Below are 487,587 nucleotides of genomic sequence, written 5' to 3' on the forward strand. Positions count from 1 at the left end.
TTTGGGAGAGGTAGGCCTGAGGTTTTGAACTCCCCATTGCTCATGGGAGGTACCTTGACTTCATCCTCGCCCCAGTGGGTAAAAACTTTGGGACTTGAGCTACCTTATTATAGGAACCAGATCAGATGCAGGAACTGGGAGGGGCTCCATGCAAGATGGGGATGGCCAACTGTTATAAAGGAAAGCAGGATTTCAGGGCTGGGGGCACCTCAAAGGTGAGTGACTCCAAGGTTCTAAAGAGCCAGGGAATTGCTGGCAGAAAGATTATGAAATTGTTCAACAACACTAAATTGCAGGTCCAGAAGAAGCATTTCTACCTAGATTTGGATGGTTGGATAAAAAGGTGCAGGAAGTCCAAATCCAAGAGTTAAAGGAGAAACTCCTGGGCACTCCTGAAGGGGCTGACTGAACAGCACCAACAAACAAAGCAGATAGAAGCAGATTCGGAAAGGGCAAGACAGACATGAGAGAACAACTATTCTATGCTGGTCAATTAAGTGAAGATGATTCTACATGGCAAAGGAAACATTTTTCATATATGGGGACAAGTAACAGAATTGCTACTCAGTTTGAAAAGGAGCTCAGGAAGGCCAAACCAGGAGAAGAGCAAAACTTTCACCCACAGACATTGTGGGGACTCAGCTACAGAGAGTTCATGAATTGTTACAAGAAAAGATGCACCAGAAACTAACTCTCAGGACCCAGATGGAGTGGGTAGTGGCTAAGAAGAACCACTTCAAAGAGAAGCTATGTGAAGGGGCTGAACTGAAAAGAGACTGTGAGAAGATCATCCATCAACAGACAGGAGATGGATTATCTGTTAGTTTTGGAGAGGAGCTGCTCTTCTCACCACACAAAGAAGTGGGAACACGCTGTAGCTGAAGTTTAGGAACTAGAGATGCTCATTCTGATCCTGGAGTAGCAGGTCACCAAACTGGAGACTAAGACCGGTGAGCTTTGGGGGTTGTCCAACAAAGCAGTACTACTGCACCCCTTGGCAGAAGAAACTGGGTTCAGGGGAAAGTGAGTCTGGAACCTTATAAGAATGCGGGTACCAGGGCACTAGAACATTTGTGAAGACATGTGATAAGGTGCTGGGCACAAAGGTGACGTTCTGAGAGGTTGGTGTTAATTCAGAAGAGCTGATTAACATTTCATATCTTGAGGAAGACTATTCTGATGGGAGAGGTGATGGTTCAGCAAAAGACTGCATATTCCCAAGGTTCAAACACCAATATGGTATTCAAGTTAGAAGCTGCAGTATTGGCAGTAGCTTCTACAACTACACAGCAGACCTGTACAATAATGGACTGGGGTGAATTAGAAGAGAAGGCAACTTCTGTAGATAGTCTCCAGGCTGAAACCTTATGCTACAATCCCAGATCCGGGAGTTCCAGTGGTAGCTACAGAAGACCTGTTTGTCTCTTGGAAAGATCCTAGCACAAGCTGTCCAGATACGTCAACAATGATTCTTTCTAAGAATTTTACAGCATGGGAAGTTAAGTTCTCCTATGACACTTCCAGCTAAGGAATCCTGTCAATGCTGAGTCGCTTGTTTCCCTTTTTTTTAAAACCCTCTTCTCTGTGTTAATTGCACTGGCAAGGTTTTAGCAGTTCTTAAGCGCTCTCTAGAAACAAGTAATATTTGTGACTATATTCTTTCCTCTCCTTGCTCTACAGAGCTGTATCCTAGAAGCAAGATACTTCATGCTCCTATCAGAAGCTAATGACTCTCAATCCAGGTTCTCTCATTCTGGGTGGGAGTGGAGTAGTGGTTGTAAGGAGCTAAGACACCTTTCTACATGTGTGGGGTGGGAAAGGAAAGGAAAGGGGGACAGACTGAGACCCTTTTCTCAGTTCATGTTGGGGATGGAGGGGTTGTAAGTGTAAGGGAGCTGAGGTTACTCTCCCAGTTCATCTGCGGGCAGGGGCTGTAAATAAATGCATAATGGGTTCTGTTCAGTTTCTAAATCTGTGACACATCAAATAGTAAGTTCAACTTGGTTTATTCAGTCAGATTCTTCTTACTACAGTAGAACCTCAGAGTTACAAACACCTTGGGAATGGAGCTTATTTGTAACTCTGAAATGTTCGTAACTCTGAACAAAATGTTGCGGTGGTTCTTTCAAAAGTTTACAACTGAACATTGACTTAATACAGCTTTGAAACTTTACTATACAGAAGAAAATGCTGCTTTTGACTTTCTTAATTTAAACGAAACAAGCACAGAAACACTTTCCTTATCTTGTCAAATCTTTTTTTTAAACTTTGCCTTTTTTTTTTTTAGTAGTTTACATTTAACGTAATACTGTAAAATATTTGCCTTTTTTGGTCTCTGCTGCTGTCTGATTATGTAGTTCTGATTCCAAATGAGGTTTGTGGTTGACCAGTCAGTTCATAATTCTGGTGTTCGTAACTCTGAGGTTCTACTGTACACCAAGTACAGCATGTACAGACAGGTGGTGCTGACCACACAATCTGGAGGCCAGTCTGCAGCTCACCCTTACCCACATGGGTTACAAAGCTTTTATAAAAAGAAAAGGAGTACTTGTGGCACCTTAGAGACTAACCAATTTATTTTATTGTAGCTCACAAAAGCTCATGCTCAAATAAATTGGTTAGTCTCTAAGGTGCCACAAGTACTCCTTTTCTTTTTGCGAATACAGACTAACACGGCTGTTACTCTGAAAGCTTTTATAGACCACTTTTTAAAATCTCATTTTATACTTTGTGGTTAGTTACACACCTAACAGCATTGAATCACCATCAAATGCCACCCTTGCAGTCCAGATAGCATTGGTTCCAAGTTTCCACCTTTATATGCAAAAGGTAGGTATATATGTATGCTTTGGCCTGATTAACAAGACAGTACTAGGTTATGTAATTAGCTGTGTAACACTTTTTAACCTATCGTTTCATTTTGTCCTTTACTGCTGGAACATCTTATTCATCATCCATTCTGTAATACAAAGTTCATCTGTTGACAATGTTCTGTTTCTCTTTGTTAGGGCTTCCATTACCACTTCATAATTTGTTATTCAAGGAGAACCAATCAGATTTTAACAAGCACATAGGCTTAAAAATACTGTTTGCAATTATGAAAATAGGTTATGAAAATAGATCACACGTTTCCATTCTATAAGCAGTATAAGCTTAATATACCCAAAGTCATATTTGCTTTTAGTTTCTTGCAATAACTGTGTACGATTCTGGGAAATGGAGGCTTATATGACAATAGTCCCTTAGAACAACTTCATAACTTTTTATGGACCTTTGGCCTAACATGGCTGAACCATCTTTCCTGGTTCAGAGGGTAGGGTGTGTGTGTGTTGTAGGTGTAAAGGGCTGAGGACCCTTTCCTAATTCATGGAGAGGGGAGAGGAGAGAGGAGGGAGGTCTAAAGGGCGTAGCCCTCTTTCCCATTTGTGTACCTTGTACTACTATCAAAGACATGGCTCCTTGTGCTAGGTTTTATAACTGAAAAAAGTCTCAACTTTGGTTTATGGAATTCTCAGAGCTCCCTCATTCCCATCTCTAGTATTTGCAATATCAAGGAGCAGTTGTCTTAGACCACACTCACCCAAACACACCTTCATTAGACACCATAGGTACATATATAACCATCTGTGGACTTTGTACTTGGAGAGGGGCTTCTGTGTAAGCTTCTGGCATGTAAATCATCATGAGCCTGTACCAGAAACCTTTTAGTGACCCTTCTGCGAGTACTGCTCTGGGGGAGTTCCCAGTGTCCAGAAGAATGCAGAAGAAATAGGAAACTTTATATGCCACTCCTTTCATTTCATCTGTTCCCCTATTAGTTCAGTTTTGTCACTCATTCTGTGTGTAAATGCTGAGAGGGCACAGTATTGCTTTTACATGAGGTTTGTTTAAAACAAGCCAACAATTCTTGCATTGTATGATCTGTTTTATCCATGATCTCTGAGTGCAATAAAAAATGAACCTATAATTTCACCACTTCACCTCCCTGAAGTGCTTAAGGCAAAATAGATCATAAACACAATTCAGAATACACTTCCGATAATTAAATTACAAGACTACCGTATAAGCCTCACCAGTAGTTAGCCTCTTTTTAAAGCTTCCATAAGTACCATTTACCATAAATTGTTTTGGTTTTAAGAATAGCTGAGTCTCACCTTTTATATAAAGGAGGAGAGAAACAGGCAGTCACATTGTAACTGCACTGGTTATGCTTTTTGATAACTAAATCATACTCAACTTGATAAATTCACTTCATGACTGAGAATTGGTTTAAATACTGTTTTGTTAATACACCTGGATCCTAACAGAATATGCATGAAGAACACCAACTATGTAACAAGTAAATCAGACATGTTTTTAACTGTTGCTTATGAATTAGTAGTAATTACATACTGAAAAGCAGAACCAGGGTGCTAACACTCACTTCAATGTAATTTCACTGATTACAGTATGCTTATAAGGTGTGGTGCATTTTAAAACATTCTTTTTGGCTAATCTTTAAAATGGCTTTCAGTTCAATTAATTGAAACATTAGGAATATATTACTGAATCACTCTAAAATTCCTATTAAGATACTTATACAAAGCATTTTTCATGGGTAATAGATGGATCACAGTGTTTCAGACTACTGAGGGCCAGATCCTGCTCCCTTCAAAATACAGGGGAAATTTGCCACTGACTTAACCCAGGGGAAAAAAATGAATTTTGAGCTGGTGGTTCCAGGCTTAAATTCATGGTGCTCTATATGCAGAGCAAGACAATGTGCTGTCTTTTCTGACATGTCTAGCGCAATAATTACACTGTTTTATAATGCAATTTCACAATATCTCAGGTCTGATTCTTATCTTGATGCCTGTAAAAGACACACTTTTCAAACAAAAAGAAAAGGAGTACTTGTGGCACCTTAGAGACTAACAAATGTATTTGAGCATAAGCTTTTGTGAGCTACAGCTCACTTCATCAGATGCATTCAGTGGAAAATACAATGGGAGATTTATATACATAGAGAACAGGAAACAATCGGTGTTACCATACACACTGAAACGAGAGCGATCACTTAAGATGAGCTATTACCAGCGGGGAAAGGGAGAAACCTTTTGTAGTGATAATCAAGGTGGGCCAGTTCCAGCAGTTGACAAGAACGTCTGAGGAACAGGGGAGGGGGAGCGGGAATAAACATGGCGAAATAGTTTTACTTTGTGTAATGATCCACCCACTCCCAGTCTCTATTCAAGCCTAAGTTAATTGTATCCAATTTGAAAATTAATTCCAATTCAGCAGTCTCTCGTTGGAGTCTGTTTTTGAAGGTTTTTTTTTTTTTGAAGAATTGCAACTTGCAAAGGCTTTCCTGCTGGTAATAGCTCATCTTAAGTGATCACTCTCATTACAGTGTGTATGGTAACACCGATTGTTTCCTGTTCTCTAGGTGCCACAAGTACTCCTTTTCTTTTTGCAAATACAGACTAACACGGCTGCTACTCTGAAACTTTTCAAACACTTACTGGATTTTTTGCTACAGGGTGTTTTAATTAGCTTGTAAGGTGGGGTGTGAAATTCTTACTGCTTAGGAAGTTTGTTGTAAGGGCTTCCTTATTTGGAAGCTGGATACTACTACGTAACAGCCTACCTAGTTGGTCATACAGGTGTCACACTTTGTGTTTTGTGTTTTTCTTAAAGCCCCTGTACCTGGACTCCTGTGACTGAGAGTCTGTTTTCATTTTTTTAAAATAGTAAATCTCTAACCCCCAGGGTTGCAGAGAAAACCTTAACAAGGTGACCTAGACATACCCTGAAATCTCAAAACACAAAAGGCAAATAAAATGTTCACAAAACATTTAGTGTTTAAACTCTCATTATTTTTAAGTCAGTGGCATGATTCTTAACACTTTAGTCAAGATTTTTGAACATGAGGTGATAATAATATTACAGATCGCTCAGAGAACAGTAGCTTGATATCCCCTTTGCTTATTTGGGCCCCAGTGAACAGGGAGCCATGGTGGAGAATGGGACCCTACTCTGGACCGGTGTCACCAGAAAGTCCCCTAAAAAGAGCCAGGTGTAATACAGCTATGTAGACTCCTGTGCTGCTGGGAAAGGCCATTTCCCCAGCTTAGGCACTAGACAGCACAGTGCATGTGAAGGGCTGTGGCCCCTTTCCTGGTTCATGATAGGGTGGGGGTGAGGCACAGAGGGTTCAAGCCCCTTTCCCAGTTCATGGAGGGGAGCAATGAGTATAAGGGGGCAGAGGCCCTTTCCCAGTTCATGGGAGAGGCAGAGGTCAGGGGGTTCCCTGGGGCTCCGGCCTCTTTCTCGGTTCATGCTGTGGGGAGGGCTCTGAGACCCCTGTCCGGTTCATGGGGGGAGGGGCGGGGGGAAGCTCTTGCTCGCTCCCAAGGCCTAGGAGGGCAGGGCCCGCGGTAGGGCGGACTCCCGCTTGTGCCTCTGGGCGATTTTCACAAGCTCCCGAAACTGGCACCAGCCCTTCTGCCGGGTGCCGCCCCGCGCCCTGCTAACCCTGGCCGGGACCCAGCGGCGCTGGAGACAAAGCGGAGCGCGGAGCTCAGAGCCGGAGCCAGGTGAGCTGCAGGAGTCCTTGAGCGCGGGGGACTCTCGGTCCCGGGGGACACGTGTGGGGACGGGCGGGCTCCGCGCGGCGGCTGCTCCCCTGAGGCGAGCGCGCCCAACGCAGCGTGACAGCGGCCCGCGCAGCAGCCGCGGGCTTCCCGTTCCCCGGGCTGCGGCGCAGCCTCTGCCCTGCGCGGCCGCCTCCCTCCGCCTTGTGCCCTGCGCCGTGGTGCGGCTCGCGCGGCTACAGCAGTTCCTTTAGTTTAGTTTGTGCATTTGACAGAGGGGGGCTGAGCCAGGGGCAACAAACAAAACTGACGCTGAGAAGCAGGGGAAGCTTGTGTAGGAAGAGAGGTTGGGAAGATTGGGACTGTTAGAGATGGAGGAAAAATAGGCGTTAGTTTGCTTCTCTCAACCCTATCCTCTCTCATAAGGCAACAGTGGGATTTTTCAAGGAAATTAAAAGGCTCACGTTTGAAACGAACAAAAGGATCTTTTACCTAATGCATAATTAGCACGTGCAAACTCTTTGCCACAATATATCATTTAGGGCAAGAGTTTAGCAGGATAAAAAATAGTTTGACATTCATGTGGATTCAGAGAACATCTGCAGTAAATGTAGGTAATACTTAAGAAAAATGGAAGTGATCAACTCTTAGTCTTCAGGGATTAACTAATTTCTAATTGATGGGTTTTAGATTACCGGAATGATGGGTTTTCTGTGTAGAGTATAAAGAGAACAGAATAGGAGCAGGAATTTCATAAATGCCCACTTCAGCGTTTCTTGCATCTTCCTTGAAGCATCTTGTAGTTGGCTAGTGTTGGAGACAAACCACAGGACTAGATGCAACACGGGTCAATCTGGTAGTTCCTGTGATTGCACTCTGTGTATAGACAGTGTCATCAGCTCCCTTACACAGCTAGTCAGGTTTCCTTGTTTTGTTTTTTTACGGAGCAAGATGGGAGAGAGAAAACTATAATAGTAAACTGTGATTGTAAACGCACAAAAACTGGTATGGGGCACATCTGAGAGCAGAAACTATTTCAAACTCTTAAAATTGATTTAATGTTGACAGTGTCCATTTAAGGATATTTGTCAGATATAATGGCAGGTTCTCAATTTAGAGTTGTGGGAGTTGCAGTTTCATATCAGTTGGTTGTGGTTTATTTGGCTTATTTATCTTTCATTCATCAGCCTCAGCATTTGTAGAAGCTTCTGAGCATTGAATCTTAGCTTTCCTGTAGTCTTAATTTTGGTAATATTTCCTCTGATGAGATTATTAAAGATAACTGACCCAAAATACCAAATGGCTTAATAATTGTGTATTTACTTTATTATTTTACTGGTTTTAATAATATAGCACACAGAGGCTGAAGTCAATGGAACCACTCAGTACAAAAAAATAAAAACATTCTTAAGACTTGATCTTGAAAAGACTTGTATAACACAATCCTTTCAATTCTGGAATCTCTTCTTTCCCCCTCTTCTCCCCTCTCAAAATATCTGAGGTTTTGCACTGCATTAGATTGTAAACATTTTTTTAAAAAAGAGCGAGAAATGTTTAATATCATGTTAAAAGAACATTATTAAAGATGATAAATCAAGCATTCAAAAGTTAGGAAATGCTAGAATTAAGGTTTCGTATGCAAACTTAGTTTGGCCTCCTTGTGTGTATGCATTATGATAAAGTCTTTAATTACATGATCACATACTTTTTTTCTTCAGGACCCCTACCTCATTCAGTGCAGAGGATGGGTGATTCTCACTTAATGGGCAGCTGTTGAATATTTTATTTTATCCTTATTGTTCAGTGTGTGCCCCATGCCTTATTTACTGCACACTATTCAAACACTACTCAGAAGACAGAATGATTAATTTCCTCATGGGTTTATCTGTGGTGTTCAACACTATAGTATATGAGTGCTTCACAAATGTTAATTTTCACAACATCCCTGTGAGATGAGGGCATAGTATTATCCCCATTCTAAAGATGGAGAACTGAGGCCCAGAGAGATTAAGGTAAAAAATTCCATTAATTTTGGGTTGTCAATTTGAGACACCCTGATTCATCCTCAGAACAGGTCTATCCTATTCACTGAATGAGGCAGGTGACTTATGGAAAAAAATTGCATATGGTCATGTAACTAAAAACTGCACCATAATGCATATACACAAAGGGGCTGAATTAAGGTGACACAGGCACCTTAATTCTGGCATTTCCTTACTTTTGAGTGGTTCAATTTGTAACCTTAATATTGTTCTTTTAATAGTTCGTGCATGTGGCATCGTACTGATGCCCACATGAGTCATCAGCAGGGTTGCAACCTACAGGTTACATCTACTCTTGGAGCTAGAAAAGGAATACTTGTGGCACCTTAGAGACTAACAAATTTATTAAAGCATAAGCTTTCATGAGCTACAGCTTACTTCATCGGATGCATACAGTGGAAAATATAGTGGAGAGATTTTATATACACAGAGAACATGAAACAATGGGTGTTACCATACAGACTGTAACAAGAGTGATCAGGAAAGGTGAGCTATTACCAGCAGGAGAGCGGGGGGTCATGGGGGGGGGGAACCTTTTGTAGTGATAATCAAAGTGGGCCATTTCCAGCACTTTACAAGAACAGTAGGAGGGGAAATAAACAAGGGGAAATAGTTTTACTTTGTGTAATGATCCATCCACTCCCAGTCTTTATTCAAGCCTAAGTTAATTGTATCCAGTCTGCAAATTAATTCCAATTCAGCAGTCTCTCGTTGGAGTCTGTTTTTGAAGTTTTTTTGTTGAAGAATTGCCACTTTTAGGTCTGTAATCGAGTGATCAAAGAGATTGAAGTGTTCTCTGTCTGGTTTTTGAATGTTATAATTCTTGACGTCTGATTTGTGTCCATTTATTCTTTTACGTAGAGACTGTCCAGTTTGACCCATGTACATGGCAGAGGGGCATTGCTGGCACATGATGGCATATATCACATTGGTAGATGTGCAGGTGAACGAGCCTCTGATAGTGTGGCTGATGTGGTTAGGCCCTTTGATGGTGTCCCCTGAATAGATATGTGGACACAGTTGGCAACCGTCTTTGTTGCAAGGATAGGTTCCTGGGTTAGCGTTTTTGTTGTGTGGTGTGTGGTTGCTGGTGAGTATTTGCTTCAGGTTGGGGGGCTGTCTGTAAGCAAGGACTGGCCTGTCTCCCAAGATCTGTGAGAGTGATGGGTCGTCCTTCAGGATAGATTGTAGATCCTTGATGATGCGATGGAGAGGTTTTAGTTGGGGGCTGAAGGTGACAGCTCGTGGCGTTCTGTTATTTTCTTTGTTGGGCCTGTCCTGTAGTAGGTAACTTCTGGGTACTCTTCTGGCTCCGTCAATCAGTTTCTTCACTTCAGCAGGTGGGTATAGTAGTTGTAAGAACAGGATCTAATTCCCAGCTTGTGCAGATATACTACCACTAGTTTTCTTTGAGCTAGTGCACTAAAGATAGTAGTATAGTCATTAGGGTTGCCAGGTGTCCAGTTTTTGACCAGCAAGTCTGTTGAAAAGGGGACCCAACAGTGTCCAGTGAGTACTACTCACTGGACACTAAAAGTCTGGTCACTTGAGTAACTGTCCACAATTGGCTTCCATTCTGCCACCAGGAGGGTGGGAAGAGCAGCTGCTGCTGGAGCTGGAAGAGCATTCAGGAACTGCCGGCTCTGGCGCAGAGAGGTATGGCGGCCAGTGCTCTCGGGGAGGTATCCTGAAGCATGCGGCATTTGAGGAGTGGGCCAGTGACTGGGTTTACTACCCAGACCTCCTTCTCAGCCTCATTTGTGCTGGTCCCTGTCCTGACCCAGTCACCCCTCCACCCCCGGAGCGTGGCTCTCACTCCTCCATCCTGCCCCAGTCATCCCCCACCACCTCTGGCGCGTAGCTCTCCCTCCCCCGTCTTGCCCCAGTCATTCCCCACCTCCAGAGTGCGGCTCTCCCTCCCCAGTCCTGCCCCAGTCACCCCCCACCCCTGGAGCTAGGCTCTTCCTCCCCCGTCCTGCCCCAGTCACCCCCCACCCCTGGAGCGTGGCTCTCCCTCCCCAGTCCTGCCCCAGTCACCCCTCACCCCTGGAGCGTGGCTCTCCCTTCCCAATCCTGCCCCAGTCACCCCTCATCCCTGGAGCGTGGCTCTCCCTCCCCAGTCCTGCCCCAGTTATCCCCCAGAGCATGGCTCTCCCTTCCGCATCCTGCCCCAGTCACCCCCCAGAGCACGGCTCTCCCTGCCCCAGTCACCCCGATCCCTGGAGCGCACCCCCATCCCTGGAGCATCCCTCCCCCATCCTACCCCAGTCACCCCCCAGAGCACGGCTCTCCCTTCCCCATCCTGCCCCAGTCACCCTCACTCCCACCCCCAGAGTGTGGCTCTTCCTCCCCTGTCCTGCCCCAGTTACCCCTCCACCCCCAAGTGTGGCTCTCCATCCCCTGTGCTGCCCCAATCACTTACCCCAGAGCAAGGCTCTCCCTTGAACGTCCTGCCCCAGTCACCCCTCCACCCCTAAATCCCTGCTCAGCTGGTAGGGGGAGGGAGGTGGAGAGACCAGCAAGCGATGGGGGTGAAGAGGTGGAGCAGGGGGAGGGCTTTAGGGGGAAGAAACAGAGTGGGCAGGGCCTTAGGAGGGAAGAGTCAGAGCACGGGTGGGGCTTCGGGGGGGAAGAGGCGGAGTAGGGGGCGGGAGAGGTTCCGGCACTCAGTGTCCATTTTTCACAAATTAGAAAGTTGGCCACCCTAGTAGTCCTGATAGCATGGGCAGAGGCTATTGGTGGCATGAGTTAGCCATCCTGAGCACATACCCACAGGGTCCAGGAGGGTTTGTACTCTGGGCAGCTAGCTGTTTGCTGCTGCCTGCGCGACAGTGGCTATACTACTATTTTTAGCATGCTAGCTTGACGAGAGCTAGTGTGAGTATGTCTACGTGAGTTGGAAATCGCACCCCTAGCTACAAGTATAGACGTACCCTTAGATCCACCACGCAGACCTCTGCCATTTTGAGCTAATGGACTAACTGATAGAGGATGATAACCAGTGTCTGCTATGTGGACCAGCACCAGAGCAGAATGGGACACTTGCTAATGGGTTTCACAGACATTTGCTGACAGCAGAGGAATGGTGGGACTCAGAAATCTTGGATTTCACTCTAGTGGGCACAGATTCTTCTGCCCATTCCCCAAGGTGTGACCCTTTCTGCACTGTCCTCTCCAACCTATCTCTTCCCCAGTTCCATATTTTCTGGCGTGGAAAATTTCAGCCCACAAAGTTAAAGTCTGGCAAAATTATAAATAGCTGAAACAGACTCTTACAAGGGTGAGTGTCAGGCAACCTGGGTGCTACCAGTCCCACCTTTAATGAACCATAAACCTCTGGGGTTCTAATCTGTCTCCACAATTGTAGGCGTATTCTCGCAATGCAACTGCAAGCCACCTTGTTATTTGTTCTATTCTTGTTTGTTACAAGTGTATTGAATTTTGCTGACACAGGAGAAGGCGGGCAAAGTACCTGGCAAATTAGCCTCCTTTTAGTTTTATAATTACTATTATACAGATAGATATTACTATTATACAGAGCATAGTTCTTAATGTCATTTTTTTTGAAGTAGAACTTCATATCAAAGTCCGTCACAAAAATTTGCTAATCAGTCCTCGCAATACTGGTGAGGTTAAGAAATATTATATAAAACAAAAAGAAAAGGAGTACTTGTGGCACCTTAGAGACTAACCAATTTATTTGAGCATGAGCTTTCTTGAGCCACAGCTCACGAAAGCTCATGCTCAAATAAATTGGTTAGTCTCTAAGGTGCCACAAGTACTCCTTTTCTTTTTGCGAATACAGACTAACACAGCTGTTACTCTGAAACCTTATATAAAACAATTATAGAACAAAGGCATACCACTAAGCATTGGTATGTTAAGCAAGACTCAAAGATGGCTGTACTGACCATTATTTATTTCATTTCATTATAGCAAGACCAAGCACTATAATTAAGGTTTCATAATGGCTTCTGGTGGAAGGGAGAGAAGCAAGTGGGGAGAAAATCATCTAGGAAGGAGCAAGTTCCTTTCTTATTTTGTTACCTTGACCATTCCATGTTCCTCTATGATTCTTAGTTTTCCTTCTGCCTCTACTCACAGTCCTCCTCTTTCACACTCTTTGATTTAATCTTCCACATTGATGTCTCTTCTGACCCATTAGTTGCTGCCTCCTCAGCTTCATTTCCTCATCCTCCCCTCTGCAGTTGATCTTCAGCCCTAGAAAGCTCCTTCACTCACCACGATGGCCACTCATTAAATCTTGTTCTGGATAAAAACTCTTTCTTCTCTGATCTATCAATTTCAGTTCTCCCTCTCTGATCAACACCGAATCTCCATCAGTGTTGCCCCTAGCCCCATTGCACAGGTATTTCACGACACTTCAGTCCATCACTGGTCAGGGATTCCTCTGCTGCTGTCCGTCCCCTCTTCTGCTGATGCTCTTCTGGCACTACTGCAATGTGTTTAAAAATAGTTGTGTGTGTATCCATAACCATATGTCAAAGTCCTACTTCACATGAGAAAAACAGGATACAGTAGATGCTTGTTTGCAGCAACACCTTGTAAGCGCAACATTTCCCCAGGAAACACGTTTCCTACTATAAATTGTCAACACTCCCCATAACAGCAACAGCTGCTTAGAAGCAACATAGCAAAAGGGCACCGATACAATGAAATTAATTACATACAATGAAAGCATGTGTGTAACTTCTCTGGTGGTAGTAGTAGGAATAAATGACAAAGTGTGTTCTCTCTTTCTAGGGGCAAAGTTAAGAAGCTGCTTTGACTATGAAGAGAGCTTGACTCAGTTTGTCTAATTCTTTTTTAAACAGAAGATGATAAGTAAAAGTGAATCCTATACTTCAGGGCAGGAATCTGTGATCAACTCAACCTGGCTGATTTACATATTAAAAGAATGGATTGGTCTGGACTACCACTATCCAAACTATATGGGCTCCTTCTTGTGTGTGTCACTCACAATACTCTTTTTTCCTTATTTACTCTGGTTTATCGTTTGCATCTTTTGTAATATTTGCCTTCACATTTACAAGAGAAAGAACGGCCTAGATGATGATTTTTCCAATAAACTATGGGACAATGGAAGGCTAATGGTGTCACGCATAATTAGTATGTATGGAAAGCTATGGCACGGTAAGAGATTTTTTTCCCTTTAAACACTAAATATGTATTACTGCAACAGGTGACTACATGGCAGGGGTTCCTAAACATCGTTCATGGCTTGTTCAGGGTAAGCCCCTGGCAGACCGCGAGACGCTTTGTTTACCTGAGCGTCTGCAGGTACGGCCGCTCACAGCTCCCAGTGGCCACAGTTTGCCATTCCCAGTCGATGGGAGCTGCGGGAAGTGGTGCGTTGGCCCGCGCCGCTTCCCGCAGCTCCCATTGGCTGGGAATGGCGAATTGCGGCCACTGGGAGCTGCGAGCAGCCATATCTGCAGATGCTCAGGTAAACAAAGCATCTTGTGACCTGCCAGGGGCTTACCCTGAACAAGCCATGAACCAAGTTTGGGAACCCCTGCTATATGAACATTTTGAAGACTGATAGGACCAAAGTTTGACCTACCTTTTCTTTTATCTGTTTAAAAATTCCATTCCATGTACTTTTTTTGTGCATTCCTTTTTCAAAGCAAATTTTATAGGGGAGTAAAAAAAATATTCCAATAGCTCAGCAATGAAAGGAGGAGGAAAATTCAGTTAGGAAACAAATTTCAGTTTTCAGGCTGAAGCAAAAGATAGTTTATGAATATTTTTGAAAGGGGTCTTTAAAATGCTGTTAGCACCTCACAATACACAATAAAAATGATTGTTATCATTTTATTATTAAAAATTGGTATTCTGAACATTTTGGGGCTGAACTATAGTTACACTCAAATGGGGTTCACTGATAGCTATGAGAATTGGTTGATATTTCCGAGGCATTTTGAGCCATCAAAGATAATACGAATGATGTAGGTTTTCAGCTCTAGCCCAGTGGTTCCCAACCTTTTCTCTTCTGCAACATACCTTGAATTATTTTGAGGAACACCATCATATAGTCTCCAAATGAGCTTCCCTTCTTACCGCCTCGGTTTAAGCTGTTTACCACCCTTGTCACAGTCTGTAGTTTCCAAATCAGTTCTGCGCCCAGCCCCCATCAGTTCTGTCTTCACCATCCACCAGTTCAGCCCCCACCTCACCCCAATTCTGCCACACCCCACCCAGCCCCCACCGTTCTGCCTCTCCAGCTCCCCTCAGCCCCCACTAATTCCATCCCCCCACCATGGGCGGCAGTTGAAGCTTCCCCTTGGGGAGGCTAGCCCCTTCCCCGCCTCTTTCAGCCGAGGCCCCACTCCTTCCACATGTGGCCCCCCCCATGGCCCCTCCGCACCTTCCCTCATGACCCTACCCCCATTCTGCCACCACTCGGCTTCTTTCCCCTGAGGCCCCACCCCCAACTTGTTCCTTTCTACCTCTGCCCCCCATACCCCAGCTACAGCCCTAAGACTGGAAAAGCTCTGTGCCCCCACTGCGGCCCTGGGCTGCAGTAGGGAGCAAGAGCTCCTCCAGCCCAGGGGCTGTGGTGTGGGGAGATTTTTCCAGGGGCTCCAAACTGGCCAGGGTCCCTGGGCATGGGCCCCGGGGCCCATGGGTAATCTGCTTCTGCCCTCCCTCCCCCCACCCAGTGGTGTGAGGTTTGGGGAGGCTTAGCTTCCCTCAGCCTCTGTTACGCACTACCCATACCCCTTGCCTCACCTCTGCTTCTCCTAGGGTTCTTCCCCACCTCCCAATGGTGGGGGGTTGCACTAGGGTCCCGCTCCACTTCCCGGCTGCAGCGGGGAGGAGCAGAGGACCCAACCCATTGCTCACACAGGATATGGGGGTGGGGAGAGGGAGATTGAGTTCTGATTGGTTGCTCTGCCCATGGAGGCGGTGAAGCAATGAGGAAGATAGCCAGGCAGAAGGTGGCTTTCCCCCCATTCCTTCCCTCTCTCCTTCCCCCACTCCACAGGACTCAAATTTGCTATCTTAACCTTGGTTTGGGGAATGGAATGTGACGCATGCATAATATTTAAAAGGGGCCTTGCCCTGGAAAGCAAAAGTACAGAATGCGATCTGGCTCTGACACTAAAATACAAGGGAAGATATTTTTGTTCTCATGTGTAGTTTTTCAAAAAATTCCACAGCACACCTGTTGGGAAACACTGCTCTGAGCTATTGGTTCTTATGCAGCCCAAGTTGGTAGTAATGAGCTCTTGACAGCTGATGCTGTTTTACTCCTGGGCTGTCTACACTTGCTTTTATGTAAAAATGTCTCACTGTTCTTATCTCTGATGTGGCTTCACCTATAGTACCAATGGTGGGAAATTTTCAAAGAAAAAGTGTACTGTAGAGAAGGAACATAAGTACTGGTGTGGTCTTATAAATTTTAGAATTGCCAGACACGTGATGGATTGTGAGTTTTTTGTTTAAATTGGAATTACAAGCATAGTAGATGAAGTTAATGTAGTAGACATAGGCGCTGACTCCGTGGGTGCTCAGGTAAACATTTTGAAATTCTACAGTATGTGCAATGGAACTAAATTCTGAAGGGAACAACCCCTAAATTCTGTTCCAATGTTAACGTATTATTGCTAGGAAATACTCTTCATTTTCCATGTCTCCTGTCCGTTCCCCCTGTACGTACACACACACACACACACACACATATTTTGGCTCCTATGATGTTGTCAAGGTGGCCTGAGTCAGAACGTCCACCCTCATGAAAGTGGAGCATGAAGCTGGCTTCACTGGATCTTGGCTGCAGTGCCTTGGCAGCCCAGCTCACACTTCTGGCTCCTTTCACTCAGAATCCTAGAATCATACAGATGTAGAGCTGGAAGGGACCTCAAGAAGTCATCTAGTCCAGTCCCTGGCACTGAGGCAGCAGTCCTTGGCTCTCATGGGGAGGGAAGGAGGCAGAGTTCATGGGGTCCTGATTGAGATGAGCAGAGCAGTTTACACCTCTTACAGGTATTGTTTCAGACTCTCTGTAGACTCTTGAAGACATTACTGCATTGATTTACTCACTTCAATTTTCAAGGTTTTCTCTGCAACCATATAGGCTAGAAACAATTTAAAAAAAGAGAGTGCTGGGATTCTGGAGCAGAATTGTGTGCAGAGGAGTAAATTCTGCATCAGATTCTCCAGGCGTGAAATACACTTGACCCTGCTTGGGAGTGTGTCAAGGTTCCTCCCCCACTCTGAACTCTAGGGTACAGATGTGGGGACCTGCATGAAAAACCTCCTAAGCTTATCTTTACCAGCTTAGGTCAAAACTTCCCCAAGGTACAAAATATTCCACCCTTTGTCCTTGGATTGGCCGCTACCACCACCAAACTAATACTGGTTACTGGGGAAGAGCTGTTTGGACGCGTCTTTCCCCCTAAAATACTTCCCAGAACCTTGCACCCCACTTCCTGGACAAGGTTTGGTAAAAAGCCTCACCAATTTGCCTAGGTGACTACAGACCCAGACCCTTGGATCTTAAGAACAATGAACAATCCTCCCAACACTTGCATCCCCCCTTTCCTGGGAAATGTTGGATAAAATGCCTCACCAATTTGCATAGGTGACCACAGACCCAAACCCTTGGATCTGAGAACAATGAAAAAGCATTCAGTTTTCTTACAAGAAGACTTTTAATAAAAATAGAAGTAAATAGAAATAAAGAAATCCCCCCTGTAAAATCAGGATGGTAGATATCTTACAGGGTAATTAGATTAAAAAACATAGAGAACCCCTCTAGGCAAAACCTTAAGTTACAAAAAAGATACACAGACAGAAATAGTTATTCTATTCAGCACAGTTCTTTTCTCAGCCATTTAAAGAAATCATAATCTAACATGTACCTAGCTAGATTACTTACTAAAAGTTCTAAGACTCCATTCCTGGTCTATCCCCGGCCAAGACAGAATATAGACAGACACACAGACCCTTTGTTTCTCTCCCTCCTCCCAGCTTTTGAAAGTATCTTGTCTCCTCATTGGTCATTTTGGTCAGGTGCCAGCGAGGTTACCTTTAGCTTCTTAACCCTTTACAGGTGAGAGGAGCTTACCCCTGGCCAGGAGGGATTTCAAAGGGGTTTACCCTTCCCTTTATATTTATGACAGAGTGAAAGTAGGCAACGTATTTTGGATGTAAGTTTGCGATACAATGTGGCAGCACAAAAGGCCAGTGCATCACATCTGAAATGGAATTGTTAATAATACATCTCCTGTATAGTTTGGTGAGACTATTTATCCTACTTGTTGCCAAAGTGCACAAAATTTGGAGTGGATAAGAGGGGAGAGCTGAAGCGTCCCAGAATTTCCAGACATACATTAGTTATGAAGGGTAAAACTCAGACACACAGAAGTGAGAGGCATAATTAAATAAAGTGTTTCATTCCTTTGGCCTTGAATGTCACCCCACCCAGACTGTCTAAGACCTTTGTCGCGGAATGTACTTCAGCTTCTCAATGGTGGGGTAGGTTTGGGGAACCTATGTAGTGGATAAGAAGTGGAACTGCCATATCTAATTACTTATCTAATCCAGTAGCCCATCTCTGATAGGGGCAACTACCAATTGTTTCAGAGGAAGGTGCTATAATGGATAATTATGAAATAACCTGCCCAGAGGGAAAACTTCTTCCTAAGATCATCAGTTAATGGTTGCCTTATTCCCTTAAGTATATATCGGTCTATATCCCTTACTGGGGAATAATAAACTATCTCGTATAATAATACTGTAAGCTGTTCTCTTTATGCAGATGCATGTTGTCATAAATATAAAGGGAAGGGTAAACACCTTTAAATCTCTCCTGGCCAGAGGCAAAACCCTTTCACCTGTAAAGGGTTAAGAAGCTAAGATAACCTCACTAGCACCTGACCAAAATGACCAATGAGGAGACAAGATACTTTCAAAGCTGGATGGAGGGGAAACAAAGGCTCTGTCTGTGTGATGTTTTTTAGCTGGAACCAGAGCAGGAATGCAGGTCAGAACTCCTGTAAAAAGTCAGTAAGCAATCTAGTTAGAGATGCGTTCGATTCTGTTTTGTTTAAATGGCTGATAAAATAAGTTGTGCTGAATGGAATGTATATTCCTGTTTTTGTATCTTTTTGTAACTTAAGGTTTTGCCTAGAGGGAGTCTCTATGTTTTGAAACTGATTACCGTGTAAGGTATTTACCATCCTGATTTTACAGAGGTGATTCTTTTACTTTTTCTTTAATAAAAATTCTTCTTTTAAGAACCTGATTGTTTTTTTCATTGTTCTTAAGATCCAAGGGTTTGGGTGTGTGTTCACCTATGCAAATTAGTGAGGATTTTTATCAAGCCTTCCCCAGGAAAGGGGGTGTAGGGCTTGGGGGGGATATTGTGGGGGGAGACGTTTCCAAGTGGGCACTTCCCCTGTTCTTTATGTAACACTTTGGTGGTGGCAGCTTTTCACTTAAGCTGGTAAGAATAAGCTTAGGGGGGTCTTTCATGCAGGTCCTCACATCTGTACCCTAGAGTTCAGAGTGGGGAAAGAACCGTGACACATGTCCAATATTTTTTATTCCTATTAAGCTCTTGATCAAAATTCTCTTCCAGTGAATTCCATAGGCTAATTATGCACAGTCTTTAAAAAATGTCTATTTTCAGTTTCACTGTCTGTCTCTTTGAAAAGGTAAATAGAAGATTTACCTTCCCTATACAATTAATTATTTTGTATATCTTTGTTGTGTACCCTATTATACAATTCAGTCTCTTCTTCATGGAGGAGGGGTTAAGAAGTAGGTTTTTTTTAGGTCTTCAGATACTTTTGCCATCTATTTCTGGATCTTTTCTCTTTCTGGTATATCCTCTTTTGTTAGGACGACCAAATTTGAACATAGTATTTTAGGTGAATGTACCATTGATCTACAGTGGAATTATAATATTCTCAGTATAATTTTCTATTTATTCTTTATGCAGCCCAATGTTTTCTTTTTTCACTATTGAGCTTTGAACGGAGGTTTTCATTGAGCTGTCCATATGATACTCAGGTCTCTTATCTGAGTGGTCACAGTTTACTTAGAACCTGGCAATATGTATGAGTAGTTGAAATAACATGCAACATTTGCAAGGCATGGGGGCCAATTAGGGACTTGCTTCTACACAGCAGTAACTGGGGAAGTAGGGCTGAATATCAGCTATGATGAAGATCTACAGATCATTCCACCCCACACAGAGTAGGCATAGTTGGAGAAATATAACTCCAACCTTGAGGCTTCAGCAACAGCTAAAGAGAAGCTTTGCTGCCTCAGGAAGATCTGATGGAGGTGAAAGGATGATTTCTTCCCCTCACTTCTCAATCTATGAGGACCTTCCTTGTAAATTTACCATGTTATTTATATATAGTTGTGGCTAGGGCCAGGATTTGGACTTTTGACAGTTAATGCCTATTACTTCACGTTGTTTGTCTACAGATTTGGGAATATAACACTTGTCATGTTTGCAACAATAAGTGCCAGAATAATTTCTTTTGTAAATGAAAATGTAGGGCTGGTTTACACACAAAGTTGCACTAAAATATCAAACTTGGCTTTTATTATTTTTGTTGCAAATCTGTGTGTGGATGATCTTATTCTGGAATAAGGGTATCCACATAGGAACTTGCACGAAAACAACAAAAGGTGTGAAATGAAGCAGATTTAATTATTTTGATTTAACTTTGTGTATAGACCAGCACTTAGATTATTAATAAACAGACTGGAAAGCCCCTGAGTCACTTATTCCTTATTTCTACTTTGAATTTACGAGTTAGAAGCTGCCATTTTTATATAGGTTTTTTTGGGCTAGAATGGCACTTTAGGATGAACGGAGATGCTTTTTTTTATTTATCAAATCCAAGGGAATAGTTGAGATTCTAAACCAATAACTAAATATATGCAAATACAATGTAAATTAACATAGCTGAAAAATCACTTCTTATTCCATATACCCATCTGGAACTCAGCTCAATGTTGTGTATTTCTTCTGCAGTGTTTGTAACATTGCAAACACCTACAGCAGAAAAGGGAACTGAAATATTTAAAGAACTCTTGAGGTGCTGTCTGCTTTTGCAGGAGAAATGCAGGACTTTGAACCTACTCTTGGTATGTTAAAAGAAGCAAAACTTCCAGCGTAGAGTGTGTTCCTTTATTAGGCAACCTCCTGTCTCAAGAAAACAGCCCTAAAATATCCCCACCCTTCGAGTATTTCTTTTATTAAAAGGCCATCTTTTGTTAAACCAACCAGCTTTTGGCAGATACTTGACTGATCACTATATTTTAGGGCTGTCAATTAATTGCAGTTAATTAATCAAGCGATTAGCTCAGAACAAATTAACTTGATTAAAAAAAAGTAATCGCAATTAATCACAGTTTTAATTGCACTGTTTTACAATAGAATACCAATTTAAATTTATTATAAATATTTTTGGATGTTTTCTACATTTTCATATATATTGATTACAATTACAACACAGAAGACAAAGTGTACAGTGCTCACTTTATATTATTATTTTTATTATCTTTTTAATGTAAATATGTGCCAAAAATATTATTTTTCAATTCACCTTATACAAGTCCTGTAGTGCAATCTCTTGATTGTGAAAGTGCAACTTTCACATGTAGATTTTTTTTGTTACATAACTGCACTCAAAAACAAACAATGTAAAACTTTAGCGCCTACAAGTCCACCCAGTCTTACGTCTTGTTCAGCCAATCGCTAAGACAAAAATGTTTGTTTACATTTATGGGAGATAATGCTGCCTGCTTCTTATTTACAATGTCACCTGATGGCGTTCACATGGCACTGTTGTAGCTGTTGATGGGTTCTGCTCAATAACGATCCAAAGCAGTGTGGACTGAGACACGTTCATTTTCATCATTTGAGTCAGATGCCAGCAACAGAAAGTTGATTTTCTTTTTTGTGATTCAGGTTCTGTAGTTTCCGACGTGGAGTGTTGGTCTTTTAAGACTTCTGACACCATGGTCCACAAGAAGGACTTGTTGGCTCTAAAGTTTTATACTATTTTATTTTTTAGTGCAGTTATGTTAAAAAAAATCTATATTTGTAAGTTTTATTTTCACAATAAAGAGATTGCACTACAGAACTTGTATTAGGTGAATTGAAAAATACTATTTCTTTTGTTTTTTATGGTGCAAATATTTGTCAAAAAATAAATAGAAAGTGAGCACTGTACACTTTGTATTCTGTGTTGTAACTGAAATCAATATATTTTAAAATGTAGAAAACATTCAAAAATATATAAATAAATGGTATTCTGTTATTGTTTAATTGTGTGATTAAAACTGTGATTCATCATGATTTTTTAAATCTTGAGATTAATCACGATTGATTTTTTAATTGTTTGACAGCCCTACTATATTTTAAAACATGTACTTTTTGTAAATTTAAAGTGGTATGTCTATTCTGTTAGTAATTTAAATCCTTAAATATTATTTTGTATTAATAAAATCATAGAGTCACAGAAGATTAGGATTGGAAGAGACCTCACGAGGTCATCTAGTCCAACCCCCTGCTCAAAGCAGGACCAACACCAACTAAATCATCCCAGCCAGGGCTTTGTCAAGCCAGGCCTTAAAAACCTCTAAGGATGGAGATTCCACCACCTCCCTAGGTAACGCATTCCAGTGCTTCACCACCCTTCTAGTGAAATAGTGTTTCCTAATATCCAACCTAGACCTCCCGCACTGCAATTTGAGACCATTGTTCCTTGTTCTGTCATCTGCCACCACTGAAAATAGCTGAGTTCCATCCTCTTTGGAACCCCCCTTCAGGTAGTTGAAGGCTGCTATCAAATCCCCCCTCACTCTTCTCTTCTGCAGACTAAACAAGCCCAGTTCCCTCAGCCTCTCCTCATAAGTCATGTGCCCCAGCCCCCTGATCATTTTTGCTGTCCTCTGCTGGACTCTCTCCAATTTGTCCACAGTTTATCTGTAGTGGGGGGCCCAAAACTGGATGCCATACTCCAGATGTGGCCTCACCAGTGCCGAATAGAGGGAAATAATCACATCCCTCGATCTGCTGGCAATACTCCGACTAATGCAGCCCAATATGCCTTTGGCCTTCTTGGCAACAAGGGCACACTGCTGACTCATATCCAGCTTCTCATCCACTGTAATCTCAGGTTCTTTTCTGCAGAACTGCTGCATAGCCAGTTGGTCCCCAGCCTGTAGTGGTGCATGGGATTCTTCCGTCCTAAGAGCAGGACTCTACACTTGTCCTTGTTGAACCTCATCAGATTTCTTTTGGCCCAGTCCTCCAATTTGTGTAGGTCACTTTGGATCCTATCCTCTCCCCTCAGCTTAGTGTCATCTGCAAACTTGCTGAGGGTGCAATCCATCCCATCATCCAGATCATTAATAAAGATGTTGAACAAAACTGGCCCCAGGACTGACCCCTGGGGCACTCTGCTTGATACCGGCTGCCAACTAGACATCAAGCCATTGATCACTACCCGTTGAGCCCGACAATCTAGCCAGCTTTCTATCCACCTTATAGTCCATTCATCCAATCCATGCTTTTTTAACTTGCTGGCAAGAATACTGTGGGAGACAGTATCAAAAACTTTGCTAAAGTCAAGATATATCACGTCCACTGCTTTCCCCATATCCACAGAGCCAGTTATCTCATCATAGAAGGCAATCAGGTTGGTCAGGCATGACTTGCCCTTGATGAATCCATGTTTACTGTTCCTGATCACCTTCCTCTCCTCCAAGTGCTTCAAAATGGTTTCCTGGAGGACCTGCTCCATGATTTTCCAGGGACTTAGGTGAGGCTGATCGGTCTGTAGTTCCCCGGGTTCTTCTTCTTCCCTTTTTTAAAGATGGACACTATATTTGCCTTTTTCCAATCGTCCGGGACCGCCCCCGATCGCCACGAGTTTTCAAAGATAGTGGCCAATGGCTCTGCAATCACATCAGCCAATTCCCTCAGCACCCTCAGTGCATTAGATCTGGACCCATGGATTTCTGCATGTCCAGTTTTTCTAAATAGTCCTTAACCTGTTCTTTCACCACTGAGGGCTGCTTACCTCCTCCACATGCTGTGTTGCCCAGGACAGCAGTGTGGGAGCTGCCCTTCTCTGTGAAGGCCGAGGTGAAAAAAGCATTGAGCATTCAATATTTTTTTTAAAAAAAACCTTGGTTAATCCTTTTTTAAAGTAAAAATCACTAATGAAAGGAGGTATCCCTGGTCTCTTTGTTTGGAATAAAATAGGAAGAGATGCTCCTTGAAAAACAGCATTTCTCATACACAAAGATCTACTACTCTGGCCATTATAGCTGGGTTATCCTGCCTGCTCCCCACTGTTGGGAGGCTGCTACCAAATGTTCCTCTAGCATATTTATTTTTGTGAATTGGCTATACCTTCTGCTGGCACTTGGAGTGAATTGACTACACGATGTGGTGTTGGAACTGTCTTTCCAAACAGAGTCTGGGTAGGACACTGTGAAACTCATCTGCAGCCAGTTGGAATAGGACACAGAACAGACCAGATCTTTTATAAGCTACTGCGTAAAGGATTCAAGACAGGGGAAGTCAAAACAAATTAATAAAACACATATGTCTTCTTCAAGAAGATCAGGGAAGTAACAGTCTTTTTAACAAAGTTCATAATGGGGGACCTCAGGGCCCTACCTCAGAGCTCCCCAAATTAGAGTCAGCAAACAAAGTCCCTGGGCCCAGTCAGGCCAGTCCCCTGGAGCCTGAGGGAAACCAAAAGCTTTCTTTTCCTGTCTAAATAACCCAGAAGACTTGGGTTAACTAAATCAAAGGTCCATCAACTGAACTTTACTAAAGTGATACCAAGTGCAATAGTACTTGATGCTTATGCATTTTCTGCAGTTTCAAAGACCAACTTTTCCTTCCTACACCTCAGCTGATGCAGCAGGAAGTCTACTGGAGTTCATGAGTCAATGGCTGAAAATTTGAAAGTGTGTTCTCAGATGACATTTTTGGATCCTCCTTTCTTGTTCTGAGAGCTGCCTTTGTACGCATAGCCATAGTCTGCACTGCCCTCTATCTCATTCCTCATCCAACCCCAGAAGAAGTAATCAGCTAGGAACCTCCACCCCAGAAAAATGACAGAAGGCAATCAAAGAGAACTCCCAGCGTTGTTATACAGCTTGGCCTGTGCTGTTTCCAGATTCGTGGCTGATTGTCTCCAAAGTAAAATTCTGGAATCTAAAAGCACATGGTGGGCAGTACCGGATAAAGATCCTACAATGAGGAGCATCCTCATCCAAGCACACTTTGATGATACCTTATTGTTTGGAGCATCTCTAGACAGAGCTTTAAATGACTTCTTGGATCTCAGCAAAATATTCTCTCCACATCCGTCATCCAGAAAGTCAAGAAGGATGTACAGACCCTTACCAAAACAATGAAAATTAGTGTGTATAACTAAAGGTTTTTTCTTTGCAGATTTTTAAATTTTGAGATATGAGGGCTTTTAGTTAGGATTGTTTTTGTGTGCAGACCTCTTTTTTCCTCCTTTCTCTGAATTTACAGTTGATTTATTATTTGATATCTTCCTTCTGTGCAATTCTTGTTACTGATCCCTGTATATGCTAAACAAACAATTTAATTTGAATATATTTGTATTATTTAATATAATATATATGTGATCCAACCCTTCCTGCTGCTCCTTTATGCCAATTCTATAAGGTATTGAGTCCACCAACACCATTTCTTGTCCCCCTGCCTGAGCCATTACCACAGTCACTTAAGCACTAGCCCATGTAAGACCAGAATGGAGAGTTCTGCATAAACAAATGCAGAAGTTGAACTACATGAAAGATTTCTAAATAAACTGTAACTAGTGAAGAAAAAGGTGTCACTCTGGACATCTGGACAGAAATAGATGTGCAATGTTCCCACACTGGATGGCATACTCTCATTTTGAATATGAAGTTCAATTCCATCCACTGCTTCTTCTGAAAAATAATAAAGCAGAAACAGAATAGGCCCAAAGAAGGACACCGCAGATGACAAAAGCCATGGAAAAGCTTCCATATGATGAAATATTAAAATTATTAAGACTCCTCCACACTGAGGGAGGTTTCATGAGCTTAAGCTGTACAGTTTCCTGTGCAGCACAAGATGGTATAATTTTGGGTTTACCCTCCAAAGGGAGGTGCCTGCCTTAGGAACTGGGATGTGCGCTAGCTGTTTAGCCTTTCTATGCAGGAGCTGGTCAGAGAGCCTGTTTGCATGTTACTACAGTTGGGTGTGTCCCTCCCTACCTGTGTGTATGCTGATTGAAAGAGCAAGCTTGGAAAGCTTAGCAACTTGTCACAGCAGCACAGCGTGAGAGGGAGCCCAGGCTGGTGGATCAGGGGGGCTCAGTGGTACCCCAATTCCAGATGGCTCCCCAAGGGAGCGGGAACCCATCACAGAAAACAACACTGTAGATTCTTTCTGATGGGGTAGATTTGATAAACAGTTTTCAAATCAGCTCACTTTTATTGTGCTGATCAGGATTTGCATCTGAGCTATTATTGACTGTGTTTCACTCAGTCACTGAAATTTATCATTTTAAAATCTGATTTACCAAGAATATTCTTCCCTATAGCCTCGCTGTCTCTGAGTGAACAAGGGCAGTCTCTAACTCGATGGGTTTTGTGTTAGGTCATACTGGACATGACCAATGAGATTACTGAATTTTTGAAAGCCAGTTGAGTCTAGATGATCTCAAGCCCCTTCTTAGCTCTGCATTCTCACTCTGCCTTCCAGTGAGTAGACTACAAAAATACTGAGCTCCTCCACACTGTACCAGACCTCCTCTAATGTAGCTCCCTACACTAGGCCTGTCTGGACTCACAAAAATGGCTGAGAAACAACTGAGAAGGTTTAGAGGAAAACCATGGCCCTTCACATATCTCTGATTGTCACACTGACCTCTCAGCTATCAGACTGAGGCAGGAGGAAATAACCCAGCATCTCCAAAGTCAATATTTGAGATAGTACATTGTTAAGTCAAGTTAAACTGTTTAAAGTTAGTTCACAAAAAATTGTATTTTTCAATTAACTAGGCCTTTCTTTGCATTTCTGACCCTACAGATCATTCTAATTATTTGGTGATTTTTCTATTGTTTTATCACTGTTTCAGTCCTTAACATACTCTTCAATGAGCAGTGGCTTCATGGTTTTATACTGGGTTTTGAGGTTCCTTTCACTCATGGATTTCACCTCCAAATTCTAGATAATTTCCCCCCTCCCCACTTCAGATTTTTTGAATCCCATCTATGGGCTTGTCTACGCTACACATCTTTTAGAGACAAGGCTGTGAATGCTCTTTTGTGGTATTTTGTCGGCACTTTTGCTGACAAAATACTTCCAGCCCTGCGAGCGGCATAAGCTTTGTCAGCAGAAGCCATGTTCACACTGCCGCTTGCGTCAGCAAAACGTTTGTCTTTTGTGGGGGAGCTTTTTTAAGTACCCACGAAAGACAAAAGTTTTGGTGACAACTGTGCAGTGTAGACATACCATATATATGTGTCTTTCCCTAACTATTCCCTTGTTTGAAAGTATTTTTAGTTTTTAGTTTTTAGGACTTTTAACATATAAAAGCCTGGAAAATTAACAGACGGTCATTCCGCTGACCTGGTGCTCAAACTTCTGTAGATTGATTGGTTGTTAACTACCCAACTGTGACAAACAAAAAACCCATCAAGCTAGACAAACCCTCCCCCCTCGCAATTCCTGACTTCTTTTAAATCATGGCCACAATTACAAAAATAATAAATAATAACACTGACTCAAAACTGCACCAGTACTTTAGGCCTCTGTGAGCTGACGTATGATGCAGTGATGCATGAGATCAAAAATAAGGCTGCCGTTTTCTCACTGCATTTTTAACTGTGAAGTGAAATGTTTGACTGTCAGAGCCAAGAGTTAATTGTTATGCTAATCACTTCTTGACTAACATTGGATGTCCTAAAATTGACTCCTAGAACATCTTCCCCATATACAGGAAGGAGTTTCCTGTAGTGAGTAGCTTTATGTTAAATCACAGCATGACTTATAAAAAGCTAATATTGAAACTATTTTACTTTGTATTCTTGACAGGTTATGAAGTTCATGGCATAGAAAAAATACCAGAAGGACCAGGGCTTATTGTTTATTACCATGGAGCCACTTCTGTAGACTACCACTTCTTTGTCTGTAATCTCTATATACAGAAGGGCAGAGTCTCCTATTCAGTAGTTGAACGTCTCTTGTATATGATACCAGGTAAAGTACTTTTATTGTAAATGAGAGGGTTAGAAATACCTTAAATTCAGAGACACAAGTCTATACCACAATACTAGACATAAGAGGCTTATTACAAATATTAAGACTCAAACAAAATGCTTTCCAAGTATGCACTACAGAAAATAGTATAATTTCAAGCATTTGAGAAACTCTAAGGCAGGGGTGGGCAAACTTTTTGGCCCGAGAGCCACATCGGGGTGCGAAACTCTATGGAGGGCTGGGTAAAGAAGGCTGTGCTTCCCCAAACAGCCTAGTCCCCGCCCCCTATCCGACCCCCCCCACTTCCTGCCCCTTGACTGCCCCCCTGAGAACCTCTAACCCATCCAACCCCCCCCCCCCTTGTCCCCTGACCGCCTCTTCCCGGGACCCCCGCCCCTAACCGCCCTCTGGGACCCCATCCCCTGCCCCACCCCAAACCTCCGCCCCATCCAACTGCCCCCTGCTCCCTGTCTCCTGAAACCCCTGCCCCTTATCCAACCCCCTGGCCCCAGCCCCCTTACCATGCTGCTCAGAGCAGCATGTCTGGCAGCTGTGCCGCCCGGTCAGAGCTAGACACGATGCCGCTCTGCCCTGCAGGAGCGCACAACCCCGCCGCCCAGAGCACTGCCTGCACGGCGGCATAGCTGTGTGGGAGGGGTGACAGCAGGGGAGGGGCTGGGGACTAGCTTCCCCGCCTAGGAGCTCAGGGGCTGGGCAGGATGGTCCTCCCGCAGACCGTAGTTTGCCCACTTCTGCTCTAAGGCCTTCTGAAGTTCATTATATCTAAAAGTTCTTTGAGCTCCTGGCCATGTGGATCCCACATATGGTGCACTTGCGCCCTCTGCATAGGAGTTTGGAAAGCTTTTCTCTAGCAATGTCCAGCAATGGGTTGCAGAGACACCCTGTATGCTCTCATGGTCCCTCATAAATCCCTTTTTAGCCACCTATGAAGAAAACCTTTTTCAATTTAACAGATAGTATTAGAAGTCTGCTTGGGCCTAATTTTAAAGCCAAACCCAGACCTGAACCTGACCCCGGCACAGCTGACCTGAATGCAACCTGAGAGCATCAACTTGTTTTCAGACCCAACCTGGACACAACACTCACCCCCGAACCTGTGTCAATGCCACCGCCGCTGCCTCATCCTTGGGTCTCAGTCTCATGGTGCTCCCTGCATCCTGTGCCCATGATCAATCTCCAGCCTCCTCCTGCTTGTGGGGTTGGGGAGCAGAGGTGGCGTGCCTCACTCCTACTGGTCACTGCAGCCTCACTGTGCTGTGTGTGCAGCGATTTGTCATCATACTCACTCCACTGCACACTGAGACAGGGGGGTGATGGCGGCTGGCAGAAGTGGGGCATGCAGCCGCCACTGTGCTGACATCACAGGCAGGCGGAGGTGATAAGAGCTTACCTGACCTGAGTCCTAGAGGACTGGGTTGTTTTCTGACCTGACCTAAACTCAACCACTGTAGTTGGGTCCTGTTGGGTTGCAAGCCTATGGACAGCATTTACTAGTTGTCTTCTTTTCTAGAGTTCATTAAAACAAGGTGCACATTCGTCGAGAGAGACAATTCCAAGTCACTTAAATCATAGAATCATAGAATATCAGGGTTGGAAGGGACCCCAGAAGGTCATCTAGTCCAACCCCCTGCTCGAAGCAGGACCAATTCCCAGTTAAATCATCCCAGCCAGGGCTTTGTCAAGCCTGACCTTAAAAACCTCTAAGGAAGGAGATTCTACCACCTCCCTAGGTAACGCATTCCAGTGTTTCACCACCCTCTTAGTGAAAAAGTTTTTCCTAATATCCAATCTAAACCTCCCCCACTGCAACTTGAGACCATTACTCCTCGTTCTGTCATCTGCTACCATTGAGAACAGTCTAGAGCCATCCTCTTTGGAACCCCCTTTCAGGTAGTTGAAAGCAGCTATCAAATCCCCCCTCATTCTTCTCTTCTGCAGGCTAAACAATCCCAGCTCCCTCAGCCTCTCCTCATAAGTCATGTGTTCTAGACCCCGAATCATTTTTGTTGCCCTTCGCTGGACTCTCTCCAATTTATCCACATCCTTCTTGTAGTGTGGGGCCCAAAACTGGACACAGTACTCCAGATGAGGCCTCACCAATGTCGAATAGAGGGGAACGATCACGTCCCTCGATCTGCTCGCTATGCCCCTACTTATACATCCCAAAATGCCATTGGCCTTCTTGGCAACAAGGGCACACTGCTGACTCATATCCAGCTTCTCGTCCACTGTCACCCCTAGGTCCTTTTTCGCAGAACTGCTGCCTAGCCATTTGGTCCCTAGTCTGTAGTGGTGCATTGGATTCTTCCATCCTAAGTGCAGGACCCTACACTTATCCTTATTGAACCTCATCAGATTTCTTTTGGCCCAATCCTCCAATTTGTCTAGGTCCTTCTGTATCCTATCCCTCCCCTCCGGCGTATCTACCACTCCTCCCAGTTTAGTATCATCCGCAAATTTGCTGAGAGTGCAATCCACACCATCCTCCAGATCATTTATGAAGATATTGAACAAAACCAGCCCCGGGACCGACCCTTGGGGCACTCCACTTGATACCGGCTGCCAACTAGACATGGAGCCATTGATCACTACCCGTTGAGCCCGACAATCTAGCCAGCTTTCTACCCACCTTATAGTGCATTCATCCAGCCCATACTTCCTTAACTTGCTGACAAGAATACTGTGGGAGACCGTGTCAAAAGCTTTGCTAAAGTCAAGAAACAATACATCCACTGCTTTCCCTTCATCCACAGAACCAGTAATCTCATCATAAAAGGCGATTAGATTAGTCAGGCATGACCTTCCCTTGGTGAATCCATGCTGGCTGTTCCTGATCACTTTCCTCTCATGCAAGTGCTTCAGGATGGATTCTTTGAGGACCTGCTCCATGATTTTTCCAGGGACTGAGGTGAGGCTGACTGGCCTGTAGTTCCCAGGATCCTCCTTCTTCCCTTTTTTAAAGATTGGCACTACATTAGCCTTTTTCCAGTCATCCGGGACTTCCCCGGTTCGCCACGAGTTTTCAAAGATAATGGCCAATGGCTCTGCAATCACAGCCGCCAATTCCTTCAGCACTCTCGGATGCAACTCGTCCGGCCCCATGGACTTGTGCACGTCCAGCTTTTCTAAATAATCCCTAACCACCTCTATCTCCACAGAGGGCTGGCCATCTCTTCCCCATTTTGTGATGCCCAGTGCAGCAGTCTGGGAGCTGACCTTGTTAGTGAAAACAGAGGCAAAAAAAGCATTGAGTACATTAGCTTTTTCCACATTCTCTGTCACTAGGTTGCCTCCCTCATTCAGTAAGGGGCCCACACTTTCCTTGGCTTTCTTTTTGTTGCCAACATACCTGAAGAAACCCTTCTTGTTACTCTTGACATCTCTTGCTAGCTGCAGCTCCAGGTGCGATTTGGCCCTCCTGATATGATTCCTACATGCCCGAGCAATATTTTTATACTCTTCCCTGGTCATATGTCCAACCTTCCACTTCTTGTAAGCTTCTTTTTTATGTTTAAGATCCGCTAGGATTTCACCATTAAGCCAAGCTGGTCGCCTGCCATATTTACTATTCTTTCGACTCATTGGGATGGTTTGTCCCTGTAACCTCAACAGTGATTCCTTGAAATACAGCCAGCTCTCCTGGACTCCTTTCCCCTTCAAGTTAGTCCCCCAGGGGATCCTGGCCATCCGTTCCCTGAGGGAGTCGAAGTCTGCTTTCCTGAAGTCCAGGGTCCGTATCCTGCTGCTTACCTTTCTTTCCTGCGTCAGGATCCTGAACTCAACCAACTCATGGTCACTGCCTCCCAGATTCCCATCCACTTTTGCTTCCCCCACTAATTCTACCCGGTTTGTGAGCAGCAGGTCAAGAAAAGCGCCCCCCCTAGTTGGCTCCTCTAGCACTTGCACCAGGAAATTGTCCCCTACGCTTTAAAAATCTATTGTCCATGCTGTTAGGTGAAGGAAGCTTGGGTCTGGGTGGTAAATCCAGCCATTCTGCTGGGTTAATGAATCTAGAGAGACAGGAAGGGTCTTGAAATTTCTTGCTGAGAAGCGGAGCATAATTGGGAACCACTGTTGCTGGAGCCATGCCAGGGTGAGCAGAATAATCCTTGCCTTTTCCTGCTTTATCTGGATACCATTTTCTACACAAGTGGAAAAGAAGGAAATTTTTACAGTAGCCCTTGAGTCCACAGTATCAAGAATGCATCTGAAATTAAGAAACAATCCTTTCCTGCTCTTAACCATTACCTTTGGCATTTTGTGTTTTTCCTGGTGGCAAATAAATATACGTGCAGGTGACCCCATTGAAGAAAAATTTCTCACGCCACTGACATTTTTGGGACCATTCATGTGAGTCTATATTAATCCTGCTTAGATGATCCACTAAGAGTTTGTCCTTTCCTGCTAAATGAATTGCAATTGGGGTTTTGTTGTGTGTTATACACCATTCCTGTAACATAGTTGCTTCCTTGCGCAGCTGGTAAGAATGAGCTCCTCCCTGCTTCTTTATAAAATAATCTGCTGTGGTATTGCCTAATACTATTTCAGCTTTTCAGGCCCATTTCGGCTTCTCAGGCCCATTGAATTGCCCTGAGCTCTAGAAGATTTATATGAAATTTTGTCTTTTTCTGTGACCAGAGACCCTGTGCTGTGAGTGCAAGACAGAGAGCTCCCTATCCAGTATTGCATGTATCTGTTGTGAACACCACTGGTGGAACTGGATATCTGAATGATACTCTCATCAGAATATTCTGTGGCTGAGTTCAGAAGAGTAAATCTGACAGAACCTTCACAGATTTCGATACATGGAGTGTTTTCCCTGTTTGTAGTTTGTTGACAACAGTGCTGGAAGAGGGTTCTCATTTTTAGACAGGTGTGCACAGTTACATAGGCCATAGACACTAGGAGACTCATCAACCTGAGGCAGAATAAATTTTTTTTATGAGACTGATGACTTTTTAGTCTCTGTGGTCTTCTTGATATTCAGGAACCTATCTCACGGAAGCATAGCTTGTCCCAGACTGGAGTCCAATCGAGCTCCTATGAAGAATATGGTGTTGGTGGGTTCCAAATGGGACTTTTGATTTATGAGGAATCCCAAACTCCTGAAAAGAGTACATGTGTAGATAACAGCTTCACAAAGAAGATCTTGCAACTGTGCCTTAGTAACCAATAGTCTAAATATGGATACACACTTATCCCTTTCTTTCTCAAGAGAGCTGCCACCACTGATAGGTACTTTGTGCAAACTTTGGGAGTGGTAACTAGGGGTCAAAATGAAGGACCATTACCATTTCTTATTACAAATCTGAGGTTTTTGCGAAAGTATCTATGTGGAAGTAAGCGTCTTTTAGATCAAGAACTGAAAACCAATCAGTCAACTAAATGGAAGGTAGATTGGAGGCCAAGATTAACGTGAAACCAGAACTTCCTGATGACGGTATTTAGAATCCTCAGATCTGATATGGGACATAAACCACCATCTTTTTTGACAATCATGAAATATTGTGAGTAAAACCCTTTCTCCCTGAATATTTTTGGGACTTCATCTACTGGTCTCATCTCTGAAAGTTTGAACTTCTGATCTTAGAAGACTTGCATGGGAGAGGTCCCTGACTGGGCGTGAGTGGAGTAAAGTAGAGTCTCAAACTATATGGCATACCTGCTGTGAAACATTTCCAATATCCACTTGTCCATAGTTATCAAACCCCAATGGCAGGAAAAACTGCACAGCTGGTTTTCAAACAGTTGATTTCACTTTTGTTGAACAGTCAGACTGCAGCTGCCTAGCAAATTGTCAAATTTTACATTTAGAACTAGTCTTGAAAAGAAGGTGGTTTCTCTCTTGATTTAGGCTTAAAATTTCCTCTACAATGTTGAGACAAATGTTGGGATGGGTATTGAGGATAATATTGTCTCCTCTCTGAAGAGTGTGACAAAAAAGAAGAAAAGGGATACTGCTGTCTTTGATATCTGAGAAAAGACATTCCAGTTCTCTTCCTCTGCTGTTGCTGGTAAAATCCCAGAGACCTTGCAGTACATCTTGTCTCCTTCATTCTTTTTAAAACCTCATCAGGCTTAATACTAAAAAAGACCTCACCCCTCCAAAGAGAGATCTTCAGCCCTTTCTTTAGTCTCTGGTTGGAGACAAGAAGATTTCAACTAAGCAAAGCATTTTAAGAAAATTACAAATGAAACTGCTGTTATTGGAAAATCTGAAGAGTCATAGCATGCCCTCAAAACATATTTAACAATCTGTTGGCCATGTGAAGCAATAATATTTGCTAACTTTCTCTCATCTTCTGATAAAAATTTGATGAACAGCTCTAATTTTTCCCATGAATGATATTGTTAGCGGCAATGACTGATAATTTGGGGCCCAAAGTAGATGACCAAAATAGTTTTCTCGCTAATATATCAATTTTCTTATGCTCTTTATGAGAAGGAATAGAATGAGTGGTGTTGCAATCCCTCTCAAGACCTTAACCTCTCAGTTCCCAGAAACTCAGCTCTATTCTGGACTCATCACTCAGGTTTTTACTGTATGCCAATAAAGAACTGTAATGAGTAGATCAGGCTCAAGCTTAGAGGGTGGGTACAGGGTATATCACTGTCATCACAACCACAAATCCCCAGAGAATACAGTCACTGATTACTTTATATACAATTTTAACCATACACTGACACATATCTTCCAGCTGCAGCGGCACAGGAGCCAGCAAACAGAGCTGTAAACAGGGGAGTCTGAGTGGGAGTTCTGCTGGAGGAGAAGGTAGTTACGAACAGGACTTAGGTGAGAAGGCGATGACAGACACAGAGGCAGCAGTGGTAGTGACCCAAGCAGTGGAAGACACAATGAAGGTGACTGGATGTGGAAACTGTGGCATGTACGTGATCCTGGAGGGGGTACCTGAAAAGAGTCTCATCTGCATGAAGTGCCGCCTGATAGAGCTGATGGAAGAAAAGATCCAAGGATTGGAGATGCTGGTGGAAACTTTGCTTGAGTTTAGAAGGGGGTTCGAGCGGATCATGGAGCAAAGACATGAGGAGGCTGAAGGGAAAAGCTCAGACTTGCAGATGGAAGCAGGGTCAAAGAACTCTGAGAGGAGACTGCTGGGTGAGGAAAGTGGACAGTGAAAGCATATGACTAAGAGAACCAGGCAGAGGAAAAGACGGGCAAGTGAAGGAGAAATAGAGCTCAGGAACAAGTCTGCAGAGTTTGAAAATGAAGAAGGGGCACAGCAGGTGGTCACTGAAGGTGAAAGGGAAAGGAAGAAGAGAAGAGCAGCTAATCCTATAGAAAGAGGGGAAGAGTCAATGGAGATAACAACACCAAATATGAGCCCCAGGTGGATACAGAATGGGTTGCAGAGGATTGGAAGGGACAATAGGAATTGAGAGGACCTGCAGCCAGAGGGAACAGGGGATAGACAGGAGAATTGCACGATCACCAGGAAAAGGCAGGTCTACATGACTGGGGACTCCTTACTGAGAAGAATAGACAGGCCTGTAACCAGAGCTGATCCAGAGAACAGAAGGGTGTGCTCTCTGTCAGATGCTAAGATACGGGATGTGGACCTGAGGCTGAAGAGGATCCTAATGGGAGTGGGAAAGAATCCACTGATTGTCCTTCATGTGGGAACAAATCATATGGCTAGATTCTCGCTGGAATGTATCAAGGGAGACTATGCCAGGCTGGGGAAGATGCTTAAGGAAATCGAGGCTCAGGTGATCTTCAGTGGGATTCTGCCTGTTCCTAGAGAAGGCAAACAAAGGCATGACAAGATTATGATGATCAACAGATGGTTCAGGCAGTGGTGCTATAAGGAGGGCTTTGGGATGTATGACCACTGGGAAGCCTTCATGGACAGAGGACTGTTCTCTTGGGATGGACTTCACCTGAATAGGGAGGGAAATAGACTTCTAGGATGGAGGCTAGCACAATGGATTAAGAGAGCTTTAAACTAGGAATTTGGGGGAGATGGTTGGGAGATGTCCAGGTAATCTCCATGCCGGATTTTAACATTGAGAGGGAAGAAAACGAAGTAAGAAAGGATACAGCCGTGGGTAGGAGAATGGACAAAAGGAGGAAGGGTAGTGTAGATACCAGTCTAATAGGTGATACTGGCAGTAGAATGTCTGTGCCTAATCGGGTAAAGAATGTGAGTTAGGCCAAACAGCAAAAATTAAGATGTTTGCACACTAATGCGAGGAGCCTAGGTAACAAAATGGAGGAACTAGAGCTATTGGTGCAGGAAGTGAAACCAGATATTATAGGGATAACAGAAACATGGTGGAATAGTAGTCATGACTGGAGTACAGGTATTGAAGGGTATGTGCTGTTTAGGAAAGACAGAAATAAAGGCAAAGGTGGTGGAGCAGCATTATATATCAGGTAGACTGTAAAGAAATAAGAAGCGATGGAATGGATAAAACAGTCTGTCTGGGCAAAAATCACATTGGGGAAAAAAGCTACTAGAGCCTCGCCTGGGACAGTGCTTGGGGTGTGGTATAGACCGCCGGGATCCGATATGGATAGTGACCTCTTTAATGTTTTTAATGAAGTAAATACTAATGGGAATTGTGTGATCATGGGTGACTTTAACTTCCCAGATATAGACTGGAGAACAAGTGCTAGTAATAATAATAGGGTTCAGATTTTCCTGGATGCGATAGCTGACGGATTCCTTCACCAAGTAGTTGCTGAACCGACAAGAGGGGATGCCATTTTAGATTTGGTTTTGGTGAGTAGTGAGGACCTCATAGAAGAAATGGGTTGTAGGGGACAACCTTGGTTTGAGCAATCATGAGCTAATTCAGTTCAAACTAAATGGAAGGATAAACAAAAATAGATCTGTGACTAGGGTTTTTGATTTCAAAAGGGCTGACTTTAAAAAATTAAGGAAATTAGTTAGGGAAGTGGATTGGACTGAAGAACTTGTGGATCTAAAGGTGGAAGAGGCCTGGAATTACTTCAAGTCAAGGTTGCAGAAACTATCAGAAGCCTGCATCCCAAGAAAGGGGAAAAAATTCATAGGCAGGAGTTGTAGACCAAGCTGGATCAGCAAGCATCTCAGAGAGGTGATTAAGAAAAAGCAGAAAGCCTACAAGGAGTGGAAGATGGGAGGAATCAGCAAGGAAAGCTACCTTATTGAGGTCAGAACATGTAGGGATAAAGTGAGAAAGGCCAAAAGCCATGTAGAGTTGGACCTTGCAAAGGGAACTGAAACCAACAGTAAAAGGTTCTATAGCCATATAAATAAGAAGAAAATAAACAAATAAGAAGTGGGACCGCTAAACACTGAGGATGGAGTGGAGGTTAAGGATAATCTAGGCATGGCCCAATATCTAAACAAATACTTTCCCTCAGTCTTTAATGAGGCTAATCAGGAGCTTAGGGATAATGGTAGGATGACAAATGGGAATGAGGATATGGAGGTAGATATTACCACATCGGAGGTAGAAACCAAACTCGAACAGCTTAATGGGACTAAATTGGGAGGCCCAGATAATCGTCATCCAAGAATATTAAAGGAACTGGCACATGAAATTGCAAGCCCATTAGCAAGAATTTTTAATGAATCTGTAAACTCAGGGGTTGTACCGTATGACTAGAGAATTGCTAACATAGTTCCTATTTTTAAGAAAGGGAAAAAAGTGATCTGGGTGACTACAGGCCTGTTAGTTTGACATCTGTAGTATGCAAGGACTTGGAAAAAAATTTTGAAGGAGAAAGTAGTTAAGGACATTGAGGTCAGTGGTAACTGGGACAAAATATAACATGGTTTTACAAAAGGTAGATCGTGCCAAACCAACCTGATCTCCTTCTTTGAGAAGGTAACAAATTTTTTGGACAAAGGAAACACAATGGATCTAATTTACCTCCATTTCAGTAAGGCATTGGATACAGTTCCACATGGGGAATTATTAGCTAAATTGGAAAAGATGGGGATCAATATGAAAATTGAAAGGTGGATAAGGAATTGGTTAAAGGGGAAACTACAATGGGTCATACTGAAAGGTGAACTGTCAGGCTGGAGGGAGGTTACTAGTGGAGTTCCTCAGGGATCGGTGTTGGGACCAATCTTATTTAATCTTTTTATTACTGACCTTGGCACAAAAAGTACTAAACCTGATTGATTTTTCATTGTTCTTAAGATCCAAGGGTTTGGGTCTATGTTCACCTGTACCAATTGGTGAGGATTATTATCAAGCCTTCCCCAGGAAAGGGGGTGTAGGGCTTGGGGGGATATTTTGGGGAAAGACATCTCCAAGTGGTCTCTTTCCCTGTTCTTTGTTTAAAACGCTTGGTGGTGGCAGCATACTGTTCAAGGACAAGGCAAAGTTTCTACCTTGGGGAAGTTTTTAACCTAAGCTGGTAAGAATAAGCTCAGGGGGTCTTTCATGCAGGTCCCCACATCTGTACCCTAGAGTTCAGAGTGGGGAAGGAACCTTAACATGGTGGCAGAGTAGGTGGGATCATTTTGAACCAGAAGCACAGCAGGATTTTAAAAGGTTTTGTAAAAGGTGATTGCAGCTGTTGATTCTGTCTCTCTGCCTGGGGGACAGAGCATCAGGCATAACAAAAAGATTTTTCTGTAGGCTGAGAACAGCTATCAGAGACAAAAGGTATCAGGTCACAGGACAGCAAAATTTTACAAGCCAGGATTTTTTTTGTTTTCTTTCTAACTCTCGGGTGTAAAGTTAGTTAAAAACAGAGAGGTTAGGATGATAGAATGCAATGTTCAACAAAAGCTGGAATTAGCCAGATTTGAGGCTGACGAAAGACAAAAGGAACATGAAAGACGGGTAGAACTCAAACAGATGAAAATGGAGGCAAAAGAAATGGAGGCTGCCCACAGGAGAGAAATGGAGGCAAAGGAAAAAGAAATGGAGGAGAAGGAAAAAGAGAGGAAGCATGCACTGGAGATGGAGAAGGCAAAGGCTCAGCAGAATATACCTAATAACCCTAACAATTCTTCCCCAACAATCCACAAATGGGAGCGACTATGTCCACAGTATGATGAATCCAGTGATATTGCTGAATATTTTCTCACCTTTGAGAGACTGTGCACACTCCATCAAATTCCTGAAGCTCACAAGATGACCACATTGGTTGCAAAATTGACTGGAAGAGCTCTGGACATATTCAATAAGATGCCTATTGGGGAGGCTTCTGACTATAATACACTCAAGGATATGGTTTTAAAAAAATTTCAAGTTATACCTGAAACTTACAGAGTAAAATTTAGAGCCCTTAAGAGAGGACATGGATGAAGTAATGTGGCTTATGTAAACCAGATGACAGATCTGTTTGATAAATGGCTCAACGGACGGGATGTAACTAGCTTTGGAGGAATACGGAATTTGATGATACAGGAGCAATTCCTGAATATGTCCAAGGATGATATAAAACAGTGTTTATGGGATAAGAAAATGGACTCAGCAGGAAGTCTTGCTTCTTATGCTGATAAATACGAGCAGTCCCAGACCACCAGAGAGACAGGGCAAGCCAGAACAAAATGGGTGGAGGGAGGAGAGAGGAACAACCCTGGTCACAGTTGGAGTGGATACCAGAAGGGACAACCTCAGACTACACCCTACTACGGGGGGGCAGCCCAAGGCCCAAACTACACCCCAAGAAACACTCCAGACACTTTATTGTCCCCCCACACCATTCTCCAGCAACCCACCTCACCCCAGTGACCAGTCAGCTGGGTGATGTTTTAAATGTAACAAGCCGGGGCATGTAAAGGCCAACTGCCCCAAGAACCCCAACAGACTACAGATCATTGCACCAGAATCACACCAGAGACCCTCAGGCCCAGATGCCTCCCAGATACCCTCAGAGCGGAGGGAAACTGTGAGTGTGTGCGGGAAGAAAGGTCACAGCATGGAGGGACAGCGGAGCACAAGTGTCTGCTATCCATGCTTCCTTAGTGGACCCCAATTTAATCGACCCAGAGGTACAAGTGACGATTCAACCCTTCAAGTCAAAGTCTTTTGACTTGCCTAGCCAAGTTGCCGGTCCAGTACAAGGGCTGGTCAGGAACGTGGACTTTTGCAGTCTATGATGATTATCCCATCCCCATGCTGTTGGGGGAAGACTTGGCCAATCATGTAAACCTAGCCAAGAGAATGGAAATGGTCACCCACAGCCAGGCTAAGCAAGCTGTCACAACTAGCTCTGTTCCGGAAACTTCTACCAGGACCTGGTCAGAGGTGATGGAACCGGACCCCATGTCAACGTCTGCAACAGCAGTAGCGGATCCAGTCCCAGAGACCCAGATAGAGCCAGTCCCAGAACCAGAACCGGTGGAACAATGAGCACCAGAACCATTGCCAGCACTGAATCCAGTACTTGCAACCCCAACACCAGAGGACCCCACCGAACCTGCACTGGCAGCAGCAGATAACCCTACACAAGAGTCTCAGCCGGAGCCTGAAACCCAACATAGTGCACCAGCGGAGAGCGGTTCAACGGAAACAGTCAACGGAAACAGCCCCATCACCTGCATCGCTTCCAGAAGGACCAAGCCCACGTCCACAATTCAGTGAGGAACTGATGTCTCCAACATCAAGGGAACAGTTCCAGACTGAACAGGAAGCAGATGAAAGCCTCCAGAGAGCTTGGACGGCGGCACAGAGCAACCCACCACCTCTCAGCTTTTCTAACTGATCCAGGTTTGTTGTAGAAAGAGGACTTTTATACCAGGAAACTCTTTCTGGTGGACACCAGGAAGACTGGCATCCTCAGAGACAGTTGGTAGTTCCAACTAAGTACCAGGTAAAGCTATTAAGCTTAGCCCATGATCATCCTAGTGGCCATGCTGGGGTGAACAGAACCAAAGACCATTTGGGAAAGTCGTTCCACTGGGAGGGAATGGGCAAGGATGTTTCTACCTATGTCCAGTCTTGTGAGGTGTGCCAAAGGGTGGGAAAACCCCAAGACCAGGTCAAAGCCCCTCTCCAGCCACTCCCCATCATTGAGGTTCCATTTCAGCGAGTAGCTGTGGATATTCTGGGTCCTTTTCTGAAAAAGACACCCAGAGGAAAGCAGTACATACTGACTTTCATGGATTTTGCCACCCGATGGCCGGAAGCAGTAGCTCTAAGCAACAGCAGGCTAAAAGTGTGTGCCAGGCACTAAAAGATATTTTTGCCAGGGTAGTTTGGCCCTCTGACATCCTCACAGATGCAGGGACTAATTTCCTGGCAGGAACTATGGAAAGCCTTTGGGAAGCTCATGGGGTGAATCACTTGGTTGCCATCCCTTACCACCATCAAACAAATGGCCTGGTGGAGAAGTTTAATGGAACTTTGGGGGCCATGATATGTAAATTCATAAATGAGCACTCCAATGATAGGGACCTAGTGTTGCAGCAGTTGCTCTTTGCCTACAGAGCTGTACCACATCCCAGTTTAGGATTTTCACCATTTGAACTTGTATGTGCCTGCGAGGTTAAGGGGCCATTACAGTTGGTGAAGTAGCAATGGGAGGGGTTTACACCTTCTCCAGGAACTAACATTCTGGACTTTGTAACCAACCTATAAAACACCCTCTGAACCTCTTTAGCCCTTGCTAAAAAAAACCTACAGGATGCTGAAAAAGAGCAAAAAGCCTGGTATGATAAACATGCCAGAGAGCGTTCCTTCAAAGTAGGGGACCAGGTCATGGTCTTAAAGGCACTCCAGGCCCATAAAATGGAAGTGTCGTGGGAAGGGCCATTCATGGTCCAAGAGCACCTGGGAGCTGTTAATTATCTCATAGTATTCCCCACCCAACCGAAAGCCTAAGGTGTACCATATTAATTCTCTAAAGCCCTTTTATTCCAGAGAATTAAAGGTTTGTCAGTTTACAGCCCAGGGAGGAGATGACGCTGAGTGGCCTGAAGGTGTCTACTACGAAGGGAAAAGGGATGGTAGCGTGGAAGAGGTGAACCTCTCCATGACCCTTGGGCGTATGCGGCAACAGCAGATCAAGGAGCTGTGCACTAACTATGCACCGACGTTCTCAGACTCCCCAGGACTGACTGAACGGGTATACCACTCCATTGACACAGGTAATGCTTGCCCAATTAGAGCCCAACCTTAACGGGTGTCTCCTCAAGCTAAAACTGCTATAGAACGGGAGATATACTACAGATGGGTGTAATCTGCCCCTCTGGCAGTGCATGGGCATCTCCAGTGGTTCTAGTTCCCAAACCAGATGGGGAGATACCGTGGACTTAATGCAAGAAGGACCGAATCAAGAGTTCCATCCTGTCGTGTTTCTCAGACAGAAGCTGTCTGAGAGGGAAAGCCACTGCTCAATCACTGAAAAGGAATGTTACGCCATTGTCTACGCTCTGGAAAAGCTACGCCCATATGTTTGAGGACGGCGTTTCCACCTGCAAACTGACCATGCTGTGGTACAGTGGCTTCATACCACCAAGGGAAATAACAAAAAACTTATCGGTGGAGTTTAGCTCTCCAAGATTTTGATTTTGACATACAACACATTTCAGGAGCTTCTAATAAAGTGGCTGATGCACTCTCCCTTGAAAGTTTCCCAGAATCTACTGGTTAAAATCGTCCTTAAGATGTGGAAAATATTGTTAGTCTTTATACAGTTAGTAGTATATTTTAGAGGTGCATGTGTCTTATTAACTCTGTTTTCTCCTAGAGCTCCAGGAAGAAATCACAACCAGTGTTTCACCCTATCTGTGATTTGGGGGGCATGTCATAAATATAAAGGAAAGGGTAACTACCTTTCTGTATACAGTGCTATAAAATCCCTCCTGGCCAAAGGCAAAACCCTTTCACCTGTAAAGGGTTAAGAAGCTAAGGTAACCTCGCCGGCACCTGACCCAAAATGACCAATGAGGGGACAAGATACTTTCAAATCTAGAGGGGGGCGGGGAACAAAGGGTTCTATCTGTCTCTGTAATGCTTTTGCTGGGAACAGATCAGAAATGCAAGCCTTCCAACTCCTGTTAAGTTAGTAAGTAATCTAGCTAGAAAATGCGTTAGATTTTCTTTTGTTCAATGGCTGGTAAAATAAGCTGTGCTGGAGGGATTGTATATTCCTGTTTTTGTGTCTTTTTGTAACTTAAGGTTTTGCCTAGAGGGATTGTCTATGTTTTGAATCTGATTACCCTGTAAGGTATTTACCATTCTGATTTTACAGAGGTGATTCTTTTACCTTTTCTTTAATTAAAATTCTTCTTTTAAGAACCTGATTGATTTTTCATTGTTCTTAAGATCCAAGGGTTTGGGTCTATGTTCACCTGTACCAATTGGTGAGGATTATTATCAAGCCTTCCCCAGGAAAGGGGGTGTAGGGCTTGGGGGAATATTTTGGGGGAAGACATCTCCAAGTGGTCTCTTTCCCTGTTCTTCGTTTAAAACACTTGGTGGTGGCAGCATACTGTTCAAGAACAAGGCAAAGTTTCTACCTTGGGGAAGTTTTTAACCTAAGCTGGTAAGAATAAGCTCAGGGAGTCTTTCATGCAGGTCCCCACATCTGTATCCTAGAGTTCAGAGTGGGGAAAGAACCTTGACATGCCCAATGGCCTGTGATGGGATGCTAGATAGGGTGGGATCTGAGTTACTACAGAGAATTCTTTCCTGGGTGTCTAGCTGGTGAGTCTTGCCCACATGCTCAGCGTTTAGCTGATGGCCATATTTGGGGTCGGGAAGGAATTTCCTCCAGGGCAGATTGGCAGAGGCCCTGGGGGTGTTTTGCCTTCCTCTGCAGCGTGGGGCACGGGTCACTTCCTGGAGGATTCTCTGCTCCTTGAAGTCTTTAAGCCACAGTTTGAGGTCTTCAATAGCTCAGACATAGGTCAGGGTTTGTTACAGGAGTGGGTGGGTGAGATTCTGTGGCCTGCGTTGTGCAGGAGGTCAAACTAGATGATCATAATGGTCCCTTCTGACCTTAAAGTCTATGATTCTATATCAAGTGTGTGACTGATTTATTAATTTATAGGAACCAATCTCCATACAGATCATGTGCTATCCATGTGCCACACATCTGTCATCCATTACATATCATTCACTTCCCTTCTATTCCCTTATCTACTAGCTACATATTTACAAGGCTACTGTGACTATTGCTGTGAATTCATGTCTTGTTCAGTGTTTCATTTCCTTGTTTGGAATAGGCTGACACATGGTGCCTAGTGTTGTTCTTTGAATGGCTGCCCCGACCAGCAAGCAATTAGCGATAGGATGGGTGAAAGTAGGAGAAACCTTCCTGAGGAAGAGGATACAGTTTGCCTATGTTTTTAGATATTGACTGAACTGATGTTGGGTTGGACCAAATAAGTTTTGCAGGTTGTGGTAAACCAATCAACAAAGGTAGAGGAACTCTGGAGGACAAGTGGGAACCAAGAATATTCAATAGAGAAGGAGAAATTTTGAAGTCAAGGTTTGTAACTTTAAAATAGCCGCCATCCTTTCAATCAATTCTTGGAAGCTACTGCTTCCACAGATGGAGAGTAAGTAGTAGTTTTTTAAGTCCTTTACTTGGTCTCATGTGTTCTCAGTAAGATGCATAATACAGATCCAGTCAATAAAGCCAATGTGACCAAGGCCATTCTGGCCAGGATTCAGTCATCAGATCCGATTCATACTCTTGACAGGATCTTGAGTCCCAATATCTCTTGTTATGATCAGGCAGATGAGAAGGAGCCAATGGTACCAGCTGATCTGAACTGGATATTACTCAGATAATGGTTCTGATCCTGGATCTGATAGTGAGAGTAGAGGTGACAGCAGTGGATCTTATAGAACGGATCATAGAGATAATATATGTGGAGATCCCAAATGTGTCTTGGGAAGTGGAACTGGAGGTGAAATCACCATTCCTCTCTTCTCTTATTCTCTGGAGGTAAGGAAAGGCATGCTGAAGAAGAGCTCCTCTTATTTGTTCTTGATCTTTTTTGTGCATCTGAGATTGCTAAGGACTCAAGAGGGCTGGATCTGAGCCATTTCTGTGAGAGAATAAATAGGAGGATTGGAACCAGAATGTTGCACAAGAGTGGTTCTCACTGGCTATGGTTGCACTCTGTAAGCCGCAGGCTTAAGGGTAGCTTCCCAAGTACTTGAAACTGGCAAAGTACCTTGATTACACACTGATTCCAAAGACTTTGATGCCTGTATCTTAGCTCTGCTCACAGAATTTTTATGTGCCATAATCTTATTCAGATTCATAGACTCTGGATCTGATGAATTTTCCATTCTTGGAATAGTTCTACTAACAGAGGTGGTTTCCATAGGTAGATTTCTCTCATCTTGTCTCAGATCTGCAGACCTGGAGACCTTCTTAGCCTCATTCTTCCCTTTCTCTGAAGGTGGCACAGCCGATGCTGCTGGAGTTGAAGGTGCCCTCAGAATGGACAGAGGTCATTATGTTTCTGTTTATCTTTCTGATCTGAAGGACCTAGAGCTAAAGATGGTCTGGACTTATCCCCTGGATCTGATGTCTTCTCAGATCCCTCTGAGCTGACAAATGCCTCCTGAAGGAGTACATGCAATCTATTCTGTCTCCCCTTCTTAGCTCTCAGAGTAAACATGATGCAGATTGAGCACCTTGATGGAGATTGTCTCTCTCTGAAGTAAGCACGGCATCAGGAATGTGCATCTGAGGCCAGAAACATCTTGGGTAGGAGACACAATGTTTGAATCCAGGGTTCTTCTTCAGCTCCACTGTTTGAATTTTTCCATTAAAATGTGTACTGTAAAACTAAACTACCCTACCTATGTAAACTAGAAACTAACTACAATCCTTAACTCTAACTTCATAACTACTAGAGGGCTTTTAAAGGATCAGAGCAAAAGTCCAGAAAGGTTCAGAGTCCATCATTGCAGGCCGCAGGAAGGAATTGGAGTGGCTATGGATCGCTGTGGCCCTTTGTATAGCCTGGCCCCTAGAATTTTCAGGACAACTGAAGCGGGCTCTGAGCACTGCTAGCTAGGTTTCATTGTCAGAGTGGCTTGGCTGATACATTTCACAAGTGGTAATATGCAGAGGCCACTGGGAGGAGAACTGTTCTTTCTTTCTTTCTTTCTTTCTTTCTTTCTGAGATTGGCTTCTTACTTCACTGTACTACTTTGGTGTATAAGGAATTATTTTATGTAGTATATTTCTTTATTACTGTAAATTTATGGGTGAATGACCATACCTTTTAAAGTTTAATGCTTCAAAAAAATTTCTGGTCATTTTCCACCGTAATTAGGCTACCATTATTCCACTGGTAGCTGGAGGTTTGTTAATGCAATTCAAATTTACCTAGGAGCTAGTGGTTTGTTTGTCTATGCTATTCTCCTTAGAGGCTGTTTCAAAGTATAATCCCCACTTCCCATACTGCTCAGCATAATGTGGATGATTCAGTTTTTGTATTCATTTAAAGTTAAACATCTTTGTAAGGAGTTTCTTTAAACCAACTGAAAATAGTTTGAGGAACTGAACTTTAGTAATCTTTATTTCATTTGCAACCCAAAATCTCAGAGCTACATTTGTGAACTCAGAAAGAAAAAAGGTAATAAAATTTCCTAATATACATCTGTAGTGTCAAAAATTCTTACTATCCTTAACATAATTTTGTTATTGGAGCAATTTGGATCATTTTTAATCTTGGTATTGGTCTCTTGGTATTCTGATATATACCATGTTTCCCTGTGTTGTGACTTTTTGCCCCTGTCTTCAGACTACAAGAAGTTATAGTTTATAACCCACTCAAAAGTTCTTAGCTTCTCAATAGGGTAATGGTAAGTTAGGCTTATTTTCAGGTGTTGTGTATATATTCTGGGTAAGCAACTGTGACTTTTTTTAACTCATTCAAATTAAGTGAGGGTGTTACCCAGGATTCTCTCAAACCAAAGCTCGGAGTAACTGTACTCTTTCGAGATAGTGTCAAGAACAAATCAGTGGGTGACACACTGCATCCGTCTGATTAAAGTTTGGCACAAACCCAAAGTGCTTTCATCCAAAATTACTATTTTATTAGATCTCAAGCACAAAGATATGCAAAATGTTAAAGCGCCCCCAAATAATAGTTACCCACGGTCTGAAGGGGTCTCGAGTGGTCAGATGACAAAGTTCAAGTGGCCAGTTGAATGCCTGTCACTTTGGATTCCAAGAGATGTCCAGAAGGTCAAATCCAAATTCCTCAGACCTGTCTACCCCTTTTAGATTAGTAACTACTACAATTATATCAACAACATGTCAATCAAAGAAAAACCATTAAGCAAGCACTTTTTAAGCTGTTAGTCCTGCAGCTGTCTTTCACACAACAACAGTCCAAAGATATCTCTAGACTTCCTGTTTTTTTAAAAGATACAATTTCAGCACTTTCAAAGAAAGCTTAAACAGGAAGGCAAGCAGGGTCATGCCCAACTCCCATGGTCACTCAGCTCCCACCTTCCAGCTCATTTAGTTATGCTAAGGCTGCTACAAAGGCCTACTGGCTAGCTTAGCTACTTTTAGCAATGAGCACATTAATTGATATTCCAGTTACTGGCAATTGCCTAAAAACATTAGGCATTCTGCTGGTTGTCAAAATGTCTTCTAACAAAAGGAGCACACAAGAAAGGGCTGTTTAGTTTCAAGCTGTAAATTTATAAAACAATTCTGATTTCCAAGTGAGCCTCAGGCAAAGTCTCCAAAGTTTTTAATGTAAAAGTGAGAAAAACTATGGACCAAATTCTGCAACCACTAAAGTCAGAATTTGGCCTTAAATTTGTATCCATCAACAGATGCGGTAGTAGTGACTGAAAAATACAAAGACCGTTCAGCACAGTCATGTCACCCTGCAGTAACTTCCCTGGTTTTATTCTATCTACTTTGTCTGTTCTATGTCTGGATAACTCCATTTATTGTGAGGCTGTTGAAGTAGGGTGACGTTGAGCCTGGGATGGTTTGGGGGGTGGGGGGGGAGAAATAGAAAGGAAAAGAAAAAACAAGAGGGGAAGAGCAGGTGGCAGTTTCCTTCCTGGAGTGCTGCTGCAAGCAGGCTAAACAGACAGTGGTAGAAACAGCTGGTGAAGTCTGGAGGGAGGTTGGCCAGCACTGGGAGAGAGGCAAGTAGTGAGCAAGGCAGCAACCAGGACAGGAAAGAAGGGATGCAGTAAGTGGAGAGCCAGGGTGTACTGGGAGACTTTGGCAAAGCAGTAAAGTGCCTGAAACCACTATGGCTTATTGCTAAAAGCAGCCAAGTCAGCAGGCTGTAAATTGGCCATTCAGCAGTCTCAGTTTAACCCAGGCAGGAGGGGAGGGTTTTTTTTGGGTGCCACAGAGAGGGCAGCTTGACCCCGTGTCCTTCCTGATAAGAATTGTGTTGAAGTTGCTGATACATGCATTTTAGAAGAGCAGGATGTGCCCCAGGAATGTCTATTGGGGCCTCAAGGCCGCAAACGCTGGGAAAACCCACACCTGGTTAATGGATAATCAGAAGGAGCCTCTTGCTTGCTCATTGGAACTGCTTGCTTAACAAGTTTTCTTTAAGGGACACGTCATTCTATTATTAATGTATAAATAAGTAGGAAAAGTTTGAGGTAGTAGGACTCTTCAGGACTGGACTCTCCCTCTGGATGCATCTTGTGTTCCCCACTGGCAGACTGGCTGCTGCTGTGCCACTCGAGAGCCACACTCAGCTTTGGTAATTATCAAGGGTTAGGGGTGTTTTACTAACCTGTTGCATATGTGTGTATAAGTGCTTGAGACTAAGTAAAGTTAAGCTTTAAGTGAAAGCAGTCTTGTGTTGTCCTGTTTGTGCCAGCCATCTATCGGTCGGACGGCTGTGTCTCCCCTGATTTATTTCCTGACACCACCTCGCACAGAGTAAAAGTTACCAAGAGCTTTGGGTTGAAAGAACCCTGGGTAACAAGTGTATGGGACTCCAGTGGCTCAGGTGTGTCATTGAAGCGGTCCTAGGAACAGAGCTGAAATGGAATATGGCCCGTTCAGGAGGGACAGGAAAGACAGAGATACTAGGAAAGTAGGGATAATCACAAAAGGGACAGGACCTGGGAAAAGGAAAGACAGTGGTATAAGGGGAAAAGAGGAAATGTTAAAAGAAGAACAGTATAGCTAAACGCGGAAAAATAGCTAAAGAGTCTCTAAGTAATCTAAGAAATTATTAGAAAAACATTGTTAGAAAACTCTGAGAAAAGTAAAGAAAGAATAAAATGTGAACGAAATAAGATGTAATAAAAGAGAAACTGTAATTAAAGAGAAACAGACTTAAGAAATATGGAAAAAGTGAGCTGTAGCAAAAGTAAGAAAGTAGTAAGGACTTTAAAACAAAACATCCAGACAGAATCTTAAGGTGATGTGACAGGAATAGAGAAATTGCCAGAGAGGAAAGGAACTATAAGCCAGAAAGTAACAGAGGAATAATCAATCTTCTTCAATCAAGAAGCCAACACATCACATCAAGGAACAGAACCCTTTATTTAAGCTGGAACTCAAAACAGTAAACAAAGATTGCACAAGAGGATTGCTAAGGATATAACTAAACATCCTAAGAACTCTTCCTTCATATGTTGGGCTTCCAGAGGCTGAAAACTGAGAAACTGAAAAGTGAACTTATAACAGTGGGGTTTATGTTCTAGAGCATTGTATTCTCTAATTCAAAATTCCGCTATTTCATAAATGTAAATTATTACCTATACATTTAATTATGTTTAATTAAGATAATAGTAGTTACTATACAGGTAGATAACAGTAATAGTTTATGGTGTAATCCCAAGTAGTTCCTGCGAAAACAACTAACTCTGATTTACTAGTGATTATTTCCCACTTAACTGATTTCTCCTTTATCCCAGCTGATTGAGATAAAACATAATTTGGCCTCTGCCTCTCTTTATTGCTCTGTTTCAGAACTCTACTCCATTGAACTCATTATACTGATTATGACATCTCCAGTTTTTTCAGATATGTAATATGTAGCCACAATTAAAAAATGCTGAAGATATGTGTGTGTGTTTGATTGGGTTTAATTTTCAAAATATGAATTATGTAATGAGTTTAATGTACCATAATGATCTGTACTGGTTATGTTTATTGCAGGCCTACAACTATATCTTAAACTGCTTACTGCAGTGAATGGGGGGAGAGAACAATGTGTTGAAATTCTGAAGAAAGGCAACTTACTGGGTGTTGCACCAGGTGGAGCTCGAGAATCATTCTTTAGTGATGAAAACTACGGTGTCTTGTGGGGTAATCGTAAAGGTTTTGCTCAAGTGGCCATAGATGCAAAAGTGGTGAGTGGTCTCCTGTGTGTGTGATGTAAATGTGTAACCCATTGATTGTTTTGTGTTATATGACCCTCTCTGTGCCTGAGTCATAAAGGATGCAAGACTAGCTACAGGACCTGGTCTGACACTTTCTCAGGATGCCTAGGAATATGAGTCACTTTGTTACCTCCCTGTCTCCAGCTAGAGAAAGAATTGCTTGTGCTTAACTGGGTTTCAGATCCCTGACACCACCAGTCTGTCAGTCACCCAAACAGTCTTCTTGAGGCAATGGGAGCCCTCACTATGGTTTGCAGGCTAATAGTAGGTGCATGCCAGTTCCCGAGCTGTTTTGAAGCATTCCCGTGTGATATCCAGCCCCTGTAACTAACCATTAACAGCAATACCTGGTTTGCTGTCTTCAAGAGGACAGCGTACATGCCAGCTTGTTTGATTCATGTGAGGATCGGCTCCCATATAATATCACAGCACCGAGATATATTTATAGTGAAAACAATCATACATTTACTATCAAAGGCTAAGATTTCAGGGACGGTGAGTAAGGATAATGATGGAAACAGAAAGGTTACATATAAAAGAAAATCCCTATATGCTTTCTAGAGACTAAACTTAACTTTAACAGGCTAACCATCTGTCTAAAAGCAGTCATTTCTCACCTAAATGTCCTTTACAGTGTTCCCAACCAGGGCAGGTTGGGATCTCATTTTCATGAATGTAATCATACTGCCCAATTACATCCTCAGATGCAGGAAAAAGTGGTGTCCTTTTTCCTTCTCCTTATATCCCTCCAAATCCATTGTTTGTCCCCCAAGTATGGATGACCTCTCTTTTCCTCCAAGGTTTATTCCCTGGTGTGCTGACTTCATGTTAACGTCACATCCTTATGTTGACTTGGTATGCAAACAGGGATTCCATTGTGTTGCTTCTAGAGATGTAAACTAATTGCAGTTAACTGACGCAATTAAAAAAAAATTAATCGCGATTAATTGCAGTTTTAATCGTACTGTTAAACAATAGAATACCAACTGACATTTATTAAATATTTTTGGATGTTTTTCTACATTTTCAGATATACTGATTTCGTTTACAAAGTGTACAGTGCTTACTTTATATTATTATTACAAATATTTGAAATGTAAAAAACAAAAGAAATAATATTTTTCAATTCACCTCATACAAATACCATAGTGCAATCTCTCTATTGTGAAAGTGCAATTTACAGATGTAGATTTTTTTTGGTTACATAAGTGCACTCAAAAGCAAAATAATGTAAAACTTCAGAGCCTACAAGTCCACTCAGTTGTACTTATTGGTCAGCCACTTGCTAAGACAAACAAGTTGTTTACATTTATGGGAGATAAAGCTGCGCCCTTCTCATTTACAATGTCACCTGAAAGTGAGAACAGGCATTTGCATGGCACTTTTGTAGCTGGCGTTGCAAGGTATTTATGTGCCAGATATGCTAAACAGTCATATGCCTCTTCATGCTTTGGCCACCATTCCAGAGGACATGCTTCCGTGCTGATGATGCTCGTTAAAAAAAAATGCGTTAATTAAATTCATTATTGAACTCCTCGGGGGAGAACTGAATGTCTCCTGCTCTGTGTTTTACCGACATTCTGCCATATATTTCATGTTATAGCAGTCTCAGATGATGACTCAGCACATGTTGTTACTTTTAAGAACACTTTCACTGCAGATTTGACAAGCCTCAAAGAAGGTACCAATGTGAGATTTCTAGAGATAGCTACTGCACTCAACCCAAGGTTTAAGAATCTGAAATGCCTGCCAAACTCTGAGAGGGACGAGGTGTGGAGCATGCTTTTAGAAGTCTTAAAAGAGCAACACTCTGATGTGAAAACTACAGAACCTGAGCCACCAAAAAAGAAAATCAACTTTCTGCTGGTAGCATCTGACTCAGATGATTAAAATGAATGTGCGTCAGTCTGCACTGCTTTGAATCGTTATCGAGCAGAACCCGTCATCAGCATGGATGCATGTCCTCTGGACTGGTGCTTGAAGCATGAAGGGACATATGATTCTTTAGTGCAGGGGTGGCCAAACTGTGGCTCGTGAGCCACATGTGGCTCTTTTACCATTAAAGTGCAGCTCGCAAGCCCGCCATGCAACCCCCCCTTGTGCACCTACCAGATTGGGAGGGGGGAGCTCAGGACCTCTTCCTTGCAGTGGGGTGGTGGAGTAAGCGCTTCTGTCCAGCAGGAAGGTGGGGCCTCGAAGCTTCAGCCCTGTGGGGTGCACCATCTCCTGGCAGATGTGCCCGGGCTCTCAAACTTCTGAAGCTTGTCTTATGCAGCTCGGAGAGCCAGTAAGTTTAGCCATCCCTGCTTTAGCACATCTGGCACATAAATATCTCACGACGCCGGCTACAGGAGTGCCATGTGAACACCTGTTCTCATTTCTGACGCTAAACTGGGAGGAGTGGTAGATTCGCTGGAGGGGAGGGATAGGATACACAGGGACCTAGACAAATTGGAGGATTGGGCCAAAAGAAATCTGATGAGGTTCAACAAGGACAAGTGCAGAGTCCTGCACTTTGGACGGAAGAATCCAATTCACCGCTACAGACTAGGGACCGAAAGGCTCGGCAGCAGTTTTGCAGAAAAGGACCTACGGGTTACAGTGGACGAGAAGTTGGATATGAGTCAACAGTGTGCCCTTGTTGCCAAGAAGGCCAATGGCATTTTGGGATGTATAAGTAGGGGTACTGCCAGCAGATCGAGGGACGTGATCGTTCCCCTCTATTCGACATTGGTGAGGCCTCATTTGGAGTACTGTGTCCAGTTTTGGGCCCCCCACTACAAGAAGGATGTGGAAAAATTGGAAAGAGTCCAGCGGAGGGCAACAAAAATGATTAGGGGACTGGAACACATGACTTATGAGGAGAGGCTGAGGGAACTGGGGATGTTTAGTCTTCAGAAGAGAAGAATGAGGGGGGATTTGATAGCTGCTTTCAACTACCTGAAAGAGGGTTCCAAAGGGGATGGCTCTAGACTGTTCTCAGTGGTAGTAGATGACAGAACGAGGAGTAATGGTCTCAAGTTGCAGTGGGGGAGATTTAGGTTGGATATTAGGAAAAAATTTTTCACTATGAGGGTGGTGAAACACTGGAATGCGTTACCTAGGGAGGTGGTGGAATCTCCTTCCCTAGAAGTTTTTAAGGTCAGACTTGACAAAGCCCTGGCTGGGATGATTTAGTCGGGGATCAGTACTGCTTTGAGCAGGGTGTTGGAGTAGATGACCTCCTGAGGTCCCTTCCAACCCTGATATTCTATGATTCTATGATTTCGAGGTGACATTGTAAACAAGAAGCTGGCAGCATTATCTCCTGCAAATGTAAACAAACTAGTTTGTCTGAGCGATTGGCTGAACAAGAAGTAGGACTGATCAGACTTGTAGGCTCTAAAGTTTCACATTGCTTTATTTTTGAGAGCAGTTTTTTGTATACAGTTTTACATTTGTAAGTTCAACTTTCATAATAAAGAGATTGCGCTACAGTATTTGTATTAGGTGAACTGAAAAATACTATTTCTTTTGTGTTTTACAGTGCAAATATTTATAATAAAAAATAAAGTGAGCACTGTACACTTTGTATTCTGTGTTGTAATTGAAATCAATATATTTGAAAATGTAGAAAACATCCAAAATATTTAAATAAATGCTATTCTATTGTTTAATAGTGCTATTAATGTGATTAATCATGATTAATTTTTTTAATCGTGCGGTTAATCACAATTAATTTTTTAATCACTTGACAGCCCTAATCAGAACCCTTTTAACCCTTTTAAATAAAAACCTACATTAAAACATTTACTCTATTGTAATCCCACAACCGTGTGAAGCTTTAGTAGAAGATATATTTTGTAAACCAGATTATTGTATATAAAAGAAATAGAATGGATCTCCCCCTAGAAAAGGAACAGTATTTAGGAGAGACTTAATTTGTATGCTTCAAACAGTGTTCCTCCAAGATTTCAGTTTAGGACGTAGCTAAGCCATTAAACAGTTTCAATGTATTCCCCGGGGGGCCCTATGTGATCCCAAATGGAGCATCTGATTCTGCAGTGGTCTGTGTGTTTGAACTGTTGTCTACATCAGAGTTTCCTATACCACATTTCACAGGTCAGAGACAAACTGTACCTGCCAATAGCGTCGGGGGATGGAGTGAGGGTGGCAGCTTCAGCAGATGTTACTGAGCATGCTCAGTCTGTGTGAACATGCTCAGTACAAGCCAAGCAGCAACTCTGGTGGGGCATATGACCCCGCATGCCTCCTCACTCATCACCTCTGGCACACAGAACTGGTAAAGTGGGTGAGGTATCATCTTTTATTAGACCAACTTCTGTTGGTGAGACAAGCTTTTGAGTTATACAGACTTCTTCCTCAGGTCTGGGAAAGGTACTTAGAGAGTCATAGCTAAATTAGAAGAGAACATGGTCATGCTAAACTAAGGGACCATTCAAGGTGAAGTGGCCCATTAACATCCTTGTAGTCAGTTGACAAAAAGGGGGCTAGTGGATTACAGATTGTTATAAACCATAAATCCAGTGTCTTTATTAAGACCATGATTTTTAGCGTCAAGCAAAGTTATGAATTTAAATTCAATATTATGAAAAACAAAGAGTTTGAATCAAATGTCAGCGGAGTAGAATGAAGAATTCTTCAAATGAATGTTTGTTTTACAATGTACAATAGTAGGCTGTTACAGGGATGTTGCACAAGAACTACATTCTCTGTTAAAGTGTGGTCTACACTATAACAAAATTTCAGAACCTCTGGTCTAATTTATGTCTCTGATAAACCTCTTGGAATAGGAACTGATGGGGAAAAAAAGTTCTGTACCATCCCAGGTGGGTGGTTGGTGCTCAATCTGTAATAATAATAATGAAGGAGCTGTCACAACATAAGGTTTAGGAAGGATATTTGCTTTGAGGTGATATGATCTCAATGTGTGCTTCTGAGAGACGATAACTTGCATCATAATTTGAAAGAAAAATAATTTTCTGAAAAATTACAACTTCTTAAAACTATTTTAAATATTAAAGGCATCAGAAAGCAAACATTCAATTAGGCAAGGTCATCCTTTCTTCTTGCCCCCTCTCCTAATATTTGCAAGAGTTTCATAATACAGATGAGACTCTTAAATTGCATAATCTGTGTATGTTTTATATAGGACTTTTGCTGCATTTTTAGAATCTGCTTGCAAGATTTTGTTACCAAAATAATATCTATATCTGGATTTTTTTTTGTCTAACTCACTAGTATTCTAACTTCTTAGGCACTGAAAAAAAACTGCTGAACAGGACTCCTGAAACTGATAATTCCAATATCTGTGGAATTATTTTTTCTTGTTCTAAGTACTAATCTGTCAGTGTTGTTTTGGTGTTCATCGTGATGATAATGGAAACATGTGATTTAGGTTCAAAGAACCCTCAGAAAATGGAGCCTCACCTGGTACATAAGTAGCTGTAGTTTCTCCTGACAAACACGTGACTCCTTTTGAGTTTCTAGTCATGATAAATTAACAGTTTCATTTTGATTTAATGGGATGGTAAAGTGGCCTGTAACCACATGATATAGATGCAGAATGACTCTATTCAAAGATGATGCAAGATTTAAAAGAAAAAACTAAGGCTGAACTATTGTCCATAGTCTTACCACTTCTTTTCCTTATTTCTTAGCCCATCATCCCTTTGTTTACTCAGAATATTCGGGAAGGCTATAGAACACTTGGAAAAACATGTAAGATTTACTTCATATGCATCTTTTCAAATTCGTTCGTAGAGGTTTTTTTATTTATATTTTCAAAATCAACTGTTTCTGGGAAGTACTCAGTTTGTGAATTTCTTTCTAATCTTGCATGCATCCAGCGAAGTGGGTATTCACCCACGAAAGCTTATGCTCCAATACGTCTGTTAGTCTATAAAGTGCCACAGGACTCTTTGCCGCTTTCTAATCTTTTGTTCTCTTTTAACTCTGGTAACTTTCTTGTGATGTAAACTCTTCTGGATTATCTAATCTTAATATGTATTTATTGGAGTAGGTATTAATTGTGCTTTACATGGTGACACATCTTAAACTGGTAATTGGTATGCATGAGGTAATGGAAGAGTAGATTATTATTTTCAAGATTATGGGCCCTGAATATTGCTTGACCTTCATGTTGCCTTTAACCAAATCACTTAAGATTTGTTAGTTACAATCCAGACACCATTTTGATTCAGGTTTCAGAGTAGCAGCCGTGTTAGTCTGTATCCACAAAAAGAAAAGGAGTACTTGTGGCACCTTAGAGACTAACAAATTTATTTGAGCATAAGCTTTCGTGAGCTACAGCTCACTTCATTGGATGCATTCAGGGACTCTGCTAGCTTCTAAGCTTATCTACTATGTCTCAAAATGTAATCTCCCCCCTTTTTTTTATAATTCACAGGGTTTATTAGGTGGTTGGATGAACGTTTTCGATTGCCATTCGTTCCTCAATATGGAGGGTTCCCAGTCAAACTTCGCACATATATTGGAGATCCCATTCCCTATGATCCAAATATAACAGCTACAGAACTAGTTGAGAAGGTAAGTTGGCTCTTCTCTTTGAAACTTCAAGAAACCTACAGTCTTAGTTTAAATGATGTTAGTTACGTGTGAAATATTTAACATCAAATTCCATGACTACTGGTTTCTTACAGTACATTGGCCATCTTAAATAGTGTACTGTTATTCAATAACATATCTCTGTCTGAAATATCATTTTCTCCAGTCCAGACAACATTATTTTGCACTGTTAGATTCCTCCACAGATTCGTGCATTGTTCTGTCTCATTACTATCCTCCCTGGCCCTCTCCCTCGATACTTTACACCAGAGGTTTCTGGACTGTGTTCTGTGGATCACTTGTTAGTCTGTGAAGAGTTGGATGATCACAAGGTCCTGGCTGTGATAAAATACATTATTTAAATGGAAGTAAATAAATAACTTTTACAAATGTGCATGCAAGGCTCTAGTGCCCTAACGCATAATTAATATTACAACAAACCCCCAGCAGCATTAAAACAATCATTCAGAGAGAAAATCTGCCTTCCACCACCCACAAAAGAGCTTTCCACACATTCATAGTTCTAGACAGTATATTTCAGCCAGCCCTCTCCAAAAACCCCATCTAACAGATGTCTGGCAGTATGCCTAGGTCACCAAATCTGTGCTATTTTTGACTGATGGAGAACAAGTTCTAGAGTCTTAGAGCCCTCACAAAGAGCATCCTGTTATCCACAACTCTCTGCCTTATGGTGAAGGGGATTCAGCTTGTGTGCCTCTGGAGAGAGGCAATCCCTCAGCTAGGTAGGTCACAGGCTATTTAAGGCTTCCTAAGTCATAACCGAAACCTTAAACTCGACCTGGAGTTAGATAGCACTATTACACAGCCAGTGCAGATCCCAGAGCATTTATGTCATGAGTTCCCAGAAAAATGCTTCACTGAGACAGCTGCTGTGTTCTGCCCCAGTGTTACTCTCTAAATGCCTTAAATGCATAACTCTATTTAGAGCACATTGCTATAGTTTAATATTAAGGTAACAAATGTGTAAATGATGGTGGAGAGGTCTGCAAAGGACAAGTTTCTAGCCAGACAAAAAAGGTAAAAAGTTGACTGGATTACTGCTGGGTTCACCTGAGACCTGAACACTTTTTACAAAGGTTTCAGAGTAGCAGCTGTGTTAGTCTGTATCCGCAAAAAGAAAAGGAGGACTTATGGCACCTTAGAGACTAACACATTTATTTGAGCATAAGCTTTCGTGTAGCTACAGCTCACTTCATCGGATGCATTCAGTGGAAAATACAGTGGGGAGATTTATATACACAGAACATGAAACAATGGGTGTTACCATACACACTGTAACGAGAGTGATCAGGTAAGGTGAGCTATTACCAGCAGGAGAGCGGGGGGTGGGGAGGAACCTTTTGTAGTGATAATCAAGGTGGGCCATTTCCGCAGTTGACAAGAATGTCTGAGGAACAGTGGGGGGGGGAATAAACATGAGGAAATAGATTTACTTTGTGTAATGACCCATCCACTCCCAGTCTTTATTCATGCCTAAGTTAATTGTATCCAGTTTGCAAATTAATTCCAATTCAGCTATAATTCTTGACATCTGATTTGTGTCCATTTATTCTTTTACGTAGAGACTGTCCAGTTGACCAATGTACATGGCAGAGGGGCATTGCTGGCACATGATGGCATATATCACATTGGTAGATGTGCAGGTGAATGAGCCTCTGATAGTGTGGCTGATGTGATTAGGCCCTATGATGGTGTCCCCTGAATAGATATGTGGACACAGTTGGCAACGGGCTTTGTTGCAAGGATAGGTCGCCACGTAAAAGAATAAATGGACACAAATCAGATGTCAAGAATTATAACATTCAAAAACCAGTCGGAGAACACTTCAATCTCTTTGGTCACTCGATTACCAAAAGTGGCAATTCTATAACAAAAAAACTTCAAAAACAGACTCCAACGAGAGACTGCTGAATTGGAATTAATTTGCAAACTGGATACAATTAACTTAGGCTTGAATAAAGACTGGGAGTGGATGGGTCATTACACAAAGTAAATTATTTCCTCATGTTTATTCCCTCTCCCCACTGTTCCTCGGACGTTCTTGTCAACTGCGGAAATGGCACACCTTGATTATCACTACAAAAGGTTCCTCCCCACCTCGCCGCTCTCCTGCTGGTAATAGCTCACCTTACCTGATCACTCTTGTTACAGTGTGTATGGTAACACCCATTGTTTCATGTTCTCTGTGTATATAAATCTCCCCACTGTATTTTCCACTGAATGCATCCAATGAAGTGAGCTGTAGCTCACGAAAGCTTATGCTCAAATAAATTTGTTAATCTCTAACGTGCCACAAGTCCTCCTTTACTTTTTACAGAGTGATCCCTCTACATTTGACCTATTAGTCCTCATCCTCAAAGGAAGCCTGCACAATACTTTCAAAAGACAAGGCTGGGAGCTTCAGTTCATAACTTTGCTAGACACTAAAAATCATGGATTGATTAGAAAGATTGTTGTAATGAGCCATAAATCCAATCTATAACACACTAATAACTCCCCACCCTCAGCTGTTTTCCCCCCTCATCCTTCCTTTCCTCCCTATGACTAGAGGGCTGTTAATGGACCACTTCACCTTGAATGGTCCCTTGAAATATGTGTTTACTACTTTTGTTAAATGATCTGTTCCACCCTGTTTTTAGCTGTGACACTCTGATTAAGTTTCCCAGACTGGAAGAAGAGCTCTGTATAAGTGTGATAGCTTGTCTCTCACAAAAAGAAGTTGGGTCAATAAAAGATGATATGTCACCGATCTCGTCTCTCTGGGTTACTGCTGTCATATGATGTCCAACAGCAGCTGAGTTTATAGAATCACTCCTAAATTGTGAAGACTGCTAACTCAGGGCAAATACACTCCCTCAAAGAGGCTGAAATACCTCCCTGAAGTTACTTTTTGCATGTAAGTAATCAGGTTAGTTGCCACAGGAATAGTATTTGGATCATCGCAGAAGGGGAAGGTGGTCCATAAAACAAATTCTCTATTAAGATGTCACTTACCTTATGAATAACTTTGGGGACCCTAGTCTTTTACCATATTTATGGTGGAAAAGTTGTTGTGTGGCACAGAGGATCTTGATTTTAGGTATCTTGAATATGTTTCCTTTTATTTTGATCTAAGTGAAAATATCTGTCTTAGGTTCTGTGGTGGAACAGCTTCCCACCCCAGTCAGGAAGGGGTTAACGAGGGCTTATGCGCACAATCAGGTCCAATCCAGCGTACCTGTGAGATCTGCTGCACCTGGAGAACGGCAGCTCCTTAAAAAGAAGGAGCCTGTAATAGAAGTCTTTAAATCATGATTTGATGACTTCAGTAACTCAGAGTTTGTGGGTCTATTACAGGAGTGGGTGGGTGAGGTTCTGTGGCCTGCAGTGTGCAGGCGGCCAGACTAGATGATCATAATGGTCCCCTCTGACCTTAATCTCTGTGAATCTATGAGCCAATCTCAGTGATAGGCAGCACTCAGAGGGACACAGAGCTAGATCACAGAGCTCCTTGACTCCACACAATACAGGGATTGTTGGCTAGGAAAGCTGGTGAAGATCCTCTGCCTATGGATAAGTAGGGGGACCTTCTTTACTTTGTTTTTGTACAGCCCAAGAAGCTTAGCCTGGGTCCAATATCCTGACAAGAGACTAGAGAACCCAGCCCTAGCTCAGGAGTTGTTGACCTGTTTGCTTCACAAGAAGAGGGAGGTCAACCCTGTCTGTTTTTGGGCTGTAAGACTGTTCAACTTTACCTTTTTCACTTGGACTACTGTTAACCCCAAAATGGGGGGCAGGGAACTGTCTCCCTGATACTTGTAGCCAGAGAAACACAGCACATCTTCAGACCAACTCTATAGTAACTCCTGCTGAAACAGAGCCACTGGGGACAAAGGAAGCACCTTAAGCTCCCCTCCTATGACAAATAGGAGAACATGGGCAGTTGCTCTCTGATACAACAATAAATTAGAATGAACTGGTAAAACCCCACAAGCGTGAGTGACACTTAACCCAAGTAGTATGGATCCAGAACAATGGTGCAAGTGACTGCTGAAGAGCAGCAACAGTGGGCAACCCAGCAAGAGCAGTTTCAGCAAATTAATTTGCAACAGTTGGCCACACAGCAACAGCTACAGGGGGTCAACAGCAACAGCTATTGCATGAAATGGCAACACAGCAGAAAGAATTACAACAGAACCTTGACCAAGAGTTGCTGATGAATCTACAGCCTCTTGGGATATCTAGTGGTCTGGTAGCAGGAGCTGTGAGCCTAGGGCCTCTGCCCACACCTGTATCTGTAAAACTGGCTAAAACAGGGCCTGACAGCCACTCTGAAGCCTTCCTGACTACTTTTGAACAGGTGGCAGTAGCCTCAGTGGTTTCTGATGTTGGCCCCTTACCAGCCTGGCCCAGTCCAGGCAGTCTACTGAGGGCTTGACCCTGTGTCTGCAATGAATTACAAACTGTTTAAAGCAGCCATCCTGAATTATCTGCCACCACTTCTAGATGGAAACATATCTCCAGGGAGCCTGACCATGGGTGATGACCCAAAGACACAAGGAATATTGGTGATTACAGCCATGGCAGCAGATGAGAACCCAGCTGGCTAAGTTAATATTGACAAAGCAGATCATACAAATACTTCCTCCTGGAGACCCACGTGGATTCTGAGGCACAGCCCAAGGTGGTGGTGCAGCTGATGGAGAACTTTATGGCTGATGAAGAGCCCCCAGAGACAGGAGAAGGGAGACAACTTGTGGCTAAAAAGCTGACCCATACCTGAACCTCTGCCACTCAAGGATGAATACCCTAGTTACCAGGCGCTCAACTGTCAGGACAACCACCCTAACTCTGGGCAAGCCATAGTAACCAGGCAGGAAGAGCCTGGATAAAACCTCACCAGGTCTTTAGAACCTTGGCCCCATCACCAGACTAAGCTAACACAGACGTGGATGCCAGACCCCTACAACAGCCAGGACCAACATTGTGTGAGAGAAGAGGCTCAGACCACAATATGGTGACCTGCTACTTATGTGGGTAACTGAGGCACGTCATAGAATCACAGAATATCAGGGTTGGAAGGGACCTCAGGAGGTCATCTGGTCCAACCCCCCTGCTCAAAGGAAACACCCCACTTATGAAATGCCAATATGCCTGGTGTGGACAGCAGAAAGCAGGGGCTTCCAAAATAACCATCCCCATGTGGATCTGGGGGATGAAAGTACAAAATCTGTTGGACTCTAGGTGCAGTCAGGCCTTGGTGCAAACGCCATTGGCCAGGACAGGAGGGACCCCCCCCAGGGAGACAGTCTTCCCCTAGTGCATCCACAGGGATGTAAAGGCCTACCCTAGCAGACAACTGAAGTTTACCATGGGACGACATATAGAGACTCTTCCATTCGTTCTATCCCCAAAGCTAGCCTATCCCATTATTATTGGTCAGGATTGGCAAGACTTCCAAGAAAATATCAGTGAGTTGGGAAAACCAGAGACTGTAGTCACTAACCAGATTCCAACACCTGGGGAAATCCTGGACTGATTTGAAGTAGCCGGATGAGGAGAACCTGATGAATCTCTTGAGGGGGATTTGAAGACTATAAGACATTCACCTGGGTTGCAAATGGGAAGAGTATCTAGGAGGCTGCCGTTAGCTGATTTAGAAGCTGTGACCTAGAATTTGTCCATGAACAAAGGCAGGACCCTGTGCTGAGTGGAGTCCACAACCACTCAACACAACAATTTGCTGTTGTAAATGAAGAGGTGGCAGAATCCCGATGCCTGAAACAGTCACTCCACTTTATACTCAGGGGAGAGAGCTATATCACATTGAATGCAACAAACCAACCAGTGAGGTAAGGACACAATTACAGATACCCTGGTTGTCCTATGGCTAAGACATGGTATCCCTTGTGCTGGCCACTTAGGCCAAGAAAATACCTTGTCCTGCATATCTGCCAGCCTTTACTAGCGTGGTATCCACCAGGAGGTCAGAGAATACTGTGGGCATGTCTAAACTTACCTCCGGAGCGATCGATCCAGTGGGGGTCGATTTATCACGTCTAGCGAAGACGCGATAAATTGACCACCAAGTGCTCTCCCGTCGACTCCTGTACTCCACCAGAGTGATAAGCATAGGCGGAGTTGACGGGGGAGCGTCAGCAGTCGACCTACCACAGTGAAGACACGGCAGTAAGTAGCTCTCAGTACGTCAACTTCAACTATGCCATTTCCGTAGCTGAAAAGTTGCGTAACTTAGACCAACTTAGCTTGCCGCCGCCACCCTCACCCCCCCCAGTGTAGACCAGGCCATGTGTCTCTTGTCAGCATACCAATTAACCAACACAAAAGTTGTCTCAAAGGCCCTTCCCTCCAATTGAGACTCCCTTCCAGAGGATTGAGCTAGATATTGTGGGACCTGTGGAGAAAAGAGCTGCACGATAATATATTCTAGTAGTTGCAGACTATGCAACCTGATACCTAGAGTCTATTCCACTGAGCTCCACAAAGGCAACACCAGTTGCTCCACAGCTCCTGGAACTTTTCTTAGGTGGGGATCCTGTGGGACATTTTGTTCAGGCAGTACACTTGTAGCTACTCGCTACAGTAAAAGGCAGACTGTGCCCACGCTTGCACTGACAGAGCCTTTCCCTGCTGCTGGAGCCTTTCATATTGCTAAAAATAGCAGTGTAAACGTGGGAGGCACTGCTTGGGCATGTAGAGAGCCCATGTATGTAGTCTGAGGGTTCTGGCATGTAGGACACTCTACTCTATCCACCCAAGCTGTGCCTCACTGTCTACACTGCTGTTTATCTCCATGCTAGCTGGGTGTGCAGTGTCTGAGTTATAGGCAATACTTTCCCCACTCCTGGGTACGAAGTCTGTGTATAACGAGAAAAAACTTTTAAGAACAGAAGGGAAAAATACCACAACAATTATTCAAAAGCATGCAAACCATAAGTAAACCCCTACCCTACAGTATTTTCATAGATTCATAGATATTTAGGTCAGAAGGGACCATTATGATCATCTAGTCTGACCTCCTGCACAACGCAGGCCACAGAATTTCACCCACCACTCCTACAAAAAAACCTCACACCTATATCTGTGCTATTGAAGTCCTCAAATTGTAGTTTAAAGACCTCAAGGAGCAGAGAATCCTCCAGCAAGTGACCCGTGCCCCATGCTACAGAGGAAGGCGAAAAACCTCCAGGGCCTCTTCCAATCTGCCCTGGAGGAAAATTCCTTCCCGACCCCAAATATGGCGATCAGCTAAACCCTGAGCATATGGGCAAGATTCATCAGCCAGATACTACAGAAAATTCTTTCCCAGGTAACTTGGATCTTACCCCATCTAAAACCCATCACAGGCCATTGGGCCTATTTACCATGAATATTTAATTACCAAAACCATGTTATCCCATCATACCATCTCCTCCATAAACTTATCGAGTTTAATCTTAAAGCAAGATAGATCTTTTGCCCCCACTACTTCCCTCGGAAGGCTATTCCAAAACTTCACTCCTCTGATGGTTAGAAACCTTCGTCTAATTTCTAATCTAAATTTCCTAGTGGCCAGTTTATATCCATTTGTTCTTGTGTCCACATTGGTACTGAGTTTAAATAATTCCTCTCCCTCTCTGGTATTTATCCCCCTGATATATTTATAGAGAGCAATCATATCTCCCCTCAGCCTTCTTTTAGTTAGGCTAAACAAGCCAAGCTCCCTGAGTCTCCTTTCATAAGACAAGTTTTCCATTCCTTGGATCATCCTAGTAGCCCTTCTCTGTACCTGTTCCAGTTTGAATTCATCCTTCTTAAACATGGGAGACCAGAACTGCACACAGTACTCCAGGTGAGGTCTCACCAGTGCCTTATATAACGGTACTAAAACCTCCTTATCCCTACTGGAAATACCTCTCCTGATGCATCCCAAGACGACATTAGCTTTTTTCACAGCCATATCACATTGGCAGCTCATAGTCATCCTATGATCAACCAATACTCCAAGGTCCTTTTCCTCCTCCATTACTTCTAGTTGATGCGTCCCTAGCTTATAACTAAAATTCTTGTTATTAATCCCTAAATGCATGACCTTACACTTCTCACTATTAAATTTCATCCTATTCCTATTACTCCAGTTTACAAGGTCATCCAGATCCTCCTGTAGGGTATCCCTGTCCTTCTCTAAATTAGCAATACCTCCCAGCTTTGTATCATCTGCAAACTTTATTAGCACACTCCCACTTTTTGTGCCCAGGTCAGTAATAAAAAGATTAAATAAGATTGGTCCCAAAACCGATCCCTGAGGAACTCCACTGGTAACCTCCCTCCAACTTGACAGTTCACCTTTCAGTAGGACCCGTTGTAGTCTCCCCTTTAACCAATTCCCTATCCACCTTTCAATATTCCTATTGATGCCCATCTTATCCAATTTAACTAATAATTCCCCATGTGGCACTGTATCAAACGCCTTACTAAAATCTAAGTAAATTAGATCCACTGCGTTTCCTTTATCTAAAAAATCTGTTACTTTCTCAAAGAAGGAGATCAGGTTGGTTTGGCACGATCTACCTTTTGTAAAACCATGTTGTATTTTGTCCCATTTACCATTGACTTCAATGTCCTTAACTACCTTCTCCTTCAAAATTTTTTCCAAGACCTTGCATACTACAGATGTCAAACTAACAGGCCTATAATTACTTGGATCACTTTTTTTCCCTTTCTTAAAAATAGGAACTATGTTAGCAATCCTCCAATCATACGGTACAACCCCTGAGTTTACAGATTCATTAAAAATTCTTGCTAATGGGCTTGCAATTTCTTGTGCCAATTCTTTTAATATTCTTGGATGAAGATTATCTGGGCCCCCCGATTTAGTCCCATTAAGCTGTTTGAGTTTCGCTTCTACCTCAGATATGGTGATGTCTACCTCCATATCCTCATTCCCATTTATCATGCTACCATTATCCCTAAGATCCTCTTTAGTCTTATTAAAGACTGAGGCAAAGTATTTGTTTAGATATTGGGCCATGCCTAGATTATCCTTGACCTCCACTCCATCCTCAGTTTTTAGCGGTCCCACTTCTTCTTTCTTTGTTTTCTTCCTATTTATATGACTATAGAACCTTTTACTATTGGTTTTAATTCCCTTTGCAAGGCCCAACTCTACTTGACTTTTAGCCTGTCTCACTTTATCCCTACATATTCTGACCTCAATAAGGTAGCTTGCCTTACTGATCCCTCCCTTCTTCCACTCCCTATATGCTTTCTGCTTTTTCTTAATTACCTCTCTAAGATGCTTGCTCATCCAGCTTGGTCTACAACTCCTGCCTATGAATTTTTTCCCCTTTCTTGGGATGCAGGCTTCCGATAGCTTCTGCAGCTTTAATTTAAAATAATCCCAGGCCTCCTCTACCTTTAAACCCATAAATTCTTCAGTCCAATCCACTTCCCTAACTAATTTCCTTAATTTTTGAAAGTCAGCCCTTTTGAAATCAAAAACCTTAGTTGCAGATTTATTTTTGTTAATCCTTCCATTCAGTTTGAACTGAATTAGCTCATGATCACTTGAGCCAAGATTATCCCCTACAACCATTTCCTCTATGAGGTCCTCATTACTCACCAAGACCAAATCTAAAATAGCATCCCCTCTAGTCGGTTCAGCAACTACTTGCTGAAGGAATCCATCAGCTATCGCATCTAGGAAAATCTGAGCCCTATTATTATTACTAGCACTCGTCCTCCAGTCTATATCTGGGAAGTTAAAGTCTCCCATGATCACACAGTTTCCTTTAGTATTTACTTTATTAAAAACATTAAAAAGGGCTCTATCCATATCCAAATTAGATCCCGGCGGTCTATAGCACACCCCAAGCACTATCCCAGAGGAAGCTCCAATAGTTTTCTTCCCCAATTTAATTTTTGCCCAGACAGACTCAGTCATATTCATTTCATCGCTTCTTATTTCTTTACATTCTATCTCATCATTGATATACAGTGCTACTCCACCACCTTTACCTTTATTTCGGTCTTTCCTAAACAGCACATACCCTTCAATACCTGTAGCCCAGTCATGACTACTATTCCACCAGGTCTCTGTTATACCTATAATATCTGGTTTCACTTCCTGCACCAGTAACTCTAGTTCCTCCATTTTATTACCTAGGCTCCTTGCATTAGTGTACAAACATCTTAATTTTTGCTGTTTAGCCTCACTCACATTCTGTACCCTATTAGGCACGGTTATTTTACTACCAGTATAACCTATTAGACTTGTATCTACACTGCCCTTCCTCCTACCTACAGCTGTATCCACTCTTACTTCATTTTCTTTCCACTCTATGCTTAATTCTGGCGTGGAGATTACCTGGACATCTCCCAACCATCTCCCCCAAATTCCTAGTTTAAAGCTCTCTTAATCAGTTGTGCCAGCCTCCATCCTAGAAGTCTATTTCCTTCCCTACTCAGATGAAGTCCATCCCGAGAGAACTGTCCTCTATCCATGAATGCCTCCCAATGGCCATACATCCCAAAGCCCTCCTTATAGCACCACTGCCTAAGCCATCTATTGATAGTCATAATCTTGTCACACCTTTGTTGCCCTTCTCTAGGAACAGGCAGAATCCCACTAAAGATCACCTGAGCCTCAATTTCCTTAAGCGTCCTCCCCAGCCTAGTATCTTGGACAGTAGTCCTTTGCCTCAGTTTTGGTGTGAAATTCCAACTGACAAATGTCCCTTTTACACATCACTCCCCTTTCCCTCTGCTGCACCCTACTCACTGGTTGTCTGAGGTCAACCAAGTCCCAGAATTCAGGGGTGCGTTCCTGTGGGTTCACCTCCCTCCTCTGGGAGCAGAGTTGGGGGTCAAGCAATGCCTCTGCTTCTGCTTACCTTACCACTGTCACTTCCACCTTTGCTGCTGTTCACCGCTGTCTCACAGCTGCTGCTTGTCGCTCACTGCCACTAGCTGCAATGCCATGTTCTGAGATTTTACCACATAGCCCAGTTCTTCCTGATTTTAGATCTTAGTGATTTCACTGGGTAGTGAGGAACTCTGCTGCTGCATCCTCTGGTGTTCACTGCAATCTGTCCCTATGTCATGTCTAAGATTTACCCTCCTAGAAGTGCACATCATTGATTTCAGCTCTAGTGATCACTGAGGAGGAACAAGGACTCTAAGGCTATGTCTACGCATCAAACTTTGATTTACATATTATGTTGGTGTAAAGCCACCACAGTTAATTTATCGCTTGTGCATACACACTTGGCTGCTTGTGGCAGCACTTTGTGTACTCACCAGGGGGTTCTTGTGTCAATGCAAACTGTGGTGCACAGTGGGTAGGTATCTGAGTGTGCCACACCACCACCCTCTGGCACAATGCTTTTTGGGAATTTTGGAAATGCGTCGTGGGGCATACATGAGTGTGATCAGGATCCCAAGGGGGCCATGCTGTGATTGCTCAATCAGGGCAAACTTCAAAGAATGGGGCAGACGATCCGCAAAACTGGTGGTTACTCTACTACTTAGATTTACCAAACCAGCAACAAAACAGCGTCTACAATACCTTACTGGTTACCCAGAAGCCAAAACACAGTTCCCTTAAAGCAACCCAGCCTTGAGCTCTCACACAGACAGCCAAGTCAAGTATGATGAGGATTACTGAAAATCTTGATCATCATACTAAAAGCTCTACCACTCCCAAAGGATCAGGCACATTACCCCCTAGGTCAATGAATATTTCAGATCTTACCCAAATATACACTTACAGCCAATTCTTATTAACTAAACTAAAATGTATTTAGAAAGAAAAGAGAGTATTGGTTTAAAGATCATTATACATACAGACATGAATAGAGTTCTTAGGTCAGTTTCACAGTAGAGATAGAGAGCTTGAGAGTTGCAAAGAGTCCTTTTCAGAATCTGTTTATCAGGTTAATAGTCCAATGTCCATATTCAATATCAGGGTGATGCAGAATAGCACTGGAGACCACAGTTTTGTGACCCAAACTTCCACTGATGAAGCTTAAGCAGATTTGAGACTGGCTAGCTTTCAGTGGAGTCTCTAAATTATCCTCGCTCACTGGATAACTGGACGCCCCACTCTCTTGCCACATGTCACTCCTCCTCCGTGCTGTTAATGGCAGGGGTCTGTTTATTGCGTGCATTGGAGATATCCACAGTGGTTTGCAGGGTGCTGGTAGGGTCCCCTCCAAGAATGGCATGTGGCTCATTGTAAAAGCAGCAGGTCTGTAGCTCAGCACCAAATTGACTGTTGGCCTCCCCAGCCTTGTGGCATGCCTGCTGCAATTGCTTCACTTTCATGTGGCACCTTCACGTGGCTGCTGGTCCGCGTTGTACCCCTTCACCTGCATCCACTGTGCAATCTACTCTAATATGCCCATGTTTCTATGGCTGGTTCATAGCTGTTCCTGCACAGTCTTTTCTCCTCAAGGCCAGGAGATCCAATATCTCCTGTCTATTCCAGGCAGGAGCACGTCTAGAGCATGTAGCTGGTATGTTTGGTTGGGCAGTTGCACAGAATGAGGAAGACCTGTTAGGTGTGCTTACCAAGTTGGACAATCAGGAAAAGGCATTTCAAAAATATGCAGGGGTTTAAAGTTGAGGGGGAGGGGAGGGCAGGACTATGCCTTCCAGTCTCTATGAGCCCCTGGGCAGTGGAATTCACAATTGTGACCAGAGTGGTCACTGTTGGGCATTATGGGATAGCTCCAGGAGGACAGTTAAGTTCAACATAGCTCACGCACACTTTACACTTGCACTGTGTCAACCACGGTTCACCATAACAGGGTGCTTATACTCAAATTTGTATCCCACTGATGTAGATACATGAACAAATAGGTTGACACAAAGCAACTTACATCAACCTAACTTTGTAGTGTAAACCAGGCCTAAAGTGAGTCTGCTCTGCTCTGTTTTTAAACATGGAGGGCATGAGGGGCGGTGAAGGCCAAATGGTATCTAAGGCTCTTTAAACAGAGTCCTCACCATCAGACAAAAACACCTAACCCCCTTCCAACTTGCACTTGGATTTGACATCACTATCTCCTGCTTAGTGAGTGAGGTTCAGGTTAGGATAACCCCCTCAATTAGGGGATACTAAGTACAGTTCTGCTGCCCTTTGGACATACAATAAGAATAATATTTCATTAGCCCATGCATTAAAGACTAAACTGAACTTTAATCCAAAACAGCCAAAACTGATCACTTTGGCAAAGCAAATCTGTCTTCTATGACTTAGGCAAAGTGTGTCTGTGCAAATCCGATCATCTCCTGAGGTTATCTCCCTCAGTTAATCAATGCCAGGGGAATGCTCATTCAGACCCTGGCTTACATTTGCATCAGAGTGCCTTTCCTTGAGGCAGTTTCTTGAATCTTTTTATGCTCTTATTTTCTGTGGGGGCTAAAGGGACTGTATTATTATTAATTCTTTCCTCCTGCTTTTTATCCTCTTCTATTTTGTGGTATATTTAGATTCCACAGTGACAAGTACAGCATAAAATGTCTTGAATGGCAGAAGACTGCTGAGGAGCCGCACAAAGTAGTTTCTAAACTCAAAAATGACTTCAAATGCAGTCCTGACTCCCAGAAGGAAGAAAATACCTTTTCTGCTCCGAGGTTCCAGACTGAGCCACTAACTTGGATGTAAAAAGGAGTACTTGTGGCACCTTAGAGACTAACAAATTTATTTGATCATAAGCTTTCGTGAGCTACAGGTCACTTCATCAGATGAATGCATCTGATGAAGTGACCTGTAGCTCACAAAAGCTTATGCTCAAATAAATTTGTTAGTCTCTAAGGTGCCATAAGTACTCCTTTTCTTTTTGCCGATACAGACTAACACGGTTGCTACTCTGAAACCTGTCACTGGGTGTGGGAATATCGGAGTGGGAATTCCTCCACCAACATAAACTTAATTTCAGTCACTTAAAAGTTCAGAATTATTTGCTTTCCCTTAGATTCAGATCACTAATATCCTGTCTCCTCTTCCTCTTCCTCTTCCCCTTCACCACCACCAAGGAGAAGGACCTCCTGAATGTACAATGGGAAAAGCCAGGGAGAGGAAAGAAACAGAATTACATTAGAATCTCCCCTCTCTCTGCAGTACCTGCCCTTCCTCAAAACACATTAACTTTCCAAAGTCCCTCAGGTCTGAGCCCCCAGAGCCCCCTTGACATGCTGAGAAATCTGACTCAGGTGACCCAAGTATGGCTTTTGGCTCCATTACACAAAAGAGTCATTGCTCCACTACAGTGGGAGACATGTAGCCAAAAAGAATATGTTCATCCATTCATAGAATCATAGAATATCAGGGTTGGAAGGGACCTCAGGAGGTCATCTAGTCCAACCCCCTGCTCAAAAGCAGGACCAATCCCGAAGTAAATCATCCCAGCCAGGGCTTTGTCAAGCCTGACCTTAAAAACTTCTAAGGAAGGAGATTCTACCACCTCCCTAGGTAACGCATTCCAGTGTTTCACCACCCTCCTAGTGAAAAAGTTTTTCCTAATATCCAACCTAAACCTCCCCCACTGCAACTTGAGACCATTACTCCTTGTCCTGTCCTCTTCTACCACTGAGAATAGTCTAGAACCATCCTCTTTGGAACCACCTCTCAGGTAGTTGAAAGCAGCTATCAAATCCCCCCTCATTCTTCTCTTCTGAAGACTAAACATCCCCAGTTCCCTCAGCCTCTCCTCATAAGTCATGTGTTCCAGTCCCCTAATCATTTTTGTTGCCCTCCGCTGGACTCTTTCCAATTTATCCACATCCTTCTTGTAGCGTGGGGCCCAAAACTGGACACAGTACTCCAGATGAGGCCTCACCAATGTCGAATAGAGGGGGACGATCACGTCCCTTGATCTGCTCGCTATGCCCCTACTTATACATCCCAAAATGCCATTGGCCTTCTTGGCAACAAGGGCACACTGCTGACTCATATCCAGCTTCTCGTCCACTGTCGCCCCTAGGTCCTTTTCCGCAGAACTGCTGCCTAGCCATTCGGTCCCTAGTCTGTAGCTGTGCATTGGGTTCTTCCGTTCTAAGTGCAGGACCCAGCACTTATCCTTATTGAACCTCATCAGATTTCTTTTGGCCCAATCCTCCAATTTGTCTAGGTCCCTCTGTATCCTATCCCTGCCCTCCAGCGTATCTACCACTCCTCCCGGTTTAGTATCATCCGCAAATTTGCTGAGAGTGCAATCCACACCATCCTCCAGATCATTTATGAAGATATTGAACAAAACCGGCCCCAGGACCGACCCCTGGGGCATTCCACTTGACACCGTCTGCCAACTAGACATGGAGCCATTGATCACTACCCGTTGAGCCCGACAATCTAGCCAACTTTCTACCCACCTTATAGTGCATTCATCCAGCCCATACTTCTTTAACTTGCTGACAAGAATACTGTGGGAGACCGTGTCAAAAGCTTTGCTAAAGTCAAGAAACAATACATCCACTTCTTTCCCTTCATCCACAGAACCAGTAATCTCATCATAGAAGGCGATTAGATTAGTCAGGCATGACCTTCCCTTGGTGAATCCATGCTGACTGTTCCTGATCACTTTCCTCTCATGTAAGTGCTTCAGGATTGATTCTTTGAGGACCTGCTCCATGATTTTTCTGGGGAGTGAGGTGAGGCTGACTGGCCTGTAGTTCCCAGGATCCTCCTTCTTCCCTTTTTTAAAGATTGGCACTACATTAGCCTTTTTCCAGTCATCCGGGACTTCCCCCGTTCGCCACGAGTTTTCAAAGATAATAGCCAATGGCTCTGCAATCACAGCCGCCAATTCCTTTAGCACTCTCGGATGCAACTCGTCCGGCCCCATGGACTTGTGCACGTCCAGCTTTTCTAAATAGTCCCTAACCACCTCTTTCTCCACAGAGGGCTGGCCATCTCTTCCCCATGTTGTGATGCCCAGTGCAGCAGTCTGGGAGCTGACCTTGTTAGTGAAGACAGAGGCAAAAAAAGCATTGAGTACATTAGCTTTTTCCACATCCTCTGTCACTAGGTTGCCTCCCTCATTCATTAAGGGGCCCACACTTTCCTTGGCTTTCTTCTTCTTGCTAACATACCTGAAGAAACCCTTCTTGTTACTCTTAACATCTCTCGCTAGCTGCAGCTCCAGATGCGATTTGGCCCTCCTGATTTCATTCCTACATGACCAAGCAATATTTTTATACTCTTTCCCGGACATATGTCCAACCTTCCACTTCTTGTAAGCTTCTTTTTTATGTTTAAGATCCGCTAGGATTTCACTGTTAAGCCAAGCTGGTCGCCTGCCATATTTACTATTCTTTCGACACATCGGGATGGTTTGTCCCTGTAACCTCAACAGGGATTCCTTGAAATACAGCCAGCTCTCCTGGACTCCTTTCCCCTTCATGTTAGTCCCCCAGGGGATCCTGGCCATCCGTTCCCTGAGGGAGTCAAAGTCTGCTTTCCTGAAGTCCAGGGTCTGTATCCTGCTGCTTACCTTTCTTCCCTGTGTCAGGATCCTGAACTCAACCAACTCATGGTCACTGCCTCCGAGATTTCCATCCATTTTTGCTTCCCCTACTAATTCTTCCCGGTTTGTGAGCAGCAGGCCAATAAAAGCTCCCCCCGTAGTTGGCTCCTCTAGCACTTGCACCAGGAAATTGTCCCCTACACTTTCCAAAAACTTCCTGGATTGTCTATGCACCGCTGTATTGCTCTCCCAGCAGATATCAGGAAAATTAAAGTCACCCATGAGAACCAGGGCGTGCGATCTAGTAGCTTCCGCGAGCTGCCGGAAGAAAGCCTCATCCACCTCATCCCCCTGGTCCGGTGTTCTATAGCAGACTCCCACCACTACATCACTCTTGTTGCTCACCGCTTCTAAACTTAATCCATTCATCCACAGGAAGACACTTCCAAAAAGAAGGAGAAAGGAAACACAACTTACCCTAATCCAAGGAGAGGAATTAATTAAAGAGGACTGAAAATTAACAGTAATGTGAAAAAACACATTGTGCTTTTATAAATTTCCAAAGAACAAATCCAACCTTGTTTTATCATCTAAGAGAGATGCAGAGGCCAAAGAGAACATCCACAAAGGAAAGGGTGACGACTTTTCAAAGGAACAAGTGGATAGGGTAGAAGCCTTGCTCAGGCAAAATGACAAAACAGCCCCTGGACTTTAGGAGGTTTCCATTTTCTCCTCCTATATTTGCTGGTAAAGGATCATTCACCAGCTTCAAAGGCTGTAAGGACACAAAACTGAACCAGCAAGATTTCAGTAGTCTCCTCTTTGAGGACAATGGGATTGCACAGGAGTAAATGAAGGTAACTTGATCTGCAGAATATTTTAGTACTGAGGATGCCTGAGAAAGAAACACAGCTTGACTCCAAACCCAGAAGTTCACAGGTGTGGCTGTTAGTGACACTTCATTTGTGAGGCGAGAGAACTTAATCTGGGATAAACGGTACTCCTGTGAATTTAAATTGCTAATGAATAGCTGACAGTGCTATTTGATGAACATCACTTTCAATACATAAAAGCCTGCAAGCTCCTACAGTTTGGAGAGGAATATTTTAAAGGTGCACTGCAAGCAAATGCAACTGTTTGTGTCCTCCATTGGTTCTTCCTGATGTAGGATGTGAATATGTAGGATGTAGCATATTTTTTTCATGACATATTTATCTCTGGCATGTTTGGGGTGGTTGTTTTTTTAAAAAAAATAGAAATGACGAGTGGCTATAGTCTTTCCTTTCCTGGCTTTGCTAGCAGCCCTGACTAGTGATCTTTTAAAAGGATGTATTCTAAGTTGCATCTCTCCACACACAATCCCTTTCTCTCTAAGAAATAGAATCCACACTTTGCTTCATTTATGGTGGAGAGGGACAGAGAGAGTAAACAATAAATAGTGTTAAAAAAAAACTGGCTTTGCAGGTCATGTCTAAATACCAAAACTCAGAGGCAGTTTCTCTTGTTTTTTTAAAATGGAAATTAAATCCAAGAAAATACATGACAACAACATTAATTTAAATACATAAATTCTAGGGAAAGGTTAATGTTTCCATAGTAACCCGGGGAGATCTTCAAAAATATAAAAGGGAATTAGATGCCCAACTCCCATTGACTGCTCTTTGTGCCTTTTGAAAATCTGTCCCTGGACCCATATTGTACACATTATAGTTCAAGTCCTACCTCTCAGCCTCCTAAATACATAAAAGAGCCCTATGTGAAACAAGGAACCAGACTCCACAGTCCCTTTTTGCCTCACATACATACAAAACATAGTTACACCTCTGAAATTGATAAATATAAGTCAGATCCTTAGTTGCTATAAACTGGCTGAGGTTTGGGCCCTGTTGGAGCGCTGTGGATGTTAATGTTAGTATGAGAAACATTTTTAATTTCCTGACTCCAATGCATTTATATGTATTAGCCAAGATTTTCAAAATTATGTGCCTAAATTTAGGCTTATTATTCCATCTTTAGGCATCTACAAAAATAGTCTGATTTTTCCCCCCAAGAGTTTGAGCACCAAAGAGTTCCCACTGACCTTTTTAACTAAATTAAAGTTGACCTGGTTTATAAACAAATTCTTTAGCGTTGGTGAGGTGTAGAGGAAAGCGTCTTGGCTGATTACCATATTTTAGCTGGAGCAAAATTACCAGTATATAGTGGATGAGATTTAATAGACCTGAAGAAACATGATTTATTGGGAAGAGTACATTCGAATGCTGAAGGAATTGCCCTTTTACATCCTAAACCTCCCTTTTTATTTAGTCATGTCATGAATATTTTATGACTAGTAAACATTTAAAATAGAGTTTGAAAAGTTTATAGCTGGTTTTGAAGGGAAACTGCCTCTTTAACCTTGTGGCAAAGGATTTTACGCTGAATAGGTTTTCCTCAGTGCTGGCTTAGTTTAGAGATTATTACAATTGGGGCTTTAGTGCATAGCTAGATATAATTGTTTAGTGTGCTTAGTTATCACAGGAAAATACACTAGCATCTGGAAATGAGACTCTGCCTTAGCAAGGGTTTGAAGGGATCTTGTGAGGAATTTCCCTTTTCTGCTCCCTCTGTCCGCACCCTTACCGCTTTCCACAGAGTTTTAGACTTTTTGTATATATTTTGAAATATTGGGAAAACTTGAAGAAAACGATGACTCGTCATTCCTGTAATATAAAACGTTTCCCCCTCTTTCTTTCCTTCTTTCTTTCAGACAAAGATTGCCATCGAAGCGCTAAGAGACAGACACCAAAAGCTACCAGGAAATATATTAAGGGCTCTATTGGAACGATTTGATAAACATCAGAAAGATGACTAGTGTGTTTACATATGTGTTTAAAATGTACATACCTTGTTGAAAAAGTATTAAAAGCTATGTTACTGTACTTTAAACTTTTTTTTAAAATTACAGTTTCTCCCAACAAGGGCTGTCTCTCTTATGTCTCCGATCAGCAAGTAGAAATGGGCCAAAACTCAAGTTCTTAAAAGATAAAATTGGCTTACAAAGGATTTTGAAAAATTTAGGCTTGTGCTCCTTTTACTAGTTTATGGTACATGAAGATGGCCTTAATTTTCCACCCCACTCAGGCTTTGATCCTGGTACCACTAAAGGCCATGAACCTGATCCAAAGCCCATTTTAAGTCAATGGGAATAAGAATAGGCCAATAATAAATGTCTAGTCTGGTTTTGCTGGAGAACCCCTTGGGGTGTCTCAGATATTTCAATTAAAGTGAGCCTACAATCACTGACAAGATGTTGTTTAAAACATAACTTTTTAGGGAGGTGCTTACAAAAACAAATGATAAGCCAGAGTTTAACAGTCTAAGAATTCTTTGACTGCTCAATAGCACAGCTCCCATTGTGCTAGTTCTTCAGTCATCACAGATTCTTCCAAGGTGGACAACACCTAAAATTTTCTAATATAAAAAAGAAAGAAGAAACCCAAACTCTGACAAGGAGAAAAACTCATCAGGCCTTCTTGATGCACCAGAAAGAATGAATAAATAAATAAATAAAAAAAAGCACAAACCCATCTTTTCTCCTCTGCAGGTTACGTTTACATTTTTGGGGTTTCACCAAGTTTAACAGTAATTTGCTTGGCATAGATGCTCTGATACAGAACATCATATTAATTCTTTCACAGCAGAATTACTAACCTATTCAGACATTGTAAAAAGTTGAAGCACTGTCTAATGTTTGAATTGTTTAGATTGTAAACATAAGGAGTGAAAATCCTGACCCCGCTTAGGGTGACCAGATGTCCCATTTTTATAGGGACAGTCCCATTTTTTGGGACTTTTTCTTATATAAGTGCCTATTACCCCCACCTCCTGTCCTGTTTTTTCACAGTTGCTATCTGGTCACCTTAACCCCACTATACTCAATAGTAAAATTCCTTTGACTTTAATTGGACCAATGTTTTAGCCAAGAATGTTAGAAATGAACTCCCAGTTGGTAGCGTCAGAAAACTTTCCACTCAAAGATGCATTTTTTCCTTTTATTTCATGCAATTATTACACTTATAGTATTTGCTCTTTAATGACTCCAAAAGACTGAGCAAACATTTATCCTTTTGTGCTTTAATCCTCTTGCAATAGCCACTTGTCTACTATTACAAGAGGAAAATCAGAGGAAAATTTGATCTGAAGAAACAACTCCAGTCGGTCTTTTTGTACAGCATCATGGTCTCCTTGATTTGGTATTAAAATGTGTAGTGTACAAATGTTGGAATTAAATCTATGTACATAAAAACAAGTGCACTGAAGCATTTAGATTTCTTGTCTTCTTGAAAGCTCAATTTTAAAAGTAAAGTATATTGAGTACAGAAAAGAATCAAAACTAAATGCCCTGTTGCTTCTCTCTACATATTCATGTATTTAGTAACTTAAATCTATATTTTAATTTGGTGTATGAAATCCTGGAAACAAATAAAATTGGAAGTTATACTTCCCACTCACTTTTAAAACTGACAAACTTCTGTGTGTGGATTCCTTCTTCAGACACTCTTTCATAATGGTATTTTACCAAATACGTTGCCACCAGTGCTCATACTCATGTTTTCCAGTTGTGTGCACTTCTGAACCTCCTCCCATACCAGTAAGTGGCCAAATTTCAGCTGTTTTGACAAAAAGAAACCAGAAGTGAGTCTTGTAGCCTCTCTCCCTTTTCTTTAGAGCTCCCAGCCCAAATGGAGATCAGTGATTTTCCCCTTGTGGCTAATACAGTATAGCAGGTTCTCATCTAGTACCCTCAAGGAATCCAATAAATTAAAAATTCAAACTCTTCACTTCTATCCAAGCTCACTTCTCTGCACTCTTCTTTGGCTCTGCAGCATTGTCCTACTGCCCTTGTACAGAGCAACACCCTGTCTTCCTGGAGGCCTGTTTCCAAACTCAGTAGTCCTGCTCACCCTTGTCAGGTTGTTTATGCACCACCTTTTCCGGTGGCCAGACCCTCCCATGCCACTGGGTTCTAGTCCAGGATCCCAAAAATGAGTAGACGAAGTTGGCTCCATCTGACCCCTTGTTGCCATATCCCTGGACTCCTTCCCACCATAGCAGCCCCTTCCTGGGCTCTTTGTACCAGGCAAAAGCCTTCCTGTTCCCTTCCACTCTCTAAAACCCAGAGAATGACTACATAATTCTTCTCCTTCTCCTCCTATAGGCCCCCCCTTTTTTTTAATGGCAAAGCAAACAAGGACTGAATAGTCTATAACAGTAATACTCAGACCTCACTGGTTCAGGAACCAAATTAGTAATCAACACTACCCAAAAGAGCCACAGTAGTGTGAATTCATTGTTTCACATATGAATAAAATAAAATAGTCTCACAGCAAAATGACTAAGTATTATTTTATCAACTGCAATTGGATAATAATTTAATAAAAGCATCCTGAGTGTGTGATTTAATTATTAACCAGGTTTTTAATGTCAGGGGCTACAAAGAACCATAGGAAACACATTAAAGAGCTATTTGTGACTCCAGAGCCTCACTCTGAATATCACTGGTCCGTAGCCACCACCAACTATAATTCCTAAATGCTTAGTGGTTTATATGCTCTTGCTCTGCCCTATCTTCCAAGTAATGTAATAACACCATTCTAAGAATGCTCCATTTCCCTGATACTTTTACTAAATATCAGTGTAGCTTTTGTTACCTTAAGATATTTGAATTCCTCAGAAATCTTTTCCCTTTCTTTAGCAAAGGCTTTACATACCCATAAAAAGCGATCAATTGTTTCTTCCACCTTACAGAACACAGTTTGTCTTTATTTATTCTAAAAAAATTTTTAAGTTACAATAGCCAGTTAGTATTCTAAACAAAATCACTTCATTTCTTCTATCCAGGGCCTGCTACATAGCATTATCTTCAACTCTAACAGTCCCCTTCTTTGTCTGAGTTTTAACACAGAAGTCTCATACTACTACCCCTACTGCTTATCTTTATAATAACTATTCAGCTCCTCCCCAGCTGTGTTTCATCTTTCATTAGGCCTGCCAGATGCAACCAGGTGCTTTAATGGAGGCCTCCAGCCCACATTTATCCTTTCCTCACCTATGTTAGGCTAGATACTCTATCACATTCCTCTAAAAGGATATCTCCCATTTCTGTTCGGTTGTATGATCAATGAGAAGGAAATAGGTAGTAGATACTCCACCTGGACAGAAGAATGATGCAGAACCTGGTCTGCTGGTGAATAACCAAGGGCTGGTGAGTGACTAAGGGTTATTGTGGTAACCTGCTTTAATCTTTCATTGCCACAGTATCAGTAGCCTTGAGAAGATGGCTTCACATTGTTGGGTGAAAAGCACAATTCACACCAATACTAAGCTTAACTAATTTAAAGCTTTAATAGTAATATATTATCCCAAAATTTTCTTATCTTAATTAAGCAAAAAGCATAAGTCCAGCAGATAGAGCAGACAACATAATATACATAGACATGAACAACAAATCTCAAAGAACAACAGTAATGAAAGGTGAGTAACCGTTTCTTAACTTTTTCTGGAGTGCAGGTAGGATGTTTGCCAGTGTTTAGATGAATGCTGCTCCACTCTGGTGAAGGTCCTGCATTGCTCCGCCTCCCTCTGTTAAATACATGTTCTTTATGTCTTGTTTCATAACATTATGCAGGTGCACATTAAAATTCTCATTTATAACTATTTTATTCTAAATATAACCCCATCATAACCCAAAATCCTTTTAACTGATACATTTTTACTTATCCTGCTAAAATTGGTGCCTTTTTATTTATCTATTTTTAGCCACTGCTACCATCCTCAGTCCAACTGTCCTTTCATGTATTCCATTTTTTAAAATGTATTTATTTATTTATTTTACAACACTAAATTATTACAACAATTATTCTTACTTCTTATGGCCTTGGAGTTGCAGGTTGGCTAGTTTTGTCCAGTCAGTATCCATTCTCTCTAGTCTGTTTCACTAGGGAGATTTGTACCTGGCTAGTAAATTCAGGGGTGAAAGTAAAATTGAAAACTTACTGGTATGGGGGCTGGGGCAGAAGGGGCAGGGCTGGGGGCAGCATCTCCCAGCCAGCCCTTCCACACTGCACGGCCAGCGCTGCCCAGGTCTCCAGCGGTGATTTAACTTCCCTATGCAGGAAATCTGCTACTGTCCATCATGGGTAGTATGAATGAACCCCACAGACAAGTCCCTGTGTATTGCATCTTGGTTGTCCAGTGAGGCCTTCTGGCTTCTTAATGGTGTGGAGATTGTGTAGCAGCTTCAAATAAATTTAAATATGGAAGTTTTAATTTTCACATTTGTCAGTAAACAGTATCACTATGCTATTCCTTGGCCTATTTTGATATCGAATTCCCATTTATTAGTTATGCATTGCCAAGTCATAACTGCATAGTAGAAATTTTTTAGTGTGAGAGAAGAGCTTGAGTTTTAATAGCTGGGTAAGGAGACATGTGGGGCCTTTTTGGCAGCCAGAAAAGTGATGGAGGCAGCTCAGGCTCCTGGCATCCCGGAGGCAGTTGTGGCTTTTGGTACTATGTAGGGAATGAATCTCCTCTTTCCTTCTCCTGTAAGCAGGGTTGGAGTGACTTCAGTTTTTTGGGTGGGAGGCTTGGACTCTTAGTCCCCTAAATCAGCTGCTTCACTGCCTTCCGTGTCAATATCTCTACTTCATCCATCAGAGGGGAATAAGCAAGCATGCTTGTTGAATGTTTCTACTAAAATGATCTGCAGTGAAATGGGTAACCATACCAACATTTATCATTAGGCTTTACAGTAAACACCCAAGGAGATGATTGGGGAAGCAAACACTGCTGGTACACTATTATTTCAAATGAGCAATCTGCAAATCCACTTGCTGCTGGTATAAACAACAGCAAAACTGTCACATTTACCCATTGTATGAAGTCTCACAAATAGGCTCATTTGAAGAGAAGAGGTTCTTTAGTTAGCAACAGAGGAGGACTATTTTTTGTGTAATAGGTCTACACAAAGAGGTTGCAAAGTAATCTAAGGGGATTACATTTATTGGGACAGGTTCCCGCATAGAACTTGTGATGGAAAGCAGGAAGTGTTAATACTGAATCAGGGTCAGTCTCAGGCTTTGCTAACCTGGCATACAGTACTACGTCTCAGTACAAGAGCAGTTGAGAAGGAATCAAATGAAGTGTCTCTTTGCTTTCAAGAAAGATGTGCTGACCTGGACTAAATCAAATTAAACAAGACTCCTGAGCAGACTGATGACAAAGAAGTCCAGGTAGCTGCATAAATGAATCCCCTTTGACCAAATGAACACTGCCACCACTTGCAGAATGTTAGTAATTAATTCCTTCCAGGGAATTCAAAGTCCTTCTGGACCTGCTGTCTAGCTGGTGTCTCCAGTGCCCTTGCCAGTAGATAGCAAGGGAACCCAAGCCAGCCCTCTTCACTTGGTTCCAGCCCAGGGACCCTATAATAAGCAGCCACGGTCTCTGCGCAGCCTGACCCCCTTGCTGCTGTTTCCCTGGGCTTCTTCCTACTCCTCTGACTCCCCCCCCAGCCTTTGCCAGTCTCAAACTCCCTCCACTCAGGGAGCAACTACAGCCTGCCTTCCTGCAGTCCCCCTGCTGATCACTGCTCCTGGGCTTTATACTGGCCCCGCCTTCTGTTCAGATGACCCTATTTCTAATTAGTGGCATACTCCCTGGTTCCTCCTCCAGGTGCACCAACTGGAATTAATGGGCCTGCCTGACCACCTTAACCCCAATTAGCCCTGTGTGAGGCACATGCCCCACCACAGAAACTTAAATTAAAATAAATCCAGTCCAGTCTTCAACTTATTCTGACATTATGGAAACACTCATGCTGTCCTGAGAAGCAGTACGTCTAGAATGACACTCTCCAAACACTGGACAAAAACTGCCTTTTAAAAATGCTTGTGTAAAACAAAAAATGAAAACAAGAGAGGTGTGCATGTACATATCCTTATTTAAAAAATCCCCAACACAATAGTTAAAAACATTGAATGATGGAAAAGTTGTCTGTTTAGAATGCATGCTTTTTGGGGTCCATGACTTGTCATATGCATGTACAGCTCCCAGCACATTTTTATACAGCATATAAATTATTGTAAGCCACAGAATAATCTAAAAGGGACATTAAGGTTGCAAAGCAAAATACTCAAAAGTCATGATATGACAAAGTTAGGGTGGCTGCTGCAACACTAACTGCTCCCTTGTGTATATGCATTACAACACAGATTTCAATTAAATGAACAAACACTATCCCTTCCCCACACAACATCTGCAGTGCACAGGTTCCACAGTACATAGTGACTGACACCTGTTTGATACTTATTTTTATCCTCATTGTTTAGTGTGATCCTTGCCTCATTCCCTATGCAAAATTCAATTTCTGCAGTGACACATTCTCTATATACCCCCGCCTCATTTTCCATCTAATCTGTGCACTACAGTCCTGATTTAGAGCCCTTCAATGAGTTTTGGATTAGGCCCTGAATGAGAAATGCCACACAGCTTTCATATGCACATGTGTCCAGTGCCAACAGTAAGAGATTATTTGCTGAATGAGAATTAATGCTCTCCTAACATACAAACCTGTAGTGCCAGTAGAATATTGGAAGATCTTTAGTTTTTAAAAAAAGACCATCATATGATAAAAATGTGTACATGCTCAAAGTTTCTTTTAAAAATCCTTATAATTCAGGCAAATCTACATGGATTTTCATTAGACCAAGGAAAACACACTAGTAATCTAGATGCTATCTCCCTGGTAAATTTGAAGCTTCTTTTCTCAAACCCTACACGTGTTAAAGCTATTTTTTTTTTAAAAGTCTTTTTTTTCCAAATGACACGAATATATATTTAATACTTTATTATTGAAAATGGCTTAACTGGTTTTGCTCAATCTTTAAAAAAAAAAAAAAAAAAGAAAAAGGAAAAAAAAAGTCAGGCTGTAACTAATGGAATTTTTAAGCCTGAAAGATAAAAAATGTGAGGAAAATTTTAAATTTTTGAAAAAGACGATATAGAATGGAACAAGTTACAGATGTTGCTCTACCTATGATAATTAAAAAATAACATTTTCCCATCTGGGTGGAGATATGGAATGAGGTGGTAGTTTTGCACAATTTTGATTAATGTATTTCTTTACCTAATTGCAGTTCAATCCTATAGTGCATACTCGGGAGAAAATCCTGTTGGCTTCAGTGGTGGTTTGGCCGAGTAGGGGTTTCAGTCTGGGACCCTAGATTTTAGTTCAATTAATGATTTGCTCTCTCACTCTCTTACCCCAATGATTCTGAGACCGTGTGCTTCAGGCCAAATTCGAGAAGAAGCAGACTGTCCAGGACACATTCACACTTCTGTTAGGGGGCTTTGCAGCCACACCCTATTATTGGGGGGGGGGCATTTCTGACAGTGCCTTTAATTAGCATATATGCATACTACATTTCTGAAGAAGACCTCAAAGCCACAGCACAACCTAACTGAATAGACTTGTCAACAATTACTGTCCAGTGTTGAGGAACACTTTTAAGAGTGCCCTTAAATAATAAACAAATATATGTATTTATTTTGATTCATATACCCTTTCATAAAAAGGACCCTCTATCCTTTTCTCTAAACATTCCTTGCCACAATTATAGAAAAATAATTACCACCCTCTTCACCCAATAATTAGAATATATAATAACCCAATCTTTAGATCTTTCTAATGTCCTACCGGAGTCCTCTTACCCTTGAAATAAACAAATGGGCTTTTGCTGAGCAGAGATCCTCTGAAAAAATCAATAAACTAGGACTATTTCAGACTTATGACATACACCACATCAAGGATGTAATTGCCCTGAGAACAAGCAAGGTCTCAAGATTCTAATATATATAATTTAAAATGGTTAAGGTAGTTAGACAAATGTATATTTAAACTGCATATATTTGATAGTCTCCTTTTCCGCCTCCCTCTGTATGTCACTTGTGACAGTGTAAAAGGCACACATATTAGAGGGGGAAAAAGGCCCCTTTATAATGCCAGAGAGGTGTATAGTGGCTCTATTGTAAATTCAAAGTCCTTGAATTTGATCAATTACTAAATAGCTATCTGATGTCGGAACAAGCACTACACATTGTGTATGTTGAACTGAGTTGATTAGTCAGTGCTGCAGTGTATCAATGTACTTAGTCTGCTTTTGTCCTGAAAAGTGTCTACTCAAAAATGACACCTCTTACTGAGCAGAGATCCTCTTCTATCTATTCAGAGTCACCAGTGCTTAATTTAGTGACAAAAATAATTTGCACTAATATTTATTCCTGTTAAAACTGCAAAGTCAACACACCAAAGACAGTGATCTTGACTCTGTCTCCTCTTATATGTCAACAGAATTCTTACTGAGCTCCAATCAATTACACCTGTGCAACCCTCTTGCCTTCAGTTTTGTTGCATAGATATTAACAGTACAACCTGATAGTAATGGGTTTGAACAGGTGAAGGCCACTAATTGTGAAAATCTGTCAATTGAATGAAGATCATAGAGTGTAACCCAAGAAGAAAAGGAGAACTTGTGGCACCTTAAAGACAATAACACATTTATTTGAGCATAAGCTTTCGTGAGCTACAGCTCACTTCATCAGATGCATTCAGTGCAAAATACAGTGGGGAGATTTATATACACAGAGAACATGAAACAATGGGTGTTACCATACACACTGTAACAAGAGTGATCAAGTAAGGTGAGCTATTACCAGCAAGAGAGCTGGGGGGGGGGGGGAAAAACCTTTTGTAGTGATAATCAAAGTGGGCTATTTCCAGCAGTTGACAAGAACATCTGAGGAACAGTCAGGGGCGGGGGGGAGAGGAAATAAACATGGGGAAATAGTTTTACTTTGTGTAATGACCCATCCACTCCCAGTCTTTATTCAAGCCTAAGTTAATTGTCTTCAGTTTGCAAATTAATTCCAATTCAGCAGTCTCTCGTTGGAGATTGTTTTTGAAGTTTGTTTGTTGAAGAATTGCCACTTTTAGGTCTGTAATCGAGTGACCAAAGAGACTGAAGTGTTCTCCGACTGGTTTTTGAACGTTATAATTCTTGACGTCTGATTTGTGTCCATTTATTCTTTTACATAGAGACTGTCTAGTTTGGCCAATGTACATGGCAGAGGGGCTTTGCTGGCACATGATGGCATATATCACATTGGTAGATGTGCAGGTGAACGAGCCTCTGATAATGTGGCTGATGTGATTAGGCCCTACGATGGTGTCCCCTGAATAGATATGTGGACACAGTTGGCTTTGTTGCAAGGATAGGTTCCTGGGTTAGTGGTTCTCTTGTTTGGTGTGTGGTTGCTTGTGAGTATTTGCTTCAGGTTGGGGGGCTGTCTGTAAGCAAGGACTGGCCTGTCTCCCAAGGTCTGTGAGAGTAATGGGTCGTCCTTCAGGATAGGTTGTAGATCCTTGATGATGCGTTGGAGAGGTTTTAGTTGGAGGCTGTACATGATGGCTAGTGGCGTTCTGTTATTTTCTTTGTTGGGCGTGTCCTGTAGTGGGTGACTTCTGGGTACTCTTCTGGCTCTATCAATCTGTTTCTTCACTTCAGCAGGTGGGTATTGTAGTTGTAAGAATGCTTGATAGAGATCTTGTAGGTGTTTGTCTCTGTCTGAGGGTTTGGAGCAAATGCGGTTGTATCCTAGAGCTTGGCTGTAGACAATGGATCGTGTGGTGTGGTCTGGATGAAAGCTGGAGGCATATAGGTAGGCATTGCGGTCAGTAGGTTTCCGGTATAGGGTGGTGTTTGTGACCATCGCTTATTAGCACCGTAGTGTCCAGGAAGTGGATCTCTTGTGTGGACTGGTCCAGGCTGAGGTTGATGGTGGGATGGAAATTGTTGAAATCATGGTGGAATTCCTCAAGGGCTTCTTTTCCATGGGTCTAGATGACGAAGGTGTCATCAATATAGCACAAGTAGAGTAGGGGCATTAAGGGATGAGAGCTGAGGAAGCGCTGTTCTAAGTCAGCCATAAAAATGTTCGCGTACTGTGGGGCCATGCGGGTACCCATAGCAGTGCTGCTGATTTAAAGGTATACATTGTCCCCAAATGTGAAATTGCTATGGGTGAGGACAAAGTCACAAAGTTCAGCCACCAGGTTTGCTGTGACATTATCGGGAATGGTGTTCCTGAAGGCTTGTAGTCCATCTTTATGTGGAATGTTGGTGTAGAGGACTTCTACATCCATAGTAGCTAGGATGGTGTTTTCAGGAAGATCATTGATGGACTGTAGTTTCCTCAGGAAGTCAGTGGTGTCTCGAAGATAGCTGGGAGTGCTGGTAGCGTAGGGTCTGAGGAGGGAGTCTACATAGCCAGATAATCCTGCTGTCAGGGTGCCAATGCTTGTGATGATGGGGCATCCAGGATTTCCAGGTTTATGGATCTTGGGTAGCAGATAGAATATCCCAGGTTGGGGTTCTAGGGGTTTGTCTGTGCGGATTTGACCTTGTGCTTTTTCAGGGAGTTTCTTGAGCAAATGGTGTAGTTTCTTTTTGTAACTCTCAGATCAGTTTGACACCTAGCTATTTTTTCTAAAGAAATAGAGGATTTGAAGATATGATTAAAAGGAAAGATGGGATTGAGGTTAGACCAAAATGGGCAAGCATTTTGTGTTGGATTGTTACTATTCCTAATATAGTTTATATTCTAAATATAATATTGTCTATACATTTCTTTCCATCTCCTTTTTCAGATTCTTTTGTCTCCATGTCAATGTCATACTATTATTGTGTAATAGCATGTGGGACCTACTATTGTTTTTATCAACAAAGATTACATCCTACTGGCTGCTCCTTAATCACCTTAAGTTAAATATTCTTTCATATGTCAAATTTAAAACTGTGGCACGGCAACTACACATATAAATGTGATCACTAATCATTTTAAAAAAACCAGTTTTTCATCTGCTCCTCTTCCAAATTTTGTTTTAAAATACACTTCTTTAATACTTTGCTATCTGTATGTTTCACAGAAGTGCTGTAACAAAATAAATGATAATCCTGTAGTGCTGTGTGATTAAAAACCATACTCTGGGAAACTGTTGTTGGATCATTCCCTCCATTTCCATATGTGGAAGGGGCTCATATAGTGCATTTTCTTGTGGGAAAAGGAGCGCCAAATGGGAGATCCACCATGCCCCTCCCCCTTCTTATGCCCCTCTCTAGATGCTTTATGTGAATTGGGTTGTGAGTTGTAAAGGGATTTAGATTTGGTAGATTAAAGATTGCAAACCCAAACTGCTAATGAAATGGAGCTAAAGGAGGGGGTAAGGGTCTGCTGATATTAACTAAGGCTAGACAGAGAGGAGCGTGCGTATACAGTATATTTTTCAAATGTTTTAGTGATAGTGGGTCAGATATGTTACACGGGTGTAAATCTGAAGTAATCCATTTATGCCATTGTAAGTATTACCCGAGTAAGAGTGTGCTGTTACAGTTCTTAAAGAGTCTGATCCAAAGTCACTGAAGTCTATTTTCAAAAAAAAAAAAAAAAACTTCCATTGACTTCAGTGGCCTCTGAATCAACCTAGAAGTGAATCATAGCTTGGAGTTTTTGTTTGTTTGTTAACAGTGTCAAGGTTCCCTCCCCACTCTGAACTCTAGGGTACAGATGTGGGGACCCACATGAAAGACCCCCTAAGCTTATTTCTACCAGCTTAGGTTAAAAACTTCCCCAAAGTACAAATCCTTCCTTACCCTTGGATGGGTACTGCTGCCACCACCAAGTGAGTTAGACAAAGATTCAGGAAAAGGACCATTTGGAGTTCATGTTTCCCTACAGTATCCCCCCAAACCCCTTCACCCCTTTCCTGGGGGGGCTTGAGAATAATCTACCAACCAAATAGGTAAACGAGGTGAGCACAGACTAGGACACTAAAACCAATCAGATTCTTAAAAAAACAGAACTTTATTACCAAAAAAAAAAAGTAGAAGAAACACCTCTGTAAAATTACCTTCCATCCTGATTTTACAGGGTAATAAGATTCAAAACACAGAGGATTCCCCTCTAGGCAAAACTTTAAAGTTACAAAAAACAAGGATAAACCTCCCTCTTAGCACAGGGAAAATTCACAAGCTAAAACAAAAGATACTCTAATGCATTTCCTTGCTATTACTTACTATTTCTGTAAGTTAGATGTATCGTTCAGTAGGAGCTAGATTATTTGCTTGGTCTTTCTCCTTGTCTCTGAGAGAACACACACAAAGAGACAAAGCAAAAACCTTCCCCCCACAGATTTGAAAGCATGTTCTCCCCTTTTTGGTCCTTTTGGTCAAATGACAACCAGGTTATCTGAGCTTCTGAACCCTTTACAGGTAAAAGAGGGATTTTATGTTACCCTTTGCTGTATGTTTGACACCCACCCCCCCCCAAATCAGACAGTGCTGGACAGCCTGCTTCACACTGGCTGTGTTTTCTTCCTGGAGCTCTAGGAGAAAACAGAATTAATAAGACACATGCACCTCTAGATATACTACTGATTATATAAAAACTAACAATATTTTCCACATTTCAAGGACTATTTTAACCAGCTGATTCTGGGAAACTTTCAAGGGAGAATGCATCAGCCACCTTGTTAGAAGCTCCTGCAATATGTTGTATTTCAAAATCAAAATCTTGGAGAGCTAAACTCCACTGAATAAGTTTTTTGTTGTTGTCCTTGTCGGTATGAAGCCACTTCAGCATGGTCAGTTTGCAGGTGGAAACACTGTCCCCAAAACGTATGGGGGTAGCTTTTCCAGAGCGTAGACAATGGCGTAACATTCCTTTTTGCTGATTGACCAGTGGTTTCCCTCTCAGACAGCTTCTTGCTAAGAAACACTACAGGATGGAATTCTTGATCTGGTCCTTCCTGCATTAAAACTGCTCCCACACCACGCTCAGACACATCTGTGGTTACTAGGAAAGGTTTGTCAAAGTCTGGGGCCCTTAGCACAGGGTCAGACATGAGTGTCACTTTAAGCTGGTTAAAGGCCTTCTGACATTCTTCAGTCCACCGAACTGCATTTGGCTGTTTCTTTTTGGTTAGGTCTGTCAGTGGGGTGGCGATTTGGCTGTAGTGTGGTACAAATCACCTGTAATATCCGGCCAAGCCTAAGAAGGATTGGACCTGTTTCTTTGACTTTGGGACAGGCCACTTTTGGATAGCATTTACTTTGGCCTGTAGGGGGTTGATAGTTCATTGACCCACCTGGTGTCCGAGGTAGGTCACTCTGTTGAGGCCTATTTGAAACTTTTTAGCCTTAACAGTTAGTCCTGCTTCCCTTATGCGCTCAAAGACTTTTTGCAGATGTTCCAGGTGTTCTGCCCATGAATCAGAAAAGATGGTCACATCAAGGTAGGTGACTGCAGATTCTCCCAATACCGCTAGGAGACTATCTACAAGTTTCTGGAAGGTGGCAGGTGCATTTTGCAGCCCGAAAGGGAGCACATTATATTCATATAGCCCTACATGGGTGATGAAAGCTGACTTTTCCTTGGCGGATTCATCCCGCAGTACTTGCCAGTAACCCTTGGTTAAGTCTAAGATAGAGATGAACTGGGCCCGTCCCAGTTTCTCCAATAGCTCATCTGTGCGTGGCATTGGATAGTTGTCTGGGTGAGTCCCAGCATTTAGCTTATAGTAGTCCATGCAAAAGTGTATTTCCCCATCTGGTTTGGGAACTAGAACCACTGCAGATGCCCATGCACTTTTAGAGGGGCGGATTACCCCCATATGTAGCATATCCTGGATCTCCCGTTCTATAGCAGTTTTGGTTTAAGGAGCCACCTGGTAAGGTTGGGATTTAATTGGGCGAGCATTACCTATGTCAATGGAGTGGTATGTCTGTTCGGTCTGTTTTGGGGTGGCTGAGAACATCAGTGCAAAGCTAGTGCACAGCTCCTTGATCTGCTGTAGCTGCATATGTCTGAGGGTCATGGAGAGGTTCACCTCTTCTACACCACCATCACTTTTTTCTTCATAGTAGACCCCTTCAGGCCACTCAGTGTCATCTCCTTCCTGGGCTGCAAACTGACAAACCTTTAATTCTCTTGAATAAAAGGGCTTTAGAGAATTAACATGGTACACTTTAGGGTTGAGGTGGGGGATGCTATGAGATAGCTAACAGCTCCCAGGCACACTCGGACCGTAAATGGCCCGTCCCATGTCACTTCCATCTTATGGGCCTGGAGTGCCTTCAAGACCATGACCTAGTCCCCTACTTTGAAGGAATGCTCTCTGGCATGTTTATCATACCAGACCTTTTGCTCTTCCTGAGCATCTTTTAGGTTTTCTCTAGCAAGGGCTAAAGAGTTTCGGAGGGTGTTTTGTAGGTTGGTTACAAAGTCCAGAATGTTAGTTCCTTGAGAAGTGTAAATCCCTCCATTCCTGCTTCACCAACTGTAATGGCCCCTTAACCTCACAGCCACACACATTTTCAAATGGTGAAAGCCCTAAACTGGGATGTGGTATAGCCCTGTAGGCAAACAGCAACTGCTGCAACACTAGGTCCCAATCATTGGAGTGCTCATTTACGTATTTATGTATCATGGCCCCAAAAGTTCCATTAAACTTCTGCACCAGGCCACTTGTTTGATGGTGGTAAGAGTGGCTCACCCCATGAGCTTCCCAAAGGCTTTTCATGGTCCTTGCCAGGAAATTAGTTCCCGAATCCATAAGGATTCTGGAGGGTCAACCTACCCTGGCAAAAATGTCTGCTACTGCCTGGCACACACTTTTAGCCCTGGTGTTGCTGCTTAGAGCTACTGCTTCCGGCCATTGCGTGGCAAAATCCATGAAAGTGACATTTCTGAGAGAAGAAGGGATGTGAAAAAGGTTAGGTAAAGGGAAAAGACAGTGATTGACAGGATAAACTATGTGGGAAGAGTTATAGTAGAAAGTGGACGAAGTGGAAGAAGAGAGGGGGAAAAAAAAGAGGCTTGAGGAAGTCATTGTAGAACAAGAGAATGGGAGAAGAGCTATAACACAGCAGAAGATTAGAAAGAAATCTTAAGAGAAGCAAGAGACAAAAGGAGATTGAAATACCAATATCTGACCAGGACTTTACTGCTGGACCTCACTGGAGCCTAAACAGAAGCAACTCCTATGGTCAAACCCTCCCCCCACACCCATTTAATGTGTGCAGCTAAAGATCCCACATTCACAAAACTTATCACTGCTCCTGCTTGCCTCCTCCTGTGTTAGCTACCCTGACTGGCTCCATCATCTCTTTCTTGTCTGCCTGCCATTTGCCCACCTCTCCAGCTTCTGCTGTCTCTTCCTCCAGCCACCTGGATTACCAACTACAAACTGTTCCGATCCCTAGTTCTTTTTCCCATTGATCTTTTATGCTTACATATGTACCTATTTGGTGACTCAGCCCATCATCTTCTAGACCATTTAGCATTTGAGAGAGTTTTTAATGTAAGACTTTTTTTAAAATGAGGCGGTATCTGCTGATACTTTTAAAAGTGTTTTGCCTCCAGTGTCGCTTCCTGCTGCTGTTGTGAAGTGTCCCAGTTATCAGGCCAGCTGCCATCCATCACCCCAGTAGTGGGAATTTTCTGCCTAGTGCACTTTGTCCTGCTGTGATTCTCTGTGCATCTGCTTAATAGCTCCTGCATCAGGAGCATTATCTTCTCTTCTGCAATGCTGTGCCGCCTGCAGCAGTGAACCACTAGACTCTTGTTACCACAATCCAGTTCTTTCAAGGAAACTGGACAGATTTCAATGGAGAGAGTGCTTTAGCCAGAAGAGATTCTTGCATGTTTGGATTACTTGTTTCAGCCAGTGTTAAAGCACAGACAGTGCTAATCTATTTTCCAGTTGTGTGATTCAGTGACTGGAGCTTCAAGAACATAAGAATGGCCATACAGGGTCAGACCAAAGGTCCACCTAGCCCAATATCCTGTCTTCTGACAGATTTCAGAGTGGTAGCCGTGTTAGTCTGTATCAGCAAAAAGAACGAGGAGTACTTGTGGCACTTTAGAGACTAACAAATTTATCTGAGCATAAGCTCTCTGGGCTAAAACCCACTTCATCGGATGCATGCAGTGGAAAATACAGTAGGAAGATTGTGTGTGTGTGTGTATATATATATATAACACAGAGAACATGAAAAAATGGGTATTGCCATACCAACGATAACTAGAGTGATCCGTTAAGGTGAGCTATTAAAAGCAGGAGGATAAAAAACCTTTTGTAGTGATAATCAGGATGGCCCATTTCCAACAGTTGACAAGAAGGTATGAGTAACAGCAGGGGGAAAAATAAGCATGGGGAAATAGTTTTATTTTGTGTAATGACCCATCCACTCCCAGTCTTTACTCAAGCCTAATTTAATGGAGTTCAGTTTGCAAATTAATTCCAATTCAGCAATTTCTTGTTGGAGTCTGTTTTTGAAGGGTTTTTTTGTTGTAGTGTGACTTTTAGGTCTGTAATTGAGTGACCAGGGAGATTGAAGTGTTCTCCGACTAGTTTTTGAATGTTATAATTCTTGACGTCTACCAATGTGATATATGCCATAATGTGCCAGCGATGCCCCCTGCCATGTACGTTAGCCAAACTGGACAGTCTCTATGTAAAAGAATAATTCTTGACATCTGATTTGTGTCCATTTATAACTCTGGCAAGGAGTTCCACAGGTTGACTGTGCATTTGTGTGAAAAATACTTCCTTTTGTTTGTTTTAAACCTGTTGCCTATTAATTTCATTTGGTGACCCCTAGTTCTTGTGTTATGAGAAGGAGTAAATAACACTTTATCTATTTTCTCCACACCAGTTATGATTTTATAGACCTCAATCATATCCCCCCTTAGTCGTCTCTTTTCCAAGCTGAAAAGTCCCAGTCTTATTATTCTCTCCTCATATGGCAGCCATTTTATAACCCTAATCATTTTTGTTGCTCTTTTTCTGAACCTTTTCCAATTGCAATATATCTTTTTTTGAGATGGGACGACCACGTCTGCACGCAATATTCAAGATGTGGGCGTACCACGGATCTATATAGAGGCAATATGATATTTTCTGTCTTATTATCTATCCCTTTCTTAATGATGCCCATCATTCTGTTCACTTTAACTGTCGCTGCACATTGAGTGGATGTTTTCAGAGAACTATCCACAATGACTCCAAGAGCTTTCTTGAGTGATAACAGCTAATTTAGACCCCACCATTTTATATGTATAGTTGGGATTATGTTTTCCTATGTGCATTACTTTGTATTTATCAATATTGAATTTCATTTGCCATTTTGTTGCCCAGTCACCCAGTTTTGAGAGATCCTTTTGTAGCTCTTAGTTAAATCCCAGGCAGACTGCAATCTTGAGTAGTTTTATATCCTCTGCAAATTTTGCCACCTCACGGTTTACTCCCTTTTCCAGATCATTTATGAATACGTTGAATAGGACTGGGCCCAGTATAGACCCCTGCGGGACACCACTATTTACCTCTCCATTCTGAAAACTGAGCATTTTTTCCTACCCTTTGTGTCCTATCTTTTAATCAGTTACCAATCCATGAGAGGACCTTCCCTCTTATCCCAAGGCAGCTTACTTTGCTTAAGAGCCTCTAGTGAGGGACCTTGTCAAAGGCTTTCTGAAAATTTAAATATATTATTATATCCACTGGATCCTTCTTGTCCACATGCTTGTTGATCCCCTTAAAGAATTCTAGTAGATTGGTAAGGCATGATTTCCCTTTTACAAAAACCATGTTGTCTCTTCCCCAACAAATTATATTCATCTGTGTCTGACAATTTTGTTCTTACTATAGTTTCAACCAGTTTGCCTGGTACTGAAGTCAGGCTTACTGGCCTGTGTAGCGGGGTGGTCACCCCCTCTGACCCTGAAGGTGTTAAAAGCAGCCTTGGAGAGGGCTGCAGCTGTGAAAGGCTAGGCTGGAGAAGCAGCTACAGCTGTGGCCAGCTCAATCAGGGCCCAGCTGGCCCTTATAAGAGGGCTGGGAGCCAGAAGCTGAGGGAGTCTCTCTCTAGCTGTGGAGTGGGAAGGGCTAGCTGCCTGGGAGCAAGGTACCTGAAGCAGAGCTGGAGAAAAGGGCAAAGGGAACTGGGGAGCTCCAGCCTGGTAAACCTCCAGGCTGCAGGCCTTGGCGAAGGCCTACAAAGGTACTGGGTCTACAGAGGTGCAGCCTGGGAATAGGCAGAGGCAGCTGGTCCAACCTCCTTGCCAATTATAAGTGGCCATGACAGACTGCAGTCTGTCCCAGTGAGTGGGGGCTACAAGATGACTGAGGCACTGTCAGTAGCCACTGAGGCAAGGTGGGGATAGAAGGTTGGGGGTTCCCTTGTGAGGGGAGACTCAGTGTGGGGGCAGGACCCCAAGGTAAAGGGGCACCAGGGTCCAGGAGGGACATGTGGGGCCAGTGGCAGGTGAGACACTGGCCAGGAGGAGGCGCTCTATATGCTGGAGAGCTAATTCCTGAGATTACCAGCAGGAGGTGCCACACCAGTGAGCTGTCGTTTCGCTACAGCTTGTAATTGCCGGGGTCACTTCTGCAGCCCTTTTTAAAAATGGGCATCACCTTAGCTATCCTCCAGTCATCTGGTACAGAAATGGATTTAAATGATAGGTTACAGATTCGAGTTAAAGTAGTCCTGCAATTTCACATTTGAGCTCCTTCAGAACTCTTGGGTGAATACCATCTAGTCCTGGTGACTTATCACTGTTTAATTTTATCAATTTGTTCCAAAACCTCCTCTAATGACACCTCAATCTGGCATAGTTCCTCAGAGTTGTCACCTAAAAAGAATGGCTCAGGTTTGGGCATCTACCTCACATCCTCAACCATGAAGACCGATGCAAAGAACTCATTTCTCCACAATGGCCTTTATCGTCCTTGAGTGCTCCTTTAGCATCTCGATTGTCCAGGGGCCCCACTGGTTGTGTAGCAGGCTTCCTGCTTCTGATGTACTTTGAAAAAGTGATAGCAAATTTTTTTAGTCTTTGGCAATTTGTTTTTCAAATTATTTTTTGGCCTTCCTAATTCTATTTTTACACTTTATGTTCTGTTTCCCAAAAAATGGTGAGATGCCAGAGTTTTGTTCCTATGTAGGATAGGCAATTAGCAGATGTTAAAGATCATTACTTATGAACCTTTTAACAGACTCCAAAAAACAACTGCAATCCAAGTGCCTGGGTAGTCTCTTAGAGATTACTACCCAAATATAGTCAGCTGGTGGAATTCAACCAGTAATTGCCAGACAACACAAAATAGACATAGGTGCTTGAAGAGTAGAGTTGTCCCTCTCTTACTGCACCCCAAAATGACTGAAAACAAACTTTATTTTGCTGTTAGTCAAGTCAAAAGGGCTTTTTTTAAAAAAAAAATAGCCTAAAAAATGTTAGGCCCAGATTCACAAAGGTACTTTGGTATTTAGGTACCTAAATATCTTTATGAATCTGGGCTTTAGTGCCTATAACAAATAATTCAATATAAAGTGGCAGTGAGAATTTATAATCCTAAAACTCAATCCAGCCATCAGATTGGTGTGGGCAGACCCCATCTGACTTCAGCGGGCTCCCTGCAGGTGTAAGGGTTTGCCCACATGGATCCAGTTGCAGAATTGAGACCAAGATCATATTTTAGATTTTTATTTTTTAAAAAAAAGAGTATCTAGTTGGCAATGGCATTAAACTGACGTGGGTTACATTTTTTAGGCCTTATAGATGAAAACAGCATGCAGTACTCTATAGTCAGAAGTGACGACATGCAATATCATCTTGTTTTATTCCTGAATATTAACCTTTAGAATCATAGAATATCAGGGTTGGAAGGGACCCCTGAAGGTCATCTAGTCCAACCCCCTGCTCGAAGCAGGACCAATTCCCAGTTAAATCATCCCAGCCAGGGCTTTGTCAAGCCTGACCTTAAAAACTTCCAAGGAAGCAGATTCCACCACCTCCCTAGGCAACGCATTCCAGTGTTTCACCACCCTCATAGTGAAAAAGTTTTTCCTAATATCCAATCTAAACCTCCCCCACTGCAACTTGAGACCATTACTCCTCGTTCTGTCATCTGCTACCATTGAGAACAGTCTAGAGCCATCCTCTTTGGAACCCCCTTTCAGGTAGTTGAAAGCAGCTATCAAATCCCCCCCTTTACTTGTACATTACTCAAGTTTGAACAAAAATGGCGTCCTTCTCTTCAATTTTCTAGTACAAAAAGCTGATAAAAACTGGAATAAAATACTGAGAAATATCCGTACTGTAGTGAAATTAATCAATAAAAATAAAGTTGATTCTGTGACAGAATGGGGTATATCAGCTCGTGTTGTAGTGTAAACGCCATGTATGTGCTGAGCACGTCTAACCTTGCTCAAGACAATTATTGTAATGTATTCCAGACACATGCCCTACCCAGGAAAGATGCTTGCTGTCCTGATGAAGGACCCCATAACTGAGCAGCCATCAACTTGGTTTCTCAACTGGAGGCCCAATTCCATGGAACAATGGCATTTCTATACAGGGGAGCCAGCCTGGTTAGTTGAACTGCAATTTCTCAGTTTAGGCACTTGGCAAAAGAAGACAGACTGCATTGTCAAGGGGGAGGATGCCGAGGGGTAGATGTAAGCAAGACTGGCTGGAGAGAGATTAGACAGGAGGGATTCTGCCTAGTCTGAAATGCTGAGAAGCCATGGACTCAAGGAGGGGTGAGGTCAGACAACGGGAAGCTGCGTCTCCGGAATTTTTTTTTCAAATAATTAGCACTTTTAAAGAGTAAACTGTTAATAAATTCCCTAGCTAAGCCTGTGTTCCTTGCTTTCCTGCACTGTTTTCCACAAAAGGGTTAAACTATAAGCCCAGTGTGATTGCACCTGAGGTGGGACTCTTAGGGAGCATTTGTAAGCAAGGTGGCTCAGAAGGTTTGAGGGACTATTTTTCAGGGAGCAGGGCTTCTAGACGGCAGTCCTATGCCCCAATGAAGAGTTCAGACAGAATTCTGCCCAGACCCCACTGGTTTGGAGGCCTGTGGAACCTGCAGTTGGGTGCATTTGCAATAGACTGCCGATACAGAGAGGTACTGGGAATATAGTTAATGGGAGAAGAATAAGGATAATGGAAAGTTAAGTAGCAATATGTTGGGTAAGACAGGCCTGGAAGTGGACAAGATGTTTTTATTAGATTGGACTCCATTATCCTGATAGCAGCACTTCTGGTCCTTAACCAGTAAACCAATGGCACAAGTAACATGAATGCTGGCTGAGTGGGAGAATCCTAGGCTGTAATAACCTCTCTAGTAAGCCATTAAAAGAACCTGGAAATGTAACTCATTAAACAGAGTACCAAGGAAGGTAATTGTCCAGTTAGAGCAATTGCTAATGGATCACCCACTCACAGGAAACATTACAGATGGGGTGAGAAAGCAAAGTAACGCTAGCTCAGACCACAAAAATGCCAGGGTAGGGTGAAAATTTTTAGCATAATATGGAACTGCAGAATGAAAACTTCTTCAGAGTGTCCCTGTAGGTTCTTCACTTCTGGTGAATGTGTGCCCATGTGTTTGATCAGAGAATTTCAGCAGCAGTGCTTGCCTGGGTCATGCATGCGCTGTCCCCATCGCACATCATTGTCTGCATCTATCTACCATGCCTGACCAGATGCCACTCAGTTCCTTCTCAACTGTTCTCGCCCTGAGAAGGTACTTCCAGCAGTGTGAAAAATAAATAGCTTTCTTCAGTGCTTAAAATAGTTTTTAGAGTGGTTTTAGAATACTAGTTAGATTTACTTACACTTTTTCAGTTTATTTTTTTTGTTGAAAAGAAAATACATATTTTCCTATCCCTCAGAATAGTTTGTGTTCACCCTTGGGCTGAACCGCCATAATTCGATCCATGCCCAGTTCACCGGGCTTCAAGTGGTGCCCTTCCTCGTAGGAGGCAATCTTGGTATTGGATGGACACTCGCAATACATCCGATGCTTAGGTAAGACACATATCCCACAAAAGTGTTCTCACTGCAGCAAGTTGATTTAAAGGCTCACGCCAGAAAGGACAGAGACTTGCATTTCAAACTTACACTTATGGAGACGTATAGCATCGAATCCTGGCCAACAGACGGCCTCTGGACAACAATCTCCAGAGACTTTACCCTCTTCACAGAGGAAGGCTCACTTCACCAAAAAGGTAGCGAGGAAAAAAGCATCAACTTCCCCCCCGAAAAGGCTCATTCTGTATCCTCAGTACTGACCACACCACAGCTGAATACATATGAGGCACCAGGAGCCGCTGGTACCACGCATATTGTGAAAGCCAGTGACCACAAGCAGGCAGGCTTGGAGTCAAGAGGCAAACGGAAGCCCACCTCCTTTGCTATGACATTGAGGGACCCGCCCAAAGATGCAGCACCAAGGTGCTCCCCACAGGCTACGGCATCACCATCTGCTCCAGTAGCACAGAGCAATCAGATGTCCACACCGATGCTTGTAACTGCAACAGCGTCATCAGCTCTGACCATTTTGGCACTAAAACCACTGGATCTCTTGAGATAAACTTATGTGTAGTGCTGGGGAGGAGCTGGTGGTTGTGGTACATATAGGTACCAATGACATAGAAAAAGTCCTGGAGGCCAAATTTAGGCTGCTGGTGAGAGATTGAAGTCCAGGACCTCCATGGTAGCATTCTCTGAAATGCTTCCAGTTCCACATGCAGGGCCAGCTAGGTAGGCAGAACTGTAGGGGGTCTCAATGCGTGGATGAGACAATGGTGTAGGAAGGAGAGGTTTAGATTTATTAGGAACTGGGGAACCTTTTGGGAGAGGGGGAGCCCATACAGGAAGGATGGGCTCTGCCTAAGCCAAAATGGAACAAGATGGCTGGTGTGTAAAATTAAAAAAACAGCTCTGACCTTTAAATTAAGGGCTGGGGGAAAGCCAACAGGTGCGGAGGAGCATGTGATTTGGACAGAGACATCCCCGAGGGGAGGATCTATTAATGGAGATTCTCTGTCCTAGTAAGGAGGAAAGAATGGAAAATAAAATACAGGTAGGATCTGATGAGACAGTCAAATGAAAGAATCCCATTTAATTACATCAGGTAATGGCAGCTTAAAAAAGACACATATAAATGCTAGAAGTCTAAATAATAAGATGAGTGAACTAGAGCGCCTCATATTAAATGAGGATATTGATGGAATGAGGACAATCAATGGGACACAGTAATACCAGGGCACAAAATATATCTGAAGGACAATACAGGTAATGCTGGTGGAGGAGTGGCACAATATGTGAAAGAAAGCATAGAATCAAATGAAGTAAAAAATCTTAAATGAACCAAACTGTACCATAGAATCTCTATGGATAGTAATTCCATGTTTGAATAATATATCAGCAGGGATATACTACTGACCACCTGACCAGGATGGTGATAGTGACTGTGAAATGCTCAAGGCATATCAGAGAGGCTATAAAATAAACTCAATAATGGGGATTTCAACTATCCCTATATTGACTGAGTACGTCACCTCAGGATGGGATGCACAAATAAAGTTTCTTGACACCTTAAATGACTGCCTCTTGGAGCAGCTAGTCCTGGAAGCCACAAAAGGAAAGGCAATTCTTGATTTAGTCTTAAGTGGAGCACAGGATCTGGTTCAACAGGTAAATATAGCTGAGCTACTTGGTAATAGTGACCATAATACAATTAAATTTAACATCCCTGTGGTGGGAAAAACACCATAGTAGCATTTTATTTCAGAAAGCAGCACTACACAAAAATGAGGAAGTTAGCTAAACAGAAATTAAAAAGATACAGTGCCAAAAATGAAATCCCTGCAAGCTTCATGGAAACTTGTAAAAGACGACATAACAGAGGCTCAACTTAAACGTATACCCACACATTAAAAAACACAGAAAACCAAAAAAAAACCACTGTAGCTAAACAACAAAGTAAAAAGCAGTGGAAAGGCACAAAGGCATCCTTTAAAAAGTGGAAGTTAAATTGTACTGAAAAAAAATATAAAGGAGCTCTTGGCTATGACTGCCTTTTTTCATTTGCACCTCACTACACTGTATCCACTAGCTCACCCTTGTCCATATGCTTATTGACATCCTCAAAGAAGTCTAGTAGATTGGCGAGGAATGATTTCCCTTTACAAAAACCACTGACTCTTTTCCTCAACAAATTGTGTTCATCTATGTGTCCGACAATTCTGTTCTTTACTATGGTTTCAACCAGTTTGCCTGGTACAGAAGACAGATTTAGCAGCCTGTAATTGCCAGGCTCACCGTTAGAGCCCTTTTTAAAAATTGGCATCACCTTAACTATCCTCCAGTCATCTGGTACAGAAACTGATTTAAATGATAAGTTACATACCACAGTCAGTAGTCCTGCAATTTCACATTTGAGTTCCTTCAGAACTCTTGGGAGAATACCATCTCCTCCTGGTGACTTATTGCTGTTTAATTTTATCAATTTGTTCCAAAACCTCCTCTAATGCCACCTCAATCTTAGACAGTTCTTCAGAGTTGTCGCCTACAAAGAATGGCTCAACTTGGGAAATCTTCCTTCACAGCCTTAGCTGTGCAGACAGGTGCAAAGACTGTAGTTAGTTTCTCCCCACTGGCCTTATCACCTCCCTTGAGTACTCTGTTAGCACCTTGACTGGCCAGCTGCCCCACTGGCTGCTTCGCCCGCTTTTCTGCTCCTTGGGCACAGAGCTGAGAAACCGGGCCACCTGGCGGCCGGTCGGGGCCTCGGGAGCGGAGCTGGGCAACGGCCCGCCCCCGGGCTCTGCGCACCGCGCGCCAGGGAACGCAGCGGTCCAGCCCCGTGCGCGGGGCTCGGGGGCGCCCCGGAGCTCCCGCGATCGGCTCCGCCCTGCGCCGGCCACGCGTGCAGCACCGCCGCGTTCCTTCCGCCGGAAGCGGCGCCCGCCGCGTGTCGCACCCAATGGGGTCCGGAGGATTTTGCCTCGGAGACCAGGTGGCGCTGATACTACCCTGATCCGGCCCCCGGGGCGGGGGAGCCGCCCTGGCGGGACCCGGCCTCCGCGGGGGCGGCAGGTGGAGGAGAAACCCCGAAGCTCGGGACAGAAGCAGGGCTAGAGTCGGAGCCGCTGCCGGAGCGAGGTGAGGAGGCGCCCGCGACCCGCGAGTGGGGCGGCTGGGGGGGCCGCCGTTGGGTCTCTCCAGGGGGAGCCGGTGCTGCAGCCCGATGCGGGGGGGGCTCATCCCCCGCTTCGCCAGGCTGTGCGGCTGCTGCCTCCCCGGGCAGCGGCCCCCAGGCTGCTGTGTCCCGGCCTCCTCCACCCTCAGCCGGCTGCAGCCAGCCTGGGAACGGCCGCGGCTTGGAGGGAGCCCAGCCAACCAGGGCCCGGGGCACACGTTCCCTCCGGGTTGGGGAGAGAGACAGGTGGAGGGTCATCGTCGGCTTCTCCCCACTCAGGCACTATTGACCTCGATCCTCCTCCTCCGCACACAACGGAGCGGTGAGGTGGGATTTCCCCCTTCCCCCCTTTCTTCAGTGTATGTGTCAAGAAGCCCAACCTGTGTCATGTTCCCTGGTGCTGCGAGGCCGGGCCTGTGGCCCGTACCAAAATCAACGGTAAACCCCCTAACCAATTAAATGACCCCAGCACACCCTATGTAAGCCTTAAAATCTGGACATAATGCAATATTGAAACACAACTGAGTCATCAAAAATACTTCTGTTCGCAAACATAACAGATCATTACACATCACAGGAAAGCTAGATATGGTGTCCTATAAATAGGGTATTTGCTAGGAGAACTGCACAAGACCCCTTGTAGAATATTGTTGAGTCAAATTATTTAAAAAGAAAAGGAGTACTTGTGGCACCTTAGAGACTAACACATTTATTTGAGAATAAGCTTTCATGAGCTACGGCTGACTTCATCGGATGCATCTGATGAAGTGAGCTGTAGCTCACGAAAGCTTATGCTCAAGTAAATTTGTTAGTCTCTAAGGTGCCACAAGTACTCCTTTTCTTTTTGTGAATACAGACTAACACAGCTGCTACTCTGAAACCTGAAATTATTTAAAGTGTCATTGACTTAAATTCTACAGATCTTAAGGTCATTTCTCTAGATCTGTTTGATTATAGAGTAGTAATCTTTGCAGGTAATTACATTAGACTTATAGCTTCTTAGTATGTTGGCAGAAAGAATAACTTTTTTGATATTTTTCCATACCCCCCTGTGATGCATCTGGCTGCATATAGTAATTTCTTACTTTAAATAATATGGCTCTAGTACCACTGAAACAATTTTCTTCAAACCTGTCTTATTTCTTATAGCTCAAAGTTTACAAAACAACCAAGTTTGAACACAATTGTTTTAGCAATTTTTTAATATATTTGGGGTGTTTGCGTACACAGATTTTTTTTTATCAGAACGTAAAGGGAAAAGAGTCCCTTTTTTCTGGATCCCTCTTTTTGGCCAGTGTCACACTGGGAACTCATGTTCAACTGATTATCCACCAAAAAGAAAAGGAGTACTTGTGGCACCTTAGCGACTAACCAATTTATTTGAGCATAAGCTTTCGTGAGCTACAGCTCACTTCATCGGATGCATACTGTGGAAAGTGTAGAAGATCTTTTTATACACACAAAGCATGAAAAAATACCTCACCCCACCCCACTCTCCTGCTGGTAATAGCTTATCTAAAGTGACCACTCTCCTTACAATGTGTATAATAATCAAGGTGGGCCATTTCCAGCACAAATCCAGGGTTTAACAAGAACGTCTGGGGGGGGTAGGAAAAAACAAGGGGAAATAGGTTACCTTGCATAATGACTTAGCCACTCCCAGTCTCTATTCAAGCTTAAGTTAATTGTATCCAATTTGCAAATTAATTGCAATTCAACAGAACGCCACTAGCCGTCACCTTCAGTCACCAACTAAAACCCCTCCAACGCATTATTAAGGATCTACAACCTATCCTGAAGGATGACCCAACACTCTCACAAATCTTGGGAGACAGGCCAGTCCTTGCCTACAGACAGCCCCCCAACCTGAAGCAAATACTCACCAGCAACCACATACCACACAACAAAACCACTAACCCAGGAACCTATCCTTGCAACAAAGCCCGTTGCCAACTGTGCCCACATATCTATTCAGGGGATACCATCACAGGGCCTAATAACATCAGCCACACTATCAGAGGCTTGTTCACCTGCACATCCACCAATGTGATATATGCCATCATGTGCCAGCAATGCCCCTCTGCCATATACATTGGTCAAACTGGACAGTCTCTACGTAAAAGAATAAATGGACACACATCAGATGTCAAGAATTATAACATTCATAACCAGTCGGAGAACACTTCAGTCTCTCTGGTCACACGATTACAGACATGAAAGTTGTGATATTACAACAAAAAAAACTTCAAATCCAGACTCCAGCAAGAAACTGTTGAATTGGAATTCATTTGCAAATTGGATACAATTAACTTAGTCTTGAATAGAGACTGGGAGTGGCTAAGTCATTATGCAAGGTAACCTATTTCCCCTTGTTCCCCCCCCCCCCCCCCCGACTTCTTGTTAAACCCTGGATTTGTGCTGGAAATGGCCCACCTTGATTATCATACACATTGTAAGGAGAGTGGTCACTTTAGATAAGCTATTACCAGCAGGAGAGTGGGGTGGGGTGAGGTATTTTTTCATGCTTTGTGTGTATAAAAAGATCTTCTACACTTTCCACAGTATGCATCCGATGAAGTGAGCTGTAACTCATGAAAGCTTATGCTCAAATAAATTGGTTAGTCTCTAAGGTGCCACAAGTACTCCTTTTCTTTTTGCGAATACAGACTAACAGGGCTGTTACTCTGAAACCTGATTATCCACCATGACTCCCAAATCTTTTTCAATCACTGCTTCCCAGTGTGGAGTCCCCCAATCTGCAAGTATGGCTTGCACTATTAACATATAGCCATATTGAAATGCACATTGTTTGCTTGTGCCAAGTTTATCAGGCAATCTGGATTGCTCTGAATCAGGTGACTTATCCTCTTCATTATTTACCATTCCTCCAGTTTTGTGTCATCTGCAAACTTTTATCAGCATTAATGATGATTTAATGTTTTCTTCCATGTCATTGATAAAAATGTAAAAAATAGCATAGGACCGAGAACAGATCCCGGCAGGATGCCACTGGAAACACACCTGCTTGATGATTCCTCATTTACAGTTGCAATTTGAGACCAGTTAGCCAGATTTTAATCCATTTAATATGTGCCGTGTTAGTTTTAGATCATTCTAGTGTATTAATCAAAATGTTGTGCAGTATCAAGTGAAATGCTGTACAGAAGTTTAAATATATTATGTCACTTATGTCTAATCAACCACATTTGTAATCTCATCAAAAAAAGATATCAAATTAGTTTGACATGGGTTCCATAAACCCATGTTGATTTGCATTATTACATCACCCTCCTTTAATTTTTTGATAATTGGGTCCCATATCAGCCACTCCATTATCTTGCCTGGGATACATGTCAGGCTGACGGGCCTAATTTTTTTTTTTTTCCCCCACCTTGCCTCAGCCTGTGGGCTACTGCCAGTCACCATCTAGCCCCCTTTCACTGTGGCTGACTGCAGTCTGTACAAGCCAGTCATCATAGGCAAGGGAGGTTTTGACCTGCTGCCTTCCCCTGCAACCCAGTACCTCCAGGGGCCTTGTACAAGTCCCTGCAGCCTGGGGAATTACCGGCCCGGCGCTCCGGAGCTCCTCTGGCCTTTCCCCAGCCCCCCTTTACTCCAGTACCCCGGTCATCCTGTTTACCCTTTTTACCCAGTGCTCCAAGGATTATTGAAAATTTTGTAATACTCCTGGATGCAAGTTATCTGGACTGTCCGATTTAAAAATGTATAATTTTGGTAGCTTGTGTTGAACATCCTCCAGAAATACTAGTGCAGGGAAAGAGTATTATCATCCGCATATGATGAGACTATATGTACTGTTTTTTCTCCATATACAGAATGGAAATAGGTTTCAGAGTAACAGCCGTGTTAGTCTGTATTCGCAAAAAGAAAAGGAGTACTTGTGGTACCTTAGTCTCTAAGGTGCCACAAGTACTCCTTTTCTTGTTGAGAATGGAAATATTTATTAAACACTTCTGTCTTTTCTACATTATTTTTGCTAATTCTACCATTTCCTTCTAGTAATGGACCAATACCTTTGTCAGGATTCTTTCTAGTCCTAATATATTTTAAAAACTCCTTCTTGTCCTTAACTCTGGTAGCCATAGATTTTTCCTTGTGCTGGGATGGCACTAATTGCACTGATGGATTTTGCCTATGGCCATGCTAATTTTGCTTGAAATATCAGATGCAGCTGATGACATCGTAGACAGCAAAATGCTGCTCTTTGCAGGTGTGGCTCTGAATATGTTAAGCTGTTTTAGCTAACTTCTCAGATTGATTCTGGAGATTTGTGAGGAGCATCTGCTGCTTCTCCTCTCCAAAGAGGAAATCTTAATCCTAACCTTAATCTTGTCACCAGTCTTATTCAACATCAATTAAAGTAATTTAGAAAGATTGTAAAAAGACAATGTGCAACACCATTATTGTGCAGATGACACACAGCTGTGTGTATCTTTCTCATCCAATGCAGACAATGAGCTCTTCAAACTATTCCACTATATGAAGGAAATTGGAATCTGAATGAAAAACATGTGTCTGAGGTTAAATGTGGGAAATATGCAGATGATTCTAGTTAGAAGTGGAAAGCACTTCAAGGACATAATAGCTCTGTCGAGGAAACTTGCCCACAAATAATCAAGGTGCATCATCTCAAGGTCAGTTTGGACTCATTGTTGCAACCTGGTCAGAGGTAGCTGGCACTGTGCAACCTTTGAGTTTGCTATGGCTGGTGACCACAGGATGAAGTTTTTAGGATGGGATGTAGAGCATTCTCAGTGGAATGCTCTGGGCTTTGGAACTCTGACACTCATGGTCAAGACAGATCCTAGACTTGTTAGAGTGAAAAACAAGACTGTCGTTAATCAGGCTCTCTCAAAAAAATGAAGTTGCAGAAGGGCCTGAGAATATGCTCCTGGATAACAGAAAACAACCCTGCTGGGTTTGGAGTTGGGTTTCTGCAGGAAGAAGTCTATGCCAGAGACCCAGTAGCCCCATGTACTAGTGATGAAGGGAGTGGGGCTTAGGCACCAGGAGGGAAGGTAACAGTAAGGCATTTAGGTTCTGATATGAACAGAATTGGCAGCAATCCATAGTTTTGTAAGTAGCACCTAGCAAATTTGTGGTTGCAGCAGAAATATTACATATTATGTGTGACAGGGTAGCCAGATTTTGCAAGGGTCACACATGCAGACAAGTCTTTCAGCTCAACCCATAAGAAATTGGGTTTGAAAATGCTGAGTAACTGAAAGAGAGGTGTTGTAATGGAAGTTAGACCTCAACTCTTAAATAGACTTTGAATGGCTGTAGCCACAGATAGGCTTTGACAGGACTTCCAGACCACTACAAGCCAGAGATGGATATGAAAGATGAGTTTGGGAGGGAGCATCAATGAAGTCCAGGGGTAAAACTCTGGTGTGCAGCTTGACCATCTTGTGGTAGGGACTGTCTGTGGACACTGCTGTGGTTCATAAACTTAATCTCAAACTAGATGCAGGCTGACAGATATGTGATGGATACTGAAACCCTGCTTTGGCTGTTGGAAAGGAAGAGAAACTCTCCCTCCTTCTCTCCTCCTCTACCAGGGCCTCTGATCCCTTCAGTAAGGAGGTCTACAGCTACAAGCACAATTCCAGTGCTTCGGTGCATGATAGCCTAAACCTCAGCTTGTTTAGCTGCACCATTTCTTTAGAATTCTGCTTTCTTAGTGGCTTGTGGTTGGTGACATGTTCTCTGAAATAACCGTGATTTTAACTGTTTGGGGCCTTGCTAAATTAGGATTACAATTTTGAATTCAATCTAAAAGCAAACATGGAGTTAATGGAGTATGCAGACCACTGGGGTGATGTGTTCACAATTGGTTGCATAAGAGGCCACATGTGTTCACATACTCAGGAACTCCATGAAGAGTGGGTTGCAGTAGTCTCACTTCAAGGTGACAGGCCTGGATCACAGTGGTAAGGTCCTTTGCAGAAGAAACAACACATGGTAGAAAGCTGTCCTTTGCCACTGTTGTTCTACCTCTTCCCTGTAGCACAGCAGTTTTCAAACTTTTTTTGAAAAAAAAAGCTGAGCCCCCCCTTTGAGTTACAATTTTTGGTTGTGCCCCCCAGCCCAGACAAAAATAGACACTTGCAAAAGTATGCTTGATAGCCTACTCATAAACCTAACGAGACCTTAATATAACTTTAATTAAATTACCTACAACTGTAAGTGTCAAATACACAGACCTTTAATGGAACAGCCCAGATTTCCTCAGCTGCAGATTGCTACCTTGCAGCCAGGCTGCACCGCTAGGACAGGGCCAGTACCTTCCCCTTCGGGTTTTCAGAGTGGGGGAAAGCATGTGCGATTAGTCTCTGGGTCCGGAGGCTGCTGGAAGTGGAAAAAGGTGTGGCCACAGTGGGTGTTGACACTGATTCTCAGGCTGGGTGGCCTGCTGAAATGAGTCAGGGGTGGAGGTGGTGCTCCCTCCACCCCCCCCCCACGAGGGCTGGCCCATATCCCGCAGCACTGGCATGAGCTGCCTGGTGTCGCCACTCCCCTCCTTCTGAATGTTCCTCCATGCTCCCAAGGAGGGCGTGCCCCACAGTTTGAAAACCTCTGCTCTAGCTTCTAGATACAGAAGTGGGGAGTTGCTGCTACTTCACTTATTCTCCAGTCTCTTATTTATTTTTTAAATGGTCTTCTGTAGAAAATAGTTTCAGTACCTGCCTCAGATGCTCACAGCTGTGCCAAGCAAAAGCTGAATGAAAGTGACCTGTATTTTTTGGCTCTCAGGATTCTGAATAGCAACCATGAAACTAGCTAGCATGTTATAATTTCAGTCTGTCACTTGGGAAAAGCGTGAGCAGCAGTGGAGAAAGGTTGGATTGATGTCTCTTCAGGCTTACTAATTATTGTACATTGTAACTGTATGTGCTGTAAACTACTTTAGTAAAAGCATACATCCTTTCAGAACTGGTGGATCAGGAACAATCTACATTTTACATGACAGAAACAGTTTCTTACTTGCCACTGTCGCGTAGATTTTTTTTATTTTCCAAGCTGTTGTCACTTATGGTTTGTCTAGACTTGGATAAAAGGTATATTTTAAAGATGCTAGCTAACGTGTTTTAAAACGCTAGTTGAGATGAGGCAAGTGGTATTTTAGCATGTGCTGGCTGAATGAAGTGAACCCTAGTCTTCCCCTTATATACACTAAAAAATTAGGGCTATGGTCTCCAACCTTTTTAAGACAATCACTTTTTGAATTTAAGTGCAACCCAGGACGTACCTCAAAGAAAATGTAGAAATAAGTTTGTTATATAAAGCTGTGATCAAGTGCATAATATGCATAATTATACATTTTCCCTACTTACCGAGTCTCAGTATGACACTTGACTGCACATTATCTGCCAGTGTCTTGAAATTTGGATTGTAATTTGAAATAGCTTGTCAGATGCAGTCCTGCAGATGAGCATCTGTGAGGTGGGCACAATACTTGATCATCTTCATTTGTGAGAATGCAGTCTCACACAGATAGGTGGAACCAAAACAAGCTTTCACTTTTAAAGCACAGCACAGTAGAAGGGGGTTGTGATGAGCTGGGTCACAGAAACTCCCTCAAGACTGTCACTAGATGTGCTGGGATACCACTGGGAACAAACCCCCCTGCCAGAAAAGGCTTCCCTCCACTCCTGTCTTGCTGAGTGGGTCACAGCTGTTGGCTTCAGCATAGACCCAGAGGTTGGACCACGCCCCACAGTTCACAGAAATTAAGATTCACTTAGCCCAGCGGCTTCTCAGTTAACAGGGGCTTTCCCTGCACCCAGTATTCAGTCTTTCTGGGAGCCTAAACCCCGAATAAATCCACACTGTCTGCAAAGTCCCCAGAAAGTGCTGGAGTTTGAGACAGCAACTCTAGCACTGTTTAGCTGCTGCTTAACCCTGTAAGTGCCTAAACTCACTAATTGCTTAAGTTTTTGTGGTAAAAGTAACTTGCCTCTGAACATGTCCACTGCTGTCTCTCAGTAGGTGTCCAGGCACTTGTCTCTTGCCTATGCCCCCAAGCAATCTGTGAACCAGGGGAAGATAAATGTTCCTGTACCTAAGTCAGATGCTGGGTCTGATCCAGTAGACATGCTCAGAGGTCACCTGACTCCACGCACAACAGCTGGGTGATGGGAGAGGAGGACCTCTCTTATAACTTCTAGCCTAGTGGTTAGGGTACACACCTGGGATGTGGGAGACTACCCATTCAATTCCCCTCTTCTGCCTGTTGAGAGGGGATTTGAACAGAGAGCTGCTACCTGTCAGGTGAGTGCTCTAAATGCTGGACTGTGGGATATTCTGAGGTGGGTCTCCCCCATCTCTCCTAGTGAAGTTGCACTTTTGAGTTAAATAGTGGGCCAGAGAGAATGAGAATCATTCTAGAGCTCAGCAGTTGGCGCTCTCACCTGAAATGTAGCAGATCCCTTGTCAAATCCCTTCTCTTCAGGGTGGGGAGGTGAGAATTGAGCCAATGGCTCCCACATCCCAGGTGAGTACCCTAATCACTGGGCTAAAAGATCTAATTGGGGTGGTTCCATATCTCCCTAGGTGGGGCTTTTCTGTGGAGTTAGGTAGTCTCTGAGCACATCTTTTTAGACCAGGCCCAGTGCACCTATCTTCCTCCAGTTCATGGATCACAAACAGATAAGCACCTCTCTGTAGATCAGATATAGGTGCATATCTCTGTGAAAGAAGCAAGGGCTTAGGACACACATCTTCCAATAAGAAAAGGAGTACTTGTGGCACCTTAGAGACTAACCAATTCGGATGCATCCAATGAAGTGAGCTGTAGCTCACAAAAGCTTATGCTCAAATAAATTGGTTAGTCTCTAAGATGCCACAAGTACTCCTTTTCTTTTTGCGAATACAGACTAACACGGCTGTTACTCTGAAACATCTCCCAATGGCTACCTTAGGCAGCTCCCTGCCTAACATGCTGGATTTTGTAGATTGCATTCTAAGGTGCCCATCTTTGCCCATTCATTGTATGGGGAGATAAGGCACTTAACTCAGGCTTTGTGGATCTTGCTGTTCCTGTGACCTTTTTTCCTAGGCAGCAAAAAGTTAGGTTTTACAATGCTGAGTATTGCAACACTGAAGTATCTTTGTAGATCCAGGCCTTTGTTCCTATTTCTTGGAGAGATCCCAGTGGCTAGTTTTGGGCAAATGCTCTTCTGCCCCAGGATTCTCTCGTGTTTCCATAGGGTTCCATTGTGGTTGTTCCCCCCCGCCCCAAATTTTGTTTATAGTTTATATGGGGCTGGTAGGAAGATTTGTATGCAGACATGAGTTGCAATGTCTTCAGTATGCTGACGATATCCTCTCTGCCTCAGTTTTATAGGACCTTGCTTGTCCTTAACCAATTTTTGAAACCTTTTATGTGATGTAAATGATGGATTGCCAGCTGAGGCTCTGTCCAGTTAACATTAAAGCAATGGTGTAGGATGGGGGAAGCAACTGAAAGATATGAAAATATTTCCCTCTTTAATTTAGGGTGTGTATCTGCCATTTGTTACTCAAGTTGGCAGGCTGGGATTACTGTTGGATCTCCAGTTCTGTATAACTATAGAAGCTCTGACAAGGATGGCCTTTTATTTCCATCAGTATCTGACTATGAGGTTGCAACCAGTTGTTTCTGATGCATGCACATTGTTACCATCATTCCTGCTTTTGTAACATCAAGGTTGTAGTATGCAATGCATTCTGTATGGTGCTATGCCATAAATCAACTGGGAATCTAAAGTTAGTACAAAAAGCAGAGCTCAGTTGTTGGATGGAGTTTCTCGCAAACTGTTTTTTGTGACTTGGTGGTATTGGTTATCTGTAGGTTTCCAGGTGGACTTAATGGTTCCTAAATAACTTTTTAGTCCCGTGTCATACTGCTGTAACTGTGGTCAGTAGATTATTTGTGAGCTTCAAAGTAAGCATTTGGGTAATTTGAAAGAAATTAAGAAATTTCATTTTTGGTCATTTTGTCGCACTTTGCGGCTAGTCGGTTTAATTGTTTTTGCTGAATAGTCAAATAGTGTAGTTTTCTGTTTGAAAAGACCCTTTATAAATGTTAACAGGGAAATAAAATTATCTTCAAAAAAGGAATTAAAACAAAACTAATATTACATAAATTGTGGATTTTTTTAAAAAAATAGTCTATTTCAAATAACTGAAGATGAGTGTCCCTTTTAAGTTCTTGCCACTGTGTCAGTTTTGTTACAACCTCTGTCCACACTGGGTGCAATGTTATGCCAGCAAATTTCAATTCTTAGTTTTCATTTGCTTTATTAATTCTTTTGTGCTATGTTACATGGAATTTTACATGTCCATCATCCTAATCATATATCCATTCTGCTTTCCATGAGGACAATTGGGGGATATTATGAATATCATTTAAATGAAATTTTTAAGTTTTATTTTGTCTGATAAATTAACACTCCCCCTCCCCCACCCTAGTTTAAGAAGCTTCCATGACCTGGAGACAGTTTGACTTGTTTTGTTCTCTCTTTTAAATAGGAGATGATACATAGAAATGAATCCTGTACTTCAGGGCAGGTACCTATGAGCTACTTATGCTGCCTGATTTACATATTGGAAGAATGGACTGGTGTGGAGTACCTTGAGGACTATCTGAATTATGTGGCATACCTTTTATGGGTGTTTACTCCACTCATAATAGTTTTTATACTTCCTGGACTTATCCTCCTCCTCCTCTACATTTCCATTATTTTTCTTTATGTTTATAAGAGGAAGAATGAACTAAAGGAGGCTTATTCCAATGATATCTGGGATGGTGCAAGGCAAATGGTGGCAACTTTATGGGATGGACATGCAAGAATATGGCATGGTAAGCAAGATTTGATTGTTTTGTAAGTGCTGAAACTATTGTCACTGTAGTTTAATGACTTAGGCCTGTCAGGCTTCTTTTTCTTATTTGTTTGGAAATTTCATGTAACTCTTATTTGCTCAGAAAATAAACGTGTGCTTAGGATTGACAGTGTGCTGTGTTGTAGCTGTGTTGGTCCCAGGATATTAGAGACAGAAGGTGGGTGAGCTAATATATTTTATTGGACCAACTTTTGTTGGTGAGAGAGAAGCTTTTGCGCTTGAACAGAGCTCTTCTTCAGGCCACCTTGTGTCTCTAATGATTGACAAGACAGAGGATAAAATTAAGAGCCTAAGCAGCACCTTAGTTTGCTTTCTGCATGACTGTCTCCATCTCCCCCACCCTTAAACCATGTTTGGAGGAGGGATTGACTCCCCCACTTCCCAGCTGCAAGGCAGTACCAGATCCTGGTTGCATTGATTAGGCCAGACAGGTTTCCATCCATACTTGGGTGTAACTCTGTGTCCTCTTCAGTCCTTAAGACTGCCATTGCAGCAAAGAGCCTAGCAACTTCTCTACCCTTCTTCCCTTTCTGACCCACCCAGCTTTCTTACAGCTAATGTTGGATGAGGTCCCTGCTGACAGAGAGGCCTTATATTCCATAGAGAATGTGCAAATGGACTAGTGATTTCCTTCCAGGTGAGATGGGGAACTAAGAACTTCAGTGAACACTCAAACAAAAGAAAACCGTTACTTCAATCACTACAGAGAATCTTTCTGCAGTCTGACAGCCTTTACTCTAACTGACCCATACCAACCTGCAGCAGTTTAAACAGCTGTATTTGTCTTTGAGAAAACAGAAAGCATTTGTGCCAATGGAGATATCATTTCCTTTCCTGCCCAATTAAATCTCAAACTGACATCAGACTAGTAAGTGTCTCAAATATTATATGTAATAAACAGGGACTCTGATTTGAATAATGCCTCGTGGCCCAGGTGGTGCTTAGCTCAGGATGCAGATGCCCAAACCTGTAACTGTGGGTGGATTGTTTTTTCTTGGTTTTTGTAAGGATTAGTTCTTCGAGTAGTGTCCCTGTGGGTGCTCCACTTTAGGTGCATCCATGTTCATGCGCCTCAAGTCGGAGATTTTAGGTAGCAGTGTTGATTTGGCCCACACATGTGCATTATTCTCTGTCTCATGCCCTACTTTGAGGCTATCTAGCATTGCGTGGGTGAACTGCCCTCAGTTCCTTCTCAACCACCCTTGGACTGAGATGAAGCACGAGCAGAGTCCGATAGATGATTCATTCTCAATCTTGTTTTAGTATATAGAGTAGCTACTAGAGTTTCTGTTGTTTAGACGTTTACTACTCCCTTCCCCTTTTAAAATATATACTATAAAAACTTTAGTTTAGTTTTAGCTGGCTTCAAAAACAGTTAATCTCCCTGTCTTTATTGATTTTTTTTTTTTTTGTTATCTTCTCCCCTTGTAGGGAAAGAACCCCAAGAAGGGGCATTTTTGGCTCTCCCAGGTTTAAATGCTGTCTCTCCTAAAGAGAGGCGATTCCGGTCAGCGATGGCCATTCGCTGCTCAGGAGAATCCCATATATCAGAAGTGTCCTCACCTTCAATTTTTGAGAGAAGGTATGAGAGAGAGCTGTGAATTAACACTCAGACTTCTGATGATAGAGAGCTCTCTGAGACCAGCTTCCAACTCCTGGTCCTGGGACTCCCCCAGAGCAACAATCCCTATCAACATCCACGGGACATCAAACTCTGGTAGCGCCAAAGAGGAAATCTACAGATTCCTCTCACAAAAGCACAAAAAAGATGGCTACAAGTCCCCAGACCAAACAGTTGACTGGAAAAAAGAGATCCCTGGAAAAGTCAGCCACCTTGGTACCAACGGAGCTGCAGTGCAGTACCCCTGAGGCGTTTGGTTCCACAGATACTGGCACTGTGCCTAAAGACCCGAGGGGCAAGGCTCAGAGTGTCGGTACTATCTGATGAGCGGCGGTAGAGACTAGACTGCCTCTTCTAAAACAGCACCACTGGAGACGAGGAGAACCGTGGTACTGAGCGCTTCCACGCAGCAGCGTGCGTCTCCTTTCCGGGGACATGTGCACTGCTTGAACACACGAGCGTGACCAGGGACAGCTGCCGGTGAGCCTGGTGCCTGCCCAGTGGGTGGGGCTGCAGACAGTACAGCCGTGCCACAGGAGCTGCTGGTACGGGGCACTGGCTCCTGGGAGTAGCTGCCCCACGTGCTTCTCCTTTCGCTACTGTGGTTCCCATACAGCCCTGCATCTCCACGGATACCAATTTATATCTGCGGATATCTGCATCCGTGGATATAAATTTGTATCCATGCCGGGCTCTACCCCGACTCCCAGGAGATCTTTGAGAAGCAGGGGGCAAGTCTGGATAAGGAAATTACTCCAGCAAAAAACATTTAGTCATCCTCTCCAGCTGAAGCTGTGGATGACTTAAAACAATTTCAGGATCTCACCAAGAGAGTGATGGATACACTTCAGATCTCCTTCGAAGAAGTAAAGGAGTTGCAACACAAGCTGCTGGACATCCTCCACATGTGCTCATCAGTGTGTATTGCACTCCCAATTAACAAGGCCCTATTAGACCCAGCCAAGATCATCTGGCAAACACTGGCCTCGATAACGCCCAAGTGTAAAAGACATAGACTTTCTTTTTTCCCCCTCACCCATCACCAAATTCCCTTGTGGTAGATGCTGTAAATGAACATGGCAGACAGCACCATGCTAAATCAACACCCTGCCACAAGGACTGGAAAAGATTGGACTTATTTGGCAGGAAATCTTACTCATCAGCATCCCTGCAATTTAGGAATTATCAGGCCCTGATGGCGAAATATAATCATATCAATTATGGGAATCTCATTGCCTTTATTGAACATCTCCCAAATGATCAAGGGAACAGTTCCAAGCCATTGTTGACAAGCGCCAACTTCTCGCAAAGGCAGCACTACAGACTTCATTAAACACTGTGGACACAGCTGCCTGCTCCATATCAACGGCGGTAATGATGAGGAGATCTTGGTGGCTTCACCTTTCTGACAGGTTTCAGAGTAACAGCCGTGTTAGTCTGTATTCGCAAAAAGAAAAGGAGTACTTGTGGCACCTTAGAGACTAATAAATAACAAATAAATTGGTTAGTCTCTAAGGTGCCACAAGTACTCCTTTTCTTTTCACCTTTCTGGTCTCCCAAGGGAAGACCATACAACTGTGGAGGACCTTCCATTCGAAGGATCCAAGCTCTTTGCAGAGAAGACAGACATTTCACTCCAGACACTAAAGGACTCGAGCCATGCTACGCTGCTTGGGGGAATCTGCATGCTTGCACAGAAAAGAAAGTATAGTAAATCGCATATGTCACAAAGATCCCGACCCTGTTCCCTCCATCCCAGACACTAAGAACCTCAGTGGAAGAGACAGCGTGGCCAAGACAAACATGGTTCACATGCATTGCTCAATTAGTGGTATGCCCACCAATCACTCTTTAGCCCCTTCATCTCTCAGAACGCTAGACAGATCTACCATCCCAACATACAGATACTCCGACTCAAGGCATGGCTCCTTGATGGTTCGAAAGCATAGAAATGTCCTGTTGCAGAGGTGCTGTTGCAGAAAAATAATGACTTGTCAGACACGTGCAGAAGTGGAAAAGATGCCAAATCTGATGTGACTCAAAACACATTACCCCTATATCCTCTCTCCTCCCACTAGTACTGAACTACATCCTAGATCTAAAAAAAAGTCAGGATTATCTCTAAGATACATCTCGCAGCCATAGCCACATTTCATCATAAGATAGATGACTACTAAGTATTAACTCATCCTACAACGAAAAGATTCCTTAAGGGTATTGGTAACCTCTTCTCATAAATCAGACATCCTACACCAACATGGGACCTTAACCTGGTTCTCAAGAGCCTAACAGTGACCCCTTTTGAGCCCATAGCCACATGCTCACTTATGCATCTATGAAAACATCATTCCTAGTAGCCATCACCTCAAGCTCAGAGAATTGGAGAAATGGGGGGGATCTAATGGTATACCCAGTCTTCACAATTTTTTTAGGGATAAGGTCACACTGAGACCTTATCCCTAAAAAGTTCCTCCTGAAAGTATCCCATGCCTTCCATATGGATCAATTTATTTACTTCCCAACTTTCTTCCCAAAGCCACACCTTGACAATAGAGAATCAATATTACATACACTCGATGTCAGGAGAACTTTGGCGTTCTATTTGGATAGAACAAAGGACTTCAGAAAATCTCCTAAACTATTTCTTTCGATCGCAAAGGATCCCCCATCTCAAAACAAAGATTCTGTAGATGGATATTGAACTGCATTAACTATTGCTATCATACCTGCAATCTTCAAGCTCCGTCTAGAGTTCGAACTCATTCCACCAGATCAGTTTCCACTTCCGTAGACTTCAACAAAGACATTCACATTACAGAAATATGCAGAGCAGCAACTTGGGCATCTGCTCATACTTTTGTGGAACACTATGCAATCACGCATGATTCAGCGTCAAGATGCCATGTTTGGCTCCACTGTATTATCATCAATATTAGACTCTACTCCGAAGTCCCACCCCTCCATCAGGGGTACTGCTGTAGAGTTCCCTACAGTGGAGCACCCACAGGGACACGACTCGAAGAAGAAGCAGTTATTCACTTTGTACACTAATTGTGGTTCTTTGAGATGTGTGTCCCCATGGATGCTCCATGACCTATCTTCCTCGCCTCTATTTCAGAGTTCTTAATAATGGGTTCTGCAGTAGAGAAGGAAATGAGGGATGTTTCCCTGCGCAGTGCTAGATAGCCTTGAGACAGGGAGAGTGTATGTGTGGGCTGAATGGACGCCGTACCTAAAATCTCTCATCGGAGGCACGGGGACATGGATGCACCTACAGTGGAGCATCCATAGGGGGACACCTCTCAGAGAACCACAGTAACTACACAAGGTGAGTAACCACTTCTTTCCCCAGCAGTTTGGATGTATGGTTGGTGGAAGGCAGAGAATCTCTCAAATGATTCTCATCAGTCCTCTTTCCCATTTGATTTCAGTGGGAGGTGGGGTATTTAGCATACTTGAAAATCTGTTTGTTTGGTTGAGTTTATTCCGTGATTACTCCTGGTGGAATTCTGCGCCACTACGCATGTGCAGTTTTCTTTGCTTCCCTGTCAGAAAGTCATTTTTCTGCGGGGAAGCAAAAGTCATGCACTACTCCCTAGCAGCGCAGGTACATCGTTTCAGGCACCTGGAGCAGGCGCTGGAGAAGTAAATCACTGCGGGGCTGGGGACACCCCAGCCAATGGCTCTTACCCTGAGCCAGATCAGCTGCTAGACCTGGCTGGACTGGAGGCAGCAGAGGATGGGACTTCCTCTTCCCCTGTAAGGAGTGGCTGGGGCTGTCAGATCCGCCCTCATAAACCTCCCCCAGCTGCAGGAAGTTCAGCATCCTTCCTTGCTTCCTGCCCCCGTCACTCCTCAGCTATGGTGGGGAGCTGTCACTGTATGGGGAGTTGCTCCCTCATCCACTGAACCTGTATGCATCTGGACCTCCCATATCCAGAAACCCCTGCCAAACCTTACCTGGTACATCCAGAAACCCCCTAGCCCTCCAGACCTGAACCCCACCTCACTGAATCTCAACCCCTGCATCTGGAGCCACCCTGCACCGAGACCCCTGCCTCTGGACCCCTATCCCTCCACCCCCACTGAGCTTCCTGCACTGAAACCCCCACCCTGATGTCCCACCCTCTGCACCATCCTGAGCCCCCACATCCAGACCCCTATGCCACTGTTCCCCAGCTAGCTGCATCCAGACCCCCTGTCCTCGCTGAGCCCCAACCACCCTCACCTGGATGCCCCTGCAGAGTCCCATTGTCCCTGCACCTGGAACGCCTCAATGAGCCTCTGTGCATCCATATCCCCCCCACACATAACCCCCCCTCCCTCCCACCACTGAGCTGCCTGCACCCAGATTGTCCACACAGAATCCCCTCACCCCACACCTGGATCCCCTCCATGCTTGAATCCTGTCTGGTTGAGCCTGCCTGCCCCGCACCTGGTGCAGAGGGGCAGGGTCGCAGGCACAGTTGTCAACTTTCACATGGTAAATAAGCACCCCGACTTTCACAGTAAGCCAAAAATCAAGGTAATCCCATTTCAAAACAAGGCCAAGCCAGTCCGTAAGAACCCCAACACCCTATGTGACTAGATACCCCATCGTGCAGTCTGGGACTGTGGGGGGGCCCGTTGTGCACCCCGATTCTCTTCCTCCCCCCCCGACCCTGTTTGCCAGAAGCCGATTAAAAAGAAGCAACAAGCTGCAAGCCAAAAACTAGCCCACAAGCGAATTAAGCTAAAAACAAGCCCAATTTCTGTTGTTTTTTTTGTGGGTTTGGCATGTCAGAGTGTTTCAGCCCCAGGCCTTGTGCTGCATCAGGGTCAGGTGCAACCTCACCGCTGAGTCCATGTTGCGGGGGCGGAGGGTGGGGGGCTGCACGATGATCTCCCACCTTTGTGCAGCCAGTGGCCTGTGCACCCCAATGCCATGCTGGAGCCTCTGCATTTATTTATTGACAAATGAAACTTTCAGAATTTTAAAATACTGTGCACAGAATTATTAATATTTTGGCACAGAAAGCCCTCAGGAGTACATGACGTATAAAATCCTAGCACTGATGATCAAATAAGCATATTGGATCAAACTAAAATGCTGCTTTCAATTCCTTCCCTTTTGTATTATCATTGAGGCTAACTGCCATTTCCCTGAAAGTTAACCACTCAGGATTTGTTAGTACAATTTTTTCAGACAGAACATGTCATGTCTCTTCTAAGCCTCATGTTAAGAGATTCTTAAAATCAGCACTTAACTTCAGTCTAATTCACTTTTCCCACCCGTTACCTTAACTTGAGCTTGGAGCCGTTAAGAAGTCATAGGTCACCTTGTTTTTTCCATTAAAGAAGTATTTTTGACAGCTATCAATTCTGCTAGGAGAATGTCAAAACTATGGTCTCAATCCATGGCCCCTTTACTACTACTCCTATAAATATAAAGAAATTTTAAGAAATTATCTGCTCTTTATACATAAGAAAATCACCTATTTCTGAGCCTTTTTCATAACCACCCTGTCTAGATCCAGCCAAAGCAAAAAAGGATGTTTGAAGAGCAATTTACATAAAGAACAGAATCCTTCCTGAAAATCATCTGCACATGTTCTCTGCCATTCAGTCAAAGGGAAGTGAGTTTCTAAGGCATTGATAACTAGATAGTGCAAAGCCTGCATCGAAAAGCTTACAGAGCCAAAAATGCAACTTTAAATCTATTAAAGCATATTGGACCAAAACGATCAGCTCTATCAAAGAGCAGAAAAAGGATGTGCATGTATACGTAATTGCTTTTTTTTGTAAAGAAAATGATCATTCTCCGAGACGCTTGCTCTTCCTTCCTCATACCATATCTAAGGTTTGACAGTTCTGTGTGCACAGCTAAAACTCTCTCCAGGTCTACGGTCTGAAGTTACTGTAAACTCATCCTCCCTGGTCTTTCCGACACCTCTCTCCCCTGTGCATACCTTTAGTTATTTCAAAATGCAACTGTACAAAGAATCTTCTTTCCACTTAAGTAAGATGCACAATTTCCCAGTGTTTCTCTGTTCATCTGAGAGGTCTTATAATATCATGAAAGTAATAAAGTTATTTGTGCATGACGATAGCCTAATTCTGTGAACATTATTGTCTTAGTGTTTGTATGGGTTTTAGGATTGGGACTGGCAGCAGAAGGGATTTCTCTTTTTTACAGTTAAAACTTGTATGTAGAATAAAGGAGTTAGAGGACTATAGTCTTTGATAAGTGACTTCATTTCCTCTTTCTAGCTTTGAGAGCATTTAATCAAATAGACAAGATCAGCATGCCAGGAAACCAGATCATCCTTTCTTTACATGTGATGTTAAAGCTCCTCAAATTTTGAAAGGAAAAGCTAATCAAGAGATGAGGCAAGAGTATAATCAAAGAGAGTGGGAGGCATGGAAAAGAAAAAAAATGCAGAAGAAAAATAAAAGGAAAGCATGTAACTAAACTACAGCTGAGCATTTTACACATTTAACATGGATGGGAAGAAAAATACCATTAGAAATGGCTACCCAATAAAAGAAAGGCAAGAGTGAGAGAGAGAGAGAGTGTGTGTGTGTAAAACATATTTCAACAAAGCATTTAAATAAACATGTTTCAAACTTCCGCACAAGTCCCAAAATTGTTTTTAGTACTTTCCTCTGCCACCACCATCTCATTAGTTCTGCAGATACGTTTTTCCTAGGAAGAGATTTTGTTTTTGCTTTTTAATAGAATGCCTGTAAATGAAAAAACTGAAGGGGACATTGTCAAGTCAAAACTTTTTCCTGTCCCCATTTACATAAGGTGGTAGTTCTTGATCACTGATTTGTCACTGCTTCAAACTGTGGTTTACCTACCAATCCTCCCCACCCCATCTGTTCCTTGTTTTAAGTACTTTTTAAATAATCACAATTACATAGGTGATATGAATGAGCCGTAAGACTTGAGCAATATCATAGATTTCTTTGGGTAAAACATACGTTAAAATGATACAATAGTTCAAGATAGTAAGGTAGCTTTTGTATTACTGTAAACTTTGTTTTTAGTTTTCAGAGTAGCAGCCGTGTGAGTCTGTATCCGATGAAGTGAGCTGTAGCTGACGAAAGCTTATGCTCAAATAAATTCGTTAGTCTCTAAGGTGCCACAAGTCCTCCTTTTCTTTTTGTGTTTAGTGAAATTCTTCTCACTCTTTCAGAATAAATAGTTAATTGCTGTGAAATCAGATTTTGTCGTCTTTGAAGTCACCAAGTATTGAATGGCAGCAGCTCTTGTGTTCATCGTTCTCTATAACATGTTAACTTTTCTCAAGGTGGTTGTTATATTGGAGTTTGAGTGGTATAAAACATTGACACCATTGTACCTTGTACTTCTAACAGGTTATGAGGTTCATGGTCTGGAAAAAATACCAGAAGGACCTGGGCTTGTTGTTTTTTATCATGGCGCAACTCCTATAGACTATTTCTACTTCTTGGCTAAACTCCTTATACTGAAGAACAGAATGTGCTATACGGTAGCTGATCACTTCGTCTTTAAATTACCAGGTAAGAGTCTTTCATTGCAAATAGTGAGCTTTTAGTTGGAGACACACTTTTTTTAGTGATATAATACCATAATATTACTGACACACATTAATTAGCACAAGTATTCAGACCGTATCTGCCAGTAGTCCTATGTTGGACAGGACTTCCTTTGGTCTGTAGTAGTCCAAGGCCATCATTGTCCCAGTTTATAAATACCATTGTATGGATTGGATAGATTGTTTGGTGACCATTCCTACCTCATCTGTCACATCGAGTCTGAAAGCAAAGCAGAGGAGATCACGGCACGAAGTAGCAGTCTTGATTAACCACAGCAGCAGCTTCCTTGCCTCCTTCCATTTAATAATGCAGTCAGTGATTTGGGTGACTGACTGGGGCGGAAGGGTATGAAGTGACATTCCATAGTTGGGGGGATGCCCCTGAAGTTGCCAGAGGCAATAAAAATGTCTTTAATATCCTCTCCCTGAAAAGAATGCGTAATGTAACTGGGCCTCAACCCAAGAATACAACTACAAGTAGGATTGAGCCTCTTTGACAGAAGTACTTAGAGGTGATCGAGGTAGGGATCCATTGGTTTAGATAAATATATATATGAACTCTAAATGTTAAGGTCCTCCTGAGCACTGGTATAGAAAAAGTTAAAGAGGGTAAATATGGAAGCTTGTGCTAATTCATTAAACTAACTTTTTATATTTAAGTAACCTAAAATTTACCTAAATGCTGATGAGGAACAAATTCCACCAGATGCCATCTTTTGTCTTGTCCTTGAATAAATGGTGTAATTTTCTATAAGATGTCCCTTCTTCCTTCCTCCCATCTTTTCTTTCAGAGATGTCCTATTGAATAAATGTTTGAATAAAAAGTTCAGCATATTTTAAGGTGCATAGATTTCAAAATATTTGTACATATTTAAATAGATGAGGCAGTGTTCTCTTCTGAAGAACTTAGGTTTTTGGTTCTTAAATGGAAAGAACTGCCATGCAGTGTTAGAGTTGTTCAGTTAAGATAAAACAACCTTAAGTCAGCCACCCTGCCTATCCTGTATATTGTACGGATTGGATTTAACACACAATAATACATTAAACTACACATTTATAAAAATAAATACAAAACAACATGTGCAGTATAGCTGAGTTCATGGTACCGTAGGAACCTTGCCTCTTCCATTTCCCCTCATTTTACTTGTACATTAATTTTTCATAAACATAAGTTCTTTGCATGTAATTTTAAGATTTAAGAAAAACAATTGTAAGTCTTAGGCAACTGAGTGGAGTCCATTTTGGTTGACATGTGCCTCTTAACAGTTGTGGGAAAATGGGCAATTTGGTGTTCGTTTGTGCTGCACATACACATATATTATGGGCCAGATCCTCCGCTAGTATAAATTAGCATAGTCTCATTGAATTCCTGCTGAGAATCTGCATGTTTGTGGACTTAAATTATTTTTTCACTGCTTCAAACTGCATTTTGAAAGAGTCCTTTTTATGAACTCAGAACGCAGTGCTCCTTAGCAAAGGCTAACTATGTAAAAAGTTTGAACTTTCAAAGTTAAACTATGCTTGAGATTATTACATGGGAAGCGGGAGAGAATCAGTTTTATTTTTTTCATCAAACCCAGGAAAATCCATTGCCCAAATTTAAACTTCAAAATTAGGATGAAGCCTGGGGCTGAAGGAAAAATTTTCTTAAAAAAAATTAGACAAATATTCCACATGGCCAGCCATAATATTGCCCTGGCTAACCTCAACACTAATTACAGCAACTTTGCAAAATGTGCTCTGAAAAAGCAGCTGATTGTGCATGTTAAATTGTATCAGTTAGAAATATATTCTATTTTTTAGCTTCTAGAACAGAGATGGGCAAACTACGGCCCGGGGACCACATCCGGCCCGCAGGACCGTCCTGCCCGGACCCTGAGCTCCTGGCCTGGGAGTTTCGCCCTCGGCCCCTCCCCTGCTGTTCCCTCTCCCCTGTAGCTATGCCGCCGCGCAGGCAGTGGGGCTGCAAGCTCCTGGCACTCTGAGCGGCATGGTAAGGGGGCAGCGCATGCGCGGCGGTGGGGGGCTTGGGTAGGGGGTACCGGGGGGGCAGACAGGGGACAGGAAGCAAGGGGGCAGTTGGATGAGGCGGAGGTTCTGGGGCGGTCAGGGAACGAGGGGTTGGATAGGGTGTGGGAGTCCTGGGGGGGGCCTGTCAGGGGGTGGGGTGTGGATAGGGGTTGGGGCAGTCAGGGGACAGGGAGAGGGGGGGGTTGTATGGGGGGTGGGATCTCGGGGGGGGGGGCAGTTTGGGGCAGGGGGTCCCAGGAGAGGGCAATCAGGGGACAAGGAGCAGGGGGGTTGGATGGTTCTGAGGGGGACAGTCAGGGAGCCGGAAGTGGGGGGGGTGAATGGGGGCAGGGGTGAGGGCCAGGCTGTTTGGGGAGGCACAGCCTTCCCTACACGGCCCTCCACACAGTTTCGCACCCCGATGTGGCCCTCGAGCCGAAAAGTTTGTCCACCCCTGTTCTAGAAGATATAATTAACTTCTGTGTTCTTCTCCAAAACTTTAATTTTAAAATAAAATTCTTAATCCCTGCACTCCTATTGTTCCTTTGTTTTACTTTTTAAAAAAATGAATTTAAAAAATAAAATCAGATGGCCTAAAAACAGTGTTTCTCTTCACTCAGTTTGCTTAGGTCAGGTCTGCACCAGGAGTGTCTTGCTATGTCAGTTAAAAAGAGTAAGCTGCGTTCTTAGTGCTATACCTTAAACCACCCTGTACTGCCCCTCCCCCATCCCGTGAAATGACTGTGCAAGTATAAAACACAGCTTTGCTAATACAGCTGTGCCCACAGCAGTGCTGTCAGCATAGTATGCTGGCATTCCCGTACCAGTAAACGCTCCTCATGTGGACATGGTCTCAGCTTTCATTTGAAAATACAGCAAGTTGCTAGTTGTTATGCTTGGGTGGGGGAAACCCCCAAAAATATGAGTTGAGTGTAATCAGTGAAGAGAGAGGTATGTAAATCTGCAAAGAGGCTGGAATAATAGCTCTGAGAGGTGCCTCATTCATATCAGTGAGGAGGCTAACTATGATGCCTAGTGCTGATCATTTAAATGTAGTCATTGTTAATTCATTCTCGTGTAAGAAAAGAGGGGATCACAGATCTGCACAGTTTTCTGTGAGCGATGTCGCATTTTGGTGAATTCTACCACTCCCAACTCCCCCCTTCCCCTCCATCCCCCTTAAAAGAGCTAAGCCCAAGGTACATAGCAGAGCCCGTGGACATATTCAAGCCCCACCAAGGGGAGCTAAGCTCAAGGAGCCCAAAGAACACATATGATCATGTTTTGAACGTCTGTATGATCTCCTGTGACTGGCAATTCATTTTGGCAACTCACATGGGTGAAGCTTATTTTGTGAGCAGAGCTTGGAAGAATACCACTACTTCATCTCCCCTGTCCTTCCCTATTTGACCCCTAGATAAAAGTACTGAAAGGTTCTTGTCAATTTGAAAAATGAATAATTAAATTAAACCAACTTTTGTAATTCTAAACTAAAATGTAAATTGTTCCATTGGTCTGTCGGAATGTTTAGCTTTCAGCCTTCTCCTCCTTTAAGGCATATTCCTTCCAAGTATAAAAAACTGGAAATACAATCCTGCCTACATGAGGAAGTCTATTATATAAATGCCCCAGAACTTCATTAACACAGAGTTAAGGTTGCCTGCTGGTGCCTTGTGCCCTTTCAGAATGTGGAGAGTGGCTCAACGTAAACTTCTGAAAACCAGGAAATACAAAGTTAAGGTACGTGCCCCCAACTCCTGCAAGACAACCTTAACTCTGCCCTCTGCCAAGCATGCCAATAACACACATACTAGCATTCTGACAGGTTTCAGAGGAGCCGCCGTGTTAGTCTGTATCCGCAAAAAGAAAAGGAGGACTTGTGGCACCTTAGCAACTAACATATGTATTTGAGCATAAGCTTTATGCTAAGCTTTTTTGTGTAGCTCACGAAAGCTTATGCTCAAATAAATGTGTTAGTCTCTAAGGTGCCACAAGTCCTCCTTTTCTTTATACTAGCATTCTGTCACTTACAGAGAACATTTTGGGAACAGAGCACATGAGCATTGTAGAACAAAATCCAACAGTTCTTTTTGCTAAGACAAAACTCGTGTTTAGGTCTGGCATAGCTAACAGGAACTATCTACACTTAAACATCGAGTCTGTTTCACACAAACCATTTTAGACTTGCTAAATTTAAGCACTCTTAGGATTCCTTACCTTGAGGATTCCTTCTGAGGCATTGCCTTGTCCCTCACTAAGCCCCATAGACTGCTGTCACATAGATCACCGGGCAATCCACACAGCAAGAACATGCCTGCGCACTTCTGCTGACGCAACCTATGGAATTCTGTGCTGAAATGATGCAGACTTGGACACTTAAGGTATGCATGCACCACTTGTCCTATCACAGTGCCAAGCTGCTCTAGCTAATCTCTCCACCATTCAGCACAGCTACACCTAACACAGTGAATGCAATAAATGCTGTAAATCGATTTGTGGAATGCAGCACAAAAATGGTGTATTCCATTAGTCCTTCCTCAGTCTGTTTGTTATAGATTGACGATTTAGGGCTAGAAAGGATTATTAGATCATCTAGTTTGTCCTCCAGTACATCACAGGCAATAGAACTTCATCCAGTTACTCCTGTGTTGAAGCTAATAACTTCCAGAAAGGCATCTTGTCTTGATTTGAAGACTTCAAGAGATGGAGAATCCACCACTTTCCTTTGGTAGGTTGTTAACCGTTGCACTCCCTTACTAGATGTTTCCCAGAGGCTACTGTCCACTCCAGAAGGGGTGGAGTTAAGGTTACATTGCAAGGGTGGGGTGGGAGTGGTAAAGTTTGACTTGTATCATGTGGTGTTGTGTGCCTTTCTGGTTAGATCGGAATCGGACTTAAATCATTTGAAATTCAAGGATGATGCAAGACAGGAAAGGCTGGCATAATTTTAATTTATAAAACATGTCTGATACCAAATTGAATCTAACGTGAACAAAATTAGGCTCACCATATTTTTCTTTCACAGTAAAAATTTAGTCAGTATTTTAGTTACTGTTACTGAAAATGTTGAGGGTCTTTTTTAGTTTCTTCATCCACATCAACATGCTCTTTGACCATTGAAGGGATAGAGCTTTAAACAATTCCCATCCATTGCGCTGGTGGATTTGGTCAGACTCAAGCCACGTTTGGAAAGTATGGCTTGGTAAGGAGGTGATGCTGCTGTTAAATCATCTCTTCATCATACTTGATTAACCTGGTCAAAGGCATCATTGTGTATTTTTGTTTGTTTGTTATGATTGAAGTTGTTACTACTGATTACGAGTAGCACCTAATTTGATTAGGTGTGATGTACAGAGCCATTAAAAACAATCCTTTAAAGTTTAGATTTTATTGGCCAGGATTTTCAAAACCTACTGGTGATTTTTTGGGGGGGGTGCCCCATTTGGAATGCTTCTAAAGGGGCTGACTTTCAGAAAATGGGTGCTCTATACCTTCTGAAAACCAGACTCCTTTAGAGGTATCTCAAATTGGGTACCCAAAATCACTACTGTTTTGAAAATCTTGACCAATATATTTTGTTTTGAGAATGTGTGAAATCAATAGCTATGTAACACATCTTAAATGTTCTGTGTTTGATAACTTATTTTTTACATCTTGCAGGTTTTAAACTTTTACTTGATGTGTTTGGTGTTATGCATGGACCAAAGGAAGAATGTGTTAAAGCTCTGAAGAATGGCCGTTTGGTGGCTATCTCGCCAGGTGGAGTTAGAGAAGCACTCTTTAGTGATGAAACCTATGTTCTTGTATGGGGTAATCGTACGGGCTTTGCTCAGGTGGCCATTGATGCAAAAGTGGTGAGTGTGTGTGGAGGATCACAGAACAGAAGCAAAGAAGGTTAGATTTTTAGGTCTTTCTCTGGGGCTAAAGCTGTTTTTCTCAGCACTGTAAAGCAAATGTTTATAAGTTATAGACATATCATAAATATGCTCTTACAAAAGTTAGGAACTAAATTATATGATTCTATCTCCTCTCCTGTTTCTCAAAGAAATACTTAATGCATGCTTAGTTGTATACTTTTTTAATTTCTTTTTTGTCTGATATTGAAATTCAGCTGACTTTCATTTTCCACACGCTGATGTCACAAAATTTTAATAGTTCGATAGTGTATGTAGGATTGGAGTATCTTTCCTTAAAATGCTAAAAAACTATTGGTGATATCATCCTAGCATTTGTTTAATTGCTAAGTGTCAGAGTCCAGTAACCAAAATCTGAGTGCTTCTGTGGCTCAAAATTATTAGTGTGACTTAACTAAATGACTTCCATCTTCCATACAGTACTAAACTGTTCTACAAGATGTTACAGATGTTTATCTAAATTCTTAGGAAATGTGAGACAAAATAGTTTGTCTCACATGTGAGAAATATGCTCATGTAACTAATGCTGGTGTAATGATGAGGGGTATAGTAGTCACATGTGGCTACAAATGCTAGCTAATGGGGTGTGTGTGTGTGTATTTATGATGTGGGTATATGATAAGAGAGACCAATTTGAGATTAAATAACCTGTAACAATAAAGGTGTCCAAAAGCTTTTGTCATTTGACAGCCTTATATCAGTTTCTACAGCATCATTAACAATGTATGGATAGCAAAAAATGTTAAATGTTAACATAACACGGCTGCTACTCTGAAAAATAACTCCCCATAGTTTGCCCCAGCAAATGATTCCTTATATCCCTAGTCATGATGCTCTACCCAATTTCATTTAGGTCTGAGACAGTAACAATGCCTACACATATATTAATCAAATCTGCAAATATTGCACATGTGTAATTGCTAATTTAAGTCCAGAAGGCTACTCAAATGAGTAAACTCACACATGTGCAAATGCTTGCAGTATCCCTTTCTAAGTGCTGCAGGGGTTCTAAAGCAATATGTGATTTTAAGAAGATTGACCGACTAACTCTACATTAGCAGGTGGTATCTTCCAATTTGGACCTTTCAGTACTATGGTAAAATAACAGGTAGAACATTGTGTTGCTCACTGAAAAATCAGCTGTCTGCCAAATGTATTTATCAAACAAGTTGCACATTTGTTTTCAAATAAACACTATGTAAAACAGCCTTCCACATATTTACATTAAATTCTTACCTTTCTTTTTTCTCATAGCCCATCATTCCTATGTTCACACAAAATGTTCGGGAAGGAATTAGGACATTAGGAGGAATAAGTAAGATATAAAATATCTATTTTTCTATTTTTAATTTCCTGTATATGTTCAATCTCCTTACCTCAGTAGAAATACTCTTTTTAAAATCTGTGTTTAGATATGTCATATGGTCTTATTTCTCGGGGGGGGGGGGTGGGGGGGGAGAGAAGTCACTATGCTTTAGTGGTATAAACTGAGGTGGAATTGTATTGTCAAATCTTAATATTGGTGGTGGATCAGATGATCTACATTATTCTTTGCATAGTGACAGGTGTTGATAAAGGAACCTGCTGCTGAATTTGCATGTAGAAGAACGAGTTTTTAGAATAATACATTTCTCCTGCATTAACATGTCTGCTATGCCTACTGTGAGTTTTCTGTTCTCTGCTGGGAGGTAGACCAGCTCTAATGGTTGTCACCAGACCTCCTTTTCCTCTAGAACATTTGCAAAAAAAAGTTTTTAATGCTGCCTACATTTATTTAGAGGTGGAGAAAAAAATCTAAACAGTTCAACTTAATTTTAATCCATATCTAGTTTCTAATCAGGCAGAAAACGTGTGTGAAAATACATATGCGTTCTGCCTCTCTCTTTCCACTTACCCCTCCCCCTTCAGTTATTCCAAAACACACACGGAGTCTGAACAGTCTCCTCCTAGGACAGCTAGATGACAGGATCCCTGCTGAGCTACTAGTGCAGGTTGCATTAGACACACCTCTCCTCCAGGCTCCTCCATATTTGTCTGTGTAGTTCCTTCGGCCTCAACCACAGCTGCTCCTTCTCCTGCTTCACAGTACTACAGGCAAAAAGCAATATTTCCTCCTGACATTGTCCCTGATCATGACTGAAAGCAGAATTCTGGGCAGAGAGAGCATGGGCATCAAATGGAGAAATGCAAGGTAGCCACATGTTCTCCATGCACTATAAAATAGACATACAACCATTAACTGATGCAGTATTCAAGATTCATAGGCCAGAAGGGACCATTATAATCATCTAGTCTGACCTCCTCCTGTAAAAATGGCATATGGTAGAGGTGGGATTCAAACCCACCTCCCCAAAAAGACTGGAGCCTCTATCCACTGCCTTAGGCCAGGCTACCAGCATAGGAGAGAGGCCAGCTCCGGAAGGCATCACTGGGAATGAAACCCAGGAGCTCCTTTTCACTAGAAACGCGCTAGCTAAGCCATGGTGCTACCCTCTGTAATTCTAAAGATACAGGCCCAAACTTGGCTTTTGCAAAAAGCTCCATCCCTGGAAGTGCTATAATCTGTAGTGCCTTGGGAGTTTGTTTCTATTCTAGGAAGAAATGGGGTGGTTTCGATCTAATGTCTTTCCTGCTATTTGCAGTAGGATTAGTAGATATCTTAGAGAAATTTAGTTAACTTATTATTGCTGTATTTTGTCCTTTTATGTCTACCAGTCGTTGCTTTCATTACATTTGGACTTTCTTAGGTCTTAATGCTCTGTACACAAAACTTAATAATCCAGTCACTGATGATTTTCTTATCCCTTTACACTGTGTTAAACTAAGTTCTAGTCTAAGGTCACAGGTCTAGTACTGTCACAGCTTTGAGACGACCCCACTCTGGTGCCCTTGAGATAAGTGCTTTTAAAAAAAAAAAAGTAAAATAAATAAGCATATGATGGAGGTCACTTAATGCTGTCTACTGCATCTGATCTTGTCTCCTAAAAATCAAAATATAATATGCCATATACACTCTCACTAGTGCAGGATGGCTCTTTGATCTTCCACATGGTGGGGACCAGAGCAGTAGGTTTTTTGTGTGTGCAACTCTGCTCTCTCACCCAGGCCTCTTCCGATTGAGGGATTCCTTTCCCTTCCTTTCAGACCCTAAATACCTGAAATTCAGGTAGCTAGTTCTATTCTAAATTTTAGTCTTCTATAGGTTCTTATATTGCCCTTATTACCCTATTATCTTTCAGTAGTGTGTTATGCAATGTGATTAACATCTATCATGTGTGGTTCATTCTCTCCTTCTCCTATTTTGGGGGCCAGGGGGAAGAGGTAGGGGTGTGTGTGTGCACGTGTGCATTTTAGTTTGGTAGGGAGTTGTTTTGAAGATTTTTAAAAATAAATATTTTACATCCCCCCTGATACGAATCGATTGAGGAGGGTCTCCTAGGGGTGCCTGTTTCCTTTTCTCCTGTTAGATATTTCAGGGGAGGGATTGCTGTCCTGTCTGCACCCTTTCTTCCCTCCAGTCATACCCCACCTCCACAGGATTTTGAGGAGGCTATCTACTAATCTGAACTCCCATCTAAAGTAGCTCTCCTTGTCCTTACAGTGGCAGTCACTGGATTACCTTCTGCTGTTGGCAGAAGAGAACTGTAAAAAACTCCCTTCCAGGCATCATAGCAGAGGGTTGAGATTATTCTTGTTTTGGCTGTGACTCTTCCATTTTTACAAAGTGAAGATCAAGGGTAGAATAGCACTTCAAAGATACTATTGTTCATTTGGGAACCTGAGATCAGAGGCCTGGGTTTTTCTTCGAGTGATTGCTCATGTGTATTCCACAATAGGTGTGCGCCACGTGCACCGGTGCTGGAAGTTTTTCCCCTAGCAGTACCCGTAGGAGGGAGCCCCCCCTCTCCCCGTGACCCCTGGAGCGGCGCCTGCCTGGCGAGGTATAAGGGCGGCTGCGCTCCCCCCACCCTCAGTTCCTTCTTGCCGCCAGTGAAGGTGCGTCGGAACTGCTCAGCTCCAGCTTTGCTGCAGCGTGTCCCCCGAACTCATTTGTTCAGTAGTACCTGTAGTCAGTTAGCTAATTCAGTTAGTTTAGTTAGTCATTTGAGCCTGGGCCAGGGCATGCACCGTGCCCCAGGCTTTAAGTCGTGCAGCTCTTGTAGGCGCTCTGTGCCAAGGAGCGATCCACACACGGATTGTCTGCGCTGCTTGGGAGAAACCCATATCAGCGAAAGGTGCAAGATCTGCAAGTCTTTCAAGCCCCGGACTAAAAAAAGAAAGGGACATTAGGCTCCGGGCCATCCTGATGGAGTTGATGCTGGCCCCGACCCCAGCACGCCACTCCGAACTGGTACCTGGCACAGCGGTGTCAGTACGTGGAGACCTTCTGGTACCATCATCCAGTCGGCACCACTCCCCAACCATGGGGCACACCAAGAGGACTGGAAAGACTCCCTCTTCGCAGTGGCACCAAGGGAAGTCTGGGACAGAGGGTAGGCCCATGTCGGATAGTCCTCTATGCCCATCGGGCCCTAGGCCTCTGACTCACGTTGAGCGGAGTAGCCCTGCCGGAGCAGGCCTCTCCTGATGTCCAGATGCCATCTACGCCCGAAGCCCTCTAGGCAGCCAGGGATGTCATGTCCATGCCGGTGCCTGGAGCTCCGCCGATGTCAGCCTGACATTCCAGAGGCAAGCCGCTGCTGGGATCACTGCAGTCGCCACCGGCCCGGTACCAGTCTCAGTCAAGGGAACGTTCCCGACACCACTCACTGCCCAGACTGTCCAGATGAGTGCTGTCCGACCGGGACTCCCAGCACTGCTCATATTCACAAAGCAAATATCAACGGGACCATGGCAGACGCCGCCAACGGTCCTTGTCTCGCAGGAGATACTGCAGTCGGTCGCGGCACGATCATCGACGCCGTTCCTGCTCAGACTCCCGTTCCATGTCTCCGCCAAGGAACCGTAGCCCCAGGTGTCGATAGCCGGCGTCTCTCCGACGCAGGTCCACCCGTTGAGGCCGTTCACGGAGCAGCTACTACCATCGGTGCCACTCCTCTGCTTCAAGATCACGGTCCCGTGGCTGACGTAGATCCCGGCACTGGTCCAGAGGCAGTAGCGGATCATACGCCAACCCAGCCTCCCCTCACAGCCGCCCGTCTACAGGCCAAGCTAGCCAGCCCGAATAGCTGGCCCCGCCAGTGCCTCAGCAAGTGCAAGTGCACCAAGTGTCGTGGCCGGCCCAGTGGTACCAGTGGGCACCGTGGCCTCCGGCGCAGCCCCTGGTGGGGGCTCGCTTGGTGGCAGGGGGCCTCGGAAGCACCGTCAGCGTCCATCTTTTAGACCGCCAGAAAAAAGGTCGGTGGGACCTGTGTCTTCGGTACCGTGCCCGGAGTCTGACCAGATGTTGGATCCTCTGGTGCCGGACGACACCCAAAGCACTGCACCGGCCTCGCCTCGTCCGGAGGAGCTGATTGCAGCCCTGCCCTCCTCCATCCCACAGGAGGACTACCAGACTCACCAAGACCTCCTAAAAAGGGTGGCAGCGAGCCTCCGCCTCCAGGCTGAGAAGATGGAAGAGCCCTTAGACTCCCCCTGTTCAATGGGCTGTCCTCTTCAGCACTGGGCAGGGTGGCCTTGCCACTCCATGAAGGGGTGGCAAGAATTTCAAATGCCCTGTGGCAAACTCCAGCCTCATTGGTTCCCATCTGTAAAAAGGCGGCGCGCAAGTACTTTGTACCCACGAAGGGACACGAGTATTCGTATACCCACCCGACGCCCAACTCCTTGGTGGTTGAGTCAGTCAACCACAGGGAGCAGCAGGGGCAACCAGCTCTGATCCCCAAGAACAAAGACTGTTGGAGGCTGGATACTTTTGGGAGCAAAGTTTATTTATTGTCAAGCTTTCAGCTACGAGTAGCAAACCATCAGGCTGTCCTGGATCGCTATGAGTTTAACCTCTGGGAATCCCTCCCCAAGTTTGAGGGCTCCCTCCAGGAGCGCGATAAGAACGAGTTTAAGGCGCTCGTGGAGGAAGGGGCGGCAGCCACAAGGGCATCCCTGCAGGCTGTTTCGGATGCAGCGGACATGGCTGCATGGTCCATGGCCTCAGTGGTGTCCATGAGACGGGCATCATGGCTTCTGCTCTCTGGGCTCTCCAGCGAAGCGCAGTTGTCAAGGCAGGATCTCCCTTTCGACAGGAAGGCTCTGTTTGCTGAGGAAACAGACACAAGGCAGCATGGCATGAAAGACTCCCGATAACCCTCCAGACCTTGGGCATCTATGTCCCTCCTCCGGCAAAACCGAAGCTGCAGCAGGCTCCCGCCCAGGCCGCCCTCCTGAAGTATGAGGCCGCCCACGAAAAGCAGCGGGACTGTAGAAAGCACCTGCAACGGCAATCCTGGCCCTGGGTCTTCTAAGGTCAAGCAGGTGGGCAAAAGGTGTTTTTGACGGGACGCTCGGGGGTACCCCGCCAGTTCTCAGCATGGACCTACCCCCAATAAAGCTCCCTTTCTCCAATCGGTTGTGTGCTTTCCTCCTGGAATGGTCGCGGCTCATCTCGGACTGATAGGTCCTCAACACCATCTCCTGAGGTTACACCCTTCAGTTTACCTCCTCCCTGCCCAACTGCCCTCTGCCCCCGTTCCTCTTGGGGGACCCCTCTCACGAGGCTCTGCTTGACCAGGAGGTGGGGTGGCTCCTGGACCTAAAAGCTATAGAGGCGGTGCCCAAGGAGTTCCTGGGCAAGGGGTATTACTCCCGGTATTTCCTTATCCCGAAGGCCAAAGGGGGCTCAGGCCCATCATGGTCCTGCAAGGCTTGAACCACTATATGGTGAAACTCAAGTTCCGCATGGTTTTCCTGGCCTCCATTATCCCCTCCCTGGATGCCGGGGACGGGTACGCTGCTCTCAATCTACAAGACGTGTACTTCCACATCCATGTATTCGAGGGGCACAGACGCTTCCTCCGTTCGTGGTGGGATAGAGTCACTACCAATTCACGGTCCTACCGTTTGGTCTGTCCGCTGTCCCCAGGGTCTTTAAAAAGTGTATGGCGGTGGTAGCGGCCTACCTCAGATGCCAGGGGGTCCAAATATTCCCATATCTGGACGACTGGCTAGTCAAAGGCACCTCCCAGTTGCAGGTGAGGGATCATGTGGCTTTCCTCCTGTCCACATATACTGCCCTGGGCCTGTTTGATAAACAACGCCAAGTCCACATTAGTCCCGGTCCAACGCATAGGGTTTCAGGTCGCTACTGGATGCAACGTCGGCCAGGGCCTCTCTCCCACCAGACAGGTTCGAGACCCTGAAAGGGCTCATTGACTCGGTCACAAGGTTCCCGGTGACGACAGCCAGGGCTTGCCTGCAACTGCTGGGTCACATGTCTGTGTGCACAGATGTGGTCCGTCACGCCAGACTGAGAATGAGGCCCCTCCAGCTCTGGCTGGCCTCGCAGTTCTCCCAGCCATGGACAGAATGGACAAAGTCCTCACCGTGCTGAACTCGGTGATCACCTCCCTGCAGTGATGGTCCGCCCCAAACAACATGCTCCAAGGGGTCCCATTCAGGGACAGGGCCCCGTTGTTGGAGCTGGTGTCTGACGTGTCAGACCTGGGTTGGGGGGCCCATGTGGGGAACTTTCAGACCCAAGGCCTGTGGTCTCTACAAGACCTACCCCTTCATATAAACGTCAAGGAACTCAGGGCGGTGCAACTGGTGTTGTATGGCCTTCCCTCGCACCTGGAGGGCAAGGTAGTCAGGGTCCTCACAGACAACACGGCCTTGATGTTCTATATCGGGGTCGGCAACCTATAGCATGCTTGCCGATTTTTAATGGCACGCTGCTGCCTGCCAGGTGCCAGCCACCGGCCCCGCTCAGCCTGCTGCCGAACCCAGGCCGGGACCCCGGCAGGCAGCAGCGTGCCATTAAAAATCCTGCCCTCCCTGGCCCGATCTTCTCCGCCACCCCCCGTCCCCGCCCCTGTGGGGGCAGGGTGAAGAAGCTTGGTCCTGCTGGCTGCTGCTGCAGAGCAGGCAAGGTCCCCCTTCCCCCGCCTCTTCCCCCAGCATGCTGGGGTCCTGCCCCTCCTCCTCTCTCTCCCTGCCACCGGTTAGCTGATGGCCCTTGCGAGGGAGGGGGAGAAGCGGAGCTGCAGCGCGCTTGCTGCTTCGGGGAGGAGGTGGGGACGGGGCCTTGGGGAAAGGGGGTGGAATCGGGGCATATCCTTTCCAGCCCCCTGCCGTGAGCCGCTCTGGGCAGGGGGCTGGGAGCACCCCCACGACCCTAGCCCTCTGCCTTGACCCCTGCATCCCCCTCACACACCCCAGCCTCCTGCCCTGACCCCTGCACCTCCCCATGACCCCACCCCTGAGTCCAGCACTCCCCCCACATACCCAGCCCCCCCGACCCCATGCCCTGCCTCTTGCACCCCCCACATTTCCACCCCCAGCCCGAGCATCAAACAGGAGCTCCTGCACCACCCCCACATTCCCATCTGTACCCCTCGCACCAAATGGGAGCTGCCCTGGTAACCACTTCACACCCAAACCTCCTGTCCCAACCCTGAGCCCCTTCCCTCATTCTAGCTCCTGGCCAGACCCTGCACCCCAACCTCCCAGCCTGCTCCTTCACCCCCAACCCTGTGCTCTGTGCACTCCCACCCTCAGCTCAGTGCAGAGAGAGAGGAAGAGAATGCCCTAGAACCAGGGAGAAGATAGGTACCCACTCTATGTGGGCAGGGCTGGGATCCCTGGGATCCAGCAGCGGGCTAGCAGGAGCTGGTGGACGGAACCCCACACCGGCAGTGGGCTGAGCCGCTCAGCCCACTGCTGGTCTGGGGTCCTAACCGACGACCCTGCTCAGCCCGCTGCTGGTCTGGGGTTTTGGCTGCCAGCCCCTTGGCAGCCGGGGTCTCGGCCTAGGTGAACGGAACCCCAGTTTGGCAGCGGGCTGAGCGGGCCGGCGGCATAAAATCAGCATTTTAATTTAATTTTAAATGAAGCTTCTTAAACATTTTGAAAACCTTGTTTACTTTACATACGACAATAATTTAGTTATATAATATATAGACTTATAGTGAGAGACCTTCTAATAAAAGTTAAAATGTATTACTGGCACACAAAACCTTAAATTAAAGAGAATAAATGGAGACTCGGCACACCATTTCTGAAAGGTTGCCGACCCCTGTTCTATATCAACGGGCAAGGCGGGGCCCGATCCTCTGCCCCAGTCTGTGGGACGTCTGTATAGCCCATGACATCTACCTAAAAGCCTTCCACCTGGTCAGGCCAGCTCCTCTACGCCTTTCCCCCATTCCCTCTGATCAGCAGGGCCCTGGAGAAAATAAAGAAAGACAAATCCAGGGTCGTCCTCATTGCCCCGGCATGGCCCAGGCAGCACTGGTACAGGACCCTCTCGAGGCTGGTGGTAGCTCTGCCATGGCAGTTGCTGCTCCACCCAGACCTGCTCTCTCAGGACCAGGGCCGTCTCTTCCATCCCAACCTAGCAACGCTTCATCTTATGGCGTGGCTGCTCAGTGGCTAGGAAAGGACATTCTCGGAACAGGTTCAGCGCGTCCTCCTTGAAAGTAGACGGCCCTCCACTTGCCACTTCTATGTGGCGAAGTAGGCTCGGTTTTTGAGGTGGGCGGCAGGCCAGGGTGTTTCCCCGATGGCCGCCCCGATCCAGCTTATCCTTCATAACCTCCTGCACCTGAGGGCTCAGGGACTGGCGCCCTCGTCAGTCAGGGTACACTTGGCGACCATATCAGCCTTTCATCCCCCAGTGCAAGGACACACAGTGTTTTCCCATGCTATGACCGGCCGGTTCCTTAAGGGTTTGGACCATGTCTACCCATATTCCAAGGCCCTGGTTCCACAGTGGGACCTAAACCTCATGGGGGCTCCGTTTGAACCACTGGCCACATGTTCCTGGTCTCACCTCTCGTGGAAGGTGGCCTTCCTGGTAGCTTTCACGTTGGAAAGGCAGGTCTCTGAGCTCAGGTCCCTAACCTCTGAAGCGCCATATACGGCTTTTCATAAGGACAAGGTCCAGCTCCACCCACACCCCGCGTTCCTCCGAAGGTGGTCTCCGCCTATCACATGGGTCAGGACATTTTTCTGTGAGTCCTCTGCCCCAAGCCTCACGCAACTAGTGAGGAACGCAGTCTCCACATGCTCGACATGAGGCAAGCTCTGACTTTCTACCTCAAGCAGACCAAGCCGTTCAGAAAGTCTTTGCAACTGTTCGTCACCTCGGCTGAGCATGTGAAGGCTCAGCCGATTTCCACTCAGCGGCTTTCTAAAGCGGATCACTTCGTGCATCCGTTCCTGTTATGAGCTGGTGGGGGTTCCTCTGCCTCCCATTGTGAGGGCATAGGCCTCATCGGCTGCCTTCGTGGCCCACATCCCCATCCAGGACATTTGTAGGGCCGCCACTTGGTCTTCGGTTCACACGGTCACCTTGCACTATGTGATTGTCTCCCAGGCCAGGGATGATGTCGGGTTCGGCAGGGTGGTACCCTGTCCTGAGAACTTGTGAACTCCTACCCACCTCCAACAGATATAGCTTGGAATCACCTATTGTGGAATACACATAAGCAATCACTCAAAGAAGAAAAGACAGTTATCTTTTTCGTAACTGGAGTTCTTTGAGATGTGTTGCTCATGTCTATTCCACATCCCACCCTCCTTCCCGTCTGTCAGAATGGTCTGGCAAGAAGGAACTGAGGGTGTGGGGAGCGCAGCCCCCCTTATACTGTGCCAGGGGTTGCGGGGGGTGCTCCCCCCTACGGCTACTGTGAGGGGGAAAACTTCCGGCACCGGTGCATTTGGCGAGCGCGCACACCTGTTGTGGAACGGACATGAGCAACACATCTCGAAGAACACCAGTTATGGAAAAGGTAACTGTCTTGTACTTTACAAGTTAATTTATCTACTGCCTCCCAAAATACAAATTAATATTTTTTTTAAACTAAAACACAGGATTATTTAGGTTGATATATGAACGTCTTCGATTGCCACTCGTTCCTCTATATGGAGATTTTCCAGTCAAATTTCGTACATACATTGGAGATCCTATTCCATATGATCCAAATATAAATGCTGCAGAACTGTCTGGAAAGGTAAGGTTTGGGGTTTATTTTCTACTTGCAATATTGAAACCGTTAAGATTTAAAATACTAGTAGCTGAAAGTCCTTGCTGTCATGAAGCCACGAGTGTTTAAAAAAATAAATAAATAAAAAATAGATGAGAACTCACAAATTTGACAGTAAGAGATTGTGAATCACAGTGATGATTGGACCTAGTGAACTGTGGTTGTTGGGCCAAGAGATCCACCATCTATGCAGTATCCCTCAGACAGCCTATGAAATTATTGTATGCAAATTACCTGTAGAGTAAGGGTGGTGATATCACAGCGGCAGAGGATTCTTGGCAAGGCTATCACATGGGTGTAATTCATAAATTCAAAATGGCTGAGAACTTAAAAATTGGACAGTAACGGACCACAAATCCCAGTGAGGATTGAAACTGGTGATATTCTAAACAAAGAGATCCATCCACCATGCTTGTAGCTGTTTCTATCCCTTCACACTGACTCAGCAGAAACTCTAGGCTTCAGAGCGACATAAGGAGAGAGTGACAATCCTGGAAGCTTATTACAATAAAAGCTGTTTTATCCAACATGTTGGGGGAATTGGGGTGGGGGGGTGTTGGGTAAATGAAAAATGCCGGTTAACTAAGAGGGAGGGAGTTTGGGTGGGGTATTGGGGAGAGGGTGGGGGTGCGGGGCGTGGGCTCTGGGAGGGAATTTGGGTGTGGTGGGGTGGGAGGGAGTGTGGGGTGCTGGATCCTGGGGGCACTCAGTTCGGGTGGCTCCCTGTAAGCGACGACCTGTCCCAGCTGCTCCTAGGTGGAGTCACGGCAGGTGGCTCTGTGTGCTGCCTCCACCCACAGGCGCGTCCCCGGAAGTTCCCATTGGCTGCAGTTTTCAGCCAATGGGAGCTGCGGAGCCAGCGCGCAGAGCCACCTGCCGCGCCTCTGCCTAGGTGGGCGCCCCCTTGATCCAGCACCCTGAGCCTCCTCCTGTGCCCCAACCCTGTGCCTTGAGCCCCCTCCCACACCCAAACTCCCTTCCAGAGCCTGCGCTTCACATCCCTCCCATGCCCCAAGAGACTGCTGGCCCTGTGCCAACTGGAGTATAAACCGGACTTTCAATGAAGATCAGAAATTCTGGTTTATAGAGCTTTCTGGTTGGTGAAGTGCTGGATAAAACAGCTTTTACTGTATATATAGGTACTGGAAGTACTTGTTTTCAAGTTAGTGATTTTTATCATAGAGTATGGTAATTAAGTGTTACATAGTGCAGCGAGGCCCTCTAACACACATCTATAGTTGTTACATCCCTGTCTTATGTTGTCAGAATTCATGATAGATTTCTTCATTGTTTGATTCTTGGTACCGCCTCTGTCCTATGCTGATAGCTATAATATATGAAATGGATGTAAGGAAGTTCTGGCACAGAAATAGGTTCTAGGCCCCTTGAAACAGTGTGTGGTGTTTATTTGGATCAGAATGACAGCTTTTCTTAAGTTCCAGTGTGAATTCTAGTCTGATGAAAATAGCTGTAGTTACCTGTTCATGAATGTCATTACATTTGTCCCAAAGGAGAGGTCCCTCTATTTCTTGGCTTATGTAAAAGAAAGCAGCTAAAAAACGTTAAACGCACCAGATCTGCTACTGAGAATTATGGATGTTAACAGGGAGTAAAATCACATTAAAGCGAAGTGATCTCTTCGCCTCCAGCTACACATTCTAGTTCTTTGTCATCTTAAGTGTCTGACCTACAACCACACAACATGCACAAGCTCTTCAAATTTAGTATGTTCATAGATGACTAGTTCAGTCATCTTTTTCTGTTTTATGGTCTATTACTGTTTTATGTTCACATAATTATGACTAGCTTTTGTGAGTGCAGAGTACAGGAGGCCCTCAGATCTTTGGTGGACTGGCAGGTATGAATGGTGCAGGCAATAGCGACTTTAGGTCAATAATCAGAAGTTCTTCAAATATGTACTTATAAAATAAGCATTCTGAAAGGAGATCATTCACTATCTCATGAAAGTTTTTGACTGTGTCAGTATCAAATTGGTTGGTCTCATTAGCTGGTTTGCTCTCCTTGAACATATTTATTGAAAGATGACATAGCTGATAAATGTTTGACTGTGTTACTTGAATCCCATCTAACTAAAGCTCAGATATTTTTCCCCCTATGGTTTGCCTAAAGCACTAGTCCTGTAAAGCTGAAAAGCTAGTGGGATTTGGAAAGGGAGGCTTGCTATTTGTCATTTAAGGGAGTTGTACGTCAGACTTTGATATCTTTTTACTTAGTGCCTGCCCATATTTCCTCCAATCCTAAATGGAGCCTTCAAAACCTGTTTGACTGTCTCCCATGACAACTTGACCAGTTAATCAAAAGGGTTCGGATATCGCCTGAAATCTTCAGATAAACAATGTACTATAGGTGTACTTTCCCATTATGATAGCTATGAGACATCATTAGCTTAATTTCTTTATATTTTTATGGAAACTTTACATGTTTAGACAGTTAGGTGAGTGAGCATGTACTTTTCAGTGGTGCTTTGCCATTTATACTTCGTATATTTACTTATCAAAGGTAGATACATTAAGGATCATTGGCATCTGTAAAGGAATAAATTGTAAGTGGTTTCTTTGTAAAAGATCCCACGCACGTTTCCCCTGGTTTTAATTTAAAAGTAGGTATTGCGCCCTGGATTCTGGAATCTTTAGTAGGATGAAAATTTATTCTAGGAATTACTGTATTCCAACTAGTGTAATATAAAAAGAACAGTTAATTTCCTTGCAATTTCTTTTTCTCTTAACAGGCAAAGGCTGCAATCCAGTCTTTAATAGACAGACATCAGAAAATACCAGGAAACGTATTTAGGGCTTTAATGGAACGATTTGAGACACAGCAGAAAGAAGACTAGTGTATGGTGTATAACAAACTACACATTTACTTGTAATATTTTCAAAACTGTTTGTAACATATTATTATCCTCAAAATTAATTATTAAATGCATTGTCTTAATGATATTTCTTTTTTAATGCAGATGTTTTCGGTATAGTTTAACAAGAGCTGTGAGCAATGATTTTTTTTTCTTCCCCCAGTGATCAATATCAAACTTGAGCCCAAACTTGCAATCTTACTCACGTAAAAATTTCACTAAAGTAATTAGCTTTCAAGTGCAATCCTATACTGAAAAATAACTTCGTAAAAATGACGTTGGAGGCTTCCATATTCATAGTCTTTTGATAATTTCCATCTCAAATTTGCAGGTAAAAAAAATGTTTTGTCTAACTGCCAAGCCTGCAAACTCATGGCGGATTCTGACATGCAAGCTAGATTCTTTCTATCTAAATACCATTACCAGTAATAGAGGTTCTTCCAGCCAAATAAAGCCCTGAACTACACCTATGAAAACCCATTTTCTTTAGATTATGTCCTTGGCTACACCTGTACAAATTTAAATTACATAAGAATGGCTATACTGGGTCAGACCAAAGGTCCATCCAGCCCAGGATCCTGTCTACCAACAGTGGCCAATACCAGATGCCCCAGAGGGAGTGAACCTAACAGGTAATGATCTAGTGATCTCTCTCCTGCCATCCATCTCCATCCTCTGACAAACAGAGGCTAGGGACTCCATTCCTTGCCCATCCTGGCTACGTTCAAAGCCATAGACAGGTGTAACTAGTCACTTAGCTTTCTTTACATGCAGAACCTGTAGCCCTGGTGGTAATGCTTCAGCTGGAAGGTATCCAGCTTTATTGTTGGAGCCCAGAAAGAGTTTGTGGGGCTGGAGCTTTATTAGAAGAGAGAGAGAGAAAGAAAGAAAGAACCCCCAAGAAACTGAGCAAACTTCTTACAGAAACCAGTAAGACACAATACATATAGAATCCCATAATGATATTTTTTATGAAGTAATTTTTCAGGGTAAAACCACATGGCTTTTTTTGTCCCTGACTAAAGACTGTAGGCCTATAAATCTGTGAACTGAAAACCAGATCTTGTTTTGGCACAGTGAACTGAATGCCTAATCTTTTAGAAAGAAGGATTGAGTAATATTCAAAACTGCAACAGTCAAAATTTTTAATTATATTACAAAATAGAATGCAACTTGTAATGTTCTGTTTTCAGAGTTTCTCCATATTCAACAGTATAAACAGCCTTTATAATTTTTGTATATATATATCTCACTAAACTATTTTTGTAGAAAACTATATACATTTTTTTTTTTTTTTTTACACATCAGAATTACAAATTGACTCGCCCCCAATTATGCAACTCAGCTAATACCCTCATTGAAATGAGTGAGGGGATTTGCCTGAAGAAGGAGTTGCTGGATTGGGCTAGTTTTGTTCATTGACAATAAACTGAATTTTTATCTGAACTGAATCACTGACTAATGCATGAATTGTCTGAATAGCAAAATATCTTAAATATTTCCTGTAGATAAGTACTCAAACTGTAAGTGACTATAAGATCAATGTCTGGAAGTGTTCTTTAGTTGTAGGAGGCCATCATCTCCTGGTAGGCCTCTTTAAAAACAAAACACTTTTAAAGAGGTGAAGAGCAAATCCCTTTCACTTAACTGTAACAGTTTGGTTAATTCCTGCAAACACTTATATGCACATGCCTTACTTTACACACAACTTAGTCACATTGATTTAAATGGGACTTATGTGCATATGTTTGCAGTATCAGGGTTTTATATTAAGTGTAGTGTCATTGTATGGGGGAAACAAACATCATCTGTACATTATAAGATCTGCATAAACAATTCATCTCTGTGTACACTGTAGTGTTCTGTTTGATTTAACATGTTTAGTTAAAATGTTTAAGCTTGAAAAAAATCATGTCATGTGAAAACAAATGCCCTTTCCAAAATCTGTTGATCTGTGATCTCCTTGAAAACTTAAGGGGACACTATCATGATCTAAGAATAAATTTAATGTCTTGTTCTGTTTAATGCATTAGACCATTAAAGCTGAGAATTTTTACTAAAACTTATTTTTGTGTAAGTTAGATATTTTATTTTTGCATTTTTCTCAAGGTAGACAATGAACACAGACTAGCTAATTCGTAGTTACCTTTCAGAATGCACTAGGGCAGTGTTGCACTGTTGGGATTGCACACAGTATCGGGGAACACTTAATAATTTTTTTTCATGGGAATTAAATGAGAGAGGGGGGGAGAGAGAGAGAGACCTATTATCTTGGTCTTAGATTTTGAAAAACTTGCTTTTACTTCACATGGGGCCAAATTTGACCTGCCTTTGTCCCTTTAATTTAAGAAGTATTCAAACCTGAGTGTCAAATCAAATGCAGTATCAGTACTTTTTAGATATTAAATAAACTTTTTGTTTATTTAGGCTTTTCATATTTAATTCTCTATTTGTGATATGTACTGTATAAACATACCCTACAGACAAATAAAACTGAAATTACAGCTGGAGTATACTCTTGAAATTACTTTATGCTCACTGTATATGGATTAAGTGTGAGAGTATGTGTAACCTGGCCCTCTGAAACTACCAGTGGATCTGAGCAGCAGAGTAGAAAGTGCCCAGTTGTGGGGGAGGAAAAAAGAAATTACTAAATTAAAGGAATAAGAGAAGATTGAAAGAATGGATGGGAAAAACATTGCTAACTCTTCTGGGACTGTGCAGTAGGTATTGCCAGGGGTGACTAGTGATAAGTAGCTATTGTGTTGTGTGTCAGGAGCAAGTTATTAAAAGAATGCTTTAGTTGCCTTCAGGCTGGATGGCTAATAACTACAAATATTAATTGCATAATCTGCTGAACAGAAGGTAGTGGGTTTTTTTCCCCTCTTTATTTCAACTGTAATTTCAATTTATAAAAAAGACAGGAATTTTCATACAGGTAGAAATGTAGTACTGTCACACTAAAATGGAATTAGCACTCTTTCCCCTGAAAATCCAAAACCTTTCACCGGCCAGTTTATTGGCTGCTTTTTACTGGCAGTTAGTACTCATCCAATAGCAGATTTAGTGACACCAAGGTTACTGTAATTTTAATATTGAATCTCTAAACTGAAATCATTTATATTTTGACAGAAGATGGAAGCTGGAGCAGTTCATCATGCTACCAATGTAGATCCTGTTTAAATAATGAATTATGCAATAGATTTTGTGTTGGGTTTGCTGTACAGTATGCCAAGGTGGCAGTTTATACCACTATACTCTGTGAAAGATTTGCTGGGGCTAAAGTGGAGTTTTTCCCATTGCAATGATAATTTTTACACAGTTGATTATTGCTAACCTCTATAAACTTGTCGTAAGCAGTTAGCTTGAAAGACGAAAAGTACACAAGTGATGAAGTAGGTGAAGACGGACAGCTCCTCGCAGAGGAGTATAGAACAAACCATACTTAAGTAGGGGCTGGGATTTTCTTTTCAATTGCTGCAACAAATACAGTTCTTTGAATGTGTGTCAGTGTGGAATCCACTGTAGGTGCACATGCACCTCATCCATACAAGACTGGATTTTTTTGATTAGCAGTGTCTGTTGTGTCCGCACATACGTCCTGTGCTACCTCATGCTGTCACACAAGAGCATAAAGGGGGACCTGGCCATCTCTCGATTCCCTCTTAGTACCCATGGGAGCGAGACAATCTGGGGAGTGTCCAACCTGCTAGTTCTTAGCTCAGGCTGAAATTCAAAATCTTCTGCAAATCTGCAAAACCGCTTCCCATCTCTGTCTGTTCAGCAACCATCTGGACTGAACTTTGTTGGTCAGACTCCCCTTTACAACCTCCCCCATACAGAATCCCTCCTAAACAGGGTTTATCACATGGCCAATTTGAAACCTGCGGCCTTCAAGCCCAGTCCTTCCTGTAATGGACTAATCCTCCTGAAAGATGGGCACAGTAGGTATTTCTTCTGCCTGGGGGAATCGTACACTCCAAGCAGATGTTGTGTATGCTTATCCTTCTCCACGACGACATAGAAGTCCTGAGATATGAGGCTGAAATTCCACCTTCTGGAACAGTCCATGAAGCTCTCATCAGAACCAGAAGAAATTAGGTCCAGAATCCTACTAATAGTCAAGCCAGAATCATCTAGTGCCCCATGGAGCAGACAGGCAATGCCTAAGATTACAGTGGAGAAGATGGCACCAAGGAAAGACTTGACATTGGCACTAACAGCGGTAACAGCACAAAAGCTGAACTCCGCTTCGACACCAAAGCCAGCACCAACAGCTCAGGTGATGAAGTCAGACACCGAAAGGGTCCGCTCCGAGCACTGAGGCAGAAACCAAGGTCCGTAATAAAAGTGTTAGATAAAATTGGTCCCAAGAGTGATGCCTGAGGAGCTCCCCTAGTAACCTCCCTCCTGCCTGACAAAGAGAAGTCCTGCAAGCTTCATACCCACCCAGGGATGGAGAGAGAGAGAGCAGGCTGCAAAACAGCAGCTTTGGGAGATGAGATTCAAGCAGAACCAGGTCCAGCATTGGTATTCCCACATCCATTGGCACTGATTCAGATTCCAGTACTGAAAGCACCTTATACATCAGTGCTGCTCCTAGAGGACAACCCTGGTATTCTATGACACCTACTCCTCACCATCACTGCAATATGCATTCTCCCTATCATCAAGCAGAGAACCTTCCCCTTGGAGATCTTTCTACTCTGGGAAGTGTGCCAGATGCGTACTTGGCAACTGCAACCCAGCAATATGAGTTTTCTGCTAGATGTACTTCTAATGCAGAATCTGTCATGCCTTTCTGGTGCAGAAATGATGTGTTCTGCAACGCCATCCCATATACAAGAAAAAGAGGCCCTGATCTTAGTTTTGGTCTTCTGCGCTACGTTCTCTGCATAAATATAAGAAACAGTCCCTGTCCTGCTAATCTTACAATCTAAACAGACAACTCAGAGAGAGAAAGATAGTATTCTGATTTTACAGATGAGGCTCAGAGATTTTAAGTGACTTACCCAAGGACACATGAGATACCTATGGCAGAGCCATGTATTCAGTCCAGTTTTACAGATTTCTAATCCAATGCTTTAATGATAAGATGAGGCTTCATTTTATAGCATTCGCAGAGAGAGAGGGCTTGATTCTGCTGAGATACCACTGCAGGGTATATCAGGGCACTGCACCTTTAATCCTCCTTCCCCTCTGCTCAAGAAATGCCTGTTCAGGTCTTGGGCCTGTAGCAGGCCCCTCACTCTGGGCAGGGACCCATGTCCCTTTCCCTCAAGACAGGAGTTTTAGGTGCAGTCTCCTTGCACTCACTGTGATTCTCCCCAAACATTTTTGACTAATGTCTCACCCCTGCTCTATGCTTTCTCTCCATAGGCTATGACCAGGGTGTGCCAGTGGTTACAAGTGACCCAAACAGCTCTTTCAGAAGAGGTCATTTGTTTAAGGATAAAAGCATACAGAGAAAAACAGGATCTAAACGCTTTATCAGTAGCTCCCAGTCAGTCCTGTGGAGACTCTAGCAGGTTCCAGTCTTTCCAAACCTTCATCAGGCTTCGGTCCTCCCTTAGAAAAAAGGTCATGTCTGTTTACTGAATCAAAAAGAAGGCCCTGAATCTCTTTAAGCTCAGTCTTTATATCCCAAAGCCTTTGTCTCCCAGCCTCCTGAAAACAGGCAGCCATTGCCCCCTTCCCCAGGGAGTAAGGCTTAAAAGGCTGGGTATCTGCATTAATTACCCCTCCGGTCATTCCAGATTCTACAGGAAATCCCAACCCCCCCTCAGTGAGCCAAGACCACACAAATACATATCACATTTATTGATCCAAAAGGTTATAATTATTCCACAGACTCAGTACCAATATGGACACAAGAACAAATGGGTATAAACTGGCCACCGGGAAGTTTAGACTTGAAATTAGACGAAGGTTTCTAACTATCAGAGGAGTGAAGTTCTGGAACAGTCTTCCAAGGGAAGCACTGGGGGCAAAAGACCTATCTGGCTTCAAGATTAAGCTCGATAAGTTTATGGAGGAGATGGTATGATGAGATAACATGATTTTGGCAATTAATTGATCTTTGATTATTAGTGGTAAATAGGCCCAATGGCCTATGATGGGATGTTAGATGAGGTGGGATCTGAGTTACTACAGAGAATTCTTGCCTGGGTGTCTGGCTGGTGAGTCTTGACCCACATGCTCAGTGTTCAGCCGCTCGCCATATTTGGAAGGAATTTTCCTCCAGGGCAGATTGGCAGAAGCCATGGGGGTTTTTCGCCTTCCCCTGCAGTGTGGGGCACGGGTCATTTCCTGGAGGATTCTCTGCTCCTTGAAGTCTTTAAACCATGATTTGAGGACTTCAGTAGCTCAGACATAGGTGAGAGGTTTATTGCAGGAGTGGGTGGGTGAGATTCTGTGGCCTGCGTTGTGCAGGAGGTCAGACTAGATGATCATAATGGTCCCTTCTGACCTTTAAAGTCTATGAGTCTATCTGGCTCATCTCAGTATAATGGCCACTGAAGTTTACATGCTTTGGCTCAATTATTTGGATAATATTCATAATGCTAAATACAATAGTCTCAAGAGAAAAACATATCTGTCACAATCACCACTCAGATCTTTCAGGACCAGAGCAGATGTTGAGTTACACTTCTTCCTATTCATCACTGAGTTTGGCCAGTAGAGTTTCCAGAGTGTGTGCATGTAATTTTCTTTTGGCCAGTGTTTGAAGAAGAAATTGCCAGTCAGAGCTCTCAAGAACAATTCAGTACTCTACACCCACTAACTATTCATTTCTTGTAGTATCTTGTCCAAGCGATAACACTATGTTCCTATGTGGCATAAAGCATTATAATGGGTAATTGCAGAAGCACACATTTGTTTTTGGCAGATACCACTAGTAAATTCCAAAAATATCAGGTGCTTTGCAGATGTAACCGTGCCTTTGTGGGTCACGACCTAGAATACCAAATTCAGGACAAACTGCAGCGAAGTAGGGTTATTCTGGAGGTTATTCTCCCACAAAATATACCAAACCAGCAACAAAAGTAAATTTCTGTTTCACCACACTGGCTACCAAGAAGTTATAAAAGCAGTTTCCTTAGGCATTCCAGTCTTTGTATCACTACCAAAAACACTAGACTTGGAGAGGAGTGGTTCTTTAAAACCAGTCTCAAATAAAAGGTGCTTCTGATCCCCAAGGACCAGCCACGTACCCAGGTCAATATACAACTCAGATCTTACCCAAAAGTCACGCTGATGCCAATCCTTTAGTATCTAATATCTAAAGGTTTATTTATAAAATCAAAGGTGAGAGTTCAGATTGGTTAAAGGAGTCAAATACATGCAATAAATGCAAAGTTATTGGTTCAGGCTTGTAGCAGTGATGTAATAAACAGCTGGCTTGATAAGTCTCTGGTTGCTTGACACCTAATAAGCAAATGAGTGATTTTAGCAAAGTTGGTACCCCATGATCAATGTTCCCTCTAATTTTTGACAGGCCATGTGCGCAAAAAATGTATGAAGAATTGTCTACTACTATGACTGAGTTTGTGAAAGTCATTAATGTTGACTTCTACAGTCATTCTGTTTTGAATAAAAGCATCTGAGGTAGGGTCTTTTTTATTTGTTGTTGTTGTTTTTTTGCAAAAATAAAGTTGAAGGAAATAAACATCTGTATCTGCCACAATTAGATAAACAGATTCTGTCCAATCCTGCTTCAGAGGGAAAGAAGCCCCAGAAAAGCTAGCTAGCAACCTGCTGGATAATAGAGGCCTGACAGTGGGAAGGGATGCTAGTGTGAGGTGGGAATCTGATATCTTCCTCTCAGCAAACTTGGGGGACCTTATGCTGCTTCACTCTTGTCAATGACAGTGTTCCAACTAACTTCAGTGGGATTTGGCCCCAACTTTTCTTGTCAAATGCCAGCAGCTGGAGCATGTGCATGCTAGGTTGTAGTAATCTGTCCCATAAGCCTTTAAAACCATCTGTGTCATTAAGAGGCTGAGCACCCATAACTCCCAGAAGTGGTTCTGGCTACTCCATCCTCAGTGGGACACTAACTCAGCCTTGCAAAATTCTAATAATCTGTTCACCTAGAGGGAGTACAACTTGACAGGAGCATAAAGTAGTACATTTGCTTTCACTGTTACCTAGAGGAAGGTGAGTAAGGAGGATTTAGTGCATGTACTGCTAGTTTTTTATGAATATTTTGCCATGCTGCCCAGAGAACACTACAAACAACACTGGGACAACCACAAGGCTGGACCAGAAAACAGGGCAGAGTGGTGACTTCCAAGAGAAGGACAAAGATGACCTACTTTGCTGGTGAGTTAATGTCTGCAAGACCAAATATACACTGATTTATATATGTGGTTCTATTTCTTCTATGTGGGTCTAGTTAATAGAAGTAGAGCACCTAGCACAATGGGACTCCCTTTAGATGCTAATGCAGTACCAGTCGTCTTCTTTGATTCCTGTCTGTTAGGATATAGATATTCAGGCCTGTCTGTAAAGGCCTATACTCTTAAGAATTTAGGTGTATTCTTATCACTTAGCTAGTTATAGAAGTATAAAAGAAAGAATCAAAATCACTGTCTGCCGCTGTAAAAGCCTTCTCTTACTGTGACAGTCTGAGGCTCTGTTCTTAAGCTAAGATCTCTGGCTAAGCAGCAGAGGCAGCCATAAGCTGGGAAGCGACCTGTCACATCCTCACATTCCAAACTAGTCACATTGAAATAAGGCAATCTGGGGCTGTTAGAAAGGTGATCTGATCTATCACCTCCAGAGAACGGGTAGACCCTAGAGGATGTAAAAGGAAGTTTAGTTTGATAGTTTTCTGTTCAGTAAGAACTCACTTATCAATAGACACAGCTGGGAAACCCTTATGTCTTTATAGATGTAGTTGTGAAATCCTCACTTCTGTATTGTTTTGTCATTATAGTTCCCACTTTGCCATTGTTTATTTGCATGGTCTCTGGTTCTGTGATTGTTTCTGTCTGCTGTATAATTAATTTTGCTGGGTATAAACTAATTAAGGTGGTGAGATATAATTGGTTAAATAATTATGTTACAATATGTTAGGATTGGTTAGTTAAATTTCAGTAAAATGATTGGTTAAGGTATAGCTAAGCAGAACTCAAGTTTTACTATATAGTCTGCAGTCAATCAGGAAGTGTTTGGGAAGGGAGGGGGAGAATGGGAACAGGGAATGGGGGTGGGGAAATTGGAATCATGTCCTGCTAAGGTCAGGAATGGGAACAGGGACACAGGTAAGGCTCTGTGGTGTCAGAGCTGGGAAGCGGGATACTGAGGAAGGAAACTGGAATCATTCTTGCTGGAAGTTCACCCCAATAAACATTGAATTGTTTGCACCTTTGAACTTCGGGTATTGTTGCTCTCTGTTCATGCGAGAAGGACCAGGGAAGTGAGTGGGTGAAAGAATAAGCCCCCAACACCATCCATCATCTTAGCAGTGACAATAGGACTGAATGAAGTCTCCACTATTCTGTCTTGTAACAAATTCATGGCTTTGTTCATCTTTAAACCTTTTTGTTCTAGGTCATGCTTCAGTGTGTCTATCCAATGCATCATCAGTCTTCCTCTGTTTCTAGTTCCTTGCAATCTGGTATTTATCGCCATACATGCTATCCTTTCTGGGTCCATTCTTGACACATGTCCAAACCATCTGTCATTTTTCTTAGATCTTCTGTAACAGCATTGTTTCTTGCCCTAGCAGTTTTCTTGTCACTTCATTTCTTAATATTTTTTACAGTCTTGAAACTTTCCGTATTCCCCTCAGTCGGTTCAATTCTGCAGTCAATGTCTTTTGTTCGATGGCTTTCCTCATACTCCGACATTCTGACGTGTACAACAGTAGCAACACAACAATTGTCTTTTATGTGCTGATTTTCATTTGTATCTAGAGGTCTGTAGCCTTCGAGATCTTACAGAGTTTTCCAAATGTAATAGCAGTTAAGGTGATTCTTCTTTTTATGTCATCTTCAGAATTTCCATTCTTCAATATTACTCCTCTAAAGAACACACATTTTTCCACTTACTCTAGTTCTCTGACTCCAAGTTTGATCTTGACCTCTTCCTCTTGCCTTCCAGTCACTTTTTGTGGTCTTTGTGCTGATCTTCAATCTGAATTTTCTGCTTTCCCAATCTATCTTGTTAGTTATTCTCTGCAAATTCTTCTTGGTCAATGCATTTGAGGACAATATTGTCTGCAAATCCAAGGTGTCCTTTCACATATCATAAGTCCTCTTATTCAATCTCTCAGTGCTATGGCCATTACTGCTTCCAGTACCAACTTGAACAAATCTGGTGATATGTTGCATTCTTGTCTCACTCCTACATTTGTCCTGAACCAATCTGTCAGTTTCTTATCTACTCCCACCACACACAGATGGTAGTAATAATTCACCCTGTTTATAGATTTGAGGCTATGGAGTTTTATCTTTTGTGCTAATTATTTTTATTATCATTAATAACATTGTGAAATTGATTCCAATTAAACTATAAATTTTCCTAAGCAATTTCTGTATCTGCCCTACTGATTATCTTATAGACTCTTCAAGTCTCCTGAATTGCAAAAGAACAAAGATTTAAGATTGTCTCTGTCTAAATAAAACAAATGCCTTTCATTTCCCACCTGCCTAATTCTCAGAAACCAGGTAGAGTGGAAACAGGAAACATTTGATTGATCTATTTACAGCAGTGAAAACAGGTATGTCCAAAGGTATGTGCTGCAGATGTTGCTTTGCTCTCATGCAAAAGAAATTTAATTTTGTACCATCTTATGTTGTCTCTTTGAAACCAGTGTTGTTTCTTTGGTGCCTTTCCTGGTCTGACACTGGCTCCACCCTTATGTGCAGGTTACATGTCATGGCCTAGAGGATAGTCAGCCAAAAGAAAATTACTAAGTATAAAACTGGATTTTTGAAGATCCCATTTAAGGTGAGAATCTGCTACAGCTTACAGCCTAAAGCAGGCTTCACTTTTAAATTCTGGAAATAGAGCCCATTGTGGATTTTGCCAAATGCAATTGTTGTTTGGTGACCTGTTGTGGTTATTGCCTAACTCAGACCTTTTGACGGAAAAAGGCATACTCAGTGGCCCTTACATCTCTTCCTTCTGGAAGTTGGTGAAGGTATTACCTATTTCTCCTCAGCATGTGTCTATCTGGGGTGACAACATCTAGATCTGCTCTAGGAATTATTTTTGGGAAGCTCTATGGCCTGTGTTTATACGAGATGTCTGACTAGATGATCAGTGTTGCCATCTGGCATTGGAATCTATGAATCTATGAAAAACCTCATAAGACCGTGAGACAGTGCTTAATTTGTTCCCTGGCACCTCTAGGCTTGGCAGTACATAGCCCCAGCACTTCTGGGCTTGCCACGTCAGTTATGAAAGTAAAAATAATTGCTTGAGTCCCAACACCTCATTCATTAAAAATTAAGCACTGCTGTGAGGCAACCTCATATGACACCACTGCTGTTTGTGCCCCTTGATTTCCATCATAAATGTGCACTGCATCAATTTCATGAAGTGGCTGCCCTGAAGACGTCAAATCACATGGATTTTTTTTTGTTAGCTGTTTCTGTCTCTTTATGTCTCTGCAAATCCCCAGACATCAGCTTTTGCCATTACAGATATTTTGTTCTGTTTTCTGTTAAATAGTTTGTCACCTGCAGACATACTATGTTTCATTGCTGCTGTCCTGTAATTTAACAGTGCTGAGTCTGATCCGACCACCTTTTGCAGCAGGTGCTTTATTATTTTAACACCGTTTTCCCACCAACAAGTTGGACTGAGGGTAATGGGGACTAGCAGTTAAATGTCTAAACCCAAACTTCACTGCAAACTGCTTCACTGCAAACTCATACCCACTTAACTGTGGCTCATTGTCAGACATTACTATGTCAAGCAAAAATAGTTTTGACATGCACAATCACCTATTTACCTAGTATCTTCTAGTAAAAACTATCTCAGGAAAGTAAGAATAATAGGTGAGACCGAGTACATAGTGTGTTCCAGTCAACATAAACAAATCTACGTCTACTTTGCTCCAGGGAGGCTATTTTGTTTTCTTGTGCCACTAACATGGGCTCTTCTTTTCTTGACTTGGTCTGTATTTTGGCATATGTGACGCACCTTGACAGCTTCCTCAATGTTGCTGTTCATTTGAGGCCAGTATAAAATGTCGCTGGCCTTTCTCTTAGATTTTTCAATCCCCAAATGACCATCATGTATCCTTTAAACATATTTGCATATTTCTCTGAAACACCTTAGGGATCCACCTGGTTTCTGTAAACAAAATTGCATCTAGGACTGAGAGCTACCCCCTAAAATGATGATAGGGGCTGGGAACTTGCTATCCTATCCACCCTGTACTAATAAATTTACTCACTTTCTGCAGGGTCTCATCCAGCTCTGGCAATCAGGGCCCACATTTTGTCTGAAACCAATTTTTTTTTTAATGAAATCAGCCTACAAAATCTAGCTTTGGATTTTGCTCCACTGTACTTTTATCAAATCCTCTAAAGAGTGTGTGTCTCTCTGCAACGATCAAATCTCTCCCAGATTTGGATTTCATTTGCAAACCGTACATTTGTAACTGAAAAAAAACCTTTATTCTTGGGAGGCTGTCTGCAAAGTGCCTTATGACAATTGTAATAAGTAATGTATGGTTAGTTTCAGCTAACACCCATGGACTAAGGCCAAAGAATCCTGCTTGAGCATACTTACACTCAGTTTTTTGTTAGTGCTACATGATGCATAAACCATTTGTCTCCAGTTTTGAGCATAATGTGGTAAGAGAACTGCGCCAATACCCTCTTTGGAGGTGTCCATGGAACCTTTGTTGCAGGCTTACTGTCATAGTACCTCAGGACTAGGGCCTCTATAATTAACTCCTTTGGTTTCTCAAACTATTTATTAAGATTTGCATCTCATGGCCCTTATGCATCTTTGCATAATAATACTATCATGTGGGGGGTTTGGGCAGCTGGATTAGGCACAAATTTCTGTACATAGTTCATCAAGTTCATCTATTAATGGAGATTTTCTATATCCTAGAAAAGAAGAGAGGATAGAAGTTGATAAACTACAGATAACTGCTGAAGAGAAACTGTCAAATGAAAGAGTCTCATTCAATTACATCACATGAAAGCAAACAACTGCATTTTGATAAATGTTGTAAGTGCTTGGTTACAAATGCTAGATGGCTAAATGCTAAGGTGAGTGAACTGGAGTGCCTGGCATTAAATGAGGATATTGATATGAAAGGCATCACAGAAATTTGGTGGAATGATGATAATGAGACCTGGTAATACCAGGGTACAACATATATAGGAATGACAGAGTAGGTTTGCTGGTGGGGGAATGGCCCTATATGTGATAGAAAGCATAGAGTCAAATATAGTGAAAATCTAAAATGACTCAAACTGTACCATAGACTCTCCATGCACAGAAATTCCGTGCTTGAATAATAAGAATATAGCAGTAGGAATATACTTCCAACCACCTGACTAGGATGGTGATTGTGAAATGTTCAGGGAGATTAGAGAGGCTACAAAAATAGAAAATTCGCTTACCAGTTCTTTGTTTATTAAAGTCTATTTTAAAAACATAAGAATGGCCCTATTGGGTCAGACCAAAGGTCCATCTAGCCCAGTATCCTGTCTTCCAACAGTGACCAATGTCAGATGCCCCAGAGGGAATGAACAGAACTGGTAATCAATCAAGTGAACCTTTCCCTGTCACTCATTCCCAGCTTCTGGCAAACAGAGGCTAGGGACACCATAGTATCATAGTAGTATTTTGAAGTCCACTGTCCTTATTCTGTTGTTCTTACTCCCTCCTCTCCTTGGAATCAGGAAATCGATCATTTCATGATCACTTTCACCCAAATTGCCTTCCACCTTCAGATTCACAGCCAGTTCCTGTTAGTCAGAATCAAGTCTAAAATAGCTGTCCCCCGGATACTTCCTCCACCTTCCGAAACAAAAAGTTGTGCCCAATACATCCAGGAACTTATTGGGCATTTTGTGTTTGGCTGTATTACTTTTCCAACAGATGTCCGGGTAGTTAAAGTTCCCCATTATTACCAGGCCTTGTGTTCGGGATATTTCTGTTATTCTAGAAATGCCTCATCCACCTTCTCTTCCTGATTTATTGTTCTATCGTAGACCCTTATCATGACATTGCCCCTGTTATTTTTCTCCTTTTAACTTCACCCACAGACTTTCAACTGGTCTGCCTCTCACCTCCTTCTGGACCTCAAAAAAAGCAGATATATTCTTGATGTATAATGCAATACCTCACTCCCTTTTTTCCCTGCCTATACCAAAATTCCAGTCATGAGATTTATCCCACCAAGTTGCTGTGATGTCAATGGAGTCCTAATTTAGCTGAGGTACTAATATGTCCAGTTCTTCCTGTTTATTCCCCATACTCTTTGCATTTGTGTATAAACATCTGAGACGTGGCGCAGATTCCCACACTGTATTCCCTCTTGTTGCTCCTTGACCCTATTGTAACGTTCCGTTTCTCCTCCCTTAACTTAGTCCTTTGTTAAGGTCACCTAGTTTTATTCCTAGCTGTGGGCTTTTGTCACCTTCCCTCTTTGAACCTAGTTTAAAATCCTTCTCCTAGGTTTGCAAGTTGGTGTGTAGAGATGCTCTTCTCCTTATTTACGGTGAACCTCGGCCACTGGGAGCTGCGGGGGGCTGTGCCTGCAGATGGTCAACATAAACAAAACGTCTCATGGCCCGCCAATGAATTACCGTGATGGGTCACGTGCCAAAGGTTTCAGATCCCTGATTTGGATGATCAGATGGATTGCAGCCTCAGCAAGTTCGCGGCTGACACTAAGCTGGTGGGAGAGGTAGAAACGCTGGAGAGTAGGGATAGGGTACAGAATGACCTAGAGAAATTGGAGGATTGGGACAAAAGAAATCTGATGAGGTTCAAGAAGGACAAATGGAGAGTCCTGCATTTACGTTACCTATCAGCTCTGTGTTCTTGGGGAACCAGGGCACAGTACCCAGCCTGTCTGACTCATGAAAGACCTTTCCCCTCCCCCACAGCATCTCCTTGAACCAAAGCCGATCAGAAGAAAGACTTACAAAAAGCAATGAAAAGGCAGTGGGAGACTCACCTAAACCCCTCTGGACAAGGGAGGCAGGATTAAGGCAATTCCCCGAGCCTCATTTGCATCAAAGATGGGACAGGGAGGCATTTCCATTAGCATACAGAATGGAGAACAGAGCTCCCCAGGCAAGAACTGCACTGAACTCTGGGACCAGAAAAGCGGAAAAGCACTGCGTGATGGGGAAGCTCTGCTCCAGATGTTAATGAACCCACACCTGCACACACCCGACTTAGTAGTTATCAGACCAATTCTAGTAATAAATCCTTTATTGGTATCCAGAATACTGAAGCTGCCTAATTGCATTGTGAGCTCCCATGAAGCAACACTGCCCATAGCCAGGAATAACCCATTCCTATTGTCTAGCCTGAACAAAACAACTTTGGTATATACTTCCTTGAGCCATCAGTTTACCCACAAACAGATCTAGTGTTCTCCCTCGGACCATTGTTCTTTCCTTACTAAAACCCCTACCCATGCTCAAGCAAGTGCTCTGATGCCTGGATCCAAAATCTGCATCAGTTCCATTGGGACTTCATCTTCTCCTGACTGATCATGCTGGGAGCTCTGTCTGTCTCCAGCTCTCCGGACCCTCAGCTACCACCACCACCTGGGAACCCCGATCGATTCAAGCTTCACGGAGTGGTGAGAACTCATCTCTCTCAGAATAGCCTTCTGACCCTGACTTGTGTAATCAGTTATAGTTTTCTAAATCTGACTTTTATAATCAAATTTAAGTTAGATTTAATATTATAACTGTTTTGTTTGTTTGGCTCCCCTTGTATGGTTATTGTGTAGACTGCATAGACGGTCGGTCCTTCATCAGTTGAGACTGAGCCGATCACAACACGTCTTCCAATCTTCTTTTGCTCTGTCCATCCTTCGCCATGCTTGTCCATATCTCCTTGTTAGGAAATCATCCCACCTCTTTGGAGGCCGATCGCGTGGCTGTTCCAGTTCTCGCGGATAGCACTCGGATATAGCTGCAGTCCATCTGTTGTCGCTGAGTCGGGCCATATGTCCCGCCCACCGCATTTTGCTGAGCCTGCTTTCAACAACAACGTCTCGCACTCCAGACTTCTGCCTAATTATTTTGCTGGAGATGTGATCGCGGAGCGAAATGCCCAAAAATGTATGTTCCATCGCCCTCTGTGTGACAGACGGTTGATGTTCTTCAACCTTTGTCAGTGACCATGTTTCCCTGCCATATAACATCGCTGGAAACACAGTTGAGTTAAAAAGATTCGCACGAGTTGTTTTACTGATCTTTCATTGGAGGATGTCCTTGATGTCATTGAATACGCACCATCCAGCTTTTTTTCTGCACGACAGTTCGCCTTTCTGATCGTGGCGCATGTTGACTTCCTGGCCCAAATAAACGTATTGAGTCTACTCTCCTCCAAGAGTTATTTGGATTCTTGGCAGAACATCTGATCTCTTGTATTTTGTTTTCTACCGGTTCATTTTTAATCCAACTTGACTACTTTTCATGTTTGGGTCTTTAAGCATTCTCTCAAGCTGGGCTGTATTTTCGGCTATCAGCACTATATTATCTGCGAACCTGAGATGGTTTAGCCGCTCACTGTTGATATTAATCCTGCCTTTCAAGTCTGTTTGTCAAAAAACCAATTCAAGACAGCCTGGGAATAATTTTGGTGAAACTGTATCTCCTTGTTTCACACCTTTCTTGATGGGGATTTGGAGGGGAGTATCGAACAGCGATATGTCCGTGCTGCAGCCAGAGTTCGCTTCTTTTAGTAATGTGATATATTTCGCGCTGATGCCCTGTTCTGAAAGAGCTTCAAGAACGATGTTCGTCTCTATGCTGTCGAACGCCTTCTCGTAGTCCATGAAGGCAATGCATAAAGGGAACTTGTATTCCCTTGAATGCTCTAGTAGCTGGTTTAGAGTGAAGATGTGGTCTATCGTGCTGTAATTCCTTCAAAAGCCGGCCTTCTCTCTTGGTTGCTGTTCATCCAGGTTTCGCGACAGTCGATTTGTTATTATTTTAGTAAACAATTTATAGATATGCAAAAGCAGGTAGATCGGGGGATAGTTCTTTAGATTTTCTCGATCACCTTTCTTATGCAGCAAGATGGTATTGGACTCTTTCCAACTGGACGGTATCTTCTGGATTTCCAGGTAGTAGCTGAACCTTTGGGTGAGAGCTTTCCAAAGTTCCTGACCTCCCGCCTTAAGCACTTCTGCTGTCAGACCGTCCTTGCCTGGAGCCTTCCCCTCTTTCATTTGATGGACTGCGTGACTGACTTTGCTGATGAGAAATGGGAGTATGTGTTCGTCGGTTTGTTGAAGTGATGGCATTGGGACATCTATACGGGATGCAAACAGCTGGATATAGAAATCCCTACAGATTGCCTCCATCTCTGTTCGATCGCCTACTGATTCTCCGTCCCTGTTCTTCAAAGCCGATAATGATGACTTGTACAATGCCAGTTCCCATTTGCATTTTTTGAGACTTTTACGATCTTCAGCAGCCTTTAGGAGCTTTTGGTTAGAAATTTCTTGAAGTCTTCCTTCCACTTCATTCATATGAGCTTGCATAGAAGGGAGTACTCAAGCCTGTCGCTGCCATTTTTTTCATTGTCCTCTTTCCCAATAAAGTCTTTGTATTTTCCGAGATTCTTCCGCTAGCTCTTCTTGGTCTTTCACGCTTAGCTGATTTCACACACCGTTTCAGTCTCTTACTGAAGTTCTCATAATTGTCATTGCAGTCGTTCAGGAGGCTCCAATCTTCCCTAGAAATATTTTCCTTCATGATTGCCTAGTCGAAAGCTGAAGTTTGTATGGTTATTATCTAGCAATAAATAACTTTTATGGTTAAGCTGGTTGCTTCTCTCTCTCTCTCTCCCTCTCCCCCCTCGTGGGTGTTTTTTGGCTTCCCCATTCACTCTGCAGTAACGGTCCTCATACCTAAGCTAAAGATCCCTGCAGTGCCCAAAAATCCTGTGGGGTTTGCTCATCAAGTGGGTTACTACCAGAACAATTGTAACGTGAAAGTGGGGATAGAGACTTACTGAATCTGGAGCATATGAGGATGGCAGCTTGAAAGTGCTGCTCAACCCAGCCTGCTCAGGTGTACTCTATTCCAGTGCGGTGCCCAGGGCATATGGGGGTGGCAGCTTGGAGGTGCTGTTCGACCCAGCCTGCTGAGTCCAGGGACATATAAGGGAGTGCGGATTAACCCGGTCCTCTCAGATGCACTCTGCGTGTGTGTGTGTTCGTTCATCTGATTCCGGGGCTGGAAGAACCCAGCCCTGGGGAGCCTAGGTCCTGCAGGATAGCTCCATTGGGAGGGTGTGACAGTGCACCCATAAAGCTCTAGGGAAATATGCTTATGAATGTATATATATGACATAACTGGAGTATGTTTTATGCTACATATGCCATGTAACATATCTCTGTAAAGGTTATGATCTACTGAATCTATTCCTCCTATTTGTATGCCTGTATCATTTTTGTAGTTGAAGTTATGAATATTGGCTGCATATTTGCTGGATTTCTAAAAAGCCTTAGTAAGAAGCATTTGCTCAGCTTCTTGAGAAAGGAATGTGCAAGTTAAGTGCCCAATCAAGAAGCACTTATCAGACAATAGAACTTGGAGACACCAATCCACGTCTGAGCTTTCCCAGGAATGTGGCTTGACTGGTAAGGAACTCAGTCTTGCAGGGACATGTGACTTTCCCATGTGACTTCAAAACTCCATTTTGTAGCTGGACTTTGCATAGAAGAGAGGACGGGGTCTCCACCCACAAGAGAAAGTATTTAAACCCCTGGGAGACTCCTCCATTTTGTCTTCAGCCGGCTAAGGAGATAGCCTCTCCATCCCCAAGGATACTTGAAAGAAACTGGGACAAACGACAGTAACTACAGGGGGCGTCAGTGATTGCTGGACTAAAAGGAGATTAGTCTGTAAAAGGAAGCTAACGGGAACTGGTGAGGTTTTGTCTGTATTCAGTTTTATTAGACATAGACTTGCGGGTTTTATTTTATTTTGCTTGGTAATTCACTTTGTCCTGTCTGTCACTACTTGGAACCACTTAAATCCTACTTTCTGTATTTAATAAAATCACTTTTTACTTATTAATTAAACCAGAGTATGTATTAATAGTTGGGGGGGGGGCAAACAGCTGTGCATATCACTCTATCAGTGTTATAGAGAGAGAACAATTTATGAGTTTGCCCTGTATAAGCTTTAGACAGGGTAAAACAGATTTATTTAGGGTTTGGACCCCATTGGGAGTTGGGCATCTGAGTGTTAAAGACAGGCACACTTCTGTAAGCTGCTTTCAGTTAAGCCTACAGCTTGTAGGGGACATGGTTCAGACTTGGGTCTGGGTTTGCAGCAGGCTAGCGGGTCTGGCTCAAACCAGGCAGGGTGCTGAAGTCCTAAGCTGTCTAGGCAGGAAAACAGGGGCAGAAGTAGCCTTGGCACCTCAGGTGGCAGCTCCCAGGGGGTTTCTGTGATCCAACCCATCACAGAGGGAACTTGCAGCAGGGAGAAGTAGAGCTCCGTATGAGAACACAAGTAACACAAGCAGTATGTTGACAGAAGTACAGACGCCTCCCCAGAAGAGTAACCCTAATAAATGAGTGTACCCCAAAGTAACAGGCAAATCTGGTAACATTTAGAATGGAATAATCCCTGGCACTGATACAGGCTGGGGACTGACTAGCTAAGCGGTACTTCTGCAGAAAAGGACCTGGGGATTACAGTGGATGAGAAACTGGATATGAGTCAGCAGTGTGCCCTTATTGCCAAGAAGGCTAACGGCATATTGGGCTGCATTAGTAGGAGCATTGCCAGCAGATCAAGGAAGTGATTATTCAGCACTGGTGAGGCCACATCTGGAGTATTGCATCCAGTTTTGGGCCCCCCCCCTACAGAAAGGATGGGGGCAAATTGGAGAGAGTCCAGCAGAGGACAACGAAAATTATTAGGGGGCTGGGGCACATGATTTATGAGGCGAGGCTGAGGGACCTGGGCTTATTCAGTCTGCAGAAGAGAAGAGTGAGGGGGGATTTGATAGCAGCCTTCAACTACCTGAAGGGGGGTTCCAAAGATGATGGAACTCAGCTGTTCTCAGCGGTGGCAGATGACAGAACAAGGAACAATCATCTCAAGTTGCAGTGGGGGAGGTTTAGGTTGGATATTAGGAAATACTCTTTCACTAGGAGGGTGGTGAAGCACTGGAATGGGTTGCCTAGGGAGAGGGTGGAATCTCCATCCTTAGAGGTTTTTAAGGCCTGGCTTGACAAAGCCCTGGCTGGGATGAGTGGAAAGCCCAGCGCTTCCATGAGTGGAAATACCGGTACAGCAAACCGCCGAGATCCCAGCTATTTGATTTAATCCACCTTTCCCGGAAGTGGCTCCACCCTGAGACTCATGGGCCAGAGAAGATAATGGAAGTCCTCGTGTTGGACAGGTACATGAGGGACTTGGCACCGGACATACGGGGGTGGGTCTGCCAAAACGATCCCTCCTCCTATGATGAACTAGTTGCCCTAGTAGAGAGACACCAAGCAGCCCAAGAACTTTCGCGGACCACCGGGGAAGGAAGGTGCCAGAATCGGAGACAAGTCTCTGCGCCGAGGCCCCGGTTTGCCCTAGCACCAGGCCGGACTATGGAGGGGAGGAAGGAGGCCGAAGAGCAGCCAGAGGTCCCGGAGAGACTTGAGGACGGGGGGAGAAAGGCTCAGGGGATAAAGCCCAGTAGCCCAAAAAATTGGGGGCTGCCCCAAGCTGGGTACTGATGTTATGCATGTGGCAAATTGGGGCATATCGCTGCCCAATGCCCATATCTAGAAAAGCCCATGCAATGCGAACTGGGAGATATAGGGGGACCATGTGATCTAATAAGTCTAGTGGGGGTTGCGATGGTCCCTCATAGATACACTAGACCCTTTAAGATGAATGGTATAGAGACCACCGCGTTAGTAGACTCGGGAAGTGCAATCATGCTGGTCTCGGGAAAGCTGGTCGGGCAGGACCAACAATCCTGGGCCAAATGCTCAGGAATATCCTGTGTGCATGGGGATGTCAGTTACTACCCGACCATCCCCGTAAAAATAGAAGTTCTCGGAAACCCCATTAAGATGACGGTGGGAGTAGTTCTGAAACTCCCCTACCCAGTTCTTATCGGACAAGACTTCCCAGGGTTTGAAAGCCTACTCCCTGGGGAGAAGGTGGAAGAAAATAATGAATCCGGGATCCAGGGGGTGGCCCAGATAGATAACCCCCCGCCCCCCTTGCCCTGGCCTTCCACGAATTTGGCCAGGATTTGTTCTCCCTGCCGGGAAAGTCCCGGAAGACTCGGAGGGAACAGAGGGTGGATAAAAGGAGGGGAACAAGGATCTTGACCCAGTACCAGAAATCTATGCTTGTAGGGGAAAGAGGTGGCTCAACAGACAGCGGGGTGGGGCAGGAGATCAACGCCCCAAAAGCCGGACCTTGTTCCCTGGGGGTTTTCCCCGAGGGGAGACAGAGCGGTAGATCCCCCTGAGTTAGGACAAATGGGACCTCACTCGGTAATTTTGGTCAGGATCAGGCCAATGATCCAATATATAGCAATATTCGTAAAGAAGTAGTTGGGTTAAATGCGGTCCCCTTGGAGGGGAGAGTCAAGGGCCCAGGGCCATATTATGTGATTAAGGGTGATCTGCTATACAGAGTAGTCCAGGTCCAAGAACAAGTCATAGAACAACTCTTGGTCCCACAGAAGCATCAGAGAGGTGTGATGGATCTGGCCCACAGCCATCTGTTTGGGGGGCCATCTAGGGGTAAATAAGACCCTTGATCAGATTCTGCAGAGGTTTTTTTGGCCCGGCATTTATGTGGCTGTCTGGCGATATTGTACCTCCTGTCCAGAATGTCAGTTACAGGGGCCCCGACAACACCTAAGGGCCCCTTTGGTACCTCTACCAATTATTGAAATCCCATTCAAGCGAATACCTATGGATCTAGTAGGGACACTAGAGAAGTCAGCCTGGGGTCATCAGGTCAGGTCATTACCCTTGTCACGGACCATGCCCTTCTGCAGTGGATGCATCAAAATAAAGACAAAAATGCCAGAGTGATGAGTTGGTTCCTGTACATTCTGGTAGTACTAGATTGTGCCACCCGATATCCCGAGGCCGTAGCCCTACGGAACACCATGTCCAAGACCATAGCCAAAGAATTAGTCTGGATTTTTTCCAAATTAGGGATACCTAAAGAGATCCTGATGGACCAAGGGACCCCCTTTGTGTCTAAGTTAATGAAGGACCTATGTACAATGCTCCTCAGGATGTCAGTCTATCATCCCCAGACTGATGGTCTTGTTGAACGCTTCAATAGAACATTGAAGAACATGCTACAGAAAGTGGTTAATCCTGACGGGAAAGACTGGGATGCCCTGCTGCCTTACTTGCTGTTTGCTGTATGGGAGGTTCCCCAAGCTTCCACTGGATTCTCCCCATTCGAACTGTTATATGGTCGCCACCCCAGGGGCATATTGGACATGGCCAGATTGGGCTGGGAAGAACAGTTGAACACCGGGAGAAACATCCCGGTGAACATGTATTGCAAATGAAAGATAGGATAGCCCAAGTTGCCCCCCTTGTGCGCAAACACCTGGAGAAGGCCCAAGGGGCCCAATGGACATACTACAATCGCCAAGCAATGACCCGGAAGTTCCAGGTGAGAGACCGGGTAATGGTGCTCATACCCACGGCAGAGAGCAAGCTCCTGGGCACATGAGATAATAGAAGCCATAGGAGAAGTCGACTATAAGGTCCGACAGCTGGGTCGCCGGAAGCTGGAGCAGATCTACCACATAAACCTGCTGAAACCATGGCAGGATAGAGAAGCACATGTGGTTGCACTAGGGGCACCATCCCCTAAAAGCAACCAGCCCGATCAAGTGGGAATATCCCCGGAGTTGACTCCGGAGCAACGATCTGAAGTGATCAGCCTGATTAAAAGCAACCAGGATGTGTTCTCAGAAAAGCCAGGCAGGACTACTGAGGTTCACCATCACATTCTCACAGAGCCTGGATTGAAGGTGAACGTCAAGCCATACCAGATCCCGGAGGCCAAAAGAGAGGAGATCAGGACAGAGGTCAGGAAATGCTGGCCTGAGAAGTCATTGAAGAATCTCATTGCCAATGTTCAAGTCCAGTGGTTTTAGTGCCTAAGCCGGATGGCAGCGTGAGGTTCTGCAACAACTTCCGAAAGCTGAATGAGGTGTCCAAGTTTGATGCGTACCCTATAACCCGGATAGATGAGCTAATTGACAGATTGGGAAAAGCACAGTTTATGTCTACCCTTGACCTGACCAAGGGCTATTGGCAGATCCCCAGGCCAAGGCTGACAAAGAGAAGATGGCCTTTGCAACTCCAGAGGGACTATATCAGTATACCGTCCTCCCCTTTGGGTTGCATGGAGCGCCCACTACTTTCCAAAGGCTCATGGACAAACTGTTGCGACCACATGGCAAGTACGCAGCAGCCTAGCTTGACGATGTTATCATATATAGCCCCGACTGGAAGACACACTTGGAGAAGGTGGAGGCAGCTGGATACCCCGAGGAAAGCGGGGCTGACGACAAACCCCTCCAAGTGTTCGCTCGGGCTAGCTGAAGCCAAATATCTCAGGTATATAGTGGGGAGGGGCGTGGTGAGTCCCCAACTCAACAAGTTAGAAGCTATATAGAAGTGGCCCCGACCACTCCGAAAAAAACAGGTCAGGGCATTCCTGGGACTAGTGGGGTACTATAGACGGTTCATTCCCCCAGTTTGCCACCAGGACATGCCCGTTAACGGACCTAGCGAAAGCTCGGGGCCCAGACATAGTAAGATGGACGACCACGGCTGAAGACGCTTTTTCAGATCTACAGACAGCCCTCTGCACTGACCCCATACTCGTGGCCACAGATTGCGGGAAGGAGTTTATCCTACAAACCAATGCCTCTGATGTAGGGTTGGGGGCGGTACTTTCACAATTGGTTGGGGATGATGAACACCCTGTCCTCTTCCTCAGTAGGAAGCTTCTGCCTAGGGAATTGAAATACGCTGTTGTCGAAAAAGAATGCCTGGTGGTAAAATGGGCTGTAGAAAACCTCCGCTACTATCTACGGGGATGGAGGTTTACCCTTGTCACGAACCATACCCTTCTGCAGTGGATACACCAAAATAAAGACAAAAATGCCAGAGTGACGAGATGGTTCCTGTCGCTTCAACTCTTCCACTTCAGAGTACAGCATAGGTCTGGAATCCAACATGGCAATGCGGATGGCCTGTCGAGAGTGCACTGTTTGCCAACTCAGGTAGCCCAACCTCATAGTGTTGAGCGGGCGGGGGAAGGATAAGTGGTAAACCCAGGACAAACAGCTACAAAAGGGGGGTAGTAATTAGTCCCAGGGGATTAAAAGGCCCCTCCCTATCCACTGAGGAGAGAGAACCATGGGGCAATAAGGTTCAGCTGGAAAAGGGGGTTGCTAGGGAACCAATTAGGTTCAGCTGACTCCAACTACTTGGGACCTCCCTGGGTGGTAGGAGGGGGAGAGTGAGGGAGTGAGAGGAGCAGGGAAGTTGCCAGTAGGCTGTTTGCAGCAAGACACTAGACCTTCCCAGTAGGGAGGCTGCACTCGCTCCCCAGAAGGGAAGGAAAACGAGCACAAGGGACTGACTGAGGAGAGGAGTTAGCAGGACCCTGTGCCACCTATAAGGATTTGCCTTGCCTCAAACATGAGTTTCCAAGGCTAAAAAGGCGAACAAGGTATTTTGCCACAGCAGAGAGACTTGCTATCCTGCCCGGAGAAGGGGTCTTAGAAGAAAGTGAGGGGTAAAGACTCATTCCAGAGTGATGTGCTGGTAACCTCTCCTCCCTAGGTAATTGACCTGTTGGGTATATGGATTGTAGTTTATGGAAATGTTCTAGCTGGGTTGAGAATTTAATGTATGTACTATTAGATAGTTGTTAGGAGTTTATATATATTTTTCAGGAAGAGAGATGTAGAAATATGTTTATCAAAGATTATAATTTAGAGCGGCTCCCTTATAAGGGAGAGTATTATGAATATAGGAATTTTGAGATGTGCCCTGGAAGCAGGGGGTTGAAACCAAAGGAAACTATGTACAGCAGTTCACCATGTATGCTCTCTAGTTCTGTAAATTTTACTCCTCCTTATTCCCTGGTTAGTTGTTTAATGAACCTCAAGATCATTACAACTACCTTACGCCACTTACCTAGCCAGCCGTTCACTTCCAGAATCTTTTGCCTTCTGTTTTCCTTTGCTCACAAAACAGGAAGGATCTCTGAGATCACTTTGATATTCTTCTTCTTCAGTGTCATTCCAGGTTCCCTCATGTCATCAATTATTTGTGAGATATCCTGTGACAGTGTTGTTAGTTCCAATACGCACCATCACCAGTGGATCCTTGCCTATTGACTCAGAAGCATAGCCAATCTTAGCGTCATGTCTCATGTCTTGGCTCTGGGGAGGCACCTCACTGTCCTATTGTCCATAGGGTTGCTAACCCTCCAGGATTGGCCTGGAGTCTCCCGAAATCAGCATCTATCTCCTGGTGACTATTGAAAAAAAATTGGGAGATTTTAATAGGATATTTTAAGAAAATGTAATTACATCATGTTGGGGGAAAAGAAATCTCCCGGAATATCTTCAGAGTTGGCAACCCTAGTTGTGCACCTGTCCCTTGCAGTATGTTCTTTCCATTCTTCTTAGTATAGCAACCCCAATAAGGATAATCTGTTTTCCTTGGATAGTTGAAGATCTCTTTGTGGGCATGCTCGATTTTCTTACAGGTTAGGCCAACCAGCCATCCACAGAAGCCTTCCATACACCTCTTCTTTCCAGTTGACCAGCTGACTCTTCAGAGGTATCATCTGCAGTTTTTATACTGAAGAACTCCGGTTGATTGGAAACTTCTAGCTGTGTGGAATTCCACCCTGTCCTCTTCTCCCTGGTGGTCCTGACTGCCCAGTCTCATCTGCCTCCAGCAGTTTCAAATGGTGCCTGGTCCTTTTGCTTCTGGTGATTATAAAGTGCTAAGCCTCCTCTCTAAATTCCTCCCTCTGTGATTCCTTGGCGGCTAGTTCCTTTGTAGCTTGCAACTGGGGTGTTTATGCTTCCAAAATCTAATTGTCCAAGAACTCCTCAGCCTCTCTGATGCTCCACACTGTCATACTTCTTCTTTTATAGTTCATATTCTGGCTAAAATGCAATATAAAGGCAATAGGGCTAATTTTTTCCTTAGCCTGCAGAAATATCTCTGAAGTTAAGGGGACGTTGCATTATATATCTCAACACAGACTTGGTCACTCATGCCTCTAGTGGTACCAACCAGTGAACTGGGATGAGTTAATATGCCAACAATATAAACCATTGTAAATAATTCACCTAACATAGGAAGATAAAGCTGGATGGCCATAGTTTTAGAATTACACAGACAGCTCAACTATAAATAAAGGACAATTAAAGGCAGCTTCCTGGTCAACAGTAAACCGCATGTCGCATGAGAAAGTTATGTCAAACTAAACGTACCCTTGGTAATTTAATCAGTGGAGTTCACAGGAAATTCATCCTGAATTGGGCTTAAATGAATTGACATTGATAGCAGATGACAGTTCAACAGGTTCCAGAATAATTACATAGTTGTTTGTTCAGTCTAATTGTAGCAGAAGCTGAAATACAAGGTCCTGTACTTTGTAGAATGACTACCGGAGTAACTGGTATGCACAGCTGTTTGATATGAATCTGCACATGTACTCAGTTGTTAAAAATGCAAAGCCAGTCACGGAATTAGTTTCAGTTAATCAGGAACAACACATAAATCAGATGAAAATATTATTTTTTTCCCTTCCACATTCACTTATATCCAAAAATTTCAACAAAGGCAATTTTGACAGGGGATTTAATAGAATAGAACTGCACAATTTTAGTATCAGTTTGCCATGTCCTCCACCTATAGGAACTAACACAATCTCTATGCATACACATGTATCAAGGACAGTATGCAACAGTTACAACAGAAAGGAAATTCAATGTTGGTTGCAAGGTTTCCAATAAAATAGGAATTTCTGGAGAGGGGGTGCTTCCCAAATGAATTCCTGCAGGGAGCTGATGACATGAATGTAAATTACATTTCTTTGCAAAGTCTGGGGAGGGGAGGCATGTGAGGTGAGAAACAAACATCCCCCCCCCCAAAAAAAAACCCCCCAAACCTGTATTTACTGACCATATTTGATAAGCAGACAATCTCAAAATGATTTATAGAATTTGAAAAAGTGTTTTCCCAGATATAAAGTAACATTAGAAAAATAAGACCTTAATTTAGCTTTAAACCTACCAGTGGACTACTGATCCTGATGTCCAGCTGCTAAGAATTTCAGCAGTTTGTGATACAGCAAGCAGATGTTCAAGCCCCAAAAGATTTTATCCTGTAAAATGGAATAAGCAAAGTCCATATATATGAGGAATGCCAGAGCTGGCAGTAAAAGAGACTAAACATTGGCCATATGAGCACAGGGCATCCCAAACTAAAAACTTGGAATCTGAACCCTTTGGTTTCCTGGACGAGGAGGTAGGGAAGCATTGGGGTTAAATGTCTAGATGTGACCCCTATGGCTATCGTTCTTTGGTACATCCAAAACCAGAAGTGACCTACTTTCTATTTCTGACCAGTACCCACATAGTACAGGGTTATTTCTGTCCCACACAATCACCCTTACTCCCCACTTATTATCTTTGCTCCCTGACTTCAAACACTTTTCCACACCCCTACACGACAGGGGAAGCTGCAAAGGAGCCACACCTGCCCCCCCTTTCGTGGGACTATAGACTCAGAGTGATTACAAGAGCCCATACAAAACTGCTGGCAGAAGATAACACAGCAAGCAGATTAAACAATGGATGTGGTAAAACATGATCAAACAAATCGGTTCAGGTTTGGTTTGTAGTAACCATGAAAACAAAAAGGACTTTGTGCCTCTGATAAAAGTAAATGACAACTTGGAAAGACATCATGTAACTGTTAAGTCAGTTTTTATTCAGCTGTGGCATTGTCACAGTCCATTAGATTCAAAGTCAGCACAAATAGGTTACAGTAATTGAAATTTAGTCTCATCAAACACTCCAGATGGCAAAATACAACTCAAAGCAACAACAAATCACAAAAGCAAAACCAGAATAAAATAAGAGACAAGCGTACTTTTGGAATCTATAAAGAAACTAAAGGAGAACTCTTGGGAGAGAATTACAAACATTATCAGACCAGCAAAAAAGACCTATAAGAATGGCCACGTGTAATTAGGAATGTTGAAGCGCACAATGCTGCTCATTTAATATGAAGGAGTCGTTAATTGTACTTGAGATAAGTTAACAAATAGTTATTCTTCATTTGTATTTCAAAAGAAAAAGAATTAACCTTCTGCCCAAGATTATGCAGTCTATATTCTAGGTGATAAATAGAGGTGCAAGACAATCCCCAGGTATAATAATAAAAATAAAATTCTTCACAATAAGGATTTTTCTTCAGACCATGTTACAAATATTAACTAATTATTTCTGGCAATATCCTGTTTCATAGGTAAATATGAATTTGCACTTCAGAAGACTGGGGCTAAGGCACATGAAGGTCAATGACTTATATTTTCACAAGTGTTCTGAGGCAATGCTGGGATGCTTCAATTTCTGGGTGTCTAATCTGAGACAATTAGGGCCAGATTTTCCAAAGTTACTGAGCACCCCCAGTCAACTTGAGCTACAGGCATTCAGTACCTCTGAAAAATCCAGCCCTAGCAATCTCTAGGTGTCCATCTCAAGATAGAGGCAACCCAAAATTAGTGGACACGTGAAAATTTAAGCCTCTGGTCCTGATCCTGCAACTTGTTCCATGTGTTGGATCATATTCAAGAAGTTCTGTATTAAAATCACAGATGAGTTTGATTCCCCATAGTTTAAATTCCAGGGTATTGCTAATTAAGAGGTCTCTTGGTTTTTGGTACCGTTTCTCTCCCTCTATGCGTGAAATTTGCAAGCTGCTAATTGTGTTAGTACATTCTAAGACAGAGTCTGTTCTCAGAGCAATTCTTTGTAATAACAACTACTCACACAGAGAGAGACTCAAAGCAATACTCTGTAACAACAGAAACAGCATCCAGAGACTCCCCGCCCTTTTGTTGTATTCATCTCGCTTTGTTAACAATTGTGATTAAAATAGAGATAGAGGATGTATGTGGATGGATGCTTGGTGTGGATAATAACTGAATGATCAGGGAGGTGCCAGCCGAAGAATCCAGTGTCCATCGGCTGAAGAAGGCGTCAAGTGGAAATAACCAGAGGACCCCCGGAGGGCAGACTGGAATCCACCCAACAGCCTCAAGAATGGGAGAACCAAAGAACAAGATAACATCTGGCAGCATGGAGCCGTCAGGAATGTGCCATCTGCTGATTGATTCAGCAACAGCATGATGAAACAATTCCCATAGACTGGCATAGGAAGAAATTCCTATAAAAATGGACTCTAGAAAGTGAGAACTTTGGGGTCTGATTCTGCAAACCAACTTCCAGGAGCATCAGATGAGCATCTGACAAGGCCCTGCTCCCTCCTCATGTCTAGGCCACCTGGCCAGTGGCTTGGCGTGAGCAACTCTAAGGCTGGTGACTATGATAACAACCTTGCAGAACCTGTGTGTGTGTGTATATGAATGAATGTGTGAATAAATATGAGATTGAATGGAATGTTATAGCTATAACTAACTGCTTACTATGATTCCTTCTGTATTCACAATAAATGTGGCATTTTGCCTTTTCCCCTTTAATAAGATCCTGCTGGTTTTTATTTTATTGGTATAACACATGCAGGCAGATGCCTTCACCGCCACAGAGACCCATTAACTTCAGTGGGCTTCCACATAGCTGTCTGCCCCGCAGAACCGTTTTTATTGCACATGATGTCTGAAAAATTTCTGAGTATCATGCTGTTGCAGCCTTCAATTTTACTAAGCAGTGGAATGAGAGCGCGTGTGCCTGATTTATATTTATGTCTGTCTTTGCTTTGCTGGAAAGTAGGTAGGAAAGTTTAATCACAGTCATTAGTTATGTCTGCAAAAGATGCTCACTGTCACCATGAATCTAACAGGGCAAAGAAAAATGTCACTGTTTATTTGAAATAAAAATATAATTTGACACATTTAATAATAATAACAATCAGCCAGCCACAAGACAGTGACAGGAGCATGCCTTTTGCAATTGTTTTGGTGAATGGACAACTTTATGAAACTTCAGCAACTTCCTGGGTACATACTGGGGTGGTAAGCCCGAGCCAGTGCGTGTGGTGCTGTAGCCGTACTGCTGTTTTCAGCACACTAACTGAGAAGAGGTAGTGAGTGTACATCCACCCAAAACAGGACTTACCCCGCCCCGCTGCAGTGTAGAAGCACCCTTTGTTTGTAGTCGCGTGTTTATGCCTTCTACTGATGTGTAAGAGGGGTATTTTTAGGATGAATTTTGTACCTTCCCTGAGAGGAAATTATGGTGCCCAGTGGTTGTGGCCATTGAAGCATCTGAAGGCCTGGGGAATGGTAGTGGTGGTGGTTGTGGTTCTTCATTCTCTCTTGTAATGGCGGGCAGGTGACAAGGCAGGAAGAATCTGTGACAATCAAGGAGTTTAATTTCAACACCTGTGGTTAATTCTTGAGAGGCATGGGTGTCAGCAGATGTCAGTTCTTTTGGATTTGTGTAGTTAAATGCAAGATGAGTGATTACTGTGTCAGCAGACCATGAGTTAAGTACAAACAAGGCCCCTGATCTTGCATGTATAAAAGAATCCTGGTTGGATGACACTCTTGGGCTGATTTTAGTGCAGTCGATACCATCAGGCAATGGGACCATAGTGCTTCCAGATGGACTTGAGGGAAATTATGGTTCCTCCACTCTGTTGAAGGTTTGGTTGGATTTTATAATGATCTTTTATCCTTCACCATCAATAGGGTGGACCTTCTTCTACAGCTCAGCACTTATTGGTCACTTTTATTTTGCCTGCAACAGGCATGAGAGCAGCTGGCCAGAGCAATGGTGGTGGAGACTTCAGGACAATTCTGACCAGTAGCTTTATAAAGACTTTTTGAATTCTTATGTTATGGCAATGCTGGAGGAAAGAGGAGGCCCTTTCTCCCCATACCAGTGTCTGCAAAATCCAGTACTGCCAGTCCCAACCATTCACAAATCATGAACCAAGCCTAAGAAAAGCATGAGCTTGACTTACAAATCATGAGTAGCTCTAATTTCAAATTTGGGCGGATTCAAAATTAAATAGATTCCAATTCTAAATCCAGGAATTGGCAAATTGATTTAAACTGATTTCATGCTCCACTCCCCCATCTCCTCCTCCTCCAATGTTGTCTTGGTTTCAAGTAGATTCAGCTTTGATTAATTGCATGTCCTGTTTCATTTCATTGTACCTCCAAATTTTGTTTCCCTGGATTTTAGGAGACATTCCATGATCTTGCTTGAATGAGAGGGTCTTCTTGGGCAATAATATACTCCTGGGAGAAGAGAAGTAAAACTGAATTTACATAGATGTTATTGGCTTTTCATCATATAAATATACTCAGGGCCAAGCAGCTCAACAGCATTGGGAAATCTTGGGGCTGGATAGCTTTACACATTTATTGGGTGTTCCCGTAGGAGGCTAGTATATGATATGACAGCATATTATCAGAAATATGAATTAAAAATAAATGACTAATTGTTGCAAAGCCCAGTATATAAATACAGCTCTTTGTCTTCAATCTCACATGTAGATACACGTAAGCAAAATAACTGCTCTTGCTTGTAAAAAAAAAAAAAAAAAAAAAACCAACTAATCAACATTCCTGTGCTCAGTTCATTGGTCAGATTCTGAGATCAGCCCAGTCCTTCGTATCTGATTGTATTTACATATTGCAGAAGTCGCTGAACAGATAGGTTTTATACATACACAACACATAGGTGAACCTAGACATAATGAACAAAAGATAATTTCCAGTCTGTCTTCACTGAAGCAATTGTAAAGTAACTATCACCATATTACAGAGGTTCTCAAACTGTGGTCCACAGACCACCAGTGGTCCACGAGCTCCATTCAGGTGGTCCACAGATAGTTCCCTCGAAGGTTCATGTCTGGGCGGCTGCACACAAGACAACAAAGGACTATCCACCTAATTAGTGGAGCTGTGCAGGTGTGGCTCCACTAATTAGGTGCCTGGACCCTGGAGAAGACGCACATGTGAGGTGAGGTGGTGGCCTTGGGAGGAATAAGGGGTAGGTGGGAGGGGGAAGTGGGGTGAGAAGGGGGGGGAATTTGGGACGTGAAGGGCTGCGGCTGCCGGGACAGATGGCCCTCCTTCCCAGCTCCAGCTCTGTGGCTGCTGTGGTGGGGGAGAGACCCTCCCCTCCTTCCCAGTCCCAGCTCAGGGGCTGCTGGGGCAGTGGAGAGAGGGAGACACCCCCCCCCCCCTTCCCAGCCCCAGCTCAGAGGCTGTGGTGGCGGGGGAGAAAGGGCACATCCATTGCATTAGAAAGGTAAGACTACTGATATTAAAATATGAGTTGTGTGCTTTTATTTGTAGAACAAAAAATGTTGTTTATTATTAAGTTTTTTTTATATAGCACTTTTATCCAAAGTGCTTTACAACAGTTAGCTAATGGTACAAACAACATTTGGAAAGATCATTAAGTGGTCCGCCAAGACCCTCAGCAATTTTCAAGTGGTCCGTGGAAAAAAAAATTTGAGAACCACTGCCATGGTATCTATGCACTGCTTCCACTTACAATACCTTGCATTGAAATATCTCCACGTGCTATACCAGAAGTAATTATTTAGACCCCATGACACTTCTGTGAGATATGTAAAATAGGTGAATAATTTTGCTTCGCCTAGTTTCAGACTGGTTCCTAGGTGCATTGATATTTACATTTTTCATATTTGGCTTGGTTGTTTTTGGCTTCACCCATAAGCATGCCTTGATACTCCCCTTTAGGAGTGACTCAGATGAGCAGTGGCATGAATAACACAAACTCATTACCCTGCTTTCTCTGCTTTTTTTTCTCATGTATTTGGATAAATGGCCTGCTGCCGTTGGTTGGTCCAGAGTAGGGGACAAGTTTAACTTCCTTCTATGTGGGAAGTACATATTAAGAACAGAGGACTAGCATCATGTTGAAATATTTTCTCCAGAAGCCCCTGTTCAGAAGTTACTATAGTCTCAGGAATGCCTCCTCCTCCCAGGAAGCCTGTCTTTCCCCATGACAGAACCCCAGACCAGCTGAATGCTTGCTACTGGGTCCAGAAATGGGTGGAAGTTAGTGTCATGAAGGCAGCAGCCACCCAGGCCCAGAGCCCCAAAGGTTTACACACCCAATTCCCACTGATTTTAATGGGAGTCAGGTACCTAACTACCGTTGAGGGTCTGGGTTGCACTCCCTTTCACACAAATCCATACATATAGGGTAAGGTCTGTATGTGGCGAATCCCCTCCACTTACTTATCTTAGTGGGCTCTAAATAATTTATCTTTATTGTTGGGTCCAGGTCATTCCCTCTGTGGTAAAATGCTCTGAGAATGTGCCATCGCCATAGCGATAAGGAGGGAAAAACGGAGGGGAGATATCAAAGGAATTAAGAACCATCTGAAACAGAGGGTGATGCAGCAAGCCAAAGTTACCAAACAGCCACCTCAGGCCTGCTGCTGTCTGTCTCTGCCAAATTTAAGTGGCTAGCTTCCAGAAAGGTGTGCTGGGAAAAAATTCCTACACAAGGGCAACCGTACATTAGGGACTAGTCTATTATAAAGGAAGCTATTCCCTGGAAAGGGGAGGCTGCTGCACGTTGTGTACCACACGCTGTATTTTGTGTACCAATCAAGCCGTCTCGAGGAAAGCGCCCCATGAGACTTCTCTCATGCAGTTTATCTTTATTAATCCTATGGGAGATGTAGGGTTTTCACCTTGTGGTCACCTCCAGACCTGGATGATCCAAGCAAATCGAGGGGCGGTCAGGGCAGTTGATGTGGAGGCCTTGTGCTACTTTTGGTTCTTAGTGGGGGTGGGCAATAATGCGGTGGCTGTGCTCCATTTGCATGGTAGGAGCGGGATAGGCATATTGAGGATCTGTGTGTTGAGCTCATGGAGATGATCTTGGCTTGGGTGTTCACACACTTATGGCGAATTAGTATAATAACCTCAAGTGTTCAAAAATCAGGAGATTAAAAATAACGTTGGGCTCTTTTTATTGACCTCTTTGCGCCTTTAGGGTGCACGCTGGTCACACTTTCAAGCTTTTCTTGGTAACCACATGGGCTAGAAAATTATTTTAAAAAGGCAGAGACTGCCTTGTAAATCATAGGATTCTGGGAGCTGAGGCTTTAAGAAAAATTCCAAATATCACAAGACTTCCGCTAGACTCATGAGGGTTGGTAATATTATTACTATTTTCCTCCATTGTCATTTAACCATTTTGAAGCTTTTCAAAAATCTTTCCAAATAAGTCAACTCCACCACCCCCTGATTATTTTTTAGGCTTCTTTTCCCCTTGGACTCCACATAGATTGGGCTGTCTAGCTCTCTGCCTTCTTTTATGCAGTGCTGTCCAGTGACATTAAAAGCACGAACCAGGTAGGAAGAGAGGTAACATGGTGTATTCTAGTGGTTAAAGCATATGAAGGCTTGGAGATTTGGGCTCTAGTCCTTTGTTCTGCCACAGACTTCCTGTGTTACTTTGGGCCAGTCTCTAAAGGTATGTCTACACTCCATGCTTCTTTTGGTGGTGTGTCGTGTCCCTGAGCGCATAGCCCCGTCTAGCACAACCAAAAATAGCAGTGTAGCTGGTAAGGCATGGCGTAGGTGAGTAAAGACATGCTTGAAGGGTGCGGCTATGTATGTGAGTACATATCCTACACAGCTCTGTCCAGACCCAAGCCGTACCTCCCTGTCTACACTGCTATTTTTAGCAGTGTGGTGTCCGGATGCCTTCCCACTGCTGGAGCCTATCCCCTCAGGGAAAGACTCCAGCAGCGAGGAAAGGCCCAGGCATGACAGAGGCCATGGAGAAAGTCTCTGCTAGCTCCCTGCTGCTGGAGTCTTTCCCCTCCTCAGGGAATGACCCCAGCAGCAGGGAAAAGCTCTGACAGGGTCTGACAGTTTCCTCCTGCCTCCCCCTGCCAGCCTTTCCTCCACCACGAAAGGCACCAGCAGTGGGGAGCTGCCTTTCCCCATTACCTGTGTCTTTCACTGACACATGTAATGACATGCCACAGTATGGACACAGTTGGCTTTTTTCTGCCGCATGTACCTATCCGCTGCCAGAAGTGGTCTGAAGTGTCGATGTAGCCTAAGTGCCAGATTTTAAAAACTATTTAGGCACCTTGTGGGATTTACTTGAAAGCAATGAGAGTTAAGTGCCTAGGTGCTTTTGAAAATCCCAGTAGGCACCTAAATATCTTTAAAAATCTGGCCTTTAGCCCATTTGTGCCTGAACATCCCCATCTGCAGAATAGGAATAATATCACCTACCTTACACACGTTATGAGGTTTAATTCATTAATGTTTTGAAAGAGCATAGGGACACTTGTATGGAAGTTGTATTAAATTATTATTAATAAGGGCCAGATCTTACAATCCATACTGAAGAAAACCCTCTGACTTCAATGGTCTGTATTCTGTTCTCAGTTACTTGGTGTAATTGCAGAATAAGTCCACTGATGTCAATTCAGTTATTCTGGATTTATACAGATGTAACAGAGCAGATTTTCGCCCCATGGGAGTTTTGCTTCAGTGAGAACTGCAAGATTGAGTCCAAACTATGGTGCATTGCCACTGCCCCATCATAAATCAAATAAGACATGCATTAAACTGAAACATAGTACTTTTTAAAAAAAGAAAAAGAAGACGCAGGAGGCCTGGTAAAATGACCACAGTGTACTTTATTTAATGATTTTGGTACCTTGTGTTGCAATAAAATAAAAAAAAATCTACAAAATCCAAATATATAAAATTTTCAAGTTTTTCTTTTAAGTTTTACAAGAAAAATCAAGTTGTAACCAAGGAAATTTGTTAGTATGAAGCACTACTTTCAAATTCATTTCATCACAAATTGCAACTTACTTAACAGACCAAAAGAACTATGGTACTGTAGTACATCAAATACTTCACACACTGTGTTCTTTACTATAGCACATGTAACCACTGCCACGTGAGACAGCAGTCTCTAGCCAATAAAGACACTCTTCACAATCTGGACTCTAAAGGAATGTTTGTATACATGGAATCTGAATATATATATTTACAGGAAGATTTTTTTTTTAAATAACTATTTTGATTCTTCATTTCAAATAAAATACCAAATACATTTGTACAATGTTTACAAGTCAAAGCACAAGTACTGCCATGATTATCATTCAACTCAAGTCACTGTGCTTGTACTGGGGGGAATATCTACACTGTTCCATAAACATAAATGTGATTTTTCATAACTTACTTCTGTAATGGTGGCTAAGGAGTAGAACCACAGTAACACTTATTTAGCACAATCCGTGTATAATGCAACAGTTTACAACAGATAACTGAGAAACTATTGGTCCATTCTGTTCCTTTTGCTATTCATTTGCCAACTGTTACTTTAGTTTTTGTGGTTTAAATGTGTACAAGATAGAGCTAAAGAATACAACTTGAACAGGAAAGAGCACAAATCTTTTAAGGCAAATTAAGCAAATATAAGCAGCTTATATGGGTTTTTTTTTCTGGATACTTAGCTAACACCCCAACAAAACCTAGAAATAAAGTGCATGCCCTGCAACCGTCAGCAATTATGTTTTGCTAAATGTCTTCTATAAATTGATCAACATGGCTTTGTTTGAACCAGCTTTTTGCAAAATGGAAAGCAAACAAACCCTGCAAATTACAAAGTGCTTCACTTAACATGCTCCAAAACGAAACTGAAGGCAGCTGAGGTAGTTAGATGTAAAATTCATTTACCTAAAATAATCAGAGAACCAAAACTAGGACATAGACAATAAAAAATCCCACTCATTTGGAATTAGTTTTATATCATGCAATGATTGACTGCCAAGCAAGAATCTACATAATTTCTAAATGAAAAGGTTCCTAGTATGTTAACAGAGTGAGCATGGACTATTCTATTTAAATTTCAAGTATTTGTGTCTATTTTCATGTACATTTTTCACAGGCTTTTTATTGTCTCAGGGAGCCATTTTTTGCGGCTGACATGTAAGATCTTGTCGTCTTCTGGGACTTCAGTTCCTGAATGGCAGAAATATCACAAGCTCATCGGATCTCATGTTATTCTGGTTTCATAAGTGGTTCTTTAAACTATTAAAAGTACCAGTGATAAACATACAGAAACACAAACACTGAGATATTCAGGGGTACTGGACCAGACTGGAAGCTCTCTGTGGCAGGGACCATATTGTCATTTTCAATGTGTACACTGCCTTGCACAATGGGGCATCTAATCCCTGACTGGGGACTCAAGGTGCTACAGCAATACAAATGATTAATCATATTAAATAATAACCATGTTCAGCTTTGTATGGATTTGTGTGAAACATGCACAGACCTAATTAACAAATGTGGCCTATTCTTCTGATTTGTTATGGATCCTCACTATACTACTGACTGAACCCCAAGAACCCAAAGGGTCAGTTATGTAACTAATGTTTCTGCAATGATGCTAGTTCATTACAATGGCAGTTAGCACAAACTTTCAATCCAAATAAAAAATAATTGGGAGAGGAGTCCCAGTTCAGTAAAGCACGTAAGCTTAAGTGGAAGTTGAAGGTGCTTGGGATGAGAGTATTCGACCTGCAAGAATATATGTTTTATACTTCTGAGAATGTTGATCATTGACCTTAGCCATAAATTCAGTACATTAAGGTTTAAAGGTAACCTACTCAGGGAGAAAAACATGTTTGTGCCCTTTTTGATGAATAATGAAAACCTGAAAAGTGTCCCTCCCCTCCCCCCCCCGGGCTAGTTTTTACCTTCAAAATGTTAGGACTACAGGGCAAGATTTTCAAAGCGTACCTCCACTTTTGGCTGCCTAACTGGAGGCACCTTAAAAGGCCCTAATTTTCACAATGTGCTGAATCCCCCTACCCCTCTGAAACTCAAGGCTCTTTAAGGTGTTTCAAGTTGGGTTCCCACAAATGGAGGAATCAAAAATCACCAATTGCTTTTGCAAATTTTGGCTCTAAAACTTTCCTGCTATTGCCAGAAGATTCAGTGGAATCCTTGAGAACCGGAGTGTGATATAGCTTAGCTGTCAAATGAAAGAGTGGAGTGTTGACACTTTCTCTCAGCAGTTTGCCAGGAGTTCTTTCTCAGTTATTCAGGTTTCATTTTCTTGTGATGCTCCACTAAACTCATTATTTTTTTCAGTTCTTCAGCAAATACAGAGAAGTCAAGACTTGATATGTCTAATGTAAAAACAAGCAGAAAAAAAAAATCCTTTTTTCGGGTTGTGGAGGAGAAGAAAATTCCTCACCTTTCAAATCACAAAGAAGCAAATGGACACACCTTTAAAACTGACAGATGTCACAAATGGAGAAATCAAGATATTTTTCCCGTCATGAAACAATCCTGAGCATGAGGCTTTGGTTTTATAGTTTTTCTATATCCTCGTCCACATAAGTATGAATTTGCAAAAGAAAAGAAAAGATCGACTGCATCTTTGTAGGCTATATTATGTGATCACTTACCAGGCAGTAGATGTTTTCCAGTTGCTATCACTAAGGTCTAGATGCAAAGACTAGTATCCAGCTTGACATTTTACTATATTAGAGCCTGCCATTCATTAACTAACGTGTTGTAAGCATCCTCTTAAAACAATGCTTCATAATTTCAGTTCCATTCTTTCGCTTTTCACACAGTCATATTAAAGGTTATAGCATGACACTAGGCCACGCCTTAAGGCCCAGAACTCAAAAGTAGCATCTACCCAGCAAAAAAGGGGATCCTTCATTCACCATGGATCCAAACTTTACCAGTGGTAGCCATACTAGAAACATTAAGACAGATGAAGGGTAGAGAAGCTCAGGCACATTCAAACATTTTTACTACTATGTCATTTAACCTTGCTCTGGGCAGATTTAGATGGTGGTAAAAATGCTTGGGTTCTACGGGTTCCACTGTTGCTACCACCAGTGATGCATCACTGGGCCCATTTCTACCAGTGTAGACAAAGACAAAGAAAGTTTGGCGTCCCGACAGATGGCAGGATGGAAAACTCATTCTTCTAGGGTAGGTCAATGTTCTATACTATGGGACTAAAATGCTAGGCAAACAAATGGACAGACTTTACTGAGCTAAATAATTCTTTTCAGTGGTTTAGGGCTATTTATGTTTGAGTCTCAGAATTGAAAGTACACAGTGAAAAGTACCTCTCAGCAATTTTTAAAATTACAGATTGGATTCATTGTGCCAAAGCCTCAGCTAGTAAAAACTTGCATAGCTCCATGACATGCCAGTTTACACCAGCTGAGGTATAGTGCATAATATTCACTTTGATGCAACACACTCACACACACACCGCACATTACTCCTATGCATACAAAGCTATAAATGTCATACAAATCCAACTTTCGTATGTAAATTCAGCGGTCTGGTGGTCAGCTGAGTTTTGGGCATTAAAGTGTCAATGTTGATAGATTAACCCAGTAAAGTAACTGGCTCAGCATCATTCATTGAGTAATCAGATGAAGTAATTGTGTATTGACTTAAAAAAACAGTATATTCCCCAGGAATTTCTACTGTAATGCTTTACTGTATTGATAGCTATGTGGTTACTCTAACATGTTACCATGCCAATCTAAATTTAGGAAATAACATAGAAAAACCATGCTCGATATACTACACTACCTTCTGGAACCACTTATTTCATGAAGTGGGTTTAACTATCACTCTATACCCCTTTTCTGGTTCTATTCTCTTTTTCTACAATTGTACAGACACCCTTAATGCAAACTCTAAAGATCTGTTACGCTCATTTGAAACATATTAATAAAAAGACAATTAACTTATTCAGGAATAATAGACAGCAAATGCTGCTTTGCATTCATTAGAGAACACATTAGAGAAGGTGCTTCCATAGACCGCGGAAAAGTTCTTAAGAGCTGGTCAGGGCCCTTATACAACTGAGCCCTTATTGAGAATGGCTTAATTTAAAAAAGAACTCATTGTTGCTTCTGAGCTCAGATGAACTAATTACAGTATGTTGGTTCCTTCAGTAATTTTGATAGGGCAGGCCACGTTCCATCTCCATATTACTCCATGGATCATGGGTGTAACCGGGAACAGAATTTAGCCTAATTCTGCGAACCAAGAAAAAACAGTGACTTGGAAATGTTTATACTCATGACCCTAATTCCCGCATTATGTTGCTATGCCATGCTCTGTTAAAAACGTTAATGGGAGCTATGCGTGTGAATTCCCCACGCCTCCATGGGGAGAACAGAGCTTTCTACATATTACATAGATTTAAAGCACGGTGTTCCATTCCCTACCCCGTGCATTCAGGTTTGATTACAAGTTGAAATTACAGTTCCATGAAATGCTGGTGTGCCAATGAAGACTAATGTGAAAAGGATGATTTCTTTGCTTTTTACTTGTTATTTTCCCAGCCCAATAAAAAGAGGTTTTAATATCAGTAAGTTACTATTAAGGAAGGTAGTCTTTGTTTGATACATTATTGCTCTTGTGTTACCCACAAAGCCCACTGAAATCTCACATGGGGGGTCTATTCTGCCCTCAGTGCCATCACATAACTCCCATTAGAGTTTAATAGAATTTAACTTAGGCTTCTGCACTGAAAGTAAAATTCCCTTGGGCCCTCCACACCATTTAAGTCTCACACTGGGTTTGTGGCCCAGCCACAAAGTGCACCACAGCAAGGACCTCTGTGCCCACCTTGCGTAATCTAGCACAAAGAGTTATGATGGAGCGGATCAGGGTCAGAGTACTGGATACACGTTCATGTGACTCTGGTGCCTCCAATGTCCTGTGCAAGTAGTGTGGAGGGCTACAGCGGCTTCGCAAACTCAGAGGCTGATGTTTGGCTGTGGGGTGCATGGCCCTGGGTGAGGGCAGAATTTTACCTCCAACTTGCCCAACCTTCTCCTGCCTAGAGCCCATTAATTCAGGCTTTAGATAGGAGACTTGGATTCCTCTTGAAAGAGAAACTTATAGTTGAAAACATAATCCTTACCAAAAAAAAAAGTTTTCAATTTTGATCAAGAATTTTAATTTACCACAAAACTCTGAAGTTCACCCAATTACCATTTATCCAGCTATTAAAAGAACATCTCTCCCCAAATGTTTCAATTATATTTACAACTGACCCTTGATGATATAGAGACCAATCCCTTCTTCCATAGAAGGCAATGTAAAATTCCCATTGACGTCAGCAGAAGTCAGGAATGGGGCCCATAATGAAACCTGACTGCTGTCTGGTTTCACCTGTTGGTAAAATTAAAGTGAGCTGGTTTTTGGAAAAGATTTTACTTAAAAGATCCCATATAAATAAAATTAATTTGAAGACATAGTGGATTTAAAAACAAACAAATCCTTATTTAGGATCTGATCCAGTGCTCATTGAAGTCAGTGGAAAGACATCCATTTATTTCAGTCAGCTTTGGGTCAGGCCCTAAATTGCCTGGCAAATCTGTTGCTGTCTTACAATGCATGCAAATCCTACCACGGTACAGTAGTGAAACAGTACTTACATGCCTACCAAACAGCATTTCTCAAGCAATTCAGCTATTTTCGCATAGTTGAAAACCATTCAAGAAGCCTGTGTATGCATGCAACATATCCAGGTCTCAAACGCTTACAAAATCAACTGCCTCAAATTAAGAGCTACTTTGGAAGGCACGCCTGTCTTACTGCTAAGCTAGAAACATACACACAAGTATACACTAAAGCAAAACAGAACCCAAAAGTTCAATCTGAACAGCAAAACTGTAGGATGCAGGTTTCAGGATATACATGGGAGAACCAGTTAAGTAAATATTGAATTCTGTGCATGAGTTTAAATGTCACATTTGGATAATGCACTTTTTGGACACTTATTACTGGATTTTTCTGTTTGGGCCAATTTGAACTGCCTACAAAGGAAATACTAGTATTCCAGTATGAATTGACTAGTTATACTGTACTTGTCAATTTATTTCAAGAGAACGGTATCTATACATCGGTCCCGCTTTGAGCAGGGGGTTGGACTAGATGATCTCCTGAGGGCACTTCCAACCCCGATATTCTATGATATGATTCTAATATAAGAAGATTGTAGAGGGCTACAGGCAGTGGCGGATTAGCTCAGCTTGGGATCTGAAAAGTCAAACTGGGTTCGTCATCATAAACATAGTGATTCTAAAACTAGTATATCCTTAACTATGCTGCCCAGAACGCATAACACAAAATAAGAATCCGGCTGCCACTGTTCAAATGTTCTTGAACTTGGAATACCATCCGGGGAAATACCATCCAGGGGAAAAGACCAACTTTAAGCAATGGTCATATTGTTAGTCACCTGTGAACAATATATGACTTGAAGCCTGAACAGCAAAAGCTCTAGTCTGGCTGAATTTTATTTATAGGACAAAATTTACAGGGCCAGAGTCAGCCATCCCACTGGATTCAGCGGGAACTGTACCCACATCAGTGCTAAATTGGAACCATCATGAGGCAAGGTTTGCTGATCAAATATTATCTTTGTTTATTGAACCTTTCTTTGCTGTTCTGTGGTGGTAAAAATGATCTCAGAGACAAAAGCCATTTGCTATGAGCATCTTTCTTTCTTTCTTTCTTTCTTTCTTTCTTTCTTTCTTTCTTTCTTTCTTTCTTTCTTTCTTTCTTTCTTTCTTTCTTTCTATATAATACAAAACAGATGTGGTGCATTAAGGTACAGTTGTTCTCTTTAAAAACTTGCTGGTTTTTGCCTTGAATAAAATAACTACAATTACTTCAGTATTTGTAGGATTAACTAAACTTTCCTATTCTCATTACCTCAACTACTACAAATGCTGAGGCAAAGCTATCAAAATAACTAAGGCATCATCTAAGGCAACTGGCAAGTTTGTAAGGGTAACCATGGTATATTCAGCAGTAAGTTATAAGAAAGCAAAGTATTGTCAATGGCATAACTTGTTTTCTCATTCTCTCATCACCATGAGTTTATGTGATATTTCTAACCAGGTTGGGGATATGGAGATTGTGTGTTTTGCAGGAACAAAACCTCCCAGAGAAGTCAAAATAATAACTGATAAATCTTGTGAACTTGTTTTTGTGAATTTGTAAACAAAACAGACTTGTGATGACAGCACTGCAAACTTAGAGGAAGGTGGTGCATAAAGCTGTGGTACCCTGAAGCGAATTGCTGGTTCAGTCTGGGATGATTCAATTGCTCATTTTATGAAAGACAGACCTCGTGACACAGAATAACATGCTGCAAAATTCTTCAGCAGTGCTTTCCACGCTGAGCTGACCAAGCAGCAGAACATCAAAGAGTAAGGAGAAATATCATTAAGGGCCACCTACTCTATAAGACTATAAGGCTATCACCTAACCATAATAAGGCCATTACCATCTAACTTCTTATTCCATTGAACTCCATAATTCTTACGTTTTGTTATTCTCTTTTGGCCTTTACATTTAAAAGCGCGTGCACACTTTTACATTCTCCTGAGCTGCACCCAGAAAACAAGCTGATATAAGTGTGAAACTGAGGGTTGTGCGCAAACAAGATATGTCCATGTGCAAATCCAGAACCTAAAAGCACACATTGGGTACAGCATGTGTAACTAGAAGCATAAAAAATGCACAAGCACTTGAAAAACGTTGAGCCTACAGGTTTCAGAGTAGCAGCTGTGTTAGTCTGTAGCCGCAAAAAGAAAAGGAGGACTTGTGGCACCTTAGAGACTAACTAAGTTATTTGAGCATGAGCTTTCGTGAGCTACAGCTCACTTCATCGGATGCATTCAGCCTATAGTGTCTCATGAAAGGAAAAGTCCATTTTAGCAGTCTAGCTTAAAATTATGAGATGGCAGAAGCCATCTTGAATCTCTTCTCAGTAAAAGAAACAATAACAACTTTTTTGTTGACCTTTAACTTAATGTGATCTCTTAGTTTTCTGTAAATCTTTGATTTTTACATTTGACAATAATCAACACACCCACACAAAATCTTTGCTGCTAATGAGCATGGTTTGCAAGGACAGTGTTGTATTTTATTGTTAATAAGTAACCACTGTCTATAGAAATAAAGGGACATTTTAAAGGCTATATTTTATATCCTGTCTTTCTTGTGCAAATTAATTACAAACATTTAAAAACCTGGAGATTTCCTCAAATTGAAATTAGCAGAGGAAGCAGCAGTTGCATTTTAAAATAAATAACCTTTTGGTACTGGGGCCATTTTTTATTGCTGTTCAGAGAATCTAGGTGCTTCTCTACACTGCCCCGCAGTTTTCGCCTATGGGTGTGTGAATAGTAGTGCACAACAAAGCGTTGTACTGTAACCCGCCCCTTCCTCCCCATCAGGCTGCCGCAGGAGTGAACTAAAAGGTTCCTAGCTCGCATTAATATAGGCCTCTTCCAACAGGACTACCTGAATGTCAGCTGGGAACCTTTTAGTTTGCATCCACACGGGGGAGTGACAGTGCAGCACTTCGGTGCACACTGCTATTCACACGTCCATAGTCCAAACTGCACGGCAGTGTACCTAAAGCCTAGGTCTAATGAAGGGGACCAATTTGAGAGCTCTAGAGACTGAACTCCTCTCTTTATTCACTGAAAGCAGCAGTGCCATCTTCCCCACGCTGCTCTACAAATGTGCCTTTATCTTGACTGGAGAGAGCATTTGTCTTCCTCTATGTCCTCTCAATCCTATGTCTCTCTGCTGAGATTGTCAGTTATGATGTGGGTATGTTTCCGCAATAAACTAGACTGAGGTGAGACCAACTTTAAATCAGCAAATAGTAATGAACATTTTCAGTCACTATTGATTTGTGCTAGTTTCATCAATGCTCTTTTTACAACTTGCATTGAAAATTTACCATCCTACCATTTCAGCGCTTGTGAAAGGTACTAAAGTAAGTACTTTGCTGAGTAAACTTCTTTGCTTATTCATAGAACAGGTATTGTACAGGCACCAGTAGAGACTTTCCCCACACCAAAGTGCCTACATCCTGATCTGGTGTTACCATTGCTGGGGTGAAAGTATATTCTCCCCAGGTCCATTCAATCCTTGGCCTCAGTGCTGAGGTTGCCACGTACTTCTGTTATGTGGACTTTTCTCCACTAGGAACTGATCACTTCACAAAGGCTGATGAAGTCATGAGCTAGAAATGCCTTTTTGGTCATTGTTGAGCTTGGCCATAGTTGACCAGATGATCTAGTGGCAAGGTTGTGTGTCTCATTGCCAGTACCCTGAGCCATTCCCACCAATCCATTTTTAATACAACTTCTTACGTGTATGAAACAAATCAAATGGCTGAATGATTCATAAGATGAATGATGCGAAATTAGGCAGTTTGACTTTATTAACATATTTCTTGTAGGTTTCTTTCTCTCTCCAGCCCTAGGCACAGTATGGCACAAAGCTAACAATGATGTTCTTTCCTCCTAACTGATTAATGTTTGCTTGCAGTAGCTTGATTACATTATTAAAAGTCATAAATCTGCAAAATTAAAATGTCTCTTGAATTAATTAACTGCAAATCACCTTGAGTAACATTTGACAAGTTCCAAGGTGTTTCTGTAAAAATAGAAAAGTGGGGATCAATAGCATCAGCAAATACATGCTGGCACCATGAGTGTATTAATAGTGACGGGTGCCCTTGCTGCTGAGATAAAGAAGATTTTTTTATTGTTCACATAGCGCTGACTCTGGGCTAAACCCTGCCCTGACCAGGGCAGAGAGAGGAAGCACAGAGGAACGTCTTGTGTCATCAGTGAAATGTCTCCAGCTGGCCAGGGAAGTACTCCATGAGGAGTTTTGGGGCAGGGAATGAGCTATGAAATATACCTTGATTTTCCTATGAGCAGGAGCAAAGTGTGCCTATGGCTAGTATTTGCTGCTGACCACAGCACATGCATTAACTGGCTGGAGGGGAAAAGGCTACCTAAAATGGACACCTCCATGCTTCTGTGAGTTATGGTGTGCAGGCTGGTGTGTTAGCCAGTTTTTCCCCTTGTGCTCTGTTGAGTTCTGCTACAGAGATTCTGCCTCACTGTTTGTGAGTGCATGTGTGTGCGTGAGAGGAGGTACCGCGCCTCCTTCTTTTGCCCTTTTCCCTCCCTTGCATGTTACAGCAGTATTGGGCCACTTTCACCTTTCATATGTATATAATTCAGATCTCATTGGAAAGCTATCACATCTTTTCAACTCTGTCATTAATATGACCATTCAGATCTGGAACTCATAGGTATTGTACACATAAAACTCAATGCAGCAAAGCACTTAAGCATGCACTTAACTTTAAGCATGAGTTATCCCATACCTTCAAGAAGACAATAGGCTTTCTCGTGTAAGGGCTTTCTTGATATACATAATGTAACTGCAGACTCAAGAGTCTTTAGTGAGCATGCCAGTGGTTTCCTCCTTAGCTTTATAATATGTGTTTTAATTCTCATCAAACAGGTTAAGACACGGGTGCACTGAAAATAATGCAGAATAAGAGAGAACAAAGACACGGCTCTTTGATATGTTAGTGACCTGTGACTTAATTAAATTAGTTATACATAGATGCACTAGTAAGACATTAAAAATATTTTTGAAATATCCCCTAATGTGCACTTGTGTTGCATTTAAATTGGCAGATGTAACATTACCTTAAAATATATGCATCTGATATTTTCCATACTACATAATGCATGGACTAGCTCCTCTCTCCTTTTAAAACATGTATATCTGGCAACAGTATCTGCGTGACAACAAATCCTTATAGTATTCTGCAATCAAAATTAAACTAAAAACACACTGGGCCTCATTCACCAGTGGTTACTCCAGTTATGCACTGTGGCTCTATTGATTTTAGTGGCATTCCAGGGGCATTTACTGGAGCAATGCAGTGGGGAATTGGGCCTCCTAATGTCTCTGCTGATATTTGTCCTGTTTTCTTTGACTAACCAAATTTAATATTTATATTTAGCACCTAATCCTGCAACCCCTGCATGGGAGTTGTGTGCATGGACAGCGTGCAAGAGTATTTATGATTCTTTCACTGTTTTCTACAGGTTAGTGTGCATTTTATTTTACTTAGCATTTTAGATGATTAACTATAACTGGAGGCATCTTCTATTCCCCATCTTTTTTATTAAACTACCAGCATTAGATATTGTACAACAGTCTCCCCAAAACACTAAAAGTGAAGTATGCTCTCTCTGTTGCAGTTATCACTTTATTATTCCTTATGATGATAGTTCACTAGACTTAGAATTTAATATAGATCAAAAACAACGAGCTGTCAGAGACTTAGGGCCTGAGTCTCATTTACATTCAGGCCCCCTTACACTGCATAAAACGGCCTTAGTGTAAATGAGAATCAGGCCCTGGATTTCCCCCCCACATATTCTACAGTTTGTAAAACAGAAATAATCATAATCATTAATAAGAAGACGATGATGTTGTAAATACAGAGGGAGAAATTCATCGCTGTGCAAAAGCCTGCACAAGGCATATGTATTATTTATGCTTGAGGCCTTAAGTGGCACTTAAGTAGTGCTCAGCCTTCTGTGGAACCCTCTGCACATGAGGGATTCTCACCCAAGCAGAACTGTTTTATTAAAGATTGATCAAAATCCCAGATTAATGTTTTTTAATAATTTAGCCTTGGAAGGCTCAGTATATTTTTTGACCCTCTCAACACATGGAAACACTAAATGCGCTACAAGAATAAATATGTGCAACTTTAAAGACACTGTATGTTTGGCTGAGAGGTCTTTGCAATGTCTCTTGAAATCAGAAGCTTAGGCTGGCTATTTGAACTTTCAAGGAAACCAATGATTTGTGAGGGCTTGTCTATACAGCGGGGTAACGCACTTCATGGGGGTGGGACGTCGCAAGCGCACTAACATGTTGCACATGAACTTGTCCATGTAGCCCCTGCCGGTGCACTTTTTACATAGTGTTGTTTGACACAGCATTACGCTAAAGAGCAGGAGGGACCCTTTATGTGCACCAGCAAGGGCTACACAGACCACTTAATGCACAACATTAAACCTCATAGAGTCCATTACCCTGCTGTGTAGACAAGCCCTGACATGTTTTCTCCCTTTCACACAGGCTTTGGATTCTAACCAGGGTGAGATCTTCAGATGGCATATGCCAGAAGCCACTGGAGCTATGCTAATGTGCACCGAAGTACTTTGTCTCTTTACACTTGTACAGCATTATTAGCAGCAGACTCATTTCCATTGTGAAAACTCTTTACTCTGTATTTTACTCTGTAACTTCTGCACTATTCTGTGTTAGGGGCCAATTCTGTTCTTAATGAAGTCAAATGAGACTTTTACGATTGACATCAGTCAGAGCAGGATTGAGCCCTAAAGGGCAACTTCTACTCTCAGTTGCACAGACTGTACACTGTTGGTGTGCAGACAGAATATTGCCACTAATGTATACATAATGCTTTCACATTTGTATTTAACATAATCTAAACATATAATGGCATTAGGATCTGCCAGATAACTAAATTCACAGTTACCATCATTTTAAATGTAGGGTGTGATCCAGCACGATTCTGAGCACATCCTGCTGTGTGCGCTCAGCTCCTGCTGACTTCCATGGGAATTGAGGGGGCTGAGCACTTCTCAGGATTGAGCAGTACTCTGGGACTGAATCTTTCAGACCTGATCCACAGGCCACTGAAATTAGCCAAACGCCTCCCACTGATTTCAGGGGAAGCTGGATAAGGTCCTTAGTGCTCAGGCAAAGGTAAGAGTCCTGGAGCATTAAAATTAGTTTGTTATGTCAAATGCTGAGGTCCAGGAGAAACATAAAATGTTTTCAGATGCTAGTTACCAACCAATTCATACCCTGTAGCTCTTCAGTTTGCCAGAAACACTTCAGTGACTTCCTATAGCACATGCTTGTGCTAGAGAGCGTTTTTACAGTGAGTAAAAAATACAACATCAAGGAAGAAAAAAAAAGTGTAATTCTATTACAAATTCTTTGTGTAAATCTATTTCCATTGACAAATGTTCCCGTCCAACACTTTGGGAATTGCAGAACACAAAGTGTGTGTGTGTGTGTACACACTGGTTATCCCCACATGTATAATCCAAAAAAAAAAAAATTTATACCTGTGTGTTTGATATAGCCCCAATGTGAGCCCATTGTTTGTGTAAGAAAAACAAACAAACAATCTTCATAAACAGTATTGTTCAGGGTAAATATTCAGGCCTATTTATTGCATACCCATGGAGTGAGTCATTAGCACGCAACTTCCACAGGCCATAGGCAGACTTCCCAGTGGAGCAGTGACTATTCCACATGCTGCACTAGACTGTACAGGGTCTGTTTACCTTTAAACCAGACCTTTCTGACCGCTGCCAGCAGAAGTGGGCACATTGTGGCTGGAGTGGAAGTACATCAGAGCTCCAGCTAACTTGTTCCACCTGCTGGAAATGCAGAACAGTTGCATAATAGCCACTGATTGGATCTGGAGGTTTTTTTGCTCCCAGACCATGAGTAACTGCCCATGGACTAAGAGACCAGAAGCAAATATCCCTGTCCAGGGGCTGAAGTAAGGGGATGCAATATATCTGTACAATTGAAGGGCATATCTGTTTTAGGCACAGCTAGTGCTCCGCTACTGTAGTTTCCACATGTATTAGCAGGTACATTTTAAATTGACCTTGTCCTAATCATTTCTGGAGAACAAAGTTTTGGCTAAGTGTCTTTTATGAATAGTGAATTGTTTTTATCTATTACATGCAAATTTTCTGTTATTTGGTAATTTATCTTACCAAATCCTAGCAACCCCCTAACCCCCAAATGTGATACCCACAACTCTTCTATAATATAGCTAAAATGCCTTGGTCCCAAAATTACCCCATACCATAATTTCTAGACGTGTGGATGGCACAAATTACTCCGTACACATGCTGGAAAATGCATCTTTCTGAGCCCGCAGAGCTTACCGACAGACGTCTCTTTCAGCCCCCTTGTGTCCCTCCATCAGCCAGATACTTATTTGTTTCAGAGTAGCAGCCGTGTTAGTCTGATGCATCCGATGAAGTGAGCTGTAGCTCACGAAAGCTTATGCTCAAATAAATTTGTTAGACTCTAAGGTGCTACAAGTACTCCTATTCTTTATACTTATTTGTGTATCTGGCATCTTCCCTCCAGGATCCAGACTAGACATGTGGCTTACTAGTGTTTACTAGATTTTCCCAGCACAAGTAAGTAAGTCCTAACAATGAAATCTAAAACATAACTGCAGGCTTGAACTCCAATATTTACAGGAAGTTACTTTTGATAAATTTGTTAGTTCTGTTCCAGAGTAAACCGTACAATGTTAATTTGAAATGACTGAAGTTGGATAGACATTTTTCAAAGTCCACTTAACAGGAATAGATCAACAAATAAAAAAATGTCAACCAGACAAACTACAGCTATATTAGTGTCAGCACTGAAAAGAGAAAAATGAGTAGCATCACTAAATCTAGAGTGCAGTTTTCTGCCATAGTTGAGCGATATTAAGTCCTGATCCTGCTGTCATCAGAGTCCACAGCAAAGCTCCAGCTGACTTCAGGGTGGAGCTAATAATGCAGACTGAGGGCCTGATCCTGCAAATCCTTACCCAGAAAAGTCATCCTTACTCATGCAAATTGTCCACTGAAGTCAATGGCCCTAATTCTGATCTCTTTTACATCAATGCATATCAGGAGAAATTCCACTAAAGACAATGAGGTTACCACTGTAAAACAAGTGAGATCAGAATCAGGTCCAATGGGCTACAAAAGTCTTTGCAAAATATCAACATAGAATTTAATTCAGTGAGATTATTCCTATAAGGACGATTTGCATAAACAAGTTTTTGCAGGATCATGCCCTCAGTTCTACGGTGAAATTTGCGTTTGATTGAACAGGTAAATCATCTTGGAAACAGATCACTGCAGCAGTTTAGAAATGAGTAAAACTGATACAGAATTTCTCTAAAAATTTATTCATTCATACTCATTGCAGTAACCTGTTTAAAAAAAAACAAAGTGAACACGAAGAAATATGGGAACAGTGCAAATGCAGAATTGCGTATTCAGATCTGACTGTTCTTAGATTTAAACTGATCTGTTCTCAGTTTAAATATTATCTGTTGTAGCAGAATAAAGAGGAAAGGATCCATATGTATAATAAACAGACATTTTTTCTATAACAATTGAGGATGAATTTCATAACATGTTGTTTATAGTGTATAAATGTATGTTTGCCACCTATTCCATTTGGCTTTCTGCTGAGAGCGCAGGCTTCATGTGAGTTAGCCTAATTGCTACAATTAGCAACATTTAAATGGCTCATTGTGTTTTTATATAATTCTTCCCACATTTTGTGCTGTTGTACTATAGAATTAGTAATTACAGTGTTGAGCCTGTTAATTCACGGGCACATGTTGTGATTATTTTCGTCATGCACCTTCTGCAGCAGCTCAGCCGAAATAAGCTTGTTCAGATGGATTCTTGTCTGTCCGTTCAGTTTGGATGAATGCAATTTACTCCGCTTCCTACCACGCACAGGGGCAACAGAGGCAGCACTACAAACCCAGCACTCTGCTGAAGTCATTTCCTTGCCATTGTGCAGGCCAGTGCAAGAGGCGGGACAGTGACAGGGTAAATTGCGGCATCTCAGTCACATTGAACTGCACCACTTCAGAAAGTGAGCAGCAAAACAATAGCAACTTTGTTAGCTGAAGCAATGATGTAATACCACAAATACAAATACCACACCAGGAAGTGTGTTGGTTTTTTTTAAGGCTTTTGATGAGCTTCAAGGAAAGATGAACAATGAAGAATCACTTGAAAAGCTTTTTTAGAAACAAATAGGCAAATGGTGAATATTTATGATAACAATGAAAACTAAATATTTATATAACATACTGCATGTTAAAATGATAAAGAATCCCTTTTCAAAGATCAGTGTTAGTGCTTAAATGACTGGTTTGCAGTTATTTAAATGGTCTTTTCTGAAACATATAAACCCACAAACTTTAAAATGCCCATGTTTCAAGACAGTGTTTAAACTGCTCCATTTCATTTAGATCTACTGGTAAATGTGCACAGCTCACTAGACAAGGCTAATGTGAAATTAATTTCTAACACACAGAGACAGTACAATACTTTTCCTCCACCAGAGCATAATTTTGAGCTTTCATTTATTTATGTGTTTTATGTCATTTTCCTGTTTTTCTGCAATGGAATGTTAAAGAATTGATTTTTGATTACTTCAAAAGCAAAAGCTTAAGTTTTAACATTTCGTTTTTTCTATTGCCATCCTACTTGAACTTTATTGGTTAATCCTAAAACTATCATTTGTGGTAAAAAGAATAGTGCATGTCCATTATTAACTATTCATAAGGCGTACTGAGGTTTCTGGAATGGGCTGTGTTTAACAGAGAGAACTCCTAAAAAAATGTTCTTACCACTATTTAGCTTGACTGTTCATGGCAAAACAGTCAGTCTATGTAGTTCATTGCAAAGATAGATTTTAATGTGTATTCTGATCGCTTTCCAACTATCAGTGATATTGACGAATGTGACAAATGAAGTTTTGGGGGATCAAAATTTTACTTACTATAAAATGTTTCTTTCTCCATGAACACAACTGGATTTATTTCTAGAGAGAGGCTATGCATGCTAGAAAAAAAAATGGTGGCAGACTAGAGAAACTGAACTCTAGAAAGTAAAACACCCAAAGCAAAAATCTTGTGATGCGAAGTTTGGACTTTGACAAAGTTCCTTTAAACAAAGTGCTTCTGTAAGCCTCACCAAAACTTAGATTTAGGATTTGGAAAAGCACGGCACACTGTTTTCACATGTGCAGGTTTTTAATTATCCCAGTAGATGTCAATATCTAGTATCGTTTTCAAAAGACCTGGAACTAGATTCACAAGGGAGACTTAGGAGTTAAAATGCTCAGCATTGCAACACCTAACTTTTAGGCACCCTGCCACCTAGTGGAATGCACAATCCCACGGTAGGCACTTATTCAATGAATGGGGAGAGTTAGGCGCCTAAAGAAGAGATTAATAGAAGCCAGCAAGCAGAGCAGGGAGCTACCTAAGATAGCCAGAAGGAAAGGCTAAGGAGAGGGGTGGGGCTTCAGAGAGACTTAGGCATCTAACTCTGGGCAGGAGGAAGGTGCCTGTCTCCACTTGGGATTTACAACTGTGAGCCCTCTCCCTGAGTTAGGCACTTAAACCAGATTAGTCCTTTCTCAGGAATAACCCAGGAGGAGGGAAAGGTGGTGGAACAGCTCCAATAGAAGAAATAGACAGACTCATCCCAGAATACCCTATAGTCCAATGGTTAGGGCTCCCATCTGGAAGAGTGAAGACCTGTGTTCAAATCCCTGCTCTACAGCAGGTAGAGAAGGGATTTGAACCTTGGTCTCACACTCACAAAGTGAGCATGCTGACTACTGGTAAAAGTAAGGGGAACCACCTCCTCCACAGGTTGTCTTTTTTGTGAGGTTAGGCATACTCTGAACATGCCTACCAGCTTGAGTCAGCTGGGGAGAGCCTAGTTTATGAATCCCACTAGGGCTTATGATGCCAAGCTGCTTAGTGGTGTCAGAACTTAGGTGACTGTTTGCATGCCCAACAGAAGAATGTGAGGGACCTCAGGGACTTTAATAGCTGAAATGTAGGTACTTAGGGATTTTAGCACCTGCAGGACTAAATGGTAGCTGAACTGTGGTTTTGTGAATGCCAGTGTGGCTTAAAGGCTGGACATAGCCATTGTGAATCTAGTCCCTGATGTTTCAGGTAAGAAAAACTTGGGCTGCTTGGTTTGTATAGACATCATTTCTTTTACGTGTTGATCTGGTGTGTGCTTATGGAATGAAAGCTCTATTGAATTTGATTAGACAAAGGACTTGATTCCCCGAAACTTTTTAATTGGTTGTAGCAGCAGTGTATTTTCTGACAAATTCAGAATAATGTCTATTGAATAATCAGGTGAACCCCTGTGGAAGGGGGAAATCACTTCTTATAAGATTTCATGTTCTAACTATCAAATGATCATTTCATTTAAAAATGACCATGCATGCAACTGGCTACTGCTTAATTTGCAAACATCTATGCAAATCTTCGAACTTGGGCAATTTTTCTGGTCACAGTAAAATTTTGCTATTTTTCTCTCTTGCAGATTCCTGCCCTTTCAGAGATATTTTGTTTTGAGGATCTTGCCCCTACCAAAGAACAACAGATTTTGAACATTTCAGCAATAAAAAAATTATGTAAGTACTGAAAATGGCTAATTGAATGTATACAAAGAAACCATATGCAATGTAACTTCTATTATTTCATATTACAAATATTATAACAGGAAAGACTAAACGTATCCAGGAACATATACAGCAGTGACTACACTTAATATACCTGACAGTGGTTAAAATATCAAAATCACAGCTCTTCTCCACTCTGACAATGCTGCTTAAAACAGTTGTGCTCCACTTTCCTAAAATGGATGGACATAGTTATACCGAGTTGTTTCTCATGGAAACCCTTTGGTGTCTTTATAACCCACCTATACTTGAAACAGGATTCACTTTTTATGGAATATTCTAAAAGTACCCATGTAGGCTTTCATATGGCATTACACTGCAAAATAAATCCATAATGTGTGAAAAACATGTTTACATCAATCTGTGGAGGCCAGTTGATATAATTTGTGGACCAGTTCTTAAATTCTATCTTATTAAAGAGAATGAGATGTATTAAAAGATTTGCGGTTTATAAAAAGTAACACCGTTATTATATACCATATTTTTACTTTACAAAAATATTGAAATAATCCATGAGTTATTCACTCTGCACCAGCTTTAAAAAAAATACTATCAAATTTTGACTTGCATCTTTAATGCAACTGAAAGCACCATCAGGGGATACTTTTAACAGAAAGAAGGTACCATTGACTTGATCATACCTAGGGAGGTATAGTATTTAAAACCCAGAAGCTTGCAGCAAAAACACTCATTTTACAAGTGAGTCAACATCATTTTTAGATAGATATGGAACCATGTCTTGAATAGTTTCAAGAGGGTCTTCCACATAGCTTGGTTTAATTGTACTTGACTGTATATACTTACTAACAGGTGGCTGAAAGCCTCTAAAAGACATCACTTTCACCTTGAGTGGGGGAAAAAAAACAGAGCTGTCTGTACATGTGGAGAACTTGATTGTTCCTTCCTGCTTCCTGCTCTTGTAGGCCTCATGCCATTCATTTTCTGTCCCTCAGGCAATAATATCAATCTTGTAGTTATACAGTGTTTGGCACTAGAAGGATACGGCATGTTGCGTCTCTTATCACACCTGCATACATTCACACACAGAGCCATGCATTCTGAGTCCTGAAACAGATTTAAGTTACAATGTGTTCATATCCTGATGCTTTCCTCTCAGAATCTGAACATGGTCCTCAAAAGTTCAGAGTATGAAACCCACACTTTCCTTGTTCTTTCTTTTCCTTGTTCCAGTTTTTGCAAATTGAACACTGAATCATGATTATCATTTAATTTACATCACTAAGGGCTAGAGCTCCTTGTTCCTGCTGAAAGCCAGAGGTGAGCTGCATAGGATTTCTGTCAAAAGTAACTGAAATTTTAATTAAAATGAATCTTGAATTCTATAGAAAACTAGCAGTTCTGTTGGTACTAATGCTTATTACCTGATTAATCAGACTCTAGTTTACTCTCCTTTGATAGGCTTGCAAACATGACAGTGTACTTTTTTGATTGAGAACTATTTTGCAAATCTATTCTAAACTGAATGGTGTATCAGCTGGAGATTTAAGGATTATACTCCTATCATTTTTGCAGAAACCAGAGTTTCTATAACAGCAACATTGCCTGGTACAGCTAAGCTATTTTGACAATTTTTTTGTCATTAAATAAGCAAATATCAATCACTTATTTCTAAAGTAAAATGCACTACAGGTTAAAGTTGAAAGCTCTCATCAGAATCTTCCTGTTGATTGTAAGTATTGTGTAGCAGAGTTTCATAGCAGCAAGGAGTCATGAGCTGGGTCTATTTCCCAGCTGAAGTAACAGGTTTTTTGAGGCTCTCAGGTGATGCTGCTTTATAAGTGAACTGCAGACAGACTGCAGACAGAGGATCAAATGATAATCATGATGATAGCCACACTATGAAAACTACCACTTGCTGCTCTGTTGTAGTATGCAATTTAGTTATTGCCACAGCCCTACTGTCAACCCTTAATTTGGACTGTAACTTTGTAGCTTCTTCAAGTCTTTATTATTTTTTATAAAGTGGTTTCATATTCCAAGCGCTCCTGAATAAGGGCATCGTCTTTATACTGTAGCCGTGGAGGAGCGGGGGAACATTCAAAAGCTAAGATAGCCTTCCTCAGGCTTCTGTCCAACACGTGTCTCTCCCAGGCTGGGTATCTGTTCCTGAACAGATCAATTTTAATGACGGACTCTTCAATCCTTGGCGGCCGGGATGAAGGTGTTGAAGGTGCAGTGGGCCTTACCTGGAAGACAGGCACGCACCCATCCCTCTCTGCCAATTTCTGATCCCGATCACTTGTGACACTCCGATTGTTAGAGATAGACCTTAGAGTGTTTGTTGCCACTTCTGGGGGCATGGTGAAGGCAGCGACAGGGTCCTCACAAGCACAGCTTGGCGACTGCCCAAATCTTGGTCCATTGGGATGAAAGAAGGCATAGTACATCAGCATAAAAACAATGCCAGTTAAAAAGCTGCTGAACACCACACACAGTGCTGGTATGGCGAAAGCATCAGAGATCAGTGGGGCCTTGTACAGATACCAGAGAGCACTCAAGGCAGTGTTTTCCAAAAGGATCACAAAATAGTATATGAAGAGCCTGCAACGTGTCCTTCCTTCCTTGACATTGAACCAGCTAAAGATATAGATAATCCCAACAACCATATCAAACACTATCTCTTCCCATTTAGTGATACAGAACTCTGTTTCACAATGGACGATCCAGAAGGTCATGATACACCAGTGGAGGACTATGAAGATCCCAAAGTACAGCTGGAAAACTGAGGCAAAGAGAGCAAAAGTAATGACCCTAGCTGCAATTGTGAAGAAATGCCAGCAAAACTGGATTATAACAGCCATATAACTGATGGGTTTCTTGTCATCGCGGGAGTCACGAAGGGCTTTCTGGTAGGAAGCCAAAGCCCAAGCCAGGGACACAAGAGATGCTGCAGCTGTAAGACCTAGAAAAAATAGGAGATGCAGTAAAGGGTTAATTAGTGCATTAGAACTTGGTTGGAGCCAGTGAAAATACAGCAGAACCTCCATAATCACATTGTGCTAAACCGCACTCTTCATAATTAACACAAGAAATTCAAACGGTATCCCAATTGCTCAACAGTCAGTTAGGGACAGAGCTCGTATTACTGAGATTTCATGTTTTTACAAAGTGGACTGCATTATAGTTGCTTGTGTACCATCACATGTTACAATGAGTGCAATTAAACTAGAGTTGACAACCTAAACAAAAAATATCCTGTGACACATTATCTTTGCCTTTCCAACATGTCTGGTGACTTGCTAATTCACAAAATTCAGTGATTTGCAATAGAGCTCTTTGTCACCCTTCCCCTCTTCCACGGCCACCTCTGCTTTGTCCACAGCTTATCTAGTTACTCTCTCCTCCCCTCTCTCCTTTGTGCTTCTTCTCCTAGGTCACTGTCCCCATTTCACACTTTCTTCTCACATAGTCAGTGCTCCTTCTACCTGACCCCTTTATCCCTTACTTTTCTTCCTACTCCGATCTCTCTGCTCTTGTAATTCTGTTCTTTGTTCTATGTTGTAGAAGTGCCATCTCAGATCAGTCCTCCACTCTGTATGATGTGAAGTGTGGGGAGCTGAGTGCCAATCACAGAAGCGCTCCTTCAGTTCTGTGATGATCATGGAGTCTAAAGATGGGGAAAGTCCCACTTGGCCGTCAAGTTTCTCCCTTTCTAGTATTTTGTCCTGCCTCGTTGTGTCAGGTGGTGGCTCCTCTGTCCCTTCCTTTATCAAATTGTTTGATGGGTTAATATATCTGACTGAGACTTTCTTGGTAGCCTAAATATCTCTTTTAAAATTTCATCACATCCATCCTAGTCATACTGACTTAATATACTAAATTTTTCCTCTTTCTTCTAGGTGTAAACATCCACCAAGCATTCATAGACTGTTATCGTGCCCTTTAGTCATTGCTTAGTCAAACTATTTTTTTTTTTATCTGTTAGTCTTTTATCACAATTCAGCCAGTCCAACAACCTGACAATTGGTTATTCTTTTCAACTTCTACTGTCATGGATAATGAGACACTTGAACGGCATAATCTTCTTGTGCTCTGAAGATTCATCTTTGCACCCTGTGTCTACTCTCTCTTTCCTGATTTTGAGAAGTACTTCCTCCAGAACAGTCCCAGAATCAATCAGCATTTTCCAGTTTAGAGGTATCAGGATAGCTGACCTAAGCAAGACCCTCTGAACAACATCACTTTTTCCTGCCACCTTGAGTCATTGTAGGTAGAATGAATAAAAGTCTTTCTAGAACAGTGACAGGTCCTCTGAGATACTGTATTAAACTACTCTGAAAAAGTGTGTCTGCTGTAAATAGAGTATAATGCTGTCATTGTGTAGTATAAGGAACATATGGGAGGGAACTTTCAAAAATCAGCCTTTAAACTTGCCTCTCCAAAACTACAATGCAAGTGTTGAGGCATTCACTGGTTTGTGCATACATGCTGCAATAACATGCACATAATGGACTCTGAATTCATGCTAAAACTTATATGGTGTTTAGGAATCAAAGACATTATTATTATGAACAGGAGTCAATACAACATTTGTATAACTCTGCTTAATGGAGGAAAAACCAGAGCTGTTTATAGTGGGTTTTATTTGTTTAGTACATGATGTTATTTGCTTCTAAGGTTCTGCAGCATCACAGTTCTCATGTCTTTCTGCTGTATCTCTTCAAAGAACTTCAAACACGTTTTTCATACTATTGATTCTCTTGCAATCTGAATATACCTCTCAGTTGGTAAAAATTGGAATATAAGTGACTTAATAGATAAATGGAGCTCCTTGACCCACAACTGAGATTGTGCAAGAGGGTTTTGGAAGCCAGGGAATGATCAGATCAGTTTGGAAACAGGAGCTAAGGAGAGGCCAGTGACTAAATATTAGGAGAGGAACCATGGTACTAGCTGCATAAAATTCAATCTTGACCTACGTGCTCTCACGCAAGTAACAGAATACACTTCCTAGTAAACAGATGGTGGAAAGATTAACCTTATACTGTCAATACCTTATAACCTAACTTATACTCTAATTTTCCACCTGGTTTCGGTTGTTTCATTAACACTTAGCTTGTAACCAGTTGGAGTTATTATTAGGGTGGGGAGATATTTGTTATAATACATTGTGACATGTTTCTATTAGGGCTGTCAATTACAAATAATTAATTGCAAGATTAAAGAAACTAATCATGATTAATTGCAGTTTTAATCACACTGTTAATATTAGAATACCATTTATTTAAATATTTTTGGGCATTTTCTATATTTTCAAATATAGGGTCACAGCTGGGGGCTCTGGGTTTCAGCCTTGCTCAGGGCTTCAGCTGCTCTCAGGGCAAAGGGCTCCAGCCACCCTGCTGCCCAGGGAGCAGTGGCCTGGGGCTGCTTCAGCCCCTCTACTGCCAATGCCTCATGCCCCATCCACAGGTATGCAATTAACATGTTAATTTTGCATTCAGTTAATCGCAGGCATTAACTGTGATTAATTGACAGCCCTAGTTTCCATAATTCTTACTTTTGATCAGCTTGAAGTACTCAAAACTGTACAGGCCCCAACTTTTACACAAACTGCCCTGCAAAACTCTTGTCTGAATGTCTAATTTGGACATTCAGAATTTCACCTGGGAGAATCAGGGCAGCAGCCATCTTGGACAATTTTAGTTTGTGGCGAGAGGTCATGACCACATCATGTGCCCAGACTTGCACCAAATGGGTTGGGACAGAGGCAGCCAAGGATGATGTATGCATGCTCAAATGACCTCTAGCAAAGAACAGCTCAGTAGCGAGCTCTGTGCCCCAAAGATTCTACACCACAAGGTCCAGTCATAGTGGAGCACTAATCTGAAGTTCAAAGATGATGGTGGGTGCACAAGGAGTGACAGCGTCTGCTGGGTCTTTCTTACAGAGAGAACGGGCAGCAGCACTTTCCTATCACTTTGGAACTTCTCTCAGTCAGCGTGGCTGGGGGTTTGAATGACGGCATGCTCGAATTATAGGACAGAAGACACAGGACCATTCTGCCACTGTACAGCAGAACCAGCTTTGCCTACGGTGCAAGGGGTCAGGATAGTCATGAAGCAGAAAACCGCCATTGTGGGCACTCTTTATGCTGCAGTGAAAACAGTGGGCTTCTAATCTGACCCTACCAGTGATCCTCAGTGGGAGAGATGGGAGCCAGTAGAAGAGCAATGTGACTTTAAACCAAAATTTGCATAGACAAAATGAGGAAAGGGAGTCTGAGGATGTAGACACAATGTGTGTTTTTAAGGTGTGACAGCAGATAAGCCAGCGTGTTTCTTTCAAAGCCCCTACAGTGGGTCCAAGTCTCATCACTGGTACTGTCTAACAAGGGGACTAAAATAAAAAGTCCAAACCATGCTAGAAAACAAATCAACTACAGGTTAAATATAGTAAATCACTAGCACTATACTAATAACAGCAGCCATTAATAAAGTGATGGGAAACTATGGAAGAAAGAACTCCGAAAAGTAACTCTAAACCCATGGAAGAGCCCAGTAGACCAACAGTCTTCTTTCACGGACCTCTCTGGTGTTGTCCTCATGAAGAGAGAGACCACTGACCAGCTCTCTGGCTTTGATGGATGGGTTGCTCTCGCTGCAAATGTTTTTTGGGGTTGCTGTTCCTCTTAAAATCTTCATAGTCTTTGGCATGTGTAACAATACATGGCCTCCATTCACAATGCAGTAAGAAGTATATTCCAGCCATGACAGAAGAAATACCAGATCCAATGGATATGGTTTAATTAGGCCGCAACTTTATTCACATAAAATATCTGGAAGTACCTGGCAATACAGTGCAGGTCAGAGCCCTTTCCTTAATTATTTCCACAAAATCCACAACCTGGTCCCAGCTGTCCCTTACCTGGGACCCCATCGCCCTCCCTTGTATAAGGTTTATGGGGGCTTTATAAAAGGAGGGGCGACTCCCTGCTGTTCCAGTTGTGGGAGCTCCAAACCTTCCTTCCTCGGCTCCCTTATGGGATGCTTTCTTTTAAATCCTCTTCCAATCCATTTTATCCAATAACCATATCCTTTCCACAATGAGTACCTGCACTGGACATGTGCCACAAGGAGGTGCCAGCAATTTAGTTTGGCTGGCTCACTCACCAGGTTCCCGGATATTTACTGATTCCTTACTTAATATTGGACACAAATATATCTGCTCCCTCATTGGATGGGTGTACCCCATCCTCCCTGAATAACCTGGGTGTCCAGTAAGATATGTCCAGATGAGGAATTGCTTAACCCTCCTTGGTTACATATGAATCTAGCTACCTCCCTCTTCATGTGGCCCCCTACCCTATCAACCTGAGGAGGTTCCATGGCTCCCCACCATACCTTTCATTGCAACACTTCAAACCAAATAATGAACCCCCAAGAAAAATCACGGCTCTCCCCAAATCTTCCTTAGCTCTGATCATCAATTCAGTCCCCTTACACATTCCTAAATTGTTTTCACTGAGGTGAAAAAATAAATCCCATCCAATGTTTGCTAAAGATGGTACAAGGACCCTCAGCTGTTCCCAGAGCATGCTGCTCCTTGATCCATTCCTTTGCTCCCTCCATCCATCCCAACTCAGAGCTGTCTCAACACTGAGCCCCAGCAGTGAAACTATGGGCCAAATGCACGCTATTATGCCCACACATCTGGGTACAAATTCCTGTGCCTGTTCACATGAGCCTGAAGGCAGGAATAAACACTATGAGTTTTGCACATAAAAATCTCAGAATTCTCCTCCTTATCAGAAGGTTCTAACCATGTATGTATTTAGATGTCACCTACTGATATGCCTGATTTGTTGGGCTCCCATTTGTAGCCTTTTATTTTATTTAAAGTGAATTTAGTAATGTGGTATTGTACCTTCCTGGGTTCGGCTCTAGTGGCTACAGTGAAAGTCACCTCCAGTAGTTGCTTCAGATTTACAGTCTCTGGGAACACAAAGACCAATGATAGTGACCACACATACAGTCACAAGAACACGGTCTAGTCTGTTTTACAAGTTTTATTAAAGTTACCAGCAAAGTTATGAATACCCGACCATATCAAAATTCTATACAGACCTATGCACAGTTTATTGGTGGAGTTATACTCACATCCTTCTAGGTCAGCTGTTCTCTAGCTGTGGGTCAGGATCCCAAAGTGGGTCACAGCCCCCTTTGAATGGGGTCGCCAGGGCTAGCTTAGATTTGCTGAAGCCCGAGCCCCAGGGCCAAAGCCAAAGCCCGAGGGCTTCAGCCCTGGGCAGCAGGACTCAGGTTTCAGGTCCCCTGCCTGGGGCTGAAGCCCTTGAGCTTCAGCTTTGTCTGCCCCCACCCAGAGCGGTGGGGCTCAGGCTTTGGCCCTCCCACCTAGGGCAGTCCTTTAATTATATCAGCCAGACTTCTAGTTTGGACTAATTCAGTCTTTCTGTCTCCCTTTCATACCCTTTCCCATCGACATTTGTTGTTATAGGTTATTATGACATCTTATGAATTTACACTCCTCTTACAGTAGAGTGCATAATTAGGCCAGGTGAGGGTGAGTGGACCCCTTAGTGGACTAGGGGATTGCAGTGGTGGGAAAGGAAACATATGCGGGGGCGGGGAAGGGAAGCCTAGAACAGCAGCAGCAGTTGAGGAGGAAGGGAGAGTGGCTCCCTGCAGGGGCAGTGGGGGCTGACTATCTCCCCATACCAGATGACACAGCCTGCTCTGGCTGAATCCAAACACCACCTGGAATGGCAGACTTCATCACAGCCACCTGCCTCTCCACCCTTGTGTCCTTTCTCTACCCCATCCCTTCTCTGTCCTACCCTTCTGCTTTTTCCTTCTGTCTAATGAGAGTCTGGTTTAGCCGGCCAAGACTATATTTTGTAACACTCCTCTAAGCCTGTGACCCCAAAAAAGCTAAAAGCAATGTCCTAAACAGCCTGATGCTGGTACGAATTTACCATATCTGATATGCCTGATAGGATGGCGTGCCTTGCCTGTGTTCTTGCAGCAGTGAGGTTGCAAGTGAATGTCAACAGTAGTGATAGATGCATTTGCTTTTCTTTTCTCTCCCCTTTTGTGTGTATTTGTCTTGTTTTGTCTCCTGGGAAAGGGGATCGGACTTTAACAACAACAGTGACAGCGACAGCTCCAGTCCATCTCAACTAACTTCTTCCCCACAAAGGACGGTTATTACTCTCTTTGTTACCATCTAAAAGACTCTCAAACAAGGGGTTTTTTCCTTCTAAAAACACTCTTCAGCTAAAGGGAAAAGGAAAAAAGGTTTGTTGTTAAAATGAAAGCCTTACTTAATACTTTGCAGTTCAAATGCTTTAGCTCTTTTCCCTTCTCTTCTGCTTTGCTAATAAAAGGTTACAGGATTTTAGTGGTGTGTTTGCCATGGTTACTAAGTAGGCTGAGCAGCCGCGTAGCCAGGTGGAGGGAACAGGGGGAGCGATCCAAAAAAAAAGGCACCACCCGCGGCAGCGTTTTTACTCACCCAGTGGCGCGCTGGCGGCAGGCCCTCACTCGCGCCAGGTGTCCTCGGCACTGAAGGTCCCGCCGCCAAGGTGCCGCTGAAGACCCGGGGCGAGTGAAGGTCCCGCCGCCAAGGTGCCGCCGAAGACCCGGGGCGAGTGAAGGTCCCGCCACCAAGGTGCTGCCGAAGACCCGGGGCGAGTGAAGGTCCCGTCGCCGAAGACCCGGAACGCCGCCGGGTGAGTTAAAGCGCCGCAGCAGGGGAAAATTTAAAAGGGGCCAACACACTGACAAGGCGCCACTTGTGCTCAGTTTGGGAGCAGCCACTGCCCCCCTAGCTATGCCACTGAGGCTGAGGTCTCTGGATGCCAAACCCCGAACTTTGTTTAATGATGGGCAGTGACTGGGTTATGTTTACACCTTTGGCCCATATATTCCATCTACCTTAATACAACAGTACCCACCGGTTTCAGGCAGGGTTGTACTTGGCATAGCTAAGCCATGCCTCCCCTGCTGCTACCCGTGCTGGTGCAGCTACACTGCTATTTATACCTGTGCTAGCTTAATGTGCACAAGTGGGGGACTCACACCCCTAGCTTGTAGTGTAGGTGTAGCCTAAGATGACAATGTTTCCCTTGACATCCATATTACGTTCCTTTAACTCAGGGGCGGGCAAACGTTTTGGCCTGCGGGCCACACTGGGTTTCCAAAATTGTATGGTGGGCCGGTTAGGGGAGTCTGTGTCTCCCCAAACAGCCAGGCATGGCCTGGCCCCCGCCCCCCCCCCAACTTCTCGCTCCCTGACGGCTCCCCCAGGACTCCTGCCCCATCCAACCCCCCCGTCCCCTGACGGCCCCCCTGGGACTCCTACCCCATCCACCACCCCCTGCTCCCTGTCCCCTGACCACCCCCGGACTCTCCACCCCTGACTGCCCCCTGCCCCCCCATCCAATCCCCCCTCTCATTCCTGACTTGCCCCCTGGGACCCCGCCCCATCCAACCCCCTGTTCCCCGCCTTCTGACCGCCCTGACCCCTATCCACACCCCTGGCCCCTGACCTCTATCCAACTCCCCCTGCTCCCTGCCCCTTGCCCCCTTACCGCGCTGCCTGGAGCACCGGTGGCTGGTGGTGCTACAGCTGTGCCACCCAGGGCACCAGGTCAGGCCGCGGCTCTGCAACTGGGCTGCCCGGCCGCCCAGAGGGTTGTGCTGGTGGTGTGGTGCGCTGAGGCTGTGGGGGAGGGGGAACAGCATGGGAGGGGCCAGGGACTAGCCTCCTGGGCCAGGAGCTCAGGGGCCGGGCAGGAGGGTCCCACGGGCTGGATGTGGCCCGTGGGCCATAGTTTGCCCACATCTGCTTTAACTCCTCCTTGGTTGGCAACATTATAATCCTCACAGAATGTGTCCGACTTCCATAAACATGCTGCTTGAATATAGTGTGATCTTAATTCTAGCACCTTTCATTCAAGGATCTGAAAGTGGTCTGCAATCATTGAGTTAGTTAGTCTCAAAGCAGCCCACTGAGGTAGGTGAGTATTAGACCAATTGTACTGATGGGTAAATTGAGGCAACGATTGGTTAACTGATGTGCCTGAAGTCACAGAGCAAGTCTATATCCAACTCAGGTGTAGAAACCAGGCTTTCTAAATTAGAGGCCATTGTTCTAATCACTGCGTACACTTTTCCATTTGGGTATTAGAGTTCAGTATGATTTTGCCGTCTTGAATAATTGGGATTTCAAAGCAGAATCTTTGATAAAACTGTCTAGCAATTTTAGTGCAAAGCAGATTGATCTGCATCAGTTTTCTCTCCACTAGCATAATCAAGCACTACAGTCAGTGAGTTCAGACTGGAATACAGTTTGTGTCTGCTCTGGAGTAGTAGAGCCTCTCTGTGCATTTGGATCGTTGCAGGGCTACGTGCTGGCAGATCAGCTTATTAAAAAGACAAATGGCCCTTATATTTGGGAGCTACTGCCACCTGAGTCCAGCTCACTTTACAGAAAGTGGTGAAGCTGTGAAAATAGGTCAGAGTAACTAGGACAAAATGTTCATGAATTAGCTGTCCAGCAGTGCTGTGGTATGATAAAGTCTGTTTTGCCACAAGCACAAAGTTACCTGGGTATTGCAATTAGAGTTCAGAGTATTCCTGACTAGTTGTTCCAGGGAACTATATCACATACAACTTTCTCTTCTTTCTGTGGGCCTCCACACCCTGTGCTAGATCAGAAAGAATGGTGGTAGTTCCTTATGTGTGTGACACAGTGTGATGGGGCGCTTGCCCCATTCTGGGTTCTCAGAGGTTAATAGAACCCAAGGAAGGCTGCGCAGGAGGCAGCCAATCACAGAAGGGCTTATAGGAGCAACCAGTCAGGGTTGGGCAGGCCCATATAAGAGCTTCAGTACAGAACAGCTTCAGTTATTCCCTGGAGCTTGAGAAGGGAGGTGGACTGGCTGCCTTGCAGGCTGAAGGCAGCAAGCACCCTGGATAGAGCACTACTGCCTGCAGAGACCGGGGGAGCTAAAGCCAGCTCCTGGCAGGCTGCAGGGATCTGCAGAGTGAGGCCCTGAGGCCAGGGCAAAGAGAGTGCTGGGGCCCCAGAGAAGTGGCCCAGGGAAATCTACTGAGGAGTCGGAGGGGACACAGCAAATGGTGGTCAACTTTAGGGTCCTTGGGCTGGGACCTGGAGTAGTAGGAGGGCCTGGGTCCCCTCTGCCCCCACTTGCCACTGAGGAAGTATCTGGACTGAGGGACTGAGACACAGTTCCCTGGAAGGGAGGTGCACAGAGTGAGGCACAGCTGGAGGGCTGTGTCATGAAGAGGACGTCACCGTCCTGGGCGTGATGTGAGTCCCTGGAGAAGAAGTGATGGTGGCAAGACATCACTAGAAGGGAGCGCACTGGTGAGAAGAGCTAATTCCTCTGACAGCCAGCAGGAGGCGCTGGAGTGGTGAGGTCGAACCCCGTCACACACAGGTTGTGCGTGTCTGTACAGCCGAGATAGATTTTGATTACTATTTTTGGAATATGTCAAGGCCTATTAGACAATTGAATGGTCATTGTTAGTGCTGCTAGCACCTTGAAAATGAGCCTCAGAGATGTTTTCAGAGTCACACCTCACCAGTTTTCCTAACTTTAGTTGCAGTTTACAAGACTATCTTGACAAGGCTGGATTTGTTCAAGATTATACCCCCATCCAAACAAGTGTCCAATGGTTTCCACTTTTAGTTGGTGGCCATGATTGTTAACTGAGTTTATTCACCTGTCCCCAGGTAGTAGGCAGCTCTGTGTGCCTTGTGATCTAATTTCAATCCAATATTAGGTTTTGTCATCCAGAAGTAATGAAAATTTAAAAAGAGAAGACAAGAGACCTAATTCCTCAATTACTTACATCAGTCTTACACCAGTGCAATTCTATTTATTTCAATTACAGGCCCAGACTTTTAGCAGGAGATTTTTAAGAATCCCTAAGTATTTAGAAGTACAAGTCCAATGGAAAAAAAATCAATGGAATTTTTTCCCCTCCATCACCTGGGGTGCTTTTGAAAATCTCCTGCTTTATAAATTTTGCAAAATTACATAACTCAACATCATGTACTGAATCGATGCATTTTGGCTGATGTCACTTTACAATGCAGTCACCCATGTTTGTAGCTGTAATAGCGACACTGTTTAAATAGCAGTTTAAAAGTAGCATTTCCTGACACATGTTTTCCAAGCCAGTCAAAATGATTGGATCCTATTGTGGGCCAAACATTTATTACATATTTACAAAATAAAAAAAAAAAATAAAAAAAAAATTGCATTAGAACAGAAATCACCATGACCACTAAATTGCTACTTTATCAACATTTTAAATAAATCAAATACCACAGATTTCCCTTACCCCACAAAAATAAATGTATGGTAGGTGTCATCCTGAACTGAATTTTAACTTCAGAGTAATAAGGACCTCAGAATAGCAGTATATAATGTAAGTGCTTAAACTGCCAAAATATATGCAGGAGCATCATACAAATGTTTCTCTGCAGAGTGTATAAACTGCAGCAAGAGGAGACTATTTCAGGCTTGGCAGTTCACCTGTTGGTGGCCTGTTAGTAAGCTTGACTGGCAGTTACACTGTGAGAGATTTTTTAAACCCCTGGGGAATCAAGGCTGGCAGTCACTTTTGAGTGACAACTGAAGATAATTTAATTTCAGACTGTCACCCGACCCTGTGTTTCAGACTTAGAACCACCATCCAGTGTGTGGCTTTGTCATAAATATAAAGGGAAGGGTAAACACCTTTAAAATCTCTCCTGGCCAGAGGAGAAACCCTTTCACCTGTAAAGGGTTAAGAAGCTAGGATAACCTCGCTGGCACCTGACCAAACTGACCAATGAGGAGACAAGATACTTTCAAAGCTGGAGGGGGGAGAAACAAAGGTTCTCTCTGTCCGTGTGAGGCTTTTGCCAGGAACAGAATCATAGAATCATAGAATATCAGGGTTGGAAGGGACCTCAGGAGGTCATCTAGTCCAACCCCCTGCTCAAAGCAGGACCAATCCCCAATTAAATCATCCCAGCCAGGGCTTTGTCAAGCCTGACCTTAAAAACTTCTAAGGAAGGAGATTCTACCACCTCCCTAGGTAACGCATTCCAGTGTTTCACCACCCTCCTAGTGAAAAAGTTTTTCTTATATCCAACCTAAACCTCCCCCACTGCAACTTGAGACCATTACTCCTTGTCCTGTCCTCTTCTACCACTGAGAATAGTCTAGAACCATCCTCTCTTGAACCACCTCTCAGATAGTTGAAAGCAGCTATCAAATCCCCCCTCATTCTTCTCTTCTGCAGACTAAACAATCCCAGTTCCCTCAGCCTCTCCTCATAAGTCATGTGTTCCAGACCCCTAATCATTATTGTTGCCCTTCGCTGGACTCTCTCCAATTTATCCATATCCTTCTTGTAGTGTGGGGCCCAAAACTGGACACAATACTCCAGATGAGGCCTCACCAATGTCGAATAGAGGGGGATGATCACGTCCCTCGATCTGCTCACTATGCCCCTACTTATACATCCCAAAATGCCATTGGCCTTCTTGGCAACAAGGGCACACTGCTGACTCATATCCAGCTTCTTGTCCACTGTCACCCCTAGGTCCTTTTCCGCAGAACTGCTGCCTAGCCATTCGGTCCCTAGTCTGTAGCTGTGCATTGGGTTCTTCTGTCCTAAATGCAGGACCCTGCACTTATCCTTATTGAACCTCATCAGATTTCTTTTGGCCCAATCCTCCAATTTGTCTAGGTCCCTCTGTATCCTATCCCTGCCCTCCAGCGTATCTACCACTCCTCCCAGTTTAGTATCATCCGTAAATTTGCTGAGAGTGCAATCCACACCATCCTCCAGATCATTTATGAAGATATTGAACAAAACCGGCTCCAGGACCAACCCCTGGGGCACTCCACTTGACACCGGCTGCCAACTAGACATGGAGCCATTGATCACTACCCACTGAGCCCGACAATCTAGCCAGCTTTCTACCCACCTTATAGTGCATTCATCTAGCCCATACTTCTTTAACTTGCTGACAAGAATACTGTGGGAGACCATGTCAAAAGCTTTGCTAAAGTCAAGAAACAATACATCCACTGCTTTCCCTTCATCCACAGAACCAGTAATCTCATCATAGAAGGCGATTAGATTAGTCAGGCATGATCTTCCCTTGGTGACTCCATGCTGACTGTTCCTGATCACTTTCCTCTCATGTAAGTGCTTCAGGATTGATTCTTTGAGGACCTGCTCCATGATTTTTCCAGGGACTGAGGTGAGGCTGACTGGCCTGTAGTTCCCAGGATCCTCCTTCTTCCCTTTTTTAAAGATTGGCACTACATTAGCCTTTTTCCAGTCATCTTTTTCCAGTCACTCTAGTTCGCCACGAGTTTTCAAAAGGAATGGAGAAAGAAAAGGAATGGAGTCTTAGAACTTAGTAAGTAATCTAGCTAGATATGCGTTAGATTCTGCTTTGTTTAAATGGCTGACAAAATAAGCTGTGCTGAATGGAATGTATATTCCTGTTTTTGTGTCTTTTTGTAACTTAAGGTTTTGCCTAGGGGGATTCTCTATGTTTTGAATCTGATTACCCTGTAAGGTATTTACCATCCTGATTTTACAGAGGTGATTCTTTTATTTTTTCTTCAATTAAAATTCTTCTTTTAAGAACCTGATTGCTTCTTCATTGTTCTTAAGATCCAAGGGTTTGGGTCTGTGCTCACCTATGCAAATTGGTGAGGATTTTTATCAAGCCTTCCCCAGGAAAGGGGGTGTAGGGTTTGGGAGGATTTTGGGGGGAAAGACATTTCCAAGAGGGCTCTTTCCCTGTTATATATCTGTTAGACGCTTGGTGGTGGCAGCAATAAAGTCCAAGGGGAAAAGGAAAATAGTTTGTGCCTTGGGGAAGTTTTAACCTAAGCTGGTAAGAATAAGCTTGGGGGTTTTTCATGCAGGTCCCCACATCTGTATCCTAGAGTTCAGAGTGGGGAATGAACCTTGACAGGCTTGAAGTAATCAATTTATGTAATAAATGGCTTAAAGAACCATGCCTGCAAACAGAGCTGGGAAAAAAATGTGATTCCCAAACTTTAGGCTGCTAAGCACATGGTACTTACACCTTCTATACAAAAAAGCAAACTGCTGTCTCCATCAGCTGCAGCAAACATTTATTTATTGGAATTATATTTGATGTTTCTCTGGAAGAAACTTATTAAAGCACCATGCATACCTATCTAGTGGTAAACAATAATAACTATATTTCATAGAAAACATAGGCTCTGATCCTGGACTACAGCCAGAGAAGAGAAAGGGGACATGTGTCATTCTGGTCTCCTGCAATAAATCAGAGCAGTTTGATGGGTGTTCTAGGTCAGTGGTTCTCAAAGCCGGTCCGCCGCTTGTTCAGGGAAAGCCCCTGCCAGGCCGGACTGGTTTGTTTACCTGCCGCATCCGCAGGTTCTGCCAATCGTGGCTCCCTTGGCCTGAGCTGCTTCCCACAGACCCCATTGGCCTGGAGCGGCGAACTGCGGCCAGTGGGAGCTGCGATTGGCCGAACCTGTGGACACGGCAGGTAAACAAACTGGTCCGGCTCGCCAGGGGCTTTCCCTGAACAAGCGACAGACTGGTTTTGAGAACCACTGTTCTAGGTCGTGCCACATATCTAATGGTTGACTAGGCAGCTTGGCTTCAAAAAAGGTAGCAATGTGTCTGCCACATCTACTTTTCCCCAGCCAAGCTCCCTGTGCTGGTGTTGTACATTGGTAGTTCCTCCTACGGCCACTACACTGGCACAGGGGCTGCTCTGCTCTAGTAGTTAGGCACTGTCATAAATATAAAGGGAAGGGTAAACCCCTTTGAAATCCCTCCTGGCCAGGGGAAAGCTCCTCTCACCTGTAAAGGGTTAAGAAGCTAAAGGTAACCTCGCTGGCACCTGACCAAAATGACCAATGAGGAGACAAGATACTTTCAAAAGCTGGGAGGAGGGAGAGAAACAAAGGGTCTGTGTCTGTCTTATGCTGGTCTTGGCTGGGGATAGACCAGGAATGGAGTCTTAGAACTTTTAGTAAGTAATCTAGCTAGGTATGCGTTAGATTATGATTTCTTTAAATGGCTGAGAAAAGAATTGTGCTGAATAGAATAACTATTTCTGACTGTGTATCTTTTTTGTAACTTAAGGTTTTGCCTAGAGGGGTTCTCTATGTTTTTGAATTTAATTACCCTGTAAGATATCTACCATCCTGATTTTACAGGGGGGATTTCTTTATTTCTATTTACTTCTATTTTTTATTAAAAGTCTTCTTGTAAGAAAACTGAATGTTTTTTCATTGTTCTCAGATCCAAGGGTTTGGGTCTGTGGTCACCTATGCAAATTGGTGAGGCTTTTTATCCAACATTTCCCAGGAAAGGGGGGGGTGCAAGTGTTGGGAGGATTGTTCATTGTTCTTAAGATCCAAGGGTCTGGGTCTGTAGTCACCTAGGCAAATTGGTGAGGCTTTTTACCAAACCTTGTCCAGGAAGTGGGGTGCAAGGTTTTGGGAAGTATTTTGGGGGGAAAGACACGTCCAAACAGCTCTTCCCCAGTAACCACTATTAGTTTGGTGGTGGTAGCGGCCAGTCCAAGGACAACGGGGGGAATATTTTGTACCTTGGGGAAGTTTTGACCTAAGCTGGTAAAGATAAGCTTAGGAGGTTTTTCATGCAGGTCCCCACATCTGTACCCTAGAGTTCAGAGTGGGGGAGGAACCTTGACAGGCACAAAATATCCACTGGTCATTGCAGGATTTAAGCTGTAATGTTAAAAAGTGTAAAACCTTTTTTTAGAGGCAAAGATCTTGACTAAGGGTAAAATTTTAAAAAGCAGCTAAGTGACTTAAGAGCCTGAGTCCCATTTGCAAAAGTACCTTGGGCACCTAGGGGTGGGTTCATAAGGGGGCTTCAGTATCTACCTGCCTAAGTCCAACATTTTGGTGCCATGGGCATTCACAGAACCCCTGTTCAGCTGCCATCTAATCTTGTAGGTATCTCAAGCCCCTAGGCGCCTAAGTTTCCACCGTTAAAGTCCCCGAGATGCCTAAATTTCAGTGGCTGGTCATGTGCTGATCTTCGCAGTACTTTAAGTCCCCCTTGTGAATATAGCCCTTAGGGATCTAAGTCCAATTGACTTCTAGTGAGATTTAGGAGGCATCTTATACCATGACTGGAGGTGTGCCTGCAGCATGCATAGATATACTTGAGCTAGCTTTGATCTGTCTAGCTTGAAGCCATAGCAATACGGGCAACAGCACGGACTGTACAATCGTGCCTAAGACCCAGAAGTGTTCTCAGGTGGTTAACCTTGTACCTTCACAGCTATTGTTATTTGAGCGAGGTAGATCAAAGTTAGCCCAAGTATGTCTACTTGTGCTGCAGCCACTACTCTGATTGCAGCAGGCATACCTGTAGGCTCCTAAGTGCCTAATTCATTTTTGTAAATGGGACTTGGGTGCTTTTGAAATTTTGACCATAAATTTCCTGACTATCTGTAAATATGGCTACTCATCTAAGACTTCGCTTCTGTGCCTAACTTCTATCCAGTGTGTTCTGCTGTAATAGACAATGAATTTCTATCCATACTTTGCACCATATTAAACAATAACTCTTCAATCACTGATTGTTTAAAGCCAAATCCTGCTGTGATTTGTACAATCAGGGGAACAGATTCTCTGTCTGCTGCATCCTCTGTTAGAGGAATCCTCCCAGTCAGGGAAATATTCTTCAAGTTGAGAAGGTGAATGGATTTTGGAATGTATCTTGCTGATGCACTGAACAGAAGCAGCATATACCCTTGCTGAAGACATATCCACTATGTGGCTGGGAGTGAGGCACATTCCCTACCCCTCAAACTAAATCCCTTAAGGCCAGGTCTTTCCCAATACTCCTGAATGCTACCAAGAGAGCCTGCTCTGCTGCTTCCATGGGGTGAAGAAGAGGTTCCATATTGTTGTAGGTGCGTATCCATGTCCATATGCCCTCTTCTCCTTTTGGGCACCACTTCACACTGGGTAGATTTAGCTCTTAATGTTAAGTATTTGTGAATATGTTGTGTCCATATCTGTTGTAAACTACATGGAATGGTTTGTGCTTGCACAATATTTCCCTGCCAGAGATATTGTCAGAGTGATGTGGTTATTTACTATCTGCTGGAATTGTCTGGGTGAAATTTAACCAGCATATGTGAACTTGAAAAGGTCATTGCTTTTCTGCTGTACTGCAGCGTCTGTTTGATCAGCAAAATTAAAAAAAATAAAGCTGAGGTAAAAGCATCATCAAGCATGCTAGGAGGGAAAACAACTACTCCTTGAGAGACATGGGTGTTTATAAAAAAAAATCACCTTCACATACATACATTTAAAACTACATATACATTAAAACAATGAAGTTGCTTTTAAAATGCAGACCTTTTTCTCTGTAGGATTTTTTTAGCATGCTAAAAATGTGGAAAAATGTCTTAACAGAGGAGAGTTTCAAGAAAGTGTTCCCTGTTTTATTTAAGAAAATGTGTGTCTGAAAGAGATAATATTTTTTCTTTTATTCACTATAGTTATTACAAAGTCCATTTTCAATAATTGCTGCTTTGATTGGTGATGTTTCCTAAGGGCTCCATTCTGCCCTATTCCAAGTCCATAAAGGAGCAGCTTTCTATTCCTCTGAGGTAGAGGATTACGTAGGTGGGTAGATCCAGCACAGGCTTAGTAAAGGTGTTAAGAGTGAGTACTGTTCTCTAGCGATTCTTGCTGGCATAACAGACATTAGGGGGTTGTTAAACGCAACAGAATTACAGCAGACTGTTCTAACTTGTGCTGGTGTCCAAACTGCTCCTTGGCTGTGTGGGCATTGGGGGAAAGGTGGCATAAAACTACATTTGCCCTTCCCCTTACTTGAACCACGTGGGCTGTTGCCTTGCCTGAGGATCAAGCCATAATTTCCAAAGGCAGCCTTCCTATCTTCTGAAAATATCATAGAAACTATATTCCTTAAACACCTTCAGAAAACAAGGACTCTATTCTGAGAGGGGCTGTGCACCCACAAGTGCTATGGAAGTAGATATTTGCATATCTAGTTAATAGAAATATTAGAAAAATAATACTTGTTAATTTAACAAGTTGTATAATTATTTCAAAATTTATAAAACTCTCTTCAAAGTATCTAACAACAGCTGTGCTTTGATGAAGACTCCTTATTTTAACATTGTTTATGGTCCCCTGGCAAAATTAAAAGTTTTGTTAATCCATTAATAAAAAATGAGGAAGATTTTACATTTCAGATTTAACTACATTAAAACGTTGGTGATCCCCATTTCCCTTCCCAACAGGAGGGAAGTTTCCTTTGAATGTAAAACCCCCACAACACCTACCAAACCCCAGTCAGCGTGACAAAGGTAGAACACAAGGCTGAGTGTCACTGATCCACACTATCAGCTATTTGGTGCACAAATGTTTCAATCTTTTTCTTTTAAGTCTTACACACGCCTATAGGATGGGTGCAGGCAAGTTTTTCCACGCTAAGCATCTCACTGGAAAACTGTAAGGAACCCAAAGGTTGTATCGAACATGTATAAAATGGGGCAGATTGCATTGCCTTTGTTTTTATTACGTGATTGGTACCTCTGGAGAGTACAGCTCCCAACAACTCAGTCATCGTCTTACTAGCCAGTGTTTAGTGTATGGTTTTTTTCACTATCTGCTCACCCCAATTCAAAAAGTTCTATGGCATAAGTCTTTTAAAAAGATATGACCAAGTGCCGTCACCCTTCAGGAAAATTTGAGCCTACCTGGTCCTTGATGGTACTGTAGGCTACACGTGGGAGCAATCAGGTGCTCCAAGGGGTGCCCTTTAGCTAATTAGTAATGGAGCTAGAAAGAGGCCGCTAGAGCAGTATAAAGAAAAAGTTGTATAGCAGGAAAGGGGAGAGAAAGGGAGCTCCTTCTAGAGAAGCCTCGGGGGTTTGCAGACTGGAGGACCCACTGGATGAGGGCTCAGAGGTGACACTAAGAGCCCTATGCAAACTATCAGCATCCCTGGGGAAGGGAGACAATGGAAAGCTCCTGTCAATAAGCTCTGGGAAGAGAGCTGGAGTCTGCCTGTACATGACAGAGCTGAAGCCTAAGGTTTGAGGCTGGCTCTTGGGAAGGGAGCAGAAAGACCCCCAGGCAGTGGAGCAGGCTTAGGGTCTATGACAGAGAGGGGCCCCTCCCCTGCTGTTCCCCCTCCTCCGCAGCCTCAGTGCACCGTGCTGCCGTGCAACGCTCTGGGCAGCCCAGCTGCAGAGCCGTGGCCTGACCCGGTGCTCTGGGCAGCGCAGCTTTAGCACCGCCAGCCACCGGTGCTCCAGGGAGCGCGGTAAAAAGGGAGCAGGGAGTGGGAGAGTTGGATAGGGGGCAGGGGTGTGGCTAGGTAGCGGGGCAGTCAGAGGGCGGGGAACAGGGGGGTTGGATGGGACAGGGGTCCTGGGGGGGCAAGTCAGGAATGAGGGGCGGCTTGGGGCAGTCAGGGGTGGGAGGTCCGGGAGTGGTCAGGTGACAGAGAGCAGGAGGTGGTGGATGGTTCAGGAGTCCCGGGGGAGCCGTCAGGGGGCGAGAAGCAGGGGGGTTGGATAGGAGGCGGGGACTGGGCCATGCTTGGCTGTCTGGGGAGACACAGCCTCCCCTAAACGGCCCTCCACACTATTTTGGAAACCCGATGTGGCCCTCAGGCCTTAAAGTTTGCCTGCCCCAGTCTAGAATGAGTAGGAAAAACTCATGAGGAGCAGATTAGGCTCCTCTCGGGGCGGACAGGACTTATAAATTGACATTGGGAGACCGCAGAGATAAACTGCCAGAGGCTATGGGGAAGGGAAGCAGAAGACTTTAGTAGTCTAAAGGCAGAAGAGAAGTTATTAGTTTGCAGATTTATTTTTGGTCTTTCATTGGACCTTTCTGTTACCCCATAAGGGGCCTGAACTTTTATGTGATGTGGTCGGAGGACCAGCTACAGATGACCCAGCGAGAGGCATATAGTTTGTAGGAGGTGCCAGAGCTGAGGAAAATGGTGTTACACTCTGATGCCAATGGGTGTTCTAAGGGTGGGTGTGCTCCTATAACACCAACATAAACAAATGTGGGGTATAACAAGACAAAGACACCAACCTGAGAAATTCAAGGACAATTTTCTGTGTACTGTGAATAATGTGGTTAAAGTTTTCCAAGAGGAATAAAAATTAAAATCTGCCCTTTAGCAGATCCTGTGCCATAGGCAGCGGGGTTGGTATTGTGACCACCTTGGGGTTTAGAGAGCATGGCCTCTTTAAAACCTTGTCCTGAGGTGGAGGGAGTGCTGGTTGTTCCAGGGGCATAGAGAGAGGGAGAGCAACAGGGTATGTGTATGTAGCTTCAGACAAGAGGGCTAAGGCTAGGGTGACCAGATAGCAACAGTGAAAAAACGAGACGGGGGTGTGAGGTAATTTGTGGCTATGTAAGAAAAAGTCCCAAAAAACAGGACTGTCCCTATAAAAATGGGACATCGGGTACCCTAGCTAAGGCTCTCACAATGTTGAATAGCTGAGAACCCATGAAAGCTTATGCCCAAACAAATTTGTTAATCTCTAAGGTGCCACAAGGACTCCTTGTTGATTTTTGCTAATACAGACTAACATGGCTACCACTCTGAAACCTGTGAGGGACAAAGCAGCCGACCGGGGATGCTTCAGGACAGGAGCCAGGAGGAGCACTGTGCCCGGTAGGAATCACCGGAGTAGGACAAACCAGAGCTGGGCACTGTACCACTGTTGCATGGTGCTGTGAGTACTTAGGCTTGTGACTTTGCATTGGGAATAAGGAGGGAGGCTATAACTAGCTAAGTAGGGAGATTGTCTCTTTGTGTGGGTTTGCAGAGAGCAGCAGAAGAGGGCACCAGAGGTGGTGGTTGTTGAACGTTTACTGGCACCGAAGATGACCAGGAGCACCTAAGACTCACTGCCGGATTGGAACCCTGCATGCAGACTCATTGCTTGGTGTCTGCCCTTTCACATTGTGGTACAACTGGGTCTGTGGGCCTTGTTTTTAATGTAACCTATTTTACCACTCCCCCTATCTTGCCCCCTGTTGTTTTTCTTTGTTCATCTCTCTATAAATAAATATTTCCATTTCCTATATTCATTGTACTATTCTGGTGTGTGTGTGTGTGTTTACTCCAGGGAGTGTGGAACAGGTGCCCCTGGGGTGGAAGGTGCCCCTGCTGCATGCCTGTACATGCCTTTTCTTGGCCTGAGCTGCCTGCAAAACAGACTCCATCTTGGCCACAAGGGTGCTAACATTACAGTAGGTATTAACTTTAGGTGAGAAAACTAAATCAAAAGCAGCAGAGGAGAGTATTCCTGCTGTACTAGGGAGCTATAAGGTAGAGATTCAGAGGAAAAGACAGGATACTGGTGGCTGCTGCTACCATGGTTTCAATTTGAGAAGGGGGGAAAATATGTTCCAAGCGTCTCCCAGTTGGGACGCCAAAATGAGACACGACTTGTGGTAGAATGTACAGATGATATTCAAAACTTGATCACATACGATTTGCGGGGCTCCACAGGGCTGGCTCCTTCTCAACAGAGTTTAGCTACACCCACAGGCAGGACTGAATTAAGGCATAGACACAACAGGCACATGCGTTGGACTCTGACTCCTAGAGACATGTTGTGACTCTGTAATCTGAGCTTTCATTAAAAAAATGTGGCTATAGTTCATGGTTGTGAAGGAAAGGCTGCAAACATGATGTGTGTGTTACCGATGCAGTGACATTTGAGTCTGCTAACATGCACCAGCAGACGGAGGAGAAGCAGCCAGCCTCATACACACCATTAGAGCAGAATAGGCATCTTGGGTCAGGGCAGGAGCTCGGCTATCCCCCTGGGCTCAGCAGGATTGACTTTTCCTGGGTAGGACTCAGATAAATGCCAGGCTCTGATCCTCCCTCTGGCTTCTAGGTTCAGATCAGATAGAGGAGGGAAAAGAAAGAGTACTACTCTCCCCAACCGCCACCTAGAGTCATAGGACCAAAATGAAATGTCATGCACAATACATGGTACAGATGCTCCTAATATGATCACCCTCTCCTTTCTTCCATGCTGTGATCCTCAGTGAAACAGTTAATGTTGTCATTTAAATAATCATCACGGAGCATCTGGGTTACTACAACAGTGACATGAAGAGGACATTTCACACCTCTCAGTGTTATTGTTTCAGGTTCTCTGCATTCTCAGGCAGACATTACTTCATCGGTTTATGCTAGTTTCATGGTTGGTTTTCTTCACAATCATGTGGGCTAGAGACTTCAATTTAAAATAAAAGTAAACTGAGGTTCTGAAGAATAAGATGCCAATCTTAAAGACTACCAGGTAGCCTTTCCAATTCATCCCAGTTCAAGTTCTGACTGCAGACTGACATGAATTTATTTTGTTTTGGGGATTTCTTATTTTCTTTTCTGTTGTCTATGCAATTATTAGAACAGTGCTAATATGCAGAGAGATGAGTTTCTATGGGTGCAGGCTGTTAATGAAATATAATCCCTCTTCAATTTACATCCTGGTGCTATAGAGGCATTGAACAATATTATTTAAGAGGAGTCACAACAAATGAAGAGCGAAGTTAAAAGTTTGAGCCTGTTCTTTTGCTCAACCAACTGTTTTGATCAGAAGGCAGAAAGAGGCTATTAGACCTATCCAAAATTTCTCCTTCTGAACATCTTCCATTACTAGACTTTCTGTTCCTGCCCCTAACAATTCGATCTTCTTCTGTGAATAACCATCTTTACTGTATGAGTTAAACATAGCGACAGGCTGTTGGACTGGAAATATAGAGTTCCAGCAAATGAATTGTGTAGGCAATTTAATTGTGAGTTATCACTGGTGTTGTATCAAGGGTTGAGTGTTACGTGCTTTGAGCCTAATTCTCCACTACCTTCTACATTGGGCAAGTTATTTATATCTGTGAAAAGTAGGTGCAAAATACTGCCATTCTATTTTGAGCGTGTTTTAGGCCACTTTTGCTCATATGTAAATGACTACCCAAGGTGGAAAGCAGTGGAGAACTAGGCCTTTAACCTGTAACTGGGTATGTGCCACATTTGCTCAGAGAGCCTCCATCTTTGTATGTATTTTTCAATTCAATAAAGTTATAATTCAGGCCCAGTTCTGAAATAGGAAAAATACTAAATAAAAACAAAATAACAAACCCACACCAGTTTGCTTATTCTTTTAATTTTTTTATGACCAGGTTGAAACACAAGTGCACATTCCTTTACCACTTTCTGTAACATTACTTGGTTCAAAATCTGAAAAATTACCATCTTCATACATGAAGGCAGTAGGGTCTGTAGGATCAGGTACTGAGGTAGGACTCATGAGTTCTAATCCGATCTCTACCACTGATTTCATGCATGAAATTCATCTCCGTGGCTTACTTTTCCCCTCTGTAAAATGAGGGTAATAATTTATCTGCCTCAAAGGAGTGTTGATAAGATTAACATTAGTACAGTACTTTCAGAATGGAAAGGATTATGTGAGTGCTAAGTATTAATCTTATAAGCGATAGGTTAAATTTGTTTAATTGATTTTAAACCAGCTATATGCTATATTAGAGAGGTGTGGTGACTGAGTGGTTAAAGCACCCAGCTGCAAAATGAATACCTGATCCATAGGATTAGGGAAGTCAGCTATGATGCTAGCCACATCATTCTCTTATGTACCATTAGCTATGGAAATGGACATGCCTTAAACCATATCAGCCCGATGAGCCTTCTGTGGCTCAGAGCAGACTTTGACTCTTTTTTTTTTTTATTAAATTCACTATATTAAAAAGGAACCCCACACTTTTCACTGCCTTGCCTCTTGTGAAGTCATCTGCATGGGTGCTAAGTGGGTGTAAAATATTACCATTTTGATTTGGTAGTGTTACTATAGTTATTTTCCCTTGTGCAAAGATATGTACCATGCAATATGCTACCAGATCAAAATAGTAATGTTTTCCACCAATTTAGCAGCAGTGTAAGTGACTGAACAAGATGCAAGGCAGTGGAGAATTAGGTACTTTGTGATTTACCTAGATCGGTGGTTCCCAAACTTGTTCCGCCGCTTGTGCAGGGAAAGCCAACGGGAGCTGCTGGAAGCGGCGTGGGCTGAGGGATGTACTGGCCGCTGCTTCCAGCAGCTCTCATTGGCCTGGAGCAGCGAACCTGGGAGCCGCGATCGGCCGAACCTGCGGACGCAGCAGGTAAACAAACCGGCCGGCCCACCCGCCAGGGGCTTTCCCTGCACAAGCGGCGGAACAAGTTTGGGAACCACTGATCTAGATACAAATAGAATTCTTTGAACTTCTACTTCTTTTATCAACAAATGTGATTAACCACAGTTTTCACGGACATTAAGCAAATTTGAACTGGATTTTTTAGCTACAATGCATCTATCTCAGATCTACAGACAAAACCATGTATAGGACTCCAAAGGAATGTCAGCTAAAAAACCAAAACACTAAATCCTATTCTGAAGAGGGGAAAGTTGCTTCTTATATGGTAAAAATTGTGGTGTGCTGCTTGTATGTTTTTCTGTACTCTTTTAACAGACACCTCTGAAACGACACAGTGTCGATTGCCATATGTGCTTGTGTGTATATATATAATTACTTCTTACCTTAAATCTGCAGCAAAATATTCCTTCTTCAACAGGCAAGAGAATTATTACTTAATCACTTTTACCAATAATTAAAGGAGACGTCAAGTTTGTGCTGACTATGGATGGTTCTGTACCTGTTAACAGAAGTGCCCTCCCTCATGTTTGAATCAACACACTTGACATTCAATATAACATGTTATTTAGTGAAGAAACTCAAACAGCCAACTCTAGGTATCTCTTCAAGCCAAGCCACCCTTCTCTGGAAAGAAGCACTCAAGCAAAACAAACCTGGGTAAAATGTTATTACAATTCTACAGTCCTTGTGCATGCAGAACTCCTATTGAAATCAATGGAAATTATGGGCACTAGAAGATCTTTCTGCATGATAGATAGATACCATCCTCATACTCAACAATGTCAGCACATCACTGCTCTCTCTCTCAATGACAGGTTTTAGAGTAGCAGCTGTGTTAGTTTGTATCCACAAAAAGAAAAGGAGGAGTTGTGGCACCTTAGAGACTAACAAATTCATTTGAGCATACGCTTGCATGAGCTACAGCTCACTTCATCGGATGCATATAGTAGAAAATACAGTGGGGAGATTTTATATACACAGAGAATATGAAACAATGGGTGTTACCATACACACTTTAACGACAGTGATCAGGTAAGGTGAGCTATTACCAGCAGGAGAGAAAAAAACCCTTTTGTAGTGATAATCAAGGTGGGCCATTTCCAGCAGTTGACAAGAACGTGTGAGGAACAGTGTGTGTGTGTGGGGGGGAATAAACATGGGGAAATAGTTTATTAAAGAGCCTTTTCAGTAGGTTTGTTGAGTAACAGACTTTTGACCATAACCACACTTTAAAGACAAATTAAATAAAAATAAATATAAATTGAATAATAAACTATACTCAGCCCTATCACTTAAGAAGTCAGCAGATGATCATGATTGGTGAAACTGAAATTAATAATGTTGCTTTCAAATTCTTTCCTTCTTTGTCTGTGAACTACAGTTGCAGAAGTGATTGCTCTGTTGATCCCTTTATTCTTATTAACATTCCTTCTTTTGAATTTAGTTGAGCTCTCGAAGCTTGGATGAGTAAAGCATTCTGATTGTTTGTTTTTTTTCTAGCATAAGAGCAACAGCTAATAAAGCATATGTAATTGGTGAATCTCCAAAGGTTTGGAGTTTGAGTTCAATCCAGACTGATTCAATCCAGTCTTTTCCATTTTGGCAGGGAAACAAAGGGTGGCAAGATTGGTGGTCATAGTCCAGGAGCTAGAAAGGTGGGCGAAGACAGTACTAGGAGGTGGAAGCATTGAGAAAAAGGAAAAGACATCCACAGAGATTCCAAGCTGTAGAAAAGACAGCAAGCATGCCCAGCTCCCACGATGACACCAGAAAGAGAATTGGGCTGCTATAGACTAGAGGAGGAGGCTGGCCACTAGATTTCTCTCCAAGAAAGAGTAAAAGGAAGTTAATGTCTGCTTGCAAGATGGATGGTTATGCTGAGGAAGGCTGAAGGACCTGGTAAGGCCATCAGAATGTCCACAAATCCCTACAGCTGCTGGGGTTACAAAGTCACCGAACTGTGGCTTATTTTGACAATTGTCCCTAGAAACATTTGTCATGTATTGGCAATTATGCTGCTGTTGTCGGTGTAAGCCCCTGAACAGTCATGCAGTTGCATTCTCCAGTAGGGAATGGTCTTGAAAGGCGCAGGTGTCCGTTTTTAGTGTGGTCCATGCAACTCAGGTAACAATTGGTTTCAGAGTAGCAGCCGTGTTAGTTTGTATTCGCAAAAAGAAAAGGAGTACTTGTGGCACCTTAGAGACTAACCAATTTATTTGAGCATAAGCTTTCGTGAGCTACAGCTCACTTCATACGATGAAGTGAGCTGTAGCTCACGAAAGCTTATGCTCAAATAAATTGGTTAGTCTCTAAGGTGCCACAAGTACTCCTTTTCTTTCAGATAACAATTGTTATTTTTTATCACAGTCCTGCTGTGAGTGCTGCTTTGGAAATTCACTGATTAATTTGCCTAGGGGATATAAATATAATGTTATTCTGGAATAGTCACTGTTTTTGTGCTAAGGCCTACTGTGGGCAACTTTTTATATTTTTTAAAATATATTTTGCAGAATTTCATTGCAACTTAATAGTACCTTTGTCATGCCATATGAACAACTTACATAGTCATACACTAGTATGCATGTTGTGTGAAATAATGTGGTGAGACTATGGATAGCTACAGTAAAGTACAGAATACCACTTACCTCAGAAAACCTTGTCTGAAATTCAGAAAAAGCACCTGACACTCAGAATTTACAACATCATTCATTTCCCATTGTATGACATCTGAATGATTTATTGTTTGAATAAAAACCATTATGTACTCTTTATTAAAGCAGACATTCCCACTATAATAAACACAGCACATTAGTTTGCTTGTAATAAAGAAACAAAAGGCTCTAAAATACTAAAGGACCTTTTTCTGCTCTTGCTACATTGGCAGGGGAATGTACTAGGTGACACAGGGGATGTTTTCTCGCTCCCTAGTTCCTGAAGTACTATCCTTTATGAGTCGACATATATGCTAAGTGAGTAACTGGGACATTCAGTGCATTTTCTAGAGCCCTGCAAATCCATGGATCTCTGCTTTATATCTGCAGACCATTTTTGCGGATCATGGCTTAGATGTGGATGCAAATTTTGTATCCACGCAGGAGCCTTGGCTGTTACCCAGCCCTCAGGCTCAAGCTTGGCTCTCTCTTAATTACTCAGCAGCTGACAGTGATATCTGGCATTGGGCTGTTGGGCATTCTGGAAGTTGTAGTCCGCAGCTTGCTCAGATTGTGGAGACAAACTACAACCCCCAGAAGGGAGCGTGACCGTGTGTTCCTGCGTAGTGAGTCAAGAGCTATGTGGGCAAGAGTTGCTGTGACTGTGTAGGGGTGTCTGATCCCCACAATGGGAGGGTGGTGCTGCATATGAGGGCCCAGGAGTGTAGCCTCCCTTCCTGGAGAGGGTAAGGAGGTATGGTAGGGGCAGGACAGGAGATCTCTGGAGAGAAGTGGGGAGCAGTTGGAGGTCAGGGATTTGGAACAGCCCTGCATCACAGGCACACTATGACCTGTGGAGCTGTTAATAGAGCCCTGCAAATCCATGGATATCAGACAATTTTTGCAGATTGCGAATTGGATGCGGATACAAATTTTGTATCTACACAGGGCTCTATCTTTTCACTCTGTATGATGCCTCGTCATGTATTAAAAGAGGTTTAGATCATTTTTTAAATCAGTTCTGAAACATTCATAAATATCTGCACCGTATATATCTTTTAGAGAAGTTACTTTTACAGCATCTCCACATTTGCCAGTAGTTGAAAACTATGACAGCTCTGATTCAAAGGGATATAAAGCATATTTCAGTAAGAGGAATTGTACATTGTTATAATTGGCAAAAATGTAAGCATTGTTCAAGGCTATATTTTCATATTTTCCCTTACTTATTATTTTCTTTATTTAGATTTATAATACAAACAAATTTTCATCCAGGCGTGGGGTGTTCCTACATAATTTAATTTTACAACTATTATAATCCCATTCCATCAGCAAATAAAAATGCCCTGGCATAAACAATAATTAAATAAATTCTCTCCACAACAGGCATAATAATAAAATCCCTTCAACCCTCATCCCACCTCCTACACAAATGCATCGGAGCAAAGACAGGCTTTGCAGTGAGCTCAGAAGATTACTAAATCCAGACCCTGGTGGACCAAGTAAGAAATGTATTCCAAAGTTAAGGACCCTTCATGTTCTTGTTCATGAAGAACATCCTGAAGACAGTGCCCACTCATCTATCGAGGGAGGACTAGTGTTTCTGCTGCTGTCACCTGCAGAAGGATGGAGTGGGTTGTTCAGGTACCAGGCACCAAACTTACCGGGAATCAGTGGAGATCCTGGAGCATTGGTGTAATATGGTTCTGGCATGAGATGGTAATTAACAGGCAGGCAGTTTAATTTCTGAGTGGTCTCAAGGTACAGCCACACATTACAGCACTCTAGTCTGAGGTGACCAGCCCATCGATAACAGAGAGAAGGTACACCATGATGAGTAGAGATCACCTTCTTTTGGCCAGTCCCAAAAGAAAGAAAGTGCATGCACTTGGCTATTGCCACTATCTGAGAATCCAGAAGCAGCCCTAGGATCAAGTAATAGAACTCAGGAAGTTCACCTATGTTACATATCACATCACCTTTCCTCAGTTAGGGTCTTCAGTATAACCTTTGTCAACTTCTTCAGCAGCTTCCCTGAACTGACTAACATTAACACAGTCTTATCTGGATTGATTCAGAAAATGCCTCCTAAAACACAGAACAGAAGGGAGTGATAAAATAGTCCCCCCACACAAGAGCACTCAGGACAGAAAAGCAATTGCCAGCAGTTACCTGTTTGGTCATCTCAGAAAACAACAACACAACAACTCAAGGGCAATGCTGTTCATCCCATTAGTGTCTGCAACAATACCTTTTGGTGACTGATATCAAAGGCTGCTGATGGATCCAAAAGAATCAGAGCAGAACACTTTCCTCCTGCCATTGCCAGAACTGATAATCAGCTAACACAACCAGTGCAATTTCTCCTTCATACCCAGGTTTACATGCTAATCAAGAACATAAGAATGTCCATACTGGGTCAGATCAATGGTCCATCTACCTTAGTATCAGAGAGGTAGCCGTGTTAGTCTCTATCCACAAAAACAATGAGGAGTCCGGTGGCACCTTAAAGACTAACAGATTTATTTGGGCATAAGCTTTCGCAGGTAAAAAACCCACTTCTTCAGATGCATGTAGTGAAAATTACAGACACAGGCATAAATATGCTGGCACATGAAGAGTGTTACCTTACAAGTGGAGAACCAGTGTTGACAAGGCCAATTCAGTCAGTTGGATGTGGTCCACTCGCAATAATTGATGGGGAGGTGTCAATAACAAGAGAGGGAAAATTGTGTTTGTAGTGAGCCAGCCACTCCCAGTCTCTATTCAAGCCCAAATTAATGGTGTTAAGTTTGCAAATGAATTTAAGTTTGCAGTTTCTCTTTGAAGTCTGTTTTTTAAGTTTTTTTGTTGAAGAATGGCTACTTTTAAATCTGTTATTGAATGTCCATGGAGACTGAAGTGTTCTCCTACTGGCTTTTGTATGTTACCATTGCTGATGTCTGATTTGTGTCCATTTATTCTTTTACATAGAGACTGTCCGGTTTGGCCAATGTACATGGCAGAGGGGCATTGCTGGCACATGATGGCATATATCACATTAGGTGATATATGAAGGTGAATGAGCCCCTGATGGTGCGGCTGATGTGGTTGGGTCCTATGATGGTGTCGCTAGAGTAGATATGGGGACAGAGTAGGCAATCGGGTTTGTTACAGGGATTGGTTCCTGGGTTAGTGTTTCTGTGGTGTGGTGTGTAGCTGCTGGTGAGTATTTGCTTCAGGTTGGGGGGCTGTCTGTAAGCGAGGACTGGCCTGTCTCCCAAGGTCTGTGAGAGTGAGGAATCATTTTCCAGGATGGGTTGTAGATCGTTGATGATATGCTGGAGAGATTTTAGCTGGGGGCTGTACGTGATGGCCAGTGGTGTTCTATTATTTTCCTTATGGGGCCTGTCCTGTAGTAGGTGACTTCTGGGTACCCGTCTCACTCTGTCAATCTGTTTCCTCACTTCCCCAGGTGGGTATTGTGTTTTAAGAATGATTGATAAAGATCTTGTAGGTGTTTGTCTCTGTCTGAGGTGTTGGAGCAAATGCGGTTGTATCTTAGGGGTTGGCTGTAGACAAGGAATTGTGAGATGTGTCCTGGATGGAAGCTGGAGGCATGTAGATAAGTATAGCGGTCAGTAGGTTTCCGGTATAGGGTGGTGTTTATGTGACCATCACTTATTTGCACTGTAGTGTCCAGGAAGTGGATCTCTTGTGTGGACTGATCTAGGCTGAGGTTGATGGTGGGGTGGAAATTGTTGAAATCCTGGTGGACTTCTTCAAGGGCCTTCTTCCTGTGGGTCCACATGATGAAGATGTCATCAATGTAGCAGAAGTAAAGGAGGGGCACTAGGGGACGAGAGCTAAGGAAACGTTATTCTAAGTCAGCCATAAAAATGTTGGCATACTACCTTAGGTTCATGTTTTCGAATCATGGCCAGTGCCAGACGCCAGGTGCTTCAGAAGAGGGCAATTGAATGATCCATCCTATGTTGTCCAGTTCCAGCTTTTGGCACTCAGAGGTTTAGGGACACCCGAAGCATGGAGTTTCATCCCTAGCCATCTTCCCTAACCTATGCTCCATGAACTTCTCATTCTTTTTTGAACCCAGTTATACTTTTGGCCTTCACAACATCCCTTGGCAATGAGTTCCACAGGTTCACTGTGTGTTGTGTGAAGAAGTACTTCCTCCTTCCCTGAGGAGGTCAACAAAGACGTGGACAAGAGTGATCCAGTGGATATAGTGTACTTGGACTTTCAGAAAGGCTTTGACAAGATCTCTCACCAAAGGTTCCTAATCAAAGTAAGCTGTCTTGGCATAAGAGGGAAGGGCCTCTCATGGATCAGTAACTGCTTAAAAGACAGGAAACAAAGGTTAGATGGACAGTTTTCAGACTATAGAGAGGTAAATAGTGGTGTCCCCCATGGAGCTGTCCTGGGACTAGTGCTGTTCAACATATTCATAAGTGATTTGGTAAAAAAGGGATAATCAGTGAGGTGGCAAAATTTGCATATGAAACAAAATTACTCAGGATAGTTAAGTCCAAAGCAGACTGTGAGGAGGTACAAAAGGATCTCAAAAAATTGGATGACTGGGCAACAAAATGGCAGATGAAATTCAGTGTTGATAAATGCAAAGTAATGCACATGGGAAAACAAAAATCCCAACTATACATTCAAAATGATAGGATCTAAATTAGCTGTTCCTACTCAACAAAGAGATCTTGGAGTCATTGTGGATAGTTCTCTGAAAACCATCACTCAATATTCAGTGGCAGTCAAAAAAAGCTAACAGGTTAGGAACCATTAGAAAAGGGATAGATAATAAGACAGAAAATATCATAATGCCACTGTATAAATCCATGATACACTTATACCTTAAATAGTTTGTGCAGTTCTGGTCGCCCCATCTCAGAAAAAGATATACTAGAATTGGAAAAGGTTCAGGGAAGGGCAACAAAAATGATTGGGGCTATAGAACAGCTTCCATATGATCTTGTTAAAGACTTTCTGAAAGTCCGAGTACACTACATCCACTAAGTCACCTTGCCACATTCTTGTTGACGTAAGAATTCCAATAGATTGGTGAGGTATGATTTCTCTTTTAAAAAACCATGTTGACTCTTCCCCAACTTGTCTTTTTCATCTAAGTGTCTGATATTCTGTTATTTACTATGGATTCAACCAATTTGCCTGGTACTGAAGTTAGTCTTATTGACCTGTAATTGCTGGGATTGCCTCAGGAACATTTTTAAATAATTGGTGTTACATTATCTTACAGTCATCTGGTACAGAGACAGATTTAATCAAGGAAGTCTGATATCTGCCAGAAGTCAGAGTTGCCTTGGCATCACCATCTTAATGATCTCTCCTAAAAAGAGAGGTTAGGAACAGGTCAACAGTTACCAAGATTGTCAGCATTAGGTGATGGTTTCTTGTACAGAGGCCTGAAATCAGGTTCTGTAAGAATACAATAACTCCTCACTTAATGTTGTCCCAGTTAATGTTGTTTCATTGCTACAGCGCTGATCTATTAACATACTCATTTAAAGTTGCACAATGTTTGCTTATAATGTTGATTGGCCGTGGGGGCTTGGAACCAAGGTGGCCAGCTGCCACCCTATCAGCTCCCCTCCACCTCCCCGCCGCAATGCCTCCTGCCTGGAGGCTGCCCCGAGGATCAGCAACTCCCCCTTCTCTCCCTGTGCTTCTCGCCTGCAACAATCAGCTGTTTTGCGGCATTCAGGAGGCTCTGGGGGGGGAAGAGGGGAGGAGTGAGGACATGGTGTGCAGCCTTCCCCTCCCTCCAGCAGCAATCAGTTGTTTCGTGGCATTCAAGAGGCTGGGGGTGGGAGAGTAGGGGCAGGAGTGAGGACGTGGCACGATTGTGGGGGAGGGCGTGGATCAGAAATAGTCCTTAACCTGTTCTTTCACAACTGAGGGCTGCTCACCTCCTCCCCATACTGTGTTGCCCAGTGCAGCAGTCTGGGAGCTGGCCTTGTCTGTGAAGATCGAGGCAAAAAAAGCATGAAGTACTTCAGCTTTTTCCACATCATCTGTCACTATATTGCCTCCCCCATTTAGTAAGGGTGCCACACTTTCTCTGTTCTTGTTGCTAACATACCTGTAACCTACAACTCCAATTGTGCCTTGGCCTTCCTGATTACACCCCTGCATGCTCTAGCAATATTTTTATACTCCTCCCTAGTCATCTGTCCAAATTTCCACTGCTTGTAAGCTTCCTTTTTGAGTTTAAGCTCACCAAAGATTTCACTGTTAAGCCAAGCTGGTCGCCTGCCATATTTGCTATTCTTTCTGCACATCGGGATGGTTTGTTCCTGTGCCCTCAATAAGGCTTCTTTAAAATACAGCCAGCTCTCCTGGACTCCTTTTCCCCTCATATTAGCCTCCCAGGGGATCCTGCCCATCAGTTCCTTAAAGGAGTCTAAGTCTGCTTTTCTGAAATTCAGGGTCTGTATTTTGCTACTCTCCTTTCTTCCTTTTATGAGGATTCTGAACTCAACCATCTCATGGTCACTGCTGCCTACATTGCCACCCACTTCTACTTCCCCTACCAATTCTTCCCTGTTTTGTAAGCAGCAGGTCAAGAGGAGCATGTCCCCTAGTTGGTTCCTCCAGCACTTGTACCAGGAAGTTGTCCCCAACACTCTCCAAAAACTTCCTGGATTGTCTGTGCATTGCTGTATTGCTCTCCGAGCAGAAGTCAGGGTTATTGAAGTCCCCCATTAGAACCAGGGACTGTGATCTGGAAACTTCTGTTAGTTGTCCAAAGAAAGCCTTGTCTACCTCATCCTTCTGATCCGGTGGTCTATATCACATGCCCACCACAACATCACCCTTGTTGCTCTCGCCTCTAAACTTAACCCAAAGACTCTCAACAGGCTTTTCTCCAGTTTCATACTGGAGCTCTGAGCAATCATGCCACTCTCTTACATAGAGTGCAACTCCTCCATCTTTCCTCCTGTACCTGTCCTTCCTGAACAATTTATACCCATCCATGACAGTGCTCGAGTCATGTGAACTGCCCCACCAAGTTTCTATTATTCCAATCACACCATAGTTCCTTGATTGTGCCAGGACTTCCAATTCTTCTGGCTTGTTTCCCAGGCTTCTTGCGTTTGTGTACATGCACCTAAGATAACTAGCTGATTGCCCTACTTTCTCAGTAGGGATCATGAGGCTTCCCATCTTGTACCCTCCTCCTTGTGTTTCCTCCCGGTATCCCACTTCTCCGCTTATCTCTGGGCTTAGGTCACCAACCCCCAGCGAACCTAGTTTAAAGCCCTCCTCACTAGGTTAGCAAGCCTGCCTGCAAAGATGCTCTTCCCTCTCTTTGTTAGGTGGATCCCATCTCTTCCTAGCAATTCGTCTTCCCAGAACAACGTCCCACGGTCAAAGAATCCAACCAAAGATTTCTCTCCAACACCACCTGCGTAACCACTCATTCACTTCCACAATTCGACGGTCCCTACCTGGGCCTTTTCCTTCAACAGGGAGGATGGACGAGAATACAACTTGCGCCTCAAGAGCTTCTCCCTGTCAAAGGGAAGGTCTTCCACTTTGATCTGCAGCTCTTCAGGGATACCAGAGGCCTGTAGCCAGGACACCCTCCGCATGACAATGGCTGTGGCAGTTGCTCGGGCAGCTGTATCTGCTACATCCATAGAAGCTTGAAGGGCTGTACGAGCTATTAATTGGCCCTCCTTGATGATGGATTGCAACTGGGGGTGTCTGTGCTCCTGGAGATCGCCCATGCGTCCCTGCAATTTGGAATAGTTGGAATAATCATAGTTTGCCACTAGAGCTGAATAATTAGCAATTCTAAAGTGAAGAGTGGCAGATGAGTATATTTTGCATCTGAATAGGTCTAGTCGTTTGTGTTCCTTGTTTGTAGAGCGGAACTGTGGTTGTTTGGTATGCTGATTGGCAGCCTCAACCACCAGAGAATTTGGTTGTGGATGGGAGAATAAGATGTCCAGTCCCTTCACTGTGATGAAATATTTTCTGTCAGCCTGTTTGTTGGTGGGCAGTGTGGAAGCAGGCATTTGCCATATGGTTTCAGTGGGCTCCATTATAACCTCATGGATAGGGAGGATCTTTGTAGCAATGGAAGGTTGAAGGATCCGCAATAACTTGTGTTGTTTCTCTTGCACCTCCTGTAGAGTGATGTCCTGACTAGAGGCTACTCTTTTGAAAAGTTCCTGGCACTGGTTTAGGTCATCAGGTGGTGCAGGGGTTAGTGGTATAACAGCGTCGTCTCGCAAGGAAGAAGTGTGATTGTCAGGGTTTTCTTGGTCTAATTGAGTGATTACCTCCTCCTCTTCAAATTCCTCATCTGGAATGTCAGAGATTGCATTGCTTGGCACAGGCGGGGGTGATCTAACTGCTCGTTACGCTGGAGTGGTTGGGAGAGCATGGTGGCTCCTGTAATGTGCCCACGGATCGCATGTGGCCCATTGCACTGGGTAATGTGGTGGCGAGTAGGGCCAAGATTGCCCATATCCAGGCTGTATATGGCCCCATGGGGGTCTCCTCTGTGTTGGGGAGGAGTGCTGAGAGGAGAAATGGTTTCCTCTTTCCTCTGTTCCCACATTGTTGTGTGTGGAGAGGGCAGGGAACAGAAGGGGTCTTTGTGATCTGTGGCTCAGAGCTCATTCAGACCCAAGCAGGGGAGACTGCGGTACCAAGGAGACAACTATGTCCCGCTGGTGGAGGAACTGGACCGATGCTGGTGAGGTCAGCACCGCTTGCAGGTCCATGGTGTGCTTTAACAGTGGACGCCGGTGCTGGTGGCGTTTGATCTAACCGCCTGAGTGGAATGCAAAGCTGGTGCCGGCGAGGGTGGCTTTGTCATTGGTGCTGCTGAGGAGACTTGTTGTCTCGGCTCCATTTTGGTGCCTTTGGGTTCAGCAGAGATCTGCAGTGGGATGGTGCCGGAGAGTTCGGCAAAGATCTGCAGCAGGACGGTGCTGGAGTCATGCTGAGTGCCAGAGGAGCTCTCTCTGAATAAGCTCGGCCCCGTGGGCAGAGATTTTGCCGGAGAAGCTCTCTTTCTGTGAGTGTCTTGGCTCAGAGGAGATGCAGCTCACTTCCTGTCAGATTTGGAAGTTGGAGCCTTATCTCTGCAGCGGGGTTTGTGAGACCCTGTGGAAGATCTCTCCTGAGGTGGCTGTAATGACCTCTCCATGAAGATCATTTTCAGACAGAGGTCCCTGTCACGTCTCACCCTCATTGTTAAATTAGCCCAGTGTGTGCATTTTTGGGAGACACGGGTTCCTCCCAGACATTGTATGCAGGATGAATGGCTGTCAAAGACTGGCACAGGCTCCTGACAAGATTTACACTTTTTAAAACTGGGGGACCCCAGCATAGTGTGCTTCCACGTGAGGAAAAGGAAAAATGTTGTTTTTTTGTTTTGTTTTTTGTTTAGGAGGGGTTTAGGGAATAGGGATGGTGATTAACTGCTCAATATTGTTGTTTTCTTTCAGAAAAAAGGGTGAAGAGGTAGAACTGCACTGGGCTCCATCTGCAGCCAAGGACGGTAGAGAAGGAACAGAGGGGGGTTGGGTCGCAAGCACAGCTTAGGGTGTCAATGGTGCTTTCAGATGGCTACTGCGCAAACATGACCCAACCAAGCACTGCCACAGAAAAATCTCCAATCTCTGGCGCAGGGATGCACCGACAACGAGCGTGGAGCATCCAAAGGGACACCGCTTGAAGGAGATATAATGCTTTATTTGGAATAAGCTATGTTTGAGTCACTTTTATCCGTCACTGTCACAGACTCTCAGGGGAAAGAGGCTTACAGCTGCCAAACACTGCTGAGCCTGTCATGTTAACACAATTGAGAAACTGGGTGGCTGCTACCCAGAGATTCAGTCTCAAAGCGGTTGGGTTGTGGGAGTGAAAGAAGCTTTCACCTTGAAAGGAGGTGAAAGAAGTTAAGCTGGTCGTATGAAGGGTGCTCTTCAGAGGGACTAAAAGTGATGTAAAGCACAGCTTGCCCTGCAGCTGTGACAGTTAACACTGAAATCGTGCTAATCTTCAAAGTGCTGTATGGAATAATTAATCCTTGCAACACCAGGTACTACTGTGCAGTACACATGTTTAGGCAGGGTAAATACAGTGGCTAAAGTTACCACCCTCATTTTATATTGGGGAAAATAAGTCTCAGAAGTTAGGAGATTAGCACAAGGCTTCAGAGTGACTCAGTGGTGGATATAGTACTAGCACTCAAGAATTCCTGACTCAGAGTGTTATGCGTAAGTCTCCAAACTATCCTACTCCCTAACCACTCCTGAATTACATATAGATCACTAGAGATGGGCACAAGGTACCAATTTGGATCTAGATTTCAAACTTCCCAAAAGTTCAGGGAAGTTTGGATCCAGTTTTTGGCTAAATCTATTATAAAGACAAAGTCCAGTTCAGATCAGGTCCAGGCTTCGATTTCAAGACTTACATTCTGGCTGATCTCTCTAAGCCACTAATAAGAAAATGGCTGGTTTTTCCTTAATGAATAACAAACAACATAAATTACAAAACCAAACCATCTCATTGGACATACAAGAAACCAGTTCATAAAGAGTAAAACACCCCCACACCTGAAATAAGCAACTGATCGTCTTCTAACTTCAGCTTCTCACTCCCATATATCCCAAGTACGCTCCAGAAGAATAAAATTAAAGAGTTATAATCCCGCATCAATAAAAGAGACATTACTGAATATCAAGGTATCTTCTTTTGCCTCTCATAATTACAACAAAATGGGTCATTTCTGAAATATGAGCTTTTGGTTTCAAACATTGATATACTAAAATATAATTCAGGTGATTTTGTATTTGATGATTAAATCTTTATATGAACCTGGTCATATTTAACTAAACATGGTTTTCTCATTAAATCAGATTTTCTCTCTCCACCAACTAGGAAAGTGTTTTGAATGACAATATCTTTCGCTTTCCTAGTCTGAACAAACACACAATAGAATGAGGCTTTGAAAATAATTTACTTATTGTTGTCTGTGGATCTTTGTGTGAAGTAGTCTTTGGAGTTTCAGCTATTTCATTTTAATGATCAGAGACTACTGTTACCTGAAAGATGTACACTTCCTGTTTTGACAGGGCTAAAGCTTCTGAACAAAAACGTGAAGAAAAAGGCATCTGTAAAATAAAAAATTAATACTTTCTGTCCAAAAGATGTGCTTAAAAGTCATTTAATTATACATCCCCCACCAGTTAACAATAACAGCTAAGGCCATCCCATTCTGCAATGCACTAAAGCACATGTCTATCTTTAAACAACTAAATAAACCCATCCCTATTAAGCCAAAGCATGTAAGCATGTTCTTCGAATGTTTTGGGGGAAACTTTTTCTTTCAGAAGGTGGAGGATGTAATGGGGGAGCAACTATTTTAGATTTGATTTTGACAAAAAGGGAAGAACTGGTTGAGAGTTTGAAGGTGGAAGGCAGCTTGCATGAAAGTGTTCACAGAACGTTAAAGTTCATAATTCTAAGCAAAGGAAAAAATGACAGCAAAAGAATAAAGATGGTGGATTTCAAAAATGCAGACTTCAACAAACCCAGGGAACTGGTAAATATGGTTCTATGGGAAGGACATTTCTGGGAAATGGGTGTTCAGAAGAGCTGGCAATTTCTAAAACAGACAACATTAAAGGCACAATAACAAACTATCCTGATGCCAAGAAAATATGGAAAGAAAGTAAGAGATGAACATGGCTGTATCAGGAACTCTTTAAATATCCGAAGATCAAGTAGAAATCATATAAAAAGTGGAAAAAAGGACAAATTGCTAAGAATGAGTACAAAAGAATAACTCAGGTATGTATGGACAAAATCAGAAAGGATAAAGCACAAAATAAATTATGACTAGCAAGGGACATAGAAAATAAAAAGAGGTTCTATAACTACATTAGAAGTAAGAGAATGATGAAGCAAAGTATAGGTCCACTACTTTGTGGGGAAGGAAAGTTAATAATGGACAACACAGAGAAGGATGCATGTTTAATGTTTTTTTTAAAATTTCATTCTTCACTAAAGAAGTTATTTGTAACCAGATGCTTAATACAAATAATATTAACAAGAGAGAAGGATCTTCTGTCAGAACAGGGAAAGAACAGGTTAAAGAATACTTAAATAAGTTAGACGTAGTCAATTCGACAGGGCCTGATAAAGTTTACCCCAGAATACTTAACAAACCAGCTGAAGCAAATTCTGAACCATTAACAATTATCTATGAGAACTTGTGGAAGATGGTTATAGTCCTAGAGGACTGGAGATGGGCAAATGTAGTACCTGTCTCTGGAAAAGGGAAAAAGGAAAACAAAGGAATTATATACCAGCCAGCCTAATTTTGATATCCAGAAAGACACTGTGACAAATTACTGAACAGTCAATTTATTCAAATCTGGAGGATACTAGGGAGATAAATAATAGCCAACATGGATTTATCAAGAACAAATCATACCAAACCAATCTAATTTCCTTCTTTGACAGGGTAATTGGGAGAAGCAGTAGACATGATATATTTGGACTTGAGTAAGGCTTTTGGCACTGTCTCACATAACATCCTCATAAGAGATGCAGAGAGCTACAGCCAAACTGGGGCGGGGGAGGGGGGGTGGTGGTGCAGGGCTGGAACACTGAGTGGCTGCTCTTTGCTCACCTCCTCCTCTCCCACTTCTGCCTCTCTGGGGGCAAGGAAGAGAGCCTGGGTGCTCAGCCAGTGGAGTCTGCCTGGAAAGCTCTTGTCAATTTCACTTTTGGCCTGCAGGTATGAAGTGAAATTGACAATAGCCTCCCAAGTAGACAGCTGGCAAGTGAAAAAAATATCCATTTCAGTTCTCCCAGAAATAGAATTGTTCTGAAAATCACCTTCATGTGAAAACTTCTGCAGTTTTGAGTTTTCATCTGAATTCAGGACAAAACATTTCTCAAAAACAAGACTTTTTTTTTGCAAGAAGGGATTTCCATTTTCCAGCCAGATCTTGACATCTCTGGAATCTGTAGCCCCTGTATCCACCACACAGGAATGAGAGGGGGAAACAGCACAAAAAGTCATGTCGAAGGTTAAGAGGGCAGTCAACTTTTCAAGCTGGTTCAGTCCTTGGCGTCTATGCTGGGCCTGCCAATAAGTGTGCCAATTATAGTGGTGGCTATTATGATGTGGATTCATACACTAGATACTCTGGGAATCTGATAGTGCCTCCAATACTCATTTCCTATAGGCCACTGAACAGCAATCAAATGTATGAATCTTTATTTTTAATAGACAAACCATGAGAGAGGAGAAAAATAAGTACACGGATGAAAATATAAGCCACAGCACTCTGGGTCCTTTTCCAGTTTCAAAGATTTCTAGCTTTCTTACAATTTTTCTACTTTTGCGGACTCAGATGTTACTGATAAGCAGGAACCATTCAGCCAAATGTCCATCAAAAGATGGGCCCAAACAATAAAGAATATGGAGAGATTCACAGATACTGTTTAGGGCTTCTACATGCTGTAATTTAAAGAGCTGTATTTAGACTCCCTGACAACATATAAATGGGAAACACCATTGTTTAGCAATAGAAGCCTCAGGGTTTCCACCTGTGTGTGTTTGGAAAGACACGGGTTCGTCAGAATCAGAAGACAGTAAAAAAAAAAACAAAAAACAACCACCATTGAGAAGCAGCACATGATATAAAACATAGTTGCCAAATATGTGGTTTTTGACAGCTCATATGTGTTACTGTAATCCTGACTAGAAAGGCACTCTTGTATGTTTGAATTTATGTAGCAACAAGGGAGGAACCCTGGCACTGCTAAAGAAACAGAACAGGTTTATATTTGGTGGAGCATAATCAGAAAGTGATCTCAAAACTGTTGAAACAAGTGCTTTGACTGGTTTGCTAACAGATGAATTGTGAGTGTGTGTAAGTAGAATGTTGTGCTATACCCCTGACACAACATCTAAACCAGTCTGTACAGACTTGTTCAAACAGGGCTTTTTTCGGAGATCAAAGCAGGTTGGTACTCTTCAGTAAAGAGTACGGCGGGGTGGCCAAACTTACTGGCCCTCCGAGCCTTGTGCAACAATCTTCAGAAGTTCGAGAGCTGGGGCACACCTATGGGGGTCTGGGGCTCAGAGCTTCAGCCCCGCGGGAGGTGCCTGATGGGGTTCGGGCTTCAGTCTCACTCCTGCTGAAGCCCCAAGCCCCAGCAGGTGTGCCCTGCTGGGCTTGAAGCCCCGAGACCCCCTTCCCCACTGGACAGAAGTCTGAGACCCCCTTCCATGCTGGACAGAAGCCCCTACCCCACCACCCCAAAGCAAGGCAGAGCTCCTGAGCTCCCCCCTGCTAAGTCTGGTAGATGGGGAATGGGGGTGGCACGGGGAGTGGGGGGTCCGTGAGCCACACTTTAATGGTAAAAGAGCTGCATGTGGCTGGCGAGCCACAGTTTGGCTACACCTGGAGTATGGGCACATTTTCTAGATTTCTCCATGCTCAATATTCATGTGGAATTGCAAAGTGAAATTGACAGTCATGCAAATATAGCACTTAACTGTCAAATTAACACTGCTGCTTGGCTGGCACATGAAGCTGAGAGATAGGCACTAAGAGGCGGGTGGGATGCTGGGATTTTGGGAATGACGAGTAAGTTCTAGGAGTAGGCTACAATTCTCCCCCTGTCAAAACATCTACCTATGGCTTTATTTCCTTGCTGCCCTTTAACTTCCAGAAACATCACTTAACCTGCTCCCTCCTTAATGACAACAATTCACTTGGAAAAGGGGCAAAGCTTCTTGCATGATGTTCTGGGAGCTAGACTTCTCACAGCCTATGTTTCTAGGAATGCTCATCAGCAAACTCATTGCACGACCCAGGAGGAACAGGAGCTTGAAGCGAGGAGGCAGTGGTGCACGCGCTCCAAACCAAGACGGGGAATAAATATTATACAGAAGTGCAGGGCTCTTCTGTTCAGATGAAGAGTAACCAAAAATGGTCAAATCGCTGTTTCTTATAAGTATAAAATAAATAGAAATCTTGCAGAACTTTTGCTCATTTGTTGGTGAATCTCAACTGCTAATCTGATTTATAATGCTAAAGGTCAAATGTAGAAAAAATGATTTCTTAGGTGAACCCACAGGAAGGACACTTTACCTATAAAGAAGTTTTATACCTAACATGAGGTTTTGTAGTTGAGGCACTGAGTTGGGATGTGAGCAATTCAAGTTCATTTCCTGGTTCTGTCCCAGACCTCCTGTTTGACCTCGGGCAAGTCTCCCTCCAATTCCTTGTCTTGTCTGTTAAGATTCCATGCTCTTTGGGGAAGGGACTAGCTCCTACAATGTTCATATTCAATGCCAAGCACAATGGGGACCCAAACATGGTTGGGTCCTCTAGGGATTCCTGTAACACAAGAAATAGCAATGGTGGCAAATGAATGCATTGATTTGCCATAACTGCACACACTCATCAGACACCTGTAAGGCCAAAATCCTTGATGCAAATATCTCAGCATCCTATTGTGTGCTCAGTTGTTTACTTGGAGTGGCCAGCTGCAGGGAGTGTATACAAGAACATAGACATGCAAACTGCATTTCACTAGAGGGGCCTCATGTCTTAAAATTTAGCCCTTAATGTCAACCAGAGCTATCGCTTATATCATGTCAGCAAAAGAAATGTAGCATTTTTTGCTGTTTATTTCCACTGAAAAGAAACAGCACAATACAGTGCATATGTAAGCGGGGGAATAGTCCCGCTATTGTGGGGAACTTTCCTGGCTTCTGCACTACCCCGGTGAAGCGGGCTAGCGAAAGGATCTGAGTCCTTGCTCCCACTTCCTTTACCCAGAGGCCTCCCTGCCCTTGAGGACTCCTCTTCCACTCTCCTGTCTGGCAGAGTCCTCGTAACCCCAACAAGGCTGGGCCCAGGATTCCTGGGGGGCTCGACCCCCAACCCTGCTGTGGTCACTTAGGACAGGGGTTAGGGTATCCCCACTCCGGGGTACTCTCTCTGCACTGGGCACTTCTCTGACCCACTGATCATTACATACAATTTAAAGCAAATGCAAGTTATTTAATCAACAATTAATATAAAATAGAATAAGGAAAAATGGGAAAGGTTAAAGGAAAACACATCAACCCGCTCTGTGGCAGGGAACATCACAAACAGGGTCTCTGGAATGTCAGGGCAGTTCACAGTCTGTTCCCTGTAAGTCCCAGGCCCCCTTCTCAGGCCCTGGCTGTGCTGGAGGGATGCTGTGGGTTGCACTCGCTCTGGTGGTGGCCACATACACTCAGGCTCTAGGTGGCAGGGCCCTTCTTCCCAGCGTTGCTCCCTCCCTGTCGGGGTTACCAATCCCCCACCGAGTCTGGCCTGCAGAGCCTCCTGGCTGAGGCGTCTCCCTGTGCTGGGCCCACTGCCCAGGTCCCCCCTTGCTCTCCCCAGCTGCTCACGACACTTGGCCCTGGACTGCTCCAGCCCCACTCTGCCTCAGCATGACTGCTGCTCTGCCTCCAGCTCCCTGGGCTGCTTCTCTGGCCCCTCTGGCTCTGGCTGCTGCAGCTCTCCTCCCAGGGCAAGTCTGCTTTCTCTGGACTGTGCCTCTGGCTTTGGGGCTGCAGCTCTGCTCCCAGCACAGGGTCTGCTCTCTCTGGGCTGCTTTTCTGGTCCCTCTGGATCTGGCACAGCTCTGCTCCCCAGCTCAGCTTGGGCCCTGCTTTCTCAGCTCGGCCCCACTCTGTCTGACCCAGGCAATTCCAGCTCACACGGAGGATGGGACCTCCCTGGCCTCCTGACTACCTGATTAGCCTGCCCACCCTGTCATTCATGCTGACTTGGAGCATTGGCCTCTCCCCATTGTTCCTGGGGGCTGTCAGTCTCAGGGTCCTGATTCCCCATCAACCCTTCCCCCTTTGAGTACTGGGAGCTAGCAACCAAAACACCCCCTCTGAATGTTAGTAAGGGGGCAACAGTCCCCTTACACATACACACATGTCATTACTGGCCACGACAAGCAACACTGTACACTCTACTTGGTGGCATGTCTCCGTTTGTCTACTTGCTTTCATATTTTTATATTTATTTTAATTATTTCTTAAAGTGTATTTATAGGACATAGAAATGATTGATAGATATAATATTCAGTAACTATCCTGTATACAGCATTTGATTTTGTCCTTCCCCAAATGAATGGCTCATCCAATAGAGTGGGGATGAGACCACAGGAAGGAGTCTAGTATATCAAATTTTTGTGTGCACACTATACTGGGAGATTGCTAGGCCATTTAGGGAAAATATCAAATAAAATAAACAATAGCAGTTCTTAGCAATTATATTGTATCTTCTGCCTAATGATTAGAGTATGGATTACAAACGTTCCCTTCACAGATCACCTGTAAGGCAGGTAAGTATTATCCTCACTTTGCAGATGAAGACACAGACAGAGAGAGATTACAGTGAGTTGCCCAAGGTCGCTTGTTAAGTCTGTGATGAAACCAGGGCTGCATATCCTGTGCCTTAATAAGACCATCTTTCATCACCTTGTTATTTAGATTGCCAGCTGCTATGCTATAAACTATAAGCTGTTTGGGGGCAGGGAACCTGCTTTCTTACATGTCTGTGAAGCACCTCGTTCACCAATTCCAGTCTGTCATAACACCAATCCCTTCCTCCAGCACAGGATCCATGTAGCAATATGTAGTGTAGGTTCTGAGAATGTGTCACTGTCCACCCTTCCAAACACTGCCTTTCACTGGAATGCCACTGTTGAAGCTCTCCAAGTGAATGTGATCATACCTCCCTCTAGTGGTTGCAGCCTAGTACAGGGGGAAAGGAAGCAGAAGAAATGAGGGTTGAAAAGGAGAAAGAGGAAAAGAGACAGCAGGGAAGAAAAAGGGAGAAAGGAAAAAGCAGGGAAGAGAAATGAAGAGCAAAGAGAAAAGTGAAAAGAGAGAAGAAAGATGAAGAGGGGGACAGGGAGAAGGGTAAAAAAGGGGAGATGAAGGAAATATTAAAGGGAAGCAAATGAAAAGGGGTGATAGAAGTAAGGGAGAAAAATATGATGAGAAGAGAAGAGGGAAAAAGGAAGATCTTCCTACGTTGTAGCCAACAATGCCACCAGAACAGGAATTTTCATGTGTGTCAACACATATGCAATAGTTTAAAAAAATACTAAAGGGTATTAAATCTTCAGTTGTACTGGAACAAAGTAGAAAGCATGGAAGGCAAAGGTGTCTCCAAACTACTTTTCTACCCTTCTGATTCTGGAGATAGTGGGGGGCTGAACTGGCCTTCAGGCTGCTCTAACTTGTGCACCCTTGCAGTGGGCCCCGGAGGCCAATATGCCGGAAAGGACAGCGGCACCCCTGTGCACTCTAATCTCAACCTCTCCGACCCCTCCTATTTCATCCATTGCCTCTGTGCCAGAGGAGATGACATAGAGACAAATAGGCCAGATTTACAGCAGCCAAAAATTCCCTCCATCAAGAGGAAATCCTTGGCTGCTCATTTGTATTGCTCTGGGAGTGCAAAGAGATGTTCGTATGGGCCAGGATTAGGCGCAAAATAGTCATTTACAGTCCAAACTAAAATATACAAGTAGACTGCTTAATGTATTGTCTCTTTATTAATAAAATTCTGGTTTGTGAAATGCGCTTTATCAATATCTATCTTCGGGTTTTTATACAGCCAATCTCTTTAAGAGCCAAGCATTTCATACCCAAATTTGGTTTTGGGAAACAAACTGGTATTTTGTGAATGTCTATAACAAACTATTCAAGGCATACTGTACTACTTACTATATCTCCAGTATGACAGAAATCACAGGTATAATGTACTCTGAAAAGGATACCACATTGCATGGCTGTATGGAAACAGCAGCATACGTACTCCAAGCGCATCGTGTGGCAGTTTTTTGACACTCCTATTGGCTAAACTGAAAAATGCCTTAGCAGCTATGATACAAAACAGAGACACTGTGATATTAGTAATGTTAACTTGTTTTCAGTTGGTAATTTCTGATGCTGTGACTCTCAGTGGGAGCTGAGTCTTTTAAATTGATTGGTCATATAATTGTCTCTCATTTCAGCAGAGCAATCATTAAAGAATTTTGAGATTTCCCCTCCCCAATCTCTCATACTTGAGCCAATGCATCTATGTAATGTATTTTCATTTGAGGGACAGAGTCATGTTCATTTTAATATCATGTACCCAATGCAAGTAAAAAGGAACTATTCTACCTCCAAGAAATTTAAAAATTGATATAGTAAAATTAATTGATCACAATCATATTGGGGCATTTAAAAATAGTAGTCAAACAGACAGCAGGCTACAGAGATTAGCCATCAAGTAATGTAAAAGTTGGATATAATAGGCAAAGAAAACCTACTGTATTGTTTCCCCCAGTCTCACTTTCTGCTGACACTGTGCTTTGTTCATTTTTCTGAGGATTTCTCATCTTCTCACCCCACCCCCCGCCTTTTCTGGCTGCTGGACCTGTTTCAGTGAGTCATTCTTTCCATCAAAATCTTATTTGCTCTCTCTCCATCCCCCCCCCCCAAATATAGTTACTAAGATCAGAAATTGCACCTCTCTCTTTATCTTCAGGCTGTAGGTGGCGACAGTGTGTCACTGCCTTTGGTTAAGTTTAGCGTGCACATGTTTCATTTTTTACTTTTCCTATTTAGAAGTATTGATTGCTTTCATACTTATGGGTAAAGTACTGCCTTTTTCTTTACAAGGGCAAAGACATTGGCATTGACTCTCCTGAAGCTGTACATATAAATAGGGGCAACATAATGGAAACATCATTTATATGCATGCCCTCTTTCCCTCAATTCCCTGAATCATCATAATGGCAGATATTAAAGGAATGGTGTTCTGGACAAATCACAACTTTTGTTTTGTCTCTCTGTCACATGGAATGTGGCCTGGGATCTGGAATAAAGCAAAATCAGGGATACAGAACAATCCTAAAGCATACCAGCCTACTACAAACTTCACTGAATTGACTTTCTGGAGATAGCCCAGCACAATTCCACTATCAGAGTTGAAGTGTAGATCAGCTTCTACCTGGTGACGTGGTTCATAGATTTTAAGGCCAGAAGGGACCATGAAATCACCTACTGTGAGCTCCCGTATATCACGGGTCATAGAACTTCACCCAGTTACCTCTGCATTGAGCCTGTGCATGGTGGGGGAAAGAGAATAAGCTTTTATTTGTATCACTGCCCCTAGATACCCTTTTTCTTTTCATTCCAGTAAAAAGCATCTGGCACAGAAATGAATACCCGTGTATGTTAATAACTTTGCAACAGCCGCATTGCTGAGGAACGCTCTGAGGGAAGGCCTTTTGCACCACTTAATCTATGTAGAGGAACAGCGTGAGGATCCACTGGTCACATGGCGGTACATGAATGCCTCTGCAACATCAAAAACCATCTCCACGCTGGTTCCATTTTGCAGATGAGGAAGAAGACAACAGTAGAGGCATATCCAGGTCATCCTAGTGGAGTGTCTGTACACTGTGTTTATGTGGATCCAGTGGCCCCAGTACCTTGCACAACTGGCACCGAAGGGGCTGTGGCTACTATTACAGTCCCTTACACGGGGTGTGAGGGAGGGGATTCTAACTTTGGAAACGCCATGCACTCTACCCACCTGGACCCTGATTGTTAAGTTTGATGTGGGTGGAGTGAATTTCATCTTGAGTGGGTGCGTTCAGTAGGAATCAAAGTCAAACCTGATCCTAAAATTAAAATATCAAGACTCATCACACCCGAGAAGTGAAATTATGCCATTTTATAGCTGATACTTACTGTATTTGTTTTAAATATTACTAGATGTTTTGTGCATTTAGTTGCTGGTTGCCCGAGAAAGACCTATGACTGGAGCTAGAAAAAACATGAAAAAAAGGTCCATAAATATTTTCTCAATTTATTTGAAACCTATGTTCAGTTTTGAATGTGTTCAAACCACCAATTCCCTTCTCCTTTGTTTTATTACAGGTGCATTGGTGCAACCCATTTTTTGTTTCGAGGTGTGTATGCAAATGAAAATGCCCTAGTGATGCCAGAAAGGTTCATGCAGCCAACTTGTCTGCATTAGCTCAGTTTGGGCAGAAGGCGGGGGGAGGAGAGAAGAGAAAATACTTGCAGTATACGGTTCATGAACACTTCATAGGCTGAAATATGTTTGAACAGTTTCAAACAACAAATTAGTAAAAATCAAGGTCTGTTTTCAAATGACTGCAAAACAGAAAAAAAGGCTAAATGTAACATTATTAGATGTGAACAACAGGTACAATTTTCAAAGTGCCGAAGCGACTTATGGCCATATCCACACAGCCCAAGGCAGCAAGCCTCCTAGCTTGGTCAACAGACTTGGACTTGTGGGGTGCGCACTAGCTGTGTAGGCAGGGCTCTGAAGTTTCAGCTTGGGGCTGGAATGTGGGCTCTGAAGCTTAGAAGGGGGGGTGGGCTTCAAAAGTGTGACCCATTCGTCTGACATAGACAAAATATTACCTATCGGAGTCAAATTTGATAGATTTTTTTTGCAGGGGGGGATGTCTGAATTTTCAAAAGTTAGCATGTCACATGTATATGAAAAAGTTCAGGGGTAATTACACAGACAGAAATGGACAGAATTAGACACATATGACATGTAAAAAAAGTGCAACCGCAAATATATACACGTAGATACAGTGTAGATTACTATTTTCACACCATGATAAGGATGGAGAAAGAATGGATAGCATTATGATTACAGTTTTGTACATCTAAGTTTCAACGGAAAACTGTGTGGGCGGTTTTAATGAATCTGAAAACTGGGTAAACAGAAATTAATGTAACTACTGCTTAAAGACACTCAATAGCATGTGCACACACATATGTATATATATACATAAGCACTCAGACACACACACACATTTATGTACAAATACAGATTATGGCTGCAGGTTTGTCAGGGTGGGAAAAAAGTCATGGATAGCATGGTTTTCCCATTTATCTGTGATTCATTTGTGTCCGTGACTCACACCACCGTGGTAGCTCTTGTGGCTCCTATCCCGCTGAACTAAGCCTGGCCCTCCACCCCAGGCGTTGTAATCAGGCATGAAGGGTATCAGCGCTGCTGAGGTTTGACCCAGCTGCACTTCAGCCATGATGGAGGGGTAAGCCAAATCTGAGTGGTGCTGCAACCTGGCACACCAGGTAACAGCACCTGGAGAGAGGAGTCAGACCCAACCCAGGGGGACACAGGAACGGATGCTCCTTGAGGTGAGTGCAGCTTGAGCTCCTTCTCAACCCCGGGGCCCCATCTGGAGCAAGGTGTGAGGCCCAGCGCCAGGGAAAGTGCAGAGAGGGCTTGCTCTCCACGGCCCCACCTGGCCTGGGATTAGGTTTGTAGTGCCAGGGTGCAGGGTGCTGCTGTGGTGGTAGGTGCTCCCTCATTTGTCAGGGCATTTTAAAATCAGAAAATCACAAAGCAGTCACTACACACGTGACTTTTACTAAATTTATCATGACTACTCCATGATTTTTGATAAAAATGCTGCGATAAATCTGCAGCCCTACACACACAAACACATATTTATACACACACAAACACACAAAGAATCGTAGGACTGGAAGGGACCTCGAGAAGTCTTCTAGTCCAGTTCCCTGCACTCACGACAGGATTACGTATTATCTAGACCATCCCTGACAGGTGTTTGTCTAACTTGCTCTTAAAAATTTCCAGTGGTGGAGATTCCACAACCTCATTAGGCAATTTAGTCCAGTGCTTAACCACCCTGACAGGAAGCTTTTCCTAATGTCCAACCTAAACCTCCCTTGCTACAATTTAGGCCCATTGCTTCTTATCCTATCCTCAGAGGTTAAGGAGAACAATTTTTCTTTCTCTTCCTTGTAACAACCTTTTATGTATTTGAAAACTATTATCATGTCCTAAGTTTCCTGGAAGCTGCGTGGCCACACAGCCATGCAGCAGCCTATTTAGCTCCGCGCAGGTGCACAGGGAACCTGCCAGGGGACCTGCTGTGGCTGGGGCACCCCTCCGCCAGCCCCAACTCTGTTGCAGCCCAGCGCTACTGCAGCCGGAGTGGCCCAGCCTGGCTCCAGTCATGGCCGTGATGGCACGACGCGGCCCGGACCCCATTGTGTCTGGAGCTGCATGGCCCAGCCCTGCCCAGCCCCAGGCGTGGCTGGGGCAGCGTGGCCTGGACCCAGGCATGGCCAGGGTGCCCCTCCCCCAGCCTGACCCCAGCCCCGGCTCGGACCTGCTGGGGCCGGGGAAAGGGGCGCCTATCCTGCAGCCCCAGCCCCGGAGCTGCTGCAAGGAGAGGGAGCTGGATGAGTGGGGGTGGGAGAGAGGGAGGGGCGGGGAGTGCTCTCTCCCCGCAGTAGCACTGGAGCACCCTCCTGCACACCAAACCCCTCATACCTGGCCCCACCCCAGGGCTCGCACCCCCAGCTGGAGCCCTCACAGGCTGCACCCCAACCCTCCATCCCAGCCCTGAGCCCCTCATCCCAGCCCCACCGCAGAGCCCACACCCCCAGCTGGAGCCCTCACACATCACCTCCATATTGGTTCACATAACAAAATTCATTCGGCACATGGGTGAGAAAAATTAGAGGAAACACTGATCATATCCCTTCTTAGTCTTCTCTTCTCCAGACTAAACAAACCCAGCTTTTCCAATCTTCCCTCGTAGGTCATATTTTCTCAACCTTTAATAATTTTTGTTGCTCTTCTCTGCACTTTATCCAATTTGTCCACATCTTTCCTGACATGTGACATCCAGAACTGGACACCATACTCCAGTTGAGGCCTAATCAGCGCAGAGTAGAGAGAAAGAATTACTTCTCGTGTCTTGCTTACAACACTCCTGCTAAGACAGCCCAGAAAGACATTGGCTTTTTTTGCAACAGTGTTACACTGTTGACTCATATTTAGCTTGTGATCCACTATGACCTGCAGATCCCTTTCTGTAGTACTGCTTCCGAGGCAGTCATTTCCCATTTTGTATGTGTGCAACTGATTGCTCCTTCCCAAGTGAAATACATTTGTTCTTATTGAATTTCATCCTTTTTATTTCAGACCGTTTCTCCAGTTTGTCCAGATCAGGCAACAGTTGGGGCAAGAGATGACTAAGACATGAACAAGTGATTTGGTTGCTGAGGCAGACAGGAGGGGACAGAGAAAGTGCTGCATGTGGGTCATAGCGGTAAAGCCACCTCAGCAGGACTTTCTGCGCACTCTATATTTTAGAGTAAGAGAAAGTTCCCTAAATACCAATGCTCCTGCCTAGGTCTTCTAGTCTCCCTCCTTTTTATGCTTTATATTTATGTTGTTCTTTCAATTAAGTCGTGGACTAGGTCAGCAGTGGAGAACTGAAGAAGTTTTCCATCCCTCCTAAGGTCTTGTGAGTCCTGAGATAATACTACCTTGGCTAGAATGCTGGAGTCGGATGGGGACCTGGAAGATTGTTACCAACTTACCCTCAGAGTTTCTTCCATCTTAGGAGCAACAAAATAGGAATTTCTCCCAAATCTGTACATTTTTAGTAGGACCTCTGACCAAAAGGAAAAGGAATCTGTTCTGTATATTTCCTTCTGTCATATGTGGAAATATATTTACTAATATGCATTTACAATACTATTGAGCTCCTTTAATGGAAAAAATTGAGGAAATTTTGATTTCATGGCAACATGGGCAACAAATGATAATATCCTGCATCATTTCAGACAAAGTAACCTTAAATTATAGTGCAAAATGGGGACAATGGGGCCCAGACCCAGGGGTCTCGGCCAATTGGGTGGACCCTGGAAAAGTGGGTGCTCCCATGCCCCCACCTGCTCCACCTGGCGCTCCTGACACCCCTATGCCCTGACAGCGCTTCCCAGCAGGAGCACCGGGCGGGGAAAGTCTCTGCTCCCCGACCCTGGCTCCCCAGCAGGAGTGCTGGGCGGGCAGAGTGGGGCAAGCCCCCTTGCCCTCACCCTGTTCCCCAGCAGGAGCACAGGGGGAATGTGTAGGGGTACTGCAGGCAGAAGGGGTGGGGAGGGGCCCCCACTTGCTCTGGCCCAAGGCCCCATAAACCCCTAATCTGCCATTGCAACTAGCCGCAGAGAAATCTAAAATTCCTGACACACATGTCAGCATTATGATAACATCATTCAGTGGAGCTATGTTATTTGGACAATCCTTTAGAGAATACTGAATGATCCATCCAAAAGCTTTGCTAGTTCAGCTATTCCATCAAGGATGTATCAAAGGTAGATACACGTTCCCGTTCTAATTCTTGCTCTAATTTCTATTTTTCATGGATGCTCATGCAGGAGAAAGAGAAAATGAGTGTTCTTACCTGCAATTTTTATTTCCGATAATGGAGGGCATCCGCTGGTTTGAACAAAACCTCCCTGTATAGCATTGTTTCTTGTGAGATTAGGTTTTTATCTATTGTACTTTTTACTCTATTAATGCTATAATCTAAAATACATTTTTAAAAATAGTTTCTACTAGTTAACATAGCTTCTTTGGAATTCATCTCCTGGAGTCAGTGGAGGGAGTCTACATTTGCCCTCATTGTGGTGGAGTGAACAGATATGATGCATGAGTCATCTCCAGACCATTGGATTATGAGAAATATTACCGTTATTTATTATTTGTATTACTGTGGTGTCTTGGAGCCCCAAGTCTGAACCTCATTGTGCTAGAAACTGGACACAAACAGAACAAAAAGAGAGTTCCTGCCCCAAACAGCTTACGATCTAAGTGTAAGACAAGAGACTACAGATGGATACAGACAGATTGGGGAATAAAAGGAACCAATGAGACCATATTGGTCAGCATGGTTACTCCAAGTAACCATAGTTGTCATCTGTGATTTTTTAACCAAGGCTGTTGAAACAGTAAGCACTGCAAATATACTTGAAGGAGAAACTGTACTGTAAAGTACTACAGTTGTACAGACTCTCACAAAATAGCTGACAGTCAACACAGCCGAACTTAGTCTGCTGGAATGTCTCCCTTTGGCACCCACATGAACGGTGGAAATAAATTCTCTACTGTAGTTACTTGTAAATTTCCCTCTTGTTGACCCTCTACTAGCTCAGTGAGATGCTTTTCCTTCGATGTCCCCTGAAGTGCAGGCTTTATCGCCCTTACATATGTGTTAGCACTAGGTGGTAGTGCGGTAAGAGAAATGGTTGGATGAATGGACGCCTGCCTCGGTAGCAGCATGTTTTTTCTTGTGTATGGAATTAAAGTATTGCTGTTCTCTGCCCACTGAATTACTCCAAGCTGCAAGGTAGCCCCAGCATCTCTCTGCTCATCAGCTTGCCTATGGAAATGTCCTGTGCTTATTCTCCTACAAGTTAGGGCATTTGCAAGTCTCACAAAGGAGGGCTCATTGGAAGCCAAAAGTGGTTGAATTGAGTAGAGATGAGGAAATTAGAAAAGCAGGCTTATGAGCTGCTGGGAGGCACTACCGTGAAAATGCATTTGACTGGTTGTTAAACCAAATGACTTGGGTGGCTGTTGTCCTTGCAGGTGTTTATTGCTTTAGCACTTTTTGCAGAGGGATAAGCAGCACAGCTCCCCTGCCTCTACTAAAAGCAGAGGGAGATTGTCTCCTTTTCTGAATCCTGTCCTCAGCGCTCCTTGTCCTCATTGGTGAGGTGAAGACTCATTCCCTAGGCAGGTGAATCAGAAATGGGAGTAGCAGGAAAAGCAAGTGCCTAGCAGGAAAGTGTCTGGGACTGCTTACTACTCCTGCTTGCTGCTTACTAGTGGAGAAGCAGCTCATCTGATGATGGAAAAAAAGTTGTCCCCGATAAACATTCTCTCCTCTCAAGAAAGATCTGTCCCCCTGCTGGCTCCACCTCCTGCAGCAATCAGCCTGTTTTCTCCTCTAGAGGATGGATAAACAAGTAATGCAACATAGATTTTATACAAAATCTGACTTTTTGGTTGCCTTAGTATCTTCTAAATGCATGCGAGTGTTTTGGGTATTGTAACATTTTCTGAGGAAGAATCCTTATGGGTTTTTGCATCAGTACAGATTCTCCAGGGTGATTAAGTCCAAATGACACAATTTATAGAAGTGGGAGTGAGGAACACCAGGAATATATGAGTCCCTTCACAGTGTCAGACATATAAACACACTTGTGTCTGGCTGACTATAGGCCTGCCCAGAGACATGAACCCCTTCTGGGAAAATTTCTTCTTTTGTCCTCACTCTCTTCCCCTTGTTGATGCATAAGAACATAACACTGGGACCTGTGGCAACAGCCACCGAACTGAGGAGCTCCCCTCTTCGTCTGACTTACCTTAGCCATTGTTTTTCAGTACCCAGGGTGCACTTTATTTACACATGCAGTAGTTATCAGTATAGGTTCCACTATTACCTCTAGGATGCTAGCTCCCTTTTTATACACAGGACCTTTCTCCCTCTGTTCAGCCTCCCATTTCTGACTGTTTCTCAGACATTTCATTTTGAGTGGTTCACTTTCAAATGGAGCATAATATGGCCAAAAATGAGCTAATTTTTTTCTCCTAATCCCTCTTCTGCCATTCTCCACTGCTGTCAACACCATCACTACCCTCCCCCTCAGGCAGGCAGTTTGGACTTCTTCCTCTCCTTCACTTCTCATTTCTAGGCCACAAACACATTTTGTCACTTTTTCTTCCACAGCATATATATCTGTCCCCTCCTGTCTGCCTCAGCAATCAAATCACTTGTTCGTGTCTTAGTCATCTCTTGCCTCAACTGTTGCCTGCTCTTCTCTATAGCCACATGGCTTCTTCTTGCCTGTTCTGCTGATAAACTCCATCTCCTCACCTATGGTTCTGGCCACGGCTCCCCAATGCTCTATCACATTCAAACTTCTTGTTCTGGTTTGCACCCTGCCCCGGCCTTCATCTCTAACCTTGTCTCCTGTGGCATTTCTGCCATACACCCCACCAATGATGCGACCCTTAGCACTTCCTTTGTATGCATCTCCAGCTCTCACTTATGTGCTTTCTTCTATATAGTCTCCTATGGATGGAAGACACTCCCAAACCCTTTTCACTAAGTTGCCATCACCTCCTCATTCAAAAGCCTTTCTGTGGGTAGCCAGCCGAGGTGCTGGGGACATATGCATGGATCGGGGAAAGGTCCTCCCCTTCAACTTTGCAGCAGTTCTGAAGATACCCCACCAAGGAGGCTTCAGCCCACTGTCTCAAGTAGATCAGGTAAAACAATTACAGCCCTCCCAGTATGCGGGTGTATGGAGTGGGAAGAGGAGGATTTTCCACCCCCCCATTCCCTGTATGCTGCACAGCAGGGTTTCATGTAGCCAGTGTGTGAGGGGGTGCCTCTCACCCATAATACTGGCCCAAACCTCTACATATACACAAGTTGCAAGCAGGGGAAAAGTAGAGGGGCAAAGAGGGATGGTTGTCTGGTTGCTAATAGAAACATGTTATCACTTGTGTCTGCACCACAAAACTACCTGCACCTTTCCTTCCCTGTAACACAGTCTTATTTCAAGCTGTATACACACATTCAATTTCCTGTTCTCAGGCTTCAGGATGGGAAAATATATTCACCTCTCTACTTACAAAGTAGAGTGTTTGTATTTCTCACTAGTGTGTGATCAAAGGAAGCCTAAGGTGGTTGAGGCTGAGCAGAAACTGAAAAAAATCTGGAAAGCCCATCTGTGCTCATGCTGCAGCTTGGAGGTACTACAATGAAAGTGCACTTGATTTTGTCTTAAACCCTCTTACTGCCTCTGTGTTGGCTTTGTAAGTGACTCTTCACCTTCGTTCCTTCATACTGACCTTAACAAGCTCTAGTCAAAGGGTTTGATAAGGCTGTGGAACCATTTTCAAGAAATCATAGCATCATGGAAATGTAGGGCTGGAAGGGACCTTGAAAAGTCATCTAATCCAGCTCCCCGAGGCAGGATCAAGTACACCTAGACCAGTGATACTCAGACTGTGGCTCGTGAGCCACAAATGGCTCTTTAATGTGTCTCCCGCAGTTCTTTGCAACACATGATATTTAAAACACAGGGTGATTTAAGTATTAACCAATCAGGATGTTTTTATTCTATGTTATTAACCAATTGTAGTTGATAAAATAATAATACTCGGTCAGTCATTTTGCTGTGATAATATTAATAACAATTATATATACACACACATATATATAATATAACTAAATATTTTCTCTGTCATACTGTTTAAATATGAACATTAAACAATGAATTCACACTACTGTGGCTCTTTTGGGTAATATAGGTGAGGTTGTGTGATGTTATGAGTGTAATATATCTCATTGAAGGTGACAGGGCCAGAAAGAGTTAATTAACTCACAGACTGACCTGACCCATGGCAAAACTTTAAAGACTGGTTAGAAAGATATGTAATTGAATAGATCTTTGAAATGCAAGTCTGCATTGTTAGAGGTCGAAGGGTAGATGTTTGCTCAGGTCTTGTGATGTAAGCAAACAAGTCTTGTCTATTGCTATAGCTTTGATTCAAAGATCAAAAAAGGAATATTAACATTTAGGAAGACACGTAAGTGAAATAGTATTATTGTCTATGTCTCTTTGAAGGTTGTGATAACCTGTATCTGAACTGTTTAATGGATAAATTATCCTGTGCTAATTGCCATGATGTTTGGAAGAAGGAAAGTTAAGCCTATTGTTTTCTCAGGCCAAAAGGCTGCAGGAAATGTATAAAAAACTTGGGACATGATCTTTCTTCATCTCAGATCTGCTTGGGTTTCAAGAGGGGGGAACCTTAAGCCATAAGGATTGAGATCCCCAGTTACTGATTGGAGTCATCCTGAATATGGACATTGGACTCTAACCTATGGACTATTTCTAAAAGGACTTTTGGCAACTACAAGCTCATCTCTGCTATGTATCTGAACCTCAAGAATTGAATTCAAGTCTGTATGTATATTGATCTTTTAATCAACACTTTCTCTCTTTGCTTTTTAAATAAATTTTAGTTAACAAGAATTGACTATAAGCGTATATTTTGGGTAAGATCTAAGTTATTATTTCACCTGGGTCTGGGCTTGGTCCTTTGGGATCAGGAGAACCTTTTCTTTTATATGATGAAATAAGATTTTCAGAATTTATCATCATATGTTTGACATGTGTGTCTGGATGGAGGCCTGAGGCTGGGTACTTCAAGGAAACTGTATTATTTGGACTTCTGAGTAACCAGGGAGGTACAATAGAAGCTGTTTTGTGCTGGCTTGGCAAATCTAAGTATTGAAATATCCACCAGCGTTTGGGGTTTGTTTGCCCCATTCTGTTTGCAGTTCACCCTAACTGAGTGACCTCAGCTGGCTCCCACAGGCAGCACCATTACAGGTTGTGATCTCTGTAGTTTATTAAATCAGTAATATATGGAAATGGGGAAACCTTTTCCCACACAAATTTCCATATCTGTTTTCCAGCGCTTATTTCACAGATGTGTTTTTTAACTATTCTATGGGCCAGACCTTGGCACAGCTACATCCCCTTTGTACCAGACCAACAGCACAAAGGGGATGGAAAGATGGCTCCAATAAGCCAACCAGGGAATCTCTGGATAGCAGAAAACCAGTATATCAAGCTCCACACCACCTGTTCCTGATCCCAAATACAGAGGGTAAGAGTGAGCATGATTGCACATGCTATGTTCCTGTGATCAAAGTTTGAGTGGCCCTAACTTGTGATGGAGGCCAAACCATCCCTAGCCAAGCTGATCCCAGGATGGGGTGATAAGGGGCAGAGAGATTTGAGAAAATCACTTATCCCCCCTTCTCTTCCTCAGGTGTCCTAAACACTGGTCCAGTTCAACTGAGAATCTGGCCCTATACTTTAAATATTAACTTTCACAGAAACAGAAAGGGGATGAAATCAGTAAAAATTAACACTCCATGTAATCTCACTGAAATCAATGTCATTGCATGGGACTCAATCGATACAGAATTTGTCTCATTAAGTGGAAACTTGAGATTCCTACATTTTAAGATGGGTACGTGTGGCTGATACTGACTAGAAACAGTCACGGAATCAGCAATTAGGGACTGAAAAAATGGCAATATGCACCAAATGTCAATCCATAAGACCATTAACTGAATGAATGCATTCTCAATTCAGCAGTATCCAGACCATTAGATGATAGGGCAGGATTAAAAAAAAAAAAGACTGTAATCACTGATTTGTGAGGTGTGCTAATTAGCTGCTGGAGACAGAAAGCTGCAATGAAAGATCATAGTTAAAACTCTCCTTCTGAGGTTGTTGAGCTTCCGTTCGGTGTTCGTGCACAGTGCATTTGGCAGGGACTCTGGGGTAAACCTGGAGTAGATGCATTTGGTGATCAGTGGACTGTGTAATGAAGTAGTGATGCAACACATTTCTCTGTTTCTGGAAAGGGAGTCCCTTTGGGTTTGGATATAGCTAAATCTGACATGGTAAAGCAATTTAAATTAGTGATAAATTTGTTCATATCCTTTCCTATAAAACAAGAAGAATTTTGATGCATTGAAATTTTATTATGTCTGGGTTTTTTTCCCTAAGCATTTTATTTTTATACAACAAATCTGCCTTATTAGGCTTCCTTTAAGCAGCCCGGGATTGTATTATACTTGCAAAATTTATTAGCAGTAGCAAGAAGATAGCATTTCAACAATTACATGGCTAAGAAGTCATGGGGGATCACTGGGCCCAAACAAACCTGTCCTTTGGAAACTCCTCTCAACCTTACATGGCTGCTTTTTCACTGTAGCTGTCTACCCATACCTCTCACCTCATTGGGGCTTTCAGCTACTCTTAAAACCACCCTGTACTGCTTGCCTCAATGTTTTTTCTTGGCAACACGTTTACTAGCTTTGAGTGAGAAAGCTTTGCCTGGAATCCCTGTTCGCTCTCTTAGTTTTCTAATCTGTAGATAACATCACCATATTTTTTCAACCTCCTTATCGTTCTGAAGACAGCTATTAGCTTGCCTCAAAGTCTTCTCTTGTGAGAATAAGCCTAACCTGTTTCGACTTTCCTCCCAAACAAATGTTTAAAATAAAATAACTAACAACTCAGAATCTCCAAAGCTGCCCTCTGTTGCCCTGTCTTCAGGCAATTATATGTTCTTTTGAAAAGATGACTAATACTAAACTCAGTAGGGCCCAATTTTACTCTTAGGTGCTCCTGTTTTACAACTGTATAGCTCCAGTAATCCAACAGAGCTATTCCTGATTTACACTGGTGTCAGTGAGAAGACAATCAGGCTCGGTATTCTACATGAGGCTCACCCAATACTCTATTACCATAAAAGTAGCAAGATTGATGTTTTAGAAAAATATTTACATGGTGCTCACAGCCATACCACCATTAGCTATAATTGTATAAGCAAAGCAGGGTCAGACATGGTCAATAATTATAAATAGGAATAATTTAATAATACAATGTAATGGGGTTACTGAAAAAGCTGTGGAAACTTGGTTCTAATATGCACTTCTCGCTAGATGGCACTGCAGTGCAATTTTGCTTCTGTTTAAGGAAAATGTAACTTTTGTAATGGTTGACTATATTTGCCATAAATAATATTAGAGGGTTACATCAACCTAAAATGGTTACATTTTTCGTGCTTGCTCCCTCTGACTAAAAGTTTCTACAATTTAACCATAAGTGAAGGAGGGCAATTTTCTGCATAATTTGAGGGTGAAAGAAAAAGCATGAATTGAAAATGGGACTTGGAAGAGAAAGGTTTAGCAGCTAGTAACACCAGCTGAACAATCCTTTATTTGCACTGAGTGTATAAAGCACCCAGAGCAACATTTTGTATGTTTCTTGTAATATGTGGACTCTGTAGTGTAGGTTTCTTTCAGCCACAAAACTTTGAGGAGGAATGTCTCTATTGTTAATAAGGTTACCCTTGAATCCTACTGTGGATCTGTAAAAGTGGCAAATGGACCATAGCATGAGATTGTGGGACACTTATCTAGGATAGCCTGGAATTGTGCAGTGGCCAGAGAGTTAGATCAATGTATCTTAGGGTGCATGTGTACTCTTAGCAATTTGGAAGTTAAATGGTGAAATTCCCACTTTCAGAGGGCCAGCACAGAACTTTTGCATTACTTAAATTAAATTTAAGCCTCAAAATAGGGCTTAAAGAGTGTATAGAACTCATTCGCAGAAATGAATTATGAATATGCCTAAAATAAAAAACATTGTGATCCCTGATATAAAGGAGAGGGGTTGGGGGTATGTGCAATTTTGTGATAACACGGCAGCTAGAAATGAAATGCTTGCTACTGATCATGTGAAAGAAACTGCACCTCACCATGAAGGACAAGTGGTTAGAAACAAGCAGGACTCTACTGAAAGTGCAGAGAAAGCACCCTTGTTTGAAATAGGCCAGATCATTGCTAAACCAACAGCTACAGTAAAGTCAATGCCAGCTGACTCTGTTCTATCCCACTGCTGAAAACAGACCAAAGAAAGATGCAGTATTAACTGGGCTTAAAGCCTGGAAACTGGAAGGCAGAACTGAACCCTCAGAAGAATTAGATATTAATCCTGAGTTTAAGTCTTACAAAAATATGTGGGATTAATTGCATATATGATCTAGCAATCTTAGCCTAGAAGCAAGGTACCCTGAGATTAATGAAACTGTCTGGAGAAACCTTACTACACAGATACACGCTTCTGTGCATGGTGAGTAAACATTTGATTATTTAGGGGTAAGTCATATGTTGATTTATGATCTATTAATGATCTATGATCTATTAATGATCTATGATCTTATTAATAAGATCTCACATCTACTGACCTATTTGCCAAAAGCTATGAAGCAATGTTGTGTAAACTGTGCTGCTCAGAAAACTGCTTGCTGGGTCATCTTTGAGGACATCCAGTACTGAGTCTCTCTTGGCTCTTGTCCACACTATGAGTTTAGTCGAATTTAGCAGCGTTAGATCGATTTAACCCTGCACCCGTCCACACAACAAAGCCATTTTTATCCACTTAATGGGCTCTTAAAATCAATTTCTGTACTCCTCCCTGATGAGGGGATTAGCACTGAAATCGACATCGCTGGGTCGAATTTGGGTGCAATTCGATGGTATTGGCCTCCGGGAGCTATCCCAGAGTGCTCCATTGTGACTGCTCTGGACAGTACTTTCAACTCAGATGCACTAACTAGGTACACAGGAAAAGCACAGCAAACTTATGAATTTCATTTCCTGTTTGGCCAGTGTGGCGAGCTCATCATCAGAGGTCACCATGCAGCGCTCATCAGCACAGGTGACCATGCAGTCCCAGAACTGCAAAAGAGCTCCAGCATGGACCGAATGGGAGGTACTGGATCTGACTGCTGTATGGAGAGACGAATCCATGCTATCAGAACTCCGTTCCAAAAGAAGAAATGCCAAAATATTTGAAAAAATCTCCAAAGGCATGAAGGACAGAGGCTATCACAGGGACCCGCAGCAGTGCCGTGTGAAACTTAAGGAGCGGCGGCAAACCTACCAAAAAAACAGAGTCAAACGCCTGCTCGGGGTCAGAGCCCCAGACATGCCGATTCTACGATGAGCTGCATGCAATTCTAGGGGGTGACCCTACAACTACCTCACACCTGTACGTGGACTCCTGCAAGGGAGTCTCACACAACAGGGATGAGTATTTTGGGGATGAGGAGGGGGAGGTTGAAGATAGCACACACCAGGCAAGTGGAGAAACTGTTCTCCCCAACAGCCAGGAACTGTTTATCACCTTGGAGACAGTACCATCCCAACCCGGGCTTCCGGACTTCGAAGGCCTCTGGTGAGTGTATCTTTGTAAATATAATACAGGGTTTAAAAGCAAGTGTGTTTAATGATTAATTTGCCCTGAAGACTTGGGATGCATTCGCGGCCAGTACAGCTACTGGAAAAGTCTGTTAATGTGTCTGGGGATGGAGCGGAAATCCTCCATGGACATCTCAATGAAGCTGTCCTGGAGGTACTCCCAAAGCCTTTGCAAAAGATTTCTGGGGAGGGCAGCCCTATTGAGTCCTCCATGGTAGGACACTTTACCACGGCAGGCCAGTAGCATGTAGTCTGGAATCATTGCATAAGAAAGCATGGCAGCGTGTGGTCCCGGTGTTTGCTGGCAAGCAACATCCGTTCTTTATCTCTCTGTGTTATCCTCAGGAGAGTGATATCATTCATGGTCACCTGGTTGAAATAGGGGAATTCAGAGGTGGCCATTCCTGCTGGGCTGTTTGCCTGTTGCTGAAAAGAAATCATCCCCGCTGTTAGCCACGCGGTGAGGGGAGGGGAGAAGCAATCATCCCAGAGAATTGTGTGTGTGTGGGAGTTTAGTTGGGTTTGTGCTGCACGTTAACCCGAAAACATCAGCCCCTCCTTTTAAATGGCCAATGTGTCTTTTTCAATTTTACTCTCCCTTTTTTTCCTCCTGCAGCTGCAAATGTTTCAACGCTGCTACTAGCATCTCTGTCCCAGAGGCTTGCGCAGATAAGGCAGTGAAAAAAATGCACTCGCGATGAAATGTTCTCTGAGCTCAAGCAGTCCACCCAAACTGAAAGAGCCCAGCAGAATGTGTGGAAGCAGACAATGGCAGAGTCCAGGAAAGCACGAAATGAATGCAAGGACAGGAGGCGGGAGCAACAGGAGAGGTGGTGGGATCAAGAGGAAAGGTGGTGGCAGCATGATGAGAGGAGGTAGGATGCAATGTTGAGGCTACTGGAGGATCAAACTGATATGCTCCGGCATATCGTTGAGGTGCAGGAAAGGCACAGACCGCCACTGCAGCCCCTGTGTAACCAACTGCCCTCCTTCCCAAGTTCCATAGCCTCCTCACCCAGATGCCCAAGACGCCCAGAGTCCTGCACCCGAGCACGCCACTCCAGAGGACTGCCCAAGCAACAGAAGGCTGGCATTCAATAAGTTTTGAAGTGCAGTGTGGCCTTGTCCTTCCCTCCTCCCCCACCTCACCTGCTGCTTCCCTCCTCCACCACCCCTCCCGGGCTACCTTGGCAGTTATCCCCCTATCTGTTTGACGAATTAATAAAGAATGCATGAATTTGAAACAACAATGACTTTATTGCCTCTGCAAGCGGTGATCGAAGTGGGGAGGGGCGGGCTGTTGGCTTACAGGGAAGTAGAGTGAACCAAAGGGGTGGGTCTTCATCAAGGAGAAACAAACAGAACTGTCACACTGTAGCCTGGTCAGCCATGAAACTGGTTTTCAAAGCTTCTCTGATGCGCAGCGCGCCCTGCTGTGCTCTTCTAACCGCCCTGGTGTCTGGCTGCACATAATCAGTGGCCAGGCGATTTGCCTCAACTTCCCACCCTGCCATACATGTCTCCCCCTTGCTCTCACAGGTATTGTAGAGCACACAGCAAGCAGTAATAACAATGGGAATATTGGTTTTGCTGAGGTCTAACTGAGTCAGTAAACTGCACCAGCGCACTTTTAAACGTCCAAATGCACATTCTACCACCATTCTGCACTTGCTCAGCCTATAGTTGAACAGCTCCTGACTACTGTCCAGGCTGCCTGTGTATGGCTTCATGAATCACGGCATTAAGGGTTAGGCTGGGTCCCCAAGGATAACTGTAGGCATTTCAACATCCCCAACGGTTATTTTCTGGTCTGGAAAGTAAGTCCCTTGCTGCAGCTGTTCATACAGACCAGAGTTCCTGAAGATGCAAGCATCATGTATCTTTCCTGGCCATCCCACATTGATGTTGGTGAAATGTCCCTTGTGATCCACTAGTGCTTGCAGCACCATTGAAAAGTACCCCTTTCGATTTATGTACCGGCTGCCTTGGTGATCCGGTTCCAAGATAGGGATATGCATTCCGTCTATCGCCCCACCACATTTAGGGAATCCCATTGCAGCAAAGCCATCCACTATGACCTGCACATTTCCCAGGGTCACTACCCTTGATATCAGCAGCTCAGCGATTGTGTTGGCTACTTGGATCACAGCAGCCCCCACAGTAGATTTGCCCACTCCAAATTGATTCCCGACTGACCAGTAGCTGTCTGGCATTGCAAGCTTCCACAGGGCTATTGCCACTTGCTTCTCAACTGTCAGGGCTGCTCTCATCTTGATATTCTTGCTCTTCAGGGCAGGGGAAAGCAAGTCACAAAGTTCCATGAAAGTGCCCTTACGCATGCGGAAGTTTCACAGCCACTGGGAATCGTCCCAGACCTGCAACACTATGCGGTCCCACCAGTCTGTGCATGTTTCATGGGCCCAGAATTGGCGTTCCATGGCATGAGCCTGCCCCATTGCCACCAGGATGGCCAAATTGCCGGGGCCCGTGCTTTGAGAGAAATCTGTGTCCATGTCTTCATCACTCTCATCACCGTGCTGCCATCGCCTCCTTGCCTGCTTTTGCAGGTTCTGGTTCTGCATATACTGCATGATAATGCGTGAGGTGTTTACAATGCTCATAACTGCTGCGGTGATCTGAGCGGGCTCCATGCTTCCCGTGGTATGGCAAGACAAGAGCAGCCATATCTGCAAGAGAGCAGAACTGCAAGGGAAGTGGTGGTTGGATGACCAGTTTTGCAGACCTACTGCACCATCTGCTGCCAGGACACAACAGCTGAGCGGGTTGCACGCTTGCCGTGGTATGGCAAGACAAGAGCAGCCAAGCAGAGTTGCAGTGGAAGCGGCCCTGCGAGACCACCAGGAGAGCAGAGCGCCAGCGGAAGCAGTGGATGACGACGGTCATATAGAGGACCTGTGAGGTGGATTCATAGCATCAGGAGAGCAGGAAAGTGGAGTGGCAGTGGAAGCGGTGGATGACAATGACGGTTAGCAGTCCTATTGCACCCTCTGCTGAAAGCAGTATGGCACCCGCACGGAAAAAAGGCGTGAAACGATTATCTGCCGTTGCTTTCACGGAGGGAGGGGCGACTGATGACATGTACCCAAAACCACCCGCGACAATGTTTTTGCCCCATCAGGCATTGGGAGCTTAACCCAGAATTCCAATGGGCGGCGGAGACTGTGGGAACTGTGGGTTAGCTTCCCACAGTGCAATGCTCTGCAAATCAACACTAGCCTTGGTACTGTGGACGCACTCCGATGACTTAATGCGCTTAGTTCATTAGTGTGGGGACACACACACTGTATAAAATCACTTTCTAAAAAATCAACTTCTATAAATTCGACCTAATTTCATAGTGTAGATATACCCTTGGAAAGAATAATTATATTAAGTGCTACCTATGATCCTCAAAAAAAAAAAAAACAACTGCATCTTAGTGCTGGCAGATTGTTTAAATGCTGGGCACTAGCTTACTCAGTTGCAAACCAGGAAATTGATAATGTGGCAAAAGGCCTAGTCTGTTTGAATGTGCCATATGATTAGAATCCCCGGAACAGGAAAAGGAGGAGGACTACAGGCTACCACACCCAAAGACAACATCTCAAAGATAAATTCTATGGATACTTGTTTAGATGGGAAGTTTCTGGAAGAGAGGGCCACTTGGCTTGTGGTGGAGAAGAGGTAATGTATGGTAGGGCAGGTCCCTAGGCAGTCCCAGACAGGCCTCACATTTCAGGTTTTCAGAGCTCTGTTTATTTATCGTACACGGCACATTTCTTAAGATTAGTTTCCGATAGACTGTCATCATGTAGGCAGTTCAACCAATGGCTCAAGAAAGCAGTCCTGGACATCCTTTGCAAATGTGTTCCCCTCCGTAGCTTTTGTATAATTTTCATCCTAGTCAATAACTGAGTAATTGAAATCCTGCATGATCAAAGATATGACCTTCTGACTGCCCTCTCTGCTGATCTACTTTCTCTAACTCTCAAGGTATATAGCAACATGAGAGTCATCTGACTATATTTATTGTCCTTACTTCTAACCAGATTGCCTCTGCTATGTTAGCGAGAATATATCCTCTCCCTGCAAACTCAATATCATCCCCTCATTTTATGCTTCTGAAATCCAGTATATTATTTCATTCATTAAAAAATGTGTACACAGGTACTTTTAACAACAGAAAAAAACAAACACAAACAGGGAATTAACTTATCATAATATCATACAACAGATAATATTTTTAGGCTCAACACCTTTAATTATTTTGAGAAGAAAAAAAATTCTACCCACCCATCTTGATTTCAGATCTGTTTTTGTCTCTATTTGGGTGAAGCCCTGGTTCCACTGAAGTCAATGGAAAACCCCCAGTTGACTTCAATGGGTCCAGGATTTCTCCCTTGGTAGGACTTTTATGCTATTAAACAGATTTTGACAATGGCTGAGATAAAAAATGTTTTTCAAAAGGGACTATTGAACATGCACAGTAATTAAATTAAATTTAATTTTACTGTTATATAATATCAAGGGTTGAACTTGATGAACTTCAACAGAAAACAAACATAAGGGTTCCCCATAGACATTTGGATTATTATTTTTAGATTTTCCAGAAATGTTCAAGGTACTTTACAGAACAGAACAGAGAAGAAGAAAAGGTCTCTGCTCCACAGTGCTTGGAATCTAAGCCTCCAGTCTTGCAACACGGTCTATGTGGTTGGACCCCTGCACCCATGTGGAGCCCCAATGAAATCAACCAGGTTCCACATTAGTGTAGAGATCTGTCTGCACAGATCCCACAGCAACATTGGTGTCTAATTTTAGATGTGATGAAACAATAAATAAAGTGAGGATAAAGAAGTGGGATGGGGGTTAGTAGCGTAGATGTGGTCATGTTAGGAAAGGGTTGCAGTAATAAGATTTTTTGTTTTGCTGTATATCCACCTTGAGGGTTCTTTTTTTTTTATTATTGTTATTCATTGATTGTTGCCTACCCTGAAGTGCATTCTTATAAGGGACTGCAGTATGTAGAAGTTGGTGTCTCAATGAATGGGGACTCGGGGGTTGTTCCATGCATCAGGGACAGAATGGAAAATAAAATAAAGCTCTGAAGCAATAAAAGGAGAAAAACCAATGAGGCATCAAATCTGGGTTAGTCTGCAGAATGGAGTGGAGGGGCCAAGGAATATGACAGGCTGTAAGCATGTTGAGCATTTTCACGCATTTCCATTGAGCACAGTATAGCTCCAGAGCACATGTAATGTGGTAGTGAGTCACATTTAACAGTATGCTTTTTTCAGATAAGAAAAATATAATTTTTAAAACAGACTTGCAGTTCAATTAATTAGCTCTCTATGAATTTTATCTTACCAGTTTTTGTGGTTAACTGTATTAATACAAGTTCTTCATTTAAGCTATTCATAAGCTTTGGATGGTGAAAACTTTCCACAGATCAGTTTGAGAATTTATCGGGTTTCTAGTCATCATTACCTGCTTTTTCTGACACCAGCCCTAAGTGCCTTTTCTTTTAATCCTTGTCCTGCAATGCCCCATGAATAGCCTAAAAATCAATCACTTTGACCAATCATCATGGTGTTGCTGGACAAATGGAAATTCAGCTAATTAAGGACAGGCTCACCTGTGTTGGAACAGACAGGGCCTGTATAAAGCCTGGTACCTGACTGCAGAGAGGAGCAGCTGCTGCTGCTGGGAAGTAGGCTACAGTCACTCCCTGAGTAGAGGGAGGCAAACCCAGAGAGGGGGGAAGTCAGATATGTAGGACGTAGCTCATGAAAACAGCAGCAAGAGGAAGGATTGTACAGGGACTAGGGCTGCTTGTTATAAGGTCTCTGGACTGGGACCCAGTGTAGAGGGCAGACCTGGGTTCCCCTACCAGCCACTGTGTAGTGGCAAGGGCATTGGAGGTGCTAGCCGGCCAGCAGGTCTGGAAAGACTGAATTCCCCAGAAGGGGAGGTTTCTAGTAACCTCGCTGGAGGGCCAAGCTACAGAGAGGAAGCTGCAGTCCTGGGAGTGAGCGGGGCATCAGAGCAAGACAAGATGGGAGAACACAACACTGGAGGGAGAGAGTAAGCTGGAAGAGCTAATTCCTAGGACAGCCAGAAGGAGATGCTGCTTGCGGTGAGTGGACCCTGTGATACTGAGAGAATGTTCATTATAAAAGACACAGCACACAGCAAGGCTATGTCTTGACTGCAGAATCAACCTGGACTCTTTCCTGAGTTTTCCCTGAACCCCCTTACTGTCCACACATACAAACATTTGACCTGGGTTTGATGATGCTTTAAACCTAGGCTAGCTGACGTGGCTGGTGAAAGCCCAGGTTCCACTTTAATTCTGGCTGTAACCTGCCACTTTGTAGTTTGGACTCAGGCTACTTACCTCAGGTGCTGATAGTCCTCCAATGTCTTCTCACAATTCTCCTGAGGCCATATTTGCCTGCCTTTCTACCTGCTCCCTTTGTTTGCACCAGAAGTCCCCTATCAGTGTATATAAACCCATTCAGCATTTAAACCAGGATCATCATTTGCTATGTGGCAAGGGAGCAGTTGCCCCTCAGATCTTGGATTGCCCCCGATTTTTCATAGTTCCTCCCTAGCTGGTTCAACCTTGTCTGTGCCAGGCTTGCAGGGGTTGCTGGTGAGGTGGGGGGCAGGCTGGATCTTCTAATCACAATGTTGTCAGTGTTACTCCCTCTTCCTGCCAGCTGGACAGGAAGCAGCAGTGGAAGCCTGGGCCAGAGATGAGCACAGATTGAGCCTAAGTCAGGTCCCGATCCCTGCCCCAGGCTGGCCATTGTTGCGATATCCCTTCCTCCTGGCCTGCCACCCCCTCCTAGTCTCTAAGATAGGACAGGCACACCACGTCCCTGGCCCACCCTGGGATTGGACTGGCCCCTTCCCTCCACCACTCCCTCAAGCAGCCACAGCCTGAGTGGGGAATCAGAAGTGGGGATATTGACACAAACTTTGCTCCCTTCTGAATTTTTCTGAAATGATGCCCCTGATTTAAACCCCATATTCCATGCAACCTGTTACATTTCTACACAGAGATGCCATCCAGGAAATCCTCCTCCGAGCATGCTGCTAGCTGGCCAGTGGCTCTCACCAATGGTGGACTTCTAGTATGAGGTCAGTGAGGAGCATGATTTGTGGAGATGTACCTGCAATCAGCCTATCTACAGGAATCACTCCAAGAGGCTGGATTTTTTTGGATGGGAATTCAGTGAAGGGGAAGACTCAAACTGCAAGACCATGTACCGCAAGGCAAAAGGCTCTAATGGCCAGTCGAGCAAATCACCATCAACCTGTCCATACTATAAGGAGTTTGACTGGGTGCATGGCACTGTCTTGAGCCTGGAACCCCCTGATTTTTGGATGGTATTATTACTAGACTCAGGGCAGAGGGAGTGGAGGAGCCAGAACAGACACCAACTGTTTCAGGACTCACCCCGTACAACTTCAGACTGGGGCCCCAGATCTGTTCAGCAAGGAGATGAGGAACAGGCTGGAGAGGATGCTGCAGCGGAACCAACGTCGAAGCCATCGGGTAAGATGTGGCCACCATCCTTGTTGCTGTTATGAGGGATTTTATTCCATAAGGGGGCCAGCTTTGTTATGGGAGATAACCATATGACCAATCTCATTATTGTTATGGGAGATGTTACATGCTGTGGGGTGGTTTTTGTTTCCGTTGAGGGTGGAAGAACCTCCATTTTCTGTCACCTAGACCCCCTTCACTAGGCACGTGAGATCCAAGATGGATTCCAAGTGTGTGGGGGGGAACATTTAAATGTGTAACTAGTGATTTATCAGAGGTTTAGTTGCCTATGCCGGGCCTGTAAACCGGCTCTCTCTTTGACCACATCTGACCAAAGCTCTCCTTTGTATCTTCACATATGTTGTGCATTGTACATTATGTCCCAATACTATGAATAGCATTATACACCCTGGCATCCAAACATGTTTGTAGGCAGCACCATCTTGCCTTCAGTCAATGAGTGCACAGCCTACCATCCTCCTGCAACTGCTCAGGACATAATTAAACCTTTTTCTGCTAGTTCTTCTAAAATCAGAGTTGGGCTTCATGAGCCACAACTTGGTCTCTTAAAATACCAGTGGGTACTGACATCCCATTGATAACCATATTATTGTCCCAGCTTATACATATTTGAAAATACCAGATCACTGAAATACCCTGGAGTCTTGCACCCTGCCAGCGAATCCCACACTGGTGTTCATGAACCTCCTTCTGTGGTCGACCAAGGCCAGCATAATGAGCAAGCAGTATCGTTTCCAGCTGACATATTACTGTGCACTTTGGTGGGGGATGTGTGGGTAGGGCAAACAATGGTCACATTATATATCAGTAGTTTGGGAACCTCTTACTCAAAGCCCACCATTATTTTGAGGACATTAAAAATCTTCACCACTCAAATCACAGCAATAATCACCTCACACGCCTATCATCATAGCACTGACATCTGGCCAACACCAAACAGACTATCCCCCAACCTGTAGCAGTCTTGGATAGCCAGCTTCCGATTTAGGCACTTTGGACTAAATGCCTTCCAGAAGTGAGGACCCCTCATGTAGCTTGCTGAGGCACCTCAGACAATTCCAACTGTAGCAAATCAGGATAGAAATTCCTTTTTAGTTTTAAGAAAAGGAGTACTTGTGGCACCTTAGAGACTAACCAATTTATTTGCGCATAAGCTTTCGTGAGCTACAACTCACATCCGATGAAGTGAGCTGTAGCTCACGAAAGCTTATGCGCAAATAAATTGGTTAGTCTCTAAGGTGCCACAAGTACTCCTTTTCTTTTTGCGAATACAGACTAACACGGCTGTTACTCTGAAACCTTTTTAGTTTTATTTTTCTGAGTCAGTACAATTAATTTCATGTCACATTTTTCTGACATTAGATCAGATATGATTCTTAATGCATACTTCTAATACTTCACTCATGCTAGTAAATTAGGGCCAGATTCTGTCACCCTTACTCCTGTTGATTTCTATGAGATTACAAGCAGCACACAGTATTACACAACTGGAACAACAATGGCAGAATCTGCCCCTGAAAGAACACTAGTTTAAAAGCAATGTTAGATTCCAAAACAAATTGTCTCTACTAACGTTGTACCCTTTTGTCTCCCTATATCATGTCAAACACATCCATGCAGGGCCAGTTCTGCAGTGCTTGCTCAGATGAGTAGTCCTAATGGGGCAATTGAGTACTCATAAGTAATGACTGCAAGATTGTACACCCAGTGGGCCATCGGCCTGATGCTGTTCCCACTGAAATCACAGCTTTTTACCATTGATTGAAATGGTAGCAGGATTTGCCCTCAAAACCTGCTTATCTTCTTACTACATGAGTTCCAGGGAAGTCAGTTGGGGGCTTATAATGAGAACATGACCCAATATCTCTGAGATATTTTGCAGGTTTTCCATTCAGCAGAGGGTGAATTTTAAGCTCTTATGGGCTGATGTTGGTGACTAGATATCAGTCACATGTTGCCATTGAGGTGATCGTTTGGAAAAGCCACCTTTATTCTTTTGCCTGCTTCTTAAAAAGTCTAGATACTGCTCTTATGGATTGCTAGAGTATGAAGTTACAATAACTACCAAAATCAATCCCATCAGGGCTCCAAAAGGGCATCAATGGAAGCTTTTATAGTTCTGCTGCAGGATGAGAATTAAAATGTAACAAAAATAACTGCATTAGGTTTAGTAGGTCAGTCTCATACCTGCACTCTGCTAACCCGTGACCTACTAGCTTTGCTTATCTGGTATAAAGTACAGACAATTTCTGTTGTGATACTTCAAAACTGGTTGTTCAGTGTCCTCAGATTATGTCACTTTATGGTAACAAGAATATCACACCTAATTTCAGCACATTTCAGTTTTTAGTCTGTGCTCTCTGCATTTCTCTAACTACTTTTCTTTTGTTCTTCTTTTGTAATAGCCGGAAACCCAGCACTGAAGAAAATTAATATTGCTTCATAAGACCAAAATGTATAGACAAGCACTGCAGTCAGCTTTCATTTGTATTCTCTGGTGAAACCTTGACTCTGACTAGGATATAGAAAGACGCTGCCTAGAGCCCTGAGGAGGTACAACTTATAGACACACATGCAGCTACTTGTCCATCTTTCTTTTTTTTCTTTTTAAACTTATGAAGATAGAGGGTGAAATGCTGGCGCTGTTGAAGTCAATGGGAGTTCACAATTTCAGAGCTGGGGCACCAGAACCTCTCATGAGGTTGGGATGGAGTGCCATGAAGAACCCTGATGAGTTCAACTAACTAGGCTGCACAGTTCAAATGGTCTCAGCTAAGCGGACATTCTCACCATCTCCTGCATGAAGTTCATCTCTCACTGCTGGATGCAAAACATCTTTGGTTTGAGACAAAGCTCAGGATCTATCAAACCAGTGTACTACGTGGTATTGCTATATGAGTCAGAAACCTGGACCCTCTTACAGGCAGACATGGAGCGGCTAGAGGCATTTCATATGTGCTCTCAGCACCAAATCCCGAGCATAACATGGTTTGCCTTTGTGCAAACTATTAGTCTCACAAAGATTTGGCCTTCCTTCAATCACTCATTATGTTCAAAAACAATATAGTCATATTGCCAGGATGGACAAAAACACCACGGCACACTGTGCTGTCACTCTCCATCGATGTGTGAAGTGGTGTATGCCCTGACACCTTACCTTGCACTGTCCCTGGGGCACCCTACAGATTCATGGATTCGCAGGATTGAGCCAGATCTGGGAACTTCACTATGATGCCTGGTGCAACGCCATCAACCATGGTCACTCCTGCTGGCGCAATGGTCCTTGGCAGACTAGCATGTTGGATGATGATGGAATTTTGCTACTGACTTCATTGGGGACAGGATTTCACCCAGAAAGTCACGGTTTTGTCAAAGAAAACCCCCATAACTACTGTATATACTTACAGCCAGTTCAAACAATGCTGCTGCATAATGCTCACCACACATGCTCCTGTGTCCTGTGGTGTGGAATATAAAACTCTTTGCACTGAATAACAGCATTATGAGTTACATAATGTAAGCTGCCAGATGTCTTCTCCTTCATGGCCTTGCCTAGTTGACACTGCAGATTTCACACCTTTTTTAACTTGAAACCGCCATCCACTACGTCTCTAGATCTCACCATAAATATATGCATACACATCTTCTGGGCACATTATCTAATTATTCCCCACCTTTACGAGGCTGCCCCAAACAGACAGCATAGTATAGGAATTTGGGACAGGGGTATGTGTGTGGGGGGAGGGGGAGGAGGGAAAGTGCACAGTGAATTGTGTTCCTTGCAGCCAGGGACCCAATGTAATAGTTTCAGAGGCTCCCCCACCCAGTTTTGCTTGAAATGTCTCTCTATACACTGGTTTCAGAGTAACAGCCGTGTTAGTCTGTATTCGCAAAAAGAAAAAGAGTACTTGTGGCACCTTAGAGACTAACCAATTTATTTGAGCATAAGCTTTCGTGAGCTACAGCTCACTTCATCGAAAGCTCATGCTCAAATAAATTGGTTAGTCGCTAAGGTGCCACAAGTACTCCTTTCCTTTTTTCTCTATACACTGATACTCAGCAGCTAAAGTGTGTCTCCTTGTCACAGCAGAAATGCTGGCTGATGTCACGTCATCTCACCTATCTCTGAAATCTATGTTCACGGGAAAATTATTAAACTGTCTTTCAAACAAACATCTTATGCCTGTGGCAGGGAAAAGGTAGGGTTTTTCTGAGTGAGGGGAGCTGGTGGGGACAGGAAGGAGGACATGGGACTTGTCAGTGTAGACGAATAACCCACAAAACTGATGTTTGGGCATCAGTGCTAGCTTTAATTTAACACTAAATAGACACTGGGAAAATTTTTAGCCACAAATTAACAAACATTTTTGCACTTACTGGATAGGTGCTAATGAGTTTGTATGTCAGTTTTACTGTCCATTCAGAGGAAGCAATCAAAAGATAAATATTAGGTAGATAATTACATAGGATCTTAGTACATAGGATTCATACAAATTTTGTTTATGATTGCCTAGAAGCTAGTACATCTATAGAGCTAATGATAAAAGCATTTACAACCTGATAGCCTCAAGACGCTATTTATTTCAATAACAAAATAAAATAGAAAGAAAATCAAAACATGTTTATAAGACATCTCTTTTTAGAAAAAAAAATGTTTTAAGTTGGAAGAATCTTGGATGCTTTAACTGCAGGACCATATGTAAAAGGATTTAAATATACAAACTCAAGCCCCAGTGATGATTATGGTGCTACCATTTCATAAACTGATTCAAAGTAGCATTATAAAGCGCAACACTAGAGATGGATAAATGCCACAAACAGATGATTCACAAATGTTTTCATGAATAAAAGCTACGAGTTCAGTTCTCTGCTATAGTTGACATATTATCAGACTTCACAAATATTCAGATAACTACCAAGTATACATACAAATATTAAATAACTGCAAAAGCTCATCACGTTGCACCACAAATGACTGTTCATCTGGAAGATCAGACTGCTTAGTTCGTTGCCTAAAAATGAATTTAGTTTCCTAACTTTAGGCTCCTGAGTTTGAAAATGTTGGTCAACATTATGGGCTGAAAGTTACTCATGCCAGTGACAGAGCTCGGGCTTGCATTCCCAAGCCTGCACTCTGACCACTTAGCTAATTCCTCCAGACTCAAAAACTTTTGTGTCAATTTCTTTAAAAAAAAAAACATCGAACTACACTGAAAGCATTTTACAAACTCAAGTGTTTGTGTAGGTTTGGCAGATTTCAATTTTTATTTTTTTGTAAATTCAACAGTTAGTATTGCTTGTTATTTTTAACCTTTTTTCCATTTTTTATATGTTTTAATACATTTTCACAGGTTTCACAGTGGTGCTGCATGCAGCTCCCTGAGCACCTGCAGTTCTGTGACAGCAGGGCTGCCGGGAGCTCCCTGTGCACCAGATCAGTGCAGGCACAAAGCAGATACCCCCAGCCAAGGCCATGAGGTGGAGGACGAGACCGTGGTCACCGGGGAGGCCACCTGCTGCTGAACAGCTGCTGCTTGGGGACAGCCCCTGAACTTCCCATCAGTGAATGAGTGGGACCGTGACAGCAGGGCTACAGAGGGCTCCCTGTGCAACCTTAGCGCTAGTTACACAAGGTGCAGGAAGGCGGTGCTTGCTGACTGTTCCCTATGGATATATATATTTTTTGTCGCTTTCAGTGTGTCAGGTGAAATTGATGTTTACTGAAGACTAACTATTTAAATTGAATCCTGCCAAGCCAATCTGTGTGTGAACAGAAATTTTCTATCTGACTATAGTACCTCCAGCGGAGGCTGGGGGGTGTTTTGTTTAATTTTGTTAGGATAACTAGTGTGTATAAGGATATGTGATAGATAATCTCCTACTGGAATTCTCTCCAAGAAGCTGAAGGGATGTTCATGCAAGTTGTTGTGATACTATGTCTTCTATGAGACTTTGTAATCTGACTCCTACTTCTCTTTTATATGCATTGATTTGTTTATTTCTGCTTGCAGGCTACGTATAGCATGTCTGTTAGCCCTTTAATTCTTCCTATATGTCTAAGCCTTCAAGTCAAAATCAAGTTTGGATGTTGGCTTGCATATATGCAGTTGTGAAGATGGTGTCACAGCTGGAAATATTTATGAAAATCTGACCTTTCTAATTTGCGTTTTGGGGGAAGGGAAGTTGTTCAAATAATTTTAGATCTGTTAATCTGAAAGAACGGGTCTCAGTGAATCTGTTTCCCACTATTTGTGATGTCCTGAGAGATGCAAGGTGTCAGTCTCAGGATATTGGAATTATGTAATTTTTTTTTCATAAAGTATCTCCTAAGATTAGTAACATATAAACATACGAATATTCATATTTGATCAGAACCATGATCCATCTACTACATTATTCTGTCACTGACAGTGACCAGTACCAAATGCTTCAGAGGAAGATGCAAGGAAACCCACAGTAAACAGTTCTCATATAACTTGTCCAACGGGAAAGTTTCTTTCCAACCCAGAGTATTTAGAGCCTTGCAGGGTGAGGTTTATATCCCCAGTGATATCTTGTGGCAATGAGTTCCACAGTCTAATTACATGTTGTGTGGAAAAAGTATTTCCTTTTATCAATTTTGAATTTTCTACCTGTCAATTTCATTGAGTGTCCCTTTGTTCTTATATTATGAGATGGTCAATAGAAGTTGCTGATTTACTTTTTCTGGACCATTTTTTATTTTGTACACTTTTAGCATGTCCCCTTTCATTAATCCTCTCTAAATTAAACAGTTTCTCCTCATGAGAGCTTTTCCACACCCCTATTCATTTTCATTGCCCAGGTAGGGTCTTTGGTTTAGTGACATATAGCATCATATTATCTGTGGATAACACGATTTTGTTTACTACCCTTTTATATTTATGCCTCAGAACAGGCACTTCACATTAAACAGAACAGGGTCTAAAACTGACATCAATATTTCTTTAAAAAATGCTAAGAGTTTTTGCCCTTGTATTTCTTCAAGCTTCTGCTAAAAGTGAATTTTTGCAGCTGCTTGAAGTCATTGATAATTGGAGTTTAGAATTGAAATGCTGACAAAACCTTACCCATTACTGCATTTAGCAGCCCCTGCCATACTGCAATCAGCCCTATATTGTGCATTTTTGTGTTGTGAATCTCTCTGATCTAAACATTTGTTAGCTTAAAATATCAATTCAATTTCAATCCATTATGCTCTTCTCAGAACTCCCATCTGGCTTCCAATGCCATGCTGTGAGATATGCTTCTTAGACTCCGAAGGCTTGATTCTCTCCTTGCTTACCTTGTTGTAAATCTGGAGTAATATAATTGAAGGCAATGGAATTACACCATTCTAAAACAGGTGTGAGAGGAGACTATACCCCAGAGTACAGCTACATAATGGTCTCAATGTATTCTTTACATCTTGCTTCTGCAATTTTGCTGCTGTATCAATTTCTGGAGGAAGTGAAATTCAATGTAAATAAAATAAATACACTCCCCTACCTCCCTTTGGATTCTTTCAAGCTCTGTTTTATTCCTGCTGAATCATCACTCAAGACATTTGCAGTCATTTCCAAGAAAGGTCCTTAAAATAAAATTGACTCCATACGAATGGAAAATAAAACTGTTTTCTAAAGGAAATGCCAAGAAGGGGAAATAAAATATTTATCACCTGGAAAAAACACGTTTACTGCAAACTACTTGAGGGTTTCTTGTGATTGGAGTTGACAGTAACTGATTAAAGAGCTGTGTGAGAGCACTCTGGTCACATGGTGTGCCTATGTGAATTGCTAGAACTACAGTGGTTTTAAAAAAATCCTGTAGTAAGCCGTTTTCAATTTGCTGTTAACTTGGGCCCACTTTGCTTGCTTTCTGCCTTCCACTCAGCAAAGACTGCAAAGATAACGGTTACCTTTTAAAGTAGTTATTTTTAGTGCCTATGAGTAATAGGAAAGAAAAGCCTTCTGCACTTAGCCAGAGAATAAATGCCAGAACTGCAGTAAGGTCAGTAGCAGGTAAAAGGTCAAGTATACCATGATACATCTGGACTTCAATTTTCTTATGGCTTCCCTTCCTCTTCTTTATTAGGCTTCATTACCAACAGTGGCTAAAGTGGGAGTTTTAAAAGGAACTCTCCGAATAATCTTTTGTCATAAGACAGCTAGGATACCTGGAAGCTAACTAGACGGTGTATGCGCACCAGGAGACTGATGTTACAGTAGGAGCTCTTTCTGCAGGCTGGTGCTTCTCCAACCCTCCTTGCCGTGTTGTCCCTTTACATTCCCACTCAAACATTTTTAGAGAACAGAAAAGTGAACACAAAAATATGTATTTGTTTTCAGCGTTTGGTAAAGCCTGAAAACGGCCTAGAATTTTATACACTGTCTAAGAGGAAAGACTCCTGTTAATGTAAGTGGGCTACGGGATTAGTCCCTAGATCATTCCGCTGCTCATTTCGCAACAGAGATCTGTTCCTGATCTTGACCATCTCCCCACTCACCACCTTAATTGCCTTCCTGCTGGGTTCTCAAAGCATTTCATTTTGTGGAGCTCTAGGAAGGGCTCTGCAGAGCTCTGGTGGCACTATCTGAGTATTTATGAGGCACTAGTCAAGAATCATTGCCACAGATTATTCAAACTGAAAGCTATTCATGGGTGTTCTGGGGCTGATAAAATGAAAGATTTTATTTCAAGCATTTGACTCGATTATGAGGGAATGAAAGAATTCTTCTGCACTGTGAAGTATATGCAAGGTGGTAAGAAGCACACAGACTCTGTGCCCATTAAATGTAATAGAATGAGATCAATAATGTTACATTTGGTAGGCTCATACAATATGATTCTTCCTGCCAAGACTATTTAATTCAGTAGAACAGGATGGCCAACCAGGCACGAAGGCTGTGCTATAATTCTTAAATTAAGACTAAAATTGGAAATTGTCTCGTCATTCGTAGCACAAAAGACATTAATGATGTGTTTTTAAATTGCATTCATGATGAAGAGTGAGCAGATCATAGGTTTACTGCTTTATTAACCGACACACTGCAAAAGATAGAGGCTACGGAAAAGTAAAATAAAATATTTAATGCCGTTATAATTTAGCTATTTTATTTTACTTTGTAAGACCCTGGTTTTGCAATCCCTTACTGAAGTAAGTAGTCTTTGCTCATGCAAGTAGTTCCATTTACTTCTATGGAATGCCTGACATAAGGACTACTCACCTGTGGAAGACTGGACCCATAATTGGGGAGACATTTTACCCTACATTTTGCACAAAATTCCCATTGCCACTAATGGGAATACTGAGCACAAAATGAGGATAGACTATGACTTGTGGATGTTAAAGTCAGTATCCTTTTAGCATTTTCCTACTGTAATATGCTAAGACTTGCAATATGTTTTATAGATACTTATCTCTGTCTAAGTTCTTCACCAGTTTTTCTTGAACAATTATACTAAGTCTGAAATTCATGCAATTTATATTGTTAATATATGTAAATCCAACTTAGTCCTGCAACATTCCAAAAATATGCAAATCATTCCCTTCTATCACTCATTACACAATGGAACACTCTTCTGGTACACAGGTGTACAGAACACCTCACTTACCAATGGTTCACAGTCAAGCTGGAAAGACATATCAAGTGGAGTCCCACAGGGATCAGTGCTAGGTAGGGTGACCAGATAGCAAGTATGAAAAATCAGGACAGGAGGTGGGGGGTAATAGGAGCCTATATAAGAAAAAGCCCCAAATATCGGGACTGTCCCTATAAAATCGGGACATCTGGTCACCCTAGTTCTGGGTCTGGTGCTGTAAAATCTTCATCAGTTATTTAGATAATGACATAGAGAGTACATTTATAAGTTTGCGGATGATACCAAGCTGTGAGGGGTTGCAAGTGCTTTGATTATAATTCAAAATGATCTGGACAAACTGGAGAAATGGTCTGAATAAAATAGGATGAAATTCAATAAGGACAAATGCAAAGTACTTCACTTAGGAAGGACCCATCAGTTGCACACATACAAAATGGAAAATGACTGCCTAGGAAGGAGTACTGCCAAAAAGGATCTAGGGGTTATAGTGGACCGCAAGCTAAATACGAGTCAACAGTGTAATACTGCTGCCCTCCCCCAAGCAAACATCATTCTGGGATGTACTGATGCGGACAAACTGTAGAAAGTCCAGGGAAGAGCAACAAAAATGATTAAAGGTCTAAAACACATGACCTATGAGGGAAGATTGAAAAAATTGGGTTTGTTTAGTCTGGAAAAAGAGAAGACTGAAAGGGGACATGATAACAATTTTCAAGTACATAAAAGATTGTTACAAGGAGGAGGGAAAAAATTGTTCTTCTTAACCTTGGAGGACAGGACAAGAAGCAATGGGCTTAAATTGCAGCAAGGGCAGTTTAGGTTGGACAGTAGGAAAAACTTAATTGTCAGGGTAGTTAAGCACTGGAAGAAATTGCCTAGGGAGGCTGTGGAATCTCTGTCTTTGGAGATTTTTAAGAGCAGGTTAGACAAACACCTAGATAATACTTATTCTTGCCTTAAGTGCAGAGGACTAGACTTGAAGACCTCTTTATGATACATAAAGGGTGAGAATAATTCTGAGAGGAGGCAAAAAGTGAGCTAAAATGTGAATAATGGGGGAGACCATCTTGGACTAACATAGGAAGCCTGCCAATAAAGTTCATATCTAAAAGCATTTGGAGAATAGTTGGATGTTTAATAGTTTATTAAATTCATGTTCTTGTAGCTTTAACTGTCTGTTAGGCGACCAATAACCCAAGAGGACTCAAACCTTTGCAGCATTGAGCAGTCTTTTAGTGTAAGGAAGACTTGTCACAGAAAATTCTCTTTAGGCTATTAGACACAAGCAGGTTTCTTTCCCTGTCAAGCATGCATGCCCAATTCTTCCCCCCCTCCCTTCCCGGTGAACAAACATACCAATTGTGGAAAATAAAGTGATCCAATTGGCATATCGAGTAAATGGAGCACTAGCTCAGTGATATGCTACTCCCATTTACCTCAGTAAAAATTCAGTGCATACACTACCTATACTCCTCTATGTAGTGTTGCATCACTGGGACCACTCCAGTTGTATGACCATTGGAGCAGCCCTATTAAAAAACAACTTTCCCCACAAACCTGCCAGAGAAATGTGTTTTTTCTTTTCCCGCAGTGTCTCGATAAAGTACACTGGGCCTGGGTGCAGGAGAAGCAGGCTGTAGTCCTGCACCAATGACAAGTTAAGGACTGATATCTTTCAACCTGTTAGAGTTAGAAATAGGAGTGTTATGCTGTGAACAGGGGAGACTGCTATCTTTCTAATGGAATAGGCTGCACTTGTTTCTTGCACTGAAATCTTACAGTCATTAATAAGTATACAGAAGCTTTCTGATGTAATTTTTAGAAGGTTCTTAAAGAAAATTGGTTATAATTTCCCTCTTCCTTTGAGGCCTGTACAGTTGGATTCAAAGGCCAAAACATTCAAAAAATGTGCCTAAAGTTAAGCTTCTAAATCCACATTTAGTCACATAAGTGGTCTGACTGTCAAAACTTCAGTGGGAGCAGCTGGCTGTTTGGTACTTTTGAAAATCAGGCCACTCCTTTAGCTGCTTAAATAATGATTTAGGAGCCTAACTTTAGGCATTTATCTTTGAAAAGTTGGCCACAGTACTTTAAACAGCCAGAAGGAGGCTGGTTATAGTTCTCACAAAATTATAGTTCTAACAAAATCTGTATGAAATTCTCCAAACCATTTTTAATGCTCTTTTTTCTAGTAAAGTAACATATGTACAGATTACCTCGGGACGGGCAAACCTTTTAGCCACATGGGATTTCGGAAATTGTATGGAGGGGCGGTTAGGGGAGGGGGGTGTGGCCTCCCCATCTGACCCCCCCCCCCCCGCTTCTTGCCCCCTGACAGCCCCCCCGGGACTCCTGCCCCATCCAACCCCCTCTGTTCCCTGACAGCCCCCCCCCGGGACCCCTGCCCCATCCAACCACACCTTCTCTCTGTCCCCTGGCTGCCCCCGGAACCCCTGCCCCTGACTGCCCCCCCTCCGCCCCATCTAAACCCTTTGCCACCCCATCCAACCCCCCCTTTCCTTCCTGACTGCCCCCCCGGGACCCCTGCCCCATCCAACCACCCCTTCTCCCTGTCCTCTGACTGCCCCCAGAACCCCTGCCCCAACTGCCCCCCACCACCCCATCCAACCCCCTCTGCTTCCTGACTGCCCCCCAGTCATAAATATAAAGGGAAGGGTAAACACCTTTAAATCCCTCCTTCCCAGAGGAAAAACCCTTTCACCTGTAAAGGGTTAAGAAGCTAGGATAACCTCGCTGGCACCTGACCAAAATGACCAATGAGGAGACAAGATACTTTCAAAGCTGGAGGGGGAGAAACAAGGGTCCTCTCTGTCTGTGTGATGCTTTTGCTGGGACCAGAGCAGGAATGCAGGTCAGAACTCCTATAAAGAGTTAGTAAGCAATCTAGTTAGATATGCATTAGATATAGGTTCTGTTTTGTTTAAATGGCTGATAAAATAAGTTGAATGGGATGTATATTCCTCTTTTTGTGTCTTTTTGTAACCTAAGGTTTTGCCTAGAAGGATTCTCTATGTTTTGAATCTGATTACCCTGTAAGGTATTTACCATCCTGATGTTACAGAGGCGATTCTTTTACTTTTTCTTTAATTAAAATTCTCTTTTAAGAACCTGATTGCTTTCATTGTTCTTAAGATCCAAGGGTTTGGGTCTGTGTTCACCTATGCAAATTGGTGAGGATTTTTATCAAGCCTTCCCCAGGAAAGGGGGTGTAGGGCTTGAGGGTATATTTTGGGGGGGAGACGTTTCCAAGTGGGCACTTCCCCGGTTCTTTGTGTAACACTTTGGTGGTGGCAGCGTTTAACCTAAGCTGGTAAGAATAAGCTTAGGGGGTCTTTCATGCAGGTCCCCACATCTGTACCCAGGGGTTCAGAGTGGAGAAGGAATCTTGGCGTGCCCTGAACTCCCCTGCCATCTAGTCAACCCGTCCAGCTCCCTGCCCCCTTACCATGCAGCACAGAGCACCGGGTCAGGTCAGGCTCTGCAGCTGAGCTGCCCCGGGAGCTCACAGCCCCACCGCACCACCCGGAGCATTGTGCCACCGGCGCAGTGAGCTGAGGCTGCGGGGTAGGGGGAACAGTTGGGGAGGGGCCGGGGGCTAGCCTCCCAGGCCAGGGGCTCAGGGGCCAGGCAGGAGGGTCCCACGAGCCAGATGTGGCCTGTGGGCCATAGTTTGCCCACCTCTGAATTACATGGTGATGTGTTATAAATAGAGCTGGACAAAATTCAGAATTTCCGTTCCACAGGGATTTCTGACATTTAAAAAAACATGGTTACAATTCAGAATGAAACCTAGAGATGTCATAATTTCTTATGCAAAAGGAACATCAAATTTTTTTAGAAAAAAACAAACCATTTCTGTTTGATTTTTTCAAAATAAAATGAAGCAGCTGGGTGCCCTGACTTCTGGGTACTCCCCAGTCTGCTTCTAAGGAGTCAGGGGCAGCTTGGGGAGTCTCCCATTGTGGAGCAGGAAGCCTGGAAGCCATGAGAGCCCTGGCTCCAGCTGGGGCCCCAAGCTCTGAGAGTGCAACTGCCCAAGCAAAAAAAAAAAAAATGGGGGGGGGGCAGCCAGAATGGCACCCCAAGCACGTGCTTGCTTTGTTGGTGCCTAGAGCCGGTCCTGCCTAGAGCTCAGGCTCCAGCCTGAGCACGAACACCTACACTGCACTTTTACAACCCAGTAGCCTGAGCCCTGTGAGCCCAAGTCAGCTGAAATGAGCCAGCTGCAAGTTTAATTGTAGTGTAGACATATTCTGAAAGTCCCTGCTAAAGCTGGAGCTCTAAGGACTTTGAGGCTCCTGACTCTGCAGCACAAAGTCTGGAGGTCCAGGGTTCCCCCCAGCCCCAGGGCAGTTCACATGACAGGGCTGCCCTGGAGCTGTGGACCCTGGAAGCATGTGCTCCCTGGCAGCCCACCAGGCAAACTAGCAGGAAATCGGGCAGGGTTTCATTGGAACCCTATCTTTGTTTGGCAAAAGTTCATTGAAACTGTAATGTTTCTGCAAAACATTTTGGTTTTAACAAATCAGCATTTTATGATGAAAACCCGACCAGCTCTTATACCATGGTCACATGTGCCCCATGGGAAAGGGGCAGCAGAGTCTCTCACAGGGGGAGGTGGGGCGGAGATGCTCCACCTGAGCCATGTGCAGTGGGATCAGACTGCCAGAGCAGGGGCTGATGACGGAGGGTTTCTGACTTCAAACTGCAAGTTCTGCAGCTCTCCTTGCTGCTGATCCCATGTGCGGCTGGGCTTAGGCTCGGGGCAAAGCCAAATCCTGCTCATGCCCCTGGCCCCATCACACTGCCATCATGGCTGGCACTGACCTGGTGCATGGAGCAGCAGTGTGGGGAGCTGGCTGGTGAGTCCTGCTCACATGCTCAGGGTTTAGCTGATCACCATATTTGGGGTCGGGAAGGAATTTTCTTCCAGGGCAGATTGACAGAGGCCCTGGGGGTTTTTCACCTTCCTCTGCAGTGTGGGGCATGGGTCACTTGCTGGAGGATTCTCTGCACCTTGGAGTCTTTAAACCACAATTAGACGACTTCAATAGCTCAGACATAGGTTAGGGGTTTGTTACAGGAGTGGGTGGGTGCGATTCTGTGGCCTGTGTTGTGCAGGAGGTCAGACTAGATGATCATAATGGTCCCTTCTGACCTTAAAGTCTATGAGTCTATAACTGGCTAGTATATATTAACATCCATTTGGAATGGCTTCCACAATTTGCTCCTGACTTTGCTAGTCTTAAGTATTGTGACTGTCCAAAACTCACGCTGATAAACCTTTGTACTCTTAGCTGACCTTGTGGTCTTTTCAATGGGGCTTAACACAAGCAGGCAGAATCCCTAGAATAGTGACAGTCACAAGTTCAGTAAAAGCAGAACCACCTCTATTTATTACTGAAGGAGAGTACAGATGCATCTCCACATCAGCTTCAGCCCCAGGTGGTGGGGCTTGGGCTAAGGCTTCAGCCCAGGTGGAAGAGCTCAGGCTTGGGCTTCAATAAATTTGTGATTTATTGCCCGTGTACTGTCCATGACTTTTAATAAAAATACCTGTGCCAAAATCGTAACTTATTCATCACATGTGTGCTCTCTCTCTTTTGCGCATACTGCTCTACACATGAGCGTGTGGTAATAGTAGTTTTATTGTCATGAGTGGGAGAGAACATTTAGATACACACAAAGGAGACACATAGATCATCCCAAACTAAGTGCTGATGACACATTTATTCCACCACCATTTACCATCCTTGTCCATGTCACACAATTTACTGAAAATCTGCATTAGATGGTTTTAGGAAAATTTTACAATTTTTTTTTGGCACTATTTTTTGTCTTCCTCTGCCTGTAAAGCTAGGCTGTTTCATTGCAACAGTGCATAACCTTTATAGTGCTGAGGAGGGCTTGACAACCTGCCCAGAGCCCAAGTGCTGCACCTCATGTCCACATAAATGTACATAAAACTCCATAGGATTTTAATCTTAATGGTTTTTATTTGAGTACTGTAAATGTACTCAGTGCTATATACAGCAAATAGAACTATAAAATATTGCTTTGAGGGGTGCAAAGGAAGGAGAATCAATCAAAAGAATAGCACTGAGCCTCCAAACTCAACTTCTGGATGTCCAACTTTGTATGTGAGGTGATGCAAGGCGAAGTGGCCTGGGCCCTTAAAGAAGGAAGCTCTGAACGCTATGCCCATTGCCCTACTGTTCCAAGTGCCCAAGTTGTGCAGCATAGTGACAACTGTGAAGATTTATAAGACTACAGATTTGTTACCCTGTGTGAAGAGAGAGTTTTGAATGACAGATGCTCAAGGATAAGCTTGAAGTAGGGAAGTATGTGATGAACTAGCTAGTATGTACAGTATGCCTATCCCTTCCTTCTACTGGATAAAATCAAGACCTTTCAACTATATGCCATAAGACCTATCCTGCTAACAGTTAACTGAAATATACGAATGGCCTGTGTGGTTGGAGTAAGAGGACATGAGTTTTACACCGGTTGCCACTCTGGAGTTCTGAAGGGTGGCCAGCTGCGTAACAGTAACAACTCTAGAGTTCCTAGTACTGCTGGTTGACATATTTTTTAGTGGAACAGTTTTCCATCAGAAAATGAAGTTTCATTTACAAGTTTACATAGGAACATATCCATTCCAACAAAAGTTCCCAATGAAAACATTTCAGAATGATTGAAAATCAACCAATTTTGGCGTAGTGTATCAGTCTTGTCACATGTTGCCCTGTGGGTTCTTTCATTGGATGAATGCATATTGTTTCAGATGAGACACATGAAGTGACAGTGTGACTGACAGCTCTTTCTTACTGGCTGGCCTCAAGTCTGGGATCAAGTTTGTGTGATGGAACCTGCATCTGTGGCTAAAGGGAAGACAGAGTCTCACCAGTAAATACTGTGCGTGTCTCTGACCACCACTGCTGGCAGGTACTGCTGTGATGCAGGACATATTCTTTGATTTCACATCACAAAGCCAGCCCACCCGCCCACCTCCATTCTGGATAATGAAAAGAGGGAGTGGAAGAAGTCCAGGTCAGTCTCAGTCAGCACCAGCTGTCTGACTCCCAAACAAGCTATGTTTTTTCTGATGCTGCTCCTGCTGCTACAAGCAATACTGGACAATCCCTCTCACAGCTCCGCCCCTCTTCCCCCGCTCCTCCCACTGGCCCCGAGAGTTGTGTTAGAGATACTGTAAGACCCCAGTGCTAGGCTGCTCAGAGGCAGCATTCTTCTATGGAGCAGTTCAGGGTTGGAAGAAGACTGAGCCATCCCAAACCTTGACTGCTGGTCTTTCAAGAGGCTCTTATGGAAGCTTTGCACCAAGAACCCCAGGAAAAGAAGGGAACCAGATTGTCAAAAGGAGGAGGAGTCAGCAGAATTCACTTTTCCCCAAGGCAGACTGTGTCCTCTGGAAAGGAGTATTACCCCTGGCCACAGAAGAACACCAAGATGCAGGGGATGGTGATAGTAGTGATGACGAACAGGAGGAACTTAGCAAAGCTTCAGTTACTCCAGCAGCACAGGAGGTTGCTACTATTATAGAATGCCTAGGGACCCTCAGTTTCCTCTAAAACCTTGCTTCAAAACTTCAGCCTTGGAAAGGATGTGATTGGTGCAGGCTGTCACAGCTCCCAGGTGCAGGGAAGAGGCACTGTCTCCATCTTTGCTGGACGTGGCTTTGGTGGGAACACGGTGGTGGGGGGGGGGAAGGCAGTACTCCCACACTGCATTTCTCTCAACAGCAACTGTCACCGGCTACTATCCCCCAACCCCTTCCTTCAGAGTGCATTAAACAGGCAACTGGCCAGGTTTGGCATCATTTCAAAGTTCATGCTGGGTTAAGAGTACTGCCATTTGTCATAAGGTCAGTCTGGGCCATGACCGCAAAACACTGGGGACATCAGGTGTTCTGAAACATATGGAACACAGTCACGGGGCTACCCTGCAGCAGCTTGGGAGAAAGGCAACCAGGCACTGGCTCTACTACAGAGCAGAGGCTGACACCACTAGTGCTTTCCATTATATTGTCAGCTAGGTCCACCAGCATCACTCAGAGCACAACAGAGTGTGTTTAGAATGGGGCCAAAATACAATCTCAAGCATCCTAGAATTGTGTTGCTGACCACAGCATGTGTGGGGAGGGTGGCTGTGGCCATGTTTCCTTTCACCTTTGTGGAGGGTGAGCTTCTCAGAGGTCTTATGGCTGCAGCTGCCCCCCAGCTGCCACACAACTAATGGCTCCTATTTTGCTAACAAGGAGCGCCAGATGTGTGTGCTGCTGTAATGTTGTCAAAAGAAAACATTTCAATCTTTCCAAAACAAAATATTTCAGCTTATTTTATTCCACAAAAAATATTGAGGTTGATTTTTCATCCCAAATTGGGACAAAACAAGATTTTGAAATCAGGATGGAAATAGTTGCTAGAGCAAACAAATCCCTGACCATTTATCTCTAGAGGATATTTATACACACAATCACACCCTCTGTACTGTTATGTTACCACTCTGATCACAAGGTACCAAAATGTAATGAAAATACCACTCTCTAAAACAGGTTTAGGTTATCATACCCGCATACTTTTTGTTGTAATAGTCACTATGGCACAAAATTCTTACTTCAAAGTCACGTCTCACTTTTTAATTCAAAACCCTAGTGACCCCAAATAAGTGCGAGTGTTACATGATCCAGAAATTACATCCTCTTGGCGTTTGAAATTGATGGTCATTTTTCTGTGTAAAGATTCAGAGTTAGTGTTTGTGTTGTCTGCAATTTTGTGTGCTCTTTTTCTTGTGCTCTCTCTCTGTCGGCTATTTTGTTCCAAATTTTTTACTTTACTAAAGACAGTTTATCAATAAAAAAGAAAATGTGTGATAGAATCTGAGTATGAGGAAGCAGCATCTTAAAAGACAAAAAGAACCAATAATCTGCATCTTGTAACAGTATCACCACAAAAACAGATAAATTATACTCAAGCTAATCATAATGCCTTGCACTTGCCTACTTAACACACTGTACTTTAAACATAATCCATACCTCAAGTCTGTAACCAGAGTTTAATGCCATATTTTTGTACCTTGGGAAAAAAGTAACAGGTGTATAAAATATTCAATAGCTTTTCTTGTGGTCATTAATGTCCTGATTGTAAAAATACCCTGTCTATGTGCCAAAGAATTTCCAGTGTCATTCACTTCCTACCACAAATTTGTGGTTCATGTACCCTGAGGAGCTGAGAGGAAGGGTTTTGACACTCTATCCATCTTCAGGATAATTAGATCCCTTAGGGACAAAGGACAAATTGAGTAATAACAAAACACAAGCATCAATCTTCTAAAGAAAAACAACTGTATGTATTGACCCCTGTTGGAAACCTGTAAAATGGGCAACAAGATCACCGAACAGCTAGCCAAAGAGCAAGCCATACTGGTGATGCTTGGGGATTTAAAAAAACAAAACAAAACCCAGCTCTCGTAGGGCACTGCTGTGAGAAATTATGCTTTACTTATGCAGCTCTACAGTAAGTCTGTCAGCCTACAGCACAATGTATTATCTTTAACTTATTTCTTTAATAAGTAAAGAGAACAGAGGAAGGATTTTCACAGCTGGCAGTATATTAGCACTGCATCAGTTTTTGTTAAGGGAATACAATTTTTAAGATTGTTTTAAGTCTTGTTTAATTTTCTTAGTTTTTTAAATGGGGTGTTTTCCCCAGGGAGGATGGGAGAAAAAGGTTGGATGGGAGATCAGAAACTGTTGCCAGCCCACATTTAGTTATGTATCAGACACCAGAAGGGGTCTCACCATAAAATTCACACAGCTCACTGATTGCAGGTCTCAGGAACCTTCTTTGCTAAACTGAAGCCTTTCAGATATTTTAAGTAAAAAGCATTTACAGGGTATTTCACAGGTTGAATGTCTCCCCACTAGTCACATTTCTCATAGACACCTATTATTACACCAAAATGAAGGTGAGGATCCTTCTATATTAAGGATTTATGAAGATACCTAATTTATAGCTAATGGTACAATATTCTGGCTATATTTCTCTAACTAAATTTCTCTTTGTGCTTTGGTTCTCTAAGAAAAAAGTCAATCAGTTAACAATATATTTCTTAAAGTGACAGTACAGTCTTCCAAGTGTAAATAGCTTTGAATGCTTGGCATGGGGTGATAGCTTTTTTCGAAAAAAGCTATCTGAACTACTTTGGCAGCAATCAAAGAATAGATCATAGATCTCTGACCGCAGCATTCACAACACCTGAAGAACAAAGGAAGTGACACTGGACTGGAGGAGGGGATCCTGACTGAATGTAGTTCAGCCAGAAAGATTGCTGTAACATGTGGTGAGAGAGACCTGGGCTTTGAATTCACTTTAGTTTGCTAAATTAGGCATTAGCTGCTTTTTAGTTTAATTTTTCTTGTAACCAATTCTGACTTCTAATGCCTAGTTACTTATATTCACTTTAAATCTGTCCTTCTGTAATTGAATAAACTTATTTTATCTAAACCAGTGTGTTTTAAGTGAAGTGTTTGGGAAACTCTTTTAGAAAATATGCACAAATCCTGTTACCTCAAACGACGGACTTTATATGAGCTTGTATTGCCTAGGAGACAGCTGGGCAGTACAAGATGTACATTTCTGGGGAAACTCTCGAACGGGGAGTTTGCTGGTGTCACTCTACATGTAATCCAAGAGTGTTTGGCTGCAGCACTCATACATTGTAACTAAGAGTAACTTACATGCTGGAGGCTGTGCATGAACAGACCAGGACTGGTTGCTTTCGCAATGAAGCAGTGTAAAAGGTACCCTAGATTAGACATCTGAGGTGACACAGATGTTCATCAATCCAGATTGTACTCTGGGTATGTCATAATATCCTTCCCCATGTAGTCTGTGTTCACTGGTCCCCAGGATCCCGAGGTGCCCTCTTCTGGCACGAGCTTATGTATTAATGCAACAATAAAGCACAACAATGCTACAGTAAGAAAGGAAAGCTAAGAACGGGCAAAAAGAGTATTAAATAAGCATTGGAGAAAAGGGTATTTTCATTGGTAACAGAACTGTATCACTGTACTGCCAATCCATAGAGAAGATCTGCATCAAGGATGCATGTTTGCATTTACTATTTTAAAGTAATAAAAAGGTCTGCTGCACAAAATCAAACCTAAGTAAGAACTAAGCATAAAGCTTCAAAGACTTGGTCTATTTGCAAAACTCATCAGTCAAAGATACTATTTCAGGTACACCTGGCTGAGAACTGATGGCCAAACATTTCATAATACTTTGACATCTCCTTTCTAAAATCATTGCTCTCAGCTATGCCATTTTCTCCTTTGCACAATATCTAGATGAACCTAATCACTGGATTTTTTTTTAAAAAAGTTTGAACATGCCCAGGAATAAAGAGAGGGAAAATAGTGCTGGTTTTATTCCCTTAAGTGGATAATCATGAGGGCGTCTTTCTATTTATGGTTGAAAATTTCCCAGGAAAAACTACTTTAGGACTGGGTGCTGGTAAATACACTGTCTTGACCTTGGTTTAAACTGTCAAAATAATTGCTTCAGGGTCTAGCAAGTTCAGCACGCACAGAACAAATCTTTTCAAACTTTGGATATATCCATTCAAAAAAACTTAGGAGAAGGCTTGGTCTAGCCACTACATCAAAGTTGGTCCTCTCTACAGAATGCTGCGTGACCAAAGAGAGATGAACTGGTCATCTGTAACCCTGCATGTTTCTGATCGCAGAATGCTTCAGGCTAACAACTCTGCATTATTGTTGTTTTCATATAATCAGATGTTTTTGACTGTTTATATAATATTGAAAAATGAATTATAAGACATGACATGTATAACTTTGTTGAGAAAATACTAAACCAAAATGTATAAAGACATTCTGATGTTCAGCATTATAATTACATATATTAGTATTAGTATTAGTATACTCACTGCAATTTCACTTTGTATTTGTACAACCCTGAATTAATCTGCAAATCTACTGTCTTATGTAACCACAATTTGAGTATGTACCTAAATTAAGTGTAATGTGGTATGCATTAACAAAACAGTTTTTAAAATAGAAAATGCCTTAAACTGGGACTAACTAGTTTTTCTTGGGGCGGTGAAAACCATCTCTGGTAAATACAATGCCATCCCTGTTTCTCTTAAAGGGTGTAGATTGGGCAAAACAGAATAGTAACTACCACTAACCAGGAGTGACAAGTAGAGCAGAAGAAAATAGTGTGTTTTTGACACAGTAATTGTTAAAACAATAACAGAAGTCAGTAGGGAGACCTCATTCTTATGAGGTGAGAGCAACATACACAGTGGCTGGCTGGAAAGAACAGAGCATGCATGTCCATACATGACATCCTCCTAAATGATGATGAAATTACCTGAAATGATCCCTTACCTTGGAGAGCCTGTAGAGTACGAGTCTGTACAACAATACAGAGCTGCAGAACCAACTGTGGTGCACTTTCCAGAAACGTGGCTAGCAAGTGCAGCATACTCACATCTGCATACTCATATACCATTTTCCAATAAAACCGCCATCTGTCGTTCTCTCCACTTTGTCGACTGCGGATACCTAAGTATATCGTGTGGAAATACCTAGAAATAAAAGAGAGATTAAGAAGACACTGCAGAATATTTTACAAGCACCATTTTTACTCTAAACTAACCCACCTTGCCCAACATGCTTCAGGATAATGGATGGAAGGGACTATATTCAGAAGGGACACAATATTCTAGTCCATAGTATTTTGTTCAGTGGAAAACAAAACAAAAAATTTTCTTAAAAAAGCCATTTTTGAAAGCTTAGCACTTTGGTCTAATTTGTTAAATGCATTCTATTACTTTCAAAGATAAGGTATTTTAGAAGGTATTTTAAAAGCTGAGCTCATCTATGGCCTTCTGCAAAACCCACTGAAGGAAATGAAAAGACCTACTAACTTCAGTCCAAATGTCCTAAACCTGCAACAGGCTCTGCTTGGGCAGACACTTATGCTCACATAGACCCCTACTGACTTCAGTGGGACTCTTTGTGGGCAGAGGAGTCCAGCATACATGGAGCTAATTGTAGGATCAGGGCCTTAAAGAGTTGCTGTGCTTATTAGCCCTGTTCTCCAGAGCGAGAGGCAGGATGAATAAAATACTAACCTTCGCCAGCTTAAAATATTTTTATGGTAGTCTGGATATGTTTTGAAGGGGGGACAGCTACAAATTCCCTAGTCCATATTCAGATGGTTTCTATATAACAGCTGCAGAGGGTAGGACCAGAATCAGCACCTGCGTGACGACAACAGGCTGCTGCTACAGACAGCAGTAACCTGAAGATGAGCAGAGGTGGATGGAAAACACATGGGCCGACCAAGGCATCCAATAGGCTGAGGGAGCAAGAAGAAAAGCACCTGGCTACCAGCCAAATAAATGGAAAGCTGCAGGTGTAGGAGCAATTGGTTTTGTTGGAGGCAAAGGGATGGTTGCTGATGACAATGAAGCTACCCAGTCACAGAGAAACCTTCCATGTTCTTTACATAGATTATAACAGCTGCTGGGACACCTGTGCTCTCTTCTGGGTGGCCTTTGATCTGCTGTCAGGAAGGAAACCCTGAGTCTTTTCTACCAGCTACCTCTCTTACCTGAAGGAGAGGATGTTTCATTCGAACAGAGGGCTGGAGGCAGATGCCAGGATGAGAACAGAAATCAGTTGGCAGCTGCTGCAGTATGTGCTGGGGGGTGGGGCAATGTGACACAGGAAGGAGTTCAGTGGCCAAGTGGTTTCTCTGTCAGCAGGGTCTTGCCCAGCTGCCCCGGTCTATCTCCTCCCTCTTGCCCAGGTTGCTCCTGCTCCATAATCATTCCATTTATTAGGACAGGAAAGCTTTATCTCTTGCTGACTGAGCAACACCTGAGAGCGGGCACAAGTGGTGTTCTCCTTACTCCCACCCCAATTTTACTCAGGTAGTTTTTGCTACTATGAAGCATCCGCATCTTGTCATCTTTATACAGGTGCTGCTGTCCTAATTTCTGCTGCTGCTGGTCCTGCCCCAGACGGATCAAACTACCCAAGCAGAAGGAGAGGTAGGGGGAGGGGAGGAAAGAGAAGGGAAGCAAAAGGGAAGAAAAAGGTAAAATTAATCAGTGATCCCAGAGCAGTTAAGTTACTTTATTGTTAATTTATTTTCAAACTGACCTAAATTAGCCATTTACTCACTATGACCCTCTTTGTTTCCAAATTGGAGAGTCAGTTAAACAGTGAGTCTAGTAACACTTCAAATGTTACTGCCTGAATAGAACTTTCAGACATGGATAACAGGGGTGCATCTGGTTACCTACAAAATTAATGCGTCCCACTGAAGGAGGAGGTATCTGACTAGATGCGAGGACTTTACACCATTCACTTGTAATTGTTATGAATCACAATATCCAACCAGCCAATCATGCTCTTGTAATTAATAACTATTAAATATTAAGTAACCATTTTAATTTGATGAGATAAAACAAACACTGCAACACCCATCCCGTTTTCCACTCCCCACCCCGAAAGCCCCAACAACAAAACTGAGTTAGCACAGCAAAACAGGGTCTTGATTTACAGGCAACATCCAGCCTCACTTCGCTCTTGGGCTCTAACTTCAGCTGTATCTGACAGGATTTATGAACTCTGTGACATAGAATATTCCAGACACAGTCACCACGGTGTCAGTTCACATAGAAAAATCACTGCTGTCACTCTCCCCAATGGCAGGGCTGTGCAGTGAGTGGAGCTCCAGCCTGCCCTCAGGCAGTGCACACCAAACAAAAACCGGGGTGTAGTCTAGAGAAATGTTGGCGTGAGCAGGGATGAGTCTGCAGTACTGGGTGCTCCTCAATGCACACCACAGGGGTGTGTGAGGAAAGCGTAACTTAACATTGAAGCTTTGGACTCTGCCCACGTTGAGTGTTGTACTGGAGGCGGGACAAAGCAGCAATTAGCCAGCCAGGGATGGTGTAAAGTGGCAATAAATTACATGGTGATTGACTGGCAAAGAACACAATCCAGGAAGGACCAATGAGGCAACAGAAGGCATTGGCAACATCACAGTGATGATCAAGACAGCAACCTTTCTGACATCCCAAGTGACTTAGAGAAGGCAACAAAACAACAAGGACTAAGGTGGGTAGAAAGTTGGCTAGATTGTCAGGCTCAATGGGTAGTGATCAATGGCTCCATGTCTAGTTGGCAGCCAGTATCAAGTGGAGTGCCCTAAGGGTCGGTCCTGGGGCCGCTTTTGTTCAATATCTTCATAAATGATCTGGAGGATGGTGTGGATTGCACTCTCAGCAAATTTGCGGATGATACTAAACTAGGAGGAGTGGTAGATACGCTGGAGGGCAGGCATAGGATACAGAGGGACCTAGACAAATTGGAGGATTGGGCCAAAAGAAATCTGATGAGGTTCATCAAGGATAAGTGCAGGGTCCTGCACTTAGGATGGAAGAACCCAATGCACAGCTACAGACTAGGGACCAAATGGCTAGGCAGCAGTTCTGCGGAAAAGGACCTAGGGGTGACAGTGGACGAGAAGCTGGATATGAGTCAACAGTGCGCCGTTGTTGCCAAGAAGGCCAATGGCATTTTGGGATGTATAAGTAGGGACATAGCCAGCAGATCGAGGGAAGTGATCGTTCCCCTCTATTCGACATTGGTGAGGCCTCATCTGGAGTACTGTGTCCAGTTTTGGGCCCCACACTACAAGAAGGATGTGGATAAATTGGAGAGAGTCCAGCGAAGGGCTACAAAAATGATTAGGGGTCTGGAACACATGACTTATGAGGAGAGGCTGAGGGAACTGGGATTGTTTAGTCTGCAGAAGGGAAGAATGAGGGGGGATTTGATAGCTGCTTTCAACTACCTGAGAGGTGGTTCAAGAGAGGATGGTTCTAGACTATTCTCAGTTGTAGAAGAGGACAGGACAAGGAGTAATGGTCTCAAGTTGCAGTGGGGGAGGTTTAGGTTGGATATTAGGAAAAACTTTTTCACTAGGAGGGTGGTGAAACACTGGAATGCATTACCTAGGGAGATGGTAGAATCTCCTTCCTTAGAGTTTTTTAAGGTCAGGCTTGACAGAGCCCTGGCTGGGATTGGTCCTGCTTTGAGCAGGGGGTTGGACTAGATGACCTCCTGAGGTCCCTTCCAACTCTGATATTCTATGATTCTATGAGGGCATGAGCATGATGAGATAACTGGATGCACAATGCAGTATTATGGTAAATGTTGGACAGAGTGAAGGATGACATCAATATTAAGGCTCAGAAAAACAAGCAGTAAATGGCGTGATTCCTATATCCATAAGCAAATTGTTCAGTTCTGTTAACACAGCCAGTCCACTGGCTGACAAGACACTCAGTCACAGCAGACACAAGGGCTCCTGGACCAGACTCCAGAACCCTGCAGCACAACACAGTCAGCTGTGTCTCTTGTACACCATATACTAAAAAAGTATAGCCACTGGTTTCTTCTGCTGTCCTCACCTCCCTCCAAGGAGCATATGTAGATGTATTGCACACCTTTGCAAACATCATCTCCAGCATTCCTGTAGTAATATCACTCACTCACTTTTGGAATCGCTAACAGGAGCCATCAGCAGCCTTCCTTTTACAGTAATGGTGTGCTCCTAGTGGCAATACCACTTGCTGTTCTACATTTGCCTTATGACCAGTGATTTATGAGCACTTAACGACATAATTCCTCTCCCTTTGCCCTTTATGGGCAGTGAGGTAGGTGATTGGGTAGCCATCCCCCAACCCTCCCATATTTAAACAAGAAGCAGAAACAGAAAATGTGTGAAAGATCACTATTCTTTTCCTACAGATTAGAGGCCAAGTTTTTAAATGAGGCCCCAACTTGGACTGTCTTTTTGCACCGGTATCACCATTGGCCAAACTAATTACAGGCAGAAATAAGCATTTACACACATAACTACTATTCCTGATTTAGGGGTACAATAAGGTAGTAGACCTCTAAAAATTATCCTTTGCATTCACAATTATATCAGCAATTGATGTAATAGTCCTGGATGTGGCTTCACACTAGCAATAACTGGAATACCACCCTTTTATTATTTGTGCAGCAGTAGCACCTAGAACAGAGGTGGGCAAACTATGGTCCGTGGGCCACATCTGGCCCGTGGGACCGTCCTGCCCAGCCCGTGAGCTCCCGGGGAGGCTAGCCCCCGACCCCTCCCCTGCTGTCCTCCCTCCCCTGCAGCTGCAGCACACCGTGCAGCCAGCGCTCTGGCCTGCTGTTCCTGCTGCTCTGAGCAGCATGATAAGCGGGCAGGGCGGGGCAGGGGTTGGATAAGGGGCAGGGGGTCCCGGGAATCAGTCAGGGGACAGGGATCAGGGGGCGGTTGGATGGGGAGGAGGTTCTCCAGGGGGCAGTCAGGGGATGGGGAACAGAGGGCATTGGATAGGCATGGGAATTCTGGAGGGGGGCTGTCAGAGGGCGGGGGTGTGGATAGGGGTTGGGGCAGTCAGGGGACAGGGAGCAGGTGAGGTTGGATGGGGGTGTGGTCCTGGGGGACAGTTAGGGGTGGGGGTGTGGATAGGGGTCAGGGCAGTCAGGGGACAGGGAACAGGGGGGTTGGATAGGCATGGGAGTCCCGTGGGGCCTGTCAGGAGGTGGGGGGTATGGATAGGGTGCGGGGCAGTCAGGGGACAGGGAGAAGGGGGGGTTGGATAGGGGGTGAGGTCCTGGGGGGTGGGGTAGGGGCGAGGGTCCTGGGAGGGGGCGGTCAGGGGACAAGGAGCAGGGGGATTTGGATGGGTCAGGGGTTCTGAGGGGGGCAGTTGGGGGCGGGAAGTGGGAGGGGGCGGATTTAGAAGTGAGGAGACAGCTGCACAGAGAGAGAAGGAATGTAGACTTTGTTGTACAATGTCCGAAGTTCTATGGCCTGTGTTATTCAGGCGGTCAGACTAGATGATCACAAGGGTCCCTCCTGGCCTTGGAATCTATGACTCTAATCAGTGGTCCATATAGTCCTGCCTCTACCAGAGATTAATACCAGATGCTTCAAAAGAAGGTGTAAATCCCTAATGTACATATATGCTATAGTCTTTTTTTATGGAAGGAAGCCTCTTCCTAACACAGAGCTGATAGTGGTTAGTTTATGAAGTGTAAGAGTTAATATCTTATCATTTTTCAGCCAACATGTAATTTAAGTGACTTGGGCAAGCTCACATAGAATGTCTGTGGCAGAGCCAAGAATAGAAACAGATCTCCTGATTCCCAGTGCCTTAACCATTAGAGCATTTCTTCCCCTCTGTTACAAATGTTTCCCCTGGCCCCAGGCTATGTCTTAGACCAAAGCAACAAGCTCAGTAGTGGATGAAACTCCAGGGGTTTGCTTTGGATAGGCATGCCAAAACTTGGGAGGCTTAGATGAAGTTTAGCCAAACCTTTTGGGTCATTAATATTCATTTGGAAATGTCAAGAGAAAGAACTTCTTGTTATAGTTCTAGTACCTTCTTCTCCTAGTCAGCCTCTGCTCATGGGGTAACTTGGATCTTCAGTTCCTGCGTCTGGCTGGAGCAATGGTGTGCAGGGGTGCAAGAAAAATAACATTAATGTGGACAACAAACTAACCAATGGGGTTTTTGAAATCTCAGTTTGAATCTGTTGTTTTAGTCAAACTGCTCAAGCCATTCCACGGCAATTCAGCACTTGGCACCAGATTCAGCCTTCCCACGGTGTTGATCCTGGCAGAAGTCCCCAGTGGTGGTCAGTAAATTGCAGCAATGGAAAAGATGTAGAACACTTTCATTGGGTGGCATGTAGGCTGGGAATCCTAGGGAAAATTCATAGCCCTCAAAATGGGCTGCACTGGCCAGGAAGAGGGTGTGCTGAGGACAGCCTGGGGAGGCCCCCAATTCACCTCACCGCCTTGGTGAAGTTAGCTGAAAGAGCTACTAGCAACGCTGCCACAACTCATAGCTGCACTTCCATTCCCTGCCAGGTTACATCTCTCCAAAACAGCTTCTTTGAACCTGGGCCTACATTTGTTAAATTGAGTTAATCTACAATTATTCAAGCTGCTGCCAAACTGATCTGTAATAGCATGGCACAGAGTGGGGGTGTGTATTACGACAGGTTTCAGAGTAGCAGCCGTGTTAGTCTGTATTCGCAAAAAGAAGAAGAGTACTTGTGGCACCTTAGAGACTAAGTACTCCTTTTCTTTTTGTGTGTATTATGTGCATTAGTCTTCACTTCCCATTTTTAGGAATATCATCTTTGGAAGTGGGGCATTTTAAACCTTCTGTGGAGATGTATTAAAAACTCATTATCACAACAAGGTCATCTGGAGTCAAGTTAAATCAGATACATGCAAATGAGTGGAGTGCAGTTTTTGAATAACAACATTCAGTTTGGATTACCCAATGTATGATAAGAAAATCACAGCAGATGCTGCTACAGCAAAGGTGGGAGATTAGGGCACAGCATGCCAAGAAATGGCAAATATATTTTGCAGAAACCCCAGAAATTCGCTAATTTATGTCAGTGTCTTTTATTTTGTGTGCCATCATTCTGCAACTAATTTTTCCCTAGGAAGTTGTAAGGTCACACTGACCTGTATGTTCAAACCACAGTCAGGAACAAAAGAAAAGCTAAATGCATTTGTTAAAATACTTATAAAAGTTGATACAAAAGGAGCCCTTTTGCACAGGAATAGCTTTTCCACTGGCTTTTTCAAACTTAATTTCAAAAGCAAATTTAAAGGGCAAGTTACTGCCTCTGACTTGATCCGGAGCTTCATGCCATTCTACAGCATATTCACAGTGCAAGGGCAGAAATAATCATCATTAGAGCTGGTCACGAAATTTCCAGCAAAACAGTTTTTTGTTGGAAAAACACTGGTTTGTTGAAGCCTAAACTTTTCATGGGAAAAGGTTGGTTTAGACAAATACTTGTCATGAAGGTTTCTGGAAGGAGAGAGAGAGAGACCCATCAAAGAATAGCCAATAGCCCAGTACTTAGGGCACTCAGCTAGGATGTGAGAGACCCAGATTTAATTCCCTGCTCTTCCTGATTTTGAGTCAAAGACCTGATTTGAGGAATTGCACTTTTATTTATTGGCCACTTCGTTATCCCAAAAGGGGTAGGGCTAAATTGTGGCCTGTCCAGAAGGCTGAGTTAGGGGAAGAGAGACCATCACAGAGGCAGAGCAACTGTCAACAGGGGTGCTAGAGAGGAAAGAGCCTTCCACACCATGTTAAGCTCCAGCAGTAAGTCCACTTATCTACACAGACACAAATAATTGTGACCACCAGCATGGAGGCTAGAGGCATAAAATCTTCCTTCCGGTCATTCTAACAGTCTTTCTTGCACAAAAAAAGACAAATCAAGATGGCAAAGAGATGGTGGCAGAAGAGGACATGTCAAAGCACTTAGAAAAACAAGAGAATTCAAAACCCCTTGGATTTGAGAGAGTAATCTTTAAAAGGTGCTTCATCTCCTTAAATAGTGTTTCTTCAAGACTGGTTCTCAAACTTCATTAGCATTCTTTAGACACAAAAGACCTTATCTGACATAGGAAATAGTAAAAGATATGTAGCAAGCACAAATGTTACCTAAGCTAACTGTTTGGGGTGACATTTTAAATGCAGAAAATTAAAGCTGGCAGGATAATACTGACCTTTCAGCCTGAATAAATAAAATAGCATTTGCTAAATCTAAATGGCTGCCTCTAGCTGCAGCAAATGTTATGTCTTTTAATACTACTACGCAGATCTTTGGTAGAGTTAACTTTCAGTAATCGCTCCTCGGCCTAAATACATTCATCTGCAGCAGAACGTGGAAGGAAGAAAATCCCAGGAATGTGGTCCAGGGGCCGGGGGGGGTGGGGGGGAACACGACAGTAACACATAGGGGGAGAAAACACATGACCATACAAACCCCCATTCCTCAGAAGCTCTATGTGGCCAGGGAGGAACTAGGGAACAGCCATTCTATGCAGTATGTATTCCCTCCTATAGGTGCCCATTTTTTGAGTGCACTAAAATACAACACAAAGATTGGGTAATGCTCTTCTAAGCTATATTAACGCCTCTCTGTGCTTTGTGAAAACCTCCTCTTGTCACCGGTGAGCCAATGGCAGCTGGACAGACTGTGCTCTAAGACAAAAGGCCTAAGGGAACTATGAAAGGACTCCTCTCCTCCCTCTGCTCTCCAAAGGAAGATGTGCTTCATGTCATATAACTATTGCTGTGTGGGAAGGGGAATAGGCTATACTGGTGTGAGGCACTTTTATACTAATATAATTGCATCCACATTAGGCATTTTTAGTGGTATAACTATTTCAATTTAAAAAATTAGCCCCCTAACTAAAATAGTTATACCTATACCAAAACTATGTATAGACTAGGCCTTATTTAAATTGGTGGACAGTCTTATTTTAGGTTTCAGAGTAGCAGCCATGTTAGTCTGTATTTGCAAAAAGAAAAGGAGTACTTGTGGCACCTTAGAGACTAACAAAGTCTCTAAGGTGCCACAAGTACTCCTTTTCTTTTAGTCTTATTTTAGCATAACTGGTTTGTTTCAGTTTAGATTAAACCAAGGTTTGTGCTTGTTTAATTAAGCCAGTTTAAATTCACACCTTTAAATTTGTGCAATTCTCTCTACATACAAGCCCATACTGGTAAAGTGGGTCAGTTTGGGAAGGATGGCCTTTTCTCAGTTATCCCTTTAACTGGACTCCCACAGGGACAACTACACAGGACATCTGAGTGCGAACCCTTCCCACTTAAGACATAAACAAAGCTCCAACATTACTATCTATCATGAGCCACTCTTTGCATATCCACCGCACTGTTAAGTTCCGTAAATGTTCTATCTTTAATACTGTTTTACAGAGGGATTCCTTTGGTTGGCCCATCTTATGTGTTCCTCCAGCTGCCCAAAGGCACATCTGCCACAGCAGATGCTCTGACTTAATTTTTAATGCATATCCCATGTATTTCCATCTTCTTTTCTGGGTAACTTTGTAAATAAGGGGTTGTTGAACTCTCTTATGAGTATTGGCATTTGTTATAAATTTACTCAATTTAATATCTACTATTTTCCTGTGGCATTTGCTTTCAAAGACATTTAGCTGTCTGTTGGTACCTGTGGCAGATTTCCAGCTTTCACATTCATATGCTGAGGTGGACATACCAGCTGAGTTGAAGATTTGAAGTTTGGTTTTTAAGTTGTAGATTTGCAATGTTCAAATTACATTTAAGCTGGTGAATTTAGCTGCCACTTTGCCAGTTGATGACATTACGTTGTTCATGTCCCCATGGGCTTGCACATTACTGCTGAGACATGAGAACTGACTCACCTTTTGTAATGCTTGAGTTAGGACAAATCTGGAGGTTCTTATTCAGGAAAAACTCATTCTGAGCTCATTGGGCACTTTCTCTAAGTTAGGGCTTTTGGATTTGGCCTGAAAGAACTGAGGAAAGGCTGAAACTTTAAAAAGCTGCCATTCTGATGACCTTTACCCTAAACAAAACACAAAGCCAAAAACCCTCAGTACAAAGATTTATGAATGCTACATTTATGAAACACACAGAAATAGCCTACAGTTCAATGTTCAAGTTCATAGTCAAGATCATTCCTTTTGTGAAACTGCTGTTGAGCATTGCTGATGTGTTAACTGGCAAATTCACTTTTGAATGGAATGATGTACCAAATTCTTCAAACAGGCAACACTAAAGTGCACTATACAGTAAGTTCTGAATAATAGAAGCACGAAAAAGTTGACAATCTGGAATTCTGTAAAGCAGGTTTTAGCTGTTGGGTTGGCACGTGAAAGCATATGAGCACTGCTTGTGGATATCCCAGTAAGTAATGACACCCACGCTGTTGCCTGAATGTTTATAGACTGTTTAGTTGGAATATCAGCCCCCTGTTAGGTTTAGCATATTGCTCTGAGCATTCTGTTTACTGAACTTTTACATCAGATGGTTGAGTGACATTTTTCCCTAAAAAATAAAACCTGAAAGCACAGATAGTTGTATAAATAAAATTTTAAAAATGTATAGGGAAGGTGAAAGTGACTATTTCTAATTCTTGTTTCTGTCTTTTCAATCCAGGAATTAGAAAGGGCAGGCAATTCCCACTACAGTGTCTTTTGTTGTTGTGGTCTGGCAATAGATAATCTGGATAATGAGGCAGATAGCTCCTGCTGCTCCTATGTGTGAGATTAGATGCTAGGACTCAAGAGTGACACAGACCAACTCCAGACACCAGTATATATTAGTGTAGTGAGGCTGAGAGTGAGAGGGAAAGATGTATGTACTGAAGAAAATGCATTACAACTAGAACTGTCAATTAATCACAGTTAACTCACATGATTAACTCAAAAAAATTAATCACGATTAAAACAAGTAAATTTATTACATATTTTTGGATTTTTTTCTACATTTTCAAATATATTGATTTCAATTACAACACAGAATACAAAGTATACAGGGCTCACTTTATATTATTATTTTTGATTACAAATATTTGCACTGTAAAAATGACAGACAAAAGAAATAGTATTTTTCAGTTCACCTCAGACAAGTACTGTAGTGCAATCACTTACATTGTATATATTTTTTGTTTTTGTCAGCATGGACACATGTCCTCTGGAATGGTGGTTGAAGCATAAAGGGACATATGAATCTTTAGCGCACCTGGTACATAAATATCTTGCAACACTGGCTACAACAGTGCCATGCGAACACCTGTTCTCACTTTCAGGTGACATTGCAAACAAGAAGTGGGTGGTATTATCTCCTGCAACTGAAAACAAACTGGTTTGTCTGAGTGACTGGCTGAACGAGAAGTAGGACTGAATGGACTTGTAGGCTCTAAAGTTTTACATTGTTTTGTTTCACAGTTTTTTGTACATAATTCTAGATTTGTAAGTTCAACTTTCATGATAAAGAGATTGCACTACAGTACTTGTAACAGGTTTCAGAGTAGCAGCCATGTTAGTCTGTATTCGCAAAAAGAAAAGGAGTACTTGTGGCACCTTAGAGACTAACCAATTTATTTGAGCATAAGCTTTCACGAGCTACAGCTCACTTCACCGGATGCATTCAGTAGAAAATACAGTGAGGAGATCTATATACAGACAAAACACGAAAAATGGGTGTTATCATACACACTGTAAGGAGAGTGATCACTTAAGATGAGCTATTACTAGCAGGGGAGCGGGGGTGCAGGGGGAAGAAAACCTTTTGTAGTGATAATCAAGGTGGGCCATTTCCAGCAGTTAACAGGTGCCCACCCCTGCCTTAAAGGAACACAAACATGTCAGTATGACTGACCAGCAGTCCAGGTTCCTGTAGGGACTAGAGCTAGGACTGTTAGAGCTCTGCCCAGGGTGAGGTTCACCAGCAGTTCATGAACTCAAAACTGAAGGTTTCCCTAACAAAACTGGCAGTGAACTATCCCATATAGATTTGCTTGGGCTCTTGAACTGACTAACTCAAACCATTATGGGTAAACCTCCCTCCGCTCAACCTGTCCCTCCAGCATCTGTGTTTCCCATTTCTCACCTTATGTTAGATGTATCATATATCAGATGACCCCTCCTCACCCTCCCAAGGTACTGTGAGGTTGCCACTCCTCCACCAGAAGAGTCTGAGGAGCATTTCAGAGGGACAGCATGAGTCTGTCACCATAGTGGGGAAGGAACAGGGAAACAGTCCCATTACAAACACTGGTTCTAGTGAATTAAGATGTCCTATAACCATGAATATAGTGCCCTGCCTGCTGCACTCTAGGGGTTCTTGTGAACTGCTCTGAGGAAGCATTTACTAGGGAATGCTTGGAGTTCCAGAGCTTGCCTCATGAAGGATTATAGGGAGATCTGTGCTCCTGGATTCTGGCTGACACCCCCAGCCAGGAACAATTGAGATGAAAACCGGGACTGAATTATCTGGACACTTTAGGATGACTAAAGCATAGGCAATCAGAAACCACTGAACATTTGGTAGTGAAAAGAAATTGGAAAATAACTCCAATGTAAGCAGATATAGTACAGGGGAGAAAAGTTATTGTACAGAGAACAGACTATTCAAAGTCTACCTCTCACATCCCCAATCATAAACCTAATGAAAAATTGCTGAAATGCTGCTATAACTGTGCATGAACACACCTTAAACATTAAAAAAGCTATAAAGTGGGTCAGTGAGCCACAAATAGGTGAAATGGCTTGTCCCTGGTCACACTTGAAGTTTGTGACAGACCAAGAATTGAACCCCTAGTCTTCTGAGGTCTAGTGTAGGGTTTTAACCACATGACCATCTTGCCTTTGACAGCTTGTTATGCTATAAGCCAAGACTGTAGTTTAGGAGTTTCATACACACTATTCCAGAGAGACAGAACAGCCTTCGCCCTCTTGGAAGAGGTCAGGTAGGGATGGTGTCTGGACCCTACCCTGCTTGGGCTTCTCATTCAAAAAAGATAGCCTAAAGTGTCCTCTTGCACAAAGTGTGTCGCTTTCAGGACTTCAGCCAAGTGATACATGGGAGACATCTACTGACCACAGATGAAGGCAGAGTTATGGGGCCTGTGATGACAGTGGGAAGAGGATGATTGCGATTAATAAGCATCCAGACAGAGAGCTAGGTGAGTATTTTTTCAATTTGCTGGCAATGTCAAAAAAATATTGTTTTGGGTTGAACAAAAATAGAATTTTTACAACACATTGAAAAAGTTTAAAAAAAAAATCATTCCAGACCAACCTTGTCATTTCCTTCAACCTGCAACAAAACATTTTGTTTCACTTTGAGCATTTTTAATATTTTACATTAAAAAAAAAGTAAAGAAAAACTCTAAATGTAAAGTTGTTTAGAATAGAAAAATCAAAACATTTTGGATTTTTTTAAAGGTTTTCTTGACTGAAATAATTTAGCAAAATGAATGCAACTTCCCAAAACATTTCAATGTCACCTAATCTGCACCTCCCCGCCACCCCATGTGTGTGCGCAAACAGATTTCAGCTGAAAAATTTCACCCAGCTCTATTCAGCTATTTAGCAGCTCATGGGCAGCATCAGGCTGGTGCAGTTTGTCAGTCACCCAAAAGCATATCTAAAGGCTGGTGTTCTCCCTGATTAGAACAGGAGAACTAGCTGTACAGCAGCATCAGTTGCATTTTTTCCATTTGCTTAGTCGAATTCATGTTGTAGGGTGAATGCCTGGGGATTTTTCACTTACTTAACTGTTTTTTTTAGTTATGACTCCTAATGGGTTGTGCTGGGAGTGTGCTGAAGTTGACTCTTAAGGAGTACCAAGGCAATGTCATCAGGAATTTAGGCATTTTTAGCTTAGTGGCTGAACCAAATTTTAACATTAAATCACCCTTGTGGCACTCAGTACAACAGCCCAGCTGGTTCATTGAAGCTAAGCTCTGGCTGGTTCTGCGCAGGTGCACTAGAGAGGAAGATGCTTACACAAGTATTACACCCGTAAAGGAGGCAGACATATTTTGGTTGACAGCAATTGGCGGTGTGAGGAATTGGGGCCAGCTAAAGATGCCACTGACCTCCAGACAGAGCTGGCCAGGATCCTGGGGGATGAGTGGAGTGCATGCTTTGGATGACTAGACTCTCAAAATGCAGTCACTTGAGGCACTGTAGCATGAGGGGGGCTTTCAGGGCCAATTTTTCTTGGAAATCAAATTGGTTAGGTGGCAACATATGGCAGACTTGGTGTGGGGGCATCCTGGGAGGTAACAATGCACAGAGTTGTTTTGGGGGAAATCTTGCCAGCTCAACAGAGGGCGAGAATATACCTGGGAGTTTAAAAAAAAATGGACAAAACTGTTATATAAATCTGCCAGGGACATCAGGACAGGCCCTAAGAATGGAAATCGTCATTGTTTCCAGATACAAGGTCACCCTATGCACTTGCATCCTTCTAATGAGGCAGTGAGACTTTCTCCCCAGTATCCGTGAGAGGTGTCATGCCTTACACAGGTGTAATGCCTCCCCATACTATTGCCCTACCCAACAATCAAGAAGATTACCGGTCTAGGGTTTGGCCCTATTACTAATACATAACATTATGAAGAAAAAAGGTTAAATGTGTGTGGTAATGGGTCACAACAGGCTTGCTCAAATGGCAGCCAGCAGGCCAAATGTAATTCATGGAATACTGCTTTAATATTGCCTGTGCCCACCTGTCAGGATGTGTGCATTATTCATGAAATCTCTAGCTGGAAGCCAGACCATAGAGCCTAGAACATTCCCCAGTGGGAAAGCAGAGAGAGAAAGAGAGGACACATTTTAAGGATAATAGCACTTTCCTTGTTCAGTGTTAGAAGAAAGTGACTCTTTGTGATGCTTCACTCTTGCCACAAAACCTTTGTCTTTAACACGGAGGTGTATCTCAAGATAGATCACGGTCTACTTGGTTCAAGTTGGAACATTTCATGCTGGGACCTGAAGTCTTCATGGACCACAACACAATATTAATGTTAAGGACATCTGCAGTCTTATTTCTAGGTAAATTAAGTGCAGACTTCTAATGGCTGGCACATTGCCAGCATGACCTTTGGGCAAATTTGGAGCATTCCTCTGCTACAGAATCTGTTTCAATTTCCTTTTCTGCATTAAACATTAATGTTCCAAATGAAAAATAATTTGGAAGGAAAATTAAAAATCACCTGCTGAAGCCTTCCTTGTGAGATATAGGAATCAAAACTGAAGAGATTTACCCTGTTCTCCACAACAAAAAGAAAAACATTAGCATGTTCCTCGTAAGGAAACAAAGTTTTTGTTTTTGTTTTTCAATATTCAGACACACCCAATAAAAAGGTACATTAAAAGCAAAATGTCTTGTTATTTAACAGCAGCTATTGTTGAGGTAAAAAATATAGTAAAGTTTCCTCTGGTAGCTAGGCAACAGAAGAAAATACCACTTATTTGAATTGCTGTTTATTCTACTATTTTTTAGGCGTTGCTGTAGAGATTCTTACTCTCCATACTTCTCAAACAGTAGAAAAAGCAGCTGTTTATGATACAGATAAATTGTTTAATGTACTGTTTGATCCAGGAGGCAAATTAGACATCAGAAAAAATGTCTAGAATAGCTACAACCGGCCATCTTCCTATAAGTGTTTCAGTAGATTATGTAACACAAGCAAATGTCCTCTGCTGACACAGACAATTGTCACAAATATGGACTATATGAAGCATGAAATCAGTACATTTCCATTTTTTCAAAGAATGCAAATGTTGTCTCAGTTATGTGTATCTTCCTAAAGACTTTTCAGATTAAGCACATGGTAGCAATATACTATTTGACACTTCCGAACTGAAGAGTTCTTTCCAGAGCTGCATGTATTACCCTCAGATAAATGGTTTCATTATGGTGAAAATCTATAGTAGAAAACACTCAGAGCTATAGTCTGACTGGAATTGCACTGAGTGGCTCACTTTTTTCAGAATCAGAATGAAAAGCAACTGAATAGAGCTCTTCTCTCTAATTTCTGTGAAATCTGACATCTTATTTCTGACCAAACATCCGCAAACAAGGTGGAGGGTTGTCTGGATGGGACTCAGAACACTGGAAAATGATGATCTGGCAAACTACCTGCAGCAAGATACACAAAATTCTACCCCACAAGCATAAGAAAAATTGATGGCATTTCATATTGTAACACATTCATGAGCACCTTGAATTTGGATTTTTGCTTCAAAATATCAGGCCTTTGCTATTTGTGTTAAAGGGGAATTATTGTTAGCAGAACAGTGACTATTACACACAATAGAGCAGCTCTGATATCATCCATTAGAGCAGAGGTGGGCAAACTACGGCCCACGGGCCACATCTGGCCCGCAGGACCGCCTGCCTGGCCCTTGAGCTCCCAGCCGGGGAGGCTCGCCCCCTGGCCCCTCCCCTGGTATCCCTCCTGCCCTGCAGCCTCAGTGTGCTGTGCCACCAGCGTGGGAGGGAGCTACACTGCGGGGGCAGAGGAGAGCAGGCAGGGAGGCTCACCTGCAGCCTCAGGGGAGCAGGCGGGTTGTGTGGGTGGCGGGAGCGCGGCGAACGCGGGCGGAGGACCGGGTGGCTGCGGTGCTTTGAAGGGAAAACCGCCACTTCTCTCCGGCTGCCCGGCTGCCCCTGCTCCTCCTGAGTCCTCCGCCCATGTCCGCAGGGCCGCATTCTGAAAGGGGCTGGGGGGGGGTTGGATAGGAGGTGGGGTCCTGGGGGGCCTGTTAGGGGGTGGGGGTGTAGATAGGGGTCGGGGCAGTCAGGAAGCGGGGGGGGGGTTGGATGGGGGTGGGGTCCTGGGGTCGGTTAGGGGCGGGGGTCCCAGGAGGGGGTGGCCAGGGGACAAAGAGTAGGGGGGGTTGGATGGGTCGGAGGTTCTGAGGGGGCAGTCAGGGGGCAAGAAGTGGCAGGGGGTGGATAGGGTTAGGGTTTGGGGAGGCACAGCCTTCCTTTCCCGGCCCTCCATACAGTTTTGGAACCCCGATGTGGCCCTCAGACCAAAAAGTTTGCCCACTCCTGCATTAGAGGGAAGCGGTGTGTACACCACTAGCCATTTATTACAATACTGTGAGGCAAACTATGGATAAATCCTAACTCTGTTAAGTCAATGGCAAAACTCCCATCAATGTCAGTGGGACCAGGATATTGCCCCAGGAGAGCCTTTCTAAGTTATGACAGACTATTCCTACTACATGTGGGCTTCTAAATTGGGACTGTAATATCGAATCATCTTGCAGGGTGTGTTTTGAGGCTAATTTAATTTAATTTGATTTGAGGCAAAACACTGAGCTCCTTCGATCAAAGATACTATCTAAGCGAAAGATATTCGTATTATATTTAAAGTGTCATGTTAACAGGCAGATGTTTCTTTGGAAGATTATTTCACAGAAGCCCTCAGTGTGTTTGAATGTAGAAACTTTAATTACCAAGTTGCCAACATTCAAAAATAAAGAAAAAGAAAATAATCACAGAGCGGGAAGTGTCCAGAAGGACAGAAAAATAGAAGAGAATTAAAAAAAAAAGGGGGGGGGGGAATCAAAAGAACAAAACAAAGCCATAAAGAGAAGGTCCTTTCTAAAATGACATGGAACATCTTATTTTTTATATTTTCTTTGGAGAACCTCCTAGCAGCCAAGGACAAATGGATTATCCTGAGACAATGGGACAAAACCCCATCATGCCCCTGAATTTTAAAGACTCATTTTTACTCATGTTCTGCTTTAGTAAATGAATGAGGCATAACAGCACCAATTCCTGTTCTTCTAAACTAACTGTATTCAAGTGAAGACTGTACCGATTTAATTTCTGTCTAAAACAATAATTACTTCAGAGGAGACACTGGTTATGGATCTAGCCTGCATGGTTCCTCTCACCTTTCAGCAAGTAAGGGTACAGTACCTTATCTACTCCATAAAATCCGAATCAATCTCATGCTGTTTCTAAGGAAGACTGTTTCTACTGCACGTCTCTCCTCTCTCTCTCTATGCCACGTTTTCTGACACTTCTCTTTTACTTCATTCAAAATCTATAGTTATTAAATGCATCCTGGCCAGCTATTCTTTTAAATTAGCATCCTCCATAAGATTTGATATCTTTCTGAATTCCCCCAAGAACCATTCCAGACATAATCTGCACTTAATATTGAATCTGTACCAGAGACATTCATTAGCTATGAACAGTACACGATTTCCTTTATGCACGCTTTCATTTCATTCAGCCAAAACCACTACAGCTCTTGGCTGTAGGAAACAACTTTGGCTTCTTCCCAATAAAATCAATTGTTTAAAAAGTCCAGTGTATTCAAAAATGGATTAGTTGCAGCTTGGATCCCAGTCCACCCCACATAGATTTTGTACCCTATCCCACCGTAGATCTTTTTCAGCCTTGATGTCTAATTTTACAACAGCACTTTGGTTAAAAAATACAGTAAATAGAGTATAACACAATAAAAAGTTGTTTATAATATATGCTACAGAAAATATGTGTTTGTCTCGTTTCCAGAACAAGTTATGGGAATTTTGCACAGAAGTGACATCATATTTTTGGAGTTGGAGGGGGTGATTATTGAAATCAGGATTTAGCTACACATTATTTATGTGTTGTAGAATTTGACTATTCTTGTCCTTGGTAATTGGCATTCTGCATTAGGGTCGCAGACCCTCTGTGGGTGATATTGTGGGTGTATTTTTTTGTTTGGTTAGCACTCGGATGCTATGTCATAAAGTCCATTAAAAATAAATTATTTGAAACCTCTGTAAATTGTAATAAAAGTTACTTAAAACTAGTTTAAGTTGAAATCATAATAAACAATGAAAGGGATAGTAAAGGCTAGCTTCACATAAAAAGCTTAAACTGAGCAATAACTACTGATGAGGATGAGGGGTCTTGAGCATTGTAGATTTATGAACTGAGTCATTTGTCATTGTACGTCTTTAATGAATAAATCAGGGCAGCAATGGAAATGTATTTGTGCTTTAGTAACTTTTCCGTATAGCATAAGTAATTAATTACATAGGAATTCTTGAATCCTCTTTTTTTAAAGAAAGTGAAAAGCCCATTCATTGCATGCAGTTTGGCAATATTTGTGCATAGACAAAGCTGCTAAAAGCAACATCATAGTCATTTAGATCTCTCTGTAACTCACAACAGTTGATGTAGATTTGCATATGCTGCCCAGTATGCAGCTGATGAACCTAAAATGTTTGGTATTGCTCAATTTGACTCCTGTAATTACAATTAAAAGCCTCATTTAAAATAAATATATGAAAACACCTCACACCCTTCTTTTCCAAGATTATACTCCCATGGCTCAGTAAATATTTTTGGATGTTTTACATCAGCAGTTTCCAGCTTTTTTTGTGGCTACCCTCCTTGCAATGGATATGCAAACTGGCACCTCATTCCATGTCCTCTCATCCTGTGCATGCCCCAGCATAGTTAGGCCATTTTTTATTTTTAAGTCTAGTTTCTGTCCTTTTTCACTGGTGTTTTATTTTTGTCTCTCTGTTTTTGCTCTGTTTACCGTCCCTATTCCTCTCATGACTCCTCCTTTCTCCTCCGCTGGCTCTCCAACTACATCCCATTTACCGGAAGGCTACATGCTATGCAGAGTAGCGTGTGGGAATTCAGCCATGTCTTCACAAAGTCAGGCATATGTGCTCTCCCAGCGGAGTGCTGCAGAAGCAGAGAAGAGAAGTATGGACAGGCAGGCTGCTACCTCAGCCTGACATCCTATATCTGTGAGCAGCTTCTGCAGCAGCCTCCATTACAGACCACAGAAGAAACGAGGAGGAAAAGAAGGTGACTTTCAGGGATGCACCTTCCATTTCTCACACAGCTGCAGAAACATATTTGCAGTAGGAGATGGGAAGGCTCAAAAGTGACCTCAAGACCATTGCTATTTAACTCTGTCCTGTAGTTTCCTTAGATATCCCCATCCCATCCCACCCCACCCGACACTCAGGAAGCAATCTCCAGTTTGTGCAACGTTGCTGCAGTGAACAGACCACAGGACACTGGCATCACTGACAGCAGCAGCAGTTCACCATCTCTCAGAATTAAACCACTTGTATTTCAGTGGCTAAATATCGATTTAGGTGTTTAAATGTAGGCACTTATGTTAGAACATTTTTGCTGACAGTACAATTCCACCAACATCAAACCAGTGTTATAGTAGAATTAAGCCCAGACCTCTACACTTTTGACTCTATGCTTAATTTCTTGCTCTTCCATCTGAATTTTTTTGTTCCTCATGACCGCTTAAAATTGCTGACTTCCAGATTATCACTGTCCTCTCTACATACTTTCTAAATCATAAGAATTTAAGAAGATATTCTGAAGCTTAAATCTGAGTTGGAATTCTATTTCTGAAAGACCTAGTACTGCTCCAGAATCTTGTTATCTCAACAGGGAATCAATCTGTGACCTTTTTACATATGCATTCCTGGTTCATTATCCTTCATTAATGCTCTGAATTCTCATTCAGACAGGATCCCAATAATGTGGTTTCACAGTGGCATATTTGATTAGTCTTCCAGTCCACATAAAAGTCTATTACAGTCAATTAGGTAAATGGATATAAAAATATAAAAATGGATAATTCAACAGAACAACTGCATTTTAAAGATCATCATAGGAATATGGTAGTTGTTAAGCAAGAGGATTAAAAGTGTTACTAGACTAGCCAGTCCCCAGACAGCTACAGGCTCAGTGAAATTAGGTAGCAGCAGTAAAAATATCAATTGAACTACACATTATTAAACTAGATGGGCATTATTTCTGAATTTTAAATACCACTATTTTGTGTGGAGAGGTCACTGAAATGTACATTCAGTGAAATGTCCTAATCACAAGTCCCCATTCAACCCTGGAATTACAGAACTGCATCAGGGACACAAAAGGCCACATTTAGAATGAAGGAAGCACAATATATGGATATGGTTGATAACTCACTTGTCTACTTGACATCTTAAGTTCACATTTTCAAGGTTCACTATCTTAGGGCAGTATTTGCAATGATTTTAGCTCTTAAGGAGGCCAAAATGTATCTGGGTCAATTTACCATGTTTGACTTATAGTAAGAGTAGGAAAAATTCTGCTATTTTGTGCATTGTCATAGATTCCAAGGCCAGAAGGGGCCATTGTGATCATCTAGTCTGACCTGCTGTAGAGCACAAGTCATAGAACTTTCCCAAAATAATTTCTAGAGCATATTATTTTGGGAAAACACCCAATTTGGATTAGAAAATTGTCAATGATGTAGAATCCACCTTGGCCCATAGTAAGTGGTTTAAATGGTTAATTACTCTCACTGTTAAAAAATTATGCCTTATTTCCACTCTGAGTGTCTAGCTTCAACTTCCAGCAATTGGATCGTATTATACCTATGTCAGCTGGACTGAAGAGCCCATTATCAAATATTTGTTTCCTGTGTAGGTACTTATACATTGTAATCAAGTCAACCTTAACCTAAACAGATTGAGCTCATTGAATCTAACACTGTAAGGCAGGCTTTCTAATCCTTTAATCATTCCCCTGGCTTGTCTCTCCCCAGTTTATCAACATCCTTCTTGTTTTGCGGACACCCAAATTGGACAAAGTATTCCAGCAGTGGTCGCACCAGTGCCAACTACAGAGATAGAACAGCCTCTCTACTACCAGTTGAGATTCCCCATTTGCGCATCACAGGATCACCTTAGCCATTTTGGCCACAGCATCATGCTGGGAGCTCATGTTCAGCCAATTATACACCAAGACCCCCCAACTATTTTTTCAGAGTCATTGCTTCCCAGGATAGAGTCCCCCCATCCTGTAAGAATGGCCTACTTTCTAGATGTATTCATTTACATTTAGTCATACTAACCACATATTATTTGTTTGTACCCAATGTACCAAGCAATCCATATCACCCTGTATCAGTGATCTATCCTCTTCATTATTTACCACTCCTCCAATTTCTGTCTCATCTGAAAACTTTATCAGTGATGATTTTATGTTTTCTTCCATGTCATCGATAAAAATGTTAAGCAGTATAGGGCCAAGAACATATTCCTGAGGGACCCCTCTAGAAACACACCCACTCAATGATGATCCCTTTTTACAGTTACATACTGAGACTTATCAGTTAGACAGCTTTCAATTCATTCTATGTGAGCCATGTTAATTTAATATCATTCTGATTTTTTAACAAAATGTTTTGTGGTACAAAGTGAAATGCCATACTGAAGTCTAAGCATATTACATCAACATTATAACTTTTATCAATCAAACTTGTAATGTCATCAAAAAAGATATCAAGTTAGTCTGGCAGGATCTATTTTTCAAAAGCCCTTGTTGATTAGCATAATATATATTCCCCTCCTTTAATTCTTTATTAGTTGAGTCCCATATCACCTGCTTCATTATTTAACTCTCCCAAGTGCTCCCCATCCCCACTCCTTCCCCCTCCCTCCCAATGCCTCCTGCATGCAGCGGAGAATTTGACCAGCTGGGCTGCTGGTTGGTAGGAGGCACTGAGGTAGAGGGGGGAAACTGGCTGCCAGTGCGTGCTAGGCACCTGCTAATTTTTTTCCATGGGTGCTCCAGCCCTAGAGAATCCATGGAGTTGGCACCTATGAATTGCTCAATACAAAGTCTAGAATGTTCGGGTGCACAAGTGCAGCACATAGGTTTAATGGACCGGTGTGTAGGCCATCTGGCCTAGCAGTCACAGCTGGGCTCAGGTCTGCCCACAAGGTAGTCATTGGCCAGGAGTTGGAGGAATCGCAAGAGCCAGGTTCTGTAAGCAAGACTCAGGCCATGGTCGGAGATCAGAGGTAGTATCAGGTTAGAATCAAGAAGCAAGCGTCATGGCCAGAGTCTGGCTGGAGTCAGAGACTGGAGATCAATCAAAGTCTGGCATTGCAGCAGGCCAAAGTCTGTGTGGTTGCCTAGACAACTTCCTGGGGCAACCTCCAAGGTTAAATAAGGTGCTTGGCCAATCAGAGGGCCGCAGCGTACCACTGTATTTGCAGATTACATTATTAATTTCCTTGGATATTAAGAAGTAAATTGATAAACCATACATTTGAATGAGTAGTTCAAATTGTTTCTTCTAATGTGAATCAGTGGGGGTTCCACAGGGATCTGTTCTTGGCCCAACACTATTTAAGATTTTATCAATTACCTGGAATAAAATCATCACTGATAAAGTTTGCAGATGACCTAAAAATTGGGGGAGTGGTAAATAATGAAGAAGATAGGTCACTGATTCAGAACCAGGGACATGAATACGAATTGAAATTTGACCCCTTTATGAAGGGCACATTCTGTGCCCCCGCAGGAGCTTGTTCCCCCCCACCACCAGGCCCCGGGAGGAGCTTGCTGTCCCCCACTGTCCTAGGAGGAGCTTACTCTTCCCTTCTATTGTCACGGCAGGAGCTCGCTCTTCCCTTCCCCCCCCATAGGAGCTCACTCTTCCCTCTCCCCTGGCCCAGCAGAAGCTCACTGTTCCCCATCCCTGCCCTGGCCCTGGGAGGAGCTTACTTGTTCTTTCCCTGCCCTGGCAGTAGCTCGTCATCCCTGCCTCTGTGGCCCTAGGGCTGGAGAAGTTCTGTACCCCGGATGATTATTGGGGGAGCCTGTGCCCTGGCTTGCCCCCCTCGTGCATGCTCTGGTTCAGAGCTATCTAGATTGCTTCGTAAACCGGCCACAAGCAAACAATATGTATTTTAATATGGCTAAATGTATACATATACATCCAGGAACAAAGAATGTAGGCCATACTTACAGGTTGGGAGACTCTATTCTGGGAAGCAGTGACTCTGATAAAGAGTTGGGGGTCGTTGTGGATAATCAGCTGAATATGAGCTTCCAGTGAGATCCTGTGACCAAAAGAGATCTTGGGGTGCATAAGCATGGGACTTTCGAGTAGGAGTAAAGAGGGCATATTACCTCTGTATTTGGCTTTGGTGTGACCGCTACTGGAATACTGTGTCAGCTCTGGTACCCATAATTCAAGAAGGATGTTGACAAATTAGAGAGGATTCAGAGAAGAGCCATGAAAATGATTAAAGGATTAGAAAACATGCCTTATAGAGGTAGTGTTACCAGATTTGCCCATTACTTTGGAGTACGGTCATTTATTATGGTTACTCTTCGGGGTGGGGGTAGGGTGGGGAGGGTTCTGTAATTCTATCAATGTACTGCTTGTGTCACTTGTGTTTTCATATGGAGCTCTACTCCTTCCTTCTGCAAGTCCCCTCCCAATGGAGCTATCTTGCAGGACCTAGGTTCCCCAGGGCTGGGTTCCTCCAGCCCCAGAACCGGATGAACACACCCACACACACAACAGAGCAAGTCTGAGAGGACTGGGTCAATCAGCACTTTCAAGCTGACCCCTTATTTGCCCCTGGGCTCAATGGGCTGGGCCAAGCAGCACTTTCAAGCTGCCACCCTTATGTGCCACAGGTACCGCACCGGAATAGAGTACTCCTGAGCAGGCTGGGTTGAACAGCAGTTCCAGGCTGCCACCCTTATGTGCACCTGGACTCAGCAGACTGGGTGATGGTGGTAGCTCAGAGTCCTGAGTGCTGGAGACAAGCAGAGCCCCCAGCACAATCAGCCAGGAGAAGATGAAATCCCAGTGGAACTGATACAGGGTTTGGATCCATGCATCAGAACACTTACTTGAACATAGGTAGGGGTTTTTGTAGGGAAACAACAATGGTTCAAGGGAGAACACTAGATTTGTTTATGGGTAAACTGATGACTCAAGGGCTTTCTTTAGACCAGACAATAGGAGCTGATCACTCTTGGCTATGGGTGGTGTTCCTTCCAGGGATTTCACAGTGCAATTAGGCTGCTTCAGTATTTTGGATATCAATCAAGGATTTATTACTAGAACTGGTCTGATAACTGCTGAGCTGGGTGAGTGCAGGCGTAGGTTTATTAACATCTGGAGTAGAGATCCCCCAGGATGCAGTACTTCCCTGCTTTTCTGGTCCCAGAGTTCAGTGCGGTTCTTGCCTTGGAAGCTCTGTTCTCCATTCTCTATGCTAATGGAGATGCCTCCCTGTTTCATCTTTGATGCAGATAAGGCTAGGGAAGTTGCCTTAATCTTATCACCCTTTTTCAGGAGGGGTCTAGGTGTGTCTCCCACTGCCCTTCACTGCTCTCTGCAAGTCTTTTCTCTGATCGGTTTTGGTTAAAGCAGAGGCTGCGGGAGGGGGGTTGTCCTTCATGAATCAGACAGAATGGATACTGCGCCCTGGTTCCCCAAGAACACAGAGCTGCTGGTATCAGTAGACTCAAGGAGCTCAATCTATTTAGCTTAACAAACAGAAGGTTAAGGAGTAACTTGATTACAGTTTAAGTATCTACATGGAGAACACATATTTAATAATGAGCTCTTCGGTCTAGCAAAGAAAGATATAACACGATCCAATGGTTGGAAATTGAAATGAGACAAATTTAGACTGGAAATAAGGTGTAAATTTTTAAAGGTGAGAGTCATTAATCATTGGACCAATGTATCAAGTTTCCTGTGGATTCTCCATCACTGACAATTTTTAAATCAATATTGCATGGGTTTCTGAAAGATCTGCTTTAGGAATTATTTTAAAGAAATTCTATGGCTGGTGCTATAGAGGAGGTCAGACTAGATGACCACAGTGGTCCCTTCTGGACTTAGAATGTATGAACAGAGAACCTAAGAATTTTGCACATGTCCATGCTGAATTTCACCATCAGCTGTGCTACACAGGTACCTCCCTATCTGTGTAAAATCCTTCCGAAGTTACTCACAATCCTCTACAGTCATGACCAGCCTCAATAATAGTAAATCATCCCAGTTTTGCCAGCTCATGTTTCATGCCCTTTTCTACATAATTAATAAATCTGTTAAATAATACCAGTCCTAGTACAGAGCCTTGGAGAACTTTACCATTAGCCTCTTTCCCTCTGAATATTGACCGTCTGTATTGACCCTGGTTTTCATCCTTACCCAGTTCCTAATCCAAAACAGTATTTTACCTCTGGCCACGTGAATCTTTCATTTCCTTAATATCCTCTTGTTAGAGACTTTGTCAAAGGCTTTTTGAAAGTCCAGATAGAGAAGATCTGGAAAATATAATTTATCTACTATTTTGTTGACCCAATCATATTCTAGCGGTTAGATAGACAAGATTTCATTTCACAGATGCTGGACTGGTTTGGTATCTATCATATCATTTCTGTCCTCAGTGAAGTGCTTCATAGCACGATCTTAATTTTTTTCAGTTAATGTTCCTGATACTGCATAAGAGTCATTCGTTTGTGGTTCTCAGTATAGCCGCAATGCATTTTTAAAGATAAGTACAACATAAGTCAAGGAGTTGAGTCTAATGTGAGATTGCATATTTTTCTTAGTACCTCAGCCACTTCATTTTTAAATTCCTTCAGTATTCCTGAATTAATGTTGTCCAGTCCCAGTAACTTATTTCAATTTATCAGTTTATTCTCGTTTCCTCTTTTGACACCTCAGTCTCTGACAGTGCCTCATTGTTATCTACACAGAATAGCTCTAGAGTAGACATGTACCCATCATTGTCTGTGTTAGGAACTGATGTAAAGAAATCATTAAGTTTCTCTGTAATATCCTTATTATCCCTGATTACTCCCCATACTCTCTGACAGTTTAATAGACTTTGAAAATAATGTTCCTTTTTTCTGTTGTGTTTAAAGCAAACTCTGGAGTTGTTGGTTAGTGCTTTAAGCTTAGTCTAAACTTTCAAGGAGTCTGAAAGTCCAGCAGACCTTACAAGCACTTCTGGAAGTCAAGAATATTGTGAAAGAGGAGCAGCAGATGTAGATGAAAGAGCAAAAGGCTGTAAGCCCAGTAATTGAGTTCCTCCCTAACTTTGATAGATAGCTATTTTAATAATACTTTGCATGCATATAGCGGATTACAAACATTTTTAGTTAGGCTGCACAATAGCCCTCTGAAGTAGGTTAATATCATTAACCCCATTTTACAGATGGGAGAATTGAGGGTTAGAGAGGCCTTCTCTTCAATTTTAGAGCACCCAGCATAGATACTTAGCACCTGATTTTCTGGAGTGTTAAGCATACAAAGTTTCTAATGACTTCAGCTGCTCAGCACCTCCAAAAGTCAGTCCAGATGTTGAAGTACCTAAATTTAGGCATCCACATCTTCACATTTTGGGCTACTAAGTATTTAGTCCCATTTTAAAGATAGGGAAGCGCAGAGAAAAGTTAACAACTAAAATGTTTGACCATATGAGCCTCAGGTTGTGTGGTCTTAGAGCCTGATTTAATGGCCCCTGAAGTCTAAGAGTCTTTTCATTGACTTCAGTGGACATTTGACCAAACCCTGAAATCAATATTTAAGGCATCTAAATCAAGGTGATCTTATTTTCAAAGAGTCTGAGCACCAACGGTTCCCATTAAATACGATGGGAGTTGGTGTTCCACAGCCCTTCTGAAAATCAACCCACTTTGATCTAGGTGCCCAAGTATGGATTCAGGATTCTAACTTTACACACCCAGGATTGAAAGTTTTGACTTAAATATGACTGGTCTTGGGTCACTGGGGTGTAGCGCATTAGAAATGAAACTTATAGTTATGTGATCTCAGTTCTAACTCTGGTTCTTACCATGACTTGCTGTGATTTTGGGCAAGTCATAACTTTGTATTCTTTTCTGTAAAAGGGAGATGATAATTACATGTGATCAGAACTGGGTGAACACTTTTCACCAAATTTCACACATTTGTCAACCGACTCCATTATTTTTCAGTTCTCAAAACCTCTGCACTGGCCATTCCTAGGGTTACTATTTGGCTAAGCAAAAACGGAAGTAAAGTCTACCGTTAGCCCTACAAAATGGCAGCAGAGCTCAGAATAAGGGAGGAAGTTTTACTCTTGACTATGAAATGAATTTTATTTCTCTAAACTACATCTAATAGTTATATTTGTTACTGATACTACTGATTATACTATTTACATTTTCAAAGTGCCACACAACCATGAACAAGTCCATGTCCACAGCCCCCTTCTCCAGTACAATAGATAAGTTTTAAAGATGGAAAAGTGGTCTCACCACTAACCACATTTGGGCCTTTAAGACTTTAGGTTCAGTCTTGAGAAAGTGACGGTACTGTGCTCCCCAAGTGGGGAGCTGCAGGGAAGTCTGTGCTTTGAGAGACACAAATTCTCCTATGGGTCCCTGCCATTTTGTATGGGCTCTTCTCGCTGGGGCTGGCCAGCTATGCTGTTTGGTGGTGAAAGGCCATGGCCCTATCTCCTCCCCACATCTTTTGTGGATGTAGCAACCTGCATGGAACTTAGAGGGAGGACCACAGATTGCACATGGGAAGAGTTTGGAGGATGCACTAAGAAATTAGTCTGTATGCACATGGCTTAAATACTAGTTGCAGTTGTAGCATTTCTCTAAATAAAAAGCCAGCTTTGTTTTACAAGATAGAGTTCTCTTATGTTATTCTCCAGCATGCCATACCTGAAACGTGCTGGCAGCAGTCATTCGAGCGAGACCCACAGCAAGGAAGAGAGGATAATGAATAGGAAAACAAAGCACTACTTAGAAACAGAGTAAACAGCTGGCATGGAGGGACTCCGATCACTGGAAAAGCTGGATTTCCAGTCAAAAAATCTTGCACAAGCATGGAAGCAGTAGAGGCAGGAATTGATTCTGTACAGAGCAGTGGCAGGTAACCTGCAGCCTGTGCCACTTCCCGCAGCTACCATTGCCTGGGAATGGCAAACCACGGCCACTGGGAGCTGTGGGCAGCCGTCCAAATATAAACCAAATGTCTGGTGGCCAGCCAGTGGATTACCGTGATGGGCCGTGTGCGGCTCGCAGGCCACAGGTTGCCCACCACTGGTATAGAGATCTGACCTTGGGGGATAAAGATGGAAAGCATGGTGTCCTTTCATGTTATTATCCATCATGCAGTACATGAAATGGGATATCTTGCATCCCGGAAGTTGCTAAAAGGGAGCACTGACTTGAATAGTAAGCAGTATGGTCTAGCAAACTGAGAGTTTTGGATTGAGACAAAGGAAATCTGGATTTTTGTCCCATCTCTGCTGCTGATAGGCCTGGGAAAAGTCAAATGTCCTGTATAACTGCTTCTCATTTGTAAAACTTGGATTGAGATCCTTGGATGAAACGTGTTATAATGCAAAGGACTAATAAAGCCACATGGGATGGTAGAACTGTGATTAAACTCAGGAATGTCTGGCAGCCAGACATCTACTGAATCCAGTAGACCATACTGTTTCTGTAGGTCTCTGTCTCTCACTCTGCCTCATCAGACCCTTACTGGATTCTGAAGAGTTTGATGCTCCTAATTTGGTAGCGAATAGAACATCATGCAGCCTCATTTCTCCAAAATGTTACTGTGCATGAGGTCTTGCCTAGAGTATTTGACTAAACCAAGTCTGCACCTAAGCCCAATAAGTATTCTTCAATACAGCTCCATTTGTTCAACACTTTTGCCTCTGGTCATACACACAAAATTTGAAGCTCAAAAGACCTTTCCTGTGGGTTCTAGAGCACTGTTTCTCAACCAATGGGCTGCGACCCCTAGAAGGTCATTGAAAATGTTATTACAATATAAAGAACAGAGAAATCTCATTCCCCCTTTCCATGCACCCCTTACCCTTCCAGTCAAGTATTCTCTGTCAGCCTTTCAAAACACACTCTCAAATTAATTATCTGGGTTATTGTTATCACTGATGCACATTTTACTTTTACAGTAAATATAAGGGGGTCATGACATTTTTTGACTTTGAATAAGGGGTTGACAACCTAAACAAGGTTCAGAAACACTGTTCTAGTGGACATAGACTGATACAAGAAATCCTGGTATAATCTGAACTGTGGAGAAAGTAAAACCATTCTGTCTTTTTGTTTCAGTGTTGCTCACATGTGCTGGGCTAATGGGATGAATTATTTTATTCTTTTAGGGAGTAAACAGGCTTAAAGCATTTTAGGAGAAAAATGGGCATGAATAATAATGATTAATAATAATAATAAAAAGACAGTTTTGCAAACAGAATTATAAAAAGTAGGTCAAATAGTGATGCTTTAAGGACTGTATATGCAAGACAGCAGTGAGTACAGTTTCATTATGGCATGTGGGGACTTTGAGATGTAAAAGACGTGTCTAAATATTCTATGTAATGTACTGAAAATGTACCCCTTAACTTAATGCATTACATTAAAAAAGCCTTAAATACAGTAAACAGAAGTGTACAAGATACCTAAGTCCAGCTGGCTTTCCGCTCCAGCTGAGAAAGGTGGTTACATTGCTGTCCGCATACAAGACCCTGCAGGAAGCCAACCAAAGATCAGAAACGCTGTTAAAATATACCTTACAGAGCCTGGCATCTGTTTGTTGCAGATGCCACACCAGCTGGGCTGGAGCTGAGAATGAGGCCAAAGGGGACTATATTCCACATGATAATCATCAGGAAAATAGGGTGCCAAGTGGGTATTTGAGTCACATTCACTTACTTTAGAACTGTGCTGCTATTTTCAATGTAGAGGAATGAGCCAAGGAAAAGTGAACTCATGCGTTAATGGATATATAGATCTATTCTATTAGCCTAATCTTTTCCCTAAGGCTCCTGAAACTCTTTGAGATGGGGATCAAATTCAGCCCTGGTGTAAGCAAGTTCAGCTCTGCTTAGAGAAGTGGTATTCTTGGCCCAAATTAAGAGCTTTTTGGAAAAGCTACCTCTTCCTGCTTTGGATAGGAAAGTTAAATTTTTGGATGTTTTAAGGAAAGAGGGTGTTTTTTACTTCACAAGTTCATTTGGAAAAAGAGACGGTTAAGTGACCCAGATCTTCACCTCAAATTTGAACTAAACCTGAACCAAATTGGAGTCTTGAAGAAAGGGAGAATTCATACATTTTGATTTAATGTTACATGTCTGCAGCTCTAGATTTTAACTGAGAGTGGAAGAACCAAAATACCACAAGAGGGGATGTTTTGTGTGGTATTTCAACCCTAGCCAAAATAAGGAAACAGCAGAAATTCCAATTACTTGACCAAAGTGATTCATGATTCATTAGAATAAACTTCTGGCATCCAAAAGTATGGATGCCTATCTGAATTCATTCCTTTGGAGATACCTTTGGAATTTTAATTACTTAAAAAACCTAATTTTTAAAAAACATACAGTTTGAAAAAAGCTGATGGAAGTGCTTGGATTTACACAATAATCACCTATTAGATCTGATTTAAAACCCTGTAATGCTCTTAGGCCCCAGTCCAAACTCCCACAAAAGTCAATGTAACAACTTGCATGGATTTTCAGTGGGAGTTAGATCAGGTTTATCTGAATGAGTTTCTCAACATTTTAAAGTGTTATTAATTTTACATGGGGGGTTATTATTGCAGTATTCATGCCAAGGCTGATTCCCCACTCTGGCACTTTGAGTGCAGAAGGTAGGGACTCACAGTGGTTCTAAAAATTAATACTGGCCACTCCAGGCTTGTATTAAGCTCCCAAAGTTACGGCTTTTCTCCGACCTTGGATGGGTAGATGCTGCCACCACCCAATTCCAAAAACCCCTTTGAGAACCCAGAAAGGCACACTTGGGAATTCCTTCCTGTGGATTATCCTCAAGCCCTTTCACCCCCTCTGGGGAAGAGCTGAGAAAGAAAACAAAGGGAAATCAGCTGTTGGCACCAGCTAATTAAACAACATATGCACAAACTGCTTAGGGACACAAAAATCCAATCCTGTTTTTTAAAAAGGTAAATTTTATTAAAAACAAAAAGAAAGAAAATACATCTGGAACTTAGGCTTTTTGCTAGGTTTAAGCATCAAGATAGCTTCTTGAGGTCCATCTTAAAGGTTACAAGCAAAATAAAAGCACCTGGGGTTAGCACAGAGGAGTCCACAAGCCATAAAAAAATAAGAGATAAACCCAATCGCATCTTCCTAGACATTTCCTGATCTACTTACATATCTGGGGTTTCAAATGAGTATTTCTCAGTATGATCTGATGATTTTCATACCTGGCCCAAAGCTTTTTACAGCATAGTTCCAGCCCTGTCTCTGCTCTCTGGGAGAATACCACAGACAGACAAAGGGGAAGCTTTTTCCCAATTTTAAATAGTTCGAGCCTTCCCATTGGTTCTTTTGGTCAGGTGCCCACTCCCTTCCTTTTACCTATGGACCTTTTAACCCTTTACAGGTAAAGCAAGTAGAGACTTGCTACTAACAGGGGTTTTATAGCTAGCTGGCTGGCTGGGTGTCCATAAAAGGGAGCTACCCACCCCCTTCATTTATCACAATTCAGTATTAATCAAAGTACACACTTGTGACGGTAAAGTGAACAGTGGGTTGGAAGTACGTTTTCAAGGTGAGTAAATGTGAGCAAAATTTATCAGATTATCCAGATCCTGCAAGGTTCTGACCAGCCTTAGCTCTCACTTACTGCCTGATCCAAAGACCACTGAAATCAATGGAAACACTCTTATTGACTTCAATGGGCACTTTTAAAATTCCTATTAAATACTGAGATAAATGACAAAATCTATGGGCATAATTTGTTCCTGAGATGTAATCATAACTCTTACCATTCCAAGGCCCAAATGTGGGATGAAATGTGTGATAAAGTCCCAAAATGAGAGAGACAAAAAACATGTTGATGCAGGAAATTTAAAGTGCTGGGGGATTCATTTCTTCAGTGTAAATAGATTTCTGTAATCTCATTTTCATGATTCTTTATTTCTGGGATAAATTATCTTCAATAATAGAAGCAAGGGGACACCTAATTTATGCAGAATATAGGTAACCTTGGGACTAAAATGAGCAATGACCCTCAAAATGAGAGACATTTGAGAGCATGGATGTAATTGCCTATAGCAGTTAATGAACTGATTCTGAGATTATGCTTCACAGTTCACCTATAAAACACAGAGAAAGATTAATATTGTACAACCTCCACAAAATGTACTGTACAGCTGTGAGGGATCTTTTCACAAGCTAAAAGTAGAATGAATGTCTTTGTACTATCTGAGAGAAGTACAAAGAATTGAGCAATATATACTTTCTCTGAAAGGAGCAGTCATTACAATACATATTACTCAGTACTGCAACTCTGCTTTTAATGGTATAGTCCCTATTGATGTCAGTTTCAGCTATTCAACAGTAAATAAAGTGGATGGAAGAGATTTCTTAATATAAAATGGATTACATTGCACTTCATAGGTTAAATCTCAGGTAAATCAGTAGTTAGATAACCAAGACTACTACAGCAATTCTGGAATTGCTTGACTTTGGATGAAGGTTTGATTTTCCTGCTCCCTCCACCACTGCCACCCTGACTTTAGTTACAGTATCTTACGGGCCACATAATATGAATTGGTAGTATCAAGACAAAGTCAAAATGCCCTCTCGGAATCACTGCAAAACTGAATCATGTACAGTAATGTCTGCCTTCAAATCTTAAAGTAATTAAATTGTTCATTCTTTATTGATGCACTGTAAACAAAACTAATCCTGCCACCTTTCTGCAGGCTCCTAAGAAGGCACCTGGAGTCTGAGCTGGTGCCATTCCCAACCTGCTCTATAAACACAGTCCACACACTATGTAAAGTTCAAACTCACCTCCTCTCTGGGAATTGGATATATTAACAGAGTAAAATTGCAGCAAGATGAACATCAGCTCAAGACTCGTCTTCAGGCGTGTCTCCCTGAGGGTCTGTCCGCTAGGGGTGTGATTCCCAGCTTGCGCAGACATATTCGTCCTGGCTCTCACTGAGCTAGCGCACTCAACATAGTAGGGTAGCTGTAGCAGCACAGGCAGCTAGCCATGCCAAGTACAAAACTGCTTGAACCTTGTGGGTCTGTACTCAGCACAGCTAGCTCGTACTGCCGGTTGCTGCTGCTGCCCATTCTGCTGTGGCTACTCTACTATTTTTAGCCTGCTAGCGTGATAAGAGCTAACACAGGTATGCCTACACCGGGTGGGAATCACATCCCTAGCTCACAGTGTACATGTAGCCTTAGGGCTTGGCTACACTTGCAAGTTAGAGCGCATTAAAGCAGCCCCGGGCACCCTAGCTCACTACCTGTCCACACTGGCAAGGCATGATCCTGGAGCGGGTACCTGGTAAGAGTTTTGTCTGCATGAAATGCCGTCTGATAGAGCTGATGGAGGAAAAGATCCAAGGTTTGGAGATGCAGGTGGATCATAATGGTCCCTTCTGACCTTAGTATCTATCTATGAATCTATGTAGAGCGCTCTGACTCCACGGCTAGAGCGCTCCTGGTACTCCACCTGGGCGAGAAGATTAACGCTTGTTGTGCCTTGGCTGAAATGCCTGGGTGTCAGTGTGAACAAGGTGTTGCATTACTGCGCTCTGATCAGCCTCCGGAAACGTCCCATAATCCCCTTAAGTCAAGTGGTCACTCTTGTCATTGTTTTGAATTCGCTGTAGGAATGCAGATATGCCCTTTGAAAGCTCCATTTCTGACAACCGGCTGCTTATCTGCTCCGAGACAAAGCAACCATTAGTGTGGAATGCTGCGTGAGAGATAGAGGTGGCTGGGGGGAGGGGCAGAAGGGGAGTCTGCTGCTGTCTGAACTTACAAGACAGCATGCTGACATGCTCTCAGCCCCCCTCAACCCAATCTCCCCCCCCCCACATACCCACAACACACTCCCTGTCACACTCCACAGGGTTAGTATCAGTATCCACAGTTTAGAGATGAGAAACTAAGGCTCCCATAATTTGCCCAGGAATACACAAGAAGTCAGTGAAAGAAATGGGAACAGAACGCAGATGTCCTGACTCCCAGACCAATGCCTTTGAATTAGACAACATTTTATTTAGGAATTGCCTGTACAGAAAGGTAAATTTTGCATCATGTTCTGCAAACAGTCAGGCCAGAGCTCATTCTGATCCCTGGTCGTAAGGAGCTCCACTGTCAAAAGATTTCTGTCTAGGAAAGCAGTAAGAAACATTTCACAGAGTTCAGAGTAGCAGCCGTATGAGTCTGAATTCACAAAAAGAAAAGGAGTACCAGTGGTGCCACTCGTACTCCTTTTCTTTTTATTTCACACCTCGCTATTATCTAACCATAGAAAAATGAATAAAATTTTGTTTAAAAATTGACTTAAATAATATCTGGTACTTTTGTAACACTTTACATATACAAACAATGCAATTAATTAATCCTTTGTTCATCTTGGATTCTCTAAATGTAAATTAGAGCTCAAAATAACATCATCTTTGATTTTGTTATATCCTGGAAATGCACAAATGATTAGGACTGGATACTAGTCTCTTTAATTTCAGACTGGAAATGGGCCTGAACCTGAATACCCCTGATAAGAATCTGGGATCCAGAGCTGAACTTTGGGTTCTGGTCAATTTCTAGTTCAGTCACTCTCAGTGGAGCTGCACTGCATTAGGCACGGATTGTGTCCTCAACCTTTGTTTAACACAGGGGTCAGCAACTTTTCAGAAGTGGTGTGCTGAATCTTCATTTGTTCACTGTAATTTAAGCTTTCGCGTGCCAGTAATACATGTTAACATTTTTAGAAGGTCTCTTTCTAGAAGTCTAGAATATATAACTAAACTATTGTTGTAGGTAAAGTAAGTACAGTTTTTAAAATGTTTAAGAAGCTTCATTTAAAATTAAATTAAAATGCAGAGCCCCCCCGGACCAGTGGCCAGGACCCGGGCAGTGTGAGTGCCACTGAAATCAGCTCGCGTGCCTTTGGCACGTGTGCCATAGGTTGTCTACCCCTGGTTTAACATCATAATCAAAGTCATAAGTAACATGATAGGGACTGTAGAACAGCATCCTGACTTGATTTAAGTAGGTAATAAGGGAGTTTTAAGAAGGCATCTAAATTTATTGAGGCGGATAGAAGGAGAGAGTTGCAAGACTCTTCCGTAGTTTGTCAGAACTGGGGCACATAACTCAATCTCATTACTTCAGTTCCACTGGGCAATTTTATTCAACTCTGAACGAAACCCTGGGCCATAGCCTCATTAGAGAATGGTTACTCTTCTATACTGTGTATGTAAACAGTTTACTTTTTAGTTATTTCTTAGAATAACTGAAAGATAGATTAATTACATTAATGTTAATAACCTTTCATTCAGAGGACTGGGAGAAAACTAGACCAGTTAAATAGATAACTGATGTAACCATTTTTTTTTTATTCAGAGATTTGCTAGAAGGAAAGTTCAACAGAATTCAAACAGGCGCCCTACTGAAATGACTGTAGGCATGCACCAAAATTGCTTGTGCCAACAAGATGATATGCACTCCTTCCCCTGCTGACCCAGTTATAGAAAAGAGCCACAGGCTGGTGTGAGATCTAATCATCACAACAACCACTAATGGATGGATTTCCTGACACAAGCTCACTTTAAACTAATTAGACCTAACACAAGTTCATTAACATTGTTTCACTTTTTAATAATATCAGCTGAAAAATTAAAAATAAAAAAAATTAAAACTCCTTGTTGTGCTATTTTCTTTCCTTTTGCAACTGAAAATAAGGTATGATCAGTAACTCCACACCTCTCTGTGCACTGCCCCATGCTGAGACTCATTCTTTGGGCCTGGATGCTGCAGGGTGCTGAGCTCCCTCAACCGCCACTGGTATCCGTGGGAGTTGAGGCTGTATATCACCAGAAAGGATTGGGCCAGATAATGTCACCTTTGCTTACACATACTCACCTTGATAATACACATACTCACCTTCCATTCCAGTTTTAATTTCACTTTCACGGGTGATGTGCTTTCATTTATACTGAATACCACAATGTTTCCACTATATTTGTTAACTCAGAGCCCTATTCTGTCTCCCTTACTCATGTTGTGCAGAACTTTCTGCCACAAATCATCCCCTTGAGATGGGTGGCACTACTTGCCATGTAAGATGTGGCTTGCTAACTCTAAGGAAGGAAGGCAGAATTAAGCGCTCACTAATTACTTCAGAATAGCTACTGTTTAACAAAGTGCTGTGAGGGTACAAAGCACCACAGAAGTGCTCCGTGTTATCTTTGAGACAAATCCCTGTTAAAAAGATATCACCCATTAATTAGTATTATTATTAATTAAGCAGTTAAACTTAATCATATTTTTGTGTGCCTCAAAGCCTAATAAGAAAAGCCACTTCAAAAGAAAGCTCCTAGACACTTCCCTGGGGATGTGGATGAACAATGATTCTTGACTTCAATGAGAGCCAGCATCCAGGGGCAAAATTTGACTTAGAGAGTCTTACTTATCATAGAATCATAGAATAACAGAGTTGGAAGGGACCTCTGGAGGCCATCTAGTCCAACCCCCTGCCCAGAGCAGGACCAATCCCCAACTAAATCATCCCAGCCAGGGCTTTGTCAAGCCTGACTTTAAAAACTTCTAAGGAAGGGGATTCCACCACCTCCCTAGGTAACGCATTCCAGTATTTCACCACCCTCCTAGTGAAAAAGTTTTTCCTAATATCCAACCTAAATCTCCCCCACTGCAACTTGAGACAATTACTCCTTGTCCTGTCATCTGCTATCACTGAGAATAGTCTAGATCCATCCTCTTTGGATCCACCTTTCAGGTAGTTAAAAGCAGTTATCAAATCCCCCCTCATTCTTCTCTTCCGTAGACTAAACAATCCCAGTTCCCTCAGCCTCTCCTCATAAATCATGTGTTCCAGACCCCTAATCATTTTTGTTGCCCTTCGCTGGACTCTCTCCAATTTCTCCACATCCTTCTTGTAGTATGAGGCCCAAAACTGGACACAGTACTCCAGATGAGGCCTCACCAGTGTCGAATAGAGGGGAACGATCACGTCCCTTGATCTGCTGGCAATGCCCCTACTTATACATCCCAAAATGCCATTGGCCTTCTTGGCAACAACGGCACACTGTTGACTCATATCCAGCTTCTCGTCCACTGTCACCCCTAGGTCCCTCTCTGCAGAACTGCTGCCCAGCCATTTGGTCCCTAGTCTGTAGCAGTGCACTGGATTCTTCCGTCCTAAGTGCAGGACTCTGCACTTGTCTTTGTTGAACCTCATCAGATTTCTTTTGGCCCAATCCTCCAATTTGTCTAGGTCCCTCTGTATCCTATCCCTACCCTCCAGCATATCTACCACTCCTCCCAGTTTAGTGTCATCCGCAAACTTGCTGAGGGTGCAATCCACACCATCCTCCAGATCATTAATGAAGATATTGAACAAAACCGGCCCCAGAACCGACCCTTGCGGCACTCCGCTAGATACCGGCTGCCAACTAGACATGGAGCCATTGATCACTACCCGTTGAGCCCAACAATCTAGCCAACTTTCTACCCACCTTGTGGTGCATCCATCCAGCCTATACTTCTTTAACTTGCTGACAAGAATACTGTGGGAGACCGTGTCAAAAGCTTTGCTAAAGTCGAGGAATAACACGTGCATATAACAATTATATATGCACTTTCACTAACACTGCTTTTAAAATCACTCTACAATAGAAACATACTGCTTTACGAGTTCCTTTTCTATAGAATACTTTGCGAGGATTTCCTATAGACTCCTACTAACCTGTCAGTGACACCTTATACTTTTTACCCCTACCATCTCTGTAACTTCTGTTGGGTTCTTTAAACAGTAGATTCACATTAACTTAAAGACACCACAACTTTCTTAGCATCCTTGACAGTCTCATGATTTATGTTTCAAGTCATGTTTTGCAAACAGGTTCGCTAAAAAACTGTATGTTCACCCAAGTGCAAGAAACACATTTGGATTTCAGTATGCCCACTCCCTCAGTCGTCCTGATTCACAGAGAGAGTGCCGTGTGTGCAGATGATACATGCCATCCACAAGCGACCTAGGCAAGTGCAAAATCATGAAGAAAGCTAATATAAACATGGAACCTGCCTTTTCACCAAGAGTGGACTGAATGCATCTTTCCATAAGCAACGTGCATGTGAACTACTTCAAATATAAAACTGCATGCTAAGTTCATATGCTTACAGGCATTGTTTGTATGCTTACAGGCATTGCTGGAAAAAAGGTAGAACGGTCAGATGCAGCATTTTGTACTAATACAACGTGAATGTTGTACCATATAAAAATTGTCCATCATATCATATTAGTATCATCACATTTCTATTAATATGATGAGACTTATGTATCACATATGGGAAAAGAAATACTAACAGTGTATGATGGAAAATTGCTGATCCAAGTTGAATGTGTTATCATAAAACAATGACCCTCTGGAAACTTGAACTGATATAGTTTTCATGCACTGGGAGATGCTGAAATCACAGTCTATATTGTTCTTGGTCTGCTGAAAAAGAGATCTTCAGGGTTTCTGATGCTGCTTATTTTTCAAACCTTCCTGAATATGAACAAAGAAATGTAATAAGGAAAAATTGACATGCTTAGGACAGAGAAGAAGCAGAAGACAAAGAATGATCATCTCAGGGAGAAAACTGGGCTGCCCATTGAAGATATTCATATATGTATGTACCAAAATTATTAATCTCTTCTTTCTGAGAATGCCTGCAACAGCCTTAATACCTCTTCCAAACCCATCCAAGCTGCAAAGTATTCCAGCAAAAATCCTATTACTCTTAAGAGAACAAGCAAACAAACTTAAAAATTTTCCCTATCTGAATTTGTTTTTGTCAGCCAATTTTCTACACCATTGCTTATTCCACTGTAAAATCCATAACTGTGCCAGTGAAGTCATCCATCAGTTAGAAACAGTGTGAAAAACTGATTTGGTGGATTTCTGTCAGGTGGCAAGAGTGTTTGCTGGAGGTCTGTAACATGTCCCAAACGTCTTTATTTCCCTGTCCTAGCATCCTTATGATTATCTTTTATAGACAGCTCCACAAAATTCAGGACAGCAATAACTGAGTATCAAACAGATTTTACATAAACCTAAATTTGTAGCTGCAAATATGTGAAAGAAATATTTAAAGCCACCACCAACAGGGGCCAAAATAAAGCTGTGTATGTGTAAGAGAGAGAACACACACTTATCTTCAGCAAAATACTTTTGAAAAAAGCCTTCTGAAAGGACTATAAATATTTCTATGATTTTTTCATACTTCTGCCTGACAAAGCTATTTTCTTGCAGAACTCTTTAGTCAACTTTGTACAGGAATAAAGCAAAAGTCTTATTTCAGTAACTTTGGCATCAAGTTGGTAAGGATATACAGTACAATAGTTTAACTTTGGTTTCCCCTTCCTTTCCTTTTGAAATGCTTTTCATCTTTTCCTTTTTGATCAACAGGGAAGAAAAGAGAGAGGGCATAGGACTGTCTTGATTGCTGACACCATTTTCAGATCAAGCACTATGTATTTACTGGCTGTTGTTTGATTCTGCAGACTTGTGCCCTAAGCAGAACCTCTGGATGTCACAAGTCATAACCTTGACTTCAGCAAAGCTTTTGATACAGTCTCCCACAGTATTCTTACCAGCAAGTTAAAGAAGTATGGATTGGATGAATGGACTATAAGGTGAATAGAAAGCTGGCTAGAACGTTGGGCTCAATGGGTAGTGATAGACGGCTTGATGTCTAGTTGGCAGCTGGTATCAAGCGGAGTGCCCCAGGGGTCAGTCCTGGGGCCAGTTTTGTTCAAGATCTTCATTAACGATCTGGATGATGGGATGGATTGTACCCTTTTCAAGTTCGCGGATGTTACTAAGCTGGGGGGGAGAGGTAGATATGCTGGAGGGTAGGGATAGGGTCCAGAGTGACCTAGACAAATTGGAGGATTGGGCCAAAAGAAATCTGATGAGGTTCAACAAGGGCAAGTGCAGAGTCCTGCACTTAGGATGGAAGCATCCCATGTACTGCTACAGGTTGGGGACTGACTGGCTAAGTGGCAGTTCTGCAGAAAAGGACCTGGGGATTACAGCGGATGAGAAGCTGGATATGAGTCAGCAGTGTGCCCTTGTTGCCAAGAAGGCTAATGGCATTTTGGGTTGCATTAGTAGAAGCATTGCCAGCAGATCGAGGGAAGTTATTATTAATTATTACTATTATTCCCCTTTATTCATCACTGGTGAGGCCACATCTGGAGTATTGCATCCAGTTTTGGGCCCCCCACTACAGAAATTGGAGAGAGTCCAGCGGAGGGCAACAAAAATGATTAGGGGGCTGGGGCACATGACTTATGAGGAGGGGCTGAGAGAACTGGGCTTATTCAGCCTGCAGAAGAGAAGAGAAGAGAAGAGAAGACTGTCATAAATATAAAAGGAACAATAACAACCTTTATGTGTGCAGTAATATAAAATCCCTCTTGGCCAGAGGTACAGAATCCCCTTACCTGTAAAAGTTTAATCAGTTCAATAACCTGGTTGGCACCTGACTGAAAGGACCAATGGGGAAAGAAGATACTTTCAAATGGGGGGGCGGGGAAGCTTTGTTTTTGTGCTCTGTGTGTGTTCTCTCTGAGACAAAGAGAGAGACCAAGCAAGTAATCCAACTCCTACTGAGAGATACATCTAAACTTACAGAAATAGTAAGCAATAGCAAGGAAATGTGTTACATTATCTTTTGTTTTAGCTTGTGAATTTTCCCTAGGGAAAGTCCCTTAACTTATTTGAAACAACTTTTTGTTTTGACTTTTACTTCAATTTTATTTTTTTAAATGGCAAAAACCTCTCAAAATAAAACAAAATGTTTCTTTTCAGGTCAAACAAGATATTTCATTTGATCCAAAAGGAATTTTTTTTCAACTTTTTAATTTAACTGAAAAATTAGAATATTTTTTGGGTCAGCCTGAAACCACTTTTTTTCTGGTTCAGCCACCAAACCAAAAAATCAGTTATTGTCACAGATCTATTGTTGAGTAGCCATGTATGCAGCACCACACTTTGAACAGAGGTCAGCCCACCGATACTTTAACTGATGAATACAATCAACTGTAGAAAGGAAGCGTGGTCCAATGGTAAGGGCATGAGCTTAGGACTTGGGGAACCTAGCTGAATTCCATCCCTGCCACAGACCTTGGGCAAGTAATTTAATCTTTCTGTGCCTCAGTTCCCCATCTGTAAAAAACGGGGAGAACAATAACTTCCTTACCTGACAGGCGGGTTGTGTGGAGAAATACATTAAATAATGTAAGGTAATCAGAGACTACAGTGATAAGGGCCGTATGGTCTTTTCACAAAACTGGCATTTTCTGCAGCCTGCCCGCAGATGTGCAAAGATTAGTGTGGAAAACTTTGTGCCTTGAGTAATGTCTTCCATAGTGATGAAAACTGTGTGCGTCCTGCGCATTCATTTTGAAGGATACCAGACTTCTACAAATTCACATAGAAAATACACGTCAGCACTTGAAATTTCCTAAGCTGAAAACTTTTGCCAAGAAATAGTTTTTTCCAAGTGCAGTGGCATAGTGAGTGGTTACACAAATGCCCTTGTCTTACTCACTGATGACACTCACTACATTTTTTGCTGTGCAGCTCCTCCACAGCATGCCTTTCCCTTAGTTGCGCACCTTATCAACATAGCAAAAAAAGGCATGAAAAATGTATTACATATTCACAATGACAAGTTTTCAAAGGCTCATAACTCACTTTTACTCAAAGACTTCACAGTATCAAACTTAAACTTTCTTCCCCACACGGTTTCAGTACAAAAGCTTGGGTAAGTGGGTTTCTTCATTGTTTGTTCTGTTTTTCTCATTCTCAGAAATAGCTGAACCATTTTTACCCTACCTTTCAAAAAAAAAAAAAAATTCCCCTGGGCAGAAAGTAGCCTGGAAAATATCAATTTAAAAGGTAATAGTTTTGGAAATTTTTTGAGTGACTGAATATAGGTGATTATGAGGGAAACTATTATCTAATTTCTTTAACTATACAGTTTGCCCTCTTTTCCACTGTAATATACATTAGTTCAAATAGAATTATGGCTCCTATTCTTCAGTTATGATACAGAGTTCAAGGTATAGTTTATTAGTTTTTTTATTATTTTCATTATACTTTTTTCTAGTGACACCAAACAGAGATTAGGACTCGTTGTGCTAGGCATTACGCAAACACACAGTAAGAGACAGTTCCTGCGCCCGAAAACCTTCAATTGAAGTAGACCAGACAGACAAAGGGTGGAAGGGGAAACAGAGATCAAGTGACTTGCCCAAGGTCACACAGCAAGCAAGTGACAGAGCTAGGACTAAAACCTAGGTCTGCTGAGTCCCAGTCCAGCATGTTATTCTCTGGACCACACTGCCTCATTTATTTATTCTACCTTCTGTTCTGTACTTGCTGATTGAATCACATCAATCTGGTTTACAAAATGGAAATAAGCTTTTCAAAGTTACCTTATAAACACACTTCCATTAATGATTAAAATAAAGAATTAAACCATCTTGTATTAGTTCTTTCTCTAAATACAATCTTGCATTGCTTTGATTTATTAAGTATTATATTACTGTTAACCATTCATTTAAATCAGGGAAAGGCTACATTGCACTCAGGATGACAAAATCAATAGCTGTAAACAATTTCAGCTATAGCTCCTTGTAACGGTAAGTCATTCATCAGTTTACAGCCAACCTATAATGAGAATCTGAACAAAGATGCAGTGGCTTTTAACCTTAGATTTCCTAATCCTCTTTTAATTGTATCTATGGCCTACTGCTGACCAGAAGAGTGGGGTGCTGAGATTTCACTAAAGGGAAGTACTATATCCAACTCCATTCCTTATATTTTACACTTACGTACTGGAAAAGGTAGTTGAGAGTAAGACAAGGTTAATCAAAGAAAGCTTCTATACACCCACGTAAACTTCCTCTGCCCCTCTTTATGTTTTATCCTGTTTAATCAAAGGACAACCTCATTCTGGCTCCTATGCAGTAAAAAAGACTTCACTAAGAGTAGAATAATACCACTTCAAGAGAATCCTATTATGTCTTGAACTGTAGAAGGGGGGCCAAAGTATAGCCCATAGGCCACATGTAGGGCACACTTCCGTCTTCTTTAATACTGAGACATGAAACTGCAGGGTATAAGGGTTCCAGCACATCAAGTTCCATTTAGATCTAAGCAGAGGGCATGCCTCTTGATTTGAATAGGCATTCTGAACCAAGACACATGCTCCAAATATATAAATAAGATACAAAGGGAAACCTGAATCTGAACCCATTTAAATTTGTAGTTGGGGGAAACAACTGGATCTGAATCCCCAGAACTAAACCTGTCCAACCTGGGTGTCAAGGTTTGTCATAAATATAAAGGGAAGGGTAAACACCTTTAAAATCTCTCCTGGCCAGAGGAAAAACCCTTTCACCTGTAAAGGGTTAAGAAGCTAGGATAACCTCGCTGGCACCTGACCACAATGACCAATGAGGCGACAAGATACTTTCAAAGCTGGAGCGGGGGAGAAACAAAGGGTCTGGGTCTGTCTGTGTGATTCTTTTGCAAGGGACAGAACAGGAATGGAGTTTTAGAATTTAGTAAGTAATCTAGCTAGATATGCGTTAGATTCTGTTTGTTTAAATGGCTGAGAAAATAAGCTGTACTGAATGGAATGGGATATTCCTGTTTTTGTGTCTTGTTGTAACTTAAGGTTTTGCCTAGAGGGATTCTCTATGTTTTGAATCTAACTACCCTGTAAGGTATTTACCATCCTGATTTTATAGAGGTGATTCTTTTTTACTTTTTCTTCTGTTAAAATTCTTCTTTTAAGAAACTGAATGCTTTTTTCATTGTTCTTAAGATCCAAGGGTTTGGGTCTGTGGTCACCTATGCAAATTGGTGAGGATTTTTATCAAACCTTCCCCAGAAAAAAGGGGGAAAGATTTGGGAAGATTTTTGGGGGAAAGAAGTTTCCAAATGAACTCATTCCTAATAATAATAATACCGGTGTTAGATGTTTGGTGGTGGCAGCAAAAGTCCAATGGCAAAGGGTAAAATAGTTTGTACCTTGGGGAAGTTTTAACCTAAGCTAGTAAAAGTAAGCTTAGGAGGTTTTCATGCAGGTCCCCACATCTGTACCCTAGCATTCAGAGCGGGGAAGGAACCTTGACAAGGTTCTTCTGGTGATTCCCCTAGTAGCAGATGTTGGAACCCTGCAGGGAGATTCTGACTGATTCCTGCTGACTCCTTGTGACAGGTACAGCTCTTTAACTCCAGCTTGGACACAAGAGAGATGGTATATCTCCGAGCAGAGGGGAACTGAGGACCTAGACGAGAGGTATATGCAACGAAGCCAAGATTTGGAATAAACTGTAGGCTGAGATTTCTACATTTGTTGCTGTCCTCACCTGAGTCATTAATAAAGCCAAGCCCAAGGTAGGAGTTAAGTATGGATTAAAACCAGAGTAAAGGATCTAGTTTGCCAATGTACTGTGTAAACAGCACAAAGTGAACTTAAACTAGTTGGAGATTCCCTCTGTAGAATTCCCCCTGTGTAGCGGGTAATCTCCCGCCAATGTAAAACCAGAGTCACCACTTTCTACCCATGAGCTGCCTGCCATAAACCAGGCATAGGTGCCAGAACGAAGGGTGCAGGGGGCGCTACTGCACCCCCGTCTTAAAGTGGTTTCTATGATATACAGGGTTTACAGTTTGGTTCAATGGCTCTCAGCACCCCCACTATACAAATTGTTCCAGCACCCCTGAAGCCAGGGTAGGGGTCATGTCAGAGATGGGGAGGGGAGGCAGGAGATGGGAAGAGAGAGGAAGGGGCATGGCATTGTGATGTTTTGCTATGTCTGGGCTGCTGAGTGGTGTGGATTTGAAAACTCACCCTTATCCAGATCTGTAAATTTAGATAATTGGATACAATGGGTAGACTCCTGGATAAGTTCCATGGATGTAATAGTGGAAAGGGTATAGGATTGTTCAGGAATTTTCTGACAAAATGTTTTGTTGTCAGAAAATGTTGATTTGTTGAAACCAAAACTGTTTGCAAGAAAAATCATTTTTGACTAATCTCCCAATTCAAAAAATGTTTGGAAAAGTTTCAGAATTGTGGAGATGTTCTATTGTGACATTTTCTAAACAAACCATTCTTCAATTCAAAACAATTTTTTTCATTTAAAAGCTATAATTAATCTATACTTTAAAAAGGTCAAAAATTGAAACCAAACATTTAAAAATTACATAAATGAAACATTTTGATTGACCCAATCCAAAATTTCGGGTTTCAAACTTTTTGTCCCATTTCATGAGGGGAAACAAAAAATTAAAATCTCAAAAACTCACAGGAATGGAAAACCATTTCCCACTCAGTTCTAAAAGGGAATATTACCTAAATGCCAAAAGATATATTTTAAACTTAAATCAATTTGACTTTGTTACTCCCTGATTATATGAGGTTCCAATTCATGTTTGTTTGTTTTTTGGAGAAGAAGCCTAAGGCTATAAGGGCCAGTATATAAGAGTGAATAAAACAGGATTATCGGGATTTATGGAACGTCACAACATTTCTCAGAAGAATGTGGGGGAGGGGAGGGGAGGGGCGGAGGGAAGTAGGGGCTAGACCATTTGCTAAAGAATAGAAGAAGAAATTTTTACACTAAAACTTGCTGGATAATGATGAAACCTGACCTAAAAGAAACGTATCTTTAACAATTTTAGTAAGTAGCAAATCTGACCCTTTCCACTAAAGCACAATACATTAATAGACATATGTTAACTTTTCCTGACAGAAACACTTACTTTTTTAATCATATACGAGTTTTGGGCTTGGCCTCCCAGCTGGATGTACAACCATTTTCTCAGGAGAGAATCCAAATCTTCAATATGGAGCAGGTACATACTTAGTATTTTTTTCCCTGGCAGTACAAGTAAAGGGATATGAACTCACTCAAATAGTACCATTGCTAGTCTAAAATATGAGCATTCAAATTAAGCTTTCTTATATCAGGCCGTGCCCAAATAAACTAATTTGAGTCTTCAGTTTCAAACAGACTTAGAACCCTCAACTCCATTTAAAGCTAACAGGAGCTGCATGTGCTCGGCACTTCTGACACATCAGGCCCATAATGTCATTAAGGATTTACCACTGAAGTCCACTCAGAAGTTACAGCTACAGTAGGTGGCAGCTACCCAGTTAGTGTAACTAGCCACAGGGTGCATATTATATTTATTCTCCTAAACTGGGACTCACTCCTGGGAACAATGTAAGCATCATTTTAGAAAAAATCAGTGGGAGGCAAGGTGGGGGGGGTAAAGTTGCTATGCTTTTATTGCTATGCTGCTGTATAATTAATTTTGCTGGGTGTAAACTAATTAAGGTGGTGGGATATAATTGGTTAGCTACTCATGTTACAATACGTTAGGTTAGGTAAATTTCAGTAGAATGACTGGTTAAGGTATAGCTAAGAATATTACTATATAAATTAGGGGCAAACAGGAAGTAAGTTGGGATTCGAAAATAAGGAAAAAGGGACTATGATTTAAGCTTGCTGGAAGTTCACCCCAATAAACATCGAATTTTTTGCGCCTTCGGACTTCGGGTATTGTTGCTCTCTGTTCATGCGAGAAGGACCAGGGAAGTGGGAGAGTGAAGGAATAAGCTCTCTAACACTATGCCTATGCTAGGAATTAGGGCCGTGACGCCCAGCTCACACAGACATACTCAGGCTAGCTAGATGAGAGCTAAGGCAAGTATAAACCGTGGTGTAGCCGCAGAAGCATAGGCAGTGGCAGCATGGCCTAAATCCCATGGGTGCATACTCGGCACGGCTAACCCATGCTTCTGCTGCCCCTGCCTGTGCTACTGTGGCTACCCGCCTAGTTATACGTGTGCTAGCTGGTCTTCACCAGACCAAACAAGGAGGCTGGGCAGAAGAATAGGTGGAGACTGCTAGAATAATAGATGAAAAGATTTAGAAAAGCTGGACGTGCACAAGTCCATGGGGCCAGATGAGTTGCATCCGAGAGTGCTAAAGGAATTGGCGGCTGTGATTGCAGAGCCATTGGCCATTATCTTTGAAAACTCGTGGCGAACGGGGGAAGTCCCGGATGACTGGAAAAAGACTAATGTAGTGCCAATCTTTAAAAAAGGGAAGAAGGAGGATCCTGGGAACTACAGGCCAGTCAGCCTCACCTCAGTCCCCGGAAAAATCATGGAGCAGGTCCTCAAAGAATCAATCCTGAAGCACTTACATGAGAGAAAAGTGATCAAGAACAGTCAGCATGAATTCACCAAGGGAAGGTCATGCCTGACTAATCTAATCGCATTCTATGACGAGATTACTGGTTCTGTGGATGAAGGGAAAGCAGTGGATGTATTGTTTCTTGACTTTAGCAAAGCTTTTGACATGGTCTCCCACAGTATTCTTGTCAGCAAGTTAAAGAAGTATGGGCTGGATGAATGCACTATAAGGTGGGTAGAAAGTTGGCTAGATTGTTGGGCTCAACGGGTAGTGATCAATGGCTCCATGTCTAGTTGGCAGCCGGTGTCAAGTGGAGTGCCCCGGGGTCGGTCCTGGGGCCGCTTTTGTTCAATATCTTCATAAATGATCTGGAGGATGGTGTGGATTGTACTCTCAGCAAATTTGCGGATGATACTAAACTGGGAGGAGTGGTAGATACGCTGGAGGGCAGGGATAGGATACAGAGGGACCTAGACAAATTGGAGGATTGGGCCAAAAGAAATCTGATGAGGTTCAATAAGAATAAGTGCAGGGTCCTGCACTTAGGATGGAAGAACCCAATGCACAGCTACAGACTAGGGACCGAATGGCTAGACAGCAGTTCTGCGGAAAAGGACCTAGGGGTGACAGTGGACAAGAAGCTGGATATGAGTCAACAGTGTGTCCTTGTTGCCAAGAAGGCCAATGGCATTTTGGGATGTATAAGTAGGGGCATAGCGAGCAGATCGAGGGACGTGATCGTCCCCCTCTATTCAACATTGGTGAGGCCTCATCTGGAGTACTGTGTCCAGTTTTGGGCCTCACACTACAAGAAGGATGTGAAGAAATTGGAGAGAGTCTAGCGAAGGGCAACAAAAATGATTAGGGGTCTGGAACACATGACTTATGAGGAGAGGCTGAGGGAACTGGGATTGTTTAGTCTGCAGAAGAGAAGAATGAGGGGGGATTTGATAGCTGCTTTCAACTACCTGAGAGGTGGTTCCAGAGAGGATGGTTCTAGACTATTCTCAGTTGTAGAAGAGGACAGGACAAGGAGTAATGGTCTCAAGTTGCAGTGGGGGAGGTTTAGGTTGGATATTAGGAAAAACTTTTTCACTAGGAGGGTGGTGAAACACTGGAATGTGTTACCTAGGGAGGTGGTAGAATGTCCTTCCTTAGAAGTTTTTAATGTCAGGCTTGACAAAGCCCTGGCTGGGATGATTTAATTGGGGATTGGTCCTGCTTTGAACAGGGGGTTGAACTAGATGACCTCCTGAGGTCCCTTCCAACCCTGATAATCTATGATTCTATGAAGTATATTCAGAGAGTAAGTTCTTCTTTGTTCTATCTGCCAAATGTGCAGCTTAAAGGTCAAAATAGCCTGGGTAGGTGTGGTGAGCTAAGGCAAGCTGGATTTGTGTGTTACCTTTGGATTTAACCCTAGCCTCTTCTTTCCACCCATCTCTTTCTTCCTTAAAGGCAGAACTGTTTTAATATCAACAGCATAATACTCATCCCAAGAATTCGCCATTTGATACTGATTATTATATTACACTGAAACTCCTTATTTTAGATAGTTTACTGAGATAAACCTTTAGAATCCAAGGAAAGTTAATGAATACACACTGAGGTACAGCTGGGAGCAATTATGCAAATTACATCAAGTACTATACTTCTCATATACAGTATATATCTTAGTGGCACTTAACTTATTTTACAGATGTATGTTGCAGATCCCCAGTTACCCATCTCCAGCAAGATTACGGTATTCAATACGTCAGGACAAGTGCTACCTTTACTTCAGTTCTATTTATTGGGAGATGTCCAAGTGTTATTTTGCATTTCTAACAAATTGATTCTTAGGGCTAATTTTAACATGCATAAGCTGTAAAGTCATGATCAGGACTATGGCAAGTCAGACTCTCTCCTGAATGAGTACTATAAACTTCTCCAGACTCTACGTTTCTATTTGGAAAGACAGCATGGCACAGTGAGGCCTGTAGGCAATACTGTAATTCAAATAATTTAATATACATATGTAATTTCTCAGTTGTAGCCACTTATGATTTATTCATATTGATCAGGCTACATAGATGCATAGAGGTATGTTAATGCAAAGTAAACATGCATTTACCATAGTGGTGGTACCACAAAGCTGGAATTTTTGCACAATTTGTTGCCTGTTTGGGCACAGTACAACCACCAATAGGTCATCAGTTTTGATAGTATTGTATGTATCAATTAAGCTGTTGAATCACACAGTTCGACTGTGCTTTAAATTCATTTTGGCCTAAAAGTAACATTTACTGCTGCAGGGCAAGATTGCAATTTAGTCACGGCCCACAGCCAATCTTCTCCAGAGGAGTGCTGTGTGACATTCTATTTCAGAGAGAAAACCTCCCTGACTCCAACTGGGTGGTGTGATGGCAGTACATATAGGCATCCTCAAGCTAGCTCTGACCGAGTTAGCTCGCTAAAAATAGTAGTGAAGCTGCCACTGCATGGACTAGTCACTTGAATACATGTCCAGGGTCCCACTGGGGCTAGTACTTGGCAGCTAGCCCAGGCCATGCTAAAAAAGCATTTCTGCTTTTTTAGCAAGCTAGCAAAATCAAACCTAGCTTGGGTATATCTACAAGTGTTACAGTTGCATCTCTGATTGCAGTTTTCAGAGTAGCAGCTGTGTTAGTCTGTATCCGCAAAAAGAAAAGAGGGACTTGTGGCACCTTAGCGACTAACAACTTTATTTGAGCATAAGCTTTCGTCAAATAAATTGGTTAGTCTCTAAGGTGCCACAAGTACTCCTTTGCTGATTGCAGTGTAGATGTTTATTCTGTGCCTCAGTTCCTCCCCAGTAAAATGGGATAATAGTATTTCCCTACTTCCCAGTGTGTCGTGAGGATCAATATATTGGGGGAGGAAAGGAGAGGAAGGGGTATATAAGTACGTAGAGAGATCATATGCTATTTTAGATGAGCAGTTAAATGTAATGTGCAACTAAGGCCCATGCATAGGACACTACCAAATTCATGGTCCATTTTGGTCAATTTCACGGTCATAGGATTTTAAAAATTGTAAGTTTCACAGTTTCAGATATTTAAATGTGAAATTTCACAGCATTATAACTCTATGAGTCCCACCCTAAAATGGATTGGGGGGGGCACAAGGCTATTGTAGGGGGGTTGCGGTATTGCCACCCTTACTTCCGTGCTGCTGCCTTCAGAGCTGGGCAGCTGGAGAGAAGCTTCTGGCTGGGCACCCAGCTCTGAGGGCAGTGCAGAAGTGAGGGTGGCAATACCATGCCATGCCACCCTCACTTCTGCACTGCTGCTGGTGGCAGCAGCACCGCCTTCAGAGTTGGACTCCCAGGCAGCAGCCACAGAGCTTCCTGCAGCCGGGGGAGGGTCCTAAAGATGGGTCTGACCTCACCTCGGGAGCAGCCCATGCAGCAGAAGAGGAAGTCCTGTCCCTTCCTAGCCCCTCCAGGACTACCAGCTGGAGCTCAGCACTTGGGAGTTAAAGGGGCCTTGGGCTCGCTCTGTCGGGGGTGGCAGGGGATGACCATGGCACCCCAGGTGGTCGCCAACTCACCCACCTGTAAGGCCAGCTATGCCCCCCGCAAAACTAATGATCCCCTCATACCATGCCGCTTCACTTTTGCGCTGCTGTTGGCCGTGCCACTACCTTCAGAGCTGGGCTCCTGGCCAGCAGTCGCCGCTATCTAGCCATCCAATTCTGTGAAATTTGGTCTCCCGTACAATTGCCAAATTTCATGGGGGAGATCAGATTTCCCAGTCCATGGCATGTTTTTCATGGCCATGAATTTGGTAGGGCCCTACCCATAGATCCATAGACTTTAAGGCCAGGAGCCATTTTGAATTATAAAAATTTGAATGGATGACACTTATGCAAACCTCTAGCGTAAAATAAATAGGCTCACTAGCACAAGGTGGGGCTGTCACATGTGCAGTTTAATTAAGAAATTTACTCCAATTTACTCCTCTGGATCAAGGCCTCAATTTCTAATTTACCAAAATATTCATGGGTAGCTTTTCCTACTATTCACTCAGCTCTGTCAATGAATAGAGAATAATGAAAATGGGTAGTGAGCAGTAAATACTGAGTAACAGAAGTTGGAGGGGGAAGTAGTACAAAAAAGGAAATCTCTGAGGAGGGAGAAGCACCTGCAAGTCGTATTTTCTTGCAGATTTGAACTATATGTGGGGAGGGGAGATGAGTGAAAGACAGGAAGAGATACCAAGAGCTTCAGAACCTCATCCCTAGGAAAGGTCTGAGGGCCAGTGCTGTCCACTGTCCCCTCTGAAACATTCTGTTAATTTGATGCAATCCGGAAGCATTTCAGTGTCAAAGGAACCATTGTTGCCTTCCATCTTGTCTTGGTTTTCAGTTTCCTGGGTGAAGCAAGTCATCCTTTGCCCTAAGATTAATGCTGTCCTTGAATGGACTCTTTCTAAAGCACAGTTTCCTCTTGCCTGTGATTACAACTGTATGAATAATTTGCAATGAATAATTTAGCCCCTTTTTTCTGCTCACAAAATATTTTGTGAGCAGATTGTAATTTCCTTCAATTTATTATTCAAATGTATTGGAGGATCATTTTTCTTTTTTAAACACTACATGGATTGATCATGAATAATTCGCTGTGAGTATCTGAAGTTCATGTTGTGCTGTGTGGTTGCATCGGTCACGTAAGTCACATAGAATTGTTTCAGCTCCCTGGCGGGAGGAGTGATCAGGCACATGAGATGCAAATATTCACATGTGCAAACGTAAGATCAGAGAACTGCAGACACTCAGGCATGAGACTTTGAAACTCACTTGTCGAGAAAAGCTATGCCAGTAGTATTTGATTGCTCAAATATTCATGGGAGCTGAACACGAAGCGGGAGCGAGTATGGCTGAAGCAAATTATTTAGAAATTGAATCAGCTATTCATTTAGAGTAGTCACCAAGTCTAACTGTGCCTGACAGAGGGTTCTGTTTCTGGTAGGATGGAATTCCTCAGTCTCCGGCCTAATAGGAGGCTGTAGATCTTGATTATCAACTCCTCTCTTCAGTGCGTACTCTCTCCCCCCTCCATACTTTTGTTTGGTTTCAGAGTAACAGCCGTGTTAGTCTGTATTCGCAAAAAGAAAAGGAGTACTTGTGGCACCTTAGAGACTAACCAATTTATTTGAGCATAAGCTTTCGTGAGCTACAGCTCAAGTGAGCTGTAGCTCACGAAAGCTTATGCTCAAATAAATTGGTTAGTCTCTAAGGTGCCACAAGTACTCCTTTACTTTTGTTTGGCTTACTCTTCTACCTAGTGCCAGTCTATCCTTTCATCCTCCTTTATTCTCTCTGCTGACCTACTGATTCTCCCATTCTCCTCCTTTCCTTTTGCTCCCCTACTTGTTCTCTGTTCTTTTTCTCAATCTCATCCCCACCACCTTCTATCCTCCCCCTTTTCCTTCCTATGACTCAACACACCTATATCCTCATCCTTTTTTCCCCCTCCTCCCTCCTAGATTCCACCAACTTGTTCCTCCTTTCTCCCTCACTCTCCCCTCCTGCTTCCATCTTTTTCTTTCCTTTCTTCCTCTGCCCTATTCATAACTCACCCGCTGATGCTGCATGCAGACTTATCTGAGGTGGAAGCGGTGTCCATTTTTACACTTCTAGCCTGTCATCACTATTCCTAGTATGTACGTATGAGATGAAACAGAGAACAGAGCACTGATCAGAGACCCCACAGGAGTGGAGGCTGGTGTGCAAGAACTTGCACACTCTGGGTGAATGGTAGGAAAGACCACAAGGATTCTGAGAGATAGAGCACCACTGCACCACAAACGGAGCCCAATAGAATACTTAGGGCCAAATCTCATCTAGGGTTTGTCTTCACTAGAGTTCAACCTTAGGGCAAGCTACACCAACACCTACAGCCCGGAACAAACATTTGGGGACTCTCCAGAGTAGCCGTTACAAGAACATTAACTCTCTCACATGAATTGGCAATTGAGTAATTAACTTGATGCATAACACTATAGTGATGTGAAGCCCTTACACTAAGGGGATGTCTCCACAACAAGCACTACAGTGGCACAGCCTCAGCACAGCAGCTATGTGACACTACAGTGCCAAAAGGGGGTTTTCTGTTGCTGTATTAAATCCACACCCTTGAGAGGTGGTAGCTGTGTCTACAGTGTGGGGGACTAGGTCGACTTAAATACAGCAGACCGGGAGTGAAGTTTTTGACAGCCCTGAGCAATGCAGTGAGGTTGACCTACGGTCTCTTTACACCACTTTGGCAGTAAAAAGGGATCTTTAGGTAAGGGTATGTCTACACTACGAAATTAGGTCAAATTTATAGAAGTCGGTTTTTTAGAAATCATTTTTATATAGTTGATTGTGTGTTTCCCCACACAAAATGCTCTAAGTGCATTAACTCAGCGGAATGCTTCCACAGTCCCGAGGCAAGCGTCAACTTCCAGAGCGTTGCACTGTGGGTAGCTATCCCACAGTTCCCGCAGTCTTCGCTGCTCATTGGAATTCTGGGTTGAGATCCCAATGCCTGATGGGGCAAAAACATTGTCGCGGGTGGTTCTGGGTACTTCGTCAGGCCCGCCCTCCCTCCCTCCGTGAAAGCAACTGCAGACAATCATTTCATGCCTTTTTTCCTGGGTTACCTGTGCAGAAGCCATACCATGGCAAGCATGGAGCCCGCTCAGATCACTTTGGCAATTAGGAGCACATTAAACACCACACACATTATCCAGCAGTATATGCAGCACCAGAACCTGCCAAAGCGAAACCGGGTGAGTAGGAGATGTCAGTGCAGTGACGAGAGTGATGAGGACATGGAGACAGACTTCTCTCAAAGCACGGGCCCTGGCAATGCGGGCATCATGGTACTAATGGGGCAGGTTCGCGCTGTGGAACGTCGATTCTGGGCTTGGGAAACAAGCACGGACTGGTGGGACCGCATAGTGTTGCGGGTCTGGGAAGATTCCCAGTGGCTGCGAAACTTTTGCATGCATTAAGGACACTTTCATGGAACTTTATGACTTGCTTTCCCCTGCCCTGAAGCACCAGAATACCAAGATGAGAGCAGCTCTGACAGTTGAGAAGCGAATGGCAATAGCCCTGTGGAAGCTTGCAACGCCAGACAGCTACCGGTCAGTCGGGAATCAATTTGGAGTGGGCAAATCTACTGTGGGGGCTGCTGTGATGCAAGTAGCCAATGCAATCAAAAATCTGCTGATATCAAGGGTAGTGAGTCTGGGAAATGTGCAGGTCATAGTGGAATAGCTTTGCTGCAATGGGACTCCCTAACTGTGGTGGGGCCATAGACAGAACCCATATCCCTATCTTGGCACCGGAGCACCAAGCTGGCGAGTACATAAACCGCAAGGGGTACTTTTCAATAGTGCTGCAAGCTCTGGTGGATCACAAGGGACGTTTCACCAACATCAACGTGGGATGGCCGGGAAAGGTACATGACGCTTGCATCTTCAGGCACTCTGGTCTGTTTCAAAAGCTGCAGGAAGGGACTTTCTTCCCAGAGCAGAAAATAACCATTGGGGATGTTGAAATGCCTATAGTTGTCCTCGGGGACCCAGCCTACCCCTTAATGCCATGGCTCATGAAGCCATACACAGGCACCCTGGACAGTAGCCAAGAGCTGTTCAACTACAGGCTGAGCAAGTGCAGAATGGTGGTAGAATGTGCATTTGGACGTTTAAAAGCGCAGTTTACTGACTCGGCTAGACCTCAGCAAAACCAATATTCCCATTGTTATTACTGCTTGCTGTGCGCTCCACAATATCTGTGAGAGTAAGGGGGGAGACATATATGGCGGAGTGGGAGATTGAAGCAAATCGTGTGGCTGCTGGTTACGCGCAGCCAGACACCAGGGATGTTAGAAGAGCACAGGAGGGCGCACTGCACATCAGAGAAGCTTTGAAAACCAGTTTCATGACTGGCCAGGCTACGGTGTGAAAGTTCTGTTTGTTTCTCCTTGATGAAACCCCTCGCCCCCTTGGTTCCCTGTAACCTAACCACCCTCCCCTCCCCGCTTCGATCACCGCTTGCAGAGGCAATGAAGTCATTGTTGCTTCACATTCATGCATTCTTTATTTATTCATCACACAAATAGGGGGATAACTGCCAAGGTAGCCCAGGAGGGGTGGGGGAGGAGGGAAGCACCGGGTGGGGTGGGGGAGGAGGGAAGGACAAGGCCACACAGCACTTTAAAACTTATTGAATTCCAGCCTTCTGTTGCTTGGGCAATCCTCTGGGGTGGAGTGGCTGGAAGCCCCCCCACCGCGTTCTTGGCGTCTGGGTGAGGAGGCTATGGAACTTGGGGAGGAGGGCGGTTGGTTACACAGGGGCTGTAGCGGCAGTCTGTGCTCCTGCTGCCTTTGCTGCAGCTCAACCATATGCTGGATCATATTAGTTTGATCCTCCAGCAGCCTGAGCATTGAATCCTGCCTCCTCTCATCACGCTGCCGCCACCTTTCAACTTCAGCCCTCTCTTCAGCCCGCCACTTACTCTCTTCAGCCCGCCACCTCTCTGCGCGTTCATTTTGTGTTTTCCTGCACTCTGACATTGTCTGCCTCCATGCATTCGTCTGTGCTCCGTCAGTGTGCGAGGACAGCATGAGGTCAGAGAACATTTCATTGTGAGTGAGTTTTTTTCGCCTTCTAATCTTCGCTAGCCTCTGGGAAGGAGAAGATCCTGTGATCCTTGAAACACATGCAGCTGGTGGAGAAAAAAAAAGGGACAGTGGTATTTAAAAAGACACATTTCATAGAACAATGGCTACACTCTTTCACGGTAAACCTAGCTGTTAACGTTACATACAAAGCACATGTGCTTTCATTACAAGGCTGCATTTTGCCTCCCCCCACCGCGTGGCTAACCCTTCCCCTCACCCTGTGGCTAACAGCAGGGAACATTTCTGTTCAGCCACAGGCAAACAGCCCAGCAGGAACGGGCACCTCTGAATGTCCCCTTAAGAAAAGCACCCTATTTCAACCAGGTGACCATGAACGATATCACTCTCCTGAGGATATCGAGATCCTCACAGAGAGATCAAGAATGGATGTTGTTTGAATGCCAGCAAACATACGCTGTAATGCTTTGTTCTGCAATGATTCCCGACTATGTGCTATACTGGGCTGGCGTGGTAAAGTGTCCTACCATGGTGGACTGAATAAGGCTGCCCTCCCCAGAAACCTTTTGCAAAGGCTTTGGGAGTATATCCAGGAGAGCTTTATGGAGATGTCCCTGGAGGATTTCCGCTCCATCCCCAGACACGTTAAGAGCCTTTTCCAGTAGCTGTATGAATGCCAGGGCAAATTAATCATTAAACACGCTTGCTTTTAAACCATGTATACTATTTAAAAAGGTACACTCACCAGAGGTCCCTTCTCTGCCTGGCGGGTCCAGGAGGCAGCCTTGGGTGGGCTCGGGGGTACTGGCTCCAGGTCCAGGGTGAGAAACAGTTCCTGGCTGCCAGGAAAACCAGTTTCTCCACTTGCTTGCTGTGAGCTATCTACAGACTTCTCCTCCTCATCATCTTCCTCGTCCCCAAAACCTGCTTGCGTGTTGCCTCCCTCTCCATTGATGGAGTCAAAGCACACAGTTGGGGTAGTGGTGGCTGAACCCCCTAAAATGGCATGCAGCTCATCATAGAAGCAGCATGTTTGGGGCTCTCACCGGAGCAGCTGTTTGCCTCTCTTATAGGCTTGCCTCAGCTCCTTAAATTTCACGCGGCACTGCTTCGGATCCCTGTTATGGCCTCTTTCCTTCATGCCCTGGGAGATTTTGACAAATGTTTTGGCATTTCGAAAACTGGAACGGAGTCCTGAGAGCGTGGATTCCTCTCCCCATACAGCGATCAGATCACATACTTCCTGTTTGGTCCATGCTGGAGCTCTTTTGCGATTCTGGGACTCCATCGTGGTCACCTCTGCTGATGAGCTCTGCATGGTCACTTGCAGCTTGCCATGCTGGCCAAACAGGAAATGAGATTCAAAAGTTCGCGGGCCTTTTCCTGTCTACCTGGCCAGTACATTTGAGTTGAGAGTGCTGTCCAGAGCGGTCACAATGGAACACTCTGGGATAGCTCCTGGAGGCCAATACCATCGAATTACATCCACACTACCCCAAATTTGCAAGGCCGATTTCAGCACTAATCTCCTTGTCGGGGGTGGAGTAAAGAAATTTATTTTAAGAGCCCTTTAAGTTGAAAAAAAGAGCTTCGTTGTGTGGACGGGTGCAGGGTGAAATCGATCTAACACTGCTAAATTCGACCTCAACTCCTAGTGTAGACCAGGGCTTAGAGTAAGTTACCTTTACACTGAACGTAATGTCATGTTACCCTGCCAGATTGCTGTAAAGGCCTTAGGGTAAATGAGATTATGGCACTTGTCTTAGAAAAAGCAGAGTATTGTTCAGGATTGTTCTGGCACTTCCACCCCTGTGAGCAGTGGAAAAAAGAGCCAGTGGTGGTGTTCAGCAGGGTTCAGAATAGTCCCTGAACCTAGAGTGGATGGGATTCCTAAAGGTTTAGCAGCCTAAATTCTGAAGAACCTAAAAGTCTCCTATATGATTTGTCCTTCCTGTTGTACATCCTGAAGGAAGCCGGTGTGGTCTCCCTCCAAACCAGAGGGTGAGGAGCCCCTCTCTCAGCCTGAGTGGGCAGAGCCACAAAAGGCAGGGCCCTTAGCCCAGTCAGGCCAGCACCAGGGAGGGAGACAGACACTGGCCACTGGCTGCTCCCTGTGGACCCTGCTGCCAAACCAGGGGAAACCTGACTCAGAGGAGGGACTAGGGTTACCAGAACTGCTGGCTGCAGACGACCCTGAGGAACTGGAGGAGCCAGGCAGCGACCTGAGCCCAAGTGAGCCCGATGCTGAGGGTGAGCTGAAGCTACCGGGCTACTGGTGGCTGAATACCCCAACGAGTGGGAGGAACCAGAGGGACCCACTCAACAGACCGGGTAGGAAGTAGACCAGGGGCTGAACTGGACAGTGTGGTGAGTTGATGTTTGGTCAGCACGTTGCAGACGGATCGCCACTGACCCAGTGGTGGTCCCCACCCGCCACTGTCAGAGCCCTTGGCTGGAATGCAGTGAAGTTGGGCGAGCCTTTGTTTCCCTACCCCTGCCACTCCGCCTTGGGGTGGCAGAACCCCGATAAAGCATCATAGACTCTTGCCGGGCTCCTCTGCCTGAGGGACGTGCCACGGACTCTTGCCGGTACTCCCGTGTCGCACCAACTGTGACGTCACACCTCCCTCTGCTAATTCCCCATCGACAGAGAGGTATGACATGGGCCTTACGGCGATGCAGTAGATCCCCACCGCCCCCAGTGGCTCAGTGGACCAACTGAGACCGTGCTACACATCCTATTTCTCCTCCTCAGCCCCAGGTGTAAAACTCTCAATAAAAACAAGGTACTTACTCTGCCCCTAAATGACAGGGGGAGAGTTTCTCTATCACAACAGTGACTTACCACCATTTTACAGTGTTAAGCAATCCTGTCTCTGGTCACATGCTTTCTCAGTCTCTGAAGTGTTTCTGAAGATTGAATTCCATTTGCTCTTTCTGGGGAGGTAGTGGTAAATATTTTTCTCCTGATTTTCCTCTCATATTTGTATGTACAATTCCTTCACTTCTGTATCTAGAACCATCTTCCAAGTCTGATGTACTTCCCATCCTCTTTTAAGAGTCTTAACTTTTTCACATTTTTAAATGGCGACAGAACCATTTTACTCCTGAAGTGGTGCATTACACTTCAGGGATAGATTTTCTCCTTTTTCTCTGTTAGTTAATAATCATAATCACATTTCTTTTTCCATTTATGCTTATTGCAGACATGATCTGCAATTCCCTTACAAATCGAAATCAGTTTTTCTGGTTACAACAGATGGTCAGATTAAGGGCAATTGCAGGCAGAGAACATGGATTCTTAGGGGCACAGTGACTATACGTCCCTTTTTTAAGCTGTGTCCCAGACATCCCAACTTTTCTGGCAAAAGTGGGCATTTCTCCTGTTTGCTCTGGCCGAGTTGATCAGTTGGCAAGAGCAAACAGGGCCAATGCCCAGTTTTGTCAAAAAAGTGGGGTGCAGAGGAATGTGGGATGAGTGATAATGCCAGTCCCGCACAGTGGGGGAGGCAGGGCTCAGGTGGGTACAGGCAGGGTTTGTGTGAGCAGAGACTTCAGCGCCAGCCTTGTCCAGGGGGCAGGTAGGGCTCAGGTGCAGTGACGCCAGCCCCAGCCCCGCACTGGGGGCATGCAGGGCTTGGGTGTGTGGTGACGCCAGCCCCAGCCCCGTGCTCTGTGTGTGTGTGTGTGTGTTTGGGGGTGTGTGTGTGTGTGGGGGGGGCGCTCGGGTGAGTGACTCAGGCCAGAACCATGACAGGGCAGAGGGAGAGCCTGAGCCAGCACCATGTGGTGTCCTGTTTTCCCTTTGGGAAATATGGTCACTCTACTTAGGCGACATGCTAGGGTTGCCAGCGGGGCTAAGGCGGAAGCAGCAGCATGCCCCCCCTCTCGCTCCTACATGTAGGGGCAGCCAGACAGATCCACATGCTTCCCCCACTCCAAGCACCGGCTCTGCAGCTCCCGTTAGCTGGGAAACATGGCCAATGGGAGCTGTGGGGGCAGCGCCTGCGGATGGAGTGGTGCGCAGAGCCGCCTGGCCACACCTCCACATAGGAGCCGGAGAGGGGACTTGCCGCTGCTTCTGGGGGCTGCTTGAGGTAAGGACTGCCCCTCTTAAGCCCCAACCCCCTACCCCAGCTCTGATCCCTCTCCCACCCTCTGAACTTCTCAGTCCCAGCCTGGAGCACCGTCCTACACTCCAAACCCCTCATGCCCAGCCCCACCCAGAGTCTGCACCCCCAATGGGAGTCCTCACACAGCCCTGCACCCCAACCCACTGCCTGAGCCCCCTCCTGCACCATGAACTCCTCATTTATGGCCCCACCCCGGAGCCCGCTCATCCAGCTAGAGTCCACACCCCTTCCTGCACCGCAACCCTCTGCCCCAGCCCGGTGAAAATGAGCCGAGTGAGGGTGATGTGAGCGAGAGACAGAGGGTGAGGGGATGGAGTGAGCATGGGGGTGGGGCCTCAGAGAAGGGGTGGGGCAGGAACGGCTCCTTGGAGGAGGGGCAGGGCAGGGGGTGGGGCAAGGGTGTTTGGTTTTGGGTGAATAGAAAGTTGGCAACCCTAGGACATGCAAGGAGATAAATGTTCAGAGACATCACTCCCACAGAGGAAATCACTTATACAGTGTGGTAAAAGTGAGTTAGTTAACACATTTCTCCAGCATGAAATTCTTTGAATATGTCTATCTCGATGAGTAAATATATTTATTTCAGACCCTAAGTCTAAAACAATAGACATATTAAACACACACATTGGCCAAATATGAAATATATCAGTAAAATAAGACTAATTTTAAAAAGATAGCATGCAAAACAATTTTTCAGCCACATACAAGGTCTCTATTAAAGCTAATGGAAATTTTTTTATGGAACAGTTTTCTGTTGAAAAGCTGTTTTGGCTAAATAAATGGTAACTTGCCAATTTTGACAAATTTTTTGCTGGAAAAAAGTCAAAACATTTAATTTTAGTAGTGTGGATTTGATTCATTTACATTATTTTTTATATTTTATACAATCTTTAATATTATATATAATGAATCATATTTAATAAAACAAAGTCTACATGAAATGAACTGAAATTATATGTTCAAAACAAAATGGTTTGAAGGATCCTGAATCAAACATGATTGGAATTTTCATTTCAGAGAAACTTTGAAATATTGACTTTTGTTCTGAATCGGCACAATTCTTTCTCTCAAAATGTTGGAATTTCCCATTGAACAGAAATTCTCGTTCACAACCAGCTCTCCTCTTTATCATTACCTCAATCCAACCCTCCCACCCACTGACTCTCACAAAAAGCCTGATATAACAGGAAAACCTTTTGTGAGCCACTAATGGAGGGTCCTAGGGAATTCAGTTGTAAAATCCAGAGCCCATGAGCCTGCTCTGAGAATGCCTTTCAGTCAATCCCCTTCCTGTTTAAACCAGAGTGGGTGTTAACTTGAGCACCTCAGATGATCTCAACTATCACAGTATTTTAGGGAGAGGGAGATGCTTTCTGCAGTATATGAAATCCAAACTATTTAAGTGATCCTACTTGCAGGCAACAACAAATTAAACTGTAACATCCATCATTTTCACTCTTCTTAATTGGGGTGTCCAGCTAGTTTTTTTACACTGGGGATTTCTAATTTAATTTGGTCAATTTGTAATCGAGATTGTTTTTACAATGTAATTATGCACCATATGAGTTGGGTAATCTGATGCTGAAACACAGTATTTATGGAAGAATACAGAAAGCATTAGTGTCATGCATAAAGAGAAGGCAGACAGCTTAAAAACAGGGTTTGCAAAGGGGAAGCATCAGGAGAGGCTTCTCAAAATTTATTTTTCATAATTCCTAACATATGCTGTGCTCCTCACTCAGGCAAAACTTCCATTGTCATCAATGGGGATTTTGCCTGGGTTAGGGGTGCAAGACTGTGCCCCTTCTAAAGGCTATTTCACTTGTCCTAAGAAGCATAGTACTCTAAAGCTTATGGGTCATATCCTGCTGCCCGTACTCAGTTTAAGTACTCAGTTTATTTCATGACAAGTCTCATTCAGTAGTGCTCATGGGAATAAGGTACTATTCAGCATGAGTAAGGAGGTCAGAATCTTGTCCTATCTGGGTTACACACATTGCTTTAATTGTAGAATATCCCTATAATCATCCACTTATATTTATTTATAATAATTAGTACTAATAACATCACCAATTTTCAGCTTTGTATTACTTTTTACCTAAGGTTCTCAAGAGCAGTTTGTAAACATTTATTAAATAAGCCCCTATGAAACTGGTAAGAGATATTCAGAAAGAGCATTGAAAATGCAGCCAGTACTGGAGTGGAATATGGCAGCTGTTTAAATATTGGCATCTTCGGACAGACACATTATTGCTAGAGACAAGGTGGGTGAGGTATTATCTTTTACCTGACCAGCTTCCAGTGTGCAGTTCCTAATATGCTGGGACCAGCAAAACTCCAAACATTATTCCTATTTGATTCTAAAAATGTAGGCCCACTGTAAGAGAACTGAGGGAACAGACATGTACCTTGACTTTCTCATCTTCACTGATCTTCGCATTACAACCTCTACTTTTCCTTTGGGAATCTAAATTCACTGGCTACAGTAAACCGGAATTCACAGCATAGCAGAGGAATCATAGGATCTTTCGCCCATTTGTGATGTGACACATTCTTTCAAAATATTGTCGGAGACAAATCAAACATGGAATAAATTTTTTGGACAATCTACTGTGATCCTGATCTCACATCATAACTATGAATGCACTCTAGGTAATACTAGTTCCAATGTTAGGATGATATATTGTATACAGTCCAGCTAGAATAAACCTAAGGAACCCTTCTGGCATTCAAAACAAGACAGTTTGAACCAGAAATCTTGGCTCAATCTGGCAGTCCTTATTCATGTAAGCAGTTGCACTGATGTGCTTGTATGAATGAAAATTGTGTGTGTGTGTGTGTGTGTGTGCACATGTACAGGGTTTAAATCTAACATTATATATGGGATTAGATAATTGTTGAGGATTGATCTTGTGTGAGCAGAATGGACCTGGAAATTCTTCCCACAGCCAAATCCATTCACAGAGACATATACTACTGACAGGGCAGCATTTGGGTTGATTTTCATTGCTTTATTTATGCACAGAATCTATACACAATTGACAGAACCACAACAGCAGAATTTTCCTCTATTAGTGTGATGGAGTCATTTTTAAAAGAAAGATATAGGAAGCAGAGCATTAAAGCCCACTCTTTAGAGTAATGGCTCCCTCTCGTGATTTTATATCTTTTATGATCTTGGTAGTCTGCAGAGATGGAGATAATTTTAAGGATAAAAATTCTCTCTTTTGTATCGTGATTTACAGCTGCAAGTTATTTTAATGCTACACGTACTTTAGAGTCTCTTTGATGCTACAAACAGGAGGACTATTGTTGCTGATGGATTTTATTTTACAAAACTTCAGCCACCATGCATTTGTTCCACAGACACAAAGCCAAAATGAACCTGGTTATGGATTTATAGTATATGTAAACAGGGAACATTTTACACTTTCCACATTTCCCCTTCAACTCTCCAACTGAAACAAGCTGCCTTCTTTCTTTAAATAATTTATAAGCATGTACAACATATATTTATTTATATAAGGTGTAAGTTGGAATCTCAAAGCCCTTCATTAGGAGTCGTGTGTCAAAGTAGGGAATTTTCTTGATACTTTATATAACTACTGTGTGTGTGCCTCAGTTTCCCCTATGTGGTACAGGTCTAACCAGGTGGTGGGAGAGGTTATTTATTGTTGCAGAGGAGCCAGTGTGACCCTACCTAGCAGCCTGAACTCTAGACCACGGATGGGACTCTTTGTAACCTAGCCACTGATGATGCGAGGGCTCTTCCCCAACATGGATCCAGAGGCCCAACCCAGCCTGGTGCCAGCTGGTTTTGGACAACAGAGAGAACAAAGACCAGAAGAGAGAGAGGGTCACCTGGCGAGCTGTTTGCCCGGGGAAAGAAGACTAAGGACTGGAAGGGCTTTTGGGGAGGTGATATAGGGTGGTTGGCTAGAAAGGGGGTCACTTCTGGACTAGGAACAAATTGGAATCTGAGCCCACCTGGATGCTGGACAGACCCAGATGAATTGTGCTGTGATTTTCTATGCTCAAGGCCCAGAGAACTTTCTGTACTGAGTTCCAGACATACAATAAACCCTTCTGTTTTATGCTGGCTGAGAGTCATTGTAGTCTAGAGATCGGGGTTGCATTGCTCCCTCTGGGTGTGGAGATTCCTCAGGGGGTCCAGAGCGAGTGGACTCTCGGAGAGAGACAGGCATGCTAAAGGCTCAGAGGTGTGGTTCCAGGAGGCAGAGGAGCCCAGGGCTTAACCCCTCGAGAGAGGGGTGCGACTCCTAAGGAGGGATGCCATGCTGAAAGGGGTTCCTCCCAGGGACCGTATGGAGCCAAGAAAGCACTGGTATGGGAGTCTGTGACACCATCTACTGCCAGTCTTACTCACATTGAGCAGCACCTTATTCTCTACGTAGTCTCTGATTTCAATGGGACCTCTCAAGGAGTAAGCTACTATTCCACATGTGTAAGGGTGGCAGAATTGGGTCCTATGAAGGGTAAGTATTTTACAGATGAGGAAACTAAAGTCAATGGGAATTGTGGATGCTCAACACGGTGGAAAATCCAGCCTTTTTAACCTAGGTGCCTAAATGTGGTAATATATGCCAAACCTTGAGTATCTAAGTCTGAAAATATCCTAAATGACCTGCCCAAGATACCATGAGTCAGCAGCAAAGATCAGAACAACAAAAAGGTCTCCCGAAACATAATCCTGTGTTCTACCCTCTATCAAAACTTTCCCTAGAGAGAGAGAGAGAATTACATTACACGCTAGGATGTAAAAAATATAAACAGTATTGTAAGTAAAAGAGATAAGGCTAATGTTACCGTCAGACTCAAATTTCACACCCCCATTTTCACATTCTCATACCTTGCTCAGATATTTTCCTTTTTGGCTGAAAAATGTATACATGCTTTGGCTCAACCGGGAGGGCCGGGGGCAATAAATAAAACAAAACAAAACTTCAGGGAAGTTTGAAATAAATGTAATTCTCTTTTAGCTATGAAAGAGAAAAACTATATTTTTTCGACTCTGGCAAAAGTTATTATGCTCCCCCATTGTGTATTAACACAGAAAGCAGCCAGTTGGTCTCTAGGTTATTTCGCATAAACAAACATAGTACACGTCTAGCCATTATACTACAGGACTATGAAGTGGCAGAAATTCATACATTATATGGTTCTGTAGTTCTGTAGATGGGGCTTTTATTGGTACAGCAGAATGAAGTTTCATAACTTCATTTGTGGAAACACACACTGAAATAAGGAACATTAGTGTTTCCATCTTCTTTTCGTCCCTCCCCAACACATTTTTTTCTTAAAGAAACACACAGGGAACGTGTTACGGTTAAAAATAAATCAGTCAAGAAATGCAAACAGTATTCTCATAGGGTTCAGAGTGGCAGCCGTGTTAGTCTCTATTCGCAAAAAGAAAAGGAGGACTTGTGGCACCTTAGAGGCTAACAAATTTATACTTCCATCTCTCTGGTCACTCGATTACAGACCTAAAAGTCGCAATATTACAATAAAAAACTTCAAAAACAGACTCCAATGAGAAACTGCTGAATTGGAATTAATTTGCAAACTGGACACCATTAAATTAGGCTTGAATAAAAGACTGGGAGTGGATGTGTCATTACACAAAGTAAAACTATTTCCCTATGTTTATTTTTCCCCCTTACTGTTCCTCACACATTCTTGTCAACTGCTGGAAATGGCTTTTGATTATCACTACAAAAGGGTTTTTTTCTCTCCTGCTGGTAATAGCTCACCTCCTTACAGTCTGTATGGTAACACCCATTGTTTCATGTTCTCTGTGTATATAAAATCTCCCCATTATATTTTCCACTGCATGCATCCAATGAAGTGAGCTGTAGCTCATTAAATTTTCTAGTCTCTAAGGTGCCACAAGTACTCCTTTTCTTTTTGAGTATTCTCGTAATAATAGTAACTAAGCGTTCTTGCACATTTTCCAGTCAGGTTTTTCTTTTGAAATGGGTCACTTGACATACTAAACTAAAGCCAACTTCTGCCATCAGTGAGGGGTTTGCTTGCTTGAGGATTACAGATTTTTACTAAGTATCCAATCTGTTATGTATAGATAGGGCCCTACAAAATTCATGGTCCATTTTGGTCAATTTCATGGTCCTAAGATTTTTAAAAATAGCAAATTTCTCAATTTCACGTATTTAAATCTGAAATATCAAGGTGTTGTAATTGTTGAGGTCCTGACCCAAACAGGAGTTGTGGGGGGATCACAAGGTTATTGTAGAGGGGGTTGCAATACTGCTTCCCTTACTTCTGCGCTGCTGCAGATGGTGGTGCTGCCTTCAGAGCTGGGCAGCTGGAGAGCTGCAGCTGCTGGCCGGGAGACCAGCTCTGAAGGAACAGCTGCTGCCAGTGGCTGCGCAGAGGTAAGGATGGCATGGTATGGCCACCCTTACTTCTGTGCTGCTGCCTGCAGAGCTGGGCACTCAGTCAGCAGCTGCCACTCTCCAGCTGCCCCGCTCTGAAGGCAGCAATGCAGAAGTAAGGGTGGTGTGATGGGTTGGATCACAGAAACCCCCTTGGGAACTGCCAACTGATGTGCTGAGACTACTTCTAACCCATTTTCCGCGCCAGCTTGGGACTCCAGAAACTTGCCTTGTTTGAGCCAGACACTCTTGCCTGCTGCAAACACAGACCCAGGTCTGAACCATGTCCCCCAAAAGCTACAGGCTTAACTGAAAACAGCTTAAGAAATGTTCCTGTCTCCAACACCCAGATGCCCAGTTCTCAATGGAGTCCAAACTCCATATAAATCAGTTTACTGTGTATAAAGCTTATACAGGATAAACTCAAATTGTTCGCCCTCTATAAACCGATAGATATGCACAGCTGTTCCCCCCCCCCCACAGGTATTAATACTGACTCTGGGTTAATTAATAAGTAAAAAGTGATTTTATTAAAAATAAAAAGTAGGATTTAAGTGGTTCCAAGTGATAACAGACAGAACAAAGTGAATTACCAAGCAAAATAAAATAAAACACACAAGTCTAAGCCTAGTACAGTAAGAAAACTGAATACAGATAAAACTTCACCCTCAGATGTTTCAATAAGCTTCTGTCACAGACTGGATGCCTTCCTAGTCTGGGTACAATCCTTTCCCCAGGTACAACCCTTGTTCCAGCTCAGGTGGTAGCTAGGGGATTTTTCATGATTACAGCCCCCTTTGTTCTGTTCCACTCCCTTATACATCTTTTGCACAAGGCGGGAATCCTTTGTTCCTCTCTGGGTTCTCACCCCTCCTTCTAAATGGAAAAGCATCAGATTTAAGATAGATTCCAGTACCAGGTGACATGGTCACATCTCCTGTGAAACCCCAAGCCTTCACTCCTCCCAGCCTGACTCACAGGAAGGCCTGCAAGCAAACAGAGCCATCAAGTCAAATTGTCCTGGTTGATGGGAGCCATCAAGATTCCAAACCACCATTAATGACCCACACTTTGCATAATTACAATAGGCCCTCAGAGTTATATTTCATATTTCTAGTTTCAGATACAAGAATGATACATACATACAAATATGATGACCACACTCAGTAGATTATAAGCTTTGTAATTATACCTTACAAGAGACCTTTTGCATGAAGCATATTCCAGTTACATTATATTCACACTTATTAGCATATTTTCCTAAAATCATATAGAGTGCAACATCACAGGTGGCAATACCACAATCCCCTCTAAAATAACCTTGTGACCCCCCTGCAATGCCTTTTTTGGTCAGGACTCCCAATCTGATAAACTCTGGTTTCCCCTGTTAAAATGATATAGTATAGGGTAAAAGCACACAAAAGACCAGATTTCACAGGGAGAGATTAGATTTCATGGTCCAGGATGTGTTTTTCATAGTTGTGAATTTGTTAGGGCCTAATGTATAGACCATAAGACAAATATACAGGTTTTGCACAGCGATGTGTTACAGGGTGAGGTCATTTATTAGAAGGGCTGATCGTGGAAGTTGCCAATTGTCTCCTCAGTGTTGCTGAGTGCCCTCAACTCCCATCCACCACTGAGAATTGGGCCCCAATAGCTATAGGAAGACAAGTAATTCCACTTTCCTGCAGGAACAGTTCAGTCTGTTTTGACAGCGGAACACCCATCCGTGGTAATACCACAGGAGATCAATATGCAAATTTGGACAATCGTGGATGCACATACCCACAGTTGCTCCAGTTTGGAATAAAGACACCACAACGTAATAAAGCTGTTGAGACTGAAAAAAAAAAATCTTTTGGTTTATAAGACGACAATCTGAGAGTCCACTGAGACTTCTCAGAAATCTAAGAAATCTTATCATTACAACAATACAGCAAATACTAGGCAAACAAAAACAATAGTATCATAGAATCATAGAATCATAGAATATCAGGGTTGGAAGGGACCCCTGAAGGTCATCTAGTCCAACCCCCTGCTCGAAGCAGGACCAATTCCCAGTTAAATCATCCCAGCCAGGGCTTTGTCAAGCCTGACCTTAAAAACTTCCAAGGAAGGAGATTCCACCACCTCCCTAGGCAACGCATTCCAGTGTTTCACCACCCTCTTAGTGAAAAAGTTTTTCCTAATATCCAATCTAAACCTCCCCCATTGCAACTTGAGGCCATTACTCCTCGTTCTGTCATCTGCTACCATTGAGAACAGTCTAGAGCCATCCTCTTTGGAACCCCCTTTCAGGTAGTTGAAAGCAGCTATCAAATCCCCCCTCATTCTTCTCTTCTGCAGGCTAAACAATCCCAGCTCCCTCAGCCTCTCCTCATAAGTCATGTGTTCTAGACCCCTAATCATTTTTGTTGCCCTTCGCTGGACTCTCTCCAATTTATCCACATCCTTCTTGTAGTGTGGGGCCCAAAACTGGACACAGTACTCCAGATGAGGCCTCACCAATGTCGAATAGAGGGGGACGATCACGTCCCTCGATCTGCTCGCTATGCCCCTACTTATACATCCCAAAATGCCATTGGCCTTCTTGGCAACAAGGGCACACTGCTGACTCATATCCAGCTTCTCGTCCACTGTCACCCCTAGGTCCTTTTCCGCAGAACTGCTGCCTAGCCATTCGGTCCCTAGTCTGTAGCGGTGCATTGGATTCTTCCGTCCTAAGTGCAGGACCCTGCACTTATCCTTGTTGAACCTCATCAGATTTCTTTTGGCCCAATCCTCCAATTTGTCTAGGTCCTTCTGTATCCTATCCCTCCCCTCCAGTGTATCTACCACTCCTCCCAGTTTAGTATCAAAAATACAAACTTCTTCAGTGCCAAACCTGCACACAGGTCATAAATCCTATGCATTTAAAACATGCACCATTGATTTGACATTTACGTCACCCACACCATCCTGACCTGTACAAGCAGCAAGTGCCCAGTTCTTTGACCAGGCTGGTATCCTTCTCCTTGTGGCTATCTTCTTACCACGATTAGTAAAAAGCAGGCCAGTGAGGGCAGAGATCTTCACCTTCCCAATAGTATGGCTTTCTCCCTCTGGGGCTGGCTGACGTGACCTGAATAGTTTGACTTTTTTTTTCCCCCAACACTTGGGAGTGGAATTGGCCCCTACCCAAGGAGATGCCCTACTGAGCAAGTGCCAAGGGTTTGTGAAATTTTTTTCTGCTAGTCCCAGACAAACTGGAGTCGATGGACAGCTCCACCTTTCTGGCAAAACCCCCCTGGGTACTATTGTTCAAAGGAAGCATGGGTTACACAAGCACTAACAGCTAAATATGAACTCTGTAAACAGACCAGTGTTGCTGATATGCAAAATGAAATTTGATACCCTATTTAGGGTTCATTTACAGAAGTTGTTGAAAACAGCTACTTTGAATGCATTCCTTCTGACCTTTGATGAGTTTTGGCTACTTGTAGAACATTAATCAGAATCCAACAAGTCGCACTGGGTAGAAAAACAGTGGTGAGCAACAACTTTGCAGAGCAGCATCTGTCAATGGACAGTCTTTTCATACACATCCCTTTTCCCTTACCTTACTCCCCACTATGTGATAATCAATTCCTCAGGCCATATAATAGGGGCACTGCATTAAACATGAACTGATACTGGTCCTATATTAGCAGCTATGAAAAACTAATTACAGCTCGAGTTTACATATTACAAGCTAAAGGATCATTAAGTCATTTACGTGCAATTTTAATTGGGTTTACGAAAGCTGAATAGCACAGCTGGAGTCATGTTTCTTTGTAATTCTAGCACATAATTGTCATTCTATATTGAAACACAAAGGAACTGCTCAGAACATCATGGAAAACAGAGTAGTAGTGCCCCCTTCTAGTAATATGCCTGGTTATTTGGAACTAGTGATGTGGCATCCCTAAAATAAAAAGCACCAAATCAGGACTGTTACAAGACTACACACAGATTTTATTCATTTATTTTGTGGAGGACAGTAGGCGATTTGGGTTTTATAGGAAGCACTACAAAATCTTCTCTGATTATCAATTTATTTTTGTAATAAGACAAAGGGCAAAAGATTAAATGAAGCTATGCAGAACAAAAAGAAAGATGTATTTATACAACAACCTTCACAAAAGGAGAGCAGGACTTTTAACGGCAGCATCAGTTCTTTTAGAAAAAGTCAAAAGCAGCAACAAAACTGCATTTCTTTGCTGCAATTTTAAATAAAGACAATGAGCCTTTTAAACTAAACAGGAACCAGAAGTGAATTCCACAATCAATGGGAAAAGATGCTAAAATCCTTAGTGTTGTGTCAAGGTTCCTCCCCCACTCTGAACTCTAGGGTACAGATGTGGGGACCTGCATGAAAAACCTCCTAAGCTTATCTTTACCAGCTTAGGTCAAAACTTCCCCAAGGTACAAAATATTCCCCCCGTTGTCCTTGGATTGGCCGCTACCACCACCAAACTAATACTGGTTACTGGGGAAGAGCTGTTTGGACGCGTCTTTCCCCCCAAAACACTTCCCAAAACCTTGCACCCCACTTCCTGGACAAGGTTTGGTAAAAAGCCTCACCAATTTGCCTAGGTGACTACAGACCCAGACCCTTGGATCTTAAGAACAATGAACAATCCTCCCAACACTTGCACCCCCCCTTTCCTGGGAAATGTTGGATAAAAAGCCTCACCAATTTGCATAGGTGACCACAGACCCAAACCCTTGGATCTGAGAACAATGAAAAAGCATTCAGGTTTCTTACAAGAAGACTTTTAATAAAAATAGAAGTAAATAGAAATAAAGAAATCCCTCCCGTAAAATCAGGATGGTAGATATCTTACAGGGTAATTAGATTCAAAAACATAGAGAACCCCTCTAGACAAAAGCTTAAGTTACAAAAAAGATACACAGACAGAAATAGTTATTCTATTCAGCACAATTCTTTTCTCAGCCATTTAAAGAAATCATAATCTAACACATACCTAGCTAGATTACTTACTAAAAGTTCTAAGACTCCATTCCTGGTCTATCCCCAGCAGAAACCAGCATATAGACAGACACACAGACCCTTTGTTTCTCTCCCTCCTCCCAGCTTTTGAAAGTATCTTGTCTCCTCATTGGTCATTTTGGTCAAGTGCCAGCGAGGTTACCTTTAGCTTCTTAACCCTTTACAGGTGAGAGGAGCTTTCCCCTGGCCAGGAGGGATTTCAAAGGGGTTTACCCTTCCCTTTATATTTATAACATGTTGTATCTCAGGCAGACTAAATAAACATTCAAGTCTTACATTAATGAATGGCCAGGAACAGAAAACAAAAGATGTCAAATACTTGGGACAAGAACCATTAAGTGCCTTAAAATGTAGCAGTAAAACCTGTGAGTCAATACGTAAAGTTGAAAAGGAACAAGCATGAAGACTGTAAAAGAGGAGTGATGTGTTTGACAGCTACTTCATAATGCTATGTGATGACGGAATCTCAAAAAGAATTGGGAACGCCAAATAAAAGGTTACAGTAATCAAATAAAGAAAACAAAGATGTACATTAACAGTAATTCTAAGTGTTTCTTGATTTAAAAAGACTTCAGATCTAGCAATTTCTTGTAAGAGCTAAAGGGGGTAGAGGAGAATAAAATGTCCTAACACTTATCCCCGAGGGTCACCACAGCAAGGAGAATCCTGCTCTGTTCTCAGATGACCTATGAAGACCATCACTGAATCAAATATGATTTGAACCACATCAAGGCAGTATATGACAACCCAACAATAAACTTTAAGTTTGCCAACAAAATACTACAATCAATATGCCTCAAAGAGAGGTCCGATAGACTGAGAGAGAGTGAAAGAGCACATGACTAAAGCTTCACTCAGTAGGCCGTGGCACACTTAAAGCAAATCTGTGTGCTAAGGCACACTGTAAAACCCAAATGAGATATTTCAAAAATAGGTTAAATTGAACAAGATGGGTCTGTAATTTAAAACTGGATGATTTTCTTTGTCCCTTAAATAGAAAATATAAAACTGATGCTGAATGAAAATGCAGACATATCTTCAGTTGGGGCCAGTTTTTGCTCACATAATTTACAGTAATTCCATTGATGTACTTGCATAAGTAAATTTCACAGGATTTGGTCCCTGACAGAGGAACATTTAATCCAAACAGTTTAGATTCCAGGTTCCAAGGATATATTCATCTTTACGCTAGGTTAGCTGTATTGTAAAGTGATCACTCTATATCTGACCTCTCAGTCCTCATTCACAAAGGAAAGCTGCAAAACACCTTCAAAAGACCTCCTAAATTCAGAACTTTGCTAGACACAAATCATCATGGACTGAATGAGACACTGGATTTATGGGCTTATTACAACAATCTGTAACTTACTTAACAGAGGGCACAGATAGAACAGGGGTTTGCGCATTGGCCTGCTAAACCCAAGGTTGAGAGTTCAATCCTTGAGGGGGCCATTTAGGGATCTGGGGCAAAAATTGGGTTTCTGAGCAGGGGGTTGGACTAGATGACCTTCTAAGGTCCCTTCCAACCCTGATATTCTATGATTCTAGGAACCCCCCCAACACACACACACACTTTTTCTCCTCCTTTCCCTGTCTATAACTGGAGAGGTATTAATGGGCCACTTTGCCTTAAATGTTCCTTGAAATATGTGTTAAATACTTATGCTAAACAATCTGTTCCACCTTGTATTTAGCTCTGACACTGGGGGCAGGGCTACACTTAAAACACTGCATTGGCACAGGTGCACTGCTGTAGCCCTTTAATGAAGATGCTCTATGCTGATGGGAGACAGCTCTCCCACTGGCATAGTTAATCTACCTCCCCTAGAGGCAGTAGCTTTGTCAGCGGGATAAGATCTCCTATCAATGTAGCACTGTCTAGAAGGGGGGTTAGGTTGGTGTAACTGCATCGCTCCAGGAGGTGGATTTTTCAGCCCCCACCCCGTGAGCGACGTAGTCATACCAAAGTAATTCGATAATGTAGACCTGTCCAGAGTACATTTCCCAGACTTGAAGAAGAGCTCTGTAAGCTTGAAAGTTTGTCTCTCTCACCAATAGAAGTTGGTCCAATAAAAATATTACCTTACTCACCCTGTCTCTCGAATATCCTGGGACTAACACAGCTAAAACAACACTGCATGTTCATAACAAATGAACATTTGCCCCAACAGGCAGGTAGGACTAGGATTCAAATGACATCACTGGCTTTAACACCTTGTATTACATCAAAATATACTAGATACAGACAGAGGATGTTGCTCAGTGAACATCATGAAAAACAAAGACAATGGAGCATAATCAGGAGACTGAGATGATCTACACAATTTACTTTCAAAATCGAAATTAATGGAGGAAAAATAATTTTAATAATTTATTACAGACAACTGAGTCATCTGATAAGAACGGCCATACGGGGTCAGACCAAGATCCATCTAGCCAATGATGAATTAGTAACGAGGCTTTCTGGACGTAGCAGTTCATATACTGTCTGAAAAAGGGTTGTAGAGTGACTCCTCCATATAGCAATGATGCCTGAGATATAAGACACGTCTGCTTTGGCAATGATATCACAAAATTTTGCTATATGCAATTCTCATACATTAAAAGACTCAAGCCATTTCATTAAGCCATCTAGCCTCAAGACATTGCCTCTCAACTTTTAAAGGCTTTAAAAGAGGGAATGACAATGAATAGGATAAACTACAGTCCACAAAGGCGTTAGCTCACCTCATCTGGGGGAGGGTGCAGCTGGGCTCCACGGGGGAGGAAGTGTGAATGTCGGGGGGGGGGCAGGTAGGCTCTGGGAAGAAGGAGGTGTAAGTGTCAGGGTGCGGGGCACAGCTGAGCTCTGAGGCGAAAGGGAGTGTGAGTGTCTGGCCCCTTGGCTGGGCTCTGGTGGGGAAGGAGGGGGGCAGAGAAGCAGGAACCGAGTCGTCAAAGGGGTTTCTGCAACACTCTACTCCTGGAGGAATTTTTTGGTGTCTGTATTGTTACAGACATACTTGCTGACAGGTATTTTCAAATAAATTAACAAAATAATTGAAATTGGCATAATTATAAAGTAGAGCTGTCAAGCGATTAAAAAAATTAATAGTGATTAATCGCACGATTAAAAAATTAATTGCAATTTAATTGCGCTGTTAAACCAAAGAATTCCATTTATTTTAAATATTTTTGGATGTTTACTACATTTTCAAATATATTAATTTCAATTACAACACAGAATACAAAGTGTACAGTGCTCACTTTATATTTTAATACAAATATTTGCATTGTAAAAAACAAAAGAAATAGTATTTTTCAATTCACCTCATACTAGTACTGTAGTGCAATCCCTTTATCATGAAAGTTGAACTTACAAATGTAGACTTATGTACAAAAACCTGCATTCAAAAATAAAACAAATGTAAAAGTTTAAAGCCGACAAGTCCACTCGGCCCTCTTCTTGGTCAGCCAATCAGTCAGACAAACAAGGTTGGTTACAATTTGCAGGAGATAACGTTGCCTGCTTCTTGTTTACAATGTCACCTGAAAGTGAGAACAGGCATTCACATGGCACTGTTGTAGCTGGCATAGCAAGATATTTATGTGCCAGATGCACTAAAGATTCATATGTCCCTTCATGCTTCAACCACCATTCCAAAGGACATGCTTCCATGCTGATGATGGGTTCTGTTTGTTTGATAACAATCCGAAGCAGTGTGGACCAACACATGTTCATTTGTGGACCAACACATGTTCATCAGATGCCACCAGCAGAAGGTTGATTTTCTTTTTTGGTCGTTCGGGTTCTGTAGTTTCCGCATCATAGTGTTGCTCTTTTAAGACTTCTAAAAGCATGCTCCACACCTCATCCCTCTCAGATTTTGGATGGCACTTCAGATTCTTAAACCTTGGGTCGAGCGCTGTAGCTACTTTTAGAAATCTCATGTTGGTACGTTCTCTGCCTTTTGTCAAATCTGCTGTGAAAGTGTTCTTAGAACGAACATGTGCTGGGTCATCGTCCGAGACTGCTATAACATGAAATATATGCAGAACGCGGGTAAAACAGAGCAGGAGACATACAATTCTCCCCCCAAGGAGTATAGTCACAAATTTAATTGACGCATTATATTTTTAACGAGCATCATACATGGAGGCATGTCCTCTGGAATGGTGGCCAAAGCATGGAAGGAGTATATGAATGTTTAGCATATCTGGCATGTAAATACTTTGCAACACCAGCTTCAAAAAGTGCCATAAGAATGCCTGTTCTGACTTTCAGGTGACATTGTAAATAAGAAGCAGTCAGCAGTATCTCCCGTCAATGTAAACAAACTTGTTTGTCTTAGCAATTGGAAGAATAAGAAGTAGGACTGAGTGGACTTGTAGGCTCTAAAGTTTTACATGGTTTTGTTTTTGAGTGCAGTTATGTAACCAAAAAAATCTGCATTTGTAAGTTACACTTTCACGATAAAGAGATTGCACTTCAGTACTTGTATGAGGCGAATTGAAAAATAATATTTTTTATCATTTTTACAGTGCATATATTTGTAATCAAAAATAATAATATAAAGTGAGCACTATGAAATTTGTATTATGTGTAATTGAAATCAATATTGAAAATGTAGAAAAAATCCAAAAATATTTAATACATTTCAATTGATATTCTATTGTTATAAGTGTGATTAATCGCGATTAACTTTTTAATCACAATTAATTTTTTTTGAGTTAATCACGTGAGTTAACTGTGATTGACAGCCCTATTATAAAGTGTTATTTTGACAAATAAAATTTGAAGAATTTTGAAAAATATTAAAATATTGTGCACAGAATTTTTAAATTTTTGGCACAGAATTCCCCCAGTAGCAATTATAGAAAGTGAAGGGGAATGAAGGATGCAGTGAAAATGTGTGGAGACAAGTTTGAGAATACAAGATAAACTAAGATGGGGACAGCTACACACCCTCCCTTCCATGAAACTCCCTAAGTTCCAACATCTTGACCACAAGGAATTCTATAGGCTGTTCATTAAATCTATACTGTGGATATTAAAATACTGGCAAATGCATTTAAAATTAGGAGTTTGCAACTGTAAATATTAGACTATAGGAAACAAAGGACTGGCAGTACAATGCTCTCTAGTAGCCCTTCTGCTACTAGAGCTGCTATAAAGGGCTCTGGAAAATGACCTATTTAATACTCCTCAGATTAGTGTCTCTTTGGCCATCCCTTCCCTGTTCTCCCCTTGCACCCTGGTTCCTTCTCAAATCTGTCTCCCCTCCTGTGTCCCCATTCCCGCCCTCAACCCCCACTGGTTCCCAGTCCCAATCTCCTTTTCCAGCCACTTCTAGTCTCCTTTTCTCCCCTCAGCTTCTTAAATGATCTCTGTGTTCCCACTGCCTCCCAGCCTGCATGTCCCTTATCAGCTGTCAATACTAGTCTCGCTAGGCATCTTGTACCAAACTCCTTTCCCTCTCTCCTTGTTCTGACTCTTGTCCCCTCTGCATTTGAATCAGGCAGATCCTTCCTCCAAGCTACCTGGGCACCAGCTTCGGGGAGGGTCATCGAGAGCATAGGACAGAGACTTTTCCTGCTCTCAGTTCTGGTGCCAAATTTGGGTGATTTTCAACAGGAACAGCAAAATGTCCATCCCTGAAACAAAGTCATTCATCCCCTGCCAAATTTCAAGTGCCTGCTCCCAAGCATGAGGGTGCTAGAATTTTTTAACATTGCAAACCAACATATTTTTCCTTAGTCGCATGCTCAGAAATGGGTCAGTTATTTTGGCTGAAACGTAAATTTTTCATGCTAGGTGTCTGCCTCTGGCTGGTTTTTTTTTAGTTAAAGCAAAAATTATTGAGCTTGGTGAGTGTTCTCAAGAAATGATACATTTAATGATTCCAAGAAAAGGAAGGAGTGAGAGCAGCAGAATATAGACAGTGGACTTAAAGTCGGCTTTTTTTGTTTATTTTTTTTTTAAACAACTCAGAGCTAATAAGTCAGGTCCTTTGGGAATAAAATCGAGGGGGAAAAGGAGTTCAGGAGAACTGGCAGGTTTTCAGTGACAATACTAAAGGCACAACTGCAAACTATCCCTATGTGAAGGAAAGAAACAAAGACTAGTAAGAAGCCAATATGGCTGCATCAGGAGATCTTCCATGACCTGAAAAGAAATCCTACAAAAAGTGGAAAAATGGACAAACTGCTAAGGATGAGTACAAAAGAAAAGCATAAGCGTGTAGGGACAAACTCAGAAAGGCTAAGGCACAAAATGAGTTACACCTAGTAAGGGACATAACAGCCAATAAGAAGAGGTTCTATAAATATATTTGAAGCAAGAGGAAAAATGAAGGAAAGTGTAGGTCCACCACTTAGCAGAGTGCTAATACCCAATAACACCAAGAAGGCTGAGGTGTTTAATGCCTGTTTTGCTTTAGTCATCACTAAAAATCATTACATCCGATGAAGTGAGCTGTAGCTCACGAAAGCTTACGCTCAAATAAATTTGTTAGTCTCTAAGGTGCCACAAGTACTCCTTTTCTTTTTACTAAAAAAGTTAATTGTGATCAGATGCTTAACACAATTAATATTAACAACAAAAGGGAAGGAGCACAAGTCAGAATAGGGAACGAGCAGGTTAAAGAATATTTAGATAAGTTAGAAGTATTCAAGTAATCAGGTCCTGATAAAATTCACTCCAGGGTACTTAAGGAACTAGCTGATGTAATCTTAAACCATTAATACTTATTGTCAAACATTCATGGAGGATGGGTGAGATCCCAGAGGACTAGAGAAGGGAAAACATAGTTCCTATTTTTAAAAAAAGGAACAAAGAGGAATTATAGACCAGTCATCCTAACTTCTATATCTGGAAAGATACTTGAGCAAATTATTAAACAAAATGTAAGCCCCTAGAGGATAACAGTGTGATAGGTAATAGCCAACATGGATTTGCCAAGAACAAACCATGCCAAACCAATTTCATTTCTTTCTTTGATGGAGTAACTGAGGTAGTGGATAGAGGGAGGTAGAAGATGTGATTTACCTTGATATTAGTAAAGCTTTTTACACACAGTCCCACATGACATTCTCAAAAACAAACTAAGCAAATATGAGCTAGATGAAATTACTGTAAAGTGGGTGCACAGCTGGTTGAAAAACCACACTCAAAGAGTGATTATCAATGGTTTACTGTCAAACTTGGAGGACATATCTAGTGGTGCCCATCTGTTCTGGGTGTGATTCTATTCAATATTTTCATTAATGTCTTCAATAATGGGGTGGAGAGTATGCTTATGCAATTTGCAGGTGACACTAAGCCTGGAGAAGTTGCAAGCACATCAGATGACAGGATTAGAATTCAAAGGAATCTTGATAAATTGGTCTAAAATCAACAAAGTGAAATTCAATAAAGACAAGTGCAAACTACTACACTTAGGAAAGAAAAATCCAATGCACAAATATGAAATGGAAAAATAACTGGCTAGGGAGTACAAATGCAAAAAAGGATCTGGCAGTTATAGTGGATCACAAATTAAATATGACTGAGCCAACAATGTGATGCAGGTGCAAAAAAGGCCAACCTAATTCTAAGGTGTATTAACAGAAGTATTGTATTTAAGACACAAGAGGTAACTGTCCCACTCTCCTCAGCACTGGTGAAGCCCCAGCCGGAGTATTATGACCAGTTTTGTGCATTGCACTTCAAGAAAGATGTAGACAATTTGGAAAGAGTCCAGAGGAGAACAACAAAATGATAAAAGGTTTAGAAAACATGATTTACAAGAACAGGTTAATAAAACTGGGTATGTTTAGTCTAAAGAAGAGAAAATTGAGAGGGACCTGATAACAGTCTTCAAATATGTTAAGGACAGTTATAAAGAGGACGGTGACCAATAGTTTCCATGTCCACTGATGGCAGGACAAGAAGTAATGGGCTTGATCTGCAGCAACGGAGATTTACATTAGATATGAGGAAAACTTTCTTACTACAAAGGATAGTTAAGCTCTGGAGTAGGTTACCAAGAGAGGCTGTGGAATCCCCATCATTATGGGTTTTTAAGAACAGGTTAGACAAACACCTATCAGGGATGGTCTGAGTATACCTGGTCCTGCCTCAGTGCAGGTGGCTGGACTAGATGACCTCTTGAGGTCTCTTCCAGCCCTACATTTCTATGATTCTTGAAAACAAGATAGGGAAAAATATGCTGGTTTTTCCCATGTTAAAAAAAAAATTACAACTGTGTAATTGAGAAATTCTAGCTCCTCCAGGTTTTGGAGAAGAAACTCAATGTTTGACAGGGAGGTAACCTTTTTGTGAGGGATATGCCTTGAGTTGTTCACATGGAAACTGTCCAAATCTGTCCAAGTTACAAGCCTTTGAAAAATCTCAAATTGTACATGCTCAGTAGAGACTTGCTAGAGACTGGCAGCTAAGTTATCTGAATATACCATCTGCACTGAGCATGCTACAACCTAGAGTTGTAAGGGCTGAGCAGGACTTTCCCTAGAACTGCAGGTCTGAGTTGCTGAGGTTACAGGCACCAGCACTGAGAGAAACCTTAAAATAATTTGTGTGCAATTTATATAGATAGTCTATTACTCTTACAATTCATATTTTAGTTAACAATTTTGACATATGAAAATTCACCTTAAACATTCTGGAAACATTAACCAACCTACTGTCATACAAACTCTTTCAATCTATAGATTTCTGACGATGTAAAGTATATAGTTATTGGCACATATTTTGATAGAGTCCATAAGCATGCCTTGGGGATTATTTTTAGAACACAAACTATAGTAATCTAAAACATAAAATTTGATAAAAGGAGTACTTGTGGCACCTTAGAGACTAACAAATTTATTTGAGCATAAGCTTTCGTGAGCTACAGCCTTTAACAAATTTATTTGAGCATAAGCTTTTGTGAGCTAATGCTCAAATACATTTGTTAGTCTCTAAGGTGCCACAAGTACTCCTTTTCTTTTGGTGAATACAGCCTAAAACGGCTGCATCTCTGAAACCTGTCATAAAATTTGATGTGACTTCCCCACAAAAGTTGATATTATCTTATGTACAGTTATATATAAAACCAATTAGAAAATAAAACTCATGATACATTCTTCTTTTTCTTCATCTGGAGAAAAAAAAAGAGATGGTATTCTGGTCAGTATGCTCCTTAATGTAAAGCTCCTTTGAAAGAGTACTTTAGACCTCTGCTGGGGCTAGTAGGCTGTAAAAGGAAGTCATGGCCCTCCCTGAATATCTGCTGCTATTGTGAAGTCCAATATGTGCTTACAAAATCAGGGACAGTATGTCAATTTCCCATGCACAAATCCCATCTGTTAATTATTGTAAACGTATGAATTGTAATGAAGGTGCATTTGCTATGCTTTGACTGGATTTGAGGTTTCATTTTTCTTTGTGGATCAGTGCCCTAGAGAACTGCCACTCATGCTACAGTTCATCGTGTAAGGAAACCTGCATTCACACCGGCTGTGTTAATACAGCCTTCAAACTGGTACCATACAGTGGAGCAGATCACAAATTTGACTCTGCCCTGGTCTACACTAGGACTTTAGGTCGAATTTAGCAGCGTTAAATCGATGTAAACCTGCACCCGTCCACACGATGAAGCCCTTTATTTCGACTTAAAGGGCTCTTAAAATCGATTTCCTTACTCCACCCCGACAAGTGGATTAGTGCTTAAATCGGCCTTGCCAGGTCGAATTTGGGGTATTGTGGACACAATTCAATGGTATTGGCCTCCGGAAGCTATCCCAGAGTGCTCCATTGTGACCGCTCTGGACAGCACTCTCAACTCAGATGCACTGGCCAGGTAGACAGGAAAAGAACCGCAAACTGCGAACTTTTGCTTGCCGCGGTATGGCGTCTGCACAGGTAACTCAAGAAAAAAGGCGCAAAATGATTATCTGCTGCTGCTTTCACGGAGGGAGGGAGGGAATGGGGGCCTGATGATATGTACCCAGAACCACCCACGACAATGTTTTAGCCCCATCAGGCATTGGGATCTCAACCCAGAATTCCAATGGGAAGCGGAGACTGCGGGAACTGTGGGATAGCTACCCACAGTGCAACACTCCGGAAGTCGACGCTTGCCTCGGTACTGTGGAAGCACTCCACCGAGTTAATGCACTTAGAGTATTTTCTGTGGGGACACACACACTCGAATATATAAAAACGATTTCTAAAAAAACGGCTTCTATAAATTCGACCTAATTTCGTAGTGTAGACATACCCTCTAATTGTGGCAGCTGTGTTCAGTGAAGTATACAAATTAGAAGTGACCTATGAAAAATGATGATTTTCAATAGGAATATGCTCTGGGGAATTTCAAACACAATGGAATATTTTAGGACACTTTTTCAAAGCAAGAAAGGAGATTTCATACATGTGCACAGAAGTATGAGTGCCACTTCATCCCTATATGTGATTGACACATGTAATGACAGCATCTGCCTGCACACAAATGCATGAACATTTTGCATGGGTATTTTTAAAAATAAGTGGTTCTTGAGTTTTTAATACTTTTGGAAAGAGCCAAACTGTGAGTTTCAAGTTTTATTTATTAATCTGTTCCTATAAGATTGGCGGAAAGGGGACCTGACTAAAGACAGAGAAAAAACAACATGCAGATAATTACTGTGGAAGCTGAAATAGAAACTCCTAAGCAGAGATAGTCAAGACCAGAAAGTATTACATCGCAAGGAGATCTGACTGCAGGAGTTCCAGGCAACTTGCTTGACTAGCTGGAGGTTTTGTCAGTTGACTGTTAGATTCATTCATAAATGAAATGTAGATTCCTTACTTATCCTGCATTAGCTTCACTAACACTGACTGAAGGATTTGTTGCAAGTGCTCCACAGGAATCAAAGCAGCTCACCATGTATTTATTAGAAATTTGAGTTTGTTATTTGATATGCCGCATTAAAAATAAACAAACAAAAAAGCCACACAAATATAGAACTCAGTCTTGGATTCCCAGAAGTGTCATCATTCTCTAGAATGGGGTTTTCCTTATTTTATATCACCTCAGTATATCCTGTTCCACAGTGATAATCTGCTACTTGTCTACATGCCAGACTAAAATACTTATAAAAGATAACTGATTTAAAGTTATTGAAGCATCTCTCCTCTACCAATGTACAAATGGATTTTAGAGTTAATTATTATTTTATTATTATTAATTATTAGAAAAATAATTATTAGAGTTAATCAAAATTTTGAAAAGGATTTGAATATGAATCTTTTTGAAGGGTGCAGTAGATTTGTTGTATAAAGATTTAAGTAATAGAACACATTTTGTAGCTCAGTGTGGTGGTATGCTGGACAGTTTTTAATGACTTCTGAAAAACAGCTGGACTCTTCCATCTCGTGAACATCAATTTCACTCTTAAATTGGTCATTACTGTTAATCTGTATAAAACAAATCAAAATATAAAGAACAATAATCTCAGATGTAAAATTTACTGTGCATGCTGTAAAAGAACAAGACTATTAATGAAAAAAAAATAGGTTTACAATCCAATGGATTATACTTTATCCAGACAGAAACATTCCTATGTTAGGATTTTATCAAAAAGTTGTATTCTACCAACTGAGTAGCCTTTCACAGACACTGCATGTTATATTGAAACTTCAAAGCCCCAAAATACAACTTAAAAAAAAGGGGTGGGGGCTTCTTCCACTATAGAATAACAATTCAGTCATGTTTGGCACCAAATTCTCTAAAGTTGTTATAATATTAATATTTAAAGCAGTGAATCAATCATTTGGGTGCTCAAATAATAAATCTGACTTTGGGTGCTCACCCAACAAGCTAGTTAGGATTTCAAATACATTTTTTCTTTTTCATTTCAATAGGAGTTTAATTGAATGATTTTAAATGTCTTCTAGAAGGCCAAACATCATTTAATAATGCCTTGAGCATACAGATGATGGGCTTTTGAAAGGCTGTAATATCTATGGGTTCTCCATTTGCCTAATACTATTTCCCTTTAAAGTGAGAAATTTCCTAACAAAGGGTGAAATTTTGCTCTCAATTCCACTGGCGCCAACCCAGAGTAACTATTGAAGTCAATGGAACACATCCGGATTTTAGAGCAGGAATAAACCCCAACAGTCTGACACAATGAAGCTAAAACTTTTTAAATCATCCCATATTAAACTTTTCACTAAAATATCAGTTGGGAAATATGGGGGAGATTACAGGCTTATCCTTTATCCAGGCATCTACAAACCTGAAGAGATCCATCATTTTGGCCTAAAGTTGACTTTTTCTGTGGGAAACAAACACACACAAGTACCCGGTTTCGCATCTTGGGGGGGAAAGTTTGGCATCTTTAGAAGAGAATTGGAAGATGTAGGAAAGAACATACAGATATTTTTATTCCACCTAAGTGACAGAGGGTCCTGGGATGAAAACTTCTTTTACAGTCAGCAGAAACTAATGCCAAGGAAGATTTAATTATTTCACATAACAGCAAAGGCATAACTGATGGCTCACTGTCTAGCAGCAGTCAGCACATGATAATGGTTAACTGTGAAATTCAGTTGAGAACGAGGGCAATTGGCGTCAAACCAGTCCCAACACCTGATTCTCCTCTTACATATATCTGGCTAAATCAGGAGTATTTCTGTGAAATAAATCCAGTTGTATTGGTATGAATAAGAAAAGAATCAGGCCCAATGTATTATTGAGACTAGGACTAAGAAAAAAAATGGGGGAGGGGGAAAAAGAGGACTGTGGCATGGAGGTGCTGGATGGGCAGAAACCAGCCAAAGATTTAAGAAGCTATTCAATGTAGCTGGGGCAGTTGAAGGGAAGAGAGGTCTTCCTGGGTGTCTACCCTGATAAGGAGAACGTAGATACACAGCTTGTAGTGGAACATCAGTCTCACTGCTGGGAAGAGTTCTCTCTTTGGGCATGAAAGAAACTTCGGTTATCTCGTCACATGTGTGCCTGTCGGCTATCCAAATCAGACTCTGCAGCACAGGCACCGTGATTAAGAAAAGCTAAGTAAATTTCGGTAACCTTTTAGTCAAATCCGGATAGGGTTTAAATATTGCTACATTAGATTATGTGTATTAACCTCTCTCTCTGAGTGAAATGCTGTTTCTTACCAGGCTAAACAGGCCATTTTGAAATTCCACCAGGACAGAGCTGTGTGATGTGTTGGGTTTGTTCCATGCATTGATCGTTGCCAGCTACAGATTGACTATACCTCTTATAGAATCATAGAATCATAGAATCTCAGGGTTGGAAGGGACCTCAGGAGGTCATCTAGTCCAACCCCCTGCTCAAAGCAGGACCAATCCCCAATTAAATCATCCCATGAACTGACTTGGTGAACTTAGTGGTGGTGACGTCTTAGTAATCAATGTGTAGTGTTTGCTTGGGGTGGAATTCATTTATTTATTACAAGTGTCACGAAGTATAATAGTTTATATTTTTAATGATTTTGAAATGTTTTATCTGTGTTTTTTATGGTGAATAAATGTGTTTTACACACCATATCACTCTCTGTTGGGTGGGAAAGAGGTATAATTTTGCAGTTATCAGTGAAGATCTGTAAATACTATAATTCTGTAAAAAGATATTCTCCAGCTGTATGATCAGTGCAATCACAAAACTAACCCTCGCTGTAATCCATCTCATGAGAGAGAAAACATCAGTCATATTCTACCCTCGATCTCTGCATATAAGTGCTCATTGATGTAAATGGGGTTCCATGCAAAAAATGAGGGAAGAATATAACCTTGTGTGTAAAAAACAGTATCCATCAAGGTTGGGAGAGCTCACTGGCAACCTATCCTTGCCTAAACAAGAGGAATTGTGTGCTTATAATACAGAGTGCAAGGCAAGCACTCAAAAGGACAAGATACATTAAGAGAAAGGGAGAAAAATTCTCAGCTCTTCACTGTGCATCTTTATTGGCAGCACATCTCTTGCTTATTCTGCACTTGTTTGATGCCTGGAACTCCCATTAGCACTGTTCCATGCCGGGAACTCCCAGTCACATCGCTGGCAGAACAATGTGTGGAACCAATGAAGAATATAAAAGAAATCAACAGCATAGATCCAGGAGGAAGATTTCCTCCCTGCATTTAATAAAGGTTGGAGTGGTGGATTTCTGGCACACACAGATCTTATTCAAAGTTAGACTCTCTGCAGTGGCTACAACATTCACATTGGATATCACCGTGTGTCTGTTCAAGAAAAGAGTAGGTTTTGCTAAATCACTGAACTGACTTGGGTTTCCTCATGCATGAATAATAGACAGACTATTTTCGCCTGCAGCTGATATTCTAAGGGCAACACAGAAAATGAAAAAAAGGATTGAAATGCATAGCCTGTGTTTTGTAGTCTTGTTACAAAAAAACCATCCTATATAGCTACTTTTAACTGGCTGCATACAGAACTGAAGCTACATAAATATATATTCAATAATTGACTAATTACTTTATCAACTTAATATTGTATTATAATGAATGCATGTAATTATAATGCATTATTGTCAATTTGTCCTCCATATTATACTTACAACAGTAATAGTTTTCCACACTCTGACATAACTGAAGATTTACTTATACTGAAACGTAATCTTTGCTGGATAGTCTCTCTCTAGCATGTAATCATATATCATTCAAACATGTTAGACTGCTGTCTATTCCCCCATGTCCTCCAAGAGATGTAATGGAGGACCTTGCCCTATGTCCATTTGTTCCAATTTGGAAACATATTGCACCTAATAATACACATCTCCATCTTACTAGTGGGGAACAATATAGAAGTGATACAGACATTGGGATTACTTCATCTCACTTCCAGTAGTACTTTTGATCTGATACAATTCTAATTGACAAGATGCTCAATTATGCGAGATTAATTTGTCATCTGGATTTGATTTCTCCTTACAAAATTTGTTATAAAACTTGCTTGCTTTCCTTTCTACTGAGCTGTCAGTTGAATGGCACATACAGAATACAACAGTAAATGTAAATCCATACTCATGCATATGAGGGTAATTTCTTTGTGGTTTTTGTTTCTTTTTACAGTGGAGCAACATTTAAGAACAAAGGAAAAAGAATTGTCTTTGCATTTCCTCAATTAGCCATCAATAAGTGAGATAACATTTAACACAATTTTGTGCTACTGTGGCAATTAAGATTTATGGTGAAATCCTGCCCTCATGAAAGTCACTGAGAGTTTTGCCATTGCCTTCAATGGGGTCAGGATTTCACCCACAGCAAATAGCTGTAGGCCAAAAATATGATTTTCCTTACATGTTAACTTTTTTTCTAGGGCTTATATCCTTGAATTCCTGCATATAGTAGGGCTAATTTTACACCAGTGCAGAGAGAGTGTAAAGTGTATGCAAAACAATACTCTGACAAATCAGCAAGTGTGAGAGCTATAGATATGTGGAGAATGCCCCTGCCTGACTCCATCCAGACTAGCAAAATTTACCCTTCCCAGACCTGAGCTTAAGATCAAAGAGGATACTAAACTCTTAAAGGTTCCCAGACCTAGAAAAGGGAGGAAGCGGGAACTGAGTAGGTTGTCAGAAGCAGTCGCGATGAGGCTCTGACAGGGAGAGAGACAGAAACCGCAAGTAGGCTCTCTCTCCCAAACCCAGAGACGGACATAACTGGGCTGAATGGAACTTCTTAGATAAGAGGAACTAGGCACATAGTGTATGTATAAATAAATAAATGCCTTTGTTCTGCATACCATACACCTTTGGGTGAAATAATGCCTTGTTCTGAAGAAGATGTTTTTGAGTCACTTTAATCAGCTGCTGTCACGGGCGCCTGGAAGTAAGGAGCTTACATGTGCCAAACACAATTGGGCCTGTGGTTTAACAGGGTTGGCAGACAGGGGGATGCAGTCCAGAATTCCAATCTCTGAGTGGTTGGGTGGAACCATGGCATCCTGAGTGAGATGAAGGTAGCAAAATCTGTCCCTAAAGGGGTACTCACAAGAGGGACTAAAAGGGGTCTAAAGTGCAGCTTGCCCTGTACCTGTGACAAATGGTTTCTGTGCTTACTGTTTCAAGTGTATCTTAGAACTCCAGGGAAGGAACCTGTGCCCTTGTAAACAACTTTCTGAGGCCCTGTCTATACATAGAATTTGCACTGGTTTATCTTCAATCAGTTTAGCTAAACTAGTGCAACTTTGTATTTAGACTAGGCCTAGGACAGAGGGGAAACAAGTGTGTCCGGACACATAGAATGGGGTAATCAAAAATCATTAGGGTACAATGGCAATTCTATCACCGATGCTTTCGACTATATGGTCGTTGGGGCAGGGACAGTCAGTTCTGTGTTTGTACAGCACTTAGCACAGTGGGGTCTTGGTCCATGCCTAGGGGTCGTAAGCACTATGGAAATACAAATAATATTCAAATGATAGTTGGAGCCAGCTTTTCCCCAGAACTGGAATAGCCATTCAGGAGCATGGGGAAGGAGATATACCCACACATCAAAAGTAAAGTCTCCATAAGACAGCACTGTGTGTATCTCTCTTCTACACAGGTTGCAATAACTAACAAACAAAACCGTGGTTGTCCCTGCAGAGTCAAAACACCTCAGAAACATCAAGATACATTACACTGAACTGCTCATAATTACTGTCTAGAGTTAAATAAACTGTATTCCTCAAACATCCTGTTTTGTGCTTCATTGTCTGTTTTTGCTGCAGCCCCGTTCAAGCATAGAAATTATATATATTTCCTTCTCTTCTTACTCAAAGTGACTGAGGCACATGTGAACAGGGGTTAAAATGTTCTGCAACCCTTAACAAGAGGGTGTAAGCAGTGACAGCTAAAATAAAAAGCAATATTTTCGCTGCATTTTCCACTTCCACTGAACATTGCAATATGTGTGCACAGCTCCCAGTGATGTCAACTGGAGATATCCAGGTGTCTCTTAGGGCAGCCCATGGCCCTCTCTGTTTAAACCAACAATGCCATATTATATTCCAGTAGCCTCTAACTCAGATTTAATTGCCTGTGAGATATATCTATTTTTTCTCTCACGTGGTCTCTTATATGATGAGTGGTAGTTTTATTGTCACTCTGAGAATCCTTTTTCTCTAACAATTCAAAGCCACCTCTTCTCCTCCTCGCCGTAAAAGGGGGGTTCTAATTAGGCAATTTTGCATCTGTTTGTGAATCTGTGTTACAATATTACTGGTCATGATTAATGACTTGAGTAGCTGTACTTGGTAGCTCAATATTCTCTGTGGTAAGAGCATTTCAGCTGTATTAGTCAGCTGTTCTTTAGAGCCTTTTGAACAGGACTTGTACCATTATCAATGGCATCAGCAGTTCCTTTATTAACAGAAAATCCTTATGTTGTTCATCTTGCCCAAAGTTGAACATTTGGGGATGAAGAGTCTGAAACCATGTTTGCTTTTGTTGATTTTTAAACTAATTTCAATGTCACAAGTGATCTGACCCTTCACTGGCACTTGGTGGGAAAAGATGCACTCTCAGGGTAGGCCCACATTGCATGCTCATGACAGCAGCATGTAGGGTATGTGCAGCTACCTGCCACAGAGAAAAGCAGACAGTGTCTACCTTTCGGTGTGTAGCTATACATGGCAGTGAAAAGCTTTGACACAGGGAGGCAGAAGGGAAAGACTTCAGCAGCCAGAGCCTTTCACTGCAGCAGAAAAAGGCTTCGGCCACTCCCTGCAGTGGGGAAAGGCTCCATCAGTGGGGAGCTGCTGCAGCCTTCCCTACTGCCAGAGCCTTTCCCTGATGCATCAGTGGGGAGGCAGCTGTCCACTACACTGCTAAAAACAGCAATGTAGACATGGGAGGAGTGGCTTGGCACGCAGAGAGCCGTGTAGGATACATACCCTAACATTATGGCATGCCTTTACTCTACTCACCTAAAAAGTGCCTCCCTGACTATTAGGATTGCCAGGTGTCTGTTTTTTGACCGGAAGACCCGGTCAAAAAGGGGCCCTGGCGGCTCTGGTCAGCAGCGCTGAACGAGCTGTTAAAAGTCTGGTTGGCGGTGCAGTAGGTCTAAAGCATGCTCCCTGGCTCCATGTGGCGCCTGGAAGCAGCCGGTATGTCCGATTCCTAGGCACGGGGCCGGAGGACTCTGGGTGCTGTTTGTGCCTGCAGGCACCGCTCTCGCAGCTCCCATTGGCTGCGGTTCCCGACCAATGGGAGCTGCTGAGCTGGCACTCAGGGTGGGGACTGCATGTGGTGCCTCCCCTTGGCTTCCCCTGAGCCTAGCAGTCAGACATGCCAGCTGGTTCTGGGCATTGCAGGGAGCCTGGCCTTAGCCCCGCTATGCCGCTGACCGGGAGCTGCCTGAGGTAAGTGCCTCCCAACCAGAGCCAGCATCCCAAACTGCATCCTGAACCCTCTGCCCCAGCCTTGAGCCCCCTCCTGCACTCCAAACCCCTCGGCCCCAGCCCGGAGTCCCCTTCTGCATCCCAAACTCTTTATCCCTGGCCCCACCCCAGAGCCCATACCACCAGCCAGAGCCCTCACCCCATCCTGCACTTCAACCTCCTGCCCCAGCCTGGTGAAAGTGAGTGAGGGTAAGGGAAAGAAAGTGACAAAGGGAGGGTGGAGAGAGTGAGTGGGGGGCAGGGCCCCGGGGGCGGAGCAAGGGTGTTTGGTTTTGAGTAATTAGAAAGTTGGCAACCCTACCACCTACACTGCTATTTATACCCATGCTAGGTGGACATGCACTATATGTACTCTACATGCCACTGTAAGAAATGTGCAATATAGACATAACCTCAGGGGCAAATCTCGCTTTCTCCTTCACAGGTGACTAGGGGTCTTTGTGATGGAGTCAGCGTGGTTCCTCTATGAGTGTGTATGTCAGAAGGCGTAGGGGAGGAACACAAGATTTGAGGACACTATATGATGTACATAGAGCAAGACAGCATCAAGCCAAGGGAATCACAGCTGCAGTGTCCCTCCACTCCTTTTCCCTCTGTGGAGAGGCACTGAAGAGGAGCACTAGAGTCGCATAGACTTTAGACTAGAACAGTGGCTACAGACTGAAAACTCTTCTCTCTGCCCCCGGAAAGTTGCCTTTCAAAAATAGTTTTTCACATGTACCATCAATATATAAAAGTACAATATGCACATCCTTCAAAAGACCCTTAAAATATCACACTTCAATACAGAGTAGCCATAAAGGCAAAGAAAAAGTTTCAAATTCTTCTCACACAGGTTAAGATTTACTGGCATCTACTGGCTGCTCTGAGTCATGTTCGCTCATTTGGTGGTGGAGTTATTTGAGACATGGGTTAAAACTTATTCCCCCCACTGTTCCTCTATTGATTTCAATAGAATTAAACCAGAGAAAACTTTGATCCATGTAGACCCTATTTACAATCCAGCAACTCCAGTATTCTCAGCTGACTTCTGGAAATCACGGGATCTTAAAAAGGTAGTAATCTTTATTTATAAGTGAGCTATCAATTTGTGTGGATTAGCAATTGCAAGCAGGAGGACATATACAGTAGACTACCAATGTGGTTATGCCTAAATTCAATATCAATCCCTTTTAAAATATCCTCCTGTGGGATCTCAAGAAGAAACAAAATTCAAAATCAGATTACGTGTTCTAACCAGGCAACATAAATACTACAAAGAAACTCTGCTTGAAGAATATATTTAATAAAAATGATCTATTGGAGTATAAGTGTTAATGATGTTATATTGATATAGTGTCTTTCATCCTAACACATTTTACAAACTTATATACAAACTATACGCAAGGATCACTTTATCCAATACTTTAGCATTATGTATAACTGTACTGTACAGCAATTTAGGAATAGAATACCTTCTCCATGTAACATAGCTGGGGAGATTTTAAGTGGGCAGAATAAAACCAACTGAAATTAGAACTTGACCAGGAAACTGGGGATAACAGCTCTGCTCATATGACAAATACCACAAGATCTTTAGCAACCAAAAGGACCTCAGTTTTACATCTCACACAACTGGTAGCACTCTCATTTATTGTGCCCCCTACCACCATACCATGGCATTGGTTCAAAATAGTCTTTGGAGGACACCACTTACTGAATCATCAATTACAGCTAAGTGGACTGAAAACTGTCCAGAGGATAGAAAGGTGGGAGAGGAGTTATGAATGTTGGAACTTGGAGCAATAAGAATAATTACTGATATGAATAAGAAAATTAAAGCCCAGTCTCAGGAAGACTTCCCAACAGTAAGATTCATTAGGTCGTGGATTAGTCCCCCAAGAGCAGTAGCGCAAGCCTGATCATTTGGGGCATTTAAAACTAGGCCCGATAAAATGCTAATAAATTATGTACAAAAGGAAACAATTACACACTGGCAGGAAGATGAACTGGATGGGCTAATAGGTCTTTCTTATCTCTAGCTTTTATGATTCCATGACCTTCTTTTTAAAACACCTATGTGTTCCCAGAAGGTTATTTAACTAAGTACTATCTGACAGATTTCAGAGTAGCAGCCGTGTTAGTCTGTATTCGCAAAAAGAAAAGGAGTACTTGTGGCACCTTAGAGACTAACAAATTTATTTAAGCATAAGCTTTTGTGAGCTACAGCTCACTTCATCGGATGCATTCAGTGGAAAATACAGTGGGGAGATTTATATACATAGAGAACATGAAGCAATGGGTGTTACCATACACACTGTAAAGAGAGTGATCACTTAAGGTGAGCTATTACCAGCAGGAGAGCGGGGAGGGGATGGGGTAGTGATAATCAAGGTGGGCCATTTCCAGCAGTTGACAAGAACGTCTGAGGAATGGTGGAGGGAGGGAATAAACATGGAAAATAGTTTTACTTTGTGTAATGACACAAATTGAATGTTATAATTCTTGACGTCTGATTTGTGTCCATTTATTCTTTTACGTAGAGACTGTCCAGTTTGACCAATGAACATTCAAAAACCAGTTGCAGAACACTTCAGTCTCTTTGGTCACTCAATTACAGCCCTAAAAGTTGCAATTCTTCAACAAAAAAACTTCAAAAACAGACTCCAATGAGAGACTGCTGAATTGGAATTAATTTGCAAACTGGATACAATTAACTTAGGCTTGAATAGAGACTGGGAGTGGATGGGTCATTACACAAAGTAAAAATATTTCCCCATGTTTATTCCCCTCCTCCACTCCCCACTGTTCCTCAGACATTCTTGTCAACTGCTGGAAATGGCCCACCTTGATTATCACTACCCCATCCCCTCCCTGCTCTCCTGCGGGTAATAGCTCACCTTAAGTGATAACTCTCATTACAGTGTGTATGACAACACCCATTGTTTCATGTTCTCTATGTATATAAATCTCCCCACTGTATTTTCCACTGAATGCATCCGATGAAGTGAGCTGTAGCTCACGAAAGCTTATGCTCAAATAAATTTGTTAGTCTCTAAGGTGCCATAAGTACTCCTTTTCTTTTTTATCTGACTCACTCCAAACCTGTGGAAGCAGAAGAGTCATGCCAACTACACAGAGTAACATGGCTATATTTGATTTAAGGCATTCATTCAAGAGGAATGAAGCAAAGATTCCCACAGATTGGGGCATCATTTTCCAGTAGTTAGTTATGCTAGCTGTGAAATATACTGTGCTGAAGTCTTTGGATGAAATTGTTCTAAGTGCAAAGTATTTATTAATTATTACTATTCCCAAAGCGAATAAACTAGTTTAGAGGATGAAGAATAGACATGGGGTGTAAAATTCCTCTCCACTTTAACTCAATTGAAGGTTAACGGAGTTACACCGTGGGGGCTTTTCGCCTGGGAGCTTTCTCCAAATCCGTAGGGAAAGGACTCAGGATTACTGGATTATTTAGGCCAATTTCCCAAATTTCAGAAAGCAAGCTAGAACTGATCTCTTGTTGATAAAACAAAATATATATTTCTGTAAAAGAGTTGAGAAAATATGCAAACATAAGGGGAAAGATAGGATTTATGAGACCCTAATTTCTTAGGGATCCTGGCTAGAAGAAGAAAGTCGGTACACATGCTGGACAGGTGACTGTCAAAAGAAAAAAAACCCTCCACACACATACAACTTTGGTTCATACTTTCAGGGTCTGGAGATGAATCAGAAAAATTCCAATTCATTAATATTCCAGTAGAGAAAATATGTGCACAGGGGCATATTTGTATAGTCTGTTCGAATGGGTTTTCAAATTTCTGATCTCACCTTTCTCTAGATGTACTCTTCAGTGGTAAAATGGAAACATCTTTACAAAACTGGAGAATACAGGATGTCACCAGAATGTTGCAAAATCCTCAGTGAACTGTATCAATTCCAAATAAAATTCCTCTGTTTTTCTGTTCTGTCAGGTGTTATCCAAAATGGCAATGACTAATGAGATAACTTGCAATATATCACAGTTAAATGCTCCTTTTTAATACGGAAATGTATTATACAGTGCTCAAAATAAATTCTCAGATGAACACACACATCATCCTGTGAAGTTTATTAATTAATTTTTTGAAAGCACTTCCTTTCCAACAGCATATTGCCGCTTCTTTGGTTGATCACTGACATGTTCAAAATTTCATCCTGTATCTGTGAGCAAGATCAAGCTGCATTCTGAAAACTGTGTGTGTGTCAATTACATTAGCACCGAAACATGATACTCATGATGATGGATATTTTATTCATGGAAACTCACTTTTTTTTTGTAACTTTCTAAACACGTTTCAATTGGGGCCTAATCCTTCTTCCACTGAACTCAGTGGAAGTTTAGCCATTGACTTAACAGGAAGCATGATCAGGCTTACTGGGCCAAAATCCAAAAGTGCAATTTTTGCCTTTCATGTGATATTTTTGTTTCTGAATAACTTTCCTGTTATATTCCTTTTAGTCACAAGGCTGAAATTAGAGGAAATATTATATAAAACATTTCCTATATCTATAACAAGTCTGAGTATCTGCAAAAAGTTACTGGTTTTAAACACAAAAGCTAATGCTGTCCAGTGTGTATTTATTTCAATTTTCCTTGTTTTAAGATAAAGCTCTAAAAAGGCATATGCTATTTTTATGTAAATATAAAATATTTAAACAGAAAGCTACATTTGTAATTCAGATGATACAGATCCTTCTTGTTTATTAATGAAAAGAGAAAATAAGACCCAGAATCTTTACTGGATTAATTTTAGAGTATTTTGTGTGTGGTATGGATGACAAGAGTGCATAGCAAGACCATATAGCCTCGGTACCAATCTGACAAATGGCAGGGCACTCACACTATTCAAGAGAGCGCCATTGAGGTGCAATCACTTCATACACCAAAAATATAATTTAATATGTAAGAATCACTTATCCAAGGATACACAGAACTGTGTGATCCTTATAAAAACATTACATCAAAAGACTAGAAGGAGGCCTCCCTGCCCACAAAGAATAACTTTTCCTGTTTAATTTACACTAAAACCCCATTTTTAACTTCACCGTCAAGAAAAGGAGCCTTGCAGCATTCAGTGAAGGTCATCAACTCTGAGATCTGTTAGGTAGGAGGAAAGGGGATTCTGGGGTCAAGGGCCGTTCACTAAGAATCCCCTGCCATAAATTCCCATCCATTTCATAGACTCATAGAATATTAGGGTTGGAAGAGACCTCAGAAGGTCATCTAGTCCAATCCCCTGTTCAAAGCAGGATCAACACCAACTAAATCATCCCAGCCAGGGCTTTGTCAAGCCAGGCCTTAAAAACCTCTAAGGATGGAGATTCCACCACATCCTTAGGTAACCCATTCCAGTCCTTCACCACCCTCCTAGTGAAATAGTGTTTCCTATTATCCAACCTAGACCTCCCACACTACAACTTGAGACCATTGCTTCTTTTTCTGTCATCTGCCACCACTGAGAACAGCCTAGCTCCATCCTCTTTGGACCCCCTTTCAGGTAAAGTTGAAGGCTGCTATCAAATCCCCCCCTCGCTCTTCTCTTCTGCAGACTAAATAACCCCAGTTCCCTCAGCCTCTCCTTGTGAGTCATGTGCCCCAGCCCCCTAATCATTTTCATTGCCCTCTGTACTGAGGATGTCTAAAATAGCCAGGATCCAAATCTATTTACAACTTAAACTTCAACCAGAAATCAGTAGGTAACCAGGGGAGACTATGAAGTGTAGATGTAATCTATCTGCACAGACCACCGATTACAGCCAAATCCTGCAGTCTTTACTCATTATGAGGTGTCCTTTACTCCCCATTGATTTCAGTGGCATGACTTGTCAAGTACATTATAACTCACCATGAATAAGGAAAGCAGAATTTGGCCCCTGTTAAGCAGACAGCTACATTCTGAAATTCTCTTTATAGATTTAGGGGAGCCTTAATAGGCAGCAGCTTTAAAACAAACAAAAGGAAGTATTTTTTCACACAACGCACAGTCAACCTGTGGGAGTCTTTGCTAGAGGCTGTTGTGAAGGCCAAGACTATAACAGGGTTCAAAAAAGAACTAGATAAATTCATGGAGGATAGGTCCACCACTGGCTATTAGCTAAGATGGGCAGGGATGGTGTCCCTAGTCTCTGTTTGCCAGAAGCTGGGAATGATCGCTTGATAATTACCTGTTCTGTTCATTCCCTTTGGGGCACTTGGCATTGGCCACTGTCGGAAGACAGGATACTGAGCTAGATGGACCTTTGGTCTGACCCAGTATGGCTGTTCTTATGTTCTAGGGTGTGGACCCAATGTAGAGCACCAACATGGAGGAGAAAGGCACAGATAACTGTGGTGAAGTCCACCTTAAAAAAAGAATGGTCAACATTTTCTTGCTAACCACAAATGACTAAAAGTGCTCGTCAACCTGGACATCCAATGAAATCTTCAAGCTGAGAACCTGAGTAACAAGGGTAGGTATACCATTTTAATATCTGAGCTGGCCAGGAAACTGTTTTCCCATCCTGCAAAAATTTTCCAAAGCAGGACAAAACCAAGCTCTTTAGAAGTATAGCCAATACCCTGGTGGTTAGGACCATGACTGTGGGAGACCCAGGTTCAAGTCTCTACTCTACCTGATTTGAATCAGGGACTTGAACCTGGGTCTCCTACATCTCAACTGAGTATCATGACCAATGGGCTATAGTTTCTGTCGCTTTTTGCAGTTGCTTCCCAACCTGTTTGAATGATCTCAGTTTCCTCTGGGTTGGGTCAGCCAACTAATTCAGGTTCCACCCTAGTCTCCATTGGGTATTGGTAAACTGTTCAACTTCACCAGCCAAACCGATTGAAGCTGAGATGGAGAGCTGGACGTTACCTGCTCACTGAATGCAGCCTAAGCCAGCCCTTCTCACTCAACTTCCTAAGTGCCCCATATCAATTCTGAAGAGAAGGGGAGCCTGAACGGAGTGCCAAGTGACAGAGCCATTGGGATAGAGGAGCTCAATAACCCCAACCTGGGATTATATATTAAATTACTTGGTATTTTGTTTGTTTTTCTGGTTAATAAATTTGTTGAAACACACAACTCTGCTATTCTGTTATAATAATAAATAAATAAATAAATAATAACATCATCAACTAGCTTTTATATCGTGTCTTTCATTCATAGATCTCCAAATGCTTTAAAAGGAGGTCAGTATCGTTAGCCATATTTTTCCAGATGGGGAAACTGAGGCACAGAGGGGGAAAATGACTTGCCTAAAATACTGGAATTAGTTTCTCTTGAGAAGACACAAAAGGCCTGTTGTGAAGGAGATTGAGATGAGATACCGAGGGCATGATCTGTAAGTGAGATCATATGATCAGAGCTATTAAAAATGTTACCCAAATATCAGGATTTCTGAATTCAAATTATCCAAATCTGAGTTATTCTGTTTGCCCAGCCCTAGTAGGAGTCCTTTTTGCACCTCGTGGAGGAACGAACTATAAATAACTGATAAATAGCATGTTGAATCTCTGCATAGAATTTGTAAAGTCACATCTATGCAACATGCTTAAATGATAGCAGCAGGAATGATAATCTAGCTTTTTAGCAGCAAGTTTATTAACGAAGATTAATTTTTCAATGATATTCTAAGGCAAAGTAGTTACTGTATTTTGTTTTTAGTAAACCATGCAGGACCTTTGTGCGACATCATAATGTTTTATCAGTTGAAGGAGTTATGAACTCATATAAACCTTTCTCAGCTTTAAAATGTTATATTCCTGATAATAACTTTGGAAAGGTGCTATGTTTTGTTCCATGTTTATTGTCTCTCAAGGACTGCATATCCAATTTGTTAAAAGTCCAAAGACAGCTTTTCTAAGGCCATCCTGCAAATTCAACCTGGAATCTGAAAGTGAAGCTGTGTTCTTTGTGACTCACAGAGCATCGAGTTTTGCACTCAGAACTTCATTAATATTTCTGTTGACAATCAAGGCAGAACAGAATATAGCTCACACTCCCATAGCCTTGTAAAGCCCACACAGATAACAGGGACACCAATGTGACAAAATAATAAATCTTTTGCTACTAAACCAAGCAGACACAATATGACTTTACCCAATAGGTCTGCTCCTCATGTGTATTTAAAAGTGCCCCTAAATAACCCAACCAACCCATCCCCCACAAAAACACAACACCATATTTTACTATTATTATTTGCATTGTAGTAGCATCCAAAGGCCTCAATCGCGATTGCAGCCTCATGGTGGTAGGTGATGTATAAATACAAAAAGACATGGTTTCTGTCCCAAAGAGTTTAAAATCTAAATTAAACTGATAAATCGCATGAAAAAAAACACTACTGTTTTAACTAAGAATTAGCAAAAGACTTAATTCCAGTTGTCATGCTTTGGATGTATGAGCAGGATTCAGTCAGCCAGCCAATTACAAATGGTTATTTAGCAGATATTTGAAGGCAGGCAAGCTGAAAATGTATTAAATGATATAAAAGGTTTACAGTACACTATATCAAACATCTACATTTATCTTTGAAAACAGACCTACTGTTTGTCCAATACAAACAGATTATAAAATACCTGAAGCACTAGGTTATATGTAGCTGAGAGAATAGCCTACTAATATTTGTAAGTTAAAAAAAAGGAATGTGCAATATGTGCAAATTTGCAAACTTATTTGTGCAGTCAGACATTCATGGGAATACAAGATATTAAGAACTCTCACCATAATTGTGAAAAACAGAGTTTCTTACGATGTGCATAAACATGCATATATAATAAGTACTGCCTTCCTAAAAGAGACTTATGCATGATTTTTTTAAGTTGTAACCCTCTGAGTCAAACAGATGTTAGATTCTTTTTGAAAATACTCAACCCAGCTGAAGACCACTGTACTCCCTTTTCAGTTTCACAGGATCACAGAACTTATTTCAAGTGAGCACAAAACACACAGTGTGATGAGCTGGCTAATATTTAGATGCAGTACAGATGCATTCTCAGATTAGATAGCTGCTATTGATTTAAACTGCAGGTAGCCAAAGGGACAAATTATGCTCAGACATGCAATTATGATTCCCAGCGAAGTCTAAGAAATAAGAAAACAGAGTCAGTGGGTGCTGCACAAATAAAAACCAGAGGAGAGACAATCACGAGTAAAAGTTTAAGAACATGGTATATGTGGGGCCAACTTTTGTGTAAGAAGCTCAGGGCCTCATTTCCAAGTGCTTAGTGCCACAAATGGGCCAGATTTTCAGAAGCGGCTAGCAAATCTTTTGAAAATATGGCCACTTATTTTGTGTCTAAATGAAAACCTGGCCTCTGTGGATGTTGAGTTCTTTTGAAAATTCTGGCCAGCATGACTAGAGACAGGCACCTTTTGAATTGCCTATCATTTAAAGCAGTTGTCTGTGTTGAAGTTTGAAAATGACTATGTTTGTTGATAAATACTTGTTTTAGGATACCCCAGAAGTACCACACTCCTATGTGAAATAGAGCTAGAATTCAGATATTATCCTAACACATAAATAAGGCAGAAGCCACGATCAACCTAACAAGTATACAAAATAAAAAGCTGTTCCATCAATATAGTTTGATGATCCATAGTATTCACTATATTAATAGCCAACCAGAGAATTAAAAAACATCAATCATTTAAGAAGCAACACCTGTTGGAATCCACAGCTTATCCCTGTCTCCTAAAATCTGTGTCAGGAGAGCATGCTGCCTACCAGTTAAACCAACCTTGAACTGAGTAATAGACACACACTTTGGAATTACAATATTAAGGTGATGTGCGCCATAGAAATGTTTATAAACAAAAGTATCTTTTAGCGGTCAAGAAAGACATGTAATAGGGCCAAATCCTGTGAGGTGCTGAGTCTGACTACCACAACTCTTCAGTTCCCATTGTGGTAAATACCTCCACTCCCCTTAGAAGTAATGAGGAGGGAAGGGTTTTCTATTGGATTTCACTGTAAGTGACAGTCAGAGGAGCTAAATAATGCGCACCATGCTCACTTGCTGTACTGGATGTCTTTTAGAGTTTCATAGGCTTGTCTCTGAGTTACTTTGGGCTGAAACTTGCCAAATAAAGGTCCTTGCTCTGAAAGAAGATGTTAGTTTTTTCCCTACAAAGATTTTTAAAAGACATAAACAGTACGTTTCGACCTTTTTAAATAATAGGTAGAAAACTATTTGAATCCTAACTCAAAACAGGGTTGTTTTGGGGGCAGGGGGTTAAACCGTCAAGCACAGCCAAAACACGGATTTATGGTTGAGTCCTACAAAGATCAGCCAAAACAAACAATTTTGTTATTTTAAATAAAAACAAACCCCACAGACTAACAACTCCCTCTCTCCCCAGCTACTTCATTTAAAAAACAGGTTATTGCGCATGAGGAACGCAATGGAATTCTCAGATAAAAATGTATGTTTTCAGTATGTGTTAGCAGCTGATAAATTGTGCTACCTTAAGCTTTAATCTATTCCCCTCAGTGGGGCTCTGTTTGAGTTAACTTTGCAGCAAAGTTTTCACTAGGAGGGTGGTGAAGCACTGGAATGAGTTACCTAGGGAGGTGGTGGAATCTCCTTCCTTAGAAGTTTTTAAGGTCAGGCTTGACAAAGCCCTGGCTGGGATGATTTAGTTGGGGATTGGTCCTGCTTTGAGCAGGGGGTTGGACTAGATGACCTCCTGAGGTCCCTTCCAACCCTGATATTCTATGATTCTAAAGACAACTCCTCTGGGTATCACAATCTGGTCCTAACTGTTTGTTTTAAAAACAGCAAGGGAAGTTCCAAGCCTACTCTAAAAGACCATGCTGATGGACCTTACTTCTCAGCTTTGCTCCACGTAATGGTCAAAGATAATAGCCATCTCAGGTTGGATTTTAAGCCTTAATTCAGTGTTTCTGGGCTTGGTTGGGGAAGTTAATTCAGAGCCCCCAAATTACTAAAACATAATTCTGTTATACAAACTGAATACTGTAACATAATGATTATTATTTTCCTTTGTAACAAATGTTTCCTGCAAGTACATTTATTTACATTATATATAATCACTTGTAGTACAACAAATAATAGTTAATTATGTGAATACTTTGGTGACATTTGTCAGATCCTCAGCTGACAGAAATTGACATTGCTCAGATAGAGTCAATACAGCTGTAGAGATTTACATTAGGAGAGGATCTCGTCCATTGCATTTGATTTCTTATTAAATGATACAAATTAATCATACTGTTTACAAGCCTTATAGACATTTTTCAGTATATGATATACTGTTTGCATTAAACACAGTCACAAATCTGATCTATGTCTATTAGCCCCTTAATTCTCTCGCTTTCTCAAAGTCAAGCAGTTTTATATCTGCTTACAATTTAATGTATATGTTGTGTCTAAACCGTAATTACAAACCAGCATCAAGGGTGCACAAACTGCTCCTCGCAAGAATAATTAGCACCATTTGCAGACTTTTTTCATAACTTCCACTCAGTTTGGCTAAATGATGTACCTTTCTAGAGCTCAAAGAGATGTGGAATAGAATGTGTTCCGTAAAGCAACTAATTCTGCTCTACTGAGATTCTCAGGCGACTTTTGGCTAAAATACTATTACTAGCCACGAAAAGAAGTGCTTAGATTTCTAACCCAGTTTTCTTGTCAGTATACATACGTGCTGCAAAAGCAAGTTAACTCCAGCAGAAGACGCATAAATATGTTGTTGGAAGTACAACAAAGTTTACAAAGCCCTGACACGTTTATAGCTCCAAAGGAAGATTACTCAACCCCACCCCCATAGGTTCAATATCAAACTCCACAGTATTATTATGTATAGTGATGACCTTTGCCTGAGTGGTTACATAAGACACCCACAATACCAGAGGCCGCATATCACATACACACCCATTTTGTCATCCCCAATTCTCTGTTTTCTGTTTTATCTAGCTCTGGTACCACTGGGCCAGGGAATCCTAGTTCTGCTATAATGGACACTAAAGGTATGTCTACATTGTAATGTAAGCTCAGGGTTAATGGGACTCGAGTCAGCTTCTCCGTGTTAAGGTACCTTGGGCTTGAGCATCTACACAGTATTTTAACACCTATGTTAAGATTTTTCTAACCCATCCTCAAACCTAAGACTTTGGTGTCCAAACTACAGTGCGCAGACCAGAGTCAATGTAACCATATCCCAGAATTTTTAGTGCGCACCCCCACCCTCTGAACTGCTCTAGCCCTAGGACTGTGGTGCTCTGTGGGAAAACTTTACTGCCCGCCCTGCACATTACCAGGAAGCAGCTCACTTTGCAAAACACCTGATTGATTGGCTCTCTGTTGCAAACCATGGAGGCTCTCTGATTACTGTACTTGCAGATTAGTGATCAGAAGAGAATGGGTTAACATTGACCTGAGCTGCTGCTGTTCAAAGTGGGAGTGACTTCCGTTTTCAATAGAGTGGATTGCAGATTGTTGGGAGAGAGAGGACTAAGGAAGTTGTCTCATGGAATTGTGGGATACTTACACCTGACTCCTGGGACCAAAGTCAAGAGGAGCTGCGTCTACACGGCAATGCAATAGGGCTCTGACTGTAGATCCCAGCTTAACTCGAGTTCGGAGCCTCCAGCCCTGATGTCCAAGTCCTGGGTTAGCGTAATTGAAGTGTAGACGCAAGGGGGTTAGTGTAATTGAAGTGTAGACGCAAGGGGGGGGTTAGTCTTTCCATTGACAATGAGCTTTATTTTAGGATCTCCCTAATTTACCTTTTCTAAAAATTCCCTAATTGAAAAAAACAAAGACCACTCCAACACACACACAAGTTACTGTTTTACATTCAATATGTGTCCAATCATCTGATAATATAGACCAGTAATCATTTAATATACACCCTGACATAGCCCAGTGCTAATGGAGTATATGGCTTGTGATTTTCAAGTTTCCATTTTCAAAATACACAATAAATATTTGAGAACACTGGAAGCAGAGGCGTGCAATACATGCTTCCACTTTTTTTAAGGGCATAAAACAAAACATTTAAGGGGTCACAGATTGCAGGACACGGTAGGATAAGAAAATAGAGGCAGCCTTAGGGAAAGCTTGACACTTGGGAAGGAAAGAGGAAGGGGAAACGTGGAGTGTGTCACAGGGTTTAACTTGACAATTAAAGAAGGGAAATCGTAAAAATACATCACTAAAATATTTGTATTCCTACTTTATCCATTACATTTATCTGCAATTCATGTATATAAGGATTTTGGTCCCCCCCCAGCATAAAATCCTGTGCTCCAGTATCTTTTCCTAATCAAATAAGCCCAACTGACCAGTCTAAACAGGTGTTTGTACAGTCAGTATCACCAACTATATTCTAATATGTAATCTTGTACTGGTATATCTGGCCAGATTCTTTTCTCAAGTTACACTCGTGTAAATCAGTGTCTTCCTGTATGTTCACCATTCATTTGGCTGGGTAATGAATGTGAACCAGCATTACACAGAAAACTGTCAAGATGTCCCGGGTGGCAAGGAAACCAGATTGAGCTCAAGAGAAGTAGCTGATAAAACATATTCCAGAATGGACAGAAGAACCACGCTTAAGGGTTCCCTTCCCTCCCCCACTCTCTCTTCCTCTTCCCCTTCCAAAATACAGACAAAAAAATAAAGTCCAAATTTCAAACTAACTGTAGAAATAGCTACTGGTTTACCCAAATTATATGCAGGAGTGTTCATTGTGGGATTTTAAATAAACATACAAAGAATGGTTTGCAATTGGAACTTTTAAAATACATGGGAGCAGGAAGAGGGAAAAAGAAATTACACACATACACATGTGCACACACACAGTTGAAAATTCTAATTTTTTTCCCTCTAGGCAATGTAGAAGAATACAGTTCACCTGAATGGCTCCCACATGATGCTGTTGCCATTTATTCTGCAACTGAAGCTGAATGAAGAGTAAAAGGAAGATCTCTTTGTCTAGCCTATAGGGATTAGGTTTTGTAGCATGCTTTAGACAGGAGGCAATTTCTAATAGGCAACAGTTAAAGGCATTAAAACCTACAATACAGGGAATCATTTAACTGACAAATGCATCACATTTTACTACTTTATCCTGCTAAGAGGCAGATTCTGGAGTAGTAGTTATTTCTAGCTTACACTCACCTCCTTGTAAAGCTCCAAGACATGACTGTGTAATAAACCTTAGTTCTCCCTTACCTATCAGGAATACACAGAAATAAAACATAAGAAAGATTCCTGCCAGCCTTCCCAAACCCCCTCAATTTACTAGTGGAGACTGGTAAGATGCAAGCCATGAAATAGTGTGATAAACACCATACAACAATTTTTTAAAGAGCAGAATCAACTAAATACACATATATCAAACCAGGCAATCACATGATCTTATATTTTTGTAATCCTTATCCTTACTTCTTCCTAAGCCTCCCCTCCTTCTGCTACCATCGTTCATAGTGCTATATGTGTGGGCCTAATCTGGCAAACCCTTTACATCAGGTGTAGTGCTTATTGCAGTAAACAGTATACCCAGTAATGTTTTCAGGATTGGGCCTTTAGATTGTAAATTCAGCACAGGGACATGTCTTATCCAAAGTGTTATGCACATTTATAGTGCTGAGAACCCCTCTCCCCCGCTACGCACATGCACACTAAGAATTATATTACTATTTCTTTGTATTGGGTTCCTTTAAAAAAATATTCCTTTCCTTTTGTCTCAGTCTTGGGTTTAGAGCAAAGCAATGAAGACTAGAGCAGATGGTACTTGCCTAACCTATTCTGAACCAGCCCCTCTAGTTATAGTGAATGGCAAACTGCAACACTATACGACAATCAAGGTTATTACTAATTACTTGTCATATCATTTATACTCCACTAATGCCCAGAGGCCCTAATTATGATTGGGGCCCCATTATACTCCACACTGTACTAAGTAAGAGACAGTCCCTTTTCTGAAGAGCTTGCAGTCTAAGAAGACTAGAACCAGATGGAGAAGTAGGAGGAGAAGATAAAAATACAAATATACATTCAAAAGCACAGATTCTGAAATGCAGCCTACCCATGCAGAGTCCCCTTAGCCTCAGTGAGACTCTGCATAGGCACAAGGGTCTGCATTAGCAGATCACATTTCAAGATCAGTCAGTGACACCAGGGTGAAAACAAACAAGAAGTGCAGGTTCCACTGGATTTTTTGCCCTCAAAAGAAGCAAAATGCAAAGGATGGAGAGAGATAAAGGGTGGGATTTTCAAAGGCATCTAACTGCTCTTAAATCACTTATGCACTTCTGAAAACAATCTCACCCCAGCGAAAATATGTACAATTATTATAATTTTACTTTGTGAAAATATGTGCTTCAAAATGTTCCTATATTATTAGGCCAGTATTAAAACCAAAACCCCAATCAGTAATTCTGTCTGGTTTACATAAAGAATCAAAGTCTGAAGTATTCTAATCCTTGCATTGTTTGGTTTTGAACAGCCTAAGTAATTCTAGGCAATGAAATCAAATATAGTTTGTTAGCACATAAAGACACTTTGTTTTAATTAAATGTCAATTTAAGAGCCGTTTATTAATATAGAACCTTCCATTTGAGATCTCAAAACAATTTTCTTAAGTTAATTGACAAAGCAGCCAAACAACACCATTTCACACGTCAGTAAACCGATGCACAACATATTTAAGAGTGACCACTAATTTTTGGTACCCAACTTGAGACCTCTGGGTACAATGTTCAGCGGCGCTAAGCACCTGTATATGCCATTTACTTAAGTTAGAGTTGTGAATGCTCAACAGAGAAAAAAAAAAATCAGGCCTAAGGTATCTAAAGTTGAGTATCCAAAAATTCAGTAACCACTTATTAAAATTTTACAAATGGGAGTGATGGAGGCTTAGAGGATATCTACTTCCATCACTACATACTCTCTTCCATAATCCCACTTATAATTCTTGGAGCCTTTCAAACCATCACTTTATGACCAAATACTCTTAACTGCATGCCACTCTCCATGAATCAAACAGCAAACCTATAAACATCTACTTAAGATTTCTCTATAGCTAACTCTCAGTCCTCAATCCTGCGTTCCATGTGGTCAGAAAGCCACACCACATCCCTTTTATACAGGGCGGAGTTGATGAGCTATACTTGCCATAATAAGTCAGCAGGACTCAATCTGCATCTCTCTGCAGGGTTCCCCTGCCTGTTAACGGGTGAATCAATGTAAGAACCTTGCCATTCAATTACAGAAACACTAAGGTTCAAAACTGCTCTTAAAAATCTTCTTGTATCCTGTTTTAAAATACACATCTTTTAAAAAAAAATAATCCACAAAAACAAAAAGACACAACAACCAGCGCTTACAGAATATAAACAAGCTCCTAAAGACAGAATTTTTTTTAAGCAAACCTTCAACCAGTAGTAAGTAGCCTAAAGCCACAAGTAGACCCAATTTTTCAGCTGAGCTTGATTAAGTTAATAGCTTTAGGGATATTTATGCAGGAAAATGGTTTGTCTGTAAGACCATAATAGAGTAAAATCAACAGAGCTTTGAGATAGTTGTTTAAAAAAAAACAACTAACAAATCATCCAAAGCACAGAACTTGATGGTGATGGGGGGCTTCAACTACCCAGACATCTGTTGGCAAAATAATACAGCAGGGTACAGATTATCCAATAACTTCTTGGAAGCACTGGAGACAAAAAAAAATTATTTTAGAAGTCGGAGAAAGCAACTAGCAGAAAGGCTGTTCTAGATTTGATTTGGACAAATACGAAGGAACTGGTTGAGAATTTGAAAGTGGAAAGCAGTTTGGGTGAAAGGGATCATGAAATAATAGTGTTCATGGTGCTAAAGAATGGTAGGATGGAAAACAGCAGAATAAAGATAATGAATTTCAAAAAGACAGACTTTAGCAAACTCAGGGAGTTGGTAGGCAAGATTCCATAAGAAGCAAGTCTAAGGGGAGAAACAGTTTGAGAGAGTTGGCAGTTTTTCAAACAGACATTAATGAAAAGCACAAGAGCACACTAGCCCACTGTGTGGGAAAGACAGGAAGTATGGCAAGAGTCCACCCTGGTTTAACCAGGAGATCTTCAATGATCTGAAACTCAAGAAACAGTCCTACAAAAGGTGGAAACTAGGTCAGATTAGGAAGGATGAATATAAACAAATAACACAAGCACGTAGGAACAAAATTGGAAAGGTCGAGGCACAAAATGAGATTCAACTACCTAGAGACATAAAAGGTAACAAGAAAACATTCTACAAATACATTAGAAGCAAGGGGAAGACCAAGGACAGTGTAGGCCCATTACTTAATGAGGATAAAAGACAATAATAGAAAATGTGGAAATTGCAGATGTGCTAATGACTTTTTTGTTTCAGTTTTCACCAAAAAGGTTAGTAGCGATTTGATATCTAACATAGTGAATGCCTGTGAAAATGAAGAAGGATCTGAGGCTAAAATATGGAAAGAACAAGTTAAAAATTACCTGAACGGGTTAGATGTCTTCAAGTCAGCAGGGCCTGATAAAATACAGCCTAGAATACTCAAGGAGCTGACTGAAGAGATATTTGAGCCACTTGTGATTATCTTCAAAAACTCATGGAAGACAGGAGAGATTCTAGAGGACTGGAAGAGGGCAAATATAGTGCCCATCTACAAAAAAGGGAATAAGGACAACCTGGGGAATCACAGACCAGTCAGCTTAACTTCAGTACCGGGAAAGATAATGGAGCAAATAATCAAGCAATTAATTTGCAAACATCCTGAAGATAATAAGGTGATAAACAACAGTCAGCATGGATTTGTCAAGAACAAATTGTGTCAAACCAACCTAATAGCTTTATTTGACAGAGTAACAAGCCTTGTGGATGAGGGAAGCGGCAGATGTAGTAGATCTTGACTTTAGTAAGCCTTTTGATACTGTCTTGCATGACCTTCTCATAAACCAGGGAAATACAGCTTAGATTGAGCTACTGCAAGGTGGGTGCAAAACTGGTCGGAGAACAGTTCCTAGAGAGCAGTTAACAGTGGTTCACAGTCATGCTGGAAGGACATATCAAGAGGGGCCTGCAGGGATCAATCCGAGTATAGTTCTGTTCAATATCTTCATCAATGATTTAGATAATGGCATAGAGAGTAGTACACTTATAAAGTTTGTGGATGATACCAAACTGGGAGGGGTTACAAATGTTTTGGAGGATAGGATTAAAATTCAAAATCACTTGAACAAACTGGGGAAATGGTCTGAAGTGCGTAAAATGAAATTCCAGAACGACAAATGCAAAGCACTCCACTTAGGAAGGAACAAATTAGTTACACACATACAAAATGGGAAATGATTGCCTAGGAAGGAGTACTGCAGAAAGAGGTCGGGGGGTTATAGTAGATCAGAAGCTAAATATGAATCAACAGAGTAATAGGTTTGCTTTTTTTGCAACAATCACTGTGGGATGTATTAGCAGGACTGTTGTCAGCAAGACGTGAAAAGTAATTCTTTCACTCTACTCCTCACTGGCAAGGCCTCAGCTCGAGTACTGTATCCCGTTCTGGTGTCACATTTCAGGAAAGATGTGGACAAACTGGAGAAAGTCCAGAGAAGAGCAACAAACATGATTAAAGGTCTAGAAAACCATGGCCTATGAAGGAAGATTGAAAACATTGGGTTTATTTAATCTGGAGAGGAGAAGACTGAGAGGGGACATGATAATAGTTTTCAAGTCCATAAAATGTTGTTACAAGGAGGGAGAACAATTGTTCTCCTTAACCTCTGAGGATAGGACAAGAAGCAATGGGCTTAAATTGCAGCAAAGGCGGTTTAGGTTGGACATTAGAAAAAACTTCTTAACTGTCATGGTAGTTAAGCATTGGAACAAATTGCCTAGGAGGCTGTGGAATCTCCGTCATTTAAGAATAGGTTAGATAAACACCCGTCAAGAGTGGTCTAGTTATTATGTAGTCCTGCTTGAGTGCAGGGGACTGGATTAGATGACCTACTGATGTCCCACACTTCCATGATAGTGCTCACCAAGAGTAAAAGTGTTATGAAGACATAAATCCCTGGTACCCGGGAACCACTCTTTCCAGACAGACACACACTTCTCTCCCACCCCCAGGTATAAATGTTTACTACTTAATATCTATTCTCCACTGGTTGAGAAACCTGAGCAAACTTTTATTGAAATTATCTGTGGAACACCAGATAAAGCTCTGTTCCTATCATCCAGTAACACTGACACTTCAGTTTTCCCATTTTATGTATAAAGTAGACCCGCAAAATTAAGATGGAATGAATTTTCTATTGAGAAGTCCATGTTTCATTTTAAATTTAGTTGTTTGTTCATTCACAGTCCAGAGGTCCACATGTGATCTGCATGACTCACTGACCAGTCTGCCTACTTGAGAGCTGAAGTGGCCAGCTGGGAACTGAAAAATCATCAAAAATACCACCAAAATAAATATTAGGGCAGGTTTTGGAGCATCTTTATCTGTATACTTATTACATTACTACAGTTATTATCTATCACACCCTTATGGTGTCAATGCTGTGAACAGCAAATTTGTAAAACAATCCTTTATCTATTCCATATAAAGAGTTACTCTGAAAACTATATTTTAAAAGTAAACCAACAAAAATAACTTTCACTTTATATAAAGTCTTTCATCCAAGGACAAAAGTTAAGTACTATTGTTCACATGTAACAGAAGTTGAAAGTTAGGCACACAATGGTCAGGTGACTAGCCCAAGGTCACACAGAGTCAGTGACAGATTTAGGAATAAAACAAGTTTTGTTCCCAATCCCATAGGCTATTCATTAAACCATGAGCTCTCCCTGAAGTATGGACTAAAATTTTAGATCGTGGGCCTGCAATCTGAATGGAAGATCCTGTACTTAAATTGACTTTAGTTGGATTCTGTCACCAGTGTGGATTAGATTACAGAGTCACGGCTTCAGAAGAGTGCTAAAATCTGGTACACAAGTTGAATCTCTTTGTTGAGCAAAAATACAATTTAGTTATTTAGCATACACAGCACAAAAACTGTGCTGGATACCATAAAACAAGAAAAAAATATTGGTGAGTACCAAAATTTAACTTCTGCAGGGCTTTTGACAAATAACTAGAAGCATTATGCACATGCACTATAAACATGACAGGTTATATTCTTCAGTGCCATACCGTATACCTCCAGTCTGTGCAATTAAGTAAAATATTGTTGAAAATAATGATGCAATAATATCTAGCTACAAGTATAAGGTGACCTATTTCTCTGAGTAGCGTGTCTCACATGCAAAAAATAGACAGGAGTATGCCATGAGTCTCAGGCATGTTAATATACGGTAATAATTTAAGCAATAAATTAGAGCCACAGTTAAACAGCTGGCTGCAAAAGGTATTCCTTGTGTCTTCTTTGCACTGGATTACACCTGTCATTTTATGAAATGCCTTTTATAGGTTATTTCCTGCTCAAAAGCTCCATTTACATTACATTTCTAATTCTGAATTTGTTAGTGTTCTGTAATATATATCCAGTAAAGCCTATGTGAAACTTTTTCACTAGCCATCACAAATGTCCTCAATTTGACAATAATCCATCAATTCCAATATGCAGAGGTGCTCTTTATACCAGAATAGCTGAAGATATGCAAAACCCTGTCAAATGTAACATATGCAGACATTTTACTGTTTGATGCTGAGGCCAAATATGTTTGAGTATTTCGGTCATATGAATGTACTGATTGTCAGTTTGTCCTTTGCTTTAATGTAAAAAAAACCCCTAATATTTCATTCCTTTTAGGAAGCTTTTGAGAAGGTAAAATGCCAAAGGATAAAACAAAAACAAATGAAATTGTGGTGAGAATCCCAAGAGGAAGCGTAATTTAGTTTACATTTCTTTGGATTTTAATTGCTGGCAAATTATATTTTTCAAAATCATATTCAGAGAACGACATGGCTTCCACTCTGTTTTATAAATTATTTTCACATTTTTCAGGGATGTACCCAACTGACTGTAATGACATATCAAACCCTAGGTCCCACACTGATTATACATTCATTGGTTTAAAAGAACGGAACAAAACATCTTGTATGATTTAAAAAAACAGCAACCTCTTGACCTGCTAATTTATTTATTTTTGTTCTAATCTGAACACCTGCTGATCTGTACCCTCTTAATTCAACACCAGTTTCCCAAGTGAAAAAAAAGTCTTAATTACTCAGCATGAAAAACAAACAAACAAATGAAATCAAACCCCACTGTGTTATTGCAGGTGGGGGAAAAGATTAAAATGTGCGGGGGGTGTTGAGTTAAAAAACAATCTCCAAAATGTTTCCAGCAGTTTACATTTGGAAATACTTTCTACTGCTTACGTATATTAGCATTATTCAAGGCCTGATCAAAGGTTCAGCTGTTCCAAACCTCAACCCTCCCACTCTGCTCCTCCTCTCATCAGATAAACTTTTCCTCTCACACTGTCAGGGTTGATTATTTTCTTCTTCCCATCCAGAATTCTTTTCTTTCATTCCAAGTGGCTGGTCAACAGCAATCAGCTCAGCAATACACAGCCAGCTTCTGTCTATGACTCACTGTTGCAAATACTAGAATTTGCTTCTGAATTCATTTTCTGTAAACATTTGTGCCAGTAAGATCAAGATCAAGAACAAGATCACTTGAATGTTTACTGAAAGTGAACACAAGAAGAGCAAGAGCATAATAAAACAAAATTCATTAAAATATGAAGTAATATTTGGGAACATTTTTACACTATTTACCCAGCTCTACCAGATTATACATGGAAACAGTGTATTTGAGAACATGTAATGAGTGGGGTGAATATTTCCTAGGGACTACCACTGTTTTACAATTGACTGGACTGTTAACTTGTACCTTGTATTTTGGACTAAGACTTCATTGCCCTTCATATTCTGGAGGAGCAATTGAACTTTCTCTGTCAAGGAAACTTGTTTTAATTAGAACAGGAGGAATGGGAAAGAACAGAGCTGTTTCCTTGTTGGGTAGCACTGTTATACTAGCATTGTTGGGCAAAGGGGAGCCAACTGGAGTCTAACTGTGTTAGTCAACCAGAGGAATGGAGGAAACAAGAAGACATGTTTCCGTTTTGTGAAAAATTACACTATTTTGAAATTTTGTTTCATCCCAAAACAGGACAAAAAGGCAAAATTTCAGTTTTTCATAAAATCACATTTTGAAAAAAGGCCTGTTTTGATGACATTTTATTTTGACATTTTCAAAACGTTTCAAAACATTCAGCCCCAGAAGAGGCAATGTCCAAGTGGCCATTCTGATTCAAACTTTTGTGGCATCACTCAGGACAGGGGAGGGAAGAGAGAAGCTTTGATGCTGAATTCCTCCCCTCCCCACTCACACACAAAAATCTTAATGAACCTTAAGAAAGGGAGGAGGGTGAAATAGAACGAGTGGGGATGGAGGTGGGGAGAAGGAGGGATCCCCTCAGCGCTTCCTGAAGAGCCACTGGCGCTCTGTCATCTGGGAGTACTTCAGTGTGGAGCCAGGCCAGCCAGATGTGGCCACCTGCCATGGGTCTATTAAGCAGAGGACTGAAACACCTATCGGACCCTTCCCCACTGCACGACTTTCCCTTGGCCAGGTAAAGGGAAGGTCCTGAACCAGGAACTGACTTGGCTCAATATTGGGAGCAGCAGCCATGTGGCAAGCAAGGAGGAGCTGCACAGAAGCTAAAGAGGAGCCACCTGGCAAACAGGGAAATGCCTCAGGAACTGGGGAGAGAGCTGCATAGGGAACAGGCTGTGGTTACTGGACTTTACAGCCAGGTGTGTGTCTATGTGGGAATTATGGGAGAGCAGCAGCAGCTGCGCAGGGGACCCCAATGAGAGACACTAGTTGAACTTGAAAACCTGCAAGCCCCTATTTGTTTAATAGAGACTGGACTGAAGAGGGTACCCCATGCTCTAGGCCTGAAGAGCCCTGACTCTCCATTGGACTGACCCAAGACGCAAACAAAAACTGCTACTGTTCACTTTGAACTGTAACTGTCTAAGCCTCTGGACCTAGACTTTCTGCAACCTTTTCCCATTCCTAACAGCCTTAGTAAAGTGCCCTTTCCCTTAGCCATGTGTCTGAGTGCTTACTGGGACCCACCAAGCTAGTGTCTACAAGACCTAGCTGTTGAAGCCCTGACAGTGCTTGCCTCTGAGTTGTGTTACATTACTGGTACCTTACAGGTTTCGTGTACTCGGCAGCCCCACTAATTATGCGCTACTGTGACAGTGACTCCCCAGTGCGCCAGGGGAGGGAGACAGGGTCTCTTCCTCTGTGGTCTCGTCTGAGGCCACAACAGACAGAGGTGGGCGGGGTGGGGGGAAGGGGAGTTTATGGAGGGAACCAAGCACCCCATCTCACAACTGCCAGCCCTTGCCTCCTTCCATCACCTGCCCTACCATCAGGCCTGCAACCCAGCACCTTCTCCCCTATGTGTGCAGGCATAACCTGCACCACCTCACAAGTGGCTCAAGAGAGGTGACAGATGCAGGATGATGCCAGGTTGCTGCAGGAACAGGAGTGGGCAGTTGTGGCATGGGGGTGGGGCGGGCTGGGAGCACCTCTGGGCCTGGGCAGAGGTGTAGAGGGAAGAATTCCTCTGACGGTGGGCTGAGGCAACAGCCCTGATTCTGGGCGAGGCTGCAGCGCTGACATTCTGAGCCAACCTGGCCCCAGTCCCACACACTGAGGAACAGGAATAAACGAGTCCTCCTTAACCTTTAGGTTGTTAGCTGTTACTTGTTACTATGGGGCTCAGGGCCTATAACACTGCTGTTCCATGCTAGATCCCAACCACGCATAGCATGCACTTGTTTGCATTATAATGAGCATCTGCTGCAACACCACTGTTGTGCTTAGCTTAGCATCTTCTCCTGCTTTGGGGTGTTTGTGGGAGTGTCCTCTTTATGCTCCTAAAGATATTCTAAAGAAACTGTTCTGGAGTCAATAATTACTCATTTTCTACAAACTTCTGTTTTATTTAGAAACCAGTTTTCAAAAAAAAAAAAAAAAAAAAAAAAGATTTTTTTTAATCCATATTACTCTTTCCCTGGGGACAGTGGGAAGGCTTGTCTCGGGCGGCCCTGAGAGCCTCTGGTAAGGTCACTAACACCAGAGAAGAGTAGGGAGAAGGCAATAAGCAGTCCACTGGCCCTCCAGGGTGGGAACTGAGTGATAGGCCAACAACCCATCCATGTGAAAGCAATAAGCTACAGAAACACAACAAGGTAGCCATTCTGGCAAACAGCATAATTTCCCCTATTGATTTATGGACTATGTTAAAACTTACATTACGGGGGATCTAAAAGCCTCTTCCCAGTACTCCCCACTTAGGATCTGTGTAAATACGCCCTGCATACAATTCTCCCTCCCACGCTCTGGGTAATACACTAAAACCAGAGCCAGACCAGATGAGAAATTATGCACGTCTACACATGGAATTGTAGAATTTTGTAGAATAAAATTGTGGAATTTTGTTTACTGGTCTGTTTCATGTTCACAGACCAGTAAACAAAACCAATGTCCTGCAAAACCTGAGTTAAATAAATGGGGATAAATGTGTTTCCTCAAACATATCCTTCCAACTCCCTCCCCACTCTTTAGGGGACCTAATTTACAAAAATCCTCTCAGCATTTTCCTCCTCCCCTTCTCAAGACATAGCTTCTGAGTCTTCCAACAGGTTGCTGCTAGTATTCTCTGTCACCCATGGGGTGAGTGCCTCAAGAAGCCACTGTCCATTCCGTGATAAGTCTCTCCACATTCCGACACTATAGCACCTGCTGCACTAACGAGGCACTCCAAATAAAGTCCTAATGGAGGGCAGGAGATGTGGATGACAGCCAGCTAATACAATGCTTGCCATACACCCTTTCTCAGCTGCCATTAAGAAAGAGGGTCCGAGTCAGTGGAAACCAGCATCTTATCTTGAAAGCATCTCCCCACCACCCTCTCTGCTGCAACAGCTGTGCACTCATCCTCCTAACAGTGGGAAGAGGCAATGAAGACCATTTCAAAGTCCTCCAACCTGTGCCAGAAGAGAGAAGGACCTTTTGCTCTCGCTCTCTCAGCAGCATCCACAGCAGTACTCCCCTTCTGCCACAGCATCTACTGTAGTGTTATCTCCTAGTTGTGATGGTGTTTTGAATGACCACAGACAACTAGTTCAGCAGCCATGTCTGTCAGTCTCTTTTTCAAATGCCATATTCTCGCTGGACTTCACTTCTCTCAGCAACACAGAAATCTGGCACTGCCTTTTCCACAAAACAGGAGCAGATAGTGATCTGCCACTTGTGGGGGTCACTGTATCCACAAAGTGTCTGAAGTCCTCACCCTCCACATGAAAGGAAGCATGTCCTTGCTCATTCTCTGGTCAGTTCCATGGGCAACAGGACAGTTGCATTCATATTTTTGCCCTTCTGAACACATTCCACTAGGATCTGTTGAGTGATGCTGCTGGATTTAGCTGACCCAGCCACGGAAAGCTTTGGTGGTGTCACAGTCAGCCTCTGTTCTGTATTAGATAAATGCCTGTTTGCTTTTATGCAAGTTCTCAGCTAACTAACTGCAGCATGTGATTGTTGTCTATATGTTTTACCATCCCTGATGTTCACACCCTTTTTGGGTCATGGCCCAGACTCACCCTCCCATTTGTAGAGCAGGCAAATGGCACAGCTCCTGTCCCCTGTATCAATCTGGCAATGTTTCCAGACCCACAAATAGGCTGCCTCTTTGCATTTTGCAGGAAAGGGTTGGGGATTGTACCTGGTAACAGTTTCTGCATGTCATCATGTCACCTTACCCCATATAGGGACTACCCTGTTTTTCCCCCAATACATGGACTTTTTGGCATTACATTTTCTGTATCTAACTTCCTTTTGGCTGTGTCCTCCAACTCAGTACAAAACATCACCTTTGCCCTGTACACTAGCCATAAGTATTATTAACTATTTAAGCAAGTCCACGGCAACACATGTCAAGCACAGCCTAGGCCAGAACCCAGCTAGCTTGGCATAAGTATTACCCTTGTCTGTCCAAACTCATTCACTATACATGTGTATGACATTTCCATGTGTATGATATTTCCACCACCAAGGACCTCCTCCTTCTCATGACCATCTCATGCACCCTGAGTGCTCAGCTGAGTCCCAGAGAAATATTCCTCTTCAGAGGAGCTGTCTGCCTAAGGCAAAGTACATTCTGCTGGATCCCCTACCTTTACCTCAAGTTATTCATGCCACAGAGCTTCTCCACTTCGATCATTGCTGGAAGTTTGCCCCCCCCCTTTTTTTTTTGCACCCTAAAGTACTCCATGGAAGAATGCTGCTTGCAGTCTCCCAGCTCCACTAATGCAGCTATCAGCAGCAGCAGCTGTGGGAGCAATGAGGAACGTAGCCATCTGAACTGGCAACAGCATCAGAAAAATATTATTTTTTGGGGTGGGGAATGGGCAGAGAACACTGCTGCTTTACAGTGCCTCTTTTCATCTTACAAAACCAGGGGATGGGGCTCAAGGGGGGCAGAAGAGAGGCAGGGTTTGTAGGGGTGATGTGAAATCAATGAATTAAATAATTACTACCCCACAGAGCAGTAGGACCTCCACAAGCTCAGGGGAAGATTATCTGTAACCTGCTATGCTCGGAGAATCCTCTCAAAAAGCTGCTGCTACAAAAAGAAACAGTGTCTTGTCTCTGCTTGCTGGTGCTGCAGTGAGCAAACACAAACCCTCCATCATAAGCAAGTGATTTAACTGGACCAATCAGAAAGAAAGAATGTGACTCGGCCAATCATAGAACGCATGGGGCAACATGCGACAGACTCAAGGGAAACTGAAGAAATGCTAAAGTGGAAACACTAAAGCCCACAGCTAGGTGTCCATGAGAGAAAGATTGTTCCTAGCTTTTGCTTTTCCTGATCATCACTATACAGAAAAACTCCTCACTACTGTAATTGACAATGAAGACCCAACACAGTAAGGCCCCGATCCTGCAAATGCTCATGCAAGTGGTTAACTTTACTACTTTGACTAATTCCATTGGTTTCAATGGGACCATTTATGGTAGCAAAGTTAAGCGAGTGCAGGATGTATGCCCTGGTGATAAACACAGAAATTCACATGCTTTTATATGGTAGGCTGTGATAGGACATAAGGGCACCCTCTTGTTTCATATGAACATCCGGTTCATTAAAGCTCAGCTTCCCCCTCTCCTTGCATAAGTGCTCAGAGGAAGGGCAGTAAGATCAGCTACTTGGGAAACAGAAGGGAGAAGGCTGCTTGGGAGAAGGAAGGGCTCCTCATCCATGGGTTGAGACCTGTTCAGAGGGATTTTTTTTTCTGTTAATGTTTTGATTATGTTAATCTATTATACTTTTTTGTTACAGCCACTAACCCTCAATCCTTAAGACTTCGCTAACTGCAACTGTCGTTCGGCCAGCTTACACGGCCTTAGTCTCCTATTATGCATTTTCAGCTATTAAAGACAAACACAACCCCTCCCTCCCCCAAGCCATTAGTTATTTTTAAAATCTGTTTTATACAAATTAAAGGAACCACAAAAAATACACGTTATCTTAAATTAAATTTCATTGCCCCTTAACCATATAAGCATTCATTTGCTGAGTTAATGACAGTGTGTCTGCTAATTTAGAATGCATGGAGGAAAAGGTCTTTTGATCAGAGCTCTCATTTTTCAATCACTTTGAGTGACAACTATACTAATTATTATAAAAACTATTGATCATCCTTTTCTGCTAACTAGAAAGCATTGACATATTTTCTGTGACATTATTTAACATGCAAGCATATGAAGTAGGGATGCAGTGTCTAATAGGCTAGTTTTTTACATCCATTTTACTTAAGATATGTTCAGCAGTTGCTTGAAGAAGGCATCTAACAACTTTGCACTGTCCATGGAAATATCAGGATAAGTTCCCTGAGGAAATATAAACAAATGGGAGACATTTTTATACTGCCAGAAATTCATCTTGTTTATACTCAGTAGGACATCTCTTCTGGAAATCAATTTCCCAATCAAGTTCAACTGCTCAATGAAGTCCCACAAATTGTCCTGGAAGCACCTGATTACAGAAAAACCTGTTTGAGGGAAGAAAGAATATTTGTGGGACAATGAACAATGAAAATCTCTATTTTAGCATAATTTTCCTCAAACAGCATCTGATAACACCTTTCCAAAAACTACTTTTCAATACAAAAATCAAACAAACAACAGGATTTCCAAACCTGTATGGTAGGTGTTTACCATAAAACCACCAATCATAGAACTCCGTGTGTTGACTCAGAGCAAAGACTTCTTTTAATTTATAATTTGCCTCTGGAAAAGTACTTACTACCTTTCAGTGAAGAGACTACAGGTCTAATTCACCCCTGGTATAAGTGGGTGCAATGTGACACCTTCACTCCAATTGGGTTGTACCTACTTATACCAGTGATGAATCTGGCCCCATGTCTTTGGGCCTACAGACAATATATTCCAACATTATTAAGCCTTGTGTATCTCGTCAACATCATTGTAAGGGTCAAAATAAATAACTTCTAATTGACTCTCTAATTTAAAATATAGGAGAGATTCTTTGGGATATGAGACAGGTTTTTAAAAGTATAATAAAATACATTTGGGCCTTGATTCTTACTTTATCTCCTTAAACAAACACAGTTAAGCTTATGAAGCTTATTAAGCTTATACATGAGGCATTGTCAAACAGTTACCTTGTTAATCCTGTCCCTCATGGACATTCTGTCAGAGTCAGAGGATATGTCTATACAGCAAAAACAAAACAAAACAAAAACAAGCCCCCCCACCCCAAAAAGAAAAAAAACAACAACCCCCCCCCCTCCCAGCAGTGAGTCTCAGAGACTGGGTCAACTGACTCAGGCTCATGCTATGGGGCTAAAAATTGAAGTTTAGAGGTTCGGGTTTGAGCCTGGGATCTGAGACCCAGCTAGAGGGAGAGTCTCAGGGACGAGGCTCTAGCTCGAACAGGGAAGTCGACATTGATTTTTTTAGCCCCATAGCATGAGCCTGAGTCAGTTGACCCAGGTTCTGAGACTCACTGCCACGGGATTTTTTCTTTTCCTTCAGTGTAGATGTACTCCTACAGTTTAAGGCCAGAAGAGACAACCAGACATCTAATCCAGGGGTGGGAAAACTACGGCCCGTGGGCCGGATCTGGCCCCTTGGGGCTTTGGATCCGGCCTGCAGGATTACCATCCCCGTGACACCGCGCCACTCCGCTCCGGGAAGCGGCCACACCACATCCCTGCAGCCCTGGGGGTGGGGGAGCAGAGAGCTCCGCATGCTGCTCTTGTCTGTGGGTACTTCCCGCAAAGCGCCCATTGGCCAGGAACGGGTTACTGCAGCCAATGGGAGCTTCGGGGGAGGTACCCACAGGCAAGGGAAACACGCAGAACCTTCTGCGTCCCCTCACCCCCACTCCCAGGGGCCTCACAGGGAAGTGGTGCTGGCTGCTTCCCAGAGTGGTGCGGGTCCGGGGCCAACAAGGAGCCTGCCCTGGCCCCAGTGTGCACTGCTGCCACCCCAGAGGCACTCTAGGTAAGCGGTGCCAGGCTGGAGCCTGAACCCCTCCTGCACCCCGCACCCCAACTCCCTGCCCTGAGTCCCCTGCCACATCCCACACCCCTCCTGCACCCCAACCCCCTACCCTGAGCCCCTTCCTGCACCCCGCACCCCTCCCGCACCTCAACTCCCTGACCTGAGCCCCTCCTGCACTCCACACCCCTCCTCTGCCCCAACCCCTTGCCCTGAGCCCCTTCCTGCACACCACACCTCACACTCTGCCCCCGCACCCCAACCCCCTGCCCTAGCCCTGCAAGCAATTTCCCCACCCAGATGTGGCCCTCGGGCCAAAAAGTTTGCCCACCCTTGATCTAATCTGACCTGACCTCCTGTATATCACAGGCCACCAACACCACCCAGCATCCACAAACTAAATCCAACAACTGAAATTCGACCAAAGTATTACAGCCCACTGGAGACTAGATAATGGACCACAGGCAGAGAACAGGAGGGGCCAAGATGCACCAGTGCCCAAGGCCACCACAGTGGCAGGGAAATGATTAAGTGAGATATGCCTAGACAATCCTGACAAGTGATTCCCACCCACAGGCTGCAGAGGAAGGCAAAAAGCTGCCCATGTCTCTGTCAGTCACTTGAGGGAAAATTCCTTTCTGACCCCAAATATCATGATCAGTTAGAGCATGTGAGCAAGAACCAGTCAGCCACACCTGAGCAAAAGAATGCTCAGTGCCACATCAGAGCCTGGCCCTCCCTGAAAATGCCCCATCTCCAGCCATGGTCATCCCTGAAGCTTCAGAAGAAGGAGACTTAAAATAAAAATAATAAAAAAAATCACACTCACAGCCCCAGAATACTTTTTGGGGGTGAGAGAGGGGGAAGAATCTTTTCCTGACCCCAGTGGAAACCCTGAAGCATGAACTTTTAGGAGCCCCACAGTCCTGTCCCACCCCATCACAACAACCTTGTCATATAACTGCACTCATAAATTTGTTTCCAACTCTCTCAGTACTGAGTTAGCCCCTTCTAAATGCTCATTTCCACTACCTGGACTACAAACAGTCCCTCCTGATCAGCACAGAGGTTACATCAGGCTCTAGAAAGTGGTATCTTGTGAAATCACAAAAAACAGTGGGCCTGATTCTCCATTGCTTTGCACTTGTGCAAAACAGATGTAAAGAGTTACCAAGTCAGAAGTACACATGTAAATTATTAGATCAAGTGCAAACAGTGGAGAATTAGGCCCAATTATCTACCTCAGAGGGCCACAGGTCAAAATAGAAACATATTTAAAACACCAGTAATGTAATATTACAGGTCTCCATTAATAACCCATTCAAATATTGCATGAACACTTATTGAAAATCGGAGACTGTCCTAAACATTGTGACTTTAGTCTACATCATATTTAATAGCAGGATCTTGTGCATTATTCAGCACATAGAAATTAAGTGATGTACAAAAGCCCATTGGTACAACAAAATTCTTGTGACAGCATGAAGTGAATGGGAGAGCATTCAAAAAGAGAGGTTTATAGCAAATTAAATAACGTTAATATTATCAATGTTGCATTGACTGTGTTATTTTAAAAATGAGATTCAATGGAAGCTTCTCTGAATGTTTCTCCACTTATTGATGCTGTCATAGCAATAAGAGTGGACACTAACAGTAGATAGATAAGGTGACGAGATAAGGTTGTATGTAACATGGGAAGAGACCCTACAGTGGCTGAGAAGGGACTAGCACCATCTGTCCCATGCAGTGAACAATACTCCATGCATGCATTCTCACCATATATCTAGTCCAGTCTCTTCCCCTTTCTAATTTACCTCTCCAGTTCCTGCCTGCTCCTGCTGAATGCCTGTCATTTCCCACATCCCAACAATGCTAGCTCCCTCTCTCATGTTAACCCCTCTTCTCTCATGCTGCCTTATTTCACAGTGGATAATTAAAGTGAAAAATAAATAAATCAGGAAACTAAAGCTCCCCTGCTTTAAAATGACTCAAGCTCTGTGCCCAGCCACAATTCACAAAAAAAAAAAAAAAAAAAGAAGAAGAAGAGTCTCACTTGTGCCTGCTTAGGACACAAACAATTGGAGCACTATTCTTCTGTGGGCTTGGTGGGGATTTAGACTGTGGTGAAATCTGATAGCCCCCCAAAAGGAGGATTTAGACAGAGGAAACAGCTCAAGAGTGATACACCTTAGCCTGTGTGCTCTGCCTGGAGAGAGGACAGAAGATAAACAGCCTTCTGACTGGCCCTGTGTGGAACCTGGGATCAAAGTGAGACCATCAGCCTAATTCTCCTCTCACAAACACAGGTTTCAAACTGATTTATCTCCACAGACTTCAATGTAATTACTCCTGATTTAGATTGGGTTATAAGCAAAGGAATCTCAGAACTCATGTGAGTGAGGGTCCGGGCTGGCTCCAGCGTTCCAAGCAGGTGCTTGGGGCGGCAGTTAGAAAGGGGCGGCAGTGTTTCCGCGGCTGCGGCAATTCAGTAGCAGCTCCTCTGTCCTGCCAGCCATGGCAGCAATTCGGCGGCAGCTTCTCCCTTTTGCCGTCCGCGGCAACGGTTTTTTCACTGCTTGGGGCGGCAAAAACTGTAGAGCTGGCCCTGGTGAGGGTGGCATGGAAAGGATTTAACTTGCATTTTTGCAACGATGTCACTTGATCTCTCCAACAGCATTATTATTCTTCCTGTTGTAAAAAGATCAAGCAGTCTAGCTGAAAATATGTGATGTCATTTCAGATGTCTAATCACTTTAAATAATGATCCTGAGGTTTATAAATTCCAAACAATGCTTAAAAAACTGCAAGTTTTTTTTTTTTTTTTCAAAGGACAACTTTTCTCATTCCTCTGAAACTACAGTAATTATTGCTGTTTAATTATGTGATTTCCAGCAGCAACTACAGATCTCAACCAATTCTGGGCCCCCCTTGAGTTAAGCATTGTACAAGCATAAAATAATAATACGTAGCTCTTTTAATCAGTAATTCTTAAAATCCCTTCTCTGCCCCAAAGAAAATACAACACTGAATAGGCAAGACGAATATAGGTTGGGAGGGAAAACAGGCACAACACATGAGTAACAGATCAGGGAGCAAAACCCAAATAGCCTGACTATTGGTCCAGCACCCTATCCAGGGGGCCATACTGCCTCCTAATTGCATTATAGATAGAATATATTTCTGTCTGTCACTATAGATGGATCCACTTTCATCTCTGATCAGAATATTCAGTTTACAAAACAAAGATGCAAACGGAGAAGAAAGAAAGAAAGAAAACGAAAGAAAGAAAGAAAGAGGAAGCCGCTTTTGGAAAAGAATTAACATCTCAATACTACCCAAGCTGTGCTGGAACTACAGGCTGTACTCAAATTAGTTCTGAAAGAACTGTTCTGAGTTGTTTAAATGATTATATTATATATATGCCTTTGTTTGGAAAGATTCTGCAAATGAGATTGCCTTGAGCAGTGTAACCAGGAACCCTGTGTTTCCATGATCCTTTTAACTCAAGTAAAGCTATTAAAAATAAATTTGCTTGGTGTCACTGAATAACAATGTAATTTCTCATCAGCTTCGAGTATATTAAAAATACTGATTAAAAATTCACAGAAATGGTATGAGAAAATAACTGTAATTGCTGCTTAATATTCATCCCTGTACATTCCTTTCTAAATATTCTATTTGCCTTCACATCCTCTTCCGGTTCTATAATATTTTCATGCTGCATGTTTGTTTGGTTTTTTGTGTTGCTACTTTATGACAATTACTTAGGACAGAATAAAGCAAGTTACAGATACTCCTTGGAAAAGCCTGGAATGTTTTCTCTCACTATAGTACATACAAGCACAAAGCCAGATCCTGCTCTATCCCCTTTCTACTGCTCCTGCTCATTCTTCTGAGATGGGAATCCCAAACTGGTGTCATCTATACCATTCCCACTCTCCACAGCACTGTAAAGTGCAGTATAAACATTTATAACCACAACTGAGCTATGCAGGTAATCCCAGACAAGAACTGTTAAAACTTTTGGTCCACACCACCTTGCATTCTGAATGTGTACCATGTTACAGAAATTTTTGCATTTTAAGAAATGTCATACAACTTTTTTTTTTTTTTAAATGTTGGGGTTGTTTTTGTATCCCTCATGTAAAGCCAGATGCCAAACTTCTACAGCTGGCCTAAAATAGCTTTTCCAGAGATAAAACTTATATGGTTTTAAGATCTAATAATTCACAACCTTCTACATCTAGCTGAAAGGTCTGAATCACATTTAAAAGCTGAAAGTTTCCCTTTCAGTTATAAAGATCCTGTTTGGATTGTTGAATCAATGGGCAGATATGGCAGAGGAGGCGAAAAGTGAAGGATGCTTGTGGCCCTGCTATTTGTCACATGGTTCATCAGTTCATCACTTTAATGTCACTTTCACATGGGGAAGTATATGTTTGTGTGGATGCTTTTAAAATATAATATTAGATTAGTATACAAACATAGCATCTATAGTATGTTTGGAATTATTAATGTTGAAGTTTATAGTGGCAAAACTATTGCTATCTGCATGGAATAAGTGACTAAGAGTAAACCTTATAAAAATACAACAGAATTCTTTAACTGTGCAAAACGCTACAGTGCAGTAGCAGTATGGTTAGGTGTAGTATTTTCGCTCATTACATTTGAGCACTACTTTTATAGTTAGTTATTTTCCCTACTGGAGGTCGTTTGTTAATAACCCAAGGAATACCAGTTCTCCCATTAAACTAAAGAATTCTATTTAAATGCTATTCGTAATTACTTTGCAAATTTTCTTTTGCTTTAAATGTTCTGTGGTATCATTTACTCACTGTTTGGGCATCTTTGTTTTTGCTTGCAGAGTTGTAGGATATCAGAAAATACCTGAGTGCCAGCAGTAATAGTGGGAGCCATCTTGGCTAAAATTAAGTTTAAGATCTTTCAATATTTATAATTTCTGATCCTTACATATGGCATCATTATACACAACGTTGTTTCAAAATTCCACTCCAATACTTCTGTCAAGCTGTGGAATAATTTAATTTAATTTAAAATTAGTGTATTTTGGAAATTAGGAGAGGTTGCCACAGAGAATCTAGAAAAATGCACAAGAACAGACTTCTCGGGAGCTAAAAAGAGAGGATGAATGAGACAATCCCTTAAATGGCAATATTTACATTTTTGGGTATCCTGTAAATTATCCATCATCTTGCTAAGTCTTTTGTTCCCTTCATGACAACATATTTTATGCAGGGTTTTGCTGGTTTTTTCCCCCTGTCAGAAGCTTAGAGTTAACTTGTTAAAGGAAATTTGATTAGAGTAAAATAAGCTACTTGTTATTTCTCTACAATGTGGCATTAATGGGAATAATGTGAAGGATAATGGAATTAAGAACTCTGAAACAGCTCAAACAACATCCCATTACATCAAGCTAATTCCACTGTTTCAGTGGTAATCTGTTCCACGCCACTCCAGTGGGCTTTTGCAATCAAAGGAAGAAGTTGTTACCAAGGAAACCAATCAACCCAAGATACTTTGTGCATGAAAAATTCAGATATTTAAAAAAAAAACAACCCTAAAACCACCCTCTAAACTGGCTATGCCTCCACTATTTGTGTGCTCAGTGTGACTGATTTCCTTAGACTGGGCTGGGGATCTCTGATTTAAAGCATGAACTGCAACAGCTTGAGCTAAAGATCGAAGCCTCTGTTGATGGGGGCTATAAGGAACGCATATTCTCTGTGGATTAGCATGAGGGGGACCTGTGAACATACATTCACCAACAGGTTACAGTTGCAAATCTGATCATTACTTTTCTGACCTTTCAGTTAAACCATTTAACAAATGATAGATAAAATAAGAAAACTGTCCTTTACTTTTAAAGTACATGCTATTTTCTATTGGTCAGTGACACAAAATGGTTTACCCAATATGATCAATTAAAACCAAAGAGAGAGCGAAAGCAGGTCATTTGTGGAGTGTATTCCCTTTTGTTCTCACATAGTTTGCAATGGCAAATTGGCACTACTTCGAAGTTTGGTCAACATTATGGGAAGCCTGTTGCACAGTATTAATTGACAGTACCAACCCTCTGTATTAATAGACTGGTCAACAATCTAAAAGAGTCTTAATTCTTAGTATGACAGATAAAGAAGCTTGTTTGAGAGCAGTTCATAATTGCTAGCTGGCAACACTGGCAAGAATGAAATGCTGGAGCATCTGCATTGGCATTGTCCTCAGCACTACAGGTTTACTATAAATGGCTATGCAAAAAATGATTGCAATGAAAATGACAGAATGTTTATGAGATGCAAAACAATCCAGCAGATCTCAGGACCTCTTCCTGAAAGGGTCTGAGAATGTAAAGTTCACAAGGGACAAACTGGAATTCATCGTGGTGTACAGTATCATGGATTCAGAGTAGCAGCCATGTTAGTTTGTATTCACAAAAAGAAAAAGGAGTACTTGTGGCACCTTAGAGACTAACAAATTTATTTGAGCATAAGCTTTCGTGAGCTACAGCTCAGTTCATCGGAAGCTCACGAAAGCTTATGCTCAAATAAATTTGTTAGTCTCTAAGGTGCCACAAGTACTCCTTTTCTTTTTGAGTATCATGGATGTATTCATGCACTTAGGATGTAACGTACTGTGATGGAGCACACTCACCCCTCACTGGACAGGGAAGGGTTAACCCTACATTGTGGGTTGAGGAAACCATGCCCACTTTACTCTACTGGGCATGCTCCAGGTGCATTGGTATAAAAGGGAGCAGCTCAGCTCTGTTAGGATGGACTGCTGTGGAGGAAGAATGTGCTCTGCCCTCTCCAGCCAAGGCTCAGCAGAAGCCCGGGACTGTAGCAGCCGGGGATGCCGTAGCCCTGGCAGATGCCAAGGCAACCCCAGAGGCCTGGCAGGGTTCAGAGGCACTGGAGAAAGGGAAGACCAGAGAATCTAGATGTAACAGGGACACCCAGACAACAGCAGCAGGGATGATGGTAGGAAGCAGCCCAGGGGAATCAGACGGCAGAGCGATGACTGAGCCGAAGCCTTGAGTCACTGTGTTTCGGTCGAAGCCTTCACCTGCTGACTCAGTGACTTGCACTACGGCCACTAATAGGGCCCTGGGCTGTGGTCCAGTGGAGAGGGAGGGCCCGGACGCCCCTGCTGGGAGTGCAACCCCTCCCCCTATGTCTGGCACTGGCTGCTAAACCTTAATGCCCTGCTAACCAGGGAAAACGTATGGACTCGGGCCGCTAGGCCTCACTGAGCTGCTGATAAGGGAGACTTTATTGACTCTGGCCACTAAGCCTTATGGCCTTGTGGACAGGGATGAATGTAGTGACTTGGGCCACAAGGCCTGGCCACCTTGCAAGAATGGAGGGATTTCCCAACTCTGGCCATTGGGCCTTACTGTTCTGTGAAAAGGGGAGAAGTTATTGACTTGGGCCACTAGACCTTACTGCCCTGGGACTGACACAGCTACAACACTATGTACAATAATCATGGATGTTTCTGTCATGTTAGAATGACTCTAGCTGTAAAGACATACTGTAGATAGAAATATTCAATAGGAAATTAATTTCTGACTGAACAGAAGCACTAAAATGGAAAGGTCTTGAACATATGGAAATAACAAAACAATAATTAAGCCTAACAAAAACCTGCTTGCTTCAGGGGCCTTTGCTATAACTGTAATTCATTTGTATTACTAAATAGAGCACACACCACATTATATAAATCAGTCTTTTAAGGTAACTTTACTGGTTCTGACAAAAGACATACTGTAGACCTGCTATTCACACTTGCAGAGGGTAATTGCCAGAATTATGTATCAGATACCCAAAGCCCCACAAACCTCATTTATTTTGTTTAAATGAAATACTTTTTACATAGGTGGCCATTACTTACATTTTGGGGTACATTATACCTTTGAAAATGTATCCATATTTTTCCAGGGTGTTTAACTTTATCTACACCAGGACTGTACATTTTAATGACAGGTTTTATTGTTATTAAATAGAATGTTGTATATAAAAACACACACAAGGTCCTCAGGTTTCCTGGAAGCTATGTTGGTGCTGAGTGACCCTGTGGTGCTGTAGGATTCATAGAATCATAGAATATCAGGGTTGGAAGGGACCCCTGAAGGTCATCTAGTCCAACCCCCTGCTCGAAGCAGGACCAATTCCCAGTTAAATCATCCCAGCCAGGGCTTTGTCAAGCCTGACCTTAAAAACCTCTAAGGAAGGAGATTCCACCACCTCCCTAGGTAACGCATTCCAGTGTTTCACCACCCTCTTAGTGAAAAAGTTTTTCCTAATATCCAATCTAAACCTCCCCCGCTGCAACTTGAGACCATTACTCCTTGTTCTGTCATCTGCTACCGTTGAGAACAGTCTAGAGCCATCCTCTTTGGAACCCCCTTTCAGGTAGTTGAAAGCAGCTATCAAATCCCCCCTCATTCTTCTCTTCTGCAGGCTAAACAATCCCAGCTCCCTCAGCCTCTCCTCATAAGTCATGTGTTCTAGACCCCTAATCATTTTTGTTGCCCTTCGCTGGACTCTCTCCAATTTATCCACATCCTTCTTGTAGTGTGGGGCCCAAAACTGGACACAGTACTTCAGATGAGGCCTCACCAATGTCGAATAGAGGGGAACGATCACGTCCCTCGATCTGCTCACTATGCCCCTACTTATACATCCCAAAATGCCATTGGCCTTCTTGGCAACAAGGGCACACTGCTGACTCATATCCAGCTTCTCGTCCACTGTCACCCTTAGGCCCTTTTCCGCAGAACTGCTGCCTAGCCATTCGGTCCCTAGTCTGTAGCGGTGCATTGGATTCTTCCATCCTAAGTGCACTTATCCTTATTGAACCTCATCAGATTTCTTTTGGCCCAATCCTCCAATTTGTCTAGGTCCTTCTGTATCCTATCCCTCCCCTCCAGCGTATCTACCACTCCTCCCAGTTTAGTATCATCCGCAAATTTGCTGAGAGTGCAATCCACACCATCCTCCAGATCATTTATGAAGATATTGAACAAAACCGGCCCCAGGACCGACCCTTGGGGCACTCCACTTGATACCGGCTGCCAACTAGACATGGAGCCATTGATCACTACCCGTTGAGCCCGACAATCTAGCCAGCTTTCTACCCACCTTATAGTGCATTCATCCAGCCCATACTTCCTTAACTTGCTGACAAGAATACTGTGGGAGACCGTGTCAAAAGCTTCTGTTAACTCAGAATGGGGATTCTTCTGTTAACTCAGAATGGGGATATATATTTCTTACCTAGTAAAAACAGGTAAATAAGACTGGTAAAAGGACAAAATCACAGATCCCTTCTAACTCCTCCTGTTATGCAATACTCCTCCTCATTCCACATACTAGAACAGAATGCAAGACCAGTTTTATTTCATTATATCCTGCCATCTGTCAGGCAGTGACCCCTAACTTAACCTGAAATATTCTTTTTTTCTTTCCTTTTAAACCTCTGGAGGAAACTTCTCAAAAACATCAGCAGAGTACACCCCACTCATTACCTCCATGCTCACCCCATGGGAGCACACTAATTCAACAACATTTGTGTCACTCTTTGTCATAAATATAAAGGGAAGGGTAAACCCCTTTGAAATCCCTCCTGGCCAGGGGAAAGCTCCTCTCACCTGTAAACAGTTAAGAAGCTAAAGGTAACCTCGCTGGCACCTGACCAAAATGACCAATGAGGAGACAAGATACTTTCAAAAGCTGGGAGGAGGGAGAGAAACAAAGGGTCTGTGGGTCTGTCTATAGTCTGTCTTTGTCGGGGATAGACCAGGAATGGAGTCTTAGAACTTTTAGTAAGTAATCTGGCTAGGTATGTGTTAGATTATGATTTCTTTAAATGGCTGAGAAAAGAATTGTGCTGAATAGAATAACTATTTCTGTCTGTGTATCTTTTTTGTAACTTAAGGTTTTGCCTAGAGGGGTTCTCTATGTTTTTGAATCTAATTACCCTGTAAGATATCTACCATCCTGATTTTACAGGGGGGATTTCTTTATTTCTATTTACTTCTATTTTTATTAAAAGTCTTCTTGTAAGAAACTGAATGCTTTTTCATTGTTCTCAGATCCAAGGGTTTGGGTCTGTGGTCACCTATGCAAATTGGTGAGGCTTTTTATCCAACATTTCCCAGGAAAGGGGGGGTGCAAGTGTTGGGAGGATTGTTCATTGTTCTTAAGATCCAAGGGTCTGGGTCTGTAGTCACCTAGGCAAATTGGTGAGGCTTTTTACCAAACCTTGTCCAGGAAGTGGGGTGCAGGGTTTTGGGAAGTATTTTGGGGGGGAAAGACGCGTCCAAACAGCTCTTCCCCAGTAACCAGTATTAGTTTGGTGGTGGTAGCGGCCAGTCCAAGGACAACGGGTGGAATATTTTGTACCTTGGGGAAGTTTTGACCTAAGCTGGTAAAGATAAGCTTAGGAGGTTTTTCATGCAGGTCCCCACATCTGTACCCTAGAGTTCAGAGTGGGGGAGGAACCTTGACACTCTTCGTAAAACATGCTGCCCTGCTTGTCTTTGAAGTTCATAACAGGACACCAGAAAACCTGCCTTGACTCCTCTTTCACCATCAGAACAAGAATCTCTGATAGGAGTGTTGTTCTAAATATAAACTATCCGCTAACAGGAAGGTAGCTTGTCATTTCAAACTTCAAGATTTTGGGTTTAGCTACAGGATGTTCCCATTTGTAAAACATCAAATACAAGAAAATGTACACAAAAGATGCTCTGTAGAAGACGTAAAATTTAATGCATTCTTAAACCTCTGTTTTCTCAGAAAGCTGTTGTTAAAGAGTTGGTTAAGTGAGTGGATGTAAGTCTTGCTCTTTTCAAGCATTAGTTTCCTCAAGAAGTTCCAAAGCATTAACAGAATTTAATATTGTGTCTATATGAAATATGGTGATAGTTTACCTGTGGCATCCCTTACTATTTCCACTTTGGTATCTCTCTCCCCTCCTACACCCATGATAAAATTTCAATTTATTCTGCGTTTTGAGATCCAGCTGACCATTTTGCCACTTGTTACCAGAATGTGACCTAACAAACCATACTCTGTTGTTACACACAATCATATAAGGCACTCAAATGTCACACTGATGACAGCAATAAGAACCTAAGTAGACAAGCTCTTGTTGCCAACATTTTTAATGGATTTTTATTTCCATTTGCAACAGAACCATCAATGTATCTACTTCTAATTTACAGAAGAATTCAACCTTTTGTAACAGTTATTTATGTTGTTTGTTTAAGATACTGACAATCCAAGTGGTTATACCCTGAGAATTGATTGCAAAAAAGGCCCCTTTGGGGGTGCATGCTTCGTGTCTCCAAATATTTCTATAGAAATCTTGCTCAATTTACACAAATGATTTTTTTTGTTTTATAACTGCCACCCCTGCAACTCAGCCTGGGATCTAAAAGTTGAGGTTGGTTCTTTCTAGCTCACATATCATCATGCACAGAAATAGCAATTCTGATTTCGGAACTTAGTTAAGAAGTTGATGATGCTTGAGCCAGCCTAGACTCCAGCTCAGTTTTCTGCATTTATATGGGTTCTACAGTGCTAACAGAAGGAGAAAGCAATCAAAGGTATTTATTTCAGTACAGTACATAGATGAGACCTGGAACACTTACTGGGCAAAGATCTGTTAATTCACCCTTACACTCTTTATATTTCTGTTTGTTCCACCGTCCTTTTTCAGTCCAGTTAAGAACCAATGTAGCACTACCATAGAAAGATATTCCCATTGTAAATTAGAGCAGCAAAATCCACCTACCTTGTCCATGTGTTTTAACAAATACATACAGCAATAAGAATCCATTTACCTCCCACCGATCTTATCTACATACCAGATATGAATGGATTCCCATTATAGTCAGATCTGACTACATATAATTACCTTGCTACATCAAAAATCAGTGGAACTACTCATAGATTAAGATATTGTTCAGCATAGGAAGGTTATTAGAATTTGGCCCTATGTTAGTAGAAGTCTGTGAATATGCCTATACAGCAAAAAAAAAATCTGTGACAAAGAGGCTTAGAGCCCAGATGAACTGATTCAGGCTTGCAGGGCTCAGGCTACAGGGCTAAAAATAGCAGTATAGAAATTTGGCCTTGGGTTGGAGTCCAGGCTCTGAAACCTCAGGCTCCAGCCTGTGGCCAAATGTCCACACTGCTGTTTTTAACCTAAAAAGGAGTACTAGTGGCACCTTAGAGACTAACCAATTTATTTGAGCATAAGCTTTCGTGATGCATCCGATGAAGTGAGCTACTCCTTTTCTTTTTGCGAATACAGACTAACACGGCTGCTACTCTGAAACCTGTTTTTAACCTGTAGGTCAAGCCCCAAAAGCCCAAGTCAGCTGACCCAGTCTCTGAGACTTGCTGCCACAGGTTTTTTTGACTGGGGGATTTAAATACAAGTATGTTATCACCATAAAAGTCCAACCAGAACAGGGTTTTGGATAATAATCAGAGAAATGAGCAGCAAAAGCCAGTAGGGCTCAGGACCCACATGCTGGCTGTTGAAATCCTAGCACTCAGGAAGGCTGACTTACGGGCACCCAAAATCAGCAATCACTTAAAAATTAGGCTTGATACTCTACCATGAGGGACAATAAATCCTGAAGATGCCTAAACCACAAAGTCTGTGTTCAAGGTATTTTCGCATATGTACAAATTTGCTTCGGATATATCCCAAGATCAATTTTTTATGGTGATGAATTTCTTAAATGTTAATTTTGTCTTGCCTTTTTTTAAGACTAACATTAAAAGGAGAAGATTAGAGAACCAGCAGGAAAAATAAAAGTATTATTGACTTCTGATGATGCAGAACAAAAAAAATTAAGATGTACATATGTGAGCCAACTGGCTGAAGACAGAGTTGAGTGAAATCTGTTTCACTACTGACCACTGATAAGCTAGTCCAGGTGCATCCATTTGCATTTCTATTCTAACTGGTTAACATCTTCCAGGCTTCACCAGGTGATCAATAGAAACTTACTGAATCACTGCATGACTCCAGTCAACCAATCATAAACCAGGATTTTTTCATATATAAAATAATAGCAACTGACGCACCACCATGTGTGGTTCAAAGGATAAACATAATGTAATGGGAAATATGTTCTAGTCTAGTTCATCTTTCTAGCTCAGTGTGCAAATCTGAGAAATTATGAGCAAAATTTATTTAATAGGAATAAAAATATTTCAAACTTTATCTTACTTTTTTAAAATACAAGTGGTTAGACATGAGAAAGTAAAAATACAGAATGAAGGGTGTGTATATCTGATATGGAAAATTGTAACATATCCATTAGAGGAATTACCAACAGCTAGAGAACCACACGCAGAGAAATGCAAAAAATGTCAGAAATAAATTATTTGTGTTGAGAAGTGCAAAGTAAGAGAAAGTATGAAATAACTTAAGGAAGATTATTGATGTCAAACTTACATCTACCTATTTATAATTAACAGGCAGATCTGCTTGTTACCTACTTTCTCACTATTTTTTAAAAAAATATTCACCCAGGAATTTACATTTTGTTTTTGTTGCACTCTGTGTAAGCTTTGCTTCATCGTTAGCCTAGTTTTTATACCACACTGCTTCAAAATGTTGTCAGATTCATGAAAAAATAATTATATGTTCAGAACATTTTGTCCACATACATTTTCCACTGTCATATCAGGGTGCACAATCTGAGCAATTTAAAAAAGGAAACTTCCAGGCTTACTTGGCAATGCCATGACAAATGGGTATGATTTACCTAAATTAGGCATCGTGGGCTTCATTTTCAAACGACAGAGAACCAGGTCTGCATGTAAAAAGCGCTTTGGTGATCACACATGCAATTCAATTGCAGGTGCATTTTTGCACCTGGGCCTTGGAGCTGCACTTTTGAAAATCTGGGCATTTTTAAAAAATATTCAAATATGGACATTGGATTTAGCCTTTTTAGGCAAAACGTACATACAATTCCCTATAAAGAAAGTTCCCGGCTAGTTTATTGACAATCACCGCAAGGCACTGAATGACAGAGAACTGGAAATAGAAAAGATTTGTAAACCTGTGACATGCTAAAGCCTTGGCACAAACTTTTAACCCAGACCAGATTCTGATCCCACGCTGGTTTCATGCTAGTGTAACTCCATTGGCTCCAATAGGGTTTTTCTGATTCACTCTCACATAAGAGAGATCAGAGTTCAGTTCAGTCTATTAAATACTTGTCATTTGCCAGCTCTTTTGCCAGGGACAGCAATCACTACAAGCAAATTTAAATTGAAAATGTTATTAGTCATAGTATGTGTATCTATATTTGTATAAATATGAAAAGATAGTAAGCATTGTGGAAGCAGAGGAATACAGGATGATAGTGGAGGGCAGCCACGTGTGTCCCAGCTTCCTTGGGACTTTTTTGATTCAGAGACACATAGAAGTGTCCTTAGTGAGGGCACCTCCAAGATTAAAACATGTTCAGTGATACTTCAGCAGCAAGTCAATTACTGTAGAGTCAGCAAGAGTTACACAGATATAGGAATCAAATGACTCAGCAGTTGGCAAAAGGCAGAGGCCTGCCAAGTCAGTGGTCATATGAAACTGAACACTGGGATATAAAGGAATTAGGCACATCTATAGCTCCTAGGTTCTAGTGGACAAAATGATGCCTTTTGTCACCTCACTCTCTACAAATAGTTAATAGAAAGTGGAGAAGTCAGAGGCAACACCAGTTTGATCTTGATGATGACAAGAAAAACAAAGTTATCACATCCCTCTTTATTTTATTAATTAGTTGACAATTTTTTCATAAACTGAGTGCTTGTGAAAGTTATTAGGCGAACAGTGCTAGAAAATGAAAACTCATTTATCCACAGAATCCATGCAGCACAGACAAAAACTGCAAGCTTCTTTGCATTGCCCAACTAGCGTACTTTCATCACTGACCTCAAAAGGATCATAAGCATGGGTCACAGATTAGTTTAGTCTCCATACCTTTTCCATCCTGGGCTTGCCTGCAGGAACATTAATAAAAAGAAATTTCCTACACCATCAATTGCTATGAAGACCCCTGTCCACTTGGAACTGTACTAAAAATACTAACTCATTTCATAGACAAGTGCAAAAGCTATCAAATGGTAATGCTTTTGGTCACTATCAATCTGGACTAGACTGAAACCAATGACCAAAAATAGTGAAAACCTTGACTCCTTTCCATTATGGAGGCCAGCTATATTGGTCCTGGTTTGCCACCTCTGAAAACATTTGGGAGGCTGTCCAAGGTTTAAGAGAAGAGCTACTTTTGAAGAGTTAGAGAAACAGATCAGCTGTTGGAATACAGCCTTACACACTAATAACCCCCATAACAACTTCTATATGTTCAGTGCTGGGGAGGATGAATATCTTAACTAATGAGAGATTCTGAAAAAGTGAGGTAATTTCTAACAGAAAAGTAATACAGAAATAGGGGTCTTCATACACTTTAAGTACACTGACTACACTACCGATGAAGTGAGCTGTAGCTCACGAAAGCTTATGCTCAAATAAATTGGTTAGTCTCTAAGGTGCCACAAGTACTCCTTTTCTTTTTGCGAATACAGACTAACACGGCTGTTACTCTGAAAACTGACTACACTGTGTGCTACTATTTAACAAAGACAAGGAGATTGAATGGTAAAATTTCAACATAGCACACACTTAACTATATGACTCCCATAAATGTTAATGGGAATCATGTGGCTACATCTTTGCGCAGCACAATGAAAATTAACCGAGGCGTATGAATCATTTCTCAGACTGGGAAAGGTATATTAAGAAAGTTGAATGCTGATATAAAGGAAGGCATGCAGTGTGCACAGCAGTGAAAAACATTAGATATGAAAGTTGGTTTGGAAAAGTGTCCAAAAGAATATGAAGGGACTAAGTCTGCCTTAATATCTAAGGGGCCGAGTTGAGGACAAGAGAGAAAGTGAGTATACAAACAGACTGGTTTAAAAAATTAGAAAGCAAAATTAGGTACAAGTAGGATCTTAAGAAATGAATTAAATATGTTTAAGCATGCTATACCCAGCTGCTAGCAAAAGAGAACAGTTTGTTCAGGATGGAAAACAGAAAGAGGTTCTGAAAGTTTAATATCAGTACCATCCTTACTTATCTATATAATACACTGATTTGTGCATATATGTGGATCACTGTTCTCTGCTGGATAGAGAAATAGACCTGCTTGCAGTTATGCTGCCCTCTAGTACCTGATTTACAGAGATTAAAAATATTAACAACTCATGCAGCTGGAGATTCTGCTTTAGTTCAAGTAGTAAGTGCCTGTAGTTTTTTCTGGCACACAAATGTCTTTAATTCTATCCCTGATGATGATCATAAAGTCTGAGAAACCAGTGTGCCCTTTCTGGAAAGAGCAAGTTACTGGAGTTACACCAGTATAAAACCAGTATAAGAAAAAGAGAATTTGCCTGAGAACAGCAAACAAAGAACTCCCCTGCTGAGGAATATGCAGGATGTTAGTCTTAGCCTTTTAATACAGGAAAATGTCAACTACAAAATTAGAATTATAGTTCGTTACATCACAGGAGCATTGTGAGGCAAAACTCATTAATGTTAGTGAATTGCATGGAGATCCTCAGATGGCAAGTATAATTTGTTACATTAAAAGTTCGTTTTTATAGCAGTTCTCTAATATAAAAACCGACTTCAAAGGTTTGAATTGTGAAAGAAAGCTCTTATTTGATGCAAATCCTGAAAAAAACTATTTTCATTGCCTCTTTTTTTAAAAAAAAAATCCCTTTCCACAACTGGCATTATCACCCAACTAGAACAGAGCAGAAATAAAACCACCACCAAAAAGTTGATCATAATTGGCCCTTCTTCAGATCTCATTTTTATAACTATCAGTTGACTTGTGGGCAAAAGGAGAATGTGAGCACTTGATTTCCATGCTGATTCACCAGCTAAGTTCCCAGCTGGAACAGCCAGACACGCAGCCAAAGAGCCTCTGCCCTTCCACCAATGCAAGGTCATTGGCCTAGGCACCACCTCCCTTCAACATCATTCACTAGTGCCCCCAAAACCAAGTGAAATTTGGTGGGGTCGACTTTTTGGGATCTATTCTCACAATTAAAAGCAAAATGGTGTAAACCCCATGCAAAGAAAGTGGGCCTGACTCTGCCAGGTATTGAGCGCTTCCTGCAAAGTACCGAGTGCCCTCATTTTCTACTCTCCATGAGAGTAGCAAGAGTTCAGTCCTTGCAGAATGAAGATCTGGGAGCTGAGCTCTGCACAGCGCTGGTGATGTCATTTTCTGTGTGCATACTACGATGTCCTATGATCTCCGTTTCATGCTTAGTGTAACAAGGAGCACTTGGGACCTGAAGAAAGTAGTAAAGAAACACTGGAAATTTAAATATCTAAGAAAATGCCCTTACGTCACTTACCTGGGGCACTGAACTCCTCTTACTATAAACCCCTGTCCTGCAACCCACACTCACATGAGTTAACTTGCGCCATGCAAGTAATCCATTTGAAGTCATGAACTCTCCAACTCCTTTCTCCAGTGCAGGGGATGTGTTTGGAGGGCACCTGAAGATTGCAGATGTGCTTTGTGTCCTTGGAGAGCAAGGATTTGGTCCAGTGACTTCAGTGAGGCTACTCATGTGACTAAGGAGGACTACCAATGCAAATATGGGTGCACAACTGCAACATTTCAGCTTCAATGATAATCCTATTTTTCTGCTATGATCTGCTTCCTTATTTTTATAGAACTTTTTTCAAGTGTAACATTGGGGGAAAAAACAAACAAACAAGACTTATCCTTCCAGAGAGACTAATAATCCCTCACTGCTCTATGATGGGTATACCAGCACTACCATTAGAGCACTGGCTAGGATGTCACACCAATCAGGAGCAAACAATGGTAGGGGAATTCCAGGCTTCATGAACCCACAAAAAAATGATCATTTAAGTTGCTAAATATGCTTAAAAGTCTGTACATTGTTTATTTGGGTTAAATGTACCTATTTAACCCTCATAGCCTGTTTTGTTTCTTCCTTCATATTTTTTACTGTCTTTAAACAGCATTTGAATATTTGTACGAGAGACTTTTCCAAATTTACTTTCCCTGAAAATAAACAGAGGATTCCAGCACTGACCAAATACTGCAAATACACAATGTGACTCTTAGTTAGCACAAAGCGCTATGTATTCCCCGAGTACAAAGAGAGTCAAAGTATTCTGAGAGTAGCTAAGCAAACAAAAACTTTGCCAAATATTTACCACTACAAATATCGCATGATATTTGTGAAGGTCCTGAGATAAAAGTGAAATTACTTCACAATGCTTGTGGTTTGATTAGCCATTTTCCGCCTTGTCTTCCTTCACATAGATTCATTAATATACCTCTAACTATCATTATCCTAATGTTTAGAAGTTCTTTTTAATTAGTAGTTTAATTCCAAATAAAACCAGTTCAGCAGCTTGTTCTCTTATTTGAAAAGGAATTGCTGTGGTAAATGCACTAGTTTTTTCATAGGACCTGCCTGAAACCCAGTCAAAGAGAAAATAATGCTAAACTAAAGAGGATAAAAATAATATGCTTCCTATTCCTCCTTGCCATTAAAATTTTATTACTATTATCATCATTATTGGCATTATGGTAGTACCTGAATCCCCCAGTAACGATTGGGGGACTCCTCTGTGATATGCACTATACAAACACCTAGAAAGACACAAATTCTGCTCCAAGGAGCTTACAGTCTAAACCATAAACCATCTGTCAGCCTGTAGCACAGTCCTGCAGTCTATAAACTCATAAAACTACTATTTGCATGCACAAGAAATACAGTATTACATTTATTAACTTTACTGAATCAATTTATGAGGCATACCAAAAATGATATCCTTACTACAAAATTTACCAAAAAAAAAAAAAAATCTAGGATTTATCATCTAATTTCTTGTGGAACTGCCAGTAATGTCATAGCTATATTTACATTTTCCTTGTTATAATGAAGTGACTCCTCAGACTCCGGCTTTTGTAACTGTGCCAGTTATTTTTTTTTCCTGGCATATGTTAAATTATTATTATAAACGTAAGCAAACAGTAGACTCTGGGCCATTAACGTGCAAGGCAAGAACTTTGTCATCTTCACATAAATGAATAATCAAAGTTAAATTAATGATAACTTGGAAGTAGATGGGTTAGAAGACACTAACTGTTGATGATTATTTTTAAAATGTACAGGTGTATATGCGAGACTGCATCCTTCTTCATGTATCATTTGTCTTCTTCAATTGTAAGCACTTCAGATCAGATACTATTACAGTATGTGTATGTACAGCACCTATTACAATAGGACCCTCATCCTAATTGGTCCTCTCCATATTTCTGTAATATAAATATGAACATAAAATCACAATACTATTACTAATTTATAATGTATGCAACACAGAATTTTGCAGATTTTTAGTACATTTGATAGCATCCTGATTTTGAGCAGTCTTCCGAACAGCTACGATGCCCAAGCAATGGAGGATCTGGCTGAAACAACAATGGTATTAACACAAAAGCAGTGGAGTTTTCAAAAATGCTCAGTGTTGGCCTAACTCTGATCCCATAGAAGTTAACTGTAAAACTCCCATTGATTTGAATGTGAGCAAAGTTAGATCAACGAATTATTGTTTTTGGAAATCTCACACACAATTATATTTCTGCTACTTAATATCAAAATGCAACTTAGAGTGTAAGAATGAAAAAAAATGGTGTTACCCTCTTGTGTGTAGTTTTAATTGCCCAGACTTCTTGGGTGAGATTCTAATCTGTTTTGTGCTGGTGCAAATCTAGGGTAACCCCAATGTAATCAATTGTGTCACTTTGGGTGGGATCCACAAAAGTACTAAGTCCCATTTTTAGGCTCCACTGGGACCCAGGAAACCTCCTGCTTTGCTGCTGCCTAACTCAGTAGGTGCCTAAACTCATGTGGAGCCTAAGATTTTGTAGTAAAAGTTCCCTGAGTGCCTATGTTCCTGCCTTTGAATGTGCTCCCTGCTGCCTCACTCTAGGCCTCCTATCTTCCACCTAAGCTCCAGAGTGACTCACCAACCAGAGGAAAGATAAGAGCGCAGCTGTCTAAGTCTTGTGCAGGGCTCAATCCAGCAAGCATGCTCAGAAGCCGCCTACTGATCAGGTCCCTCAGGCAAGTTCACACAAAACAGTGTGGGAGGAGGAGGACCTCCCTTATCACCTTTAGTCTGGTGATTAGGGTATTCATGAAAGATGCGGGAAATCCACAGTTCAAGTCCCCCCCTCCACCTGATGAGAAAGACTCTGCCATCTCTCAAATGAGTGCCCTAGCCACCAGGCTATGGAGTCATTTTTACTCTTTCACTGGACCAATGAATTATTCAATTATTTAATTGAAGTGGAACACCTTCAAACAGGAGATACTGAGGGAGTCCCACATTGGACTATCCCTAACCTAATGGTTAGGGCGTTCATGGGATTTGAACAGGGATCTGCTGTGTCTCACATCTCATCAGGGAGGGGGTGGTCTTCCACATTAAAGGTGCGTACTCTAGTTTCTACTCTAACCAGTAGATTAAATGTTATAAGGCTGCTGCTGCCTCTGAAGTCATCTGAGGGGCCTGATCCAGTGAGCAGCCTCTGGGCACACTTAGTGGACAGGACCCCACATGAGACTTATGCGTCTGAATGCCTATCTTCTCCTGATTTGTAAATCACAACCAGAGATCGGCATCAAACTTGGAGAGGGGCAGGCTTCACACATACTCCTCGTCAGCATCTCCCCTGGTTAGCTTACGTTGCTACCCACCTAGCATGCTGGCTTTGTGGATCACATTCTAAGGTGCCTCTCTCCCCCCATTCATTGTATAGGGAGCCTCAGCTCCTAACTTAAGCTTTCTGGATCACGAGGTTGTTCCTGTGATTTTTCTAGGTGTTGTGATCCTTAGTGTTGCAACACCGAAATCCCTTCATGGAGTAGGGTAAATGACATTAGCTTTTGGCTCTGTTTGTCATGCCTTACTTACATGGCATACACCCAGGAGGTAAGATGCAATGTATGATGAAATCATAAGGAACTTTGATTTGCAAACTGAATATTCATTAGTATATAACGGTTAAAAATATTTCAGAATTAAGGCAAATTACCTAAGGCTCCCTACTTTGAATTAGGATGTAAAAAATAAATTAAAGAAATCAGAGTATTGGGAGACTCTTGAAAAGACTTCTGTGAACAGTAACATGGTATAAGACAATAGGTAATCCAGAAGGAGAAGGCTTAATTTTTGCTTTTATTTTGTTTGCTCTATGTCCTTTCCCAGCGACCAACTCCAAGTTATGGATGCACTGAGTATCACAGCTTCTTCAATTACCTTTCTCAAACATGGAAGATACAGATAAGGGTCAGTAGTTGTTGATATCATCAATATTAAATGACAGTTTTTTGAGCCACCTTCAAATAATACATAATTAAAATAATTGTGACCAAGGGAGTCCCTCAATGCCAACTAGTAGAGGCACACCATGCTATAAATCACATCAGGCCTGACATATTCATTGCCCCAAAACACTGTTGTCATGGTCTGTGTCTAAATTTGTCATGTAAAGTATCATATACAAACTGGTAACATGCTGGTCCTCAAAAAAAAAAAATCACTGTGTGGTATGTATGGGGGATGCACAAAGAGTTATAAATGTGTGCTGGAATATGTTCTTAAAATGTGCTTGGCAGACAGCACATAAAGCCCAACCTGCCTTAGACAAAGAAATGTGTATTTACTTGTCTTCTGCAATCAAGCTGGTCAGACAATGAAAAGTATATTTACATATAGGGTAAACAAAGCCATCAAGCTATCAAGTAGGGGAAACGACTGCTTAACAATGCTGACGAGGGATGGAGTCTGCACCCTCAGGAAGCCTGCCTGACCCTTGAAACTGAGACAATGATTCTTGGGGTAATATAAGGGTAGCAAAAAGACATTCAAGTTACCCATCATCTAAGGGGCAAAGGGAAGCAACACCATGAAAAGTGAATCCTCTTATTCTGGGAGGCAGGAATAGTTGGAAACTGACTATAGGTGAGAAACCTGCTTAGACAAAGATTGTAACTTGCTGAAATTAAGTTTTAGTTGGTACAAAAGCATGTTTTGTTTTGCTTTACTTGTAACCATGCCTGTCTCTTTCATTCTTACCTACTGTCATCTAAATCTTTTTTTTTTGTTAATACATTTATTCTTGTTTTATTACAAAACCATATCTATGTTCTAGACTGTAAAGTGAGTCCTCAGCTAACTTAGCAGGCTGGTATGCATACTATCTCTTTGGAGTCAGCAAATTTAACTTTGAGTGTCCAGTGAGATAGGGTGACCATACGTCCCGTTTTGGCCAGGACAGTCCCTTTTTTAAGCCCTGTCCTGACTTTTTTGGCAAATGGGACAAATGCCCACTTTTGTCAAAAAAGTGGGGTGCAGGGGGGTGGGCGGAGATGCCAGCCCCATGCAGGGGGGAAGTTGGGCTGGAGGCGGTGGAAGGAAGGGTTCCAGTGCATGTGGGACCGACAGGGTTAGAGTGACCAGTGACCACCTCAAGCGGGGGCCAGCAGGGTTAGAGTGACCAGTGGCAGTTGTGTGTGGTTGGGGGGGGCGCCTTTGGTGAGCAGCTGTGGCCAGCCCCATGAGGGGGCCTTGGGACAAGCAGCTGGGGCCAGCCCAATGGGGGGGGGGCTTGGGGCCAGCCCCACATGGTGTCCCGTTTTCCCTTTGGGAAATATGGTCACCCTACAGTGAGGGGGATCTGAACACAGCAAAAAAAAAATCTTTGGGGAACTTGGGAGTTGGGGTTCACTAGCTGTTACCTGCAAAGCAAGGTTTGGACTGGCAGAATCCAGTAAGCTGTTTGAGTTTGCTGGCAAAGCAGACAAGTTTGTGTGTCAGAAAGCTGACACATAGCTTAGCAGCAGCAAAGCTCCCTGTTGCTGAGGGTGAAATGGGTAACAAGTGGCTCACAGTTCAGAGTGCCCTAAGAGAAGCTTCACATCCACATACTGGAATTATGAGATTACATGAGACTAATATCTTGAAAGAAAAAGATTCTAGCCTTCATATTGTGAAAAAAGCATGAAAACGTGGCTGTAATGTATTCTTAAGGCTCAAAAACAAAATAAAAATAGGTGGTGAGTAAAAGAATCCAAAAAATTATTTTAAAAATATCATGGTTTTTAGCTAGTCATGATTTTGTGGGATGTGACTCATGACTGCTGGGGACTGAAATCAATTGAAATAGGAGCCCCAATACCTCTGAGCCTCTGAACCCTAATGCCTAGCATCAGTCTGGTTGGTTTGAGTGGGGCTTCCAGTCCAAACCCACATCCAGAGCATATGTGCTTTTACTAACTTTCTTCCTCTCCTTTTTGATCACTGCAGTGCTGGGGGATTACAGCTACACTGGTCCTTGCATATTCCAGGCTGAGTACCTACTCTTGGGAAAATACTTTAATTTTGACATTTTATCAGAATTCTAGAGTTTGACAGTCACTTCCTTACCATCGCTGCTGGGTATGCACATTTAGGGATACGAACTACACGGTTACCTCCTCTCCTCTATAATGGGAGGAGGTGTTTAGGGAGGGGAGAGGAGGGCTGGATGGATTGTTGAGCTTGGGGAGGAGAAGCCAAGGACTTGCTCTGTTACTTTTCAGCATCTGGGGAGGGATCTGGGAGCAGCAGTAGGAACGACGACATGAAAGGGTGGTTGCCCAGGGTGGAGAGTAGCAGCACTGACAATAGGGGAAGTTGTAGTTCTAAGATATGGAACACTTCTAGTAGTCCATACCACACACTGGTTCTGATTGCATTCATACACAATATTAGAACTATTGTATCATCTGTTTTATTTGCTGTATATAGTAAAAAATATATTTAAGTCACACAATGGAATGCGTAACAACAATATCAATGTACACATCTTCTATACCATTATTTTGTACAGCAAGTAAAAAGAGAGACCCTGTTAATTTTCTAGAATATGTGTGTCATAACTGCTCATTTAATTTTAAAAACAGTTGCAAGTAACTTTTTCCAATTAGCTATACCTTTGTCACCAAGTACTGTAATGTCCACTACACAGGTCAGGCTCTACCAATTTTGCCGCCCCAATCAGTCGCCACCGAATTGCCGCCGTGGCAGGAAGAGCGGCAGAGATGCTGCCGAATTGCCGCCCCATTCTAAATGCTGCCCCAAGCACCTGCTTGAAAAGCTGTGCCTGGAGCCGGCCCTGACATAGGTCTACACCTTAAAGCCATTTGGAAGTTAAAGCTAGCACAGACTGCAGTTGCATGTTTAGTGAGTTCCCATATCTATCCTGGCTTCCAATTAGTTTCCAGGTGGAATTTAGGATGTTGATTTTGATTTATAAAACCATATGTGCCTTGACTAACTGGAGAATCACCTCTCCTACCAAGAGATTCTGTCAGCTGTGACTAGCTGAAAGTGCCCCAGTTTATTAGAGATACCTGCAGGGCATTCTCCATGTGGAGTCCTGAAGACCAGAACTCGCTTCTGTGTCTGACAGAACCTGGATCTGGTAACCTTAGAGCAGGTTGAAGAGTAGATCTATTCTTCTGCACTTTTCTGCACGTAATTTGAAATAACTGCTTACAGGCTTTGCTCCTGGTGGGCTTTGTGTCTATTTTGTTAGGGGTGAACTGAGTGTTATGTAAACTATATTACAGTTCGGTAGAGACACCTTGTATTTGTATTTTAATTGTGTGCAGTACCTAGAACCTGGATTAAATTCAAATAACTGCAGGGAGTCTGTCTTCTGTCTCCCATAGTATTTTCCATAATGCCTATTGCTATAGAATGTAAGCACTTGTACTTCATAACCTACATAATGAAGCACAAATGATCCCAGATCCAAATGCAAAGCTCATTTTCACATTAAATAGGAGTAGCATTGTGAATTGAGGAACATCTCAGTGACTTTACTATAGCTGGGAATACTACTCATCCATGCAGCCCACAGGCCTCTATTTCCCACGGACCCTCTCCCCCCCCCACCACCTTCGAGAAGATTTACATGTTGAGACTGTTTTCAAGAACAAGTCCAGAAGGATATATTAGAGGGTATTTATCCCATTGATTAATCCTAGACAGCCATTTAGGTTCTAATTCTCCTCTCACAACTGTTTTACACTGATTTAACTCCACTGACTTCCATGCAGCTATTCCTGATTTATCCTAGTTCTGACAGGCAGAAAAGGTCTTTCATCTACTTTGACAGTTAAATAAAAAAGGGCAAAAAAAGATTATGCCCATGTGATAAATGAAGGGTGGGGGGTAGCAGCTCCCTTTTATGGACACCCAGAAAGTCCCTTTTGGTGGCTGTTTGCTTTATCTGTAAAGGGTTTTAAAGTCCCTCTGGTAAAGAAAAGGGAATGGACACCTGACCAAAAGAGCCAATGGGAAGGCTAGAACTTTTTAAAATGGGGAAAAAAGCTTTCCCTTTGTGTCTCTGTTGTTGTCTCTGTTGTTGTCTCTGGGCTGAAGAGACGGGGGGCAGCTGGAATGCTGTGTAAAGTTTGGACCAGGTATGAAAATTCATTGTCCATACCTAGAAGGATTCACTGGGACACGGAATGTTTAGATCAACTTGTTCCGCCGCTTGTGCAGGGAAAACCCCTGCCAGGCCGGGCCAGTTTGTTTACCTGCCGCATCCGCAGATTCGGCCGATCGTGGCTCCCAGTGGCTGCGGTTCGCTGCTCCAGGCCAATGGGACCTGCTGGAAGCGGCACGGGCTTTTGTTTGCTTGTAACCTTTAAGCTGAACCCCCAAGAAAGCTATTTTGGGTACTTAAGTTTTGGAATTGCTCTTTTAAAATCTAGCAAAAGCCTAAGTTCCAGATGTATTTTCTTTCTTTTTGTTTTTAATAAAATTTACCTTTAAGAACCTGATTGGTTTTGTGTCTTAAAAGCTCTGTACATATGTTTTTCAATTAGGGGGTGGCAACAGCTGGGTTTCCCTTTTGTTTGTTTTCTTTCTCAGCTTCCCCAAGGGAGGGGTGCAAAAGCCGAGGGGTCTTAGGGAAAACTTCCCCAATGAGTTTTTCAAGGATTTGCAAGAGGCAGTTTTTCACTTTGGTGGTGGCAGCATTTACCAAGCCAAGGTCTGAGAAAAGCTGTAACCTTGGAGGTTTAATACAAGCCTCGAGTGGCAAGTATTAATTTTTTTTTTAAATCCTTGCAGGCCCCCATGTTCTGCACTCAAAGTGCCAGAGTGGGGAATCAGCCCTGACACCCATATTTATCAAGTACAGTTATGTCAAATACTTAACACTGGAAATGAAATATCATGAAAGTCAATTTTTGCTCCTTGTGACAAACTTAATCGGTATTGAGTTTTGCTTACAGAAAAAGCTATGTTTTAAAGTGTGAATTACTTTGCTAGAGAGAAACTAAGCACTTCTAGTGAGTAGTTGCTTGCATTTGATTGATTGGAATAAATAAGTTGAACAAGAGGCCAAACATAATCTATGCTTCCTGCCTAGTTTGTGTCATACAAATGGACATGTCAGTAGTTCTTCCTCTTGTATATCCTTTTCCATGTCACAATTGCATTTTTACTAATGAAAGTATTGGCATCCTTATGTTTTGTACTCATGGCACAGTGACAAGGCAAGCTATACCTCTGATGCATCAATGGTGTCTCCTGAGTCTACCCTGCCTTCTCCTGTTCTGGAACCTAGGATTCTCCCACTCATGGACCAGTTCCCTAGTTTACAGTATCCTCCTTTACCAATTGTGATCCCTCAGCAGGTTCTGTGATAAGTAGTTAAATGCAGTCACTTAGAACACCTTCTTCACAGCAAAGTAGGGTTTGTTTATCCATAGGAACATGGCAATCAGACAACTGTTCAAACAACAAAGAAGCCTGCATACAGCTTCTCTGAAAGCTTAATCAGGCCCAGTTTATCACAGGATACCTTGATTTCTAGGCACTGGGTTTGTGCCTACTTCCCTGAAGGTGCTGACTGCCTTTTCATCTCCTTCACAATTCCTTTGTCAGCTATGGATCTCCTGAACCTGGTCAAACCAGTTTATGCACCCCATGGAGAGAGGGAGTGTCAGGATAAGCTTTAAAGCAGTTTGCTCTCTGTACTGTCTGTCAAGTACTAGTGACTGGGTTATCTAAAGTCACTGCCTGGTTCCCGCAGATGTGAAGTGAGTTCCTGCAGGAGTTAACTCCTTTGAAACCAAGTGGCAAATAGCATAACGATAATCAAACAAACAGGTACGCATAATACTTATAAAAATTAGGCAGATAACTCCCATGTTCTTCACTGTTCCTTACAATATTTAGTTATTTCTGGGCTGGCAATTGGGATTGTGGATATATGATCTTCAGAAGCTTAGAGAGCTTTCTGGTGAATGTTCTACAATGTTGACCTCTTACTGAACTCTTATTACCTTATGAACAGACTAGCATTTTTTGTTTAGGTTTCAACTGTCTAGAAAAACCATGACTGCCTTACTATCATAGGCTAGAACCTGGAAAAAAAAAAAAAGCCAGCTAAGGAGTTATTTCAACTCCTGATATTCTTTACACTTATAAATAGCAAAAATTGGGAATTTTATTAAACTATATTACATCATAACAGTATTTGCAGAGACTATTTTCTTAATGCTCACCTTGCAGCGAGTACTATGTAAAATCCCTCATTCTTTGAAAATTGTATAAATGATATATTACAAAACTTCTTAACAGGCTTTTAATCAAATCTAAAACTCTCTAGAGAGCACTGAAAAATTACACAGAATCCCTCATTTAGTTTAAAACCCAGGAATAATATATGAAGGAAAAGAATTTAAGAGTTTGCACTGAATTAGCCTCCAGTACATTTATGACAGTGGCTCTCAACATTTCCAGACTACTGTACCCCTTTCAGGACCCTGATTTGTCTTGAGTACCCCCAAGTCCATGGGGCGGGATGCGCTGCATCTGAGAGTGCTAAAGGAGTTGGCGGATGTGATTGCAGAGCCATTGGCCATTATCTTTGAAAACTCATGGCGATCGGGGGAAGTCCCGGATGACTAGAAAAAGGCTAATGTAGCGCCCATCTTTAAAAAAAGAGGAGGAGGATCCTGGGAACTACAGGCAGTCAGCCTCACCTCAGTCCCTGGAAAAATCATGGAGCAGGTCCTCAAGGAATCAATTCTGAAGCACTTAGAGGAGAGGAAAGTGATCAGGAACAGTCAGCATGGATTCACCAAGGGCAAGTCATGCCTAACAAATCTAATTGCCTGCTATGATGAGATAACTGGCACTGTGGATGAGGGGAAAGCAGTGGATGCGTTGTTCCTTGACTTTAGCAAAGCTTTTGACACAGTCTCCCACAGTATTCTTGCCAGCAAGTTAAAGAAGTATGGGCTGGATGAATGGACTATAAAGGTGGATAGAAAGCTGGCTAGATTGTCGGGCTCAACGGGTAGTGATCAATGGCTCCATGTCTAGTTGGCAGCCGGTATCAAGTGGAGTGCCCCAAGGGTCGGTCCTTGGGCCGGTTTGGTTCAATATCTTCATAAATGATCTGGAAGATGGTGTGGATTGCACTCTCAGCAAATTTGCTGAGGATTGGGCCAAAAGAAATCTGATGAGGTTCAACAAGGACAAGTGCAGAGTCCTGCACTTAGGATGGAAGAATCCCATGCACCGCTACAGACTAGGGACCGAATTGCTAGGCAGCAGTTCTGCAGAAAAGGACATAGGGGTTACAGGGGACAAGAAGCTGGATATGAGTCAACAGTGTGTCCTTGTTGCCAAGAAGGCCAATGGCATTTTGGGATAATATAAATAGGGGCATTGCCAGCAGATTGAGGGACGTGATCGTTCCCCTCTATTCGACATTGGTGAGGCCTCATCTGGAGTACTGTGTCCAGTTTTGGGCCCCACACTACAAGAAGGATGTGCAAAAATTAGAAAACGTCCAGCGGAGGGCAACAAAAATGATTAGGGGACTGGAACACATGACTTATGAGGGGAGGCTGAGGGAACTGGGATTGTTTAGTCTGCGGAAGAGAAGAATGAGGGGGGATTTGATAGTTGCTTTCAACTACCTGAAAGGGGGTTCCAAAGAGGATGGATCTAGACTGTTCTCAGTGGTAGCAGATGACAGAACAAGGAGTAATGGTCTCAAGTTGCAGTGGGGAAGGTTTAGGTTGGATATTAGGAAAAGCTTTTTCACTAGGAGGGTGGTGAAACACTGGAATGCGTTACCTAGGGAGGTGGTGGAATCTCCTTCGTTAGATGTTTTTAAGGTCAGGCTTGACAAAGCCCTGGCTGGGATGATTTAGTCGGGGACTGGTCCTGCTTTGAGCAGGGGTTGGACTAGATGACCTCCTGAGGTCCCTTCCAACTCTATGATTCTAAGTTTCACCTCACTTTAAAACTACTTGCTTACAAAATCAGACACAAAAGTACAAGTGTCACAGCACAGTATTACTGAAAAATGGCTTACTTTCTCATTTTTACCATATAATTATAAAATAAATCAATTGGAATATATATATTGTACTTTCATACACAATGACTTGTTTAAACTGCTCTATATTCTATACACTGAAATGTAATTTTAGTTTGTACTAAATTCACTAGTGCTTTTTATGTAGCCTGTTGTAAAACTAGGTAAATGATTTGATGTACCCCCTGGAAAATCTCTGAGCACCCCCAGAGGTATGTTTATCCCTGGTTGAAAACCATTGATTATACAGATTTTCCTTTCATAAACTTTTTACATTTGGCTTCAGAAGTACCTTATTCTTTTTACATGTCCTTAGCTGAGGAGACACTTTAAAAAAAAATACCTTGGATGTACCCGAAAGGTTATATTTTCTTTCAGTTACATCCAAGATGTTTCACAAAAACAATCTCAGACTGATTAACAACAAATACCACCTAAGTGGCAAAATTCCCTGAACAATACCCAAGACAATCTGTCTCTAAAGAGACAGACAGACTTGGCAGAATTCAATTTTTTAGTAATTTTGACAGAATATCGATGGGGTTTTAAGCTTTTTACTATTTTAATCTATTTAAATTTTCATTGTGGAAAATAATGATTTAAATTTTCACAGTTGCTGGAAATTATGTGGGAGAAACTAGACAATTATTTAATGACAGGAGACTGAGATTCAAAGAATTAAAACTTTATAACCATTAAAATACCAATAGCCAATATTACAGGTCAAAATATGGAAAATAAATATCCTTAAATCAACTTTTAATAGATTCATAGATACTAAGGTCAGAAGGGACCATTACGATCATCTAGTCTAACCTCCTGCACAACGCAGGCCACAGAATTTCGCCCACCCACTCCTGCGAAAAACCTCACACCTATATCTGTGCTATTGAAGTCCTCAAATCGTAGTTTAAAGACTTCAAGGAGCAGAGAATCCTCCAGCAAGTGACCCGTGCCCCATGCTACAGAGGAAGGCAAAAAACCTCCAGGGCATCTTCCAATCTGCCCTGGAGGAAAATTCCTTCCCGACCCCAAATATGGTGATCAGCTAAACCTGAGCATATGAGCAAGATTCATCAGCCAGATACTACAGAAAATTCTTTCCTGGGTAACTCGGCTCTCACCCCATCTAATAGCCCATCACAGGCCATTGGGCCTATTTACCATGAATATTTAATTACCAAAACCATGTTATCCCATCATACCATCTCCTCCATAAACTTATCGAGTTTAATCTTAAAGCCAGATAGATCTTTAAAGTCATCCCTTTTGAAATCAAAAACCCTAGTTGCAGATTTATTTTTGTTAATCCTTCCGTTCAGTTTGAACTGAATTAGCTCATGATCACTTGAACCAAGATTATCCCCTACAACCATTTCTTCTATGAGGTCCTCACTACTCACCAAAACCAAATCTAAAATGGCATCCCCTCTAGTCAGTTCAGCAACTACTTGCTGAAGGAATCCATCAGCTATCGCATCTAGGAAAATCGGAGCCCTATTATTATTACTAGCACTCATCCTCCAGTCTATATCTGGAAAGTTAAAGTCTCCCATGATCACACAGTTTCCATTAGTATTTACTTTATTAAAAACATTAAAAAGGGCTCTATCCATATCCAAATTAGATCCCAGCGGTCTATAGCACACCCCAAGCACTATCCCAGGGGAGGCTCTAATAGTTTTCTTCCCTTATGTGATTTTTGCCCAGACGGACTCTGTCTTATCCATTCCATCGCTTCTTATGTCTTTACATTCTACCTCATCATTGATATACAATGCTATTCCACCACCTTTACCTTTATTTCTGTCTTTCCTAAACAGCACATACCCTTCAATACCCATACTCCAGTCATGACTACTATTCCACCATGTTTCTGTAATCCCTATAATATCTGGTTTCACTTCCTGCACCAGTAGCTCTAGTTACTCCATTTTGTTACCTAGGCGCCTCGCATTGGTGTACAAACTTCTTAATTTTTGCTGTTTGGCTTCACTCACATTCTGTATCCTATTAGGCATGGTCATTCTACAGCCAGTATAACCTATTAGAGGTATCCACACTGCCCTTTCTCCTTATATACATTCTCCTACCCACGGCTGTATCCTTTCTTACTTTGTTTTCTTCCCTCTCAATGCTAAAATCCGGCGTGGAGATTACCTCGACATGTCCCAACCGTCTCCCCCAAATTCCTAATTTAAAGCTCTCTTAATCAGTTGTGCGAGCCTCCATCCTAGAAGTCTATTTCCTTCCCTACTCAGATGAAGTACATCCCGAGAGAACTGTCCTCTGTCCATGAATGCCTCCCAGTGGCCATACATCCCAAAGCCCTCCTTGTAGCACCACTGCCTAAGCCATCTGTTGATAGTCATAATCTTGTGATTTTCTAGTGGGGTTCTACTGGCCCAATACTATTTAGTTTTGGCCCAACACTATTTAGCATTTCTATCAATGACCTGGAAGACAACAAAATCAATGATAAAATTTGCAGGTTATATAAAGATTGGGGAACAGTAAATAATGAAGAAGATAGGTCATGGATATAGAACCCACTGCATCTCTTGGGAAACTGAGCAGATAAACTATATGTGCTTCAATATGGTCAAATATAAACTCATACATCTAGAAACAAAGAACATAGGCTGCATTTACAGTGGATCTCTACCCTGGGAAGCAGTGCATCTGAAAAAAAAGACGTGGGCGTCAGAGATTAATCAGCTGAAATATACTCCTAGTGTGATGTTATGGCCCAAAGGGCCAATGCAATACTTGAAGTATAAATAGAGGGAGTAAGGGAGGCTATATTATACCTATTTTGTGACTGCTACAAGAATACTGTGTCCAGTTCTGGTGTCCACACTTCCAGAAGGATGTTGACAAACTGGTGATGGTTCAGAGAAGAGCCAGGAGACTGTTTAAAGGATTAGAAAACATACCTTAAAAGTGATAGACTCAAGGAGCTCAATCTACTTATCTTAACAAAGAGAAGGTTAAGGGGCAACTTGATCACAGTCTATAACTACAGACATGTGAAACAGAAGTTTGGTAAAAGATGGCTCTTCAATCCAGAAGACAAAGATAACAAGATCCAATGGCTGGAAGCTGAAGCTAGATAAATTCAGACTACAAATAAAGGGGCAAATTTTTAACAGTGGTGGTAGTTAACTACTGGAACAAGTTTGCCAAGGATCATGGTGAATTACTGGTAACTTTTAGATCAAGATTGGCTAATTTTCTGAAAGGTTTGCTCTGGCTCAAAGAGGAATTAATTCAAGGAAGTCCTGTGGCATGTATTATATAATAGGTCAGACCAGATGATCACAATGGTCCGTTCCGATTTAAAAATCTCAGAATCCATCTATTTTTATAAAATTTCAAAGCAAAAATGGAGGCTGAGCTGCAAGTTGCACTACAATTCTCTTTAATTACTATTCATTTGGCATTATTCATTTAAAATGCCCATCTGGGAAAAAAAAGCAAAAATATTTGTGGGACAGTTACCCACTACAACGCTATACTCTAATCCCAGGGGAAATAATGAAGCATAGAACCTTATGCCCAGTGAGCAGTAGTCAGTTATTGACTCTGGGTTTGGATCACAATTTCCCACAGATCTGAATCCTTGAATTCATTAATAGAACATGGGTTTAATCACAACAAGTGGTCACTTGGATGTCTAATACAATTAAAACTTAGTGACAGCAAAGGGTTCTCACTTTACTTCTATCATCATAACGTAGTGTTCTTTTAACTCATCACTCAATGCTGTCAACTTGAAAAATCACATTTCTATCTGAATGTTTTTAAAACTACTGTTATCACAAATAAACCCTCGGATTATAATAATTGAAAGAGATTAAAAGGAATATTTTTCCTCTTTCTTCCATTTGAATACTTGGTGTATTGGACAGTATTTTGTGAATAGTCTTTTTTTTTTAAAATGGTTTTCTTGGCCATACATGACTCTACTCCAAGAGGTCCTTCAAGAGCATATTTAACAAAAGCAGCAACATGTAACGAAACAAACTTCATTATGGCCTCGATGCATAGCTCTAAAACATGTACTTAGCTTTAAGCATCCAAGCAATCCAACTGACTTGAAGTTAAGTACTTGCTAAAGTGCTTTGCTGAATCAGGGCATACTTGCATTATCCCAGCATTCTGAGCCCTGGTCTACACTAGGACTTTAGGTCAAATTTAGCAGCGTTAAATCGATGTAAACCTGCACCCGTCCACACGATGAAGCCCTTTATTTCAACTTAAAGGGCTCTTAAAATCGATTTCCTTACTCCACCCCTGACAAGTGGATTAGCGCTTAAATCGGCCTTGCCAGGTCAAATTTGGGATACTGTGGACACAATTCGACAGTATTGGCCTCCGGGAGCTATCCCAGAGTGCTCCATTGTGACTGCTCTGGACAGCACTATCAACTCAGATGCACGGCCAGGTAGACAGGAAAAGAACCGCAAACTTTTGAATCTCATTTCCTGTTTGGCCAGCGTGGCAAGCTGCAGGTGACCATGCAGAGCTCAATCAGCAGAGGTGACCATGCAGAGCTCAATCAGCAGAGGTGACCATGATGGAGTCCCAGAATTGCAAAAGAGCTCCAGCATGAACTGAACGGGAGGTATGGGATCTGATCGCTGTATGGGGAGAGGAATCCGTGCTATCAGAACTCCGTTCCAGTTTTTGAAATGCCAAAACCTTTGTCAAAATCTCCCAGGGCATGAAGGACAGAGGCCATAACAGGGACCCGAAGCAGTGCCGCGTGAAACTTAAGGAGCTGAGGCAAGCCTACCAGAAAACCAGAAAGGTGAACGGCCGCTCCGGGTCAGAGCCCCAAACATGCCGCTTCTATGATGAGTTGCATGCCATTTTAGGGGGTTCAGCCACCACTGCCCCAGCCGTGTTGTTTGACTCCTTCAATGGAGATGGAGGCAACATGGAAGCAGGTTTTGGGGACGAAGATGATGATGATGATGTTGTAGACAGCTCACAGCGAGCAAGCGGAGAAACTGGTTTTCCCAACAGCCAGGAACTGTTTCTCACCCTGGACCTGGAGCCAGTAACCCCGAACCCACCACGGCTGCCTCTTGGACCTGGCAGGTGGAGAAAGGACCTCCGGTGAGTGTACCTTTTAAGATACTATACATGGTTTAAAAGCAAGCATGTGAAAGGATTAATTTGCCCTGGCATTCGCGGCTCTCCTGGATGTACTCTCAAAGCCTTTGCAAAAGGTTTCTGGGGAGGGCAGCCTTATTGCGTCCTCCATGGTAGGACACTTTACCACTCCAGGCCAGTAACACGTACTCGGGAGTCATTGTACAACAAAGCATTGCAGTGTATGCTTGCTGGCGTTCAAACAACATCCGTTCTTTATCTCTCTGTGTTATCCTCAGGAGAGTGAGATATCATTCATGGTCACCTGGTTCAAATAGGGTGCTTTTCTTCAGGGGACACTCAGAGGTGCCCGTTCCTGCTGGGCTGTTTGCTTGTGGCTGAACAGAAATGTTCCCTGCTGTTAGCCACGGGGAGGGGGGAGGGATGAGGGGGTAGCCACGCGGTGGGGGGAGGCAAAATGCGACCTTGTAACGAAAGCACATGTGCTATGTATGTAATGTTAACAGCAAGGTTTACCCTGAAAGACTGTAGCCACTGTTTTATAAAGTGTCTTTTTAAATACCGCTGTCCCTTTTTTTCTCCACCAGCTGCATGTGTTTCAATGATCACAGGATCTTCTCCTTCCCAGAGGCTAGTGAAGCTTAGAAAGAAAAAAAAAATGCACTCGTGATGAAATGTTCTCTGAGCTCATGCTGTCCTCCCACACTGACAGAGCACAGACGAATGCATGAAGGCAAATAATGTCAGAGTGCAGGAAAGCACAAAATGACCGGGAGGAGAGGTGGCAGGCTGAAGAGAGTAAGTGGCGGGCTGAAGACAGGGCTGAAGCTCAAATGTGGAGGCAGCGTGATGAGAGGAGGCAGGATTCAATGCTGAGGCTGCTGGAGGACCAAACCAGTATGCTCCAGTGTATGGTTGAACTGCAGCAAAGGCAGCTGGAGCACAGACTGCCACTACAGCCCCTGTGTAACCAACTGCCCTCCTCCCCAAGTTCCGTAGCCTCCACACGCAGACGCCCAAGAATGCGGTGCGGGGGCCGCTGGCCAACCAGCCACTCCACCACAGAGGTTTGCCCAAAAAACAGAAGGCTGGCATTCAATAAATTTTAAAGTTGTAAGCTTTTAAAGTGCATGTGGCATTTTCCTTCCCTCCTCCACCACCCCTCCTGGGCTACCTTGGTAGTCATCCCCCTATTTGTGTGATGAATGAATAAAGAATGCATGAATGTGAAGCAACAATGACTTTATTGCCTCTGCAAGCGGTGATCGAAGGGAGGAGGGGAGGGTGGTTAGCTTACAGGGAAGTAGAGTGAACCAAGGTGTGGGGGGTTTCATCAAGGAGAAACAAACAGAACTTTCACACCGTAACCTGGCCAGTCATGTAACTGGTTTTCAAAGCTTCTCTGACGCGTACCGCGCCCTCCTGTGCTCTTCTAACCGCCCTGCTGTCTGGCTGCGCGTAACCAGCAGCCAGGCGATTTGCCTCAACCTCCCACCCCGCCATAAACATCTCCCCCTTACTCTCACAGATATTGTGGAGCACACAGCAAGCAGTAATAACAGTGGGAATACTGGTTTCCCTGAGGTCTAAGCGAGTCAGTAAACTGCGCCAGCGCGCCTTTAAACGTCCAAATGCACATTCTACCACCATTCTGCACTTGCTCAGCCTGTAGTTGAACAGCTCCTGTCCAGGCTGCCTGTGTACGGCTTCATGAGCCATGGCATTAAGCGGTAGGCTGGGTCCCCAAGGATAACTATAGGCATTTCAACATCCCCAACTGTTATTTTCTGGTCTGGGAATAAAGTCCCTTCCTGCAGTTTTTGAAACAGACCAGAGTTCCTGAAGATGCGAGCGTCATGTACCTTTCCCGGCCATCCCACGTTGATGTTGGTGAAACGTCCCTTGTGATCCACCAGAGCTTGCAGCACTATTGAAAAGTACCCCTTGCGGTTTATCTACTCGCCGGCTTGGTGCTCCGGTACCAAGATAGGATATGGGTTCCGTCTATGGCCCCACCATAGTTAGGGAATCCCATTGCAGCAAAGCCATCCACTATGACCTGCACATTTCCCAGGGTCACTACCCTTGATATCAGCAGATCTTTGATTGCGTGGGCTACTTGCATCACAGCAGCCCCAACAGTAGATTTGCCTACTCCAAATTGATTCCCAACTGACCGGTAGCTGTCTGGCGTTGCAAGTTTCCACAGGGCTATCGCCACTCGCTTCTCAACAGGGCTGCTCTCATCTTGGTATTCATGCGCTTCAGGGCAGGGGAAAACAAGTCAAAGTTCCATGAAAGTGCCCTTACGCATGCGAAAGTTTCGCAGCCACTGGGAATCGTCCCAGACCTGCAACACTATGCGGTCCCACCAGTCTGTGCTTGTTTCCCGAGCCCAGAATTGGCGTTCCACCACATGAACCTGCCCCATTAGCACCATGATGCATGCATTGGCAGGGCCCATGCTTTCAGAGAAATCTGTGTCCATGTCCTGATCACTCACGTGACCGCGCTGACGTCGCCTACTTGCCCAGTATCGCTCTGCCAGGTTCTGGTGCTGCATATACTGCTGGATAATGCGTGTGGTGTTTAATGTGCTCCTAATTGCCAAAGTGAGCTGAGCGGCCTCCATGCTTGCCTTGGTATGGCGTCCGCACAGAAAAAAGGTGCAGAACGATTGTCTGCCATTGCTCTGACAGAGGGAGGGGCGACTGATGACATGGCTTACAGGAAATTAAAATCAACAAAGGGGGTGGCTTTACATCAAGGAGTATTTCAGGCAGGACTTCACGGAGGGTTCCAATAAGAAATGGTGCACTTAAGTAATTGTTCTTATTGGAACATGCAGGTTGGTCTGGCCTCTGATTGATACATGGCTAGATTTACCTCACTGCACCTTCTCTGTGAGTGATTGTAGTGTGACCTAGAGGAAGGAGTCCCCTAGACGGGGGAGGGGGGAAACCAAATGAGTACAAAACAAAGCTGGTCTATTTCTTGTTTTGATCCACTCCATCTATCTTTTACATCTGTGGCTGGCAGCAGACGGTGCAGAAGGACTGCAAGCCATCCACATCTCTTGCCTGCCTGGCAGAAGATGGTACAATAGGACTGCTAGCAATCCGTATCATCATCCACATCTCTGCCTGCTCACCATAAGATGGTTCAATAGGACTCACTGCAGGACTAAAGAGAATGACCTGGTCAAGTCACTTCTAATGTAGTCCCTGCGCCCATGTCTGCCCAGGTGCTCCTGGCCGATGTGGCCAGGAGCACCTCGGACATGACAATGACGGCTACCAGTCCTATTGTACCGTCTGCTGCCACAAGGCAATGGGTTGCTGTTGCTGTGTAGCAATGCAGTACCACGTCTGCCAGCACTCAGGAGACATACGGTGATGGTTAACTGAGCGGGCTCCATGCTTGCCGTGGTATGGCGTCTGCACAGGTAACTCAAGAAAAAAGGCGCGAAACGATTGTCTGCTGCTGCTTTCATGGAGGGAGGGAGGGAACGGGGGCCTGACGATATGTTCCCAGAACCACCCGCGACAATGTTTTAGCCCCATCAGGCATTGGGATCTCAACCCAGAATTCCAATGGGTGGCGGAGACTGCGGGAACTGTGGGATAGCTACCCACAGTGCAACACTCCGGAAGTCGACTCTAGCCTCAGTACTGTGGAAGCACTCCGCTGAGTTAATGCACTTAATGCACTTAGAGCATTTTCTGTGGGGACACACACACTCGAATATATAAAACAGATTTCTAAAAAAACGACTTCTGTAAATTCAACCTAATTTCGTAGTATAGACATACCCTGAGGATACAGTCAGGGGTCTCATTGTGCTAAGTAATATCCAAAAACACATTGAAGAAACTATCCCTGCCCTGAAGAGTTTACAATAAAACTTAAGAAAAGACCCAATAAGTGAATGTAATGAAGGATGAGGTTACATAGGTAAGCTATTGCTCAACCTGATAGTCTCAAATAATCATGATGATGTACATAGGATATAAAATTGTTAAAATATTTATCCTCTACCTAGCCATTATTGGTGGGAAACCAGTTATAGGCTTCAAAGTAGAAGCTTTGGGTCTTTTAGAGAGATTTGGACCACTTAGGGAAGGGTGTTCTAAACATAAAGGGTGATGTTGAAATGGAAGGTAAAACTGAAAGCACACTGACAGCAAGCAACAGGAAGGCGCATGAAGAGACGGAAAGAAGGGGTGCACTTGAGTGTGTTTGGTGTTATCACTCTTTGGACTGTCCGAAAGACCCTCAAACAGTGAAGAAGAAAAACCCTTAATTTTTTTGAAAACCACACATTCCAGACATACTATTTATAGGTATGATATGTCAGAAAATTTCACTTTTAAAATTAGCGTATTTTAAAAAAGCATGTTGATAATACCATGTTGATAATAGTTTAAGAAATAAACTAGTATTAGCCATACTGTTTCCTAGCAAGGAATGATTGATCACCTACTGGCAGAATTCTAGTTGTACATCTTTATAAAGAAACCCACTGCCTTGGAAGCAGTAATGTTAAAGTAACATAATAAAGTATTTGTAGAAAGGCTTTAAAGAACATTGAAATAACCATTCTATATTTCTTACTATCAAATGCTATTAGAAAATGCTACTTTTATGTAGGATAATGCCATCGAAAACCAAATTTTCCTACCAAGAGCTCCAATGGGGATTTTTAATGCTTTGTAAGTACAGATATAAAAATTGCTTCAAAGTGGAGCCCATCTATTGGAATTGAATCATTAGTGGTACTAGCAGCAAAACAGTAACAATGCCATGAACATCTTCAACAGACTCGACATTCAGAGCTTTTAAAAGTACTGATTATGGTCAACTGGACTTTTTGCCAGGCTGATATTCATTGACAACTGGCAGCTGTATTTAAATGATTGTCAAGTAAGATGACTTGTTCAATTTTTTTTTCAGATCGGCACTCAATTATGCTCTTCCTGATTTCGGCATGTGAAGGAAAAGTACTTCTTTTACGGAAGTCTGTCACATCTACTATTGTAAGTTGGCAATAGAGAGTATGATTTTAGATTATTGGGGTTTTTTCACATCAACCAACTTTCCCATAACTTTGCATACTTACCAGTCAAAGAGTTAACTTTTCCCTTGAGGAATGTAGTAGTGGGCATATGAAATGCATGTAGTTGTATCAGAATTGTGATTTATTATATTTTCCCCTCAAGGATTTTCAGAGGGACTACTATAATTCTGAGCTTCTTAATGTACCTTTAGATTCACCTCTAGATACTATAATAGCCTCAAATCTCACTTATGTTACAAGCCAAAATCAGTTGATTGTTCTCATCTTAGTCGCCATCACCAATCTGTCACACAATTCTATGTTGTGTTACTACACAAAAGGGAGTTATAATTGGAATAGCAGGCATCTCTCACATCATCACTGAGGTGAACCAGCAGAGTTGTCAGTTTGCTCAGAGCCTACTTGTTTATTAACCATTCCCAACTCCAGACAGGTGTTGGCAATATTATTATGCATAATTTCTATTGTTGTAGCACCTAAAGATCTCAACCACACCAGGTCTCCATTGAGATATGCACTGTAGAAGCACTTAAATATCAGTCACTGCTCAAGAGAGAATACAATCTGATCCTGCTTCAGTTGGACTCCATGTGGGTGAAGGGGTGTGCTCATATGCAATCAGTTGCAGGATCAGAGCCTAAAAGACAAGCCATACCACCTGGATGAAACAAGTACACAGGAAAAGGGAACTGGAAGAGTAAGGGGGTGGAGGGACTGAATAACAGTGATTCCCTGTTGCCCTTCACCTTAGTAGTCATTTACAACACTGTAAAGTGGATGTAAAACACTACCATTCTGTTTTGGTAGCAGATTACACTTTCCACTGGTGTAAATGAGTATCCTAAATAAATATCAATGGAGACACAGGTCCAGAAGGCTTCAACATAAACTAGCTGTGTCCTAAACTCATGGCCAGTCAGAAGCATTAATCACAATTTGTCTCCTGTCTGAGTTATGCCTTTTCCATGAGACTTCAAATGCCTCACATACTATCTACCAAAGTATTACAAACATTGTTGTATCAAAATTCTTAATTGTTGAAAATGCAGCATACATAGAGTTTTGTGCACTACTGCTTAATGGAACATATCCATACATTTTATTGGGTTCACAGTTTTGACTTTCAAACCTATCTTGATAATATTAATACATCTAAAACATATAATTACCCCTGAAACATCAGTAAATTCCCCAAGAAATCCTGGAAAGAAAAATCCATTCATACACACTGTATTTGACCATTGAAAGTTATGAAATCTACCAATTAATTGGCATTACCAGCTCCACACATTGTTTTTATACACACAGCATTTACCTTTGCATTGCTGGGCAAGACTAATGAACTATCATGTCAATTATTTTTACTTTAGTGAAAGTCATTTTCCTCTTTTTGTAAAGACAGTGTATCTAATTTATCACTGGAAGATGTACATTCTGTGCAAAAAAAAAAAGAAGAAAACAGTTACACATCTACAGTATAGATTAATGATCTTGTGCCCCTGATATGAATTACACGATTAATCTCAAAAGCTATTCTAGGCAAGCAGGAATAAATACTGGAGATGGGCCAAGTCTGGAAAAGTTTAAGTGCTACCCAGCCACCTGTGAGCTGCATGGGAGATTTTCCCATCTGTACACCAGCTAATCGTGATCAAAGACAATGGGAGCATGAGAGAAGAAAGAAGGGAGAAAATGGTCAAGGGCTGGAAAGACAATAAGTGCAAGATAGAGGAGGAAATGACATGCAAGTCACTTAGGGTAGATTTTCAAAAGCACTTAGCAGTGGGCTTACCCTGCTCCCTTTGAAGCTGATGCTAAAAACAACTGACTTCAATGGGAGCATAGTTTGGTCAATACTGAATGCTTCTGAAAATCCTACCCTTAGTCTCTTGGTGCTTCAATTCCCCAGTGGTAAAATGGGAGTTATATAATAATAGTTCCATCCGTCACAGGGGAATTGTGAGTATATAGTAATCAGTATGATTATCAGATATTATTTTGACAAGTGCCATTGAAAATCCTATAAATAAGGGTTGGGGAGGGGGAGGTTCTCTTTCCATGTACTGAATATTTGACCTGGTCTTTCTGAGTACTGTACCAACAGTATCTTCTTAGTTGGTTGCCTGTAGGTACTGTACATACATGTATTGTACTTACCTAGTTACCTGTAGGTCCTGATGATACCTAGGATTCCTGGAAGACTACAAGGTAGACATTACAAAATCTCACTAATCTCTAGAACATATAGCTATTTTACAGAATAGCATTGGACAAATTCTGGCCTCAGTCACACCCATCTACCATTAACATCAATGAGATTGCACTGACATAAATAAGAGCAGAATTTGCCCCTGTGAGTCTTTTCAGATATATCGGCTGTTTATTCTGGTCAAGTACTGCCCTCATTGTGGGGTTTGGGTGTGTGCTTGTTTTAAGTCGCCTTGCTGATTTTACTTTTCTATAAAATCCATTGTTGTGTATCTTGTTGGATAATGATCCTGCTTTTCTTTTAACTTGGTTATAATGATAATCAATTTTCTAACTTTTAAAGTACAATAGCTTACCGTAAAAATGAGATCTAGTAAAAAAATTTTGACAGTTAACTCCTTCCACATCTCCCCCACCAGTCAAAAAAATGTCATTTCACTGAAACCAAAATGTTTTGCAGAAACATTTTTGGTGGGGAGAGGGAGAAGAGAATGACACTCACCCCAGAGTAGCCAGCAGTCTGGAGTTTAGGAATGTGGGATACCCAGGTTCAAATCCCTTTTCTGAATCAGGCCTGACTTGAACCTGGGTCTCCCACACTCATGTGAGTGCCCTAAGCACCGAGTTATTGGCTATTCTGAGGTATGTCTTGCTCATGGTTCTTTGTGAAGAATTTCAAAAGGTGCCATGTTCCTTCCAACCCACGGAATGAAAGTTTTTTGTGAAACAGAATTCTTGTTTTCCATCCAGCCCTATTAAAAATACAAAAGTGAAAGAGTTTTTGAAGGTCTTATTTCTTCCGGGAGCTTTAGATATTATTGTCCTTCCTGCTTTCCCAGACAATCCATACCCAAGGACAATATAGCTCTATTAACCTTGCTATAATCAGCCAGAATGTCAAAATCTGTGTTATAAATCTTCAACTAAATCACTTGTGATTAAATATTCAGATGAAATTATGTGCAACATAATGTTATACATCCATCTCCTCTTCCTTAATTGATGACAACAACGGAGGTGTAGAGTGAGGGAGGGGAGAGAAACAGGACCAAAACCTTTTATGTATATCAACACAGCTAATACAAGTCTTTGCAGACAACTTCCATCTTCAGGCATGCCTGTAATTTCATAAGCCCCGCAACAAGAAACATTATTCTAATGTTGAACAATAAATTAGCATTCAGTAAAGCAGTGGACTTTTAACTTTAGATATTCACTAGAATAAACCATCAAATATTGCCATCTTTTACCAACATTGCCCCAGTCCTGAAGTCAGATGCCCTGGCATGAACCCCTGTGCCTTTTCAGAGGCTTATTGATTTCAGGATCAGGGTCTATAACCTCTGCCAAAAGCAGTTATAGAAGTACTACATATGAGGCACTTTTCAGTGCTCAGTGGGTGAAATTCACCCCTGTGTGCAAGTGTAGCGCAAGGCCTACGCACCACTGAATTCCTCTTAAACCTGATTTTAGTCAAATTTAGAAATGCCTACTGATTTTGGGTGATACCTCAGTGTTTGAGCACTCAGTTTAAGATATTTAGAGCCTGATTTTTGGAGGTGCTGAGCATATGCAGCTCCCACTGACTTAAACTGAAGTTGTTGTTACTCAACACCCCTGAAAAAAAAAAAAAACATGAAAGGTGTCCTAAACGGGACACCCAAAGTCAGGTGGTCACCTTTGACTTATATGTACATAGTAAGAAATTCTAGATGGAAAGGAACCAATTGATCATCCAGTCTATCCTCCTACCAATGTCTAACTATTCCATGCAGTAGACTTTAATGATTTAATTTTTAAATGACACATACAATTGGTCTTCCACCATTTTCCTCAGGTGATTATTTCACAGTCTAACTAATCTCACTATTAAGCTGTGTCCTGCTATTCAGCCAAAATGTTCTTATTTTAAAGTGAATGCTTTTTTTGGTTTGGTTTGGTTTTTGCTGACCTTGCTTTCTTAAAACTGGATATCGAGATGGATATCTCAACAGTACATAGACAGCTCTGGTTGCTTTACCAGTGGAAGTTTACCTGCACTGCTGTCCAATGAACCTCATCATGAATTACTGACAATCTAGTTGTGTGGGTAAGAATGTGCCATGCTCAGGTCATTTAATTTTTTTATCTCTGTGCATGATCACCAATGCGGTTACAGGATTTCATGCTGTAAAGTCTTATCTATTAGAAATTAGACTGCTAACTTATTTCACCTAGCCCATTGAACAGCCATTCAAACATTTTTTTGTCAACAATATTCTGATCTAGACTTATATCAGTGGTCCAGGGACAAGATGCAACATTTCAAAAAGTGATTTTATTTAAAAAAAAAAGTTCTGCTGAATTACACACTCTTCATAACTGAAGAGTTTCATTATAGGCTTCTCTGGCTCAGAGTGCAGTTTAGGTTTCACTAGAGCTGATCAGGAAATTTTTGATGAAGCATTTTTTGCCAGAAAATGCTGATTTGTCAAAACAAATTTTCATCAGGAAAGATCTGTCAGGTCTGACATGCCAAAGAGAGACAGAGGGAGAGGGAAAAAACAAAACAAAAACCACCCAGTCGCGAATAGCCAATACCTAGTGTTTAGAGCAGTCACGTCAGATATGGGAGACTCAGGTTCAAGATCCTGCTCTGCCTGATTCAGACCAGGGACTTAAACATGGGTCTCCCCACATCCCGGATGAATGCCCTGCCTACCAGGCTGTCATTATGGGGTGGGTCTTTTGTTTTTCATGTAAAACTTCAAATGGCCTCAGTTTCATCCTGAAGCAAATGGGAAATTTTTTGAACTCTTGAATAATTTCACAGGATGGGAAAACAGTTTCCTGCCTAGGTCTAGGTTTGACAATCCCTGGCCCTGAGCCTGCAAACATGCAAGTGCTTAACTTTACTGCATAAGTAGACTTACTGAAATGTTTTCAGGATTGGGGCCCCTCTATATACTGCTGCATATCTGAAGAAATGCAAGTACTTACATAAGAACGGCCATACTGGGTCAGACCAAAGGTCCATCTAGTTCAGTATCCTGTCTTCAGGTAGTGACCAATGCCAGGTTCCCCAGAGGGAATGAACATAACAGGTAATCATCAAGTGATCCATCCCATCACCCATTCCCAGCTTCTGGCAAACAGAGGCTAGGGACACCATCCCTGCCCATCATGGCTAATAGCCATTGATGGACCTATCCTCCATGAATTTATCTAGTTCTTTTATTTACAGAATAAAAACAGCCATCTACAAGAAAAAAATATTCTCACAGTGACTGAGTAATGCATTTTTCACTTATTGTTAGCAAGCTTCTACTAAAACTTACAGGCCTGATTCTATCACTCTTACTCATGATGAGTAAGGTACTGCTTACTTTATAAGTAGTCCTGGTGAAGTCAAAGGAATTAATTCATTAAGTAAGGTACTCACCATGAGTAAGAAGTCACAGAATTTAGTCAGAGAGGTCTGAATGAAACAAATAGGAGCAAATTTTGCAGTAATTTTGATTTTGAAAAAAAAAACACAGCAGAGTTTTACTTCACAGTACTTCAGAAATGGAGTTCATCGCATTTACACAATATCATTCCATACGGTACAAGAAATAAGGCATCTTACAACTCTGAGGTATGAAAAATTCTATATTATATTTAGCACGCTGGTATGGCACATTCTAAAGTGGCTGTACGTGAAGTAGTTGTTTGTTTTTTGACGCACACTGTACAATCTAGCTCAATGAAATCTGATCTTCTCTTTTTCCAAGTTTTGCATTATCTGGTTCTTATGCTTAGGCTGCAATGTTTGTACTTACAAATACTTCAGAGGAAAGTATAAAATGAGAAAAAAGAAAACAGTTTAATGCTATTTGATTTAAAAATTTTACAAAACAAGACAAAAATCCTAGATCTTTGGCCTGGAGGTACTGAGTGTCCCTTCAATAAAGCCTAAACGATCCTCAGGGCAGGAGAAGTTCTCTTTATTTGTTTCTTCTACAGTTCTGAACACATGGTCGGTACCTAATAAAATATGAGATTTTCTTTGTTTTGACTGACTTAAGTTATCCCAACACACCAGATCTCCATTATACAAAATTAGTCAACTACAGCCACCATAGATACAAACCTAAAATTAGGTTCCTAAATCCCTATTTAAGTGCTCTGATTTTCAATAGCGCTGAGCACTCAGTAATCCCTGATAACATTATGAACCTAATTTTTGGCTCGTAATTTTGAAAATATTGACCTACATATATGCTGTCATAGTGAAGAATAACAGCTGTATGGCGTGCTGCATCACAGAGCTCTAATTTAACTAGTCTCAGGGAAAGCCATGTACCCAGAAGCTTGAATGTTATTTGAGGAGATATTTAATGGAAGCTTAAATCATTGACTGTGAAACTTTTAAGCCTCTTGACTTCATAGCATGTGACAATACATCTCTGTGGAACAAAATCAAAATTTTGAAAGCCTGAATTTGTTTTGACTGAATTTCTACCAGCAAGTTTTCTATTTGATCAGATCGTGCCTGGAGAATAAACAATATTCCATCAGATTTAGGCTGGACTACAAAATGGAAACTTCTGATTTAGATCTTCTTATTTTTTGGGAGTCAAAGCAAATGTAGCTTGGAAAGTCTTACAAAATGTTAGTTTAGCTGTTCTGACTTAATTGTACTGTGAGCTGATGGAAAGATTTTCTTTATGACTGCAGGGTTAGAGAATCTAAAGCTTTGTGGTTCTAGATCTTGTGTTTATATTCTTTACATGCTTAACTGCAAGTTATATTTAGCAGCAAATACATTGTTTTACATCTTAGGGCTTGATCCTGCAATATTCTGAGCAATTCTGAAAGGTCCTGAGCACCTGGATCCTTCATTTACATAAATACACCACCTAGCATTTATAAGGAATTTTTCATCGGCAGATCTTATAATGCTTTATAAAGGAGGTAAGTATCATTTATCCTTTTTTACAGATGGGAAAAGTGAGGCACAGAGAGGGAAAGTGACTTTCCCAAGGTCACCCAGTAGGGGATTCCTGCACACACTTACTCACATGAGTAACTTGATGCACATGAGTACTCTCCTTGAATTCAAGGGACTACTTACATCAAGTTACTCACCTCTATATTTGCAGGAAAGACTCCGATTTATCTCAGTGGATACTAGTTCTGGCCCTATATCCTCTGTAGGACATGAACATTTTAAATATTTCTCTTGAGCTGAAACTTATAATTGATGACCTGCATCTTCCACTGATTTAGTCTCCTCATTATAATACACCACATTTACATGCACCCCATGTCACTAACAGACTATTTATAAAAGGAACATAATTAGCAAGATTTTATAATTATGTTTTAAAATATGGCAACTATCAGTTCAGATTAGGTGTTTATATTTTAATTACACTCCTCCATTTATGGAACCTTTTTATATGTATTTTTTATTGTTTCAGTTCTTACTTTTTGGTGTTCTGAAACAGCCAGAGAGGGCCTGGTTCTATAGGACCATACAGAGTCCTCAACTCACACGGACTCAGAAGTTCAGGGTGCTGGGCACCTCATATGGTCAGATCCAGAGTTACTCTCCCACCCCAGACTCCCACTGAATGTAAGATCAGGCTGACAAGCAGGTTCAGAGAACTTCAACAGATCATATGATGTTGTCATCAGGGCTTTCGAGCTGTGCTCCAGCTCCGTTCCAGCTCCAGGCAAAAACCTGCAGCTCCACTGCTCGGGAGTTGCTCCACGCTCCAGCTCCGGGCTCTGCTCCAAATCCCTGGTTGTCACAATGATCAGCTAAATCACATGGGATTACATGACCACAGCCCTCTACGCCATGCTGGGGAATAAGGCTCATCTTGTCTTGCTCCCCTGTTAAACCCTACTCAGATTGTAAGTGTAGCCATGGGGATAGAAGGTTGCCTGAAATTCCACAATGTGATAAAGTGAGTGGGGAGGGCTAGAGAGTGGTGGGAACCCCAGTTCTATCCCCTCACTCGCCAGCCAGAATAACTGGGGATATGCTACAGGGGATATGCTACAGAGAAGGATGAAATATTCCCAGAACAAGGGAAAGAATTGTTACATTCAAAATCAGAAATTTGTTCATTCCTGGCATGTTACAGCAATCCATTGTCTCTTACCCCAGAGCAACTTGTAAAGTTATACCCTAGCCCATGATTTTATATAAATAGGGCACTGGGCCTTCAGACAAATGCACATGTCCCGGTGCACCTGTTATGGCTCTAAGACCTTTAAATACTAGGCATCCTGGGAAATGCAGTTCTCAGAAAGTACTGAAAATCCAGAGATCATGCAACCAAGGGAACAAGTGACAGTCTGAGATCTCTATTTTACGAAGGCTAGGGACTGGCTGGTAGAATGAGAGAGACCTATGAGGAGCAACAAGTGCCAAGAAATGTCAGCGGAAGCCATGTTACAGAGCCAAAAGGACTGTTGAGCCCTCAGAAGGGCTTAAGGATTTGTGTTGCTGGGGTAGGCTTTCTATGGTGGGCCAAGAGGAACCAAGAACCTTTCAGCTTGAGTCCTGATACAGGAGCCAGATTAAACTGTTTAGGTTTATTTTGTACTGGGGCTTCAGGGAGAAGACCCCATGAGGAGGGTTTTTTTTTTAAATTTTAGTCATTTGCTGTGCAGTAGATGCATATGACCTGGCCTCAGAGGGGGAACTGAAGAATAGCAGAGCTCACAGATCGTGGAGGGAGCAGTGTTCCAACTTGAGTATGAAATAGGTATTTTAAAGAACTCTGACCACGGTAATGAACATGTCTTGTTAAATATCAAATTTAATTTATAAAGTTAAGAGTGCTTGTGATAACAATGCAGCATCACTATCCATCAAAAACTAAGAAAACGCACATTCCCTCACAATACCACAACCTTAACACATGGATTGTTGTGTATCAGTGTGTGTGTTCATCTATGGAGATGAGAGGGTTTAATATATTTTAGTCTTTATGTCTATCTAAATATTTATTTTGGTAACATTCTTAATGCATATATCAGTCCATATATATCAAACGATAGTATCATTTTTGGTAAAGTACTTAGCTGCCGTTTCTTGAAAATAATAGTTTAGCAGAAAACATACAACAAAGTTATGCAGTGCAAACCTCTAAGATAGGAAGATATTTGTAGACGTGCATTTCAGGCAGATCTGTGTGTGTGTCATTAATATGTAGATACATAAAATGTTTCTTTTCATAAAGATTTTCTGTGCTTATTTTTGAGATTCCTGGGAAATAATAGTATGTATTTGGGGTCAGAGTTAAGGTTCTTATGGTCTGATGGAATATGCAATTAATACTTCACAAGAATATAATGGTCCTGATTGAGAGATAACCTTAGGGCAGCTTGGTTAGGGACCAGGGAGAGGGAAGAGATGGCTGCATGCCACCTTGGCAACCCTCCTGATTTTGGGGCCTGCCAATATGCAGATCCCCAAAATAAAATGGAACATCCAGAGAGCTGCTCTTGCTTAAGTTCCACAACTGACCAAAGGGGGATTTCTAATAGCTCACAATACCTGGGACACCTCCCCTGACTAAGCTCCAACCCATGTGCTATGAGCTACTGGCATAGAACACCATCTGTTATTTCCCTATAGGTTGAACATATATATCCCTTAAAATACAAAAGTTGCTCAAGAGCTGGTCAGCTGCATTGACCACATAAAACAAAGGAATAGGAGACAACTCATTTCAGCAAACAAGTACCCTGTTATAGAATCAGTTTGTCAGCAACCTAATAAAAACAGCGATGGATCAGAACAGCAACATGAGGTAGCCTACTAGCATGTATTTCTGAGCATACTCACACAGAAGTCTGTCCACTGAGGAAAACTTCATGGATGGTAAACAGCTCACGAAGACTAAGAACAGACTGTCAACCATAATATAAAACAAAGTAAGTTAATATACTGTAACTTTGTTTCAAACTTATTTGACAAGTTTAAAAACCAGACAGACATATTTATGAAGGAAAGGCAAAATACCCACATACTCTAAAGAGGATCATAGGCAACAATTTATATCCTGAATATAGCTGGAAAAATTCTGGTTTTTAGCATCTGAAAACTATGAAGTTGCAATACAATTACGAAAATCTCTTTGAATTATGCATATTTCATTCAGTTCCTCCAGAAGATATGAGAGCACTGCAACCCTTTGCCAAGTCTGATCCTAATATGCCATAGGGTGAATACAGACCCTGAACTGTCATACTCCATTTAAATCATATGTGGGGAAGAGCTAATGTGATTGCTCAGAATGTTAAGTACTACTACTGTGTTCAGGACAAAATATCAACAATCTAAAATCTGAATTATTTATTAAGGAGGAAGTGCCTTTTGAAGTGAATATTATTTATCTCTTCTCAGAACTAATGCCTAAATATGATGAAAAAATAGTTGCAAGGAAAAAAAGGAATTTAAAAGGCACTTTCATGATTCTTAGCCTGCAGATTTTACGTGCCTTTTTCACGTGTTTCATCTCTTTTCCAGGGCCATGTACAACTTTTTGCCATGCCTAGATACTTAGTTGATGAGCATCTTAGAAATCCCTGTAATAAACAATGGAACTGATCACCTCCTCACGTGGGAAAACTCAGGAGAGGAAACTGTTTGCAGGAGACAGTGATCACCTATAAGCCATGTGGTAGGGACCAGCTGGATCCCAGGACCATCCCTAACAGCCCATCTGGTGCCCTAGCAACATAGCTCTTGCAGCCATGATGCAAAGGTTTCCCCCACAACCACCGAGAGAGGTGGTCAGCAGAAAGTCAATACAGTCCAGGGCTCTACCGTAACTTTGATGGACTTTAAACTGGGAATGGGGGTAGGGGCAAGACATCCTACATTCTGTGCCTGTGAAAATCTCTAGACACACAACGTGCCCTCGATGAGATCTGTGGAAAAGGGTGCATACTGCTGCAGCAATGGCAAACTCACACATTCTCGAGGAAATGAAGTTCAATATGATAAATCCTACACTATTACTTGATAAGTCTCTGTTTAGTCAAATGTGACTTTTGTCATAATACATACAGTCTGGAGTTCTGAACAGTACCTTTACAGTGTCATTTTAAGTGGGATAGAGACTCCTAAGTCAATGCAAGCAGTAATATGCAGCTAGTGCCCATTCTCTCTCTGCAGGTATTGTTCTGAAGTTACAAATTAGGGGATAAGCCATTCTGAGATATTAAGATCATATATTTACACAAGCTGATATTATATTAAAATATCATATGTTCAAAATTCCAGACAATTGATTTATGAAAATATTGGCCATTTAAGACTTAAAATTTTATACATTAATAGGAGACAAGAAAATATTCCGAGAAGTCTAAAATACTATACTTTTTCTTATTTATCCTTAGTTCTTTTCTGGATTGTGTACATTTTCAAAATGTTGTAACACATTTAGTGTAGCAGAAATAGTCAATATTTTTCAAAAAGCTCTTAAGCTTTTACTATCAAGTACTTTCTTCACTGAAAGAAGTAGATGTGAGCCCCATGGTAGTTAATATCAAGAAAGGTATGAATGCATCTTTATATTTTGCTATAGATACCACCGTATTTTGTAAGACATTGAACATGATTACATATTAGTCTGAACTATATATTAGGACAGTTCAAAAGTCTGCAAGTGTTTGCCTGAAACACCCACCCTCTCAATAGGTATTGGTCCTTTAGGGAAAGGGTTAAATGGGTTATCCTGACTCATTGAGGCAGATGGCTTGTTACTCCTGGGCATAAGGGAGGTGGAAGTGGCTCTCTTGTGAGAATCTAGGGTACAGACTAAAACCATGAGGTAAAAAGCCAAGAAGCGTCCAGTCCTGGGGAGGAGTCAGCTGGCACAGACTTTGTTTTAGAGCAACTTGGACAGGCACCTGCTCAGAAATGCATCCATATTTTGAAAATATTTTCAAGATGCTTTTAATAAAGTATAATTATTATTACAGTGGCACCTAGAGGCTCCACATGAGATCAGGATCCCTTTGTGCTAGGGACTATTCAAACACACTGTAAGAGAAGTCCCAGCCTCAGAGAGCTTACAGTCCAAATAGGACAAAGGGTAGGAAAAAAGAAAAAATCCTATTTTACAGATGGGGACCTGAGGCACAGAAAGATTAAATGATTTGCCCAAGGTTTCACATAGCAAGTCTGTGGCAATACTGTGAACTGAACCCAGATCTCCTGAGTAACACTCCAGTACGTTAACCACAAAGACTCCTGTCCCCATTTCTCAGACTGATTTTATATAGATTGTATGTACTGAGGGAGGAGAAAATATAGTGACAGACACCTTGTGGAGGCAAGAGGATTATGATCCAAAACCTACAGATCACCCATTGGCTGACCTGCTGCATCATTGCAAGAGGGGAAGTATGACCCTTAGAACCCCTCAATGCCAAATGGTAAAGGGGGCTCTCAGAATACCTTAATCCTAGTATGTACATTCTGGTTCACCAAGGCATGTCATGAATGATCTTAAATGAAAGCCATGTTGCTCATTAATGTCATTGTAAAATGTATGTACAGATACTATGTAAAAAATTATGAAAATATGTCACAAAATCTGAATCAAAGCAGGTTGACAAATAGGTTTCTATCACACAAAGGATGTATGTTCACCTATCTGTCTCGGTCCACATGTAAATTAAGCATTGTAAGCCAACATGACGGAAGTCATTTACATGTGATGTCAATGGGGGATGGGAAGCCATCAAGGAGGCAGGACACCAGAGACTGAACTGTCCTGTCTCTGGGGCCAGACAGTGAACTTTGGGGATATAAATAGAAGACAAGGAGATACTAGGTAAAGGATGAAGGGGTAAGTAAATGGACAACATGTGTACATTCATGAAAATGTGATCCCAACCTGCCCTGGTAGAAACGTGGCAAAAAGGCTTTGGATGAGATAAGACTGCTTTAGACTGTTAAATTTAGTGTCTAGAAATCATGTATTGATTTTGTTTTATATGTAACCCTTTTGTTTCCATTTTCCTTACTCACTACCTCTTAAATCTTGATCTCTGATAATAAACTTATGACTGTTTTCACTATAAACATATCTCAGTGCTGGAGTATTGTACCAGGAGCTGATCCTGAGTTGACTCATTCAACGTGGTGTGTATGTTATTCCTTGGGGGACCACACACACAGTATTACCATGAGTGTCCTGTGGAGAAGGAGCTGAAGGCTACACGGGAACATTTCAAAAGGCTCAGGGGCTGGGGTACACCTATTGTTAATATGCAAGGCAAAGGAAGGGCTGGCAGAGCTCAGAGGAAAGTGCTTTGGTGGCTAACAGACTGGAGATGTCAGGGAGCTAATACCCAGTTAAGCACCAGCAAGTCTCCCCCTTTCTGGAAGCAGGAGGTAACAAGGTGACTCTCAGTTCTGGGCACCCCAAGAACCATCACAGTAGTCCCACATCACTACATTCTAAAATTATTTTACTAAATGGGGAAACTGGAGCTGTAATCTAGTGAGTCTATTTAAAAAGAAGAGAATAAACGGTAAATTTTACATATTATACCTGCTTTTGAATCCCATTCCAATTTTTGTGGTTTTACTATTTTATTTTCCCTTTTAAAAATATATAGAATATTTGTTATGCAGCCCTTGGGGTTATACTTATTATACTAACTTATTCCAAGGACTACATAAACTCCTGGCATGGGCAGAATTTGAGTGGCACAGTGGTAACTTAGGGTACCTTTATCCCCTTTCCTTATCAGCTGTGCCTTTTGTGCTGAAAAAGTGCAGCACAGAATCTAGTCTACAGGGGTTATTATAATAAATCACTAAAGATTAGTCATATCACACCAGTAATTCACACATGAGTCTCCCCATTAACATCAGCAGGAGTTGTCACGGGGTATGACTACACTGTAAAGAAAAACCCTGTAGCACCAAGTCTCAGCCTCGGTCAATTGACTTGGGCTCGGGCTGTGGAGCTAAATATTGCTATGTTTAAAGCCTAGGCCTGAGTCAATTGACCTGGGCTCTGAGACTTGGTGCCACAAGCTTTTCTTTGCAGTGTCCACATATCCAAGGTTGCAAGGCTAGCTGCACATCTGTCTTCCTCCCAGTCTCTCTGAGTGCACCCCACTCAGGTGTCAGGCCTCATGCCTTTATCTCTTCTTGGATAGAATTCTGCAGTTCTCCCAGGCTTAGATCAGACCCTGGGCTACAGTAGCCTATGTATCAACCATACTTCCCTAGCAAATCCAACTGAATTTAGCACCTGTGCTTCTTCCCTTCAAGACTCTGTGACCAGGGGTGAATATAGTGACCAGAGAGACTTACTAAGAAGTATATAGCTGAGCAAGTAATTGATTTTTCAGTTTGGTGGCCAATTCATTTTGAATCAAAACTGACTCTCCACTCCCCTGAAGTGGGGGTGGGGGGAACCCTGTGTTCAGGTCAAACAAAACATTTTGAAATGAAATGTCTAAACAGTTTGCTTTGAAAATATTGAAATGTTTTGACATTTCTAATGAAAATTCTTTTCCAGGTCCTCTGGCCAAGACGGTTCACCAAAGTCAATCTGAATCTCCAAAAAGTTTCGGTACCTTAAAAAATTGCAGTTTGGCAAATTTACTATTCACCAAATTTTTTTTCCACCCAGTTCTGCCAAATCATCATTTAACAGTAACAACAAAGCATTTAAACAATATGGTTTTTAAAACAAGTGTCTACACATATGTCTCTCTTCCCTAAAGGGCTTCCCATCCCTCAATGAAGAGCAGGCAGGCCTAAATTCTCCAGGCCCTCAGCAGATGTCGGTGCCAATCTGAACAGCTCCCCAGCAACTGCCTCCTTTCTGGTAAGAGTGACATTATTTTAAAATCCAGCCAAACTCCCTTTGTCCTTTTTAGTTCCTGGGTAAATGGTCCTGCCTGTCCAAGCCAAATTGTAGGCTCCACAGGGGTCAAGTCAGCACACTGAGAGCCAATGGCTCTGCCACGGTCCATAAACCTGAAGAGTTTACCTTGTGGTGACTTAGTTGTTTCCCCTTCCTGCTTGTTTGTTTTTTTTTTCCAACTGGTCTGTATATAACTATATAATAAACATCCCAATAACCAGCCAACCTATAGTATTCATAAGTTATTACAGAACAGCTCCATGTCTGTCACAAGGAGTGACACACATGAAATGAGGACAGGTTACGGAATCAGTTATATCTAAACTAGTCTCTTCTTTAGGCACTTGAACAAAAACAGCGGGGGTGGGGGAGAATGAATGGCATACTTAAATACCACATGTAGCCCTCTGTTCAGTGAATTAATCAGTATACTCTTATCATGAGTTCCTAATTAACCTATGTGGTAAAAATTCCTAGCAAATGGTTGTTGATTGTAAATGTAATCCCTCCTTTTGACACATGCATTAATGCACTATTGTTAAAGTTCAAAGTGGTTATTATTGAGTTGTCTCAACCCCGTTAATTATCCTCTGCACTATATTTGGATTCACTTGGGTAAATCTTTTTAATTGCCCAGTCTTTACTTACAGCACATCTTTGCTTAATATGCTATAAACTCTATTTATGTTTATGCCTTTTCCAATAAGCCTATATTAAATGTAGTTTTCACCATTATTACTGGAAATGCTAATGAGAACTCTATAGCTTACTACTATCAACATAACTGTTCCTCTGTTTTACCAATCAGAAATGTCAGGTTCTTGGATGCTCTCAACTGAATTAAAAAATTCTCTCCGCTACATCCTGCCATCTACTATGTATAAGTCTTAGGTGAAAAACATTTTTATATTAAACTTTTACTTTAGTGTCCACGTTTCCATGCAGAATATATCTGTTCTGAAAACAGGTTTAACTTAAAGCATGACACATAATGCACATTAAAATAATAATATTAATAGTTGGCACTTACAGCACTTTGCATCTGATCATCTCAAAGCACTTTACAAACATTATAGAACTGAATTTCACAACACCCTTGTAGTGCAGTTAAGTATTACCTTCATTCTACAGATGGGGAAACTGAGACAAAGACTACAGGGAAACATTTTCACAAGTAGAAAGAAAAGGAGTACTTGTGGCACCTTAAAGACTAACCAATTTATTTGAGCATAAGCATCCAATGAAGTGAGCTGTAGCTCACGAAAACTTATGCTCAAATAAATTGGTTAGTCTCTAAGGTGCCACAAGTACTCCTTTTCTTTTTGCAAATACAGACTAACACGGCTGTTACTCTGAAACCCATTTTCACAAGTGTCCACTATTTTGAGTGCCCAATTTGAGGTATCTTATATCCCTTTTCTCTGTTAAAAAGACAGAGGAAAAAATAAGTTATTGTACTCTAGTGAAGGTAAATGGGTGATGCGGTTGCTCTCCATCCCTGAAAGTCAGGCATTAAGTGTTTCATGACATGCAGCTTAAGATTGAGCCAGCCCAAGTTATGGACACATCAAAGCTTTGGCTTATCTAACTTGCTCAGGGACACAAAGGAAGTTTGCAACAGAGTCTGGAGAGGGGAAGAGACAAGACAGATTTCCTAGCTTTTTCTTTAGCCATAAGCCTATGCTTCCTACTTCTATAGTTATCTAAAGACTCTGAGGAAAGCAGACTGACAATCTGCTATATGCCCAAGAGAAAAGCATATGCAATGTGTTTTTTAAACCCCAAAACTACTTAAAAAGAAGACAGACATTTTTAAAGCTTCTTTCAAAGCTACTTCCTATTCTACCAGACATATCAAAAACCAATGCCATTCCTCTTCTTTTCTTAAGTCTTATGGGACAGAGAAAAGTTGAACAACCAGCCCCTCAGTCTCAAACATTAGGCTGTCTAAATGTGCTTCTCTGAGCTAATCGGGCAATTGAACATACCTGGTGTATTTTATGCTCCTGTTGGTTATATTAGCAATAGAAATATGTGGAAACAGAACCATTAAATATATAGTGCCAACATGAGGACACCTATGCAATTTTTTTTAAGATAGAGACAGAGGATTCCAAAATGAAATAACAAAAATGATGAGAGACAGATTTCCATACTAAGAGAGACTGAAGAGATCGGAAAGGTTTCCTTTGAAATGAGTCAAAGGAAGGGGAGACGTACTTATTTTCTCATAATACAAAAAAAGGAAAGGCAACAAATTTAAACTGAACAAAAGGAAATAGTTTTTTCTACATTATGCATTATTAAACTGTAGAAGTCATCACCTCAAGATGCCATTGAAGAGCCTTATAGAATTAGAAGTAAGGATTTGATATTCATATGGTTAATGAGGACATCCACAGTTATCTTAGATAAGGTAAGTTATAAGGAATACAAACTTTTCTTTGAAGTACAAACCCACCATTAACTAATGGGGAATAACCTACCCACAGGGAAAATCTCTTCCCAATCCTTAATTGTCCACAATGTGGTTCTCACACCTTCCTTTGAAGCACCTGGTACTGGCCCCTAGTACAATGGTCTTGATGAACCACCAGTCTTATCTGGTACAGCAATCCCTATGTTACCATCTTTGGGGAGGGGGTGACCCTTAGCACCCTTGTATTCACACCCTAAACCAGAGGTGGGCAAACTTTTTGGCCCAAGGGCCACACTGGGGTGCGAAACTGTATAGAGGGCTGGGTAGGGAAGGCTGTGCCTCCCCAAACAGCCTGGCCCCCAGCCCTGCTCCCATTCACCCCCTCCCACTTCCCGCCCCGACTGTCCCCCTCAGAACCCCCGACCCATCCAACCCCCTCTCCCCCCACTTCTTGTCCCCTCCCGGGACCCCACCCCCATCTAACCCCCCCATCCTCCCCCCAGACCCTCCGCCCCATCCAACCACCCCCTGCTTCCTATCCCCTGACTGTTCCCCAGGACTCCTGGCTCCCTTATCATGCCGCTCAGAGCAGCATGTCTGGCAGCTGTGCTGCCCAGCCGGAGCCAGACGTGCAGCCCCGCTGCCCAGAGTGCTGCCCACGCGGCAGTGCGGCTGCAGGGAAGGAGGGACAGTGGGGGAGAGGCCAGGGGCTAGCCTCCCTGGCCAGGAGCTCAGGGGCCGGGCAGGACAGTCCTGCGGGCCAGATGTGGCCTGCAGGTTGTAGTTTGTCCACCTCTGCCCTAAACGTTACTGTAATAACCTTTGTGCAAAATATGCTTTGTGAGGTATCATTGAAAAACTAATAACATACTGATCATTAATATTCTTGCGTAATGTATGTACAAAATGCATATTAAGAGTTATGAAGATAAGCTGAAATTATGACGAAAAGCTATTTACCAGTATGGGAAGGGGGCAAACCTGTTTCTCAGAGACAAAGGACAAGCAGACCCCTCTAGCCAGCTGTTAAAGTTGATTGGGAATCATCTGTCAAGTGAAAAGAAAAGGAGTACTTGTGGCACCTTAGAGACTAACAAATTTATTTGAGCATAAGCTTTCGTGAGCTACAGCTCACTTCATCGGATGCATGCAGTGTAAAATACAGTGGGGAGATTTTATATACACAGAGAACATGAAACAATGGGTGTTACCATACACACTGTAACAAGAGTGATCAGGTAAGGTGAGTTATTGCCAGCGGGGGGGGGTGGGGTGGGGGTGGGAATTGTATGGTAACACCCATCTCTAAGGTACCACAAGTACTCCTTTTCTTTTTGCAGATACAGACTAACACAGCTGCTACTCTGAAACCTGTCAAGTGGACATTCTTGTCAAAGAAGGGAGGCAGGAATAGATTGATCAGCATTTTAGCAAACTAAAACAATTGAACCTCTTTCACCATTAGACTCCATGTCTCCTTCCTCACAGCAGGAATCAACTTTACATAGGGGTAACCCTCAGAAAAAAAAACATTTCAAAGGGTGAGTGAACTGGAAAGTGAGGGGCAAAAACTTCCCAATTCACCTCAAAGAAGACAAAGGAATCAGCCCTTTGAATTTGGGGTTGGGGAGATCCTGACCTGAGAATTTGGTCGGCTATGTTCCTGAGAACATGTGGCAAGGATTTTATCTTGAGCCAAGTCTAGCTTATTAAGTTTTAGCTACTAGAAAGCATTTTATTATTACTTCACTTGTAATCATTTCTGACTTTGATACCTTATACTTATGCTAACTTAAAATATCTCTTTGTAGTTATATAAACTTGTTTTATTTTTAAATCTAAATTAATCCAGTGTTGGTTTAAACTGAACTGTTTGGTAACACCAGTTAAAGTAGCAAACTGTTGAATATTGACCACTGACCAAGGACAACAGACCTTTAATATGTGACCTGTCCAGAAGAGGGCAGAACACGTTTTGGGGAAAATTCAGGACTGGGAGTAGGTTAGGGGTCACCCTGCAAGAAGTAACCAAGGCTGGTGAAAGTCAAAGTGTGACTGGAACCTTGCTGACTGGCCGCTGGGGTCAGAGCTTCTGGACCAGAGCTACAGCTATACACAGACACTGAGGGTGTTACCTGCATGCCAGCTGTTTGTGAGCAGCCCAGGTTGGGTGCTACAACAGCAAAGAATTGTGAGGCACCCAAGGCTGCGAGACACACAATGACAACCCCTCACTGGTCTGGACTGCACCCCAAAAATATGACGGGGGGGGGGGAATTAGTCAAAAAACAAAAAGCTTTCAGGGAAAATGTAATTTTCAACTAAAGGAATTTTTAACATTTTAAATTACATATTTCATTTCTAAATTTTTGTTTGGGGTTTCAAAAACCAAATTGAAACAAGTTTTCAATTTATTTTGAAATAACCTATTAAAATTTTTTTTTTAAAGAGTTGCTCAAAATTGTGGGGAGAAAAGCCTGTTTTTTGAACAGCCATAATGTGTATTTTTTAAACAACAAAAAACTAAGAGCCAAACAAGCACCAGATATTGGAAGAAAGTAGTAGTGTGACCTACAGCTTTCTGCTTTAGGACACCAAGTTGGTGGTGCTAAAAATCTGTTCCCAAGGCAGTTCAGTGCTTTTGTGAAATTAGTTGATCTCACGTTAGTTCCTTAGGAATTAACAATTGAATAGGCACTGGAAATGGAACTACCCACATCCCTAGGGACAGATCTGCTACACAGGGCTGAGTCTCATTAGCAGAGCAGTATGGGGAAGCTTATATCGTTATTGGTGATGATAGATCTGGTATGTGGACAGATAGAATGCTTCATTTTCCTGGAGAGTTATTCTGGCACCTAAAATTTCTACCAAACTTGCTTAAAATAAAATTAACAATTTCAATATTTTAAAAGAAACTAACTGCTGTTATCATATTATTGGCTGCCAAACTTTCTTTATGCACACACACTAATTTAGTTCCATTATTCCAGATGGTGTCCTCCATCACCTGAAATTTATGGTAACCACCACATCCACTGATTAATTCTGCCAATCCAAAGGAATTATGTGACTCTCCAGGGAAACATTTCTACCAATACCATTAGTATACTGAATAGACCAATAACATCCCAGCTAATACACACAGAAAAAAACATTGCAACAAAAATAATGACATAGCATAGCAACACTAGCTACTGCACTAAAGAAAAAATAAACTTTATAGGCACAAACTGTGACTTAAATTAAAATACACTTTATATATAAATAAATGAGAGAGAGGGGGGATCACAGCATTTAGAGATCAGAAGGAGGTATCTGGGCAGAGTAAATTACGCTGCAAACTCAGGGTAGAGGATATACCTTGCAGAGGATATATGATGTATTAGTTTTGTTACTGGTGTGACACATGGAACCCATTCTATTCTTATTCCAAAATTAACAAAAAGGACATTTGAGGTATACTGGTGACTTTTCTACTTCTGAGTTCTCAGTTTCTTAAAAAAATTAAGACAAATAGAAATTAGGGACAGAAGAATGCATCCTAGCTTTTTTGGAGTTTGTATTTATGATTATACAAGAGAAAACTAACTGCAAGTTCTAGAACTATAATTTTATTTCAGAGTGTTAGTGGGATTCAGTTCAGTCTCCAGGTGTGGAATCCTTTCACCTCCCCAGTCCCTGAAACAGGAATCAATCTTGTTGCTTTTCACTGGTCAGTGGGTAGGAGAAGACGAGCTGGAGTTAACTCCTTGTTCACTATGGACTAAACTGTACCCCTGCATCCTCTCATACTCCCCACTTTTGCTGCCCAAACTCTATTCATATCCCTTCTTATTGCTGCTTCCCTTCATTTTTTAAAAAGCCTACTTTTGATGGGACTAACACTTCCACATCTATTTGTCTGTTGGATGTAACACCCTAAATAGAGAATGTTGATACAATGGGCAAAAGTGGTATTACACTTTATAAACAAGCTTCAACAAAACAAACCAAACTCAAACCTTCAACTGCAAACAAAGGTACTGTTTAATTTTTTTATGCATTGAAACAAAGTATCCAATTAAAAAAACCCACCAACCTCTTTATTTAACTGTTATGACTGACATGTTATACAAGAAAATTAGTTTAAGTGGAAAGAATATAAAAAACCTATTATTACATAAGTAAAATGAGAGTGAACTTGTCATGTTGCTCGAAACTGCATCTCTTTTAATGAAGTTTGTCCTTACAGTCCAAGATTAGGGACCGGAGCAAGTTGGTAGAGATAGAATATTCTTTTAGACTACCAGGTAAACTTTGCAGCAAAAGTCTATCAAAGCACTAGAGCACAAACGAGAATAAAACTGGAAGCCATAGCTCACTTTAAGATATTATTTGGTCTTCCATTCCACAGGAGATTCGTATATGGAAACTGACCTTTCAGCCATAAATAGTCTTCCAGTTGTAAGTAACATTGCATCAGGTAGTTTTAGTCAGAACATTCATCTGTTTGCAGAAATCTTCTGTGAGAATTAGGAATAAAGCATCCAAAAATGAGCTATGGGCCTGAAACGTTGTCTTTTTTAATTTGTTTTATTTACTTATAGCCACTTCTGTATTTGTACTAGAGAGCTCTAGTATTCTTTGTATGGCAACATGAAATCCTTTAAAACACAAACTCTTAAAAGGTGAAAGATGTATACGATTACGAAAACCCAAGTACTAATTCCTCCAGATACAAATTGCTAAAAACATCCTTTTGGCAAACAACAATAAGTTCACCTACTTGGACCAAATGGACTGGCAAAACTATTCGTGTTTACACAGTGCTCTGAAAAAGCAAAGTCTTATATAAGTACTAAGTATTCCTATAAGAGAAACTTGTTTTTAATTTTCAGTTGTGGTATCTTTCCTTCTGAAGTCTCTCAGCAACATTTATATGCAGTTTGGGTTGTGAGGATAAACTGAACAGGGAGACTAATTTGTATACCATCTTTTAGTAAGTGATTCCAAAGAACTGTAATGGAGCTTCACATTAATATCTCAAAACATAACATTCATCTACATATCACTGTGTCTCAACAAAAGACAAGAAATATTTATTCTACTGAATGGATTAATAGCAGCTAAAATGCATTAGCATAGATAAATTCCCTCTAAGTGGAACTGCCCCTTCTGCTGCTGCTCTGTCAATCAATCACCACTCAGGAGCACTTAAGTCAAAGAAAACAATACAGTTAGCCAGAGGACTTAAGTCAAAAACACCTGTGGCCTCATGGAAGAAACATGGTACTTCTGAGTTGTAGCCTTCCTGTGCATTAAGAGAAACAGATGGGAAGGCTATGCAATAATCTTTTCTAGAAAACAAGTCACTCATGAATTTGGACTCAAATGTAACAAACTGACAGATTTCAAAACACTGAGAAAAATTAGTGACAGTTTGACATGTTATCATGTGAGGTCCAATGACAGTTGGAATTACTGACCATCTAACTCCTACACTGTAACAGGACAGAAATATCAGAAACATCACAGTGAGATGCGAGAAACACATCTTGGGAATACAGTCTTTTGGTTACTGGAATGAGAGGAAAAGAGACATCCTTCATTTTTTGAAAAATCTGGGACCTAAATATACAGTAGAAGACAATCAAAGTATCATTTATTGGCCTTACTAAGTATCCTAGATGTGCCCTAAATCTGACAAGGGCCAGATCCTCAGATGGTGTAAAGTGGCATAACTCTAGTGAGGTCAATGAAACTATGCTGATTCACACCAGCTGAAGACCTGACCCTGAAGACAGTGCAGAAAAAGTGATTGTCTTTAAGACTTGCAAGAGAGAGCAAATTCTAGTGGCAGATTATAAACCTAGAAATACCAAATGGTAAAGAATAAAAAGCCTCATTTTCCCCACATCTGAGTAAATAAAAACAAAAACCTATCACCACCAAACCTATTACTCACCTCAGGCCAGAAGCAGAGAGTTCCTTCCTTTGAAAAGAGCACGTGTCACCAGTTAGTTGATGCACCTAGAACTTGCTAGTGATTGCTCTTCCACCATGGGGACTGCCTTGTGTGGGAAGCTACAAGGCTTTATTCTGTCACTCCTCATTCACTATGTATGTTGGAACTGGACAGGCAGTTTGAGCTGCATTGCCATTAATGACTATGACACATTCTGCTCGGTTTCCTTTTCATCAGATCTAGATGATGCAGTTTCTCAGCATTTCCAATGTTTAAGTGTGATAAAGAGTTAGATAAGGAGGTAGCTGATTACACTCAGTGTGGAGATGACAGAAATTATACTCATTGGTCCCTTTCTAGAAAGAAAAAGTGGGAGAGAGAGCAGCTCTCTTGATAGAGGGGTTGAATTTGCCTTTTGTTAGTAAGGTGCACAAAATAGACTGGATCTTATTAGAAGCAAGACTTTCTTTAGAGGATCAAATAGCAGTTGTAGTCCTGGATGTTTTCTCCCTCCCCCAACAATCTCAGGTGAGAAGATAGTGAAGATGCAAGAAACAAACAGGATCCTTACCTTTCGCACCTCTAGGTTTAATTACTGTAATATATTCTACATAGCACTACACATGAAGATGTCTCAGAACTTTAGCTGATACAAAATGCAGCAACCCAGTTAGTACTGTTTCTCTCATGGAACATATTATACTATATAATATTACGTATTATATTAACCTGTGTATAATAATTTGCTTTCATTCCTGTCTACCTTACAGACCACCTTTCTGCTCATGTTCCTTCTGGATAGAGGTGGTCAGTTAATACACTTGAAACAACAACTCCAGATTTAAAACAGAATGCTGTCTCAGCTAACTTAAGGCAGTGGTACACAGGTCTGGGATTCACTCCCCCTGCCAAAGTTTATTAACCTTCAGGGCACAGTGCAAAGCGCGTGCATTCAGGACTTTATCTTATGGGGTGTACTGGAAAAGATGGGATGTATCTTTTGTAGAAGGAAAGTTTATAGAAGCCTATAAGTTGGATTGATTCCTTTAACTGGTTGTGAACTGGCCTGCTGATTGATTGATTGTGTGTGTGTGAGAGAGAGAAATCAATGCTTTGTGAATGTGTATTTAAAGCACATTTTTATAAATCTGCAAAAAAATTAAGTGGTTTTGGTGCTTATTTTTGATTCAGAAATGATCAGCTCTAGTATGTTCATCAGACTCCCCTCAGCTCTTGGGAGCTCTGAGCATGGAAGATCAAGAATCTTGAATTCTTCTAGAACAATGCAGAGAGGAAAACAGAATGGCGTTTGGACAGACATTTATTTAACATGACTGTGCTGCGTCCCTGCTGTTTGTTTCATTTCTTACATCGTTGTATGGTAACTACCATTACTCTTCATGACAAGTTGTTATAAAGCTCAATAAATAAAAGTTTTAAAACCTAATTCTTTTCATACACAATTCACAGGTTATTCATGCTGATAGGTGCTTTGCTCGTTTCCTTCCTTTCCCCTCCTAATATCTTTTGAACTTCCAAAACTGCTAGCTAAGCAAAATGAGTTAAAAAAAAAATGTTTTAACTGTCTCAAAAACTATGTGTGAGAAAACAGTGAATAACTCATACAAAGATTAAGACATGTTTGCAACATTTCCCAGCATGCTCCATGCTTCTCAGATATAGAAGATACAAATTCAACACTACACGCCTTAATTTTACCAAATCAAAAGCTGTATTCACTTTCTGCATTGCACTTGGAGTCTTTATTTTTACAGTTTGAGAACTCTAAATCCCTGGCCTTTGTCCTGAAACACTATCCATGGATATGTTGATTTTGCAGACTCATTACTCAAGTCGAAATAAATATATTAACAAAATAATGTCTGTTGCTATTTTTGTTAACTTCTATTATCTTTTTCTCTATTCCAACTCAAGGGTCCAATCATGCCGTCCTTTACTCAGGTGCACTTAAGAAAGAACTGTAGGAATAAGCCTTATGTACAGCATCCATTATCTCCCCTGACAGCTACATTCCTCCTCAGAAACCATGCAACTGTCAACTAATTGTGAGGGTGAGACTCATGAGGAAAGGCATCCAAACTTCCTTGGCAACTGACCCAGCTTTACCAAGCTCATTTCATAGAAGATCAGAAGTATTACAAATCCCACTGCTTTCAGAACCAAATGTCACTTCCAAATCACTTCAGCTTAACTTTTCCACAACAAGAACTAGGAAGGAGAAGGAAGAGGAATGAGTTTTAGAAGTTACACATTTGGTCCTTTGGAGGACATGAACTGCCTGGGCAGAGATGCCTGAAGGAGAACAAAGAAGAGGCAGTGAGGAGATTTAAGCTGAGGGTGGCTCTTGCTCTACCCATTAAAAAAAAAGGGAGACACTCTGTGCTTCTTCCAGTGTGCTCTGCCAGCAGGTGGGGCTGACAAGGCCATGGACACACCCTTACCCTGAAAATACATGACCTTTCTAAGACTACTAGCACTGCAGGCAGTGCTAGCTACACTCCCATTTTACCTGTGCTTCCCAAAACCTGTAGCCAAATGTCTATCTCCAGCAGCAGATGTACTTGGAGGACAGGGCTTCATAATTACTTCTAGATGCACATATGCATGGGTGTGACCCTAACAGCCCCATTATGTCAACTGGCAAAGGGTGCATTCAACACACTGTTGTCAGAATATTTAGCCAAACAATATCTTGTAAGACATCATAAAAACTGGTGACATGCTGCCCATGAATATGTATTATGTACAGGTTGTGTACAATGAGTTATATATGTGTGCTGGAAATAAGTTCTTAAAAAAGGTTTTTAAGGCAGTCGATAGACAAACCTGCTTTAGACAAAAGAATGTGGATTTACCTGTCTGGGTCGAGCTTTGTAAGCCAGGGACAATGAAATTACATTTACATATCAAGTAAACAAAGCAATCAAGGTAACAAGCAGTGGAGGAAACTGCTTGGTGATCACTCCAGCAGGCCTGAACCCCCAGCAGGTCTTTGTGGTTCTTGAGGCAAAGACAATGAACTTTGGGAAATATAAGGGAAACAAAGAGACAGCCTAAGGCCATGTCTACACTGCACTTTCACTATTAAAAAACTTTTGTCGCTCAGGTGTGTGAAAAAATACCTCCCTGAACAACAAAAGTGTTAACGATGAAAAATGCCAGTGTGGACAGCGCTTCATCGATGAAACTACTGCCCTCGTTGGGAGGTGGTTTATTTTGTCACCAGGAGAGCTCTTTCCCAGCAACAGAGTGGCTACGCTGCTCACCTTACAATGGTGCGGCTGCAGCGGCATAGCTGCGCCATTGTAAGGTGCGCAGTGTAGACATAGTCTAATTTTCCATCACTTAGGGACTGAAGGGGATAGCATTCTCTGATTCTGGAGATGCTGGTAGCTTGATATAAGTGAGAAACTGTATTAGGCAAAGTCATAGCTTGCAAGAATTAAGTTTTAGACACTAGCAAGCATGTTATTCTTTTCTGTAACCATTTTTTATCCCTTATTCTTGCTTGGTATCACTGAAATCTATGTTTCTATTAATAAACTTATTCTTGGTTTATTACAAAACCGTCTGAGTGTGGTTAGGCAGGAACTCAGCTAAACTAACAGACTGGCGTGTGCACTGCCTCTTTGGAGGCAGCAAACCTAATTTCTGCAAGTGCCCAGTCAGAGGGACTGGACACAGCAGAGATACCTCCAGGGAACTTGTTCACTGGTTGTTACCTGCAAGGCAAGGTTTAGACTGGCAGAGTCTGGAGGAGTCTGCTAGTGAGACTAACAGACTGGTGCAGCAGGGAGCCGTCTCATAGTGTAAACTCCAGCAAAATTCTCTCTTGCTAAGGCAGAGAGGTAACACAGTAGATTATGGTTCTGAGTGCCTTGAGCAGAGCATCACAATGGGTATCAGAATGTATCAGAGGCATGGATGAGAAAACATATCCACAGCTATGTCTGCATGCAGAATTTTAAAAAACTCAAAGCAATTAACAGATTATAGTATAAATTCAACTGCCTACACAGAGCCAAAAATCTGCCCTCAGTTACACTCAACCAACCACACTAACTTCAGTGGGACTGTAACCGAGGACCAGTCCTGGCTGACAGTCTGCAGTTATCCGCCAAATCTTTTCACAGATAGCGTTTTTTCTTCCAAATGGCAGAATTCAATCCTCAGTACAATGGTTTGTAGAAATTAGTGACAAAATACAAAAGAAAGAAACCTAAATTTTTATTCATAAGATATTTGTGGCTCATCTGCAGTCACACCATATTTTTTTGTTTTGTCACGCTGTAGTAAAAGTTCATTTTAAATCAATCACCCCAGACAGCATTAAAACCCGCATCAATTTCCCATTAGCACACTTCAATTAATATGCAATTGTTTTTAGCAATCACACTTATATTTGTAAGAATGTAAATGTAATAATGTATGTAAATAAGAATGAATCTTGAACATAATATACAGAAAGGCCAATTTCTAGTAATTCAATATCTTAACAAAATGAATAATTTGATCCAAAATATTTTCTTTGTGCAAAGATATTGAGAAGCGAAGTCATATCAAAATATGTATCAAGGTGGGCTACTCATATATGCACCCAAACCTACTGGGTTCAAAACTGGCTTTCATAATGTCCATACACAACTACTGCAATTCTCTATATTTAGGATTGAAGCTCCATGCTCTGAGATAGTTCCAGAGAATTCAGAAAGCAGCAAGCCAACTGCTCAGCAATATAGAGGTCACCAGGAACACATCACCCCAACTGGTTACTCTCAGTATGAACTCCCTGTTGAATTCGGAGTCCACTTCCAGGTTACCATTTCAACACCCTTCATGGAACCATTTCTAGTTATTTGAGCGATTGTCTCTCCACATGGCCACCACTTCCTTGATATCTAAGTTCCACTGCAGCAGTAAATCAGATGGCAAATAAGGGATGGCTGATGACCTCTGGAGTCAGAAACTTCACAAGAGATGGACCTCGCTGCCAGATGCAATGAGAATGAACAACAGCTTCCATGTTTTCACAGCTAAGCACAAAACCCACTTCTTATATCCTCACATTCATAGTTATATATCTGGCCCAAACCAACTAAACAACAAAAAAGCAACCTCAACACCCAAGTCTACTTGTTGACAGGGAAAAAGCAAGATATAATTGCCATTTTTAATTATTGAAATTGCCCAGATATTATGGTAATGGGACAATAGACGAACCTAGGTAGATGGGGTAGATTTAACCAGGGCCAAAGGAAAATAAGCAAAAATTGAAAACTAAGAACCCCCAAGCAAAGAGAAGAAAGTAGCACAGGTTTTCAACAGCAGGGACTTCAATCCTTAGACCATATATGCATGTAGGACTAATATGACACGCAGACAACGTGCAGTATACCACTGTGGCCTGCCAAAGAAGGAACTCCTAATGAATGCAAACCAAATTTCACAAAAATGTCAGCCTGCATTCTGAGTGCTGAGTTTCAGTTCCATGGATTTGCTACTGGAATTGTGCTTAGTTTTCCAGAGGAAGTACCTATTTTCCAGAGTTTACACTTCCTTTGGACCCACGACTGCACTGAGAAGTGTTGACGTAATATATTTAGATGACTGTTAGATGTTTAAGTTGATTAAAAAACTAGAATATAAACTATGGCACACATTAAAGGATTAAAAATTGGCTAACTGTAAAAACAGGGAATCATCATTGAGCAGGTCTATCTCCAATGGGGTTACCTAGGGACCAGTTCTTGACCTACAATATTTTACATCTTTATCAATGACCTGAAAGAAAATAAAATCATCACTGATAAAATTTGCAGATGGCCATAAATTGGGGGAGTGGTAAATAATGAAGAGGACAGGTTACTGATTGAGAGCAATCAAGATTGCTTGGTAAAATGAGCACAAGCAAATAATGTGTGTTTTAATAAGCTAAGTGAAAACACACATATCTGAAAACAAAGGATGTAGGTAATAGTTACAGGAAGGGAGACCCTATCCTGGGAAGCAGTGACTCTGAAAGAAAGCTTGGGGGTCTTGCTGGATAACCAGCTGAACATGAGCTCCCAATGTGATGCTGTGGTCAAAAGAACTAATGTCATCCTGGGATGCATAAACAGGGGAATCTTTAGTGGAAATAGAGAGATTATTTTACCTCTATATTTGGCACTGGTGCAACCACTGCTGGAATGCTATGTCCAGTTCTGATGCCCACAATTCAAGAAGGATAGTGATAAATTGGAGAGGGTTCAGAGAAGAGCAGTGAGCATGATGAGATTAGAAATCACTATAACAGTGATAGACTCAAGGAACTCAAGAACATACATAGGAACAAATATTTAATCATTAGCACTTCAATCTAGCAGAGAAAGGTATAACACGATCCAATGGCTGAAAGTTGAAGACAAATTCAGACTGGAAATAAGGCATACATTTTTAACAGAGTAATTAACCATGAGAACAATTTACGGAGGGTCATAGTGGATTCTCCATCACTGACCATTTTTAAATGAAGTTTGGATGTTTTTCTAAAAAGACATGCTCTAGAATTATTTTGAGTAAGATCTATGGCCTGTGTTACACAGGAGATAAGGCCAGATAATCATAATGGTTCCTTCGGGCCTTTGAATCTATGGGAATGGTACAAGCACACCTCTCCTCTCATATCATTCACTGTTGATGACCATAAGGACCATAAGAATATAATTATCATAGAAGAATAGCCAAGGGGCTGAAGAACCCTCAATCCCAACTCACCATGCTTCCTGCACTGCCATGCAATGTTGGACCATATCCAGCTCAAGTCACAAACCCTACCCCTACCCTGCATGTTCCAATCCAGAGAGATGTCGAGGAGCTCTGTTCTGTGGCACTCAGGGTGATGCAGACTCTTTGTCTTGCCTCTTTACAGACTGCCACCACCCACATACAACTGAAATGCTTCACTCCTGCCACTTTGACCATTCTGGGGGTAGGTGGGGCAGGGAATTTGTTCTGAGTATATTAAAATTACATGGTATCAGGTCACGCTTACTGATCTGCAAACAAATACACATGAGCAACTTTACACACATGAATAGTGTTATTGTACTTAATGACATTACTCATGTGCATAAAGGTACTTGTGTGGTTGCAGGATTGGATCCAAATATTAATTATTATGCATCTCACTAAGATGTTCAGCCCCACATGGGGGAAGTACACAAGCAATCTGGGAGTCCAAATATGAAACAAATATTTAAATGATTCTTACTAAATGATATGACCATGATAGGAAATCCTTTTACAACATATGCTAATTAAAAACCTCTTCTAAAAATGTACCTTCCACCAGTCAAAAAAGAAACTTCAATAATACTTTCAACTGTTGCTTCAGTAGATTGCTACATTCAGCATAGCTGAAACATTGTTTTTGTATACCATAATTTTATTTTGAAATTGTAACTGCATACATTATGCTTTCCCAAAAGTAGGTTGCTTAAAACACTGGTAAAATTCACTTGCAAATGACTATGCCTCAATTTAAAACCTATTCTTGAACTAAAATTATATTCTTAAAAAACATCTTTCGGGGATGAAGAAAAGACAGTATCTATTAGAACACATAAGCTACATGGTACTTAATAGCATTGCACTATTTGAAACTATACAGTTACTATGGCATAGTTTTTTCCAAAAACATTAATACTAATTATGATATTCAGTGTAAGTGTCCTTTCAATCAAGTATCATATCTGCTATAGACTATTATAACATGGCCTTTCCACAAAACAAAACTATTTAAAAGTTTGTTGTCTGAAATATTTCTTCACCATACAAACTGTATGATAAATGGAAAACATAATTTGAGAACTAGATGTTATATAAATAGATGTTATAACAACAGGACTATACATCCCTAGGCAGTGCATCCCTTTTCTAGCTACAATCTTTACTCTCTCTGAAGTTCTCTAATCACATTAATACTGTGCATATATGAAGAGAATTCTAGATAATATGAATATGGTATATTTTTCTCAAAACACTAGTTTTTTTAAACTTCACTGAGAAAGTTAAGGTTTTCCAGACTTTGGGATAATATAAATCTGGAGGTGTATCATGTTTTAGATTGCAAGTTGATGTAATCTGGGTGTAATGAAACTGTTTCCCATGTGTAGCGAATCAGAAGACAACTAAACAACCAGTTTAAATGCCCACTAGCATTAAAACTTGGGAAGGTTAATAATCCTTACCACTGCCTCCCTTTTAAAAGGGCTTTTACATAAATCCTACTCTTTAGGTAACCAGCCATCCTGATATTATCGGGACCATCCAGATATTAGGGGCTTTGTCTTATGTAGGACCCTATCCCCTCCACCCCAGGACCTTATTATCCCCCAACCTGATTTGTCACATTTGCTATCTGGTCATCCTACCTCCTCTAGAGCCATGCACAAGGATACAGCCATCCAAACCACCTGAACGCATTGCAACGAAGGCAGGTTACCAATACTTTTAGCAGGATTGTCACACTGCATATTTAATACCAATCAAATCAAAAATAGTGTGCGAGCAGGGGTGTGCAACCTATTCATTGCCTGCCTACCCAGCCACTCGGAAACAGGTAGTATCGCCAGCGGTGGCAATGGAAGGGAGTTATCCATGTTTCCTCACACAAGTAGGAGCTACCTAGTTTGGAGAACATTTTAATCCAGTGCGAGTGTGTATTTGCACGCTCACGCATTCACACTATAGAGAACTGCATTCACCCAAACTACATTATTTACAGGGTCACTTACTTCCGGAAAAGAAAGGGGGAAAGCTTAATAGCAATGCAAGTTTTCGCTCAAATAAATACACACAAGAGGAGCCCCTCCCCAGCCTCCCAACATTATCACCGGACGGGTAGGGGCCGAGCCCCCAGGAGAGCCCGGGGAAGCTGTGGCAGGTAGGTGGGGGTGTAAGCAGGGTAAAGAGGCTGTACCTCCAGATCTGCCCGAGCTGCAGGATGTGGATGAGGGACTGCAGGAGCCAGATGCAGAAGGCGCAGGAGGCGGACCTGCTCTTGCCGGCCCTGCCGCCGCTGGTGCTGCTGCTGCTGCTGCTGCTGGTGGCCGTGGTGGCGTTGCTTTTGCTGGCGTTGGACGCCTGCCTCTGCGGCGTGCAGGGGCGAGGGGCGTCCATGTCCCCGGCCGCCGAGCCGCTGCTCACCAACAGTTTGCTCTCGGCGGCCGGGCAGTGGCCGGCGGCGGCGGCGGCGGCGCTGTCCTCGGTGCTGAAGTCGTGCACGAACCAGCGGAAGCTGAACACCTGCACGGAGAGGGAGCCGAGCAGCACGAAGAAGAGGGTCAGCCCGAACCACCAGCGCTGGCCCCGCACGTAGTAATCGACCGCCAGCCAGACGTCGGTGCCCACGTCGGCGAAGTACACGGCCAAGGCGGCCAGGATCCACAGGCAGTCCCACAGCGAGTAGCGCCGCTGCTCCCGGCCCAGCCGCAGGCACAGCGCCGACGAGCCCCCGCCCGAGCCCCGGGAGCCGCCGCCTCTTCCCCCGCCGCAGCAGCTGGAGCCGCCGTCCCCGCCGCTGCCGCTGCAGCAGCCGCCCCCCGGTGCCTCGTCGCCGCCGCCGCCGCCGCCCGGCCCCGCGCCCGAGGGCAGCCCCGGGGCCAGCGCCTGCACCGAGCCCGAGTGGTCCGAGTTCTGCAGCGGCGTGAACGCCACCTCGCCGCCCTTCTTCATCTTCAGCCGCCCGTCCGACTTCGCGGCCATGATGCCTCCGCCCCGCCGCCGGGGAGAGCGCGCCTTTATCCCGCGCCTCCCCCTGCTCCTCCCCCGCCGCCGCCGCCGCCGCTCCGCTCCCCGGCCCGGCTCCGGGCCGCCGGCTCCTCCCGGGCCCGCCGCGCCTGGAGCGCCGCCTGCCTGTGGGGAGCCACGCTCAGCCCCCGCGCCCCGCCACCCGCGCGCTCCGCCCGAGCCGGCAGCAGCTGCGGGACCGCTCCCCGGACCGGCGCATCCCTCCGCCCGCCGCCGCCGCCGCCACCGCCACCCAGCTGACTGACGCCGGGAAAGAGGATGACCTCATCCCTTCCTCCTCGCCGCCGCCCCCAGCACCAGCCGCGGCGCGCGGGCGGGGAGGGGGCGGGGCACCCAGCGCCGCGGGAGGTAGGGAGCGAACGGGGGCGGGGGGCGCGGAAGGGAGCAGCTACCTGCCTGTCCCTGGGTGCGGGGACAGGGAGCGGCCAGGAACTGCGCTGGGGAGGGGCAGCTCAGGGGCCACGGGGTGGATACGGGATCACTGGGGAGGGCAGGGGTTGGGATGGAGGCGGGGTTCGGGCAGGGGGTGGATGGGGGATCACTGGGGCGGGCAGGGGTTGAGACGGAGGCGGGGGGGGGTTCGGGCACGGGGTGGATGTGGGGGATCACCGGGGCGGGCAGGGGTTGGGATGGAGGCGGGGTTCGGGCAGGGGGTGGATGGGGGATCACTGGGGCGGGCAGGGGTTGGGATGGAGGCGGGGTTCGGGCAGGGGGTGGATGGGGGATCACTGGGGCGGGCAGGGGTTGGGACGGAGGCGGGGGGGGGGTTCGGGCAGGGGGTGGATGTGGGGGATCACCGGGGCGGGCAGGGGTTGGGACGGAGGCGGGGGGGGGTTCGGGCACGGGGTGGATGTGGGGGATCACCGGGGCGGGCAGGGGTTGGGATGGAGGCGGGGTTCGGGCAGGGGGTGGATGGGGGATCACTGGGGCGGGCAGGGGTTGGGACGGAGGCGGGGGGGGTTCGGGCAGGGGGTGGATGGGGGATCACTGGGGCGGGCAGGGGTTGGGACGGAGGCGGGGGGGGGGGTTCGGGCAGGGGGTGGATGGGGGATCACTGGGGCGGGCAGGGGTTGGGACGGAGGCCTGGGGGGGGGTTCGGGCACGGGGTGGATGTGGGGGATCACTGGGGCGGGCAGGGGTTGGGACGGAGGCCTGGGGGGGTTCGGGCACGGGGTGGATGTGGGGGATCACTGGGGCGGGCAGGGGTTGGGACGGAGGCCTGGGGGGGGTTCGGGCACGGGGTGGATGTGGGGGATCACTGGGGCGGGCAGGGGTTGGGACGGAGGCCTGGGGGGGGTTCGGGCACGGGGTGGATGTGGGGGATCACCGGGGCGGGCAGGGGTTGGGACGGAGGCCTGGGGGGGGTTCGGGCAGGGGGTGGATGTGGGGGATCACGGGGCGGGCAGGGGTTGGGACGGAGGCGGGGGGGGGTTCGGGCACGGGGTGGATGTGGGGGATCACCGGGGCGGGCAGGGGTTGGGATGGAGGCGGGGTTCGGGCAGGGGGTGGATGGGGGATCACTGGGGCGGGCAGGGGTTGGGACGGAGGCGGGGGGGGGGTTCGGGCAGGGGGTGGATGGGGGATCACTGGGGCGGGCAGGGGTTGGGACGGAGGCCTGGGGGGGGTTCGGGCACAGGGTGGATGTGGGGGATCACTGGGGCGGGCAGGGGTTGGGACGGAGGCCTGGGGGGGGTTCGGGCACGGGGTGGATGTGGGGGATCACTGGGGCGGGCAGGGGTTGGGACGGAGGCCTGGGGGGGGGTTCGGGCACGGGGTGGATGTGGGGGATCACTGGGGAGGGCAGGGGTTGGGACGGAGGACGGGGGGGTTCGGGCACGGGAGGGAAGGGGTTGGGACGGAGGACGGGGGGGTTCTGGCACGGGAGGGAAGGGGTGATAGGAGCAGCACTGGAGAGGAAAGGTGGGGGACAGCGTGCGTGGGCTTTCAGCCCAAAGGCGCTGCAGCGCAGGGTGAGGGGTGTCTCTGTGGGAGCAGCCAGAAGGGGAAGCCGGGGGAGCGGGAGCTGCGGGGCTGGAGAAGGGGGCGCGCAGGGCGCCGCCGCCTGCAGGGGGCGCACTGCGCTCGGACAGCAGGGGCTCATGGCAGCAGGAATGAGGCGGGCGGGTGAGGGGAGCGGTATGTGTGCAGCTACCTGTCCGCTTGCTGCTGCCGCTACCGCGCTGAGCGGGGAGAGCCCTGGGCAGGCTGCCCCCTTGGGTGCTGCTGTGTCACTTGGGCCCCTCGCGAGGGCGGCTGGCGAGCGTTTCCCCGCAGCGGGTGAGAGGGGGAAGGAAGGCTGGTCTCAGGGGGAGCTGCGCTGGAATCAGGAGGATGGGGCTGGTGTAGCAGGAATAACCAGGACACAAGAGAAACCGATGCTGGAAGAAGCGAGCAGCGTCCTCCCCAAGGCACGGCCCAGCCCGGCACGACCGAGTACTTGTTAGCAAACACCCTCCGCCGGCCAGCGCTCAGAGCAGAAAGCCACGGCCGCTCCCGCTGGGCCCGCGTCAAGGGTTTGAAAGCACAACGAAATTATACGTCCCCATCCCCCCCGCGGAAAATGTTTTACCTCCGTTAACTTTGGCACGTGTAAGAGCGAGCGGTGCCCTTCTTCAGCTATACTGAGATTCACCGGTTGGCAGCGGCGCCGCGGGGAAGGTGCGGAGACCCCGCTCGATCCTGCCCCCCAGAGCCAGCGGGGGCTTAATGTCATTCAGGCGGCCAAGGCGGGAGAGAGTTCGCCTCCCCCCGTCGCCTCAGAGCCGAGATTCCGCTGCGAAAATGAAGCTGGTTCCAGAGCTGCGTGAAGTGTTAACTCTACCGCTGTGCCTTTCGCCTAGAACAGCGCAGGTGGCCACCCGGCTGTCCTTTCCATCTTACGACCGAAGCACCCCCAGCTAGGCTAGGGGGGAGCACAAGCATGGGTTGAAATAGAAATCGCTCCTTTGCCTAGTCATTCGGCCCCCGAGCGCGCACTTTCTAGCGATCTAAAGCCTGGGCCGGGCTCCCCTCAATGTTTTCCCGCGCCAGCAATCGCTCTCCCTTGGCACTCTAGCCAGTTCAGCCCTTCCCCTGCCACTAAGCACGGCTCACCTCCAAAAGAGGCCTTGCTGACTTGGCCATGCGACTGAGCTACAGCCCGGCCTCTTAAAACACTTGGCTGTTCGTTATCCTATTATTTTCAGTGCAACAGCCTCATATTGCTGTAATTGCCTCGCACTCAAAGGTGACAGCATGCACAGTGACTTGGTTAAGTTACATCTGATTAATCGTATCTCTCTAAAATTAACAGTTCGGCTACATAACGATGTGATAAACAGCTAAACAGGGCTCAGTTAAACAAGCAGCACCTGGAGATAACTATGGCATAAGAGCTCTGAATTCGGCATGGGGAATTGGGAAAGGAAGGACACTTCTTTTCTGTTCCACTTGTAACTCATCTGACATCAAGGGGGTTGTACAAGCGAAGGTCGCTATTTGGCATGACTGGTTTCTTTAAAGGTCATTTTTAGCGGTGATATATTTTGTTAACTATATTTTCACTTTCTAAACAAAAGAGCCAAAATTTAATCGTATTGCTAGAAAAATCCTTATAGAAACGTTCATGAAAACGGGATGCAAAATTCCAGTGGTAAAATCTGCTGCTTAACACCACCCATTCCAGTCCAGGAATGAAGTGGAAGCATTCATATTGACAAATAAAAATACACAGTAGCTATGCCTTCAACCTCTTAATCGAAGGATGAGTATAAGAAGAGCTTTTGGTTCTACAGACAACCCTGTGCATAAAATCTCTGAAAATAGTGTGTATTACTGCCTTAAATTATGTGTATGAAGAGACTTAAGTGCTCAATTATATAGCCCTTAACAAAGTCAAGGAATGACAAGGTTATGACTGCCCCACTTAAGATCAACCTTACCCCCCACTCGTGCATATGCATTACAATACAGTCTTTAATGACAGGATCACATAAAATGTTTCTCAAATAATGTACACTTACTCTACAACCTTAGACAGATATGTATGGCCCTGCTTTTAATTTCTAGTCACTCTTGTAAGCCTACACTGATTTCAATTCTCAATTGTCCAGCATATGGTTACCACCTTAGATTTATGTAAATTCACTTCTTTCTAAAGATATCTAGTTTAATAATTTATTCAGCACCTATACGGAATACAATGAATCCACTAGATTCCCATGTCAGCAAATAATGCAATGTATGTAGCCAGTTAAGCTACCATATATCTCAGCAGATCGTCACTATTACTGTATTATACTTGCGCTCTAATAAAATCAGTTTAGTGTGGACTTTTAATGTGTGACTTTAATTGACTGTTGGGCATATACAGAGTAGTACACAGTACTACAAGATGCTACAGGAATTGGCAGATGTGATTGCAGAGCCATTGGCCATTATCTTTGAAAACTCATGGCGATCGGGGGAAGTCCCGGAAGACTCGAAAAAGGCTAATGTAGTGCCAATCTTTAAAAAGGGGAAGGAGGATCATCCTGGGAACTACA

At 42.7% G+C, this 487,587-nt stretch overlaps 3 protein-coding genes and 1 long non-coding RNA gene across 5 annotated transcripts; 2 read left to right on the forward strand and 2 right to left on the reverse strand.

Moving 5' to 3' along the window:
* Nucleotides 1–13,452: 13,452 nt before the first annotated feature.
* On the forward strand, nucleotides 13,453–76,085 carry LOC144260385 (DGAT1/2-independent enzyme synthesizing storage lipids-like). The gene is made up of 6 exons (XM_077808998.1): nucleotides 13,453–13,768; nucleotides 27,732–27,896; nucleotides 49,972–50,165; nucleotides 55,856–55,916; nucleotides 56,605–56,744; nucleotides 75,981–76,085. The coding sequence occupies exons 1-6, from the start codon at nucleotides 13,453–13,455 to the stop codon at nucleotides 76,083–76,085; spliced, it is 981 nt and encodes a 326-aa protein (XP_077665124.1).
* A 1,261-nt stretch (nucleotides 76,086–77,346) lies between these two features.
* On the reverse strand, nucleotides 77,347–80,482 carry LOC144260386 (uncharacterized). Its single transcript, XR_013345014.1, has 3 exons — nucleotides 80,270–80,482; nucleotides 79,768–79,855; nucleotides 77,347–77,883 (listed from the first exon to the last, which is right to left on the reverse strand). It is a non-coding gene; the product is annotated as an uncharacterized LOC144260386 (long non-coding RNA).
* A 20,697-nt stretch (nucleotides 80,483–101,179) lies between these two features.
* On the forward strand, nucleotides 101,180–143,943 carry LOC144261105 (DGAT1/2-independent enzyme synthesizing storage lipids-like). Of its 2 annotated transcripts, XM_077810264.1 has the most exons (8): nucleotides 101,180–101,350; nucleotides 105,859–106,042; nucleotides 111,924–112,254; nucleotides 121,279–121,443; nucleotides 127,149–127,342; nucleotides 128,657–128,717; nucleotides 138,389–138,528; nucleotides 141,311–143,943. In XM_077810264.1, exons 3-8 carry the CDS (start codon nucleotides 111,927–111,929, stop codon nucleotides 141,413–141,415), a joined length of 993 nt encoding a protein of 330 aa, XP_077666390.1. In that variant the 5' UTR covers nucleotides 101,180–101,350; nucleotides 105,859–106,042; nucleotides 111,924–111,926; the 3' UTR covers nucleotides 141,416–143,943. The 2 variants fall into 2 exon arrangements, with proteins under 2 accessions (XP_077666390.1, XP_077666388.1); XM_077810262.1 differs by lacking the exon at nucleotides 105,859–106,042.
* Nucleotides 143,944–198,137: 54,194 nt separating this feature from the next.
* On the reverse strand, nucleotides 198,138–483,019 carry XKR4 (XK related 4). Its single transcript, XM_077809000.1, has 3 exons — nucleotides 482,235–483,019; nucleotides 289,587–289,786; nucleotides 198,138–199,084 (listed from the first exon to the last, which is right to left on the reverse strand). Exons 1-3 carry the CDS (start codon nucleotides 483,017–483,019, stop codon nucleotides 198,138–198,140), a joined length of 1,932 nt encoding a protein of 643 aa, XP_077665126.1.
* Between the last annotated feature and the right edge of the window lie 4,568 nt (nucleotides 483,020–487,587).

The sequence above is a fragment of the Eretmochelys imbricata genome, chromosome 2 (assembly GCF_965152235.1).
Source record: "Eretmochelys imbricata isolate rEreImb1 chromosome 2, rEreImb1.hap1, whole genome shotgun sequence".
Lineage (NCBI taxonomy): Eukaryota > Metazoa > Chordata > Testudines > Cheloniidae > Eretmochelys > Eretmochelys imbricata.

What these genes read in the sequence shown, in the direction of transcription:
- LOC144260385 (XM_077808998.1), top strand. Translation starts at nt 13,453, where the DNA reads ATGATAAGTAAAAGTGAATCCTATACTTCAGGGCAGGAATCTGTGATC. An exon ending in GTATGGAAAGCTATGGCACG is followed by an intron (nt 13,769 to 27,731) that starts GTAAGAGATTTT and finishes TATTCTTGACAG; the next exon opens with GTTATGAAGTTCATGGCATA. An exon ending in TCTCTTGTATATGATACCAG is followed by an intron (nt 27,897 to 49,971) that starts GTAAAGTACTTT and finishes TGTTTATTGCAG; the next exon opens with GCCTACAACTATATCTTAAA.
- LOC144261105 (XM_077810264.1), top strand. Translation starts at nt 111,927, where the DNA reads ATGATACATAGAAATGAATCCTGTACTTCAGGGCAGGTACCTATGAGC. An exon ending in ACATGCAAGAATATGGCATG is followed by an intron (nt 112,255 to 121,278) that starts GTAAGCAAGATT and finishes TACTTCTAACAG; the next exon opens with GTTATGAGGTTCATGGTCTG. An exon ending in CTGCAGAACTGTCTGGAAAG is followed by an intron (nt 138,529 to 141,310) that starts GTAAGGTTTGGG and finishes TTCTCTTAACAG; the next exon opens with GCAAAGGCTGCAATCCAGTC.
- XKR4 (XM_077809000.1), bottom strand. Translation starts at nt 483,019, where the DNA reads ATGGCCGCGAAGTCGGACGGGCGGCTGAAGATGAAGAAGGGCGGCGAG. An exon ending in CAGCTCGGGCAGATCTGGAG is followed by an intron (nt 289,787 to 482,234) that starts GTACAGCCTCTT and finishes TTTTATTTCTAG; the next exon opens with GTATTTCCACACGATATACT. An exon ending in TACTCTACAGGCTCTCCAAG is followed by an intron (nt 199,085 to 289,586) that starts GTAAGGGATCAT and finishes TATTTTTTCTAG; the next exon opens with GTCTTACAGCTGCAGCATCT.